The 576,716-nt window shown below is 41.9% G+C and overlaps 10 protein-coding genes across 15 annotated transcripts; 6 read left to right on the top strand and 4 right to left on the bottom strand.

The window, feature by feature from the left end:
* Positions 1 to 160,543: 160,543 nt before the first annotated feature.
* LOC306964161 (complement C1q tumor necrosis factor-related protein 3-like) lies at positions 160,544 to 305,882 on the top strand. 3 transcript variants are annotated; one of them, XM_079558086.1, is made up of 7 exons: positions 160,544 to 160,819; positions 300,570 to 300,699; positions 301,759 to 301,830; positions 302,992 to 303,063; positions 303,394 to 303,456; positions 305,081 to 305,209; positions 305,281 to 305,882. In XM_079558086.1, the coding sequence occupies exons 2-7, from the start codon at positions 300,585 to 300,587 to the stop codon at positions 305,559 to 305,561; spliced, it is 732 nt and encodes a 243-aa protein (XP_079414212.1). In that variant the 5' UTR covers positions 160,544 to 160,819; positions 300,570 to 300,584; the 3' UTR covers positions 305,562 to 305,882. The 3 variants fall into 3 exon arrangements, with proteins under 3 accessions (XP_079414212.1, XP_079414211.1, XP_079414213.1); XM_079558085.1 differs by lacking the exon at positions 160,544 to 160,819 and adding an exon at positions 300,088 to 300,213 and having other exon boundaries at positions 305,281 to 305,881; XM_079558087.1 differs by lacking the exons at positions 160,544 to 160,819; positions 301,759 to 301,830 and having other exon boundaries at positions 300,555 to 300,699.
* LOC306964308 (cerebellin-3-like) lies at positions 202,023 to 212,903 on the top strand (the record flags this gene model as incomplete). Its single annotated transcript, XM_079558299.1, has 5 exons — positions 202,023 to 202,200; positions 202,269 to 202,319; positions 207,117 to 207,200; positions 208,308 to 208,439; positions 212,620 to 212,903. 5 exons carry the CDS (start codon positions 202,023 to 202,025, stop codon positions 212,901 to 212,903), a joined length of 729 nt encoding a protein of 242 aa, XP_079414425.1.
* Positions 226,922 to 228,545, top strand: LOC306964307 (complement C1q tumor necrosis factor-related protein 3-like; the record flags this gene model as incomplete). The annotated part of the gene is made up of 5 exons (XM_079558298.1): positions 226,922 to 227,099; positions 227,211 to 227,282; positions 227,410 to 227,481; positions 228,022 to 228,153; positions 228,228 to 228,545. The coding sequence occupies 5 exons, from the start codon at positions 226,922 to 226,924 to the stop codon at positions 228,515 to 228,517; spliced, it is 744 nt and encodes a 247-aa protein (XP_079414424.1). The 3' UTR covers positions 228,518 to 228,545.
* Positions 293,518 to 295,994, top strand: LOC306964306 (complement C1q-like protein 2; the record flags this gene model as incomplete). The annotated part of the gene is made up of 4 exons (XM_079558297.1): positions 293,518 to 293,695; positions 293,766 to 293,840; positions 295,442 to 295,570; positions 295,642 to 295,994. 4 exons carry the CDS (start codon positions 293,518 to 293,520, stop codon positions 295,923 to 295,925), a joined length of 666 nt encoding a protein of 221 aa, XP_079414423.1. The 3' UTR covers positions 295,926 to 295,994.
* Positions 303,667 to 413,852, bottom strand: xkr7b (XK, Kell blood group complex subunit-related family, member 7b). Of its 2 annotated transcripts, XR_013792952.1 has the most exons (5): positions 413,179 to 413,852; positions 343,988 to 344,193; positions 343,000 to 343,219; positions 336,119 to 339,336; positions 303,667 to 303,679 (listed from the first exon to the last, which is right to left on the bottom strand). XR_013792952.1 is itself a non-coding variant. In XM_079558030.1 (4 exons), exons 1-4 carry the CDS (start codon positions 413,703 to 413,705, stop codon positions 338,541 to 338,543), a joined length of 1,749 nt encoding a protein of 582 aa, XP_079414156.1. In that variant the 5' UTR covers positions 413,706 to 413,852; the 3' UTR covers positions 335,951 to 338,540. The 2 variants fall into 2 exon arrangements, 1 of the variants encoding a protein (XP_079414156.1); XM_079558030.1 differs by lacking the exon at positions 303,667 to 303,679 and having other exon boundaries at positions 335,951 to 339,336.
* On the top strand, positions 308,587 to 311,533 carry LOC306964305 (uncharacterized protein; the record flags this gene model as incomplete). Its single annotated transcript, XM_079558296.1, has 5 exons — positions 308,587 to 308,808; positions 308,879 to 308,950; positions 309,579 to 309,650; positions 311,127 to 311,210; positions 311,388 to 311,533. The coding sequence occupies exons 1-5, from the start codon at positions 308,634 to 308,636 to the stop codon at positions 311,531 to 311,533; spliced, it is 549 nt and encodes a 182-aa protein (XP_079414422.1). The 5' UTR covers positions 308,587 to 308,633.
* On the bottom strand, positions 312,608 to 326,137 carry ccm2l (CCM2 like scaffold protein). Its single transcript, XM_079558127.1, has 12 exons — positions 326,023 to 326,137; positions 323,354 to 323,521; positions 321,566 to 321,649; positions 320,634 to 320,817; positions 319,770 to 320,058; positions 319,295 to 319,613; positions 318,651 to 318,780; positions 318,512 to 318,575; positions 318,101 to 318,254; positions 315,681 to 315,819; positions 313,804 to 313,951; positions 312,608 to 312,956 (listed from the first exon to the last, which is right to left on the bottom strand). Exons 1-12 carry the CDS (start codon positions 326,050 to 326,052, stop codon positions 312,824 to 312,826), a joined length of 1,842 nt encoding a protein of 613 aa, XP_079414253.1. The 5' UTR covers positions 326,053 to 326,137; the 3' UTR covers positions 312,608 to 312,823.
* A 49,255-nt stretch (positions 413,853 to 463,107) lies between the features above and the next one.
* Positions 463,108 to 466,024, bottom strand: sox18 (SRY-box transcription factor 18). Its single transcript, XM_079559137.1, has 2 exons — positions 465,561 to 466,024; positions 463,108 to 464,484 (listed from the first exon to the last, which is right to left on the bottom strand). Exons 1-2 carry the CDS (start codon positions 465,901 to 465,903, stop codon positions 463,349 to 463,351), a joined length of 1,479 nt encoding a protein of 492 aa, XP_079415263.1. The 5' UTR covers positions 465,904 to 466,024; the 3' UTR covers positions 463,108 to 463,348.
* A 51,133-nt stretch (positions 466,025 to 517,157) lies between these two features.
* On the top strand, positions 517,158 to 531,709 carry tcea2 (transcription elongation factor A (SII), 2). The gene is made up of 10 exons (XM_079558130.1): positions 517,158 to 517,409; positions 519,862 to 519,924; positions 522,692 to 522,797; positions 524,840 to 524,927; positions 524,997 to 525,130; positions 525,203 to 525,261; positions 526,367 to 526,519; positions 526,586 to 526,732; positions 528,992 to 529,063; positions 531,419 to 531,709. Exons 1-10 carry the CDS (start codon positions 517,341 to 517,343, stop codon positions 531,425 to 531,427), a joined length of 900 nt encoding a protein of 299 aa, XP_079414256.1. The 5' UTR covers positions 517,158 to 517,340; the 3' UTR covers positions 531,428 to 531,709.
* A 5,482-nt stretch (positions 531,710 to 537,191) lies between these two features.
* rgs19 (regulator of G protein signaling 19) lies at positions 537,192 to 576,404 on the bottom strand. Of its 3 annotated transcripts, XM_079558084.1 has the most exons (6): positions 576,322 to 576,404; positions 566,256 to 566,363; positions 549,992 to 550,164; positions 547,181 to 547,267; positions 545,544 to 545,778; positions 537,192 to 537,642 (listed from the first exon to the last, which is right to left on the bottom strand). In XM_079558084.1, the coding sequence occupies exons 2-6, from the start codon at positions 566,268 to 566,270 to the stop codon at positions 537,454 to 537,456; spliced, it is 699 nt and encodes a 232-aa protein (XP_079414210.1). In that variant the 5' UTR covers positions 566,271 to 566,363; positions 576,322 to 576,404; the 3' UTR covers positions 537,192 to 537,453. The 3 variants fall into 3 exon arrangements, with proteins under 3 accessions (XP_079414210.1, XP_079414208.1, XP_079414209.1); XM_079558082.1 differs by lacking the exon at positions 566,256 to 566,363 and having other exon boundaries at positions 576,322 to 576,398; XM_079558083.1 differs by lacking the exons at positions 566,256 to 566,363; positions 576,322 to 576,404 and adding an exon at positions 561,882 to 562,227.
* Between the last annotated feature and the right edge of the window lie 312 nt (positions 576,405 to 576,716).

Below are 576,716 nucleotides of genomic sequence, written 5' to 3'. Positions count from 1 at the left end.
ACTCTTAACATAATGGAAAGTACACAAACCAAAGAAAGCACTCCAAACATCCAACCTGCGATCAATGCAGCAGACCTTCACCACCAAAATTTGACAGAGATCACAGTTTACTGGTACATTTTTCTGTAAAAGCAAAATGAAATATCAGACCTGCTCATCAAACGACAAAAACAACTCAACTACCACACCTAAATGAGCTCAATTTGTCAACCAAGACCATAATTACAAAGCTGCCAAACAAACTGAAAGAACAGTTCAGATATGTTGCATGTGTCGTTCAAGAAGCACAGAATCGCAAGACAAATTTCACTGACATTATCATTTTTGTTGAGTGTCAGTTAAAAATCATCACTGATCCCTTATTTGGTGAACTTCAAACTCAAAGTGTCGACTAAGAAACTGTGAAACCAAAAAAACAAGACATGAACCAAACTAATATCAGATCTGTAAAAGTTAATAATCCCAACTCTACGTTTTTGTTCACAATCTGAATCTCATTATTTAAGTTGTTGTCCCAAGTTCACAACCCGGCAACATAATTTTGTTTAGGAAAAGAGACTTTGCTTTAAATGTTTTCAGTATGGACATTTTACTGTTTCAGTGGATAAATCTATCAAACAGTGATCTGTCTGAGCTCAATCCTGATGTCCATAGTACTTTCTCAACGCTGAATCACAGCAAGCCCAAACGGGGACCAGTGGAGTTGGTAAATTTTCAATCATTCCAGTTGATGTGAAATCAAACAAAGACAATAAAATTGTTCAAACATATGCATTTTCAATAACAGCAACATCAAGTTTCTGCACAGAATCACTTCTGCAAAACTCAACTTGAAAGGACAGAAAACAATTAGCAAACAATGTCACCTCAACAAACACAATCTACTTAACCTGACAATTGATCTTTCAGTTTCCAGTTGTGATGGTAATGACTTCTATTCCGGGGTGTCAAAAGACAATACCAGTGACAAAAGTGAGTTTGCTTAAGTCATGTGGATCTTCCAGAAATTGAGTCAAATGTTGAATTGCTAATCAGATTGAATGCTCCAAAGTTGCACTAGCCACAAAAACAGTAAAAATGATGGACCTTTTGCTGTTGACATAAACATGTAAACTTCACATGCACATCTGTGAATACACACACACTGTTGTTCTATGTCGAATTGTTGTCTTTATCATAGTTTCTTATCATACATGCCCGTATAGTTTTAAGTTTTTATAGTTCATGTGTATATGTTTTATGTTTCATGTTGCACGATCGACCGAAAATAATTCCTAATTGTGAACCTGCTCAGAACCATGACATTAAAAACGATTCTGTTTCTGATTCAAGCAAAAAGGATTATCAAAACTGGAAAGGAATGAGAAACTATGAAAATGAACACAGACAAACCAAATCATGTCACCCAACAGATAAAATCAGAGTCTCACACACTCAATCAAAAGTGTCCAAATAAATATCTTTGTGTTGTACAAGAGAAACAAAAGTGGCAAATAATGTATAGTGGAAAAACGACAATGCTATTAGCAAATTGAGTTGTTCATGGTATTCTAAAGGTTTTGAAAAACAAAGATGATAAAATAGCAAAGTATGAAAGTTAGTTTAGGGAAAATCTAAACTAAATGTCCTAAAGTTAAATATGGTTGCCGATGCACACAGTCTACTTAACCTGACAGATGATCTTTCAGTTTCCAGATGTAAAGACAGTGAGCGTGTTGTAAACTCAAAAGACAAAACAGTGTCCAAATCCAGTGTTAAACCTGGACCGAAACACATGTCAGCAGCAAGCTGAATAATCCAACGTACTGAGAACAAATCTTAACCATTTTCACCATAATTGCATAATGTTGCCTGAGGAAGAGTCCCAAAATAACTATATTGTAACTAGAGTAAATTCATGAGTCACAAATCAGAGGGAATATCTTATTATAAAAGATTATTCACACCAGTTTGTTTTTCATTTGATACAGCTAATAATATTCTATTACCTATTTCTTTTACATAAGATGAAAGTCACAATGATAACAGGCTGATTGTTCAAAAGGTTTTCTTTTAAAACTAAATAAAGTTATAATCATATAATCTCTTGTTTCTTTGTTGTGAGCAACACGGTAAAGGATTTGAGAAATTCTCTGTATTTTCTTCCTTAATTTCACGAATAATCACAAAGGTGCAACATTTTTCTTCACAATAATCGTAATTTAAAATTTTAGGATTGTGTAATGCATCGTTAAAAAATGATTCAAAATGGAAAGGTTGTGTTTCTACCATGGACCCCATTGATTGGCTCTTGTTTATTTTCCATAAGTTGGCAAACCTTCTTGGATTTATAAATGTGTTTGTCTTCAAGGGGGCGTCTGTGTCACTTAGACAGTATCATGAAAACAAAAAATTGGAACTTGAATATTTACAGTATAGCCCGGTTCATTACAGCACTATTTTAATCAAGCTGCACAACAGTCAGAATATTAAGTAATACTTACTAGTCACAAATATAAAGAAACCACTTTTCTGTGTTTTTTTTTATCATGTATCAGAAGATGATGTTTACTGTCCATTGGACATGTATTTGTTTATCCAACTCACAAAAAGCAGAAACTTCAACGTGATTGAGCATTTAGCTCAGATTACACTTTTATACACTTTTATACACTAGTACATGAGGTAAAGGCAAATCTTACATTAGAAAAAAGCTGTTCTTTTTAATATGCTTATATATATGTTGTGATTTATATTTTTGCTTAATTTAAAAGTTTTGGTTATATGTACACAGGATACCAATGTCATTATTTTTTGTTTCATTCCAAAGTAACAATAAAAACAGCTCCCCAAAGTCTGAATGAAAAAGAGCAGAAAACAAGAACATGAATCTGTTACTTTACAGTCCCTTTACATCTGTCTGTTATTTTGTTCACGTCAAACTTTCTAAATATTTGCAGTTTTACAGATGTCGTGTGCATTTTATGTACATGTTACACTTTTGAAAGATGGGCCAACTCCTTCTTGGTGCAACATATTTATTTCCGTTGGCACAAGCTGCAAAACATGTACAACATGAATTACTACGGAGCTTGCTGCCTCTGTTTCTCTCATATCACGTACTGGCAGGACTTCTTCTACAGCGCCAGCTACTGATACGAAACGCACCAAGCGCCCTCTGCTGGTGTACTCAAGTATTGCATGTTACATAAAATACAGTAAAACCTTACACATTGCAAAAAGCAAACAATTATAAACAGTATCTAAACTTAGTTAAATGAACTTAAAGAGTTTTTAATGGGGGGGCAACTATTTTACTCTAAAATAAAACACCTAGTGCCACACTCTCCCCCACAAAATTAAATGTCTCCTGACATTTCTGTTACTTAGTCTGTATCCTTAACACACTTGAACATCCCAGGGTCGCCAAAAGGTTTTACTCTCAATAACCTGAGTCTTTACCTTGCAACCGTTTTGTACCGAAGTCGGCTGACCTAAAGTGTTGTAACTCAGTACCATAGGTCGTTGTCTGTGTCGCTGAGGTCGCTGAGTCATAGTCTTAGTCTCACCTCCATCGACAGCTGAAGCGTCAGTGTTGGACTCACCACACGCTGGACTGTCTCTTCTTGAATCCAGAACATTTTCTTCAGTCTGTGGTGAAGTCCTCTTCGCTCTGTAGTGGCAAATCCTCTTCGCTTTGTAGTGGCATATCCTCTTCGCTCTGTAGTGGCACATCCTCTTCGCTCTGTAGTGGCATATCCTCTTCGCTCTGTAGTGGCATATCCTCTTCTGGTTGCACTGCATCCTGATGAGGGTGGAATGGCTCCGCCAATGCGTTGAGTGGAGTCTGCTGCCGCCTTCCTGGACCAGGCCGAAGGTACCACCGGTAGGTGCTGTCGTAGTCATCGTCGGATGTGTCACCGTTGTCTCGTGGTTGCTGCTGCTGTTGTCTGCGTTGAAGTCTGGACGTTCTCTTTGCTGCTGCTGGAGTAGTTGCCGGGGGCTTCTCGCAGGGCAGGAAATCGCACGGGAGCAGAAGATTTCTATGCACGACTTTGTCTCTTCCTTTTCCATTCTCGGGGGTTATCTGATACACTGGACTATCTTCAGCTTTTCTCTCTTTTACTTTGTAAACGTGTTCTTCCCAATAGGACTGGATCTTTACGGGACCACCCCTTTGAGTGAGATTCCGGAGGAGGACTCTATCGCCCGGCTGGAGGTCTCTGCCTTTAACTCTTTTGTCGTAGTGAGCTTTACCTCGAGCCGCTTCTTTATCAGCTGTTTTTCCTGCGATAGCGTAGGCCTCTTGCATTCTCTTTTTCCAACTGTTTACATAATCGTCGTAATCGACATGGGACTCTTCTTTCTTTATGTCGAACAACAGATCAATAGGCAAGCGGGGGGCACGACCAAAGACGAGGTAGTATGGAGCGTAGCCTGTTGCTTCACTTTTCGTGCAATTGTATGCATGAACAACTTTAGCTAATGACTCTTTCCAATCTTCTTTCTCTTCGTCTTCCAGGGTACGCAACATGGACAACAGGGTGCGATTGAATCTCTCGACCTGTCCGTTACCCTGTGGATGGTACGGTGTCGTGTGTGAGCCCTGGATGCCTGACAGTTCTTTGAGCCTTGCCATTAACTTGTTCTCAAATTCTTTACCCATGTCATGGTGTATTCTTGTTGGGAACCCGAACTTGAGTGCGAAGTCGTTGAACAGCTTGTCCGCAACTGTTTTGGCTGCTTTGTTCCTCGTAGCGTAGGCTTGAGCAAACCTTGTAAAGTGATCCATAACTACCAAAATGTACTCATAGCCGTTTTTGCACTTTTCCAAGTGAAGGAAGTCTATGGATACGAGTTGAAACGGGTACGTAGTATGGATCGTGGTCAGAGGTGCTCGAGTCTGCTTACTTGGCTTTTTCTTCTTCAAGCACTCACATTCTTCCGTCACAAAATGCTCCACTTCTTTACTCATTTGTGGCCAGTAGAACCTTTCTCTGATCAAGTCGAGCGTCCTTTCCACCCCTAAGTGGCCCATCTCCTGATGCAGCTCTTTGAAAACCAGGGGGCGATAAGCTTTAGGGATCAACAGCTGCTCTCGGTGCACAGTGCGGCGGCGCAGGACACCATCTGGATCGATGTGAAGCTTTAGCCATTGCTTGAGCAGTGCAGCGACGGCAGGAGGCTCGGACTTTACTTCGGCTCTACTCGGTCTTTTGTTCTGTGTCTTAAACCAGATAACTCTTGCCAGGATCTCGTCATCTTCTTGTGCTTCACGGATCTGGTCTGGAGTGAAAGGCTGGTTAGTGTCAGAGTCTTTGATCAGCTTTAGGGCACTGACCTGGATCACACCAACGCCTTTGCAAGGGTCATGTTGTTCGATTTTCACAGACTCCATAGATGCACTTATTGCTTCTTGAGTGACTTCGGCTGTGCAGATGTTCATGTAGTTTTCAATGTCCAATGGCATCCGCGACAGCCCATCAGCATCAGCGTTGGTCTTGCCTGGACGATAGCGAATGATGAAGTTGTAATCGGCCAATTCCGCGACCCATCTGTGACCTGTGGCATTGAGCTTTGCTGATGTGAGGACATACGTTAACGGGTTATTATCCGTGTACACGATGAACGATGAAGCATGGTACAGATAATCCCGGAAGCGTTCACAGATGGCCCACTTCATTGCCAGGAACTCAAGCTTGCCAGAGTGCAGGTGGTACTTCTTCTCTGCTGGACTTAGGGTGCGGGAGCCAAACGCTATCACTCTCATCTTTCCTTGCTGTCGCTGATACAACACCGCACCCAAGCCGACTTGTGAGGCATCACAGTGTAACACGAATGGTTGGGTGAAGTCAGCATACCCGAGGACAGGCGGCTCTGTGAGTGCATCAACGAGTTGGTTCAAGACTTCTTGGTGGGTACTGGTCCATTGTATGGGCGTGCGTGAAGGCATGTGGCCTTTGTTCTTCTTGACCCCCTTTTTGAACTTTTCTGCAGGAGCTGGAGTGGTTTTCTCAGGAGGTGGAGGGCTGAGCAGGTTGTACAGCGGGTGGGCCACACGAGAGAAGTTAGGTATGAAGGGCCTGTAATAAGAGAGAAAGCCAAGCATTTGACGTACCTCTCCGACAGTTGCAGGTGTCTTTTCTTTCAGGGCCCTCACTGGCGCCATCTCTGACGGGTCCATGGTATAGCCTTCTCCTGTCACCAGTTTTCCCAGAAACTTAAAGGAATAGGCCACCGTTTTTACATACTAAAATATGTTCTTACCTCACTTTAGTCGAGTTAATATATCCCCGTCTGGTCTTTGTCCGCGCGCTCTGTCACGCAAACGGAGCACATACGCAGCCTCTCCCAGTTGTCACATAGCTCCGAAAAAGCTCACGATAGAAGCTACCAAGCTCTTCCACGTGTTCCCTATTTAAATAAAGTTACGTGAAGTGTTTTCATGCGAAGTATATTTACACAGAAATGTAACATGTCGATTTTATAAGCAAATAAAAAGGGGGACTATATTGTGAGGCGTAATGATACGAGGAGTAAAACGTCTGCGCAGTAACTCCTAAAGGTTATTGACGGAAGTGAGCGGGGGAAGTCTTTAGGAGTTACTACGCGGACGCTTTGCTCCTCGTATCATTACGCCTCACAATATAGTCCCCCTTTTTATTTGCTTATAAAATCGACATGTTACATTTCTGTGTAAATATACTTCGCATGAAAACACTTCACGTAACTTTATTTAAATAGGGAACACGTGGAAGAGCTTGGTAGCTTCTATCGTGAGCTTTTTCGGAGCTATGTGACAACTGGGAGAGGCTGCGTATGTGCTCCGTTTGCGTGACAGAGCGCGCGGACAAAGACCAGACGGGGATATATTAACTCGACTAAAGTGAGGTAAGAACATATTTTAGTATGTAAAAACGGTGGCCTATTCCTTTAACACTACTCCTAAAAAGTTCACATTTCTTTGGTGTCAACTTCACACCGTGCTCTCTGTAGCGCTGGAGGACAAGACGGATGTGCTCAACGTGGTCTTCAAAGTTGCTGCTATGCACAAGGTTGTCGTCCAAGTATGGGAGGCAAATAGTGTCTCTGAGGCCAGCCAAACAATGCTCCATACTTCTCTGGAACTCTGCGGGTGCGGAGCTCAGGCCAAAAGGAATGCGCACCCATTCATATAGCCCCCAGGGTGTGATGAAGGCTGTTAGCGGGCGGCTGTCTTCATCAAGGAAACCCTGGTGGTACGCTTTTCCCTGATCCAAAACTGAAAACCAGGAGCTCCCACCTAGCGCATCCAACATGTCTTGAATTCTTGGTATTGGATGGCGGTCCGGAACTGACTTACGATTGAGCTCTCTGAAATCACAACAGAGACGGAGGCCCCCATCTTTCTTGCGCACACACACCACTGGCGACGAGTATGGGGACCGTGAGGGCGTGATCCAACCTTTGTTGAGCAGGTCTTGCAAGTATTCTTTGACTTCGTTGTGAAGGGGCTTCGGAACAGACATGTAGGTCTTTTGCACTGGACTGGTGTTATGCAGGGTTATGTGCATCTTGAGCGATGGTATACAGCCTACATCGTCATTGTCACCACTAAACCATTCACTTAGTCATCCCTCAGTCACCTTAAACATGGCACTTTTTAATGTCCGCTCTCTGCTGAACAAGACTTTTATTATGAATGACCTGATTTTAGATCATAAACTTGACTGTTTGTTTTTAACAGAAACATGGCTGGGTGCAGATGCTGCAGTTGTTCTCAAAGAGGTCTCACCACCTAATTTTAACTTCACTTATTCTACAAGGAGTGGCAAAAAGGGAGGCGGCACTGCTCTGGTAAATTCGATAACCCTTGCTGCCAAGCCGATTTTATTTGATGATTTTACCAGCTTTGAATACAGTGCCATTGTTTTTAGCAGCCCTGAAATTTTATGTGTCACAATCTACAGACCCCCAAAAAAGTGCTCACTTTTTATTCATGAGTTTTCAGAGTTTTTAACAATTTTACACAACTCCTATGAGCGAATAATTTTAGCCGGTGATTTTAATTTACATGTAGATAATATTTTAGACCCTCTTTCAAATGAATTTTTAAACATTCTTAATTACATGTCTTTTACTCAGCATGTCACACAGCCAACTCACGACAGAGGACACACCCTGGACCTGGTCATCACGTATGGCCTGTCCACTGGTGTGTCCTCTGTCGTCGACTTGGCTGTCTCTGACCACTACTGCGTGTTTTTTAAAATCACCGCTTTTATCCAGCGTGAGACCTCCTTGAGAACTGTAGGGAAGCGCCATCTAACCCCTGAAGTGGCTGCAACTTTTATCGATATTTTAGACAAACACCCCCCCTTGGTTTTACCTGCACCCTGTGATTTTATTGTTGATGATTTTAACAGTAAGCTTCAATCCACCCTTGACCTGGTCGCGCCTCTAAAACTGAAACAAATGCAAGTCAAACCCACGCCCCCATGGAAAAATGAGGACCTCAAAAAACAAAAAAGAAATTGCAGGGTACTAGAAAGAAAATGGAGGAAAAATAAAATTACAATCAATTACCAAATTTACACAGAGCAGTTGAAAACATACAATAAAACAGTTAGAAACTCAAGAAATTCATACTTCACCAAAATCATATCGGACAATAAAAAATAATACAAAGGTCCTTTTTTCAACCATTGACAACCTTCTTCACCATGATCCTAAAGCTTTCCGTGAAACTCCATCAGATTCCCTTTGCGAGGCATTTGCAGACCACTTCAGGGGGAAGATAGACACTATCAGATGTAATATTTTATCTACGCAAAGAAACACGGTTTTAAATACATCTGATTGTCTACTTGTTCCAGAGGAAACACTGGACAGTTTTGTCCTGGTTAATGCTGAGATGCTTGATAAAGTTTTCTCCTCAGTGAGGCCCACCACATGTCTTTTAGACCCGGCCCCAACGCCGTTTTTTAAAACATTTTATGGATCTTTTAGAGACGAGCTTTTAAACATGATGAATTGCTCTCTTCAGACGGGGGTCTTCCCTGCTGCCTTTAAAGGGGCGGTGGTGAGGCCCCTGTTGAAGAAGAGCAATTTGGATTTTAATGATTTTAACAATTTTAGACCGGTATCCAACTTACCATTTTTAAGCAAAATTTTAGAAAAACTTGTTTTTACCCAACTTAGTGATTTTATAAATGCACATAATGTCCTTGAGAAATTCCAGTCTGGCTTTAGGGTAAACCACAGCACCGAGACCGCCCTTTTAAAGATTTTAAACGATTTTAGATTAAATTATGATTCTAAAAAGTTGACAGTGTTGGTTCTTCTGGATCTTAGCGCTGCCTTTGATACAGTCGACCACACTATTCTTTTAACTCGTTTAAAACACATCGGCCTCTCTGGTGCTGCACACAAATGGTTTACTTCCTACCTCACAGACAGGACATTCATGGTAAGTGTGGATACCTTCTCCTCTAAGGTCCATAAAATCACATGTGGTGTGCCCCAGGGTTCGATTTTAGGCCCAGTGCTTTTTAATCTGTATATGCTCCCTCTTGGTGATGTCATCAGGAGACATGGAGTCAACTTTCACAGTTATGCTGATGATACACAGTTATACATCTCCATGTCTCCTGATGACACCAGGCCAATGGATGCACTTTTTAACTGCATTTTAGATATTAAATCCTGGATGGCAGAAAACTTTCTCCAGCTTAACCAGGACAAAACTGAAGTTTTAGTCATCGGTCCTGAGGCCCAGAGAGAGAGACTTTTACCCAAACTACAGTCACTGTCTTTTAATCCTTCCTCACAGGTGAAGAACCTGGGCGTGATCTTTGACTCTGAGCTGACTTTTATTCCACACATCAAAAATATCACAAAGATAGGTTTTTACCATCTAAAGAACATAGCCAGAGTCCGCCCCATTCTCTCTCGGGCCAACACGGAGACGCTAATGCATGCTTTTATCACCAGTCGTATCGACTACTGTAATGCCCTGCTTTCTGGTCTTCCCAAAAAGAGTATCTCAGGTTTACAACTCTTACAAAATTCAGCAGCTCGTGTCCTGACGAAGACCAGGAGGCGGGACCACATTACACCGGTTTTAGAATCGCTGCATTGGCTCCCCGTGTGTTTCAGGATCGATTTTAAAGTACTTTTAATGGTTTTTAAATGTCTTAATGGTCTTGGTCCTTCTTATCTTTCAGAACTGCTTTTACCTTATGAACCTTCACGGCCCCTTCGCTCCTCCGGCAGGGGTCTCCTAGTTACTCCTAAAGTGAACAGGAAAACTCACGATGAGGCGTCTTTCCAGTGTTACGGCCCTCGCCTCTGAAACGACCTGCCGGAGGAGCTCAGGGCCGTAGAGAACGTTCATGTTTTTAAGAGCAGGCTCAAGACCCACCTTTTTAGCTTAGCTTTTAACTGATATTTATTTTTGCTAGGCCTATTTATTATTATTTATCAGCACCTTATAATTAATTAAATTGACATTTAATAGTTATTAATATTTATTCTGTATTTATGTGTTTTACCTCTCGGTCTTATTTTTTTTATTATCCTATTATTCAATTTTACTTACGTACTTTTATTTATTTTAACAATTTTTATGCTCTTCCAGTTTCCTCTGGAGGAGCCCTCTGCCTCGGGAGCGGTGGTTGGCTGTGGCTGCTGGGGTGCTGTCTTGTGGGTGTCTGGATGGAGGTGTGGTGTTGTCCGGGCACCCTGTGTTGGTCCCTGTGGCTGCAGCCGAGGTGCCGCTCCCGATGCAGACGGCTCCTTGGATGGTGTTCCCTTACCTGGTTTATCTGCACCCAGCCTTATCTTAGCCTTATCTTAGCCTTTTGTCCATAATCTCCACTGTTTTACCTTGAGTGTGTATTGTGTGCTTGTGCAGTGTGTCTCTGGGGAGGTGGGTGGGGGGAGTGTGAATGCTACAATGTGTCTGTTTTTTCTGGAAGGAAGTGGGTGTGAGAGAATGTTTTTAAATCTGTAAAGCACTTTGTGTTACATGACATGTATGAAAAGCGCTATACAAATAAAATTGATTTGATTTGATTTGATTTGATTGTCAAATGCGAACGCCTCACATTCCTCCCTCAACATCCTCCTTGCTGCTGCTTGTTGACTCGGTGTTAAGTGTTGGAGGCTCACAGGTGGATCCCATGACTTTGGTCTCTGTGTGTGTCGATTCTCAGACTGCTCTGTGTGACTTGGCTTATTTGTCTTTACCTCTGTACTGCTCTTGGTTTCTTTTGTCACTTCGTTTACTTTTGTTTGAATGTCTGCTGAATAAACTGTCTTCACTGGTTCAAGATGCCCAATAACTTTACGACTCTGCAAGTAGATGGTGTGGTCTGTGGTGTTAGTCACTGGAATGGGCACGTAGGGTAATCTTCTGTCTGGGATGTTTACCAGTACCTCGTTGTAGACGATGCCCTCTGGTGGCGGGTCAGGTGTGTCAGGTGAGAACAGCATATCTTGGCCCCTGAAGTGTTGACTAGCATGTGCCCGCATGTAAACTACTGTGATTTGGTTAGCTGGCAATGTCACTGTTTTTACACCAGTACGCACCACACAAATCTCTGAATCTTCGTTATTCTTCTGTACTAGTTTGACGACATTGTGAGCAGTTTTGACAGTTATCTGAAAAGCTTTACTTACTTTGTGGGCAAGCTGCTTTCTCCCACCTTTAGTTTTGCCTTCATTGTTGTTTACAATGGCCTCAATCACATTGTAGCCGATGATGGGGTCACTGGCCACTGCGGGGTCACTGCAAACTAGTATTTATTTTATTTATTTATTTATTTATGGTTTATTTGGCACTTGCAACTCACTTTTGGACGAATCACTGTCGAGTCGGAAGCTGACTTCAATCCAGCCAGTGTAGGGAATGGGCGTGTCATTAGCGGCATAAACTGTGAGTGTCTCGTTTTCTAATAGTTCAGATATAGGCCGGACGACTGTGTGAGGAAGATGCTTCTGTTGCCAGTTGTCATTTACTATGCTCGACTGGGCCCCTGTGTCCCACAAGACTTTGACTGGATGATTGTCCATAAAACAGTTCACTATACATCTGTTTCCCACAAGGTTGATTAACTGTGACTTGCGTTGAGGGGGTAGATAATGAACTTCGCTGACACTGGCATTGGCTGTAGGTTGTGTGAGGGCTGGTCTTGAATATGGGAGCTCATCTTGGGACGCTTGGCTTTGGGCTACTGCTGGTCCCATCTCAGTAGTCCCTCCCCGTTTCCCGACTGTCTCTGAGCTCGGCATCCACGAGAGAAGTGTCCCTCGCACCCACATTTGAAGCAATGTGAACAGTTGTCTCCTTTCCCCTCTTCTCTGCACTTTTTACACCCCTTTTCTCTCTGCTTTGGTCCACTTGGACGGGGACTGGTCTCCATCATTGTCATAAACATCTGCTTCATTTCTTTACGCAACTCTTCAATGATTTGCTTTGTGTCAGTGCTTTCACTTTTAGTCTCTTTACCTTTCACTGCTCCCACGGCCACTGCGGTCTGGGATTCTCTGGGCTTTGCAGGGCTCTGGACAGGTGTGGGGTCTGCCTGGCATTCTGTTTGGAGCTCTTGCACCTTGGGAATCTTGGTTGCAGCGGACCTTTTACGTTTCTCAAGTCTTTCATTTTCCAGCTTTGACGCTTCAGTTACTCTTTCGATCAGTTCTTCGTCTGTTGTGCCCACATTACTGAGGAAGGGCATCAGCTGATACTTGACCGAATCACTGAGCAGCCCTGTTTCAATGGACCGTAGAAACTTGCGCTGGATGGTGCGTCGGCTGTACAGTTCATCAGTTTCTTCATTAGCTACTTTCCACAACAGTTTCTCTTTCAGTTCAATGGCACGGAAGACAAAGTTCACGGCAGTCTCTTTGGGCTCTTGGGAGACATTGAGGAGCTGGTGGTATAGCTCAGTGGGGCTGTCTACCTTGTAGTGTCCCTTTAATATGGTGAACAGCTTACTAAGGGTCAGTCCACGTTTGATTTCCAACATATCTCTCAGGGGCAGGCCTGGACTAATAGCCTTGATAACTGCTTCGACTATTTCTGTCTCTGAATGCCCTTTTTCTGTCCCCACCCCAATTTGACGCACAAGACTGAGGTAGGATAGCTTATCCCTCTGTCCGGGTTCACCTATCTGCCCACAGATCTTGAACTCCCTCCTCAAAGTTACCTCTTGCAGAGAATGTATTGGCTCTGGTCGGGCTCTGAGTGGAGAAGGTGTCGTCCTGGGTGGAGGGCCACTCTCAAACGGTTCCTCGGGTCCTTTCTTTGGAGATAGTCTCTTTAGGTATGTACTTAACTCTGTATAAAATTGCTCAACTCGTTCTATTTTTTCACTTTTCTCAATCTCATCAAACGCGCCCTCTGCCAACTTGATGAGCGCCCGTCTTGTCTTGCTGTGAGGCTCTCCGCTGTCTAGGCCAGAACATTTCAGTCGCCCGCAGACATCCACGAGAAGCTCTTTCTCCAGCTGCCACAAGGCTGCACTCAGTTCATCACGCAGTGGCTGTACTTCGTCCATTTTTGATTGAAGAATAAGGTTCGTCTCTTGGGAAGGAGGGTCGATGGTAGTGGTGTTGACTCACTGGCGCCCCCTCCTGGCTGGCTCGCCAAAATATGTTACACTTTTGAAAGATGGGCCAACTCCTTCTTGGTGCAACATATTTATTTCCGTTGGCACAAGCTGCAAAACATGTACAACATGAATTACTACGGAGCTTGCTGCCTCTGTTTCTCTCATATCACGTACTGGCAGGACTTCTTCTACAGCGCCAGCTACTGATACGAAACGCACCAAGCGCCCTCTGCTGGTGTACTCAAGTATTGCATGTTACATAAAATACAGTAAAACCTTACACATTGCAAAAAGCAAACAATTATAAACAGTATCTAAACTTAGTTAAATGAACTTAAAGAGTTTTTAATGGGGGGGCAACTATTTTACTCTAAAATAAAACACCTAGTGCCACATACAGTATATACAATATACAAATAAACATTTTTGTTCAAAGTAAATATCTCACATTATCTATGTTCAAGTCTAATTTACATCCTTCTTTAACATTGCAGCTTATGCATTCTTGAATGCCAGGAGAGTTCCTGACTCTTTTACTTCTTTCTGAAGTTCATACCATAAACTAATTCCTTTCACAGTTTGTTCCATTGTTTTGGAATTGATCCTGTGTGTGAACGTTTTGAAGACTATCTAGTCAAATAGTTTTTATTTTTTTTAAAGAAAAGGTTTAGTGTGCAATGTGCATAAAGGTCAATTATTTTATCTTTATAAACTTACTAACTAAATTACTTTTGAATCAAGTTATAGGATTAGTAAGACAACGTGAAACTATACATGTTTTACTAAGACAAACAATTTAATTGGTATTGTAAAATTTAGTTCTGTGGTAATAAAGAAGATTGATTTGCGAGAAATTGACTTTATGTAACAGAGTGATGGATTAGGCTATTTTTACAGTGTGTTATTTATACAAAATACTTTACTTATACTTGTTTATGCACATTACCTAGTTCTTTGATTGCATCGTTGTCTTATATGCACCTCACAGTGTAGGAGCAGCTAGCAAGAGAGTCTCTCCAATTTGAGATCAATTCAGTTTTATCTTATATGAAGTGGAAAGTCTCGCTCTTCATTTTGTTTTAGATTCATTTTGGTCCAATCACTTTATGGAACCGGATAGTGGAATGTAGGGAGACACAACAAACAAGTTGTCAGAGGTTGACTACTCATAATAATAAGTCAAGTTTCAAAGTAACAAACAGTGTTTGGTTTTGATTATTTGTAAATTGTTCTGGCAATTGAGAGATTTATGAGGAAAAACACATAACATTCTTTGTGAAGTGAATTTATATAGCTGGAAGTTAGCTCGGGATAACCGGTAGCTTCGGGATGTTTGGATCTATGATGGGCCCAGTGCACATTATTGTCTTTGCCCCATGTACTGTAAGTCATAAAAGTATTTGCTTGTGGCTCGTGCAAGGTAGTAAATCTCAACCGTTTTTTAGGTTAGACGTTTTGGTCTTTTATTTAACCTCCAGCTACTGCCTATCTTAAAGATACTGCTGATTATTTACAAAGCAATTTTTGTGGTTCTGTTGGAGGTCATGGTACTCAAATACATCTTAGTTGTATAGAAAATATAATGTCAACATCTTCCTTTAAAAAGACAAAAACAAAAATGTTTTAGTTTACCTCCCTGTACTGTCTGTTTTAAATACCAATTTTTAGCAATTAGCCTACTCATTGTACAATAGTTTGGAAAATCGGCATCCCAAACAACATATAACGATAGCAGAAAGCTAGTGATGGCCTGAACAAACAAAATAATATTTTTTAACGCCATAATACCGTGTCTGTACACAGTTTACCCTGATAATTCAGCAGAAATGTAAAACTTAAGGCAGTCGTTTACCACAGAACTAAATTTTACAATACCAATTAAATTGTTTGTCTTAGTAAAACATGTATAGTTTCACGTTGTCTTACTAATCCTATAACTTGATTCAAAAGTAATTTAGTTAGTAAGTTTATAAAGATAAAATAATTGACCTTTATGCACATTGCACACTAAACCTTTTCTTTAAAAAAAATAAAAACTATTTGACTAGATAGTCTTCAAAACGTTCACACACAGGATCAATTCCAAAACAATGGAACAAACTGTGAAAGGAATTAGTTTATGGTATGAACTTCAGAAAGAAGTAAAAGAGTCAGGAACTCTCCTGGCATTCAAGAATGCATAAGCTGCAATGTTAAAGAAGGATGTAAATTAGACTTAAACATAGATAATGTGAGATATTTACTTTGAACAAAAATGTTTATTTGTATATTGTATATACTGTACATAAAATGCACACGACATCTGTAAAACTGCAAATATTTAGAAAGTTTGACGTGAACAAAATAACAGACAGATGTAAAGGGACTGTAAAGTAACAGATTCATGTTCTTGTTTTCTGCTCTTTTTCATTCAGACTTTGGGGAGCTGTTTTTATTGTTACTTTGGAATGAAACAAAAAATAATGACATTGGTATCCTGTGTACATATAACCAAAACTTTTAAATTAAGCAAAAATATAAATCACAACATATATATAAGCATATTAAAAAGAACAGCTTTTTTCTAATGTAAGATTTGCCTTTACCTCATGTACTAGTGTATAAAAGTGTATAAAAGTGTAATCTGAGCTAAATGCTCAATCACGTTGAAGTTTCTGCTTTTTGTGAGTTGGATAAACAAATACATGTCCAATGGACAGTAAACATCATCTTCTGATACATGATATAAAAAAACACAGAAAAGTGGTTTCTTTATATTTGTGACTAGTAAGTATTACTTAATATTCTGACTGTTGTGCAGCTTGATTAAAATAGTGCTGTAATGAACCGGGCTATACTGTAAATATTCAAGTTCCAATTTTTTGTTTTCATGATACTGTCTAAGTGACACAGACGCCCCCTTGAAGACAAACACATTTATAAATCCAAGAAGGTTTGCCAATTTATGGAAAATAAACAAGAGCCAATCAATGGGGTCCAAGGTAGAAACACAACCTTTCCATTTTGAATCATTTTTTAACGATGCATTACACAATCCTAAAATTTTAAATTACGATTATTGTGAAGAAAAATGTTGCACCTTTGTGATTATTCGTGAAATTAAGGAAGAAAATACAGAGAATTTCTCAAATCCTTTCCCGTGTTGCTCACAACAAAGAAACAAGAGATTATATGATTATAACTTTATTTAGTTTTAAAAGAAAACCTTTTGAACAATCAGCCTGTTATCATTGTGACTTTCATCTTATGTAAAAGAAATAGGTAATAGAATATTATTAGCTGTATCAAATGAAAAACAAACTGGTGTGAATAATCTTTTATAATAAGATATTCCCTCTGATTTGTGACTCATGAATTTACTCTAGTTACAATATAGTTATTTTGGGACTCTTCCTCAGGCAACATTATGCAATTATGGTGAAAATGGTTAAGATTTGTTCTCAGTACGTTGGATTATTCAGCTTGCTGCTGACATGTGTTTCGGTCCAGGTTTAACACTGGATTTGGACACTGTTTTGTCTTTTGAGTTTACAACACGCTCACTGTCTTTACATCTGGAAACTGAAAGATCATCTGTCAGGTTAAGTAGACTGTGTGCATCGGCAACCATATTTAACTTTAGGACATTTAGTTTAGATTTTCCCTAAACTAACTTTCATACTTTGCTATTTTATCATCTTTGTTTTTCAAAACCTTTAGAATACCATGAACAACTCAATTTGCTAATAGCATTGTCGTTTTTCCACTATACATTATTTGCCACTTTTGTTTCTCTTGTACAACACAAAGATATTTATTTGGACACTTTTGATTGAGTGTGTGAGACTCTGATTTTATCTGTTGGGTGACGTGATTTGGTTTGTCTGTGTTCATTTTCATAGTTTCTCATTCCTTTCCAGTTTTGATCATCCTTTTTGCTTGAATCAGAAACAGAATCGTTTTTAATGTCATGGTTCTGAGCAGGTTCACAATTAGGAATTATTTTCGGTCGATCGTGCAACATGAAACATAAAACATATACACATGAACTATAAAAACTTAAAACTATACGGGCATGTATGATAAGAAACTATGATAAAGACAACAATTCGACATAGAACAACAGTGTGTGTGTATTCACAGATGTGCATGTGAAGTTTACATGTTTATGTCAACAGCAAAAGGTCCATCATTTTTACTGTTTTTGTGGCTAGTGCAACTTTGGAGCATTCAATCTGATTAGCAATTCAACATTTGACTCAATTTCTGGAAGATCCACATGACTTAAGCAAACTCACTTTTGTCACTGGTATTGTCTTTTGACACCCCGGAATAGAAGTCATTACCATCACAACTGGAAACTGAAAGATCAATTGTCAGGTTAAGTAGATTGTGTTTGTTGAGGTGACATTGTTTGCTAATTGTTTTCTGTCCTTTCAAGTTGAGTTTTGCAGAAGTGATTCTGTGCAGAAACTTGATGTTGCTGTTATTGAAAATGCATATGTTTGAACAATTTTATTGTCTTTGTTTGATTTCACATCAACTGGAATGATTGAAAATTTACCAACTCCACTGGTCCCCGTTTGGGCTTGCTGTGATTCAGCGTTGAGAAAGTACTATGGACATCAGGATTGAGCTCAGACAGATCACTGTTTGATAGATTTATCCACTGAAACAGTAAAATGTCCATACTGAAAACATTTAAAGCAAAGTCTCTTTTCCTAAACAAAATTATGTTGCCGGGTTGTGAACTTGGGACAACAACTTAAATAATGAGATTCAGATTGTGAACAAAAACGTAGAGTTGGGATTATTAACTTTTACAGATCTGATATTAGTTTGGTTCATGTCTTGTTTTTTTGGTTTCACAGTTTCTTAGTCGACACTTTGAGTTTGAAGTTCACCAAATAAGGGATCAGTGATGATTTTTAACTGACACTCAACAAAAATGATAATGTCAGTGAAATTTGTCTTGCGATTCTGTGCTTCTTGAACGACACATGCAACATATCTGAACTGTTCTTTCAGTTTGTTTGGCAGCTTTGTAATTATGGTCTTGGTTGACAAATTGAGCTCATTTAGGTGTGGTAGTTGAGTTGTTTTTGTCGTTTGATGAGCAGGTCTGATATTTCATTTTGCTTTTACAGAAAAATGTACCAGTAAACTGTGATCTCTGTCAAATTTTGGTGGTGAAGGTCTGCTGCATTGATCGCAGGTTGGATGTTTGGAGTGCTTTCTTTGGTTTGTGTACTTTCCATTATGTTAAGAGTGGTTGCAGTTTGCATGACTTTTGGTTTGGGTTGGAGTGGTCGTCTTTGTCAGTCTTTGACATGCAAAAGCTTTGCTTTGATCCATAGTTCATTCTTTTCTTTTTTTCAGAATCAGATAGAACCTTGAGCAAACTCCTTATCACCGGGCAGGTGGCGAGGGGGGTGAGGATCATGCGCATACTGTATGTTAATGTCAGGTGTCAGCCTTGTCTAGACACCTATGTGGTCAGGACTCTTCAGCTGGTTCAAACGGTAAACAAAACCGTTTTTATTTTTATGTTGTTTTTGTTTACAGAATCCCGTATTTACGCCCGCACACATTTCACTAAAATAAAAAAACAAAATGTTATAATTATTGTAAAAGCCATTATGTCCCCATTCTCACCACAAAAGGAACACAGTTTGAAGCAAAATACAATATAACTTATAAAAACAACCAAAGTGCAGCATACTTTGAAAAAAGTTCTTACATCAGCATGTTTGTGCGATTAAAGTTAGAAACAATAGCACCCTAACAGAAATAAAACGTTGGATATTAAGCATAGCTGTTTAATGTTACTTAAAAGTAAACTTTTAAAAACGGGTTTTTATTTACAGACAGATTAAAATCACTTCAGATCTATGTTGGGACATGATCCCTCTGAAGAGGCTTCAAACAACAGATTTCTTGACCCCTAGCTTTAGCAACGTGAGCCCACATGCATATTCATCAGCTAAGCGAGTTAAGTGGTCTGAGAAGACAGACACAGTGATAAAGGCATCACTACAGCCATGCCAAAACAATGCATGTATCTAGGAGTTACCATTGATGGTAAACTTGAATGGAAATCGCATATAAGTATATTAAAAACAAAATTAGAAAAAACATTGCTTGGCAAATTAATTGGCAAATTGAAAACTGTACTCGATAAAAAATCTCTTCTATTACTGTATAACTCCCTCATACTTCCTTACCTAAATTATGTCCTGGAAATATGGGGAAAAAATTATAAATCCAATACACATCCTATTTTCCTACTCAAAAAAAAAGACAATAAGAACTATCACTAAAGCAGATTTCTATGCACCAACGAAACCCTATCTTTGTAGAGCTAAGCCTACTGAAAATCCATGATCTTGTTGATCTAAATACATTAGTAATAGTGTACAAAGCATGTAATGATCTTCTCCCTCCCCCCATCCAGGAGCTTTTTGAACACAGGAGCAAAGTCAGTATAACCTCCGAGGAACTGCTATTTTCAAAAAAGCAAAAGCGAAAAAGAATGAAAAGAGTGGATGTATTTCTGTAAGAGGTGTTAATCTGTGGAACGACCTGGAAGATCAGTTTAAACTGTCCCAAACAAGCTTCTAAAATTCAAGAATATATAAGCTTAGGATGAATAAAGTAAGAAAAAATAAAAGAAAATAAATAAAAAATAATAATGATGACATGATTTAGTTTCAACTAGATTAACATAAAACAAATGTATGTACACATATTTGTTGGAATACAGAAATTTATGTTACTAACTCCAGATACATGCTCATTTCTCTTCTGTTTGACACTTGATATTGTTCATTATTAATGTTTGTGTTTTGTTTTTCTCTGGTGGAAGTCTGGGTAAACTGGGTTAGACGTAATAAGTTTTCACTTCAGCCTAAACCCTTTCGGTCGTGTTGTACACAAAGAATTGGAAATGTTTTTACATTTAAAGGAATGAACTACTGCTACTGCATTAGCTCAAAGACACCCAAGTCAGACACAAAAACACTGCTCTATCTGTAACGTTAATTCAGTGTTTGTTTTCCTATGGAAAACGGTAAACAAAACCGTTTTATTTTTATGTTGTTTTGTTTACAGAATCCCGTATTTACGCCCGCACACATTTCTCTAAAATAAAATAATGAAAACAACAAAATATATTATTATTATTATCACTATTATTAGTAATAGTAGTATTATTCCACTATAGAAACATTACAGAAGTAAAGCTTACAAACTAGCAATCAAAATGACTTTGGAATAGCCAAAATCAATAGTATAATTAAGTTAAGACTAATAAAAATAAAACATTGCAGCTTAGCTCTTAAAGCATAGCTGTTTAATGTTACTTTAAAAACTAAACATTTAAAAACAGTTTGTCACACACAACACCGTCAGCCAAATTGTCGTTACTTCCATTCTAAACCCTTTCGGTCATGTTGTACACAAAGAATTGGAAATGTTTGTACGTTTAAAGGAATGAACTACTACTGCTACTGCATTAGCTCAACGGCAACCAAGTCATTCACGAAAATACTGCTCTATCTGTAACTTTTAATTCAGTGTTTGTTTTCCGATGGAAAAACGGTAAACAAAAAACATTTTATTTTTATGCTGTTTTTGTTTACAGAATCCCGTATTTACGCCCACAGACATTTCACTAAAATAAAATAATGAAAACAACAAAATATATTATTATTATTATTATCACTATTATTATTCCACTATTGAAACATTACAGAAGTAAATGCTTACAAACTAGCAATCAAAATGACTTTGGAATAGTCAAAATCAATAGTATAATTAAGTTAAGACTAATAAAAATAAAACATTGCAGCTTAGCTCTTAAAGCATAGCTGTTTAATGTTACTTTAAAAACTAAACATTTAAAAACAGTTTGTCACACACAACACCGTCAGCCAAATTGTCGTTACTTCCATTCTAAACCCTTTCGGTCATGTTGTACACAAAGAATTGGAAATGTTTTTACGTTTAAAGGAATGAACTACTACTGCTACTGCATTAGCTCAACGGCAACCAAGTCATTCACGAAAATACTGCTCTATCTGTAACTTTTAATTCAGTGTTTGTTTTCCGATGGAAAAACGGTAAACAAAAAACATTTTATTTTTATGCTGTTTTTGTTTACAGAATCCCGTATTTACGCCCACACACATTTCACTAAAATAAAATAATGAAAACAACAAAATATATTATTATTATTATCACTATTATTATTCCACTATAGAAACATTACAGAAGTAAATGCTTACAAACTAGCAATCAAAATGACTTTGGAATAGTCAAAATCAATAGTATAATTAAGTTAAGACTAATAAAAATAAAACATTGCAGCTTAGCTCTTAAAGCATAGCTGTTTAATGTTACTTTAAAAACTAAACATTTAAAAACAGTTTGTCACACACAACACCGTCAGCCAAATTGTCGTTACTTCCATTCTAAACCCTTTCGGTCATGTCGTACACAAAGAATTGGAAATGTTTTTACGTTTAAAGCAATGAACTGACCGAATAAACTACTACTAATTTAGCTCAAAGACCCACAAGTCATACACAATATACTGCTGTATCTGTAACTTTAATTCAGTGTTTGTTTTCCAATGGAAAACGGTAAACAAAAACGTTTTATTTTTATGTTGTTTTGTTTACAGAATCCCGTATTTACGCCCGCACACATTTCTCTAAAATAAAATAATGAAAACAACAAAATATATTATTATCACTATTATTATTAGTATTGTATTATTCCACTATAGAAACATTACAGAAGTAAATACAAACTAACAATCCAAATGACTTGGGAATAGCCAAAACTAGATTAAGTTAAGTTAAGACTAATAAAAATAAAACATTGCAGCTTAGCTCTTAAAGCATAGCTGTTTAATGTTACTTAAAAAGTAAACTTTTAAAAACAGTTTGTCACACACAACACCGTCAACCAATTGTCGTTACATCCATTGGGACACATGCTTTTTGCAGCAGGGGAGGGGAGGTGAGAGGGGAGAGGGGTCTGCAGAGGTGTGAACCGGTTTGCCCATGCACCTGCAGTGGCGTCATCACGACACCACGTGGGTTGGGGAGGTGTGAAATAATTTAATTATGATAACCCTTGTTTACTCATAATTAGCATAACAAAGAAAAAAATAGCATAACAAAGAAAAGAGACCCATTATTACTACTTCCAGTGGACGTTTTGTTAAAGATTTTTGAAGAGAAACAATGAGTCAAGAGAGTGAGTTGTGCGGCATTGGCCCCAGGAAGTCACATTTAACTATCCAGATCAGTTTATCAGAACACAGACAGCGCTGGGACATATTTGTTTGACTTTGTAAACAAATTAATTCAACGAGCTTTACATGACAGGATTTGTGTTGAAGTACATCAGATCACACAACAGAGGGTAAATAAAATCAATGAAACATGAATGTTCATTAAATGTTTTAATAAGATAAAATAGTTTCAGTTGTCATGAGCTCAGCTAAATGGAACTTTTTTGAGACTTGGATCTGAACATCGTCAGAATTGAGGCCTGTCTCCCATTTTCATGAAGACTGTTTCAGATTTTAGCCGAATGAAACTGAACCCAGTCTTATGTTTAGTCCTTTATTCACAGTGTCCCAGGGTGACTTCATTTAAGTGGGTACTAGTACAATGGGGCTTTAGATGAAAAAAAAAAAAAAATCCAGTTGACCTTTTGATGTTGTTTAATCATTTGTGGATACAATTAGTTGCTAACAGTGGCAGGCCGTCTTAGTTTTACTTAGTTTGTCCATTTTTTTTTGCATACTGTACAGTTGAGCTGCTTATATTGGAGTGTAATTTCCTACTTGGAAAGTGCCTTCTTCAGTATCCCTCTGGAACTGCTACTCCTTCAGGGCCTGCTCTCCAGAATTATCAGTCAGTATGACAGAAACACTCACCGAATGAATTTGGAGCAAGAGCAGAAAGTTTACTAAAAAGCTTCAACCAATACAGGATAAATGATTCACTAAACTAAAGCTTGCAAAAAAGCAAAAATAAAAACTTTTTGAGTCTAAATCCTGGACTAAGTCCTATGGATACTACTTCAAAACTGTAAAACAATTCCCTCAAAAATCTGCAAGAAATTTCTCTCAATGTCCACAGTTTTAGAGCAACATTATTTTGTAATCTGTAAACCTGAAAAATGTAATGATATGTACGTTTTATAGTATGTGTCTGTCTTAGCTTTGCCAACCTTATTTAGTAAAAATGTCTGGGGTCTTAGAGGAGGCATGTTTTAAGTGGTCAAGTTAAAATATCTTGAGATCTAGTTCATAAGTGAGGGCAGAAAGGATAGAATATGAGTATAAGGAGTACTCTTCACATGAGACAAGTCGTCCAAAGGTATTCATTCAGTCCACACTTGGTGGTAAGATAATTAAACCCATGGTCAGATCATGGAGGCAGCAGCGAAGCAGAGATTTCCAGACATCCCTCCCCACTTCCTCCAGCTTTTGTGAAGCGATCCCGAAGCTTCCCAGGCCACATAGAGACAGTGTGTCCCCGAGCCACCTTAGATGGCTCCCCCCGATGGGAAGAAGCAGCGGCTCTATTCCGAGCTCCTCTTAGGTAACTGAGAAAACTCCTTTTGGCTGCCTGCATCTGCGATCTTGTCCTTTCGGTCTTTACCCAGATCTTATGACCATAGGTGGGCAGAACATAGATCAATCAGTAAATCAGCTCCCTCTTCACCACAACAGTGCGATACACCGATCACTGCCGATGTCGCACTGATCAGGGCAGCTGAAGGTCCTGATTTGATGAAGCCAGTAGAACAACACCTGAGATCCTGGGGTTCCCAAACCGGACACCCTCCGGTTCCTGGCTGTGTCTTTAAGTTCTGTCCATAAAACTAATAAGTAATAAGTAAACTTTTCTTTTGTCATTTATACAGCAAATTTCATGCGCACAGACTCAATATGCCTGGGAGGAAAATAAATAAATTACACACCATAAAATAAATAAATAAAGTCAAATACGTTAATACAGCACATACACACACAAAAAAACAATTCATGTACAAAGAACTTAAAATAACTTCAGAAAAGCTGGAGAAATTGTTTAATCAAATAAAAATATGGACGTTTTTTATTCTGTCCGCACGATGGTGTCACTACCAGGGCTAGACAGATAGCGAACAAAAAAGACTCCGGAGGCCATGTAGAGTTGCTGTGTCTTTACTGGCATCAGGCAGTAATATTTTTTGTAAAACTGTAAAACACATAAAATTGTGTATGAATAAATTGTACAGACAGTGTACCATTATAAAGAAAATAACGCACAAATAACACACAATATGAATTAATTATGTGGTAAAAATGTGGTATAGTTAGCATGAAGTAGCTTATTACACAGGAGCTAAACAGTAGCTAACAGAACACTTTTGCTAATCGACAACAATTTACACATTTTAGAAAGCAAAATATTGCAACATGCATATTTTGTGACTTACGGACTAAGACACTCCAAGGCTGAAAACTGCCGAAGAGACACTGACACCTGAACCGCACCGTAGACTGGCCATGCTGTTACTGACTGCACGTAGCAAAAAACAAAACCTAAATTAAATCCGTCCACTAGGGGGCAGCAAACAACTATATAATATTAAGGCATTTAGCATTGGGAGACATGTGATTAACAGTACAGTTTTGCTTAGTCGACTGCCTCTGTGATTTAGTTCTGGATGAGGCTAAGCTGTAGTTTTGTGTTGACTCTTCATGTCCTGGTTATAACACCTCACACCTCACCATCTTTATACTACTATATTTGATTTATTAGTAATGAAATAAAACAACTTTACTGAAATGACCTTACAAAATTATTTACTTAATTTGCTAATCAGTAAAAACGGGTGTTGTTCAAACGTGTGGTTTATGGCAAATTCAGCTTCAGAAAAACTTTCTACAGCAAATACATTAACAACTAAGTTTTTATCTAGTTTAAAATATGGTATTTTTGGCACAACCATGTGGTGTCTACAAAGACAAACTTTTGGAATTATCTTGGATTATTGAGACATTTTAGACAAATGTACAGGACTACGTATAGTAGTAAAAGAAACAGAATGGCATTGTGTGTATATAGCATATAATATGATAACTATCTATAATATATAAAATAGATAAACAACTTTTTGCTGAAAATACAGAACTGTTCTTCTCCACAAATGAAATTTCAAGTTGCATTGGCCTGTCCTGGACAGAATGTCTCAACCGGCTGTTCCAACCTTAGAATGGCAGATATAGGCTTATTTCAATGGGAGAGGCTCATGTGAGGTGGACATTCTTTTACTTCGTGGCTCAAAGTGAGGCCTTAAGCTGAGAAAGTACTGACATGTTATACATTTCCTGAATCCCCAGAGTCTAGAGAGTTACCCAGTATCAAACATTTGTCTCTGTGATGTTCCTTGAAGAAACAGCGTTAAACATAGTAAAACTGTTTTTATGAAAATGGTGAAAAAATGTCCTCAGGTTTGAGTTTGAGGAGCTATGGTTACCATGGTAATAGTCACAGTGTAGTACATTTGGGCTCAAATGAAACATGAAAATGTCTTCTTTACAATGATACCAAATACAATGGTGTAAATCAGTATCTAATGGGCTGGAAATGGCCTCAACCAAAATATGGACCAGTGTCAAAAGCGACTTTTTTGACATGGGGGTTGTTCACTTCAACAGCTGAAAACTATGATAAAGCTGTAACTCTGAAAAGGCTATCATACAAAAATATAAACCTCAGACATGGACCTACTTAAAAATCAACGATAGCCTTTGCCACCTTTTCGGTACCGATATTTGGTCTGGCCCATGGACTAATTAGTCCGGCGTCTCATTATTCCGAAAATGTATATGTAAAACTGATAATGTCCTTCCCAAAATTAGGTTCAGGCAAGAGTCCACTGACCTTAAGGTTAGGCCCAATGGTTGTATTTGGCTCTCTAATCCACAACACTACTGGGTTTAACATTTCGGGCTAATGGCACCTCTGCTCAAGGGTAATTTACAGATTAATGAGTCGTCGGATTAATGGGCTGTCGGACCAACGACATGGCACCGCAACAGCAGAGGACACCACTTGTCACTTGACGTCCAGCAACCAGCTACACCAAAGGCTTGCCAGAACTTGCAGCACCCGAAGACCAGCCTGACAGGGCGCATCACGGGCTCTGTGCCTTTATACAGCAGTACAAAGAAAGTTACATTAGCAGCCACTAATCGTAATATATGTTTAAAGGCAAAATTAAAACAATATATCGGTCCTCGTAGAAGACAACCTCGGGCAAAGCCCAGCCAAACGGAAGTGGAGTGTTGGAGAGAGCGCAAACAGGATGCACAGAATCTTACCCTGTATCGCTCAGACAGGGCATTTAAAACCGTGTCTACTCCATAGTGATAGGATTTACGGCTCTTTACTGCGAGCAGAGTTTTTGGGATCCGTTGATTCAAAAGACTGGCTCCTCTTGATATCCAATTGAGCAACATCAGCCAGATAACTCACAACATGTAAGACGCGATCGATAAAAGGCACACTTTTTAAATTTCAATTATAAAATCACAATGGGACTGATCGCAACAAAAAATGCGTTTGTGAATAAATCTTGAACCACTACTAATAAAGACTGTTTTTAGTTTCTGAAATTTTTAGTGCAAAAAGCTTTCACTTGTGTTGCCTGCTCTGTTGTTTGGCTGATCCTTATGTTCATTTCGGGGGAGTTCTTAAAATTAACTGAAAAAAAGATCCGGCTCTTTTCACAATGAGATCCTGTTCGAACCGTTCACCTTAAAAAGCCGTTCAAAAGAGCCGGTCGGACTCACTGATATTCCTATTTCACATTTTAAAAATAAAAATCTTATCTCTCAGGTCGAACTTAACGAAAAATATATCATTGATACTGATAGAAGGTTTGTTTTTCATTTATTTATTTGTTAATTTGGTCAGGATTGTGCATGTTAATGAACATACATGGGTCTCACACATGTAAATACGCCACGCCCGACTGTAGCCTTGGGCTTTGCATCCGTAACTCTACGTAATAGTTTTAATCCTCCAAATGCCAGCTTGTACAAAGCACTCTTAAGTGAATTCTTCCTCAGACAGGTGATTGATGAGCCCCAGAATGGATTCTGATAGGTAAAATATAGTGAGTTCATGATCACTCTCCTCAAACAGATCAATCTGGCTGGTGACAGGTTACTACCCCTTTGCCAGGAGCTCCTACAGGGTAAACATATTGTTTGTGTATGAAACGGTCACTTTGTAAGCAAGGGCTGTGGCTCTACAGGACACTGGAAAGAGTTTTCATACAGGCACCGTTTCGGCCTGAAGGGTGGTGCACTTGACCCCAGGTCCACACTTTTGGGCCTGAGGAGAAAAATGATCTGAGGCACTCTGACTTAGTTAAAAGTCCTTTATTGAATGGACATGCCGACGCGTTTCGACCTAGAGATGGTCTTCCTCAGGGCATATGTTTAAAAGAGGCACCAGGTGGCCTTAAGTACTGGTACACTTTTGGGCCTTTCTAAATTTTATATATTAATCTTTATTTATTAATATATTATATTATATTATGTTATATTATATATAGAACATGGCAGTGTCCTCTACATTTTCAAAATCCTTAACCTCTTAGACCCGCCGTAACCCAGCAAATTTTCTCCAGTTATTATCCAGGTGTCCAGGCATTGCCCAAATCTAAAACCTTTTTGAAAAAAGAGGCAAAATAGCAACAAAAAAGAGACGTAAATGAAGACAAAAACACCAAAAAAGATCAGTTTTGTAGGTTTTAGCTTTCAAATAAGGCTTTACTCTGGCCTATAGGCTGTAGGTTCCGGTCGAGAAGCTTTTAGATTTGAGTAAAGCAGAACTGCTAAGTTAGCCTCCATTCAGGCTGTGTTTTTGGAATGAAGGAGAAAGTCCAACCACTGACATTATCACAGCTTTACTCCCGTAACGTCTGAAGCATAAATTCATCTCCTCATCTCTTCGTCTCTTCTGTGGGTCATAAATCCATGTGTTTGTCATATTCATCACGGTGTGCTTATTTTCATTCCAGAAAGTTTACCACACATGTACAGAACATTGATTAACATTCTAGAAATAAAGTAAAATAAAGCCAACATTTGAATCTGAAGACAATTGTGTTACGTTTCTACATTCAGGTTCTCTTCAGCCCGGATCAAAAGAATTCCTTTGGGTACAATCTCGTCAAACTTGGAGCAATGCCGTGGCCTACTGCAGGACACATCATGTAGATCTGGCCGTCATTGAAGATGCGTCTGACCTCACCACAGTCTCGAACCTGATCGGCCACCACACGGTGTGGATCGGCCTGAGCAGAGAGCCCTTTAGATGGTCCGACAACCGCATCAGTCACTTCAGGAACTGGTTAGACGGGGAACCAGACAACAAGAACAATGGGGAGCACTGTGTTGCTGAAGAATCGACTCCAGAACATTACTGGCATGATGTAACATGTGGACATGTGGCTCGAGTGATCTGTCAACAAGGTAAAGTGTGACATCCATGGAAGCTGTTTGTGTTCTGCAACCGTGAGTGGGACTCCTGGTTCCTGAAGTGACTTTCCAATGGTTTCCCCAGTAACAAAAAATAAAATAAAAAGTTTAAATGTGAGTGACATAGGGCAATGCTGTAGAGGTCTTACAGGAATCTATTTGTGAGCAAAGATGCAAGAATAGTCCTTTTGAGGTTGGTGCGATTTCAATTAGGCTTAACTTTGGTTAATAATACTGCACAGGTTTTAGCACTTTTCTGGACACTGAAAGACGCTTTACATCATATTATTCATTCACTCCATACTCGTGGGGGTAAACTACTATTGTAGCCATAGCTGCCCTGGTGTAGACTGACAAAAGTGAGGCAACCGGTCTGTGCCATGGGCCCCTCCGACCAACGCCAACCACTCACTCACTCCTGGTGTTCCCAGATTGTCTCCCATCCCAGGCCCTTCCTGCTTAGCTTAGATCAGCAAAGGCGGTATCGATTACAGATGTAGTTAATACAAACTTGCTCTGTTGGATCGAAGGGGAGTGAGGGGAATCCAACAGCAGCCAACAGTGAGCATGTTGCATACACATAGAAAAATACTCCACACGTGGGCCTCAGGACTCTGCTCTACGTAGAGCAGGGCAAGAGTCTAAATGAAGTTCAGGAAGAACCAAAACATGCATGTCCCTGCAGGCCTCAGAGCAAAAAAAGGTTGACCAAAGAGACATGCTTCTACTGTCAGTGATGTGTTCCCATTACACATGGAAAAATGCCACACCATCAAAAAGGCAGACAAAGGCCGGAAAACAAAAAAGCAAAATGAGAAAAGGGTGAATATGTAGCTATATATTTTTTTGTTTTTGTCAAATTGTTAAAGTTGTTAAATGTATTTCACAGTTACATTTGTGGGAAGTCACAATTTTCATGATTATTCTTTACATTTGACACAGCATCTTGTCTTCCCCAGCTCTAAAACTGACTGTTATCCAGACAAAGATAAGACTCCAAACAACCGCTGACTTGTCTGACCCTGCTGTTAGAGACCAGTTCCTAAAAGTGGTAAGTTTCCCTTCAAGCACTTTGTGAGACGTGTCAAAGGCATGTGGTGAAAAATGTGTTGTTTCATTTGTAGCTGGAAAGTCGCCTTGGCGTTGGTTTCAGGACAAGTTGGATTGTCCCACCAGCAAAAGAAGAGAAGAAGAAGAAGCTAAACACTTTCTGCCCTAAAAATCCTTAGTCGCCGAAAGTGCTTCACACAAGGGAGGAGATTACACTGGGTTGTATATGAAAAAAAAAAGTTTAGTTCAGTTGATTAGTTCATAGATTATATCTTGCAGGAATAGGGCACCGCTTTTCCATAATGAGATATGTTCTTACCTGAGCTTAGACGAGTTGATGTGTACCTGTCTGGTCTTAATGCGTTTACTCAGTCATGCAAAAACAGCAAACATTGTTAGCATTTAGACTCTCCTCCTGGATCCAAATGGGGGTTAAGTTAGAAGCGACCAAGCTCTTCCACGTTTGGCCTATTTAAATACGGTTACGTGAGCATTTACACGATCCAAGTATAGTTACACAAAATTAAACATGTCGATTTTATAAGCAAATAGAAAGGGGTACTACATTGTAAGGCGTAATAATACTTTAGTAGCACTTCAACGTCCGCACAGTGAAGTCAAAGTGCTCCGAAAGTATTATTACACCTTACAATATAGTAAGTCAAAAAAATGTAGTTAAAGAAATCAAAATACCTCAACATTTTTTCTGGCCCAGTTCCCAGGAGGATATGGTCAAATATTATAAAGGTACTGAATCTCCCTAGTTTGACTTGCAGATTAATACAAATTCATCATAATCCAATGTTCCCACCTGCTCTCAAATTTAAAAACTGGGATGAAAAAGCCCTTATTTTGCTGGGTCAAGTGGTTGAGGGCGGAAGTCTGATTCCTTTCAGCAGCTCCAAGAAAAACATGATCTTCCAACACAAGATTTTTACAAATACCTACAATTGCGGGATTACCTGCAGAAAAATAACTGTTTGATCTCCTTACAGGTCCCATCCTCCAATATAGAACTTTTTATTTTATTTCAGTAAGTAAGAAAGTAAGTAAGTGCTTTCTTTGTCATCAACGCAAGGACCCGATTTTAGTTTGTCGTTTTTGGTGTGTGATATGTTCATAGTCAAATAGAAAACGGTTAATAAGAGTGATTCTCAGGAGAGGTTTTCTTCCCCCTCAGCTGTATGATGTCTGTATCTATTCACTATAATGGGATTTAGCTGAGTTTAACCTGCTGTAGAGCCGACTACAAGGCTCTTTCTGAACATCTGATTGCACAAATATTACATTTACTCCAGATTGCCTTTAGTCTTTTCTGACATTAATTATTTGTTTCCCCCCATACACAATGGAGGTTTATTTTGAATATAAAAATGTTATTTTTTTCTCGGAAAAGAGATACATTTTTCTACTTAGGTGTAAAACTGTTTTTTTGGCCTCTTATCTGTGTTTTTTAAGCAGGAGATTCAGATAGACACAAGTTTTATTGCTGTGTTTGGAGCTGTCAAACTTTTGGATCTGGATGTAGTTTATTATTGTGTGTGATGTGGCACTGAACAAACGTATACTCCCCATTTCTGATTGGACCAGAAAGCCACTCCAAGTTTGCAAAATTAGGAGAACCACTGGGTTTAGAAGTAAACTGAGACCTGAAGATACTGTATGCCTTTGGGGTTGCAACACTTGTGACACTGAATGAAACACATTGAGTGCCAAAAATGGAAAAACTTGTTTTTGCGGTTTTTAATTTGTATTTTAATACGAAACTAGACACTCTAATACACCTTATGTGTGATTTTGGTAGCTCTGTGATGAACAGAAGTGAATAGATGACGATCAAAAACTTGTGAAGAGTCACAATCTGGACATTATATTATGGATTCTTTTCTTTTTTTTTAGTCTGAGGGGTCGTGGTGTTGCGTAACGAACAGCTGTAAACTCGACACGAGCGCGTTTGACAAAGCAGAGCGGCTTCCAATGTACACATCGAAACAGTTGAGATTATAACGTTTCTCTGAGTTTTTAAATGGTCAAAATCGGTCCAAGGACGGCTGAGAAACATCCTGTTAAAGTTTTCAATCCGAGAACCAGGTTGTTTAAATGCACACGCAATAAAAAGCGATGGATAACACGCGGTGTTTCAAAACGTGTCAACAATGTTGTCGTTGAAAATTTGACTTGAAACGGAAATATTTAGGCATTTGCCTCTTCACATAACGTTAGTGTCAGTCCAGAGAGGAGGAGAGAGTTGGAGAGAGGAGTTAATCAGAAAGGAGAGTGTTGCATAAAACACTAATTATCTCAGAATCTAGAAGAAAAAAAAAACAGTGATTTGATCCAAACTAGCCTCTAGCTTTGGATTTCTCAGCAACCGAGGCACGTAGAATTAAATTGTAAATTAGCATGTGTCCATAGCTGTAACATAGGAAACGCTGTGGTGCTACAAATATCATGAAAAATGGTGTGGATTATTGGCACTCAACAGCTAAATCCCAAACAGCGCGGCACTCGATGTGTTAATGACCTGTGCCGTGGGGTTTCAATCAGGGCCTTTCGTAGCCGCCTCACTCAAAGGCATAAAAGTCATGTTGCGCTACAACTGTGGAGATTGAGAGAGATTTCTTGCAGATTTTTGAGGGAATTTGTTTTACAGTTTTGAAGTAGTATCCACGGGACTTAGTCCAGGATTTAGACTCAAAAGAGTTTTTATTTTTGCTTTTTTTGTGAGTTTTAGTTCTGAATTATTTTTCCTGTAATGATTGAAGCTTTTTAATAAACTTTCTGCTCTTGCTCCAAATTCAACACGTCTCTGTCTTCATTCGGTGAGTGTTTCGGTCATACTGACTGATTATTCTGGAGAGCAGGCCCTGAAGGAGTAGCAGTTCCAGAGGGATATTTATGGCACTTTTCAAGTAGGAAATTACAGTTACACTCCACAATACCAATATAAGCAGCTCAACTGTACAGCGGCACAGTAGTACAGCGGTTAGTGCTCGTGCTTCACAGCTAGAAGGTCCAGGTTCGATTCCCACCAGGGCCTTTCTGTGTGGAGTTTGCATGTTCTCCCTGTGTCTGCGTAGCTGTCTTCTGGGTACTCCGGTTTCCCTTACCACTAAAAACATGTACAATAGGCAAGGATGAATGAGAGTGTGTCCGGTGTGGCTTGTTCATTAACTTGCACTGTCCCTACCAAACAAACCAATAAAGTAAGCTATGTAAAGAAATGGACTAAGTAAACTAAGATGGCCCGCAACTGTTAATAACTATTGCATACACAAATGATGAGATAATATCAAATGGTCAACTGAATTTTATTTTCTTCATCTAAAGCCCCTATTGTACTAGTATCCTCTTGAATGAAGTCACCCTGGCACACCGTGAATGAAGGACTAAACAAAAGGCTGTGTTTCAGTTTCATTCGGCTAAAATCTTGAACAGTCTTCATGAAAACGGGAGACAGGCCTCAATTCTGACATTGTTCATATCCAGATCTCAAAAAAGTTCCATTGAGCTGAGCTCATGACAACTGAAACTATTTTATCTGCACTCTTCGCTTTTTATTAAAACATTTAATGAATGATCTGATGTACTTCAACACAAATCCTGTCATGTAAAGCTCAATGAATTAATTTGTTTACAAAGTTAAACAAATATGTCCCAGAACTCCCTGTGTTCTGATAAACTGATTTGGATAGTTAAATGTGACTTCCTGGGGCTAATGCTGCACAAGTTGCTCTCTTGACTCAATGTGTCTCTTCAAAAATCTTTAATAAAACGTCCACTGGACAAAAAGCCCTACATAGGGGAAGAGTTAAATATCCAAATCCAAACCAGATATGCAAGATGTATCTTCCTGTATCTGGATCACTTTTGCATCCGGGAATATCCCTGTAATATACGGAGAGTATCAGGAACCCTCAAAAGATTCATCTGGGAACTCCCTCGTTCTTCTTCTTTCCAGAAAATATGCGAAAGCCAAATTCCCGACAGATCCATTTCAGATCCTCTTGCATATTATCTGTGTCTTTTGGAAATCTCCAGATTCTTATCCCTGTAGCATTCTAAAACATCCTGAACCCAAATCCTTAAAAGATCCCATTTGTGATCTCTTTACATATTAACGTATCTTCTAAAGATCTCGTTTAATATACAGTGTATTTTGTAGAAATAACAGCCTCTAATACACTTTCTATTGCTTCCAATTAGAGTCTGGATACTGGTGGAAAGTGTTTTGGAACATTCTTCTTTATAAAACATCTCCAGTTCAGTCAGGTTTGATGGTTTCCAAGCATGGACAACACGCTTTATTCTCCACATCTTTGACAAATACGGAAAAATACAGTGTTAAATCTTCCCCTATTTAGGGTTTATTGTCCAGTGGACGTTTTGTTAAAGATTTTTGAAGAGAAACAATGTGAAACAAGAGTGAGTTGTGCGTCATTGGCCCCAGGAAGTCACATTTAACTATCCAAATCAGTTTATCAGAACACAGACAGCGCTGGGACATATTTGTTTGACTTTGTAAACAAATTAATTCAACGAGCTTTACATGACAGGATTTGTGTTGAAGTACATCAGATCACACAACAGAGGGTAAATAAAATCAATGAAACATGAATGTTCATTAAATGTTTTAATAAGATAAAATAGTTTCAGTTGTCATGAGCTCAGCTAAATGGAACTTTTTTGAGACTTGGATCTGAACATCGTCAGAATTGAGGCCTGTCTCCCATTTTCATGAAGACTGTTTCAGATTTTAGCCGAATGAAACTGAACCCAGTCTTATGTTTAGTCCTTTATTCACAGTGTCCCAGGGTGACTTCATTTAAGTGGGTACTAGTACAATGGGGCTTTAGATGAAAAAAAAAAAAAATCCAGTTGACCTTTTGATGTTGTTTAATCATTTGTGGATACAATTAGTTGTTAACAGTGGCAGGCCGTCTTAGTTTTACTTAGTTTGTCCATTTTTTTTTGCATACTGTACAGTTGAGCTGCTTATATTGGAGTGTAATTTCCTACTTGGAAAGTGCCTTCTTCAGTATCCCTCTGGAACTGCTACTCCTTCAGGGCCTGCTCTCCAGAATTATCAGTCAGTATGACAGAAACACTCACCGAATGAATTTGGAGCAAGAGCAGAAAGTTTATTAAAAAGCTTCAACCAATACAGGATAAATGATTCACTAAACTAAAGCTTGCAAAAAAGCAAAAGTAAACATTTTTTGAGTCTAAATCCTGGACTAAGTCCTATGGATACTACTTCAAAACTGTAAAACAATTCCCTCAAAAATCTGCAAGAAATTTCTCTCAATGTCCACAGTTTTAGAGCAACATTATTTTGTAATCTGGAAACCTGAAAAATGTAATGATATGTACGTTTTATAGTATGTGTCTGTCTTAGCTTTGCCAACCATATTTAGTAAAAATGCTCACAGAAGATGACATCACAATCTGGACACATGCAGGGACACGATTTAAGGGACTAGTTAGAAGTTGTCATTTTTATACTCACTACTGCCACCTCAGGCTTGACATGTAACTGCAGTTCTATATTATGCTCGTGCATCACGTTACACTTTGGCCCAAAGTAACACGTTTTTGTGTGGCAGTGCAGGATTTTAGCGGTGGTGAATAGGTCTGGGCTCATTCACCCAAGCTCCTGCTGCGGTCATACAGGGAACAGACCCCATACTCCTGGAGCACCCCCCACAGGGCACCACGAGGGACACGGTCGCACGCTTTCTCCAGATCCACAAAGCTCATGTGGACTGGTTGGGTGAACGCCCACAAACCCTCGAGCACCCGATGAAGGGTATAGAGCTGGTCCAGTGTGCCACCACCAGGACGAAAACCGCATTGTTCCTCTTGGATCCAAGGTTGGCCGGATCCTCCTTTATAGCACCCTGGAGTAGACCTTGCTGGGGAGGCTGAGGAGTGTGATCCCTTTATAATTGGAGCACACCCTCCGATCCTTCTTCTTAAAGAGAGGGACCACCTGCCAATCCAGGGGGACCGTCTCGGACCGCCACACGATGTTGGAGAGACGCATCAGCCAAGACAGTTCTACAACATCCATCCATATGACCAATTTAGGCAGAAATGTGAGAAATTCCAAACAGTGTACTCTCTTTTTCCACCCACTGTATTTCATTAACTGAGCTGTTATAAAGAGGGCAACTACTGTACATTGAGACGATTCAATATCGAACCAAACTAAGGTGGCATTATTCTTCAGCCATTGTAATTTTACACGCTAATGCACTGCTAATTGGTAATGTCAAAAATGAGGCATATAAAAACGAGTTTAGACATTTTCAATCAAGGTTTTCTTTTACTCCAGATAAAAGAACTCATCCATCCTTCAAGCAACGTAATGACCTTGCTTGTCAGTAAGAGCAGTATCATTGCATAGGGTAAAGTAATTTGGGTAAAATCCACATTTTAACAAGGGCTAGCCAAGACAAAGGCAAAGGAGCCCACCAATCAATATCTGCTTTTATGGCATCCAGGAGCGTTGGATAAATAGCTTTGTACAACAATTCAAATGAAGGTGTTATGGATATACCTTAGATAAACAAGTCCAGATGGAGACCAGCGAAATGGAAAAGGTACAGAAAGCTCCAAGACAGACACTGAGGACACAAGTGACATGGCCTCTGATTTAGTAGTTAATTCTATAACCAGAAAACTCACCAAACAAAGCAATTGTGTGGATCAGAGTTAAAATAGAGGACTGAGGATCAGACAGGAAAATCAGTACGTCATCTGCATAGAGTGAAATGTTATACTCTCTCTCATTCACAGAAATGCCAGATATCAGTTTAATTTGTCCAATTGCTTGAGCAAATGGCGAAGAGCAATGGACTTAAAGGATCGCCCTGTCTATTTCCTCAGAAAATAAAAAAAATTGTAATTTGTAGGAGAATCTGAATCCAGTGAAGAAAAGAGTCACCAAAGCCAAATCTGTGCAGAACATATGACTATGACTCTATGCGGTCTACGCTTCATCCGCGTCCAGAGAAACCACTAAAGCCGAGTCCGAGTCAAGGGCATAACCCCTTGAAATGCGGCATCTCGTCTGTGTGGGGGTCCAAAATAAAAATATCACAAAACATTGGAAAAAAAATCTAAAAATAATAATAACAAGGAGACAAACAACAGTGAAACAAACAGCATGCATGCCAGACAAGAAGCTCTCCACAATTATGTAACCATTGTACCAATCATGAAATCACGAAGAAAAATAAATTCCAAAATGTATTTCACATTTTCAAGGCGAGTGGCAATGCATGTTATGCGTGACAACTCCACCCAGACCAGCTGGTAAAATTTCTAAAACAGTCAGGTTAAACACATTTGAATTATAGCCCCATTTTGAGCTCTCTTTAAAACATTGCACAAGGAGGCAAGACAGCGGGAAAACTTGGCCAGTGCGGTAAAATCATGGCGCCTTAAAGTTAGAAATTGGACTTGGCTTACATAATTTTAACACTTATTGGTCTTGGATTATCAGTTTAACGTACCGCTTCACACACACGAGACCAGCCCACAGCAAACCAGTTTTTCCAGCATGACCAGCCTGTAGCTACAACAGGGTCCGTCCATTAGTCCAACAACCCATTGGTCCGACGTCTCATTATTCCGAAAATGTATATGTAAAACTGATAATGTCCTTCCCAAAATTAGGTTCAGGCAAGAGTCCACTGACCTTAAGGTTTAGGCCCAATGGTTGTATTTGGCTCTCTAATCCACAACACTACTGGGTTTAACATTTCAGGCTAATGGCACCTCTGCTCAAGGGTAATTTACAGAATAATGAGTCGTCGGATTAATGGGCTGTCGGACCAACGACATGGCACCGCAACAGCAGAGGACACCACTTGTCACTTGACGTCCAGCAACCAGCTACACCAAAGGCTTCTCAGAACTTGCAGCACCCGAAGACCAGCCTGACAGGGCGCATCACGGGCTCTGTGCCTTTATACAGCAGTACAAAGAAAGTTACATTAACAGCCACTAATCGTAATATATATTTAAAAGCTAAATGAAAGAAATATATCGGGCCACGTAGAAGACAACCTCGGGCAAAGCTCAGCCAAACAGGAAGTGGAGTGTGGGAGAGAGCGCAAACAGGATGCACAGAATCTTGAACCTGTATCGCTCAGACAGGGCATTTAAAACCGTGTCTACTCCATAGTGATGGGATTTACGGCTCTTTACTGCGAGCAGAGTTTTTGGGATCCATTGATTTCAAAGAGTCATTCAAAAGACTGGCTCTTCTTGGTATAAAATTGAGCAACATCAGCCAGATAACTCACAACATGGAAGACGCCATTGATAAAAGGCACACTTTTTAAATTTCAATTATCTAAAATCACAATGGGACTGATCGCAACAAAAAATGTGTGTAAATCTTGCACCACTAATAAAGACTGTTTGAAATTTTTAGTGCAAAAAGCTTTCACTTGTGTTGCCTGCTCTGTTGTTTGGCTGATCCTTATGTTCATTTCGGGGGAGTTCTTAAAATGAACTGAATAAAAGATCCGGCTCTTTTCACAATGAGATCCGGTTCGAACCGTTCACCTTAAAAAGCCGTTCAAAAGAGCCGGTCGGTCATGAACGTCACATCATTACTACTCCATCACAAGTGTCACTTGTCTCTGTGTGGGTCATTTGTGTATTAGATCAGGGACATAATGACATATCACTGTGAAGTATAGAGCTCATCTTTATGTGTCAGCACACACTGGACGCACTTCTCCAACCAGCAGTAGGAATTGTTTTATGGTATTTTTGTGGTTTAATGCTCATTTGATTATGTAAAATATCTTTCCATGATCCATTTTCTTTGCATTTGCATTTTGTTTTGAGTTGCTCATCAACAAAAAACAGGACACCCTCTTTGAACTGTCTCACTGAGAGCTGACATCCATTAAACACAGGCAGTTCCACAATGGAGACGAAGAAGCTTTGGGTTTTCCTCATCTTTGGTATGTAATCCTGTTTCTCAATGTTTTACATTTATTAGGATATTTTCACACCACTCTTGCTTGCCATTTCATGCCTTTGGGAAAAGTGTTGATAAAATTGTTGACTATTGACATATTCAAAGTTAACATGCTTTATTACATTTGGTTGGTTTGTTACATTTGTGTAATATGACTGAATTGCCATCATTTCTGGCTATAGAGATCTGCAAATGCATTCAACTTGAACACTTGGATTAGTGTCACATCAAACTTTCTCTAAGCTTGATTTCACCATGAAGGATATTCTATTTCACTTCCAGGAGGCACTGATATCGTCCCAAACTTCAACACTGATTTTTCTTTTTCCCCAGGTGTCAGGTCTGTCTTCTGCTTCCACACTGCCTTCTATGAGTACCACTTTATCAATACATCAATGACTTGGCCTGACGCGCAGCAGTACTGCAGACTACATTTCGATGACCTGGCTACGTTCACCAGTGTGGAGGACATACAGAGGGTGAAAAGACCAAGTGGATACTCGCACGCCTGGATCGGGCTGTTCGACGACCCTGCTTCATGGAACAGAGTGATAAGAAATGACCCGAACTCCTGGAGGTGGTCTGCCACTGGGACCAGCCTGGGAAGGTTCATGAACTGGTGGGCAAATGAGCCAAACTTCTTTTATGCAAACGAATCATGCGTGATTATGAAACATGGAAGGTGGAACGACGAGACCTGCATGAAGCTCTTTCATTTTCTTTGTTTCACAGGTAAGATTGCTCTGTTGATATAGTGATACTTTTCGTTTGCTGAGGACAGCATGCTGAAGGTCCACGAAAACTTTAGCTTGACTTGTAGAACTGTTTTGAGGGACTCACTGATATTCCTATTTCACCTTTTAAAAATAAAAATCTTATCTCTCAGGTCGAACTTAAAGAAAAATATATCATTGATACTGATAGAAGGTTTGTTTTTCATTTATTTATGTGTTAATTTGGTCAGGACTGTGCATGTTAATGAACATACATGGGTCTCATACATGTAAATACGCCACGCCCGACTGTAGCCTTGGGCTTTGCATCCGTAACTCTACGTAATAGTTTTAATCCTCCAAATGCCAGCTTGTACAAAGCACTCTTAAGTGAATTCTTCTTCAGACAGGTGATTGATGAGCCCCAGAATGGATTCTGATAGGTAAAATATAGTGAGTTCATAATCACTCTCCTCAAACAGATCAATCTGGCTGGTGACAGGTTACTACCCCTTTGCCAGGAGCTCCTACAGGGTAAACATATTGTTTGTGTATGAAACGGTCACTTAGTAAGCAAGGGCTGTGGCTCTACATGACACTGGAAAGAGTTTTCATACAGGCACCGTTTCGGCCTGAAGGGTGGTGCACTTGACCCCAGGTCCACACTTTTGGGTCTGAGGAGAAAAATGATCTGAGGCACTCTGACTTAGTTCAAAGTCCTTTATTGAATGGACATGCCGACGCGTTTCGACCTAGAGATGGTCTTCCTCAGGGCATATGTTTAAAAGAGGCACCAGGTGGCCTTAAGTACTGGTACACTTTTGGGCCTTTCTAAATTTTATATATTAATCTTTATTTATTAATATATTATATTATATTATGTTATATTATATATAGAACATGGCAGTGTCCTCTACATTTTCAAAATCCTTAACCTCTTAGACCCGCCGTAACCCAGCAAATATTCTCCAGTTATTATCCAGGTGTCCAGGCATTGCCCAAATCTAAAACCTTTTTGAAAAAAGCGGCAAAATAGAAACAAAAAAGAGGCGTAAATGAAGACAAAAACGCCAAAAAATATCAGTTTTGTAGGTTTTAGCTTTCAAATAAGGTTTTACTCTGGCCTATAGGCTGTAGGTTCCGGTCGAGAAGCTTTTAGATTTGAGTAAAGCAGAACTGCTAAGTTAGCCTCCATTCAGGCTGTGTTTTTGGAATGAAGGAGAAAGTCCAACCACTGACATTATCACAGCTTTACTCCCGTAACGTCTGAAGCATAAATTCATCTCCTCATCTCTTCGTCTCTTCTGTGGGTCATAAATCCATGTGTTTGTCATATTCATCACGGTGTGCTTATTTTCATTCCAGAAAGTTTACCACACATGTACAGAACATTGATTAACATTCTAGAAATAAAGTAAAATAAAGCCAACATTTGAATCTGAAGACAATTGTGTTACGTTTCTACATTCAGGTTCTCTTCAGCCCGGATCAAAAGAATTCCTTTGGGGACAATCTCGTCAAACTTGGAGCAATGCCGTGGCCTACTGCAGGACACATCATGTAGATCTGGCCGTCATTGAAGATGCGTCTGACCTCACCACAGTCTCGAACCTGATCGGCGGATACTCGGTGTGGATCGGCCTGAGCAGAGAGCCCTTTAGATGGTCCGACAACCGCATCAGTCACTTCAGGAACTGGTTAGACGGGGAACCAGACAACAAGAACAATGGGGAGCACTGTGTTGCTGAAGAATCGACTCCAGAACATTACTGGCATGATGTAACATGTGGACATGTGGCTCGAGTGATCTGTCAACAAGGTAAAGTGTGACATCCATGGAAGCTGTTTGTGTTCTGCAACCGTGAGTGGGACTCCTGGTTCCTGGTGACTTTCCAATGGTTTCCCCAGTAACAAAAAATAAAATAAAAAGTTTAAATGTGAGTGACATAGGGCAATGCCATAGAGGTCTTACAGGAATCTATTTGTGAGCAAAGATGCAAGAATAGTCCTTTTGAGGTTGGTGCGATTTCAATTAGGCTTAACTTTGGTTAATAATACTGCACAGGTTTTAGCACTTTTCTGGACACTGAAAGACGCTTTACATCGTATTATTCATTCACTCCATACTCGTGGGGGTAAACTACTATTGTAGCCATAGCTGCCCTGGTGTAGACTGACAAAAGAGAGGCAACCGGTCTGTGCCATGGGCCCCTCCGACCAACGCCAACCACTCACTCACTCCTGGTGTTCCCAGATTGTCTCCCATCCCAGGCCCTTCCTGCTTAGCTTAGATCAGCAAAGGCGGTATCGATTACAGATGTAGTTAATAAAAACTTGCTCTGTTGGATCGAAGGGGAGTGAGGGGAATCCAACAGCAGCCAACAGTGAGCATGTTGCATACACATAGAAAAATACTCCACACGTGGGCCTCAGGACTCTGCTCTACGTAGAGCAGGGCAAGAGTCTAAATGAAGTTCAGGAAGAACCAAAACATGCATGTCCCTGCAGGCCTCAGAGCAAAAAAAGGTTGACCAAAGAGACATGCTTCTACTGTCAGTGATGTGTTCCCATTACACATGGAAAAATGCCACACCATCAAAAAGGCAGACAAAGGCCGGAAAACAAAAAAGCAAAATGGGAAAAGGGTGAATATGTAGCTATATATTTTTTTGTTTTTGTCAAATTGTTAAAGTTGTTAAATGTATTTCACAGTTACATTTGTGGGAAGTCACAATTTTCATGATTATTCTTTACATTTGACACAGCATCTTGTCTTCCCCAGCTCTAAAACTGACTGTTATCCAGACAAAGATAAGACTCCAAACAACCGCTGACTTGTCTGACCCTGCTGTTAGAGACCAGTTCCTAAAAGTGGTAAGTTTCCCTTCAAGCACTTTGTGAGACGTGTCAAAGGCATGTGGTGAAAAATGTGTTGTTTCATTTGTAGCTGGAAAGTCGCCTTGGCGTTGGTTTCAGGACAAGTTGGATTGTCCCACCAGCAAAAGAAGAGAAGAAGAAGAAGCTAAACACTTTCTGCCCTAAAAATCCTTAGTCGCCGAAAGTGCTTCACACAAGGGAGGAGATTACACTGGGTTGTATATGAAAAAAAAAGTTTAGTTTAGTTGATTAGTTTATACATTATATCTTAAAGGAATAGGTCACCGTTTTTGCATAGTGAGATATGTTCTTACCTGAGCTTAGACGAGTTGATGTGTACCTGTCTGGTCTTAATGCGTTTACTCAGTCACGCAAAAACAGCAAACATTGTTAGCATTTAGACTCTCCTCCTGGATCCAAATGGGGGTTAAGTTAGAAGCGACCAAGCTCTTCCACGTTTGGCCTATTTAAATACGGTTACGTGAGCATTTACACGATCCAAGTATAGTTACACAAAATTAAACATGTCGATTTTATAAGCGGATAGAAAGGGTTACTACATTGTAAGGCGTAATAATACTTTAGTAGCACTTCAACGTCCGCACAGTGAAGTCAAAGTGCTCCGAAAGTATTATTACACCTTACAATATAGTAAGTCAAAAAAATTTAGTTAAAGAAATCAAAATACCTCAACATTTTTTCTGGCCCAGTTCCCAGGAGGATATGGTCAAATATTATAAAGGTACTGAATCTCCCTAGTTTGACTTGCAGATTAATACGAATTCATCATAATCCAATGTTCCCACCTGCTCTCAAATTTAAAAACTGGGATGAAAAAGCCCTTATTTTGCTGGGTCAAGTGGTTGAGGGCGGAAGTCTGATTCCTTTCAGCAGCTCCAAGAAAAACATGATCTTCCAACACAAGATTTTTACAAATACCTACAATTGCGGGATTACCTGCAGAAAAATAACTGTTTGATCTCATTACAGGTCCCATCCTCCAATATAGAACATTTTTTTATTTCAGTAAGTAAGAAAGTAAGTAAGTGCTTTCTTTGTCATCAACGCAAGGACCCGATTTTGGTGTGTGATATGTTCATAGTCCGCTAGAAAACGGTTAAAAATAGTGATTCTCAAGAGAGGTTTTCTTCCCCCTCAGCTGTGTGATGTCTGTATCTATTCACTATAATGGGATTTAGCTGAGTTTAACCTGCTGTAGAGCCGACTACAAGGCTCTTTCTGAACATCTGATTGCACAAATATTACATTTACTCCGGATTGTCTTTAGTCTTTTCTGACATTAATTATTTGTTTCCCCCCATACACAATGGAGGTTTATTTTGAATATAAAAATGCTTTTTTTTTTTCTCAGAAAAGAGATACATTTTTCTACTTAGGTGTAAAACTGTTTTTTTGGCCTCTTATCTGTGTTTTTTAAGCAGGAGATTCAGATAGACACACATTTTTTTGCTGTGTTTGGAGCTGTCAAACGTTTGGATCTGGATGTAGTTTATTATTGTGTGTGATGTGGCACTGAACAAACGTATACTCTCCATTTCTGATTGGACCAGAAAGCCACTCCAAGTTTGCAAAATTAGGAGAACCACTGGGTTTAGAAGTCCCAAACTGAGACCTGAAGATACTGTTTGCCTTTGGGGTTGCAACACTTGTGACACTGAATGAAACACATTGAGTGCCAAAAATGGAAAAACTTGTTTTTGCGGTTTTTAATTTGTATTTTAATACGAAACTAGACACTCTAATACACCTTATGTGTGATTTTGGTAGCTCAGTGATGAACAGAAGTGAATAGATGACGATCAAAAACTTGTGAAGAGTCACAATCTGGACATTATATTATGGATTCTTTTCTTTTTTTTTAGTCTGAGGGGTCGTGGTGTTGCGTAACGAACAGCTGTAAACTCGACACGAGCGCGTTTGACAAAGCAGAGCGGCTTCCAATGTACACATCGAAACAGTTGAGATTACAACGTTTCTCTGAGTTTTTAAATGGTCAAAATCGGTCCAAGGACGGCTGAGAAACATCCTGTTAGAGGTTGTTTAAATGCACACGCAATAAAAAGCGATCGATAACACGCGGTGTTTCAAAACATGTCAACAATGTTGTCGTTGAAAATTTGACTTGAAACGGAAATATTTAGGCATTTGCCTCTTCACATAACGTTAGTGTCAGAAGGAGAGAGTTGGAGAGAGGAGTTAATCAGAAAGGAGAGTGTTGCATAAAACACTAATTATCTCAGAATCTAGAAGAAAAAAAAAACAGTGATTTTGATCCAAACTAGCCTCTAGCTTTGGATTTCTCAGCAACCGAGGCACGTAGAATTAAATTGTAAATTAGCATGTGTCCATAGCTGTAACATAGGAAACGCTGTGGTGCTACAAATATCATGAAAAATGGTGTGGATTATTGGCACTCAACAGCTAAATCCCAAACAGCGCGGCACTCAATGTGTTAATGACCTGTGCCGTGGGGTTTCAATCAGGGCCTTTCGTAGCCGCCTCACTCAAAGGCATAAAAGTCATGTTGCGCTATAACTGTGGAGATTGAGAGAGATTTCTTGCAGATTTTTGAGGGAATTTGTTTTACAGTTTTGAAGTAGTATCCACGGGACTTAGTCCAGGATTTAGACTCAAAAGAGTTTTTATTTTTGCTTTTTTTGTGAGTTTTAGTTCTGAATTATTTTTCCTGTAATGACTGAAGCTTTTTAATAAACTTTCTGCTCTTGCTCCAAATTCGACACGTCTCTGTCTTCATTCGGTGAGTGTTTCTGTCATACTGACTGATTATTATCCTCGAACCGTTCACCTTAAAAAGCCGTTCAAAAGAGCCGGTCGGTCATTAACGTCACATCATTACTACTCCACCACAAGCGTCACTTGTCTCTGTGTGGGTCATTTGTGTATTAGATCAGGGGCATAATGACATATCACTGTGACTGTGAATCTCATCTTTATGTGTCAGCACACACTGGACGCACTTCTCCAACCAGCAGTAGGAATTGTTTTATGGGATTTTTGTAGTTTAATGCTCATTTGATTATGTAAAATATCTTTCCATGATCCATTTTCTTTGCATTTGCATTTTGTTTTGAGTTGCTCATCAACAAAAAACACGACACCCTCTTTGAACTGTCTCACTGAGAGCTGACATCCATTAAACACAGGCAGTTCCACAATGGAGACTAAGAAGCTTTGGGTTTTCCTCATGTTTGGTATGTAATCCTGTTTGTGTTACATGTATTTGGATATTTTCACACCACTCTTGACATTTCATGCCTTTGGGAAAAGTGTTGATAAAATTGTTGACTACTGACATATTCAAAGTTGACAAGCTTTATTCTTGCCTTGTGTTACATTTGGTTGCTTTAGAAGTGTAATATGACTGAATTACTATCATTTCTGGCTATAGAGATCTGAAAATGGATTCAACTTGAACACTTGGATTCGCACTGATATCGTCCCACACGTCACATGATCAAAAACTTCAACACTGATTTTTCATATTATTTTTCTTTTTTCCCAGGTGTCAGGTCTGTCTTCTGCTTCCACACTGCCTTCTATGAGTACCACTTTATCAATACATCAATGACTTGGCCTGACGCGCAGCAGTACTGCAGACTACATTTCGATGACCTGGCTACGTTCACCAGTGTGGAGGACATACAGAGGGTGAAAAGACCAAGTGGATACTCGTACGCCTGGATCGGGCTGTTCGACGACCCTGCTTCATGGAACAGAGTGATAAGAAATGACCCGAACTCCTGGAGGTGGTCTGCCACTGGGACCAGCCTGGGAAGGTTCATGAACTGGTGGGCAATTGAGCCAAACTTCTTTTATGCAAACGAATCATGCGTGGTTATGACATATGGAAAGTGGAACGACATGAACTGCATGAAGCTCTATCATTTTCTTTGCTTCACAGGTAAGATTGCTCTGTTGATATAGTGATACTTTTCGTTTGTTGAGGACAGCATGCTGAAGGTCCACGAAAACTTTAGCTTGACTTGTAGAACTGTTTTGAGGGACTCACTGATATTCCTATTTCACATTTTAAAAATAAAAATCTTATCTCTCAGGTCGAACTTAACGAAAAATATATCATTGATACTGATAGAAGGTTTGTTTTTCATTTATTTATTTGTTAATTTGGTCAGGACTGTGCATGTTAATGAACATACATGGGTCTCATACATGTAAATACGCCACGCCCGACTGTAGCCTTGGGCTTTGCATCCGTAACTCTACATAATAGTTTTAATCCTCCAAATGCCAGCTTGTACAAAGCACTCTTAAGTGAATTCTTCCTCAGACAGGTGATTGATGAGCCCCAGAATGGATTCTGATCGGTAAAATATAGTGAGTTCATAATCACTCTCATCAAACAGATCAATCTGGCTGGTGTCAGGTTACTACCCCTTTGCCAGGAGCTCCTACAGGGTAAACATATTGTTTGTGTATGAAATGGTCACTTAGTAAGCAAGGGCTGGAAAGAGTTTTCATACAGGCACCGTTTCGGCCTGAAGGGTGGTGCACTTGACCCCAGGTCCAACACACTTTTGGGCCTGAGGAGAAAGATGATCTGAGGCACTCTGACTTAGTTAAAAGTCCTTTATTGAATGGACATGCCGACGCGTTTCGATCTGGAGATGGTCTTCCTCAGGGCATATGTTTAAAAGAGGCACCAGGTGGCCTTAAGTACTGGTACACTTTTGGGCCTTTCTAAATTTTATATATTAATCTTTATTTATTAATATATTATATTATATTATGTTATATTATATATAGAACATGGCAGTGTTCCTCTACATTTTCAAAGTCCTTAACCTCTTAGACCCGCCGTAACCCAACAAATTTTCTCCAGTTATTATCCAGGTGTCCAGGCATTGCCCAAATCTAAAACCTTTTTGAAAAAAGCGGCAAAATAGCAACAAAAAAGAGACGTAAATGAAGACAAAAACGCCAAAAAAGATCAGTTTTGTAGGTTTTAGCTTTCAAATAAGGTTTTACTCTGGCCTATAGGCTGTAGGTTCCGGTCAAGAAGCTTTTAGATTTGAGTAAAGCAGAACTGCTAAGTTAGCCTCCATTCAGGCTGTGTTTTTGGAATGAAGGAGAAAGTCCAACCACTGACATTATCATGGCTTTACTCCCGTAACGTCTGAAGCATAAATTCATCTCCTCATCTCTTCGTCTCTTCTGTGGGTCATAAATCCATGTGTGTGTCATATTCACCACAGTGTGCTTATTTTCATTCCAGAAAGTTTACCACACATGTACAGAACATTGATTAACATTCTAGAAATAAAGTAAAATAAAGCCAACATTTGAATCTAAAGACAATTGTGTTACGTTCCTACATTCAGGTTCTCTTCAGCCCGGATCAAAATAATTCCTTTGGGTACAATCTCGTCAAACTTGGAGCGATGCCGTGGCCTACTGCAGGACACATCATGTAGATCTGGCCGTCATTGAAGATGCGTCTGACCTCACCACAGTCTCGAACCTGATCGGTATCCACACGGTGTGGATCGGCCTGAGCAGAGAGCCCTTTAGATGGTCCGACAACCGCATCAGTCACTTCAGGAACTGGTTAGACGGGGAACCAGACAACAAGAACAATGGGGAGCACTGTGTTGCTGAAGAATCGACTCCAGAACATTACTGGCACGATGTAACATGTGGACATGTGGCTCGAGTGATCTGTCAACAAGGTAAAGTGTGACATCCATGGAAGCTGTTTGTGTTCTGCAACCCTGAGTTGGACTCCTGGTTCCTGAAGTGACTTTCCAATGGTTTCGCCAGTAACAAAAAATAAAATAAAAAGTTTAAATGTGAGTGACGTAGGGCAAAGCCATAGAGGTCTTACAGGAATCTATTTGTGAGCAAAGATGCAAGAATAGTCCTTTTGAGGTTGGTGCGATTTCAATTAGGCTTAACTTTGGTTAATAATAGTGCACAGGTTTTAGCACTTTTCTGGACACTGAAAGACGCTTTACATCGTATTATTCATTCACTCCGTGGGGGTAAACTACTATTGTAGCCATAGCTGCCCTGGTGTAGACTGACAAAAGTGAGGCAACCGTTCTGTGCCATGGGCCCCTCCGACCACCACCAACCACTCACTCACTCCTGGTGTTCCCAGATTGTCTCCCATCCCAGGCCCTTCCTGCTTAGCTTAGATCAGCAAAGGCGGTATCGATTACAGATGTAGTTAATAAAAACTTGCTCTGTTGGATCGAAGGGGAGTGAGGGGAATCCAACAGCAGCCAACAGTGAGCATGTTGCATACACATAGAAAAATACTCCACACGTGGGCCTCAGGACTCTGCTCTACGTAGAGCAGGGCAAGAGTCTAAATGAAGTTCAGGAAGAACCAAAACATGCATGTCCCTGCAGGCCTCAGAGCAAAAACAGGTTGACCAAAGAGACATGCTTCTACTGTCAGTGATGTGTTCCCATTACACATGGAAAAATGCCACACCATCAAAAAGGCAGACAAAGGCCGGAAAACAAAAAAGCAAAATGAGAAAAGGGTGAAAATGTAGCTATATTTTTTTTTTTTTTTGTCAAATTGTTAAAGTTGTTAAATGTATTTCACAGTTACATTTGTGGAAAGTCACAATTTTCATGCTTATTCTTTACATTTGACACAGCATCTTGTCTTCCCCAGCTCTAAAACTGACTGTTATCCAGACAAAGATAAGACTCCAAACAACCGCTGACTTGTCTGACCCTGCTGTTAGAGACATGTTCCTAAAAGAGGTAAGTTTCCCTGCAAGTTTCCCTTTGTGAGACGTGTTGGTGAAAAAAGTATTGTTTTATTCGTAGCTGGAAAGTCGCCTTGGCGTTGGTTTCAGGACAAGTTGGATTGTCCCACCAGCAAAAGAAGAGAAGAAGAAGAAGCTAAACAATGTCTGCCCTTAAAACCCGTTGCGCTTCAAACAAGGGCGTTTAGCTTAGTTTAGTTGATTAGTTTAAAGATTTTGTCTTAACAACCTGAATTATACTTTTTCCGATACCTCTACTAAAATATTTGTCATCTAGAACCGATGAATTAGTGAATTATGGGAATTTCTGGTCATCGCAACGGCAACACTGTGAAATATGGCATGGATTGTCTTTTGTGATCGGAACGACCAAAATACATTTTCTGCCGGATCATTTTTAATTTAAAACAAAATGTTTCAATGTGACCTCAATCCTGTAGGGGGCGCTGTCATGCCCAATTTGGACTTGACCAAATCCCAGTGTTTGGCACGACTTCCTGTGACGTCATGACTGGAGAGACCGTTTGAATCCTTAGCTCCGGGGGAAAGACCCAAAAACGAGCTAAAAATAGATCATATTCGTTGTTAAAAATTGACGTGAAATACCACTACGACGACAAACTGAAAACAAAGCTAAAGGTGCTAAAAAAGGCAAACACAAACTTTCCGAGGAGGAGGCCTTGGACATGAGCGAGCCCGAAGAGAGTACAGAGCCCGTGCTGGAGGAGTTGAGAAACTTTAGAAAATAACATACAGATTCTTCTTAAGACACCAAAGCTGCTCTGACCAGGGTGGAGACAACTTTAAAAGATGTGATCGATCGTATGGATACACTTGAACAGCAAATGACTGATACGCAATAGAGATTAAGCGAGACGAAGGGCCAGCTACAGCTCCATGAGAGATCTGTTAAATGCGAGGATCTTGAATCGAGGGCAAGACGCAATAGTGTGTGCATATACGGGATAAAAGAATCTGTAGAAAAGAACAACATGATTGCCTTGATCATCGGAGTGATTCGCACTTCACTGAACCTGCCGGCAGACATGGAGATGGACCTCGAGAGGCTCTATTCTTGTTAGATTCTTGGATCACAGTGAAGGTAAAGGTTCTTCGAGCAGTGTGAAAAAAATCATGGAGTCATGCATCAGGGCCAGAGAATATACTTTGACCGAGACTACACCTCGGATGTGCAGAAGAAACGTAAGCTAGTGTGGGTTGTTGTCATGCCCCCCCCCGTCTCCATAGTAACTGTTCTTGTGCCTGAATCTCCCCAGTTTGTCTTTCAGATTAACACAAATTAATCACAATTCAGAGTTCCCTCCTGCTCTGGGACTTAAAAACTGGGCTGAAAAATGCCTTATTATGCTGGGTCAAATGGTTGAGAGCAGAAGTCTGATGGCCTTTCAGCAGCTCCAAGAGAAATATGATCTTCCAACCCAAGACTTTTATAAAAACCTACAATTGTGGGATTACTTGCAAAAATAAACTATTTGATCTCCTTACAGGTCCCATCCTCCAACATAGAACGATTTTTTCTCGCTGTATTGTGTATACAGCTGGTCCTCAAGTCTGAAAGGCTTTATTTGCCACCTTTTTTGTACATGCCGGTTCAATACCTCCGCCGCGCCTCCTCTGGCCTCTCATGGGTCAAGGGCCTGTAGCTGTGCTGGACTGCTGCTCCTGGCACAGACGGCTCCTCAAATGGGGTTTCCACACTTGTCCATTTGTACCCAACCTTATATACAGTGCCTCTCGAAAGTATTCATACACCTTGAACTTTTGCACGTCTTGTCATGTTTACAACCCTAAACATAAAGATTTTATTTAGATTTTTTTATTCAGCGTTCACACACAAGTAACAGACAACTGTGAAGTGAAAGCAAAATTATACATGATTCTGTTATTCTTCCAAAAATAGAAAAGCGAAAAGTGGGGCTCTTTGCGCCACTGGCACAGCCACAAGTATGTCTACCAGTGGCGTGCCGTCCATACAAGCAGAGCAAGCAGTGATCTTAAAAAAAAAAAAAAATTCAAGTCAAAACCGTAAAAATAGGCATTAACTTTACTATCAACTGGTCTCAAATGCCTCCTTGAGACACCAAGCCCTTTAGCACACTCTAGTGGCCATTTGTGGAACTGCCTGGTTGACTAAGCCCCGCACACATTCATGTTGTAGACCACGCGGCTTCCTTTTGTAATGTGTGAGTGGCTTAGGTAAACGGAGTCACCAGCCGCTTTCTTTGCGCGTGCGCTCTGAGGACTAATCTATGTTCAAGAGCAGCTTTTTTAAGGTAATGAGTAAGCGGAGCGTTGTCCCGATTATGGCCTCTCTGCGCATGCGTGAGTGAGTGAGTGGAGGCACCGGAGGATCCTGCGAAACTCGAGCAGAGAGAATAGTGTGGTGTTTCCTGAAGAAAATGTTTGAGTAATTTTTATAGGTTAGGACAGGTTTGTGAGGGTCCATGACGCAGTTGGAGCAGGGGCAGAAAACGGAAAGTACGGACTATTACACCGAGTGGACATTCAAAGTGCCAGCTTGTGGGTAAACGGCAAGCCCCGGGCTTCCAATATGGCCGCCTGTTGATTTCAATGGCCTGTGCTCATTGGCGCAACGAGCCAGAAAAAAATCTCACTTCCGCGTTAGTTCCGTGTCCATTGGGCATTAATTGTTATGGCCATATTAGTGGTCCTTTATTATTTCAAATAAAAAACACAAAGAAACCTGGATGTGTATTGCCCATGCCCATGATTCTCAGCGCGACGAGAGCGAGCCCCGCAGCTCGGCAGCAGAGCGCAGCTCCACCGTATGCTGAGCAGGTCACAATCGCTCAGCCTAGTTTTTGACCTAATATAATATCTGCTCTTCACTTTTGGAACTGTTTTCCAACGTTTAATTAAAGGTTAATTATACTTCTACAATTGACCACATGTCAAGTAAATTGTATATTCTCAGCACGACTAGAGCGAGCGGAGAATCAGCCTTGAGTTGAACAGCAGACCCAGATCGCCAAGTGGCCTACAGCCCAACGCGTATTTAAAGGAGCTATATCATGCTATTTTAGCCATTCCAAAGTTAAGTATAGGCATTTATATGATATATTGTACCTCTACCACTATGGAGCACTCATTTTTGTGATAAATATAAGTGTTTTCTGGAGGTATTTTTCAAACCCGGAAGACACAACGCTTCGATTCAGTTAACTCCGCCCCCTCTCTCCGCACATACAACTTTACCGTAATATAAATAAACAACAATAAGTGAAGTTACTTTACGATGCAGTTATACGGAGTTGACATCTGCAACACAGCTTCATAAATGGCTAACACACAAGCTAATATGCTAACACACAAGCTAACCCGCGTTTGGATTGACTCACCACTCTGGTCCATCGCTGTTTACATAGTGGGACTCGCGTTGGTTATAAAAGTTAATCCACTTTGGTTCTGGCGAAGGTTCCCCAAACATCCATCAGTGACAGTCACAGAAAAACAATATTTTGGCTGATAGTCGCTGAATCCCGGAGAAAAAAACAGCTAGACGAGTGGCCTCTTCCTGAAAAAGGTTGAATAAACTCCGTAGCCATACGCGCATCTTTTTCTCCATGACATGATCGTTAGTTGAGAATAAAGAACAGGTGTGTCCAGAGTAGGTAATGAGCTCCATCTTCACAGCTGCAGCGCAAATATGACGTCTGTTCAGACGCTAAAGGCGATGTGTTTGTTTTGGCCACAGCTGACCTGGAAGCACCTCGGGCACATCCTTTTTATTTTTTTCTCTTTGCATCTCTCTTACGACAGAAATAATGAAAACGCTGTTTTACAAATTAAAATCAGGCCATAAGCATAGAATTAAGACATTACATTACAGACATCGAGCACTTCCGTTCCGCTGTTACGACACAACTGAACACTCAGTCGTTCACTAGGTGAGGGAGGAGCAGCTGCTCAGAGAGCAGGATTCAGGAGGATTACTGAGAGCTGCGTGAATGAAGCCACAAACCACTCTGGGGGTGTTTTTGATAAGGAAATAGCATAACAACATGGCTAAAAGCTCCAAAAAGTTGATTTTGCATGATATAGGACCTTTAAAGATCTGCACCGTTTTCCCATGTTTAAAAGACACATTCAACTTTTATTATTCACCATTATGACAAAGTCAATGTCAGTTTATACCTTTGTAAGTTTTAAATAACCGCAATTTTGTACAACGCAGCATTTGATCCATTTAACTTGTGACATGAACATAAACATGAAATGAACGTATGCAAATGTTTAATATAATAGATCCATGGAAAATGTCCTGAAATCCTACAACACAATTACAGTTTTACCTTATTCTGTTATATTTTAATGTAATATTTACAGTACATTTGACCTTTTCTGTGTCTTGTTTGGCATATTGACTTTCCTTTTACACACCATCCCAAACTTAAAAAGTATTTGTTGCTATAATGCTTCCTTATAGGAGCTGAATTTGCATGGACACACTGAAATGTTATCTTGTATTTTATGTCATCTTAATCAAACAATGTGTATATGTAGAAATGTGCATTTTTATGGATGGAACATGAGAAGAATCTTTGCAATTCGTATATTCATAATTATCTACAATGGCAAAGTGATTAATACCATCTTCTAATTATTAGGCTGGCAAGATCTATTCTAATACATTACATTGTATTTCACAACATTTGCAGTTTAGCAATATATCACAAGTAAATCAGCAGTAGAAAAGAGTAGAAAATTGTAGTTGAGTAGTGTTATTTTAAATAATTTTACTGTAGCAGAATTGCAAAATTAGTTGAAAAAAACATTCTAGTAAAATAAATCATTTAACATTTATGTCAATTGTCTATGGCATTGTCATAGAAACTAATAGATGTAATTGAAATGCAATTAAGCTTTTTTATGTACAACATACAATAAATTAATGATATTGCAAAAAAGAAAACTGCCGCAATATATTTGCAGAGTTGGCCTAGAACACTATACACAAAAAAACAATCACTGGGTTTTGCCCAAATTGTACATTTTATTGATTTACACCCGATGGCAGCAGTTAAAAAAATAAACGGTAATCCTCTGCACTCTGAAGAACACGTGGTATTAGCTTCATTTCCAGAAGTGCCCGTAATATCTTTCATGACAAAGTGAAAAAGAATAATGCCCAAAGCTGTTATCTACTGAGCTAAAAACTCAGCCCAGACCACCTTAAGTTCTTTTCTCCGCTGTCAGAGCACAGAGTAGATTCAACGACAATCCCAGACTGGAACAGGTCTCCTTTTGGACAATACAAACATCTCAGGTATAACACATGAATTCTCACATAAAGCTTTAACGGTCTGAGCACGACTCTTCCAACAAGAAACCAAGGAGTAACTGCAGGTTGTAAAGAGGCAGAGAGTTTAAAAGCAAAATCTTTGAAGAACGCCGGGTGTCTCCAGCTACTGCAGTTCTTTCTGAGTGACAGCAACAATAAGACTTTGTTCCTAGGGCTGCATGTTGGTGAAAATGGCAACTTCAATACTGCACCATTAAGCTAAAAGAGAAACAGAAAAATGACCAGAGAATAGGTTAGACATGACACAGATAATCACAGTTGGTCCACTTTGATAACTGCGTATGTGCAGTTGAGCAGCCTCTACTGTCTGAAGCACGATACATCTTTATTTTGTTAACTTGAATACGTTCCCTTACATTTGGCAGACTGTAGTGATTTAAGAAGTTATAGCTAGCATGATGAAGCCCAATTAGTTTCAAGTTTCAAGTTTAATGGTTTTGTATAGCCCAATATCACAACAGAAGTCGCCTCAAAGGGCTGCAACAAACATCAAGGCAATAAAACACAGCAATAAATATGACAATTAAAAGTTCAGGTGAATCCAGTCAAATATAATGTCCAAAGGTAGCGACGAGCGGCGCGGGTGTCCCCCGTCCTTAGACTCTCCAGTACGGCAAGGAAAAACTCAAAAACCCGGCAGGAGAAAAGAGAAACCTTGGGGAGAACCACAGAAGGAGAGATCCACTCCCATGGACGGACAGGCTATAGAGACCCAGGGCCGAAGGATCCCTCAGCAGACGGGCCAAGATCACAGACCGTCCAGTCCTCAGATTCCAGAATGCCAGTTCCTCCGTTCACCCAGGTTCCTCCATTCGATCTAGACAGGCACTCCCGAGGGGGAGTGGGACAGGAGACACCATGTGAATAGTGATGAACAGACTACAGATAAATTAAGTATTGTATCATGATAAAACAAAGTCTGCAGTAAGAAGAAGAGGATAGCGCTCAGTGGACCGTACTTCCCACAGCAGTGTTTCTCCTGAGGCAGCTTTACTTCGGGCTGTGGGTTAGTGCTTTACCTAACTGACCTGATTGTAAGCTAATTCGAAGAGGTACGTTTTGAGCCTAGTCTTAAATATAGGGACTGTGTCTGCTTCTTTAACGTGGGCTGGGAGTTTATTCCACAAAACCGGAGCTTGGTAGCTAAAGGCTCTGCCTCCTACAGTAATTTTGGAGACTCGAGGAATTACTAGTTGCCCTGAGTTTTGAGAGCGGAGAGCTCTGGTTGGCTGATATGGAATGACAGCGTCTTGGAGATAAAGCGGAGCTAAACCCTTTATGGATTTAAATGTGAGGAGCAGGATTTTAAATTTTATTCTAAACTCAACAGGAAGCCAATGGAGAGACTTTAGCACAGGTGTAATGTGTTCTCTTCTCTTTGTCCGGGTTAACAATCTAGCAGCTGCGTTTTGAACTAATTGAAGACTTTTCAGGGAGCTTTTAGGGCACGCTGCCAGCAGGCTGTTGCAGTAATCCAGCCTTGAAGAGACAAATGCGTGAATAAGTTTTTCTGCATCGCTCTTAGTTAGGATATTTCGTATTTTAGTAATGTTGCGCAGGTGAAAGAACGCTATTTTACAAGCCTGGTTTATATGTGTTTTAAAAGAGAGGTCTTGGTCAAACAGAACTCCGAGGTTTTTTACTGTTGTGCTCGTTGATATGCTAATATTATCCAGGGAGATGATCTGTTGAGATAAAGACTCTCTCAGTTTTTGAGGGCCTAAGTGTTTCTAATTTATCTGTCTGACCTGGTTTTATTGATAAATACAGCTGTGTGTCGTCCGCATAACAGTGAAAATTTATATTGTGATTTCGGATTATGTTACCTAATGGAAGAATGTATAGTATAAATAGAATTGGCCCGAGCACTGAACCTTGTGGCACCCCATAGCACACTTTGGAACACGGTGAAGACTTTTGGTTTACATTAACGAATTGTTGCCTGTCAGATAAATAAGATTTAAACCAGGAGAGGGCTGTTCCCCTGATGCCTACGTCACATTCTAACCTCTGCAGGAGAATATTGTGATCGATTGTGTCAAAGGCTGCGCTAAGGTCTAACAAAACTAGGATTGAAGCTAGTCCGGCGTCAGCTGCTAATAACAGGTCATTGGTAACTTTGACTAAGGCGGTCTCTGTGCTATGATAACTTCTGTACCCTGACTGAAATTTTTCAAATAAGTTATTGTCCCGTAGGTGACTGCAAAGCTGCTTAGCCACTACTTTTTCAAGGACTTTTGAGATGAAAGGGAGATTAGATATGGGCCTATAGTTGGCTAAAATGTCAGGATCAAGACTAGGTTTTTTCAAAAGTGGTTTGATAACAGCGTATTTAAAGGACTTTGGCACATAACCGTTCTAAAGACGAGTTAATTATTTTCAGTTTGGTATCTGAGATTTCAGGAGTAATTTCTTTAAGGAGTTTAATTGGAATTGGATCTAGAAGACAAGTTGAAGGTTTTGAGGACATAATGATTGATGATACCTCAGCCTCATCTACAGTTATAAACCTGTCTAAGACTTCAGATGGAGTCAATGACTCAACTAGGTTTAGATCAGGATAAGATGAGGGAAGCTTATCGTTTATTTTATCTCTAATGGTTTTGATTTTATCATTAAAGAATTTAAGGAAGTCATCGCAGCTAAGGGTATTAGGGATTGAAGGTTCTACTGCGCTGTGACTGTTTGTTAGCCGGGCCACAGTACTGAAGAGAAACCTAGGGTTGTTTTTATTTGCTTCAATTAATGAAGAGTAGTAGTTTGTTTTTGCTTTCCTCATGGCTTGCTTATATGCGAGTAGGCATTTGTTCAAATATCTAAGAGATTGTTCAGTGCGCGAATTGCGCCATAACCGCTCTAATTTGCGAGTCTTCCGCTTAAGCGCTCGTGTTTCCGCGTTGCACCAGGGGGCGACACACCTTGGCCGAATTACTTTCTGTTTCAGTGGAGCCGCAACATCAAGGGCTGTTTTTAACGTGAGCATAACGCTGTCCACAAACTCATCACTATCATTTAAATCAGTAAGCGAGCTATTCTCTGTAATGTTAAAGACTGGTTGGATAATTTCTTTAAATTTTAAAACAGATTTTTCAGATAGTGTCCGTTTTAATTTAATTTAATCCTGTGGATTAGTGTAATCTTCAATTAAGAAATTGAATGTAATTAGGAAATGGTCAGAAAGCGCAGGGTTTTGAGGGAGAACGTTTAGGTTGCTAATTTCAATCCCATATGTTAAAACCAAATCAAGGGTGTGTTTATGACAGTGGGTAGGTTTATTCACATTTTGTGTGAAGCCAACCCCGTCCAGCAGGGCACTAAATGCCCTGCTCAGACTGTCACTCTTATTATCGACGTGGATGTTAAAATCACCCACTATTAGAATTAGAAATTAGAAAAGTCTACCTTGTGCTTTGCATCTTTCCTGTCGTCCCGTCACAGTTGGTTTGTCTTTGTCTGGTCTTGTGTTTCCAAGATGGGGCTTTAAACTGAGACAGGCCGTTTTCTGCTTAACATAAGCAGAATATGCTGTGGATGATATAATAGTTTATTTTGGTGAAGTTGGGTCAACAGTAGTAGATTTGAATGTGACCTAGATACAATGTCATTTTGATTTACTTTCTACCTAAATTATTTAATTATAAAGCACAACGACAAACACATTGGCTATCATAACATTGACAGACAATACTAGTACAGTTTCTTTGCTTTGTTGTGAACAGACCACTCGACACGCCTGTGTTGTATTTAGCCTCTGTTCTTTCCAACACTGCCATGTCCTGAGCTCCTCAGTGCAGCCAGCAGAACAGGAGACGGTATAAGAGTCTGGTCTGCCCCGTGAGGAGGAGATGGGTGACAGGACACAGCCATCAGCAGCATCTGGTCAATATAGGTAGAATTACTGAGCAGCAACTTTATTACAGTTTTATTTGTGGCTATAAAACACATAACAAACTAACTGAAGTAGTAATAGCTAATCACCAGTTAGTAAAGAAGTTCATACTAAGTCGCACCTTCCATATCCGTAGTGGACACAGATCCTACTGCAGACTCCTCTCTGCAGCAGAACAGCCTCAGTGAAGAAAGAAAAAACATATTGTCATCCTTATTATACTAGACTTCACATTTCTGGATCACAAGACCAGAATGAGAATTATACATATCTCTACTGTGCAATTATATGTCTGTTAACTTACATGTAATATAATCACCAGTCTTGTTACATTAGTGAACAAGTATGATAGCATGAATACGTTTGTTTTGTAATTCTAACATTACTGTTGTCTGTTTTCTGACCTTCATTTTTGTCTTGCTTTGCTAAAACAATGCGTAGAAAGACATGCAGTGACCAAGGGTTAACACCACTTTTTATTTTCGTCTTGAACAGCTCAACATGTTGCTTTTTGTTCATTTTAATGCACTTAGCATTGGTTTGAGAGACAAAGTCAATTATTAGTTATTAGAAAAACTTGATTAAAAATGTCACGTCATTATATATTGTTCAATAAACCAAAAACTAACCATTTTCCAACTCCTGGAACTAATCTTAGCCAGTCAGATATTGTTCAGATCGAAATGTGACGGCAAATAGCAGGGAAGTGTCCGACGTCATCGTAAACACTATGAAAACTTATTTTGCTCTCAAGAAGTTTGTCCAAATAACAAAGTTCTCACTAGGCCTTGTCACTATTGTAATTCGATGCACATACAGTATATTTTAATGAGCATATGGGATCGGGGTACTGTCATCTTTTAGAATAGCATTGTTCTGTTTGTTTAAAAATGGTAGTCGTAGTAGTTTCTGTTTTTCTATTTTCATAAAGCTACATTCTATAACTAACTGTGGTGTATGCTAACATTTACAATTACAGAATACATTCTGTGTGATACAAACTTACTTGCAAAGTGAGTTTGCGTCCTCTTTTCTCTCGGTTCCCCATGCTGGTCTTCATGCTACTGCTGCTGCTGTTGTTTTTCCTCCGAGCCCACATGTGCTCGGACACGGACATGGAGGGCGCGCTCTGCACGTGCCCGGCAGCCCCGGCTGCGCTGCCTGCACCACGTGCCTATTCTGACCAATCAACGTGGCGGAATGCTAGAGCGTGGCTAGAGCGGAGCCTGGCTAAGTCCTTACAAATGTATTTTTTAGACGATACGGACATTTTGAAGGGAAAAAAAGTACATGACGTTAATATAGATTATAATCGACACTAAATCTGACCTTTGTGAAAGTTGTAGGCGTCCTGTCAGCTGAATACGGACAGCTTTTTTTCGCACGGCCGCTCTATGGCAAAAATCCTTTCTGGGCCCAATGGGAATTTGCTGCTGCAGTACCATCGAGTGGCCGTCCACCGACCGGTGCGCGGGCAAGGAGGGAGTGTCTTATCCAGTTTAATTTAATAGATCCATGGTAAACGGGACCTTTTCTTCATACAAGACCAATGAGGCTTCGGGCTGGGAGTTGGCGAGGCTGTTGAGTGAGTGAATTTATGTACGTGAAGTGCCATGAAGCAGCATAGAGTCGAAATGTCCAGCCATAATATAAATCTTTATGGACTGGAGAAACATTGATGGGGTGTCTTAGTTTTTTGGAAAGTAAACAAACATAGGCCGACAGCAGTTCACGTCATTGTGTATGTTGCGTTATCGGTATGTGTCTGGGTGGTCGATGCAGTAGCACATACGCATCAGTGAGTATTTTAGTCATAGCGCTCATAACCCATAAATACAGTTATTCATTTATTTTGCATCACTTTACTAAAATATTAACTAATAACTAGTGTATTTTATACTGATTTTCGGGCATAATGATTGCATCATCTAAACAGCGTATTGTTTTTATTTTCCCGCGGGTGCACTTAAAATGCACCAGAATACAGTAAATCAAATATGATTTTCCATTTTTTCCTAGGGGGGGTCTCCCTCCTTAAGTCCCAGGCCACTGCTTGCCTAACTCGAAACGTCACCGCACGCCACTGGTATCTACATGTAGAAGCGGTTCTGACTGAGCTATCCATCAGAACCGTGTGTCTCCTCCATTAAAGGGATTATACAGAGTTTAAAAATGTTAAAACCAAGTATTTTCATCCCCCTACATGTTTCAGCAATGTCCTAATGTGTAGAATGAGCCCAGACCTATTCACCACAACTGTCACTGCAGTTACGTGTAAGACCTGAGGTGGCAGTAGTGAGCATAAAATCGCCAACTTGCATCTAGTCTCTTTAATGCCGTAATGTAAACACGAACCATGTGCTTTATTGTGAAATGCTCCGCACGCGTGGCTCCGTGTGACGTCCTCTCAGGCTGTTTAATTTCTTCGACTTTTGCGCTGCACGGTGTAGTGATGAATCGGTCCACATTACGCAGAGCTCCTCGACTTATTTGTCTCGGAAAAGGCCGGAATCAAGCAGAGAAAGACAGAGCGTGTCCATGAGCTGCTGACTCTGGGCCTGACGTTATAGGCTACTTTCGATTTAATTTCTCCCGTATTTTTAGAGGACAGGCGTCAGACTTGCATATTTCACTGTAGAACCAGGGTATTTGAGGTTTAAACGACTGTAGAAGTCTGGCCTATAGAAGGCAACATCTCACCAAGACACAGAGCTGCTGATCTCAGCAGCGTATGCGCACGCAGGAGCACTCTCCCGTCCTCATTACTCTCCTCAAAGTTTTTTTTTTTTTTTTTTAAAGTCTGTAAAACTTTGATACTGTCGGGCCAATTCCCAAAGAAGAGCTCACCCTTCCACCTGTCATTTCATCTTTACCTGGTGTAGATTAGATGCATTCCCTGACAAAAACACTAGATGGAGGCATAAACCTAAATCTTTCAGAACTGCTTTTGCTTTGTGAACCTTCACGGCCCCTTCGCTCCTCCGGCAGGGGTCTCCTAGTTATTCCTAAAGTCAACAAAAAGACTCATGAGGCGTCTTTCCAATATTACGGCCCTCGCCTCTGGAACGACCTGAGGAGGAGCTCAGGGCTGCAGAGAACATTCATGTTTTTAAGAGCAGGCTCAAGACCCACCTTTTTAGTTTAGCCTTTGCTGAAGCAGGTCATTTTGATTCACTCACCTGTAAAAAATAAAATTATAAAAAATCATTGCTGTTAATGTCCCTTATGGAATTTACATAATACTCTTGCATGTGAGTCTCTAGTTGTAGCCACAACATCAGTATGATTATCAGATCCACTATTGGCAAGTTATCAACTAAAGCACTGAATAAAAGAATAATTGTCTTTATTCTCGCCAACATTTTTTTGATGAAAATAAAGGTCCACAGTACAGCTCAAAGATACATTTAACCAGTGGTTAAAGTGGGATTTGGGAGGTGGGGGAACTCTAACCACAACAAGCAGTAGAATACACGCTACATTTTACATTTGTATCTACCTATTCTATTCTATTCTATTCTATTCTATTCTATTCTATTCTATTCTATTCTATTCTATTCTATTCTATATATTCAAACTGCACAATACAAGATATTTGATACTGTAATTATTTTATTTTCCACTACTTTTCAAGGCCTTGAAGTATTTTTATACATCCTTTAGCAGGTTTTAACAATCATAAATGATTGGGGGTCTGTGTGATTTACTAAATGAACAAATTCTGCTTTTGCCAGATCCACTCAGTTTATTTGTTTCTATAATATATTAAGCTCCTCTCTGGGCCTGTGGTCTGCAGTCCACTTATTCAAAGGAGGCACGACCAACGAAATGAACATGAGTGCTGAAACATTACTTATTAACCATTTAAGCTTGTTTTTATGTTGTTTATCTGAATCCTCTTTCACAGTCAGCATTGCTTACAGCAGGGCTCTTGATTTACTTTTTCACTAGGGGAGATTTGTGGTTTGTCATTGGCCACTGGGCCGGTCAGGGGTGAGCCTCCCTGACCGGCCATTCATTTATAAATGAATACAAATGTCATTATCATCACAGAATAGAATTGGGTCTAAACATAAAATCTATATAATATTCCAGCATTTTAAGGCTTTGTAGAAAAAAAAGAAGAAAAAACACAGCAATAGATTAATACAGAAGAATAAAGAGCCTAATAACAAACTAGGACTACTCAGAACTAAACCAGGATTAAGCCAGGGCAAAAACATGCAATATCAGGACTAAGGCAGGACTAATCACATCTAAACCAGGCCAAAGGCCTAATTCAGAATGAGAAAGTTACATGTGAGGATCAACTGAACCAAGACCACATCTCAAACAACATGACCGCTGTTCTGTTCAGACCTCGCGCTTCATGAAAAAAAAAAGCTCTTGGAGATGACGCGTGCACATTCATCTCCAGCCTCTCTCTTTTACCTGTTAACTTCACAAAGAGCATCCCTGCGCTTGTACATTTCCCACAAAGACCGAATGAAGTCAGAGCAAAAATGCACCTGTCATAGTCATGATTCAGATGTTATTTAGCTAAGTTCGAGCCCTGAGAGCAAGGTTTAGCGCGTTGACCGGCTAAACACAGGGCTGCCAACTTTTCACCAAACTCTGGAGTGAGACTTTGGTCGGTCCCGAGCTGGGTGGCCTTTTTCATGGCGATAGCGTCTCATTATTGTATTAAATTATAAGCCAAAAACAAGTATATGTGTTTATATGACTGAGCACATCAGGAGCTGCATAATGGATCAGAGGGGGTTTGGCACCACCCCACATGACCATCAGAACCTATTGAAAGTGTGGGAGGGCACTCTGAAGCGGGGGTTTGGGGGTCTGCACCCAAGACAGTTTTTAGAATTATATATGATATGATTTCCTGCAATCTGGTGCATTTTAGATCGTAAATAATAACTGTAGCTGGTCTATTAACTGGTGTTAAAGAATTATATTTCTGGGTTCCTTTCAAATTGGGGCCTCTCAGCAAATGCCCAATGTCTCTGTTTCTCTGCGTCAGTCATTCCAATTATTGCCAATAAGTAACACAAGCTTTAGAAAATATGAACATTTTATCCCTGTATTTTGCAGTATGTTAGAGCATGTTTGATGATTAAACTTTGAATATGATTATTCATTGTAATAATTACTTTTTCTCTGCCTATCTCTCCCTCGCACAAAAGGGGAAAAAATGAAGTAAAAGAGGTCGAGCTTCAACTCGATCTCCGCTGTAACCGTTGTTTATTATTTCATTAGGACTTTTATTTCTCAAACTCGTTTGCGTGCTCACTTTGAGCGCCTTGTGGGGCAGCAGCGGCGGAGGTGACCGGGGCGGAGGAGGAGGCAGAGGGCGCGGTGATGTCGCTTCGGAGGTGACCAAGAGTGGAGTGAGCTGAGTGAACAGGTGGACGATGTGAGTGTCGGGGCTCCTGTAGCCGCCTCGTCACATAGGGAACCCACGCGCCTTTTTGTCTCCCATGGCCCGGGAGAGCTGGCTCTAAACCCTTTCCCCGCAGGCCGCGCTCACGTCCCGCGGGTTGTTCCCTCCGCAGTCTGCACAGACGCCTCAGCTTAGTTACCGGTTTTGGAGCCGCTCTAGAGCGCGGCAGAGCTGGGTCCATATTCAGTCGATTTGCCCCTCTGTAATATTTCAGCAGTGACAGACTTAATCATTATTTTACACCTGATGTCACGTTAAAGCCCAACCCTCGCTGAGCAGCTGATGTGGTCAGACCTGGATAAGAAGGGTCATAGATATCGGCTACTTTCTGTCTGAGTTAAAGTGCAGATCTAAACGATCCACGCGCACTTTATATTTGAATTTCAGCTGCATTTTCTCACGTAATTTTTTCATTAGCAATAGCCGTCTTTTGGACCCACTAAAGCACTCATGTAGCGCTCTGCCTAAATGTAGATTGTTAATGGCCGGTAATTCCTGTGAATGGCCGACATTTTACGACCCAGCCGGCCAAAGTGGCCGGCAAAAACAAAGTCTAGCGGAACCTCTGGTCGGAACTAATGGGCTGTCGGACCAACAACATGGCAACTATTTTGAAAAAAAACAAAAAAAAATGACTTTCTTCTGTACAGGTGTGGTGTACGGGTGGGGGGTGGGGGGGTTGCGGGGGTCTTTTTGTCTGCCAGTTTCATCGTGTGCTCCAGCAACAGCATCATAAATGACTGTATAGTTTTGTGCACCGCCCCAACAATCTAACCAATGGCGCTCTGACATGCTATGAAAACGTCACTAAATATGATAAAATCAACCAATCAGAGACGCACTGTAATAATTCTCACCGCCCATTGGGGATTAACATGGACTTTGATGTGGCCAAGTGTCCGTGAGACTCGGCGGGCGGGGCCAGTCTTTCTTTACAAGTTGACAATGGCGGCGGCATACGAGACAGAGACCGTGCAATCTCTTCTTCAAAATCCATTTGCAAGGAGACCACTGGCTGAAAAACTGAAAATCAAAGAAATGGGACCGGACCAGCCACAAATTAACATCACTTCAGGTGAAGGACAAGGCAGCGTCTTATAATAGAGGCTTTTCGCGGAAATGGTACACTAGGAAGCCATGGCTAGCTGGCTGCGGAGTAGCTAACGCGCTGTTTTGCTTCCCTTGTTTACGTTTTAAAACTGCAGCGACCGATCGAGCCTGGTGTGAAAACGGTGTACAAGATATGAAACATTTTTCGGAAAAAATTAAAAAACACGAACACACAAAGATGCATATGGATAACTGCTTAAAATTGGCGTTGCTGGGGAAGGCTAACATTGCTACTCAACTGGATGATGGCCACCGACTTTGTATGAGAAAGCACAACGAGGAAGTCGACAAGAATCATTATATTCTTTCTAAACTGATTGTTGTGGCGTATGACTCCAAACGTATCCAAAACGCCACGGTAGGCTAAGGCAAGGGGGTTGGAACACTGATGACGCGCAGTCAGAACAATTGCACAGCTTACGAGGGTTTATTCGTGATCAAAGCAGTAAAACAGGCACTTACTTTGATGATGTTGAAACTGAAATGCCAAACCTCAATAAGACAGTGCAAATCTTTCTTTTGATGTGAAAATACTACAATACGATGCGAAGCGATGCGATGCGGTCAACAGAAAGTTTCTCCCCAAGCTCACCCCACCGCCATGATGCAGGCCCAGCACAAACACACAGCCCAGGTGAGCGCGCGCACTATATAAACCACTCCCACGGTGCCACCAATCACCGTGGTGCAGAAGCACGTGACACTGAGCGCGTGCACGTACTCACTCACGCGCCATTCATTCATAGAAGAAACCACCAAAACCTCTGTATGGCTCCTACATTCCGGCCCCTAATTATTGTATGGTAATAATTTCCCACCACCATTAACAGGAGTAGGAGACAGAACCATAACCAAGGGCAAAAAGTGAAACATAACTGAGTCCTTCAGAGTCTATGTGTAGAAGTCATAGTCATAGTCCATAGTTCAGCAATGTCCAAGTTCATTCATGTAATCCATATCGAAAAACTTCAGAGTTATAATCCACACGATCTTCACTGCTCATCCGCTTCCTGCAGAAGGCAGACTTTGGTTATCGGACGGTCCAAAGTGCTCGATTTCGTTTTAATCCTCACTGTACGCACTAGTCCATTTTTGTCCGAAACGGTATCCAAAACTCTTGCTGTAATCCATGAATTGCGCGGTGACATTTCATCCACGAGCATGACGACATCTCCAGGCACGAAGTTCCTTTGAGCACGATTCCATTTTTGGCGCTCTTGCAATCCTGGAAGATATTCCTTCAACCAACGCTTCCAAAACAGGTTGGACATGTACTGCACTTGCTTCCAGCGACGACGAGCATAAACAATCAGCCTTCTCGAATAATCCAGGTGGCTGTGACTGTTGCGATTTCATGTAGGTCCCCTGGTATGTGGTCCCACCATCAAAGACCACACGCAGTTTTTTTCTTTGTAGGGTGATACACACCGTGATGGGGTATATACCACACTCTTCCATCACATTGAGTCAACTGCTCAGGTGGAACTCCCTCTGCGTAGCCTTTCTCCAGCATCTCTGCCATGAACTTGACATAATCAGAGCGAAAGGTCGGATCTTTAGACAAGCGCCTTTTGAGACTGAACGCTCGTTGTACTGCAACTGTCTTATTGTTTGTCAATTTGAGGTATCTTTGTTTTACTGGCAATCCAATGCTATAGTGTCCATTGATCAGCTTTACTGAATGCGAGACTGACTCCATGAAGCGTTCATCTTCTTTTGATAATCCATGTTGTTCATCTTGTTGAGTTTCCGGGAAATCAACTTTCAGCTGCTTCTCCCACAGCTCATCCAATCTTGCTACTGAGATACGATTGACTGTGACGTCAGGCGGCTCATACTGCTTGTCCACTTGGTAATCACCTCTGAGCGGACCATTCACCGTCCAACCCAGGATGGTCTTGATGGCATAAGGTCCCCCGTCCACTGCACGTACCACCTCCCAGGGCTCCAGCGCCTGAGGTACGTTAGTGCCAATAAGGAGATCCACATCTGCTTCGACCTCGGGTATTTTTATGTGCCTCAGATGCGGCCAACGTTGGAGGTCCTTTGCTCGTGGAATATTTCCTCGGTGGACAGGCATGCTCCTTTGCGTGAAGATCTCCGGCAAGTCGCAAAAGTTGTTTGAGTCCAGACCAGCCACTTCCAAATCTGTCAACATGTAGCTGTCCACAACTTTTTCTTGCCCCATCGTTCTGAGGAGGATCCCGAGCTTCCTTCCTGTGAGGTTGAGTCGATTCATCAGACGTTCGGTGCAAAATGAGGCCGTGCTCCCTGGATCCAAGAACGCATAAGTGATCAGAGTCTCTTGTCCCCTTTTGGACTTCACCTTCACGGGCAGTATTGACAGCGTACAGTCTTGCTTGCCGGCCCCAGTTAATCCACTGGACTGAACAGACACCACAGCACCTTCTCTGGCACTTTCTGAACCACCATTAGCCTGTGTAGAACTTATTTGCCTTGTTTTGGAGTGGATATGCAACAACGTAGGATGCTTCAGGTTGCATACTCTGCACGTGAGACGCCCTTTGCAATCTCTGCTTCTGTGCCCAATGCACAAACAACCGAAACACATCATGTTTTCCTTGAAAAAAGACATTTTTTCATCTTGAGTCCTTTTATCCAACAGAAGGCAAACATCCAAAGAATGTCCAGCTCCACAGAACAGGCACGACCTTTCAGGTAAGTTCTTTTCTCTTTTGTTTACAGGCTCCATTTTCTTCTCAGCAGGTGCTACATTGGTTGCAAAACTACTGCCTCGAGGTTTTGTACTTGTCCGGAAAGATCCAGGTGTTGACTCTTTTCTTCCAGTTCCAGGTGAGTCTTGTATATCTCCAAAGATAGGGTCACTTGGAATCTTAACTTGCCTCTCGATAAACTCCACAATGTCGTAGAATGTTGCTCTGCGATTAAACCTTTCTTGCAGATCGCAGGCCACACATCTCCACCGATCACGCAGCTTGTAAGGAAGCTTTTTTACGATAGTTTGCATGTTGGTGGGCACGTTCAGGTCACCCACAGAGTCTCCCATACAGTTGCAGCACTCACGCAGCAATAGACTGTAGGCCTGCAAAGCCTTAAGGTCTTCTCCCTTTATCAAAGGCCACAACAGTACCTTGTCCATATAGGCGGAGGCTACTTTGAATGGATCTCCAAAATGCTCTTGTAGCAGAGCCTTCGCCTTGATGTACCCATGAGCAGGTGGCAGGTGTTGACAGCTTCGGACTAAATCCTGAGACTGGCCTCTAGTATACTGCTTGAGGTAGTACAAACAGTCTTTGTGGCTGTGAGTTCGGTCTTCAATGATGTGTTCAAAAGCTCTTATGAAGGCTCGATACCGAAGAGGATCACCGTCAAATACTTGCAGGTCTCGTTTGGGTAACAGGTAAAGCGACTGTTGTTCAACTAGTAGAGATGTAATGTCATTCTGCTTCTCCAGCACTGTAATCAAACGCTGATCGGAAGCGTGCTTGGTTGTAGGTGAGGTTTGGTCAAACTGGATAGGAGGAATGGATTGATGGAGTGCAACTGATGTTAATGCTGGCAGGCCGGCCCCAGTCAGAGTAGAACGAAACTCAGTTTGGTAACTTGCTTTGGGCTTCACTGACACATTGCCTGCAGGTATCATGTTCTTCGTGACCTCTGTTTGCGATGGCTGTGTGCTGAATGCAGGCACAAATGTAGGAGCATCCACGTTTAAGTGTGTATTTTTACTCTTGTGTAAATAAGAGTTCATCCCATCAGATTTAGCTGACACACGAGAACCTTCAGAAGCCTTTAGCACATTCACTTTAGCCAAAGAAGCCGCGAGTTCCATATCCAAGTCCATCGCCTCCATGTTTCTCCGTAGCTGTTCTTGCTGTTCCTCCATTTTCCTCCTTAATTGCTCCTGTTGCTCTTGCATAGCATGTTTTTCTTTCAACAGTTTTTGACGTGCCATAAGAGCAGCGGTTTCTGCTTCTGCTCTTATTCGGGCTGAAGAGGTACTTGAAACAGACTTGCTCACGACAGTACTGCGCTTGCTTGTTTTTCCATTAGATGCATTAGAAATACTGTCGATTGGTCCGATATCCACTGCAGTACTTTTCAGATCCATTACAGTTTTCAAAATGCTTGTTGTATTGTCATTGGAAACAGGATCTGCATGTGGGAGGCATTCTTGGTCGACAGCGCCCTCTGGTGGAATCTGTTGTGCATCAGTGACTGTAGGCAGTTCCAAGAGCCATTTATTTGCCTCTTCCACACAAGTAGATTTATGCTCTTCAACGTGGTCAAACCATGCGTTCTGTTTTTCTTGTTCATCAGACGGCACCATAGGAATGACCACATCATGCAGTTGACTTGCTTCATTAAACAGACTGGACATATTTTCAATACATGAGCGGACTTGTTCAGCATTCTCAGCACTTTTCATAAGCTCTGTTATTTCTTTCATTGCAATTTTTATCTGTTTTACTTTTGCTTTTCTTTCATTTTGAAGCTTTTCCAGTTTCTGTTCAAAAGCTTTAAACGTAAGCTTTCTTTGTCTCTTCTGAATGGTTTCATTTTCATTTGACTCGTCTTGATCTGACATATTTCTTTCACAAAAAATCCAGAAATCACAAAAATCTGCAGTACACACAGAACACAGCGCTTTATTTCCTTTTCCTTATTTTTCTTCTTATTTATTTTTGCTTTATCAAGGTACAATGAGTTATTCTTCACCCCAACCATTCACGAGGCCTAAGCTCCACCCTCGTTTACTTTGCGTAGCGGTGGATGCTAAAGTCCCAATAACAAACAGCACTTCACCTTTTGTAAAAGCACCGCAGCGTCCAAAGGGGGAATAGCACATTGACAAACAATCCAAAATGTTTACGAAAACATAGCGCGGCTTGTAGCCGAAGCGACTGTGGCAAACAGCGTGTGCAGCGTAGCAGCAGATTTGTGAATGAATGGGCACTGCATAAAATCCATGCGCGTTCACGTCTATCGTTCACAACTTTGATAGCGATCGTAAACATCCAGAGTTGTCCGACACTACGTTGATACTGCGCTTCAACAATTGAGATTTTCTGTTGACAAAATGTTGTGGCGTATGACTCCAAACGTATCCAAAACGCCACGGTAGGCTAAGGCAAGGGGGTTGGAACACTGATGACGCGCAGTCAGAACAATTGCACAGCTTACGAGGGTTTATTCGTGATCAAAGCAGTAAAACAGGCACTTACTTTGATGATGTTGAAACTGAAATGCCAAACCTCAATAAGACAGTGCAAATCTTTCTTTTGATGTGAAAATACTACAATACGATGCGAAGCGATGCGGTCAACAGAAAGTTTCTCCCCAAGCTCACCCCACCGCCATGATGCAGGCCCAGCACAAACACACAGCCCAGGTGAGCGCGCGCACTATATAAACCACTCCCACGGTGCCACCAATCACCGTGGTGCAGAAGCACGTGACACTGAGCGCGTGCACGTACTCACTCACGCGCCATTCATTCATAGAAGAAACCACCAAAACCTCTGTATGGCTCCTACACTGATTGACTGTGTCAAATTTTGCGGTGCTTTTGAATTGGCTTTGCGTGGCCACGACGAAACGGAAGCCTCTGAGAACCCAGGCATTTTCAGGGGGCTTGTTAACTTCGCCTCTTCGTTGGACGCTGCTCTGAAGGAGCATTTGGAGGGAGCTACTGTTTTTAGAGGTACGTCCAAAACGATTCAGAATGAGCTACTGGACTGTATGCTGGCTGTTGTTAAGGAGTATAGTCACGAGGAGGTGACTGCAGCTGATTATGTTGCCATTCAAGCCGATGAAACATCTGACGTGTCTGTCCAGTGCCAACTTGTACTTGTACTTCGCTACATCGACCGCTGCAACGGCATTCAAGAGTGCTTTTTCGAGTTTATACCAATGGAAAAGGCTAATGCTGAAAACATCGCCCAAGCACTTTTGGAAAAGATGAGTGCATTAATTCCACCCAATAACAAGACAAAATTAATAGCTCAAGCTTATGACGGAGCGAGCGTTATGCGTGGTGCCAATGGAGGAGTTCAGTGTAAAGTGATGGATGTTTATGAAAACGCACACTACGTACATTGTTACGCACATCAGCTCAATCTGGTAATGCAGCAAGCCACCTCAAAGATACCCAAGGTCTCCACATTTTTTTCGTACCTAGGTGGTTTTTGTGCATTTTTTTCAAGGTCCCCCAAGCGAACCAGCATGCTTGATGATGTGGTTGGCAGCAGACTTCCGAAAGCGTGTGCAACAAGGTGGAACTTTCACAGTCGCTCAGTGAACACTGTATATGAGCACAGAGATGACCTTCTAATGTGTTTTAAGACCATTCAGGACTCTGGGAACTTTGATGCCGTGACTGTGAGAGAAGCAGGAGGGTTTGTGAGGATGCTGGAGGATGATACATTTTGCTTTTTTCTCCAACTATTTCACAAAATCATGCCACACGTCGACATGCTCTTTCAGCAGCTTCAGAAACGAAACATTGACCCCATCTTCATCAAAGCTGCCATCTGTAATTTTGCCGACAGCATTACAAACATCAGGTAAATGTGAAAAATCATAGGAGTAACATGAATGCAGAATAATGTAGTACAGTATTAAGCAATTGTTTTATGTTTAAACAAGGTCTTCCATATTAACTGTGCAAGAGGAGATTCCCACTGCCAAGCGACAGAGGACACTGGGGCCCGCAGAACAACATCGAATTGCTATAGAGGTACAGCTTATTTCACTTTCACAGGCCTCTTGTGGTCTAGTCCAGTGGTTCCCAAAGTGCGGGTACCCCTCGGGATAGAGCGAGACCCTGGGTGGGGGTCTCCAGATGATTTTCTAATAAAAAGAAAAAATGCTACTGTTTTTAGCATATTTTTTTAGTGTGAAACAGAAAATCATTATCGAAATAAACAATACATATTAACTTGATTTTGAAACTTTTTTCTTCCCTAAAGGGGTCCCGAGTCTTTTACGTGTCAATTTTTGGGGTCCCTGCCAAAAAAGTTTGGGAACCACTGCTCTCGTCTACAGTAATGCTTCACAAACTGCTGCACAGTTACTGGTACTGCTCAAAGGCATTAAAACTGTTCTATAGCTTTAATTTTGTGTTTTGTTTGGAGCTGTTACAAATGTTTTGTTAAATACAGTGAGGGTGATATATTAAAATTAATGATCACATGGAGAGGGAAGTTTCACTCCAGCAGGAGGAAGGGAAAGATGGAAAAGAGAGGCGTACCTTGATTATTCAAAGTTGATCCATTTTGCCTCGTCAGAGCTGTAGGCTAGGCTAATCCAAACGCCCCCACGCGGTGCGTAGTCATTCTTTCCTCGTGCAAAAAAGACGCAGCAAAGTGAGAATAGTTCACCAGAGGTCGGTCACATTCACACCACACCAGCTCCGAAGCAGAGGGCGGCTCAGGCTGTTCCGAGACCACCTGTTTCAGCCGCAGTCGGACCGGAAGTGCTGCGCTCAGATTCACACTGACCCTAAAGTGCCACTGTCAGGACAAAAGTCTCTTAAAGTCGACCTAACTACAGCCTGTGTGAAAACACCCTGAATCGCATTTCACCAATGAGTTATTTCTATTGTAGATTCTGGATTAGTTTTGGTTTAGACAACAGTATTTCATACCTGATTTTTGCTTATCCACATTTACTACTATATTCAAATTATTGTGACACAATTTAATTAAGCTCTATGTAAAGCAATTAATATGTTTTTCATTTTCTATGTTTTACAGGTGTGTGATACCATCTGGGCTCAAACAAAGGAACGCTTTGCATTTACTGGGCACCTTGTGAGTTCAGCACTGCTGCATGGAGAGCTGTTCTCACAACATTCTACAACGTTTCCAAGTGCTGCATTGAATGCCACCGTGAAGGCCTATCCGATGCTGAACAAGGCTGGACTGAGGACAGAACTATCCTTGGTCTATGAAAACGTTTGCAAAGTGTAGTGGTGCAGTGCCTCTGTATCAGTTTTTTTTATGGAGAACAACCTTCAGTGCACATTTTCAGAAACAGTTAAACTACTGAAAATTCTTATCACTACTCCAATGACATCGGCAGAATCTGAAAGATGCTTCTCCACTCTAAAAAGGATCAAAACGTTTCTAAGGAACACAATCTCTCAAGAAAGATTGAATGTCCTTGCCATGCTTTCTGTGGAAAAAAAGATTGTAAAAGACATGCCCAACTTCAACAGCAAAGTTATTGCTAGGTTTGCAACCCAGAAAGAAAGGAGAGGAAAGTAAAGTGCATAATCATCTCAGCTGCTTCTCTCCATCAGGCACACAGCATGTCTACTCCTCTAAGCACACAGCATCTCTGCTCCTCCAAGCACACAGCATCTCTGCTCCTCCAAGCACATAGCATCTCTACTCCTCCAAGCACTCAGCATCTCCTCTGCTCCTCCAAGCACACAGCATCTCTGCTCCTCCAAGCACATAGCATCTCTACTCCTCCAAGCACTCAGCATCTCCTCTGCTCCTCCAAGCACTCAGCATCTCCTCTGCTCCTCCAAGCACACAGCATCTCTACTCCTCCAAGCACTCAGCATCTCCTCTGCTCCTCCAAGCACTCAGCATCTCCTCTGCTCCTCCAAGCACAGCAGCATCTCCTCTGCTCCTCCAGAGACACAGCAGCTCCTCTACTCTTCTTCATCCAGACACAGGGGAGCTGGGGTTATTTTTGTACATTTCAGGGCGGGATGAGGCATTATCAGTTTTCAATAGTTGATTTTGTATTATTAATTTGTCTGCTTTAAAGTTGGTTTGTTGCATTATAAGATTCATGTTTTACTAATGTGAACACTGGAGACAATATATAGCATTTTTATTGAGTTGCTCACCATTCCAATTAATGTACAGTCTTCTCCCTCTAGTGGTTACTCCATGCAATAACAGCACATATTTAATTCTTTGTTTATTAAATATTGACTCTTTGCACTCTTTGTGAGGACATTCTAAATTCATACTTTATTACTTTAGATGCTATTTGTTTTTGAGCCTTTACTTTGGTGTTAATGCAATAAATAAACAGCAATTGTTAAATTTTTAAAACTACATGGTACCTCAGCAGCCCCCCCTACTTTTTCCATCACCAGCCGCCAATGCCCCACTTGTCACTTGAAGTCCAGCAACCAGGTATACCAAAGGCTTCCCAGAACTTGCAGCACCCGAAGACCAGCCTGACAGGGCGCATCACGGGCTCTGTGCCTTTTTACAGCACTACAAGAAATTTACAATAGCAGCCACTAATCGTAATATATTTTGAAAAGCAAAATGAAAACAATATACTGGGCCTAGCGGAAGACAACCTCGGGCAAAGCCCAGGCAAACAGGAAGTAATGTGTCTACTCCATAGTGATGGGATTTACTGCTCTTTACTGGGAGCCGAGTCTTTGGGATCTGTTGATTTCAAAGAGTCGTTCAAAAGACTGGCTCTTCTTGATATCAAACTGAGCAACGTCAAATGATCTAAAATTACAATGGGACTGAATACAACACAATTTGTGTTTGTGAATAAAATCCTGCACCACTACTAATAAAGACTGTTTGAACATTATTAGTGCAAAAAGCATTCACTTGTCTTGCCTGCTCCATGACCGATGGAGCCGATGACCTGACTTAAACCAACCTCAGGAACGTGGACAGCAAACGCTGCCTTTTAACTGATAGGTCAACAGACCCATCTGTATAAAACTGCATAAAACCTCCCCAATTCTCATTAATGGTTTCATTGACACTACGTAAAATAAAGTTGTTTCTGAATTGGGTTAAATGTAATGTACATACCCTCAATGGGTCTTATATGGTCGTTTGTCTTATCCCTGAATTACGACCATATAAGACGTCTACTACAACAGCGCCCCCAAGCTCCAATTGAGGGTATGTACATTACATTTAACCCAATTCAGAAACAACTTTATTTTACGTAGTGTATCTGAACAACTTTGACAACGATTCCAAAAGTCAAACGCAAAGAAATTAATCACAAACTTGCAAAATTAGCCCCAATTGCAATATATGTGAGGGCAAATAGCAGCCCCAGGTCTTCAGCCCTGCCACACCTGTGGAAGAACTGAACGTCCAGCTGTGCCAAAGGCTCTCCAAGCGCGCTCTGCGCTATTACGCATCACACCTCCCCAACCGCAGCAGTGGCTACAATTTACCGCTCTCATGTTATATTATATTATATTATATTATATTATATTATATTATATTATATTATATGGGTAGGTTAAGTTATCGCCATTTTACTCACAACAACAGCGATACCAAAGCATTACTTACCATTGATGTCTTCGTGAGTCCTTCTTCTCCTCCATATGCGTCACTGCCGACTCCATAAGCTCTCCTGTCACTTCCATCTCTGTCTTCAAACGTCCTCGTGTTGTCAGACTCCGTGTCCTCTGTATGTCCGGTTGTCCGGTGACCACGGCGAGCCTCAGATCCGCACCGGGTTCCAGTGCATATGATTCGGGTAAACACCTCTCGTCACCCCGGCAAAGTCGGGCCTCGGCTCCGCTGCTGTTCTCCACAAAGTCCTGCGTCTCTTTCTGAGTTCCTCTGGAGAACGTGCTGCCAAATGTCCTGATGAAACTGATGTTTATTTCTCCGCAGTTTCGTCATTTAAGGATAAACATATAAAACATTACAGCTGTGTTTAGCTCGCGGGTTTTTGAACTAGATTTGATGAACACTCACTCCGTCTAATGAAAACACGTGAATCAGCTCGAGGGCGTTTGGGCAGGTGAGCCTGCGCTCTGATTGGCTGAAGGGTCAGCTACGTCATAATGTCATATCCAGTAGTGTGTGTTATCATCATTATATTATAATATTAGAGATAAAAAATGCTCTAATAAACACATTAGGAATGCATTTCAATCTCTTAACGCTACATAATGTGTACCCGACTAATCTGAGAGTCGCATAGTACTTGGATAAACCATCAGGTTGTACTTTCTGTGAGACAAGCGAAGAAAACCTCAAACATTTATTCTTCGATTGCAAGTACAGTCAGAAATTTTGAATCATACGTGCGATAGAAAACATCATTTAATATTAAATTGAATTACCAAAACATAATAACTTATTATAACCACCCCAATTGGCAAATAAAATTTATGGTGAACTTATTTATTGTTTTAGGTAAATTTCATATTCATAAAGTAAAAGTGAGTGAAAACTATAGTTATCCCCTCCTTAAAATATTCTTAAATGAAATTGAAATGTATATAAGATCTCTAAACAAAGGTTGGAATAAGAACTCAATCAAAATATTAAATATATATAACGAACTATTCACATAATCTTTGCAGCAGCTCTTTTGTCATATGGGTTGGAGTTCTGCCCTAGAAGCACTCAGTTTAGGCTCACCCCCTATATACTGTATGTGCTCAAGGTACACTAGCTCTATGTGACACATCCTTAGTTACTTATTGTTATCTATATACTTGTTGTCATTTTGTATTTATTTAATCTTTGTTTTGTTTTGATTGTCCTATATTATTGTCTTGTCTCCTTTTGTTGAATTTTTTACCGTGAGTTTGTCTGATTCTGTTTGTTACAGTAACGTGTTAGTCAATTTAAGTTGAAAGGCTTCGTGCCATGTATCATCTCTGTTGATAAAATAAAAATGTTTTAAAATAAAAATAATAAAATAAAAAACATAAAAAAGTTATCATCATTATATCAGAAATAAACTGAAATAAACTGCTGTAAAGCATTTCCTCTGATGCCTGTGATTTATATGGACAATATTACATGTTATTATTTTTCTATTCAAAATAAATGTCTTGGTCATAATAATCATTCTACCCATATGTGTTTCTATGCATGACATAATGGGCTAAACACATGAGCGCAGATTAAAGATAAAGGTTAAAATCATTTATGTGTCAATACAAAATCTGTCCTCTGCATTTGGCCCCTCCTTCGACTGAGGCGACCCGTCAGGAGCAGTGGGCAAGAGCGTATAGCATCTGGGGTCCATCTCCAGATGTGGAGCCAGGCTGATGGTCAAAATCACCTGCTGGACGATTCCCCTAATGCACACGTGCTCTGGGACATGTTTTATGTTTTAAACAAATGCAATAGAGACACTGCAGATGTGGCACTTTGTGTTCAGTGTGAATGTTTTGTTGTGTCTGATTGTATGAACTGTGTGTGTAGATGAGCGGCACTGTAGCACAAGACTAACCCCTCTGGGGCTAATGACGTTTATCGTATCTCTTGTTGGGGTGCAGGTGAACTCCACACTTAAAGGGAATTTAACCCAGGACCCTTTTGTTCTTAGGCCAGAGCACTAACTACTCAGCCACATGTGCCGCCCATCATGTAAATGTGGCAGTATAAATGATGCGTGGTTGCCTGCGGGGTATAAATAGGGCAGCATTCCCCATTTTGTTCGTCCCACCTGCCCTGTCCCCTCCGTGACGTCACCCGCCGACCAGGAGCTAGCATGGCTGTGAGAGCTTCGTAGTGTAACATGTATGAAGATTGTCGCTAAGAACGAGGAAAAGTCACTGTCTCAAGGCGTCAAGCCCAGTGTTCGGAGCATGCGGTGTAACATGTGCTCTCGGTGAGTGGCAATGAGATCATTATTGTTCGCAGTGGTGTAGTCTTCAATTTTCTAGTGGGTATACTGTATTTTTTAGCAGGCGTGGTGGATAGCCAATTATATGCGCTGAAAAAAATAGCCCGTCACATACTATTACTAATATTAAATGTATCAGAGAGTTAAATAGATTGTAAACCAAACTGTGAATATAAATGTTATTGAAATAACAAGCAATAGACCTATAGGAATGTTCTAGAAATTCAAAGGCTGTAGCTAGACTATAAGACTGTGGGACTTAAGCCAAAATGAAAACTTCAATGAATAAAGCCCAGTCTGCTTTCACCAACCCCTCCACCAGTTAACCACCGGGCTCTCGCGCTGTAGAGCGAGCACCTGCAAACTCCCCCCCACACAAAACCATGCGCGCTGCATCTGGAGAACGACTCTTTTAGGACATTTTTTTTATGAACAGGAGCGCGCGTGGCTCGGTCAGCGCTGTGGGCGGGGCACATCCACTTTTCAGTCTCTGTCAAGGGACAGCTTCAGTGTCTGAGAGTAAAACGCACACTTCGAACAGTCAACGCGGTCTCTCCCGGACTTGAGAGCTTTGTAATACAGATTGTTTCCCGCCTGCACATGTCACTGCCTTTGCCCAAAACCGCTCTCATGCGCTGCTGCAGGGGAGGGAGAGACATGAGACATTAGAGTGAACCTGGCCCCCCATCATACTCAAATTTAAATGAAAAATATGTCAATCGTTTGTGCTATGTTTGTGCTGTTTTGTGTTGTAAAAATCTTTGTTTGTGCTGTTACCGTTTTTGAGATATTGATGATTGTTTTTTGTATGCAGTGTGTGTTGCCGTGCGCCTCTGACACGTGCGCGCGCCTCAGAGGAGGACGAGGGTGAACGCCTCAAGGCTCTAAAGTTTGTAACAGTTTAAAAACCGAACCAGCAAAAACGGAAATCTTTACAGCACAAAACAGCACAGATGTAGAGGAAGCTGTGACACGATTTTTACCTGTTTTAGAACTTTATAACGAGCAGGGTGACCTCAGATCTGACCAATAAAACAATCATTAATATCTCAAAAGCGGTAACAGCACAAACAAAGATTTTTACAGCACAAAACAGCACAAACGTAAGACAAACGATTGACGTATTTTTCATTTAAATTTGAGTTTGATGGGGGGCCAGGTTCGGCATTGTGGACTCCCAGAGCGGGGTCGGCCCGATGTTCCCCGGGTCCGATGTTCCCCGGGTCCGATGTTCCCCCGTACCTCGGGGAACATCGGACCCTCCGGACGCCGGAGGGCCCGGTGTTCCCCGACCGATGCAAGCAGGGAACACGCCCCCCGCCTCTCTCTTCACCGCTTGGCACAGAGCGGCCCTGTACGCGCGGATAATGGAGCAACAAGCGGCTTGGTTTCGCTCATAACTAGCCTACTGATTAGGCTACTTTATAACATACTATAAGTCTTGTAGATCTCGCATTGTAATAGCCTACAACATTTTTGTACAACCTCAGAATAAGAACGTGTCGCAGTTTAGCAACACCAAACTCACCCACAGCCGCTTTTCTTTTTTGTAAACAGATCTCCCCCCGTTTTCCTCGCAACCTGCTTGATTGGTTCGTTGTTGTAGCTCGATCGTGCGTAAATCCATGTTTTTTTCTTGTGATTGTCCGTGAGCCCCAGCGTAGTCCATTACGCGGCGCGCGGAGAGCCAAGTGCAGCGGCTCGTGCCATAGCCGCTCCTAACTCTCAGCAAGTCTTTTCTGATGGCTGCACTCCAGCCTTATACACATTAAATTAGGGATCTTTTTACGAATGGGGCAACATGCATTGCGTCCTCACTCCTCTCCCAGTGCCGCCGCCTGTCATGCGCGCATTACGCACTGTGCTTTGGCCATCAGACGCTCTGAGAGGCACCACTGAGGCCACTGAGACTGAATGACGTTGAACTGTATTTGCGCCGCTGTTTTTTGACATAAAAACGATCCATAGCCTATATTAAATGAGAACGCTGAGGAAGCGCAGCAAAGGAAAAGTGCTCGGGGCTTATGGCACAATTACGCGGCACCGCGGGTGGACCTGTGAACACCCAATTTTGTCCAAGCCCACCCCACGGTCCTGATCATTCAGTGTTCACTGCCTCTCCCAGGACAGAAACATCTGCGCGGTCTGTACCTTTGTCTGCAGGACGCGCACATCTGGCTGTCTCTGTGCAGATGTTGCATCGTGTACCAGTTCCTTGTGCCTCGACATGTCATCCCTGCTTGCACCCTCCGCTGTGACCGGCTCCAGAGAACACTACAGGCTAACGCAGTGTTGGGGCATGAGTAGCCTACTTATATTTGCTGATGATTGTTTTACGTTTTGCCTGATGAATGAAGAGCGCTGCATTATGCCTGTGCGTAAGTCTACCCTGATCGCATGCAGCGTTGGCACTTGTATTGACGGGGGAACATCGGGACTTTTTAATATGCGAGGTACCGATGTTCCCCGGGTCCGATGTTCCCCCGTCAATACAAGTGCCAACGCTGCATGCGATCAGGGTAGACTGTGCGGAAGAAAAATAAACCCTTAAACAGCTGCGTGAAATAATGTCTATGAGCCCCTGTCAAATCTCTTCACTCCACTTTTCTTTGTATTTTACTACAGTTTAACAAAACGGGCTATGGTGAATATAATAGTTGATTTTAATAAAGCAGAGAAATAGAGAAGTGCGCGTCCCTCTGTCCCGCTCAGCTGAGGCGGGGGGTGGAGCAGCACCTGCTGCTCTGAGCCTTTCTTTGGAGTCATATACAGCCTTCAAAAACAGCTACGAGAACAGAAGATATGACGCTCAGTTTATGTCATTCATTGCTGCTTTGGCCACTGGTTAAACAGCTTTATGTTGGCGAACTCCTGGAAGTCTACGCTTTACGTTACAACAAAGCACTTGACACGAACTTAACACGAACGCGCACCAAAATCACAAGTGATCTAAAAGCACCCGCAGGTTTTATCTGTCCGACTAAAGCCTGCGGCCAAACCAGGTACAGCAGCAGAGAAGCTCGGACACAAGGCGGGAGAAGCGCAGCCGCTCCCGTAAAGTCAGCCCGAGACGTGCGTGAAGCGGCCAGGGCGTCGGGGTGAGCAGTCGGGGAGACGAGCGGTATGTGGCCGGGGGTCCGGGGAGCCGCCCGGGAGCGAGGCAGCCGCTGCTCTGTTTGATAAATACAGCCTTTTCTCACTGTTTAACGTGACAAATGCACCCGCCCATATAACAGCCGCTTGTATCTGTGCGTGTGCGCAAACACGAGCAACCGAGCCGCGCTCTGGCCCACCTCCTCCAAGCGGCCAAAGTCCAGAACCGAGTCCTACTCGGGCATGGTTGGATTGTACTCACACTACACAAACGAACCGTGCTGAAGGGGCTTCCAGCGCTTGGGCGCGGTTCGGATGGACAAGTGTGAGTGCGCCCTTAAAGTCCCGGGCCCTGTTCGATGACCTGCTGTCACGCATTGGGACACAGGCGCTCCTGGCTCATGTTGGCCCCTTCTTGAAAGAAGGAGGAGGTGTCCCTCAATCTCTTCCACTTATTTTTGCACACCTCCACTGAAAAAATCTATATATTTTTTTACAATGTGTTCACTAATATTACAGTTACTGTATGTTTCCAACATGCAATGCAAATGAAGTGGTAATTGATGGTTACACATGGTTACACAGGGCAGGTTCATTAAAATTGACACACAAAAAAATGCTTTGGTAGTACAAGCTATTACCTCACTCCAAGTCTATTCCTTTACCGCGATGATCAACTTGTCCTCCATGTTGCAGGTAACAGGTGACGCCTGAGCCCAGTCAGCATCCCTGATTGGTTAACAAGGCATAAATGAACGCACGTGCTCGCATTTGCTACGCTTAAAGGTCCTATATCATGCAAAATCGACTTTTTGGAGCTTTTAGCCATGTTGTTATGCTATTTCCTTATCAAACACACCCCCAGAGTGGTTTGTGGCTTCATTCACGGAGCTCTCAGTAATCCTCCTGAATCCTGCTCTCTGAGCAGCTGCTCCTCCCTCTCCTGGTGAACGACTGAGTGTTCAGTTGTGTCGTAACAGCGGAACGGAAGTGCTCGACGTCTGTAATGTAATGTCTTAATTCTATGCTTACGGCCTGATTTTAATTTGTAAAACAGCGTTTTCATTATTTCTGTCGTAAGAGAGAAACAAAGAGTAAAATATAAAAAAAAAAAGAAAAAAAAAAAAAGGATGTGCCCGAGGTGCTTCCAGGTCAGCTGAGGCCAAAACAAACACATCCCCTGAGCGTCTGAACAGATCAGTCATGTTTGCGCTGCAGCTGTGAAGATGGAGCTCGTTACCTACTCTGGACACCTGTTTTTTATTCTTAAATAAACGATAATGTCACGGACGGAGAAAAAGAAGCGCGTTTGGCTACGAGGACGAGGAGTTTATATTCAACCCTTTTCAGGAAGAGGCCACTGAGCTGTTTTTTTCGCCGGGATTCAGCGACTATCACCAAAATATTGTTTTTCTGTGACTGTCTCTGATGGATGTTTGGTGAACCTTCGCCAGAATCAAAGTGGATTAACTTTTATAACCAACGCGAGTCCCATAATGTAAACAGCGATGGAGCAGAGGGTGAGTCAATCCAAACGCGGGTTAGCATATTAGCATGTGTGTTAGCATATTAGCATGTGTGTTAGCCATTTATGAAGCTGTGTTGCAGATGTCAACTCCTTATAACTGCATCGTGAAGTGACTTCACTTATTGCTGTTTATTTATATTACGGTAAAGTTGTATGCGCGGAGAGAGGGGGCGGAGTTAACTGAATCGAAGCGTTGTGTCTTCCGGGTTTGAAAAATACCTCCAGAAAACACTTATATTTATCACAAAAATTAGTGCTCCATAATGGTAGAGGTACAATATATCATATAAATGCCTATACTTAACTTTGGAATGGCTAAAATAGCATGATATAGCCCCTTTAATACGCGCGGACAGCTTTGCTTGTGTCACGGGGCTTTGTGCCCCGAACCTTTAAAACAACTTGGTCCAAAGAGGAGTAGCTCTATTAAAACAACAATACACAACGCAGATAAAAGTTTATAAAGTTTATTTATTTCAATAATAAAAAGGTTTAAAAATGTAGTCCCAGGCCTAGGTTAAAATGGTCTAAGAAGCATAAAAAAAAAGGGGAATTTGTTGGTCGATAGGTGCGCCAGTCCATCCGGGGGGAAACGCTCTGCTGGCGTGGAGTGCGCCGTCCACGTCTGCGTGTAACGGGGGCTGGAAGTAGGACACAGGCCGTCAGGACAGTTGTTAAACTTTCACGAAAAAGTGTCAAACAGGACGTCTGCCACTTAACGCCCAAAACGCGCAAGAAGGCCACTTAGCTGAGAGGAGGTGGAACCCACAGCTCCTTCGTAGCTCCGAGAGGGAAGCCTAGAAGACAGGCCGTCACTACTACAGGCCAGTGACAGGTTAAGGCTCTAGTACAAGCTGTCCGCACAAGGGCTAGCTGCTACGCACAGCAAGGCACGCACACACACACTAAACAGCGCAGTAGCCCTGCGCGCACAGCTTTTTGGAATAGGCACTTAGCTGGGAGGAGGGGGGTTGCCGTACTCTCCCCCTCCACAGATCCCACGACGCGTCCTGTCACCGGCCGCTCTTGTTGTCCCGTTGTGCCGCCGGCGTGTGCACTGAGTCCCGGCTGGTCCCCTCGCCCTCGTCTGGCTGCTCCGCAAATCCACGTCAGAGTCCGGTGCCGTGCGCTCCCCGACTGCTCGCTGTTTGGCGTCTGAAAAACTGTCTTCCACCCAACACGTACACCTGTGCCCAATTATTTCTTGATGTTGTGGGCTGGGTCGCTGTTGTGCACGCACTCCCACGCGCTCTGGTCACGCCCAGCTCTCACACCCAGTCACCCGTGACACTTGCATTTCGGAGCGCATTGAAGCACCTCTACATAGTGTTAACATGGAAGTTGGAGGCGTGGACGCTTTTGGTGTGTACGCACCTTTAGACTAATTATGACTGTAACCTCCTAGGCTGCTGGTCGGCGGGAGAGCCTCCTTTTCTCTGTCTCACCACACGGCGTCTCGTGGTGGTCGAGACTCGTGTTGGACTGGTAACATGGACATTGTGCATTGGACAATTGACTGACAACTACACGAAATGATACCTGTTTATAAATCAATGAACTGTGAACCTGTCAATGTGGACCGTGAGACGAAACGTATACGATGTGTCTAAACCAAAAGACGAACTATATTTTAAAGTCAAAGAAACAAAAACTTGTTATAAACTAACCAAAACTGTATTACTGTCTCTGTCGATAGTTAATACGAACCTGTGGTGCCTTAAGCGTGGGGATACTTTTATTTGCCCAGTATAACGCTGGGCTGGCGTTGTTGACAACAATTTAATGATCATTTGAGTTCAGCCAAAGTGAGATTTGGGGCTTAAGTGGCAACATCTCGGTAAGATAATGCACCCCTGCGCCCCCGTATGGTCACATAAGTCATATACGCTGCTGTCAAGTGCCTTTTAATAAAATATAGAAATGTAAACATGACTTTATCAAATAGTAACATATGAGGGTGTTGCATTATGTCTGATCTGTTTTGTGCAGAGGAACATCATCATTGTTCCCTATGATGTAACAACTTAGGAAGAGCTGCAGGGACAGGTGTGCTTCATGGAGTTCTGGACAGTCCAATTGTGTCCAGTTCTTTGGGTTCCTCTGTGAGCCGGTCTACAACACTGAGATGGTCTATTTTAATGGTCAAATGTACTCACTCACTTTTATGTTACATTGACTGAGCTCCATTGACATCACATTTACATGATAAACCGACCCCCACACGTTTGTCCAAACCCTCACGGTCCAGATGAAACGTGAGGGTTCACATTTCATTATTGTTGTTTAATTATTGTTGAAAATACCACTTAGCCCCTGAGTAATTGTTAGTATGATTAAGGTTTAATGTTGATATAGCAGAGACAAAACATAAAACATTGGTGAAAATTCTGATATGTGTAAATAATACCCCAGAAAAAAAATCATAATTCTTATGATAAGACACAAGAAAATTAATACAGGTTTAGATTAATTGCACTTTGATTAATTTTTTTTATTCAGTTTAATGCTTGCAGATTTACTCAGTAAAAGAGAACTATACACTCAAGAGTACAGAATATAATATTATATATATACAAAATAATAAAATAAAATATAAAATAATAATAATAATAATAAAATATAAAATAATATCACTACTCATCTCGAGTAACATTAAAAATACAAATAAAAGGATCCCAGGAAGAATAGCTAATGCTGCGGTAAATACATAAATAAATAAATAAATACCGGGAACAGGTCTGACTTATTGCCGGCAATGCGAACCAAGCTCCTGCTCCTGTGTGTGTGAGTGTGAGGTAATGAAAAAATTCCCGGTGCGTGTTGGTCTCCGTCGGGGGTGTCCTTTGTCACCGGTTCTGTTCAATACCTTTATGGACAGAATTTCTAGGCGCAGCCAGGGGCCGGAGGGTGTTTGGTTTGGGAGCCTCAGGATCTCATCTCTGCTGTTTGCAGACGACGTTGTTCTGTTCAACAAATCAGGACCTTCAGCATGCTCTGGGGCGGTTTGAAGCCGAGTGTGTAGCACCAGCACCTCAGAACCTCCAAATCCGAGGCCATGGTTCTGCACCGGAAAAAGGTGGATTCCCCTCCACAGGTCGGCCTCAAGTGGAGGAGTTCAAGTATCTCGGGGTCTTGTTCACGAGTGAGGGACGGATGGAGCGTGAGATCGACAGACAGATCGGTCGAGTCATTGAATCGGTCGCTCCTTTCCCGTCGAGTCATTGAATCGGTCGCTCCTTTCCCTTCGAAAGGAGCCAGCTGAGGTGGCTAGGGCATCGGTTTCGGATGCCTCCTGGTCCCCTCCCGCGGGAGGTGTTCCAGGCATGTCCTAGTGGAACAAGGCCTCGTGCCTGATGTCGCCTCGGGGTCCCCCCAGAACAGCTGGAGGAGGTGTGGAGGATCGGGAAGTTTGGGCATCTCTGCTGAGACTGCTGCCCCCGCGACCCAGCCCTGGATAAAGCGGAAGAAAATGGATGGATGCATGGATTATTCCATAATTGAAAAGGAAACCTTTGCGCTAATTCTGGCTTTAACTCACTTCGATGTGTATTTGAGAGGTGGTGCTAGTGTTGTAGTATACACGGATCCCGCCCCGCTCACCTTCCTATCAACGTTAAAGTGTCCAAAACAGCGTTTGATCCGATGAGCATTGTTCCTCCAATCGTACAACTTAGAAATTTGGTACATTGAGCACACGAGTATGCACGTTAACTTGAGCACTGAGCAATGTAGTGCAGGTGGCCAGCACTTGTGTCTTTCTATGAGGTGAGCACTAGCAATGTCACAGGGTTCCGCCGGGAACCTGTTCTTTATGGGCGGGGTGTGATGGCCCCCCCTGCTGGGCCTGTAATACTAATGTTGTCTGTGTTATGAAGGTGGGCAGCAGGTGGCGACCGGGGTCCCCAGCCGGCCCGGTGGGACTTCCAGGTCACCCAAGTAAAAGGGCCGGGTTTTCTGCCGCTAGCTCTTTCTCCTGCGGCTCCGCGTGGAGGTCGACATCCCCTGGAGTGCTGTGGACCGCTCCTCCTCGCCATGCCATGTCGCCACAGTGCTCTCTTTTTCCTTTAAATAAATGCCTAATCAAAGGCTTAAAGACTCCATGGTGTCGTGTCTCCCCCATTCTTTGTTGCGGCTTCCGAGCCGGGTCGTAACAATGTGGTTATATTTAGTGGTTTCTAGTTTGTATTGTGCATATCAGGGATAATTTATTCTTATTTGCTTAGTATTATTATTATTATTATTATTATTATAATATTTTTTTTAATGGGTACAATGCACATGAAAACAAATGTAAATCCTGAATAATACGAAATTGCATTTTTCTTTAAAGAACAACTAACCGCCAAATCAACTTTTGAGGATTGATGAACTATATAAATGGGTGTTTAATAGTGCATATAAACGTGTTGCGCTTTCTTTTTTTTTCAGTGGCTTTCGCAGCTGGTCTTTTTGCATCTGGCGACAGATATATCAGACCATATAATGCTATGACTACACAGACACGTAATCCCCAACATTGGAAGCACCTACAACCCAAACACAGGTTATTGCATGAATAAATTATGTTGTCAGCAACTGATGGTTTGTCAATTAAATGTTAACTTCCTCCAACAGGATTTTTCATTGCACCTGTAAGCGGAGCGGACCAAGAACGGACAGCACGGACAGCTCTCTCTCTTGACGCAGAAAAAGCCTGGCCAGCCAAGACCAGCTTCTTTCCTATTTTATACAAAGTAGTTAGTCCACGTATGCGAGCTACACGCTGAAGCTCATTTGATTATGAAAAACATCTTTTCCGTGATCCATTTTCTTTGCATTTTCACTTTGGATTTTGCTTTGAGTTGCAAATCTGGAAGACACAACTCCCTCTCTGAACTATATCGCGGAGAGCTGACATCCATTGAACGCAGGCTGTTCCACAATGGAGACTAAGAAACTTTGGGTTTACTTGATCTTTGGTATGTATTCTGTTTCTACATATTTTAGTTTTACAACGCAGGGTGGGGGTGAGTGCATCAGTGGTTCCCGGTAAGGGGCTGGTCAGGTACTCTTCGCAGACAAAACCACCAGAACATGTAGAACGAAATAAAAACGTAATGTCCGAGGCACTCTGAAACAGTAAAAGTCCTTTATTGATCAACAGACCCCTTTAACACCACAGTTGCTTGCCGTTTCATGCTTTAAAAATCAACCATTGTAACAATTTAGGGCAAAAAAAAATACAAGACCTGTATCTACAGCACCTACAGTAACTTTACCTCATTTGTTAACTGAAAGAAAATGCCGCATTAGATTATTTTGAAAGTGTAAGTTCAGCATCAATTCTTTTATAAGTCCGTTTTTAATACTGATGTTTATGTTAACAACCTTTGCAATAAAAAAACTGAAAAACTGTGAAAGTTGATGCTACAACGCTCTGTAATTGATAAATACCAAGACACCACAACAGTGTTTCCTTAACTTTGTGAAAGGAGAGAAACAGCGCCCCCAATTTGACGCTGGTGGTCAAAAAGTGTACTGCATCCATATTTACCTTTAAGAATGAATGGAAGAGAGTTAGTATTAACCACACGCAGCGCAAAAGTAGGTCACTCTCTGGCGGGCCAACAGAATTGTTTCGGCGGGCCAAATTTGGCCCGCGGGCCCCACTTTGGGCACCCCTGTTCTATAGGCTTCAGTTTCACCACAAAAGGACATTCAATTCCTAGAGGCACTGATATCATCCCACGCATAACATGATCAAAAGCTTCAATGTTGATTTTTCATGTATTATTTTTTTCTTATTCCCAGGTCTCAGGTCTGTCTTCTGCTTCCACACTGTCTACTATGAATACCACTTTATCAACACGGCAATGACTTGGCCTGACGCACAGCAGCACTGCAGACTACACTACAGCGACCTGGCCACGTTCACCAGTGTGGAGGACATACAGAGGGTTAAAAGAGCAAGCTCTTACATAGATGCCTGGATCGGGCTGTTCGACGACCCTGCTTCGTGGAGAGGAGCGCTGGGTAATGACACAAACTCCTGGAGGTGGACTGCCACTGGAACCAGCCTTGGGGGGTTCCGGCCCTGGGAGGAGAATGAGCCTGACTTCCACAGTGCAGACAATACATGTGTGATGATGAGGCAAGGGCTGTGGTCTGACGTCATCTGTACATTCGCCACTTATTTTCTTTGTTTCACAGGTAAGACTATACATCTCTCTATATTTCTATATGTTGACATTTGACTCCTGAATTACACATCAACTTACTGATTCCATTGGTGTGTCTGACTGACTGGAGTTTTTGAAGTATTTTTGAAGTATTCTGTATGTAAAAGTTATCTGAATGACAGTAATGTATATTTTATTATTTTGTAGTTGTTTTGGTGACTTAAAGAGGGGGTATTATGCTTTTTTCAGCCACATAGCACCAGTCTATATCACACTACAATGATGACGAGACCGTCTGTTGGTCTGTAAATGCAGTGAATTAGAATAACTGCCTTGTATAAAATTGCTCTTTCAAAATGGTGGTAGCGAATGACTTGAAATAGGCCTCTGTCTCTTTAAGAACCTCTGACCCTTTCAGACACGCCCCCTCCACACGCTGTCTGTGGCATCACAACACTACGCTCGTTGTCTCAACTGTATTGAAACTACGATAGGTGCATTTTACTTTTTATTGTTGGAAAGGAGCTACTGTTTATCACTTTGTGAACAATGGCCACACAGGATATTATTTGGAGACGAACCTTCCACACCGGACGCTTGGAAGGGGCTCTTGCCTGAAAAATAACTGCTGTTTGGAGGCTCTCTCTTTGCATCTGCCATGCCCTGAGGATCTCTAATTATACCCCCATGGACGACACCAGGATCTGCAGGAGCCTATACGATTCAAAGACGGACATTATCTGTGCAGGTGGACAGTGTTTTTTCGAGGTTACCCGTTAGCTTGTTATAATCGACTACAGCTCATTGTTGATGAAAAGTCTGCAATAAACCACAAATGTGTAAAGCCAGGCTCATTGTGTGATTATCGTAAAGGCTGCTTCAAGTAGTTGCTGCTTTATTGACGTTATTTGTGCATAATATGCTGCCTGTTTTCAATGAATGTTGTGAAGGTGAAGGTTGTTAGCTTGTCGCGGCTAATAGTGCCTTAGCTCCGGGAGAAACCACTCGGCTACGACTCACTGTAGATGAAATGTGAGCAATAAACTACGAAATCAACAAGCCAGGCTCCGTGTGTGATCATCATAAAGGCTGCTTCAAGCAGTTGCCTGTTTTAGTGACGTTTTCAATGCATAATATGCTGCTTGTATTCAGTGAATTTTCCCGTTAGCTTGTCGCGGTTAGCTTGTTAGCTCCGGGAGAAAGCCACTCGGCTATGACCCATTGTAGATGAAATGTGAGCAATAAACTTCCAAATCAACAAGCCTGGCTCCGTGTGTGATCATTGTTAAACGGTTCTTTATGTGTGTGGTGGTTTTATTGACTTTATGTGTGCATATTTCTCGTTTTCACGTGATGACTCGAGGTTTAGCTTAGCATTAGCTTTCTCCGGAGGCTCTGTGCATCATCAAGGCCCAGCGCAGAACCAGACACTGAAATAAGTGTTCTTGTCACCGGTTTTAATCCTGGGTGTTTCGGTAACAGAAACACCGATGTGTGTCTTTGTAAAAGTCTGCTGTGGCTCCGGTTCACAACACATGAAGCTAATCCTCCATGATGACTCTGTTTACATCTTGGGGCAAGACACTGCGGGGAGGGGGTTCTGCTGAGGAGCAGTGGTTGGTTACTCGGCTGGTGACGAAAGGTCGGAGGCGTATCCTGGAGGTCGAGGGCGTTTCCTGAAGGAATCAGGCGTTTTATCCCTAAAATGGCTGCCATCGGAGTTTTTACAGATTACTCGAAAATACGTGAATGTGCTAAGGCAACACTTCAGGCATGTTTTTAATGAGGGAATGACTTAATAACATGATGTAAAGCTTGAAAAAGTCGATTTTGCATAATACCCCCCCTTTTAAGTGTAAGTCAACTGCATTATACTGTATGCTGACCCTTCACCACTTTTGCTGGTACAAAGATTGTGAAGTATATGTGTAAAGAAGGAGACAGTAACAGTTGACTTTGTGTAAATTGCAGAGCTCTACATGACCTTGATGCTATGTTTCTGCATACACATAGGTTCTCTTCAGCCCGGATCAAAAGAATTCATTTTGATCGAGGCTTTTCACACGTGGAACTATGCCCTGGCCTACTGCAGGACATATCATGTAGATCTGGCCGTCATTGAAGATGCATCTGATCTCACCACAGTCTCGAACCTGATCGGCATTCACTGGGTGTGGATCGGCCTGCGCAGGGAGCCCTTTAGGTGGTCTGACAACCGCATCAGCCACTTCAAGAACTGGTACCCCGGAGAACCGGACAACAAGTGGGTCAGTGAGCACTGTGTTATGGAATCATCTCAGGCGACGCATGGCTGGTTGGACGCACCATGCACACTCGAGCTTCCAGTCATCTGTCAACGAGGTACAATCATATACAGTATGTGTGGTGTTTACAGGGCAGTAGAGTGGTCAAGGACCTCTGGTTTCAAAAGTAAATTCCCCTATCAATTTCCCTATACTTTTTATAGATTTATATTATTCCAATGTGTTGGCCTGTTGTTGTCCTTGCCTGGTTTGTCTGTGATGTACTGCTGTGTATTTTGGCTTATGTGCTTTATATTTTGTATGTTCTTGTCTTGTTTTTTACCTCATGGGACTGTGGATGGAAATTAGCCTTGAGCGAAGTCCGGCATATTTACAGCACTAGTTGTCTGTTCATTAATATGCACCGTCCCATTCAAATAAATTAATAAACGAAAAAAATGAAATAATTCATTATCATAAACCATATTCTAGTTGTTGATATGCATAATTGTAGTTTGTAAACCTTCTTCAAGGCCCCCCCTTGTATGCTTAAAATATATGTATACATGTGTTTCCAATGATGTCATGCATAGTTAAAGTGATAGTCTGTGAGTTTGCAAATCCCTCCTCTCTTTAAACAGAAAGCTCTTCTTAGTTTGCAAAAAGAGGAGAGCAGGAACTGAATTTTCAAAAGCAAATGGAAGCTCCTCCCCCGCCCTTCTGATTGGACCTGACAGACTGGTTCACAGGAAAAGCTCGTCTCATTGGTCAACACGGGAGGACACTAGACTCTGAGTGCTGACATCTGGGTAGGAGGGACTTTACAAAAGTATCAGATTTGGGGGCCCTAAATCTTTCAAGTTTTCCAACTTGCTCTCGCCATTTTCCACCTGTCTTTATCAAGACGGAAAGACTAAGTTTCAGAATTTCTCTCCAAGTATTTCGTCTGCATGAGCTGCTATTTTTGAATGTAGTATCTTGACCTCAGTCAGTAGAGAAACATACTGTAGTTTCATGTAATATAAACCAGCCAGTTTCCAAAGTGGCCGCCTCACCAACAGAAGTCATGGATATTATGTATGTAAATGACACTTGATGAGTAAGAACTGCTCTTGCAAGGACTTTGCATCTTGCTCAGAGCATTCGCCATGGGTAAAAACAAAATACAAGCCATCATTTTTAACCACTGGCATGATAACAAATCTCTGACAGTGCAATAAAATAATAATATACATAATTTTATATATTATACTGCAAAATAGTGAGAATACAAACAGCTCTCGGCAGTGAAAGAAACAACAAAAGCCGGTGTCTTTTGATAAGGAAACAGTGATAATGAGTACATTTAGTGTCATATATCCTCTAATTAACAGTAATGAAAGAATTTTGAAATTGTTTCTGTATTTATCTTTATATAATAACGGTATGGCCAGTAGGTACCTCACAGCTGATCGCCCGCCATGAGAAGTCCCTGCCCACCTATTTTATGTCAATGTAATAATCAATTGTTTTATGCACATGCAGCTCTAAAGACCAGAACAACCTTGGTGAAGCTGGAACTCCTCACTGCTGCTGACCTGACCGACCCAGCTATTAATGCTCAAATCATGGACAAGGTACAGTTATTGACATTTTTATATCTCCAATACACAATGTTAAATTGATTGTTAAACTGTTAAACGGATAATCTGTAAGTCTAAAACTACAACATTAAAATTACAAATGTAATAGAATGTATAAAGTTGACCTTTTGGGCCTGCAATTTGATTTAAAGTAGGTCACGTCAGATTATTATAATTTTTAAGTCCTTTAATCAGTTTGTGTAACTTTATAAATGTCTCTCAACTTGACTGTTCACATACTGCTATTGCTGCAGCCTATGTGTTCAATAGTCCGGCTGTGAAACTGTTGATAATCAATATTTACTGTTGACTCACCAGGAAACATCCTGACTCTATTGATGCCCACTTGTCAAGTATATCTGCTAAACTAGCCCCAATGTCCCATTCATCATCATTGAGACACCGAATTTTTGTCAGGCTACTAAAATAGCACACTTCTATTCTTGTTAAAATTATTATAAAACTCTTTCTGTTTTAGGTCAGCGCAATATTCACAAACGTGGGACTTGTTGATATAAAAGTCAGTTGGAAAATGTCGCCTGTAAAGCAGGGAATGTCTTGCAGGACACCAGTTCATTGCTAGAGCAGTAACAAATCAGTCAAAGGCCTGAAGCTGCAGGAGACCCCAGAAGATAAGGGAAGCACAAGGGGAGAGTGTTTTTCTGCAATCTGCACAGAAGAACCGTGCTGTCCCTAACAAAATCATCTTCATGCATGACAACGAACCATGTCCTGCTGTAAAGAATACCTCTGCATCATTGGCTGCTATGGAGATAAAAGGAGAGAAACTCATGATTTGGACCCCACCCTACCCTGACCTCAACCCTATTGAGAACCTTTGGAGCCTCAAGCAAAACATCTATGAGGGTGGGAGGCAGCTCACATCCAAACAGCAGCTCTGAGAGGCTATTCTGACATCAGATCAGTGATGACTCAAAAAACTTACAAGTTTAATGGATGCATGAATTTTGAAGCTGCAATCAAATAAGGAGTCCTATGTTAAAATGTAATTTGACCTGTTTTTGATTGAAATATCTTTTGATCTCAGTAAATATGACCTCCTAATGCTACAAATCCAACAAATTACTATGTTCAGTTCTTTACAACTTACACAATGGATTGAAACTCTGGGCCCGATCTTGTGCATCAAAAGCTCTTTTTCTCTCGAGACGTGAACATCGTTTAGCTCACGATGGGGTAAATAAAGTTTTTAGTTTGACCTGTGAGAGCCTAAGGCTTAAGAAAGAACGCAAGACAGCGCAATGTAAACGAGGAAGTGAATGTCAGCCGTGTTTCCATCAGTGCAGTCACCTCCTCTTGTATGGCCGCCCCGTGCGCCGCCACAAGATCTGGCCCTCTGTTGTGCATCATAATTTGGAACAGTAACCTTTTAAATTGTAATCTTAACATTAAAGTGGTATTCGAAATTTGTTTTTGTAAAGTTAACTTTTGGCTTAATGCTACGTTGTATGTACGTTGTATTTTAATACCATAATTAATATCATATCTATACGTATATCCAGAAAAGTGCAGTTCTTGGAACACCAAAGATACTGCAGAACCCTCAAGCAGAGGACCAGAGCTTTTAGGAAAAAGAGACCCTATTTTATATAGATTTGATATAGATTTGATAATATATATATATATATATATATATATATATATATATAAAAAAAAAAACTCTTCCTCACCCTCCGCGGGCGGTCTCTTTTTCCTCCTGCTCGGGTCCTCTACCAGAGGCCTGGGAGCTTGAGGGTTCTGCGCAGTATCTTTGCTGTTCCTAGAACTGCACTTTTCTGGACCGAGATGTCTGATGTATTTCCTGGGATCTGCTGGAGCCACTCCTCCAGTTTGGGGGTCACTGCCCCGAGTGCCCCAACGACCACGGGCACCACTGATGCCTTCACCCTCCAGGTTTTCTCCAGCTCTTCTCTGAGCCCCTGGTATTTCTCTAGTTTCTCGTGTTCCTTTTTCCTGATGTTGAAGTCGCTTGGTATTGCTATGTCGATCACAACGGCTTTCCTCTGCTCTTTGTCCACCACCACAATGTCCGGTTGGTTCGCCATTACCATTTTGTCCGTCTGTATCTGGAAGTCCCACAGGATCTTGGCTCGGTCATTCTCGACCACCTTTGGAGGTGTTTCCCACTTTGACCTTGGGGTTTCCAGCCCATACTCTGCACAGATGTTCCTGTACACTATACCAGCCACTTGGTTATGGCGCTCCATGTAAGCTTTCCCTGCCAGCATCTTACACCCTGCAGTTATGTGCTGGATTGTCTCATTGGCCTCTTTGCACAGTCTACACCTGGGGTCTTGTCTGGTGTGATAGATCTGGGCCTCTATTGCTCTGGTGCTCAAGGCCTGCTCCTGTGCAGCCATGATGAGTGCCTCTGTGCTGTCCTTTAGTCCGGCTCTGTCTAGCCATTGGTAGGATTTCTGTATATCAGCCACTTCAGTTATGTTTCGGTGGTACATGCCGTGTAGGGGCTTGTCCTCCCATGACGGGACCTCCAGCACCTCATCTTCTGTTCCCCATTGTCTGAGACATTCACTGAGCACGTCATCTGTCGGAGCCTTGTCCTTGATGTACTTATGGATCTTGGATGTTTCATCCTGGATAGTGGCTCTCACACTCACTAGTCCTCGGCCTCCTTCCTTACGGCTAGCGTACAGTCTCAGGGTGCTGGATTTGGGGTGGAACCCTCCGTGCATGGTTAGGAGCTTTCGCGTCTTAACATCTGTGGTCTGTATCTCATTCTTTGGCCAGCTTGTTATTCCTGCAGGGTATCTGATTACTGGTAGGGCGTAGCTGTTTATTGCCCGGGACTTGTTCTTGCCATTGAGCTGGCTTCTTAGGACCTGCCTTACTCGTTGGAGGTATTTGGCCGTAGCCGCTTTCCTTGTCACCTCTTCGAGGTTGCCATTTGCTTGTGGGATTCCGAGGGACTTGTAACTGTCCTCAATGTCTGCTATTGTTCCTTCTGGGAGTGAGACCCCTTCTGTGTGGACTACCTTCCCTCTCTTAGTCACCATCCGACCACACTTCTCTAGTCCGAATGACATCCCAATGTCTGCACTGTATATCCGGGTGGTATGGATCAGTGAGTCGATGTCTCGCTCATTCTTAGCATACAGCTTGATGTCATCCATGTAGAGGAGGTGACTGATGGTGGCCCCGTTCCTGAGTCGGTATCCATAGCCAGTCTTGTTGATTATTTGGCTGAGGGGGTTCAGACCTATGCAGAACAGCAGTGGGGACAGGGCGTCTCCTTGGAATATGCCGCATTTGATGGAGACTTGTGCAAGTGGCTTGCCATTGGCTTCAAGGGTGGTTTTCCACAACCTCATCGAGTTTGTAATGAAGGCTCTTAGAGTCCTGTTGATGTTGTATAGCTCCAGGCATTCAATGATCCAAGTATGTGGCATTGAGTCGTAGGCTTTCTTGTAATCAATCCAGGCAGTGCTCAGGTTAGTGTGTCGGGTTCTGCAGTCTCAAGCGACTGTTCTGTCTACCAGGAGCTGGTGTTTGGCACCTCTGGTATCTTTACCGATTCCCTTCTGAGCTGTGCTCATGTATTGATCCATGTGCTTACTTATCTTAGCCGCTATGGTGCCGGACATGAGCTTCCACATTGTGGAGAGGCAGGTTATTGGCCGATAGTTGGATGGGACTGTACCCTTTGAGGGATCCTTCAGGATCAGGATTGTGCGCCCTTCGGTTAACCATTCAGGGTGATTCCCATCCCTCAGCAGCTGCTGCATTTGTGCTGCCAAGCGCTCATGGAGAGCCGTGAGTTTCTTAAGCCAGTAGGCGTGTATCATGTCAGGGCCTGGTGCTGTCCAATTTTTCATACCTGAGGCTCTTTCTTGGACGTCTGCCACTGTGATGGTAACTGGATTCTGTTCAGGGAGGTTGCTGTGGTCCTCTCTCAGAGCCACCAGCCACTGTGCATCACTGTTGTGTGCTGCCTCCTTCTCCCATATGCCTTTCCAGTACTGTTCAGTTTCCAGCCTTGGTGGGTCTGCTCTGTTATTGTTACCCTGCCACTGAGCGTACACTTTCGCAGGTTGAGTTGCGAACAGACGATTTACTCGTCTGGCTTCGTTGTCTCTCGTGTATCTCTTTAGGCGGCTGGCCAAGGCTTAGAGCCTTTGTTTGGCAGTTTCCAATGCTTCAGGTATGGGCATCTGGCTGTACCTTTTGGGTACTTGCTTTTTCATTGCACCTTTCAAGGCCTCTGTCAATTGACTCACTTCCCTCCGTGCTGCCTTGATGTTATCCTCCAGCCTTCTTTTCCATGGTGGGTATTTCATCTCATGGTTGCTCTTCCGATAGCCAAGCGTCTCTAGGATCACTGCTGCTGTGGAGTATATCAGCTCATTGGTTTCAGTGACGGTTGATGTAGGAATTGCTCTCAGAGCTGCATTCACATCTTCTAGGAGACTTTCTGACAGTACTTCTCTTAGCCTCTGTAATTGGCTTCGGGGTTGCCTGCTGGACATTTTTGCCATGATCTTATTTTTCAGGTCAGTCGCTGCCTCGTTCAGCGTGATTGCGCTTATTGGGGCTTCGTACCCAATCTCCATTGGGAGGGCTGGTGTTAACTCCCCTCTGACCTGGTGTGTATATATATATATATATATATATATATATATATATATATACATAGCTTCCTCACCCTCCGCGGGCGGTCTCTTTTTCCTCCTGCTCGGGTCTTCTACCAGAGGCCTGGGAGCTTGAGGGTTCTGCGCAGTATCTTTGCTGTTCCTAGAACTGCACTTTTCTGGACCGAGATGTCTGATGTATTTCCTGGGATCTGCTGGAGCCACTCCTCCAGTTTGGGGGTCACTATATATATATATATATATATATATATATATATATATATATATATATATATATATATATATATATATATATATATATATTTTTTTTTTTTTTTTTAATATTAGAGGTGGGCAGAGATTATTTTTTTTAATCTAGATTAATTCTGAAATTAATCTAAATTAATCTAGATTAAAATGTCTCGCTTGAATTCTGCCGAAGCCATTCAGAATATGTGTGCTACCCAAATAATGACTAAAAGTCTTTGAGAACGAGTTCCTCAGGTCAGGCGGTGCGTTAGACCAGGGGCTCATCTCCTGTTTCCAAAATGCATCACAACCTGCTTGAGAACATTCTACTATGATAATTGGTGATGAAAATAATTCATGTTCAAGAAGATGCACTTGTGTTTACTAACTGTTTATTCAATTTAACATTCATTTTGAACTGTAGGCCGACATTAGAGGTCCTGATGAACTGTGTACAGTCAGTAGCTTTGTGTCAATCAATTTTTTTAGTGGTGACAAACTAAATCTCCTCTTCTGCAACTATGACCTGCTACAGAAAAAAGATCCAGGACTTTAATGGTGCTCTTATCGGTACTTTAAAAGAAAAAAGAAAAACGTTAGTAGAGGCTACTGTATATAGGCACTGTAGCCTAGGCCAATATTTTTTATTAAACTTTTTTATTACACATTTACTCTGCATTTGGACCTAATGTATTCCCAATTTGTGCAAACACTTAATATATGGGAGGTAAAATACAAGTATATACCAAAATGTAAAGTTCAATATTTTTGAAAATAATCTAGTAAGTAAAGGATTAAGTGTCATAGTTTGTTAATCAGGCTGTTGGTTAGATTTGGCTGGAGCTATTGGGAAAATAATGACCTCGAGCCACTTTCAGCTTGTGTCCAGTGGGTCAACACCGGCTCGCACTGACACGTGTGCGCGTTCACGCCACTGTGTGCGGCGTTTGCGGAACAATTGGACTCAAATCGGGTATTTGTGACAGTGCGAGGCTCTGTTCAATATGAAGGCGTTACGTTTCGCTTTTAACAGCGGGTCAGCGGCAGCAGCTCGGGGGGTTTACGCAGCATGCCGTTCTCGTGCACACCTGTCTCACCGCGCGCACGGCTGCAGAGAGAAGCGCGGAGCGGGGCAGGTCCGACACCGCGCTCTCGTGCGGGGCTTTTAGTGCTTATTTTATTATTTTTAGTGCGGGTGATGCGACCCCGTTAGCCCGACTGTACTCACAGAAGAAGTAAATAAACTCACTGTGGATCAGACGTAGAACCTGCTGCTCTTCGACTCTTTAAAATATCACGGTGAAAGTCATCACAGCTTGCAGAGTATAGACCCAGCTCCCAACCCAGCTTTGAGAATAGATTAACGGCGATATTTTTTTTATTGCGCGATAAGAGTCTCGCGTTAACGCAGCACGTTAACGCCGATAACGGCCCACCACTAATATATATATATATATATATATATATATATATATATATAGAGAGAGAGAGAGAGAGAGAGAGAGAGAGAGAGAGAGAGAGAGAGCCTGTACATGCATGCTATGATATTCTCACATATATCATACTATACGCCGCCATGTTTATTTCCCAGAAATACGCGGCCGCCCCTCACGTGGCGTGACGGTCCCTCCGCTCGCGGGCATTGGCCACGGGTCCACATGGACCGCGGTTCTCCTGTCCGAAGACAACCCGGCGTCACAACAACGCGAGTGCACGAGATCTGACTGCCGTGCCTGTGTACGCGCATCAAAACATCACTCACCGCTAAACTGCAGCTGTAGACGCTCCGCACAGGTACAGTTACGTCCTTCAAAACACATGACATCTGCGTGTCTTTGTTTAAGTTTCTCCTGCAGTGACCGTGGCTGTGGTTCATTATAGATCCAGTGCTGCGTAATGTCAGAGGCGCAGACAAATGCGTAAGATCCAATCCTGGACATATTCCGTCTCCAAAGCTTTGTCTCCGAAAAAAAGTACACGCAAAAACTTGCCAAACAACTGGCCAAACACGAGCTTCAAATCAAACACGAGCTGCTCCGAGGGCTTCAGCCTCTGTGTGCGGAAAGCGAAAATGAAACTACGACTTAATGAGCGTATGGCCTGCACTGCGTTGCTTTTTTTGTTGTTGCTTTTTTTTTACTTTGCTGCTGTACCATTTGTTTTCTATTTTGCTTTCACGTATTGTGAGCCCAGAGGTAGCCTACATTTTATTATAAAGCAGCTTTGAAAGCATTGCCAATGTTATTTAAGGTTGTAAATACTGTCTAATAACGATCATTAGGTTATTTCAGTTCAAAATCTACTAATTATTTTTTAGATTGTACTTGCACCGTGAACCAAACCGTGAGAGCTGAACCCCTGATATTTATCAATAGACCTACATATTCCACTGTCTCTTGAATTCTATTTCCTGAATTTAGCGAACATTTGTCGTTGCAGTATATAAGAAAGGAGTACGGGTGCATCAAACACTCCAATTGCAGTTTGTTTGAAATTATTTTTTAGCATTCATTATTTTAAACATTCGTAGTGGCCATAGTTTTTGGAATGGGTTGGGAACCACTGGTCTACTTAGTGCGAGTCTACAGCTATACTGAGTGACGGGTTATAGGGACTATACTGGACATTTCTTTGTAATAACTCATAATCTCAGAGTATCAAATGTGGAGACTAGCGAGGCCCGGCCAAAGGCCGGGTCTCAGCTATTACTATAATATATTTATTTGTTGTTTAAAGGGACTATAGAGAGTTTTAAAATGTTAAAGTAATGTATTTTCCTCCCCCCTACATGTCCCAGCAATGTCCTAATGTGTAGATTGAGCTCAGACCTGTTCACCACAACTGCCTCTAAAATCCTGCACTGTCACCCCGGGATTCCACATCATCCGCCTGTGCGCTCAGCTCCACTCCGCTCCGCCCCGACTCCGAACGGCTGCGACATCAACGCCCACTGTCTCCACTTCAGTCCGCCCCGGTCCTCTCCGCCAGTGCTCCAGCTCCACGAGGAGCACGCGCACAAAGCAACGACTTTGAGAAATAAACCTCCCAATAAAATAATAAACAACTATTTATGAGCATACGAGCTATACCGCGTTTAAGCATGAAGCCTGTGTCCCCCTTATGCGCGAGGGAGAGAGAGGCAGGAGAAAAAGTTACGTGTACGAAAGCAACAGAAGCTTAATCGGGTCGTGTGATTGTTTTTGTGATAACAAACTCCCCAGAGGAAATTATCGAGGTTACTTTGTGTGAAATAGTGACATTTTCGTTAAAATAAAGTCCGCTCGGAGGGTATTTACTTTGAAAATACGGATATCGTTGTCGTTCTCTTTCCCGTTTGAACTGTGGAGCTTGATCCGGCCGGAGCTGACGGGGCGCAGACGGACCTGAAAATAGAGCTGATCCGTATTTTTATCGTGGCGAGGCGGAGTGACGGAGAGGCGACGTAGGCCCCTCGGAGCGGAGTGGACGATGTGGAATGTTTCTGAACGTTCAACATAGCAACGCATTTGCTGCGGAGGTCGGGGCGGAGTGGAACGGAGCGGAGCGGGGCGAGCACGGAGAATGTGGAATCTGGGGGTCATTCAAAAAGGTGTTAATTCGGGTACGAATTGCCGTCATGCACGAGCTTAATGTAGAAGCTGCAGTTACACATATGACCTGAAATGGCAGTAGTGAGTACAAAATGGCAAACTTACATCTAGCCCCTTTAAATATTAATCATATATCACATAATATTGAGTACAACAATGTGAATTGAAAAAGGGGTAGCCGTTGGCTCGTAGCATTATTCCTTATTTACTGTGTTTACAACGTAGTTCAATTGGGAAGAGGGGGTGTAGAATCAGAATAAGTTTGGGCCTGTCTGTCTTTGTCTTGTGTTGATTGTCACTATAAAATGTAATGTTGTATTATGTTGTTTCCTGTTAAGCGTTGCTTCTTCTATCCCCTTTTTAGACTGTGTGCATTGATTACATTACACTTTTTGCCTCCACGATCTGGCCCCGGAAGAAAGGCGGAAAAAAATGGATGGATGGATGCATTTTTTGTATTTAATTTTCTCTGTTACTAAGATATATCTTTGTATTACAATCTGTTATTTGCAAGTTTTAAATAAATAAACAAACAATAAAACCAAATATTTAAAACACATGTATTGTTTTGTTTTATTAATATACTGTATATTTTCTTTATATAAAGATTGTACTATTTGTGTATTGACATTATTCTTCCTGAGGTCCAATAGAATCAAATTAATTCAAATACAAATATTGTTTTTTTGGACATTGCAATTCAATATAGTACAAAACAAGCTTGTAGCTGATGCTATGCAAAAAGAGTTCATATCGAGTGCTAAATTTCAACTCCAGTCCCTGGTTGGGCCTTTCTATACTTCATTGAAATTTTCCATGTTATTCGAAAAACGTACCTAAATACACGCACCGTATAAATCATTTACACACAAACTCACTGCTATTTACAAATGGGAACATTCCTGTTTCGATTTCAGCCAAGACTTAACTCGAGAAGTGAACATTTTAAACTCAGTCATGGTTTTAACTTCAGTGGACAGTGAGTTCAACAACTTAGCCCAATTTATACTTCTGGAGAATATTGCAGTGATGGTAGTGGATTGGCTTCTTGTCCGTAATCTTTATAGTTTGATTGTATAATGATCCAATACGTTTAGTGGCTGAGGGGGTGGCCTGGGCCTATGCTGCAGTATGATATATGTGAGAATATCATAGCATGCATGTACAGGAGGGCAGCCTGATTTGGAATGTAATGTCTAATTAGTTTGAAACAATTTCGGTTGCTTTGTATAGTTTTTGAGATTTTCTTTAGATGTTCGCCAAATTTTGATTGGGGTTCGAGAACCAATTCAAGGTATTTAAAATCTGTTACCAATTTTAGTTTTGTCTTACAAATTAATTTGAAAATGTTGCTCTACATTTTGCCTTTTGATAGAAAAACACATTGATACAGTTAAATAAAGCACCAACTGATTTTGAACGAGCCATTGACTGACCTTAGCCATACAAGTGGAAAAAACAGCGTCGTCCGCATAAAATTGGCATTTTACATGGGGACAGATTGGTGGCAAATCATTTATAAAAAGACTTAACAGCAAAGGTCCCAGTATAGACCTTTGCATAGGCCCCATGCAAGTCACTTCATGTAAAGTAGGAGTTCCTCATTTACCACAAATCTTTAAGGAATAGGCCACCGTTTTTACACACTGAGATATGTTCTTACCTAACCGTAGCCGAGTTAATATATACCCGTCTGGTCTTTGTCCGTGCGCTCTGTCACGCAAACGGAGCACATACGCAGCCTCTCCCACATGTCATATAGCTCCAAAAAAGCTCACGATAGAAGCTACCAAGCTCTTCCACGTGTTCCCTATTTAAATAAAGTTATGTGATTTGTTTTCATGCGAAGTATATTTACACAGAAATGTAGCATGTCGATTTTATAAGCAGATAAAAGGGGGTACTATAAAAAGAGGCGTAATGATACGAGGAGCAAAACGTCCGCGCAGTAACTCCTAAAGACTTCCCCCGCTCACTTCCGTCAATAGAAGCTGCGTGACTTGTAGAGAGCCTTTTACAACAAGCAGAAAATATATTTTCGGAAAGTGCTCGCGCATTCCTACCTCATGGTCGAGGTCCAGAGTCCTGTGTCGTCGTCCGGGGTGAGTTGGAAATCCGTGAAACATTACTACACTATATACTTTCTGCTTGTTATCACAGCCCGGCACGATGCACGTAAAAGGCATTGTTCACAAGTTATCGTGCTAAAACTTGACGCTTCTTCAACTGTTCTCTGCTAGCTTTTTACAAGTCACGCAGCTTCTATTGACGGAAGAGTGGGGGAAGTCTTTAGGAGTTACTGCGCGGATGTTTTGCTCCTCGTATCATTACGCCTCACAATATAGTACCCCTTTTTATTTGCTTATAAAATCGACATGCTACATTTCTGTGTAAATATACTTCGCATGAAAACACTTCACGTAACTTTATTTAAATAGGGAACACGTGGAAGAGCTTGGTAGCTTCTATCGTGAGCTTTTTTGGAGCTATATGACATGTGGGAGATGCTGCGTATGTGCTCCGTTTGCGTGACAGAGCGCACGGACAAAGACCAGACGGGGATATATTAACTTGGCTAAGGTTAGGTAAGAACATATCTCAGTATGTAAAAACGGTGGCGTATTCCTTTAACGCCAAAGACAAAATATTTGATCGAACAGCTCATTCCCAGTTCACCCCAGTCCCCCCCTCACTCCCCCCTCTCCATCACACCGGACCAGGTGAAGAGAGAGTTAAGGCGACTGAAGCGGAGGAAAGCTACACCAGACGGCATCAGTCCCAGGCTGCTGAGGACCTGTACAGACTCCGCGGTCCTCAGCCACATCTACAACCTGAGCTTCAGCCTGAAGAAGGTCCCTGTCCTGTGGAAGACCTCCTGTCTGATCCCGGTTTCTAAAACAGCGCACGCCAGGGAACCGGCCCACTACAGACCAGTCGCCCTGACCTCCCACCTGATGAAGACCATGGAGCGGCTCATCCTCACCCACCTCCGCTCTAAGATGAGCCCCACCCTGGACCCGCTGAAGTTTGCCTACAGGCCTAACATCGGTGTAGAGGACACAGTCATCTACCTTCTGGAGCGGGCGCTCACCCACCGGGAACGCTGTGAGGGTCATGTCCCTTGACTTCTCCAGCGCTTTCAACACCATCAGACCGCCGATGCTGGAGGGGGAAGCTGGAGGACGCAGGAGTGGATGAACATCTCACTGCATGGACTATCGACTACCTCAATGACTGACCACAATATGTGCGGATGCGCAGCTGTGAGTCTGAGGTGGTCGTGAGGGCACAGTCCTCTCACTGTTTCTCTTCACCATCTACACATCGGACTTCACATACAACACGGACAGCTGTCATCAGCAGAAGTTCTCTGACGACTCTGCCATCATGGGCTCCATTTTTTTGTTATAGACTGTTTACTTAATTATTTACTGTTTAAAGTCCTTGGTAGTCATTGTACATTAGAAACCACTATTTTACTATTTAATCGTTCTTTGCTTATTTTCTCACATTTTCTACCTATTTGCATACCCTGAGTGTTTCTAAGAGCTGTATGTAACAATTAAATTTCTCCATTGTGAGATCCATAAAGGCTATCTTAACTTATCTTAAATGAAGGTAGGTAAACATATTTATGATTCGACTGACGTTTTATTCAAACTGTTTCTACTATTGTTTTCCATTGTTAAGCGTCTTTGAGTGTCCAAAAAAAGAGCTATACATTTATTTATTTATTATTATTATATTTCCTTGTCTACAGTATCCAAATGAGTCTGGTGTCTTGACTTATGCTTATTTGATTAAAAAAAGTAAACAAAAAGTTACATAATTCATCCATCCATTTTCTTCCGCTTTATCCGGGGCCGGGTCGCGGGGGCAGCAGTCTCAGCAGAGATGCCCAAACTTCCCGGTCCACACACACCTCCTCCAGCTGTTCTGGGGGGACCCCGAGGCGACACCAGGACAACTAGGAGACATAGTCCCACCAGCGTGTCCTGGGTCTTCCACGAGGCCTAGGACATGCCTGGAACACCTCCCGCGGGAGGCGACCAGGAGGCATCCGGAACAGATGCCCGAGCCACCTCAGCTGGCTCCTTTCGATGTGAAGGAGCAGCGACTCTACTCCGAGCTCCTCCCTGGTAACTGAGCTCCTCACCCGATCTGAGTTTCCTTCTCAGCCACCCTGAGAAGGAAACTCATTTCGGCCGCTTGTATTCGCAATCTTGTTCTTTCGGTCATGACCCAAATCTCATGACCATAGGTGAGAGTGGGAACATAGATCGATCGGTAAATCGAGAGCTTTGCCCTCCGACTCAGCTCCCTCTTCACCACGACAGACCGATACAGCGACCGCATCACTGCTGACGCCGCACCTATCTGTCTATCGATCTCACGCTCCATCCGTCCCTCACTCGTGAACAAGACCCCGAGATACTTGAACTCCTCCACTTGAGGCAAGGACTCTCAACCAACCTGAAGAGGGGAAGCCACTTTTTTTCCGGTGGAGAACCATGGCCTCGGATTTGGAGGTGCTGATCCTCATCCCGGCCGCTTCACACTCGGCTCCAAACAAGGTCCTGGCTTGTTGAAGCCAACAGAACAACATCGTCCGCAAACAGCAGAGATGAGATCCTGAGGCTCCCAAAGCGGACACCCTCCGGCCCCTGGCTGCGCCTAGAAATTCTGCCCATAAAGGTAATGAACAGAACCAGTGACAAAGGACAGCCCTGGCGGAGACCAACACGCACCGGGAACAGGTCTGACTTATTGCCGGCAATGCGAACCAAGCTCCTGCTGCGGTCATACAGGGACCTGACAGCCCTTAGCAGAGGTTATGAGTTATATAATAGATAATAGATTTGCATTTTCACTTTGGATATTGCTCATACATGTCACTCTGTCAGGGCTTGCAAATCTTTCAACTTCTCATGAATTGTCTCACAAAGGGTTGAAGGCAGACGGTTCCATGATGGAGAGCAAGGAGCTTTGGATTTTCCTCATCTGTGGTATGTGTCTGGAACTTGATCATTATACTATCATAATAATATTATGGTATTTCATGTATTCTACCTGAAAACAATTCATTCAGAACAGGAATTTAATATCTCCTGGCACAAACAGAAGTGAAGCTGTTTAGCAATTGACTTCCAATCTATGGCAAAAGACTGTCTGATACATCAACCGTTGATCGAAATACTTTACTTTGAATTTGCTCTAAAACATTTGACTGATAAAAATTTTAGCTCAGTATAATTCATATTTATTTTCTCTTGTGATGAATCTGCTTTGTTGATTGATCTTTTTTCGATTTATTGTGTCTTCAATTGTAGACTGTGTTTATCAGGTCTCTGAATCCATTTCCACTGATGATTCTCACAAATCTTTTTTGTAACAGGACATTTTGATTAGTGTAAGTTATGCAGGCACTTCCACAAACTTACAATATGCAAACCAACCGTAAAAAGAAATTAGCCTCAGTTTGGGAATCGAACAGCCACCTTATTAAAAGTGAGTAACTCAGCCGTCATGTCATTATATGTGACTTTAAGAAGGTCAAGACATTAGTCATAGAATGTCCATTTTGTCCTTTTTCTCCTCAATGTCTTTATTTTTATTAATATTATTATATATATTTTTTCATATTCCCCAGGTGTCAGGTCTGTCTTCTGCTTCCACACTGGCTCCTATGAGTACCACTTCATCAATACCCGAATGACTTGGGCTGAAGCGCAGCAGTACTGCAGACTACATTTCGATGACCTGGCAACGTTCACGAGCGTGGAGGACATACAGAGGGTGAAAAGAGCAAGTGGATACTTGTACGCCTGGATCGGGCTGTTCGACGACCCTGCTTCATGGAAGGGAGTGATGAGTAATGACCCGAACTCCTGGAGGTGGTCTGCAACTGGGACCGGCCTGGGAGGGTTCCAGGCCTGGAAGACAAGTGAGCCAAACTTCCTTAATGCAAACGAAGCATGCGTGATTATGCAGAATGGGAAGTGGAACGATGTCAGCTGCATGAACTCCTACTATTTTGTTTGTTTCACAGGTAAGATTGCTCTGTTGACATACAGCATGCTAAAGGTCCTTGATAATTTTTGCTTAAATTGCAGTCAGCTGCTTTAAGGGGCACACCGACGTTCTTATTTCACCTTTTAAAACTAAAAATCGTATCTCTCAGATCCTTCTTAAAAAAGAATATATAATTTACACTGAAAAGAATGTTTTTATCATTTTAATCTTCCAAATGCCAGCTTGTAAAAAGTGTTACTATAGGTAAAATGGAAGAAAGGTTGCTTTGAGTTGCCTTGTGTATGAAACACGCGGTATAAACAAACATGCCTTGCCTTAGTGAATTATGTTTGTGCAGGTAATACCTGCCTCAGACAGGTGATTGATGACCCCAGGGTCGACTTTGATAGTTGATTGTGATTCTTTTTTTGCGGTATTTGTGAGATCATAAACATTCTCCTGGAACAGATCAAGCAGGAGTGTATCTAGATTGATATTACTACGCTAATATATCAATCTGGCTCGTGCCAGGTTGCACCTTTGTCAGAAGTGTCAACAAATTTTGGGTGAAAATGGACAATCATACGCGAGGACTGTGTATTGATTTATTGAAAAAATAGAGGCCTGAGGTTCTGTGGGTTACAATAACCTATTTTCACTTATAATAGCAAATATGATGTGAGGGGCAGGGGTAATGTTATATTCGGGAGGCCCATTGCTCATTATATACGACATTATCTGGGAACCATAACTCAAGAAAGCTTGCCAACGGAGGGGTATAAACAGCGTCAGATACCTCGAGTGGACATATCAAGAAACTGGACCCATATAGTGAGGAGCATGTCAATAGAATATGCAAAATCTCTTGTGGGCCGGTATGGTGCAAAACAGGCCTGACCTCTCATTAGGTCTGACCGGCCAAAGTATGTCGGCCCACCGGGGTAACTCCCGGTACTCCCGATGGCCAGTCCAGATCAATAATCTACTAACCTTACAATGACTCTTACTGCACAATCCTCCACTCCGCGAGCAACAGGTGACAGGGAGAAAAAACAAAAGGGCCTATCTCTCTGAAGAGAACCGGTTTGTTTTCACCGAGACTACCTGAATGTCTTAATGGTCTTGGTCCTTCTCATCTTTCAGAACTGCTTTTACCTTATGAACCTTCACGGCCCTTTCGCTCCTCCGGCAGGGGTCTCCTTGTTATTCCTAAAGTCAAAAAAAAGACTCATGGCGAGGCGTCTTTCCAGTATTACGGCCCTCGCCTCTGGAACGACCTGAGGAGGAGCTCAGGGCTGCAGAGAACGTTCATGTTTTTAAGAGCAGCTCAAGACCCACCTTTTTAGTTTAGCCTTTAGCTGATTTCTATTTACTTATTTATTCAGTTATTATTATTTATGTTTATAATTATCTTATTATACTACTTTTTAGTTAGTTATATATATATGTTTTCATTATTCAAATGTTGTTATTTGCATGTTGCATTTTTGCATTTTTAGAATTTCCAGTGTTTCCTCTGAGGGAGCCCTCTGCCCCGGGAGCGGTGGTTGGCTGTGGCTGTGTGGGCACTGTCCTCTGGGTGCCCGGATGGAGGTGTGGTGCTTCTGCTGCACCTCCGCTGGGTGTCCGGTGGTGTTGTCTGTTTGGGAGAGTGGGTGGTTGGGTGGGCGGGAACTGCTTTTATTCTGTAAAGCACTTTGTGTTACAACCTTGTATGAAAAGCACTTTATAAATAAAGTTTTCATTGATTGATTGAAGACTTGCCTTATCCCCAGGAGACATCTCGGCGACATCTCCATGACAAGGAAGTCTCCAGTCTCCAGCTAGTCTCCAGTGAGATAGGCCCTTATGTTAGCCTCTGTTAAGTCTGTGTTTTTGGCCTGACAGTGAAAGTCCATTCACTGATCACATCACGGCTTTAGTCCAGTGGCGTCTGAAGCATAAATTCACCTCCTCGTCTCCTCTGTTGATCGCAATTCCATGAAGCAGTTTCATATTAACCAGGTTGTTGAATAAAGTAAAATAAAGCCAACATTTGAATCTAAAGACAATTGTATTACGTTTCTACATTCAGGTTCTCTTCAGCCCGGATCAAAAGAATTCCTTTTGGTACAATCTGGTCAAACTTGGAGCAATGCCGTGGCCTACTGCAGGACACATCATGTAGATCTGGCCGTCATTGAAGATGCGTCTGACCTCACCACAGTCTCCAACAAGATTGGTGCCTACACGGTGTGGATCGGCCTGAGCAGAGAGCCCTTTAGGTGGTGCGACAATCACATCAGCCACTTCAAGAACTGGGTCGGCGGGGAACCAGACAACAAGCCCTCCGGAGAGCACTGTGTTGTTGAAGATTCTTCTCCGGAACATCACTGGCTTGATGCAACATGTGAGGCCGCGCATCGAGTGATCTGTCAACAAGGTAAACGTGAAATATACGGAAGCTGTTTGTGTTACGCAACCGTGAGTGGCACTCCTGGTTCCTGAAGTTTCCCTTGTTTTCCCCGTTCATTAAAAATAAAATAAAAACTTTAAATGTCAGTGATGTAAGGCTAGGCCACAGGGCTTTAAAGACAAAGAGCAAAAGCGTAATCCTCAAAGAAACTGGAAGCCAGTGAAGGGAAAAAAAGGACTGGGGTGATTTGCTGACATCTTGAAGTGTTAGCTAAGGAATACAGGCTGCAGCATTTTGCACACATTTAAAGGGGGGGGGTGGGGTATTATACAAAATCGACTTTTTCAAGATTTACATCATGTTATTATGTCATTCCCTCATTAAAAACATGCCTGAAGTGTTGCCTTGGCACATTCACGTATTTTTGAGTCATCTGTAAAAACTCTGATGGCAGCCATTTTAGGGATAGGTTTGCCTGAGTCCTCCTAGGACCTCCTGGAGACGCCTCCGAGCTTTCATCACCAGCCGAGTAACCAACCACTGCTCCTCAGCAGAGCCCCCTCCCCACTGATGCCATGGACAGAGTGTGGAGGGGGCGTGTTGGAAAGGGTCAGAGGTTCTTAAAGAGACAGAGGCCTATTTCAAGACATTCACTACAGCCATTTTATACAAGGCAGTTATTTTAATTTACAGCATTTACAGACCAACAGAAGGTTTCATCATCATTGTAGTGTGCTATAGACTGGTCCTATGTGATTGAAAAGAGCATAATACCCCCTCTTTAAAGGGTTGAATCAGAAACACCAACATAAAGTGCATTTGTAGGCACAGATGCAAAAAGAATAGTCCTTTTGAGGTTGGTTTTCAAAAAAGCACAATCTTGGTTAAAATACGTAGTTACTAAAACCAGGAGAAGCCCGCTTCCCACGAGCATGTTGCACACGTGGAGAAAAATACTCCACACATGGGCCTCTGTACTCTGCTCTACATGGAGCAGGGAAAGAGCACGACTCCACCAAACGAAATCTAGAGAGAACCAAGACCTACACCCTACACCTCCCAGCAGGCCCCAGAAGTGAGCAAAGGATGGCTCAAGAGATATGCTACCACTGTCAGTGATAGGTGGGCTGGACCGTCTAAAAAACATCCAGCAGTAGTCGAGGCCATTAGCTATACAATAAGCCCTTGAACCAAACCGGCTCCAGGGAACACCCTGCAAACTTTGGCATCTGAACTTATATTTGCTGATGATTGTTCTACCTTTTTCCTGATGAATGAACAGAGACTTTGTGCACGATGCCTGTGTATGAAGTCTCCCCTGATCACTGGCCGCATTGGCACATGTTTCTTTTACTCCTCTTCACCCCCTTTCTCATTAAATACGGGCTGTATTTTTGTCAAGTGCATTATAGCCTAATACAGCAGCGATGTGTGTAATGAGCGTGAAGCAGGCGGCGGCATGAGGAGAGGAGTGAGGACGCAATTGGCAATTATGATGTGAGGGGCATGGGCAATGTTATATCCGAGAGGCCCATTGCTCATTTTAAGAGACTATTTGGGAACCATTATTCAAGAAAGCACCATCGGAGGGGATAAAATGCGACAGATAGATCTAGTGGATAAATTGTGTAATTGCATTTTGGATTTGGATTCTATTAATATAGATCGGTGCGTCAGAAAAAAAAAGGCAGTTTCTATTGTGGGTCGCTGTGGTGCAGTACAGGCCTGTTCACTTATTTGGTCTGAACGGCCCAAAAGTACATCGGCCCAACGGGAAAACTCCCGGTCCTCCAATGGCTAGTCCAGCCCTGATGATGTGTTGGGCCATCACACATGGGGACATCAAAATGTCAGCAAACTTAGGCAGAGAAATGCCTGAAAAGTTGGGAAGTTGGTTGAAACACAACAGTGACAGTAAGAGACAAAGAGAGAGAGAGTGAGAGAGCTATCTGCCGTTTGCTATATTGAGAAAAGTTGTTGTTTATGATTGTTAAATGTATTGCACAGTTAAATTTATAAAGTCGGAAGTCACAATTTGTTTTCGGAATGTTTTAAATATTTCAAAATGTCGCCGTAAAGAACTGTATAACAAGTGTGATTTTCTCTTTTTTTTTTTTTTTTTTTGCCTATAAAGGACTATTTTAGATTCATTTGCCAATTAAAAAAGTAACCAATAAAGCTATCATAAGATACTATATTTAAATGAAAGTAGAGACTTAGATTATTGTTTTGGTGATAGCATTTGGTTATCAGTGAAGTAAAACATTTTCCATGGGATGGGGAAGATTGTTGCAAATGAGCTGAAATCCTGGCAGGCTCAGGGTGGCTTCTGTGGAAAGGGGACGTGTTCTGACCCTACAGGACTTCAGACATGATTCATTCTGTTGGAACACTGTCCTCTTGTGGACAAATGTTATTATTGCAATTTGTCTTTAAAACGACTGAAACACTAACATGATCAAATTGATTGCAATAGAAGTTTCAAACAGGCGTGTGGCATTGTCTTGACAAATAAAATGATATTGATGTTTGAATGACCTGACCAATCACAGGACAATAAACAGGAGTATTTTATTGTGGTTCTGCGCTCTACGGAGCTCCAGTGGGCGGCTCAGTCACCTGCCGCTCTGAGGCAAGACATCATTTTTATTTCACGCTCAGGCGCCAGAAGTAAAGGTTTTGCCACCCCAGCTGCCACCCCATTGATGTCAGCCAAGCCAACTGAAAATAGCCCTGTTTGATTATTTAGTCCCAGATTAGACCTAATGGTGCACTCCATGTTTAGTCCTAGTTAGGAAAAGTCTTCCAGGTTTTGTCTTTGTCTGGAACTGTGTAAATTTGAGTGAAGTCATCAACCTTTTTAAATGCATTGTTTCAAGGACTTTTTGCAATCCAGATCTTCAAAGCCTGATTCATTTAATAGTTTTTTGGTCTGTAAACCGATGTGATGTCTAACATCTGCTCGAGAAGCTACTTGGGTGCTAACAGAGGCTCACTCTCAGTTAGTAGTTTTTTTGACAAAGAATTATAACAACTTTATAGCTTATAGCTTGGCTCCCAAGATGATGATATTTATATTTTTTTTTTATTTTTAGGCCCGAGCCGGACGCAGTCCTGGCAAGGGACTATTGTTTTTGGGTGGTTTCTTATTATTATTATTATTATTATTTTTTTTCTCCGGAAAGGATCGCGTTTTTGACCCGCTAAACGTGGGTGAAAGCTCCCCAAAATTGGCGGAGGCAATGGGGCAGCGAAAAAATTTATGATATTGGACGAATGGGACACGCCCACAACAAAATGGCTCCACAGCGCCCTCTGGAAGCGGACCCCAATTCAAAAAAATTGGGGCGTTTTTGGGCGTACGCCAGAATCACTCGCCACAGTGAGAGGGGACATCAGGACGACCCCAAAACTCACTTGGAGCGCCACGCCCACTCGCACAGGGAGGCGGCCATCTTGGCTTCAAACCCGGACATCGTCTAAACTCATTTTACGTTTTAACGAACTAGTCCCTGGTTTTTCATCGGATTTAGCTCACATTTGGCACAGCGCGTCTAGACATATTGAAATTCAATATTTGCCCAGCGTTTCTCAAAAAAGTTTCACCGTCTCTGCGTAACGCCGCGGCAAAAAACGCGTAGATTTCGCGTTGTTTCCAAGAAAGCTCACGCTCACAGGCATAAGCCCACAGAGCTCATATTCATGTCACTAATGCGCCACCTGAAACTGAACAGAATGAAGCCATTAATGTGTAGCCTGCTCCCAGGATAGCGCCCCCTAGCCATACCTTGAAAACTGCACTTTTGAATCTTTTTTATACAATGATGCCAGTATGTTCTAGACACTTTTGCAAAGCAAAAAATACATAATAGTCATGTCATATTTTCTAAGATGTGGGCGTGACTTTGACTTTTATGTGGGAGTCTATCTGGACCTGTCTTGTTTGTCAACAAACTAGTCCCTGGTTTGTCAGCAGAATAAGCCCATACCTGTTTAAACAGACTCTCCTGACACGGGGCTACAAAAAATACCTGACTTTTTTTTCACTCAGACCCCCCCGTTTCGAATGGCGCCCCCCCAAAAACACGTTTTGTCATGTAAATTTGACACCACCTCGCAGGCGCGCGCTCTATCCAGTCTGGATCATACTTGGCTGACAGAAGGCCACTTACGGTCTGATTCCATAGAGATCAATTACTTCACGGTGCACATCACTATAGCGCCCCCTGCCTATACCCTGAAAAATTTATTTTGTCCGATTTCCACCAAACTTTCCAGATGTCTTCTACTCATCATAACAAACAAAAAAATATATTACACCATGCCTCTATCTCGCTCCGTTCTCCTAATATTTAGGCCCGAGCCGGACGCAGTCCTGGCAAGGGACTATTGTTTTTGGGTGGTTTCTTATTATTATTATTATTATTATTTTTTTTCTCCGGAAAGGATCGCGTTTTTGACCCGCTAAACGTGGGTGAAAGCTCCCCAAAATTGGCGGAGGCAATGGGGCAGCGAAAAAATTTATGATATTGGACGAATGGGACACGCCCACAACAAAATGGCTCCACAGCGCCCTCTGGAAGCGGACCCCAATTCAAAAAAATTGGGGCGTTTTTGGGCGTACGCCAGAATCACTCGCCACAGTGAGAGGGGACATCAGGACGACCCCAAAACTCACTTGGAGCGCCACGCCCACTCGCACAGGGAGGCGGCCATCTTGGCTTCAATTGGCTTTCAAGTGGCTTGTAAGTGGCCCGCCCATCCTCCGTGAAAATCCCCAGAGGTCTTAGCCTGGCAACATACTGGCCTCTGTCAGAGGCCTCTGTGTCCTTAAATTCGCCAATTTTCCAAATTTCTCCCTTTCTTCACAAAAGCCACACTTTTGGACTCGTAGGTACTTATACTACCCCTCTGTCACAAACAGAAGCTTTAATTTGGACGTTTTGCCTCCAAATTCACGTTTTTTTCAACTGTACAATCACAGGAAGTTCAGCTTATCTGTTTCCTGTCCGTCTCTCTGTGTGTTCCTCGTACTATATGGGTCTCACAAAATTATTGCTTCAATATCAAGGGTGCTTTAGGGCTGGAGCACCCTCTCAACGATCCTTTGGGCAGCCAGGAATTTACCCCAATTACAATATGAGAGAATATATTATTTTCTAAACTGTTAATCCGTTTCCTGCAAATACACAAGTGCAGGGTCTCTCATGAGATTTATTTCACATCCGCTGCCTGTTTTCTCAGCCAAAGTAGCTCCATTGGTAGAGTGCTGGGTTAATGTGCAGGAGGTTGCTGGATCAAATCCCAACCAAGACTTTTTTTCACTTGTTTTTCTTTTGCACACATCACTTTCTGGGAAGAAAGTGCATCGTCGCCGACGGTTCCACACTCATTAAAAACAGGGAAATGACCCCTCCAGTGTGTTGCGAGTGCCATGAGTTCAGGACGTTTCCTAGAAGTTCTTGTGCCTCCGTGGCATCACAGCTTGAGCGTTAGATTCCCAAACATTAGGTTGCTGGATCAATATTGACTCTTTCTGACTTCAACTTTTTTTTTCTTTTAATTACCCGCGCTTATGGTCCCACCCTCATGAAAAACGCTTTCAAAATATTCGTCACTAAAGAGAAAGAAATGGGGGGATAGTGGAGAGACAGTTGAGGAATCACTGGGGGAAAATGTCGAAAACTATCAGGGAAATGTTCCGGGGGGGGGGACATGACCTGAAGAATTCTAAACTCTAAATCTGTTTCCTGCAAACACACAAGTGCGGGGTCCTGTCATGAAATTAATTTGACATCTGCTGTATAATTCACTTAGTTGAAGTAGCTCCATTGGTAGAGCGCTGAACTAGTGTACAGGAGGTTGCTGGATCAAATCCCAACATTGACTTTTATTTCCTTTTTCTTTTGAACTCAGCACCTTCCAGGAAGAACTCACTAAAAACAGGGAAATAACCTCTCCTCCAATGTGTTGCTGCGACCAAATTTCAGCCTGGGAATTTAAAGAAACCAAGCCATCATCAGGCCCATGTTTCAAGTGAAGGAGGTTGCGAGTCCAAACACAGCCTTGACACTTTTCTATTGCTTTCACCTTTTACATGGGCTGCTGCACACATTGTCACAGCCTAAAACACATGAGTCCAAGGCATTTCACCAGATTTGTTGTGCCTGTGTAGTGTCATAGCTTGAGTGTTGGGATTTTAACCATAAGAGTGCTGGTTCAATTCTGAACTTATTTCTTTTTCTTTCTTTATTCTTTTTCTTCACTGCGCCTTTAATCCCACCCTCATGAAAAACGCTTTCTAAATATAAGCCACGAAAGAGACAGAAATGGGGGGATAGGGAAACAATTGAGGCAACACTGCCCGATAATTTACAGCAAAGTAGCCCAAATCAGGCCTTAACAACCAAGGAGCTATTGCTCAGGGATAGTGTAATTGTCTTTGGTGTAGGAGGTTGCCAGTTCAAATATGGCTGTGACACTTGTCTAATACTTTCTCTTTTCTTGCCGGCATTTTAATAGGATTTCTGATACAGTGAAGTCTGTCAGTGATTTCAACAGTTTTTACAGTTTCTGCAACAAAATAGGGATTTTTGCAACTACAACACAATTATGCAACTACATAGAGATTTTCACAATAGCACTATAATGCAACTTAATAGGGACTTTCGCATAACATGTAACTTAATTCACCTTATTCCGGACGTTCGCGTGGGCGCCACCATGAATTGTGCCCGCCCCTTTTCTCCTATGTGTTAACATGGGGCTGGAGAAGTCCACATAAAATCAGTCTCTACACGAAAACAAAGCCGTTTTCAGGCCGCGCAGAGAAACGCTGCAGTGTTTATTTGTCGGTGCAAATGAACATCGGACATTTTACACAAATCAATCGACTAAACATCAGATTTGAGCGGAGAATATTTTCCCTCGTTCTCCGTTAAAATGAATGGGCAACAGTGGGTGGGGCAGAATAAGGTGAATAGGGACTTTCGCATAAAATGCACTGTAATGCGACTTAAAGGGACTTTCGCATAAAATGCACTGTAATGCGACTTAAAGGGACTTTCGCATAAAATGAACTGTAATGCAACTTCAAGGCACTTTCGCATATAATAAACTGTAATGCAACTTAAACGGACTTTCGCATATAATGCACTGTAATGCGACTTAAAGGGACTTTCGCATATAATGCACTGTAATGCAACTTCAAGGCACTTTCGCATATAATAAACTGTAATGCAACTTAAACGGACTTTCGCATAAAATGCACTGTAATGCAACTTAAAGGGACTTTCGCATATAATGCACTGTAATGCAACTTCAAGGCACTTTTGCATATAATAAACTGTAATGCAACTTAAAGGGACTTTCGCATAAAATGCACTGTAATGCAACTAAAATGACTTTCGCATATAATGCACTGTAATGCAACTAAAATGACTTTTGCATATAATGCACTGTAATGCAACTTAAAGGGACTTTCGCATCAAGATGAGCGAGTTCAATTGTGGGGCTCGCAAGGACCTAGTGTGATGAAGAGTGGTCGCAAGGCATGAGAGTGACCGGAGGTGGCCGCAAAGGACGAGAGCGAGCGGGGGCGGTTGCAAGGGACGAGTCCCCAAGAGCGAGGGCCTTCATCGCCGCTTGCGGCTTTAATTATGTTTTTTTCTTTTTTTTTTTACAAAACATACAATTTTTGTTTTAAAAAAACTACTTATATTATGGAATGCTACTATTTGTATATCATTTTGGGAGGCTCAGCCTGCATCTAAACAGAAAAATTGTTATGCAATCAAGCAAAACTTGTGTACCCCTGCAATAGACATTCAACATTGTAAAATGTGTTGCTACCCCAGAAATCATCCTTGACCCTGTTTGCAACCCCGTGATTTTACTTTCTGGATCCGCCCCTGCCAGGTGCAGAAAACGCAGTTAAACACAGTTAAATGGGAAAACGGGGGAAAAGCAGCACATTTATTTGTCACTATGGTTTACATCACCAAAGTAAGGACCAGGAAACATCCATGGTTTAGCGCCTCACGGCTCAAAGCTGTCAGGACATTTCGAGACAACTGACACTTTGGTCACATGGCCAGTTGTAGTAAAACTGGCTCCAGCTCAGTGCTTCGAAGCAGTCTGTTTCAGGAGAGCGATACAAGCTCCGGAGCGCTGGTATTTTGCCCATCACTAAAAAATGTTTCCTCCGAAACCAGAAGTCCCTGCTCTCTGTTTCACTTCACTATGCCAGTGTAATAATCCATTGTTTTATATCCAGCTCTAAAAACAAAGACATCCTTGGTGAAGATGGAACTTCAGACTGCTGCTGACCTGACCAACCCGGTCATTAATGTGCAAATCATGGACAAGGTACATTTTCAAAAAATGATCTATCCTTTATCGATAAATGGTGTTTTCAAAACGTAAAAGGAGAAGAACATCAGTGGCACAGTGGCAATGCAGGGGGTTTAAAGGCTGATGGATAAACAACATGGTCTTGGATTTCACCAACAAATTTCAATTCCATCTTCTCAAACATTTATTGCACTTCATTAAAATTATGCATTTTCCACCTCCACATGCTCCAGCAATGTCCTAATGCAGGTTTGTTGAGCTCATTTGGGTTGTGGGCTGAAATTCAGTACCCTCTCCAGGTTGCGGGCTGCATATTATGTAAACAGGAAAATACTATGGAGAAAATGTTTTTCCAATGAAATAATAATGAACTGTGATTTTAAAATAGTGCTGATTTGGTCAAAACCCGGCTTACACTTGTATTGCACTTTACAAGCCTGTGTCACAAGTTTGTGCTACACTGTAGTCATTATTCATTCACTCCATACTTGGCAGTGGTAAGCTACTATTGTGGCCACAGCCGCCCTTGGGCAGACTGATCATTTACCAAGAGGCTATAATGTTTATATCCATATCTCTTATCATGTCATTGCCCTCTGCTGGACATGTGTGGAATTCTTTCCTTTTTTTAAATTGCCCCCTTGTGGCTGGAATGAGCATTCTGGTTATGTCCTTAAAATTGTTTAACTCTGCACAGGAATGAGACAGAGACTTCCTTTTTTCCCCCAACATACTCGGGACTTTATGCTCTACATGTCAGGGGCCGGATTAAATCAGCCCCGGCCCGCGGACCGCCTGTCTGACACATGTGCAGAATGAGCCCAGATCTATTCACAACTGCCGCTAAAAGCATGCACTGTCATTCACAACTATCTCCTTCTTCATGCACGCGCTTAACATAGAGACTGCAGTTACGCATAAGACCTGAGGTGGCATTGGCGAGTAAAAACAAAAACTTCCATCCAGTCCCTTTAACCTAAGCATTTTTCTAGACCCTCAAAGTCACTCTTTAAAATGTCTCCAGTCCCTCCCCATACTCCCCCAACCACCTGGTAAAATGACATATAAAGTATTATACATGACATTTGTAATCTGGTATCATGTTCATGCAATTTATGCTTTCTTTCTGTTTAAGGTCAACACAATGTTCAAAAACCTGGGAGTTACTGACATAAAACTCCGTTGGAAATTTCACCAGTAAAACAAGTTATGAGAGACGGGGCGTCGCTGAATTGCTCGGAAATGGGAGCTCAACAGTCCGCTCGCTTCTGATTTCCAGATATAAAATAATGCAGAAAAAAGAAAGAAGAAAATGAAGAGGAGCAAAGAAAAAACAGGGTTTTAATGATAAGATTCATCTGAAGCGTCATAAATTTAAAAACTAAACAGGCATTTTGCCGTGTTTTCAAGCATTTGTTTTTCTTTCATTTGAAATGTGAAAGCAATGGTTAGCTCTTACCACATGCTCCTCTGCCGTGCCTTTTCCAAACGTATTCATTATAATCATATTTAATCAAGATACTTCATGGAGCTTCTCCCACGTGGGCAAAGCTCAGAGCTGCTCCTTTGACAGTGAATGTATATGATCTGAGGCTCTTTCAGACTCTCAGTGGAAGCTTGGATGATTTTAGTCTCTCCTTTTCATTTTTATTTTGTCTTATTTTAGTCGACGAAAATATCTGGACATTTTAGTCATAGTCTAAGTCACATGAAAATGTTTAATTTAGTTGTAGTCCAATTTTAGTCACTAAAATGAAGACAAAATATTTTAGTCGACGAAACTAACACTGCTTCAACACAACTTTCCTGTCGTGTAAAACTCATTGAATAAATTTGTTTACATATTAGTCAAACAAATCAGACCCATGTCAGCGCTCTCTGTGTGCTGATGAACTGACTTGGAAATGTGACTTCCTGGGGCTAATACCGCACAACTAGCTCTCCTGACTCACTGTGTCTCTTTGAATCTTTAATAAAACATCTAATTGAATATCAAGGATGGACGTTGGAGTACTGCTGGTCTGTCTGCTCTATAGTAAGAATTCATAACTTTATTTTTTGACTGCTCCGGTTTTGTACAATGAGGATGAACTGCATTTATCAGTTTTAGTATAATAGCTCTTTTACCCACTGTGAGCCTTTTTGTCAGCAAGTTTTAATTGAAAAGAAGTGTCATTCTGACGTAATAATCACGGAGAATGTCTGTGATGTGAATCCGTGCGAAACGCCATGTCAGTGATTTGCCAAGCAAAAATTCCCACGCGAATTACCTACTATATTTTGCTGAACTCCGAGGTCCTGTGATAAAACTAATCAGAATCAGAATAGTTTTTATTGCCATTGTTTGTAAACAGGTTCACACACTAGGATTTTTTCTTGGTGCGACGTGCAACATTAAACATAAAAAACATATAACACAGAGTTTAGGTAAAAATAAGTTATAAACTTTAGACTATAAGGCTTTAGGGGCATGTAGAACTGCACCAGCATCTTGGTAATCCGATGCTAATAGGCATGTCTGTGATATGGGCAGGATACGACACGTGATTAGGCTTTTTTTGTTTACTGTGCCCATTTTTATTTACTTTTGATGACGAATGGAGGCTGCATCTGCATTAGAGTGTTTAAACCAGTGGTTTCATTAGATAATACTAATACTAACACTAGCCAAGCTAGTGGCAGCGAAACATGCGGGAATTCAGCCGTGGAGAGGGAGGGGAGCAGCTTCACTCGCGCTAACTTCATCCATAACAAGTGCACGGGTAGTTTTCCAGTCCAGTCTACTTTAGTGCATAATGAATGACATTAGCAGAGCATTGAAGACGTGTAGGTCGGATAAATGACGATTTAAAAACATCACATCTCTGTCATTCAGACTGTCTTCAAAAGATCAGATACAGGTCGCCTAGGGGCAAAAAAATAAAATAATTGTGTAATTTCAACCTGCAGTCTGAACGTAGCCTGAATAACTCAGCCATCAGACTCATGAATACTTTTGGGGTCATGTGTGTGTGTGTGTGTGTGTGTGTGTGTGTTGCCTTGGGAGAATTGTAGTTTTATTTTGACCACAACATTGTCCTTTTTCTTACAAATACCATTTTTAAGAAATGGCTTTCTAAATAAACTGCAACACCGCTGAGGTGGGGGGTGCATGGACGACCATTGAAAGGCCCAAGGGGTGCACAAGACAATAAAGGTTGGGAAACCACTACTGTAAAGCACTGAAAAACGCTATATAAATCCAAGAGGTTATTATTATTATTTAAATCAGTATACATTTATGCAACTGATTGTTTCATATTATACAGGCTGCATTGAGAAGCTGATTCAACCCATTATTTTATCTCTGTCAACATTAAATTAATCACATACACAAAGTACAATATGATAAATTAAACAGAACATGAACTTGAGGCTCCTGCCACGTGATATGGATGGGTCAGTCCAATTCTGCTGTGAGAAACATGAGGTAAATTGTCCTTTGTAATCACTGCCGCGCCTTTTAATTCACACATGCAAAGTGGTGTCGATACACGTTTGCTGACATCTATACTTGTAGAAGCCATTTGGTATTCAAATGTTGCCTGGCCTGCTAGACACTCCTCCGTCACCTGTCACCACCACGCACTTCCAAAACACTAAAGATGGCGGCACGGCTTGTTACCGCGATGTATCGAGCGTTGGTCTAATTGGTCGATGCCGTCCGTCAGTCATGCCCACTGGGAAATCGTTGAGATCATGAATGCTCCCAGACATGTCTTTGAAATATCTATGAAAAAGCATGTAGTTTGGCAGGCCAGGCAAATTCAAATGAATGTTCCAAATAAAACCTAGTCTGATTCTAAAGGCAAGGCAAGGCAAGGCAAGGCAAGTTTATTTGTAGAGCACAATTCATACACAAGGCAATTCAAAGTGCTTCACAGTTGCATAAATATAAGAAAACAAATACAATCAATAAAACATCAACATAGAATTAATCAATTACAGTAAGAGGCAAGAGTGTAGATAAAATACTTTCAGTTATATGCATTTTTAAGTCTTGTTTTGATTCGCTCTGTCTTGAGCACTATTTTTAAGTCTTGTTTTGACTTGCTCTGTCTTGAGCACTATTTCGCTCTGTCTTGAGCACTATTTTTAAGTCTTGTTTTGACTCGCTCTGTCTTGAGCACTATTTCGCTCTGTCTTGAGCACTATTTTTAAGTCGTGTTTGGACTCGCTCTGTCTTGAGCACTATTTCGCTCTGTCTTGAGCTCTATTTTTAATTCTTGTTGTGACTCGCTCTGTCTTGAGCACCATTTTTAAGTCTTGTTTTGACTCGCTCTGTCTTGAGCACTATTTCGCTCTGTCTTGAGCACTATTTCGCTCTGTCTTGAGCACTATTTTTCTTGCTCGTTCAAAAGTAAGTTACCTAACCTCTGTTTTTGTCGCTCCTTCTCCTCTGGACATCAATATAAAATTAATCAATTACAGTAAAAGACGAGAGTGCAGATAAAATACATTCAGTCATATGCACGGGCAAACAGATGTCACTGTACCGTTGATGGGGAAGCACTATTACAAAAGATTGTGTTTTTAGTCAGTCTACTTTATGTTATATTGATTTTATATTTCTTGTTCCAAATGTCCAGGAATTGTCCTTGTGCACTGTGAAGTTGAGTACCACTACATCGAAAAGAAAAGGACTTGGGCAGATGCTCAGCAGTACTGCAGGGAGCACTACACTGACCTGGCCACATTAGAAAACGCAGAAGACCTGCACAGATTTAAAATACCTTTTGGTGCCTGGGCCTGGATTGGGCTGTTCGATGACCCCGCTTCATGGAAAGGGGTGATGACCTCTGACTCCAACTCCTGGAGGTGGTCGGCCACCGGGACCACCAGCCCTGGAGAGTTTCAGAACTGGGGCATCGGGAATCCCGACAATTTATATGGGAACGAACACTGCGGCATCATAAACTATGACCTGTGGGACGACTCCGATTGTTCCAGATTATTAAGTTTCTTTTGTTATACTGGTAAGTTTTTTTACTACATCTGCATTGATCCTGTTGCAACAGTTTTATTCAGAGTTAGTATCACCAAAACTAATCGCAGCAAATACACAAACCAACCTATCGTCTGGTAGCCTGCTGGGCCACAATCTGCAGCCTGTAACATCAGTCCTCGGGGCGGAAACGTCAGTACAGGTGCAGGTGGCGTGTCTCCGAGCTCTCTCTCAAGCCTTCACTGAAAGCTCCAGTTATAGATTACATTAGACATTCTTAAGATATGTCCAAGGCGCAACAATGACAGTTCCATAAATCGTGACATTTTGACAGAACAGGAGAGTCTCCAAAACAAGACACTTCCAAGCAACAGCGGAGAGGGAGAGCTGTCCAAAATGTTGTTTTAATCTCCGATGGGCGTTGAGATTATTGTGCGTCTCTGATTGGTTGAATTAATGACATACAGTGACGTTTTTATACCATATCAGAGCACCATTGGTTAGATCGCGTGGGCGCTGTTCCTCGCTGCCCCGAGCACAAAACTACACATTTATGATGCTGTTACAGCGGTTACAGCACATGATAAAGCTGGCAGACAAAATGACACGCTCCTTCACCTCCACTCCCCCTCACTCCAGTGTAAAAAACACCTGTACATAAGACAGTCATGATTTTGCTAAACTTAAAACTTTCTAATTTATTTATTTTTTATTTGCAAAATTGATAGGAGGGGCGGCGCCCTACCGCCCATAATGGACCAGCCGCCACTGGTGAACACGCGTGAACACGCAAAACAAAGGGAAAGGGGTAAGCAGAGGGCTAAGGGGGAGAATTGAGATTGGGTCTAAGACACACACCTGTCAGCTCTACGGGCTCACCTGCATACACTCAACTCACCGATGCCCGCACACTTCTCGCTACACCACTGGCTTTACGCTCCTTGCAGCTGCAGTGCGCCTATCGTAAAGTGCTCCTCGCAGCTAGGCCGGTTCCTGACTGGTGGGTGATGTCAGGGGTGACAGGTCAGAGAGGGCAAGGATGGGATAGCAGTTGCCTGGCTCTGCCATTCTCTTTCCTGTCCATTCCACGTGGGGAATTAGTAATTGGTCACGGACTAATTGGAGCAGTTTGAACGAGTGGGCCTAGCGCGCACAGATTGTCAATGAAATTAACCAATTAGCAATTAGCGGACGTGACCACAGCTGTAGTCCAATTCACAAAATATGAAGTGAATATAAACTCAAAAAATAGGACTGAAACTGTCAGTTGAAACTAGTGCTATTATGATTTTGGGTGACGGCTTATCACCACTGCTTTGCACGACAGACTTTTGTATTTTCAATCTTTGTTCATTCAGTTCAACCATCAGGCACTAAAGACTACATTCTGATCAACACTGCAATGACCTGGACCAGCTCCCAGGCCTATTGCAGACAGCACTATCACGACCTGGCCATGATCGAGACCTCTGCTGAAAACCAAGCTGTGACCGACCTCCTTCCAACCACAACCTCCTCTGCGTGGATCGGCCTGTACCGCACCCCGTGGAGGTGGTCGGATGGCAGCCCCAGCACCTACAGTAACTGGTCATCAGGGGAACCAAACAATTATGCACGGATGGAAAATTGTGCTAAGCAGGATGCAGACAACTCTTGGAATGATTTCCCCTGTTATTATTTGGGCCACTTCATCTGCTATAAAGGTAACCAAAGTAAATGTACAGATGTCTTTTTGGTGTTCGCTGAAAGGGCTTAAAGTTGTATTTTGTGCAATAGGCAACACAAACATTTTAAGCAATGAAAAGATGGAATGTTTTGCAAAAGTTATATTAATTTTATTTGGTGTCATTGCTTTTGTAGTCACAAAATCATTTGGCTGCCATAATGTTCTAAAAGGAGGAGATGGAAAAGCTGAGGTGGCTGATGACTGCTAGCCTGGGAACCAGACTCACCGCTGTACCAGCAAGTGAGTCTGGTCACCGCAGCGTCAATTCCATTTCCCACATACGCAGACAAACGGAGTAAACCGATCAGCAAAGGGCGGGCGTCTGCCGTTATTAGTGGTTCTACGTTAATATTCGTACAGGATTATGAATCACAAAACTCACCTACTGTTGATGTATTTATGGTAATTTACCACTATTATGTATACAAAATATAGAGGGGAGTCATTCTGGTCTCACCAGGCTAGATGACTGCTGCCAAAATATCCTGTAATGTCAATTTTATTTCGGGGTGATGTGAAGGAGGAGGTCTGCATCATGTCGTACAATAGGTTGAGGAGATGGAGAAGGAGCAACGACTAAACAGTTTTCCTTGAAGATATGCATTCATGAATATTCACTGAAACTGAACTAATCTGAAGCGTACTTTTGCCTTTTTCAGGATTATTCTTTACATTTGACACACCATCTTGTCTTTCCCAGCTCTAAAACGGAGTGTTGTCCAGACAAAGATAAGACTCCAAACAACCGCTGACTTGTCTGACCCTGCTGTTAGAGACCAGTTCCTAAAAGAAGTAAGTTTTCCTGCAAGCACTTTTGCAAGGCGTGGTATTGGCATGCAATAAAAAATGTATTGTTTATTTGTAGCTGGAAAGTCGCCTTGGTGTTGGTTTCAGGACAAGTTGGATTGTCCCACCAGCAAAAGAAGAGAAGAAGAAGATAAACACTGTCTGCCCTTCAAACCCTTAGTCTCCTCTTTTACGTATGTGGACAAACAGGCACCAGGACGGAAGACACTGTCGCTCAGAAGGTTTGCGCCCCCTTTGGGTGAAAACAGCAGCTCTATCTATTGAAATGAATGGGAACTTCAGTTTATTTGTTTTATTTATTCAACAAGTGTGAAAAGGAATGCAATGGAAGTGATCTGCTACTTCAGACAATTCATAGAAAAGATGTTTAAGGCTTTTAAACTGAGCAGCTGAACCCCACTGTAATATTACATCAGTAACATTCGCTTGTGTGACTTTTTTACTGGTTGCTTCATAATGTCATTACAGCTTAAACTTTTATTCTGTCCCCTATATATTGTAATTACATTAAAAAGATGCAGCCTAATGCTTATTTTAAGATTTTTTTTTGTTTGTTTTCAAAGCTTTGAATGGACTGGCCTCTCAGTACATCACAGACCTCATCCAGCAGCATGCACTTTGAGGTCCAAGGGCCAGCTCCAGCTTGTGGTAAAGTGAAATATGTATGGCCTTTATTTGTTATAATTTTGATTGTTATGGCTCAGATAGTTCAAACCCCAAATTGAAAGTCTCAGGAAATTAGAATTTATAGAAAACGTGAGCCATAATCATTAAACATTATAACAAGTACAGGCTTGGCATATGTCCCTTTGCATGTAATTTGTCTACATCATATATACGTTTGACATTTTAAGTTGAATTACAGAAATAAATGAACTTTTGCATGATATTCTATATTTCCAAGTTTTACCTGTATTTTCATGATATCTCTCTATAAGCCCCTCCAACTTGCTCCAGTCTACTGCACAGCTGCTTCAATGAAGGGAGAGAGGAAAAAAAACTGCAACAAGTGAAGATCTGAAGCCAAAAGATGCGCTAATGGAGCTCTGTTGTCGGGGGCCTAGGTGACGGGTCGACATCGGACTAATGGGGCCGACCCCACAACAACAAGGGTCACACACCGCCATTCGGTTCTTGTTGTTGTGGGGTCGGAATGACACCCCCAACCCCAACATTGAGGCTAATTGTCAGAGTTGGGGCCTTTCCCCTAACTCCTAACCTAACCTTACCTTAGCCCTAACCTTAAGAATAGTGGAGTTTACAAACTAACCCTAACCATACCGGGACAACTGCAGCCGCTCATACAACAGCTGCTTGTATCCGTGCATGTCCCATTAATGATAAACTTGCACCAAGCGCTTGCTCAAGTCAGTCTCCCTAATGACTTTGGCGCTGCAGTTGCAACGTCACCCCATCAACGCTCTCTAGTGCTATTTGCTTTTTTGTCTGCTTTGGTGAGTCATGGTTCCCTAATGTGAACTTGTAATGGGCAGTGGGCAGTCTTTTTTCTCACGGCTCCACCACATTATGGATGACGATATTTAACTTTTGCATTAAAAAGAGCCAGTCTTTTGAACGGCTCTCTGAAATGAACAGGTCCCAAAGACTCGGCTCCCAGAAAAGGGCCGTAAATCCCATCATTACACCGGTCTATTAGTCCCAAAATGAAACCAGAAGATACTGTATGCCACTTAACAGCAGATAATGTTTTATCTTAATCACCAGTGCTTTTCTTTCAAAGCTCATCATGAGTAAAAAGGCTCCAAATTTCCGTGATTAATCAATGTACTTAATTTTGCCTCATCCGGACTCAAATTACAGTGACACTCCAATAAGCAGCTCAACTGTACATCATGGAAAAAACAACCTAAATAAACTAAGACGGCCCACCACTGTTAATGACTAATTACCAAATAACATTAAAAAGTCAACTGGAATATATTTTTTGTCATCTAAAGCCCCTATTCCACAATCAATCAATCAATCAATCAAACTTTATTTATAAAACGCTTTTCATACCGAAAGGTATCACAAAGTGCTTTACAGATTACAACATTTAAAACAATGCGCCTGGGACAACCTCCCATATGTGTACATTTATATATTAGGATTAAATACATAGATTAGTCAGTTAAAAGCTAAGCTAAAAAGGTGGGTCTTGAGCCTGCTCTTAAAAACATGAGCGTTCTCTGCAGCCCTGAGCTCCTCCACAGGTCGTTCCAGAGGCGAGGGCCGTAATTGGAAAGACGCCTTGTCATGAGTCTTTTTGCTGACTTTAGGAATAACTAGGAGACCCCTGCCAGAGGAGCGAAGGGGCCGTGAAGGTTCGTAAGGTAAAAGCAGTTCTGAAAGATAAGAAGGACCAAGACCATTAAGACATTTAAAAACCATTAAAAGAACTTTAAAATCGATCCTGAAACACACAGGGAGCCAATGCAGCGATTCTAAAACCGGTGTAATGTGGTCCCGCCTCCTGGTCTTCGTCAGGACACGAGCTGCTGAATTTTGTAAAAGTTGTAAACCTGAGATACTCTTTTTGGGAAGACCAGAAAGCAGGGCATTACAGTAGTCGATACGACTGGTGATAAAAGCATGCATGAGCGTCTCCGTGTTGGCCCGAGAGAGAATGGGGCGGACTCTGGCTATGTTCTTTAGATGGTAAAAACCTATCTTTGTGATATTCTTAATGTGTGGAATAAAAGTCAGCTCAGAGTCAAAGATCACACCCAGGTTCTTCACCTGTGAGGAAGGATTAATAGACAGTGACTGTAGCTTGGGGTGTTAGGGGGTTAGTTCTAAGAGGTTGTCTATATGTGTAGGTTAAAATCACCGGTTAGAATTATCATATTAAAAGAGCTTTGTAAAATTGATAGAAACTCTGAGAATTCATAAATCGATAACGCCGACGCATGCGCAGTCTAGAACCCAATGAAGTCACCCTGGCACACCGTGAATAAAGGACTAAACGTGAGGCTGAGTCAGTTGCATTCGACTAAAATCTTGGAACAGTCTTCCTGAAGACGCGAGACAGGCCTCAATTCAATACAAATGACAACTGAAAGTATTTTATCTGCACTCTTTGCTTTAAAACTTTAAATGAACATTCATATTTCATTGATTTCATTTGCCCTCTGTAGTGTAATTTCAGTGTACTTAGTGTACTTCACCTTTCCTGTCATGTAAAGCTCGTTGAATGAATTTGTTTAACAATTATGCAGGCAGTCAAACAAATGTGTCCCATATCAGCGCTCTCTGTGTTCTGAGAAACTGATTTGGATAGTTAAATGTGACTTCCTTGGGGCCAATGCCGCAAAACAAACTCTCTTGAGTCATTGTGTCTCTTAGAAATCTTTAATGAAACATCTAACTGAACTCGTTATCAAGGATGGACGTTGGAGTACTGCCGTTCTATCTGCTTTATGGTAAGAATTCATAACTTTACTTTTGATTTCTCCTGTTTTGTACAATGAGGATGAAGTGCATTCATCAGTTTTAGTATATTCTCATTACACCCACTATGAGCCTTTTTGTCAGCAAGTCTTCACTCCATCGTTTTAACGGACAGGTCATAAAAAATCCTGTTTTCATCCGTCATTAATAAATCTCTCATTACATGCATTTTTAGACATGTATTCCCATTATTAATATTATGAAAAAAATCTGAGATTGCAGGATAAATGGAGCTAAAGCTGAACAGAATCATGGAAATGGAATTTTGAAAGAAAAATCTAAAACTCGTCCGTAAAAGTCTTAAAGGAGGACGACTTATTCAGAGCATCATCGGCACCTTGATATTTACACAAAGTGACTGTACTGTTTTCATGAATGTGCACTGTCCTTTCCAAATAAACACAAGTAAAGTATTAAGGCTTATAGCTTATTTTACTATTAGAAATAAAAATTGGAGCTTATTCTAGCGATCGCTGTTATTGTTTACTTCCGCAATTTTCGCCGGTTGTTTTGGTGAATGGTAGGCAACAGCTGATGCATACAGGCCTCTAACTCGGTTGTATAAAATTACAGATCTGTTACAGCGCAAGAGAAGCAATGCCCTGTTTATGGACATTGTTTTTGCTGATTATAGGATTTTAATAAAATGTTTATCAAATATAAAAATGTAAAATGCCTACCACGGCCAACGGATGTGACGACATTGCGATCGCTCGTATTGCATTTCCTCAGTTTTAACTTAATGTTTAAAGACAGCAGGCGAGCAGGGCAATATGCAGCAGTTCAATCGTGCATCTTTGATGTCTGCTCTAGAGGATGACACAGGAGTGATTTCTCATGACCGTCCCGTCCCACTCCCACAAAAAAATCTTGTCCCATCCCAATCCCAGTGTGATGTGTGACTGAAATAACCAGGGCTACATTAGTGTCTAACCACCAGCACTATTTAAATAAAGTCGTTCAGACAGTTTCAGTTTAATTTCAAAGTGGCAGTGAAACATGACACCTCCCCTTTAAGATGGCAGCGCTTTAACACCATATTCAGGAGATGTCTGGAAATTTCAACAAAATCTTTGGTTTATCCCGTGCGGATGCGCCACATAAAAAAAAATTACATAGGCTCCCTATAGCTCATGCAAATTAGAGTGCGGATCGGGCCGTTTTTTTCTGTCCGAGCCCGGCCCTCGTCCGACAGAGCAGTGATCAAATCCGAACCGAGACCGACAGGCATTAAGATATTTGTGTCCGAGTCCAACCGAGCCCGACACATTTAAAATCACAATATTTCCATAAGCCTAATGACACAGTAGGATATGATATTGTTTGTGTGGAAAAAGTCAGATTTTATCCATCAAAAGGCATTCGGAACGTCAACACAGATGAGCGGAGCACGCACGCACGCACGTACGCGGAGCAACAGTTTTACCTGTGCGGTCACTACACGTGTTTCGTTGTCACAGCAGTTCACAACTTCTTAAAAGCATTACTGCGTGCGCAGTGCATAAGCGTGTTTAAATGCCGCAACTTCTATTTATTTATTTATTTAGTTTTTTGACAAATGAACGCTTGCAATGCATGAAATGAAACAGACCCATTTTATTTTAATTTTTTATTATCATGCTGATGTGTCCGAGTCCGACCCGCGCCCGAAAATAAGTTATAAATATTTGTCCGAGTCCGACGGGTTGCAGCACTCTAATGCAAATGGGGCTTTACTTGTCATTTCCTTTTTGATGCAATTTTCCACCTGGAAGCCCATCTATCCTGCAGGGAAAAAAATGTATAAAGTCTTAAAAAGTTTTTTGTAATCTGAAATAAATAATTCAAACAGTTTTCAGTGTAATCTAAAAAATAGCTCTTCCCTCATGAACACTTAATATCTCTATCAGACTCATGAACACTAAATATCTCTATCAGACTCATGAACACTAAATATCTCTATCAGACTCATGGACACTAAATAACTCTATCAGACTCATGAACACTAAATATCTCTATCAGACTCATGGACACTAAATAACTCTATCAGACTCATGGACACTAAATATCTCTATTAGACTCATGGACACTAAATAACTCTATCAGACTCATGGACACTAAATATCTCTATCAGACTCATGAACACTAAATATCTCTATCAGACTCATGAACACTTAATATCTATCAGACTCATGAACACTAAATAACTCTATCAGACTCATGGACACTAAATAACTCTATCAGAATCATGAACACTAAATAACTCTATCAGACTCATGGACACTAAATAACTCTATCAGACTCATGGACACTAAATAACTCTATCAGACTCATGGACACTAAATACCACGGGTGTTTCTCAACCTCATGTACTTAACGCTTAAATTGAAGATTTCAAAGTGCGCTCCCATAAAGCGCAAAAACTAGCAAAGCAGGGAAGGGCATCACTGAGTATGGAGTGAATGAATAATGCACAAAATTGTAAAGCGACTTTGAGCGAAGAGCAGTTCAGAAGACCCCAATGCTCTTTGAGCGAAGAGCAGTTCAGAAGACCCCAATGGACGTACGACATTCAAGGACCGTGACGTCGCCCGGCATGGCGCAGCCGGGGCCCCACCCTGGAGCCAGACCTGGGGTTGGGGCCCGAACGCGAGCGTCTGGTGGCCGGGTCTCTGCCCACGGGGCCCGGCCGGGCCCAGCCCGAAGGGACGACGTGGGCCCGCTCTCCTGTGGACCCACCACCCGCAGAGGGATCCGTAGGGGTCGGGTGCGGAGAGGACTGGGTGGCAGTCAGAGGCAGGTGCCTCGACGACCTGGTCCGCATGCACAGCTTCTGGCATTCGGGACATGGAACGTCACCTCGCTGGGGGGGAAGGAGCCTGAGCTTGTGCGGGAGGTGGAGAGATACCGACTAGATATAGTCGGGCTCACCTCCACGCACAGCTTGGGTTCCGGATCCCAACTCCTGGAGAGAGGCTGGACTCTCCATTTTTCTGGAGTTGCCCGCGGGGAGAGGCGGCGGGCTGGGGTGGGTTTGCTCATATCCCCCCAGCTCAGCCGCCACGTGTTGGAGTTCACCCCGGTGGACGAGAGGGTCGCGTCCCTACGCCTTCGGGTCGGGGACAGGTCTCTCACCGTTGTTTCGGCCTACGGGCCCAACATCGGTGCAGAGTACCCGGCCTTCTTGGAGTCCCTGGGAGGGGTACTAGATAGTGCTCCGACTGGGGACTCCATTGTTCTGCTGGGGGACTTCAGCGCCCACGTGGGTAACGACAGTGAGACCTGGGAGGGAGTGATTGGGAAGAACGGCCTCCCCGATCTAAACCCGAGTGGTGTTCTGTTATTGGACTTCTGTGCTAGTCACAGTTTGTCCATAACGAACACCATGTTCGAGCACAAGGGTGTCCATAAGTGCACGTGGCACCAGGACACCCTAGGCAGGAGGTCGATGATCGACTTTGTAGTTGTGTCGTCTGACCTCCGGCCGCGTGTCTCGGACACTCGGGTGAAGAGAGGGGCTGAGCTGTCAACCGATCACCACCTGGTGGTGAGCTGGATCCGCTGGCAGGGGAGGAAGCCGGTCAGACCTGGCAGGCCCAAGCGTGTTGTGAGGGTCTGCTGGGAACGTCTGGTGGATCCCTCTGTCAGTGGGGTCTTCAACTCCCACCTCCGGAAGAGCTTCTCCCAGATTCCGGGGGAGGCGGGGGACATGGAGTCAGAGTGGACTCTGTTCTCCTCCTCCATTGTCGATGCGGCTGCTCGTAGTTGTGGCCGTAAGGTCTCTGGTGCCTGTCGCGGCGGCAATCCCCGAACCCGGTGGTGGCGCCCGGAAGTAAGGGATGCCGTCAAGCTGAAGAAGGAGTCCTACCTGGCCTTGTTGGCTTGTGGGACTCCTGAGGCAGCTGAGAGGTACCGGCAGGCCAAGCGTGCTGCGGCTCGTGCGGTCGCGGAGGCTAAAACTCGGGTCTGGGAGGAGTTCGGGGAGGCCATGGAGGAAGACTGTCGGTCGGCCTCGAAGAGATTCTGGCAAACCATCCGGCGCCTCAGGAAGGGGAAGCAGTGCTTCACCAACACTGTTTACAGTGCGGGTGGGGAGCTGCTGACCTCGACTGGGGATGTCGTCGGGCGGTGGAAGGAGTACTTCGAGGACCTCCTCAATCCCGTCGTCACGTCTTCCAATGAGGAAGCAGAGGCTGGGGACTCGGAGGTGGGCTCGCCCATCACCGGGGCTGAAGTCACCAAGGTGGTGAGAAAGCTCCTTGGTGGCAAGGCTCCGGGGGTGGATGAGATTCGCCCTGAGTACCTTAAGTCTCTGGATGTTGTAGGACTGTCTTGGCTGACACGTCTCTGCAACATCGCGTGGCGGTCGGGGACAGTGCCCCTGGATTGGCAGACCGGGGTGGTGGTCCCTCTCTTTAAAAAGGGGGATCGGAGGGTGTGTTCCAATTACAGAGGAATCACCCTCCTTAGCCTCCCCGGTAAGGTCTACTCCAGGGTGCTGGAGAGGAGGATCCGGCCGATAGTTGAACCTCGGATTCAGGAGGAACAATGCGGTTTTCGTCCTGGTCGTGGCACACTGGACCAACTCTATACCCTTCATCGGGTACTCGAGGGTTCGTGGGAGTTCGCCCAACCAGTCCACATGTGTTTTGTGGATCTGGAGAAAGCGTTCGACCGCGTCCCTCGTGGTGCCCTGTGGGGGGTGCTCCGGGAGTATGGGGTCCGGGGCCCTCTGCTAAGGGCTGTCCGTTCCCTGTATGACCGCAGCAGGAGCTTGGTTCGCATTGCCGGCAGTAAGTCAGACCTGTTCCCGGTGCGTGTTGGTCTCCGCCAGGGCTGCCCTTTGTCACCGGTTCTGTTCATTACAGAATTTCTAGGCGCAGCCAGGGGCCGGAGGGTGTCCGGTTTGGGAGCCTCAGAGTCTCATCTCTGCTGTTTGCGGACGATGTTGTTCTGATGGCTTCAACGAACCAGGACCTTCAGCACGCACTGGGGCGGTTTGCAGCCGAGTGTGTAGCGGCCGGGATGAGGATCAGCACCTCCAAATCCGAGGCCATGGTTCTCCACCGGAAAAAGGTGGTTTCCCCTCTTCAGGTCGGTGGGGAGTCCTTGCCTCAAGTGGAGGAGTTCAAGTATCTCGGGGTCTTGTACACGAGTGAGGGACGGATGGAGCGTGAGATCGATAGACGGATCGGTGCGGCGTCAGCAGTGATGCGGTCGCTGTATCGGTCTGTCGTGGTGAAGAGGGAGCTGAGTCGGAGGGCAAAGCTCTCGATTTACCGATCGATCTACATTCCCACCCTCACCTATGGTCATGAGATTTGGGTCATGACCGAAAGGACAAGATCGCGAATACAAGCGGCCGAAATGAGTTTCCTTCGCAGGGTGGCTGGGCGCACCCTCCGAGATCGGGTGAGGAGCTCAGTTACCCGGGAGGAGCTCGGAGTAGAGTCGCTGCTCCTTCACGTCGAAAGGAGCCAGCTGAGGTGGCTCGGGCATCTGTTTCGGATGCCTCCTGGTCGCCTCCCGCGGGAGGTGTTCCAGGCATGTCCTAGTGGGACAAGGCCTCGTGGAAGGCCCAGGACACGGTGGTGGGACTATGTCTCCGAGCTGGCCTGGTGTCGCCTCGGGGTCCCCCCAGAACAGCTGGAGGAGGTGTGTGTGGATCGGGAAGTTTGGGCATCTCTGCTGAGACTGCTGCCCCCGCGACCCGGCCCCGGATAAAGCGGAAGAAAATGGATGGATGGATGGACTTTGAGCGTCTAGAAAAGTGCTATAGAAGACTAATGCATTACTATTATCATAAAAAAGTTATGCTATAGCCTGCGTTTAGAAACACTAAATTGGGCCCTATGTTTTTACACCAAGTCATTCTAATTTGCACAATATTTTTTTTGTATTTCTTGTTCCAAACGTCCAGGAATCATCCTTGTGCGCTGTGAAGTTGAGTATCACTACATTGAAAAGAAAATGACTTGGGCAGATGCTCAGCAGTACTGCAGGGAGCACTACATTGACCTGGCCACATTAGAAAACGCAGAAGATCTGCACAGGGTTAAAATACCTTACGGTGCCTGGGCCTGGATCGGGCTGTTCGATGACCCCGCTTCATGGAAAGGGGTGATGACCTCTGACTCCAACTCCTGGAGGTGGTCGGCCACCGGGACCACCAGCCCTGGAGGGTTTCAGAACTGGGCCTCGGGTAACCCCGACAACTACGATGGGATTGAACGCTGCGTCATCACAAGTAATGGTCTGTGGGTGGACTACGCGTGTACCAGATCATTTCCTTTCTTTTGTTGTACTGGTAAGATTTTTTACTACATCTGCATTTATCAAAAAAATGTTTCATCTATAAAACTGGTAAAATATATAAAAGCAATTTTAACACTCAAAAATGGTCAAAACAACTGAACTTTACAAAAAAGAAAGCTGACAGAGCTGAGTTTCACTAAAGTGCAATGCATTCCAGTGGGTTACTAGCGGCTATATGGAGGTACTCCAGCAATAGTGTCGTCGTCACAAAGCAGAGCAGCCAGCTTGATTCTTTCACATTGATTTCACTGTTCAAAGATAAGTCACATGAACAAAAATTTAATAAGCCTGCTGTGCGATTTTTTTTTCTCCTTTTTTGTGGTACACCCAACACATAAAAATACAGTATCTAATATCAACACATTGTGTAAAATAAAGAAACATTAGTATTCTGATAAAAAGGTATTTACCAGGGGCGTGCAAGGACCTCATTTCGGACGGCCATGATTTAGACCGGCCGATGTATCTATGTTATAGCTGGCTTCATAAACTAAAGATTAGTTTAGTTTTAGTTCATTTGTTTATTTGAGCAGTTGAAGTTCTGCTCAAAAGGAGTGGGCCGAAGCAAAACGTTATATACGCCCAGCCATGAATCATTACAATCAATAAGAAATTATATCAGAATTATATCAAAGATTGAGAGTTCAAATACCACTCAAACAGTATGTGTAGCAATTTCTCTTTTCAGATGGGCCGCTGCACACAGTCTGAGCCTGATACAACTCCACAGTCAGCACCAAGTTATGCATATAAAAAAAACTGTTATGTAACTCATATGAATGAAAACACTCAGAAAACACTTTTTTAAATTTCACTCATGGTCAGTGATGTTTCAGGCCTATGATGAAAAGTGCACCATACCTAAAGTAAAAAAAATATGGAGGTGGTCCCGATAGTGACCTCAATATCATTGAGCCCAGGAATTACAGGAACTGAAGGTTTTTTGCCAAGACGAAAGGGCCGCTTTACCATTAGATTATAGACAGAACCTTCTCCACAACTACCACAAAAGACTCCAAACTGTCATTGATGCTAAAGGGGGCAATACACCGTACTAGGAACTGGGGTGTGTAAACTTTTCAACAGGGTCATTTTGGTATTTTATTTTGTCATGGTGATTTGAAAGTGAGTTCATGCATTTATTTTCCCACAATAAATCGCTTCATAACAACACTGACCATGAGTGATTTTTGTGTGTGCATGTGTTTTCATTCATATTCTTTGAGAAATGGCAAAAACTTATTGGCACAACTGTATGCAGTAAAGTATTTGTCCACATTATCTAGATTGGATAATGTCTTTCACCAACCCTTCCCTTCTTTACTCACCCTCTTAAACAAACCTCTGAGTTCATCGTGAAATCCTTGATAGATAAAGGTCAAATAAATAAAATAAAAATTGTATCTCCCTGCCATCATGAATGAAAAGTTTGTTGCAAAAGTTATTTTTGATTTTGATCAGTCATTATTAGATAGATGCTTGTGTTACTTCATCACCCAGCCTCCCGCTGCAGCCCAGTTAAACCCTTTAGTCCTGGAATACCAGAAATGTGAGTCTGTTATTATTTTTTTGTCTTATTCTGACTGCCCAAAAGCACTGTGGCCCACGGGGGAAACGTCACAAATCTCCCAATTACCCAACACCCCATAGGTGTTTACTTTGAAATTTGTTTGTTGTTGGTGACTGCCGGAGCAGGAAATATACAGTCAGGCACCTGTGTAGTGGTGGGCCAGCGGAGGAGCCCTTCGGAGTGGAGAGGGAGTATGTGGAACTGTTTTATCAACTATTTATTTATTTATTTATTTCTAGCTGAAAAAAATGTCAGATTGAAGAGTTTGACCATTCAACCTTTGTTCATTCAGTTCAACCATCAGGCACAAAAGACTACATTCTGATCAACACTGCAATGACCTGGACCAGCTCCCAGGCCTATTGCAGACAGCACTATCACGACCTGGCCACGATCGAGACCTCTGCTGAAAACCAAGCTGTGACCGACCTCCTTCCAACCACAACCTCCTCTGCGTGGATCGGCCTGTACCGCACCCCGTGGAGGTGGTCGGATGGCAGCCCCAGTACTTACAGTAACTGGTCATCAGGGGAACCAAACAATTGGGAGCCTGGCGAAAATTGTGCTAAGCAGGAAGCAGACAACTCTTGGAGGGATATCCCCTGTAATCTTAAGGGCCACTTCATCTGCTATAACGGTAACCAAAGTAAATGTACAGATGTCTTTTGGTGTTCGCTGAAAGGGCTTAAAGTTGGATTTTGTGCAATAGGCAACACAAACATTTAAGCAACGAAAAGATGGAATGTTCTGCAAAAATGATATTCATTGTATTTGGGGTCATTGCTTTTGGTGTCACAAAATTTGGCTGCCATAATGTTCTAAAACATTGGTGTTGGTGCTAAGGTCAAGGAAAATGTCTCACTCTGGGCATACAGTAGACATTGGTGAGGTTGAGGAGGAGATGGATAAGCTGGGGTGGCTGATGACTGTTGCTCAGAGTTGCCGAAATTTCCTGTCATGTCAATTTTATTTCGGGGTGATGTGAAGGAGGAGGTCTGCATCATGTACAATAGGTTGAGGAGATGGAGAAGGAGCAACGACTAAACAATTATTCTTGAATGAATATTAACTGAAACTTAAGTATACTTTTGCCATTTTCATGATTTTTCTTTATATTTGATACACCATCTTGTCTTTCCCAGCTCTAAAACCAAGTGTCCAGACAAAGATAAGACTCCAAACAACTGCTGACCTGTCTGACCCTGCTATTAGAGACCAGTTCCTAAAAGTGGTAAGTTTTCCTGCAAACACTTTTGCCAGGCGCGTTATAGGCATGCAAAGAAAAATGTATTGTTTATTTGTAGCTGGAAAGTCGCCTTGGTGTTGGCTTCAGGACAAGTTGGATTGTTCCACCAGCAAAAGAAGAGAAGAAGAAGCTTAACAATGTTTGCCCTTCAAACCCTTAGTCACCGAAAGCGCTTCACACAAGGGAGGGGATTACACTAGGTTATATAAAAAAAAAATCTTAAACATACTTATCTTAAACATTTTTGCAACAGAGAATCTGATAATGACATCCAGTATTCAGAATCAGGACAGGTTTTTGTGCTAAGTGGATAAAACAACAACAACAACATTCCACTAAATCAGAACAATTTTTTTTAATATTGGGGGTTGCTTTAGCTGTCCTTAAAAGTTTACATACTCTGGCAGAATGTATTTATTTTGACAATTTTTCTGAATGATAACACAAAAAATAATTGTTGTGTGTATAAAAGGTCAGTGAGTTTTTGGACTCCTAACAAGAACCTTGCATCTTTCATCAGGTGATGCACTGGCGTTTATGGTTTCTGGGTCATGGGGAAAGCAAAATAATTGTCAGAAGATCTGAAAGAAAAGGTAGCTGAACTGTATAATAAAGGGTTAGAATAAAGATGCCCTGTGAGTATCATTCAGCAGTGTTCAAACTCTAATTAAGAAGTGGAAAATTATGGATTCTGTTGAAACCAAACCATGGTCAGGTCGACAAATTTCAGCATCAACTGACAGGTAAAATTGACCGTGATGTAGACCAAGAAAGACCAAGAGATAGCTTCAGCTGAAATACAGTACTCTAAGAAAAAAGTTGTGAGGATGTTTCAAGATGCAGAACAAGGAGGATGAAAAACGGCCAAGTCGCCAGAAGAAAGCCATTAATTTGCAAAAGCCACAAAGTATCTGCCAAACAGCACAGAGACAAGCCTTAACATTTCTGAAACAATGTAATTTGGAATGATGGAACTGCAAATGGGACTTTTTGGCCACAACCATAAACGTCACATTTGGAGGAGTCAACACGGCCTGTGATGAACGGTACCCCATTCTTACAGTGAATCACTGATGTTTAGCGGATGTGTGAGCTACAAGGAGCTTGGTCAAAACTGATTTCAGGATGAATGCAGCATGTTTTTAGAGAATACTGGAGGAAAAGTGTCACTCATCAGCCTGGAAGCTGCACATGAGACACACTTGGACGTTCCAACATAACAACAATCCAAAGCACAAGGCTATGTTGACCTCTCATTGGCTACAGCAGAATAAAGTGAAGGTTCTGGAGTGGCCATCACAGTCTCCTGACCTCAATGTCATTGAACTACTGTGGGGAGATCTAGAACGTGCTGTTCATGCAAGACAGCCCAGGAATTTACAGGAACTGAAGGCTTTTAGCCAAAAAGTATGGACAGTTTTACCATCCGAGGAAATCAAGAGGCCCATTCGCAACTACCACAAAAGAATCAAAGCTCATTCATTTATGTCATTTATGTTAAAGGGGACAATGCACTGTATTAAGAACCGGGGCTGTAAACTTTTCATCAGGGTCATTTTGATATTTTCTTTTTAAATTATTATTTAAAAAGAGTAAACTTAAATGTTTGACCTCAAATGGCTACTATGAGTGAGCTTTTTTGTGTGTGTTATCCTTCAGATTGTCTAAAAATGCCCCCCCCCCCCCTCCCCCTCAAAAAAAAAAAAAATCTGTCAGGGCATGTAAACTGTATATGCACAGTGCACACTTATGTAATTATGTAGCAACCAACCCGTCTCCCCCTATACAAACAGACACTAGGACAGAAGACATTATCGCAGAGAAGGTTAGCGCCCCCTTTGTGTGAAAACAGCAGCTCTCGTCCATTGAAATGAATGGGCAGAGATCGTCTTTGAACCTTATTTTATTTATTTATTCAATGAATATTAAAAGGATGCCATGGAAGTGATCCGCTGCTTCAGATGATTCATAGAGAAGATGTTTTTTAAACTGAGCTGAACTCACTGTGATCATTACATTGGCAACATTTGCTTGTGTAGCTTTTTTTTGCTGGCTGCTTCATAATGTCATTACAGCTTCAACTTTTATCCTGTCGTTTATACTTCATTATTAAATTATTCAGGCATCACCCTGTCCAGAACTCAGCTGCGCAACTTTTAACTGGAGCCAACAAAAACGTGATCACATTTCTCCAATTCTTGCATCTTTGCTCTGGCTTCCAGTTAATTTTAGGATTGATTTTAGGATTTTATTGTTTAGGGGGCACTCTTCCACGTCTGAATGGCCCCCACTGCGCAGTGTTTTAAAGTGGACATGTCATGCATATGGAGCTTAAAAATAGGCTTAAAACATTATTTTAGTGGCTTCATGTTTGATATTTAATGTTTTATAATTTGAAAATATGTCTATGTGAGAGATTAAAAGCTATATGCAAATTGATATCTGATTTTTTTAATTTTTTGTCTGTGTTCAGGGTTCAGTACACGCTTCAATAAATTCAAGAAATGCATTTTTTAAAGAAAAATCATTATAATACAGCACATCAAAAAAATAAAAACACATCAAAAGTATTAAATGTGACCGATCCAACCCAGTCACACCCAAATGCGTACCTGTTCTGCTGCGTCCACACCAAACACGTTTTGGGCGTCAAAGATGCGACTAAAGCCCATAGTTGGAAGCTTGTTCTTACTGAAGTCAGACGCGCGTCACAAATGTCACCGAGCGTCAGACGCGCGTCAGCTCAGAGTGTGTTCGTAGCCATCTTGGAAGTAGCTGTTGCCTGAAAAATACCTGCTACAGTTCGTTGTTGATTAAAAATTTGCAATAAACCTACAAATGCTTGAAGGCCAGCTCATTGTATGATCGTCATAAAGCCTGCTCTATGTCGTTACAGATTCATTGACGTTATTAGTGCATAATGCTTGTTTTCATGGGAGAAAACGGGAGCTCAATGCGAGCTAACTGAGTGAACAAGCTATGGTTTTCTCTCGGAGCTAATTGTAGATGATGTGAGTAATAAGCTACAACATAAGCCAGCCCAGCTCAGTGTGTGATCATTGTTAAATTGTTCTTCATATAGATGGTGGTTTTATTGACTTTATTTGTGCATATTTCTCGTTTTCACGTGAGGACCGGAGGTTTAGCCTAGCATTAGCTTTCTCCGGTGGTAATGCTACAACAGGCATCCTCGAGGCCCAAACACATTCAGCGCAGATTCAGCCACTGAAATAAGCTTTCTCCTCGCCACTTTTAATCCTGGGTGTTTAGATAAATAAAGTTCAACATTTCCCAACTCTAGCGTGGGCCGTGCTGGACGCCCCGGAGGTGCGTCAAAAGCTTACCACGAGCGAAAAGCTTCAAAACGCGCCGCACAGGAGGCGTGTGACGCGCTGCGGGACCTCTTGACGCCCCCTCGAGGCGCGTCCTCCATGTATTTTAAATGTAAACCTGACGCTTTGGAGGCGCCGGCTGCGTTTGGTTTGGACGCAGCATGTCTCTTGTATGTTATATCTATGATTCGTAACTTGATTTCTACTTTGAAAACTCACATTGAAGTTTGAATGGGCGTAGCCAAGTAATTACCTACAACTACCCTCTACTACTTTTGTGGTGTTAGCTTTTGGTGGCATTAGAGAACAATTATTATCACTCAGTGCACATTATAGTAAACGCCTGGATCATTATTTTTCATGAAATGTAATGTGAAGGTCAGACAATGCCATTAAATTGTGAACTCAATCAGCACATTTTTGTTTTTGTTTTGTTTTGTTCTTAGTCTCTATTGATCTCACAATGGAAAAATTTACTTGTTACATTCAGCTCTCAGAAACACTTAGGGTGTGTAGGATAGACAGACTACACTGCATGTACTTGATCTTATCTCATGGAAAATTCAGGTGTAATAAAGTACTGTGCTAATGAATAACACAGAACGTGTATAGGCGTGACAATAGGCGTGACAATAGGTGACATCAATCAATCAATCAAATTTTATTTGTATAGCGCCCAACAACAACCAGAAGGACATATAAATGATCCAGTCTGTACGGAAACTCATTGCTGCCAGTGTGAGTGAAATTTTTTTGACTGCGCTTTCTCGTTTGAACGTAATGCCATCTCGTTCTAACGAGTTGCCAATGTCGTTTTAACAAGTTGCCAAAAGCCCAACGCACACCGGAGCACATCATCTGACGCGCGTCCATTTCGGCACAGGCGGCGCGTCAGGGCACTTCAGTTCAGAGGCTTTTCCTCAAACCATGTGGTGCTTTAAACGCGTAATTCATACATTTATCATTAATAAAATAAGACACGTATGTCCGTGTTGCGAGAGAGAGAGAGAAAATGTGGCTCTCTTTTGCAGGTTAATAGGGGGCTGGCGAGTTTAACCTGCTCCACCTGAGCCCTGATGATGGTTCTGTCTCCGCTGCTTCTATCATCCCCTTAAACAAAGTGTACGGCGGTCTGCCTGTTTGTTACATCAGAGACCCGTCTGTGCCTCTGCAGCAGGTCAAAAACGTAGGCCTATGTGTTTATCCCGCGGCACAGCGTCTGGATCACAGGAGGCGGCTCTTTTGCAGCACCGTCAAGCGTCTGCGTTGGGCTTAAAAAGTTGGCAACTCGTTAGAACGAGATGGTATTACGTTAGAACGACATTGGCAACTCGTTAGAACGAGTTGGCAACTCATTAAAACGACATTGGCAACTCGTTAGAACGAGATGGTATTACGTTCGAACGAGAAAGCGCAGTCAAAAATGTTTCACTCACACTGGCAGCAATGAGTTTCCGTAAGTCTGTATATAAGAGTGAGTCTGTATCTCTGGGGCTCATAGTCGTGGTCACAATTGGAGAGAGTGAGTGTGTTGTTGTTGCTGCTGCTCTGCTCTCTGTCGGGAGCTGAACTTCAGGACAAGGAGATCATTGAACAAAGAAAAGTCAGTCCTGAGAGTGTGAATGTGCCGGAGCCTCAGCCCTTTCCCTCAGACCTCCACGCTGTGCTCCGAGAGATGAGCGCCAAACTGGCTGTTCTGCAAACCAAGATGGAGCAGGTGCAGACGGAGAATCGAGGTGAGATGGGTCTTTCTTTCTTCGTGTCTTAATTGAAAAAAATGCCAGTGCCCTTGCTGTATTTAATGTGCTGTTTAATCGATTTCTGTCAGAACAAGCGGCTAAACTGAGAGAAGTGGACACAATGAATCAAAATCTACAAGGTGACGTATGATGATTTTGCTTTACCATCAACAATAAAAGCACCCCCCTGAAACGTCCCATGTACCATAGTTTGGGAACCTCTAAATTAGAATGGCAAATGTGTCCTGTTTCCACGAGTAATTACTATAATTATCATTTCACTTTGAGACAATATGCCATTTCCACCAATTATTACGCCATTACTACTGTATGCCGTGAAGTTAAGAGATATATATTAATTGTATTTAATGATTACGATTATGATTTGTTTGATTGCTGTTTTACTTTTTTTCTTAGTACAAACAACAGAACTGAATGTCTTAAAGTCACGGACCGATGTGACTGAAAACCATGTGGAGACTCTGATGAGAGACAGAGCAGGTGAGACAAACAGCATTTCTGCGTTGTATGAGCTACATTAGATACAACTGCAACTGATCTCACGATCGTTGCTGCTTTTTCTTTTCATCCTTCAAGATCAACATTCAGTTCAGAAATATTAACTATAAAAACATACCCAAAATGACACTGAATTGTTTAAACAAAGCCAGTCTTGTTCTATTTGCTTTAGTACAAAAATTATCTATCACCATTTATATACAGTAGTCTTACATTTAATATTTTCCGGGCTTCAAAAACATTTCCTTCCTCTTTCAGTTGGACAAGTTGCTCTCTCGGCCTCTTTGTCAGCAGCAGAGGTCACTCTTGGACCATTTAATAGTGACAATCTTCTGGTCTTCAAAAATATCATGTCAAACATTGGAAATGCCTACAACCCAAAGACAGGTAAAGGAACACACACGTCTTTCAGAATGGGGTTAGAAGCTAAGTCTTCCTCAGTTCACGATACCGACACCTATACTTAAACATTTGTCATCTAGAACCAGAGAACAGAACAATAATGTAGATTAATTCCTAGAAGTTTGTATCCTTTATTTAATCTAACAGGCATCAACACTGTTTTTTCGATACTTTTATTTTGTCAGTACCAGTAGTACCCCAACTTTCTTTTTCGATACTATGCTTGATACCAAGGTCGTCACTATTATATTACACATGTTGGGCTGAAGGATGTCACCACCCAATCTAGCATCTGATGGAAATGAACAGCTTTGACCCCTGAAGAAGAGAGTTGGATGACTCTTCGGGAAACTATGAAGTAAATGTCCCGTTGAAATGTTTTGAACTTTCAATCTTTCAATCTCTAGCAGCATAACTTAAATCATAACTACCTTTCAAAAACTTTCCTAAATGCTGTATGTGATTAGAGTCATTACAAATTGTAAGCGACAACAAGAGGGCTTGGAGGGTGCTTCTGCTTGGGTGTCACCTTCCCAAACATGGTAAGAGGCATATCCGGGATAAATCAGGATAAAGGATCCTCTACTGCAGTGGTTCTCTAACTGTGAGATATTATTTAGACTCTTTTAATACCCGGTTCACTCCTGACCTGATCAGGATCTGGACCTGATGGTTCTTAGAAGGTGAAAAATGTTATGAGGTTTCACTTGGTGTGAGTTTTAAAACAACTGCTCTTGTGTTTATCTGCAATCTGTGTATGCTATGTTCTTTCACAGGATTTTTCATTGCGCCCGTGAGAGGAGCCTACCACTTTGAATTGTACGTCGGCGCAAAAGGACAATCCCACAGTTTGGTGGTCGACTTGGAAAGAATGGAGATCACGTAGTTACTGCGTGGGAAGAGCAGACAAGTGGATTTGCCAAATCGGCCAACGGAGTCACTCTGCTCCTGGAGGCTGGAGATGTTGTGTTTGTGCGTCTGCGGGCCAACACTGTGATCTATAATAACCAGAGACACCACAGCACATTCAGCGGTCATCTCCTGTTCCCAATGTGAGACTGTGATGAACTTATTTACCCTAATCTACCCCCAAGTGTTTTTGTTGATGTGTTCACCTTTGTATTTCTTAAACTTATCTCTTTATTCTGAAAATCCTGGTTATCAAGAAATAAAGCAACTTATCTTGTATAACTGGTCAATTTAACAAAGTATTATATGGGTGTGACAATATACTGATCATGCAATATATGTCGTGATATTTTTTTGCGACGATGTAATACCCATACTTTTTATTCCGATATCAATACTTTTGATGACGACATGCACATAAATGACCAAAGTCATGCATATTAATGAGGTCGCAGTGCTCCACTACTTTCCGTCAATACAGGTTGATCAAGAATTCAGTCAGAACAGTAGAGGGCAGCACTACAATTTTAAGCACACAAATTTATGAGTTTTAATAATATTTTTTATAATTATGAATGAGATTAGTTAGTGGATTATTTATTCCCTTCTGGGCAAAAGGATTCATTGAATATAACAGACAGATCTATAGACCCATTATTTTGATCAATATATAAGTTACTGGAGTATCAGCGTATCGTGAGGTTATCGTTATCGTGAGCCATTTATCGTATCGAATCGTGAGGTACCCAGAGATTGTATAAAACACTTTCATAGCACATGATGGGTGTTTATGGGTTGTTGCAATTATGGGCCGCCAGAAGAGAAAAATAAATAATAAAAGGTATGTATTTTTTCCCCTGCATGGACAACAGGACTTCATTTCAAAGCCACCGTTTTTACTGTACATACTGAGATATGTTCTTATCTGAGCTTAGACGAGTTGATGTGTACTTGTCTGGTCATTGTACGTGCACTCAGTCACGCAAATAGACCAAAGACGTTAGCATTTAGCCTCTCCCAGCGTATTCCTATAGCCCAAACGGGGGTGAAGTTAGAAGCTACCAAGCTCTTCCACGTTTTCCCTATTTAAATACAGTTACAAGAAAAGTTACATGATCCAAGTATAGTTACACAAAAATAAACATGTCGATTTTTTAAGCGGATAAAAAGGGTAACTATATTGTAAGGCGTAATAATACCTTTGGAGCACTTCAACTTTATTGCGCGGACGTCGAAGTGCATGCACAAAGACCAGACAGTTACGCATCAACTCCACTAAGCTAAGGTAAGAACATATCTCAGTATGTAAAAAACGGTGGCCTGTTCCTTTAACGTTCATATTTTTTGTTCACCAGTGTGTCTAGTGTTTTTGGCTTTAGTTTAAAGAGGCATTATGCAACTTTCTAGGTGGAATAAAAAGTTGATATTTTTGCGTATTTGACCTTGCAGTGACCCAGCGGCTGTCTGAGTGGTTAGGCTGGTGCCTTTACTTTCCATCACAGTGGTTTCTAGGAATCTCCAGGATCCACTGTTCAGTAGGTTTTCACTGTTGACGGACCCTCTCACCAGAAAACGTACTATTGATTCTGAAGCAATAGCAACGGTAGAGAAAACTGTGATGAAAAATAAAGGTGCCATGCTAACCCCTCATACATCATTACAAGGTCAAATACGCACAAATATCAACTTCTTTTTTCCACATAAAAAGTTGCATAATGCCCCTTTAAATCTTACTTGACAAAAGTTTGTTGAGCTCTTTGGGTGAAGTTTGTAACTGGCATATCATCAAGCTGCTTGCAATAAATTATAAACACATTTGGCTCTCATACAAGTGTTTTCCAAAGACATTTCGCCTCTTATTTCAAACACTTCATCATCAGTTCCTTCAGTTTCTTCTGGTATGTCACTTTGGTCTTCATACCCTTTCAAGCAGAGAGATTTTAAGCGGACGTGGAGTCCCGTTTTTAACATTTAACAGTTGATTATCTTTTTTTGCTTTGTCACTTGTCCGTTTTATGCTGGTTTCTCTGATTTGTGTGGAGGGATGAGATGATTGTAGTGATGTGACGTTCATGACCGAGCGGCTCTTCTGAACGTCACATCACTACAATCAGCTCATGAAAATCAATTTATGAAAACTGTGATAGTCACCAGTTCACCAACTATCGACTAGGGATACCGATGCTGGTCATTTTATATGGGTGAATGTATTTCAGTCAGTATACATTTCTAAACATTTATACATTTATAGAATTCATAGGAAAATTTAAATTATTTTACTTTTACTGGTTAATTAAACAATGTCAATATGAAATTAAATACATAAACAAAGTTTAAAAGGAATACTTTAATGACGAACAGAATCTAAACCAGAATGATATGGCTGGCTTAGTTCAATACTGCTGCTGTGGACTGTTTTGGCTCAGAAGAACGATGTAGATCGTCCTTTTATGTTTCAAATGGCTGCCACGCCTGCTTTTTACATATGCAAATTAGTATCGATACTTTTTGCCCAATATCGATACTTAGTAGCCGTTTGGATACTGTGGGATCAATCCAACCAATCAATCAATCCAATCCAATCAATCAAACCATTTGCAAATGTTTCGATCCATTTAGAAAATGCCTTTTAATACTTGTACTAGCAAACATTCTCCTTTTCTAAAAATGAAAAGGCTTTAAGACTCTTTTGCATTCAAATAAATACTTTGAAAATAATTTAAACTTTACTTCTTTATGATGATCATAATTATTTTTTATTATACTATTATTAGGCCACAACGTAGTCTAGGTTTTATGTTAACAGAACCTATGCTGTCCTGCTTAATTCTTTGTTAGATGCATTGATTTCCCATGTCTTGATGTTTTTATCTATGTGCTTTTGCCTTAACTTAACCTGATTGTAAATTCGCATATCTTCTTTTGTAAGGCACATTGAGTTGCCTTGTTTACGAAATGCGAGGTATAAATAAAGTTGCCTTGCCTTGCCATGAAAAGACTGAGGAAACGTGTTTGCGCTTTCACTTCCATTTCTGTCGCTGAAGCAGAGGGGAGCGCGTTTTTCTTTGCATCCTGAGCCAGTCGAGGCTATTTCTGGACATTATTGGACAACCTTTGGGGTTGCTATTTGGAATTATGCAGTTCATTACCTTCACTTGGACATTTACAGTGAAGGATTATCTCCAACATGTTGTCTCTTGTTGGAGGACGTATCGGCACCTTCTACTACATTTTTTGGATGCCTAAAGAGGTCCCACACTGCTGACTTCAGTCGTTTTTTGGGTGGATGAAGCTCTGAGGAGAGCGTCCTTCCACTTCGTTCAACTATCGGTGAGTTTACGCGCTGTGTGTGGCGTGCAGTGGCCAGTACGTCAGTGTGAAAAAAGGAGGTGTCGCTTTGCGTTCTCGGACCATGTAAATGAGCGGTATACCCTACTCACAGCTACGCGTCTGAGTCAAACACATGTTCATTTTTAAAAACAATTTACCATGGATTTAAGACCAAATAGGCCACATTTTTTACCTTTTAAGGCCTTAAATTTGGATTGTTGAATTTTAGACTTTTTAAGACCCCGCAGAGTCGACTGTTGTGTCCGAATGTCCACCCTAGTCCCTAGACTATATAGTGCACTCATTCTGTTGGCGATTCGGACACGCTGCACAGCCCAGAGATCATGTGACTATCTATCGGTGACGTACCAGCGCACACAGATGGTATTGGTTTGTCTCGTAATGTTTTTTTTAAATAATGTACAATATTTTACATGAATGTAGCCACCTGAATGACTGATAATCTACATTGTTTTATCTTTAAAAAAAAAAAAAAAAAGTATTTGTCTTGTTTACTGGAGTGGCTTATATAATTTATACTGTACTCTTTATTACGTATTAATAATGAATTGATTTTTCTTAAATAAAATTAAAAAAATCAATTAACTACATATCTGCATAGATAATTCAGAACGTGCCTTGATTTTCGCGCCACAGAAGACCTGTAAAACTAGCTACTAACTGCGTAAAAATGACTTGTTTGGAATTGGGCATCTTTCTGCTGACTGTAATTCAAATTTTTATAATAAGAATTAAAAACCGGAGGCTTGTGAGGCGGAGAAGATGGCGGAGGGCATTGAGGAGGAGACGAATGAGGATAATGGCCTTTAATTTGGCAAGACGCTGGGTAAATGTAAGTGGACACTAATTACATCAATCAGAGCACGCGTAGGTCTTCCAGGTTGAATTTGCGCTTAAAGGAGCTAGATGCAAGTAGATTGTCAACTCCACGATATAAGGGCAGAGAATCAAAATTATGTTTTGATCAATCCATCGATGCAAAAAGACAATAGTTAATAAAACAATATCAAATAAAATACTAAATCGGGGCCCGCTCTTCAGTCCCTGAGGAGTGAAGAGGATGTGAGATGGGTATGGTGTCTCTCACTGATACAACCTTCTGCGCTGACTTAGCAGTGTCTCACATGGGGAACAGCAGGTGACCATTGAACGAGGTGAGGTGCCAGTCATTGTCGTAGATGTTACAGTTGGGATGCAACTGCAGGAAGACAACATCTCCAACCTCCAAGACCAGAGTAGCTCCATTGGCTGCATTCGAATGTCCATTTAGACTACGTGCTTGCCCATAAACAACGCGCTCTCCGTTCTTCACCAGCCCAACCATTGACTCATGAAAACCGTCTTTCCATGTACCAATGTAGAACTCAAAGTGGTATGCTCCTTTCACTGGAGCAATGAAAAATCCTGTCCAATCAACAATACATTGAACAATACATTAATAAAAGTTTGTACAGTTGCATATTATATATCCAGTCCATTTATTCACCTGTGTTAGGGCTGTAGGCATTTCCAAGATTGGAAATGACATGTCTGAAGACCAGTGGAGTGTCAGCGTTGAATGGTCCGATAAATACGTGGCCTGATGACAAAGAAGCTGAGAAAGCCACTTGTCCCACTGTGGAAACAGAAAAGGCCATTTACAGACTTAAAATTAGTCCAAAAATATGGAATGCAAACATGAAACAATAGAAACTTGGCAACAGTACAGTAATATTAGCGTGACCGAGCAGCTGTAAGGGTGGTTCACATAGCGCCTTTACTTTCCATCCCGTTGGCTTCTAGGACGCTCCTGTGTCAATTGTATTTTAGGTCTCTGTTAGGTTTTCACTACCGACTGAACTGTCATTTCGGTTTTGCATATTCCATCCAGGAAACCTACCAGAAACCCTAAAAAAACAAGTGACCCTGGAGCATCACAGAGGCCACAGGGATGGCAATCAAAGATGCCATGCCCTTAATTTGCATAAAAAGTTGCAAAAATGGTAGCAACTTTCTCAATTGAGCTCCGTTATCAGGTGCGAGGGGTGAACTGTTTTGAAACGATTGGATCTGATTTTCGCTTGCGTTTGGTCGCAACGTATGTAATGCCCCCGAGTGAGTGAAGCAGCTTCATAACTCTTGGGGGCATTCCTTGCACATTCCAAGGCTTAAATTTTAATTTCTGGATATTTGGGAGCCGAGCCAGGACGGATTGAAGAGCTTCCATTTCTTTCATATCCGCCGCCATTGCCCAACTACAACCAGCAAATGCGGCGCAAATGCTTGATGTCACCGACAACACCCGCCTCCCCCGCTCGCTGAATGGTAGGTAGAAAGTCAATCGGTGTATCACAGCCACTGAGATCAAGCCCAGACCTACATGTAGGGAAATGATAATTGACCGGAGTTTATGGATGGCTAAGGCCAGGCTACAAAAATGGTAAATGGACTCTACCTATAGCGCTTTTCTACCTTCATGGGCCCAAAGCACTTTACAGGAAGGAACCAGTCACCCATTCACACTCTCATTCATACACCAATGTACACAATTTCTTGCCCAAGGACACAACTAGGCCATTGGCTAGCTTTTCTATGGTGAAGTTTTGTTACAGGAAATCTAGAAATACAATTTTGTACAATTTTTGCCGCTTAAATGCTAACACCGGGCTGCATAGGAATGCGGAAGCGAAGGGGCGTGACGTAATACGGTGCCCCACAAGGCACAAACCCTACACCGGTTATATATATGTGGCAAGGCGAGGGTTAACTTCAAGTTTACTTTAGCTTTAAATGACACAGCACCACCCCTGGAGTTTCACCTGGAGATTTAACTTATGCTGACAAAGTACAAGGTAAACAGGTTCGTTATGATATATAGAATGGCAATGTTCATATTACCAAAAGTTTCTTTATTTTTCTATAAGTTAAGAATATTACTATTCATTTGTACTTGCTCCATAGCAACGAGTTAGGACAAGAAAGCAGCTGTCAGCGCTGATACGAAGGGCTGCACAAAAAGTTATATTTTAGACCCATTTAAATAAGGTAAATATCCATTTGGCTTCAATAAAAGTTACCTGCTAGTGGGACAAGGCAATCCCAGGCTGTCAGTGAACGATGGAGCTAAAGACGGACTCTACGCCGAGTTACCGCAGCTATGACAAGAATGCTGCGAGTTTATGTTTTGAAAGGTTGTGCTAAAGCTAACGGCTAACATTGGCCACTCTTACCTCCCACACGAGCATTGAGAGCTCGGACGATGTAACCAGCAGTTTCCAAGCTAAAAAAACGGCTTGGAAGCTGGTCCATTTTATAAAAGTTCAATGAAATCTCTATTTGTGCTCAGGTTAGATGTCCACCCGGTTACATGTGGTAACAAGGAATCTCGCACCAGTTTGGGAGAGAACCTTGAGATCCCTAGTATTTTGATACTGTATTCAGCATGTAAAGGGCTTATCTCACTGGAGCCTGCCAGTCACAGCAGTCTACACATCATCTCCACAACTCGGACTGACTGTCTCCATACAAAGTGCCCATCTCTCCGGCCTGGAGACTAGTTGGAGAAAAACTGGAGACTAAAGTCACCGCTAGTCACAGAGATTTCTCCGAGATGTCCTCTGGCAATAAGGCGAGTCTCCAGCTAGTCTCGATGAAAACAAACACGTTCGATTTCAGAAGAGTCTCTGCATGGTCTCTGAGCAATCTCCGAGAGGTCTATGTTGCAAACAGTATTTATCTTCCTCAACCTGTGAGACGTTTCTGTGATGTCCCTTCAATGTCTCAGAGACCTGCCGGATACCAAGGAGATCTCACACAGTCGTATGGAGTCTCTTTGAGTTTTTTCAAGAGTCCATGTGGTCTCCCCTGAAATTGAACTTGTTCGTTTTGACAAGACTACTTGGAGACTCGCCTCATCTCCATGATCGTAGGATAGGCTCTTAAGGCTGTACAAATGAATCCGGTTCAAAGCAGCATCAGTAAAAAGTCTCACCTGCTCTGTCTCTCGTCAGGGATGTCACATGGTTTTCTGTCACATTTGCCCATGTCTTTACGCTCATCAGTTCAGCGGCTTGTACTACAAGGACAGATACATTAAATACATTGTACGGTCTGTTTTTTTTTTTTTCATTCTTGAAAAAAAAACCTGATGCATTTACCTTGTAGTTGCCGCTTCATTGTGTCCACTTCTCTCAGTTTTGCTGTATGTGCTGAAACAGACGATAGACGAAATACTTTTTTTGTCTTTAATTTGAACAGTGATTTCCAAAGCACAGGGCATCACAAACCATGCCCAGAGCTCCCTAATATTAAAAATGATTTCCATCCAGATGTGCCAACTCATTTTGGATTAACTTGTAATATTCCCTGTTTAGAGTGAGTGATCACCTTGTTGTTGTAGGTTTAGCGTATCCACTTGACTGGTCTGCTTCTCGAGCTCCTTCAGTTTGGCTGTTTGTTCTGTAGCAGTCAGATACCGAGTCTGAATACTTTAATGTTTCAACACAAAAATGGTTACGAATAACCAACAATTGACCTTGTTGATGTGCTTCCACTTCTGTTTTGAGCTCCTTTAGTTTGGCTGCTTGTTCTGACAGAAAGAAGACCATGTGAGTCAGACATACTTTGCCTTTTCAGGGATTAGCACATTTAATCATCAAATACATTTACTTAAAGAATGACAAACCTCACCTTGGTTGAGCGTCTGTAGCTGTTCAATCCTAACTTCATTTTTCATCAGTTTTGCGTTTTGTTCTGACAGAGAGAGCAGTCCAGTTAGAGCAGAGGAGAGATGCAGCAAAAGATGAATTCTCACCTTGGTTGAGCGTCTGCAGCTGCTCCATCTTGACTTGAAGTTGGTTGAGCGTCTCCAGCTTGGTTTGGTGCACAGCCAGTTTGGCGGTCATGTCTCGGAGCACAGCGTGGAGGTCTGAGGGACAGGGCTGAGGCTCCGGCACATTCACACTCTCAGGACTGACTTTCCTTTGTTCAATGATCTCATTGTCCTGAAGTTCAGCTCCCGACTGAGAGCAGAGCAGCAGCAACAGACACAACACACTCACGCTCTCCATTGTGACCACGACTATGAGCCCCAGAGATACAGCCTCTCTTATATACAGACTGGATCAATACATCACTCATTATTTTTAAACATTGAAATGTATTGATTTGTTGTTTTGGCTGCGTTATCTCACGTCCACAAGACTTTAGATAAGATTAACTGTAAAAAATTCAATTGCTGTTCCTGCTTATCAAATCCTGAATAATACAACTCTAACCAACTCTATTGCTCACAACAGTAATATCTAGGATTATGAAAATCACCACAGCACATTCAGTGGTCACCTGCTGTTCCCCATGTGAGACACAATATAGGTTAATAACAATCAGTTCGAGTTCATGGATCAAATTTGTCAAAGTTGAGTAGAAGTAATGTATATATCACCCAGCATGCACTTGGTTTGCTGTTTTTGGCATCATCACCATTTCCAGGTTTACAAAAGCTAAGAATACACCAGCAACAATGGTAAAAGCCCCTTTACCCCCTTTCAGCAAAGGAGCAATTATAGTCAGGTTCACAGTACGATGTGATCTGTTGTTTTTTTATTGTGGAGATAAGAAACCAGGTCATGTTTTATTCCCGTACTGTAGTGATCAGATAACATTGACATCTGTTCTTGAGATCTGGCCTATCATAAGTCTTAAGTGCTTATTGTCAAACTACATGGAGGTTAATATTTGTTGTTAGAGAGCTATGTTAGGGGACCACCAGAAAAGTGTTTGTTGAATATTAGGCGAGATCATTTTACTGAAAGGCATGTTTCAATTGTTGTATGCCCTGCTAGAAAAAGCCTGGATTCAAACATTGTCGGTGTTAAGACCTCTGACAATGTGGGTTTGTACCATTATTTATTTTGGACACTTTGTTTCATTTGCAATATCCATCAGCCGACAACAACCAATTTGTGACATCATTTTGTAGATTGTGCATGTGATGTTTATCAGTAAGACATTCCTTTTGTTTGAAAAATACATTTTGCCTGGTAAGAGCTATACTTTTTATCAAGTCTGCCTGCCCATTTCGACCTCTCGTGGCCAGCTTCCCCACAAGGCCTGTCTCCCAGCTGCAGGTACACTATTCCAGACTCTATAGCCTTATACAAAACTGGAACACAGCCTTTTAGTGTTTAGGCTGCCTTCATGTGCTCTGGTAAAGATGATCCTTTCCAGTTGTGAAGTGGAAACTACAAGTGCATTGTGTTCAAGTGCTTTTGTGTTGTAGTCATAGACTGTAAAGTTGTACTAAAGTGAAACATCAATACACTATAAACAAATGAATTCACATGAGAAAGTCGTGAGAAGCCGCTGAACCACTTCATCTTTGTATCTGCTTTTTACATGACAATAAGTGGAAAAAGAGAGTATATTCAAATTGAGAAGCTAAAATGCATAATGTCGGCTTCAAAACAATCATGTAAAAGGCATAAAAACACATCGCTACTCTCTGTTGTGTTGAGAGGTCAAAGGTTATCTCATCTGGGGAACTCAGGCATCAAAATGATCTCCCAGTTCCCAGTGCTCCTTACGGGTTGCCCCAGTGGCATCAAAGGATGGGTTGAATGCAGAGGACAAATTTCCCTACGGGAACAATAAAGTACTCAAACAAACAAACAAAAACAGTTTCCCAGTGGAAAATGCGACATGAGGTGGCGTTCATGTGCAATTTTTTTACTCGGCAAGTGGTATTTTCTATAATTATGTGAGCCCATGAAGGCAGCGTTAGTCCTGACTAACAGAGACCACGCGAGATGCATACGGCTCTAACATGTCAGAGATGTACTTTTGTTGCTCGTAAAGAGAATTTTAGACAAGCAGTTTTAAAGTATATCCTCTGTGCAACAGGAAGCCAGTGCAGACACCTGAGCACTGGACTAATTTGGCCACAATATATGGGCCTTCTGAGCTTACATTTCTGGATTGGTAGGAGAATGCCATGCAAAAGAGCTAACTTCTCTCTCATCTCTCGACATGTTTTGATTGATGCCAACTTGATAATAGTCACTCCTAGAGAAAGCATGGCCCTGCAGCTCTACATTCCCATTTTTTAAGATTTTATTTTATTTTTTCATAAAACTGAGCATATATGTTTCGCGTCGTTTTGGAGCTTGGTCACTGGCATTCTGTTTTATGCTGGTTACTTTGATTTGTGTGGAGAGATGGGATGATTGATGATGAGAACAGTTCGAACCGGATCTCAATTGTGAAAAGAGTCGGGTCTTTTTTTCCAGTCAATTTTACCCAGAAGTCCCCATCAGTCCCATTGCCTTCAGTTGATCACATTCTGGAACCCAGAAACAAGCAAGTTATTCATTCACATTTATTCTTGCCAGGGTGTGAAATCCTGCAAAAATAATGATAATAAATATAATTTAAAAATAGTGAGATCGACAGACGAATCGGTGCGGTGTCAGCAGTGATGCGGTCGCTGTATCGGTCTGTCGTGGTGAAGAGGGAGCTGAGTCGGGGCAAAGCTCTCGATTTACCGATCGATCTACGTTCCCACTCTTACCTATGGTCATGAGATTTGGGTCATGACCGAAAGGACAAGATCGCGAATACAAGCGGCCGAAATGAGTTTCCTTCGCAGGGTGGCTGGGCGCACCCTCCGAGATCGGGTGAGGAGCTCAGTTACCCGGGAGGAGCTCGGAGTAGAGTCGCTGCTCCTTCACGTCGAAAGGAGCCAGCTGAGGTGGCTAGGGCATCTGTTCCGGATGCCTCCTGGTCGCCTGTTTTAGGCATGTCCTAGTGGGACAAGGCCTCGTGGAAGACCCAGGACACGGTGGTGGGACTATGTCTCCGAGCTGGCCTGGTGTCGCGTCGGGGTCCCCCCAGAACAGCTGGAGGAGGTGTGTGTGGACCAGGAAGTTTGGGCATAAAGCGGAAGAAAATGGATGGATGGATGGATTAAAAAATAATAAAAAATATATATATATGAATATACATATAAATATATATATATATATATATATAAATATACATATATATATATATATATATATATATATTTATATATATTTTTTTTATTATTTTTTAATCCATCCATCCATCCATTTTCTTCCGCTTTATGCTTATGTGTGTGTGTGTGTGTGTGTGTGTGTGTGTGTGTGTGTGTGTGTGTGTGTCAATAAACATAGATACATAAAATAAATAAGTGTATGTGGCTAATGCCCTTCAATGACCAGATCAAATGCGGAGTTGTTAATTTAGCCAAGTGTGTAACTTTCGGTCGCTTGCACAAATATAGTGAGAGAAAACAATATAGTATCTGAAAATCATCAACTTCAACATTTTTTACTTTTCCTTGTGAAAAAGGTTTGGATTCAGGAACACTGGCACCTGCCGCACTAGTGAGTGAAATCAAATTTAATTCCACAATGCAAAAATGAAGCTGACACAGTGCACATTCTTTGCAGAATAAACAGGCTCTTTGTTGTGAGCAATAGAGTTGGTTAGAGTCGTATAATTCAGGATTTGATAAGCAGGAACAGCAATGGAATTTTTTATTGCTCATCTTCTTGAAAGTCTTGTGGACGTGAGATAACGCAGCCAAAACAACAAATCAATAAATTTCAATGTTTAAAAATCATGAGTGATGTATTGATCCAGTCTGTATATAACATAGACTGTATATATAAATGGACGTCTTCTGCTCACTCCTCCCCGTTTACCATAATAGCCACGCTCGTGGGGGAATTCATGGCGGATTTACAGACTCCCCCTCTTCACTGTAGACTCGGCCCTTGTGTGACGTGTAGCTCGCGCAGCTCCAATGCTAACAGTCAGACCCTCATTAAGAAAACCAGCCTGGTCCCCTTAATTGTAGCTGACCCAGCGTTATCACAGGAGGAATATCTAGCTCTAGATAGTTAAAAAAAAAGACAATTAGTAGAGGCATTATGCTGCCTTCATGTGGTCTCTTAATCGCAACTTGCTTAGTATAAAATTGAACATGAACGCCGCCTCTCCTCGTATTTTCCACTGGGAAACTGGGAGATAATTTTGATGCCCAATTTCCTGAGATGAGATAACCTTTGACCTTTCAACCCAACAGAGAGCAGCTATAATATGTATTTCTTTTTATGTCTTTTAGCTGATTGTTGTGAACCCGACATTGTGCATTTAGCTATTTAGTTACTTTAATATTGTCTCGTTTTCCACTAATCGTCTTAATTTACCAAGCCGGTAACACTTTACATGACGACCCGGTAATTGCTAGTAATTGCAGTAGTAATTACTACTGTAATTACAGTAGTAATTACTAGCAATTACAGTAGTAATTACTACTGTAATTGCAGTAGTAATTACTAGCAATTACAGTAGTAATTACTACTGTAATTGCAGTAGTAATTACTAGCAATAACAGTAGTAATTACTAGCAATTACAGTAGTAATTACTACTGTAATTGCTAGTAATTACTACTGCAATTACAGTAGTAATTACTACTGTAATTGCTAGTAATTACTACTGTAATTACAGTAGTAATTACTACTGTAATTGCTAGTAATTACTACTGCAAATACAGTAGTAATTACTACTGTAATTGCTAGTAATTACTAGTATCTAATATCAATAAAAGTGGTATGGTAATTAAAAGAAGTAGTTAATAGTATCTCCCAATAAATGCTAGGTATTAGCTTTGTAATTACTAGTAATAAATATTAATAAAAGTGGTAGTTCTTCTGTAACTAAAGTAGTTAATAGTAGCTATGCAGAAAAACTAAAAAGTATTTGGCCAATAAATACTAGTAATAAACATAAACAAATGTGGTAGTTGTTGGGTAGTTAAATTAGTAGTAAATAGTAACTCTGCACAATAGCTGCTAGGTATCTGCCTTGTAAATAGTAGTAATAAATGTAAAAAGTGGTTGCTATTTATTTACAGTAGTTAATAGTAATTTAGTTATACTGGCACTTCATAGTGAATTGCATTGGTGCCCCCTTCGTAATTAAAGTAGTAAGGTTAAATTATGTTCCTATGATTAGTACATAGCTACAGTAGTAGCTATTGGGCAATTAATGTGGTAAATAATTGGTGTTACTAGCACTAATGTAACTTTTCTATCTGCATTAAGGTGCGGAAAGCACACTCGTCTTAACAATTAATAATGCGCTGGATTGTGTGAATGTGGGGGACAAATTAATTGACAGAAAACTATTTGATTTATTCATATTTTAATAATATTACAAAACAACACTGCAGCAATAACAATTTAGAAAGATATTACCATACATTTCAATGCAATTCTACAACAAGAAGACCTGTATGCCCAACTAATAAACACAACTAATGACAACAAACAACTACCAGTAACAACATGAGTACGTACCACATTACTATCTGGTAGTTACTACATTTCCCGGGTCTGCCGTAGGACATACCATTAACTACCAGTAACAACATGAGTAGGTACCAGAGAACTATCTGGTAGTTACTACATTTCCCGGGTCTTCATCTGACATAGGACATACCATTAACTACAAGTAACAACATGAGTAGGTACCAGAGAACTATCTGGTAATTACTACATTTCCCGGGTCTTCATCTGACATAGGACATAGTGGTAATAACCAGTAACAACATGAGTAGGTACCAAAGAACTATCTGGTAGTTACTACATTTCCCGGGTCTTCATCTGACATAGGACATACCATTAACTACCAGTAACAACATGAGTAGGTACCAGAGAACTATCTGGTAGTTACTACATTTCCCGGGTCTTCATCTGATATAGGACATACCATTAACTACCAGTAACAACATGAGTAGGTACCAGAGAACTATCTGGTAGTTACTACATTTCCCGGGTCATCATCTGACATAGGACATACCATTAACTACCAGTAACAACATGAGTAGGTACCTGAGAACTATCTGGTAGTTACTACATTTCCCGGGTCTTCATCTGACATAGGACATACCATTAACTACCAGTAACAACATGAGTAGGTACCTGAGAACTATCTGGTAGTTACTACATTTCCCGGGTCTTCATCTGACATAGGACATACCATTAACTACCAGTAACAACATGAGTAGGTACCAGAGAACTATCTGGTAGTTACTACATTTCCCGGGTCTTCATCTGACATAGGAGATAGTGGTAATAAACAGTAACAACATGAGTAGGTACCTGAGAACTATCTGGTAGTTGCTACATTTCTCGGGTCTTCATCTGACATAGGACATAGTGGTAATAACCAGTAACAACACAAGTAGGTACCAGAGAACTATCTGGTAGTTACTAATTGGTATACAAAAAAGTACTGTTATGGCACCGGTGCCGAAAAGCAGGCATCATTAAAGTAGTGTTTTTTGACCCAGCTTTGGGGATCCACTGTACAGCTGTGATCTTTTTTCTGGTTCTATTGCTTGTCAAAACGATGGGCAGCCAACGGAAAACAGTATATCCAGTCATCATGTCTTCCTTTCACCATCATGGCATTGCTGAGTAGGCACAAGTGAAGCTGTTCTCTGGAATACACATAATGTTTACAATGTAAAGTTCATGTTGAAACAACTATGTCTTTTGGAATACAGGTGTTTTACTTACTTTTGCTTCAGGGTTGTTGGTGTGCGTCTTTAATCAAGGATCCAGGATAAAATACAAAACCTAACAATTGAAAGCAGAACATAGGTAAGAAATTAAAAGTTTTTACTCAAATTGTCAAACATGTGTTGGATGAGCACATGTACACAAAGTGGGAAGTAATATCCCACTTTATTTACATGTATAGTCCTTTTATTTTTGGTTTACTGTGTATACTTTTTGTACACCGTTTGCCCCCTTGAAGTGTGTGATGTGAGTCACTGTATACAAGATGGCTCTATTTACTATATAATGGTTTGCACATTTCGTGTCTCTTCTGCACACCCTGAGTGTTTGAGAGCAGCATGTACCAGTGAATTTCCCCATTGTGACTAAAGGCTTATATAATCTTACAGAGGTTTGAGTAAGTCACCAAATGCAAGTCTCGAGTCAAGTCCAAGTCGTGAAGGTCCAAGTCTCAAGCAAGTCCAAGTCAATCGGTCATGGGGTCAAGTCAAGTTAAAGCTTTTGTCAAGTCAAGTCAAGTCTTGCTTTAGCCGGCAAGTCACCTCAAGTCACAAACGCCAGCGTGTCTACTTTTCATGTGTTTAATCTTGAAAATAATAAGTGCTTTCTCAAGATACTATAATTTAGGCTAAAATCAAACTTTTTAAAATCTCATGGATTTGGATTTAAAGTCTAATTAATATTTAAACGCCAAAACATTCCAAATATATGTATTATAAATAAACAGTCTATGTACAACATTGCTGGGACAGCATTTTAAGGAAGGGGGCCCGGGGGGGGCGACTTAAAAAAATATGAAATATAGTATTTTAAATATGAGCTGCTTTTCCCTGCAGTCTGAAATATAAATATAAAATAATATTTTTATTTTTCTTAGTTTCTGGCAGTTTTTCTGTCAGTGGTTCCCTGTAATGCCCCAGCCCCTGTATACTCGGATTCGCCCCTGCTCAAAGTAGATTCCGCGTAGCCTTCAGTCCCGCTGTCACTGGGCTCTGTGCGGATGCGTAAAATAGCCACTAAATGCTGTAAACTTTGTGTGAACGCCTTAAAACATCGAAAAGCCCCGAGATTTCTGTTGATTAATCAGCTCTTACGCATCGTCGTTCTGGAGGCTCCGTCTGCGCTGTCGGTACAGCCCATTGTTTCAAACGCTTTCCTGTCCGTAACCTCTTCACTCTGTTTAGAAAACTTTTAATGCACGTATTTCGACGTCGTATTTCCTCCTGCCTGTCTAGCGCTGTGTTGGGTAACCGAACACACATGTGGCTAATTACCATATGTAAACATAGATGCGCCGCTTTTACGCAATGAACCTTGATCTTTCGACAGTTTATCTTTAATGCTGGTGCACCAGCAATTACAGGTGGTGAAATGTTTTATCTGAACGTGTCTATTTCAATCTTGCCATCTTGTGCCCCCTGGCACAAGATGGGCATACCCCGTGCTATGTTACACCCCACTATGAATGTGCCAAACGAATCTTCTCAACTCGCACTGTGCCAGGAGCAGCACACAATGTATGGAGCGAAAACGCGCGCGACTGCCCTGCTTGATCCCATTTCATACACTCGTAACATCCACCAGCGCCTGTAAACACCCATGCAGCTGTCAAATAGCTTTGGCTAGGCTAACTTCAGCAATATATGACATGTACTCAAGCTTAAAATTATCCAACCGCTCGCGATTTTTTCCCCCTAGGATGAGAAAGGTCACATTTGAGACAACGCTAGTTTAAATTGATCCAAACTACCCGTTGACCTAAACCTAACTCTAACCTTAAAAACAGTAACATTAATGGAAAAAGCCCTGTCCCATCCTTGGAAGAAAACAATTTATGCAACCGCTCACCTGTCTACACTCCACCTAGGTTCCCTCCTTCAGGCGCCTGCAGCTGTAATTTACCATGTCCGCATTGCGTTCGTTAGGCTTTAGCTGCGCTAACACCGCGCCAGGACCTCACGACTCGTGTAAAATATACAACATGTGGCCAAACGCTGCCACGGAGCTAGTACTTCGCTGTGAGTAGTTAATCCAGCGTCGTAGCCCCAGTACACTGCAATACAGAGTAAGCCTGCCCGCTGTAGCGCGCATGCGCTTTATCCTCCCGCCGAAATTTTGAATTGTTTCAGGTTTTACGTCACAATAAAGTACATCCGCGGCAACAATACGCAACAACTGACCATATAGTTCTATGACCATCACGCACGCCTCTGAAGATTCATACTTTGTCTATGATATGGTGTTTTGGGCTCTATGCCGCTTTACTTCTTCCGACACTTCCGGGTTCATGCCATGAACATCTTCCACTGCTAACGCCCCCTACTGTGTCTGAGCGGAAAGACACCAACAAACTTTCTCTCTCCCCATTTCGAGAAAGCAGAGATACTTCAGCATCAGCGACATTTGATTAGATTTGTAATTTATGCACAGCCACAACAAAAACAGCAAACAATGTCTTTTCAAAAACGATTTTTATAAAAGTTAGAGGAAACACTGAACAAAATGAAATTTTCACAAATGAAAAACAATAAAATGTTATGTAGCTGAACTCTTTCAAATATATTACGTGACTTAAAGGAATAGGCCACCGTTTTTACATACTGAGATATGTTCTTACCTAACCTTAGCCGAGTTAATATATATCCGTCTGGTCTTTGTCCGTGTGCTCTGTCACGCAAACGAAGCACATACGCAGCCTCTCCCACATGTCATATAGCTCCAAAAAAGCTCACGATAGAAGCTACCAAGCTCTTACACGTGTTCCCTATTTAAATAAAGTTACGTGAAGTGTTTTCATGCGAAGTACATTTACACAGAAATGTAGCACGTCGATTTTATAAGCAGATAAAAAGGGGGACTGTATTGTGAGGCGTAATGATACGAGGAGCACAGTGTCCGTGCAGTAACTCCTAAAGACTTCCCCGCTCACTTCCGTCAATAGAAGCTGCGTGACTTGTACAGAGCTCGCAGAGAACAGTTGAAGAAGCGTCGTTAACTTGTGAACAATGCCTTTTACGTGCATCATGCCGGGCTGTGATAACAAGCAGAAAGTATATAGTGTTAACCTGGCTAACGCCAGGCTGCTGTGTGCGCTCGAATTATTTCGAACTGCACAACAGCCTGGGGACCATGGCCACATCTCCGGTGGATTTGGGAACCAATCACAGAGCGAGGAGGGACGGCAAGACGATGACGCACTATTCGATATATGGAAGCTTGTAGTTTATTTACGGATAATAATAAAAAAAAGTTTATTTACGGATCCAACGTGACAGCAGCAGACACGATGGTATTTTTTGATCAAGCTTTAGACCTTGTTCTAAATAGTTTATATTCAAAAGTTTACAGCGGGTACGTCATACGTCATCTCATACGATGATACGATTGGCTGTGGCTACGTGCAGACGCAAGAGACTTTTTTTTTTTTTTTTCGTATCGCCCAATAAACGAGTATGGACGATCGTAAACCACACCTCTCCTACGAGAAAATGAATTGGTGGTCCCCAGACTAAATATCACTTGTGATTTTAGTCTGGTGTTAGCCAGGCTAATATAGTGTAGTAATGTTTCACAGATTTCCAACTCACCCCGGACGACGACACAGGACTCAGGACCTCTACCATGAGGTAGGAATGCGCGAGCACTTTCCGAAAATATATTTTCTGCTTGTTGTAAAAGGCTCTGTACAAGTCACGCAGCTTCTATTGACGGAAGTGAGCGGGTGAAGTCTTTAGGAGTTACTGCGCGGACGCTGTGCTCCTCGTATCATTACGCCTCACAATATAGTGCCCCTTTTTATCTGCTTATAAAATCGACGTGCTACATTTCTGTGTAAATATACTTCGCATGAAAACACTTCACGTAACTTTATTTAAATAGGGAACACGTGGAAGAGCTTGGTAGCTTCTATCGTGAGCTTTTTTGGAGCTATATGACATGTGGGAGAGGCTGCGTATGTGCTCCGTTTGCGTGACAGAGCGCACGGACAAAGACCAGACGGATATATATTAACTCGTCTAAGGTTAGGTAAGAACATATCTCAGTATGTAAAAATGGTGGCCTATTCCTTTAAGTCACGTAATATATTTGAAAGAGTTCAGCTACATAACATTTTATTGTTTTTCATTTGTGAAAATTTCATTTTGTTCAGTGTTTCCTCTAACTTTTATAAAAATCGTTTTTGAAAAGACATTGTTTGCTGTTTTTGTTGTGGCTGTGCATAAATTACAAATCTAATCAAATGTCGCTGATGCTGAAGTATCTCTGCTTTCTCGAAATGGGGAGAGAGAAAGTTTGTTGGTGTCTTTCCGCTCAGACACAGTAGGGGGCGTTAGCAGTGGAAGATGTTCATGGCATGAACCCGGAAGTGTCGGAAGAAGTAAAGCGGCATAGAGCCCAAAACACCATATCATAGACAAAGTATGAATCTTCAGAGGCGTGCGTGATGGTCATAGAACTATATGGTCAGTTGTTGCGTATTGTTGCCGCGGATGTACTTTATTGTGACGTAAAACCTGAAACAATTCAAAATTTCGGCGGGAGGATAAAGCGCATGCGCGCTACAGCGGGCAGGCTTACTCTGTATTGCAGTGTACTGGGGCTACGACGCTGGATTAACTACTCACAGCGAAGTACTAGCTCTGTGGCAGCGTTTGGCCACATGTTGTATATTTTACACGAGTCGTGAGGTCCTGGCGCGGTGTTAGCGCAGCTAAAGCCTAACGAACGCAATGCGGACATGGTAAAATACAGCTGCAGGCGCCTGAAGGAGGGAACCTAGGTGGAGTGTAGACAGGTGAGCGGTTGCATAAATTGTTTTCTTCCAAGGATGGGACAGGGCTTTTTCCATTAATTTTACTGTTTTTAAGGTTAGAGTTAGGTTTAGGTCAACGGGTAGTTTGGATCAATTTAAACTAGCGTTGTCTCAAATGTGACCTTTCTCATCCTAGGGGGAAAAAATCGCGAGCGGTTGGATAATTTTAAGCTTGAGTACATGTCATATATTGCTGAAGTTAGCCTAGCCAAAGCTATTTGATAGCTGCATGGGTGTTTACAGGCGCTGGTGGATGTTACGAGTGTATGAAATGGGATCAAGCAGGGCAGTCGCGCGCGTTTTCGCTCCATACATTGTGTGCTGCTCCTGGCACAGTGCGAGTTGAGAAGATTCGTTTGGCACATTCATAGTGGGGTGTAACATAGCACGGGGTATGCCCATCTTGTGCCAGGGGGCACAAGATGGCAAGATTGAAATAGACACGTTCAGATAAAACATTTCACCACCTGTAATTGCTGGTGCACCAGCATTAAAGATAAACTGTCGAAAGATAAAGGTTCATTGCGTAAAAGCGGCGCATCTATGTTTACATATGGTAATTAGCCACATGTGTGTTCGGTTACCCAACACAGCGCTAGACAGGCAGGAGGAAATACGACGTCGAAATACGTGCATTAAAAGTTTTCTAAACAGAGTGAAGAGGTTACGGACAGGAAAGCGTTTGAAACAATGGGCTGTACCTACAGCGCAGACGGAGCCTCCAGAACGACGATGCGTAAGAGCTGATTAATCAACAGAAATCTCGGGGCTTTTCGATGTTTTAAGGCGTTCACACAAAGTTTACAGCATTTAGTGGCTATTTTACGCATCCGCACAGAGCCCAGTGACAGCGGGACTGAAGGCTACGCGGATCTACTTTGAGCAGGGGCGAATCCGAGTATACAGGGGCTGGGGCATTACAGGGAACCACTGACAGAAAAACTGCCAGAAACTAAGAAAAATAAAAATATTATTTTATATTTATATTTCAGACTGCAGGGAAAAGCAGCTCATATTTAAAATACTATATTTCATATTTTTTTAAGTCGCCCCCCCCGGGCCCCCTTCCTTAAAATGCTGTCCCAGCAATGTTGTACATAGACTGTTTATTTATAATACATATATTTGGAATGTTTTGGCGTTTAAATATTAATTAGACTTTAAATCCAAATCCATGAGATTTTAAAAAGTTTGATTTTAGCCTAAATTATAGTATCTTGAGAAAGCACTTATTATTTTCAAGATTAAACACATGAAAAGTAGACACGCTGGCGTTTGTGACTTGAGGTGACTTGCCGGCTAAAGCAAGACTTGACTTGACTTGACAAAAGCTTTAACTTGACTTGACCCCATGACCGATTGACTTGGACTTGCTTGAGACTTGGACCTTCACGACTTGGACTTGACTCGAGACTTGCATTTGGTGACTTACTCAAACCTCTGTAAGATTATATAAGCCTTTAGTCACAATGGGGAAATTCACTGGTACATGCTGCTCTCAAACACTCAGGGTGTGCAGAAGAGACACGAAATGTGCAAACCATTATATAGTAAATAGAGCCATCTTGTATACAGTGACTCACATCACACACTTCAAGGGGGCAAACGGTGTACAAAAAGTATACACAGTAAACCAAAAATAAAAGGACTATACATGTAAATAAAGTGGGATATTACTTCCCACTTTGTGTACATGTGCTCATCCAACACATGTTTGACAATTTGAGTAAAAACTTTTAATTTCTTACCTATGTTCTGCTTTCAATTGTTAGGTTTTGTATTTTATCCTGGATCCTTGATTAAAGACGCACACCAACAACCCTGAAGCAAAAGTAAGTAAAACACCTGTATTCCAAAAGACATAGTTGTTTCAACATGAACTTTACATTGTAAACATTATGTGTATTCCAGAGAACAGCTTCACTTGTGCCTACTCAGCAATGCCATGATGGTGAAAGGAAGACATGATGACTGGATATACTGTTTTCCGTTGGCTGCCCATCGTTTTGACAAGCAATAGAACCAGAAAAAAGATCACAGCTGTACAGTGGATCCCCAAAGCTGGGTCAAAAAACACTACTTTAATGATGCCTGCTTTTCGGCACCGGTGCCATAACAGTACTTTTTTGTATACCAATTAGTAACTACCAGATAGTTCTCTGGTACCTACTTGTGTTGTTACTGGTTATTACCACTATGTCCTATGTCAGATGAAGACCCGAGAAATGTAGCAACTACCAGATAGTTCTCAGGTACCTACTCATGTTGTTACTGTTTATTACCACTATCTCCTATGTCAGATGAAGACCCGGGAAATGTAGTAACTACCAGATAGTTCTCTGGTACCTACTCATGTTTTTACTGGTAGTTAATGGTATGTCCTATGTCAGATGAAGACCCGGGAAATGTAGTAACTACCAGATAGTTCTCAGGTACCTACTCATGTTGTTACTGGTAGTTAATGGTATGTCCTATGTCAGATGATGACCCGGGAAATGTAGTAACTACCAGATAGTTCTCTGGTACCTACTCATGTTGTTACTGGTAGTTAATGGTATGTCCTATGTCAGATGATGACCCGGGAAATGTAGTAACTACCAGATAGTTCTCTGGTACCTACTCATGTTGTTACTGGTAGTTAATGGTATGTCCTATGTCAGATGAAGACCCGGGAAATGTAGTAACTACCAGATAGTTCTCAGGTACCTACTCATGTTGTTACTGGTAGTTAATGGTATGTCCTATGTCAGATGAAGACCCGGGAAATGTAGTAACTACCAGATAGTTCTCAGGTACCTACTCATGTTGTTACTGGTAGTTAATGGTATGTCCTATGTCAGATGATGACCCGGGAAATGTAGTAACTACCAGATAGTTCTCTGGTACCTACTCATGTTGTTACTGGTAGTTAATGGTATGTCCTATGTCAGATGAAGACCCGTGAAATGTAGTAACTACCAGATAGTTCTCAGGTACCTACTCATGTTGTTACTGGTAGTTAATGGTATGTCCTACGTCAGATGAAGACCCGGGAAATGTAGCAACTACCAGATAGTTCTCAGGTACCTACTCATGTTGTTACTGTTTATTACCACTATCTCCTATGTCAGATGAAGACCCGGGAAATGTAGTATCTACCAGATAGTTCTCTGGTACCTACTCATGTTGTTACTGGTAGTTAATGGTATGTCCTATGTCAGATGATGACCCGGGAAATGTAGTAACTACCAGATAGTTCTCTGGTACCTACTCATGTTGTTACTGGTAGTTAATGGTATGTCCTATGTCAGATGAAGACCCGGGAAATGTAGTAACTACCAGATAGTTCTCTGGTACCTACTCATGTTGTTACTGGTAGTTAATGGTATGTCCTACGTCAGATGAAGACCCGGGAAATGTAGTAACTACCAGATAGTTCTTTGGTACCTACTCATGTTGTTACTGGTTATTACCACTATGTCCTATGTCAGATGAAGACCCGGGAAATGTAGTAACTACCAGATAGTTCTCTGGTACCTACTCATGTTGTTACTGGTAGTTAATGGTATGTCCTACGGCAGACCCGGGAAATGTAGTAACTACCAGATAGTAATGTGGTACGTACTCATGTTGTTACTGGTAGTTGTTTGTTGTCATTAGTTGTGTTTATTAGTTGGGCATACAGGTCTTCTTGTTGTAGAATTGCATTGAAATGTATGGTAATATCTTTCTAAATTGTTATTGCTGCAGTGTTGTTTTGTAATATTATTAAAATATGAATAAATCAAATAGTTTTCTGTCAATTAATTTGTCCCCCACATTCACACAATCCAGCACATTATTAATTGTTAAGACCAGTGTGCTTTCCGCACCTTAATGCAGATAGAAAAGTTACATTAGTGCTAGTAACACCAATTATTTACCACATTAATTGCCCAATAGCTACTACTGTAGCTATGTACTAATCATAGGAACATAATTTAACCTTACTACTTTAATTACGAAGGTGGCACCAATGCAATTCACTATGAAGTACCAGTATAACTGTAAATTACTATTACCTACTGTAAATAAATAGCAACCACTTTTTACATGTATTACTAGTATTTACTATGCAGACACCTAGCAGTTATTGTGCAGAGTTACTATTTACTACTACTTAAACTACCAAACAATTAACACTTTTGATATTTGTTACAACTTATTACTACTGTACTTATTGAGCAAATGCCTAGCAGTTATTGTGCGGAGTTACTATTTACTAATACTTTAACTACCCAACAACTACCACATTTATTTATGTTTATTACTAGTATTTATTGAGCAAATACTTTTTAGTTTTTGTGCATAGCTACTATTAACTACTTCTTTAGTTACCGAAGAACTACCACTTTTATTGATATTTATTACTAGTAATTACAAAGCTATTACCTAGCATTTATTGGGAAGAGATACTATTAACTACTTCTTTAATTACCAAAGAATACCACTTTTATTGATATTAGATACTAGTAATTACTACTGTAATTACAGTAGTAATTACTCCTGTAATTGCTAGTAATTACTACTGTAATTACAGTAGTAATTACTCCTGTAATTTCTAGTAATTACTACTGTAATTACAGTAGTAATTACTCCTGTAATTGCTAGTAATTACTACTGTAATTACAGTAGTAATTACTGCTGTAATTGCTAGTAATTACTACTGTAATTACAGTAGTAATTACTACTGTAATTACTAGCAATTACCGGGTCGTCATGTAAAGTGTTACCAAAAAGCCAATTTTATGTTGTTTTTTTTTTGATCAAAGCAGATACAAAGTAGAACTACAGGAGTTTGTAGACGTCTTTCTCATGAGAATTTATTTGTTTAGTGTGTGTTTGGTGTGTGTTTTTAATATGTCACTTTGCTACGACACAAAAGCAAATGAACACAATTGCGCTTGTAATTTCCAGTTCACATTTGGAAAGGATCATCCATCTTTGCCAGAGGACATGATGGCAGCGTAAAAGCTGACGGCTGTAGTCACTGGGAGTGACGTCATTTTGTAGATTGTGCATGTGACATTTATCAGTAAGAAGTTCCTTCATGATAAAATAAATCTAATATTGTCTGGTAAGAACTATATTTTTTGTCAAGTCTGCCTGCCCATTTCCACCTCTCGTGGCCAGTTTCCACCAAAAGGCCTGTCTCACAGCTTCAGGTGGAATATTCCAGACTCTCTAGCCGTACAAAACTGGAACACAGCCTTTTAGTGTTTCGTCCTGACTCTGGGACTAACAGAGACCACTCGAGATGGGAACATGGGAGATGGACTTTTGTTGCTCAACCATGAAGAGAAACACAATCAGAGCTGTTTTAAAATCTATTCTCTGTGCGACAGGAAGCCAGTGCAGACACCTGAGCACTGGACACAATATATGGGCCTTCTGAGCTTGTATGTTTAACTCCTGGTTCGGTGAGAGGGCCATGCAAAAGAGCTGACTTCTCTCTCATCTCTCTACATGCTTTGATTGATGTCAGCTTAACAATAGTCACTCCTAGAGAGAGAGTGGCCCTACAGCTCTACATTCCCAAAAATGTAACATTTTACTGACCCTGAACCAACATGTTTAGCATCACATTTACTAAAACCTTGTCTAGCACTTTTTTGTCCAAGTCGTTCAACAATTGCTTTTCCCTACATAACTTTTCTCTAAGTTACCCACATGTCCCACATTTCCTTACATTTGTGCAGTATGGTCTTGGTCTAAACAACTCCTCTGAAATAATTGCATTCAACAAAAAGAGAGGCACTTTGTTGTGGGCCAAAGAGACTTTGTTTTATGACTTGACTAGCGGGAACAAAAAACACATTTCTGATCTAGTTCATCTTATCTAAAGTCCTGTGCACGTGTGAGATAACACTAGCAAAATAACAAACCAATAAACATAAATGCGCAATGACAATAATAAGTAATGTATTGATCCATTCTATATATAAGCGTGAGTCTGTGTCTCTGGGGCTCATACTCAAGGTCACAATGGAGAGCGTGAGTGTGTTGTTGTTGCTGCTGCTCTGTTCTCTGTCGGGAGCTGAACTTCAGGACAATGAGATCATTGAACAAAGAAAAGTCAGTCCTGAGAGTGTGAATGTGCCGGAACAGCCTCATCCATGTCTATCTGACCTCCACGCTGTGCTCCGAGAGATGAGCGTTAAACTGGGGGTGCTGCAAACCGAGATGAAGCAGATGCAGACGCTCAACCAAGGTGAGAATTAACACTTTTATTCATATATGTATGTATGTATTTTTATTCAACAGGAAAACTGTGATTTAAAGATTAAGCAATTAATGCACAATAAACATACACAGTGCTCAAACAATACACAAAGCACCAATGTTTAATTATACTGACTGTTTTGATCGATCTTCTTCCTGGTACAAAAACAGCGTTAGTGCAGACAAGTGAGTTAAACATTGTCCGTGTCCCAAGAGAAAGAGAACATATCGATGGATCTGGTATTGAAGAGAGCAGCCCGGGTCAATCTCCATGTGATAGACCCCTCTACCACCCATCTTGATGATGGTCTGTAGGAGGAAAAAGCTTGGGGAGGGCCCACTATTGTATATAACATTGCCATTGCCCGTGGGTGTCTGTCCAGACCATGTACAGTCCCTGTTCAACCCACTTGCTGAGTTAAGTCTGGAGCTGATTTCTCAAATTGCCCCCATCAGTGTGAATATATATTCTAAAGCCTGTGTTTATAAACACAAGTTGGCCGAATTAATGTTTTAAAAGTGGTTATGTAATGTGCATCACATGGTCAGCACTACTGCACGAATGGCTCCCATTGAAACCAAGCGACCAGTCCCGCCCGCCGGAAGGCCGTCTTCCTGACGCAAGGCAAAAGCCTTCGAACCTCTGCGTTTCACTCCTGAATTCACAAAGTGAAGTATTTTCACTAGATTTTTTTAATAATGTCAAAAGTGAAAACACAAAAGTACTAAAGCATAGGAACAATGGAAAATAACTTGGCAGAGGCAGACTGAACCAAGTACAGTGTTTAAGTTTTAGGCTTATATAAACCCATGAATTCATAATTTCCATAAACGGAGCCTCGTAATCTCCTGGTTCTTGAAACACAAAGGTTCTTCAGACCATTTCTGAAAATCAAAAAGTAAATATTCTGTAGGTTTTGATAGCACTATTGTGCCAAACACTCCTCTCCTACATTTCTTTATTTTTTTCTTCTTCTTCTTCTTAGAACAAGCAGTCAAATTGAAAGAGCTTGAGAAGCAGAGCGGTGAAATGGACACAGTGAAGGAACAGCTCCAAGGTGATGTACATGTTTGCTATATTCTTCTTATTAACTTATTTTTCTATTTCATGCAGAATTACAGGTTTACATATGACATTATTATCATATTTTAGCTCATGGGAGTGAATGAATAATCAAGTACCTCCAAGATCAGAAATATCCTGCCTGGGTTGATTTAATTCCTTAATAAGGATGAGAGTGAGTTAAGAGACCCCTGTCTCAAAGGTCTGACGTAGACTATTGATAAAGCAAGCACCAATGTTCCTGGACTGTCTGAGGGAGTTTTCATGCGTGCACTGTTTGGTCCAGAGTGTTGAACTTTCACTTTGGTTTGTCCAAGGTTTGACTACTTCCGTGGACCGTGGTCTAAAGTCTAAAATTCTAAAAACTAATGTCTGGCTCCAGGTAGAATAAAATCGAAAGTTAAGACTTTTGAATCAAATCCAGGAAGTGACTTATTTTCGAACACACACAGACGAGCAAAACGTGAGGGGGAGCAAGGAGAGGCTCTCCATGTGATAAGTCATTTAAATCAGCCTATGGAATGTTAATGTTAATCTTGCTGTTGTGTAGTGTTGTTATATAATTTACTATTGCATTATATTACCTTCATTACTACTATACATTTTGCTTGCAGAAAGGAATATAATCTCTCTGAACAAATCTAAGGAGAACTTTGGGCCCCATTCACGACACCTTCTGACGCACCTTGTTCTTAACACCTTCTTAGGAATCTTTGTGGCATTCACAAAATGAGTTCTCAGCCGGAAACCTATGAAATAACAGATCCTAAGAACAGTCAGGAGGACTCTCAACACATTGAGTGCCAAAAACAGAAAAACGAAACTAGACACTCTAATACACCTTGTGTGTGATTTTGGTAGCTCTGTGATGAACAGACGTGAAATAAATCACAATCAACAACTTGTGAAAAGTCACGATGGAGACATACCATATCTGCGTTTTTTCCCCCTGTTTTTTTTAGTCCGTGGGGGCGTGGTGTTGCGTAGCGAACAGCTGTAAACCCGACACTTCTCTCTCGCTTTCTGGAGCACGGTTCGCAGAGTTTTTAAATGGTCAAAATCGGTCCAAGGATGAATGAGCTGTCTAAATGCACACGCGATAAAAAGAAATCGATAAAACGCGAGGTTTCAAAACGTGTCAAATAGTGATGGGCCAAGATACAAATCCCACGAGACGAGACACGGGATTGAGTCCACAAGAACGAGACGAGATTTTGACATAATTTGCAACTCGGAATGGGACGAGATCTCGCAAGAGATTTCTCGTCACAGTGTAAAGTGATCCCGTAATATTTTTTTTCTTCTTTTATTTTTTTTATAGTCCAAAATTTAGATAGACTTTCTTCCTGTAGACTACTTATAGGACTCAAGTGTATATTTAGGCAATAGCTATCTAATAATGTGTACTATATATTGATTGGCACTTGTATCTCAGCCCACACCACTATCAATGTTGTCTTTAAAAATTGACTTGAAACGGAAATATTTAGGCATTTGCTTACTTCCCATAATGTTAGTGTCAGTCCAGAGGAGAGAGGAGGAGAGAGTTGGAGAGAAGAGTTAATCAGAAAGGAGAGAATTGCATAAAACCCCCATTATCTATGAATCTAGAAAAAAAAAAAACAGTGATTTTGATCCAAGCTAGCCTCTGTTTAGCTTTGGATTTCACAGGAACCGAGACACATAGAATTAATCTGTTTCCACCTACGCTGAGCTTAAGAGTCTCGCCTTTCAAATGACCCATAGCCTATGTCCATAGCTATAACATAGAATTCGCTGGTGCTACAAATATCATGAAAAATGGTCTGGATTGTTGGCACTCAACAGCTAAATCCCCAAAACAGCACTTAGTGTGTTAAGAAACAAAAACAAAAATTCAGTTCCCTTCACTATCATGCTCCTGATGGAACCCTTATATTAAATAAACAAATCTGTCTCGATAAATTCCAGGAAACATGAACATTGAATGTTATTTGATAAAGACGAGCGTCAGCTTCGATCTCGCAAACTTGTGTTTACACGTCGGACACTTTCCTCAGTTAGACACACGGGCGTCACAGTTACTTATTGTAAAGGTTGACTCGCACTCGCATGAGAGAAGAGAAGGAACATGCTTTTGCGATTTACAGGTCTTATATCTATTGAATAATTTTGTATTGAGGGCAGAATCTGCCGCAGTTTCCTGACAGCACCTTCTTCAGTACGGATTTTAAGACGTTTTTTTAAGAAGGCCCGTTGAAGTGAGGGAATACAGTCATCATGTTATGTTTGTTAAATTTGTTCCTGTCATTCCTCAGCACAAGCAACTGACCTGAAAAGCATAAAGACACAGACGAATGTGACCACAAACCAAGTGGAGATTCTGAGGAGAGACAAAGAAGGTAAGTCTTTGGTGTAATTGTGATATCGTTACAGGTGCAATGGTGACAGTTCGGTCACAACTGCAGAATATGATACAAACAAAATGAAAATACACGTAAATATTCTTTATACATTCACATGTACAGTGGTGCAGGAGTGAGTCACCTTGCAGCAAAAAAGTTCCCGTTAACCTCGGCCTTAACCAAGTGCACTTTCTTATGTTCAGCTTAACCCAAATCCATAAGGTCACCGCCCTATGGTCAGTGTAACAAGCTTTCTTCCTCGCGTTGTTGCTGCTGTAGCAGATATACTAAAGACGTAATTTTTTTGGGGACTTTTTTTTTCCTATTGCTTTTTTGTTGGGATTTTGTCTCATTTTTGCCTAATTCATCACTTATACATCACTTTTTGTCACGTTTTATCGCTCTATTGCTACATTTCCATTCTCATTTTTGTATAATTCATTTTGCATGTGAACCTCTTGTCATTAAATGTTTTGTTTTACCGTTTTTCAGTGGGACAAGTGGCTTTCTCAGCCTCTTTGTTGACATCAGGCTCAGGACATACAGGTCCATACAACGCGTTCACTCCTTTGGTCTTCAGACACGTGATCTCAAACATTGGAAACGCCTACAGCCCAACCACAGGTGACTAAACTCAGCCATGTCACAGAAAAGTATATCATAGTCTGATGTCTGATATCCTACAGGGTTCTTCATCGCCCCAGTGAGAGGAGCTTATCACTTTGAGTTCTACATTGCTGCATTAGGAAGTACACATAACTCAGGGGCTGGATTGTTGAAGAATGGAGAGCATGTTGTTATTGCTTATGAAACTGAGGCAAAATCATGGGGCCAGTCGGCCAATGGAGCCACTCTGCTCCTGGACGCTAATGATATTGTGTCTCTGCGTCTGTGGGCCAACACAAGAATCTACGAAAATGTGAATCGTCACAACTCATTCAGCGGTCGCCTGCTGTTTACAATGTAAGAAATGTTAAGCTGTGTTTTGTAAATCACCACATTATGTAATAACAGTTAAAAATGTAATAAAGGTTTTACTTTATGGTGTAGCAAACCCACATTTTGTAATAATGTTTTGCATTTTGTGATAAACTCAACTCATTTTGTAATAAAATTGATCATTTCACACAACCCTGTACTAAATGTTCGTTCCTCCTTTATAAGATATTTACACAGTTTATAACCATTGTTAACATCAACAAGCATCTAAACAGATTGTACAGTGACAATGTGCACCATCGATGAGTCTGGTTAAGGTGAGGGACAGGTCAGGAATGATTACATTTAGGAAAACGGTTTGGGTGTGTTGTATAATTGACATGACAAAATAAGTGTTAACAAATGCTCTAATAGTGAGCAGTCACCATAAACATATTGGTTATTGCAATATGACAAAATTATTAGAAAATGCAGTTTTGTGTGAACATTTTAGTACATTTTGAACTGCTATTACATAATGCATTATTACGAAAATGTGACTCGACGGGGCAATCAGCTTATATGTGACAATAGCACCAAAAAAGGGGACATGACTAAAAGACAGTGGGGGTAAAGCCAAAGCTCATAAAAAATGGGAGGTCTTTCATATTTACTTAAAAGTTAACTTTTTATACACAAAAACAAAAGCAAAGAAACAACTTGATATTAGTTCATATTATTTTGTATATTTGTAAGTAAGTTCAATTCAATTCTACTACCTCTAAGACTACAGACATGCTAACAAAGTGTGGCAGTATGCCTGCAGGCGGCCACTGCCACTTGTAGTTTTGACGGTGATTGGCTGTGCCAGCCGGCCATCACCAGATAAATAGCACTTCCTGTTTATTATTTGTCCTCTGACTTCCTGTACGCCCAGTCTCCCGGTTGTGGTTGTTGCTCCTCGTCGCTCCATTTCAGGTAGTATCATATTGGTTGCGAAATTCAATAACTAAAGTTGGCAGTAACTATAGTCCCTTTGAATGTCTAGTATGACGCGGCGCGGCCCCAAGAATTAATTTCTATATCCAAGTGCAATGAGTTTGAGCGCCCGAATGATCCTGGGAGCTCTGTTGTTGGGGGCTTCGTGCCCCGAGTAGGGTCTCCCAGGGCAAACAGGTCCTGGGCGGTTCAGAAGCCCCTTATGAGAGACCAACAGGCCCGGTTTAATCGTGAGCTCTAAAACGATGACATCACAGCGCCAGCGTTGTGTCTGTTATGATAATCTACTGACCTTATAATGAGTTTTACTCTGCTCCTCTATGCTCCTTAGCAAGCCACAGGTGACAAGGAGTAAAACACGGCAGAGTTAGCCTCCATTCAGTCTGTGGTTTTTCAGTAAACTCACCTCTTCATCTCTTCTGGACAAAGTAAAACCATGAATCCGTTTCATTATCATGTGTTTCTGTTTACTGTCTAAAAGTTTACTGCACATACTGCACATGCGCTCTCTACATCTTGTTGTCTATTATCTGTGGAAGCATCACAGCACCACACACAGGCCTGGCAGATCAATTGCAGCTTTTTAGCACACATGACTGGCTTTATATGCACACACACATTTACTGACTGGCTCCATGTTTATAGACAATGTACTTGAAACTTTACCCGTTTTGTGTCTGTGTGGACAAAGCCTGAGAGGGCAGCGTCAGCTCCTTCTCTGGGGGCAGTGTTTTCAGTCCGACCAGGAACTCTTTGGGGATGTGGTTGATGTGCATTATTGCATTTGGGCAATTGCCTTCAAAGCAGTACTAAGTAACTTGTTTACCTTCATAAATCCTTTTCGTAGTCCATCTGAGGGTAATACAAGTGTTACTGGTGTCTCTGGCCAGAAAACCACCCTTGCAACTTCGCTGCCTATGGGTCGGAGGCGCAATACATACTAATGGAATCATGAAGAAGAAGCTAAACAGGCTAACGGGCAAAGCTAACTGCGGGCTAGCGCCACTTAAACAGTATTTACAGCCGTGTTTGAGTGAAAAAAAAAAGATCTCCATTGTGTAATTGGATGTACAATATCACTCTCTCCCTTTGTCTTTTCTGTCAGCGTAGTATTTACTCTCACGGACAATTAATGAGTAAAAACCCGCAACATGCTACGACACCTGCAGTGGCGCTTATGGCCTCTCGGGGCATGACTTACTTAGGACTGCTTTAAATATTTATATAAAATGCACAATTCCGACACTGATTGAAAGCCAGTTAGACTCCGCCTCTTTCATCTTCAAAGTGCAGAGCTCCTCTTTGTACAAAAACTGTGTGAATCCTCGTCTTTCTGTACAATCCCAGCACCTGCCAGCTGCAGTCTGTGTTTCTTACTTAATGTTATATGAAAAAGAGACAGTCTTTTGAACAGCTCTTTGAAACGAACAGACTCCAAAGAGACGTCCATCACTGGTTTTGAGCACACGTGGACTCCCTTGACTGGAACGAAGTGACAGAATTATTTGTTTGTTTAGGCGTGTAGTCACTCACGTTCTGTTTTATACCAGCTTCTTTGATTAGTGTGGAGAGTTGGGATGAGTTGGGGTTGGGTATTTCACTGGCTTTTGGTGCCAATTAATGGTGTGTCTTGGCACTGTGAACTCTTGTTTTATGATTGTTATTTGCTTGTCTCTGTACAGCACTTTGGTAAGCTTTGGCTGTTTTTAAATGTGCCTTATAAATAAAGGTTATTATTGTTATTATTATTATTATTTCTTTTCCTCGGTTTATTTACATGACAATGACATGATTCCATGCAAGGTGCTTAACAGAACAAGGATGTATTGAAATGTAGGCTAAGCTTGCAGGGGCACTTGTTTTATTGAGGAAGTTCAGACACACTATAAACAGCACCTTATCTCTTTCAAACTGGCAGTTCCAGTAAGTCACAATCCAAGGTTAAACCGGGAAACAAGCAAGTTATCCATTCACATTTGTTATTGACAGGGCGTGTAACCCTGCAAAATAATAATAATTTAAAAAACACATAGATGCATAGAATAAATAAGCGTATGTGGCAAATGCCCTTCAATGACCAGATCAAATGCGGAGTTGTTCATTTAGCCGAGTGTGTAACTTTCGGTCGCTTGAACAAACATTTCCGTTCAACATTTTTTACTTTTCCTTGTGAAAAATCCTTGGATTCAGGAACACTGGCACCTGCTGCACAAGTGAGTGAAATCAAATTTAATTCTACGATCTAAAAATGAAGCTTACACAGTGCACATTTCTTGCAGAATAAACAGGCTCTTTGTTGTGAGCAATAGAGTTGGTTAGAGTCGTATAATTCAGGATTTGATAAGCAGGAACAGCAGTGGAATTTTTTTAAGTAGTTCATCTTATCTCAAGTCTTGTGGACGTGAGATAATGCAGCCAAAACAACAAATCAATAAATGTCAATGTTTAAAAATAATGAGTGATGTATTGATCCAGTCTGTATATAAGAGTGAGGCTGTATCTCTGAGGCTCATAGTCGAGGTCACAATGGAGAGAGTGAGTGTGTTGTGTCTGTTGCTGATGCTCTGCTCTATGTCGGGAGCTGAACTTCAGGACAATGAGATCATTGAACAAAGAAAAGTCAGTCCTGAGAGTGTGAATGTGCCGGAGCCTCAGGCCTGTCCCCCAGATCTCTGCACTGTGCTCCGAGACATGAGCGTTAAACTGGCTGTGCTACAAACCAAGATGGAGACGCTGCAAACGCTCAACCAAGGTGAGAATTCATCTTTCATTGCATCATTACTCTGCTCTAACTGGACTGCTCTCTCTGTCAGAACAAAATGCAAAACTGGTGAAAAATGAAGTTAGGATTGAACAGCTGCAGACGCTCAACCAAGGTGAGACTTGTTGGTCTTTCCATCTATCTGCTGTTTTTCTCATTGTAATTTGACAACTGAAAGTCTTTGGTGTGACTGAAACACACTGTCTCTGTCAGATATTTATTTACAAAATATTTACAAAGTGCACATGATTTGTCAAAACACTTGGCCAAACAGTCCAACGCATAAAAGTTAATATTGCATGGATTAAACCATAAAAAAGGGGCAGAGTCCAGTATTGGGAACGACTGAGCGTGTGTGTGTGTGTGTGTGTGTGTGTGTGTGTGTGTGTGTGTGTGTGTGTGTGTGTGTGTGTGTGTGTGTGTACGTGTGTGTACGTGTGTGTACGTGTACGTGTACGTGTACGTGTACGTGTACGTGTACGTGTACGTGTACCCAATGCCAGTCAGGGAACCTCTGGCTCGCACATGGAGGGCTGTGCGCCCTCCAATGAAATGCCTATCCAGACCATCACTGACCCATCACCAAACCGGTCATGCTGGATGATGTTGCAGCAGCAGAACGTTCTCCAGGGCGTCTCCAGACTCTGTCACGTCTGTCACATGTGCTCAGGGTGAACCTGCTCTCATCCGTGAAGAGCACAGGGCACCATTGGCCAATCTGCCAATCGCTGTGTTCTCGGGCAAATGCCAATCGGGCTGCACGGTGTTGGGCAGTAAGCACCGGCCCAACTTGTGGACATCGGGCCCTCATACCACCCTCATGGAGTCGGTTTCTGACCGTTTGAGGACCAACATGCACATTTGTGGCCCTCTGGAGGTCATTTTGTAGGGCTCGGGCAGTGCTTCTCCTGTTTCTCCGTGCACAAATGAGCAGATAGCGGTCCTGCTGCTGGGTTGTTGACCTCGGTCGGCCCCCCCCAGGTCTCCTGGTGTACTGGCCTGTCTCCTGGTATCTCCTCCATGCTCTGGACACTGCGCTGGGAGACACAGCAAACCTTCTTGCCACAGCACGAATGGACGTGCCATTTTGGATGAGCATCACTCCCTGAGCAACTTCTGTGGGTTGTAGATGCTCCTCATGATACCTCTAGTGGTGAGAACACTGGACAAATGCAAAAGTGTTCCAAAAATACGGCACAAAGGATGAAGACAGGGAAATGGTCTGTGGTCACCACCTGCAAAACCATTCCTCTTTTGGAGTGATCTTGCTAATTGCCTAATTGGTTTAATTTCCACAACACCAAGTGAAATTGATTCACAATAAGCGTGGCTTCCTAACTGGACAGTCTGATATCCCAGAAATTTGACTGACTTGGAGTTACATTGTGTTTTTTGAGTGTGTCCTAAGTTTTTGTGAGCAGTGTATTTTTTGCCAACTATAATATATATAGCACTCTAAGACGATAAAACCTATATGAAAATACAAAATAAAACTTCAAAGGGGGACTAAAAGTTTTGAAATAAAAGTTTCAAAGTGCCTGATATTAAATTCAACGCCCATGAAACAAATTAAGTCCTTTGTTCCATGAAGCAGTGACATTAACTAAAAAAAGACAAAAACCTGAAATTCATTATGACCAAATGTTGACAAAAACTGTATTTTGTGATTGTGCCTGGGGCAAGGCAGTGAATGTCTCCGGACGACTTGAACCTTGGAACAGCACTTGGGCGGCGAGTGACGATGTAGATGCTTGACCACGCCCACTTTTGACCAAGGCAAGGTACCTCGGCTTTGGGAAACAGCCCAACTGTGCACACGAGGGAGCAGCCATCTTTATTAGACTGGTGAGCCAGCAAATGTCAACCCACAGGCGGGAAATCTTGCAAGAGTTTAGGCCTAGTGCTAAAAGGCAGAGACGGAGCAAGTGCGGAAAATTATCTGGGTTACAATGTACATCGTGCTACACTGCGCTCCTCCAGATTTGTGCTTATGGGATGTGTGAGGATCAGGTTCACCAAAACGCCCAAGTGAAAATGTCTGTCCCGTTACATTATAAAGGGGGCGGACTCTGGAGCCCTGACATTGCTTTGACTGCTCAGCAGAGACCGAAAAGCGCAGGATAAATATTAGCTACTCATTCAACATTACTTTCTTAGACTGTTGATTAACTGGGTTTTTTTTATTTGTTTCTCAGTGGGACAAGTGGCTTTCTCAGCCTCTTTGTTTGCATCAGGCTTTGGATATATTGGACCATTCAACACTCACACTCCTCTGGTCTTCAGACGTGTGATTTCTAACATCGGAAATGCCTACAGCCCAAACACAGGTGCATAAACTCACAGATCCCTAATATTTATCTGTATAAATGTATGTAATGTTCACTGTCTTTTTCCTTGGACAGGATTTTTCATCGCCCCAGTGAGAGGAGCGTACCACTTTGAACTCTATATCGGTAGTTATAGTAGCAATTACCACACCTCTGGAGTTCATCTGGTGAAGAATGGAGAAAATGTGGTTATTGCATTTGAGCGAGGTCCGAATGGACACTCAAGTGCAGCCAATGGAGCCACTCTGCTGCTGGAGCCTGGAGACGTTGTGTTCCCGCGTTTATACCACAACACTAATATCTTTGATAGTGAAAATCACCACAGCACATTCAGTGGTCACCTGCTGTTCCCCATGTGAGACACAATACTATAGGGTAATAATAATCAGTTTGAGTTTATAGATCAAATTTGTCAAAGTAGAACTAATGTATATGTCACCCAGCATGCAATTGGTTTGCTGTTTTTGGCAAGCTAAAAATACACCAGCAACAATGGTAAAAGCCCCTTTAACTTTACTTTCAGCAAAGGAGCAATTATAGTCAGGTTCACAGTACGATGTGATCTGTTGTTTTATTGTGGAGATAAGAAACCAGGTCACGTTTTATACCCGCACTGTAGAGATCAGATAACATTGACGTCTGTTCTTGAGATCTGGCCTATCATAAGTGCTTATTGTCAAACTATTCACCTTATTCCGGACGTTCGCGTGGGCGCCGCCATGAATTGTGCCCGCCCCTTTTCTCCTATGTGTTAACATGGGACTAGAGAAGTCCACATAAAATCAGTCACTACACAAAAACAAAGCCGTTTTCAGGCCACACAGAGAAACGGTGCAGTGTCGACATGTTGGTGCAAATGAACATTGGCCATTTTACACAAATCAATTGACTAAATATCAGATTTGAGCGGAGAATATTATCCCTCGTTCTCCGTTAAAATGAACGGGCTTCGCGCTCGACCGGAAGTGTCTGGAAAACGAGGTGCCGCAAAAAGTGGCAAAAGTGGGCGGGGCGGAATAAGGTAAATATGGAGGCTAATATTTGTTGTAGAGGCAATTTGAGAACTTGAATCATCCAAGCACGTTAGGGAACCACCAGAGAAGTGTTTGTTGAACATTAGGCAAGGTAATTGATTGACTGCGGAATCCTTCTGCAGTCAGAAATTGGTTTTCATGTTCACAGTTTCAGTTTATACAATGTAAAGAGTTTCTGCAATTTCAACAGTTTTTAAAGTTTCTGCAACAAAATAGGGACTTTTGCAATTACAACACAATTATGCAACTAATTAGAGATTTTCACAATAACAGCACTATAATGCAACTTAATAGGGATTTTTGCATATAAAGCAGTGGTAGCAGGGATTTTAATAAAATTTTCACAATGTTTTGCCATTTTTGTCACTTCTGCAGCAGTATTATTCTGCAGTCAATCTCATTGGCGCAGCCATTGCAAAAGTTTCTAGTTTTATTTTAAGCCGTGTTTCAATTGTTGTATGCCCTGCTAAAAAAAAAAGCCTGGATTCAAACAGTGTTGAGGCCTGTGACTGTTGCGGGTTTATAGATACCATGCTTTGTTTGTTTCATTTGCAATATCCATCAGCTACAATAAGCCATAAGATTCATTTATTTGTCTAGTTAACACTTCACAATGTTTGTTTAAAACTTTGCTTTTAAAATGTCTGTTTAAAAGTCTGTATACTGTAATGGTTGGAACAAAGGGAGGGCGTGGTCTTTGTCGGCCATTTTAAAATCTCAATACCATGGCAGGGGGGAACTGGTTTAAATGTTGCTTAGAATTTCCTTTGTATATGATTTTTGGTTTGTAATTTTTGGACTCAACACCTTATTTTATATAAATTGGTAAAACCTAGCAGCTAAACTTATGTTGAATTCACCCACCAAGCTAATGGTACTCACCTGTGGGAGGTTCTTTCCCATTAGTAGAGGTATTATGCTGCCTTCATGTGGTCTCGTATTTATGGTAATTACAACTTGCCTAGTATAAAATTGCACATGAACGCCGCCTCTCCTCGTATTTTCCATTGGGAAACTGGGAGATAATTTTGATGCCCAATTTCCCGAGATGAGATAACCTTTGACCTTTCAACACAACAGAGAGCAGCTATAATATGTTTTTATGTCTTTTAGCTGAATGTTGTGAAGCCGACACTGTGCATTTAGCTATTTAGCTACTCAATTTTAATATTGTCTCGTTTTTTGTTTTTTGTTTTTTCGATCAAAGCAGATACAAAGTAGAACAACAGGAATTTGTAGACATCTTTCTTATGAGCATTTATTTGTTTAGTGTGTGTTTGGTGTATGTTTTTAATATTTCACTTTGCTACGACACAAAAGCAAATGAACACAATTGCGCTTGTAATTTCCACTTTACATTTGGAAAGGATCATCCATCTTTGCTAGAGGACATGATGGCAGCGCAAAAGCTGACTGCTGTAGTCACTGGGAGTGACGCCATTTTGTAGGTTGTGCATGTGACGTTTTTTAATAAATTTTACCTGGTAAGAACTTTTTGTCAAGTCTGCCTGCCCATTTCCACCTCTCGTGGCCAGCTTCCACCAAAAGGCCTGTCTCACAGCTTCAGGTAGACTATTCCAGACTCTCTAACCGTACAAAACTGGAACACAGCCTTTTAGAGAATTTTAGACAAGTAGAGCTGTTTTAAAGTCTATTCTCTGTGCGACAGGAAGCCAGTGCAGACACCTGAGCACTGGACTAATTTGCCCACAATATATGGGCCCTCTGAGTTTATATTTTTAACACAGGAATTGGTAGGAGAGGGCCATGCAAAAGAGCTGACTTCTCTATCATCTCTCTATGTTTTGATTGATGTCAGCTTAACAATAGTCACTCCTAGAGAGAGAGTGGCCCTACAGCTCTACATTCCCTTTTTTTAAGATTTTATTTTTTCATAACACTGAAACCTATATGTTCAGCATCACATTTATTAAAACTTTTTTGTCCAAGTCGTTCAGCAATTGCTTTTCCCTACATAACTTTTCTCTAAGTTACCCACACGTTCCACATTTCCTTACATTTGTGCAGTATGGATAGGTGTCTTGGTCTAATAGACTCCTCTGAGATAATTGCATTCTACAAAAAGAGAGAGGCACTTTGCTGTGGGCCAAAGATCTAGTTCATCTTATCTAAAGTCCTGTGCACATGTGACATAACGCAAGCAAAATGACAAACCAATAAACATAAATGTGAAACAATAATAATAAGTAATGTATTGATCCATTCTGTATATAAGAGAGAGTCTGTGTCTCTGGGGCTCATGGTCACAATGGAGAGAGTGAGTGTGTTGTTGTTGCTGCTGCTCTGCTCTCTGTCGGGAGCTGAACTTCAGGACAGGGACATAACTGAACAAAGGAAAGTCACTCCTCAGTGTGTCAATGTGCCGGAGCCTCATCCTTGTCTATCAGACCTCCACGCTGTGCTCCGAGAGATGAGCGTTAAACTGGGTGCGCTGCAAACCGAGATGAAGCAGATGCAGACGCTCAACCAAGGTGAGGATTAACACTTTTATTCATATATGTTTTTATTCAACAGGAAAACTGTGATTTAAAGATTAAGCAATACAATGCACAATAAACATACACAGTGCTCAAACAATACACAAAGCACCAATGTTTAATTATACTGACTGTAATGATCGATCTTTTTCCTGGTACAAAAACAGCGTTAGTGCAGACAAGTGAGTTAAACAATCTCGGCTCAATCTTCATCACCCATGTTGTACAGAAAATGTTGGTCTGTAGGATGAAAAAGCTTGGGGAGGGACCACTATTGTATATAACATTGCCATTGGCCGTGGGTGTCTGTCCAGTCTGGAGCTGATTTCACAGATCGCCCCCAGCAGTGTGAATATTTATTCTAAAGCCTGAGGCCCAAGATTGGGCCCTTTATTGTTTTACAAGCGATTATGTAATGTGCATCACATGGTCAGCACTACTGCACGAACAGCTCCCATTGAAACCACTATGAAGTAGTCAAGCGACCAGTCCCAACCCTGTCGAATTTGAACCTCCGCGTTTCTCTCCTGCATTCACAAAGTGATGTATTTTCATTAGATTATTTTAATAACATCAAAAGTGAAAACACAAAAGTACTAAAGCATAGGAACAATGGAAAATAACTTGGCAGAGGCAGACTGAACAAAGTACAGTGTTTAAGTGTTAGGCTCATATAAACTTCATAATTTCCATAAACGGAGGCTCGTAATCTCCTGGTTCTTGAAACACAAAGGTTCTTCAGACCATTTCTGAAAATCAAAAAGTAAATAATCTGCAGGTTTTGATAGCACTATTGTGCCAAACACTCCTCTCCTACATTTCTTTATTTTTTTCTTCTTCTTCTTCTTAGAACAAGCAGTCAAATTGAAAGAGCTTGAGAAGCAGAGCGGTGAAATGGACACAGTGAAAGAACAGCTCCAAGGTGATGTACATGTTTGCTATATTCTTCTTATTAACTTATTTTTCTATTTCATGCAGAAATACAAGTTTACATATGACAATATTATCATATTTTAGCTCATGGGAGTGAATGAATAATCAAGTACCTCCTAGATCAGAAATATCCTGCCTGGGTTGATTTCATTCCTTAATAAGGTTGAGAGTGAGTGGGTCTAAGGAGTTGTTAAGAGACCCCTGTCTCAAAGGTCTGATGTAGGCTATAAATACATTTTTTACATACTTGATGGTTCATACCTGCTAGCACCAATGTTCCTGGACTGTCTGAGGGAGTTTTCACGCGTGCACTGTTTGGTCCAGAGTGTTGAACTTTCACTTTGGTTTGGTCTAAAGTCCGAGTTGTGACTGCTTCCATGGACCGTGGTTTGGACCAGAAGGAAATTAGACAAAACAGAGTCCGAGTCCAAAATATATGTCTGGCTCATAGGCGCATTAAGTTGCCTTGTGTATGAAATGCGCGGTATAAATAAAGGTGCCTTGCCTTGCCTCCAGGTAGAATTAAATTGAAAGATAAGACTTTTGAATCAAATCCAGGAAGTGACTTATATTCAACACTAATTTGTTCTTAACATGTTCTTAGGAATCTTTGTGGCATTCAGAAAAAGGGGTTCTCAGCTGGAAACGCCCCTATGAAAAAACAGATCCTAAGAACAGTCAGGAGGACTCTTACGAAACAAAAATCCAGCTCCGTTCACTATCATGCTCCTGATGGAACCGTTGTATGAAATAAACAAATTTGTCTTGATAAATTCCAGAAAACATGAACATTGAATGTTATTTGATAAAGACGAGCGTCGGCCTCGATCTCACAAACTTGTGTTTACACGTCGGACACTTTCCTCATTTAGCCGCACGGGCGTCACAGTTACTTATTGTAAGGGTTGACTCGCACTCGCATGAGAGAAGAGAAGGAACATGCTTTTGCGATTTACAGGTCTTATATCTATTCATCCATCCATCCATTTTCTTCCACTTTTCCGTCGCCAGATTGCAGGGGCAGCTGTTGGAGCTGCCCATATCACATAGCACCAGCCCCTGCAGGTGGTGGGTCCACAGAAGGACGGCCTCACAGTTCTAACCTGGCCTGTTGGTCTCTCATAAGGGGCTTCTATATCTATAGAATCATTTTGTATTGAGGGCAGAATCTGCCACAGTTTCCTGACAGCACCTTCTTAAGTACGGATTTTAAGACGTTTTTTTAAGAAGGCCCATTGTAAGTGAGGGAATACAGTCATCATGTTATGTTTTTTAAATTTGTCCCTGTCATTCCTCAGCACAAGCAACTGACCTGAAAAGCATAAAGACACAGACGGATGTGACCACAAACCAAGTGGAGATTCTGAGGAGAGACAAAGAAGGTAAGTCTTTGGCGTAATTGTGATATCGTCACAGGTCCAGTGGACGGTCACAACTCCAGAATATGATACAAACAAAGTGAAAATATACGTAAATATTCTTTATACATTCACATGTACAGTGGTGCAGGAGTGAGTCACCTTGCAGCAAAAAAGTTCCCGTTAACCCCGGCCTTAACCAAGTGCATTTTCTTATGTTCAGCTTAACCCAAATCCATAAGGTCACAGCCTATAGGTCAGTGTAGCACCTGATTTCAAAGCTGAGACCTATACAAAATGCCTCATGCCTCAATTTTCCTCATGTTGTTACTGCGTTGTCATTTTTTTTGTTCTATTGCTTTTTTGTCTCATTTTCATCACTTTTTGTCACGTTTTCTCGCTCTTTTGTTACATTTCCATCCTCAATCAACCTGTATTTGTATGTACATCGAAGTTCCACCTTGAAATTATAACTATGTTGCATGTGAACCTCTTGTAGTTAAATGTTTTGTTTTACCGTTTTTCAGTGGGACAAGTGGCTTTCTCAGCCTCTTTGTTGACATCAGGCTCAGGACATACAGGTCCATTCAACGCGTTCACTCCTCTGGTCTTCAGACACGTGATCTCAAACATTGGAAACACCTACAGCCCAACCACAGGTGACTAAACTCAGTCATGTCACAGACAAGTATATCATAGTCTGATGTCTGATATCCTACAGGGTTCTTCATCGCCCCAGTGAGAGGAGCTTATCACTTTGAGTTCTACATTGCTGCATTAGGAAGTACACATCCCTCAGGGGCTAGATTGTTGAAGAATGGAGAGCATGTTGTTATTGCTTATGAAACTGAATCTAGAGAATGGGGCCAGTCGGCCAATGGAGCCACTCTGGTGCTAGAGGCTAATGATGTCGTGTCTCTGCAACTGTGGGCCAACACAAGAATCTATGAAAATGAGAATCGTCACAACACGTTCAGCGGTCGCCTGCTGTTTACAATGTAAGGAATGTTACACCATATTTTGTAATATCACCGCATTGCATAATAACTGTTCAAAATGTATTACTCCTCACCAAGATTGACATAAATTGATATTAAATAAACTGACATTTTGTGCCGTTCTGTTCTGACTGGGACAGAATTAGATTTTTTTCTTTTTAATGCTGGAGTGTGTTTGTGTGGGGGGCCCTGCCCACTGTGCCCCTCCTCTGATTCGCCCCTGGCCTGTGCGCTCAGTGTCTGCAGCTCGGCCCTGACCGGATTGTGCGGAGAACGCACTCTAGGCTGCACTAAGTTCATAAACTTTAATCAGGAGCCTCTGGAGGACGTCTGCGATTCTGTTTTATGTTGCATTTGCTACAGTTACTGTCACATGTGAAAGAAAAGTCATGACTTTGCGTATTTCCGCGTTACGACGTCGCGCTTCATTAGAGCTCGCCTTTTTCTGTTTCCTAATTTTGATCTTTTTCTGTGAATATGAGGCCAACTTTCATCAAATAAAGAGTAGGCTGATCAGAAACCTGAAAAGCACAGAAGCTGATCCCAGTAGCACGATCTGCCTGACTGTTGTTTAAAGGGACTATAAGGAGTTTAAAAATGTTAAAATTAAGTATTTTCCTCCCCCTACATGTTCCAGCCATGTCCTAATGTGTAGAATGAGCTCAGACCTGTTCACCACAACTGTCTCTAAAATCCTGTACGGTCACTCAAAAAAGTGTCACTTCGGCCTGAATTGCCGTCATGCACGAGCTTAATATAGAAGGTGCAGTTACACATATGGCCTGAGGTGGCAGTAGTGAGTATAAAATGGCGAACTTGCTTCCAGCCCCTTTAACCTACATCCCGCTTTGATGCAGGCTGCACGGGCACATTTTACACACCGCCTCGAAAAGGAGAGAGATACGGACTCTCGTTTGCGTAGAGATGGGAAACATGGTCAGCAGGATTGAATTATTATGGGAAAGATGCACCAATTATTTTTGCAAAGAGCCGCATTGTATTAAACATATCCAATCATGCAAAGACTCTGATCGGCCAAGAGCTGCATGCTACTCAAGAGCCGCATGTTCGCCACCCCTGCACTAAACGTTTGTTCCTCCTTTCTAAGACATTTACACAGTTTATAACCATTGTTAACATCAACAAGCATCTAAACAGATTGTACTGTTTAGATTTGTGGCTTGGTTGATTTAGAAACCATATTCCCCTTTTTTAATTCTGTACTGTAGTCGCCTATGGTCAAGGAGAGTCGTCACTGCCGCCTGCCGTTTTGTTTTTGCCTTTTATCCACCTTCATTTCGCCCTTTTGTGTTATTCCCCTGACACTGGATGTGGAGCTCCGTGTGCGAGAGCAACATAAATACGTTTGGACTGTGGTAACTGTAGCGAAACATGGACTATGAAAACAAGTGACTAAAAGGACTGTGAAGTGAAATACGGTAGACAAATGATTTATCTAATGTGAAAATCAATGCAAACCTTTTCTATAACGTGCCTGGCCTCTGTGATTTATTTATTAAACAACAAACCTACATGCTTTTAAGTTCAGCTGGCCATCACCGGCTGCCGTTGATTGGCATACTTTTATTTTTAAACTAATAAGCTAACCGCTCGCAATGCCACAAAAGCAAGACAGCGCCTCTTCTTTAACGTATACTTCATTAACGTAACAGTGTTCTAACCAGTTGTATCACTTTGTGGTTTGGTAGTCTCACTCTGAAAGAGAAGAATGCTTTGAACAATGTTGTTTACTCAGCAGCAGCGCCATCGGCTGCACTCTGCCGCTCCTGGAGGCCATTGACTAAATCGGGCTTTACAAATTGGGCCGAGCTGCTGGAGCCATTTTTGAAACTCTTCCTTCAGGGTAAAGTCACCGCTCGATCAAATGTTCTACAGACCAACATTTTGATGTTTCCACAAGCTGTGAGCACTTCAAACAAGGCACTTTGAACTTTTTATTGTACAGTATTTTACTTTTTTTTTTTACATGGTGTTTGTTTTTGTCATGCAATGTCCTTTTATATATGTCAAACATAACAAACTGTGTTGTGTATTTCCTCCGTCTTTACCTTACATCTCAAGCTCTTCACATGAGCCTGGCTGTGCCAAACCTTGGGAATCATAAAACTCTTCACTTACACTTAATTTTAATGATTGAAAAAACAAAATACTGTTGCTGAAAGTGAATCAGTCCACAGATACACAGCACTGCTCTGCAACACTGGCAAACACTTTGACAGTGAGCTAGATTCTGACCTGGGCTTTAACCGCTGTGGCTGACTGACGGCTGCTGTGTTTGTTTCTCGTAACAGAGAACAAGGAAGAGTTGCACTGACTGTAAGTGCTTGGATTTTACAGTAAATGTTTCCTGCTTTGACAGATTAGCATCAAACCTTTAAAGCTGGTCCAGTGAGCTGAATTATTTTGGCAGCAAAATGGGTCAAGAAGTCACGTGGACTCTAGCCTGGCTAACCCCAGACTAAAATCACAAGTGATATTTATTTTTGCTGTGCAGTTTGAAATGATTCGAGCGCACACAGCAGTCAACAATCTTCATAAGAGCTCAGTATAGACTTCAGAAACAGAAATCACCTCACACGCCTGTCCAAGTTAAAAGCACTCCTTTTGAAATTGTGAGGAATTTTACATTTCTGGGCATTCATATTTGTCAAACTCTCTTCGGATCTCTTCACATTCGCTGTGCAATTAAAAAAGCTCAGCCGAGACTTTATTTTTTGAGACATCTCAAGAAAAACGGTTTGTCAAAAGAAACTCTCATTAATTTTTACAGATGAACGATTGAAAGTGTTTTAATGGTTTGGCAATGTTACATCACATGACCACACCCTTCTGAAAAGGACAGATAAAACTGCGTCTCGGATGAATGGAGCCCCTCTGCCTCAGGCACAGGCTTGTACGATAAGTGCTGTGAGAAAACGTTTGGCTAGTTGTGAACCTGGTCAGAACAATGGCAAAATAACCTATTCTGATTCTGAAAAAGTCTCACAGTATTATGGAGGACCCGAGTCATCTCGCACATTCCCTCTTCTCCTACCTACCTTCGGGGCGGCGTCTGCACAGTCTCAAAACTCAGAAATCTTGTTTCAGAGACAGCTTTTATCCTCAGGCGGTGAGGCTCATGAACATTAGCCTCAAGGAGAGCTGAGGATTTTACGATTCGCTTTGTTGTGTTGTATTGATGTTTTTATATTAGTTTCTTATTCAGTGGAGAAAGCGGGGTTGGCATGGCCGATATATTGACCGATATTTTTAAGTAATTTCACTTGATATTTTTTTTTATCTTTCAAACCTATTCCCCGCATGGGAAAGTGTATTTTGGATGCCTTCAGACACAAGCTAAATATGTACTTCTAATAGTAGTGTCAGGTTACTGCACACAAGCCTAGCGCTGATGTTATTAATCCTCTTTCCTTCCTTTTTTTAGAGCGAACATGAGCAGAAGCAACAAAGTGATTCCCGAGACGGGCCATATTTTGTTTGGTGCCTTTTGAAAGCAATACAGATTGTATCTGTGCTGCTGCCCTGCTTTACATGCAGCTTCAATGCATGCACATATTTAAGTTCAGTACAGTAAGTTCCCAGGGGAAGATTGTCAACAGGAGCCACTCAAGAAAGAGCTGGGACATCACAACCTTGGTGTTGAATTGGTATGTTCCAAGTGGTTGACCTACTTTTGGGTGTGGATGGGGCAACACACCGGTGTGCAATCTAAATTAATGGCTGCTGCACATTCATAAATGTGTTGTGTATTTCCTCCGTCTTTACCTGGCATCTCAAGCTCTTCACATGAGCCTGGCTGCGCCAAACCTCTTCACTTACACTTAATTTTAATGACTGAACAAACAAAATACTGTTGCTGAAAGTGAATCAGTCCACAGATGCACGGCACTGCTCTGCAACACTGGCAAACACTTTGACAGTGAGCTAGATTCTGACCTGGGCTTTAACCGCTGTGGTTGACTGACAGCTGCTGTGTTTGTTTCTCGTAACAGAGAACAAGGAAGAGTTGCACTGACTGTAAGTGCTTGGATTTTACAGTAAATGTTTCCTGCTTTGACAGATTAGCATCAAACCTTTAAAGCTGGTCCAGTGGGCGGAATTATTTTGGCAGCAAAATGGGTCAAGAAGTCACGTGGACTCTAGCCTGGCTAACCCCAGACTAAAATCACAAGTGATATTTATTTTTGCTGTGCAGTTTGAAATGATTCGAGCGCACACACGCCTGTCCAAGTTAATAGCACTCCTTTTGAAATTGTGAGGAATTTTACATTTCTGGGCATTCATATTTGTCAAACTCTCTCCGGATCTCTTCACATTCGCTGTGCAATTAAAAAAGCTCAGCAGAGACTTTATTTTTTAAGACATCTCAAGAAATACGGTTTGTCAAAAGAAACTCTCATTATTTTTTACAGATGAACGATTGAAAGTGTTTTAATGGTTTGGCAATGTTACATCACATGACCACACCCTTCTGAAAAGGACAGATAAAACTGCGTCTCGGATGAATGGAGCCCCTCTGCCTCAGGCACAGGACTTGTACGATAAGTGCTGTGAGGAAACGTTTGGCTAGTTGTGAACCTGGTCAGAACAATGGCAAAATAACCTATTCTGATTCTGAAAAAGTCTCACAGTATTATGGAGGACCCGAGTCATCTCGCACATTCCCTCTTCTCCTACCTACCTTACCTACGCCAGGGCATTTTTGTCCAATACCGATACCGATATGAAGGGGGTTGGCATGGCCGATAGCCGATATATTGACTGATATTTTTAGTAATTTCATTTGATATTTTATTTATCTTTCAAATAGCCTATAGTTAAACATTAAGTATTATATTAAAGGTTTAAATCATAGAAATATATCTAACAGAGATCAACTGATGAGGTCAATGCCAATTTTGGGGGATTTTGATTGGTCGATGCCGATTTGCACCACTGATATTTTTGGCTAATATTTTTAAAAATGTCTGGTCTATAATCCTCTGCATGAATCTTCTAAACGTGTCAGTGTTGAACTGTAAGCACAGGGGGGGCTGTATATTCATTTTTAGTAGGTACTTCAGAGGGGGCTCCTTTGAAAGACAAACATTAGTAGATTCCACAACAAAAAACCCTCTACCTTCTATAGTTCAGAAATTATACACAAAAGTCTAAAACATAAAATATGTAAAATAGGTGAACAAGTTGTTCAGTGAAGTGAAGTTGTGGGACTCAGAAATCGTGTTTCTGAGAAACAAAATACTATTGTTATTTGTTATCTTTCTACATGGCATTCATCATCAGAAAAACACAAGATTCCCATCAGCAGGGAGAAACCAGGAAACATTTCATGTGTAAATACAATACCACGTGGTGGAGTCATTTGTTGAATAAAGAAACTTAATATTGATCGGAAACCACGCATAACCTGTTGAAGATATCAATCTCATGGCTTGAGACTATTTAAAGAGCACAAGGACGACTCAGTTCAGTCCAAAGATGGAGAACATCATGATCGTTCTGCTGCTTCTCTGCGCTCTCTCCTCGGCTGAAAAGGCCCTCTCTCAAACCAATCCCCATCCCGATCCATTTGATCTTTATTCTGAACTCCGAGACATAAACATCAAACTGGCTGAGGACAGACTGTTGATCCAGCAGCTGCAGAAAGACAAACAAGGTAAGATTTAATGTTTTACAACTTGAGATTGAATTTGTCTTAACTGGACCTTTGTGACTCTTTTAGAACTGGAGGCCAAACTGAAGGAGCTGGAACCAATGAAGGACAAACTTGAAGGTGATGTGTGTTATGTAATAAGAAAAGATGGTGAGGGGTAGCAACGCTTAACAGTGTTTTCTTAGAATAGGGGCCATGGCCAAAAATGAATTGAGGTCCATTTTGAGGAGAAACTAGCAAGTAAAGGGTCATGTAGACAAAGTTTTTAACTGTGCCAGTACGCCTTTATTTAGGCCTGGAACCTTTAAGCAGTAGTAAGTAACTTGTTTACCTTCATAAATTCTTTCCGTAGTCCCTCTGGGGGTAATACAAGTGTTGATGGGATGATTGGAGGGTCTTTCATCTCCCCCGGTGTCTCTGGCCAGAAAACCACAATTGCAACTTCACTGCCACCGAGTAGGAGGCACCAATACACACTAATGGAATCACGAAGAAGAACAGGCTAACGGGCAAAACAGTACATCCAAGTTTGAGTGAAAAAAAATATTTCCATTGTGTAATTGGAGGTACAACATCCCTCTCTCCCTTTGTCTTTTCTGTCAGTGTAGTATTTACTCTCACAGACAATTATTGAGTAAAAAACCTAACATGCTACGACACCTGCAGTGGCGCTTATGGACTCGGGGCATGAGTTACTTATGTGCTTTAAAGCAGCTCTGCCTCAAATTATATGATTTGCTATTGAAGTTATAATTATATTTAATGAATAAACTTTGAGTAAAAAGTACCATCTCATGCAATGTTTGCCAATTCAGCAAGAAGCCTGCGGGCCAAAAAATAAAAGTTGATCTGTGGTGAGTGTAGCATGTGTAGCATGTGTTAGTAGGGGCAAGGAGTGCCCCTACTAACACTGGATTGCTTTTGTAAATAAAAAAAAAGTACATGAATAGAAAGTAATGCCAGCTTTAAAGGTGTGGGTGTTGCTGTAGTAAACAACGGCTCCAACCACCTCCCAAAATCAAATGAATAACGGCAAAATCAAATCAACGGCAACTTCAAATCAAGAACACCTGAAGACAACACAGACCTCTATTCACCTTATTCCGGAGACTCGCGTGGGCGCTGCCATGAATTGTGCCCGCCCCTTTTCTCCTATAAGTTAACATGGGCCTAGAGAGGTCCAGATAAAATCAGTTAATACTGATTAACTGATTTTAATCAGTATTAACTGCCGTTAAAGCCGTTTTCAGGCCACACAGAGAAACGGTGCAGTGTTGACTTGTTGGCGCAAATGAACATTGGACATTTTACACAAATCAATCTACTAAACATCTGATTTGAGCGGTGAACGTTTTCCCTCGTTCTCCGTGTAAATAAACGTGCTTCGCGCTCTACCGGAGGTGTCAATACAACGGAAGTGCCGAGACAAGACAAAAAGAGGCAAAAGTGGGCGGGGCGGAATAAGGTGAATATAGTTTGTTAAGTGGTGACGTCACAGCTCTACTTCCGGGTTCGCAGATGTGCAAGAAACTACGAAAAACTCTTTAATATAACAATCAATATTTCTGAAACTCGACAGAGAGTTACTGAACACACTTATTTATCAGGCCCATTAGCCAAAAATGCTGTACCTACTGCTATATAAGTAATATTTACCAAAATCTGTACTTCCGGTTTAGCAGAGATAAAGGCTAACGGCGCAGCAGCTACACTAACCCCGGAAGTAGTGACTTTAGTAAATATTACTTTTTTAGCAGTAGGTGCGGCATTTTTAGCTAATGACTCTGAGAAATAAGTAGGTTCAGTAACTCTGATGAGTTTCAGAAATATTGATTGTTGTTTTTAAGAGTCTTTTTATGTTTTTTCTCGCATATTTGCCGGTCTGCTAGTACCCTGAAGCGGAAGTCGTGACGTCACACTTAACAAACATAGACCCTTTCACTGCTGACGTCATCAGTGACATCAGCTGGAGGCAGGAAGTGATCAAGAGAAATAAGATTAAACTAAAACTAGTGATTATAAATGTAAAACTACAACTAAAGAATGTGGTCCTGATATGGCTTACGGTGCAAGAACAAGAGGAATGACATTTGAGAAAATAAAATAAGGTTTATCTGATATTTCCGACAGCAGTTAGACATTTCTTTATCGTTACTAAGACAACAGCTACAATGGAAAAAGAATGGACTGAAGCTTCCCGCCTCCAGCTGAGCCCGGAATGTTTACAAACAATTAAAGGGTCAATAAGCTTTTTTTTTCTTCATTTCCAAGCTTCATCATATAGCTGTTGCTAGAAACTGTCTGAAATTTAAATTGAGATATGAACAACAAGATGAAAAAAAGAGCCATTTTGGAGCCAAAAGAGCCGGCTCTTTTTGGTGAAAATACGATACAGCAGGGTCTGAGGCGACAGAGCTGTGTGGAGAGGAGGGTCGGAGCTCTGCAGCAGCATGCGAGACTCACAGGACCAAATCATTTAGTCAATTTCTGTTCTATTTCTAAAATTAAGCACATTTGTATTAATTCAAGCGAGAAAAAATACATAACCTCTTGTTATTGTCTTGGCATTTCAGAAAACTCCTTCAAAGGGCAGTATTTGTCCACACAGTGTTCATTGAAGCCCAAGTGCGTTTTTCCCGTTGGACCAGCCACACCTAAAGAGTAAAAATTGTTCTGATAGAAATAGCAGACATACTGAGTAGAGTTGATGTGAGTACTGCGCCCTGATCCATTATGGCTTTTCTTCCATTGCACCTCCTTTTATGGAACAAGTATTATTTTTGCCAGGCCATGTCACATTTTTTTTAATAGAAGATGAATGAAATTATGACGATTTAAAACCATGCAGTTTTGTAATTATTCCTGTAATATGGTCCTCATGTGTTTGTCCTTTTAGCACAAGATGCTGGACTGGGGAGAGACAGAGCAGGTCAGACTTTTACAGATGTATTTGTTCCGGATGAAATGTACGCCTTTACACATTCAAATAGCATAACCCTGTTGTGGCATTCCCATTGAACGTATACCACTCACAAACTGTTAATACTAAAGGACACGTATACACTGGAGCTTGTGCTCTCCGGCCGCAATGGTTTCAGTGACTGGCACCTAATAGACCTAACTGCTGCCATTTTCATAACTGACCTTAAGAATCCTAGTTTCAGTGAAGAATTATCCAGTGAATTATCATCGGCCCGATATACTGGCCGACTGATATATCGAGTATTTTATAATAACGGCCGATATCCTGCAAAAGGCCCATATTTCCGGAACCGTAAGTGTCAGAGACATTTTTTGCATTGGAAAGAGCTCAATCAGAGCTTTAAAGTGAACACAACTCCCTTGGCCTCAGAGGAGCTGAGAAATATTGTGGTGAAAAACGGTCAAATGTTTGTACACTTATCTTACATATTTTATGTTGCAGACTTTTGCTTATAATATCTGAAACAGAACAAATGGAGACTTACTCTTTTTTTGTTTTGGAATCTTCTGATTTTTGTCTTTTAAATGAACCTAATCTGAAGTATCTACTAAACATGAATGTCCTGAATAAATCTGCTTAAATACAGCGTTTTCCATACCACATCAGCATGTTCAAAGTGAGGATACTCTCCACACCGTCTTATACACTGTTTGTCTTTTCTCTCTGCTTATCAGTGGTGAAAGTGGCTTTCTCAGCCTCCTTTAGGGCATCAGGCCGTGGATTCACTGGACCATTCAAAACTCACACTCCTCTGGTCTTCAGACGTGTGATCTCCAACATTGGAAATGCCTACAACTCAAACACAGGTGCATAAGATCCCTGTATATGATATGTATCTGTATTACTGTACGTCATGTTCATTGTCTTTTTCCTTGGACAGGATTTTTCATCGCCCCAGTGAGAGGAGCGTACCACTTTGAACTCTATATCGGTAGTGCTAGTGGCAATTACCACATCTCTGGAGTTTATCTGGTGAAGAATGGAGAAAATGTGGTTCTTGCATATGAGCGAGGTCCGAATGGACACTCAAGTGCAGCCAATGGAGCCACTCTGCTGCTGGAGCCTAGAGACGTGGTGTTCCCGCGTCTATTCCCCAACAGTAATATCTTTGATAGTGAGGATCACCACAGCTCGTTCAGTGGTCACCTGCTCTTCCCCCTTGAGTAGAAACAGTTAGAGGCTCGTAGTAAAACTGTATTTCTTTATTTCCCAACGAGCTGCTGTGCACATGAGCAGCCTCAGTTCCTGTGAGTCTTTCTTTAACCAGTTTGTCATTTTATCTCTTGATTATAAATGAACATCATCAGTTTTTGTAGCAGTCCTGCTTTTGGGTTTATTTTCTTCATTAATGATAATGAATGACAACTGCTTGATGCTGATTGTATGATGGGATGTTTTACCATGAAATGTGATGGACTTTTCCCTTGTAGGTTCTTTGGGAAAAACAATTTGATTTATCTTATTATTTTGGCTGCCCTATCGTCTTTATAAAATGGGAAACATAAATCATACTATTCTGAAGTACTTGTTTTGTGTATCTCCTTATTTATCTTAATTAATCTTAACTCCTTTATCTGAGTCACCATTTACACCAACCTCCGTAGTCACTTTTTCGATCTTCTATTTTTTTTTTTCTTCACTGCTTAGCTCTCCAAACATTGGGTTGGGACACAAAAGACATCACGCTTCCAACATCTTGACACAATACTAAGGGTGCACACTCTCTATTAAAGGTAAATCTGACTGTTGGGGAGTAACCTTCTGTGGGCTAATCTGGGTGTTTTGTTTTGACCAGTTTTGCTGCTGCTGTCAATTTAGATCTCAATACTTTTTGATTGGGTTGCACTCAAATTAAGGCCAAGGATTAGGCTATTTGTCGCTCTTGTTCTCACGGTATCTGAGTTTGCAAACACACGATCTCGAACTGCTCCTGCCTTCACCTGCTGCAACACAAACACAATCAAAACTCAACGGGCGTCCTGCAAAACAATCAGCCCTTAAAGGGGGGGTATTATGCAAAATCGACTCTTTCAAGCTTTACATCATGTTATTATGTCATTCCCTCATTAAACACATGCCTGAAGTGTTGCCTTCACGTATTTTTGAGTAATCTGTAAAAACTCTGATGGCAGCCATTTTAGGGATAGGTTTGCCTGAGTCCTCCTAGGAACGCCTCCACCTCCCGGAGACGCCTCCGACCTTTCGTCACCAGCCAAGTGACCAACTACTGCTCCTCAGCAGAACACCCTCCCCGCAGTGTCTAGCCCTAAGATGTAAACAGTCAGAGTCATCATGGAGGATTAGCTTCATGTGTTGTGAACTGGAGCTACAGCAGCTCTGAGACTTTTACAAAGACACACATCAGTGTTTCTGTTACCTAAACACCCAGGATTAAAACCGGTGAAAAGAACACTTATTTGATGATGCACAGAGCCTCCGGAGAAAGCTAATGCTAAGCTAAACCTCGAGTCATCACGTGAAAACGATAAATATGCACAAATAAAGTCAATAAAACCACCACACACATAAAGAACCGTTTAACAATGATCACACATGGAGCCTGGCTTGTGGATGTGGAAGTTTATTGCTCACATTTCATCTACAATGGGTCATAGCCGAGTGGTTTTCTCCCGGAGCTAACAATACAAGCAGCATATAATGCACTAAAAACGTCACTAAAACAGGCAACTGCTTGAAGCAGCCTTTATGATGACCACACACGGAGCCTGGCTTGTTGATTTTGTAGTTTATTGCTCACATTTCATCTACAGTGAGTCGTAGCCGAGTGGTTTTCTCCCGGAGCTAAGGCACTATTAGCCGCGACAAGCTAACAACCTTCACCTTCACAACATTCATTGAAAGCAGGCAGCATATTATGCACAAATAACGTCAATAAAGCAGGCAACTACTCGAAGCAGCCTTTACGATGATCACACAATGAGCCTGGCTTTACACATTTGTGGTTTATTGCAGACTTTTCATCCACTATGAGCTGTATTCGATTATAACAAGCTAACGGGGTAACCTCTAAAAACCATTGTCCACCTGCACAGATAATGTCCGTCTTTTGAATCGTATGGGCTCCTGCAGATCCTGGTGTAGTCCATGGGGGTATAGTTAGAGATCCATAGGGCATGGCAGTTACAAAGAGCGACTAGAGCCTCTAAACAGCAGTTATTTTTCAGGCAAGAGCCCCTTCCAAGCGTCCAGTGTGGAAGGTTCGTTTCCAAATCATATCCTGTGTGGCCATTGTTCACAAAGTGATAAACAGTAGCTGAGCTAATGAGCGGAGTGTTGTGATGCCACAGACAGCGTGTGGAGGGGGCGTGTCGGAAAGGGTCAGGGAGCGTCTTAAAGAGACAGAGGCCTATTTCAAGACGTTCAGGGCAGCCATTTTAAAAGAGCAATTTTATACAAGGCAGTTATTTTAATTTACTGCATTTACAGACCAACAGAAGGTTTCGTCATCATTGTAGTGTGATATAGACTGGTGCTATGTGGCTGAAAAAAGCATAATACCCCCTCATTAAAGGAATAGGCCACTGTTTTTACATACTGAGATATGTTCTTACCTTTGCTTAGACAAGTTCATTTGTACCTGTCTGGTCTTCACGCATTCCCTCAGTCACATAAACACAGCACAGACGGCGTTAGCGTTTAGCCTCTCCTCCTCTCTATAGCTCCAAACGAGGTGAAGTTAGTAGCTACCAAGCTCTTCCACGTTTTCCCTATTTAAATATGGTTACGTGAAGTGTTACATTATAAAGTATAATTACACAAAATTGAACAATGTGGATTTTCTAAGCAGATAAAAAGGGGGAACTATATTGTAAGGTGTAATAATACCAGGAGTACTTCCACATCGGCACAGTAAAGTGAAGATATTACTGCGCGGCTTACTAGCTTCTATCTGCAAAACAACCTATTCTGATTCTGATTCTGAAAAAGTCTCACAGTATTATGGAGGACCCGAGTCATCTCCCACATTCCCTCTTCTCCTACCTACCTTCGGGGAGGCGTCTGCAGTCTCAAAACTCAGAAATCTTGTTTCAGAGACGCACCACTGATATTTTTGGCTAATATTTAAAAAAATGTCTGGTCTATGATCCTCTGCATGAATCTTCTAAACGTGTCAGTGTTGAACTGTGACAACAGAGGGGGCTGTATATTCATTTTTAGTAGGTACTTCAGAGGGGGCTCGTTTGAAAGACAAACATTAGTAAATTCCAAAAACAAAAACAAACGTAGGTCTCTATCTGGTATACTTCAGAAATTATACACAAAAGTCTAAAACATAAAATATGTAAAATAGGTGAACAAACTGGTGACTGGTGAAGTTGTGGGAGGGCGCATTTTGAAGCCCAAACTGAGCCCTTTCCATTGGGCTATCAGCCGATATCGAGAAGAACTTGAACTTGATTTGAGTGAAACAAAGTACTATTATTATTTTTTATCTTTCTACATGGCATTCAAGGCAAGGCAAGTTTGTAGAGCACAATTTATACACAAGGCAATTCAAAGTGCTTCACAGTTGCATAAATACAAGAAAGCAAATAGAATCAATAAAAACATCAACATAAAATTTATCAATTACAGTGAAAAGCAAGAGTGCAGATAAAATGCTTTCAGTCATATGCATGGGCAAAAAGAACTGTTTTCAGCCTGGATTTGAACATTGTCAGAGTTGAGGCCTGTCTCACACCCTCATGAAGACTGTTCCAGATTTTAGCTGCATGAAACTGAAACGCAGCCTCACCGTGTTTATTAGTGACTCTGGGAACCACCAGGAGGCCCCTCCTGAAGTTCTCAGGGCCCGAGATGGTTCATACGGCTGTAACATGTCAGAGATGTACTTCGGCACTAAACCATGAAAAGACTTGTACACAAGTAGAGCTGTTTTAAAGTCTATTCTCTGAGTGACAGGAAGCCAGTGCAGAGGCCAGAGCACTGGACTAATATGGTCGTATTTCCTGGTTCTTGTCAGGACTCGAGCAGCAGCGTTCTGGATGTACTGTAGTTGTCTGACAGCTGTTTTTCAGATGGTAAAAAGCTGCTGATGTTGTTGCTTTGATGTGGCTGTTCAAGTTCAGGTCTGAGTTCATGATTACTCCTAGATTTCTAACCTGATTTTTTGGTTTTAGAGAGAGACTCATTCATCATCAGAAAACGATTCCCGTCAGCAGGAAGAAACCAGGAAACACATCACGTGTAAACACAATACCACGTGGCTGTAAGACCACACAGAACTTGGCAAACTGTCAGATGTCAGAAAACCTGTTGAAGATTCCAGTGTCATGACTTGACACTGTTTAAAGAGCACAAGGACGACTCAGTTCAGTCGAAATATGGAGAACATCATGATCGTTCTGCTGCTTCTCTGCGCTCTCTCCTCGGCTGAAAAGGCCCTCTCTCAAACCAATCCCCATCCCGATCCATTTGATCTTTATTCTGAACTCCGAGACATAAACGTCAAACTGGCTGAGGACAGACTGTTGATCCAGCAGCTGCAGAAAGACAAACAAGGTAAGATTTAATGTTTTTACTACAACTTGAGATTCAATTTGTCTTACCTGGACCTCTGACTCTTTTAGAACTAGAGGCCAAACTGAAGGAGCTGGAACCAATGAAGGACAAACTTGAAGGTGACGAACATATTTTAAGAAAGATGTTGGCATTTCAAACCAACTCTATCTCTTCATTTCTATCTTTCAGACCAAGAGGCCAAACTGAAGGAGCTGGAGGATCAAAACAGTCAATTGGATTCAATGAAGAAAAAACTTGAAGGTGATGTGTGTAATGTAATAATAAAAGATGGTGAGGTGTTTTCTTAGAATAGGGGCCATGGCCACAAATGAATTGAGGTCCATTTTGAGGGGAAAGTAAAGGGTCATGTATACAAAGTTTTTAACTGTGCCAGTACGCCTTTATTTAGGCCTGGAGCCTTGAAGCAGTAGTAAGTAACTTGTTTACCTTCATGATTTCTTTCCGTAGTCCCTCTGGGGGTAATACAAGTGTTGATGGGATGATTGGGTGGTCTTTCATCTCCCCCGGTGTCTCTGGCCAGAAAACCACAATTGCAACTTTGCTGCCCACTACTGCCATATGCTTATGTGTAACTTCAGCTTCTATATTAAGGTCGTGCATGACGGCACTTTGGACCCAAAGTAACAACTTTTTGAGTGACAGTGCAGGATTTTAGAGGCAGTTGTGGTGAATAGGTCTGGGCTCATTATACATCTTAGGACATGCCAGAAACATGTAGGGGGAGGAAAATACTTAATTTTTACATTTTTAGACACTGTATAGTTTTAAAGAAAGAAAAAAAGTCAAACTAATGTCACAAAGTGCAGGTGATAGTTGAGTGGTTAAAGCTGCTGCACATATGTAGACTATTGCTCCATCCTCAGAGTTATGGGTTCGAGTATGAGATTGAAATATTTACATTTTATTTTATTATACAAACTTTACAGCGCTTCCCTTATTAAAAGTTAAAGCACAGGCTGTGCTATTTGTTGTGAACTTTGTTAACTTGAGATTACTACAATTACGAAGAAAAATAATGCGCAGTCGACTATAAAGGGCTGAACCCTGAACCTTTACGTGTCTAAACCTGTGCTGTCTCCACTGGGCTCATGCACAACAGGCGCAGTGCCACATGGAGTCCGGACTTTTGGATAATCCCATTTCTGAAGTGAATATAAACGCATCAGATCTGAATTGGGTGCTCTGATTATTCCAGTTGTCTGATTTTTCTGGCCACAGATTCTTTAAGTTTAGTCCTGACTCTGGGACCTACTGGAGACCGACTGAGGTGGTTCATATGGCTCTGAAGGTGCGTACAGACCAAACGCTTTTCGGACGTCAAAAACGTGCCTAAAGCCCTTAGTTAGTTTTTTTTATTGGCCGTCATAGAATCTGCCCCGGTGGCTCAGCTACAACTTAAGTCACTGTTGGAGAAAGCTCCTGATTGGTCGAGGCTCGCAAATTTCTCCAAAAAGTTCAACATTTCCCAACTCCAGCGTGGGCTGCGCTGGACGCCTTGGAGGCGCGTCAAAAGCTTACCACGTGTGGAAAGCTTCAAAACGTGCTGCACAGGAGGCGCGTGACTCGCTGCGGGATATTTTGACGCTCCTTGAGGCCTCCATGTATTTTCAATGTAAACCTGACGCCTGGCCGCGTTTGGTATGAACGCACCTTAACATGTCAGACGAGCAGAGTTTTTCAGAAAGCCAGTGCAGAGAACTGAGTACAGGACTAACATGGTCATTATATGGGCCTATAAGGCTAATATAGCTAACACCTGCATTGGTAGGAGGATGTAATATACTGTAAGAGAGCCAATGGCTATTATCCGGTGTAACAGGCCAGAGTATACCCCCCATCTGGACTACACCCGGGGTTAAAGGGGCCTAGGCCATTTCATACCCCGAGGTGTATTATGGCCTAGGCTATTTCCTACCTCCCCAGGCCAGATTATACCCCCAATTATAACAGTAGCTTAGGGTGATAGAGTGGGTTGTCCTTTAACAGGAGGTACAGACTGTTGTTGTGTCCTTGGGCAAGACACTTTGCCTACCTGTGCATGAATGAAGTATGAGTGAGTGAGTGAGTGAGTGAGTGAGTGAGCGAGTGGAATGAGTGAGTGAGTGAGTGAGTGAGTGAGTGAGTGAGTGAGTGAGTGAGCGAGCGAGCGAGTGGAGTGAGTGAGTGAGTGAGTGAGTGAGTGAGTGAGTGAGTGAGTGAGTGAGTGAGTGAGTGAGTGAGTGAGTGAGTGAGTGAGCGAGCGAGCGAGTGGTGAAGGTAGTAAGTAACTTTCCATGGCATAGAGTTATTATGGTAATTCAAGGCATACAAAGTTGACATGTGATGCAATATTAATAGCTATATGCCTTTATGTTATTACCAATAGCTACATGTTCACATTTCAAATGTCAAATCAATGTCCGTTTTTTTAATTATCACAATATCTCTGATTGATTGACAATGTCTCTTATTATTACTTTGATTTTTTGATTGATTTTAACCAACCAGAAATAACCAGTTTGAGCCCCAGGCTACAATCCGGTGTGGCTTGATCATTAACATAAACTGTCCCTACCAAACATACCACATCTGTTCAGATTGTGAAAAGCTAGAGGGGTAAATTCTGGCTCAGAGGGGTATAGTTTGGCCTAAGCTATTTTATACCCCCGGGTAGAGTTTGGCCTAGGCCAATCTATACCCGGGTTTAACATGGGCGGGGGGGAATTTGGCCTGTCACACCAGCACTGTGTGTTTACATGCATGTATCCATGTATGTTCATTAACATGCACTGTCACAACCAAAAACCCCCCAAAACAAAACACTTTTTTTTAACTTACTCCAGCAGAGACAAGCATGTCCCCACAACGAAATAAAAATGTTTTGTTTTTGTTTTTAATAAGACTGATCCTATCAATACATCATAACATCACATTTTTACAATATTTTTTCCTGTTTTACTTTTTGTCCAGGTCTTTCAACAATTGCCTTTCCCTACTAGGCTGGCTAACAGCAGACTGTACCATGTGGCAGATTTATTTGTTGCATCAAGAAGCTCAAGACTGATCGAAAACCACACAGAACTTGGCAAACTGTCAGATGTCAGAAAACCTGTTTAAAATACCAATCTCATGACTTGACAATATTTAAAGTATTTAAAGAGCACAAGGACGACTCAGTTCAGTCCAAAGATGGAGAACACCGTGATCGTTCTGCTGCTGCTCTGCGCTCTCTCCTCGGCTGAAAAGGCCCTCTCTCAAACCAACCCCCATCCCGAGCCATGCGACCTTTACTCTGAACTCCGAGACATAAACGTCAAACTGGCTGAGGACAGACTGTTGATCCAGCAGCTGCAGAAAGACAAACACGGTAAGATTTAATGTTTTTACTACAACTTGAGTTTTGTATTCGTCTTAACTGGAAGTCTGACTCTTTTAGAACTGGAGGCCAAACTGAAGGAGCTGGAGGACCAAAACAGTCAATTGGCACCAATGAAGGACAAACTTGAAGGTGACAAACATACTTTAAGAAAGGTGTCGGCGTTTCAAACCAACTGTATCTTGTGATTTCTATCTTTCAGAACAAGAGGCCAAACTGAAGGAGCTGGAGGATCAAAACAGTCAATTGGATCCAATGAAGAAAAAACTTGAAGGTGATGTCCGTCCATCCATCCAGCTCTGCCTCACGCTAAATTATTTGCTATTGACACATTTTTTCACAGAACATAAATTTAAATATGAAGATTTAACCTCTTATCCCCCGCCTCAACCGAGCGGATTTTCTTCAGCTTCTCCACTATAGGGCAACAGTGTGGTTATTTATTTTGAAAAGGTCTTTTGAAGAGTTTTTGTCATGTTTCGTTGTGTTATTGCTGCTTTTCTGTCACGTTTTTGTTGCTTTTTTGTTGCTTTTTTTTTAGTTTATTGTTTATTGAAACAGGGGCAATGTGCAAAACCGTTGGTCTTTACAATAGAAGAGATGATTTGTACTAGATTTAGCCAAGTAGCTATTTTCCATCTGCAGTCCCTGGACAGGTAAGTACACAAAACATTATAATCTATTAAACTAATGCACAATAAAATCACTATATAAAATACATAACATGCTTTTTTCTGAAACAATCCCTACAATTTTACAATACATTCATCAATGCTGACACGATTGATGATCTCTTGAATGTACTTTTCAACTATTAAAATCTACAGACAATTTCAGACTGTCTGTTTAATGGAGTGAAATGAGAAGGCACATTGCGCAAAGGCCGAGGATGTTTTTGGGATTACAAATTTTTTATTTGCAGTGGACCGAGTGGCTCTAGTATTTTGCTCAAAAAAAGGTCTGGAAAAGGTCTTCAGTGGTGGTGGAGCTTTATTATTAGTGTTTTGAATGTAGTTCTTAGATTATTGTATGGAATTTTATTGTCAAAACTGAGCAGTTTCTATTTACTCAGGATATTGCAATGATGATAACAAAGTGCTTTTTTTGTCAAGTGTCTTTAAAGCCTGATTATCTTAGTGGGTTGAGTGTGGTCTCCTCTGCCTGTGACCAGCTGGATAAACAGTAAAAGTAAAAAGTGAGGAATTATCATGGCGTTGAAATAAGTGAAAGCCGCCTGGACTGTCAGGCTGTTCCTCATATGTTTTAGAGTGGAAATCCTATATTTAATTGTGTTTGTTACCTTTTTGATACGTCACTTTTGTGTTGTGATTTTTTTGACACTTTTTCCGTGGCTTTTCTGTCGTGTTTTTGTCACATTTTGCTGCATTTTCATCCTTGTTTCTTTTTCAAGAAGCTCTTAGATTTGCGTAGTAGCCAAACTGGAGAAAATGTCCTTGGTTCAGGTGGGGGTTAAAAGGTTAAAACTATGTAGCTTTGTGATTATTCCTGTAATATGGTCCTCATGTCTGTGTCTTTTTAGCACAAGCTGCTGAACTGGCGAACATAAAAGCACGGACAAATGTGACTGAAAACCAAGTGGAGTCCCTGAGGAGAGACAGAGCAGGTCAGACTTTTACTGATGTATTTGTTCTGGATGAAATGTACGGCTTTACACATTCAAATAACAGGGATACCCTGTTGTGGCATTCACATTGAATGTATACCACTCAAAAGTGGCTAATACTAAGAGTGACATACACATTGGAGCTTGTGGCCCCCTTGGTTTCAGTGACTGAACCCTTAAAAATCCTAGTTTCAGTGAAGAATTATCCAGTGAATTATCATATTTCAATATTTTACAATATCAGCTTTTGGCCAATATCCTGCCGCTAAAAGGCCAATATTTCTAGAACCATAAGTGGCAGAGACATTCTGTTTTTTTGCGTTGGAAAGAGCTGAATCTGAGCTTTAGCCTGGCCTCAGAGGAGCTGAGAAAAGAGAGGCGCGTACCACTTTGAGGTTTATAGTGGTACTTATAGTGGAAATCAGTGGTGGAAAGAGTACAGAAAATGTGTACACAAGTAAAAGTACGATTACATGGCTAAAATTATACTCAATTATGAGTACAGGAACTCGTGTAAAAATGTACTCAAGTACAAGTACAAAATTACTTGAAAGAAATGTAGCTAAAAGCTGGTTACTTTTCAACACAATTTTAATCACATCAGTCTTTTACACACACGAAAGAATGACATTGCTTAAATCCACTTACAGTGGGAAGTTGGCAGGTTGAATAAAGTCCTTATAGCCAAACGCGCTACGCGTAGCAAACATGACATCTTTTCAGACGCTCAGTGGGTGCATATGTTTTTGTTTTCAGCGCAACCTGGAAGTGCCTCGGGCCGACAGAAATAGTGAAAAAGCTGTTTAACAAATTAAAAACAGGCCATAAGGCATTACATTACAGATGTCGGGTTCATCCTGCTCCTCCTGACACTATGATGTAAGGGATTCAGGAGGATTGCTGAGAACTGCGTGAATGAAGCCAAAAACCACTCTGGGGGTGTTTTTGATAAGGAAATAGCATTACAACATAGTTAAAAGCTCCAAAAAGTCAATTTTGCATGATATAGCTTCTTTAAGTCACAATTAATTCAGTGGTTGTAGGGCATCATTTAATGGAATTTTAAAGCTATGTGGATTAGTCTTTTTTGATCTTTCTTTTTCTCAGTGGGACAAGTGGCTTTCTCAGCCTCTTTGAAGACATCAGGTTCAGGATTTACAGGACCGTACAACGTGCACACTCCTGTGATCTTCAGACATGTGATCTCCAATGTCGGAAATGCCTACAGCCCCAAAACAGGTATATGAATTCACAGATACTTGCTATGTAATAGGGCTGGGCTCTATGGCAATAAAAATACAATTGTGTTCTGATCCATGGGACGATATTAGTCCATGGGCCAAACCCTAAAATCTGGCATGTCGGATTCTGTACCACACAAGGTGGCAAAGGCTATCAATGATTCTTTAGAAGGTCCATGTCCATGAGGTTTTATTTTGGTATGATAGTCTTTTTAGAGTTACAGTTTAGTCATAATTTTCAGCTCTTGCAGTGTACCATCCACATGTCGAAACAAGTCGCTTTCATATTTTGGTTTAGGCCATTTCCAGCCCATTAGATAACAGTTTTATTACATTTAACGCTGTTTCTTCCAGGAACATCACAGACACAAATGTTTGATTCTGGGTAACTCTCTAGACTCTGAGGTTTCAGGAAATGTATAACATGTCAGTACTTTCTCAGCTTAAAGCCTCACTGCAAGCCACGAAGTAAAAGAATGTCCACCTCATATGAGCCTCTCCCATAGAAATCAGCCTGTTATCTGACATCCAAGGTTGGAACAGCTGGAGAGACCTTCTGTCCAGGACAGGCCCAATGTTCAATCCTTTATTTTCACAAACAAGTTGTAGTTAATCTATTTTAGAGATATTTATCATACCGCCATACACACCCAATTCAACTTGAAATTATATTTATAAAAAATACATTTATTCTGTATCATATAAACTTTATCCTATATTGTAAAAAAAAAAGAAGAAGAAGAAAAACAGAAAACAAAATTCCTTTCTCCTGACAAAGATTATGTATCTCAGTGGGACTTTCCGGGTTAAATAAAAGGTCAAATAAATTATGTTTTGCATCTGAACAATGGTCTTGTTGGTCATTGTATAATGTACAACAAAGTTGCATTCAGATGTTGGGTTAATCCTGAGTCGCTGCGAGTGAGCGCGCCGCCATTGGGGCCAACCTGACCAGCATGTTTTCGGAGGTCGGGGAAACCGGAGTGCCCAGAGGAAACCTGGCTGCCTGCCTTTAGCCAGAAAAATCCAGACTCACCGCTGTACCAGCACGTAAGACTCCGCATCAACTCAATTTCTACAGCGTAACATACACAAGCAAACAGGAAACAGAGGAAACCAATTAGTGAAGGGCAGTCAGTGGCGTTATCAGCGGTTTTGCGTTAATTTTCAAACAGAATTATGAATCACAAAACTCATCTACTGCTGATGTGCTATTGGTCATTTACGGCTGATTAGAAAAAATAATCGCCCGTAGATTGTTATTGAGAGGACTTCTGCATCCCAAGCGTGACACTGCTCACGAACAATACGTGACCGCAAATAAACAATTCTTATTGCACTGATCCATTTGAGTTGGGCAGAGACAGCAACAGCCAGCTCCCTGCACAGACTGATATCCCCATGTATAAAATATACAGTGCTCTTCTGAGACGGTGCACCGCTCCCTGGGTTTATCACTGTTTCAGAGCATGGTGTCCTGCACTGGTCACCTCTTCCACCCCCTCCTTCCTCTACCTCCTGTATTAACATATTCAGGCCAGTGCTAACAAACTTGGTTGAAGGTCACATCTAGAGTGACCTTCCTGGGGTCATTGTGTGCTTTGTGTCATTCATTATCATACACTCACATCCAGACCACCCAGTCGGGGTGATCAAGTCCCGCCTTGTGTGGTTCACTTTATCCACTGTTATCCACAACCTTTGTGCAATGTTCTTGGTGGCATTTATCTTGAGTAAGTCCTTTACTGACAATATTTTCAGCGCTCTTTGGAGTCCAGTCTAGTATTTAATTGATTTGTAGACTTAATTGTCCCAATAAGGGAAATTTTACCCTCTGCATTTGACTCATCCTTCAAGCTTCAGAGAAACCTGTCAGGTGGAGGAGTGGGGTTGAATTACGGCTGAGTGAAGTTTACATGCTCTGTCTGTGTCTGGATAGACCTTCTGTTGGGTGCTTTGGTTTCCTCCATCAGCATGGCACTGCGGCTGTCCACTGCTTCTGACATGTTCTATGTGTTAAATTGTTAATTATTGTAAAGGGACAGTAACGTACGGCTTAGACCTGTGGCTCCAATTGAAATGCATCATCTGAATTACAGTCAAGTTCACACGCAGTTGTAATCCATAAATCTGCACTTCCGTGGTCTTCTTCTGGACCTCGATCAATGGGCGCTGGCTGCTCTGTTTTATGACCACGACCCTGGGGGCCGCCATTGCTCCGCCATTGCTGTAGTACCTCCATATCGCCACTAGGCCCCCATTGAAAAGCATTGGAGTTTATACACCTTAAAAACAACTTTAACGCCTGGTTTCAATTTTTTCAACACTAGACTAGGCTAGATATTCCTCCTGAGAAAACGCTGGGTTAATCACAATATATGAAACCAGGCTGGTTTTCGTAATATGAATTTTTGAAATCTCGTACTTAATGAGGGTCGGACTGTTAGCATTGGAGCAGCGTGAGCTACACGTCACGCGAGGGCCGAGTCTACGGTGAAAATCCCGCCCGTATGCCCTTTTTAGGAACATGCTTCGTCAGACCTGGAGAGGGGGAGTCTGTAAATCCGCCATGAATTCCCCCACGGCCGTGGTCATTGTGGTAAACAGGGAGGAGTGAGCATAAGACGTCCATTATTTTTACAGTCTATGACCTCGATGCCTCCTCGGTGCATGTCCACGCCAAGAATGAATCATCCTCAGACCCTTGATCTTTTGAATTGTCCTCACCACTTCCCTGTGCATACCTGCTATTTTTCATCTCCTCATACAACATTCATTTGCAACGTCTTGAGTCCAGTCAGAGCATGTGATGTGTCTTCAAGATTTCAACAAACTCCTTGTGCTGGATAAAGTATTCTCTTCATACAATTTGCCTGTTCTTTTTCACTCTACACTTTGAAATAAAAGACTTACCTTTAATAGGATGCCGTTGAAGAGCTTCACCCTAACCCTCAGTCGCGCAAAACGACGCAAGATGTTGCTAGCATTTGGCCTCTCCCAATGTATTCCAATAGCTCCAAACGGGGTGAAGTTGGAAGCTACCACGCTCTTCCACGGGCACAGACAAAGACCAGACAGGTACGTATCAACTCGTCTCACCTTAGGTAAGAACATATCTCGGTATGGAAGAACTGTGTGCCGTCAGTCATGCAAAAAGACCAAAGATGTTTTTAGCATCGGCCTCTCCCAGTATATTCCTATAGCTCCAAACGGGGTGAAGTTAGAGGCAACCACGCTCTTCCACGGGCATGCGCAAAGACCAGACAGGTACGTATCAACTCGTCTAAGCTCAGGTAAGAACATATCTCAGCATGGAGAAACGGTGAACTATTCCTTTAAATACAATGGCTTAAACCAAAATATGGACCAGTGTCAAAAGCGACTTTTTTGAAATAGGGTGGTGCACTTCAAGAGATGAAAACTGTGATAAAGCTGTAACTCTGAAAAGACTATCATACCAAAATAAAAACCTCAGACATGGACCAACTTAAGAAACATTGATAGCCTTTGCAACCTTGGGTGGTACCAATATCTAGTCTGGCTTATTGACTATATGGGACTCTATTTAATAAAAAACAATTAATTAATTAATGGGAATGTAAAGATGCTGCTGTATGATCCAGACCAGTGTTTCTAAACTGGTGGGTCAAGGGTTGATTGAAGGTCCTGACGTAACAGTTGAGAACCACTGAGCCAGGCTAACAAAATCATGCTGTGATTTGTTTTGGCACATTGCTCGCCCTGAGTACCACCAGGTGGAACTCGGAAAAATGTGAATATTGTTCAAACGTTAATTTACTTCTGTAATTCAACTTCAAATTTGAAACTATTACATATAGACTCGTTACATGCAAAGTAACATATGTCAAGCCTTTTGTTTGTTATAATTGTGATGATTATGGCTTACAGTACATTTTCAAAATATTCTTTAGAAATATATTTTTAATTTGGGATTGCTGAAGCTGAGCCATAATAATCATTATGACAACAAATAAAGGCCACACATTTCACTTTGCATGTAATGAGTCTATCATATACTAGTTTCACAGTTTAAGTTGAATAACATAAATGAATGCACTTTTAGCGATATTATAATTTTCCGATATAATTTTACCGGTACATTACTACTGTTAACTTAATTGTTATTTCATTTATTTACCTACATTTCTATTGGACAGGATTTTTCATCGCACCAGTGAAAGGAGCCTACCACTTTGAGTTGTATATTGGTAGTCATAGTAGTCATGACCATAGATCAGCGGCTGCTCTGGTGAAGAACGGAGAACATGTTGTTCTTGCACATGAACGAGGTCTAAATGGACACTCGAGTGCAGCCAATGGAGCCACTCTGCTGCTGGAGCCTGGAGACGTGGTCTTTGTGCGTCTGCGGCCAAACTATAATATCTTTGATGACAAATTTCACTACACCTCGTTCAGTGGTCATCTGCTCTTCCCCATGTGAGACACCGCTATATTAATGTTGAATCTGAAGTTTTAAAATTGAAAGTCCTTTTGTCTTCTGCATGATCTGCATGTCGGTGTAAAGCTTTGTCCATTTGATGCCAGGTGAAGGTATTGATTTTTCAAGCAGTGGTCGAAGTGGTGATTTTTAGCTAGTTTCCACCCTTAACATCTTAGTTTTTGTGTCAGAGAATATAAATTACAGAACTTACCCTGTACGATGCTTATTTTATGGTGTTTTGTCCATGAGCGAAGCAGAGATATCCCGGAAGTCTTTCCCACGGGTGTTCATTCATATATATTGATTTTACATCCACATTTCTCAAAATGAGGTTTTTGCTTCACTCATGCAATGACATAGACATGATAGTAGCTTTTCCAGTCTTGGGCTTAAGATTTTTTTAATATCTAATTCCCAGCCTGACAAAATGTCTTAAAGGAATAGGCCACCGTTTTTACATACTAAGATATGTTCTTACCTAACCTTAGCCGAGTTGATATATCCCCGTCTGGTCTTTGTCCGTGCGCTCTGTCACGCAAACGGAGCACATACGCAGCCTCTCCCACATGTCATATAGCTCCAAAAAAGCTCACGATAGAAGCTACCAAGCTCTTCCACGTGTTCCCTATTTAAATAAAGTTACGTGAAGTGTTTTCATGCGAAGTATATTTACACAGAAATGTAGCATGTCGATTTTATAAGCAGATAAAAAGGGGTACTATATTGTGAGGCGTAATGATACAGGAGCACAGCGTCCGCGCAGTAACTCCTAAAGACTTCCCCCGCTCACTTCCGTCAATAGAAGTTGCGTGACTTGTAGAGAGCTCGCAGAGAACAGTTGAAGAAGCGTTGATAACTTGTGAACAATGCCTTTTACGTGCATCGTGCCGGGCTGTGATAACAAGCAGAAAGTATATAGTGTAGTAATGTTTCACAGATTTCCAACTCACCCCGGACGACGACAAAGGACTCAGGATCTCCACCATGAGGTAGGAATGCGAGAGCACTTTCCCAAAATATATTTTCTGCTTGTTGTTAAAGGCTCTCTATAAGTCACGCAGCTTCTATTGAAGGAAGTGAGCGGGGGAAGTCTTTAGGAGTTACTGCGCGGACGTTTTGCTTCTGTATCATTACGCCTCACAATATACAGTAGTACCCCTTTTTATCTGCTTATAAAATCGACGTGCTACATTTCTGTGTAAATATACTTCGCATGAAAACACTTCACGTAACTTTATTTAAATAGGGAACACGTGGAAGAGCTTGGTAGCTTCTATCGTGAGCTTTTTTGGAGCTATATGACATGTGGGAGAGGCTGCGTATGTGCTCCGTTTGCCTGACAGAGCGCACGGACAAAGACCAGACGGGTATATATTAACTCGGCTAAGGTTAGGTAAGGACATACCTCAGTATGCAAAAACAGTGGCCTATTCCTTTAATTGTTTTTTTTTCATATGAAAACATAAAATGACAGAAAACTTGCAATGCATTTTTTCATCATATTTATATCAGTTATGTTGAGCAAAAGTTTCAAATTGATAGTCTAAAAAAATGTTTTCCCTATTCACCTGCATTGTCTCGCCTTAACTGCACCCAGGACCAGAGTGAGCAACAAAACTGTTGGACTGGTCTGGGTCTACAGCCTCACTTTTTAAAGGGAACTATTACAGAATACCATTGATCAAAGTACAGTGTGATCTGCTGTCTTTTACTGTGGTATTTAAAAACCTGGTTTGTTTGATTCCTGCAAGCTTATATTACCTCGCCTGTGAGAAACTGACTTCTGTGACTGTCACTTTGTTCTGTTCTATGTTTGTATTTCTCTTCTGTCAATTAATGTTTCTTTAACTGCCTTAGGACAATGGATGTAATTTAGCTATTATTATGCTAATCCTGGTACTATTTACATTGTGGCTTTCTGCTGACGTATTGATTAATATGCACTGTCCTAATTCAAATAAATAAATACATAAAATATGTGCAAGTGCTTTAAAGATACAGTAGGTACAGGGGTCCCTCAAATGTGATAGAATCTAGGGTTTGCATTGAATGGAGTGAAGCGTGAAGGAGATTGCATCCTCTGTGGAGTCTTGCTGATCTTTTTGTTCAACACGCTTCATAAATGTTACTCTCATTTGGGATAGGAGGCAACATTTCTTTATATTGATGCCATTAAAATAGAAGATGGGCTTATTTCCAAAAAATACTGTAAATGCACCCTTTCAGATTTGCTTGTGCTTCTTTAAACCACGTAATGCCGGATAATTGCTAGTTTTTATAAATGTCAAGCTGTCGTAAGTGACATCATTGAGAAGGGAAAAGTCAGTCGAGAGAGTGTGAACGTACCATAATCCACTTTCCACTCTTAATCCAAACATTTATATCATGGGAATTGACAGTTTAAAAAACTACAGACACCAGATTTTCCAGTTTTAGCCCAACTAATCTAGTTTTTAATCCCCCCCAAAACCTCAGCATATTTAATCATTCTCAAGGCTTTTATGTCAAAGTCTGTGTATATTTAATCAGTTTAAGTAGATCATTAAAACATTTACCCTATCCAATGCAAGGCTAAAGCATGGTGTGACAACATTTCTGAAAGTTATTTTGGCCTTTGCTCTGCTCAATGCAGGCGGAGTGGTTGATGTGAAAAGACAGGAGGTGCATCCTTTCTAAATAAACCAAAGCGTGGAGCTGTGTTAGTGAAGTGGAGCTCAGCAGAGCTCTGATAACGGGGATATCTTCAAAGTAGCCTGGCCAAAGCCATCCGTAAACTCTGGTCAATTATGATTTCCCTACATGTACGTCTGGGCTTGATCTCAGTGGCTGCGTTACATCGGTTGACTTTCTACCTACCATTCAGCGAGCGGGGGAGGCGGGCGTTGTAGGTGATGTCAAGCATTTGCGCCAATTTGCGGGTTGTAGTTTGGCAATGTCGGCAGATACGAAAGAAATGGCAGCTCTTCAATCCTTCCTGGCTCGGCTCCCAAATATCGAGAAATTAAAACTGAGGCCTCAGAATGTGCAAGGAATGCTCCCAAGAGTTACGATAGCTGCTTAACTCACACGGGCGCATTACATACGTCACGACCAAGCGCTAGTGAAAATCAGATCCAATCGTTTCAAAAGGAGTTCACCCCTCCCACCTGATAACGGAGCTCAATTGTCAAAGTCCAGACCCTTGTACGAAACGCAGTAAGTACGAGGGTATGGTAAAACCAGGCTATCTTCGAAGTGGTTCAACCAAATATTTTATACTCCCTACTGTTCAAACATCTGCCCCGCCTGTCCATTACGCCATCTCATATTTAAGAGTAAGCCTGTATCTCTAGGCCTCAGGTGTGGTCACAATGATGAGCGTGTGTGCTGAGCTCTGTGTCCGGAGCTAAACCTCAGGACAATGAGATCACTGAGAGTGTGAACGTGCCAGAGCGGCCTCAGCCCTGTCTCTCAGACCTCCACGCTGTGTTACGAGAGATGAGCACCAAAACTGGCCAGACATGAAGTTATGATCAACCAGATGCAGACTATCGGCCAAGGTGAGGTTTGTCTCTCTGTCTGCCTCACAGATAAACACAGACACTTGTCATAGAGGCAGTGGTAAAAGCTTTTCTGCCGAGCGGTAGCTGCAGATAGAGTAACAGCCTGAAGCCACCTGACTGAACAACTGAAAGCCACCACGCCCTACTCTTTCTCTGCGTGGTGTTGTCAGAAAAACAATATCAAAACTTATCAAAACACTGTTTAACCGTGACCAGACGCACTCATGGGTTTTGAAGGTTTTAGATAACAAACATGCTAATTATTCGACTCACAGAAAATGGACTAGACAATGGACAATTACTCCTAGAATAGTATTTATCAGCAGGAAACAGGTTGGTTTACTGTTAAGATACACTTTGAATATGAAATATGTTGCACTTTTCAAATGGCAGTTGTTTTTTTTAATATGTACATATTTAAGTAAGTGGGGTTACAGTTTTTTTTATTTTCACATAGTATACTATAATTGTGAACTCCTAGATGATTGAGAACCTACCGATCAAAGTGATAAACTACATTAACAATGCTTTTCGAATATCACATTTTACTGTCATATCACGCAGCCTGATCTATTTCTCTTCTAAGTTAATCAATGTGTGTCATCTGAGCTTCAATAAATAAAACTGGTGAACAAAGCATCAAAATGAGTTCATCAGTGAAAAGCAAACAAATGTATTCATTTATTTACTATTTATCAATATTTTTTAAAGCACATTGTGTTAACCAAGTGCATTTGCTCCAGTTCAGCTTTACCCAAAACCAAAATCTGACAGCCTATAGGCCAGTGTAACACCTCATTTGAAAGCTAAGACCTACAAAACTAATTTACACTGATCTTTTTCCTTGAGTTTTTGTCACTTTGTTGTCACTTTTCTGTCACATTCTTTGTGTGTGTTTCTATCCTCGTTTTCGTCACATTGTTGTCACAATTATGTCACTACCAGCCAAACTGGAGAAAATGTGCTCGGTTCAGGTGGGGGTGAAGAGGTTGAGAAACCAGTTCAGTTAGATTGCTATCTACTCGTGGTAACTAGATGACGTTGTCTTTTCTTGGGATCTGTCTTACATGTTTAAGTGCTCACCACAACAATGGATTAAGCGGTCACTCTGATTTGATGGGTTCCAATCCAGGGTCCCAGAGTCGTAATGTACCCTTTCCTCCTGCACAGTGCATGAGAGGAAGTGCCATCCTCCGTAGAGGTCAAAATGTGGGAGGGAGTCTTAGGGATGTAGTTGTTGAACACGATTAAAATGCACCACGGGATTATCGCCATCGACCTTTATTAAAATTGCAATTAGATTCAAATTCGATTAATTGCCCAGCCCTATAACGTATTTTACCTTGATCTGTGAACAGAAGCAAGACACTCAGGCTTGTCTCCTCCCTCCTCGGATCAGAATGATTGGAAAACTGGTGTCTCAAATCAGAGTCTCCAACCAGACTGATCCGCACTGACGACTCTCTTGTTTAGTCAGATAGACGTCACAACGTGATCGTGTTTGACTTCTGCAGCCCGGGGTCAAGTGCACACGTGTCCGCTGTCCAAGGAGCTTTTACGAGTGTCAGGTAACCGCACACAAGCCTGGCGCCATATTTTGTTTGGTGCCTTTTGAAAGAAATTCAGATGTATGTATGTGCTTTACATGCGGCTTCAATGCATGCACATATTGAGGTTCATTACAGTAAGTTCCCAGGGGAAGATTGTCAACAGGAGCCACTGAAGAAAGAGCTGGGACATTACATCCATGGCAATCATAAAACACTTCACTTAATTTCAATTATTGAAAAAACAAAATACTGTTGCTGAAAGTGAATCAGTCCACAGATGCACAGCACTGCTCTGCAACACTGGCAAACTATTGTGTTTGGCAGTGACCTAGATTCTGAACTGGGCTTTAACTGCTGTGGCTGACTGACAGCTGCTGTGTTTGTTTCTCATAACAGAGAACAAGGAAGAGTTGCTCTGACTGTAAGTGATATTTCACTGACTGTTTCCTGCTTTGACAGATTAGCATCAAACCTTTAAAGCTGGTCCAGTGAGCTGAATTAATTTGGCAATCAGAGCTCCATTCTCCATAAAAAGATTAACGAAAGGTGTATTGTGAAAATACAAAACAACTTATTTAGTTACACACACACAGACACAATGCAAAAAGCTGTGTTATTTCAGCTGGTGCAGAGGTCATGTGTATTCAGCTCGTCTGGGTCCTGGTTACAGGACTATGTTACAGTAGAGCGCACCTCAAGGATTATTTCTTCTTCTCCATCATAGCCTAGCGAATGTAGTGAGTGAGTGAGTGTTGGTGGTGGTCGGAGGGGCCCATGGCGCAGACTGGTTGCCTCGCTTCCGTCAGTCTACCCCAGGGCAGGTGTGGCTACAATAGTAGCTTACCACCACCGAGTATGGAGTGAATGAATAATGCAATGTAGAGCGTCTTTGAGTGTCCAGAAAAGCGCTATATAAAACCGATGCATTATTATTATTATTATTATTATTATTATTATTATTATTATTATTATTATTATTATTATTATTATTATTATTATTATTATTATTATTTTTACTTTTATTATTATCATCATTTTAATGATTGTAGTTCCAAACTACTCCAAACTACTCCAAACTACAAGTACTTACAGTCCTCTTCTTCTCTGTGATGGTCCACCATGACTCAGAGGAACTGGGACATATGACCCTGCACCAGCTTTTTCCCCCCCAATTTATCTTACTTCCTGCCTCATGAAATCACATTTGAATGACATTTTTTTTACTGGCCAGTGTCTGACTGACGTAGCTGTACCCATTTTCTTGCACATTGTATTTTGTTCAAGTTATTGGTGCTCGTGGTGTTGTTTTAGTTTTTGACTGAATTTGATGATCTGGCCTAAAGTTGCACTCTGAAAAGAGTAAACCCACAGGTACTCAGTTTTGAGTGGGGAGACATGTTATTGGAATAGTGTAAATCAATGGCCTGTCCGTCCATGGGAGTGGATCTCTCCTTCTGTGGTTCTTTTTTCTCCCTCTGGGTTTTTGAGATTTTCCTGGCCGTGTCGGAGAGTCTAAGGACGGGGGATACTTCATCTGCCTGTCAGGTAGCTCCTGTCATGATATTGGACTATACCAAAAAATGTTCTAATTAATATTGGCACTTGTCTGACTGCTACATAAAGAAGGCCCTGCAGGTGCTTGTTTGCTCTCCCACACATTGCAGTTTGCAGAACATTTAAGTGAAACAAATCTGTACTTTGTATCTTTCTACCTGGCCTTCATCATCAGAAAAACAAAAGATTCCCGTCAGCAGGGAGAAACCAGGAAACATTTCATGTGTAAATACAATACCACGTGACGGGAAGACCACACAGAACTTGGCAAACTTCTCAAATGTCAGAAATCCTGTTGAAGATATCAATCTCATGACTTGACACTCTTTAAACAGAAGAAGGACGACTCAGTTCAGTCCAAAGATGGAGAACACCGTGATCGTTCTGCTGCTGCTCTGCGCTCTCTCCTCGGCTGAAAAGGCCCTCTCTCAAACCAATCCATATCCCAATCCATTGTATCTTTACTCTGAACTCCGAGACATAAACAAACTATTGTGTTTGGCAGTGACCTAGATTCTGACTTGGGCTTTAACCGCTGTGGTTGACTGACAGCTGCTGTGTTTGTTTCTCGTAACAGAGAACAAGGAAGAGTTGCACTGACTGTAAGTCTTTGGAATTTTCACTGAATGTTTCCTGCTTTGACAGATTAGCATCAAACCTTTAAAGCTGGTCCAGTGAGCTGAATTATTTTGGCAGCAAAACGAGTGAAGAAGTAACGTGGACCTCAGGGATATGTTCAACATGTTTACCTCAGATCATCCTTTTTTTTGACGCGCACAAATGCAGTCAGACATAATGTTAAATCAGAGCTTCATCCTCAATATAAAAATGAATAAAAGGCAAAGTGCTGAAAATCAAGTATTATTGTGAAAGTACAAAACAACTTATTTAGTTACACACACACAAACAAAAACACAAAGCAAAAAGCTGTGTTGTTTTAGCCGGTGCAGATGTCGTGTGTTCAGCTCCTCTGCGTCCTCTCCTCGGTTGAAGAGGCCCTCTCTCAAAACTATTCATTTTATCTTTACTCTAAACTCCGAGACATAAACGTCTAACTGACTGAGGACAGACTGTTGATCCAGCAGCTGCAGAAAGACAAAGAAGTCTTAACTGGACCTCTGACTCTTTTAGAACTGGAGGCCAAACTGAAGGAGCTGGAACCAATGAAGGACAAACTTGAAGGCGATGTGTGTAATGTAAAAAGAAAAGATGGTGAGGGGCAGCAATGCTTTGAAGCACCTTTATCCTCTGCCTTTGAGGCTGCAGCTCACAGACGTGACTGGAGCAGGAACAGCAGAAGGGCAAGGAGTGCCCCTGCAATAAGACTGGATTGCTACTGTAAAACATTTTTAAAAGTACATGAATAGAAAGTAATGCCGGCTTTAAAAGTGTAGGTGTTGCTGTAATAAACAACGGCTCCAACCACCTCCCAAAATCAAATGAATAACGGCAAAATCAAATCAACGCCAACTTCAGATCAAAAAACGCCTGAAGACAACACAGACCTCTATAAGACCTCTATAGATGTTGCTATCAGTTGTCTAGAGATATGGTGTGCTCCAGCTCATTTAAACTAGCCAAAAATCCCATCACTACGATACAGCAGGGTCGGAGGCGACAGAGCTGTGTGGAGTGGAGGGGTCAGCAGCATGCGAGACTTACAGACTTACATTGAGCAAAATAGGTTATTTTTTAATGTTCTATTTCTGTAAATAAGCACATTTTATCCATACAGAGTTTAGCAATGTTCAAATTATGTATTTTCCTCCCCCTACATATTCCAACAATGTCCTAATGCATGGAGCCACTCTGCTGCTGGAGCCTGGAGACGTCTTCCCCCTGTGAGACACTGATAATTCAGGGTAATCATCAATTAATGTCAGGAACCAAATTTGCCAAACTTGAGTAGAAACAGTTAAAGATGCTCATTTAACATTCATTATTGTGTTGTTTTGTGTTTTCTTTTTTACAATGCCACAGTCCAACAGTGGGCACTGACATAATGAAAGATCCGGATATAGACAACACATTGTAGTTGTTGTAGTGTAGCATTTTTGCCAATTCCACTGAATGTGCAAAATGAAAATGAGCATGTGTCACTGCTTTTCACTCGTTCACCGGTTCAAGTACCGCCTTGAAATGTACTCAATGGAGCAGAACTTGCACTGTTTGGTTTTCTGTTTTTCAGTGGGACAAGTGGCTTTCGCAGCCTCTTTGTTTACTTCAGGCTCAGGACATACAGGTCCATACAACGCGTTCACTCCTCTGGTCTTCAGACACGTGATCTCAAACATTGCAAACGCCTACAGCCCAACCACCAAACACAGGTGATTAAACTCAGTCACACAGAAAAATGACAGAAAAGTATATCATAGTCTGATGTCTGATATCCTACAGGGTTTTTCATCGCCCCAGTGAGAGGAGCTTATCACTTTGAGTTCTACATTGCTGCATTAGGAAGTACACATCACTCAGGGGCTGGATTGTTGAAGAATGGAGAGCATGTTGTTGCTTTTGAACCTGAGTCTAGAGGATGGGGCCAGTCGGCCAATGGAGCCACTCTGCTCCTGGAGGCTGATGATGTCGTGTCTCTGCGTCTGTGGGTCCACACAAGAATCTATGAGAATGTGAATCGTCACAACACGTTCAGCGGTCGCCTGCTGTTTACAATGTGAGAAACTGTAATGTGAAGTATATGTGATAGAACAATAATAATAATGAAAAATGCACATAAATAAAAGGTGGTGGGTCAAAGTCTTTAAAATTCGTGTTTGGTTCGTTCTTTGGTTTGACATGTTATTCAAGGCTCAAATCACCGATCATGTAAGAAAAAAATAATAAAAGATCAACCTAACAAAACTACATTGTGAATAATTTTGTCAGTGACATGCTTTATGAGAATATATGAAAATAACTAACTTGGCATGTCTAGCGTTACTTTTTTTTGTGTTATTTTAAAATCTGGCTCATTTTTTTAGGTTTTGTCTAATCTACACACTAATGGTTCATACAATATGGAAGTGTGGTTATTTTCTGCTGCCTCAATTATATCCAATTATTATCACAGTGAAATGGGGTATTTCTCTGCCTTCCTGCATCTACATGTGCTTCTATATCTTGTCTATTTCTCCACAATAGCCATCAAAGAAAAGAGAGTATTTCAACGACATTTTGAACATAACATTTCCTATTAAATAAGGAATAATGCTCACTTTGTTAAAGGAACAGGCCACTGTTTTCCATACTGAGATATGTTCTTACCTGAGCTTAGACGAGTTGATGCATACCTGTCTGGTCTTTGTGCGTGCGCTCAGTCGCGCAAAATGACCAAAGATGTTGTTAGCATTTGGCCTCTCCCAACATATTCCTATAGTTCCAAACGGAGGGTGAAGTTGGAAGCTACCACACTCTTCCACGGGCACAAAGACCAGACAGGTGCGTACGTATCAACTCGTCTAAGCTCAGGCAAGAACATATTACAGTATGGGAAAACGGTGGCCTGTTCCTTTAAAGGATCCTCGACTTAGAGGGTACTTGGGACAGAAAAGTCTGGGAACTAAGGTTTCCAAAGTTCTCAGGCTGCGATCCCAAAAAAACACTCAACCAACAACTTGGTGTAATGGTCTCAGTTTGGATACTGTATTTTTTTTACATGTGGCTTAATTTCACTAAAATATACTGTTTTAAATCTAAAATAAATGATGATAAGAAATGTAAACCCCCACTTCAGTGTCCCGCAACACCCACTTTGGGAACCACTGGCCCAAGGACACAGGATCCCTCCCCCTGCTCTCCTGATTGGACCTGATAGGCTGGTTCACAGGATAGCTCATCTGAAATCAGCAAAGGGAGGTTTTTTTAGTATTACTTACGTTTCATACCTTTTTCTGGCCCAGGTGCGAATCTAATGTAAAACATTACGAGCCCAACAACAACAGCGTTGCTCAAGGCATAGTTGGAGTCTTACTGTATAGGGTGCGCAGTGCATTCACCAGTGGCCTGAGGGCGTCGTCAAGAGCTAAATGGGTGAGTGCTGAGGCGTGCAGCAGTACAAGCATCGCTGACTTCAAGAAGCGCTTGCTTCATCTTCGCTCTCTACTTCCTTACATTAACAAATCGCACACAGCCTTGTGCACCTTATTAAGCTGTCACAGGTCAAACTACTTCTCCCACTGTGAGTTACACGTTGTCCAGCTCCCAAATATATCAATGGTCAGAGGCTAGTGCTAGTATTAAAGAGAATGGGGTAAACTCCATGCCATAGAAATGTGATCAAAACCGCAACACATGTGCCCCACAATAGTGGAAAATATTTCAGCCAGGCACTGTCTGTAGAGGTAAAGCATGGGGAGGGACCAGTGCTGTGGCCACTTTCTGTGCCAGGTATGAAGCTGCAGATTGGACAGAGCCAAGTCTTGATTTACATACATATCATAATTTGACACTAAATTTAAATGGTTCAGCACATGTAGATCTCTGGTACTCATCACTATTTTGAACGACGACAGTTGTTCTGCGTTTTGGCACACCATGCCCTGAAGAAGGTCGAACACGACCGAAACGCGTCGGCATGTCCACTCAATAAAGGACTTTTAACCAGGTATCTGAGTGCCTCGGATTTATGTCTTCTTGCCTATACTCACGTTTTGATCCTGAGGAGCACCTGACCTCCTTACAGGAGCTGAAGTGATCACTTTGTTCCTCTCAAAACAATAACAACATAAACATTAAATACTCATGAGGTTAACAAATTATCATTATTTCTGTATATTGCACAGCAGATACAGAAGCAAATTATATTTTGACGTTTTACAAAGACTCAACAAATATTCACAAACATATAGTAAAACACTGAAAGCAAACTTCTGCAAGAAAGCAAACTCTGAAAGAAATCTTCTGCACAGCCATTGATCCATTAGCACGTCCTGATGTTGAGGTACAGGGTAAATGTTGAAGAGCTTAGGAGGAACATGACTCCAGGAAAACACAACATACAAAAACATGATTGAATTGTAAATTGTGAGATAACTTTACAGAATGTTAGAAGAGTTCGTACTCACCAAATATATCTTGAAGGGAATTGTTTTGTTTTATGATGTTATTATTGAATTTTGGACAGAGGGCTGGGAAAGATACAGAGAATATCCTTTAACTATGTTGTTAAACATGGTCTGAATTCTTGACTGTGTCATTAATGAATAACTCACTATCATCTTTGCTTCTGATGACAAATTCCCCCTCACATCACGCAGCGTCTCGTTCAGATATTGCGTTCATTTCAAGTTTTCAAGAGTGTGTTATTGTAAATATGCAACGTGATTGGATAATAATTTTAAAAATGAGAAGTGTCATTGTGCAATTTAATTTTTACACAGAAATTTCAATGTGTACATGTGTTAATATTGACTCATGCTGTGTTAAACTAGCATTAACACAGAAATTGTGTTAAACATTTAACACATCCTTTCTAAGAGTGTACATGAGGTTACATTCATTTGTGTTTTGTTTCCTTCAGTGTTTGGCACTTCAGCTTGTAGCCTTCTCAAACTTTACTTTCAGGCCAAGAAATGTTGTTTGCAGAGCATAAAACAATGTGATACTTGCATGTGGGCCAAGAGCCAGGGAATATCCGATCAGTACTAAATGGTTGCTTAACAACACATTAAAAATCATGCTGTATTTCAACAGCTTTTTACCCATCATGAATGACCAAAATCACAATATGTGGTTATGAAGTAACTGTTTCAATCTAGACAGTTGAGATGTCATTTTTCAGTTCAACTCAGACATGTCTAATATCACATACGGTAAACAGTTGCTTCATAGGGTGTAACAAAATAGTTTCAGCTGGAAACATACCAGACTTTGAAAAATAGGCTATTGATTGCTCTCTTACCAGAAGCCAAAGTTGGCCAACGCCTCACTGAACCAAAACAGGTTCGGAAAATAACTCGTACATCTAGCACAACTACTCAGTCACATGTACCTTGAGACGCTGCCTATTATTTTTAAAATGTTTGGCTTGTGAACCTTTTAGGACAGTACCTTGTCAGGAGAACGTTGTCAATGAGAGTCACTCAGAAAAGCAGTTTGGACATAAAATCATTGGGAATCATGCTGCTGCTGAAACTGAATCCAGTCCGTAGCACACTATTGTTCCTGTCACCTGCATTTGCAGTGGCCTAGATTCTGACCTGGGTTATAAAAGAGCTGCCTGTTTCTCAAATGAAAAGCACTTTGATTGACAGCTGCTGCGTTTGTTTCTCGTAACAGAGAACAAGGAAGGGTTGCATTTACTGAAAATATATCAATATATCTTAAATATCGATATATCGGCCAGCCCTGAGTTACAGAAGTTCAACGTTTAATTCAGGGATGAAGTCATCCATGAACTAACATGTAATCATGTTTGTTCTTGAAAAGTGATGATTTAGTAATGCATAAGTTCATGAAAATCATCCATGAACTCATGTACCATTATTATAAAATGTTACCAAACATTCGGTCAGAACAGACATTTATACGGGTAGTCTGCTGTTAAGTGATTTGTCTCAGGTGCAATTTATATTTACAAAAACAGCTAATTTATTGTAGCTAATGCAGAGGTCACATGTGTCCCAGCAGTTTCTCTGGCCGTACGCGGCGTTCACGATTTAGAATGTGATGATGTCATAATGTCACATGGAGGGCGGGGCCAATACAACTCTATGGGAGAAATGCAGTTTTTGGAAGAAATCTCCAAAACGAAAGTTGACGAATGATTTTCCTCATCTGTATTTCATCATGATTGGATTCACAAACCTGTGATATTATTTTTATATCTGAAAGTCGTTTCTATTGGACAACATCACGGTCATGTTGTCACCAAAATAATTGGACATTAGTTCATATGCCCTCTACCTCAATTTTAAACTATAGGCTCTTAAGAATGTTGTGATGTCAAGTGAACGCAACCTATTTGCTATTGACCTTATTGCGGAAGTTCCCGTGGGCATCGCCTTGTATTGTGCCCACCCCTTTACTCATATTAGTTTACATAAGACTGGAGAAGTCAAGAGGAAATCATTTGCTACACGGATACACAGCCGTGTTCAGGCCAGTGCGGTGTTGACTTGTTTTGAAAGTGAAAATGACTGATTAAAGTAAAAATATTTTTCAAATATTGTCCAATTTGTATTTATCAAGCTGTTATTGTTTTTGCAGTGCACACACCAGGAAATACTTTGAATGTCTAAAGACAATGTCACGTGACATTGAGGACTCATTAGAAACCACACAAAACTTGGCAAACTCCGATGTCAAAATGCCGATGTCATGACTTGACACTACTTAAACAGTCCCCAACACAAGGAACACTCAGTTCAATCCAAAGATGGAGAACACCGTGGGTCTTCTGCTGCTGCTCTGCGCTCTCTCCTCGGCTGAAGAGGCCCAATCTCAAACCAATCCTCATCCTGATCTATTAGACGTTTACACACAGCTCGGAGACGTGAGGGTCCAACTAGCTGAGGACAGACTGATGATCAAGCAGCTGCAAACAGACAAAGAAGGTAAGATTTAATATTTTTTTTCCTACAACTCTGCTTTGTATTTGTACTTTTGTACTTTTGTACTTTTGTACTTTTGTACTTTTGTACTTTTTGTATCTCTGACTCTTTAAGAACTGGAGGCCAAACTGAAGGAACTGGAAGAACGAGAGAGTCAATTGGAACCAATAAAGGAAAAACTTGAAGGTAATGCACGTTTTGTAAAAATGTAAAATCCAACACAAGACCGAAGAAACACATTTTCATAGTTTGAGCATCTGAGTACTTTAAACGTCCCACTAGAGTTCCAATCTGCTACCTGTCTCTTTTACAGAACAAGCGGCCAAAGTGGAAGAGCTTGAGAAGCAAAGCGATAAAGTCGCCACAATAATAGACGAGCCCGAAGGTAATGCACTGTTAATCATGCACACGCCAATATGTGTCCCTCATTGAAAAACATTTTGACACCCCTGTACTAGGCTATCCGGGCACATATACTGTTTATCTAACAGATCATTATTTTACTGTCTTTGGTTAAAGACAGGTAACCTCGTACAAACAGATACATGGACTGTTTTTAATTGATACAGAGGCCAAATTCTTCTTCTTCTTCTTCTTCTTCTTCTTAGTAGTAGTTGTACTAATTGTAGTTGTAGTTACAGGTAGTGATAGTTGTTGTGTAAGTAGTTGTTCAAAATGAGGAAACAAATCTTATATTGTTTTTTTAATTCCTATTTTGATAGAGACATACAGTAAGGGGTTTGATTGTACCAAGCTAGCTCTTCAACAAATCTCGCTAGAACAATAATTGAACTAGAACTATAATTGTGGTGTGAAGTACACATTGACAGATGTGACCAAAATCTTGGTCTGCCTCCTGAAGTTGATACAAACAGTGCCAGTGGGGAATGACCTAAATTAATTGTTTCATTTGTCTATTTTTCAGTGAGACAAGTGGCTTTCTTTGCAACCTTCCTGGAATCAGGGAGTGTACATTTTGGAAAATACACCGCTCAGAAACTAATAATCTTCAAACATGTGGTCTTAAACATTGGAGGTGCCTACAGCCCATCCACAGGTGAATGAACTCACTGGTGAAACTGTAGATTTGATTATACATCCATAATAATGTAACGTCCATATGTCCCACAGGGTTTTTCACTGCCCCGGTGAAAGGAGTCTACCACTTTGACTTCTACGTATATGGGCGCATGGATAGTTCACATCCCATAGGGGCTGTGTTAGTGAAGGATGGAGAGAATATTGCTATAACTTATGAATATCAGACAAGTGGTACTGGAGGGGGCAGCGCTTCCAATGGAGCCACTCTGCTCCTGGAGGCTGGCAATGTTGTGACTGTGCATCTGTGGCCCCACACAAGAATCTATGACAATCACGATCACCACTGCACATTCACTGGTTACCTGCTCTTCACCATGTGAGAAACAATGAGTCTCATGTGCCCTGAAGAATGCACACTACAAAACTATGCAGAATTTGGATTTTTATGAAAACTATGGAAAATTTAAACAACCAATACAAAGGTTTATTTGGGCGTATCTGCAGTCTATGGGGTTCCAAGAACTACTGCTTGTATTTCACTAAATGTTTCTTATCTTAAACGAATCGAAGATAAATGGGGCATTGATCAGGTTTTTTGTTGTTGTGTTTGTTTTTAACATCTTTTACATATCTACGTTTACCCTTTAAGTTGTGAAAAGTCGATGCCATAAAATCACTGATGTCTGAGGTAAATAAATTTCTGTACACACACAGCTGCACATGAACTGGTCCGTCCTCTCTGTCATCTCCCTTCTTGATTTATCTATGATTTGACGCCAACATACTTTCTTGAGCCAGTGTGAGTGAGTTGTCAGTCAGCTAAAGTGACTCATAGGGACTGGGTGTGTCGATGTTGGAGAACGCCCTGACTTGTGTTCACTCCAGTCAGATGCAGACGATGCAGAAATCCAGCAACATGATGATTCCGCTCTCAAACGTGCAGAGACATTGGACGTCCAAAACACCAGAGTCCAGTTTAACAGCCAGCTTCAGGTTTTTCTGAAGTTTCGGTCTTTGACTCTTAGAAAACTCCTGATAAATATTTTCACGTCTCAGCCAGAAATCAGGAAGCATTTATGTAATTTTGAAGGTAAAATAATAGGGCAATGACAACAAGTGACAATGCATCGCACAAAAGTGACAAGGAAACTATTTTAGTATTGCAGTCACACTCAAAAGGCATGGAAAGACATCTCAAAGTTCGTAATCAATTAAATATACAGTTCAATCTATGTTTTCGACACAGCATTTTTGATCTTGTTTTGATCCAACAAAATTTAGCCAGGGGGAAAGAAAAAAAACATTCTGAGTTTTTAAAAAAGATCTCAATTTGTATCTTCATTCAATCGTCCCATCAGATAAGTGATAAAAACTGAAAACATTTGCTCTAAATTTAATGTATTAAGGATTTTGAAAAAAAAAAAATAAAGAAAAAATTGTTTCACTCCATATATTTTCTGCACTTTATAATAGTGCACACTAGTTGGTAATTTGCACTTTGTATTTGTATATTCCACTTTATTTGTACAGTACCTTTTTATATTGTATTAACTGTCTTTTGTTACGTGAATTGCCTTTTGTTATGTACTTTTCACTTAGCATAGTTCTAAGTCTGGTGCACCCATCTTTTTAATGTAACTGCACATTGTCCTGATTAAATCAACTAAACTAATGTTTTTTTTATTTTTTTTATATACGTTTGGCTGTGTGGTTTGTTTTTCTATATTATTAATACGTTTTAATACCTTGTTTGTTTGTTTTTACTGTTGTTCAGTTGGTGTTGTGGGGAGGGGGGACTTTTTCTTTTTTTTTCTAATTGATTGCGAATCTCATTGTATGGCCCCTGGCAGCAATTAGCATTTTTTTTGGTAGGTATGTGCTGCCACTGGGTACATTTCTCATCCAATCAGAGGTATTAAGATTATGCACCAGCCCATTATCCTTAAGGTTAGTGACTAGGGCAGGGTCAGGGTAAAGCTGGTTGGTTGGTAAATTTATGACGTTTCACATTCATGACTTGTGATTGGTTGATGGCAGAACATACCTACGAAAAACATATTTGCCCCCTGGCACAATCAATTTAATATATAAATTTCCGCATGGGTGTGATTGTGCCCACTAGGACTGTACGCTGCTTTCCTAACAACAAGCCCTGGATTACGAGCGACATAAAAGAACTGCTGAACAAGACGAAGAGAGTTTTCAGTGGCCGTAGCCAGGAGCAGGAGCTTAAGCAGGTACAGCAGGAGCTTAAACTCAGACTGGGAGAGGCCAGGGACTCCTACAAGCAGAAGGTGGAGCAGAAGTTGCAGCAGGGCAATATGAGAGCTGTGTGGGATGGCATGAAAACCATCACAAGCTGCATCTTAAAGAGGGGGAGTGCTGTGGATGGGGGTGTTGAGTATACTAACCAGTTGAATCAGTTTTTTAGCCGGCATGACTGTTCTGCCCCGCCCTCCACTGCTGTAGCTGTTGCCTCTGCACTTGCACCGTCCAGCATCTCCACATCCCTCCAGAACAACATCCGGGAGGCTACTAGTCCACCCCACTTACCCTGAGGATCCCATCACCCCCACTGACCCTGCTCTACCCCAGGTGACCATCACAGCAGCTTAGGCTGCGGCGGATCCATGCCAGTAAAGCGACAGGACCAGCTGAGCTTGGACAGCCACTGCAGTACATGTTCAATCTGAGTCTGCGTTTGGGGAAGGTGCCCCATGCAATGGAAAACCTCCTGCATTTTCCCTATTCCAAGAAGACCATGGAACGACTGCTGCCACAACATCTTAGACCTTAGGTCAGTCACACTCTCGATCCTCTGCAGTTTGCGTACCACGAGAAGGTGGGAGTTGATGACTCCATCCTCTACCTCCTCCACAGGTCCCTCTCTCACTTGCACACAGTCACGATTGCCTTCTTTGACTTCTCTAGTGCATTTAACACCATCCTGCCCCTTCTGCTGAGAGACAAACTGACGGGGATGGGAGTGGATTTACAGCTAGTGACCTGGATTACTGACTGGCTGCGCATACTGAGGGGAGACCCCTGCGCGGCAGAGGGACTACACCTCTGACACAGTAGTCTGTAGCACCGGAGCTCTGAGCTGTGTCACCTACAGAAATATTCTGATGACACAGCTATTGTCGGGTGTATCAGGAGCGGGGAGGAGGAGTACAGGTGCCTCATACAGGACTTTGTGGTGTGGTGCAGGGCTAACCACCTCCAGTTGAATACAACAAAAACAAAAGAAATAGTGGTGGATTTTACGAGGAGTCAGCCACAGTTGCAACTTGTCTCCATCGACCGGTCTGCCAATACAGATATGCACTTTTGTAGGGTGCAGAGCAGGCTCTACTTCCTCCGGAGACTGCAGTCCTTTAACATCTGTCAGAAGCTGCTGCAGATGTTTTACCAGACTGTCATCTCCAGTGTCCTCTTCTGTGCTGTGGTCTGCTGGGGAGGCAGCATCAAGAAGAAGGACACCTCGCGGCTCGAGGCCGGTGAGGAAGGCGGGTTCTGTAGTTGTCACAGAACTAGACTCACTCACTGATGTGGCAGAAAGAAGAGTCCTGGGAAAACTCTTGTCCATCATGGATAATCCACACCACCACATTGTTTTAGAAAGTAGAACGTCTTGGCTTTAACGCATAATTGCAGCTATTTTGTTGCTTTTTAAAATGATAAGCAGACTGATCAATCGCTAGAAGCAGTGCTTTGTGCGCACATAAACAAACATTAACAACCAACGAGGCTCAATGGAGCTTGGAACAAAAGCAATAGCAAGGTTATAATCAAGCGACAAGAACTGCAAAATGCAACTTAAATTCACTCACTATAAACATAAATAATAACCTGGCTTGGTGTCGGAAACGCACCATTGAAGACGATTGCGCTACACTATGTTTAGAATTATTATGCAAAGTGTATTGCAGTGCCATAAAGGTAAAAAAGATTGTCTGAGATTGATGTCAGTGATTCAAAGAGCCCTGAGACACAATACCATCCATAAGTTTCATCGATTTTTTCACCTTTAAGGCACTGAAATACAATTTGCATAATAATTCTTAACATAGTGTATCTCAGGCAGAAGTGAGTCCAGCCCCAGTAGTTTGGAGGTTCGGCCTCAGATAGCATGAGCGCTATGCCGTTAAAAAAAATGTAATAAGACGGCGGTAAATTAATCTGAGGACTCACCCTTGATCGAAGTTTCAAAGTGTAGAGATCAAAGTGAAATCAGTGCTAGATGCCGAGAACGCACATCACCAGCCACAGTCACAGGGAGTCGTGGAGAAGGGGATGGAGGAAGTGACCTGAGAGTAAACCCGTAGGTAAAGGAAAACGGGGCTGCGGCCGCTAGCAACCTCACATTATAACATTTCCCAATTAAAAATAATATTCTACATGGCAAAGAAAATGATTACGGTCTCTTAGCTCAAACCTCAGCCCCCATCAACATCAAATGGAAAAATAAACTGAAAGAAGTGAATCATTATGGAGCAAATAACATTAAGATTGCAAATGAAAACTGATCAGTTTAGACAACTGGTCTTCATTTGTAAATTATATTTAAGTTGATCTTTGTTATATATTATTGTTTTGTTGAAATAAAAAAAAAGAAAGAGAAAAGAATTAAGCAGGCTAATATCCACGTTTCCGACGGTTTGATCCAACAGGGGAGATAAATCTGATAAGTCACAAACCCCCATCGTTAATGGAGGTCGCGGCTCCAAAAGGTTGACCACCACTGCAATTTAATGTCTATCCAATCGTGTACTTGGAATACATAAGGAAATATACTTAAATATAACTTAAGGCGTATTAATAACATCAATGTCCATGCCTACTTTTTTTTTTTTTTAATTGTGCTTAAAACACATTTTGCACGTTAAATAGACAAATCAGTTGTCTTCCTATCTTATAATTATTATAGTGTTGCTTTAGAATGAACCACGAGAAGTTGTTTTGAGTTCAATACTACTCTAGGCGCTTCGCCCCCGCTCCGTGGCGGTATGAATACATGCCGCTTGCTGCGAGGTAGTTCGGCCGCAAAGGGCGCTCGGCTCTGAGCTCAGCGTGCGGTGTGAAAGAGGCCTAAGTCCATCAACAGATCTGCACAGCCCGGAAATCTGTCCCGCGACCTCACGAAACATTTCTCCAGACCGGGTCAAGCTGTAATCCATCTTCCTTATACCTTCCTCATACCAAGCAGAAAGGACTTTAAAGAGTTCTTCGCTTTTTTCTACATTCCGTTGTAATTCCATCAAGTGCTCACGACTTTTCCAAAATATGGTGTTGCTGCTGTCATGTTGGATCTGTAAATAAAGTTTTTTTTTAAAGTTTTTTCCGAAAACAAACTACAAGCTTCCGTATGTGGAATAGTGCATTATCGTTTTGCTGTCCCTCCTCGTTCTGTGATTGGTCCCCAGATGGATGCGAAAATTTCGGCCCCAGGCTGTTGTGCAGTTCGAAATGATTCGCACACAGCAGCATGGGTATTCCCAGGCTAGATTAGAGTATCAAAGTATCTTTGAATTATGTTTGTCTATGGATCTCTTTCTGCACCAACCTATTTTCAAAATATATCCATCCATCCATCCATTTTCTTCCGCTTTATCCGGGGCCGGGTCGCGGGGGCAGCAGTCTCAGCAGAGATGCCCAAACTTCCCGGTCCACACACACCTCCTCCAGCTGTTCTGGGGGGACCCCGAGGCGACACCAGGCCAGCTCGGAGACATAGTCCCACCACCGTGTCCTGGGCCTTCCACGAGGCCTTGTCCCACTAGGACATGCCTGGAACACCTCCCGCGGGAGGCGACCAGGAGGCATCCGGAACAGATGCCCGAGCCACCTCAGCTGGCTCCTTTCGACGTGAAGGAGCAGCGACTCTACTCCGAGCTCCTCCCGGGTAACTGAGCTCCTCACCCGATCTCGGAGGGTGCGCCCAGCCACCCTGCGAAGGAAACTCATTTCGGCCGCTTGTATTCGCGATCTTGTCCTTTCGGTCATGACCCAAATCTCATGACCATAGGTGAGGGTGGGAACGTAGATCGATCGGTAAATCGAGAGCTTTGCCCTCCGACTCAGCTCCCTCTTCACCACGACAGACCGATACAGCGACCGCATCACTGCTGACGCCGCACCGATCCGTCTATCGATCTCACGCTCCATCCGTCCCTCACTCGTGAACAAGACCCCGAGATACTTGAACTCCTCCACTTGAGGCAAGTTCAAAGTTCAAAATATATAAATACATATAATATATATTATGTATCTATCCACAAAGACATTCATATACACATGCCCTTTGTGCTCTGGTCAAATGACTGCAGCAGTTTGCCAATGGGGTCACAGCTTTATTCCTGTTGTGTGATGGCAGAGGGCCTGATTTTGACATAACAGACTTGCGTTCCGACTTATTCCCAAACTACAGGTACTGTTGGTGGTTATCAGGTGCTAAGTTCCTGAACATCAGGTGGAACCAGTTATTAGCTATTTAATAGAGCACAAAGGATAGTTGTACACTTGCAGGAAGTGGTTTGATTTTTCAGTGTTCCCGACAAACACAAGTGTAAAAAAAACAGCAACCTCACACCAAGGTCATGACTAAAGACTATTTAAACAGTCTCCAACTGAAGGACGACACAGTTCAGTCCAAAGATGGAGAACACTCTGGTCGTTGTGCTGCTGCTCTGCGCCTCAGCCGTCTCAGCTCGCAATGATGAGGGGTCTCAGCCCGATCCATCAGGCCTCCACTCTCAGCTCATTGACCTGAGCACCAAAGTGGCCGTAAGTCAGGGTGGAGCAGCTTCAGACGCTCAACCAAGGTGAGAGTCAATAATCCACACAACTCTGTATTTGACTCATGCATCTTTCTTCTCTCTCTTAGAACAAGCAGCCAAAGTGAAAGAGCTGGAAAAGCAGACCAGTGAAGTGGAACCAATAAAGGACAGTCTTCAAGGTGATTCTTTGTCTGTCGTAATGGTGCAGGGGTGCGTGGGAGATGTGTGTGGGACATGCTTCTGAACTAACTACATACATGCTGTGCAATTTTTACCATTCAGAACAAGCAGCCAAACTGAAGGAGATGGACACACTGACCAGTCAAGTGGCTTCATTGACAAAACAACAAAAAGGTTCATGCTCTGTATATCTATTTCTATTTTCCCCACTGATTGTACCGGGACCTGGGCACTTGGATGATTTTGAAGCACAACATGAAAAAGAGGTGGCAATAATAGCCTATACTTATCTTGCACTTTACACACATTTAAACTGAACTTTCAATGAACAATTTAACTACTTTGTTTCCACATGTCTTCCTCTGAACAATTATAATGTCAGGAGAATCAGGAGAATGAAAGAAAAGAATGAAAGAACTTGTTTATTCCAGATTCTAATGCTTCATTATTATGGCTCAGTGCGTCAAAACCCCAAATGAAAAATCTCAGAAAATTAGAATATTTTGAAAATGAACTGAGAGCCATAATCATCTACATTACCGGAGCGGCTCAGTCTGGGCTTCAAAGCCCTTCCACAGCTTTCTAGGGCCCACGCAAGTTTTTTATAAGCGTTTGCGTATCATTTCGGAACCATACGAGATAGAGACTTACAGTTTTTTGTTTTGGAATCGACTGATTGTTGTGTTTCAAACGAGCTCCCTCTGAAGAACCGACTAAACATGAACATTCAGCGCCCCCTGCTGTCACAGTTCAACACTGACACGTCTAAAAGCTTCATGCACAGGATTATAGACCAGACATTTCTAAAAAAAAATTGGTGTGTGGCATCAGTGGTGTGTAACATTTTCTATGGGCTAAAGAATATCAGCGCAGGTTACGCATTGATTAAGTTCGTCTTGAAATCTGAGGTGAATAACCACAATACAAAAAATAAATCTTCAGATCTGTAGTATTGTATTGAAGGCCTTTAGATTTTTTCAGTAGTATAAACATTGGTTGACCAATATTTCTAGATATTTCTATGATTAAAACCTTTCCTATAATAATAAATCTTTAACTTTAGGCTATTTGACAGGTTTTAAAAAACGACGTCATCAAAATAAATTGCTTAAAAAATCAGCCTGTATATGGGCTATCGGCCATGCCAACCCCCTTCATATCAGTATCGGACCCCAAAAATCCATTTCAGTCGGGCCCTAATTACGAGCACCTGTATTTGCTGTGTTGTTCTCCTAATTTGCTGCTTCTGCATTGCTGGAACGCTTAAGGAGTCGTGGTCGTGTGCATGCTGAACCAAGCACACCACACTCTCCGACAACCCCTTTATGTCGACGTTAACAGTGCCAATGTGGAAACCATCAAGTTAACTGTGTGTGTTCTCATTTTTCAGTGGAACACGTGGCTTTCTCCGCCTCTTATGTGATAACAGGCGTAACAACCATTGGACCAGCAAACATTAAAACTCCTCTCGTCTTTAAACATGTGGTCTCAAACATTGGGAATGCCTACAGCTCGATCACAGGTGAATTGACTCACAGTTGTTACTTTGGATTGTTTATGATACATTAATGCAATGTTCAATATCCTCCTACAGGATTTTTCACTGCCCCGGTGAAAGGAGCCTATCACTTTGATTTGCACATCTATGGAACCATGGACAGCCACCATCCTTCAGGGGCAGTATTGATGAAGAATAAGGAACATATTTTTATTGCTTATGAACATCAGATGAGTGGAGGAGGCAGCTCTTCCAATGGCGCCACTCTGATCCTGGAGGCTGGAGATGTTGTGTCTGTGAATCAGTGGGTTAATTCAAGAATCCAAGATAGTTACAATCACCACACCACGTTCAGTGGTCGGCTGCTGTTTACCATGTGAGAAACAATTAGGCAAAGGGCCTTTGGTGTAACATAACAAATATGTGAGAAATGCAATAAACAATATATCACTATGATGGACTTGCCGATGGACAGCGAGTGGTGGTGTATGGGATCAGTTTAGTTATTTGTGAAAGGTTGAAAGGTCACAGTTTATTTTACACTACCTTGATACGATGTACCTTAATACATTTAGTACAATGTAACCAGTGTTGGGGGTAATGTATTACAAAAGTAACGAGTTATAAAAATACAAAGGAATATAATATATTACTGAGACAAAACACGGGAATATATTAGTCAATACAATTCAAGTAACTTAAATTACAACTGCATTTAAATGTACAAATAAAAAAATACCAAACTCCCCTCAAATAACATGGAACATGCCAAATCAAGTTGGACACTGGTGTATTAGATCTGCATTTACAAAACGATAGAGAATGGGGGAAAGTGAAGGGAAAAGAAATCTCCTACTGCACTTTTGCTATTACTATTACTATTACTATTTTCAATTTATGTTTGGCCAAAAGTAATTAAAAAGTAACTCAAAGTAGTGTAACTCAGATACATTTTTGAAAGAGTAATATGTAATGCAAACTTACAACATTTTTAAAGCTGTAAACACTAATATAAAATATATTACAATTTTAAAGTAACTTGGCCAACACTGAATGTAACTCATCGGCCGTAACTGCTCAGTGGCCACTGTATAAACCAGCTGTCACTTTGCCTCTGCCCAGGGACAACGGATGCAAATGAGCTTGTAGCTATCTCTGGTCTGTTGTGCAATGTCTCTGTTAAATAACTAAAGAATGTGACAAAAAGTGACAATGATAAAAAAAAACACGAAATTTTCATTATGCCTGTACTATGCAAGCTTTTATTTTTTTTCTGTACTATAATTACTTTACTCTTTACTGAATGTTTGACAACAATACACATATTTTACTCACAATCCTGCAAATACAGTACATTCATTTAGTAGTATTTCGGTTTGAGATGTTGCTCCAAATTCAGATAATGAAAACATTATTCCTGAACGTGTGACTCCTCCTGCCTCCTCCCGCCCTCTGAACACCTGAAGAGCTGGCGTGCGTTGCTGCTAATTCCCACAGCTCTAACACACACTCATCACCCGCACATGTGCACACATTTAGAGCCCTGCAGGACGCCAGCTCTCTGTGCACAGACCACCGAACGCCACCCTGCTGACCACACCCCCAAGATGACTGTGTAAACTGCCAACCTGCCTACCTGTGCATACAAAAGTGCTTCTCTGACAGTGACAAAAACGTGCAACAAAACGACCGGCTCAGTGAGGTGACAGGGACGCAAGAAATAGGGGGATTCAACACTGTTTACTTACAATTATTTACAGAGTTTAGAACTAAACGTGCTGGGGTGGTGCAGCAAAGTCTGGGCTGGGCCAGGCAGGCAGCCCACACAGGTGCCTCCACTCCGCGGGACCCATCAGCACCTGGACAAAAGCACAGGCATAGAGTCAGGGCCGTCACATGAGAAACTATTCAATTCTTTAGCAAGAAAGGTGCAAACAACATGGTAATACATACTTAACTTGATTAACTACATCTAATCTCTCGCTGTTAACTATCACAAATGGTTGGCTCATCTGCTCCATCATCCTCACTGATTGTGCTTGTATTGCCACAGGCATGACACAAATTAGTCATGTCATCTGTAAAATAAATAAATATGAACGTTCGCCGTTTCTACATTGCACTTGTGTTATAGAGCATTTGGAGTCCAATCAATCAATCAATCAATCAATCAATCAATCAATCAATCAATCAATCAATCAATCAATCAATCAATCAATCAATCAATCAATCAATCAATCAATCAACTTGTATTTGTATAGCGCTTTAGACCTGCAGAACCAAAGTGCTTTCCGTAAGTGCAATGTCATGAAAAAAAACTATTTCAACACAATATAGAGAAGAAAAAACAGGTGAGTTTTCAACCTAGCTTTAACCAGTGTCAGGGCAGTGATTGCTCATAACTCAACAGGCAGAGAGTTCCAGAGCCTTGGACCTGCCACTGCTTACTTTTGGTCCTGGGGACCTCCAGCAGGTGTTGTTCTGCAGACTACTGGGCTGATGTGCAACAAGCAGTTCACACAAATAGGAAGGTGCAAGTCCATGAATAGTTTAAACACAAGCATTAAAAGTTTAAAATTAAACCTTGCACATACTGGGAACCAGTGTGGGGAGCGCAGCACTGGCGTGATGTGACTGCGCTGGCGAGTGTTAGTGAGCAGCTGAGCTGCAGCGTTTTGCACTAATTGTAGCCAGTTTAAAGTGCACTGGTTCATGCACTTTGCACTATAACACTCATAATAATAATAATAAAAGCGTGCATAGCCTTCTCTAGGTCATTCTGGCCAAGGAAAGGTTTTACTTTGGCCAGAAGACAGAGCTGTTTGTCAAATTTCAGCTGAGTGGGCGCTACCCGTGGCATGGAAGAGAGACACCAATATTTCCATCCTGGGACAGAGGTTGGAGCTAGAACTGGGACAGTGGTTAGTCTGGACCTGGGACAGAGGTTAGAGCTGGACCTGGGGGAAAGGTTGGATCTGGGACAAAGTTTGAAGTTGGAGCTGGACCTGGGACAGTTATTCGAGCCAGACTTGGACAGAGGTTGGAGCTGGTTGGACAAAGGAGTTGAGGTTGTGGCAGAGGTTGTTGTTGAAGCTAGGGCCATTTTTTTGCCAAATTAGAAGGAATCTGTTTGGAGGGAACAATGAAGGGGTTGAGGTGATCCATGCTGATTATTATTTATTGCTTTAGTCTCACTCAGCCAAAGTGGATGCACATCGGTAGCAGTCGTAAGTACCTTGGGGAGAAAAGAGGCATCAGGCCAGAGTGTCACACCAGAGCCGTCAGCATTCCATCAGCAGCATGTATCATAAATTGACAGGGCCTGCAGCTCCCCAAGACACTTATCTGAGGTCATAGCCAATAGAAATGCCGTCATTAATGACAGCCGCTTCAAATCACTCTGGTCCAAGGGCCCCCTCCAAGGTCTCGAATGGAGGGGTCCGCAGGCAACATACACCTTAAGATAGACGACGAGCGACCCTTGTTGAAGAGTTCCTAGAAAAATTCCAATATAGACTGCAGCATGCATTTTACAGCGGCAAGACCCCTGCCCCACAAAACCTTAAGCTGCTGGCATACAGCAGACGTGTGGATGGTGCCCAGGCACAAGCGATAGTATGGCCAATATCCCCATTGTATTCAGAGAAGACCCCAGGCCCTGCAGCAGCAACACCCATACGTAACTGGAGACAATCATGATCAAGGCGCAGGATTCTTCCCCCAAACTGGGACTGAAGTTCCCTCCTCGACGGCCGGTTCCCTGGGCAAGCTGCAGCAGAGCCTGTGCAGAAGTTGAAACCAGGTCATGGCTGGCCAAAATCAGGATCAACCAATGCCCTTCCTGAGAGACCCTGAGCAGTGTAGGAAAGATCAGGAGAAACAGTGGAAAAGCATGCTGTAGTGGACCAGTAATGCGCCAGTGCATCCAGGCCCAGGGGAGATGTGTGGACTCTTTGCACGCATACAGGTCCACTTTGCCCTGCCGAAGATCTGCCAAACCTGGTCCACAAACTCTGGGTGAAGCCTCTAGTCTCCAGCAGCGTCAATCTCACAGCCATCATTTCCAGAGTGTTGATGTGTTGCCTTTGTTGCCACAGTGACCATGTCCCCTGTACCATCTTGTAAATCAATGTGAAGGAACCACCAACGTTGACGTGTTTAGACCTCCAAGGTCTAGAACTGGGTGCTAGTCGCCCGTTTTCTTCGGAAAGAGGTAATATCTAATAAATATCTCTATGTTTTGCACTTTTCCACTTGTGACCCAGCTGTCGATCAGGTGTGGCATTATAAAAGAAATGTTACCAACATACAGGAAATAAACACATCTCTGCAATGTTCTCCGCTGTGTGGCTTTGTGGAAAGTGTTGTACTCCCAGCAAAGTGGTGCAGAATTTATTTTTGCGTCACAGCCAGGTAAGCCTCCCTGTTTATGGATGTCCACATATCAGTTTGAGGTTCATTGCAGTGGTGGACTTCAATTTTCCTTTCACATTATGTGTTTCCTCTTCATATTTTTGACCCGTCCTTTCCGGGGCCTTTCTGTGTGGAATTTGCATGTTCTCCCCGTGTCTGTGTAGGTTTCCTCCATGTACTCCGATGTACAGCGCTTCTGTCAGTCTCCTCCAGGAGAAACTGACGCTACAAACTAGCTTACCACCACTGAGTATGGAGTGAATGTAAATTGTCTCATACGTATAAAGCTCTTTGTGACTATGTCTGTGAAAGGTGCTATATAAAAAAAGATCTACTTCCTCTTCTTCTTCTTGTTACATATAGTTGGTATAGTGTATGAGGGCCCTAAAACAATGTAGTTTATCAGTCATCCAGGTAGTTAATTAAACTCAAACACTCTCTTTTAAAAAAGAGCTGACAGTTTTGCTGTCCATCCAGACAGCTTCCTCACAGCTGTTGTCCTTGGTGACCACACCCACCAGATATAGATGGGGTGGGCATGGATGGTGACTGTCCAGGCTGTGTCTGGGACATCCTCCGGATGGCTCTGTCCAGGGGTGTAACAGCTGGAACCGAAGTCCCCCTCGTCTGTTGATGGCCGGGCGCATGGCTCTCTCATATTTTGCTTCCTTGACCCCTCTCTCAAACCACTGCTGCTCTTGTCCAACAGACGTGTGTCTTTGTCCTCAAAGGAGTGGCCCGTCTCCTCCATGTGTAGGAACACAGCATAAATTGGGCCAGATGATGTTGACTTTCTGACCGAACAAGGACAGCACTGACCAGAGCTGTTACCAAGAAGCCTATGATGACCCTGGATGAACTGCAGAGAGTTTTGAGTGTTACTAAGGAATCTGGAAACATCCTTTCTGGCCTGACAACTCCCCCTGTTGGACCCTCGGCACCCCTAGTGCTGTATCCAGAGGTGTAAATGTCTTCATGGTGTTTTAATCACCACTTCACTCTCTGATAGGGTGAGCCTGTTGCTGATAATTATGTTTGCCCTCGTTATTGCACCACTCTGACTCGCCTCTCCTGTTGTGTTTCTGAATATTTATTTTCCTAGGTTCTCCAGTCCTTGTCGTTCCTCTGCTTTCCATGCATTTTTTTGCACCTCCATATATTTTCTTCTGTTAGTTTTACAATGTGATGTAGGCCTTCTCTACGCTCCTCCCCGTCTTTAAACACCTTTCCTTTCCATTCTTTCTCTTCTTCCCGCATTCATGCTCTTTTTTCGAGTTTTTGTCTGGAGTACTCTCTTTGTACTTTCAACAGTCGTAACAATGTAGTATTCCTTCTTTGATCGAAATCATAGGGGCCTGTAACAGTGGGAGTCTGGTCCGCAACTAACTGTGTTTTCCAAAATGAGTGCTTTAATCACATCAGCATATTGTGAGTTGTGCACTGTTTTTATCTGGTCAGAGTGCTGAGGAGCCTGACTGTACTGTGCTGTCTTTATCACGTCACAGGACATTATCTTTTCTACTGTAGTGTCATTCTTTTGCTCTCTCTGGGCAATATTAGACCATGCCTTCATGAACCACATGTTCAACACTGCCATAGCTGTTAATCATTTTTGCTTTGTCTCATACTCGTTTCTCTTTAAAAAGGTTAAACTTACCCAGGAACGAGTAAGTAATTGGTGACACAAATCCCAGTCCACCCACAGACAGGACCTTGGCTGAAATGCGGGAGAAGAGTCAAATGCCACACTTGCTGACAAATTGTTGATGTATCAGGGTGTGGCAAGGCGAGGGTTGACTTCGATTTTACTTTAGCTCTAAAATGCCACAACGCCACCCCAGGAGTTGCACCTGGAGATTTTACTAAATACAGACAGACAAAGCACAAGGCCAAAGGTTCGTTCTGATATAAAATGACAGACAGGCAATGTTCATATTACAAAAGATTGCTTTATTTTTCTATAAGTTAAAACATCTATTTGTGTTTGTTGAGTTCCATTTCGAAGCGCACAATTTGTTACCCTTAATGCAAGTTCTGTACCACTTGTCCATAATTTCAGTCCTTTATCCAGTACCAGGTTTTTGTTACTTCAATACAACATTTCGTAGTCATTCGGTTGCACTTGTTCCAGAGCAAAGAGAGGACCAGACAAGACAGCAGTTTCCATGCCTGAAGCTGCACAAATAAGGGTGCATCTTAGGCACTATTCAAATAAAGTTACACATCAGTCTTGGATAAAAGTTACCTGCTAACAAAACGAGGGAAACCTAAGCGGTCAACAGCTTTTTAGCCGGACGCCACGCCAAGCTACCACAGCTGTGACAAGAATACGGCGTGAGAGTGTTTTGAAAGATTTTGCTAAGCTAAAAGGCTAGCTGCCACTCTTACCTCCCACACAAGCTTCGCAAGATTGGACGATGTAACCAGCGCACCAGATACCAGCAGCACCGACATGCTAAAGTAGCGGAGAAGGTCTGCATTAGGACCAATTTAGCACTAAAACGCATTAACTAGCGGGTTGACGTTACCTGCGCAGACATGAAGGAGCGCTCGAACCGGGTGGCCCGGAAACCAGTAACCTAAACCACGCACTATTTATAGGGCGACGCAATGCATGAAGCCAATAGTAAAAACAAAACATTTACGTGGCATAGCCTGCCTGCAGACGATACTGCCACAAGGGCAAATGCAACATTAAAGGTCCTATATCATGCAAAATCGACTTTTTGGAGCTTTTAGCCATGTTGTTATGCTATTTCCTTATCAAAAACACCCCCAGAGTGATTTGTGGCTTCATTCACGCAGCTCTCAGTAATCCTCCTGAATCCTGCTCTCTGAGCAGCTGCTCCTCCCTCTCCTGGTGAACGACTGAGTGTTCAGTTGTGTCGTAACAACGGAACGGAAGTGCTCGACGTCTGTAATGTAATGTCTTAATTCTATACTTACGGCCTGATTTTAATTTGTAAAACAGCGTTTTCATTATTTCTGTCGTAAGAGAGAAACAAAGAGTAAAAAAAGAAAAAAAAAAAAAAAAAGAAAAAAGGATGTGCCCGAAGTGCTTCCAGGTCAGCTGTGGCCAAAACAAACACATCGCGTCTGAACAGATCAGTCATGTTTGCGCTGCAGCTGTGAAGATGGAGCTCGTTACCTACTCTGGACACACCTGTTTTTATTCTTAACTAACGATAATGTCACGGACGGAGAAAAAGAAGCGCGTTTGGCTACGAGGACGAGGAGTTTATATTCAACCCTTTTCAGGAAGAGGCCACTCAGCTGTTTTTTTCTCCGGGATTCAGCGACTATCACCAAAATATTGTTTTTCTGTGACTGTCTCTGATGGATGTTTGGTGAACCTTCGCCAGAATCAAAGTGGATTAACTTTTATAACCAACGCGAGTCCCATAATGTAAACAGCGATGGACCAGAGCGGTGAGTCAATCCAAACGCGGGTTAGCTTGTGTGTTAGCATATTAGCATGTGTGTTAGCCATTTATGAAGCTGTGTTGTAGATGTCAACTCCGTATAACTGCATCGTGAAGTAACTTCACTTATTGCTGTTTATTTATATTACGGTAAAGTTGTATGTGCGGAGAGAGGGGGCGGAGTTAACTGAATCGAAGCGTTGTGTCTTCCGGGTTTGAAAAATACCTCCAGAAAACACTTATATTTATCACAAAAATGAGTGCTCCATAATGGTAGAGGTACAATATATCATCTAAATGTCTATACTTAACTTTGGAATGGCTAAAATAGCATGATATAGCTCCTTTAACAGTGGCCAGGGCCGATGTATGGTGGTATTGTTGGGAAGCCACATGAGACCCATGTGTGTTCATTTACTGTCCCAACCAACTAAACCAATAAATAAATTGGGGTGCTGCTTTTAATACATTTGTCCGTACTGAGTTTTTGTGGGTGTTGCTGTATACCATTGAGAAGGGAATTGACCATAGGGACCATAGACGTGGCCGTAAATAAAAGTATAGAAGACAAACCCCCACCTTACCAGCTGAGCCAATTAGAGAAAAACAAGTTGGACATGGGGGTGAGGGAGAGTAGGGTAACTTCTCTGGTTGTTCTGTTACAGGTGTTGGTGAGATGTCATGACCCTCAACACATTGGAGGATTTGGATGGGGAGATGGACGACGTGATAGACAATGTTGCTAAAACTACACTCACACATGTTAATGCTCTGCTTTGCGAGAAATAGTTGTAAGTTTGCTTAGTTGGATTATTGATAGGTACACAATGTTTTGTAATAAAAATAATACACTATGTGCTGGTGGCAGAGCTGGGTTAGGGGTGGTCAGCATCATGCTCAAGCCTATAGCTATGGAAGTGACGGTGGAGTGTGGTCATTTGAACTAAATCTGGACAAGCTTCTAACTCATGCTTTGCTTACACGTTACAGAACACGAAGACCATGTCAGTGAGATTAGCTGATAAACAATAGTCACCACAACAGTCATTATGCTCATTGATAAGCAATCACCCTCTCTGCACAGACCAAGGATAAAAACTAGGATAAAAAGGAACTGTCAAAGGGAGTCTGGACTTCTCTTCTTCTCTCTCTCAGAAGTCACCAGCTGGTTATACTTCTTTGTAACTAGGAGCAACGGCAATAAATGTCTTATCTTTGAGACGACTTCGATCTCAGTGTATGCTTTGGCCAAATCCAAATATCTGTCCTCGCTTGATACAGAAGTGCCGGGTCTTAACAGAGCATTCAGTTCGAACAAAGATGGAGAACACTCTGGTCATTCTGCTGCTGCTCTGCGGTTTCTCCTCAACTGAAGGATTCAAATGTGACAAGCCCTGTCAATTAAACATCCATCGCGCTCTCCGAGAACACAGCGCCAAACTAGATCAGCTACAGACACTCAACCAAGGTGAGATTTACTATTTCACAACAATTCTACTCTTTATCTGACTTAGCTGCACTTATGTCTCTTTTAGAACAAGCGGTCCAGCTGAAGACACTGTTGTCAAAGCTGGAACAACCACAAGGTGACACAACACCAAATTCTAACCATGTCCTTAGTTTATCAATTGTGGTTCTGGATTCTATAGCATCCCCCTATGAGGCTCCTGTAGTCAACTATTCTTTCTCTGTTTTGCAGCTGGACGAGTGGCTTTTTCAGCTTCATTGAGATCGAGTCACATAACTCTCGGACCATACAGGACTTTCACTACTCTGGTCTACAAATATGTGATCACAAACATTGGAAATGCCTACAGCCCCATAACAGGTGAATGAACGTTTTGAAAGTTGAAGCAAATTCCTTTTGATGTCAGAACTAAAATAACAATTGTATCTACAGGGGTTTTCACTGCGCCAGTGAAAGGAGCCTACCACTTTGAGTTCTACTTTGGTGCACAAGGAGGTTCACATAACACAGCTGTGGTGTTGTTGAAGAATAAAGAGCAAATTGTGGCTGCTCTTGAACGTCAGTCAAATGGATTTGGCACCGCAGCAAACGGAGCCACTCTGCTCCTGGAGGCGGGAGACGTTGTGTTTATGCGTCTGTGGAAGCAGGACATCATCTTTGATAATGAGAATCGCCACAGCACATTCAGTGGTCGCCTGCTGTTTACAATGTGAGGAAGAATTCAAGATTATGCCCCACCAAAAATAATTAAAACAATTAGCGTGCACACAACGCAAGTGTTAATAATGGAATTAGTCGGATGGGGGCAAAAACTAGACGTTTGTAATAAAGGTGATCTCAGCTAGATCCATCTCATGTTTTATTTTCAGAGTATGAACTGTGGAAGCAAAAAAGATCCAGCAAATGCAATAGCAACCACTTTAAACTTTCTTTCATTCCCACCTCCATTTCGCTCGTAAACAAACAGAAAGGCACAGCTGTATAGGAACCCTATGCAGCATGTCACAAATGCTTTATGGACATTTGACCATTACATACAGTGACCATTACCTCGTGTGTTCCTTCTAGATAACTTCATTTGTTCTTTGGATAACCAGTCATCTAATCTATAGAGATGCCCTTGTCCATGGTGCCGTATGTATCTGCTGTATCTGTGCATTTCATCTTTGCATCTCAACAATGTAAGACTACTTTGACCAACACATCATTGGTTACACCATTGGTCTACTCTGATCGTATGATCTTATACAGTCTGTTTGTATAAATACCATGTCCTGGCTCTGGACTGGCAGAGCATCTTTGTTCAACCTGTGCAGAATGTCTCTCCATATGCCATATGTTAAATAAACCTGCACGCTTGATTCATGACAACTTCTCTCCGGTTTTCATTCAATATAGTCTCAATATTTACCATTTGTTGTCGGTTGTCTTATTCTAGTTGTGTCTTTCTCTATAGGGACAAAACATGTATAAAAAGGTTATACAAATGTTTGGCTACATCATAAGGTTGACTAATTATTTCCTGTTATGCAGCTGCTTAGGGCCCCGAGGCCACCAGGGGCCCCCCAAGAGCGCCCATGTTTTTGTATTATTTAGAAAATACGCTTTAAGAGAAGGATGAAGAGAAGTCAGATTTTTCATGTTGTTTGGAGCTCAGTGCCTCATGAAGACTGCAGGCCTGGTGAGTCAGTGAAGCTGATAATGTCTCTGTTGACTTATTTTGTTTCTACCTTGAAAAAAGCTTGAAATAGGTCATTGAGTGTCTCACCTCTTTTGGCGAATTGAATGACCTGTTCACGACCCGGCTCATTAATGTACTCATTTTCGCATACACATACATATACATATACACATACACATACACATACACATACATATACATATACATATACACATACACATACATATACATATACACATACACTTACACATACAGTACATATACATATACATATACATATACACATACACATACATACACACTTCACTGAATAGTTATACTATTAGCCAACCACCCAATGTTTTTTTCCTTACTTAGGCCAAGTTGATCTTGAAGTCTGAGCCAATTATCAACAATGTGCTGCATTTTGGTTTGCACGTCTGTCACATGCCCCTGATACAGCCAGAACCTAATCATAACAGCTTATACAAATCCTAAACATGTGCATGATGCACAAATATATGTTTTTACAATCACTTGTCTCGTTCTTTAGGTTGAAAGATTCTTTAGGCAGTGGACCTTGTGTTTAGAGCTCATTAAGACAAAGGCTGCCAATAATTTCATAAGATCACAAATATGAATTTGATCACTAAGTTTATAGCTGTTTAGTGTTTAGTGTTTAGTGTGCTGTTTAGCTGTATAGTGTTGGAGTTCACCCCGGTGGACGAGAGGGTCGCGTCCCTACGCCTTCGGGTCGGGGACAGGTCTCTCACCGTTGTTTCGGCCTACGGGCCCAACATCGGTGCAGAGTACCCGGCCTTCTTGGAGTCCCTGGGAGGGGCACTAGATAGTGCTCCGACTGGGGACTCCATTGTTCTGCTGGGGGACTTCAACGCCCACGTGGGTAACGACAGTGAGACCTGGGAGGGGGTGATTGGGAAGAACGGCCTCCCCGATCTGAACCCGAGTGGTGTTCTGTTATTGGACTTCTGTGCTAGTCAGAGTTTGTTCATAACGAACACCATGTTCGAGCACAAGGGTGTCCATAAGTGCACGTGGCACCAGGACACCCTAGGCAGGAGGTCGATGATCGACTTTGTAGTTGTGTCGTCTGACCTCCGGCCGCGTGTCTCGGACACTCGGGTGAAGAGAGGGGCTGAGCTGTCAACTGATCACCACCTGGTGGTGAGCTGGATCCGCTGGCAGGGGAGGAAGCCGGTCAGACCTGGCAGGCCCAAGCGTGTTGTGAGGGTCTGCTGGGAACGTCTGGTGGATCCCTCTGTCAGTGGGGTCTTCAACTCCCACCTCCGGAAGAGCTTCACCCAGATTCCGGGGGAGGCGGGGGACATGGAGTCAGAGTGGACTCTGTTCTCCTCCTCCATTGTCGATGCGGCTGCTCGTAGTTGTGGCCGTAAGGTCTCTGGTGCCTGTCGCGGCGGCAATCCCCGAACCCGTTGGTGGCGCCCGGAAGTAAGGGATGCCGTCAAGCTGAAGAAGGAGTCCTACCTGGCCTTGTTGGCTTGTGGGACTCCTGAGGCAGCTGAGAGGTACCGGCAGGCCAAGCGTGCTGCGGCTCGTGCGGTCGCGGAGGCTAAAACTCGGGTCTGGGAGGAGTTCGGGGAGGCCATGGAGGAAGACTATCGGTCGGCCTCGAAGAGATTCTGGCAAACCATCCGGCGCCTCAGGAGGGGGAAGCAGTGCTTCACCAACACTGTTTACAGTGCGGGTGGGGAGCTGCTGACCTCGACTGGGGATGTCGTCGGGCGGTGGAAGGAGTACTTCGAGGACCTCCTCAATCCCGTCGTCACGTCTTCCAATGAGGAAGCAGAGGCTGGGGACTCGGAGGTGGGCTCGCCCATCACCGGGGCTGAAGTCACCAAGGTGGTGAGAAAGCTCCTTGGTGGCAAGGCTCCGGGGGTGGATGAGATTCGCCCTGAGTACCTTAAGTCTCTGGATGTTGTAGGACTGTCTTGGCTGACACGTCTCTGCAACATCGCGTGGCGGTCGGGGACAGTGCCCCTGGATTGGCAGACCGGGGTGGTGGTCCCTCTCTTTAAAAAGGGGGATCGGAGGGTGTGTTCCAATTACAGAGGAATCACCCTCCTTAATCCTCCCCGGTAAGGTCTATTCCGGGGTGCTGGAGAGGAGGATCCGGCCGATGGTTGAACCTCGGATCCAGGAGGAACAATGCGGTTTTCGTCCTGGTCGTGGCACACTGGACCAACTCTATACCCTTCATCGGGTACTCGAGGGTTCGTGGGAGTTCGCCCAACCAGTCCACATGTGTTTTGTGGATCTGGAGAAAGCGTTCGACCGCGTCCCTCGTGGTGCCCTGTGGGGGGTGCTCCGGGAGTATGGGGTCCGGGGCCCTGTGCTAAGGGCTGTCCGTTCCCTGTTTGACCGCAGCAGGAGCTTGGTTCGCATTGCCGGCAGTAAGTCAGACCTGTTCCCGGTGCGTGTTGGTCTCCGCCAGGGCTGCCCTTTGTCACCGGTTCTGTTCATTACTTTTATGGACAGAATTTCTAGGCGCAGCCAGGGGCCGGAGGGTGTCCGGTTTGGGAGCCTCAGAGTCTCATCTCTGCTGTTTGCGGACGATGTTGTTCTGATGGCTTCAACGAACCAGGACCTTCAGCACGCACTGGGGCGGTTTGCAGCCGAGTGTGTAGCGGCCGGGATGAGGATCAGCACCTCCAAATCCGAGGCCATGGTTCTCCACCGGAAAAAGGTGGTTTCCCCTCTTCAGGTCGGTGGGGAGTCCTTACCTCAAGTGGAGGAGTTCAAGGATCTCGGGGTCTTGTTCACGAGTGGGGGACGGATGGAGCGTGAGATCGATAGACGGATCGGTGCGGCGTCAGCAGTGATGCGGTCGCTGTATCGGTCTGTCGTGGTGAAGAGGGAGCTGAGTCGGAGGGCAAAGCTCTCGATTTACCGATCGATCTACGTTCCCACCCTCACCTATGGTCATGAGATTTGGGTCATGACCGAAAGGACAAGATCGCGAATACAAGCGGCCGAAATGAGTTTCCTTCGCAGGGTGGCTGGGCGCACCCTCCGAGATCGGGTGAGGAGCTCAGTTACCCGGGAGGAGCTCGGAGTAGAGCCGCTGCTCCTTCACGTCGAAAGGAGCCAGCTGAGGTGGCTCGGGCATCTGTTTCGGATGCCTCCTGGTCGCCTCCCGCGGGAGGTGTTCCAGGCATGTCCTAGTGGGACAAGGCCTCGTGGAAGGCCCAGGACACGGTGGTGGGACTATGTCTCCGAGCTGGCCTGGTGTCGCCTCGGGGTCCCCCCAGAACAGCTGGAGGAGGTGTGTGTGGATCGGGAAGTTTGGGCATCTCTGCTGAGACTGCTGCCCCCGCGACCCGGCCCCGGATAAAGCGGAAGAAAATGGATGGATGGATGGATGGAGTTTATAGCTGACTGTTCCACTACCTCTAAAACTGTTGTTGTGCCTTATTGTTGGCATTTCAAACATATTGGGCCAGATCTTGTGCTGGTGCATGGAGGCGCGCAGGCTCTTGGCCAATCATTTTCTGAGTGCCGGAGCTATGTGCCTTATGCCTTCGCCACTTGTGAGAGGGCGTCACAAGAGGAGGTGACTGCTCTGATGGAGCACCACTGACATTCATTTCCTCCTCGACAAGGGCCGAGTCTACAGTAAAAATCCCGCCCGTATGTCCTTTTTAGGAACATGCTTCGTCAGAGCTGGGGAGGGGGGGTCTGTAAATCCGCCATGAATTCCCCCACGACCGTGGTCATTATGGTAAACGGGGAGGAGTGAGCAGAAGACGTCCATTATTTTTTACAGTCTATGATCGGCCCGCGCTTGGCACGGACGCGAAACAAAACAAAGGCACGTGTTCACTCCCCACTCTCCCGACCTCGGAGTCGATCTGGTTGGAGGATAAAGTGTGTCTCCACCCCATTACTTTTCTCTTAAATGCTGTAAGTCTGAGTGGCAAGACCACAAAGTGTGCTCCTCCTTAGTGCAAAATGTTACGCTATAGTCTGCGTTTTGAGAAACAAGATGGGGCCTGTAAGTGGAGGAGATGACAGGTGTTGTGTGGTGTGTGCAAGGTGAATCATCAATTGTTGGATCTTTGCGATACTGACGTTATGAGGGCCCCCAAGTCAAATTCTGCCTAGGGCCCCCTGAAGACCTGGGCCGGCCCTACCTGTTGTTTCCAAGTCCATTTAAGAACATTTGGGCCTTTTGCACATTATTTCATTCATAACTTCCCACAATTGCTTGCTGTCATTTTGGGAGCTGCAATTTTTTTGGGCTAAAATATATTTATTTTTTTCGTTTATTTAATTGTGTCACCTTATTTCTCAACCTGCAGTCGATCAGTATCACTTTTATTTGAAAGCCACAGCTTTGGCATCATCTCTTTGCCTCATTAGAGGTATTAGCTCTGCGTCTGACCAAGGAGCATTATTGCTTTTTATCAACCTTTTTCAAATAGAAGTTTATCAAAGTGCTTAACCTCTTCACCGCCACCTTAACCATGTGCACTTTCTCCAGTTCAGAGAAAGTTTCTCCAGGCACATTTTTTGTTTGTCACATTTTTTTTTTTTTTTATTCCTTTTCTGACACATTTTTGTTACTTTCTTGTTCATCACTTTTTTATTGTGTTTTTATTTTGTTGCTTTATTTTTAAGTTTTTTTCTTGTATTTTCATCCTCGTTTTTGCTGCTGATTTGACCCTTTGTTCAAGAAGCTTTTAATAATAATAATAATAATAATAATAATGATAATATTATTATTATTATTATTATTATTATTATTAATATTAATAATAATGATAATAATACATTGGTTTCATGATGTTCCCACACGGTCTCCCATCCAAGTACCGACCAGGCCCTTCCTGCTTAGCTTCCAAGGTCTAACGGGATCAGGCATAGAAAAGGTGTTGCGGCCGATACAGTTGAGTTGGGAAACTAGAGATAATGTGCTCGGTTCAGGTGGAGGTTAAGACGTTAATGAAGAATTTACATTTACTTTGTTGTCTTGTAAGCTAAAGAAAATTAGGCCATTCGACATGAACTGATACTGCTGATACTGGGATACATAGATGTATAACGTTTTGTACCTTTCTTATATGATTAGATATGAGCAAGGATAGACTATGGCATTGGTCGCAGCCTGATGGCTGTAGAATGTTACATAGGCCTTGTTTTGGCCAAGGGTCACGATGCATTTGTGCTCTCAGAATGCCTGTGTACTGTAGGCTATTGTCTCAACAAATATGGTCTTTTTGCCAAGATCTGGTTCAAGAGAGTGGCTCATGATGGCATGTCTAGAAGAGGCAAAAGAAAACAGTACAGTAGAAGAGATAATGCCCTGTGACCAGATATAGACAGCTCCGTACAGTCAGGCTCCTCAGCACTCTGACCACATAAAACCAGTGGACGTCTCACCCTATGCTGTTGTGATTAAAGCACTCAAAGATTTGGGAAAAACACAGTTAGATGCGGACAAGACACCTACTGTACAGGCCCCTATGATTTCGATCAAAGAAGGAATACTAAATTGTGATGACTTTGCCTTAAACACAACCAGTTTTTTTTTGGCGCTAGAAACCAAAATGTATTTGTTGCAGCAGCGTTGTACCAAAACGGTGCCATTGGAAGGAAAATACTCTGTTATCACAGCTCAGAACTTCCTACTAATGAACAGGGACTATCGTCATGCATCAGAGCATGGCCTTGGAAGGGGTAGCACGCATTACATGTGGAAGAGAGATAGTGGCCCACACTCTGCACTGTGACAGCATTTCTATGAAGCAATACATTTACTGGCCCACAGAAAACTAGCTCCAACTGCTAAAAATTGACATTTTGAGGCTAGGGAGACAAATGCAGCCAGTTTATTCAGTGACGGAGAACCCCTCAATTGTGAGAATCAAACAGAGGAAGAAGCGCGAGAAATCAGAACCGATCAGTAACGCTCAGATTTGCAGATGGTTACAGCCAATACGTGCCAGGGATCAAGCCAACTGCCTATGCCATGTCAGAATTCATGACACTCGATTATCCCAGAACTCGCGGCAGGACAGACAGCAGAAATCACGGTGGTCATAAAAGCATGTGAAATTGGAAAAGGAAAAAATATGAACATCTACACTCATTCAGCTTATGCAGTTAGAGCAGTCCTTATTGATTTAACATTTTGGGTGAGAACAGGTTTCAAATCAACCACAGGAAAAACAATACAACATGAACCTAATACTGCCCATAAGATAACAATGATAAAGGTCACATGGCACAGCAAGGAAGAAACACTCACAGCCAGAGCAAACAACTATGCTGACCAAGAGGCTAAAAGAGTAGCAAGATATACCCCAAACATCAAGCAAAGTGTACAAATAGCAGTAGGAGAACAAAAAGATGAAAATATGACGGAACAGAAAGGAATATTATTCTTTTTTCTCTCCTGTTCATCACTCGTACTCGAGAATTGATTATTTTCTTTTGGATAATACTTTTATCCCAAATGTCACTAAATGTAAATATCATCCAATTCTGATCTCCACCTGGGCAGGTTGATACCTTTTTTCCAAATGCTGGTGCCACACAGCGTTCCTGGAGATTCCATTCAACATTGCTGTCAGATGAGGACTTTTGCAAATTCGTTACATTTCACATTGAGTTTTTTTTGGAGGTGAACACCACACCAGACGTTTCTAAATCCATTTGGGAATCACTTAAGGCATATCTCCATGGCCAATAATTTCTAATTCTACCCCCATAAAAATAGAGACGAGAGACTGAGGGAACTTACAGAGCTCATAGCTAATCTTGACACACAATATGCTAACAACCCGACTACAGATTTGTATAAACAGATTTTGCTCCAGTCTGAATTTCTTCATCAAGGAAACAGAGAAGCTTCTACTTAGAACAAGTCATCATGTATATGAACATGGTGAAAAGGCAGGGAGACTTCTATCCCATCAGCTTCGTCAGTCTATGTCACAACACGCGATATCAGAAATAAAACTAGATTCAGGCCAGGTGGTCTCAGACCCTCAAGAGATTAACCTGGCTTTCAAGAAGTTCTATCAGGATCGTTATACTTCCCAAACTAATTATTCACAGACTGACTTAGATTCTTTTTTGGAAGGTGTAGATGTCCTAACTATTAATCCTGTCCAGCACGACTCTCTTGAGGGACCAATTACAAATATTACAAGCAATCAATTCTTTAAAAAATGGTAAAGCACCTGGCCCGGATGGTTGCTCATGTCATTTTTACAAGGCATTTGCTGGAAAATTAGTCTCTCTACTTGGTGATGTTTTTTCAGAAATTCATACAACTACTAAACTACCTCAAACCTTATCCCAAGCCACAATTTATGTTATATTAAAAAAGGTCAAGGATCCTCAAAAATGCGGGTCCTATCGTCCGATTAGCCTATTAAATATGGATTACAAGATTTTTGCTAAAGTGCTTGCTCTTCGCCTGGAAAAGGTAGCACCTACCATTATTCATGAAGACCAGACGGGCTTTATAGTCAACCGTCAATCATACTTTAATACCCAACGCCTGTTTAATATTTTATATTCTGACCATTCGACCGATCACGCTGAAGTTATCGTTTCACTCGATGCCGAGAAGGCATTCTTGGGTTTGGTTCCAATTTTTTTGTCATGGATGAAAGGTTTGTACTAATCACACAACATCTGTTTATTTCTCTTTATATGAAGTTGGAGCTGGACCTGGGACAGTGATTCGAGCTAGACTTGGACAGAGGTTGGAGCTGGGGATGGGACAAAGGTTGAGGCTGGGGCAGAGGTTGGAGCTGGAGCTGAGGCAGAGGTTGGACAAGGGGGTTGAGGTTGTGGCAGAGGTTGTTGTTGAAGCTGGGGCCAAATTTTTGCCAAATTAGAAGGAATCTTTTTGGAGGGAACCATGAAGGGGTTGAGGTGATCCATGCTGATTATTATTTATTGCTTTAGTCTCACTCAGCCAAAGTGGATGTGCATCGGTAGCAGTCGTAAGTACCTTGGGGAGAAAAGAGGCATCAGGCCAGAGTGTCACACCAGAGCCGTCAGCATTCCATCAGCAGCATGTATCATAAATTGACAGGGCCTGCAGCTCCCCAAGACACTTATCTGAGGTCATAGCCAATAGAAATGCCGTCATTAATGACAGCCACTTCAAATCACCCTGGTCCAAGGGCCCCCTCCAAGGTCTCGAATGGAGGGGTCCGCAGGCAACATACACCTTAAGATATAGACGACGAGCGACCCTTGTTGAAGAGTTCCTAGAAAAATTCCAATATGGACTGCAGCGTGCATTTTACAGCGGCAAGACCCCTGCCCCAACACCACCTGTCACAAAACCTTAATCTGCTGGCATACAGCAGACGTGTGGATGGTGCCCAGGCACAGGCGATAGTATGGCCAATATCCCCATTGTATTCAGAGAAGACCCCAGGCCCTGCAGCAGCCACACCCATACATAGCTGGAGACAATCGGGATCAAGGCGCAGGATTCTTCCCCCAAACTGGGACAGAAGTTCCCTCCTGGGCGGCAGATGCCTCGGCAAGCTGCAGCAGAGCCTGTGCAGAAGTTGAAACCAGGTCATGGCTGGCTAAAATCAGGATCAACCAATGCCCTTCCTGAGAGACCCTGAGCAGTGTAGGAAAGATCAGGAGAAACAGTGGAAAAGCATGCAGTAGTGGACCAGTAATGCGCCAGTGCATCCAGGCCCAGGGGAGATGTGTGGACTCTTTGCACGCATACAGGTCCACTTTGCCCTGCCGAAGATCTGCCAAACCTGGTCCACAAACTCTGGGTGAAGCCTCTAGTCTCCAGCAGCGTCAATCTCACAGCCATCATTTTACAGAGTGTTGATGTGTTGCCTTTGTTGCCACAGCGACCATGTCCCCTGTACCATCTTGTAAATCAATGTGAAGCAACCACCAATGTTGACGTGTTTAGACCTCCAAGGTCTAGAACTGGGTGCAAGTCGCCCGTTTTCTTTGGAACGAGGAAATATCTCATAAATATCTCTATGTTTTGCACTTTTCCACTTGTGACCCAGCTGTCGATCAGGTGTGGCATTATAAAAGAAATGTTACCAACATACAGGAAATAAACACATCTCTGCAATGTTCTCCGCTGTGTGGCTTTGTGGAAAGTGTTGTACTCCCAGCAAAGTGGTGCAGATTGTTTTTTGCGTCACAGCCAGGTAAGCCTCCCTGTTTATGGATGTCCACATATCAGTTTGAGGTTCATTGCAGTGGTGGACTTCAATTGTCTTTTCACATTATGTGTTTCCTCTTCATATTTTTGACCCGTCCTTTGTGGGGCCTTTCTGTGTGGAATTTGCATGTTCTCCCCGTGTCTGTGTAGGTTTCCTCCATGTACTCCGATGTACAGCGCTTCTGTCAGTCTCCTCCAGGAGAAACTGACGCTACAAACTAGCTTACCACCACTGAGTATGGAGTGAATGTAAATTGTCTCATACGTATAAAGCTCTTTGTGACTATGTCTGTGAAAGGTGCTATATAAAAAAAGGATCTACTTCCTCTTCTTCTTCTAGTTGGTATAGTGTATGAGGGCTTCATCTGTCATCCAGGTAGTTAATTAAACTCAAACACTCACACCCACCAGATATAGATGGTGACCACACCCACCAGATATAGATGGGGTGGGCATGGATGGTGACTGTCCAGGCCGTGTCTGGGACATCCTCCGGATGGCTCTGTCCCAGGTGTTGAACAGCTGGAACCGAAGTCCCCCTCGTCTGTTGATGGCCGGGCGCATGGCTCTCTCATATTTTGCTTCCTTGACCCTTCTCTCAAACCACTGCTGCTCTTGTCCAACAGACGTGTGTCTTTGTCCTCAAAGGAGTGGCCCGTCTCCTCCATGTGTAGGAACACAGCATAAGTTGGGCCAGATGATGTTGACTTTCTGACCGAACAAGGACAGCACTGACCAGAGCTGTTACCAAGAAGCCTATGACGACCCTGGATGAACTGCAGAGAGTTTTGAGTGTTACTAAGGAATCTGGAAACATCCTTTCTGGCCTGACAACTCCCCCTGTTGGACCCTCGGCACCCCTAATGCTGTATCCAGAGGTGTAAATGTCTTCATGGTGTTTTAATCACCACTTCACTCTCTGATAGGGTGAGCCTGTTACTGATAATTATGTTTGCCCTTGTTATTGCACCACTCTGACTCGCCTCTCCTATTGTGTTTCTGAATATTTATTTTCCTAGGTTCTCCAGTCCTTGTCGTTCCTCTGCTTTCCATGCATTTTTTTTGCACCTCCATATATTTTCTTCTGTTAGTTTTACAATGTCATGTAGGCCTACTCTACGCTCCTCCCCGTCTTTAAAAACCTTTCCTTTCCATTCTTTCTCTTCTTCTTCTCTCTTTGTACTTTCAACAGTCGTAACAATGTAGTATTCCTTCTTTGATCGAAATCATAGGGGCCTGTAACAGTGGGAGTCTGGTCCGCAACTAACTGTGTTTTCCAAAATTAGTGCTTTAATCACATCAGCATATTGTGAGTTGTGCACTGTTTTTATCTGGTCAGAGTGCTGAGGAGCCTGACTGTACTGTGCTGTCTTTATCACGTCACAGGACATTATCTTTTCTACTGTAGTGTCATTCTTTTGCTCTCTCTGGGCAATATTAGACCATGCCTTCATGAACCACATGTTCAACACTGCCATAGCTGTTAATCATTTTTGCTTTGTCTCATACTCGTTTCTCTTTAAAAAGGCTAAACTTACCCAAGAACGAGTAAGTAATTGGTGACACAAATCCCAGTCCACCCACAGAGAGGACCTTGGCTGAAATGCGGGAGAAGAGTCAAATGCCACACTTGCTGACAAATTGTTGATGTATCAGGGCAAATGCAACATTAACAGTGGCCAGGGCCGATGTATGGTGGTATTGTTGGGAAGCCACATGAGACCCATGTATGTTCATTAACATTTACTGTCCCAACCAAATAAACCAATAAATAAATTGGGGTGCTGCTTTTAATATATGTGTCCGTACTGAGTTTTTGTGGGTGTTGCTGTATACCATCAAGAAGGGGATTGACCATAGGGACCATAGACGTGGCCGTAAATAAAAGTATAGAAGACAAACCCCCACCTTACCAGCTGAGCCAATTAGAGAAAAAAAAGTTGGACATGGGGGTGAGGGAGAGTAGGGTAACTTCTCCGGTTGTTCTGTTACAGGTGTTGGTGAGATGTCATGACCCTCAACACATTGGAGGATTTGGATGGGGAGATGGACGACGTGATAGACAATGTTGCTAAAACTACACTCATATGTTAATGCTGTGCTTTGCTAGAGTAGTAATAGTAATAGTTGTAGGTTTGCTTAATTGGATTATTGATAGGTACACAATGTTTTGTAATAAAAATAATACACTATGTGCTGGTGGCAGAGCTGGTTTAGGGGTGGTCAGCATCATGTTCAAGCCTATAGCTAAGGAAGTGACGGTGGAATGTGGTCATTTGAACTAAATCGGGACAAGCTTCTAACTCATGCTTTGCTTACACGTTACAGAACACGAAGACCATGTCAGTGAGATTAGCTGATAAACAATAGTCATCACAACAGTCATTATGCACAAAACGTGAAGTACAGATAAAGTACAAACACATAGCCACAAACAGCTGACTCATTGATAAGCAATCACCCTCTCTGCACAGACCAAGGATAAAAACTAGGATAAAAAGGAACTGTCAAAGGGAGTCTGGACTTCTCTTCTTCTCTCTCTCAGAAGTCACCAGCTGGTTATACTTCTTTGTAACTAGGAGCAACGGCAATAAATGTCTTATCTTTGAGACGACTTCTATCTCAGTGTATGCTTTGGCCGAATCCAAATATCTGTCCTCGCTTGATACAGAAGTGCCGGGTCTTAACAGAGCATTCAGTTCGAACAAAGATGGAGAACACTCTGGTCATTCTGCTGCTGCTCTGCGGTTTCTCCTCAACTGAAATATTCAAATGTGACGGGCCCTGTCTATCGGACATCCATCGCGTTCTCCAAGAACTCAGCGCCAAACTAGATGAGCTACAGACACTCAAACAAGGTGAGATTTACTATTTCACAACAATTCTACTCTTTATCTGACTTAACTGCACTTCTGGCGGTCCAGCTGAAGACACTGTTGTCAGAGTTGAAACAACTACAAGGTGACGCAACACCAAATTTTAACCATGTCCTTAGTTTATGAATTGTCGTTCTGGATTCTATAGCATCCCCCTATGAGGCTCCTGTAGTCAACTATTCTTTCTCTGTTTTTCAGCTGGACGAGTGGCTTTTTCAGCTTCATTGAGATCAAGGCCCACAACTCTCGGACCATACAGCTCTGACACTATTCTGGTCTACAAAGATGTGTTCACAAACATTGGAGGTGCCTACAACCCAAACAATGGTGAAAGAACATCTTGACACTTGAAACAAATTATTTTTGATGTCAGAATTATAAAACAATTGTATCCTACAGGATTTTTCACTGCGCCGGTTTATGGGGTCTACCACTTTGAGTTCTATGTTGCTGCCACAGCAAAAACAGGACTTGGATCATCTGCTGTGTTGGAGAAGAATGGGTTGAACATTGTTACTGCTTACGAACATCAGTCAGATGGATTTAGCACCGCGGCCAACGGAGCCAGTCTGCTCCTGGAGGCTGGAGACGTCGTGTTTGTGCGTCTGTGGGTGAACCATGTCATCTTTGATGATGGGGATGACCACAGTACATTCAGCGGTCACCTGCTGTTTACAATGTGAGGAAGAATTCCAGATGTTGTGATAAATATGGAATTGCTCGGATGGGGGCAAAAACTAGAATGACCAGAATAGCAATGCTGTAAAATGATAACCTTGGAAGTCCTGACATTTGTGATAAAGACTGTTCCAATGATCCTGTGGAAATAAAAGCATTTTTGTTACATCCCGGTTGCTTCTCATTGTAATTGTCAGAAAGGTGGCGACAAGTGTAAACACAGTGGTTTCAAACGTTGGACCGTTTTAAAGGTGCATAATGCAATGCCTCTAATGCCTCTCACCAGAAAACCTTCAGAAACAATTGATCCTGAAGTGCTACAGAGGCCCCCGTGATGGAAAGTAAAGGCGCCATGCTGACCACTCAAACAGCCGCTGAGTCACTACAAGGTCAAATATGCAAAAACATCAACTTTTTATTCCACATTAAAAGTTGCATAATGCACCTTTAAACCTTGAACACAAGCAGCTGAACTGAAGAGAATAAAAGACAAGAGAGTTGTACAAAACTACTACAAGTGACAGAATGAAAACCAGGTTGAGACACTGCTGAGAAACAAGGCAGATGTGACGATAACTGCATTAATTGTATTTTTTATGCTTTTATTTTGCTGATGATTGCCAGCACCTCCAATCATAGTTCTTGCTGATGATCCACATAGCATTTTATGTTGAATTGCAATGTCCCTGTCAACTAAACTAAACAGAGAGCTGGACAGTTGAAAAAAAAGTGTCGCCCAACACCCTCCACTGGATCTAAGACTGAGTTTTGCGTTTAAAGATACAGTTCTATTACTATTGAACACAAATCTGCAATATCATCAAAAAATGATATAGCAGACATTTAACCTGATCAGCGTGTAGTCTCAGGTAGCACAATCGATCCATCTCATGTTTTATTTTCAGAGTATGAACTGTGGAAGCAATAAAGAGCTAGCAAATGTTATAGCAAAAGCTTGGTTCTTACCCCCTCCCCTCCTAGGGTAGTGAGGAGGCACTCAGCTGTGGATCCACTACCCTAGACCCTCCGCCTAACCCCCCCCTCACTGGGCAGGGTGGAGGCCTACAGCTGTAGATCTCCTGTCCTGTCCTTCCCTCCCCTCCTACCATATATAATAGACACAATCAGCTATTCTCTAAATGTTATTCATCTGCTGCTCTGGAATCCCAACATCTGACTAACAACTGTCTGAGTTTTGTGTGTCGTTTGACTGGAGTATTTATGCTGATGATATTCGGCAACTGTAATTCTAATGCCCAGGAAGCAACTCAGATAGAGGGTGTTGTTATAGAGCGGGTACATGAAATCAAATTCCTTGGAGTTATTATAGATGACAGTGTTCTGTTGAACCGCGTGTTACCTCCACCTCTTAACCCCCGCGGAGGAGGGTACAAACATGTCCGTGGGCTCGCGCAACGGAAGTAGTTAATACCGTGCAGCTGACAGCACGGAGAAGCCGGGTGGGACAAGGAAAGTCGGGCGCAAGCTGCGCGAGTAAAAGACCGGACCAAACCCGAGCCCAAAAGCTGAGCAGGCGCTCTCTAAACAACGGAAGAAAGCCGGTAAGCGACTCACTACACTGCTCTCAGACCCGTATTGTGGCTGTGTGTGCGTGGCTGTGTGTGCCTGCACTCTGTTGGGCGGAGCTCCGGACAGCAGTACTATCCACACGCGGCGTATGCCATGCCCACGCTATGAATAGGCATGAGGAACGGGAAATGAGATGGATGTATGGACAATGAAATGAGGTCTTTGACTATTGCCTATTGTTATTTTACATCCAGCCAGTAAAATAACTAAACAATTGTATTATATTTGTTGACAAGAGCTAAATCAAATTATAATGATTAGAAAGTAGAATAAGAAATCGAAATAAGTTTAACCACAGATGTGCGAATTATGTTGACAAATACTGGTGGATTTACGTTGTATTTCTGTTCTTTTATTTTGAGGTTTTTCACCTGCCGCTGCTGTTGCTGAAGAGAAATAAAAAGCAACAGAGAAAGGAAAGAGTGAAGTCCTGTCCTTCTTCTTTAGAGACGCACCCTTTCGAGTGGGGAATCTGCACAGCCACATACATGCACTTGACAGACAGTATTACTTCCCACATTAAATATATTTCTACTAAAATATCAAGAAGCATTTCAGTAATGGCAAAAGTAAAGCACATTTTAAACATCAAAGATCAACCTTATACTGCTCTCTAATTTCGCCCTATTTATATTATTGCACTGTAGTTTGGGTTGGTACTTACATAAACACAGTAAAACCAATACTGATGCTGCAAAAAAGAGCTAAATTTGGGTTTTTGGACCACACAAAACAAATAAAAGATCATGAAGTTTTGTGACATTGTTTAGTTCCAAACTGTACAGATGTTATACCAAGCAAGATACAAACTGTTACCAAACCAAATACAAAGAAGTTTCCAAGAACGTACTGGTCGTTATGAATTACGTGATGAATTAAACTCTAGGACTCAGAATCATAGCTCAACTTTGAAAAGTTTCAGCCTGACAAACAACAAGGTCCAAACATCAACTGTTCAAATATAAATACAAACAAAAGAAGAAGAAATGCGTGCCATGCCACTAGGGGGAGCAGTAGGATCAATTTGCTTTCTAAAAATAAAGAAGAGTGTTGTTGCTCTGAACAGTTGTCATTCTATGGCTCAAAATTGCAAATAGAGAATCAGGGTGTAGGCGAGCTACAGACGCCCCTCCCAACGGGCTCATAAACCTCGTCTGTTAATGCACCTCACAATATAGGAACATCATCTAAAAAAAAGAGATGTTAGGGCAGCTGATGGGGAGCTAATGTCCTCTTCAACTAACCCGCTCTACCCCCTGGCTTTTTAACGCACTACACTATGCAGGGCATAATTACTTATTACATATTATGTAATCCATGGTAATTTGAAAAAAACAAACAAAAAAAAAACAAACAAAAAATAATAGGAAGCTAGAAAGTTGTTAACAAATTAATACTATATCGAGGATGGAAATGACAACTGGGAAGTAGCAAGATCAAGGATAATATGACACAACACTAGTGACTTTTGGGAATGTTTACTTTGTTTGACATTGATCGATGACCATCTGTAAGTCAGTAATGATTGCCGTTTGTCACTTGCTTTGTACCAGATATAGTACATGTAACAAGACTGTTGTTGTAGTTGTGCTTCGCTTTTGTTTCTGTGCATTTCTGTTAATTATATGAACATTTCATACAGTGCTTTGTAAGCGTGGTCCGTGTTAAAACAGCCGTTTAGGTTCTCTTTTGCTATCCCAATCTGATGTTGCTAGATGTATCATTGATAATGTGTAAAGTTAAATCGCAAACGGGTACATTGTGTATACGTGTGCATGTGTGACCAAGTGGGGAATGGAAAGAACATTTAGGTCAGTTGCCACAACGCCACTCAACTTCAACTGTTGGGAATAGATCATTTAACTGACCATATAAGGCTGACACAGGTTTGTCTTCCACACAGTGGACAATTAATACATGATTTAGTTGATAATTTCAAAATCGTAATAAATAAAGTTCCAGTCCGCACATGTACCAGCAGCAGCAAGCATCCATAAGCCTCTAGACTCAGGTTCCCAAAGTTTGTGTCTCGACATAAGCCTTGATGTGAGCGCCCCACAAGCTACTTGAGACCGACCGCCTCCGATGAATGTGTCCAGATTGTCCTGGTGTAGAGACGTAAACAGAACCGGAAAAGAAAAGGAGCCATGGAGGAGTGGGCCTCGACTGACAGGGGTGCCACCAAATGCACTAAACACATGGAGCATCGCTATAAATACAGTTTTTTATTTACAAGTGATCTGGCCTGCGCTGATGCGATGATTGTGCTGATATAGGTCCGTGTGTGGTGGTTTCCTGTGTATTTTGATGTGTATGCTGCCATCCTCTTGGTGATGAATTTTTAGGTCCTGAAAAGCTATGGAGTTGTCTGATTCCTCTTCGTGAGTGAATTTTATGTTTCCGGTGTGGTCCAAAGCGTTGAGGTGGTCCGTGATGTGTTGTGTGTGTCCGGTTTTGACTTTTTCCAGTATGTCATCAACGTACCGTTCCCAGAGTGTGATCCTGCTGTTGGCTGGGGCAGTTATAATGGCTCGTTGTTCCAAGAAGAAGCCGCTCATGATGGCAGACATGGGGCCCCCCATTGCAAATCCTTCTTTCTGCTTGTAGATTATTTCTTGATATTGAAAATAAGTCAATGTGGCCACAAAATGCAACAGCTGCATGATGTCTTCTATTGTAAGTTGAGTCATTTTTCTTAATGTTTTGTCCTGTTTGAGTCTATTTTCTACAATGTTGAGTGTGACTTTGACCGTTGTTTTTTGTGAACAGAGATACTACGTCACGTGATATAAACATTTCGTCCGTCATATGTGGCAGTTCTTGTGCCAGTTGTTTGGAGTTTTTGCAATGTAGTTTTGTGAGTCCGAGTAATGGTTTTATTGTTTCAACAAGTGGCTTGGAGAGGTTGTATGTGACTGATCCAATGCTGTCTACAATGGGGCGGAGCGATGTGTCGGTCTTGTGTATCTTGGGTGTGCCATAAATCCTGGGGGTGATGGTGGCTGTAGGTACTACATAATCGCAGGGGGGTCGAACCGTCATTCCGACACCCCGCCATTCTGACAGCCCGCCAATCCGACACTTCCAACAATCCAATCGTTTTCAGTGTATCTGTTTGCCTCCGGCTTTTGTCCCATATTTCGTGAGAATAGCTGATAATGAGAGAGGCTTATTAACGATCCTCATGGCGCTGGAGGAGTCAGATCAGCGCCTTCTTCGCTGTTCATGCCAGCTCTGAGAGTCCCCGCTGTCGGCCCATCTATGCACATTTCTCCGTCCCTCTGCAGCAGCTTTGGGCAAAGGCAGTGACAGGTGTGGGCTAGTCTATATTTAACAACAAAACGCTGAAGTCCGCGTAGACTGTTCTACGCGTGCGTTTTACACTCAGACACGGGCTGTCGCTCAAGGCTTGACAGAGACTGTAAAGTGGATGCACCGCTCACAGCTCTGACCGAGCCACGCGCTCCACTTTGTTCAAAACATTGTCCAAAAACAAGTCCTTCTCCATGAAGCAGCGCGCATGGGGGTGTGTATGTGGGTTTACTGTGCTTTTACCCATGATGGACGCGCACATGACGTGCCCCATGGACAGCGCTCCAGATAACCTGGAGCCCATCATTATACTCACATTTACTCCCACCTCCTGAAAGTGCACACTGTCATTGTGTCCTTGGGCAAGACAATTCACCCACATTGCCCCCAGTGTCTGTGCACATTGGTGGATGAATGAGAGTATGAATGGGTGAGTGGATCCTTGCTGTAAAGCGCTTTGAGTGCGTAATGTAGGTGGAAATGCGCGATATAAGTTGAGACCATTTACCATTTACAAAAACATAAGTCAGTTGTTTTTTGTTGTAAAACATTTTTATTGTGCTCTTATAGTTTTAGAGATTTTAATGAATATTATTCCCTCAGGGCGCGTGAGTAATTGTGTATTGTTGTCCCACTTTATGTGTCACTCACAATGAAACTGTCCCTCTCAAACTCAACTAAAGATGGAGAACACTCTGGTCATTCTGCTGCTGCTCTGCGGTTTCTCCTCAACTGAAAGATTAAAATGTGACGGGCCCTGTCTATCAAACATCCATCGCATTCTCCAAGAACACAGCGCCAAACTAGATGAGCTACAGACACTCAAGCAAGGTGAGATGTACTATTTCACAACAATTCTACTCTTTATCTGACTTAACTGCACTTATGTCTCTTTTAGAACAAGCGGCCCAGCTGAAGACACTGTTGTCAAAGCTGGAACAACCACAAGGTGACACAACACCAAATTCTAACCATGTCCTTAGTTTATGAATTGTGGTTCTGGATTCTATAGCATCCCCCTATGAGGCTCCTGTAGTCAACTATTCTTTCTCTGTTTTTCAGTTGGACAAGTGGCTTTTTCAGCTTCATTGAGATCAAGTCACATAACTCTCGGACCATACAGCTCTCACACTACTCTGGTCTACAAATATGTGATCACAAACATTGGAAATGCCTACAGCCCCATAACAGGTGAATGAACGTTTTGAAAGTTGAAGCAAATTCCTTTTCATGTCAGAACAAAAATAACAATTGTATCTGCAGGACTTTTCACTGCGCCAGTGAGAGGAGCCTACCACTTTGAGTTCTACGTTGGTGCCCATGGAGGTTCACATAGCACAGCTGTTGTGTTGGTGAAGAATAAAGAGCATATTTTGGCTGCTCATGAACGTCAGTCAAATGGATTTAGCACCGCAGCAAACGGAGCCACTCTGCTCCTGGAGGCTGGAGACGTCATGTTTATGCATCTGTGGAAGCAGGACATCATCTTTGATAATGAGAATCGCCACAGCACATTCAGTGGTCACCTGCTGTTTACAATGTGAGGAAGAATTCAAGATTATGCCACTGTGGCAGTATCGCCTGCAGGCAGGCTCTGCCACGTAAATGTTTTGTTTTTATAATTGGCTTCATGCATTGCGTCGCCCTATAAATAGTGCGTGGTTTAGGTTACGTGCCCTCTGACCTCTCACTTCCGCCCCTGGTCTCCGGGCCACCCGGTTCGAGCGCTCCTTCATGTCTGCAGGTAACGTCAACACACTAGTTAATGCGTTTTAGTGCTAAATTGGTCCTAATGCAGAGCTTCTCCGCTACTTTAGCATGTCGGTGCCGCTGGTATCTGGTGCGCTGGTTACATCGTCCAACCTTGCGAAGCTCGTGTGGGAGGTAAGAGTGGCAGCTAGCCTTTTAGCTTAGCAAAATCTTTCAAAACACTCTCACGCCGTATTCTTGTCACAGCTGTGGTAGCTTGGCGTGGCGTCCGGCTAAAAAGCTGTTGACCGCTTAGGTTTCCCTCGTTTTGTTAGCAGGTAACTTTTATCCAAGACTGATATGTAACTTTGTTTGAATAGTGCCTAAGATGCACCCTTATTTGTGCAGCTTCAGGCACGGAAACTGCTGTCTTGTCTGGTCCTCTCTTCGCTCTGGACAAGTGCAACCGAATGACTACAAAATTGTGTATTGAAGTAACGAAAACCTGGTACTGTGGTACAGAACTTGCACTAAGGGAACAAATTGTGCGCTTCGAAATGGAACTCAACAAACACAAATAGATGTTTTAACGTATAGAAAAATAAAGCAATCTTTTGTAATATGAACATTGCCTGTCTGTCATTTTACATCAGAACGAACCTGTGGCCTTGTGCTTTGTCTGTCTGTATTTAGTAAAAATCTCCAGGTGAAACTCCTGGGGTGGCGTTGTGGCATTTTAGAGCTAAAGTAAAATCGAAGTCAACCCTCGCCTTGCCACACCACACCAAAAATAATTAAAACAATTAGCGTGCACACAACGCAAGTGTTAAATATGGAATTAGTCGGATGGGGGCAAAAACTAGACATTTGTAACAAAGGTGATCTCAAGTATATCCATCTCATGTTTTATTTTCAGAGTATGAACTGTGGAAGCAAAAAAGATCCAGCAAATGCAATAGCAACCACTTTAAACTTTCTTTCATTCCCACCTCCATTTTGCTCGTAAACAAACAGAAAGGCACAGCTGTATAGGAACCCTATACAGCATGACTCAGTTTTGTTTTGGTTGTTTCGAAACACAAGGTTTATCGGTTGTTATTAGAGTGTTCAGTTTAGGCCCTGTTTTATTCTACAGTTATTTTGGCACAACTCTCATCCTCCTCCAATGTTGGCCCAAATCAAATACTAGTCATGTCTCCTGACTCTTTGTCTCATTATGGTTTGTTATAGAAATGTGAACCATTAGCATCATGTCACAAATGCTTTATGGACATTTGACCATTACATACAGTGACCTATATTCAGTGAGCATTACCTCATTTGTTCCTTCTAGATAACTTCATATGTTCTTTGGAATCTATATCTAATCTATAGAGATGCCCTTGTCCATGGTGCCTTATGTATCTGCTGTATCTGTGTTATGTGATGTTATACTGCATTAATCTCTGTAGAGAAATCGCTGTAGAGAAATTAGTTCTCTGCATTTGACCCATCCTCAGTGTCGCATGGCGACCTAGGAGCAGTGAGCTGCCAGCATGGGCCGGTGCTCAGGGACCCATCTCCATGATGTGGGGCCAGGCTGGTGGTCAGAAACACCTGGCTGGAGGATTAACCTATTGCACATGTTGTTGTTTTTTATAACCTATCACTAACCTATGCAGACACGGGGAGAACATGCAAACTCCACACAGAAAGGTCCCGTCCAGGTGGGAATCGAACCCGGGACCTTCGACCTGTGAGGCACAAGCACAAACCGCTGCGCCACCGTGCATTTCATCTTTACATCATTGGTTACACCATTGGTCTACTCTGATCGTATGATCTTATACAGACTGTTTGTATAAATACCATGTCCTGGCTCTGGACTGGCAGAGCATCTTTGTACAACCTGTGCAGAATGTCTCTCCATATGCATATGTTAAATAAACCTGCACGCTTGATTCATGACAACTTCTCTCCGGTTTTCATTTAATATCTCAATGTTTACCATAACAATTGGCGTTGTCGGCAGGATTTTTGAGCGATCCTTTTTCCTCACGTAGTGAGCAGTGTTGGCCACATGGAAGCTTAATCTTCCTTTCAGCCTCAAGCCTCGCAATTTGGAGAAGGGGGACTGCGTCACTCCGTGGGGGAAAACGTCGCCACTAAGTTAAAGAATCTGTGAAATATAAATGGTGAGTTGTTGTCTGATTCAACTGTGTTTAAAAAAGGTTCTGATTTTAGTAGAGTTTATATTTTGGCTGATGCCTGGTGCTCGAGGTAACCCACGGCCCTTGTATTGAGTAGTGTTTAGTCTGTCTTGTTTCCTTGCCATTTCCCCCTAGGGTGACGTTTATCGTGTTTTTTGGACCCTGCTGTTTGGGCCTAAATCCAAGCTCACCAAGAAGGTAATCAAGACGGGTGGTTAGAGTCCCCCGTGTAGGGATATTCATCCAATAATTTAAGTGTTTAGAGTCCACTTTCATTGTCCCTTACTGAGGTTAGAGTCCTCAAAGAAAAGTGTGAGTGATTACCAGGTGTAGCAAGTGCTGGGAGCACTGGCAACAGTCCGGATCATAACATACTTCTCATTATCGGATCAAAATAACAAAGACAATTCATAGTTCAGGAACAGATGATTAATTACAGGAGTTTTGCATACTTTTCCAGTATTTGCTTTCTGTACGTTATTTTAAATTGTACTACAGTTGAATGCATTTTTAAATCCTCTTTTAATGAGTTCCAGAGGTCGACTCCACTTCGTGTAACAGACATACTTTTTTGAGTTGTGCGAGAATGTTTTTTCTTAAGATTAATTTTCCTTCTGCTGCAGACACCAGCTTGTTCAATAGTACATGCTCTGCTTAATAAGTACCCCAATTTGTCTAGAACAGAGGTCTGCAACATGTGGGGTCACGAAACACAACAGGGCTGTATTTGGATTATCTGGGTTTGCTTAGATGACACGGCATTATTATTGCTCCAAAACCTAAATTAAGATTTCAGAATCAACCACAGCAAAACAATGAAACACACTTTCCGGTGGATGTAGTGAGGTGTGGGGGTCCACAAACCATAAGTTTGGGGGCCGTGACCGAAACAATGTTGCAGACCATTGCTATAGCTTAATTGCTCTTACAAAATGTTTTAATAAATAATGTCATGAACAAGTACAAGAATGGTCTCCTGATGCAAAAACATAAGTTAAAGACACTGTTACACATGTTAAAGGTTGTAAGCTTTAGTCTTGAGTCTCATTTTAGAGAATTACATTTGCTCTTTATTCTAATTTACGGGTTAAAGTGGTGTATGGGAACTCTAGGGTACAGGGTAATTTTGTTTGAATTAGTGACTGGCCGAGATCTCAAGCAATACATTATATAGTTTGACCTCAACACCTGTTGGATTGTAGGTCATTTCCATTTCAATTAAGGGGTATAGGCACTGGCATGTTTTTATTATTTTATTTATTTTTTAAGTCAGGATAATTGCCAGATTTAATTATGCAATTCTATAATTTTGCCTCGAGTAATTTTTTGATGTTTTTTTAGACGTTTTTTTATTTTACTGTGAGCTCACTCATAAAAAAAATGTTTTTTGTCTGGAAATAGTAGTGACAAATGAGTTGAAATTAATTTTGTCCTTTCTACTGAGTTTATCATTCACCTTTTTGGCCAATTCTATGTCTGCAGACAACAAACATTTTCTTTCCCTATTTTCTCTCAGGCTCTGTCCTTGTCTATCTCGCCTGCTACTAGGGCAGCCTCAACAGTAAAAGCGGCAAACAGGGTGACAAAATCTCTGTTGGATATGCTCTATATTAAAAAGAATAACATAATCAAAACAGGAAATAAACAAACATTATCTAATTTAAAATGATAGATTACAGAAGGGAACATAATGTATGCAAATAAGGTTAAATAGTTTGAATTGCACAAAAGAGTCTGAAAGATCAAAGTAAAAACATATATTTTGAGGAAATATCTGAAAGACAACTTAAAAATAATAATAAGAATGATGCATGTTTCATAAACATAATACAAACACCATGGTAAAGATCTATGTGGGTATTTGATTTTGAATTTCCAGGTTTTTTAACAGGTGCCGGGAAGCAGCAATGACTACAGAGAAATCTGAGAAAAGAATGATGTTTTGTCTATGTTTTCTTTGTTTGGGTTTTTTCTCTCTCTCTGTCCCTATTCTCAGACCGTAGAGGCATCACTACAATTCAAGACTCACAGAAACAATTTGCAGAATAAGCACCCTATATGAAACCATGGTTTGTGTGCAAGAAAATAATGATGGATCACAATAATTGTGCTGTTTGGTAAGATACTTGTTTCTTTATTTCTTTGTATCAAGGACACAACATACTGAAAACATTGTTTATCAACACAGCCTATGGGAAAACAACTGAGGCCTCTTAACAAAATACCGGGGTTTAAACAGGCAAACATTTTTTAATGCCGAGTACTATATTTTAATTTATAGTATTTTTAATTTATAGAAGTTTACCAATTTCTTCAATTGGTAAAGTGATGGCCAAGATGTTTTGTCACAGCAAATTCATTGAATTTAGTCCTGATACTTGAGAATATTACCCACTTGTTTTCAGATTGTGTTCAGCATGTTCAGAACAAATACAAAATGCATCTGAAATTTGAGTCCTCAAGTGTATGTGGATGTATAAAATCATTGGCAATCTACTGGTAAGAGATCAATGATGTAGAGTAATCTTGTAGTGTAGTAAATAAAACTTAATATTTCATCATATGAAAGTTATAAACTATAGTATAAAAATAACAAAATGACAATGATAATGATAACCCAATAAATGGCGAATTGGCACAGTTTGACATTTACTTGTGTAAATTATAGAATGAAATAATAATTAAAGTGGTACAGTAATAGTAAAAAACAGAAATATGTATTGTACAGACTTGTAGGAAGTATGACAAATTATGAATATGGCAAATATGACAATGTAAAGAATATTAATCACTGTATTGCAGACACCCACGGCAGAACAGCATGTCGTATTCAGATCGGCCTCAGATGGCCTCTTGGTCATTCCCCCAGGGTGGGGGAGGTAATGTTTTTTTGTTTTTCTGCTTTCTGATTAGCAGGTCATCTGAAATAATGCTATGTCATAAATCTGTACTCAAAATGTGAAACCAGTTCTGAACTGGAACTGGGCCGAGGTCTGCAGAGACCGCCCTCGATGATACGGTGGAAGACCTGGACATCATCGAGGAGCATGACTGCATGCTCTCCTGATCACGGACTCAACCAGCCTGGCTCGTCTGGACTAAGGGACCATTCCAACGCCTCTGGACGGTCTCCCTGGCCCTTGTGGAAGCGGTGGGGACTGCCCTGTGCCCTGACTTTCCTGGGATGGGGAACGAGGAAGATGAGGTTGGCACGACTGCGACCTCCTGCGTTGAAACACTAAGGCGTGGGTGCTAGGTGCTACGTGGGACCTGGTCTAGGCTTCGCGCTGGGCCAATGCCGGATGAGAGTTAGGCCCTCGGGTAACTCCAACGATCACAAATACTCCGAACTGTATTCAGATCTCTCAGTGTCACAAGATTCACTGAAACCACGTCTGCACTGACTGGTAACACACACCTGACCATGATGACTCCGGACACTAGCGACGACGACACTCCCTTTTCAGGGGAGCACGTTGAGTCTTCAGCCTTCTGAAGAGTGGCATAGTCCACTTTGTCTTCAGTTTGCTGAAGAATAGCAGTTTGTAACTAAAACATAAAAGCCAAGTGTTTGAAAAAAATAGATCTTAATGTTGGGTACTTAAATAAATTACAATTCAGTTAAATGGTTTAACATATCACCCTATGTCCATAAACGTAGCGTCATGAATTATTTTGGTCCTGTCCATATTACATCAGTCTCTAAAGTTGTTAGTTACACACAAACTCTTGCTAAAACACCAGTCATTGAAGTTATTGTAAACTCTGCCCCAGGAATCTAGCCCCTTTATCTTATGCATCTCAGCCGCTGAGATCTGACATCTGTATTTCTAATTTTGTTTAGGTTGGTGATTTTCTCACAAGAAAGTGTGCATTATTTACTGGCGTGTAACAGTCTACAGTACTGATAGAGTACTTTTGGTGGTGGGTCTTTAAGTTTCGACTATTTCTGTTGTTGTTTTTCTGTTGTTGTTGTTGTTTTGTTGTTGTTCAGATCGTATGATCTTATACAGACTGTTTGTATAAATACCATGTCCTGGGTGTGGACTGGCAGAGCATCTTTGTACAACCTGTGCTGAATGTCTCTCCATATGCATATGTTAAATAAACCTGCACGCTTGATTCATGACAACTTCTCTCCGGTTTTCATTCAATATAGTCTCAATATTTACCATAACAGGTTGTCTTATTCTAGTTGTGTCTTTCTCTAATTAGGGACAAAACATGTATAAAAAGGTTATACAAATGTTTGGCTACATCATAAGGTTTACTGATTATTTCCTGTTGTCTATGCAGCTGCTTAGGGCCCCGAGGCCACCAGAGGGCCCCCAAGAGCGCCTACGTTTTTGTATTATTTAGAAAATACGCTTTAAGAGAAGGATGAAGAGAAGTCAAACTTTTCATGTTGTTTGGAGCTCAGTGCCTCATGAAGACTGCAGGCCTGGTGAGTCAGTGAAGCTGATAATGTTTCTGTTGTTGACTTATTTTGTTTCTACCTTGAAAAAAGCTTGAAATAGGTCATAAATTGACTGTCTCACCTCTTTTGGCGAATTGAAATACCTGTTCACGACCCGGCTCATTAATGTGCTCATTTTCGCATACACATACACATACACACACACTTTACTCAATAGTTATACTATTAGCCAACCACCCAATGTTTTTTTCCTTACTGTACATTAGGCCAAGTTGATCTTGAAGACTGAGCCAATTATCAACAATGTGCTGCATTTTAGTTTGCACGTCTGTCACATGCCCCTGATACAGCCAGATCCTAATCATAACAGCTTATACAAATCCTAAACATGTGCATGATGCACAAATATATGGTTTTACAATCATTTGTCTCAAGCTTTAGGTTGAAAGATTCTTTAGGCAGTGGACCTTGTGTTTAAAGCTCATTAAGACAAAGGCTGCCAATAATTTCATAAGACCACAAATATGAATTTGATCACTAAGTCTATAGCTGACTGTTCCACTACCTCTAAAACTGTTGTTGTGCCTTATTGTTAGCATTTCAAACATATTGGGCCAGATCTTGTGCTGGTGCATGGAGGTGCGCATGGCTCTCGGCAAATAATTTTCTGAGTGGCGGTATGTGCCTTATGCCTTCGCCACTTGTGAGAGGGCGTCACAAGAGGAGGTGACTGCTCTGATGGAGCCCCACTGACATTCATTTCCTCCTTTACATTGTGCTGCCTTGTGTTCTTCCTTAAGCATTAGGCTCTCACGGGTCAAACTAAAAACTTTATTTACCCCATCGTGAGCTAAACAATGTTCATGTCTCGAAAGAGAAAGAGCTACAGCGTCTGCTGTGGTGCGGATCGGCCTGCGCTTGGCATGGACGCGAAACAAAACAAATGCACGTGTTCACTCCCCACTCTCCCGACCACGGAGTCGATCTGGTTGGAGGATAAAGTGTGTCTCCACCCCATTACTTTTCTCTTAAATGCTCTAAGTCTGAGTGGCAAGACCACAAAGTGTGCTCCTCCTTAGTGCAAAATGTTACGCTATAGTCTGCGTTTTGACACTCAAGATGGGGCCTGTAAGTGGAGGTGATGACAGGTGTTGTGTGGTGGTTTCATGATGTTCCCAAACGGTCTCCCATCCAAGTACCGACCAGGCCCTTCCTGCTTAGCTTCCAAGGTCTGACGGGATCAGGCAGAGAAAAGGCATTACGGCCGATACAGTTGAGTTGGGAAACTAGAAAAAATGTGCTCGGTTCAGGTGGGGGTTAAGACGTTAATGAAGAATTTACATTTATTTTGTTGTCTTGTAAGCTAAAGAAAATTAGGCCATTCGACATGAACTGATGCTGCTGATACTGGGATACATAGATGTATAACGTTTTGTACCTTTCTTATATGATTAGATATGAGCAAGGATAGACTATGGCATTGGTCGCAGCCTGATGGCTGTAGAATGTTACATAGTCCTTGTTTTGGCCAAGGGTCGTGAAAGATATTCAAGAATTACGATGCATTTGTGCTCTCAGAATGCCTTTGTACTGTAGGCTATTGTCTCAACAAATCTGGTCTTTTTGACAAGATCTGGTTCAAGAGAGTGGCTCATGATGGCATGTCCAGAAGAGGCAAAAGAAAAACAGTACAGTAGAAGAGATAATGCCCTGTGACCAGATATAGACAGCTCCGTACAGTCAGGCTCCTCAGCACTCTGACCACATAAAACCAGTGCACGTCTCACCCTATGCTGTTGTGATTAAAGCACTCAAAGATTTGGGAAAAACACAGTTAAATGCGGACAAGACACCTACTGTACAGGCCCCTATGACTTCGATCAAAGAAGGAATACTAAATTGTGATGACTTTGCCTTAAAGGAATAGGCCACCGTTTTTACATACTGAGATATGTTCTTACCTAACCTTAGACGAGTTAATCTATCCCCGTCTGTTCTTTGTCCGTGCGCTCTGTCACGCACACAGAGCACATACGCAGCCTCTCCCACATGTCAAATAGCTCCAAAAAAACTCACGATAGAAGCTACCAAGCTCTTCCACGTGTTCCCTATTTAAAAAAAGTTACGTGAAGTGTTTTCAAGCAAAGTATATTTACATATTCTTCATATTACAGTTTTCAGTGTGGTTATCTATAAAATAGTCCGGATATGAGTTAACTGTACAATTGTCTCTTAACAATTTATTCAGTAAACTCCAGATTCGTTTAATATTACTTTTATTTTCATTTAACTTAACTTAACTCCATCCATCCATCCATTTTCTTCCGCTTTATCAGGGGCCGGGTCGCGGGGGCAGCAGTCTCAGCAGAGATGCCCAAACTTCCCGATCCACACACACCTCCTCCAGCTGTTCTGGGGGGACCCCGAGGCGACACCAGGCCAGCTCGGAGACATAGTCCCACCACCGTGTCCTGGGTCTTCCACGAGGCCTTGTCCCACTAGGACATGCCTGGAACACCTCCCGCGGGAGGCGACCAGGAGGCATCCGGAACAGATGCCCGAGCCACCTCAGCTGGCTCCTTTCGACGTGAAGGAGCAGCGACTCTACTCCGAGCTCCTCCCGGGTAGCTGAGCTCCTCACCCGATCTCGGAGGGTGCGCCCAGCCACCCTGCGAAGGAAACTCATTTTGGCCGCTTGTATTCGCGATCTTGTCCTTTCGGTCATTACCCAAATCTCATGACCATAGGTGAGGGTGGGAACGTAGATCGATCGGTAAATCGAGAGCTTTGCCCTCCGACTCAACTCCCTCTTCACCACGACAGACCGATACAGCGACCGCATCACTGCTGACGCCGCACCGATCCGTCTGTCGATCTCACGCTCCATCCGTCCCTCACTCGTGAACAAGATCCCGAGATACTTGAACTCCTCCACTTGAGGCAAGGACTCCCCACCGACCTGAAGAGGGGAAGCCACCTTTTTCCGGTGGAGAACCATGGCCTCGGATTTGGAGGTGCTGATTCTCATCCCGGCCGCTACACACTCGGCTGCAAACCGCCCCAGAGCGTGCTGGAGGTCCTGGTTCGTTGAAGCCATCAGAACAACATCATCCGCAAACAGCAGAGATGAGACTCTGAGGCTCCCAAACCGGACACCCTCCGGCCCCTGGCTGCGCCTAGAAATTCTGTCCATAAAAGTAATGAACAGAACCGGTGACAAAGGGCAGCCCTGGCGGAGACCAACACGCACCGGGAACAGGTCTGACTTACTGCCGGCAATGCGAACCAAGCTCCTGCTGCGGTCATACAGGGAACGGACAGCCCTTAGCAGAGGGCCCCGGACCCCATACTCCCGGAGCACCCCCCACAGGGCACCACGAGGGACACGGTCGAACGCCTTCTCCAGGTCCACAAAACACATGTGGACTGGTTGGGCCAGTGTGCCACGACCAGGACGAAAACCGCATTGTTCCTCCTGGATCCGAGGTTCAACCATCCTCCTCTCCAGCACCCTGGAGTAGACCTTACCGGGGAGGCTAAGGAGGGTGATTCCTCTGTAATTGGAACACACCCTCCGATCCCCTTTCTTAAAGAGAGGGACCACCACCCCGGTCTGCCAATCCAGAGGCACTGTCCCCGACCGCCACGCGATGTTGCAGAGACGTGTCAGCCAAGACAGTCCTACAACATCCAGAGACTTAAGGTACTCAGGGCGAATCTCATCCACCCCCGGAGCCTTGCCACCGAGGAGCTTTCTCACCACCTCGGTGACTTCAGCCCCGGTGATGGGCGAGCCCACCTCCGAGTCCCCAGCCTCTGCTTCCTCATTGGAAGACGTGACGACGGGATTGAGGAGGTCCTCGAAGTACTCCTTCCACCGCCCGACGACATCCCCAGTCGAGGTCAGCAGCCCCCCACCCGCACTGTAAACAGTGTTGGTGAAGCACTGCTTCCCCCTCCTGAGGCGCCGGATGGTTTGCCAGAATCTCTTCGAGGCCGACCGATAGTCTTCCTCCATGGCCTCCTCGAACTCCTCCCAGACACGAGTTTTTGCCTCTGCGACCGCCCGAGCCGCAGCACGCTTGGCCTGCCGGTACCTCTCAGCTGCCTCAGGAGTCCCACAAGCCAACAAGGCCAGGTAGGACTCCTTCTTCAGCTTGACGGCATCCCTTACTTCCGGGCGCCACCACCGGGTTCGGGGATTGCCGCCGCGACAGGCACCAGAGACCTTACGGCCACAACTACGAGCAGCCGCATCGACAATGGAGGAGGAGAACATGGTCCACTCGGACTCCATGTCCCCCGCCTCTCCCGGAATCTGGGTGAAGCTCTTCCGGAGGTGGGAGTTGAAGACCCCACTGACAGAGGGATCCGCCAGACGTTCCCTGCAGACCCTCACAACACGCTTGGGCCTGCCAGGTCTGACCGGCTTCCTCCCCTGCCAGCGGATCCAGCTCACCACCAGGTGGTGATCAGTTGACAGCTCAGCCCCTCTCTTCACCCGAGTGTCCGAGACACGCGGCCGGAGATCAGATGACACAACTACAAAGTCGATCATCGACCTCCTGCCTAGGGTGTCCTGGTGCCACGTGCACTTATGGACACCCTTGTGCTCGAACATGGTGTTCGTTATGGACAAACCGTGACTAGCACAGAAGTCCAATAACAGAACACCACTCGGGTTCAGATCGGGGAGGCCGTTCCTCCCAATCACTCCCTCCCAGGTCTCACTGTCGTTGCCCACGTGGGCGTTGAAGTCCCCCAGCAGAACAGTGGAGTCCCCAGTCGGAGCACCATCTAGTACCCCTCCCAGGGACTCCAAGAAGGCCGGGTACTCTGCACCGATGTTGGGCCCGTAGGCCGAGACAACGGTGAGAGACCTGTCCCCGACCCGAAGGCGTAGGGACGCGACCCTCTCGTCCACCGGGGTGAACTCCAACACGTGACGGCTGAGCTGGGGGGATATGAGCAAACCCACCCCAGCCCGCCGCCTCTCCCCGCGGGCAACTCCAGAAAAATGGAGAGTCCAGCCTCTCTCCAGGAGTTGGGATCCGGAACCCAAGCTGTGCGTGGAGGTGAGCCCGACTATATCTAGCCGGTATCTCTCAACCTCCCGCACAAGCTCAGGCTCCTTCCCCCCCAGCGAGGTGACGTTCCATGTCCCGAACGCCAGAAGCTGCGCATGTGGACCAGGTCGTCGAGGCACCCGGCCTCGACTGCCACCCAGTCCTCTCTGCACCCGACCCCTACGGATCCCTCTGCGGGTGGTGAGTCCACAGGAGGGCGGGCCCACGCCGTCTCTTCGGGCTGTACCCGGCCGGGCCCCGTGGGCAAAGGCCCGGCCACCAGGCGCTCGAGTTCGAGCCCCAACCCCAGGCCTGGCTCCAGGGTGGGGCCCCGGCTGCGCCATGCCGGGCGACGTCACGGTCCTTGTTCTTTCATTGTCCATAGGAGTCTTGTGAGCTGCTCTTCGTCTGACCCGTCACCTCGGACCTGTTTGCCATGGGAGACCCTACCAGGGGCATAAAGCCCCAGACAACATAGCTCCTCGGGTCATTCGGGTACTCAAACAACCCCACCACGTTAAGGTGGCAGCTCATGGGGGTATATTTTACACCGTTCTTCAGATTCTTTTGTTCTTTGCCTCATAAATTTTCTATATCAATTATTTTTCTTTTTACATGCATTAAGTATTCCTTGTGTGTCCTATGTATTTTTTGGAGATTCATTGTCTTTTTCATAATTGTCGTTGAGCAATGCAAATATAGGAAGATGATCAGTTATGTCAGATATCATGAGACCACTAACATTGGTTTGTTCTATAGCATTTGTAAAGATATTGTCCATGAGTGTTGCATTATGCAAGGTAATCCTACTAGGTCTGGAGATAGATGGGAAGACATACTATACATAAGGTTCACATATTCATCAGTAGCACGATGGTTGTTTGGATTCATCAGATCAATATTGTAATCACCGCAAATAAATAATGTTTTATTGACAGTAGAGAATGTTCTCTCCATCCATTCGGTAAATAATTCAATGCTTGACCCAGGTGATTGATAAATACTTATTATACACTTATTATATTATAACTTATTATACTATTTTTTTTTCTTTTCACAGTTTATTTCAATTGTTACACATTCAAGTAAGTTATCAACTGATAGTGACATTTTGTCAATCATTTTAAACTTTATTTTACTGCTTACATATATAGCTACCCCACCACCTGCTTTGTTTTTCCTGTTCACATAATTTAAGTCGTATCCTTCCAATTCAAAATTGTCAACGCCTTTTCTTTCGTTAAACCATGTTTCTGAAATTGCTACTAGATTAAAAGGAGAAGTGAATTGTTGCAAACACTCTTTAATACTACTGAAATTAGTGTACATACTTCTGCTATTAAAATGAATAATCAATAGTTTTCCTTTGGTGTTAACAGCATTGAAATCACTATCACAATAATAGCAGCGGTCAATGTTAGTATCTGACAGAAACATAGTATCAGGATCTAGGTTATTCTCTGGGTCATAATCACTGTGTTCATTGTCCTCTTGAGGATTGTTGTGATTGGATGTGATTGTATACATATAAAATGATTTATTGTTACCTCTGAGATGTCACTCCTGTTTCAGTCATATCAGTCATATTTGGCTAGCTCCTCCATGCTTCTGACGACCAACACCTTTGCGCCCTCCGGTGGTGCGTTTAGCTTGATGAAGATTTTGCAGTTTCTCACCCAAGTGCTCTGGATTTTGTCTTGCTTTATCAGGAACCTAGCTTTGCGTGCTATTTCCCCGTTCTTCCGTGTGAAGTGGTCATTCATGTAGACGTTAGTCCCCTTTAGTTTCCGTCCTTGTTTCAGTATTTCGATCTTTTTCTTCCTGTTCGCGAACCGCATTATCACCGCTGGCGGATCGCTGTCTCTCCTCCGCGGGAGCGGGTGGCAGGCCTCGATGTCTTCCACATCCAGCGTTATTCCTTTGGACCGTAGGAAGGTCGCCACCTGATGTTCCGCGGAGGACGTGTCCTGCTCGTCTGGCTCTGCACCAGTGCCGGCCACCGCTTTGGCATAGGTCCGGGGTTTCACTTTCAGCCCAGTCACGATCACATCATTGACTCTGGAATATTTCTCCATTTCGTCCACCCGCCTATCCAGGTCAGAGATTCTTTCATCCTTTTCGGCATTTTGCCTTCGCAGCTCTTTGACTTCCTCCAGAAGTTGTTTTTGCTGGGCTTTAATAGCGCTTGTTTCACCTGTTAGGAAGTCGAGTGACTTCAAGATTTCTCCGACCTCTTCCGTCATCGATGTCTCTCTTGGATGTTTATGCAGCTCTTTCAATGCGTTTAGTTCCTCTGTTAAGGAATCCAGCGACTTTTTTTTATGTCATCCATCTCTTTGATGATCCCACTGCTCCTTCCTAAATCATTCTTTAAGCAAGTGGATGAAGTTGTGTCTTCATTTATTTGGGAAAGGAAAGGGCCAAGAATTTGTAAATCTTTGTTACAATGTTCTAAACAGGAAGGTGGCTGGGCTTTAACTTTATGTATTATTACTGGTCTGCTAATATTGTGAAAATATCCATTTGGATGCAGACATATAAAGAAGGCACTGGACCACTCTGGTCTACTATAGAACTGGACTCCCATTCGCCTACTTCTCCTGTTGCGATGACGTGTTCTTCATTACCAGCTAGTCACACTTGCCCCGTCCCCTCACTAAACCCCCTGGATCTTGCCACTCCAACGTGGAAGTTGTGGGGTCGTATGAACTTTTACACCTGTGTTGCACTAATACCATCGTTGGGAGAAAGGGAGGACTCGGACATTGTAAATATTGTGTTGAACGTTCTATGCACTATGATCAGTGAAATGTGTGAATGGCCATTCGAATATCTTTGTTAAATGTTTGTTTACTTCACTATTATCACAATATACCTTGGTACCACTTAAACTTAAACTCTGTGTTCAGTCTCCATTACTCTCCATTCCTAGAGCCGGATTTAGTGCTTCTGATCTAGCCCAGTCTTATATTATTTAGTACTCATACAGTCACTAGAATAACTTATCGGTTACACAAACATATAACAAATCATGTCAACTACATTTTTCAGCACGCTCTCATCTTCTATGCTGTCAAAACACACTTCCGGGTAAGATTTGATCCCGATTGACCTCTGAGTGATCCCACAAGTTATTGAAATTACGATTTTGCTTCTTCTGTTACAGGTGTTGGTGAGATGGAGATGGAGGCCATGAGGCCCCAAACCTTGGAGGAGTCGGATGAGGAGATGGACGACATGACAGTTTAGGGTCTACATTACTGATACACAATGTTGTTAAAGTTAATCACACATGGTAACGTTGTGCTTTGCTAGATATAGTTGTAGGTTTGCTTAATTCAATTATTGATGAGGTAAATAATGTTTAGTGACAAAAATAAAACACTGTGTGCTTTTGCCAACAAAAAAAGCCTCTAGCTATGGAGGTGACGGTGGAATGTCACTACACACATAGGCTCACACACCACACAAGCTGGGTTATTTTAGATGTTTTAGCTTTAGAATCTCTTTTTATAGGGGGATTGTCCGGATTGAACTAAATCTGGACAAGCTTCTGACTCATGCTTTGCACACACTCTGCAGAACACGATGTGTTAGTGAGATTAGCTGATAAATGATGGCCATCACCATAGTCACTATGCACATAACGTGAAGTACAGATAAAGTACAAACACATATCCACAAACAGCTGACTCATTGATAGGCAGTCACCCTCTCTGCACAGACTAAGGATAAAAACTAGGATAAAAAGGAACTGTCAAAGGGAGTCTGGACTTCACTTCTTCTCTTTCTCAGAGGTCACCAGCTGGTTATACTTCTTTGTAACAGCAATATCTTTGAGACGACTTCTGTCTCAGTGTATGCTTTGGCTATTTCCAGATATCTGTCCTCACCTGAAACAAAAGAGCCGGGTCTTAACAGAGCATTCAGTTCGACTAAAGATGGAGAACACTCTGGTCATTCTGCTGCTGCTCTGCGGTTTCTCCTCAACTGAAGGATTCAAATGTGACGTGCCCTGTCTATCGGACATCCATCGCGTTCTCCGAGAACACAGCGCCAAACTAGATGAGCTACAGACACTCAACCAAGGTGAGATTTACTATTTCACAACAATTCTACTCTGTATCTGACTTAACTGCACTTCTGGCGGTCCAGCTGAAGACACTGTTGTCAAAGTTGAAACAACCACAAGGTGACACAACACCAAATTCTAACCATGTCCTTAGTTTATGAATTGTGGTTCTGGATTCTATAGCATCCCCCTATGAGGCTCCTGTAGTCAACTATTCTTTCTCTGTTTTTCAGCTGGACGAGTGGCTTTTTCAGCTTCATTGAGATCAAGTCGCATAACTCTCGGACCATACAAGACTCACACTACTCTGGTCTACAAGCATATGTTCATAAACATTGGAGGTGCCTACAGCCCCATAACAGGTGAATGAACATCTTGACACTTGAAACAAATTATATTTGATGTCAGAACTAAAAAACAATTGTATCCTACAGGAGTTTTCACTGCGCCGGGGAAAGGAGTCTACCACTTTGAGTTCTACGTTAGTGCATATGGGCAATCTTCACATGGCACAGCTGCTTTTTTGGTGAAGAATACCGATCACATTGTTACTGCTTATGAACATCAGTCAGATGGATTTAGCACCGCGGCCAACGCAGCCACTCTGCTCCTGGAGGCTGGAGACGTCGTGTTTGTGCGTCTGTGGGAGAACTATGTCATCTTTGATAATGTGGTTCACCACAGCACATTCAGCGGTCACCTGCTGTTTAGAAGGTGAGGAAGAATTCCAGATTTTGTGTAAAATATGGAATTGCTCGGATGGGGGCAAAAACTAGAATGACCAGAATAGCAATGCTGTAAAATGATAACCTTGGAAGTCCTGACATTTGTGATAAAGACTGTTCCAATGATCCTGTGGAAATAAAAGCATTTTTGTTACATCCCGGTTGCTTCACATTGTCATTGTCAGAAAGATGGCGACAAGTGTAATAACAGAGTTGTTTCAAACGTTGGACCGTTTTAAAGGTGCATAATGCAACTTTTTATGTGAAAAAAAATGTGTGTGTATTTGACCTTGTTGTGACCTAACTGCTGTTTGAGTGGTCAGCGTGGCGCCTTTACTTTCCGTCACAGTGGTCTCTAGGACAATCTGGGATCAATTGTTTGGAAGGTTTTCACTCCCTTTCACCAGAAAACCTTCAAAAACAATTGATCCTGAAGTGCTACAGAGGCCCCCGTGATGGAAAGTAAAGGCGCCATGCTGACCACTCAAACAGCCACTGAGTCACTGCAAGGTCAAATATGCAAAAACATCAACTTTTTATTCCACATTAAAAGTTGCATAATGCACCTTTAAACCTTGAACACAAGCAGCTGAACTGAAGAGAATAAAAGACAAGAGAGTTGTACAAAACTACTACAAGTGACAGAATGAAAACCAGGTTGAGACACTGCTGAGAAACAAGGCAGATGTGACGATAACTGCATTAATTGTATTTTTTATGCTTTTATTTTGCTGATGATTGCCAGCACCTCCAATCATAGTTCTTGCTGATGATCCACATAGCATTTTATGTTGAATTGCAATGTCCCTGTCAACTAAACTAAACAGAGAGCTGGACAGTTAAAAAAAAGTGTCGCCCAACACCCTCCACTGGATCTAAGACTGAGTTTTGCGTTTAAAGATACAGTTCTATTACTATTGAACACAAATCTGCTATATCATCAAAAAATGATATAGCAGACATTTAACCTGATCAGCGTGTAGTCTCAGGTAGCACAATCGATCCATCTCATGTTTTATTTTCAGAGTATGAACTGTGGAAGCAATAAAGAGCTAGCAAGTGCTATAGCACAAGCTCGGTCCTTACCCCCTCCCCTCCTAGGGTAGTGAGGAGGCACTCAGCTGTGGATCCACTACCCTAGACCCTCCGCCTAACCCCCCCTCACTGGGCAGGGTGGAGGCCTACAGCTGTAGATCTCCTGTCCTGTCCTGTCCTTTCCCCCTCCCATAGACACAATCTGCTATTCTCTAAATGTTATTCATCTGCTGCTCTGGAATCCAAACATCTGACGAACAACTGTCTGAGTTTTGTGTGTCGTTTGACTGGAGTATTTATGCTGATGATATTCGGCAAGGAAGCTAGCAAATTGTTAACAAATTAATGCTATGTCGAGGATGGAAATGACAACTGGGAAGTAGCAAGATCAAGGATAATATGTATATTAATGTGCCTTTTAACACAACACTAGTGACTTTTGGGAATGTTTACTTTGTTTGACATTGATTGATGACCATCTGTAAGTCAGTAATGATTGCCGTTTGTCACTACGTTTATTTATTTTCCAGAGCGACTAATGTGTGATTTTTATTTTTATTTTTTTTTTATTAGTGGTGGGCATGGATTCATTTCTAATTAATTTATCTAGATTAATTAATTTCTTTAATCTAGATTAATCTTGGAATTAATTTAGATTAATCTAGATTAAAATGGCTCAGAATATGTGTGCTACCCAAATAATGACTAAAAGTAAAACGAGTTTCTCAAGTCAGGCGGTGCATTAGACCAGGGGCTCATCTCCTGTTTCCAAAATGCATCACAAACTGCTTGAGAACATTCTACTATGATAATTGGTGATGAAAGTAATTCATGTTCATCTTATTGATGAACATGCACTTGTGTTTACTGTTTATTCAGTTAAACATGAATTTTGCTTACTTCCACTGGTCACTCACATTTTCTGGTGACAAACTAGATCTCCTCTTCTGCACAATATTGCCTAAAGAAATAAGTCTCTCGCATGGGACAATTGTGGCAGAAGACCCCAAGAATTTACGGGCAATGTGGGCCATTTTACCAGATAAGAATATATAGGCCTCTGACAAGGGAGGTGTTTTTCTGTCTTTTTTTCCCTCTGACATTGGCCGCTGCTTTCAGTGTGTTCGCTTTGGAGACGCTATATTCACTCACGTTTCTTCTGTGCGTCCAAAATTGGGCATAAAAGTCGTGTAGTGTGTGCAGACCTTAAAGGGGCTATATCATGCTATTTTAGCCATTCCAAAGTTAAGTATAGGCATTTATATGATATATTGTACCTCTACCACTATGGAGCACTCATTTTTGTGATAAATATAAGTGTTTTCTGGAGGTATTTTTCAAACCCGGAAGACACAACGCTTCGATTCAGTTAACTCCGCCCCCTCTCTCCGCGCATACAACTTTACCGTAATATAAATAAACAACAATAAGTGAAGTTACTTCACGATGCAGTTATACGGAGTCGACATCTGCAACACAGCTTCATAAATGGCTAACACACATGCTAATATGCTAACACACATGCTAACCCGCGTTTGGACTGACTCACCGCTCTGGTCCATCGCTGTTTACATTATGGGACTCGCGTTGGTTATAAACGTTAATCCACTTTGATTCTGGCGAAGGTTCACCAAACATCCATCAGTGACAGTCACAGAAAAACAATATTTTGGCTGATAGTCGCTGAATCCCGGAGAAAAAAACAGCTGAGTGGCCTCTTCCTGAAAAGGGTGAAATATAAACTCCTCGTCCTCGTAGCCAAACGCGCTTCTTTTTCTCCGTCCGTGACATTATCGTTAGTTAAGAATAAGAACAGGTGTGTCCAGAGTAGGTAACGAGCTCCATCTTCACAGCTGCAGCGCAAACATGACTGATCTGTTCAGACGCTCAGGGGTGTTTGTTTTGGCCTCAGCTGACCTGGAAGCACTTCGGGCACATCCTTTTTTTTTTTTTTTTCATTTTTTTTTTTTTTTTTTTTTTACTCTTTGTTTCTCTCTTACGACAGAAATAATGAAAAAGCTGTTTTACAAATTAAAATCAGGCCGTAAGCATAGAATTAAGACATTACATTACAGACGTCGAGCACTTCCGTTCCGTTGTTACGACACAACTGAACACTCAGCCGTTCACCAGGAGAGGGAGGAGCAGCTGCTCAGAGAGCAGGATTCAGGAGGATTACTGAGAGCTGCGTGAATGAAGCCGCAAACCACTCTGGGGGTGTTTTTGATAAGGAAATAGCATAACAACATGGCTAAAAGCTCCAAAAAGTCGATTTTGCATGATATAGGACCTTTACAATATCAAGGTGAAAGTCAATATTTTTTTTATCGCCCGATAAGTCTCACGTTAACGCTGATAACCACCTACCACAAATTTTTATTCAAATATATAATTTCACATGCCGATAGAGGGCACTGCAGTCTAATCGAGCAGCAGAAAGGAAGTTTGGAGTGAGCGAGAAACTTGCGAAGGACTGGCGAAAAAAGGAGTTTACTCTTACCGCAATGAACAAAACAAAAAAAGCTAATCACGGGCTAAAAGCTACATGGCTACAGCTAGAGGAATGGGTTCACAAAAATGAGAGCTTGAAAAGCTGTGCCATGCCATTATTCCAACAACCCATTAGTCCAACGTCTCATTATTCCGAAAATTTACCATTGAGGAGAGGTGCCATTATTCCGACATCTCTAACCCAGTTGTGTTGTGGATTAGAGAACCATCCATTGGCCCTAACCTTAAGGTCAGTGGACTCTTGTGAACCTAGTTTTATTTTTCAACCCCTATCTAACGGGATGGGTTTGTCTGCCCTGCAAACCCACCTATAAAAGGGCGCTACTACCTACGTTCGTCCCCTCACCTGACCTCCGATGTCACGTGCCGTGGTAGCCGCACCGTCATGGCCGCAACACTGGAGACCGAGCTAAGAGGACGATTAGGCGCACAAGGGTCATTGTGTAAAGCCGTCAAGGCCAGTGACTGGGCAGTGCTGTGGGGAATCGTCGGTGAGTACGGCACGTCTTGAGAAATGTGTTTAATCAACATGCGCGAGGTTAATGGGTCATTGTTTTCTTTAGCATGGTGGTGGCCCTGGACTCCGGCTACGTGTGTTGGGTTGGCCACATTTTGGTGGCGCAGATACTGACACCAACTATCGGTGTGTGACGGCAGTTAATGCATTGTTGCTTAGACTCGGAAATAACCTAGTATATATAGATCAACAACTATGTACTGTGTAAATTACCTTAGGCTCTTGCGGGCGGTGAGCCTTTCCTTTTTGCAGATGTTCGGTCCTGTCTACCCCTACATGTACATCTTCCACGTCGTCTGCTACTACAGAGCGCTCATGTTTGCTTCAGGTGCATGGTCCAGCTAACTCCACGGAGTCATGTGGAGGTGGATAAATAAGCTTTCGTTTGTGGCCTACTGACTGGAGATAAAAGCGTTTGGGAAACGGGAATGAGAACATTTAACATAATGGACATTCAACGTGTTTATTTTTGGTTTAGTGGATGGAAAATGTGAAACTTGAACTGCAATGATGAATTCATGGGGCTACCTGCTATCATCTATGTTTTAAAGTGACATCTGTAAATTATAAGTACTCCTAAAAATAAATGTCTCAATCAGTTAAACAAACCTGTGGTCCTTCTATCTGTAACTAAACTAAGCTAAAACATCCACTCTGTCACACCTACTCAATGGGACATTTTTGGAATAATGAGACATCAGACAAATGAGTTGTCGGACTAATGGGCCGACGCCTGAAAAACGCACTGCCGGGAGAGGCTTGTCAACAGTGCAGTTACGCCTACACAGGTAGTTGCCAAGGCGACTGTTCAGAAGTGACACAGAGGATGAAGATTTCAATGGATTTAGTGATTTGTAGTGAGATCAAGAGTTTGGTATGTTCTTCATGCTATAGTTATCTGAACTGTTTCTGTGACGTTAACATACCAAGCGTTTTTTTTTTTCTTCATTAGGCAATTATTGGCTATTGCTTCTTATACTCTGGAGCGACTTATAGTCCGGAAAATACGGTAATTAAAAACTAAAAATAGCAACAAGATTTAGCTTGAGCCGCGCAAACAATAATCGGCCTGTCTTTAGCATCGATCCTTTTTACTGTGGTGTTGTTTTTAGATACTAGCCATTAGCTCGTAGATAAAAAAGTCCTACCTACCAAAAAACACAGATGTTTCCTGCAATCAAGAATTTAAAGCCAATGTAATGTTTTGAACATGTTGTTTGTTTTCTTGGATTATCTTGGACATCGCTAATCCTTCATGGGAAAACAACGAGAAAAGTCACGTGTCATTTGCGAGCATAGAGCCTATTTACAAAGTGAAGAAACATCACAGTGTCACATCAAGGCGAGTCTCCGTGCTAAAGGGGTACAACTCACTGTGAAGCTGCAGCACACATGTATATTTAACATTCACAATGCCTTTCATCTTTAAAAAATCTATGCTAAGGACGACTGCACACCCGGGAGGCGACAGGTGCGCAGACAGCAGAGAGAAATTCACATTATCTTAAAAAAAAAAAAAAAAAAAAAATATTTAAACAAGCAGCAGAAGGTTGTATCCTGCTATATTGAAAAGTGAAGCAATGCAAAGTCGTTTCTGAGTCAATGACTTTGTACATCGCACAGCTCAGCTATTTTGTTTTTCCTGCTTTTCTTCATAACATTGCTTCACAGTTGTGTGTCTGGTCAGCAGCATAAAAAAGGAACTACACACTGTTAATGTCACTCAATTCTTGAGAAACTTAAGACTGCTGTCGGGAACAACACCAAACTTGCAAGATCAGATGCAACTGACACTTAAAGGAAACTAAACAACAAATCAGCTTTTTTTTAGCCCATGAACTGCATAAATAGGTGCCTTAATAGTACTCTCTACATGTCCTAGTCGATTATTTTTTTTGCCATTGTAATGGAAATGGTGTTTTGGGGATAACTAGTCCCTCTTTCCTACTGCCATGTCCTATGGATCCATAGTCTACTCCCAGTATTTAAGCCTATATCCAGATCATACGCTTGAATAGAGGGCAGTTATATGTGCCGGTGGAAAATGGTTAATCTAGGTGAGCATGTTACGGGTGCGTAACTATGTTTCCCCACTTCTATTGACAAGGGAACTTCAGACCCGACAAAATTCTGTTAATTTAGAGAAAAATTCCAACTAGCCTATTTTCTTTTCTCTTTCTCTCCCTCTCTTTTGTCTTTAAAGAGTAACTAAACACCAAATCCACTTTTTTTTGCTGATAAACGGTCTAAATGGTTGTTGAATAGAGTTAGCTACATGTCCCAGTCAATATGTTGACATTTGGGGCAAACTTGTTCAAAATCTCACTTTAGTGTCTAAAACCGCATGGTTCGCGCCCCCTACTGGTTTCACGCAGCAACTACATTTGATATTTTGCGGTTGGAGGAGAGTGTGTCCACGGCGTCCACAAAACGTCATCAGTTCTGCCCGTGGTTCTGCCTCTGTGCCTCTGTGGCCCCGCCCACACATGCCTCCGCCTCCGTCACGCAGCAACCAGGACACGCGTTGCGCAGTCAAACCAGTAGATGGCGCCCCTGCGATGCTCACACTTCGGCTGAGGTGGTGTAGAGGAATAAATCCCTTAGAAAAGCTACTGTGCGATGCTCTCTCTGTTCGCAGTCACTGACAGGGAGCGAGTCGTCTACCGGCAGCGATCTTTTTTTTTTTTTCGCAGGATAGTTGCTACTATTGATGCGCGGGTTGCGGGTTCCACCGTCGTCTTTACAGCAGGTTTTTGGCGTAAATATACGTCGGATTTTCATAAAACAAGCAGCGTTTTGCAGCTTGTGATCCAGAGAACGCTTTTGTGGAGCTCATGTCTCCTGTTTTCCACCGTATGTGCGACTGTGTGTGACCGCGTTAGGCCGACCTCTGCTCTCTTCCTCTCTCCCTCTTGCCCAGCGCTCTTCGGAGGGAGAGAGAAAGCGAGAGCGCGCGCGATGACACGCCGGTACTGTTCATACGGATCATATTTGTAACGAGTAATATTTAATGGTTGCGGTTGTGGGGTGGGTTGTAAAAATAGAACAACGTTGTGGGGCGGGCTGGGGCGGGTTAGAACCTGCTCCAAATGCGGGACCCGCGGGTTGAAAAAAACCCTGACCCGCATCACTAGTTGCTACATCAAGCAATCACAAGTCATGAGAGTGCACCAACTCTCCTACGAAAAAATAAACCTTGCGCACAGTCGTGACAGCGGTAACAGCAGTCTGTCAGTCCTGTCAGATCGAGGGGCTTGGTCTGAGACTGTCAACAGAGCAGACCCCGCCTACACACTCACCCCCCTCGTCTCCCCCAAAGCCTCCGAGACCACCCCTTTCTCAGCACTTTTTGACTTTAGTTTGTGGGTGGGGAAAGGCTCTGCCACGCCCGTTTAGTTGCACTTTAATTAAACACATGTGTAACAGGCACTTAAGCTAGAATAGTTCTTACTGTTGGGCTTATCAGAAGTCTAGAGTACGGCTCTCGGAGAGATAGGACAGAGACTGATATTTGCTTATAAATGTTGTTATGTTAATATTTACAGTGAACATAAAACAAATAGACACTTGGACAAAAAACATGGACAGGAATGGTCATTCAAATGGACATAAACAAAACATAAACATAAACAACAAATGCGATGCGAGTTCATGTGTAACAGTTCATATGCACAGTTCATACGGCCACGGGTTGGGGATTGGAGTATGACATTTCGTTGAGAGAGTTTATGATAGTGTGTATGGGGTAATGCAAGGGCCGCAGAGTAGTGAGGTGCGAGGCAAGGGGTTGTGGCTATAAGCCGCCTACCGGCCCGACCAGAGCAGGTGGAGATCAGACATTGAGAGGTGGAGATCGTTGGGCTCAGGCTCGAGACCTATCTACAGCTCGCCATCCAAGACTTAGGGACCTGGCCAACTCCGCACTAACATCGACACACTCTCTCGTCACGAATCAGCCCTGATGGTCGGCACCGCCTTCAAACTTCCCCGAGGCTTAGCCACCGCACGTCTCAGCCATATTGGAACGCTGGATAATATAGAACGCGATACGCTACAACGCTATGCTCGCGAGACTAAACGTGGGGACAGCGCAGGTAATGTAAGGGAATGGCATTAAAGGTCCTATATCATGCAAAATCAACTTTTTGGAGCTTTTAGCCATGTTGTTATGCTATTTCCTTATCAAAAACACCCCCAGAGTGGTTTGTGGCTTCATTCACGCAGCTCTCAGTAATCCTCCTGAATCCTGCTCTCTGAGCAGCTGCTCCTCCCTCTCCTGGTGAACGACTGAGTGTTCAGTTGTGTCGTCACAGCGGAACGGAAGTGCTCGACGTCTGTAATGTAATGTCTTAATTCTATGCTTACAGCCTGATTTTAATTTGTAAACCACCCTTTTCATTATTTCTGTTGTAAGAAATAAATAAATAAAGGAAAAAAAAAAAAAAAGGATGTGCCGGAGGTGCTTCCAGGTCAGCTGTGGCCAAAACAAACACATCCCCTGAGTGTCTGAACGGACGTCATGTTTGCGCTGCAGCTGTGAAGATGGAGCTCGTTGTTACCTACTCTGGACACACCTGTTCTTTATCCTACCTAACGATAATGTCACGAGAAAAAGAAGCGCGTTTGGCTACGTGGACAGGAGTATATACAGTCTATGATTCAACCTTCCTAAAGAAGAGGCCACTCCCGTCAGAAGTTGTTTTTTTTCCTCCGGGATTCAGCAACTATCACCAAAATAGTGTTTTTCTGTGACTGTCACTGATGGATGTTTGGTGAACCTTCACCAGAATCAAAGTGGATTAACTTTTATAACCAACGCGAGTCCCATAATGTAAACAGCAATGGACCAGAGTGGTGAGTCAATCCAAACGTGTATTAGCATGTGTGTTAGCCATTTATGAAGCTGTGTTGCAGATTTCAACTCCTTATAACTGCATTGTGAAGTATCTTCACATATTGCTGTTTATTTATATTACGGAGTTAACTGAATCGAAGCGTTGTGTCTTCCGGGTTTGAAAAATACCTTCTATTTATCACAAAAATGAGTGCTCAATAGCGGTAGAGGTACAATATATCAAATAAATGCCTATACTTAACTTTGGAATGGCTAAAATAGCATGATACAGATCCTTTAAAGGAAATATAACATGTTGCCCACCCGTGTTACACATGCTTGTCATTTAGTGTAATATTTTAGCACTACAACTAGGCTATAATTTCCAATAGGTTGTGCGAATAGAAGCAATTCCACATACCATAGGTTAAAACCCTATAAACACTGGCAAACATTTAGCCCAACTGTGTTTTGGAAAATAGAAATCTATGTATTCATGCTACAGTCTACTTTAAGAAAGAAAGAAAAAAAACACATTTGTAACTGTGCGTAATGTGCCTCGTAGAGCCTACCTTTTGCAAAGAAACGAGCAATTTAGCCTGTCGTTTGTAACCAACTCTCTGGTCTCTAAACAGTCTCGCATATGTTCTCGGCTGTGGTCTGTGTCATGTCTGATATGTTTATCAATCACTGTGACGAGACACCAGACCTGGGGAACATAGGTACCGGGAACATAGGATTGACCTCGCGTGTTACAATCGCCTACAGCTCATCGTTGATGAAAAGTGAGAAATAAACCACAAATGTGTCAGGCCCAGCTCATAGTGCTTGTTTTCACAATGATGCGAGCTAGTGCTGGTATGCTACTCCTGACTCTAACATGTATCGGCTACAGCCAATTGTAGATGAAACGTGATCAATAAACTAAACCTTGTCCACCTCCACCTCTGGTGATGAAGGTGATGAGAAATGCTCCACTTCACAAGAGCGCTTGAAGTCACTGTCAATCTCCATATTTACTATTAGCCAGCTGTCATGGTGCTAATGCCGATGTCAGCAACAGCCCAGACCACGCCCAACTCTAAGCCCCCCTGCTCGTCCCATGATCCACTGAACAACGGCGCTTTTAGATACAAATTTCAAAATGTTCTTGTGGGCGGAGTAAGGCTGGGCACTGGTGTTTAGTTGATATTTAAACAGTCCTCAGTGTAAGGAGGTTTTAGACTTGTCTAAAGATGGAGAACACTGGGGTCATTCTGCTGCTGCTCTGCGCTCTCTCCTCGGCTGAAGAAGTCCAATGTGAAGTGCAGCCTCAGCCCTGTCTATCAGACATCCACAGCGTGCTCCGAGAACACAGCGTTAAACTGGCTGAGGACAGACTGCTGATCGAGCAGCTACAGACACTCAACCAAGGTGAGATTGACTATTTCACAACAATTCTACTCTTTATCTGACTTAACTGCACTTCTGTCTCCTTTACAAGCGGCCCAGCTGAAGACACTACTGGAAGAGTTGGAGAAGCGAACCAGTCAAGTGGGCAAAGTGGCAGAGCAACAAGGTGACACACTACACTCCATTCACTCACACTCTTAAGCTGCGTCCAGACTTGACACAGAGGGTCTCGTACGGCGGCTGTATACAGTGGGTGAACGCGGCATTAGCAACAGGAGGAAGGGTGCGATCCTCTCATTCGGGACACAGAAGATCATCTGTCTGAATTTGGAGCAACACGACCTAACCTCTGCGGCTATACTGCACAGTGGCATGCAGGTTGTCACACTACATCATAAGATCACCAATCACCAGTTACTCTTATTCCCTTATCGTACCATCTTTGAAATATTGGATTTTTTAATCCAGGGGAAAAATCAGGATTGTCCATTACAGGTGACAAAAAAATACAGACTAGTATTATGGAAACCACGCAGTTTTTTGCACTTATTACAGCAATAATAAGTGGAAGCCTAAACCTATGATTGATAGGATATGGAGGCTCACAGCCAGTCCGCCCGTTCTGCAAGGGCGGGGCTTCCCACCTATTTGCCCATTTAAGGAACAGGCTTTGTAGGAGGAGCAGCCAATGATAATTTCACAGGCCACGTCGTATCATTACTCTATTATCTCTTGTATATACAGTGGTGAGAGAAAGTACACCATGTGGAATTTCTCACATTTCCGCCTAAATTGGTCACTAAAGGTAGTCTGATCTTCATCAAAATCCTAAGAATGAATAAACAGTGTCTGCTTTAACTAATACCACCCAAACATTTACATGTTAATAATTCTTATTGGCCATAACATGTAAACATTCACAGGAGAGTGTGGAATAAGTGAGTACACCCCCTGAATCTCACTGAACTGCAGCAGTTTTGCAAAGAGCACTCCTCTTTGGTCCATGATTCATCCTGATCGTTGTGAGCGTCTAATCTGCAACTACAGAAAAGCAGTTATTGCTGCAAAAGAAGGGTCAATCAGCTATTTCATACAGGGGATCACTTACTTATTCCATGCATGTTGTGAATGTCTCAGGTTTTTCTTTAAAATATTGTGATAAACTTGTGAATGAAATTTTCCATTGATGATAGCACGGTGTCCAGGCCCTGAGGCAACAAAACAGCCCCTCACCATGATTCTCCTGCACCATACTTCACAGTGAGGATAAGGTTTTGTTGTTTTTCTCGCCACTGCATCGATGGACCCACTGACTGCGGGGTCTCCTGCTGTCTGTTTCTGCTGTGGGTGCTGTGAGGCTGCAGCCACAGCGGCAGAAACAGCAACACGTGGACTGGGGAAAGGAGAATGTGAGCGCGGGATGAAGCTGAGATCTATGCAAATATGTAGGACTTAGACCAGATATGGGCAAACTTTTTGATGCCGGGGCCACATTGGGTTTTTGAACTTGCCAAGAAGGCCAGGGCTAGAATCTGGGTTGTTTCAAACAAGTACAATTCTCAGAACAGTGATTGCATAAACACACAAGGATAGAAACATTCTGCTTTTAGTAATCTAGGAAGGCTTCTGTGAAACATAAGCATACGGTCGAGTCAGTTGGAAACCTTATCCAGCACAAATGTTGGGACACTGTGACATGTTGAGGGCAAAAACAAAATTGCATGTAAATGTAGTAAGCCTTTGCTGTTTGGTTTCTCTGTTTTTCAGCTGGACAGGTGGCTTTTTCAGCATCACTCAGATCAAGTGAGGTAACCCTCGGACCATTCCGTGCTCACACTCCTCTGGTCTACAGCGCTGTGGTCTCGAACATTGGAAATGCCTACAACCCAGACACAGGTGAATAAACTGATGGAAGTGTCTGCAAATTGCTTTTGATTTCAGTACTGAAATAACAATTGTATCTACAGGAGTTTTCACTGCCCCGGTGAGAGGAGCCTACCACTTTGAGTTCTACTTTGGTGCACATGGGAAATCTTCACATGGCACAGCTGTTGTGTTGGTGAAGAACACAGAGCATATTGTGGCTTCCCTTGAACATCAGACGGGTGGATTTGGCACCGCGGCCAACGGAGCCACTTTGCTCCTGGAGGCTGGAGACATCGTGTTTATGCGTCTATGGGAGAACAACATCATCTATGATAATGGTAATCACCACACCACATTCAGCGGTCACCTGCTGTTTACAATGTGAGGAAGAAAATTGCAGTAAAGTTATAACCTTGGAATTCTCTCCTGCCTGACATCTGTAATAAAGATTCTTCCAATGATCCTATGGATATAAAGGCTTTTTATTTACTTCCTTGTTGCTGCTAGAGCTTTAAAATGAGAAACATCACGGTGTACAATCGATCACAAGTCTGTTACAGTTCAACGCTGACACCTTTAGAAGCATCATGCACAGGATTTTAGACAGGAGGGGGGGGGCATGTGACCTCGGGGAATTATCTTGTGGGATGGCAGGATTTTACCAGGACAAAAGGCAAAGAAATATTGTAGCTCAGTTTTGCAGGTCTTACTTTTTAGATTTGGCTAAAATCAAACTGATGAAAATTAACTTGTTTTAAAAAGGTTAAAGGAATAGGCCACTGTTCTCAAAAACTGATATATGTTCTTGCCTTAGCTTAGATGAGGTGATAAGTTTAACTGTCTGGTATTTGTGCGTGCGCTCAGTCACGCAAATGTTGTTGGCATTTAGCCTCTCCCAGCAAATGCATCGCTCCAACCTTTGGTGAAGTTAGAAGCTGCTCTTCCACGTTTTCTCTATTTAAACACGGTTACATGATTAGTTATACGATCCAAGTCTAGTTAATCAAAATTCAACGTCGGCCATATTACTGTGCGGATTTCGACCTACTCCTGGTATTATTATGCCTTACAATATAGTTCCCCCTTTTTATCCGCTTAGAAAATCCACATTGTTTAATTCATTTTGTGTAATAATACTTTTGTAGTGTAACACTTCACGTAACCATATTTAAATAGGGAAAGCGTGGAAGAGCTTGGTAGCTTCTATCTTCATCTTGTTTGGAGCTATAGAGGAGAGGAGGAGAGGCTAAATGCTAGCGCCGTCTGTGCTGTGTTTACGTGACAGAAGGCACGTGTGAAAACCAGACAGGTACAAATGAACTCGTCTAAGATAAGGTAAGAACATATCTCAGCATGTTAAAACAGCGGCCTGTTCCTTTAAACTTTAAACGAATAGAGTAGGAGAGGCTATATGCTAGCACCGTCTGTGACCACGCGTGAAGACCAGACAGCAGCGGTGGCGCCAGACATTTGTCCCAGGGGGTGCCTAGGTCTTTCTTGGGGGTGCTCACAAAAAAATTACATCTTTGGTGCGATTAGTCAACATAACACACATAATAAACACGCATGCACCCACTAATGGTAAATGGTCTCAACTTATATAGCGCAAATGCGTAATTTTCTGTTCACAACTGCGTCCGAGTGAACGGAACACAAGTCTTTGGGCGGCAAAGGCATGGTGAGCGGCAAAAGTGCTGTGTGGAGCTTGAGGACGCTCTGGTCAGGTCATTTCAGATCATATTTTTGCAGTTTTATTTATTTATTTATTTTATCCTACTTTGAATATCCAGTGTATGTTGAAAACGAAATGTCCCCGACCCCATTTTCACATTTCTAATGTATCTATTAATATGTTTCTTGCCAATTCCAAACGAAGAATGGACTTCAGTAATCTGCAGATTTGACATTAAAATCACAACTATTAATTCAAGTAAATCAGAAAAAATCTGTCCCTCAGTTTTGTGTCGCTGGTGTTATCAGCGGTTACACGTTGCCATTCCGACACCCCCACCGCCTTTTTCTCAGTGCTGACGTGCAACATGAAACATAAAGCACACAATCTAGATAAAAATAAGCTATAACTTTAAAGGAACTATACAGAGTTTAAAAATGTTAAAATTAAGTATTTTCCTCCCCCTACATGTTCCAGCCATGTCCTAATGTGTAGAATGAGCCCAGACCTGTTCACCACAACTGCCTCTAAAATCCTGCACTGTGACTCAAAAAGTGACAGTGAGGTGGCAGTAGTGAGTATAAAATGGCTAACTTGCATCTCGGCCCTTTAAACTATAAGGGTTTTGAGGTAGGTAGAAAGTCCTACCTAAGAAAACACGTGTTTCCTGCAGTTGAGAATTTACATCCAATGTAATGTTTTGAACATGTTGTTTGTTTTCTTGGACTATCTCGGACATCGCTAATCCTTAATGGGAAAACAAGAAAAGTCACGTGTCATTTGCGAGCACAGAGCCTATTTACAAAGTGAAGAAACATCACAGTGTCACATCAAGGCGAGTCTCAGTGCTAAAGGGGTACAACTCACTGTGAAGCTGCAGCACACACACATATATATATATATATATATTTAACATTCACAATGCCTTTCATCTTAAAATAATCTTTGCTTAGGACGACTGCACACCCGGGAGGCGACAGGTGCGTGCGTAGGAGGCAGAGGGAAATTAACATCATCTTTAAAAATCTTTTAATTATTTAAAAATTATTTAAACAAGCAGCGGAAGGTTGTATCATACCATTTTTTAAAAGTGAAGCAATGCAATGTTGTTTCTGAGTCAATGACTTTCTACATCACACAGCTCAGCTATTTTGCTTTTCTTCATAACATTTCTTCACGCTTGTGTGTCCGGTCAGCAATATAAAAAAGAAACCATTAAAATGTCCCATTGACCCACTGAGTAGGGATTGAAAAATAAAATAAGGTTTTGGCAAGAGTCCACTGACCTTAAAATTAGGGCTAGTAGTTGTATACAGTATGGCTCTGTAATCCACAACACAACTGGCATAGAGATGTCTAATGACACCTTTGCTCAGTCAGACCTGTTCCCGGTGCGTGTTGGTCTCCACCAGGGCTGCCCAATATCACCAGTTCTGTTCATTACCTTTATGGACAGAATTTCTAGGCGCAGCCAGGGGCCGGAGGGTGTCCGGTTTGGGAGCCTCAGGATCCCATCTCTGCTGTTTGCAGACGATGTTGTTCTGTTGGCTTCAACAACAAAAAAATGGTCAAATTAACACCAACGTGGAGAGATGGCTCCACGACCAAACATTAGCTGCTGGCATTAACCAGCAACACAAAATAATCCCCCCGCAGTAAGGCAGCACAGGTTCGTGGACTGAAGAGCACAAGAGACAGTATATTGTGAAAATATAGTTCTTTATTTTAACAATTTGTTTAAAAATAGTATTTTGTTAAATTGATTTTAAAAACACTAGTATCACCATTACCCTGGCCTGTGCTGTGCTTGTTCGAAGGCTAGGCTAGTTTTTGACCACCTAAAGCCGTGAGTGTCTGATTCAGTCAATGTAATGTTGAACAGGCTATCTGAATGTCCATCTAACTTCACCACATAGGCACACACCCGACATGATGACCCTTCCTCACTCATGTCACCTCCTGGGTTTAGTCATTTTGGTCATAAAAAACAGAAACTTTTCTCGTAAAAACAGGATTTATTTTTCTCATTGAAACAGAACTTTCAGCAGCTGCCTCCCCCCCGGGTCGTGGAAACCACATTGCACCTGCCCCTTATGGCTCCTCCTGCAGGTGGTGGGTCCACAGGAGGACGGGCTCACAGCTCCAACCGGGCCTGTTAATCTCTCATAAAGGGCTTCTGAACCGCTTTTTGTCTGACCCGTCACCTAGGACCTGTTTGCCATGGGAGACCCTACCAGGGGCACGAAGCCCCCGACAACAGAGCCCCCAGGATCATTCAGGTGTTCAAACCCCTCCACCACATTAAGGTGGCGGTTCCAGGAGGGGCCTCATGAAAACAGAAACTTTTTTTTTCTTCTTCAAATGAATGCAATACGTTGCCATATCTTGCAGTGTTCTTTTTCAGTGGGACAAGTGGCATTCTCAGCCTCTCATATCATTTGACATGTTATAGGCCTGTTTTAGTTCTAGTTCAGACAATGGTTTAGTCTGATTTCATCTGGTCTTGGTTTTGACTCACTGGTTTTGTCCTTATATTCATCACATGTGGTGTGGCCTTGTGTGAATCGTGGATCATGGAAAAAATAATAACAAAACTATAGGTCATGTTGTGGTGCATTATCAGGCATAGATTCTGCTTCTTGGGAGTATGGAGCTCTAACTCCGTACGTTTGTGTTTATTTCATTTTGCCATTGCTAGCACAGGAGCTTAGAGCGTTATTTTTTTTGGTCTCTTTTTCCCCCTCCTTTTGTATCGTTCTCCGAAATTATTTGCCCACTTACGATAGTTCTGGTTTGGGGATCTGGCAACCCTGATGCGCTGTGTTTGCGGAAGTACACACGGACTGAAACAGAGGCGCGGCGCGGAGCCAAAATAATTACCTCGTACTTCGAAGAAGAAAGACAGACCGTTTTTGGGGGGGTTATGGCTTTTTGTGAAGCAGTGGCAGCGACATCTGTACAGAGACACGTGTGGCTGTGAAGTCCAGCGGTGGATAGTCAGGTGAGGATTAGATTCATTCATAATGATTTGTTCCATATTTTATGCTAAATCGATGCTAATTCCGAAATCGATTATCAGATGTGTTTCGGTTTGGGGATTATCCATTGCCTGGGTCTGCGCCGCGGAGTTAAGATTGCCATAAACAGATCAGACGTCGGATTGTGCGTCACGTCGCTTTGGCTTGCTGTCTCTCAACGTAGCCTGTATCGTCCGCTGCGTGTTAATTTGAGCTATAATATGAAATCATTCTTCAGCTCACAGACACTTCATGTCAGAAGGTGGTGCTTCTCTGTGCTTTGACATGTTTTTATGTTCCTGCCTGGCCTGAGTATCAGGTTTTGCTTCACTCTCCTCAGTGTCAAGAGGAGAAGATGGAGAACCCTCAGCAGACTCAACCTTCAGACCTCTACTCTGTGATCCGAGATATGAGCGCCCAACTGGCTGTGGACCGGGTGATGATCCAGCAGCTACAGAAAGCCAACCAAGGTGAGGCATAACAGCTCACTAACTTTGTTTGAGTCAGACACTCTGATTGGAATAGGCCACCGTTTTTACATACTAAGCCTTACGAAGCCTTTGGGCGAAACGTTCTAGACTCCAACCACTGAGTACAGAAGACGACTCCTTCATTGAACTCCTGTACGACTGAGAGCTTACACAGACATACTAAGAGATGTTCTTGCGCGGGAGGCTCGCCGCAGCTCCGCCCTCTTTACACGATATCGACAATTGATAAAACATTTGGGCATTTGTTACGAGATTGATTAAAATCATAGGGAATCCCTATCATCTTAAGAGAAGTGACTTGTTTTTATAAAGTTTATTGTATTTTTTAATTTGAGTTTTTTCCCATGATGAAGAGGCCAGGCCTGGCCTCCCCTGACCTCCCCTGACCGCACCTCACTGGATTTGGGTAATGCCTGGATAATAACTGGAGTAAATGTGCTCAGCTCGGGTGAGGGTTAAGAGATTAACTGCCAAACTTATTGGGTTCATAGGGCAGAACATTTTTGACATTTCACTCTTTAGAAGAAAATCTTCGCACATCAATTACCAGAGGCAGGTGTGTAGGAGATGAGGGAAATCCCAACGTACACGAGTAAAAATAATAATAGTTCCCGCACACTGCCAACCTTGCAGAAATAGTTTATTAATATTTGGTCAACGTTTCAGTCCTGAGACTGTCATCAGCAATTTGCCTGGATGGTCAGATGGATGGAGTAGTCCATCCATCTGACGGTCCTGAGACCTTCAACGAATTGTTGACCAAATCCTGATAAGCTATTTTTGCAAGGCTGGCAGTGTGCGGGAACTATTATTATTTTTACTCGTGACAATTGACTCTTAAACAAAATTTCGTCATATCATGATTTAAACTTTATTGTGACAGTTTACTCACTCTCACAATCTAAATCATGACTTAAGTGTTTTAAAAGACTTAAATGCTCTAACTCATTGCACATCCACTGCAGTAATGAACGTTGCACTAATTTTGGCACACCGAACTAAGCCCGCTGCATTTTCCTTACTTTTTGTCTCTTTCAGAGCAAGTCGACAAATTGAAAGAGCTTGAAAAGCGAACAGATGAAGTGAACACACTGAAAAAACAGCTACAAGGTAGTTCATTTTAACAGCACTGCATTAGGCCGCAGCTTTCAACAAATCTTAGCAGCACACGACTGAGGCTTGTTTTAAAAGTTGGCTCATTTATTTTCTGCACAAGAGTAGAGTGAGTAGTCCGCGATGCCAACCACTGCTGTGTGTGTCCAGACAGATTACCTTCTAGCTGTGAAGCACAAGCGCTAGCCACTGCGCTACCATGTCGCCTAAAAAAGCGGACGGAGGGCAGAGTATTACTGACAATATGAATATAAATCTAATTTCTGTGGTATCATGATTCAACAAGAAAACTTTAACTATTAGACTAAATAAGTGAGTGCTTTATTTGTCATTGTACATATTTATACTAAGAAATTGTGTTCAGATGTTGGGTTTGTCCTGAGTCAATCTGACCAGCATGTTTTTGGAGGTAGGGGAAACCGTAGCACTGCCTTCTGTGCTCCTCTGACCTTCTCAAACGGGTCACTCCTTCTGGGTTTGTCCCTTTTTCAGAGTGTGGTGTCCTGCACGGGTCAGCTCCATGACCTCTGCCTTCCTCTTCCTCCTGTGCAGCTCCCTCCGCTCCACAACAGTCCTTCACAATCTTTCGGGAAGATCATTATTATTCTCCAGTGAACAAACATTAGTCTGAGCACCATTACGGATAGAAGGCTTGTGTGGCTTAGTGGTGAGTCATGCCCGGATACCTCCTCATTTGTCCCTTTATTGTTTCCCGTAGCTCCTCTTGTGACGCCTCCACTGTGCTGCAGGTGTGGGAGGCTCTTGGTGCCTCTTCAGTGTCTCAGAAGAAGAAATGTGTAGGTCTCAAATGAGTTTAGCTCATAAGCTAGCTATTTGTTTACTTTTTTTTTAAACTGGGTCCTTCATGCCTAGTTACGGACTCTGAATCCACTGACCCTCACAAAAGATGTACAAAAGCATCCAGTAAAACAATGTGGAACACAGAAACTTCAAATATAGTCCGCAGAAAAAGGCAAGCAACGCTGCTGTACCAAGGGAAGTTGCTGCTTGTTTCAATCGAAATCATGATTATTTTGTCAACAAAATAAGACTTAAGCACTAAATCACCGCACATCCACTCCAGCACAGAGCACATTTGGCACACAGAGGTAAGCTTAGACATACTGCTGCAATATTTCCACTTTCTGTCTGTTTTAGAGCAAGCCGACAAAGTGAAAGAGCTTGAAAAGCGGACCTGTAAAGTGGACACATTGAAGAAACAGCTACAAGGTGACTTATTTTTGCATCTGTTCTATAACTGCAGTCAGGCATCCCATTTCTTTGTTGTACAATTGATGTGTATTATAGATGTGAATTATTGTGTATATTTGTATATCTGTTCACTCGTGTTTCAGTTTACAAATAGACCTCTGTGTGTAGCAGCTTTAACCACTAGGGTAGAGATTCTGCTGCATGTGGCCCCACCCTAATCGGAACGCACACAAAAAATTGTCTACCTCATTCTGACATGTTTAGTGATGTTTATTAAGTGTTTTTCTTCATGCGATGCACAGTGCTGTGCGTCCATATTTAAATATTGCATATTTTATTTTTATTCAGCACAAGAATCTGAACTACAGAGCATAAAGAAACAGACTGATGAGCTGAAGAGAAACAAAGAAGGTAAGACATATAGGTGATTCCCACATAACCCGGAGTGCACCCCATTCAACCGGATTTACTCCACTCTGCACTTCTGTTATTTCCATTACAAAGACTTAGGGCCCGATCTTGTGCATCAAAACGGAGACGATAGCGTGACATTTTGCGCTCAGTCGGAGCGCACTTTGTGATCTTGCCACTCCAGACTTAGCGCATTTAAGTGGGTGGAGACACACACATTTTCCTCCAACCAGATCGACTCCGCGTCCAGGAGAGTGGTTGTGTGGGAGTGGGGGGTGAACATGTGCTTTTGTTTTGCTTCGCGTTCACGCAGAGCGCGGGCCGATCTGCGCCACAGCGGACGCTGTAGCTCTTTTTCTCTCGAGACGTGAACATGGTTTAGCTCACGATGGGGTAAATAAAGTTTTTAGTTTGACCTGTGAGAGCCTAAGGCTTAAGAAAGAACGCAAGACAGCGCAATGTAAACGAGGAAGTGAATGTGTTTCCATCAGTGCAGTCACCTCCTCTTGTGACGCCCCCTCACAGGTGGCGGAGGCGAATGGCACATATAGCGCCGCCACTCGGAAAATAATTCGCCAAGAGCCTGCGCCGCCCCGTGCGCCGCCACAAGATCTGGCCCTTTGTGTGACCAGATGGGGATTGGGGCTGCCCCCTTTTGGTCGCCATCATGGTTGACCAAGATTTTCATTGGTCGACTAAATGCACGCACTTTCGCAACAATTACAATGCTCTTTAGTTACATAACACCAGAGGCCTGTGGCAGGTCTATCTTTTACCTTGGGCTAATATTTCATTATAAAAACTGATCAAAGTTTTACAGACAGAGTGGCGTTTGAATTGTTTGTGTGATTTGCTCTTGCAAAAAAAAAAAACACTTCGGGGAGAGAAATGAGGACGGGCCTCTCCTGTGTTCGCATAAGCTGCTGAGATCTGCGAGATATTGCCTTCTATAGGCCAGACTTCTACACTTGTTAAAACCTCAAATAACCTGGTTCTACAGTGAAATAGCTGATATGTGAGTCTGTCACCTGAGAAAACAAAAGCGAAAGCAGAACGTCAAGCGCAGCAGCTCATGTCTTTCTCCGCTTCATTCTTGCCTTTTCCGAAATAAATAAGAAGAGGAGCACATGGCTCGTGTTAACATTACAGCGAAAAAGAGAGAGGGAAACGTCTGACCTGGAGGACATTTGACAACAGGGATGATGATGGATTATATAGATGTATGGACAGCACATGTACAGCAGCAGATGCAGGAAAGATGCAGGGAGCTGGAGTCTGAAATGAAAGGTGAGATTAATGGGACTTTTTACACTTTCACGTTGACTTTGCTTCTATGTATAAATTGTAGCTGTAGCACGAGCTCCCAAAGTGTTATGTCTTATGAGTGCAGTTTGCATCAGAACAATGATTGTTTTGTCAGCGTCATGCCACATCTTTCTTTCTGTTTAAAAAAAGGGGGGGAGCATACAGTAAGAAGCATGAAGCAGGGCCTTGTGTCCTTTTGTCCTAAAACAAAAACTCACAAACAAAAAATATTAACAATAACACACTTGTCATCAGTTGAATAGAATCTCAAAAAAATAACACAACAAAAAAAAAACGTCTTGGTTTCTCTGTTTTTCAGTTGGACAAGTGGCTTTTTCTGCGTCGTTGAGATCAAGTGATACATACATTGGACCATTCAACACTCACACTCCTTTGGTCTACAGCTACGTGATATCAAACATCGGAAATGCCTACAACCCAAACACAGGTGAATGAATGAACTGATGGAAGTTGACGAAGTTTTGATATCAGTTCTAAAACAACAATTGTATCCTACAGGGTTTTTCACTGCACCGGTGAGAGGAGCCTACCACTTTGAGTTCTACATTACACATGGGGAGTCAAGCACTGGTACATCCGTTGTGTTGGTGAAGAATAAAGATCCTATTGTTAATGCTCATGAACATCAGAAAGAGGGATTTGGCACCGCGGCAAATGGAGCCACTCTGCTCCTGGAGGCTGGAGACGTCGTGTTTCTGCGTCTGTGGGAACAAAATGTAATCTATGATAATGAGAATCGCCACAGCACATTCAGTGGTCACCTCCTGTTTACAATGTGAGAAAGAATCGATTGATATTAAATGCCACGATATATTAATATGAACAGTTACAACACCCATCACTAATAGTGTTGAATAGTGGAACTGGTCGAATAGCAGCAAAAACTACACACAACATTTAAACACACTTATTTTGCTTTAATTTTTCATGGGCTGAACTGAAAGACATACAACTATTTCCATAAACACAATAGACCCATTTTGTTCCAAATATTGTTCCCAAATCTGTCTATATCTGTATTGGTGAGCATATCAAGTTGCTGATTTGACCGCATGGAATATTGCACAGATGTGCCTTAGGCTGTCTACAATAAAAGGACACTCTGAAATGATCAGTTATTGCTTTATTGGGGGGCGGAGGAGTGTCAGAAAATCAGTGGTGATGTCACCACCATTTGCAGGTGAATCTTTCAGTTTGGTAAGTAAGTTCAGGTGAAACTTGGAAAGTTTTTATATTGTTAAAAAGTGCACTCACTTCTGTTATTCAACCTAAACTGTGACACTAATATATGATGGACTCATTACTTCAAAGTGAGATATGTAGCCTTTATTTGTTATAATTGTGATTATTATGGCTCAGCTTGTAAAAACCCAAAATTAAAAAACTCAGAAAATTAGAATATTTGGAATGATATTCAGATTTTCCCAGTTTCACCTCTAAGTGCTTTATTTGTCATTGGACAGTTGTACAACAAAATTGCATCCAGGTGTTGGATTTGTCACCATTGTGGGCCAACCTGACTAGCATGTTTTTGGAGGTGGGCAGTGCTTAATTTGTAAATGTGTAGTTTCAGGAGCACTGGGTTGATGTGATGGATTTGGGGAACAGGCCAAAACAGTTACTGGAACACTCTCATTAAACGCCATTATATCATCTCAAATCTTTGCCGGGTCCTCCACAATAGTTCAAGGCTCCTTTACTCTGAAAAACTGGAGCAGGAGCACTTTGGGAAATCTGGCTGGCTGCCTCCAGTGCTTCTCTGAAACGGTGAACCTCCTCTTGAGTTTGCCCCTGTTTACCTCATCCTTCCTCTTCCTCCTGCACAGCCCTTGCCTCCACAACAGTCTTTCACCGTCATCTGGGAAGAACCTGGTGGATTATATTCTCGTGAACAAACCATTTGTCCGAACAATGTTAGGGATAGAAGATTTGTGTGGCTTAGCCCGGATACCTCCTTGTTTGTCCCTTTTTTGTTTCCTATAGCACCTCTTGTGACGCCTTCACTGTGCTTCAGGTGTGTGGGTGCCCCCTCAGTGTGTCAGAAGCTTCTCTTTTTTTTTTCTATTTTCATCTAAATGATCATTCTTTTGGGCGTGATTAAAATGTGAGTCTTGATGTTTAAACAAACTGAAGTGGCAAAGTGGCAGTGCAGAGAGGCCCACGGGCGGTAATTAGCTGCTCATGACGAACGTACAACTGAAAATCTGGGGCATTACAATATTGCTGGCAGCGCTACTTTATATCTTCCTCAGAAGACGAACCAGGAATTACACTGCGTTCCAAATTATTATGCAACTTGTATTTTTGTGTCAAAAGGGTAAAAACTTTTTTTTTTTTTAATAAACCCATGGATGGTGTTGTGTTTCAGGGCTCTTTGAATCACTGACATTAATCTCAGAGACCTGGGATGATTAGTTGTCAGCCCAGTTAAGGGAAAAACTATTGAAAAAGGATGTTCCACTTTATAAAGCAGATCATCATCAAGCAACATGGTAAAGAAAAAGGATCTCTCTGCTGATGAAAAGCGTTAAATAGTTGAATGCCTTGGTCTAGGTATGTGCAGATAAATGCACAATGTGGACGTTTTTTGCCAGACAAACACATCAGATTAAGAGAACAGATGCTACAAAGCAGCATACAGGTATTTGAAGCTGCTGGTGTCTCTGGAGTTTTCCGAACATCAAGGTGTAGGACCCTCCAGAGGCTACAGTTGTGCATAAACCTTCTATCCGGGCCTCCCCTAAACTGTTAATTGAATGCTGATGAACAGAAACAGCTGCAGTGTCTCAAAAATACCTGAGGACTCATTTTCAAACAGTCTTGTTCACTGATGAGGCCGTGTAACACTGGATGGTCAGATGGATGGAGCAGTGGATGGTTGGTGAATGGCCACCATGTCCCAACAAGGCTGTGATGTCAGTGAGGAGGTGGCAGAGTCATGTTTTGGGCCAGTTTCATGGGGAGAGAGCTGGTCGGCCCTTTTAGGCTCCCTGAAGGTGTGAAAATGACCTTTGAAGATCATCCTCATGCATGACAACGCACCATGTCCTGCTGTAAAGAATACCTCTGCATCACTGGCTGCTATGGGCATAAAAGGAGAGAAACTCATGATGTGGACCCCCTCCTCCCCTGACCTCAACCCTATTGAGAACCTGTGGAGCCTCAACAAAAAAAAAACATCTATGAGGGTGGGAGGCAGTTTTCATACAAACAGCAGCTGTGGGAGGCTATTCTGACATCCTGCAAAGAAATCCAAGCAGAAAATCTCCAAAAACTCACAAGTTTAATGGATTTAAGAATTTTGAAGCTGCTATCACAGAAGGGCTCCTATGGTAAAATATAACTTGACCTTTTTTTGATTTTTTTGATTGAAATAGCTTTTGATTTTTAAGTAAATATGACCTCCTACTGCTACAAATTCAACAAATGATATTTTTTAGTTATTTACAAGCTTTAAAATGTATTGAAACGATGAGTTGCAAAATAATTTGGAACAGTAGATTTAGAGGTTTTTACTATATTTATTTTTGAAAAAAATACTGTTATCACTGGGAGATTTTTTCAACCACATTTAAATGATCCTCTACCAGTTAAAGACTTGAAACATATGCTGACTCTCATTTGAGTTGACAATTTAGAAAATCTTGGAAAAATGTCATTTGCATAATAACTTGGAACGCAGTTTATTAATGACAAAAAAAGTATGTGGCAATACATTGAGCAACATCTGATATTGAGAAACAGGTCTATTCAGAATAAGACACGGAACTTGAGGATACCAATACTGTGACTCATACTTGGGACAATTTAAAACTGTCCCGAACAGGAGGACGACTCATTTCAGTCCAAAGATGGAGAACACTCTGGTCGTTCTGCTGCTGCTCTGCGCTTTCTCATGGGCTGAAGAAGCCACCCATGAACAGCAGCCTCAGCCCAGTCTATCGGACATCCAAGCTGTGCTCCGAGACCTAAGCGGCAAACTGGCCGTACTCCAGTTCAGGATGGAGCAGCATGAGACTCACCAAGGTGAGACTTATATAAATGAGTTTCTCTGCCGCTCTGGTTTTGACTCATAGCTCACTTTCGTCCCTTTTAGAACAAGCAGACAGACTGAAGGACTTTGTGGGGGAGTCCAGTCAAGTGGACCCGATAAAGGGACAACTTCACGGTAATTCAGTCGATGTTCAGCATTTTCTTCAAACTATAGTGCCGTCATAGAAACTGCACAGGTTAACATTAAACCAGCCTCAACCTGTTACTAATCCTTGTGTTTGAATTTTGGTTTTGTTTCCAAATCAGTGGAAGAGTATGTCTTGAAACAGGTTTTTACATTTTCTGTAACAGCAAACCCCTAGACCAGGGGTCCCAAACTTTTTGTCTCCGAGGGCCAAAATGAAAAAGTGCCTGTGGGTCATGGGCCAAACACGGCAATGTCAAGCGTGAAACACATATAACTGCAAATAATAGTCTAAAAATTACTTTATTTTATTAGTTAGTATTAACCATAAGCGACACAAAAGTAGGTCACTCTCTGGTGGGCCGACGTAATTTTTCATACGGGCCAAATTGGCACGGGACTAGAATTCTAGTTCCAGAAGATTAGTTAAAACTCAAGGGAATTTTTACCTTAGAAGCTAGGTCAATATTTTTTGCTTTTACTTGAGGTCTTTAGGTAGTTCCCGTGGGAATAGAGTTTAAGACTAACCATAACCAGTTTAGCAGTTAAGCTCATATTCATCATGATAAAAATCAGCACAAATGCGAGTCGTGTATCATCTGTGATTTGTGTCTTTCAGAACAAGAAGCCATACTGAATAAGCTCGAGACGCTGACCGGTCAATTGGATGAGGTGAAGGAACTACAAGAAGGTGACCCACGCACCCCTCCTATCCTATACATTCTTAGAATAAGCCTGTGAAAAGCTTTTCTTATGAGATAACATTTTAAATATTCAGCTGGAGTCCAAACTCATTCCTAACTTTCCAACATCACAATTCTTCCCAGGGCTGAGTTCATAAACACGTTTCACAGATTTCATTTAGCATTACTCTCACTGTAATGCTAACAACAACTCACCCACTAGTTTACAGTCAGATATGAAGACTTTAGAATTAGATGCACAGCAATTGACTGTTTTACTTAAGGGCAAAACAGACTTTGTTTTGACCATGTACTGAACAATCCTGTTTGTTTAGAGGCAGTGATCCATGATTTTTGTAAGGCGACCGCTTTTTTAAAACTGTTTTGGCAGTTGTCACTCTATGTCGTGGATGGATGTTTCGGCCAACTTGGCTTAAATTTAAACTTAGCTAGCATAACCACAGTAGCAACAAGTCTTTCACATCTTGGAAAACTGTTTCTGGAAAAGACAGCCTGAGACTGACTGACTGATGACTTCTTTAGGTCATCATCTGACAACACCGGTAAAAAGGTTGTCTCCGCCCACAGTCACGTTTTTTTAATGTATTTTTATTTTTTATTAATATGCTGTGTGAATCTTTATGCAATAATAGCAATTCTCTCCTCCAAAATAAGCAGTAATGCTTATCGGGTAACTTCAACTAACATTACATCCTGGTTATATTTGAACTCCTGAACAACACGATACTGGTGACACTGTGTCAATCACCAGTCACTGTGCGACTAGTGGTGTCACTAGTCGTCAATACGGCATCTTATTCACCTTATTCCGGACGTTCGCGTGGGCGCCGCCATGAATTGTGCCCGCCCCTTTTCTCCTATCTGTTAACATGGAGCTGGAGAAGTCCACATAAAATCAGTCACTGCACGAAAACAAAGCCGTCTTTCGGCTGCGCGGAGAAACGGTGCAGTGTTGACATGTTGGTGCAAATGAACATTGGCCATTTTACACAAATCAATCGACTAAACATCAGATTTGAGCGGAGAATATTTTCCCTCGTTCTCCGTTTAAATTAACGGGCTTCGCGCTCGACCGGAAGTGTCTGTACAACGGACGTTCCGAGAAGCAAAAAGTGGCAAAAGTGGGCCGGACGGAATAAGGTGAATGGCAGCAGCCGCTAATCGTATGGCTGCAAAAGACAATATTGAAATCTAAAGGAATATAATCTTTTAAAGCCAATTACAAATTGTGATAGATAATGAGTGATAGAAAATGTGTTTTTTGTGTGTGTCACTCGTTACTCATTCAAATCAAGTGATGGAAACGCAGGTGGTTCCAGGCTAGAAAGAAGAAACATCCATTTTAACAGCCCTATCAGACATTATTGTTTATTTGTGGATGTAGTGAAGATTTCTTCATGTATTTCTCTTATTTTATAATTATTTTTTAATTATCATTATATTATATTTATGTTGTTTTTCAGCACAAGCAGCTGAACTAAAGCGCATAAATACATCGACAGCTGTGACCCAAGACCAAGTGGACACTTTGTGTAGAAAGAACAACGGTAAATTGGAATAAAACACTTTTTGAAACATTAGAAAAAGGTACCTTTGTAAGTTTGCAGTCAAAAAAGCATCCAAGCCACTTTGTGTACAAAAAATAAAAGTCCTTTATTTACATGGACACGTAGACCCTCACTTAAACTTCTTTTCAACGTCAACTGCTTGCATTTCTTTGTCAGTGGAAGTAGCGGCTTTTTCAGCCTCTTTGATGGCACCGGGTCAAGGCAAAGTTTTTGTTGGACCATTCAACTCTCCCCAGGATCTGGTCTTTGAAGATGTGATTACCAACATCGGAAACGCCTACAACTCGAGCACAGGCGAGTGAACTTGCAAACGATACAGTGATGTAAAGAGTGCATTGTCTTATCAAAGTTTAACCATGTGTCCTGCAGGGTGTTTCACTGCCCCGGTGAGAGGAGTCTACCACTTTGAGTTGCACATCCTCGGACCCTCTTCAAACCCCTCTGGGGCTGTGTTAGTGAAGAATGAAGCACATGTTGTTATTGCTTTTGAACAAGGAAATGGATGGGGCAAGGGTTCCAATGGAGTCATTCTGCTCCTGGAGGCTGGAGATGTATTGTTTGTGCGTCAGTGGACCGGCACACAAATCTTTGATAATGGGAATCGACACACCACGTTTAGTGGGCACCTGCTGTTTACAGTGTGAGAAACTGAAACTGTTTGGCAAAGGGGCGTGCATTGTAAAATGAGGATTATGTGAAGTATGTTCCACAAAAGGAAATGAATAAAATAACATCTTATACAGTGTTCTACAAAATAAATAATAAAGAAATAAATGAAAACAAAAAAATATATACTTTCTTTCCTGTGTCAACCTGTTTAGAGAGGCGGGGATTTGGGGAAGGGCTGCAAGAAGGTCCTGGGTTCAATACACAGGCCTGACGGGGACTTTCTGTGTGGAGTTTGCATGTTCCAAGATTGAAGTTTTGAGGCTGCTGGTCCAGGGACTGCATTTAAGGAAGTGACTTGGTTGTTTCAGCTTAATGATTTTTTTTCCCCATTTCCCCTTCCCCATTGCCCATTTCTTTTTGTTGTTTTTTTTACCCCTATTTAAAAATAAATTAAAAATGGCCCAATGTTTGCCCCATTTTTCCAAGATTTTTTCGCACTTTACACATTTTTTCTCGTCATTTTTGCTCATATGTTATTACTAATAATTTCCCTATTCCCCTCCCATTTTTATTTGCCATTTTTTACCCAATTAATTCACCTTTCCCCCCCAAAATTATTCCCCCTATTTCCCACATTTCTGAGATGAACCATATATTGTGAATCTGCATATATCTTCAACACATTATTGTTCTGTTTTCTGGTTCGATGACAAATATTTTACTGTCAGTATTGGAAAAAAGTATTGTTAAAGTACTGGTATCTAAAATGAGCCCTCTCTACAACTTCCTAGACTTTAGGGGAGCTGAGCTGGTCACAAGTTTGTGCACCTCTGAGCCTTCATCATTCACAGGATTATAGACAACACATTTGAAAACATCAACACACTGTACACTCCATTCTTTACAAAAACACAGCTTTTAATACGTGAATCAATTCAAAGTGGGACAGTATTCAACATGGAGAATAATATCTCCGTATGTGGTCACAAATAGTAGTCCTCCTCCTCGATGTCTCCGTGCGTGTCCTGGAAGCCCAGCGTCTGGATGTCGTGGGTGATGTCACTCATGCGCTGGTTAAACTCCTGAGAGCCTGAGGCAAAAGTGCAGTGGTCGTACCTGTAGGAGAGGAAAATGACTTCAACTACAGTGTCGGGATTGGTAAAGCGGTAACGGGCCTCATGCACAAATACATCTTTGGCACAGATTTGTCCTTTAGGTCTTCGTACTAATATTTATGCTGCATACATGGTTAAAATACGGCAGAGATCTCTTACAGCTCAAAGAGGTGTGTGGCATCACTGCCCTCTAGTGGTTAAACCTCTTTACTAACACTGGTATATGTACTACCTCACAATTTCATTCATATCCTGTACTTGAAAATACATCTGAAATCCTTCTATGCAGGAGCAGTGATGTGTTGGTTGAATTATTGTCACTTTATCTCTATCACTGTTTCAAAGCATCAAAATAGCAATGAAAACGAGTCAAAAAACGTGCCGTAAAAAGCAACAATGACACAGTAAAAAATATAACAAAAACACAACTGAAGAGCGATGAAAAAGCAACAAAAAAACCTGACAAAAATGCAGACATAAAATCAAAATGCAATATTGATTTTTGGCCAAATCTGTCCATCCAAAACAAAACCCAAGCCAGGATATTTTATTGATATTCTATCAATTACCAAAGTAAGTACAAAAATATACATACAGTATATACAATAAAACATTCTGTAGTATATGATGTACATAAGGGAAGGGAATATAAAAGACAGCTCAAACATAGATACAAATCCACATGTACATCAAGGAGGTTAATATAGTCGGAGAATGCTAATTTTGCTGTTAAAGAAGTGCATCATTTAGTCTTCCCAATTGGCAACTATGATTTCCGAGTGAGGATCAATCCTTCAGACCTGTATATATAAAGGTGTGGCATTGAGCGTGCGTGCGTTGGCGCCTACCCTCTCATGGCCGAGGCGGACGTGTTGCTCATGCTGCGTTTGATGCGCCCAAAGCTGTCGGTCAGAATCCCGCCCTCTCTGATGCCGATGCTCTCCAGGAAGCTTTCAAATACCCCGACGTCTTTGTCAGGGATAAACGGACGCATTCCTTTGAAGGGGGGGAAAAACAAAGACACAGTATAAGATTATTCAGTTTTATGAAGTAAAGTAAAGTATTTAACAATGCACGGCAAACTGTTTACAAGATACGCTGGGAGAGTTTTAACCAAAATGTGGTTTTATTATACAATGAAGTAACTGTGAAACATTTTTGTTTTTATACAATGCTGGTTTGAAGGATTTTTTTTTTTGTGTCAAATATGAAGTAAAAGAAAAATGAATCCATATGCCAGATCTTATGAATAACAACTATAATATTGATTCATTCACAATTACAAAAATATTTACCATGTAAAAGATCGATCTTTACATTTTTTGTTTTATTTCTTAAAGCAGTACTAAGGAACGTGTTTACCTTAATAAATCCTTTCCGTAGTCCCTGTGGGGGTAATACAAGTGTTTATGGGATGATTGGAGGGTCTTTCATCTCCCCCGGTGTCTCTGGCCAGAAAACCATGTTTGCAACTTGACTGCCACCGGTCCGGAGAAAGCAATACACACTAATGTAATCACGAAGAAGAAGCTAACATGCTAACGGGCAAAGCTAACTGTGGGCTAGCGTCACTTTAAACAGTATATACAGCCAAGTTTGTATGAAAAAAAATATTTCCATTGTATAATTGGATGCACAGTAACACTCTCTCCCTTCGCCGTTCCTGTCAGTGTAGTATTTACTCTCCAAGACATTTAATAAGTTAAAAAATCGTAACTTGCTACTACACCTGCAGTTGCGCTTATGGCCTCTAGAGGGAAGAGTTACTTAGTACTGCTTTAAGGCTTAGATTGATATTTCCGTGCAAATTCTAATAGTATAGTAATATCAACCGTGAAGAGTTTTGGGAGGGTTTGCTGGGTAATAATCTGGGCCTGTCACCTGACACATCTCCACTGTTCAGCTTTGAGTTATGCAAATGTAAAATGTATTATTTATGCACCTTTTATACATTGGTCACTACTGCGTTTCACTATTTCTTTTTTGCCTCACCTGCCTTTTTTCTTTCACTTATTGACTCACACAGACTATAACTCCGCTGGACTGCATACATTTAAAATAACTCTCGGGGTTGTTCAACTTAACACTGCCCTGAGTCAGTTCAGCGCCCAATGGCATCTCCTGCTTCAGCACTGAATGCCAAGTTCAAGTCATTATCTGATCGATTTACATGACATAAACGTTTGTGTAACTTCATTTATGTCTAAAACAGCAGGCCGAGGCTCCAGCTGTGTTTTCAAGTAATCTTGGAATCCTCTCCATCTCTAATCAACAAAGTGTAAGATGTTGATAAAGATGTCTTTGACATTATTATCAAATACCTGCAAAAAGCATAAAACCCCCTCTTTAATTAGGATCGATAAAAGTGCTTGTTGTTGCTGTCATGGGATTGATCTAAAACAGGAGCCGAACGTCGGAGATTGGACTCTTTCAAGATGCACTTTTGTGAGTTTGTGAAATTATAATTCTTGCGGGATTTTATCTAACAGTGCAGCATTTCTTAAGCCGACCCACTCACCCGACTCACAAACACGAAACCTTTAAACCAGCTTACATTTATCTTGTTGTACCATTTTACCACAGTAAGTCTAAATGCTACATTCCCCATCTTTGTGTTTAGTTTGCCAAGTGTCATTATTATACTATATTATATTATAGTTTGACCACTATAGGGCACTGTTCTGATTGTGTCTTTGAGCATGCAGGTGTTGGGAGGGTGTGTTACCGAGCAGGAGGAACTTTCGGCTGTCTCCGTACAGCTGCAGGAGCTGGGAGCAGAAGTGTTGGATGTTGGAGGCCAGTCTGTACTCTCTGAGCAGCACCGCAAACTGCTGCAACTCACTCGCGCTCAGCTTGCTACGCAGCTACACACACAAACGCACAAGGAGAGTGGTTAGAGAGATATTGCAAAGTTAGTACAGCCAGGTTTCTGATTGAATTTGTTAAATCGCCAACAGAATACAATATTTTATGGGGAGCTAGTGTCTACTAGTGTCTGTCATGATATTCACTAGTGTCTGTCATGATGTCCACTAGTGTCTGTCATGATTCTCACTAGTGTCTGTCATGATATTCACTAGTGTCTGTCATGATATTCACTAGTGTCTGTCATGATACTCACTAGTGTCTGTCATGATATTCACTAGTGTCTGTCATGATTCTCACTAGTGTCTGTCATGATATTCACTAGTGTCTGTCATGATATTCACTGGTATCTGTCCTGACACTCCCTAGTATCTGTCCTGATACTCACTAGTGTCTGTCATGATATTCACTAGTGTCTGTCATGATACTCACTAGTGTCTGTCATGATATTCACTAGTGTCTGTCATGATACTCACTAGTGTCTGTCATGATATTCACTAGTGTCTGTCATGATACTCACTAGTGTCTGTCATGATATTCACTAGTGTCTGTCATGATTCTCACTAGTGTCTGTCACGATACTCACTAGTGTCTGTCGTGACACTCCCTAGTATCTGTCCTGATACTCACTAGTGTCTGTCATGATATTCACTAGTGTCTGTCATGATACTCACTAGTGTCTGTCATGATATTCACTAGTGTCTGTCCTGATACTCACTAGTATCTGTCATGATATTCACTAGTGTCTGTCATGATACTCACTAGTGTCTGTCATGATATTCACTAGTATCTGTCCTGATACTCACTAGTGTCTGTCATGATATCCACTAGTGTCTGTCATGATACTCACTAGTGTCTGTCATGATATTCACTAGTGTCTGTCATGATACTCACTAGTGTCTGTCATGATATTCACTAGTGTCTGTCATGATACTCACTAGTGTCTGTCATGATATTCACTCGTATCTGTCCTGATACTCACTAGTGTCTGTCATGATATTCACTCGTATCTGTCCTGATACTCACTAGTGTCTGTCATGATATTCACTAGTGTCTGTCCTGACACTCCCTAGTATCTGTCCTGATACTCACTAGTGTCTGTCATGATATTCACTAGTGTCTGTCATGATACTCACTAGTGTCTGTCATGATATTCACTAGTGTCTGTCATGATACTCACTAGTGTCTGTCATGATATTCACTAGTGTCTGTCATGATACTCACTAGTGTCTGTCATGATATTCACTAGTGTCTGTCATGATACTCACTAGTGTCTGTCCTGACACTCCCTAGTATCTGTCCTGATACTCACTAGTGTCTGTCATGATATTCACTAGTGTCTGTCATGATACTCACTAGTGTCTGTCATGATATTCACTAGTGTCTGTCATGATACTCACTAGTGTCTGTCCTGACACTCCCTAGTATCTGTCCTGATACTCACTAGTGTCTGTCATGATATTCACTAGTGTCTGTCATGATACTCACTAGTGTCTGTCATGATATTCACTAGTGTCTGTCATGATACTCACTAGTGTCTGTCATGATATTCACTAGTGTCTGTCATGATACTCACTAGTGTCTGTCATGATATTCACTCGTATCTGTCCTGATACTCACTAGTGTCTGTCATGATATTCACTAGTATCTGTCCTGATACTCACTAGTGTCTGTCATGATATTCACTAGTGTCTGTCCTGACACTCCCTAGTATCTGTCCTGATACTCACTAGTGTCTGTCATGATATTCACTAGTGTCTGTCATGATACTCACTAGTGTCTGTCATGATATTCACTAGTATCTGTCCTGATACTCACTAGTGTCTGTCATGATATTCACTAGTGTCTGTCATGATACTCACTAGTGTCTGTCATGATATTCACTAGTATCTGTCCTGATACTCACTAGTGTCTGTCATGATATTCACTAGTGTCTGTCCTGACACTCCCTAGTATCTGTCATGATACTCACTAGTGTCTGTCATGATATTCACTAGTGTCTGTCATGATACTCACTAGTGTCTGTCATGATATTCACTAGTATCTGTCCTGATACTCACTAGTGTCTGTCATGATATTCACTAGTGTCTGTCCTGACACTCCCTAGTATCTGTCCTGATACTCACTAGTGTCTGTCATGATATTCACTAGTGTCTGTCATGATACTCACTAGTGTATGTCATGATATTCACTAGTATCTGTCCTGATACTCACTAGTGTCTTCCCTGATGCTTACTAGTGTCTGTCCTGATACTCACTAGTGTCTGTCCTGATACTCACAGTGGTCATGTATTCGTGCATGAGCTGCAGGGCAGGGCTGCTGTCCGCCTCACCCGCCGAGGCCGCGCTGCGCTGGGACTCCTGCAGAGACAGGGACGAGCTCTCGCTGTACGTCTCACTGTAGTACAGCTCAAAGGCATCCTGGGAGCCATCACTGAAAGGATACATGCAGATTATCGCTTTTATAATGTTTTTTTTTTTTTCCCTTATAGACTCAAACAATTGCCTCAGATTTTAGCAGCCTACTACATATGTATAATAAAGGCTCATGAAAATAAAGAGTAGGTCTCGGAGCATTGCTATCTTGTTTTTCCCCCTTTTTGATATATTTAACCTTGCACAGTTTTCATAAAATACATTTTACCACCAGCATGTGCGATTGTAGAAGCACAAGGGCATGGGGACACTCACTATGAGCTGCAGCAGCTGAACTCGGGGTCATAACTGTACGACATGTCCGTCAGGCAGCTGTCACCTGCAACAGTAGCACATCCGAGGAAAGATATTGACACTTGCACACAGCCGTACAGTTAAGGTACATTAGACTGACTTCTTTGGAGCCAGTAGCGGTCCGGCATGGTGTGGTGGAAGCCCGCTCGGTCCACACACTCGATGGTCCGATGGCCATATATGATTTGGAACATTTGGCAGATGAGAGAGCAGTATTCCTCTGCCGCGTCCTAGGTCAAAGCAATACGTCATTAGTACATTTTTCCATATATGTCATAAATTGTCTATTCAATTTTGTTCTGTTTGGTATAAGTAGCAGCACTCCTGATGATTTCTCGCGGCACTCTGGTTGAGAAACACCACTCTAAGCTACTCCCAATCCCCTCTTCTTGCTCCCCATTGCTGCGCTGCTGTTAAAATTAACAAACAAAAAAGACCGTGTGGCTGTGGTGAAGCTATGGCAAGTGCTTTTACTGCAAAAGGATTATGCTTTGTAAAAGAGGTCGGTTGAGAGGTTTGGAAAGCATTTGCTGGATACGTAGGACCTCGAGAGGAGCGTTTCGGGAACCAGAGGAATACTCTGTACTCTCTGATTTTTTTGATGAGCAAACAGCATTGTAACATAGTAAACATAGTAAAAAGAGCTAAAAAAAAAAGGAAACTTTGCATTGTAACCTGGCAACAGTACCAGCAGAAGTATCCCAAGTACCGCAGATTGAGAACCATGGCTGTCATCATACCCACCCTGTTCTCCACAGCCAATATGACCAGGTTGCAGTAAGCGTCGGGGCAGGGCGTGGGCTCCAGGGGGTTGTGGTTGCGCCGCTCCCAGCTGCCGTAGCTCTTGCCCCGCTCCCAGCTCCCCGTGCAGGCCTGCCGTCTCTCCCAGCTGCCCCCCGCCGATCCTCCGGCCCCGCCCTGAGCTCCGCCCCCTCTCCGTTCCCAACTGCCCGCACCCAGGCGCCTCTCCCAGCTTCCCCCTCCCAGCCGCCTCTCCCAGCTGCCGCTCATGGGACGGGCCCTGCGGTTCTCCCAGCTGCCTCCAGGTTTCCGGCTGGGTTGCCTGAGGGAAACATCATGAGAATCTCAAGATTTTTGTCTAATTTTTCTTTGCTAAAAATGTAACAAATTAATGTTGCTGATGTCGGCGCTGTAAAACAATGCTTCACAGACATTTAAAATCCCAAATCCAATAACAATAAATAATCCCGGTAGTTGCCTTCTCTCCCAGCTGCCCCCGACTCTCTTCCTCTCTAGGCTGCCTCCTGAGCCCCGCTCTCCTCCTCCTCCGCCCCGCTCCACATTCTGGTTCTGGTTCTTGTCGTGGTTGCCTCGGGACCGCGATGGTCTCCAGTCCACTCCGCAGATGGTGTGGCGCCGCTCCATGGTGCCACCTGCAGGACGGGGGTCATTGTTGCCGCTGGCGCTCTGGTGTCGTCCGTCTGCTCCGCTCGACTTTTTGCGGTCCAGGCTGTCGTCCCCGGCAACCACAGTGTCCACGTTTAAACCTGGGGAAAGGACCGTCATTGTACAGGATCTGTTCTCACACAGAGATGCATGTCCATGACATGACATTGCCAGCAGCTAGAAACCAACTGACCTTAGACTATAACAAATGAAAGAGGCAACACAAGAAGAGCAACAGCTATTTATAATGGAGTGCTATTTTGTTTCATTCTCGGATGTCTCACTATTAGACAGGTTAACTCTCCCTGAATTTTAAAGTCTAGACTCCTCCATCAAAATTGCTGTGATCCTGTCAATGCTCAAATTCTCTTCCTGCTGGTAACATATATCTTTTGCTTTGTTTTTGCGCCACTGCCCTTGTCACTGGGGCACACAAGAGGAAGTAGTGTGCCCTCTGCTGGCATGTTTTACAACTGTATTTTCTAAGAATCATAATGAAAGTAATATTTTTGAGACATGTATTATTTTCAAATTACAGCAAAAATACCAAGTTATAAAATGTCCTTAAGGCATAAGATACAAACACAACAATCTGCTTCTCTAGTAAATGATGTAGTCTTAGTGTTGCCTCCTAGTGGAGAATATGAGACAAGGAAATTGGACTGATTCATCTCACCTGTCTTGAGGATCAGCAGGTGCAGGGCGTCGTCCCGCAGATAGGAGGCAGCCGCGATCTCGTGAGTGGGGATGCGCATGAGCAGCTTCTCGTTGTCCCTCCACGTGAGCAGCAAGCACCGGGCCGACAGGCTCAAGATGCAGTCTTGGTCTACGCTGGTCTTCAGAGGGAGCACTCTCAACTGCTGCTGACCATGAGTGGACCCAAGATACAGAAATAGGATCAAAGTAAGTGCTTCTTCGAATCAAAGATGTGTGCTATACATTGGGATTAAAAATACTGCATGTAACCAATATTTAAACTTTAGCTGAAACAACTGCTGTCAATTAGTTTTGAGAGAGCACCTTTATCAAGCTATCGGCATTAGCTTGCAATCATTGTCCAAAGCCAACTCAAATTGTAAGTTGCAAAGCAGAGTTTGTTCCTCAAGATGTTAAAGTATCTCGAAGTCTTGTTTACAAATGAGGGACGGATGGAGCGTGAGATCGACAGTGGTTGAAAGGCAAAGACTTGATTTACCAGTCAACATTACCTCACTAATGGGCATGAAATCCCATCTTCCGCCTGGCGCAACAACGTTTCTCATGATAGAAAAGAAAAGCCCTATATAAATCCAAGACATTGTTATTTTCATTATTAGTCTCTAAGCTGGTCAAGGAACACCTTAGGATCCCCCCAGAAGAGCTGGAGGAAGCGTGTGTGAATATGGAAGTCTGGATATTTCTGCTCAGACTGCTGCCTCAGCGACCCGGCCTTGGATAAAGCAGAAGAAAATGAATGGATGGATGGATTGATTGATGGATGGATGGATGGATGGATGGATGGATGGATGGATGGATGGATGGAAAGGAGAATTCACATGAAGGTAATTGTTAATAGTTACTGTTGTTTATTCAGACCCCTTTTGGATGGCATAAAGATGCTTGACTTACCCTGGCTGCGTCCAAAAGTTGCAGCAGCTCATCTCGACTTGATGGGTTCAGAGACACGGACACCCAGGTCAGGTGACCGAGAAACTAAAGCAAAAACAAAATGATGTGAAATATAGTGTCACAAAGTGCCATTTTTGCAGAGCCGTGGGAAGATATTTTAGTTAGGGGGTGCTGAGGGACAAAATGTACCCCAAAAACACTTTTTCTGCGCATATTTCCTATTTCTTAATATTGCCTGCAGTTCCCAAACTATCCACCAGGGGGTGCTGCAGCACCCTGGGTTCCCACGGCCTTGCATTTTTGTTATGTGAAAGTAGATCATGGGGTTTACTTTCCCCATGATCTATCAGCTTTCTATTAAGTTTTTGTTGTTGTTGGTAAGACTGAACAATGATGATTGATAGGTCAAAGCTGTGTGAGGCATTTATGGAACTAATATGCTATACACTGCTAGCTTGATTTTGAACAACTGTGTTTTCCAATTATGTAGTGTTGCAACTTTCTAGCATTTAGAGAAAGCATTAAGGTGTTTACAGGATTCAGAAATCAGATGTTTCAGGTTTTTCATATTTAAGGACATGGTTCAGGAGCAGGACAATGCCTTAACCAATAACGCCTAGTATACCAATCACACTTGCATTCACCTAACCTCGCCTCTGATTACCCATGAGCCATATACTGTATACCAAGCCAAGCCTCGTCCACTCACACTGCGCTCACACCAACAGCGGCGGAAGTGAATGGAGTGGCAAGTTTACGCTCATTCCTTATGCAGCCGGAAAGAAGCCAGCGGAAATACACAGGAGAGCGGCAAGATACGGGCAGCCAGAGCGGCGACGGCATTTGCATAGAGTTGATATCAATCCAACTCTATGCAAATGCAGAGCCATTTCCGGCGGCGACCACCAACCACAGAACAACCATTTACCACGTGGCTATTGTACTGTTAATCACATAATGTATCCCTATGCCAAATGTCTTGATATTAGATGGTCGGATATTAGATGTATTACTTTAAAAAAATGTAAATTGTTGGAATATTTGTTGTTGATTAGCACAAGTGGTTTAGCTCCTTCGTAATACTCCATGCTAGAAGCTAGGCTACATTTTTCCGTGTTTTAAAACTACATTTATTTTGGTCATAAGCACATTAGGTGTGCTAAAAAGGTAAAAAAAAACAAAAAAAAACATAATTAATTCATATTGTATGCAATTAGTGCATTACTGTAGTACTTTCATTCGTTTTGTTGTGGGTACAGTCTACACAATGTATTAATACACAGTTGTGTGTGCTCTGTTACAGTTTTACAAATATCACACAAGTACTGCCTGATGCCAGTAAAGACACAGCAAACTCCACATGGCGTCCGGAGTCTTTTATTTGTTCGCTATCTGTCTAGCCCTGGTAGTGACAGAATAGCTACAATGGATCTCTTTTTATGTCAGTACCCTCTGCTGGACACATTTGTAATTCTTTCCTTTTTTTAAAAAATTTAAGCTGCCCCCATAGTGGCTGGAGGGAGCATTCTGGTTATTTCTTAAAAAATTAATAACTGCACACGAAAAGGCTAGACAGATATTTCCTTTTTTTTTTTGACATACTCAGGAATTTGTGCTCTACAAGTTGTGGGCCTGATTGAATCTTTTTCCACACACGTCGGACAAGGAAGCAACATACTGTTCACTGTTCTACGGGTATAAAAGACAAAGACGATTTACAGTAAGTGCTCGTCCGTATTCACATGCACGTAAGCGCTCTCTCTGAAGTCTGAATTCGAGCAGACCTACCTTGACCTCCTTCTCCACGTAGTCAAAAATGAGCCTCTCGGGGTGGATGAGGTAATCGGGGGCATACAGAGGGACGGTGTGTAAGGGCCGTCTGTAAACACTGCCTCGATCTACAGCTCGGCGGCCGGCTTTGGACCAAACCAGACGCTTGATGGGAGACACAAAACCCTAAAGGAGCAGAAGTGATAAAAAAGGGTGGCCCTGGGTTATGCAATATTTTGTACAATCATTTTTGTACAGCTCGACTGAACGGCTCGTTGAATTAAACAAAACCCAGAGATACGACTCCCATTTTTAAAGCCATGAACTCCATCATTCGTAAACGCCATCACACTTAGTGGAGGATTGTACTCTAAGGCTGTGCAACTGTGGGAGCGGCTGTTTCAAATTTTCTGCCGCCAATGGGAAATGGCGGCCTCTGGTGGACGACCTGTGCAATGAAGCCCTCCCTTAATTCACAAACTCCATCCTGTGCTGTAAAGAGCCGGGTCCAAACGGTTTGAACTGGTCTGCAAGTTGTCAGCGCCTCACTTTTGAGATATTTCTGGTTCCACAATTTCTGGTTTACTATTGGCTAACCTCTTACCACCCACCTTAACTGACGGGATTTTCTCCAGCTTGGCTTTACCCAAATCTAGAAGCTTCTGGACTGGAGCTGACAGCCTACAGGCCAGTGTAATGCCTCATTTGAAAGCAAAGACCTACAAAACTGATCTAAACTGATTTTTCCTTTCATTATCGCCTTGTAATCGCCACATGGTCGTCACTTTTTTTTTTACCTTCTTTTTCATTGCATTTTTGTGGCTTCTTCTGCTTCTTTAGGATCCATGTATTGCGAAGAGGTGATTAAACATTGAAAATCAAATCTCTGTTGACTGCATCTCTTTGCCCAGAGGAGCTATAGTATAGTGGTCATCTTCTATCATGCCTGGGCTATAATAAAATACTGTAATAGTGATGGTCCATTGCACAAAGGACAGCACACCTTTCTTTGTGCGGTTTGCATGTCCTCCCCATGTGTTTTCATAGGTTTCCGCTGGGTGGTCCTACCACTAAAAACGTGTACAAAAGACCAGGATGAATGATTTGTGTGCGTGAATGAACGGTGGTCGGAAGGTCCGTTGTTGCTTATGTGTGCAGTGCTTTGGGTGACTAATATCATGTCCAAAAAAACGAGGCTGAAGACATAAAGATTACATTCCAAAACCAACTAAATACAAAGAATGAATGAAAGAAAGCAATGTAAGTGTATGGAATGTTTAGTACCCCCTATTGTGGATTTCTATGGTATCTTTCAATGTATTACGTTTGATCCTAAGGTCTACAGTCCCGATCAAAAGTTAAAGACCAGTTGAAAAATGGCATTAATTCACATTTTGCATGGTTGGATCTAACACGGGTCCAATTAGAACTTCAATTGTCAACAAAAAGAAATGGGAGTGAAACAAAAACAAAAATGAGCAAAGCTTTTATTGAAAACAACAAATCTATCCATCCATTTTCTTCTTGCTTTATCCGGGGCCGGGTCGCAGGGGCAGCAGTCTCAGCAGAGATGCCCAGACTTCCCGATCCACTCACACCCCCTCCAGCAGTTCTGGGGGGACCCCGAGGCGACACCAGGCCAGCTCGGAGACATAGTCCCTCCAGCGTGCCCTGGGCCTTCCTCCCAATAGCACATGCCTGGAACACCTCCCGCAGGAGGCAACCAGGAGGCATCCGAAACAGATGCCACCTCAGTTGGCTCCTTTTGACGTGAAGGAGCAGCAACTCTACTCTGAGCTCCTCCCGGGAAAACAACAAATAAACTGAAATCAAAGGTTTAGGACTACACGCCTTTAAAAGACAAAATCTTTGCAAAAGTTGTAGATTCAGTGTCATTTTGAATGTCTTCAACGATCCTGAGGGTTATGGAACAAAAAAGTCAAGTGGAAGAGCCAATGTAATGTGAGCTGGAGGATCTGATTGGCTGTCCGTCAAGACACTGGAGCATCCCAAATGAAACCGATTACTGGAGCCGACTTCTTCACTTTTGAATAACTGTTTTTCAGCAGCGATGGTTTTCTGCAGCTTAACAACCAAATCACGATCAGAATGAGATTTTTTTTTACAAAAAATGACACAGATTCCACATTTTTGCACAGATTTGGTCTTTTAAAGGCAAAAGGCCAACGATGGCACAGATCATAGAGGGGGTCGTCTCATGATCGGAAGGTCGGGGGTTCGAATCATAGCTGCCGCAGGTGCACACTGTCGTTGTGTCCTTTGGCAAGATACTTCACCCACCTTGCCTCCAGTGTCTGCATACACTGGTGCATGAATGAAAGAGTGAATGGGTGACTGGTTCCTTTCCTGTAAAGCGCTTTGGGCCTAATGAAGGTAAAATAGTGCTATATAAGTTGAGTCCATTTACCATGTGGTCCTAAACTTTTGATCAGCTGCAAAAACAGACTTTTCCGTTGCATTGAAGTTCTACATAGAACCTTGTTCAGATCCAACCATACAAAATGTGAAATGTTGCCATTTTTCAATCACTCTTAAATTTTTTATCTGGACTGTATAAAAAAAATGCTCTTTTTTTGTCTTTACACTGTAGGACTATTCTACTTCTCATGCCACATCTATCACCAACAACAGCACTACTGCAGTAATCCCCTACTTTAACAACGTACCTTTTTGGATTTCTTTGGCTCATAATCCATCGCTGGCCGTCCTCTGCGTCTTTATGATCATGTCTCCAATTTCTCAGCACTGCTTTCCATGGACGTCGTCTTATTTTAGCTCCATGTCTGCACTGCTTCGTCCCTGCCTAACTCGCGTTACACTGATTGTTCTTTGTGGAAGCCGCTTGGGGCCAAACATTGCTGAACAGGAAGTAGAGGAAGCCCATTTCCTGTCCGAGAGGAAACCCCACCACGACTGATAACGCTCACTGTGTGTCTGATAAACCGCACTGTCGCAGCAAATAGACCTTATCTTTGGTCGACATTTGCCTATTTTGTCGTGTTTGTTTTAGCTGTTAGTTCAACATTGTGCTCGGATTTGTGATGTAACGGTCTCAAAATCTGCGGGATTGGCTTTTTGAGGGTCTACAATTGTGTTGCCTTGTAAAATAAAGTACCAGGAGTAATGTTTTTTTCAGTGGTTTTCAAAATGAACTGAAATTGGGAGTGCTGGGCCACAGCACCTGGTGGCCCCAAAAAATTAAAGTAGTGCTTTGTTTTTGAAGCTAGATAATTGCAACCCACTGTATGTAGTATTTCCAGCAAGAAACCAGGCATCTAACTCCTCCTCCTCCATTGTTGTTTACGTTTGTGCCGTGAGCAGTGACTTGTCGTATGTTACATCTCTCCCCAAAAACGCAATTTTTCTTTATACGAAGGACAATGACAAAATAGTATGGCGCAGTGACTTGTATAAGTAACTTTAAAGTGATAGTCTGGATGTCTTTAAAGGGACTATACGGAGTTTAAAAATGTTAAAACTAAGCATTTTCCTCCCCCTACATCGGGGGTGTCGAAGCCGCTTGGGTCGAGGGCCGATATTCAGCCCCCACTGCGGGTTGTGAGCCGCATGCATTGTTAAGGACTGTGGCCTAATAGATAACAACAGTTTACACTTATTGTGCTTCATCAGCCTGTGTCACATGTTTCTCAAAGTGCTACATTAAGTCATTATTCATTCACTCCACATTCAATGCCAGTGAGTTGTAGCCACAGCCGCCCCGGGGCAGACGTGGGTATAATATGCTGTTTATGTCCTGATATCTTATTATGTCAGTGCCCTCTTCTGGACATGTGTGGAATTCTTTCTTTTTTTAATTTAGTCCGGAAATTACGGTAAAATAATACATCTTGCCATTTCTACCGGCAAAATGAAGGGTTTTTTTACATTGAAAATAAGCCTTCATTGGAAGTAGAGCGATGACATCGTCACTTAACAAACGTATCAGGAGGAGAGGGGGAGGGACATGAACGTTCTTTTCCTGCTCTCCTCAATCCTCCACCTGCAGGAGGAGCCATAGGGCGCTGGTGCAATGTGTGAGAAGCTCATGGTTGACCCCATGACCCGGACACTTTGCAAGCATACAGACTATCACTTTTATCTGGTTACTGGTTTGGAAATAGTAACGCATTAGACTACTTGTTACTGAAAAAAACAGTACCGCATTACTGGAATCAGAGACTATACAAATACGCTAAACCTCTGACTGATATTTGGTCCCAGCATAGTACTACTGCATGGGGACACCTTACCAAACAGAAATGAGTCCCAAAGACCCCAAACGTCAACTATAGCAAACAAAATGACCACTAAATGTACACACAAATCCAAGTGCTACCTGTAAGTGAGTTCTAAATCAGAACCAAATGCAACCAAGCTTTGAAGGTAGATAGAAGACGATATCCAGGTGAGCTTTCCGACTGCCTGACTTCAAAGTTTTCGTGCGAGTCTCAATTGAAATCAAAATCAAAATTGCACATTGTAAACCCAGCTTCAGGGACTCTATGTTTCCAATCCTTGTACTAATGTTAGCTCAAAAGTTTTAGGGTATAGGTGGGAATGCGAAAGTCAGAGTTCACTCTACTTTAATGTCCCTTTCTCATATTCTCTTCCTTTTGCACTGGTTGCCGATGTTTCGTTGGTCCTAATATATTCTCTACTAGTTAAAGCAGTGGTTCTCAGCCTGGGGGTCGGGACCCCAAGGGGGTCGCGAGACAAATTTGGGGGCTCGCCAGATCACTTAGATAAAATATACATATTTTCATTAACATATAATCTGATGTTTTATTGTAGCATGTGTTTGCTATTTTATCAGAGTGCCATTATTTTATTTCAGCCATTTGTTTTTTTTGTTTTTTTTTAAAAAGAATTATGTAGGCTAAAGTTCCTATTTCCCACAGTGTGACCCGGGCGGAGGGTCATAAACCTCTTTACCTGTTATAATGGGGGTCGTGGCTCCAAAAGGGGAGAACGACTGAGTTAAAGGAACAGGCCACTGTTTTTCCATACTGAGATATGTTCTTACCTGAGCTTAGACAAGTTTATGCGTTCCTGTCTGGTCTTTGTGCGTGCCCGAGCTTGGTCGCTTCTAACTTCACAACGTTTGGAGCTATAGGAAAACATTGGAAGAGGCCAAATGCCAACAACATCTTTGGTCGTTTTACGTGACACACACAAAGCCCAGACAGGTACTATCAACTCGTCTAAGCTCAGATATGACATGGCTCAGTATGGAAAAATGGTGGCCTGTTCCTTTAAGGGATTGCTTGCTAAAAATGAACGTGTTAAAAGAATATGCGGTACAAAAAGAAGGAAGTAGAAATTGGCAAAGCTAACCTTGTAATGAGTATCTTCATCCACAAGGAGGCAACGGCATCTCACGCGCAGACAGCAGAGTAAGGTGAGGTATACTGGCGAGAGAGGGGCGACGGAGAACCCATTCGTCTTATTCAGCACTAGCCTGGTTTCTATGGCGACGGAGGCGAAGACGAGGCGTGAATCTTTTGGGTTTTACCTTTTTTTTTATCTTGATGTCATTGCAGTTTGCACCTATCCGAATGCAAAACACCGTTCAGACATTTTGCAGGTGTAATATCTAGTTAAAGGTCCCACATAGGCTTTATATGATCTTAGACATGTTACAATCAGGTACGGTATGAGTTTTCACAATATGGATCGCCTTGACCAAAAATGACGGTTATCAATTGAGATATATTTTTTATTTTACCTATCCCGAGTGCATTTATCTGCATAGAATAAAATAGGTGTTTTTGTTGCTTTTTTGGTGAAAAAACTCTCAGCAGTCTCGCCTCTCTCGATATGACTCGTAAGCGGGATAGCCGATATTGCCGCTTTGCTTCAAAAGTTTGGAACCACTTTTTACGCATCGGGTTGTTGTGTGATTCTCAAAGAAGGCTTTAAACTATGAACACTCAGGTGGTTCACACAACTAACTTTGCCAGATCTCTTTCTATTGTTATTCTCAGCATCTGGCACACTTTTTTCACAATTTTGACATTGTTAATAGCCTGTCGTGAGAATTACTATATGAACTTATTGCTCCGTAAGTAAAATGAAGGACGATAACATTTAGACTGGATAAATGCATGACATGCTGCATGTGCTTAAATACAGAAGAACCAACAATATCACTGAGCTGAGCCCCATCTGCCCGTCTGTGGAGTCTCCCTGTGCATAAAATCAGACCCCATAGAAAGAAGCTCAAAACACTTGATGCAAGGTCTTTCTTCCACAAGAGCAGCACAACTACCGTCTCTGACAGAGAGAGGCATTGCCCTTGTTAAACGCTCTCAACAATCTGAACGAAAGACCAAAAGCAACTTTTGCTGCGTATCGTGCAAGTAGCCTAGGCAGAGATAAAGTATCAAAGAGAACAAAGCCATCATACATTGATGACAGTGTTGTAACTGTTCTAAAATTGTGCCACCCTTTACTGGAGTCTCACATTTAGAGGCTCAATTTTTGGTACAGACTTTCAAAATGTCAGTAGACCAACCGCGATCTGGCAAAATCTGAAAAACGTTTACTTACACCATTATACCCTAATGAACACATGGGATTATCTAGGACAGTGGTTCTCAACTGCTGTGGCTTCAGGACCCTCCATCTGTCTTGGCCAACAAGCCGTGGCCCAATTAAGAATGTTATTTGTAATATATAATTCAAAGTGGCATTATATTGGAAGAAAGAAAATGACATCAAAACAACTCAATACAAGTAATTTAGACTTAGGACTCACACATGCATAAATGAATGTCTTCAGAGAGAATCTACAATGTAAATGGAATGTAAAAAGAAAAACAATACATTATATAAGAGAAAACTTTTTTTCAAAACTTTTGACCGGTAGTGTACATTAGTTCCTCTTCCAAATGCCTTATTATTATTATTATTATTATTATTATTATTATTATTATTATTATTATTATTATTATTATTATTATTATTATTATTATTATTATAGTACATTGCAAAAATAGCAGAATTGGTGTTTCATAGGAGCACGTTTGGTATCGTTGGCATTATGGTTTTTGTATATCAGCATTTTACAATAGTTGTGTTTCCATCAATAAAAATGTGCATCTATCTAAAACTCCCATAATAAATGTGCGAACAAAGGTGAATTTAAATGTGTTTCCATCAAAGAGCTTTTGCTAATGATTGGCAGTTACCTGGTTACAGCAGTCGGCTGAATACCGCAATTGCAGCATTTACCCAGCAGGGGGCATACTGTGCGTTTTTTACTTCACTTGAGGTGCAAGATATTTATATTCTTGTTTTGTTCTCCGCCAAATTAATATACCTTGCCGGAATTAGGTGCTTGCTTTTGCTTTTAATGCCATGGATAAATGCCATGCGACATACATGCCAATGCTAAGCAAAAGTATTACTAGTAGTACTATATTTCATTTTGTGGAATTAAAGCGGAAAAATCACACTTAATTAAAGCTTCAGAACAATATTTTGCAGAATTTACATTTTATGTTCAACACTTTGAAATAATGAAAAAAAAGAGCTGAGACTGAAACTAATACATGGACCAGCCTACGCGTTTCGACACAGGTCTTCGTCAGGGCATGTCAAATTTTGAAATAATGTTTATGTATGGATCAAATAGATCAGGGGTTTGCCTAGAGCTCCCTCCGCAGGTAGAAGTGGGCATGACTTCCAGTTTCACCAAACAGCATGGTTTGCAACTTCACGGCACCGCGGTGGGCACAGAACTGGCCCATTATCTATCTATCAATGTTGGATTATGAGCTTTAAAAATGTGGAGGACAGTTTTGTGTTTTTTCTTTTGCCGCAATATAAACCTGTAAGAAGAACCAAGGTGAACTGGATTACTCAAAACTGTGAAATACAACTCAGAGTATGCTTTTGAACAACATCATAACAGGGTAAAACTAACGATAACACATGTCCTTGCTGTAGTCATCTCCCTGTTTCAAACATTTCAAACAAAGCTCAGACTGTCTCTCTTTTAATGGACTGTCTTGAATAGAAGTTTGAGAAAGACAGAGAGAGAGAAACCCAGACTGGTATTTCAAATGTCGTTGCTATGTGGCTAATTTTGGAGCTTTGTAGAAGTGACAAGATGTATTTCACCATGGCAACAGTAACGGGAGTCTGTGGTATCTTAATTGAGTTCAGGGAGTGCAGATGTGGGCTCGGGCACTTTTGTTCGGCCACACGGTGTTGCAGCAGTTAAAATACATGCGTCACACGAACGGGGCGCTGGGTTCGATTCCCGGTTCAGACTTTCAGACTGTCATGTCGTCGACTGCTGCCAAAAAATGTGCAGCCCAAACAGTGACAGTGACACTTTAAAAGAATAACGTGAAATTTGAGAATGCAAAGATATAAGGTTTTCCGAGGACCCATTGTCAGAATTTCTAGCTAAGACCAGGATTACCTACTGAGACTATCCTACTGAGCAGGGATTTAGCGGTATTGGGGAAACTGGAATATGTAGAGGAATCCAACACAGGGACATCATACAAGCTCCATACATAAAAACCCCATCTGATCTGGAACTCGGACGTGGGGCCTTGTTGCTCTACATTTTACTGTACAGTAAACCCCTAACATAGAAACAGTCTGTTGAAAAACATACTTATCAGGGCTTAAAGCAGGGGTGTCCAAACTTTTTTCATGGGGGGCTACATATTGGAGCGTACACGGGGTAAAGGGCCATGGGTCGGTGGTTAGTTCCACGAAACCTTCGAGTAGCAGAGGTTTAAATTGTGCCTCATGCCTTTATTTATGCTTAAAACCTTAATGCCAGCTCTGTCTCACAATAAAATGCTAGTTGTTAGGTTAGAATTGTGTAGAATTATTACATATTAAATAAAAAGGACCATCTCTGATGATGTGAACCGATTCAGCAAGCAGCCCGAGGGCCACCAAAAATTGGTCTGAGGGCCACATTTGGCCCGCGGGCCGCACTTTGGACACCCCTGGCTTAAAGGGAATATGACACATTAGACACAATTGTTGCTAAATTTTGCTAAAGATTGTAACTCAGCTTTCTTTAGTTTGAACATTTTTTGTGACATTTGTAGTTCCACTTCCTTGGATACTGACAGGAAGTGACAAAGATAGAGGCAAGCATTTTTTAACTGTTGCCGCTCTCAAAGACTCTTCCGCACATCACAATTGTTCACCTTATTTATCAGCAGCTCGTCTCAACTGGAGTTTATAGCAAAACTGAGTTGTGATGTGAACAAATGCTAATGCTCACACTGTGCTAACTCCCCTCACTAAAGGAACAACTATGGACAAAAATAATTTTTCTGTGAGCTCACCAGGGCCCGGAACAGGATCCCCCTCACCATAAGAACCATACAGTCATCGTTGTGACCACCAGCGACGAACACCAGTCTGTTCCGACTTTTGTGTGTGACAGTATGTTTTTGTATGTGTGTGTGTGTGTCTGTGTGTGTGTTCTGCTGAAAATCAGTTACTGAGCCAGGCCTGATTTTGCTTTTTAATCTTTCCTGCCTAATAAATAAAATGAAATGAACTTCCTGGTTTGTGTTGGTAGAAAATGTGCCCTGTTTATACAAACAACAGCGCACATGGTCTGCTTTTCTGTTGCAATTGTGAGTGTTCTTCATAATTGAGCATTGTGAAAAACAAAAGTCTTCAAAAACTTCAAAAACTTGAAAATTGCAACTGAAATCAACACAACGGGGAAAAAACGTCTTCTTTGTCAGCCAGTGGCATTGACGGCACATATGTACACCGCCACCTACAGGTCTGGAGTGTACATCATCAGTTATTAGGACAAACTATTCTGCCAGTTGCATGCTGTTGTAGCCTACATTCTACTTTGGAAACTTTACAGAAATGTAGTGGAGTAGAAACGATATCTTTCAAACACAGTCGAGTAAAAGCTGTCAACAAAAATAACAAAAAACTCCTACTTGAGTAAATTTACTTCATTACTTCGGACACAATAAAGAGACACACTTTGTTTTTGGTGGCACAGGAGCCATGTTTACTACGTTTGTTCCCATCTACAGTACAGCTTGTTGAGATCTTTTTTTTTTTTTTCATTATTTTCTTTAATTTTCAACATTTGAATATTTTCACCACTGGTTTATTTTTCTGTCTGTTTCACTCAGACGATTTTAAGCAGCATTATCAAAAAGACTTACATACTGCACTTACAAGAACATACATACAAACCAAGGCACACATACTCATACATACACTTTCTATATAGCGCCACTCTGGTATATACACGTCTATATATTTATATAGAATGAGTAAAAAAAATCTATTTGTCATTTTTACATCTTAATATAAGAGTCATACCAAAGACATGGCCACCGAGTGTGTAAACAATATCAGAAAGAGATATAAAACAAATACAAAAATAAATTAACAGAAATACTTGCATCAATTAATGAAAGATGAGTTGAGTTCGGGAACTCACTAACATGTTTTTTTATTCAAGTCGATATATAATCAGCGCACCACTATTTTTACCTCTACAACAAAAGACGGCTTAAAGGGACAGTTTGGTGTCTATCAGAGTGTGGCCTCTGTGACATTTTTGGATATTAGACTGAGAAAAGATAATTGTTTTTGTGTTTTGACCCATCCTTCAGTGTCGCTGAAGTAGTCGTGCAGCACCAGAGAATCTTCTCTCGACCAGGAGTTCCCAAACCTTTCAGGCCGTGACCCCTAAAATCACCTGACCAACAACTTGGGACCCCCCACTGTAAAACTGTGTAATCACTATTTATAAATGTTTAAACATTTAAAATCTGCTTTCAAGTTTTGAATACTGTATTTGATATTTGACTTCATTTCACTAAAACCTGCAGTTTTTCATTAATACATCAAATTCAGTGTCAGAAATTCAACTATCAGCAGATTTTCATGCATTGTCGGCTTGACTGGGTTGATATAGTTGAAGACCTTTTGCTTCTATCTTCAGAAGCTTCTTCTTGCTCTTGTCAGAATAAGACTAGTGAAGACACAGAGTTCTGTTTCGGACTACATTAACATCGGATCACAATAGTACCTTTTTTTCAGTTCAGAAGACATTTTTCCAGGTAGATTCACGGCCATAGGTTCCCTGGTCTCCCAAATAACAATATGACCAATTATTAGGACATGGAGAAAGTGGAAAAGTTTGGCCTCTTCTACAGGCACAAATATGGGGATGACACAACAGAGTGCGACATAGGCTCAGATGGTAGAGCGGGTTGCCCTATAACGGCTACTGCAAGTGCAGGCCACTGTTGTCCTTGGACCTTGCTTGTTTGAATGTAGTGTGTGGTTGGTGGTGGTTGGAGGAGCCGGTGGCTCAGATTAGCAGCCTCGCTTCTGTCAGTCTACCCGAGGGCAGCTATGGCTGCAGTTGTGGCCACACCAGTAGCTTACCTCTACAAAGTATCGAGTGAATGAACAATACAGAGTTTAGCGCTTTGTGAAACTTGACTGTCTTGTAACGACCAAAGTTAAACCAACGTCTAGCTCAGTGCCCCAACTTTTCAGGCCGTGACCCCCACAATATCAATGCAAGCAACTGGGGAACCCTCTAGTAAAATATAAGTTGTGTTTGTACTTATTTCAAAAGTTTTTATTGGTATTGGATGTAATTTACTCTTATAATACTGTTTTCAATTAATATACATTAATACTGCACACCACTCTACACTGCCCACCTTTGGTGCTGCTACACAAAAGCTAAATTCCATTAGCTACAAGTAGCATACAACGATGCTCTCAGGACTCCATTGAAAGTCCCTCACTGGGCAAGTGCCAGTCTGCTGTTTGTGCAGAATAATGTGACCACATAAAATGCTGTAATAAGAAATGTTGTTTATACATTTATGATAAGGCTCATGAACTCACATAATGAAATTATAATTGTTCTTATACGGACTGACCAGAGCAGTATCTGGTACAACTCAGTGCTATGGAGGTACTGGAGAAAATGCTTATATAGACTATAAGAGTGATATTCTCCGTACGTTTGTCTGTCGTATTTTACATGTTTTTATGGGCCCTTGTGAGTCTGAAATAAAGATTGACTGATTGATAACAATTTCATTATTTTTAATTTTTTTCTTGGAAACCATCCTGTGAACTCTAGCTCAGTGCCTCGCGATCCCCTTGGAGGTCCCGAATCCCCACTTTGGGAACCACTTCTCTAGCTAGTGTCTTTACTAGTCTTACACCGACTGCAAGTGAAAAGAAATAAACGGCACAAAGTTAGCGGTTAGCATGTAGCATAAACCTAGCGTATTATGGTTAGCACTCTCTCTTACATGTTCAAATTTGGGATGTTGAACCACTTTGTCCTTCTCCTTGTCTCTGTCTCTTTATTTAGTAGACAATACATCCATAATTCATCATTTGTAAAAGTACTGTAGGGTAAATAGGTGAAAGAGTAGCTATTTTTCCTCTTTGTTTTCCATCTCGAACGTAAGCATTTAGCCTATAGCCATTCCCAAAGTTTCTGTCTGTAGCTATACAATATGCAATTTTGATGTTATATGTTATTTACATGTGGTAGAATAGACAAAAGCAAACTGGACTGAACTAGATAACTGCAGGTTTTTTGGTATTGTTGCTTTTTTTTTTTTACTTCTTTCACTACAGCTGTAAGTACTGAACTCATATTGCAACAAGTGATTAACGGCCCGACCTGATATTATTGGTAACAAACAAAGAGGGAGTGCGCACATTTTTGAATTGTTACTTACACACACATTTCTAACACACTAAAATGCCACACGGACACCCAGTCTGAAAACCAAACTGCCCCTTTAACTGCCCGATCAGAGAGAGAGCGACTGTGCTCTGCGATCGGGCATTTTGACAAATGCATTTTCTGTACATTAACCTGTAATCAACCAGACATAATTGTGATTGATATATTCATATTTTCAGCACCACTTCCATGCCATACAGCTGTCCCAACTTCTGCACGTCCACTGTCGAGACAATGTCCTTTTACAGTAGGGACAAGAATCCAGCTCTGACAGCTTTTTCAGGCCAGAAGTTCGATTGGAGCTTTTCATTTGTCCCAATTTAGTACGAGTGGAACACACTTAAGTGCTTTAAGTTTCTTGATTTTCTTCAGTTGGGTTTTTTTTGTCGTTTTTTGTTGTTGTTTTTGCTTGGCACTACTCGATGCTACTCAAAACATCTGGGATTTCTTTGGAGCATGTGTTGTGCTCATTCGTAATGCTGTACAAGAACTTAAGTCGTTGCCAAATTTACATAGAGGCATTTGGCATCTTCACAATAATACTTTTTCTGCCGTTAACCAGCAACACTGTCTTATGCAAAATAAAACAAAACAAAAAGTCCAGTAGAGGGAGCCAGTCACGGCCAGCATTTGGAGTTTTTTTTTTTTCTTCTTATTTTTTACATCCCACGGCTTGTGTTGAAGATTTCTTCAGGTTCACGAAAATAATTGTGAACTGAACGGAAACGGGAATCACAATGTTCAGTAGTGCAGTCCACAACAGTATAGTTTGCCATTGACTTATTTATATGTTGATACAAGACTTATTCATCTGTAATTGTCATGTCAGAAATGAACCTGAGGTCGAGGCGTTTCCAGCTTCATGACGGTGTTGTGACAAGTGGATTTCGGTTTGTCAACAGGCGGCTCGTGGCCCCTATAAGCGTGTCGCCGGGAGGTTGAACTTGGAATTGTGTTCACTTCATTCAAAATCAAAGGCGTTCTTATCTTCTCTTTGAATGCATTCCCGCTATACTGCAACATTGGCATCCTATGATTTGTATGTAAACAGAAGGACTTTTTTCTTTTAAACAAAAAGGCTAATCTTCATCATCAATTCATAACTGTTTATGGCACATGCACGCTTCAGGATCTTGGCAAGAAAGGGCTGATAGCCGAATGTATTTTGTTTTGTTTACCAATACATAGGCCTTCCTTTTGTGCATCATTATAGCAGCATTTCAAATAACCATATCCACAAGGAATAGTAACACAAAAGTAGCTTATGATTATTTGTGTACGTGCATGTACACCATTGTACCTCATGTTTTTTGTCACTAACCTTGTGTGCAAATTCCTCTACTAACATGCCAGTAGACACACATAGGAATTATGATGTACTATAATCCACAAAAATCTATATCCATATGCCACATATTATATCAACTACATCTTCACATTTCTCTGTCCTGGCACTTAACGTCCTCACTGGCGTGTTGGTAAAAGGCGATCATGTTTATTCGATAGCAACCAGGTTTGTCTGTCTTTGTCGTCAGCTCTGTGACTAATAATGGCCTCCTCCCGTAAGGCCTTGTGCCTAATCCCCAAACAGATTATCTTCGAGAGGAAACGCTCGAATGCACTATACAATGGATACTTTCCAACCAAATAAACCTATTTTCAAGGTAGACCGTTTTTCCAAGGAATGCCAACACGTTATAATGAATTTGAAATGCATTCATTGCATTCTCTATTTGTTGGGATCCGTGGCTGGAATTCATTCACTGGGCTGTAAATCTTCTTCAAACCAGGTGTTGTTCTTCATTTACATTTCTTACTACAACATCTTAGACTCTCTACAGGTCAGCTGACCAGCTCCTGGTATCTGTCTCTAAAGCCAGGTATAAACCAGAGATGATCGAGCCCTCTTTGTGGTAGCACCCAGAGTGTGGAACAGCCTCCCTTTCTCTGTCGGGTCCTCTCGGTCTCTACGATGGTTTACGACGAGTTTAAGTGTAGACTGGAAACACACCTCTTCTCCCTGGCTTTCAGTGCTTGCTAAAGGAGTATATCTTGGTTTGTTACCTTTATCCATAATTATTTGTATCAGAGATTGCACAGACATGTTGTTGATTTGAAGCACTTTGGTCAACTGAAGTTGCTTTTAAATGTGCTATAGAAATAAACTTGAATTGAATCCAATGACACAGGCTTCTTCCAGTTAACTTTGCTTCCCAGGACGGGTCCATTCTGCAAACTCCTCAAGACAGGAGGACCTCAAGAGCCCCGGTCTACGATTGCACTTCACATTTTACAATCAAACAACCTCATTCTTGTAAGAAAAACATCCCTCCCAAATATCCCTTTTCTCCTCTTCTTGTGGAGCGGAGTCCCTGGATAACACTGCAGGGTTATAGATCTCTGGATTTTCACTTTGCAAACCACTTTTTGGCCTTAAACAGTGGTTTCGTATTCTAAAACCTCTTTGCTGCCCATCAGGCTACTCCTGTACTGTATCCGCGGGCTGACTGCTGACGTCGTCTCCAGGAGCAGGATGGTTTTCCGCAGGCGCCTGTCGATGAAGTGCGCGTCCCAGGCCGGGTATCTCTTCCTGGGCAGGTCAATTCGGATGACGGGGCCCTCCTGTCGCGATGACGAGGATGTCCTGTGCAGCAATGCTGGGGAGGAGGCGGGAGAGGGGCGCACCTGGAACACGGGCAAGCAACTGTCCCGCTCCCTATCGCCCGGCGTGGGGTCCCCGCTGTCCCCCTTAGTCCTGGGTAGAGTCCTCGGTGGACTCGTGATGACCATGTCCGTTTGGGAGCCTTGCGAAGGCGTCAGGCAAGCGTCGATGACCCCCGCCACCCCTCCGGCGCCCACCACGCCCTCGTCCACGCAGCCGCCCCACTGCGAGCCAATCACAGGGCCGTCCGGGTGGAGCCAGCAGTAGTACAGCAGCATGAAGAAGGTGCCCAGGGCGAAACTGCAGGCCACAAGGCAGACCACCACCAAGGCGGATGAGTCGGAGGTGTGCGGCCCGCGGTAGGTGTACCAGGCGGCGGTGAGAGCCACATTTTCGGCCAGCGTGACAGAGTAGTAGACGGTCATGCGGAATCGGCTGGGGCCCTCCTTGACGTTGAACCAGCAGAAAATATAGATGATGCCCACCACCATGTTGTAGATGATCTCCTCCCATTTGGACATGCAGAAGTCGGTCTCGCCTTGGATGATCCAGAAAGTCATGACACACCTGCAAGACAAATGAGGTAGATGTTATTGTCCTCTGCGTTTGACCCATTCTAAATCTTGAGCAAGGTGTTCAAGGTACGGGGGTACGTAGGTGGAAGATTAGCTGACTGTGCCTGTTTTTAGGCTGATAGTGGTAAGTGAGTAAGTAAGAGAGTGCTCAGTGGAAACCCACCAAGACACAGGAAATTTCGAGTCTTGTCTGACTAGGCCCCTCCTGGAACTGCCACCTTAACATGGTGGAGGGGTTTGAGCACCCGAATGATCCTGGAGCTGGGCTGGTGCAATGTGATTTGGGCAGCTCCAACGGCTGCCCCCACGACCTGGCAATGGACAAGTGGAAGAAAATGGATGGATGGATGGATGGATGGATGTCTGACTAGGAGTTACCTTATTCGGGTGATGCCAACCCCATTATGATTTTATCTCAAACAGGGTATTTTATTCTTTTATCCTTTCCTTTAATTATACAACTTCTTAATGAAATACCTACTATTTACCTACAAAGACATTTGAAAAATAATTCTGCACAACCTAAAGTTTTTACAACCAGCCTTGGTAATTTTGCACTATAACTTTGAATATTTTGTGTCTGAAACATGTCTCGAGGTATACAAAATATTAATGTAGTTATGCCATTCCTTCTCCCTGGTATTCTTGTAGCCAGTACAGCAGTGCAGAAAAACACAAATTAGACTTCGAAAACGTTAGCTTCTGTCAAACATACAAATCTGCACAAATAAGAAAGTTTGACCATGGACAGGAATACAACAAGTTTGGTGAAAGTGTTTAGACAAAGAGGAGCTTTATGGATCTCTCTGTACGATGTGTTCTTGATTGTGGGCAGTCATTTTGAGAGAAGAAGAGGCCGACAAAACAAAGTATGCGGGACGACTGAAACGTTCGTATTTGGAACTGAGTCCACGCCCATTTCCGCCAGCTCTTCTGGGGGGGATCCCAAAGCGGCACCAGGCCAGCTCAGAGACAATGACTACTGTATGTTTACATGCAGTCAATAACCCTTTCATAGCTGGAACATTAGCAATACGGCCATGTAAATATAGGCAAAAAATCCGGATATGCTCATATTCCAGTTGTTAAAACCCTAAACATGATTCCTTTTCTAAGTCTTGGTATTTTGAGTACAGGAAGTACTTGTATGCACTGTCTGGTGCGCAGCCCACCCGGAAATACACAAGAAGCAGAGCTAAACGTGGCGAAACCCAGACGCAGCACAGCACCACTCTTTTGGAGCGAGGAGGAAACCGACTACTTTATTAGCGTGGTGAAAGACATGAGTGAAGTATTTTTTTGTTGTTGGAACATTATCACATTATTTGCATATTCTCCGTGCCCGTGCGTCGCAGTTTGGATATCCCAATTGATTACAATGACCATGTATACAGGAGTAACTCTGTCTGCTCAGGCATGTAAACAGGTTATTCCAAATGTTTCAGAAACCAGAATATTGACCTTAACCTGAATATTCATGGCATGTAAACTCAGTCTTCCTCAGGTCCAAGGAAATGATAGTAACACAATTTAAATTACTTATGAAATGTTCTTATGTCTCATGTATGCTTTTTTATGCATTTGACAGCTATCTCAAAGACCAACTTACATTTTGTTGTTGTCCGATTACGGTAAATTGATGCAAAACAACTTATTAAAATGTTTGCTTGGCTTCAGGTCCGACATGAGCTGTAAATCAACTCCTTCCCTTTAAAGCCCCTGAGCGCGAACTGGGCGGGTGGATTTTTATTTTAGCTTGGGCAAAAATCTCAAACGTTGAAATCATATAATTTAGGCCCTTTAAAGAAATTGTACACCTTTGACTCCTGTTATCCTTCAGCAACATTTTCACAGTTACTCCCTTGATTCGTGAGGTTCGGAGCAGGTTTTAGTTTGAGGCACCACAGCGCCGCGTCACAGCTCCTCGCTCTCACAGCTCCTCACTCTCACAGCTCCTCTCTGCTGAGACGCGGCTAAAAATAGCAGACCATTGGAATATTACCAGTGTTTGCAAACATTATTATTCTGCGGGCGGTAATAAACGACTGCTTTACACGGTGGATTTGTTTATTTCATTTGCAAAGGTTAAATAAACTTGTGCTTACACGACTATTAAATTGTCAGAAGAAAGGATACTGCCTAGTGGACTAGAAAATAGTCTTTAAACAATGAACAGATGCTCGCTAATACTAATGAGTAATACGTTCACTGCATGACAAAAATAATGAGATGCTTATCTAAGTAGAACTGTTGGCTGTGTATGTCTTACATTCCCTATATCTTTTGCTCTATTCTAAATAGAGATTGGAGATTGGAAGTAATGAAGGCCTAAGACTTCCACTTTTGTAAAATCATAACACTTTGACAACTTGCATATTCTGATATTCTTTAACACCGTTCATAATGCAATATGTCCATTATGCTGTTACAATTCACAATTGTCCTATATTTCTTTATCTTTTGAGTATGGCATCCAGGTTACAATTCTATATGTTATGCTAAGTAAAAGCAACATATAATACTGAAGGACTTTTCATTAACTAGATAAAATAGTATTACTTTTACATGTACTTCCGTATCTATGATTAAGTCTTTGGGATATTTTTTGTAACAAGTTTCCCTCAATCAATGTAATGCTCTTCAAGTAGCCCTAGGCTTGGAAAAGGTTGGTGACTCCTGCTATAGGCTTGTGAAATATCCCTGCAGAATGAAGGAGAAAAGTAATAATAATTTGTTATATTTTATAGAATTGAAGTTATTCAAAGTTACAGATTTTAACAAATCATATGAAGATATGGCAGGTTTTATACTGGATGCCATTTCTGTTGCATTCTGTTATGAATTTGGTGATTTGTGTGCCTGTGTTTATATTATGTAAAACAACTTTATTTGACAAAAATACCAGCAATACCAAATTATACTCTTTGCGGGGAGACACTACAGGCAAAACTAATTTTTTTTTCAGGTTTTGGGCCAAATTGGTCTCTGAACATACAAACTTTCACCTGGAAACAAAAAATATACCTAATCTTCACAATAAATTGTTTAAATATTGCACTGATTCAACGTTTCCCAATAGATTTCTCAAAATGCATTTTCCTCTCATTGTGGCGACAGTATCCCGACGTCAGCAGCACCAAAAGACTTAAAATGTTCCAGCATTGGACTGAAAAATATTTTGAAGAGTTCTTCAGAGGGATTTTTTAATATCTAATTCTTAGCCTGATGAATTGATGTCAAACAAGATATCCAAAATCCCCTCTGAGAAAGTCTTGGTAACTTATTTATCAATGAAATAAAACCATAAATTTGAATGTAGCTTAATCTGTTATTCAGATTTCGTTGCCGAAAAGATGGGACATTTTGGGCATTTTTAGGCATAAAACACATTGTTTTTACATGAAAACATAACATGACAGAACATTTGCAATATGTTTTTTTCTCACGTTTATGCCAGTAATATACAGCAAAAGTTTCAAACTGATATCTGTAAATGAAAAAAAAAAAAAATTCCCTTTCACCTGCAGTGTCTCACCTCAAAGGGACACAGGGCAAGGCTGTCCTATCTCACCTCTTCTATTTACAAACATATTTAAACAATTCCCTCTCCTTTAATCCACACCAACTAATGTTTTTGCATATATGTATTTCTTACCAGTGGCTAACGATGAAAATGCCAAAGTAGAGCTGGAAGACGGAGGCGAAGAGCGCAAAGGCAACAGTCCGGGCGCCAATTGTGAAGAAGTGCCACAGCATCTGAGCGATCACCGCTTTGTACGACATGGGCAGCTTATCATCCCGCGAATCCCTGAGCACCTTCTGATAAGACGCAATCATCCAGGCCAGAGAAACCAGGGAGGCCGAGGCCGACAGACCTGCAATGGGACAATGTGAGACAATGGTTAGAAATAGGATTTTAAAGTTTTTAGGAGTCTTTTTGTCAATGAATGGAAACATGCTTTTGTGTTCAGAACAGTGAGTTAGCGCTCTTTAATAAAAGTTGAATTAATAAACGTTAAAGAAAGTTATCTATGTCCCCTTTGTAAATTAAAGGACTATTATGATAAAGCGAAAGGGCCATGGATTACTTCCTTTCTTTTTGTTATTGTTGTAATAAAACCTTGCTGAAAGTTGTAATTTGTTCATATAGAAGTTCCTGCCAGTGAAGAATTGTGATGTTTGGAGCTACAGTAGAATCGAGTTTGTCCATTCTTCCTTTCTCTTCCCAGTTGCTGTTTTGAAAACAGGATAAATCTGGAAGCCATGCTGCATAACATTTCAGCCAACGGAATAAATACAAGCTTTTTTTCCTTGTAGATCGTTTTTACTGGTGAAAAATACGTTTTACTTTTACGCTTTACTTTTACGTTTTACGCTTTACTTTGGCTACAGGTTGTTAAAAATGAGCTTTTAATATGCGCAACTATTTCCAAATGTTTAATTTAATAACTCCTCTTGGCGTTATAGGTGTCTAGCTGATCATTGGTAGTTTGTTTGGTGTTGGTCAATTTACAACAAGTTTGTTTCTGTAACATATAACCTGGAATGTTCCACAGTGTTGCTTTAAGTGGCTTTATGTCGATTTTCCTTTCCATTGAATCCATTTCCACAAGTTTAAAGTCTGATTGTTAGTTCTGTTGTACCTTGCAGTGGCAGGACGCCGTTGCCGTGGATCATGATGCTGAGCTGCAGGACCAGTTGGGGGGCTGACTTGAGGAAGGCCTCCAGGAGGCGGAGCATGGTGATGTCGGCGCTCTCGAACATCAACCTCCAGTGGAGGTGCCGCCGCGGCCTGCTGCTGTTACTGTGCCATCGGCTCTGTGCGCCCAGGTACAGCGTGTGGATGTATCTGAAACAGGGAAAGAGAAGGATGGTCACTACATACGCATATGATTTTGTATTGTGTATTTTTAAGGTGTTGTTTGTAGGACGTGCTCTTAATGGATTATATGAGGACGAAAGCACAAGTTTGACTATATCTCAACATTCCATTCATCATTTGAAAGCCAAGAGTCAGTCCCTCAGTAACTGAGCTTAAACTATACAGGAGGCTACACAAGCACTGAATGGGACTTGGCCTGCGGATTGTGCTGGGACTTGTGCTGCGAGAGTGCTTTCTGATTGGATAATTGTTTAAAAAAACAAAAAACACACTCAACCTTTAAGTTTTGTTGTCATATTTATGGACCTAATGGAATTCCAGCCTAATACTCTAATCAAGCCTTTCCCAAAGTCTGGAAACTGACTCCCTTATTGATTTGCAAAAGCCCACGGGGGCCCCCAATGATAATCACTTTGCTCTATTCAAAAGCTTAATATCATATATAAAATAACAAATAACTATGACTTGAGACATAGATACTGATGTAAAACCATTCATATACTTTTTTCAATGATATTGTTTTGTAGAGAAGTTTATGGGGCTTGCTAAAAGTGCCTATATATACACTTTCATTTTGAAGAATAATGAAGAAATGTGATTTGGTTTTGTTCGTCCCATGTAATGTAGTGTGCATTTATAAAGCCTTAAGTGAAAACGTGAAACAGTAGAACCGCATACAACAGTTTGTGAAACATTGGCCTCTTTTAGGTTCTCTCTTCTAAATGAAAGGATGACTTTTGAACGCTGTCCAAGACATGTATACTGTATAGAGTTCATGGTAGAAATAGTGCAGTGGGACAGAGAGCTTGCAGAAAGACGGGATGCACGTTTCCAGCACTTCTGCATCCCCAAGCACATTTTAAACCCGGGCGTAAAAATAACTGGCAGCGCAGCACATACGTCAGCATATATATGACGACTATCTCCGCCAACATGTGGACGTGCACAGAAATAGTCTCACCTTCAACACATACACACGATTTTCACCGATCAAAAGCACATATGCCTTTTAAAGCTTGTTCTGTAACCTAAGGAAAAATGTAAGATTGCTATTTTTCCTAGTAAATTTATCAATGTATAGACACTGACAGCAAACCAGATCAGTTCAGTTTCATTTTCGCTTTTTATGAGGAAACAGTTGGCGCAAAAAAACATGTAAATCAAAGCAACAATAACACAATATAAAAGCGAGAAAAAACAACAAAAAAACGTCAACTGGGGTTCTATAGATAGATAGTAAGGCCCAGCCCCCCTTTTTCTTTTGGCAGAGAAATGGCGTGGAAGAGCGATGGCCGTCGAAGCAGGGAGGAGCAGTGACAAAGGACCAGGCTGGAGAAGGGGACCGGTATGGATTTGATAGATCGGAGGCTGCAGGGGCGAGGCGAAAACAGAACAAGGAGGGGGAAGCTTGAAATTGGGTGTAGTGAGGAAAAAAAACATACAACAACTGGAAATGATGGCACATGTGGCACATCTTATATGAATAAATACCGGAAGTTTTGGTGCATGTGAACATTTGTGTTTCACACAACAGTATCGACGTGGAAACAAACTTCAAGAGGGAAGACTGTTTCCAAGCACTTTGTTAAGGATGTTTGTGCTGGCAACCATAGAAATGATCTGCTTTTTTTTAATGGCCGTACAAGTCATCACGCAAATATTACTCGTTAATGGACATTTTTAACTTCTTTGGACACCTCAGCCTTAGGGTTTCTTGTTGTATAAGTTTTGAAATCTGATGAATTTTGACTGGTGCTTGGCGATTGGAGATACTGTAGTAGTGTTTGTGTAAACATGGTTAGAACAAGTTTGATGAAGGTGTCTGGAATCCCCCCAGGCGAGACGCTTTAACCACTTAGCCCTCACCTGGACCGAGCACATTTTCTCTAGACGAAAAAACCCCCAAATGTACTAAGAAATGGAAAAAGTGGCAAAAACGGACAAAAGAGCAACAAAAAAATGATTCAAAAAAGCTATGGAAGAAAGGGGCAAAAATTGACAAAAAAGCCACAACAGAGAAACAAAGAAGTTACAAAAATGTGGCACAAATACAGCAAGAAAAAACAGGGGAGGAAATGAAAAAAAAAAGGAGAGTGTTACGGCCCCAGGCCTCCAGGCTCCCTCCTTTTTGTATATTTTTGTTTGTGTGGCCTAAACCTGTCCTTTCCCTCCATGAAAACCTGGCTGTGAGAGCTCTGGCCTGCGATTTGAGGGCTTGTTTCAGGCTTGGTTCTGGTTGGCTGCTCGTTCTTGGTCCTGATTGGTGCGGTATCGGAACACCTGGTCCCCAATCAACCACCTGCTGCAGCCACGCCTATAAAAGGCCACACCCAAGAACATTGAGGGCTGCTGGTCTTTGTGGCCAGTATGCCATTTTGTGTCTGTGTACCTTTTGTTCTTTAAACTTGTGTGTGTCCAGGGACACTCGTGTTATGTTGTGTCACTTTTTGGAACGTTCACTTAACTTTTTTTTGTTACTTCCTTTTAACTAGCTGAGCCGGGTCGTAACAGGGAGGATATGAGGAAGAAGATCAGTTTTGTTGGTCTTAGCTTTCAATTGTGGCGATACACTGGCCTGCAGCTCTCTAGTCAACAAACTTCAGACTAGATATGAGTTGGGATATTACTTTGTGATACAATCAAAAGCATAAAATCACTCATCCACTGTGCCGTATATAGTATTGGACCTTTAAAGTCCTTATGCATGCATAATTGTTACTTATAAACATTATTGTGGATACCTCAGCTTTGATATTTTATGATTTATAACTTGAGATAATGTCTAAATGGAAAAAAATAGAACACTTTAGGATTAAGAACTGTGTTAGTCTCATAGACTGTAAATTAAGAATGGACTAATTATAGTCTTCTTCTTCCTGAAGCCGAAGGGAAATGAGACCGAAAGTTCCTTGCTGTAATGACCTTTCCATTGAAACTTTTTTCCCCTCTTTAAGTCATTATTGAACACTGGCTTGTCTTTCTTACTTCCACATGTTTGTCTAAACACTGACATCATCCTATATTTTCCCTATTCTGGCTGCAAAAAACCAGCTAATAGCTAGCATGAACAGGCTTCAGTTAGCCTGCTCTGAACGTCCATCACAATTCAGTCTATGGCTGGTCTTTATCTCGAATTAGCCTGGAGAGCCACCTGCAGGCAGCAATGGGAATGACATGAAACAAAACAGTGTACGCTACAAGCTTTCATTTTAGGCCAATGGTGTGGCAATGAATCAATGCCGACCCAGATAAACACAGAGTACAGTACGCGATTAAGGGCTTTAAAATTACACAGGGAAGTCTTATTCAGTCGTAATCAGCGTACGTTCTGCAGCGGAAATACACACAGTAAACAAAGCAAAAATACTACTCCAGGTTTGTTTTTTGCCAAGGGGACAATGGTTAAAAGCTCCATGAAAACACAAACAAAAAACGTACATTTTCCGAGTTGCGTCCCCTTTAACATTTGCTTATTTAGTTACACACCATTCCCCACTCTATATGCTGCAGGTCTAGCCTGGGCAGGAGGGTTAGGCGTTAAACTGTTGAGTTGTTCCGTCTAAACAGCGCAGGAGATGTCTGAGTGATGGTTGTAGGGGAGCACATGAATGAGGTCTTCTTTCGGAGCGGGGAGCTGAGCCATCAACAGCGACCTACTTTCTGCTGCTCTCACAAACTCCGAGTGAGAGGCAGATTAAGAGAGAGTGACGGAGGAGGAGAGGGAGAATGGAGAAGATTAGAATGGGGGAAAAAAACAAATGGAGGGAAAGGATTCAACCCAGATTCACCAACAACAGTGTGACTCAGGGCTGTCGTGACCTGCAGTGTTTAAATTGATTATATTCTATAAGGCTCTTTTTATTTTCTCCCATTTAGGTGACTGGTTCTGAGATATTTATCACTTGATCACTGCTAACCTCGCGGCAAGAGTAACTAATGCAGTGCCAAAGGTTGTTCTTTATGAGCTTAAAATGTATTCGTTCCAAAGGGCTGGACGCAATAACTTTTTGTAATGTTTTGTATTACCAATCTTGGCAACTAATCAGAATTCCCGGTGCCATGACTCTGACCGATGAGACAAGCTTTCCTGCGAACCCGGCTTGTCGGGTCGTCCAAGACGTCCAAGAGTTTCTACTCGTGGCAGAGTGTTCGCCCACAAATCAGATGGATGGTGGTTTGAGTCCAACTTTGACAGAAACATAGTGCTGTCTTTGGCAACCCTCTCAGTATTTAGTCTTTTGGATGAAAAAGCTTTTAGTTTTAGTCACATTTTAGCAGTGATGGGCAAAAAACCTAGCGCTCCGGAAATTGCTTCGTAGCACTGCGCCGGAGCCTGTTCCGGTAACAGCTGGTTACAGCGCTTTTCCACCTTCATCAGCGCAAAGCGCTTTACAGCAAGGAACCACAAGCCCATTCACTCTCCAATGTGAGCAGACACTGGAGGCAAGGTGGGCGAAGTGTCTTGCAAAAGGACACAACGCCAGCGGGCACCTTCAGGAGCTGGGATATGAACCCCCGACCTTCCGCTCTACCAACTGCCCCACTGTCGGCTGAGTCGGCCCCGCCCACTGGAGCTTGTGAACCACAGACCCACGTTCCCAAGAACCTCTGATTTATCGGCCTATGATTGATCTGATCATTCAGACATCCATATCAGGCTGCAAATAATAAAATCGCCACATGCCTGTTGATACTTCTCTTGCAAAAGATTGTGTTGGCCAATGGCCGCTGGCTGCCCTGTTTTTTGACCACGAACGTGGGGGCCGCCATTGCTCCGCCATTGCTGTAGTGCCTCCATATCGCCACTAGGCCCCCATTGGAAAGCATTGGAGTTTAGACACCTTAAAAACAACTTTAATGCCTGGTTTCAATTTTTTCAACACTAGACTAGGCTAGATATTCCTCCTGAGATAACACTGGGTTAATCGCAATATATGAAACCAGGCTGGTTTTCGTAATATGAATTTTTGAAATCTTGTACTTAATGAGGGTCGGACTGTTAGCATTGGAGCAGCGCGAGCTACACGTCACGCAAGGGCCGAGTCTAAGGTGAAAATCCCACCCGTATGTCCTTTTTAGGAACATGCTTCGTCAGAGCTGGGGAGGGGGAGTCTGTAAATCCGCCATGACTTCCCCCACGGCCGTGGTCATTACGGTAAACGGGGAGGAGTGAGCAGAAGACGTCCATTTTTTTTACAGTCTATGGTGTTGGCGCTTCAGTCTTGTTTATGAGAAGTCGCAATAAAAGGTTTGTCCACAAGAGGTCAGTGTTCAAACGGAATGAAACAGCACAGAGACTTCGAATCTTCCGGGACTTTTTTTGCCAGGAAAGTGTTACAAGGCATTTCCAAAAGCTCAAGTTTACGTCTGATTTTAGTCTATTTCTTGCAAAAAAGAAGGAATTAATTAGCTTTTTTCAACAAATGAATATAGGTGGATAAGTAGTGAGAAGAAGTATTGGAAATGTAGATGAAGGTTGACCGGTTGTACTCAGCTTTTGACAGACAGACAGACCGCACAATAGGTAAAAGAACATTTTCGTCTTGTCAACGTAAACTCATTAACGTCCCGTCATGTTTAAGTCGCCAAAGAGATTCATAGCTCGTCATCGTTACGTTATCGTAATGATATCGCTATAGCCTTCGATGACGGAAACAGCACTCCAAATTACCTGCCATTATATCAGCAACCGAATCGGAAACATTTCAAATTATCTGTCTTCATCTAAAGAGGAAAGATTATGGCTTTGGCACTTTTCTACATGGAATTTGGTCGGAACCACCAAATCCAAATTCCTCAAAGCCGCATATCTCTCTTTCTCTCTCGCTCCCTGTGCGTTCGGCGTGCGAGCAGATAGGAAGATCAGATAGAAGCCTGCGGAGCGCCCAGTGTTAATTGGGAACGTGACGCGGCCGATGTTATCTCCAGCGAACGGCTGTGGGCTGATCCTGGATCTGCCGTGTCCTCGTTCTCACAAGTACACATTGTGTCTGTCAATCACGGGGGAGGAGACACCAAGGGGAAAACCAGGAAAGAGGGACTAGAGGACAGAATTTGCCCGCGATAGGATGAAACCAGGTTCTTCATGTGAACTTTGCAATAAGAAATCAAACACCAAGCACGAGGAAAGTCAAGTCTAATGAAGGCCTATAGCGAAGGTCAAACACAAGACTTAACCAGATGGTGCTAAAATAGGGCTATATGAAGATGCTTTACTCATTTTGAAAGCCCATAAACCACTACCGCACCTGCGCTGAGCTGTTCTGCATTCAAACTCTCTTTATCATGGTATCATTGATTTGTTGACATGCGGTTGGGTAAAAACGGTGGCTTGCACTTTTTATATCTTTTATCACAGGGAATTGTCGACGCTGCTTGTGGTCTTTACTCATCGAGTCCATTTTCCATGCAAACGTCGATGCAAAAATTGAAAAGATAAATGATGAAATATCAATGGTTACAGTGCAGCCTCCGAAAGAAATCAAAACGCATTCAAATCAATCAGTGCTGATGGCTCACATTAGCCCTGCGCAGTGCAGATTCGGGACGCTAGGGAAAGAATCCGCAAAAAGTCTATTATTGCCAGACGCCGCAGCACTCTGATCAAGCCCAGGGAATGTACAGGGAGTCAGACAAAGGAGAGAATCCGCTGAATTTCCCAATATAATCGGCTGCAAATTTGCGTTTAATGTAGATAAGTATGTTATCTTAAGTTCGAGAGCAGGACCACACATTATGTTTGATATTTATATAGAACTGAATGATTTGAAGTGTTTGACAGAGGATAATCCGAGCCTGGGAATATCCACGCTGCTGTGTGCGCTCAAATCATTTCGAACTGCACAACTGCCTGGGGACCATGGCCGAAATTTTTGCATGGATCTGGGAACCAATTACAGAACAAGGAAGAACGGCAAGACAGTGACGCGCTATTCGATATACGGAAGCTTGTTGTTTGTCTACGGATTAAAAAAAAGAAAAGTTTTGTTTATTTACGGATCCAACATGACAGCAACAACTCCATATTTTGATCAAGCTTTAGACCATGTTCAAAATAGTTCCGCTTGAAAGTTTAGAGCGGGTATGTCACACGTCATCTGATACGATGATGTGATTGGCTATGGCTACGTGCAGACGCATGATAGACATTCGTAGCGCCCAATAAACGCCCAATTTTGTCTGCCGATCCATGAACAAAAGCTTAACACTGTATAAATCCTATACAACTGAAATAAAATGTGAAAAACATTGTTTTCTTGCCAGATGTGACATGAGGTCAGTCACAATGATCAAAGAGTCATGAAAAAACTTGAGATAGATCCAAACAGTATGAAGGAAATAATGTTTCCCATTGGATTACACTGCGTTCCAAATAATTGTGCAAATTGTATTTCTGTGTCATAAAGGTAAAAAAATGTTTTTCAATGAAACTCATGGACTGTGTTGTGTCTCAGGGCTCTTTGAATCACTGACATCATCTCAGACATGATTATTTGTCAGTTAAGCCCCGTTAAGGGAAAAACTACTGAAAAGGACATTCCACATTATTAAGCAAACCATCATTTTCAAACAATATGGGAAAGAAAAGGATCTCTTCGCTGATGAAAAGTGTGAAATAGTTGAATGCCTTGGACTATGAAAACCTTTGATTTTTAAAGAAAGATTAAGCGTAATCATCGTACTGATAAGAGATTTGTGGTTGATTCAGAGCACACATGGGTTTGTGCAAATAAAGGCACAATATGGACGGTTTCTGCCAGACAAATACATCAGATTAAGAGAACAGATGCTCCAAACCAGCATACAGGTATTTGAAGCTGCTCGTGCCTCTGGAGTCCCCGAAACATCAAGGTGTAGGACGCTCCAGAGGCTGCAGTTGTGCATAAACCTTTTATCCGGCCTCCCCTAAACTGTTACTTGAATGCTCATGAACAAAAACGGCTGGCTCAGGTGGCTCAGAAATACATGAAGACTCATTTTCAAACAGTCAGGTTCACTGATTAGTGCCGTGTTACCCTGGATGGTCAGATGGATGGAGTAGTGGATGGTCGGTCAATGGCCACAAAGTCCCAACAAGGCTGGCCCCGCCCCTTTAGCCTCCCTGAAAGTGAAAAAAATGATCTGACTTTCTTCTAAGATACAAAAAGAGAAGCCACGCTTTCAACACACCATGTCATGCTGTAAAGAATACCTCTGCATTATTGGCTGCTATTGGCATAAAAGGAGAGAAACTCATGATGTGGACCCCCTCCTCCCCTGACTTCAACCCTATTGAGAATCTTTGGAGCCGCAAGCAAAACATCTATGAGGGTGGGAGGCAGTTTTTTATCCAAACAGCAGCTCTCGGAGGCTATTCTGACATCCTGCAAAGAAATCCAAGCAGAAACTCTCCAAAAACTAACAATTTTAATGGATTTAAGAATTTTGAAACTGCTATCAAAAAGTAACTTGACCTGTCAAAGATGTTTTTGATTGAAATTGCTTTTGATTTCAGTAAATATGACCTCCTAATGCTGCAAAAACAACAAATGACAATTTTCAGTTAATTACAACTTTTGAAATGTATTGAATAATGCATAATAATTTGGAACAGTAGATTTTTGCTGTATCCGAATGTGCACACTATTCCCTATATAGTGCACTATATAGTGCTCACGCCATTTTGTAGGGGTGTCCGAATGTTCAGAGAGAAAAAAGTAGTGCACTCGAAATTTCCCACAATGCATCTCGAAAAGTAGTGAGCATCAATGGTCACTTAACGGGTCAATATAGACCACAATGCATTGCGAGAGTCGGAGAAGAGCCTGACAGCGACAGGTCTTTGAACTAAACAACACGACTGAAGTAAATCAGCTGTTTCAGTCGTGTGTTGCGTATTTGTCAAGAATAAATGACCTAGATATAAACGGTTACGGTGAAAAGATGCTAACCTTTAGCTTGCGCTGATAAATGACCAACATTGTCCTCTCAAATAATCCAAGCCATTCAGGTAAATCCATGTGAAGTAAAAGCGTATCTAACTCGTATTAATCCATAAATATTCCACTGTCTCATGAGTCTGGTTGGTCTTTATCGCAGAAATACATTATTCCCGGAGTTTCGCAAACTTTTAGCAGATGTAGTCACTCAATCTGCTGGCGCTTCGGACACCTGCCTGTGACCTACTTTTGGCACGTCTCTGAGCTAACGTTGGGGTGATTATTTTTTTTTCCTTTTTTTGTGATGATAGTAACGCCTGTAAAAGTGCCAAAAGAGTCGTTCTGTTTCATAAAATAAACGTTGTAACAATAAATAAATTCAGATAAAAAAAATCTGCAGCCGCAAGGCGCATGACGTCACGCAGCGCAGAGAAAGTCGTGGACTTGTGTCCGAATCGCAAACAGAATCAGTGACTATATAGTCGACTATATAGTGCGGGCCTATGTAGTGAATGTGGGGTTAGGGAATAGTGTGGACATTCGGATACAGCCTTTGAGTTATTTATTATATTTATTTTTGCATAAAATACTGTTATCACTGGGAGAGGTGTACATTGCACTGGGTTAGAAGGGCCAGTCACAAGATGGCCGCCAAAATTGTCATTTGTTCCAACGTATTACTATGGCAACAATTGTATCTTTGATTGAGATGCTGGGTTTATAGTGTTTTGCTGTTCAGCGTGTGTTATCCGCTCCGTGTGTGCAGTTCTGGACGGTAAAGGTCATATCTTCAGTGCAATTTTGACCAAAGAATGGAGTGTTTTCTGAATTTGGAAAGAAAATCACGTGCTGCGTTCATGAAAATGTGAGCTATATGTGTTATCATCAATCGAGAAAGACCATACAAAGTACTTCCATAATTTCAAACTATAAAATGAATCTGACTTGGATGATCATTTTATCGCTAATTTTGCTACACACGTGTTAAAGTGAATGGGCTTGTAATAAAAGGGCAGACAAAGGTTGGGCGGGGCGCGAGGAGGGAGTGCGATCCGTAGCTGAGTGATAAAGGTGCTGGGATTTATGGTTAGGAGACGAGGTAATGAAGGGAGAAAGGAGAGGTAATGGACGGAGGTGTGCACAGAGGAGCGGGGATCAATCACTGTTTATGGGGCCGGCGGATTCAGGAAGGGGGAGAGAGAGGAGAGGGGGGAGGGAAGGAGAGGCAGAGGAGAAAGAGTGAGAGAGAGGAGATACAGGGATGAGTGATTGAGGAGCGGGAAAGTTAGAGAGGAGACGAAGGAAGGAGATGTTTGCAACGCAAGTGACCACTGCATTTGGAAATGATCTTTAAGTGAGACGATGCAGGTGAATGAGGAAAAAAAATAACATTTAGAGATATCAATTTGAAACTTTGCTGTAGATTACTGACACATTTGAGAAAATCATGTATTGCATGTTTTCTGTCATTTTATGTTTTCGTATAAAACAAGATATTTAGTAACAGTTCACAATTACTACACCGTATTCAGCCTTAATAGATAATGAATTAACACTTAGTTAATAATGAACACTTCATTAGTTAAAGGAGACTTTTTTCCTTCAATTCTTTTTCACCCCATAAAAGCATGTTGTAAAAGGAGTCATTTGTGAACTCATCAGTCTGATGCATAAAGTTTGCACCATATTAGGATTTGTTGATATGGTGTATGGTGACAGTACAAAGTATGGAGTGTGTAAAAACTAAAAAAGTGGAGATATTGTTGCAAGAGTGCCAAGAACTTTTTATGTGATTTTAATTTAATTCAACCGGTTTATTTGGTTGGGACAGTGCTTGTTTATGATGATAAATGGGTCTCATGCATGTAAACAAGCCACACTGGATTGTAGCCTTGGGCTAATTTGCTTCCGTCGTCCCCCACTTGCACTCTCAAACACACTCTCATGCATCCTGACCTATTGGACATGTTTTTAGTGGTAGGGGAAACTGGAGTACCCGGAGGAAACAGACACGGGGAGAACATGCAAACTCCACAAAAAAGGCCCCGTGCAGGTGGGAATCAAACCTGGCACCTTCTAGCTACATCCATCCATTCTCTTCCGCTTTATCCGGGGCTGGGTCACGGGGGCAGCAGTCTGAGCTGAGATGCCCAGACTTCCCGATCCACACACACCTCCTCCAGCTGTTCTGGGGGGACACAGAGGCGACACCAGGCCAGCTCGGAAACATAGTCCCACCAGCGTGTCCTGGGTCTTCCACGAGGCCTTGTCCCAATAGGACATGCCTGGAACACCTCCCAAGGTAGCCGGCCAGGAGGCATCCGGAATACATGCCACTGGCCTTACATCCTTTCCACGTGAAGGAGTAGCGACTCTACTCTGAATTTCGGCCGCTTGTATCCGCGATCTTGTCCTTTCGGTCATTACCCAAATCTCATGACCATAGGTGAGGGTAGGAACGTAGATCGATCGGTAAATCGAGAGCTTTGCCCCTCGACTCAGCTCCCTCTTCACCACGACAGACCGATACAGCGACCGCATCACTGCTGACGCCGCACCGATCCGTCTGTCGATCTCACGCTCCATCCGCCCCTCACTCGTGAACAAGACCCCGAGATACTTGAACTCCTCCACTTGAGGTAAGGACTCCCCACCGACCTGCAGAGGGGAAACCACCTTTTTCCGATGGAGAACCATGGCCTCGGATATGGAGGTGCTGATCCTCATCCCGGCCGCTTCACACTCTGCTGCAAACCGCCCCAGAGCGTGCTGAAGGTCCTGATTTGTTGAAGCCATCAGAACAACATCATCCGCAAACAGCAGAGATGAGATTCTGTGGTTCCCAAACCAAACACCCTCCTGCCCCTGGCTGCGCCTAGAAATTCTGTCCATTAAGGTAATGAACAGAACCGGTGACAAAGCTCCTGCGGCGGTCATACAGGGAATGGACAACCCTTAGCAGAGGGCCCCGGACCCCATACTCCCGGAGCACCCCCCCTCACAGGGCACCACGAGGGACACGGACGAACGCTTTCTCCAGATCCACAAACAATACAATACATTAAAACAACACACAATAATCTTCATTCAAAAAACATTTGGTTTTATGTGGACGGCGCCCTCTTCTGTAAGAGTTCTTTCAACTTCAGAGTACCTCTGGGGGACAGCCACATGACTAAAAGAAGTCTGGGATGGAATCACAAAGCGCCACTTTGGAACACTTTAGAATCTGCTGTAGGGAATCTCAGACAAACCTTTCTCTGTTGCAGCTGAACCTGAGATCGCAAGGCTCGATGATTCTTATGAACATCTACCACTCAAATACAGAGACAGAAGAAAAGCTCAGCTTCTTGAGGTTTGGTTATTGTACCCTGCAGCCCTCCCCAGCTTTATCAAAGGAAGAATAAAACCTGAATTCTGGAATAAACAAACTTTTTTCCTGGTCCTCCCCCTCTCTCCTCCATCTCCGTATCTCTTTCTCCCCTCTAGTTGTCTCCGTGCTTCTCTCTCTGTGCTGTCGTGTCTCTCTCTGCCTCCCTTGTTCCTCTCCCTCTCTCACCTTCTCTAACGCTCCTTTCCCTTCCTCTCTATCAGACTTTAATTAACGCCGCTCTTCCTCCCCGTGCCCGTCTCGCTCTCCGGGTCCCGTTTGGCGGGGGCCGTTTGAAGGTCATTACTTTCAGAACATTTCATCACAGCGGGAGGGACGTGTTTCGGAGCGGACCGCCCGCCGCTCGGGGTCGACCCGCTAAATGTCTGCGGTCCCGCTCCCCCGTATCCCCGCAAATCGGTTAAACCAACGCCTGCTTCCCAAACGGGCCAGTGATTCCGGGGGTTTATCTTTTCATAGTCCTCGTGTATTATTCATTGTTCAATCAATATGTATGGAGTTTAAACGCGCCGAGGAGCACTTTATCACTGCGTGCGGAAAAACGACGTAAGCCCGTTTGCAAATGGTTGGTTTAAACTCTAATGGCTTTGGCTATATGCACGCAAAGACAAAACGCTTATGATTTCACACTGTGATACATGTGCCAGGCCTGTGTGCGGCGCTGTGACGCTACCACAGACAGCAGTACATGTGCTGTTCAGGAAAGGTTCAGGTTACTCAACTCCCTCTTGCTGTAAACGCCGACTATGTGGATGACATGCAAGTTTGATGAGAAATTTTTGTTGGGATTGTCTTAGGGTGGCTATAGAGACCTCCTTCGGATAACCCAGCATTGACATCGTATTCCATTCTAAAATTAGGGTGACCAGACGTCCCAGCACACCCAGGACAGTGCCAGTTTGGAGTCCTTTGTCCCGCACGTCCCAATAGATTTCTCCAAAACCATTTATTTGTCCCAGTTTGAATCTGTCTCTGTCCCAGTTGCCAGTTTATTTGGCCGGTACAGTCCCCAAAAAAACAAACTTCACTCGGAAATGAATATTTTTTGCCCATGTGAATATCAATCAAAGTCAATGACCAAGTGTAAACCAATTCAAAATCTAAATTCTAGCATCTCCTCGATTGGTGCATGTCCTGACTCTTGAGACGTTAATAGTTTCATCACTCAGTGTGGGGAAAGATGGTCAACATTTGGAACCCCCGAAAACGCAGCAAAAGCATAAAAAGAGCGACAAAAAGGTGATAAAAAAATCAACAAAACGGTTGCGAAAATATCAACAAACACTCAAGCAATACAGGCGACAAAAGAGTGATGAAAAAGCAACAAAAGCGACAACACAAGCTAAAACCTTAAATCAGTTTTGTAGGCCTTAGCTTTCAAATGAGGTGTTGCACTGGCCTGTAAGCTGTAAGCTCCAGTCAAGAATCTTTTAAGACTGAGGCGGGGGGTTGGAAGATCTGGTCACCCTGTTTATGTCGACAGTATGATTTCAAATTGGCCCTGAGCTGCAGGCAGCAAGCAAACAGGTGGTGCCTTGATGAACGCACTATGACCCTGATTTACCTGGTGTCTGCGCACGTGCAAAAAGTTGTGCAAGGAGCAGGTGCTTTTGTCGCTAATGAACGCTAAAAGGCCACAGCACAAACTCATTTATGTACCAGATATGCACCACTAATAATATAAGCATTTTTTAAATGATGAATCAGGTGGAAGATGCGACAAAATGGCATTATGCTAATTCTAAGTAGTACTTGCAATTTAAAACCAGTGATGTTCAATGCAATAATCTAGGCCATTAGCAACTTGAACTTAAACAGTATAAGCTACAAAACCAAGGACAATAGCTGCACACCTCATAGCACTCACGGCTTTAATCTTGTTGTTTACAACTTGCTGCAACATTTGTAAAATTACTAAAGAATCTCAAAATGCGCGATCCGTTTACGAGGTTCCTCTCACGACTGCGACACAAATAATATTCACAAAAACCACCAAATGATGGCACTGTAGATTTAAGTAATGAAATGGTGAAACTCACTGCTGAGTTAGGGAGGCGTGGAGTGAAAACAGAAGTCCCAAAAAGGCAAAAAGATTTGAAAGGTCCTATATCATCCAAGATCAACTTTGGAGCTTTTAACCATGTTGTTATACTATTTCCTTATCAAAAACACCCCCAGAGTGTTTTTTTGCTTCATTCACGCAGTTCTCAGCAATCCTCCTGAATCCTGCTCTCTGAGCAGCTGCTCCGCCCTCATCTGGTGAACGACTGAGTTGTGTCAAACAGCAAGAACCCGACATCTGTAATGTAATGCCTTGCTGCCTGATTTTTTGTTTTATTATTTCATTACGGAAATAAAGAAAGAGAAAAAAGGAAGTGCCCGAGCGTCCGCGCTGCCCCTGTGGAGAAAACAAACACAGCGTCTGAACAGATGTCATGTTTGTACTGAAAGTTGTGAAGATGGAGCTCTTTCTAACCTACTCTGGACACGCCTGTTCTTTTTTCTTACCTAACGATAATGTCATGGAGAAAAGCACGTTTGGCTACGAGAGGACAGAAGAAATAAGAGGACACTCGCCAGAAGTTGGAATTTCTTTGTGGGATTCAGCGACTATCAGCCAAAATAGTGTTTTTCTGTGACTGAATCAAAGTTTTATAACCAACGCGATGCAGCGACCAGGACAGAGCAGTGAGTCAATCAAAACGCGTGTTAGCTTGTGTGTTAGCCATTTATGAACTTGTGCTGCAGATATCAACTCCTTATAACTGCATTGTGAAGTAACTTCACTTATTGCTGTCATATTTATATTTCTAATACTGCAAATTTTTAAATGGGTGGATTAGCTCAGAGAGAGGGGCGGAGTTAACTGAATCGAAACGTCGTGTCTTCCTGGTTTGCAAAACACCCCCAGAAAATACTTATATTTCTCACAAAAAATAGTACTCCATAGTGGTAGAGGTACAATATATCATATAAATACCTATACTTTGGGATGGCTAAAATAGCATACAGATCCTATGGAAACCAGAAGCTATTTCCAAACTGCGCGCACTGAGACGAGGGGCAGGAGGGGAGTCACCTGACAACTCCCAACATGCACTTCTTTACATAACTTTGCCTAAAAATGTATAAAAATAGAGGCATTTGGTTCTGTGGATCCTGGATAGTGTCACAATAAAGTCCTTTCACTTATAATGGCAAATATGAATAACGTCAGGAGTAATGTTATATCTGAGAGGCCCGTTGCCCATTATATACGAGTTTACCTGGAATTTGCAGTTTCTATTGTGGGCCAGTGTGGCGCTCATGTGGCCTGACCGGCCCAAAAGTACATCAGCCCTCGGGGAAAACGCCTGTTACTCCCGATGGTCCGTTCAGCCCTGCTGCCATGTCTTTGTGTTACAAATTGTGAGAAAGTTAGTCGTTACTCAGGTGTTCGAGTGTGGTCTTCCCTGTGCTCTCCCTGTCCCTCAGACCTCACGAGGGCTCCTCTTCTTAAGAGTCGAGAGGGCTAACCACTCTGCCGCTGTGAGTCACACCAAAACATCTGCTATTACGGCATCTTTTCAAACACAGCGCACAGCTTTTTTTCTTTTTTTTCTTTTTTATTTATAACCTCACTCCGGGGGAACACTCTTCTAGTAGCCGAAAATATCCCCAGCCATGGTCGTCCAAATCAACCCCCCCTCCTCACCTCATTCCCCTCCTCTTTCCTGATCTCAGTTGAGTGGTTATGTGGGACAGCAGCTCGGGGATAGACAACTGATTCTCTTTGAGTGGCAGCGCGTATTTATAGCTACAGCTTGTGCATGTTTGTTTCCTTGCTTTGACAGCAGGTGATGTGTGCCGACTTATTAGCGGGTGTAGGTTTTCGGATGCGTCCTGTCCATCATCTTGTCTGGAGGCTTTGGCGGGGGTCCTCTTTTTTTAAACATAGTGCTAACTGCGCAAAAAGATGAGAGGGGAATCTGGTGAAAGTGCAAAGATGAATAGAGAGAGGGAAGACGCAAGTTGAAGGCTTTTCTCATTAACTGTTTAGTTGAAGTTTGATTCTATACCTGTGTAGCCTTCAGGCCAGTGTAACGCCTCATTTGAAAGCGAAGACCGACAAAACTGATCTAAGATTTTTCCTCGTTGTGTTTCCATGCGTTGTCGTCGCTTTTTTCAATATGCCGAAGTTCTCACTTTTGAAGGTGAGAACTTCCCGTTTTTTGCATTGGAAAGCTCAGCGAGAGCTTTAAAATAAGCCTCCTCCTGTAACCTCCTAGGCCTCAGGGGAACGGAGAAACATTGCGGTGAAAATTGGTCACAAGTTTGTGCACGCAAGACTTGAGCATTGAGTTTCGAAACCATGAGAGACAGAGACTCACCCTTTTTTGTTTTGGAATCTACTAGGGATGCACCGATACCACTTTTTCTAAAACCGATGCCAGATTTAAGTGCTTGATACGGGTACAAGACATTTTCTTTAACATACTTTTTGACTTTTTCACAGCAAATTGGTTTGAAATTAGTTAATTTACTCATTTAGATTTCCTTGAGTAGAAAAGTAAGATCAGAATTGAACAGATGCCATTTAATTCGTATTAATTTTTCATTCAATATTGTTGTTTTATTTTGCTTGCACTGAACAGCCCATGTCCAAAACCTCCTCAATGCCTGTGCTTTATTCATCTATGTGTTTTTGTTTAACAATAGCATTGAGATGGTTGCTTATTACTGCAGCTAAATGGTCTCTTTTCGCCTTTCTTAAAGCTCCGTTATATTTTTTATCAAAGCCATTTATAGCTACTTAGCCAGTAGCTACAGCATTTTGATTGTTTTGCTGAATATGGACATGCCACAACAGTACCTTTTAGTCGCTGGGTTAGTTTTTCAGATGAATAAGCCTCTGTGCGAATCGCCAGAACTGTTAGCTGCGAGTTAGCGGCTAGTTTAGCAACTTTAGCCTGCACCGGTATCATGTAAACACTGCAGACTCCACGCTGCAGCACTAACAACATTTAGCACTGGTTAAATCCAGCACAGACTCTGATGTAGGGACTGTAGTCTGTAATAAAGTCAGCTCTATGTGGAATATTGTATTTCAACTAAAGAATTCTCCAGTTTGTTGCTATTTCCTCTCCTCAGCTGAGAGGTGCGCCCTGACATCAAATTAAATTACTCAAAGGTGCATTTTTAGTACCTTATAGTGATCCAGCAGCTGTATGAGCATGGCGCCTTTACTTTCCATCACAGTGGTCTCTATAGAGCTCAATTGTTTTGTAGGTTTCCTGGTGAGAGGCTCCGTCAGCAGTGAAAACCTTCCAAACAATTGATCCTGGAGCGTCTTGGAGACCACCACTGTGATGGAAAGTAAAGGTGCCATGCTGACCACTCACAACAAGGTCAAATACACATAAATATCAACTTTGTTACCACATAAAAAGTTACATTATGCACCTTTAAAACATTGGCTTATATATCATATACAGTATATCCTGCCAACCACCTTCATATCGGACCCCAAAAATCTATATCGGTCGGGCCCTAGTGACTAGTTCATTGAAATCAGAGAGAACTTTCACAGCACAAATCTCTTTCATTAGTCTGCAATAGGTAGATACCAGCAGATGTTCAACACCCCTCCGGATTAGTTCAAGCTGGCAGACCCCAATATAGCGGCTTCACAAAACAGTGGAGTGTCTGCGTAAAAAGCGGACAGAAAAGGTCCACCTGGGGCCGTAAAAAGTAGCTCCCCCATGTACCTGTTTTGTTTCATGTGTCCCCTGAGCCGTTTGCAATTACTGTATCTTGTTGATATTCCAGGGCTTGGTTGAAGTTTATTCTGGCTCAAACTGTGCCCCAGTTTCCCACATCAATCCAAAACACGCAGAGTAAGCTCATTTGCGGCTTCCACGAAAATGGGTCAAATGCAGAGGAAAAAAAATTCTCTATAGGGACGGTAAGACTATGTTAATATACTATGCCATACAAACTCACCATCACATGTCAGACGCCAGGCCATGAATCATCGACTCAGACAATTCCTCAAGTTCAGAATCGATTTGCTCGTACTGGTCAATTTGGAGATTCTTTGGCAAAGTTTTGGCAAGATTTTGGATTTTAACATGAAATTGCTCAAAGTTTGCAGCGTTCCACCGACTCCATTCACAACAACTTGGCTTGCTCTGTATCGTAACGATCTCGACAGTGCATTCATGACGACATATAATCAAATATGGTCGTTGTCTTTGTGGAGGATACCAACCACAAAAGTCTGTAGGGGAATCCTCAGCATTAACTTACAAAGCTTTAACCTTTTACCCCCCACTTTAACCGAGCACATTTTCTCCAGGTTTGCTTTACCCAAATCTAAAGACACTCGACTGGAGAGCTTGTCTAGAGTAACGCCTCATTTGAAAGCTAAGATCTGCAAAATGGATCGTAACTTTTAAGTTGCATTGTCACCGTGTTTTGATAACATTTTTGATTTATTTTTTTTCATCGCTTTGTTTCGTTGCTTTTTTGTCCTGTTTTCATCTGTTTTTCATCACATTTTTCTGTGTTTTTGTCAGATTTTTTTCTGTCACTCTTTGGTGGCTTTTATGTGCTTTTTTTTTTATCACTCTTTAGTCGTGTTGTCTTTCATCTCCCCCTGGTGTCTCTGGCCAGAAAACCACAATTGCAACTTGACTGCCACCGGGTAGGAGTCACCAATACACACTAATGGAATCACGAAGAAGAAGCTAACACGCTAACGGGCAAAGCTAACTGCGGGCTAGCGCCACTTAAACAGTATTTACAGCCAAGTTTGAGTGAAAAAAAGATCTCCATTGTGCAATTGGATGAACAATATCCCTCTCTCCCTTTGTCTTTTCTGTCAGCGTAGCATTTACTCTCACGGACAATTAAAGAGTAAAAATAACGCAACATGCTACGACACCTGCAGTTGCGCTTATGGCCTCTAGGGGCAAGAGTTACTTAGTACTGCTTTAAGTCTGTAATCTATACAGACTAATCAGATAAGACCCAAACATGATGATTAACCTCTTAACCCCCACCTAAACCGAGCACATTTTCTCCAGTTTGGCTTTACCCAAATCTAAAAGCTTCATGAACAAATTAATCATCAAAATAGCGACGAAAACGAGATGATAATGCAATGAAAAAACATGATTTTAAAGTGATGAAAAACCAAATAAAAGAGCCACAAAAACGTAACAAAAAAGAGCAACAAAAACATGCCATTACACAATAAAAAGCGACAAAACACGACTAAAAATTGACAAAAACGTGGCGAATAAAGCGCCAACAAGCAAGAATAAAAGAGACAACACAACAACAAAAACAATATGAAAACAAAACAAACATCATGACCAAAACGTGACAAAAATGCAGTGACAACGCAACAAAAAAGTTCAAATGAGCTTTGTAGGTCTAAGCTTTCAAATGAGGCTATAGGCTGTAAGCTCCAGTCGAGACGCTGTTAGATCCGGGTAAAACTGGACAGGAGAAATTGGACAGTTTAGGCGGGGGGCAAGAGGTTAAAAAAGTAAAAATAACTACTTTCTTTCAGTTTTAGTAAATCTTACGTCTTAGAACTATCTATCAGATATCAAGATGTTCTTCATTTTCATTCTTCCCCCCACCTCAATCTGTTTAAAAATGTATAAACTCCCTCAGAGACGCAATAATAAAACTAAATTTTAATCGACCAAATAATACAAAAACAAAATCGCTGTCTATTTGATAACAAGAGTAGAGATGATGTGGGTTCCCGACCAAACCAAGTGTCGAAACCGTCCCTCTTGTTTTCTGCCCTGGGGCCGGTCGCTAATGAGTAAACAAGCACAGCGCCCCCTCAGGCCAATCACAAGCGCTTCAGGACCGCCAACAGGGAATCACGCGTGTGAGAAATGCACTTTGTTTGTGCTAATGTAAAATAATATATATATTTAAATAAAACGTGTAATGTCCCTGGCTGCGACAGTGGTGTGGCCCCGGGACAGGCACGGCAATGTTTGATATGTTTGAAATGCAAATAAAATGGAGCGCATTGACAGTAGCAAGCAAATATGTGCTCTAAGTCCGACTTTCTTCTGGTCTTCATGTAATGCAAAAGGTCCTCTTTACTAGGTTTGTTTTTTGTACCGTTAAATGTTAGTCATTTCTTTACATTAATGATTTGAGAGGACCTACAGGTTAATGTTTTTACATGCCTTGATAATACTGTAGTTTTGTTTCCAGAAACTACCCCTAGTTATATGAACATACAATAGTTATATGGAGTTATGCAAAACGCCAACAGAGGGCGCTGCTTGTTGTCCATAAATATCTAAAATGCATTTCCTGGATTTTGTTGCGTCATAGCGTGCAACACATGCAGGTCCTCTGCATTACCCATTCTCAGCAGCTCTGTTTTCAAAGTGCGTTCATCGCAGTGCCATTGATTTGCGTGCATGAAATCCAAATAGCATGAAAGTGAAAGCTTGAATTCTTTGTCATTCCCACTGCTGCCTGCAGAGGGTTTCCCAGGCCAATTGTAAAGCTATAACAAAACTGTAAATAGGCAAATGTTCGATTAGCCAAGTTCAAATTGAAAAACGTGCAGAAAATTCCATTCACAAAAGTAAAAAAAAATCTGTTACTGTGATAATTTTGGAATGCTAATATTGCAGGGAAGTCCCTCTGGCTTTATGACATATTTTACCTGGAATGTACACATGAATATTAACCAAAACGTGTGTAAATGCACTACAAAAACAAAAAATCAAGTATGGGTTTAATTCACTTGAATTGAGAATATTAATCTTGTTTCGAGTGGTTTTGACTATTGTAGACTTTTATCGGATCTGACCAAAATTGCTTTGCTAGTTTGATGACATTTCAGATTTTCTCTAAAGTAATCTCGCCTGAAATTAGAAAGTATAACTGCTAACTGCTTAATCTGAAATTGAAAACTGGTCAAAACGAATTAAATTCAAATTATTTTGCTTACTTTGAGACATTTAAACTAATCTAGACATATTTTTTGATTGTACACTGTACGGATATGGCCATCATTAATTCCTCATTTCCGAAATACGTACAAACGAGAGAGAAAGACAGATAGCTGGGACATAAACAAACATTTTAAACACCACAGCAGCAGCAGCAGATGCAGTATTATCTAGTACAGTCAAACATGGATGTTAGATAGGGGTTCCATATCTAAAGTCAAATAATAAAATTCAATAAAAAAAAATCATAAAAATAGGTACTGTTTCCTATTAGTTCACATACATTTCTGAGTAGAGTTGTGGACAATCTCAATATGGCCACCGGACTTTAGAAAAAAACCTTTTTGATCCCAAAGGGCAAGTCATTTGTAGTAAACCCATAGACCATAAAAAATAACAGACAACTGCTCCTCACTTCTCCCCGTCATAATAACCATAGCTACGTTCGAGGGGGAAATCATGGCGGATTTACAGACTCCTCCTACCCTGCTGTGACGGAGCATGTTCCTAAAAAGGGCATAAAGGCGGGATCTTCACTTTAGACTCAGCCCTCGTGGGGCGTGTAGTTGAGTCGTAGCCACGCCCGCGCTATTAGCTCTAGTGCTAACGGCCTGTCAATCAATGTCCGGCCCGGCCCTCATTTGTATACAAGATTTCTAAATTTCTCTAAAATGTTCTCACAAAAAACAGCCTGGTTTCTTCAATGGTCTAACCCAGAGTTATTGTGAGAAGAATATCTAGCTGTAGAAAGTTTAGGAAAATTAGAAACCAGGCTTTAAAGTTGTTTTTAATGTGTCTAAAGTGCAATGCTTTCCAATAGGGAACTAGCGGCTATACGGAGGTACGGCAGCAATGGCGGAGCAATGTGTGTCGGAGCCCCCAGTGTGCGCAGCCAGCAGCCATTGAGTAAACCTCAGAACATTTCGCAAACATGTCACTCCCAACAATTCAGACAAGAGTCGTGGCTCAAGATAAACAATAGTCCATGACAATACAAATAGAGCACATTTCAAAAGATCTGTTAATGAATAAACACAATCCCTTCAGAATTCGACAGTTCAGTGACGGAGGGGACGAAAGAGTTGGAGAAACGATTAGTTTTCCGAGAAGGTACATAAAAACAACGTCCAGAAGGCATGAGCGAAAACTCTGAGGACAGAGCAAGGAGAGGCTGACCCAAGATACATTTAGCCGTCTTTAGTGCCTGCTCCTCCCATCGAGACTGTAGGTCTCTTTGTTTAACTCTGCAGTTTGGTTTTATCGTTCACAGACAAACCCTTGTACCAGCAAACAAATGAAAATGTTAAGAGCCTCTCTATGAAGCAGCAGTAAAAGTTGCAGAGCCTCCTTTTACTCTGGCAATGTCCTATCTAGAGTTGTATTATTAGATCTCCGCATGCTGTAATGAAACAAAGCACCACTCCTGACATTAAACACGGTTAAAACCCATTAAAAAAGAAGTCAGTTTGCCTCAGTATAATCCCTTTCAAACTTCCAAAAGTCTACTTAGCCTAATGTGGGACTTTGAAAATCTATTTGCAGAGTTGCGCCTGAAGTGGCTCTGTGCAGCTCTTCAGTGGAGTTAGTCAGGAGATATGAATGTTCTCTGAGTGAGTTCAGCCCCAGCCCTTGGGCACACTCTCTCCTCACGCTCTGACATTTTCCAGAAGCAGAGGTGCCGCGCTGTTCATTCGTTACACTCCGGTTTTAAGCTTCACCCCGGCGCACTTTCCCCCGTCCAGCCGTCTCCATGGATACTGACCCGGAATGGTGGATCCGACATTATGCATCCAGCTGAAATCACAAGCCAGTATACCCCCGTGTGAACCTGTACGGCATGGAGAAGAGCGTAAAGAATTGAATTTTGAATGTTTGAAGCTTTAAATATCCTCAACTGGACGGAGTTCATTGAGTAAAGGACGTTTCGATTCTATCTATACTTGACTTATGAAAGGCCTAAACGTGGCCTATGTATCTCCAGATATAAGGCCCGTGTTCAAATAAAATAGTTTCACTGATAGAAATTGTGATGTTAAAGGAATAGTTCACCGTTTTTCCATACTGAGATATATTCTATGGATTAATTAATCTTGTTTCAATTTATAAAACCTTTGCAGAGGTCATAACTTGGACTGACATGTGTTTTCTGTCTTGTCCTCCTTAGGTAAAATGTTTTCGTAAATGTTCTTGTATTTTGGTTCAAATGATTATCTAACCTATAGGGTTAACGATTAATGGCTAAGGAAACATGTTTTGCCCAGTTCTCTACACTTCTCTGAGTTTAAAGTCTAAGAGTTACGTATTATCTGTGTTCAGGGGTCGAGAACTGTGTGTCATTTTGGGACACGACAGCCAAGCCTATATAAACATGGATGAGCAACTGGTCTTTAGACTTCCGTGTTGCGTCCGTAGAAGCATGTTGAGCTTTAACATGTATTCTGTGACATCTGATTGAATAAATGACCTCAAGAAGGAAACCATTCTCCTGAGAGTGATTTCGATGTGGACCGGAGCAGATGGCGAACTTAGTTACGCACCTTTTTAATCTTAACAATTCCTACCTGAGCTTAGACGAGTTGATGCGTACCTGTCTGGTCTTTGTGTGTGCCCTCAGTCACACAAGAAGACCAAAGATGTTGTTAGCATTTGGCCTCTTCCAATGTATTCCTATAGCTCCAAACAGGGGTGAAGTTGGAAGCGACCACGCTCTTCCACGGGCCCGCACAAAGACCAGACAGGTACGTATCAACTCGTCTAAGCTCAGTTAGGAACACATCTCAGTATGGAAGAACTGTGTGCCCTCAGTCACGCAAAAAGACCAAAGATGTTGTTAGCATTTGGCCTCTCCCAATGTATTCCTATAGCTCCAAACGTGGTTAAGTTAGAAGCGACCAAGCTCTTCCACGGGCCCGCACACATATCAGACAGGTACGTATCAACTCGTCTAAGCTCAGTTAGGAACACATCTCAGTATAGAAAAACTCGTGAGCTTTAAAGAAGTACTAAGTAACTTGTTTACATTAATAAATCCTTTCCGTAGTCCCTCTGGGGGTAATACAAGTGTTCATGGGATGATTGGGGGGTCTTTCATCTCCCCCGGTGTCTCTGGCCAGAAAACCACAATTGCAACTTCGCTGCCACCAGGTAGGAGTCACCAATACACACTAATGGAATCACTAAGAAAAAGCTAACAGGCTAGCGGGCCTGGAACAACCCTCTTCAACAAAATCTTGCCAAAAAAAAAAAATGCATTCAAAAACCTACCACTTTGTATTCTCCGTCCCTCTATTAGCTACATCTTACCTTCCAGCCTTAGCATCACACTGTCAACACCAGGTACCTGCGGCTCCTACTTATAGCCTGTATTTCATCACCTTCACGGCACGGCGTTGGTGTTCACACGGGTTGCGCTTCTCCTTCACACTTGTGCAATAAAAAAGAAAGCACGTCTTTTGTACAGCCCATTTGCCTTCCGCACATTAATGCGAGTGAGTAGATGAATCTGGGAGCTGTTATCAGTGCACCAGCTGCTGGCTCATTCACAGCAATGCAGTCGCGCTGAATGACGCTAACGAGCAGTGCGCCGCTTACAGGCAGTTTGTTATGTGTGGAGAAGAAGCAAGGCCTAATGAAGGGATGAATGCTTTAAATTAGCCTTTTCCTGGCGATTAGAGATAACGCCGGATAAAACAGCGAGCGCTTGACATTGCAGAGGAGCGCTTTCTGCTCAGACTGGTGCAAAAATGTTGTCACAAAAATCGCATGAAATAGGCTGAGGCGACGCGACGACACTATACTGTGTGCAGGCTTAATTGGGAACAACATTGAGTAATCCTGTTTCTGGGTGTTGATTCAGTCTGATATATTGGCTGTTATGTAACAAATTTCATGCCAGAAGTGTGGAAAGTCCATGAGCTTTCACCGGACTCATTTGCGTTCACTTCGACAACATTGCTCACCGTGACAACATCGATCCAATGGCGTAATCCTGGTGGGCCGAGGCACTTTTGGAAAAAAATTGCATTAATAACGGACTCTCACGTTCTTACTCGACCATGGGAGCCACTGCCATCCCATTGTCAATGTTGATCTCTCTAATAAGACCCATTACACCCGGACGTTGCCCATTTACTTCATCGCCCAAAGTGCCCAATATTGGAGTATGAAAATACATAACTTTGCCATGGCACTGTAACAACCCTACTTTTTATACCCATTACACAATACCTCAAACTACTTGGGTCCAAGTGCCAAAGTTTGACAGCCAACTTTAACAACTGCGTGGGTCGAAGCCTCTTGCCGTTCCCAGCTCTCTGGATTCTTGGAACTGCCAGATTTATTTTACAATTATGAAGTTTGATCAATCGAGAAAGCTGGACCTGCCTGACGCAAAGAAGCTAGAACGTTTTGCGGGCGTTTCGACAGCTGAATGTGAACCAAAGGGGGGTCCAAACCATTCTAAACTCAGACCCCTTCAGCATGGTTACACAAGCAGTCCATCCAGGATATACCAGAAACCCTAACCCTGGAGTGTCATAGAGGCCACCATGATGAAGAGTAAAGGCGTCATACCAAACAACCATACAGCTGATGGGTCACGAAAAGGTCAAATACGCACTAATCCATAATGTACCTTTAACGTTGAGCTATGATTAGCAAAACGAAGCAAGCTAAGCAACAACTATTTCCCATTTTGGCACTCCCTTTGAGAAAAGCAATGCCTCTCTTGGTTGGAAACATTTAGAAAACATCTGAAAATCTATTAAATCCACTGCATTGCATTGTGAGTTGAAATGCAGGAAGTTCTTCAACGCCTCCTGACGGCCAATCCACAGCAGTCTGGGGCAGTTTCTCCTCAAGACACTCGAATTGCAAACCCCAAATGAACTGGTCTCAAGTGACCAACACCCCTCACTCCTGTCAAAATCCGGCTAAACAGAGCCCTGAGGGAGTGACTTGGTTAGTCATGAAATGTCACTCAGGAAGGTCCAGATGTCTCGATTGATTGATTGGACTTTATCATTGGTGCTGGTAAAATCTGCCTCTTTCTGGCTCTTTGGAATTTGCCAAATCTAAAAGCTTCTTGAAAAAAGTGTCAAAACAGCAACACAAATGAGATGAAAGCGAGGATGAAAATGCAACAAAAGAGCGATGAAAAATGTGACAAAAAAAGTGACAGAAAATTGTGACAAAAACTTAGCAAAAAAGGCAATAAAGAGCAACAGAAAAGTGACATGAAAGTGGTGAAAATGTGGCAAAAATGTGGCTGAAACCCACAAAAAAGTGATGGGGGAAAAAAATGTCAAAAAAGTGACGACAGTGTGAGAATAAAATTCTGTTTAGATGAGTTTTGGAGGTCTTAGGTTTCAAATGAGGCCTATAGGCTGTGACTTCATGGATCTGGGTAAAGCTGAGCTTGAAAAAAATGCGCTCTGTTAAGGTAGGGGTTCAGAGGTTAAAATGGCAAATGAATGAAGGTCAGTTAAATGAACCAAGACACAGTAATGCACAAAGGCGCGCGGAATGACAGTCCTTAGATGATCCATCAGCTTGCCAGTCTTTTAAATTTAGAACCAAGACATCAGCAAAGCGACTACGCTTTTACTTTCAGAGTTAGGTTTGAGTGCAGTCCTAGTGAACATGGGGCCATTCTCCTCAATTACTTCTCAAAGAAGACACATCAAGCAAAATCGTCTCTTTTTTGTTGAGCCTTCAACCGCGTTTCCCGCTAAAATCATATCTAGAGAAGAATTTCACCTTTGTATATTCCATACCTTATTCACACAGGTTTGAGTGATCCGGTTTACTTTTGTAGTTTCTTCTTCTACTGAGAGAGACACTCTATTGTCTTTCCTACTTCATCACTGAACTCGTTTTCAATACACAGACAGTTTTAAAGTCATGGACGTGACACACAACCTTAGATGCCCAAAAACATTTTCATCAGCTAAAATGGTGCACAGATCTTTAAAGCTGGACACATCCTGCTCCTTTGTAACACACATTCTCCTTTTCCAAATCGTTTAGCATCTGAAAAGAATCAGCAGTGTATCATCCGCGCACACATTGATTGTCAATGCGTGGTGTGGTGTTGGCTGCGCGCCCGGGAAAAGCCAGCTCCGGTCAAACAAAGGTAATTAAAAAAAAGAGCAGCGGCCAAACTACGAGTCCCGCCCACCTCGTTTTCCACGGCGCGTTCGATTGTACACGAGCGAATATGCACTCGGCAGTGTCTCGCGGCAGCCGATGCAGCTCATTGATTTGCATTGTGCTGTCCATCCATCTTTCTGACAGCCCCTCGTGCTCCCACCCCCATCCCCCCACCTCCCTGCGCCGCATGCTCGCGTGTACGTTTGCACAGCGCCGCCGTCGTGTTTGTTCACAGCTGTCTCAACAACGTCAAGTTTGAGCCGCTTTGTGACAGTTGACAGGTTGATAAGACAGGCGACCATTTTGGGGGGGAACAAAAAACAACACACATCTGGGAGTGGAATTGGTTTAGGAAATTACGATGAAGGAAAAAAAAAAGGAAAATCACCTATTTGGAACTATCAGCCGGTCACATCCTGCTACCTTTGCCCCGTTTAGTAATTCTCTGCTCTTCAGCGTTTCAATTTCCACCAGTTTTGGCTGCATCCTCATGACAATTGGTAGTTTGATGGACAAGTTGCCATTTTGAAGAAAAAAAAAATACATTTAGAAACTCTCCAGACAATGCAAGCTGTAGTACTCTAGGAAAGTCCCATTAAGAGTACATTTTTTGCAATTCACTACCAGTACTATACCAGTGTTTGTCAGTAACAGTAGATTTCCTTAAGTACGGTACTTGAGCACAGTTTTTGAGGATCTCTTTTTTGGGGCCCTAAAATTGCGTTAAGAAATGTCAAATGGTAAATTTGGTGCAACATTCCCAAAAAATAAAAAATAAAAAAATGGCCACATTTATCCAGCTTGCACTTGTACTTAAATAATGAAAATACTGTAATCACCACTACCCTCATTGACTATTACTACTACTACTGCTATTACTACTACTACTACTACTACTACTACTACTACTACTGTATGATGATTGTATAGTACTACTTCAGCGGCTAGTGATTGAGTTATGGCTTCTATTATTACTACGCTCTGCACATTTGAATGGAACTGGTGTTTGTTCTCTGCTCACAACACAAAATGTGAGCGGCTAGTTGACAGCTTGACAGACAGGCAGCCATTCTGGGAAAAAAAAGAAAAAATCTCTACGTTAAATTCAGATCACAAATGAAGCTGAAGCCTCAATCAATCAGGAAGACCTTGTTTCTTTCTCATGTCTCCTGTCAGTCACCTTCAGCTAGAGCTTAGCATGATCACATTGTCTTTCCTGGCAACGTTATTTTTTTTCTATTAGTCACATTTTTCATGCATTTCATTCATGAAGTCCCTCATGGTTGATGCTGATGTTGTTACTGATGCTTCCACTACTAATACTATACTAGATTCCTGTAATGGTGAAGTACTGGTGCTCTTCTTGTGTCCCCATATTGTAGGGTTTGAGCTGCTTTGTGACAGTTGATAGGTTGACAGATAGGCAGCCATTTTGAACACCCACTCTACAGTTAAGTCAAAATGCACCAAATAAGTATTCAGGAACGTAGACTCTTCCAACTGCACAGTGAATCAAAGATATGATTTGATTTTTTTTTTTTCACTTCGTTCTTTGCATTTGACCCGGCCCTCTGTGTGGTTGGAACAATCAATCAGCGCCAACCGTCATCCGTCATCATCAACCAGGCGCGACCACAGCGAGACCTTTTATCAGATCGAAGATTTGAATATGTTATCAACCATTGACAAAAAAATACTGAACCAATAGCTACACTTTTTTGTTTTTGTTTCACTTGGCTCCGCAGTCAGCACATTGCAGTAATGCTGGTGAACATGATACAATGTTGTTCTCTCATCCAAAACAAACCTGGAGCTGTGTCTCGGCCCACTCACGCATCTTTGATAAATCTTTAAAGCTTTTAAGCTCCACGTGTTCCCAAACAGCTCCTCGTGCGTAGTGATGGGTTTAATAAATTGATTAACTGATTTGAATCCACTTTTCTTTGAAAAGCCCTATATGGATTCAAAAAACCCTTAAGGGATGTTTCAGGATTTTTGACATAGGGCCTCATTTCCTAGTTATCCAGAGTGTTGTTGATTTGTGAAGATATATATGAAGATATATATATTTTAATTCATGCAGTCCTTATATTTGAAGAGTTTTGTGATGCTAAGTTAGTGCTAAGCTTGCGCATGTCTATGGTAACTAGTATATATATATTGGTAGAAATCCTACCACTGGCTAGACAGAGCCGGACTAAAGGACAGCACAGAGGCTCATCATCATGGCTGCACAGGAGCAGGCCTTGAGCACCAGAGCAATAGAGGCCCAGATCTACCACACCAGAAAATACCCTAGGTGCAGACTGCAAAGAGGCCAATGAGACAATCCAGCACATAACTGCAGGGTGTAAGATGCTGGCAGGGAAAGCTTACATGGAGCGCCATAACCAAGTGGCTGGTATAGTGTACAGGAACATCTGTGCAGAATATGGGCTGGAAACCCCAAGGTCAAAGTGGGAAACACCTCCAAAGGTGGTCGAGAATGACCGAGCCAAGATCCTGTGGGACTTCCAGATACAGACGGACAAAATGGTAATGGCGAACCAACCGGACATTGTGGTGGTGGACAAAGAGCAGAGGAGCCGCTGTGGTGGACATAGCAATACCAAGCGACTTCAACATCAGGAAAAAGGAACATAAGAAACTAGAGAAATACCAGGGGCTCAGAGAAGAGCTGGAGAAAACCTGGAGGGTGAAGGCATCAGTGGTGCCCGTGGTCGTTGGGGCACTCGGGGCAGTGACCCCCAAACTGGAGGAGTGGCTCCAGCAGATCCCAGGAAATACATCAGACATCTCGGTCCAGAAAAGTGCAGTTCTAAGAACAGCAAAGATACTGCGCAGAACCCTCAAGCTCCCAGGCCTCTGGTACAGGACCCGAGCAGGAGGAGATATATATATATATATATATACATATATATATGTATATTTTTATAGTATTTGGTCAGTTTCCCATAGACTTTCTATTGGATTTTAAAATACTTTTTTCCCCACTGTATATATATATGCAACTAGGAAATGAGGCCCTATGTCAAAAATCCTGAAATATCCCTTTAAATCGATCCTTTTAATAGTCTTTTTCCAATAATAATGCAATGTGCATTTTTGTTTTGATCAGGTCCTGTTCAGTTAAAAGTACATGTTTAATGTAACTGCATTGGATTCTATTCTTAAAGTAAATATTCAGATTATTACAAATGCACCAAGTTAGAGTTAGTTTGTACTATTTGCAGAATTAGTTCTTCTGAGAATGTTTTCCATATCCAAGTAAAAGTAGTACCGCGTAATATCCTTAACAGGATCGAATATCAATCAAGTCAAACTGAATTCGGCCCTTTTGAATCGAATCAAATCATTTGGGAAATCCAAATTAATACCCAGCCCTACTCCTCAGGTCCTATAGTATGTATTCAGGAAGTACTTTTCACCTCTCTCTGGACAAGCTCTTTTCATGGCAGAGTAAAAAACACTTGCCATACCTTCATTACAGCCATATATGGACCCAGCTAAAAAAAAAAGTTTTTTATTGAAACAGCTGCACAGCGAAGGGGATCATGAGGATGGGCTTATGGGGAGATTGCATGAAAATCAGGACGTGAGACGACGTTTCAGATCAATTTTGCATTTTCTTGCCAACAAAGTTAAGCCAGTGATGAAGATTGGTGTCAGATTATTACTGTAATACCTGCAAAAAGCATAATGCCCCTCGTCAAAAGTTCTTTATCATCAACACTTTCTGCATAAACTTTTCTTGTACATCTACAGAGGTTTGGTGCCAAAGTTGATTCATCTTGGAAATCATTGCCTGACTAAAATCAAGCTAATTTGTATCTTTGGGGAGGCTTTTTTGCAACAAAGCATCCATCATCGAGTGTGTTTACCACTGCGTGGGTCTATACATGGATTACAGCAAAACAATGGAAGTGAATAGAATAGAAGTGAATGCACAGGCAGACTGAGATAAATCACCATAAAGTTTCTTGGACTGTTGACAAAGATGTTCCTTAGCAATTCTTTTTGTTTGTATCTTATTTTTGTGCATGTTTTGCAATGTAAATTTGGGAGACTCTGTAACACTGTGGTTGTCTGTTGGTGGGTCCCTACCTGCATGTGTTTTTTGTGGGACAATTTGTATTTGTGTTATGAGCCTTTCCCAAAAATGACAAAAATGTGGATTATTAGGGATCAATGCTTGAAACAACCTACTGAGGAAATAGTTTGTTTTGAGGATGCATACTAAGGCGTCAAAGTGCAAAATGTTTGCTGATTTACTGTTTGGGTCATGCTAGTATTTATCGATGAAAGGGATCCTGATAACATATAGTCAGTCTAAAAGTTTTGCAAATGGCTATAAAATCGCATGGCATTAGAGAATATTAGCAAATGTACAAATGCCATCCATCCATCGGTCCATTTTCTTTCGCTTTATCGGGGGCCAGGTCGCGGAGGCAGCAGTCTGAGCAGAGAGCAGTGGGAAGTGGGAAGTCTGGGCATCAGACATCAGACAGTCCATGCTCAAATGGTCCTTGAATAATGAATACACTTTAAACACTTTGATTGAAGAGGAAGAAATGCATTTATTTTTAATGTACCTTATCTAATGTTTGTTTGTTTATGTATTTTGTCAATGTGGCGAAATTGGCTCCGTTGTTAGAGCATTCATGGTAAATGGCCTTCATTTATATTTTGCATCAACGAACCACTCACCCATTCACATTTTTATTCACACACCAATGTGCGCGGACACTGGTGGCAAGGTGGGTGATATGTCATGTCCCAGGACACAACAACAGCGCGGTTACAAGACGACCAGCACTACCACCTCAGCCACTGTCGCCCCATCCATGGATCTAACCTGTTGTGGATCGAATCTCACCTCAACCGGTGCGCACTGCTGTGTCCTTCACTCACCTAGCCCATGCATGACTGGTGGTAACTGGGACGTTCCAATCCAGTTTTATTCATGATACACTTTAAAAGCAACATGGTTGACAAAAGTGCAGTACACACAACATAAAAACGGCACAACTAAGGGATACAAAAAGATTGCTGAATAAAATCGGTACATTAAAATCGGTGAGATGTGCTCATGTTTTTTGGTGCCAGTTAAAAGCTGAGCGGCCTCATTTTGAACTAGCTGTAGCAGAGTTTACCATTTTTGTCTGATCCCAAAATAGAGCGCGCTGCAATAATCGATCCAATTTGTGTTAAAAGCATGAATTCTAATCTCAAAATCATGTTGGGAGAGGGCGGATTTAACTTTCAGAAGTTGGCGAACTGAACTGATTTGTGTGTCCAACCTCACACCCAAGTTAAGGCTCATTCATACTTCACAAGACGCAAGAACTTCTTGTTCCTGCACCCTGAGCTGCAGAACAAAATAAAGTCACTTTTGCCTTGTCGCCACGGAACTGTTGGACTACCTGGTATACGCTGTCGTAAACTCTGAGATGGTACAAATGCTACAAACAAATTGCCTGCTAGCTTTAATCATAAGTTACACACTGTAACTGTAAAGCTCTGCATCCCGAATGATGTGAAACATGCTTATGAAAAAAAATCTTAGAAAAAGAAAAACACAATTGGATGCTTTGAATACGTTTGGAAAGTAACAAAGCTAGCTCGCTTTTTGTTTAGTTTTCGTCCACAAAAATACCCTTTCAAGTGGTATCAACTCATCCACTTAATTTAACGTTCTTGAAAGCATCTTACTTCTCGTCGTGGCTTTGAGGACAGCAACCTTTACCCTTGACTTCCTGGGTTGTTGTCGCCCTGGGTTTGGCCTGCAGGCTCTCGCTCTCTCTCTTTCCATTTTCCTTAACTTCTCCCTCTCTCTCTCCAGCAGCCTTATCTCCACTGTTGGCCCATGGCAGCGGAAATGGGAACATGGCAAAAGCCCGAAGCTCGAATCACTCTGTGGACACTTACCGACAACTGCAAGGGATTATGGGAAATTGGGCCATTTTATTGTTTCTGCTTCAATTGTCCCTTTATCTGCACGGTTCGTCCTCCCGGGCCTTTAAACCTCTCACCTCCAGCTTAACTTTCTTTTTTTTTTTTTTTCCCTGATCTTTTTCAATGTACCATGCAATTGTCTACTTTTTCAGGATGTTATCGTAGGGCTTAACCTTGACTCTGGGTCTTTTCATTGTGAGCACCTTTAGCTGGAGGATGCCGTTTGAAAGTTTACTTTGTGTCGGATCATTTCTCAGTCTGGGGACAAAATATTCCAGGCCGGTGATCAGAACCACAGGGAAAATGGCCACTCTTGCTCACGAAGACATCAGTTCACTATCAGAAGGCGATCGGGACCTATTTTATTTTGTACGGAAAACGAATGAACCATGTATATTGTTCTCACGATCTAGAAAACTACATTGCCCATTCATTTCAACCGACGAGAGCTTCTGCTTCAGTGACTGCAGCCAATCACGAATGAATCGTGCCCGTCCAATCGCTTGTATTAGTTTACATAGGACTGGAGACGTCAAGAGAGAATCAGTTGCACGGACACAAAGCCGTTTTCAAGCCGCCACTTCGTGAAGGGACATCGCTCTCTATCGGATGTGTCAAGACAAGTGATCCATGGCAAGTGAATATTAGCAGTAACCCGAACATTTGTACATGTAAACGGGTATTGGAATATCCCCATCGAAGGGAACATTAATTTGTGATCTGCGCATGTTCTATCCTCAAGGAGTATTGGGGCCAGATCTTGTGACTGGCGCAGTCCGTGCGCAACTCTAAACACAACGTGGTACATGCGCGATCTTGCATGTGGCGCAGGTTTTGCGCTAAAGGCTGCGCTGCTAGGGAGAGAGCGTTATTTAAGAAAAAGAGGCCGACTGAGGCGTGGTTCATTACAAGCAGCACTCGCGCTACTCTTCTATGGCAACCTTCACATTATGTTCCTCTTTACATCCCACTGCCTTGTCTTCTTCCTTAGAATCGACGTCAAATTGAAAACAAAAGCGAAATTGCCTTGAAAAGTCTGTTTGAGCGTAGGATACACACGGCTTACTTTCTACAGTAGATCAACACCACAACACAACACCAAAACAACAGTTTTCCATAAATAAACCACACATGCCTTCAAGTGCCACAACACCACGTCTGATCTGAGTTTTAAGGAGACATTTCCATCGTGTGACAATCTTTACCTCCTGATGATGCTCCTTGTGTAGCCACAGCTCAGGGCGCATAGCAACTTTTTTTTTCTTTTCCAATTCAGCCACTCCAAGAATCCTGCAACTGTAGCGCAAATGTTCCAATATGCTACCGTTTTCTTGCAACTGCTGCATAACTCTGCAACTCCTCCGCAGCCAAGTTTCTGATCAATTAAATCCTGTACATTTCGTAACTTTGCGCATTCGAACGGTGTCCAACGCGAGGCTGCTGCCTCTCTTTCCCGCCCGCTCATCTTGGATCTGCAGCGAGTGGCTGCAGCAGCGGAGGGACAGTTTTATTTCTTTAATCTTTACTAAACATTGCGCTTGTTATGCGTGTACAACAGAACCTCCCCCGCTACCCACCGCCTTCCGCAGGTCTGGGGAAAGCATGGGGAGGGGGCGGCACCACAACATCGCAATGCAATTCTGTCCACCCCTCCTGTCCTGCCCACTTTTTGCGCCAGGTATGAGACTGAAGATTGCAAGGAGCGCCACCCGTCTGCGTACTCGTCTTCTCTACAGCCTGCGCTATGAACCACAAGATCTGGCCCTTGGTCTTTTGAGTACAGGAAGTACTTGCATGCGTCTTCATGTTCTCTCCTTCTATGAATGAAGCCCATGAGCCACAATAGTGTCAAGTTCCGCTATCAAGGTTAGTGATGTAACGTTCATGACTGACTGGCTTTTTTGAGTGGCTTTTTAACCTGATAACCCCTGCTTTAACCAAACACATTTTCTCCAGTACAGCTTCACCCCAATCTAAAAGCTTCTGACTGGAGCTTACATCTGCCAGTGTAGCGCCTCATTTGAAAAGACCTAAGACCTACAAAACTGATCGAAGCTTTTCCCTCACGCTGTGCTCGGTTAAGGCGGGAGTTAAGAGGTTAAGTGAACGGTCCGAACCGGATCTCAATTGCAAAACGGGTCATTCTAAATGTTTCAGAAACTGCAACATTGATCGTCACGCGAATATTGACTGCATGTGCACAGTGACGTCACTCCTATTCTCGTTTTCAGGTAGGCCCTGATGGCTGAGTGGGAATTACTTTGAAAGTCCTATTCAATTTCTGGACAGTGCTTTCCCACGTTTACCCTGTGACTGGTTTCCACCCTAAACCCAATGCAGTCACCGCAGCATTGAAGGATGGGTCATACGTACGCGGCGGACGATTTTCCCTTTGGAGACTTGTCTTTTCTCCACTCGCTTGTTTTCAGAAGCATACATAATCTTATTCCTGCCATGTGAATGCGGCAGCGGTTGATTGGGTACCTGCTCGTGTAGTTGTAATTGGATTGGGGTGGGGAGGGGTGGGGATTATGGGATTGCGTTTAAAGACCCTCTCCGTGATTCGGGCCATCGCCTCCACATTAACCCCATCTGAACCCCCGGACGGACTCCACGGATCAGCGGAGAAATGGCACTCACCCTGCTATTAGCATAATTAGCTTCTTTTCCAGCTCGATACAAACACAAACAGTATCAGCAGGGGCGAGGGCTGATGGTGATGAAAAATAATCTGGGTTTGAGTGTGGCATGGACGCACATCTTACATATAGGCAAAAGGGGTATGAACCTATTGCCCTAAGGTTTGTACAATGTTTTAAAGTTGTTTTTTCTGAGGGGTGTCCATTGGTACAGTACGGTTGCGACAGTTGGCTCTGGTTATGTCACATATATTCGCAAAACAATGTAAAAATGGGGAAAACAAGTGAAATTTAAGATGAGACGCTGCAGGTGAATGGGGGGAAAAAAATAATTTTGACATTTTTGCTGTAGGTTACTTATATACAGACGGCATCTCTTGAATCGCCCATATATAGTCATGTTTGAAAACAGTTAAGGGGGAAAACAATTTGGAGAAAAATCTAAACTTTCTCTAATCATTCAAAAACTGCTTTAACAAATGCTGAATCATAAATATAGTTTTCTACTAAATAAAGATACAAAGACAGCAAAGTGGTTCAGCAGCCCATAAACACATACATCACGGAGAATGCTAACATGATGCTTCATGTTAGCATCGTGCTAATGCAAATTGCTAGCTAGCATAGATCCAGACGGCATCTCGTCATAGAACGGGGCGTGGCCTCGCCTAGGGGGAAAATAGAATCTTCAGAGAAACACAATTTTTCACTCTTTTTAGCCATTTTCTGGTGGAATATGAACTTATTTATCACATAAAAAAGTCAAGTGTAAATTGGGTCCATATGGATAGTTTCTCACAGCAGATTGTTCAGTAGAAGTGAAAAAACGGCAGTTGTAGCTCGCGCTAGCTAACCGTTATCATTAGCCCGATGCTAACATGATGCTAACATGTAGCATCATATTATTCTCCGTTATTTATGTATTTATGGGCTGTTGAACCACTTTGGTCCTCTCCATGTCTTTGTATCATTAGTTAGTAGAAACTATATTCATAATTCAGCATTTGTTAAAGTAGTTTTTGAATAATTAAAGAAAGTTTACATTTTTTCAAAATTGTTTTCCCCCTTAACTGTTTTCAAACATGACCATATACAGTATGGGCGATTCCAGAGATGCCGTCTGTATCTATAACTTGGAGGAAAGAATGCATAGGTTGCGTTCACGTGATTTCACAACATTCTTTAGAGCCCATAGCTTAAAATTGACTCTGCGCATAACTTCAAATCATAACTCCGCCCAAGAAGTGACCTCCTGTTTTGACCCAGCTCGTCTCATTGAGCAGCGGAAAATTCCATGACGACCAACTGTCAAAATGCAGATTTCTACTCTCAGTTTGTTGCTAATTTCAATGTAATTCCTGGGCCAATTCACATGAAACAAAAACTGTCACAAAGTACAAAGCCAACTCTTCCAGCTCATATGATTTCCTCTAAAAGGCGTCCAAAAGTGGTGACAATATTCAAAAACACGAGCGAGAGGTTGGTCAGTAGAATAAGAATAATGTGACTGGTGGTTTGTGAATCCAGTCACTGTGAAATAATGATCAGGGAAAACATTTGGACAGTTTCTCTCCCAAAGAGTTTGCTCCGACTGAAGTAGAATTCTAAAACATGAACTATTGCAAGTTTTCTGTCTTTGTTCTGATTTCTAACGAAAGCTAAATAATGAATCAAGCCAGGTTTAAATGTCTGGTTTTATTTGTTGATATTTTAGTTACAAAGATCATTTCAGATTTTGGATCTAGAAGTGGATCTAATACTTGGATTATTGCCTAAAAAATGCTGGAATTTAGACAATTTATGCTGATTTTGAGTAGGTTTGGACTGTCTTGAATTAAGATTGCCAATGGAACACGCATTCATTTGCTTAAAAGAAAAGAAATTAAACCTGTGCTTAAATAAAGACAAAACAATTCAAAGGTAAGAAAAAACATGCTTGTTCCCTTGGCTATAAAACAGTCCAAATCTGCTCCAAATCAGGCTTTTTTTTAATCTGAGACAAGATGGCATTTAGTCCAGTATAGTGGAAAAATCTGTAAAAATTCAAACTGTTGCACTATTGTAGTTATTCCCGGGATATGGCGAACAAAACGCCTTATTTCATGCATAAAATAAGCATCGGAAAGGGTGAGTTTGGTCTCTCTTTACTCACTTTACCCCTGCCTTAATCGAGCACATTTTCTCGAGTTCAGCTTTACCCAAATCTAAAACCTTCTCAAAAGGCCTCATTTGAAAGCCAAGACCTACAATACTGATCTAAGATTTCACTTTGTCGTATTTTTGCTGCTTTTCTTATTGTGGTTTTGTTACTTTTTCATCAAATTGTGTCGTCTGTTTTGTTGCATTTTTGTTGTGATTTTTGTCTGTTTTTCGTGGCGTTTTTGTCGCCAGTTTTGTTGCTTTATCTGTAACCGTTTTGCTGCTTTTTCATCCCTTTTTTGCTTTTTTGTCGCTGTTTTTTTTTTTGCTCCATTTTCATCCTCATTTATGTCTCGTTTCTGTTGCTTTTTTGACACTTTTTTCAAGAAACTTTTGAGATTTGAGTCAAACTGGAGAAAATGTGCTCGGTTCAGGCGGGGGGGGGGGGGGGTTAAGAGGTTAAAACTGAGATGTTAAGCGAGAAAATAGCATTAAAAGTCAACAGTGACCCCTGCGACAAAAATGTACGCAAAGTCTTGAAAACAAATGGCATGGGCGAACCCGTCACGTGCTGTATTTGTGTTACAATTCAACACTTTTCGACACGACACATTGATTAAACATTTTCTGCATTCAACTGTCTCCTGCCAATTGGGCTCTCCGCTGACACATCCCCGAGCTTGAATAGACGCGCTCGAGTCTTTTGTATTCCGCGTTGTTTTCCGAGCTGGAATCACTGCTGTTCCTCCCGTCAGTCAGAGCCCATTGAAAAACCTGACAGGGACCCAGGCTTGAAATCTGACATTCTGTTGTCTTTTTGTCAGCCCGGTGTCCATCTCTCTCTCTCTCTGTCTCTCTTCCCCCCCCCCGCTCCTCTCTGTTCCCCCGTGTGCCGAGGGGTCTCCGGGTGAAGGCGAGATGTGTGAAGCTTGATTTTTTTTTCAAAGTATGTACTGATAAAAGTGAAGGAAATGTAGGAGCAATGTTGAAATACTCAGGATATATGGCAGTGATGATGGAACTAAGATGCCCCTTTTAGCCTCCAACCCCTCCACCTTAACTGAGCTCATTTTGGTTTTACCCAAATCTAAACACTAAACACTCCCATTATATCAGATCAAATATTTGCCGGATCCTGCAAATAGTTCCTGGATCCTTTACCCTGAAAAACTGAAAGGTGTATGCGGGTGAATGCGTTCACCCAAACAGGGGATCAAATTAAAGGGGCTAGATGCAAGTTAGCCATTTTATACTCACTACTGCCACTTCAGGTCATATGTGTAACTGCACCTTCTATATTAAGCTTGTGCATGACGGCACTTTAGACCCGAATTAACACCTTTTTGAGGACAGTGCAGGAATTTAGAGGCTGTTGTGGTGAATTCTACACATTAGGACATTGTCGAAACATGTAGGGGGAGGAAAAAACTTAATTTTAACATCTTTGTATAGTCCCTGCTCATATTTCACATGATAGTAACTTTTTTGTCGCTTTTTCACAGCGTCTTTTTGTTGCTATAACATCACTCTTTTTTTTTTTTCGTCACCTTTTTGTTACGTTTTCGTCACTTTTTGGTAGTGGTTTTGTCACGTTTTCGTCGCTCTTTTCTGGCATTTTTGTTGCCTATACTTCACGCTTTAGTTGTGTTTTTTGTTGCTTTTCTTTTATGTTGCAGTTGCTTTTCTGGCCCGTTTTTGTCGCTCTTTTGCCACTTTTTGGTTGCATTCTCATCCTCGTTTTTGTCACTATTTTGACACTTTATTCAAGAAGCTTTTAGACTTGGGCAGGGGTCTCCAAGCTTTTTCACCCTGTGAGCTACTTTTACATAAAACCATCAGAAAGCTATACTTTTGATTCATAGACAGTTGTTACTATGCGACTTAGGAGGAGTTCTTCCCGGGAGAGTTTGTAGCCTAAGTATTTCTTTAACAAAATTAAAGACAATTACTTGGATTTTGTCCATGTACTTCACTTTATACCTAAATGTTTGCAGATTCTGTTCAATTCTTCAGAATAAAAAGAAAATTCCTCTAAAATGTGACTTGACAAGCGCATGAAGAAATGTAGAAAGCTTTTAGCGAGCTACCAAGAAAGGGATGGAGAGCTACTGGTAGCTCCCAAGCTACTGGCTGGAGATCCTTGGATTTGGGTAAAGCCAAACTGGAGAAAATGCACTCAGTTAAGGCGGGGCTAAGGAGGTTCATGCCAGCTCTGTCTCACAGTCAAATGTTAGGTTTTGAAGTTTTAAAGGAACAGGCCACTGTTTTTACATACTTAGATATGGTCTCACCTGAGCTTAGACGAGTTGATGCGTACCTGTCCACACTTAACGCGTGCGCTCAGTCACGCAAAACGACTAAAGATGTTGTTAGCATTTAGCCTCTCCTCCTCCTCTGCTTTATGGTTCCAAACGGGGGTGAAGTGAGAAGCGACCAAGCTCTTCCACATTTCCCTTTTTTAAACACACAAGTCACACAAAATTAAATAGGCCTATATATACAGTAAAGTGACGATATAACTGCGCGGACGTCAAAGTGCTCCTAAGGTGTTATTGCGCCTTACAATATAGGACCCCTTTTTATCCGCTTAGAAAATCGTTTAATTTTGTGTAACTATGCTTGGATTGTGTAACTACTCAAGTAACTGTAATTAAATAGGGAAAACATAGAAAATCTTGGTCGCTTCTAACTTCAACCCCGTTTGGTACCATAGGAATATGCTGGGACAGGCTAATGCTAACAACAACTTTGGTCTTTTTGTTTGACAGAGCGGACGCACAAAGACCAGACAGGTACGCATCAACTCGTCTTAGCTCGCGTAAGAACATATCTCACTATGGAGAAACGGCGGCCTGTTCCTTTAATCTGAGGGCTGCGTTTGGCCCCCTGACCTCACTTTGGGCATCCATGTTTTACACTGATGGATAACAACAGAGATCATCCAAGAACTCTCGACCACTTTCTTGCTAGTCATTGCATTCTTTCTCCTCATATTTCACCCTGAATTATCATTGTGGGAGTTGTGTGAGCTTTGTATCATTGCAGTCTCGAAGTTGTAAGTAACCGCCTTGAGTGGTTTAACAGCCCAGTTGCCCTCAGAGCTGCGCTAAAGTGGAATGAGAATGAGGGAAATTAGGCAGAAAATGCGGTGATTGGTTCAAGCTGAGATCAGTGGACTGGTGCGGGGCTACAACTGTCTCACAAGTCTTGAGTTATAACGGCAAACAGAAGGCAGGATTCTTTTGTGCGGTGAGTTAGTTTGTGTGTTCTTGTTCCTGGACCACTTTTTTACAGAACATTGTTTTTTTATGCATTTTGTTGGAGTTTTATGAGCAGAAACACATTGCCTGTTTCCATTTTGTGGTGCGAGCGAGCAAGACTTTACCCTCTTAACCCCCACCTGAACCAAGCACATTTTCTTGGCTCAGGTGCTTTTTGAACAAGCTCCAAACACGTCAAATATCACTGCTGAGGTGCCCAAAAGCCACTTCGAATGACGTGTCCACTTGAAATTCGCTGTCGAAAGCAGGGGCGGACTGGCCATATGTCCATTCCGGAAGAGCACAGAAGGGCCACCGGCTCTAGGGCCACCGGTCTGGCCCCTCACTTTACCTTACCCTTACCCCCGGGCGAAACCGAGCTTTACCCAAATCTAAAAGCTTAACCTCTTAGCTCCCGCCTGAACCGAGAGGATCTTTTTCCTCACGTCATCAGATTTTTCATCATTTTTTTTGTTAGATATTCAACTAATTTTTGTAACTTTTTTGTTATTTTTTGGTCCATTTTTTGTATTTTTTTCGTCAAATTTTCATCAGTTTCTTGTGACATTTTTGCCACTTTTTCATCCACGTTTTCTCTCTTTTTTTGTCACATTTCCATCATTGTTTTCGTCTCAGTTTTGTTGCTATTTTCACAGCTTTTTTCCAGAAGCTTTTGGATTGGGGTAAAGCCAAACTGGAGAAAATGTGCTCGGTTCAGGTGGGAGTTAAGGGGTTAAAAGAAAAGCATCCAAAAACAAAAATGTGCTGGATAAGCAACAAAAAAGTGACAAAAACACGACAAAATGTGACGAAAACGTGACGACAAAGCAATGAAAAAAGCGATGAAAAAAACAACAATAACATGAAAAAACCCCCCGAAAAACAAGAGACGAAAACACGCCAAAAAAGTAATGAAAAAGCAACAAAAACATGACAAAAATGCAGTGACAACGTGACAAAAAGCTACCGTTACTTTTCTAGATTTTAGCTTTCAAATGAGACGTTACAGTGTTGCTCTCCAGTCAAGAAGCTTTTAGATTTGGGCAAAGCCGAACTGGAGAAAATGCTCTCGGTTAAGGCGGGGGGTAAGAGGTTAACATATGTATTTGTGGAAGTGTCACATTTACGCTAATTTGGGCCTGGCTGACCAGAGTCCAGGGCTGTTTTTTTCAGGCCCCTGGTCGATAGGATCTGAGGCCAAACGGCTACTTTGCAGTCAGACTCCCTGATACAAATTAAATATGTTTACTGCATATTCGTATAATGTTTGGTACTCGTTCAAACGTGACCATGGAAGCATATATTATCTCCCTCTTTATCCCTGAATCCATACGCCGTGTCCTTGATTGCCTTCATATGCCGGCCTGTCCCTGCAGCGTCGGGCTCCTCCGCCTGCACTGTCTCTTTAAGAATTAAAAATCCCCGGCCTGTAAATGCACACAGGTTTATGTAAAATTCAATAGCGGTATTGATTCTGAATAAAAAGAGAGCCTGGAGGGACGTTTTGATGATGTGGGCTTGTATCCACTGCTGCCCGGTCGGATCGGTCGGAGGGAAGACGGGGTGAAGAGGAGGAGGGCGGTGGTCATTGGTGCGTGGGTGAATAATTCAGTCCAATCCTTCAGGGAGCTGTCAGTCACTAGTATTTCCTACTCCTGCCCTGTCATCCGAAACATGGGAACTGTTTTGTTACCTTGTGGTACTTTTGGCGGGTTTCTGCCTTCTGCTGCGGGATGACATATGCTTACATCCGTACTGTACTGTGTTGCTACTACTACTACTAGCAACTAATGGTCTTTGAACAGCTCATTGGTAGCAGCCATCTTTCTTCTAAAGAGCTACTCTCAACTCATACAATAGTGGCTGGCCTGTATTGTAAAGTGGTCCCAGCGTTATGGTCATGATGATGATCAACTTCCTTACTGTATTTATAATATTGATATTTGCCTCGACCAGGCTGGAAAGGGGATGGACGATGCTAAGATTGTTCTACTTTACAAAGTATATTTAAGCATCTGGAACAACCTAAATCTCATGCTAGAGTTTTATTTTCTGACTTTTCCTCAGCTTTAAACAAGATACAGCCACACATTTTAATTGAACGTCTTGCTTTGTATTTAATCTCACTAATCAGATTTTGTTGTGGCTTTTACACTTTTTTAAAGGGTGCAAAGAGTAGGAGGTCTACCTTTCATTCCGACACCCCTCCATTGCGACGTCCCACAAATCCGACACTTTTTGATACCCCCATTCCGAGCGTAGCCTGTTCAGTTTGTAATCTCCACTATTGTTAAGGCTAAGGTAAGGTTAGGGTTAGTTTGTAAACTCCACTATCCTTAAGGTTAAAGGAACAGGCCACTGTTTTTCCATACTGAGATATGTTCTTACCTGAGCTTAAACACGTTGATGCATACCTGTCTGACAAAGACCAGACAGGTGCGTATCAACTCATCTCAGCTCAGGTAAGAACATATCTCAGTATAGAAAAACCTGTTCCTTCAAGGCTAAGGCAAGGTTACGGTTAGTTTGTAAACTCCACTATCCTTTAGGTTAGGGCTAAGGTAAGGTTAATTCTAGTAAGGGAAATGCCCCCACTCCGACAATTAGACCTCAATGTTGGAATGGGGGGATGTCGGAATGGTGGTGTGTAACCCAAAGAGTAAAGGGTGCAAAGAGTTTTCTGTAAATAGACAGCTGTCAGACGCTGTGATCTCCAGCACAGGCTTGCCACAGGGCTATGTATTATGGTCACCGTTATTCATTATGTATACTGATGCCTGCAGGTCCAATCAGGAGGACAGATATCTTTGATATTACTGTGAAGAAATTACTGTGAAGGGGATTCATCTTTTAAAGAAACTGAACTCTTTTAGTGTGTCTCATTCTCTGTAACTTTTATCGTTCCTTCATTGAGAGCCTTCTCACGTTTTCTTTTATTTGTTGGTTAGAGAATTTGTCGGTCAAAGATAAAACAGCCCGAACAACATAGTGACGATCAGCTCAAAAATAATTGGTGTTCAGGTGTCAAGCTGAGATTCCATGTGTAGAAGGCAGGTGGTCCACAAAGCTAGGAGCATTTTAGGCTCCTCTGATCACATTCTACATCACATTCACCTTATTACAGAGGCTGTGTCCCTTGGAGGTGTTGCTGTTGCTTACTATGAGCACTGACAGATAACTATGTTCTTGTTTGGTTGTTGATTGACATGTTATGGATTTGCATGTTTTTCTATATGTTTTTGATTTTAAAAAGTGGCGGCTGCTGCAAACTTAATTGCCCTCCTGGGATGAATAAAGTTTTCTGAATCTGAATCTATTATTTACACCAAGCCATAGTTTTACTCATCAAACAAGAACTCATGATTTAGCAGTGGTTCTCAACCTATGTTGGTCTTGCGGACCCCTTGAACCCTTAAAGGGCACATTAGACTCAATCTTTGCTAAAAATAGTTAACACTATTATTTTTAAAGATTTTGCTAAAGATATTACTCAGCTTTCTTTAGTTTGGCCATTTTTGTGATGTTTATAGTTTCACTTCCTCATTGGACACCGACAGGAAGTGACATAGAAGATGGTAAACAATTTTGAACTCTGCCAACCATGTTAAGTCAATGGGAAATGAGTCAAACTGCTCTGAAACTTTGCCTTTATCTATGTCACTTGCTGTCAGCAGTTTAAAATAACTTTTCTGCCCAACATTTCTTCATTAAAATTGCTGCTTCACTGAAATAAAATGATAATTATGCAACTGATGTTATCCTTCTAAATAAGTCATATTTTCAAAAGCATTAAAACCTGCCATATGTACTTTAAAGGAACAAGTTGGTATTTTTTATACTCACTACTGCCACCTCAGGTCTTACGCGTAACTGCAGCTTCTATTTTAAGCTCATGCATGACAGCACTTCGGACCCGAATTATCAGCTTTTTGAGTGACAGTGCAGGGGGAGGAAAATACTTGATTTTAACATTTTTAAACTCTGTATAGTCCCTTTAAGCGGCACTCGGTGTGTCCCCTACCTCAAGGGTGCAGCAGAATATTCAGAAAGAATCAATTAAAACTCCTTATCAGTAAAAAGACAATGCTGAGTGTTCAAAAATGTCCTTTCAAAATTATCAGATTTAGTTTCCAGACATCTTCACCAAACTTCTGTTCTATCCGTGTTCAAACTCATGTTTGCCGGTAGCTGTCATTGTTCCTCTCTGTTTTGCTCTCTATTTTACCCACAGCAAGGCACAGATGTTTACCCTCTGCTGGCGTTTTGCATAGGAATATTTGTGGTATGGTTATTATTTAGACAGGGACAGTGCACAATTTAACATTGACCAAAAGGAAAGATGCATTGTACCAGGTTATAGCAAAAATGCTCATTTCCACCTGTAGTCCCTGGGCAGTCTTATGGTGCGTTCCAGGCAACTGGTAACTGGTATCTTTCCCACTTGAAAATTACAACTTTCGACCTCAGAGTGTTCCAGGTGATTAAACTCGTATGTAAACATGGCTAATGCTACAACAGTTAGCTCATCCGATGCTAACGTTATATGAAAGTTTCTCCAAACCAGATATAATTAAAAACCTGCCACGTAATGTAATGTTGAAACTATGACCAAAAGTGACGTTCACTTCACTGATGCAGTGGTTTTGTTACAGTTGTAACATTAGCTGTGTTCCTCCACTGCCATTACTGTCTTCATCTCGTATACGAACTCGTAGTAGTCATCAGGTTACCGAGTTTACAAGTTGTAATTACAAGTTCGAGCAACTTTCCAAGGCACTTTTCCAAGTGGGAGGTGGGAAATTTACCAGTTGCCTGGAACGCATCATTAAATCTGAGAGGCATGGTAGGCCATTCATTATTTTAAAAGAAGTTTAAAACTGATCAAACTAATATTTATCTGTAAATGTGAAACTGTCTCTTCACTTTGGCCTATTGTCCTGAATAATGTTTTAAGCCCCAATATGCTCTGTGCACGGAATGCTAACTTCCTGTCAGCCAGTGTAGGGTTTAGGTTACTTTCTGTCATTTATCATAAATCAAAAGTAAAATCAATGTTAGCCTTTAGTTGCATGGCTAAAACGCTTACAGTTAAAAACACAGACAAGTCTCCTCTGGAAGTATTAAAGTTTTCAATATGTAGTGATTATCCAACAGCTGCTTTTTTTCAGCCATGTATTGTCTAAATATATATTTCTTTAAGCGAAACATGGCTAACTCTCAGTAGGAATTCAACACAGACAGGAACCAGGCGCTATCCTCGGAAGTTAGCATGATTTTTCGACGCAACACTCCATGTACATAGTCTATTACGCAGGATATGTTCCACTTAGAGTCATACTGAAAATCTACTAAGGCTATGGTGTCCAAAAGTAGTTTAAATGCCTGAATTAAACATTATATAGGACCTTTGAGCTAACAATGAGAAAAGCTTGCATTCAGCAGACAGGCTGTCAGAGCATTAGACTGTTAGTAATGCATCACTGGTTTAACTCCCTTTTTAAAAGTCTGGTCCACAGTTAATTTGAATAGATGGACTTCGGTAGGACTCATTACTGCTGTTCAGACTGTAGAGCCAGAGGTGGAACTCGCGGTACATTAGTCTAACACTTGTACTGCAGAGTTAGAAGAGTTAGAACTTACTCAGAGGCCCAAATCACATCTACAAACCGCAATGAGGAGTGTGTGCTTATTGGGACTCTGAGACCGAAGCAGACGCAAGAGTAAGGAGTAATGACAATATAAATGGAAAGATAAACTTTGGGACTGAGGAGGAAGGAAAGAAGGAAGGCTGGATGGTAAGTAGGTTGGTTGGTAGGTAGGTTGGTTGGTTGGTAGGTTGGTTGGTTGGTTGGTTGGTTGGTAGGTCGGTTGGTTGGTAGGTCGGTTGGTTGGTAGGTAGGTACGTTGGTTGGTTGGTTGGTAGGTTGGTTGGTTGGTAGGTCGGTCGGTTGGTTGGTTGGTTGGTAGGTAGGTAGGTAGGTAGGTATGTGTAGCAGTTCTTGTGTTCAATTCTTGGAACTAGGGAACCTTTGTGTCCTGTGTAGAGTAGGCATGTACTCCCTATGTCTAGGGGGTCTGAATGTCCCAGTTTCCTCCATCATCATCATAATTTTTTATTTCGATGGAACAAGCCTTCTCTTTTTTGATTTTGTATGCATCAATCAACATCTAAACTGGTCGAGACAAAACTGATCCAGCCCCGAGTCATACAAATCTGATATAGAGAGTTCGGGTCAGTCACCAAACACAATATGTTGGCCTATTGTGACATAATGATACCATTTTGTATTGTGATTAGTGTAATATTACATGTGATTCGAGGCATTGGAATGATTCGATACAATACATCAAAACCGAATCACAATAAATCACGAAACAACATATTTTGTCCCGACTCAAGTAGATTGCCTAAAACAGAATAATCCCTGGAATTTGCAATTTGCTATATTTGTCGAATACATGGGAAATTTACATTTTACATTTACTTTAATATTTTTGAGGGGCAGCAAACTATGAATATTGTATTTTGAGGCTTTAGTGTCAACTAGAAAAATGGTTCACTGCATTTGAGCCATTTCTAGTGACAATCTTAAGGCTCTCAAACATGATAAACAAACGTTTTAAAAGTAGTTTAGATGACCCTTTTAAAACCTTCTGACGCTTATCATGGAGATGGGTCCCTGAGCATCGGCCCATGCTGGCAGCTCACTGCTCATACAAGGCAAGGCAAGTTTATTTGTAGAGCACAATTCATACACAAGGCAATTCAAAGTGCTTCACAGTTGCATACATACAAGAAAGCAAATAGAATACAGGTCGCCCTAGCCGAATTGAGGATGGGTCAAATGCAGAGAATGAATTTCCCTACAGGGATTAATAAAGTATGCCTTAACCTTAACCTTAACCATAACAAGCAACTCTCTTTCCCATCTCATGCCCACATTCACCTGTTTCGTACAAACAGCAAATAGTTCCGGCTCTGGATTTTCTGACAGTCTCTTGCTCCGCTCTTACTTTTGCTTGCCGCATGTTTGGATCTGCGCAGGTCTAATTTGGCCGCAGACATCTGAGCTTTAGCTTCAGAAGCTTACCGCCTTGCCATAAATTTCAATAATCACTCATCGTCCTCTCACCCTTTTTACTCTGTGGGCTGAGGTTTTCACTTTTTATGGACAATACATCTTCGTAACGCTGCAAACGTCCAATCATGAGTCAGCAATCAACTTAAAAGCTAGTCTTGAAATATGTATTTACTCAAGGTCTTATCATTTCAGCTGATGAAATGTTTGGCCCCCGGTGGAAAGATATTCTGAGGATAAAGCAGAAAGGATGGATGCACAGGAGTGAGTTTGTGAATGAATGATAGGTGACAAGAGGAAGACCAAAGAAGAGATTTCAAGAGGATTTGAAGTTGGTGAGAGACCCGACAAAGAGTTTATCAGGGGGTGATCCTGTCTTGCTTGCTTGGCGATTGCTTGTAAATACTGCCCTGTCTTTTTTTTTTTTCAAACATTTGTATGATTTTAGAAGAGAAACTCGCCTAACAGAAAGCAGGTAAAGTCCTACGCAGAGTAGCTGGGTGCACCAAAAGAAAAAGGGTCAGTCACCCTTTCCATCAAGTATTGAGGGGCCCGCTAAGATGGCTCGGGCATCTGTTTCGGATGCCTCCCTCTTCTTCGCTGAAAGAAATGAGAAAAGTCTGGGCATCTCCGGAACCCGGCCTCGGGAAAAGGGGAAGATGGATTCATGGATGGCTCGACCAGGAAAGGAGTCCAAATAGACTAAGAACACTTACTCAAGATCTGGAGATTGGCCCCTAAGTTCTGCTTGTGACCGATCGCGCCAATGGCATTAAGGATGACACTGCTTTACCAAAAAGAAAAGTCACCACAAAAACCCAAAGGAACTCATGTGCAATAACTTCCATGCAAAACAAAGTGGAAGTAACCTGTATAAGTGTCACTGTATCAACCACCCGCACTATGACTGTAAATGTTGCACTGCCAATGCTGATCTTTTTGATATTTCTATATTTTTGTTTCTGTTTGAATTTTTCTTTTAGTAAAATTACAGTAGTTTTTCCCTTTTTAGCTTTCTATTCATTGTATATAAGATACCTCTATTATTACTTGATTGCACATAACAGTTTGTGAAATCCAAGTGGACCTCAACCCTATTGAGAACCTTTGGAGCATCAACAAGCAAAACATCTATGAGGGTGAGAGGCAGTTTTCATCCAAACAACAGCTCTGGGAGGCTTATCTGACATCCTGCAAAGGAATCCAAGCAGAAACTCTCCAAAAACTCACAAGTTGAATGGATTTAACTATAACTTGACCTGTTAAGATGTTTTTGATTGATATAGCTTTTGATTTCAGTAAATATGACCTCCTACTGCTACAAATTCAACAAATGACCATTTTCAGTCAATTACAAGCTTTAAAAAGGATTGATACAATGAGTTGCATAATAATTTGGAACAGTAGAATTTGAGTTTTTTTACTATATTTATTTTTGAAAAAAGAAAAAAAAAATGTTTTCACTGGGAGATTTTTTTTTCCAATCACATTCAAATGATCAGTTGATGAACAGTTAAAGACTTGAAAATTATACTGACTCTCATTTTCAGTTTAGAAAAATGTCATTTGCATAATAATTTGGAATGCGGTGTATTTCGATTCATTGTGAAATGAATTGACAAATAAAATCTTTTAATCTTTTTCTCCCTACTTAAGACCACAAACTTTAAAATTTTATCAACTTTTTTTGGGCATACAACTTCCAAGCATTGTAAAAAGCTCCAGTCCATTTACCTAAATGGACACTATGACAAAAGCTGGAGATAAATGACTCGTCTTTCATTGTATTTTTCTTTGGATACTTGCTCTCTCACAGTGTTGACATCGACCGGAGTCTGATTCAGGTTAATAAAAACGTCTGTTCATGTGTTTGTTTGTGATATTAAAGCCGTCTGCCTGAGCCTCCATCTTTCTCGCACTCTTTCCCATACTCCAAATCTCTCTATTTCTCTGTCTCTCAGTGTGGGTCCCGCACTGGAGGTCTTAGTTTTTTCAGATGCCGCAGGATCATGGCTTCAGGGCAAAATATCACACGCCCGAACTGCAAAAGCCTCTGATATCTCACGACCCCAGAAAAATAAACACCAACTCAAGTGTAAATGTATGCACAAGTAAACAGACTGAGGAATATTTGGAGACATGACATGCACATTTCAGGATGTGTTAATATTAAATGACTACAATTAAAGTTGTAAAAGTAAGCGAGCAAATTATGCACAAATCAAATGATTTATCACATTTATTTACAAAATCTTGAAGAAAATGTACATGGGGCAGAATAAGGTGAATATTTGTATATAGAATTTGTTTACAGCATTTTGGGCGACTGTGTTGTTATGCTTAATAAATAAAGAAGGGATTGAATCGGCATTGCTTCAAAAAGCCTCTGCAATGTCAAATGTGTTTATTTTTCATCAAGATCTTGTATTGGCGATGGGAGAGAGTGACCACTGTGCCAAGCCTTCTCCAGCGCATCCCAAAGATTGTCAGTGGGGTTAAGATCTGCACTCTGTGGACTCAATGCTCCCTGAACCACTTTGGCAATGTGAGCCCGATGATGGTCGGCTAATCTTATCACTTGGGCACATAGTGTGGCTGAACCTAGACCCGACCAACTGCATTAGATTTTTTTAAATTAAGCACTAATATGCTAAATTCCAAAAATTGACTACAATGACTGCGAATCAATAAATTGGAAAGGTAACACACATTCACAACGGTGAAGATAGTACGATTCCTCACAATTTGAAAAGACCAAAATGATATTTTGCCTTTTGGAATTAGCAACTGATATTATCCAACAGGCCGTACTGTCTTCAAGTGAATGAAAAATAGCGGATAGTTGCCGCAAACCTTCGGTCTGTTTGGTTCCAAATGGCGCTGACTTCTCTGTCTTTAGCCTGTGGAATTTTGCCTCTGCATTGAACCCAGAACCCCACAAGCCCATATTTCTTGTGTGGATTTAATTTGCGAATGAGCCTGAACATGACCCCATGTCAGAACTGCCGGCCTAAGCGTATATATCGGATGGTTCGCTCTGCAATGCCAGTGAGCCACTCCGCTGATTATTAGCACCAGCGTCTAGCTGGACGTCCCGAGTCAAAACGGCTGAGTGACTGTCTGGACCCCGTCCAAAGACTGTCAGGGATCCGTGATTCATCAGCACCGGCCATATGGGTGGGGTGAGCGCGTGCTGTCCTCAAAATGGGCACAAGTTACTCATGAACTAATACAAAGAGAATGAGGAATCAATTATGAATAAACACTTGTAATGATATAGTAAATGCTTTAAGTTATAGGATCCTTTTAGTTCATCTGTTTCCTGCCATCTCAGGGTTAGTGTTTGCGATTATGCATATCCTAATCTCCAAGCGTATTGACTGGAAAGTTTCCAGCCTATATGCCAATGTGATACCTCATTTGAAAGCCAAGACCTTCTAGTTTCTAAACTTATGTAAGATCTGTGTGAGTGACACACAATTTAAGTCACATTTGCTGTTCCTAACCCAAATCATAACCCTAATCCCTGACCCGAAACCAAAACCAAGCCCACTCATCGGGGGGGGGCAGCAAGTAAGGTTAGCACGGAAGAGGAATATTTGTAAAGAATTATTATGTCTACCCAAACTCAAAACTATTTGCGAAGCATTTACTACAACTACTGATAAAACATTACCAAAAAAAGCCTGTTCATAAAGATTTATACAACTCTAAACTGGGTTAAGACCTGGACTCTGTGGCGGCCGATCCATGTGTGAAAATGATGCCTCATGCTTGAACCTCTCTTACACATCGTTAGCCAGATTCATCCTGGCATTGTCATCTTGGAATATGCCCGTGCCATCAGGGAAGAAGAAATCCACGGTGCGATGGTTTATGGGATGGCACATACCTCCTAATCGCCGGTGAGGAGATTTTAAAATGTGAAAGAAAGACCGTGATAGAGCTATACAAATGAATTCCATTTCAATGCCACAATTATTGCGAGAATAACATGGGGTAAGTGACAATGAGGAATGACTAATTGTCCCATCGGTTGGAGGGTCACCAGTTCAAGAATATGCGCCGACTCATTCCATTGTCCATTCCAGTTGCGCTGTGCCTGGTTGTGACAAATCTCCATGCTGGTGATTCACTGTGGCAATGTGTAGACTCAATCCAGAGGAGAAGAAGAATAGAGAATTCCAGTTTTTTTGGTTGGTTTTTGGATTGACTCATAAATTCCAGATATTGAGGCACTAATTGTGAAGCAGCCAAAGTCGGGTTAATGCTGAGAAACAGGAGGTCTCCATCAGGCTAAGTGTAGTCCATTGACTTAATATAAAATCAATAGGGGCTTAAGCCTAAGGTACTCCTGCAGCACTACATAATAGCTCCAGTAAAACCGCAGCTTTGATGAAGAAGATGGTGAAATATCCACTTTAATGCAGTTACAGTGCATTAAAGTGGCATCGCCGCAGCCTCCTCCACGACTCAGTTCCTTGTTAATAACAAAGGAACTGAAATTGCTGTTTGAATGGCCAAAATATTCCGTCTCCATGTGGTATTACTATGGATGAAACAAGATTATTCAAAAAGTAAAGGCACATTTGTGTATGTTACCTTAAAGGCGAGGCACTGCAGGTGAATGTGGATATTTTTATTTATTTAGAGACATCGATTTGAAACCTTTGCTGTGGATTACTGACATATGAAAAAAAAAATGCATTGCAAGTTTTTGGTCATGTTATATTTTCATGTGAAAATGTCTTAAAGTGCCCAGAATTCCACATATTCTCTGTGACTGAAGATACATAATGGATGGAGCCAGATTTAATGTTTTTATGTTTTTTTGTTGTTGATATAGTTGGAAATAGTGTTTTTCTGTGACTGTCTCTTGATGGATGTTTGGTGAACCTTCACCAGAACCAAAGTGGATTAACTTTTATAACCAACGTGAGTCTCATAATGTAAACACCCGATGGAGCGACAAGGACAGAGCAGTGAGTCAATCAAAACGTGCAGATGTCAACCCCTTTTAACTGCATTGTGAAGTAACTTCACTTATTGCTGTGATATTTATTTTTCTTTTACGGCTAATTTTGGATGAGCGGATTAGCTCGGCGAGAGGGGGCGGAGTTAACTGAATTGAAGCGTTTTGTCTTCCGGGTTTGCAAAATACCCCCAGAAAATAGTACTCCATAGTGGTAGAGGTACAATATATCATATTGAAGGTAAACAAACTGCTAGCTTATCAGCTAAACCCATTTGAGATCTACAAACATCCTCTTCTGAGACACTGAACAATGAAGAGGCACCAAGAGCCCCCACACCTGCAGCACGGAGGAGACGTTGTTAGAGGATAACATTAAATCGCTATTTATCATACTGGGTCAGGCTGTACAGTCGTACTATCTCTGTCATAGCCTTGACTGTGGTGCTCAGGCGCCCACTCTCTGCCACTGAATGCTTGCGTATCAGTATGACGTTCTGAGAGGGTATTTATCCCTCTTCTGTGGAAGCATAGACAGACTTGAATGGTAGGACTAGCGCAATGTCTCGAGTTCATGTCTCCGGGTCCCGCACCGATGGTAAATAAACTTCTCCTGCATAAGACATCCAGACTGCTGCCTGTCATTCATCTATCCTCTCGAACACCATTGTTATTTCTCTAACAACGTCACAAGAGGAGCTACAGGAAACAACAAAAGGGACCAACGAGGAGATGGTGATAGACTGTGGAGGGAGCTGTGCAGGAGGAAGAGGAAGGACGAGGTGGAGCTGACCAGTGCAGGACACCACGCTCTGAGATGGGGACAAGCCCAGGAGGCGGTGCACCGTTTCAGATGATCAGAGGAGACAGAGGGCAGCTACAGTTTCTCCATCCTCCAAGGTCATGCGGGTGGAGTGGCTGAAGGACAACGAGATCATCGACCCGGCCGAGGTCAGGAACTTCTACATCACCGTGGACCACAACCTGATCATCAAGCAGGCGCGTCTGTCCCACACGGCCAACTACACCTGTGTGGCCAAGAACATCGTGGCCAAGTGCAAGAGCTCCACCGCCGTGGTCATCGTCTACGGATTTCCCATCAACCAGTGCGCTTCCTGTGACCAAAACAGTGAAGATGGCAAACGCGACACAACGATCTTTCACCAAAGACAAGAGTGGTGCGCACTGCTGCTGCCGGATGCTCTCTCATCAAATGCAATTTCTCCATCTGTGAGATCAATAAAGTATCATCTTATCATCTTATCTTAATGCCTATAGTTTACTTTGGGATGGTTCCAAAAGATGATACAGAACCTTTAAAAATCCCTCTGGAAAAGCCTTCAAAATATTGTCAAGTCCAAGACTGTACAGTTTGAAGTCTGTAGGTGTTACTGATGTGGAGTGGCCCTCATTTATCAAACTTGCGTACAGTGAAATCAGAGCGTATGTGGGGTGTACGAAAAATTACGCCTGTTTTGGCATTTATCAATCTGAGCGCACCGTACACTCGGCGTACGGTGCGCTCAGATCCTACACCAAGTCAGGAGGCGGTGTACATGATACACCAATTTTAACTAAACACTAAACAGCGCTGGGAAACAGTTTTTAGCAGCATGAATTGCATTGCCACACCGCATATCATCCACATTGATGATTTAAACATGAAACAAGGCTACAGCGTTAATGTTTATGGGCAGACTTGATTCAATGTTGCGCTGCATCGACATGCTCCTCCACGCCACGGGACGAGCTCAGAGGCTCAGCCCGGACCAGAGACACTAGAACAGGACTGCGGGGATATTTTCTTTTTTAACAAAAAAGACCGCTGCTGCTGCGCAAACTTTGTGTGGATGGCTGCCCCGCCTCACATGCGGCTGCTGTCGGGACACCGGGACTCACCTGGGTCTTCGCGAGGCCCTGCTCCTGTTCTGGCTGGTTTGAGCGTCAAGTCTGTGGACCGTGTTCCGTGGCGCGAGCAACCCAGGTGTCAAATAAATCCTTCGACAGCACCACAGCTTTCTTCAGTCCGGACGGGTTCGTAAGGTCCGGGAGTGGCGCGCGCAGGGTCTACTGACCGCTTTCTTCGGTCCGGACGGGTTCGTAAGGTCCAGGAGCGGCGCGCGCAGGGTCTGCTGACCGCGCGCTCTCCTCTCCTCAGGGGGAAGCTCGTCCCGTCGTCGGGCTGTCTTCGGTCCGGACGGGTTCGTTAGGTTCCGGTTGGCTGTCAGCTCCGCGCACCTGTTCCCTCCCGGAGGAAAGCTCTGCTCGGCAAAAAGACGCGTAGTTTGCCCCAGCCCCAGCGCTGAGTCCGCGGACCTGACAGCTGCTTTTCGCTGGTTCAGATCATGGTCCAGAGTTTGCTCGGACTGCAGCGTAACATCCACGCTTTCTTCTTTTACTACACATTATATTTTTATGTGGTTTAATTTTATACCCTTTTTTATATAGGCTATTTAGGCCTACAGCGTATTTAACAAACGTTTTTTATTATTAACCTATTTATTTTCAGTAAATGTGATCTAGGATTGGCTATAAGGTTATTGTGGGTTTCTAGTAGATTCTTTAATTTTTCTCATGCGCAAAACATCATATTTGTTGTGTTAAAAACAATTCTTAATCATTTCCTGGTTGGAGAAATGTTCCTTTTTTGCCGTGTTTCGTGCGTGCGTGCCGCAAAACCCGTGGGTGAGGCCTCCTGATTATGAATATTTTTGGGCGTTTCCTTCAAATGACGCTGGGATTTCTCCGTGACATTTACCATCAGATCCTTCTGCGTACGGAGAGATCTGAGCGTAAAGCACAGGTTCATAAATGCCACGCGCACTCTGGCGCATATCGCAAATACACCTACACATACACCGTTTTTGTACGCAATGTTGATAAATGAGGGCCACTGTGAGAAAAATGCCTTTCGAGAAAATGGCTTTTGAAATGACAATTTCCCATATAAACCTATGGAGAAACATTGAGTCAGTGCAATAATTCAACATGTTATTGTGAAGATTAGGTATTTTGTTTATTTCCAAGTGAAAGTTTATACACTGCGTTCCAAATTATTATGCAAATGACATTTTTCTAAGATTTTCTAAATTGTCAACTCAAATGAGAGTCAGCATAATTTTCAAGTCTTTAGTTGGTAGAGGATCATTTAAATGTGGTGGGAAAAAATTCCTAGTGATAACAGTATTTTTTTCAAAAATAAAAACCTCAAAATCCACTGTTCCAAGTTATTATGCAACTCATCGTTTCAATACATTTTAAAGCTTGTAATTAACTGAAAATGGTCATTTGTTGTATGTGTAGCATTAGGAGGTCTTATTTACTGAAACCAAAAGCTATTTCAATGAAAAAAATAGTAACAGGTCAAGTTATATTTTAACATAGGAGCCCTTGTGTGATAGCAGCTTCAAAATTCTTAAATCCCTTAAAATTGTAAGTTTTTGGACAGTTTCTGCTTGGATTTCTTTGCAGGATGTTAGAATAACCTCCCAGAGCTGCCGTTTGGATGAAAACTGCCTCCCACCCTCATAGAAGTTTTTTTTGTTGAGGCTCCAAAGGTTCTCAATAGGGTTGAGGTCAGGGGAGGAGGGGGTCCACATCATGAGTTTCTCTCCTTTTGTGCCCATAGCAGCCAGTGATGCAGAGGGATTCTTTACAGCGGGACATGGTGCGTTGTCAAGCATGAAGAGGATTTTGTTCGGGAAAGCACGGCTCTTCTTTTTGTAGCATAGAAGACAGTTGTCAGTCAGAAACTCCACATATTTTTCAAAGGTCATTTTCACACCTTCAGGGAGCCTAATGGGGCCGACCAGCTCTCTCACCATGATTCTGGCCCAAAACATGACTCCGCCCCCTCCTTACTGACGTCACAGCCTTGTTGGGACATTGTGGTCATTCACCAACCATTCACTACTCCATTGAGTTGACCATCCAGGGCTACACGGCGCTCATCAGTGAACAAGACTGTTTGAAAATGAGTCCTCATGTATTACTGAGCCACTGCAGCCGTTTCTGTTCATCAGCTTCAATTAACAGTTTAGGGGAGGCCCGGATAGAAGGTTTATGCACAACTGCAGCCTCTGGAGGGTCCTACACCTTGATGTTCGGGGGACTCCAGAGGCACCAGCAGCTTCAAATACCTGTATGCTGCTTTGTAGCATCTGTTCTCTTAATCTGATGTGTTTGTCTGGCAGAAACCGTCCATATTGTGCCATTATCTGCACAAAATGGAGTGTGCTCTGAATCATCCACAAATCTCTTATCAGTATGATGATTACACTTAATCTTTCATGAAATATCAAAGGTTTTCATACCTAGACCAAGGCATTCAACTATTTCACGCTTTTCATCAGCAGAAAGTCACTTTTTCTTTCCCATATTGCTTGAAAATGATGATCTGCATAATAAAGTGGAACACCATTTTTCAGTAGTTTTTCCCTTAACCCGACAACTAATAATCCCAGGTCTCTGAGATTAATGTCAGTGATTCATAGAGCCCCAAGACACGATACCATCCATGAGTTTCATTATTATTGTTTTTTAATACAATTTGCATAATAATTTGGAACGCAGTGTATGTTCAGAGAAAAAACGGACCCAAAACCTGGAAATGGAAAAAAAATGTTTTGCCTTGTTGAAATGTGTATTAAAGCAGTACTAAGTAACGCGTTTACCTTAATAAATCCTTTCCGTAATCCCTGTGGGGGTAATACAAGTGTTTATGGGATGATTGGAGGGTCTTTCATCTCCCCCTGGTGTCTCTGGCCAGAAAACCATGTTTGCAACTTGACTGCCACCGGTCCGGAGAAAGCAATACACACTAATGGAATCACGAAGAAGAAGCTAACATGCTAACGGGCAAAGCTAACTGCGGGCTAACGTCATTTTAAACAGTATTTACAGCCAAGTTTGAGTGAAAAAAAAATATTTCCATTGTATAATTGGATGCACAGTATCCCTCTCTCCCTTCGCCTTTCCTGTCAGCGTAGTATTTACTCTCCAAGACAATAAGTAAAAAAATCGTAACTTGCTACTTCAGTTGCGCTTATGGCCTCTAGGGGGAAGAGTTACTTAGTACTGCTTTAAAGGAAAAGACAGATTGCCCTTGGTTCCATTCCCGGGCCGTGTAAACCCGTTAACATTTACAAAAATGTTCTGAAAATGTACAATACTCACAGCTCATGATTATTTAATCACTGTGAACAACGTAAAACGTAATTTCCTAACCTAAAATACAATGGCTATACACAATTTGAAATGTTGCCAAAATTACTTGGCCGTAATTTTGACGCGACCGCAAAACCCTTTAAGACTCCCAATTTCTTCCGCCTTTTCAACTTAACAACTTCTCCCTCCGAAAGCCTTTCAGCTGTTCACATAAAGGGTGCCGACCTTGCTGCCGCTCGCCGCTGGAGTTTGCCTGGAGATTGTGGATGCGATATAAACGCCGCAGAGAAAGAGTGCAGGAGAAACCATCAGCTCGCCGTCATTTCTAAACCGCAATGCATTCTGGTCAACGCATACTGACCTGCTGACTTCACACCGCCTTGAAGGAGTCTGATCCTGCCATTCCCTTAAAGAGAAGCACGACCTTACGACTACTACTATTAGTACTATTTCTACTGTACTGCACAACACAGTGAAAAGTGTGTACTTATATAGGTTGTTGATTTGTGTTAGAAATGTAGTCTGTGATCATGCTACCTAGTTAGCAAGCCAGCTACTTTTCAGAGTCAGTTAGCCTGTTCAATGTGTTTTTCCTATAGCCGTTAGCCTTTAGACATGCATCAAACATAGCAAATCCTGAATGATCCAGATGTTTCCAGCTGTTGTCAACCCATCAAGCACATTTAGGTGAGGTCCAAGCATAGTGAGAAATGGTTTACGAATGTACTTTTTGTGTTCTCTGAGCTAAATGCTCAATTTTATTCCACTTTTGTGGGGTTGGATACATATCAAATGGCCACTAATCCTCGCTTTGAAACGAAACCTGACTTTGCCGTACTTTAATATAGAGCCTGGCTTCTCCTTTAATTTCTATGGGGACAGAATACAGAAAACAAACAGATCCGGGAAGCTGCTGGCCAAAAGATGTACGCATTTTCATAGAAATACAAAGGATAAGCGGTGTTCGATTCTAACGTGTTCAATGTTTTCTTTCCTGTTAGCTGTTAGCATTAGCCACTAGACATCTCAGATTATGAACCATACAGACGTTTCCAGCTGTTGTCAACCCATCGCCCATATTTAGGCAAGGTCAAAGCTAGTTACAAAATTAATAACGAAGGTACAGACCTTTTGAGATTTTACTTGAGACACAAATTAGGGTATAAAAGTGCCCTCTGGGCTAAATGCTAACTCAAACTCAGTTAAGTTTCTGCTTTTTGTGGGGTCAGATCAGTGGACACTAAACATCATCCTGTAATGCATTGCTGATAAAGCACATAAATTCATTCATATAGTTTATATGAATGCTGTGGAAAGGACAAATACCTTTCCATACATTAGCATTGCGCCTGTCTTCCCTATTCACTTGCATGGGTGATGGAATGTTCAACTTAAATTGGGTCCAGGATTCAATGGCTAACAAACTATGCACATTGTAGAACAGGCTCAGATAGTTAAAGGCATTTCTAGAAATAAAATAAACAATCTAAATTAATATTACAGTTTTTACTGTTGGGGTCCCAAGTTGTTCACTTGGGTATGTTTAGGTGTTGTAGCCACAATAGTTTGGAAACCCGAGCCCTTGGGAACTTACAGTAGTCAAAACTGTTTGAATAAGGCATAAACCAAGTGGTAGCCATGCCATGCCAACAATCTACGGCAATATCATCACTTGATGCTGTAGATAATACTTTACCTTTACCTGTTTCATAATGCCAAACGTGAAAGCCTTTTGAAATCGCTCAAAGGCCCAATCTACATCAAGGCTGAGTGCATTGTTGTATCAGTGACAACAGATTATACAACTCCTGTATCCTGTGAATGCCTCGTTTTTTGGTGTTTTTTTTGTTCAATAGAGAAGGCTGTTTCTCTTCAAGTTATGCAATTAATGAAGTTGCCAACCTTGGCTGTTATGTCACGCGAAGTTTCAAAGTATTTGGTTACGTTCGTCAGCTGAGGCCTCTTAACCAATCGCCTGTCGAGGTCTTCATATAAACGTCGTACTTTCCTTATCCCTCTTAAAGGAACAGGCCACCGTTTTTTCCATACTGATATATGTTCTTACCTGAACTTAGACAAGTTGATGCATACCTGTCTGGTCATTGTAGGTGCGCTCAGTCACGCACAATGACCAAAGATGTTGTTAGCATTTGGCTAGTCCCTGTATATTCCTATGGCTCCAAACGGGGTGAAGTTGGAAGCTACTAAGCTCTTCTACGGGCACGCACAAAGACCAGACAGTTACGCTTTAACTTGTCTAAGCTCAGGTAAGAACATATCTCAGTATGGAAGAACCGTGTGCCCTCAATCACGCAAAATAACCAAAGATGTTGTTAGCATTTGGCTAGTCCCTGTATATTCCTATGGCTCCAAACGGGGTGAAGTTGGAAGCTACCAAGCTCTTCCACGGGCACGCACAAAGACCAGACGGGTATGTATCAACTCGTCTAAGCTCAGGTAAGAACATATCACAGTATGGAAAATCGGTGGCCTGTTCCTTTAAGAATCCATGGCAGCGGAACATTCCATCATTGTTTGGATGCGATGGGGGATGTTTGGTGATCACATCATTGCAGTCTGTGTGTTTGGTCCTCCATGTCTTATTGTCGGTTACTAAATGTGATGTTGGTCGAGAGCTGCTAAAATGAAACGAAAAAAAAAAAAAAAAGTCTGTGGGATTTGTCTGGCTATAGTGAACTGTGGTGAATGATACAGTATGTGCAACGTTTACTGTGAACTGACTCTGTGCATAACTTTAAATCAAAACAACGCTGCCCAAGAAGTGACTTCCTGTTTCGATCCAGCACACCAAAATAAAAGCACCATCTCATTCATTAGTTCAGCAGTTCATTGGTTCAACTTTCTTTCTGCCGAACTATTAAGAGACAAAACACTTAAAATGTGTGTATTTAGTTATAATCCAGTACCTGCTGAGCTAATCAATGACGAGAGCTGAGTGCTTTTGTTTTGTCGTGCCGGATCGAAACAGGAAGTCACTTCTTGGGTGGCGTTGTTGTGATTTGAAGTTATGCACAGAGTCAACTGAAGACTGGGGAAAACCTATAGGGTGTGGCCAATCCACCCGCAAGATCCGCCTATAGATACAGACGGCATCTCGTCATAGAAGGGGGCGTGGCTTCGCCGGGGGGGGGGAAATAGAATCTTTTGGGAAACACACTTTTCCACTCTTTTTAGCCTTTTTTATGGTGGAATATGAACTTATTTATCGCATACAAATAAAGTCAAGTGTAAATTTGGTCCATATGGATATTTTCTCACAGCAGATTGTTCAGTAGAAGTGAAAAAACGCCAGTTGTAGCTAGCGCTAGCTAACGGTTAGCATTAGCCCGATGCTAACATGAAGCATTCTGTTAGCATTCTCCGTTATTTATGTATTCATGGGCTGTCGAACCACTTTGCTCCTCTCCATGTCTTTGTATCTTTATTTAGTAGAGAACTATATTCATAATTCAGCGTTTGTTAAAGAAGTTTTTGAATAATTAGAGAAAGTTTACATTTTTTCAAAATTGTTTTCCCCCTTAACTGTTTTCAAATATGACCATATATGGGCGATTCCAGAGATGCCGTCTGTATCTATGCTTCCTGGTTTCGAAGGGGTCGGGGGCGGAGCCATCGATCGACGAACATTCCAATGAGGCAGGAAGTTCAAATGGTTGCGGCGAGAGTGGAAACGGAATTGCTCAAAAGCCTAGGCTTGTTTTATTAACATAATAAACGAGGGAGAAAGCTCTGAAAGATATATTTTTCATAATACACACACAACCCCCTTTAAAGGAAGAAAAGGGGGGGATGTTTGATTAGATCTATGTTTAAAGAGAGAGCCTTTTAAAGACAGTAACAGCATGAATTTTACTTCAAGTGGCATATACTGTATATTGGAAAAGTGCTTTAATTCTCTAATTCCCAGACCACGTTAAGTCTTCTGCACATCCTCCCTGCGTATGCGTGGGTTTGCTCTATCCTTTGTGCTCCCCTTAAGCCTTCTAAAGTGCTTGAATTAAGATCATTTATGCTGATTATCAGTTCAACGCACTTCCCGTGAGTTTAACCACTCTGCCAACATGGGCCCACATTTAAACGTGCTCTGTACATCAGCACTAGTCCTTGGCGCTGTAAACAAACTAATAAACAATGAGATTAAGCAACTTTCTAAACCAACTCTCGTCTCTGTAGCTTTTTGCAATGGACCTGGAGAATGCAGCAATGCAGCGGACAGCGCCAAACTCGATGAAGCATTTTTAATATTACTGCTCTTTGGGAGCGTTACTCGATAAGCTCAGGGCTAGAAAATATATTTAACTTTGTGGAAAATGCGGTTTCGAAGGTTTCTCTTGCCATTTTTGTATCTCACAGGTGCCTACTCGTCCAAACATTACAACGGTTTGACTGGTGGAGTGAATAATCTTTAATTTTCACGTCTGTTATTACAGGGGTGATGTTGGGAAGTGAATTTACAGTATATGTTGTCTTCAAGTTGCTTTCTCCTGTATTCCGGTGCATTTGAGCCGTCCCTGAAGTCATCAACCTCCTTCAGGGATAGATTATTTTTCAAAGGTTTACTGTTTGACTGGCTATATTTCTCTGTAGTGTCACTTAGCTCTAAAAGCTCTCTGTCTGCTTGTCCTCTGACTCGACTCTAAACGCTATTTATGATATTTGTTCATAATGTTTACGATGAGAGGCTACTTGGGAGAGTGAGTTCATATGTTTCTTGGCCTGACCAAGATAAAAGCGTCCACCTGGATTTCTTTAAATGTTAACTGACCTGGTGGCTGCAGCTGGTCAGGTCTAGATTCAGCAACACTATGTGCCCAAAGAATGAGACACCTGAACACCCTGAACGACCAGGTTATTCCATCAATAGCATGGACTTCTTCCCTCATGGCACGGGCATGAGGGTGGTCACACTCTCACATCATCAATACAAGTTCTTAGTGAAAAATTAACACAACACTGGATTTTTGTGACATTGCAGAAGCTCATTCAAACAATGCCACAGCGAGTGCTCCCTGTAATCAAAGTGAAAGGCCCACAGCATGGCCCTCAGACCAATTTTTGGTGCCCCTCAAGCTTCTTGCTGAATTTTCCATATCACCAGATATCTTTCTACACAAATATAGCTTAAAAAACATATTTTTCTCTGAGACACTGAAGCTTCCAAGTATACATAAAGGTGTGAGACACAGCAAAAATCTCTCTCAAAGCCGTACGAGTTTCAAAATGCGGCCCTGGGTGAAAAAAGTTCCCCTGCTATAGGTGGTCCAACCAAGTAATAGAGTGTGTGAGCTTTTGCCTTTTTTTCTAAATCCATTTTTTGTTTTGGTCAAGCAGTGCAGGATTTCTGAGCATGTCTCCAGTAATATGAGTTTGGTCCAATTAAAAACAGGCCAAGTGTTTATTAAGAAATTACTAAGTACTAAGTAATTGTTTACCTTAATAAACCCTTTTCGTGGGATGATTGGGGGGTCTTTCATCTCCCCCTGGTGTCTCTGGCCAGAAAACCACAATTGCAACTTTCCCTGCTCTGACCAGGAGGCCCAATACACACTAATAGAGTCACGAAGAAGAAGCTAACAGGCTAACGGGCAAAGCTAACTGCAGGCTGGCGCCACTTTAAACAGTATTTACAGCCAAGTTTGAGTGAAAATAATTATTTCCATTGTGTAATTTGATGTACAATATCCCTCTCTCCCTTTGTCTTTTCTGTCAGCGTAGCATTTACTCTCACGGACAATTATTAAGTTAAAAAATCGCATCTTGCTATGACACCTGCAATTGCGCTTATGGCCTCTAGGGACAAGAGTTACTTACTAAAAATGTTGTTTAATTTTAGTCAAGATTTAGTCAAAGAATTCTCTTCAGTTTTAGTCTACTAAGATTGCATGTAAATTGAGTCCTCGACACTTAAGAATAATTAAGTCAAGTTTGCATTTATAATGTGTTTTATAATCCTCTTCAATCATGGGCTTCTGCTTCATGGAGCTTCTCTAACGTGAACAAAGCTCAGACCTGTTCCTTGGCTGTGAATCGAAATGATTTGAGATTCTTTCTGTCATTGGAAGTTTGGATGATTTCAGTCTCAAAAATATCTGCACATTACGGTCATAGTTTTAGTCTCATTAACAACTTTTAATTTAGTTTTATTCTAGGGAAGGGAGCCTTATTTGTATAGGGCTTTTCACATGACACAAGTCACCCAAAACGCTTCACTAATTTCATTATTACAGCACAGTCAAATAAAAGTGAATCTAATCTAATTTTAACACTGATGTCAACTTATGACAAGAACAATCATATATTACAAAACTTTAGCAAGTGTTTACATCACTCTTGGTTGTAGTTAGTTTTCTCGAAATCACTATGGGTGCCGGAGGATATATTCTCAAGGGCTGGATTTGGCTCTGGGGCCTGACATTGCCTGGAAGGAACAGGGGTGTAAGACGCCATTACTAAATGTACAGGAATAAGACAGCCAAGAAGACACTGTTACTGTTTGTCAATCACTAACAGTAACACACTAACAGACTAAACAATGCCTTTCATCCAATCACTCTTTCTTTCCCCTCCTTCTCCCTGTTGTTTCCATGACAACGTTTCGCAGCAGCGAAACCCTCAGCCTCCTCGCCCTCTCATTATCCCCCCTTTTTTCCCTGAATCACTTTAGGTTGATCCACTCTCTCGCTCTTGTTACAGAATAGCTTTGTTGAAGACAGCGTTTATGTCTATTGCTTATTGAATAAAAAGCGTGGGATTTTTTGGCTGCCAGTGCGGCCCCCCCGCCGACAACCAAATGTGAGATTTTGGTTATTTAAAGGGGCGGCCATGTTGGCTCCGACTAAAAACACGCAAGGCCTCACAATGGGCCGTCCTTATGTGAACTTCTTCAGCTTTCTTCCATCGGAGTGAAGGGATTTGTCGTCCAAACTGCTTAACCTCTTAACCCCCGCCTGAACCAAGCACACTTTTTCTAAGAGCGATAAAAACGTGACGAAAATGTGACAACAAAAGCAGTGAAAAAAATGTCCAAAAAGTGACGACAATGCGAGGAAAAACATCAGTTTAGATGAGTTTTGTAGGTCTTAGCTTTCAAATGAAGCGTTACACTGGCCAATACACTGATTCAAATATGGCGTCTCAAATCACAACAAGTAGGACGAGCTTTCCCGATCTTTACTTTCCGTTACAGCGGCTGACGAGTAAACAGAGCGCGGTGAGGCTGTAAAGATTTAGCCGCGTCACATTTCATCCACTTAGCGCTGTCTGAATCTGCTGAGGGAGGCCCCAGAGCCACAGCGCAGGGGCCCGGTGGGTAAAGCAGCCAGGTCACCAACTGCTTCTCCCCCCACAGACTTAGGAGGCCCTCATTTAACGCAGTCTTCTCTTGTAGCAGGGAAAATGTTCATATATAGGCACTGGAAGTCCATTTTTGAATCAACTGATGTTGTCTACTATATGCAGATGGAAATTAGCATGTTAGCTATAATCTGTCATATTTACATTACAGATGTTCAATAATATGCACTGTCCCTACCAAATAAATAAATAAATAAAATTACCTCATGTAATTTTCATGCGTCGCACCGCAGGACATTCTGACTGGGAAACTGTAAAACAAGCTCGTAAAAAAAAAGATATCTTGAAATGATCTTGCCGCATCTTTCCCCTAAACGCTGCACACTGTCCTCACAAAGCAATGCACACTTGGGGCACAAGTGCACATTGTTTTCAAAATATGACCCTTGCTGAAAGAGAATAGAAGTAACAAACACTAGACAACTCAGATTTCATATATTTCATCAATCACTTTCTTCAGGATTAAACATCTTATTCTACAGTGCAGTGTAGTAGAATACACTGCACCACTCTAACAGTGCCTTTGAAGTGCACATGAAACATTAGACACATTTTTTGCAAAAACAATTAGGCTATATTTGTGATGTTGCTAAATAAATTACCCAGCTTTTTTTTTAGCCTTTTTTTTTTTTTTTTTTTTTACAATTTTGTAATTTTTGTTCCACTTCAGGAAGTAACATAGAGACAAACAATTTTGAAACTGTTACCGTGCCGACCATATTATGATAATGAGGACTGTGTGAGTAAAACTGCAATAGAGACAGCATTGCGTCATAGAAGGGGGCGTGGCTTCGCCGAGGGGCTAATAGTATCTTTTGGGGAATACAATTTTCCACTCTTTTTATCCATTTTCTGGTGTAATATGAACTTTTTTATCACACATAAAAAAGTGAAGTGTAGCTCGGGTCCATATGGATATTTTCACACAGCAGAATATTCAGTAGAAGTGAAAAAACAGCAGTCGTAGCTAGAGCTAGCTAGCCGTTAGCACGATGCTAACATGAAGCATTGTGTTAGCATTCTCCCTTAATTATGGGCTGTTGAACCACTTTGCTCCTCTCCATGTCTTTGTATCTTTATTTAGTAGAAAACTATATCCATATTTCATTATTATTTTTTGAATCATTAGAGAAAGTTTAGATTTTTCTCTAAATTGTTAACGGTTGTCAAACATGATCATATGTGGGCGATTCCAGAGATGCCGTCTGTATCTATACAGGCGGAATGTTTGGAATTGCCCATATATGGTCACGTTTGAAGCAGCCAGAGGGAAACCAAAGAAGAGAAAAAAAATGTACTTGCTCCCATTTCTCCACCATTATTTTAACAAATGCTAAATTATGAATATTTTTTTGCACTATCACACACCAAAGAGCCATAGACGTGGCGTGGAGCGAAAGTGTTCAAGCTTCAACAACACATAAATACTTTAAAAACGGACAACGCTAACCAGGAAACTAGTGAACCTAACATTAGCTTCATGCTACGTTAGCTAACAGGTACCGTTTTTCGCTTCTACTGAAAAATTTGCTGTGAAAAAAAAAATTCATATTGACCTGACTTTGGCTTCACTTTACTGGTGTGTGATAAATATGTTTATAGTCCGCCAGAAAACAGCAAAATATTGTGAACAATTTTGACTCTCATGAGAGGTTTTCTACCCCATCGGCTAGGCCACGCCCCCTTGTATGTATCCATGGAGCTTTACCTCTATCTATGTCACTTCCTTTCTCTAGCTTAAAAATTCAAAGAAAAATAACTTTTCTTCATTAAATTTACTGCTTCACTGAAATAAAATGATAATAATTATATAAAACAGATTTCATGCATCAAAATAAGCCATGTTTTCAAAAGCACTAAAGCCTGTCATATGCACTTTAACTTGATACCAGCACGCAATCTGTGGCATTGTTTCAATAAGCTTCTGCAATGTCAAAAGATCCGGCGTTGTGTTCATTTTCACCAAGATCTTGTATTGATGCTGGGAGAGTGTGACCACTGTGTGAAGCCTTATCCAGCACATTCCAAAGATTCTGGACTCTTAGGAGGCCAATCCATGTGTGAAAAGGATGTCTCATATTGGGATTGTGCAGATTTGTGTTCTCGCCATCAAGAACAGATCTGTTTGCTTTTCAAAACAGCCAATTTAAGATTGCCATTGTAAGGTAGCCTAACATTTTTCATAATACCACTTGTAAATAAAACAAATCGACGGTTAGAAAGCTGTGGCTGCCTGGTGCTGAAAATATGCAAGCTTTGTTCCAAATCGAGGGAAGAACGAGTGGAAAGCCTGTGGTGACTCCCATTGAAAAGGGATGTTTAGTTATGGCTAACATTTTTTGCTGTGGGAGTTAAAATGAGTTAAGATGCCATCGGTTTGTTAGCACCAAAGTATTGTAAGAAATGGAAGACCGGCATCCAGGCACAAGATTCTGAGGCCATATTGTGAGCGGAGGTTGTAGTATAGGGTTATAGATCAGTTTGAGGGATGACAGGGGAAAGCAGCGGTTATTGCAGGTAACAGGACGGTTCTGCAACACTAGTGTGTAATATAGTAAGTTAGACACTCACATGGGCTGGGGAATAAGATAATGTACATAAGGGGACGTGCTCTACCCTCAGTCTGTGGATCCTGTCACTGCAGACACAGGACAGTCCACAGGAACATACAATAGTCACTGTACCACACAGTGCACACGCCACGCCACATTCATCAAAAGATGTGCACGTCACACATGAAGGCGTGCACGCGCAGAAACAATGACCTCACCGCCACGTGCGCACATCTGTCACTCACTGCCGCGTGCACACACCTCCAGTCATTAACGCCACCCGCACAGGTGCGCTGCCCACGTTAATTTACAGCACACGCACGCGCGGCCACACGCGCACAGGAGCGGCACACACCCCCTCGGTACCCGGTCCTACCTCCAGACCTGGCCCAGCTGCAGGACGTGCAGCGCGCTCTGAAAGATCCACATGCACACGGTGCAGCAGCGCCGCGGAGCAGGCGGAGCGGAGCCCGGCTGGACCGCTGCCGCCTGTTCGCTGTCCTTGGTGCTGAGCGCGTTCTCTCCTGTCGCCTCTGTCGCCACCGCGCTGCTGCCGCTCGCCCCATCCCCGCAGCTCAGCTCCGAGTAGTCGTACACAAACCAGCGGAAACTCAGCACCTGCACCACCGCAGACGGAACCACCACGAACACCAGCGTCAAGCCGAACCACCAGTAGTCTCCGCGCACGTAGTAGTCCGCGGCCAGCCACAGGTCTGTGGCGCCGTCGGAGAAGAAGACGAGCAGCGCGCACAGCACCCAGCAGCAGTCCAGCGCCGTGTACGGCGTGGAGCCCGGCGTGGCCGTGCAGCGGGCTCGGGCTGCGGGGATCCCCGCTTCAGACGTGCTCCTGGGCGTGTTGTCATCCTCCACAGACACCGCTGCTCCGTCCGACTTAGCGGCCATGTTGGTTAGGATAGAGACGATGAGAGGAGGGGAGGAGAGAGAGGAGAGAGAGCGGGGTGCGCACGAGAGAGATTACATCATAACTAGCCTCATCATCAGCCAATTAACGGGGAGACATCAGCACGAGCCGTTAACACCGGGACAGGCCGGCCCGTTATCACCATCTGCGTCCTGTCAGTGCGAGGAGCTGCATCCCTTTAGAGGCTGTGTCCTATTGTTCTGCCATTGTCCCCGGGAACAGGAGGGACACGGAGGAGCGTTTACAGGAGATTTACTGCAGGGGCCTCATTAAAGGGCCCTTCAGAGGAAATGTGGGACATACTAAACATAACCTAGGGTCAGAGGGCAGAAGAGTCACAGAGTCACCTCAGACAATAGGCTTATACACAGATAATACAGTGACACACAACAAAGGGGCGCTTCATTCCTAATCAAATATGAATGCTTTAGGTAGACACACACAAGACTGCGGACAATGACCAAGTCAGGAATAACATTAACTCGCTTTGGGAAAAAAGGTCTTCTTGCATTTGACACACTGGGGCAGTCAGGAGCAGTGGGCAACAGCAGCGCCGCAAACAGGGATTCATTTTTACATCTTCAGCTTTGGTCCAGAGACGGCAGCCGTGGGATTTTGCAATGTGCGTGTTGTAGGTTGGCAATCAAGGGACCGCAGACAAAAAAAATGTAATGATAATTGAATTTGTTTAGCCTAATATCACCAAATATAATCAGAATAATCATATAATCATAAAACATCTGAGTGCATGATGTGCATTGTGCGAATAGAACCTACACAAGTCTCCATAAGAATCAGACTATGGTTTTATTGCCATTGTTAGTGAACAGATTTTCTTTGGTACGCACCAAGGCGACCGTTACCGGCGGCCATTGTTGCAGAAATTAGAAATTACAATAAAGCAAAGCACATACACACACATGTTATACACAGTGTTGAAAGTAGGAGGTCCTTCACAAATACCTTGATGAAGTCAGTGTTTTGCAAAATATGAGCCAGAGAACTCAGTCCTGATCTGGTTTAGCTCCGTGGCTTGGCCTTGAAGGGAAAGTGTTGACGGTGTTGGAGAAATAAGCAGTGCAGCTGCTTCAAAACCTCTTCTCTCAGGAGGAAGAGATTTATTCTGGTAATAGTTCAGAAATGTATAATGAATTATCTTTTACTTGGTCTCACTAGTTCACTAGTTTAGATTTCACATGAGGCCGATGCTTTAGATTTGATGTAATTGTAATTGTAATGTCCCCTTCATTGCATATTTGTAATATATTCCTCCACTGAACCCATTTTGCCTCGATTTGGAGGATATCGGGGCAGGTACTGCACCAAAGAGAATCACTAACACACACTTCTCCCCCATTTGGACATGTGTTAAACTCCATCACTAGCAACTGTACTCAAATATGTACGAGTGAAAGGAGAAAGAAAAGGGGACGCTAGAAGACAATCAAAGATAGTGTATCAGATTTTTAAAGAATGAGACAACAACAACAAAAAACAACAGCTTGTGCGTCTTCGGTAAAACTGCTCTTGTTGCGAAGCGTCTGGCGGAATGTTTTCCTCGGCTCCGTAAAAGCAAATTTCCCACTGAACCGTCAAACACGATAAAGTTTGCACACCCACTCACTTAAAACATTTAACCGCTCCGAACAAGAGGAGACCGCTTGAAAAATCAAATTAGAGGCGCTAATTCTCTCCCCGATGGATTTTTTCTTTTTTTTTTTTTTTGCGTCTGGAAGCTGAGAGCCCATTTTGTCTGTGGCCCATCCCCGAGATCTGCAAAAGATTTATGTGGAGTTTTTTGTGATAAATGTTCCGCATTAGCTTTAAACACCCACAGGAGTTAATTAGAGATCCAGCATGGTAATGGATCGCACCGGAACACAGTCAGGATATGCGCGAGGGTGAGCTTTGGTGTTGTTAGAGAAAGTACATAGTTGCTGTCTGCTGAACTGAAAACGTGGTAGCTTTATGATAAGGCACACTTCAGCTTTACAGTCTATCTATGCCTTATTATTGTGTGTGTTACCGGGATGATACAAGAGTGGAAGGCATTGATTCGCAACCGTAGCCCTTTTCTCTAGTTCAGCTTTACCCGTATCTTAAAGATTCTTGAGATTTTCCAGCCTACAGGCCAGGGTAACCTTCATTTGAAAACGAAGGACTTCAAAACTCATCTAAAGTGACAAAAACGTAACAAGTCCGCAAGAAAAATGTGACAAAAATGTGACAAAAACGTGACAAAAAACGAGAAAAAACTCAGCTTTCAAATATAGGCTGTAAGGTTGGGTAAAAATGAACTGGAGAAAATATCGTTTTGCAATTTAGTATAACCTATCAGAAACCAAGTATCGCAATAGATACCGATGGCATCTCTGGAATCGCCCATATATGGTCATGTTTGAAAACAGTTAAGGGGGAATTTTTATTTTTTTTAAATCTAAACTTTCTCTAATTTTTCAAAAACTACTTTAACAAATGCTGAATTATGAATATAGTTTTCTACTAAATAAAGATACGAAGACATGGAGTGGCGCAAAGTGGTTCAACAGCCCATGAATACATTAAAAAAAACTGAGAAAGTCAACATGATGCTACATGTTAGCATCGGGCTAATGCTAGCGGTTAGCTAGTGCTAGCTACAACTGCCGTTTTATCTGCTGTGAGAAAATATCCATATGGGCCAGATTTACACTTGACTGTCTTTGTATGTGATAAATAAGTTCATATTCCACCAGAAAATGGCTAAAAAGAGTGGAAAATTGTGTTTCCCAAAAGATTCTATTTTCCGCCTTGGCGAGGCCACGCCCCCTTCTATGACGAGATGTCGTCTGTATCTATACTTTGATGCTCAACACAGTTATAGAAAAAAATAATGCACATTTTTGTCACTTAAAGGGACTATACAGAGTTTAAAAATGTTAAAATTATGTATTTTCCTCCCCCTACATGTTCCAGTCATGTCCTAATGTGTAGAATGAGCCCAGACCTGTTCACCACAACTGCTTCTGAAATCCTGCACTGTCACTCAAAAAGTTGTTGCTTCGAGTCCGAAGTGCCGTCATGCACAAGCTTAATATAGAAGTTGCAGTTACGAGTAAGACCTGAGGTGGCAGGAGTGAGTATAAAATGACCAACTTGTATCTAGTCCCTTTAACTCTTTGCCTGCCAACCCTTTCCTCAGAAGCCAGTCTGGGTTTATGCTCATTTTCAACAATCTTTGCCGTCCCACAGAAAATGCCACATGCTCTGTACCAACACAGATATTTAAACAGTTCATAAGGTTTGAAGTATCTGACACATCCCCAAAACGAATTGTAGCTTTCACTTCGTATACATTTAAAGGAACAGGCCACCGTTTTTCCATACTGAGATATGTTCTTACCTGAGCTTAGACGAGTTGATACGTACCTGTCTAGCTTCCAACTTCACCCCTGTTTTGGAGCTATAGGAATATCCTGGGAGAGTCCAAATGATAACAACATCTTTGGTCGTTTTGCGTGACTGAGGGCACGCACAAAGACCAGACAGGTACGCATCAGTTCGTCTAAGCTCAGGTAAGAACATATTTCAGTATGGAAAAACGTTGGCCTGCTCCTTTAACAACTGTAAAACATCTGAAAGTTTATTTGTTTTGTAAAAAATGTTCTTGTGCGTTTTACTTCTGTTATCAGGCAAATTTCTCTGCCCAAATTTGAATACTTTTTTCTGGTGTGTTATTTTTCTGACCAAAACACCTATGAAGCTTTTGAGACTCGATGCGAAACGTCCTCAACTTTACCAAAATACAGTTCAGTCAATGATTTCGCTTCTCTACGAAAGGTTTTTTGCTGGTGTGATGCATTTTGTTCCTTTTTCCCCAAGTGTAATGGGACACACATCGCTGACAGTCGGAGCGTGTCTGTTTAGGCAGCCCCTTACAGAAACATACCGGTGTTTCATTATCGTCTGGGACACACATCTCGTCGTGGTCAATCTGATCTGACACCGATTCTGTCTCATCGTGTTTTCGTTTGGGGTCTACTCTGGTCACAGGTCTTGCGAAGTGCTGTTAGGGTAAATAAAAAAGTGCAGAAGAAAAGATCAGTGCCAAACTAAAGTTCAGTGTCTGAGGATTAGAAAAATGTAAAACAAGATTTTGTTTTGATGAGGGATTCATAAGATATTGCATTTTGAAAATTCTGGTTATTTTTCACCCAAATAATGCGATTTTGAGGTCTTCGCAAAAGTACAGTAATGCAAATTCTGGAATCAAAGGCCACCTTTGCCGTGTCCGAAAAGGAAAGAATCTTTAAGAGCAGCTATGTTTTGCCATTTCTCAGTTTCATGCGGCTAAACTCTGGACCAGTCTTCATGAGGATGTGAGACAGGCATGTTCAATCCGGGCTGAAAACAGGGTATCACTTTATTTTACAGTACTTTGATACATTGCACCTAACTAAATTTAGTAGAATGTAATATGCTCTGTAACAATCTGTAATAACTTGTACCTATGGGTTACAAACACACTGGAATAACTTGTATTAGCACTTTGTAAGTACATAAAGTAAGAGGACACAAGACCCTTAAGGTTAGAGTTATGTCTTAAAGGGGGGGTATTATGCAAAATCAACTTTTTCAAGCTTTACATCATGTTATTATGTCATTCCCTCATTAAAAACATGCCTGAAGTGTTGCCTTGGCACATTCACGTATTTTTGAGTAATCTGTAAAAACTCTGATGGCGGCCATTTTAGGGATAGGTTTGCCTGAGTCCTCCTAGGAACGCCTCCACCTCCTGGAGACGCCTCCGAGCTTTCGTCACCAGCCGTTTAACCAACCACTGCTCCTCAGCAGAGCCCCCTCCCCACTGATGCCACAGACAGCGTGTGGGAAAGAGTCAGAGGTTCTTAAAGAGACAGGGGCCTATTTCAAGACATTCTCTACAGCCATTTTGAGAGAGCAATTTTATACAAGGCAGTTATTCTAATTTACTGCATTTACAGACCGACAGACGCTTTTGTCATCATTGTAGTGTGCTATAGACTGGTGCTATGTGGTTGAAAAAAGCATAATACCCCCTCTTTAATACAGAATGTACCTACAAACTACTAATACATATTATTCCATTGTGTATCTAACCCATAGATACAAGGTATTACATATTGTTACAAAGCACATTACAATGTACACAATATAGTTAGGTACAAGGTGCTGTAAAATAAAGTGTTTCCTGATAAATTTGTATTTATGTTTCACTAATTTTATTTGTTTTCTTGTAATTTAATGCAACTGTGAAGCACTTTGAATTGCCTTGTGCATGAATTGTGCTCTACAAATGAACTTGCCTTGCCTTGAATGAGAGAGTGAATGGGTGAGTGGTTCTTTACTGTAAAGCGCTTTTGGCCTAATTAAGGTAGAAAAGCACTTTATAAGTTGAAACCATTTAGCATCTTAACTGCCCCTGCTTATTTTATGGCTATTTAATGACATCACGTCTTCGCTTCACTTATCCATTCACAAATATTGATATGTTTGGGATACACGTGTAGCATGAAAGGTGACCGAGATCCAAATATGGTCATTTCCTTTCTGGGAGACTGCAGCAGCAACAAATGCAACAGTATACACGCGCATGTGAAAACGTTACAAAGTGTTTGATCTCGTTTTCTCAAAATGAGGTTTTCCTTAGACTCCAGCCGCAACATCTCCACTTTAGTAGCTCCTACAGACTCCAAACTTTCCAGCCTTGTACTCTATTTCAAAGGTTTTGTAAATATCAAATTCCTCGATCGATATATTGAGCTTTAGACTTCCTTGCTGAAAATATTAGCAATTTTTGTGGCTAAAGTGCCTTATTTTCGTATGAAAGCTTAACATGACTGAACCTTTTGCATTACTTTCTCATATTTATATCATTAATCTACAGCTTAAATTGATATCTCTCCTTTTTTCTTCCCTATTCACCTGCAGTGAACATCATTATTAATGCCAGCCGTGGATTTTTAAAATACCTCTGCCATTTACTCAATGTCAGACTGATATAGATTTAATTTATACTTTTTGAAAACTGAATTTAAGCTCTCTTTTTCAATCCATTCCAGACACTATATAGATGAAAACCAGCTACATCTCTATGAGCTTAAAGGTACAGGCCACCGTTTTTACATACTGGAGAAATGTTCTCACCTGAGCTTAGACGAGTTGATGCGTACCTGTCTGGTCTTTGTGCGAAAGACCAAAGACGTTGTTAGTTCCACGTTTTCTCTATTTAAGGCGAGACACTGCAGGTGAATAGGGAAAAAAAAAAAAAGTACAGATATCAATTTGAAACTTTGGCTGAACATTACAGATATAAATATGAGAAAAAAATGTATTGCGCTTTTTCTGTCATTTTAATAAGACATTTTGAGCATTAAAATGGCCAAAATTGCCTATATTTTGGGCAACGAAATCAAAATAATGAATTGAGCCAGTTTAATATTGATGGTTTTATTTTATTGACACATTAGTAACTAAGATTTTTTCAGAGGGGATTTGGGATATTTTGTTTAGTTTTTCAATAAACTAATCATCACTGTTTTTTTGGTTTCAAAGTTGAATAAATCAGGCTAAGAATTAGATATTAAAAAATCCCTCTGAAAAAACTTTCAAAATATTGTTAGGTCTCAGACTGGAAAGTTTGGAGTCTGTGGGAGCTTCTATAAGTGCTCACTCACTGCCCAAGTGGGGCCTTCTCTCATTCAGAGAAAACCAGCCCTGAAGTTTTGTAGCGACTTTTCCGCACCAGCGTCTCGTAGGAGGAAAAATACCATATTTGGGAGACAGCGTCATCACGGGGGCCCTTAGCAGGACACGTGTATGTAAAATCTGTCAATATTTATGAATGAATACCCTCTTGAAAAACGGACTTTCTACGCGGCGCAGCAGCTACTTCCGGGTTGCCCCCACCTCGCAGGCGGACAAAACAGCATAAAATAAACATCATGCGGGATGAGTTTTGTCATTTTTATACTCTGACATGAAAACTAAGATGTAAAGGGAGGAAAATAGATAAAAATCTCCACTTCGACCACTACGTGAAAAAATCAATACTTTCACCTGCCGTGTCTCGCCTTCAATACAGTTATGTGAAAAGTTACACGATCCAAGCACAGATACACAAAATTAAACATGTCGATTTTCTAAGTGGATAAAAATCAATCAATCAATCAAAACTTTTTTTATAAAGCGTTTTTCATACAAGTGCTTTACAGATTAAAAGCAGTTCCCGCCCACCCAACCACCCACTCTTCCAAATAGACAATACAGACAATAACAATGTTCACCCCACTCCCCTCCCCATAGCCAAGCCCACACACACAGACGTAGTGCTGAGTCTGGGTACAGATGAACCAGGTAAGGAAAAACCATCTGTGAAAATGATATCTTTCTGGCCCACTCTTTCACAACGGGAGCCCAGTAAGTCCTGGTGTCGTCATCTTGGAATATGCCCGTGCCATCGGGAAGAAGAAGTCCATTGGTGGAATAACCTGATCATTCAGTATATTCAGGTTGTCAGCTGATCTCATTCTTTGGCGGCAGAAGAGTTGCTGAACCTTGACTTGGCCAACAGGAGCGACCCAGGTCAAAACAGTCAAATCCAGGAGCATTTAGATTGTTCAGTGAGGAAAACTACATTGCAACACGGCTAAAAGCTAAAGGGAAAGTCGATTCCGAAGTCTGTCTCCTTGAGTTATGGAAATGACGAGCGGCGTGCGCAGTAGTTATCGACCAATCAGAGGCCCGCCGCTGTCACGCTTTTCGTTGCGCTCGATGTGGCGGAAACATCTGAAGTAATGAAGATCTTCAGAGCGCAAAGCCTGTGAGGGCAGGTGTGGAGGAACCTGTCCAATACGCTTTAGAGAGGACGCGGTACAACAGGCTGGAAGCACCGCTACAGCAGGAATCCAATCCACTCGACTGAACCATCTGCTCTGTTTGTGAGTATTTCTGAAGACAAAAAAGTCAAACCTCTGCTGCTATATTTGTCTTTCTTCAGGTATGTAAGAGTAATTGACATTATTTCCATCATAGAAATAGCGAGGGAAATAACAAGCTATGAGCGTCCTCTGTTTTGTGACACTCACACGATAAACACACTCATGGATAAATGGAATACATTTACAGCCCTGATCAAGAGTTTAAGACCAGCTGAAAAATGGCAAAAATGTACATTTTGCATGGTTGGATCTTAACATGGTTCAAAGCAGAACTTCAATATGCAACGAGAAGAAATGGGAGTGAGGCAAATGTTTTAACTCAAGCTTTTGTTGAAAACAACAAAAAAACTGAAATAGGCTGTCTTTGCAGCTGTGAAAAACTCCAAAGTTTCAGGACCATGTGGCTTTTAAAGACCAAATCTGTGCAAACATGTGGATTCAGTGTCATTTTCTGTCAGGTATTCACACGTCATTACGTTCTGATGGAAAAGGCACTGAGGTACTGAGCCAGAGGATCTGATTGGCTGTCCATCAAGACACTGGACTATCCCCGACACAAATGAAACTGTTACTGGAGCCGACTGCAGCTCAATAACCATAAGAGGCATCTACAACTGAAGAGCCTTGAAAACAAAAAGTTCTTCTTTCCTTGAATGCCACATAAAAGTGTGTCTGGACTTGGAAAGAGAGACCAAATGAGGAAGAAATTCTTATTCTCTGATGAGAAAAAAACGTGACCTTGATGGTCCTGATGGTTTCCAACGGTTCTGGCATCACAAGCAGATCCACCTGAGATGTTTCCTACGCCCCAGACAGGGGGCGCCCTGATGACCTTCAGTGGAACAATGGAGCCTCGGGTGATGCAGGGCAAAGGTGAAATGGCCGCTGGTTTTGTGCAGATGTTTCAGAGAGCATCCCTCAGACTGAGGCCAGTCTTAAACTTTTGATCAAAACTGTATATAATTGGTGAACTTCCAGTGACATCAGATGACATGCCATGAGGAAGCCCTTTGGAAAGAGAGTGAAATGTTGGCTTCAGTCCAAAAAGTCCATTTACAACAGAATTAACCACTTGTTCTATTCTCACAATTCACGTCACTTTCTTCTACTTACTCTCGTTATTTAAAAAAAAAATCCCAAAATATATTATATTGTTGTTATTTCTAGGATTAAAAAGGCCAAGATCCACCATCTGCTGGCAAAGATAAGTGCACATAAACTATATATTCTATTAGCCAGACAGAACAAATGCTTTTCCTATTCTTTGCAAAAACATTTAGTCTAACGGTGTCCTTGACAAAGAAAAAAGGTGACGTTAAAGCGACACTGTGTAAACACAGAATAACATTAAAGACTGTAGCGCGTCGACGTCCGCGCAGTAAAGTTGGTGTTATCAGGGTATCCGCAGGGTCTTAAAAAGTCTAAAATTCAAGAATCCAAATTTAAGGTCTTAAAAAGTCTAAAATTCGGCCTATTCGGTCTTAAATCCATGGTAAACTGGTCTTAAAAATTAACGTTCAACGACCCAATTATTTGCGCACAATTTAGTTTAAAATGTAGACAAATAAATGCACAGAAGCACTGATGAGTAGCCGCACGGTGCCGCTCTTACATGGTCCGAGAGGGCGAAGCGACGCTGACGCACTGGCCGCTGCCACAAACAACGCGTAAACTCACCGATAGTTGAGCGAGGCAGAAGGACTCTCCTTCGAAGCTTTATCCGCCCAAAAAAACGATTGAAGTCAGCAGTGTTTAGGAATCCAAAACATGACCGGTGTTGTTGTCGCTGATGGACGTCCATAATGCTACTGTCGGTGGAAAGATGCGTCCAATATGAAACAACGTGGAGATAATCCTTCGCTGTAAATATTCAACTCAAGGTAATGAACTGCATAATTCCCAATAAAGTGTGTCCAAAAGTTCGGAAACACAAAGCTAACGCTCCTCTGCTCAGTGACAGACGGAAAGTGAAAGTCCTGTTACTTTAGAAACTCAGTTTGTTCATCAAAACATCTGACAAACAAGTTTAGAAAACATAAAACCTAGACTAGACTCTGGCCTAATAATAATGTAATTAAAATAATAATGATAATTAATTATAAAGTTGTAAAGTTGACAGTGTGAAACGAGTGGAAAAGCTGCCTTTATTTTTTAGAAACAGTGAATGTTTACCAGCTCAAGTATTACAAAGCATTTTAAATACAAAAACTAAATATCTGTTGTTTCTTTCATTCAGTCGATAATTGTGAGTAATTATTCAATCTCAATATTCTTATTATGGGATGTGGTTGTTAAAACTTGAATGGTTGTTAAAATGCCTAATGTGAAAAATTAAGTTCCTACATTTGTACATCCCGCTGTGATATCAAAAACAACACTTGACACTTGGATTTTTGTGACAGTGATTTTCTTTACAGTCCATTTATATATTGCGTGTTCAAAAACAGGTCTTATTTTTGAGATTTTGTGGTCTCAAAAAGGTCTTAAAAAGTCTTAAATTTGACTTGTCCAACTCTGCAGATACCCTGTGTTATTACACCTTGCAATTGCTGGGTTGCAGGTGACATCATAATGTTCTAAAGGCCTTTAATATTATATATCAAATTATTTTGTTTTTGGTCTTGTATAGAGAGATCATGGACCCAGTGACTATACCAGTGATATACCAATGATTTTGTAATTCATACATTTTCTTTATAGATACGACGTCTGAAAACGTAATGCAGTTAATAGGAAAAACTTGGTCCTGCCCCCCACTATATAGTTTCCCTTTTTATTTGCTTAGAATGATTTTGTGTAACTATACTTTGGATTGTGTAACCTTTCACGTAACTGTGTTTAAATAGTGGAAACGTGGAACATCTTGGTAGCTTCTAACTTCGCCTCAGTTTTGGAGCTATAGGAATATGCTGAGAGAGGTAAAATCCTAACAACATCTTTAGTCTAAATGCATGACCGAGCGCACGCACAAAGACCAGACAGCTACGCATCAACTCGTCTAAGCTCAGGCAAGAACATATCTCAGTATGGAAAAACGGTGGCCTGTTCCTTTAACTTTGAGACGATCTGACCCCAAGTCCAACATCCAAACCCAGGAGCATCTTGGCCGGATGATGTGAGTGAATGATGTTATACGCTTCAACATCAGTGACAATCCAAAAAGAAATAGCCGCTGAGTTCTGGCAAAGTTCTGGAGATGGTTCCCCACTGGTCACTGCCCCGCGGTCGCCCTGAGGCACAAGGCTGAAGGATGGGTCCACTTTCCTACACAACCCAATCTACAAAAATCCACGCTCCAAAATAAGCAAAGTCAAGCAGCCTCAAAAGCTTCCCTGTGCTTGTTTTTTTTTCTTCTTCTTTTTTTCGAGCGCGGGAAGGGTAAGTGTTTTGTCAGTGTTATAAATACACAAATATGGATCTCTCAGCAGAGGGACGTAGGTGGATCAAAGAACACAAGGCACAACACAGAGCGTGAGAAGAACCAGGACAACAACACGTCAGGTGTGAATGCAGGCTTTCAGATGCAGGGCTTTGGATTGAATGTTACGTAGGATTTAGGATTACAAGGATTTTTATTTGCTTGCCATGTATGTAAAGAGTGATCAACTCTATGAAAGTCCTTCTACGCCACTAATCTGATTCTCGAACATCAACTTTGCCTTCAGCTTTTCTTCATAAAACGTCCCCTTCTTGACGTCAAACTACAAATGACACCAAATGAACGATCCGATCAAACTATGCTCCCCCTCAGCCATCCCACGCCTGCACTCCTAATCTACTCGCATGAAGAGAACGAAAAATAGCTGCTAGTAATAAGCAAAAGATGGCGCCTTTCCCCCAATCTGTGCCTTTGGATTTGTTCAGTGGTAAAAATTTCCATCTTTAATGTCTATCTGATCAAGCGTTTTCTTGGAGCCACATCGGGGCATGCAGAGTGTGTGCAGCCGGGAAGACGACAGAAACCCGGGGACCAAAGCAGAAGACCGGCACATTAGGCACATGACCCCGTATACGCAGTCGGAAAGATCTGGGTCATGCCAACACGCGTTTTCACAAGCTCCATGTTTGGGGATTGTTAGATGTGGTTGGATCTGGGGTATTATTTTTGGCCATCACGTGACTCCAGACTTTTACTTTTCTGTCACCTTGGCTTTGGTGTTGCATGTAGATTCGATAAGACTCAAAGGAAGCCTACGGATAATTCATCAGATCTCTGGCAAATAAATTGACATCTTAAAGGAAAAGGCCACCGTTTTTCAATACTGAGATATGTTCTTACCTGAGCTTAGACAAGTGGATGCGTAACTGTCTGGCCTTTGTGTGTGCCGTCACGCAAAAAGACCAAAGATGTTGTTGGAGCATTTGGCCTCTCCCAGCATATTATTATGGCTCCAAATGAGATGAAGTTAGAGGCGACCACGCTTTTCCATGGGCACGTACAAAGACCAGACAGGTGCGTATCAACTTGTCTGAGATCAGGTAACAACATATCTCAGTATGGAGAAAACGGTGGCCTGTTCCTTTAAAATCTTGAAAGTTTCATTGGGATAACCACTTGACTCGAATGACATGCCTGTGTTTAAAAGAGTAGGTTGTTCCCCGGCTTTGCACTTGCTCCTTTTATCCTTATTCTCTTAAACAGAGAATAGTGTGGCTGGCCAGGCTACATGTTTCTAGCACTGCTCTGTGGGAAGTGACAGACCTGTCAAAGGCGCCTGATCAAATTTTGTTGCCCATAAATATTGGCAATTTTGACCATTTGTACACTTACATGTGCATTATGTAACTTTTTATGCAGAAAAATCAGTGTGTGTTTTCCCTTGCATTGACCCAGCAGCTGTTTGGGTGGCTAGCTTAAATAGATATGGACTAATATGTTTTTATTGTTTTGTTTTGTTTTTTTACGGGAGGAAAAATGCACCTTTAAAGGACCTTGTTTTTGTATTATAACATGAAATGAAAGAAAACTCATAATACATTTTCAAGTTTCAAGTTTAATGGTTTTGTATAGCCCAATATCACAACAGAAGTCGCCTCACAGGGCTGCACCAAACATCAAGGCAATAAAACAGAGCAATAAATCTGACAATTAAACGTTCAGGTAAATATAATGGCAAATATAATGTCCAATAGGAGGTAGCGACGAGCGGCGTGGGCGTCCCCCGTCCTTAGACTCTCCAGCACGGCAAGGAAAAACTCAAAAACCCGGCAGGAGAAAAGAGAAACCTTGGGGAGAACCACAGGAGGAGAGATCCACTCCCATGGACGGACAGGCTATAGAGACCCATGGCCGAAGGATCCCTCAGCAGACGGGCCAAGATCACAGACTGTCCAGTCCTCAGATTCCAGAATGCAGAGTTCCTCCGTTCACCCAGGTTCGTCCGTTCGATCTAGACAGGCACTCCCGAGGGGGAGTGGGACAGGAGACACCATGTGAATAGTGATGAACAGACTACAGATAAATTAAGTATTGTATCATGATAAAACAAAGTCTGCAGTCAGAAGAAAAGGATAGCACTCAGTGGACCATACTTCCCACAGCAGTGTTTCTCCTAAGGCAGCTTTACTTCAGGCTGTTTTCTCGTCGTATTTATGTCAGTTATTTGCTGGAGAAGGTTTCAAATTGATATTTCAAAATTTATCTTTCTACCTATTCACATGCAGCGGCTCACCAGCCTGGCCACTGACTAGTCTCTTCTTTTTATCCTGAACGGGAGAGAGGTCTGAACCAATGGTCGCTGGCTGCTCTGCTTTATGCCCACGACACTGGAGGCCGCCATTGCTGTAGTACCTCTATATCGCCTCTAGTGCAGCATTGAAAAGTATTGGAGTGTAGACACCTTAAAAACAACTTTAACTCCTGGTTTCAATTTTTTCAACACTAGACCAGACTAGATTTTCCTCCTGAGAAAACGCTGGGTTAGTCACAATTTAAGAAACCAGGCTGGTTTTAGAAATTTCGTACTTAATGAGGGTCAGACTGTTAGCATTAAAGCAGCGCGAGCTACACGTCACGAAAGGGCCGAGTCTACAGTGAAGATCCCGCCCTTATGCCCTTTTTAGGAACATGCTTCGTCAGAGCTGGGGAGGCGGAGTCTGTAAATCCGCCATTAATTCCCCCACGACCGTGAGGAGTGAGCAGAAGCTGTCCATTTATATATACAGTCTATGGTCTGGACACGAAGCTGGTTGAAGCTGGTTGAAGCAGCTTCAAGCAGAGGCGGGACTTATGACTTGGAGCCAATCAGAGGGCGTGTTGAAGGCCGAGGCGGCGCACAAGTGGCTTTGGAGAAGAGTTTGGAGCGATTTTCCCTCAACACAAAAGGAAAAAAAAAACACAGTCCCATCTGTGTGTTCTTTTGTTTCTCTGAACACGGAAAATCAGACCAAGTCCAATTCCAAAAGACTCATCTGCAATGGATATAAATGGTTTGTTTAATCGCTGGCCAGGACTTCAGAGCGATTAGCTTGCGCTACAAGAGCTAGCGGTAACATGTCACTAGCATGGACCATTTTTGGACAAAGTTACTACAACTTATTTGTTAATGTCAAAGCAAACATCTTTAGAGTCGTCAGTTGTTGCTATTTCCGTGTAATTTTTCATGTCACATGAACACAATCTCCACAGCTAAGTTAGCCCTGAGCTAGACCCACATTAGCAGTCTGTGCAGAGCGTGTACTTGGTTGGCTGTCTACAGATAAGTAAGTAAGTGCTTTATTTGTCACTGTACAATGGAATTATGATCAGGTGTTGGGTTTGTCCTGAGCCGCTGCGACTGAGCGCACCGCCATTGTGGGCCAACCTGACCAGCATGTTTTTGGAAGTAGGAGAAACCAGAGGAAACCTGGCTGGCTGCCCTCAGTCCTCCTGTGATCCTCTGAATGGTGCACCGCCTCCCGGGTTTGTCCCTGTTTCAGAGCGTGGTGTCCTGCATTGGTCAGCTCAACCTTGCGCTTGTGCAGCTCCCTCCGCTCCCTCCGCTCCACAACACTCTTTTTTCATCTTCTGGGAAGAGCTTAGCAGATGAATATAATCAGTCCACTGAACGAACATTAGTCAGAATAGTAGTTGGGATACCGGATTTGTGTGGCTTAGCTGCGAGTCTTGCCCGGATGCCTCCTCTTGTGACACCTCCACTGTGCTGCAGGTGTGGGGGGGCTCGTGGTGCCTCTTCAGTGGTTCAGAAGAAGAATTTGTAGGTCTCAAATGTCTTTAGCTCGTAAGCTAGCTGTTTGTTTACTTTACAGAAAGATGTCACTTCCGGTGGTGGGACCAGCCCCACTGTATTTTCGATCAGAAAGAAGTCTGGCTGGTCACCTTAACTCGCAGTGTTCCCAACAACAAAAGCGTAATACATTTTGAGAACGGCTGAGATAGACGGACAAAGCATGCAAGATTATGAATCAATAAGCAACTCCAAATATGAGGAAAAACATGCTTAAAAGTTTTTTTTGTGTGTGTGCTGAATTTGGTCCTGTAAAACTTAGCAACAACATAACAAAAATGTTTTTCACACGTTGTTTTTACTCTAACCTGCACAACCCATCTTACTTAGCTTAAAGAGCCTTTCTCGCTGTTCTCCCAGCGAGCCGAAAATGATATTCATCACGGCTGAGAAAAGCGCCCTCGTTTGAGAAAGAGCAGGCTGCTCGTACAGTGTGTCTATGCTAATGGAGCTATAGGACGGCGCGACAAAGACGGAGCGTGAGAGGGGTCCACTGGGGACAGAGGGAGGATCATTCTAATCCCATTGTAACGTTTATATTAAGAGGAGTAATTACCCGGACCGCCATTAGAACTGCGCTCTCTCTCACTATCTGCACACACTGTAAAAGCTTGACACAACAGCTGACTCGGCACAACACGTGTTTGTGGACAGAAACGTTGTAAAAAACAATTCAAATATGAAAAATAAACAAGGATACCTAGGGGATTCAGATGGCTTAACGGTGTATCAAAAATGTACCAAAAGGTATATTGAATGACAGATTTTTATCTCGATCTTGGCACAAAGTGAGACATCTTTCATGTTGCTGGAGCGACAGTGTCAGAAGCACTGGTACTGCTGCCATCCACCTGTGAAAAGAAAAACAATGGCATTATTCTGAACTAAAAAAGGATTGCACACTATGGAAAGAGCATCAACGTTTGGGGACAGTGAGGGGAGGAAATTGGACTGAAGAGAGTAAGACGGATGCATTCTTTTTTAATTGCAGGACTGAAGGGAATCAGGTAGAAGACTGTATGTGCTTATGCCCTTCAACCGGGGTGTAGACCTTTCAATTGTTAAAGCCAATACACACTGGGCGTGACGGGACACAGCAACTGGCACTACCTCTGCCAGTCACAGACCAGAGAACTGCCTGTAGTCAGAAAAAACATGATATTCTATTCAAATTCAGCAGATTTGAATCATGGCCCAGATTCTCTCGCACAGTCAGTATGTGCCCTCCCATTGAAAATGATGGCAGCACGTCAAAGCGTCTCGGAGTGTGCTAGCCTTGACTATACATATGCTGTCATTATCTACATGAGAGTTCCCCCCACTATTTTGTACAGAGAATTCATTACCCGTATGCACTCCGCCGTGGCAGGGCAGAGTGGTCCATACCATTTAGCAACATGCACTGATTCTGGCTTAATGAAATGAGTTACATCAAAGAGTCATTTAATCCTGTAGGCTATTTATTCCGGCGGGATAAGACTGTATGGATCAGATAATGTGCACTGTATTACTATCAGTCTTGGGAGTAAGGCGTTTACAGTTTCAGTTTCCTCCATTAACAGCGTTCCTGTTACAGTCGAGCTGCCTTGTGTTGGTGGAGTTTATAGACCGTCATGTTGGTGAATGCAGTAATTGCAGTGATACTTTGTGGATCATCTGTTGTAGTTTACAAGTTCTGACATTAGCTTATGTTCTGACACCACTTTGTTTTCGGTAAATGCGTTGTTTGGCCATTGTCTGCTGCTTTACAGTTTGGTCAGTTGTACTGCAGTGCATTGTAATTTGCGTTGGATATCATGGGTGCATTTGGTGATTGTTGCAGGCTAACATGTCTCATTTTGCGGGCCATCAAAATGACACTTTCCTTTGTATTTTACAGATGCTTTAACCAGACAGGATCTGCGGAATAAGAAAAGAACTATAATAGACATTGTTTTTAAAGCTGCCTTAAGTGATGTCTTTTTAATTTTTTTCCTCTGTAGGTGGAGTAGTGAACTCTGCTCTGCTCCACCCTCCTCTCACCTGGCTTTCCCCTGTCACCCACGCCCCTCACTCTCCTCCACACTTTACAAGCTGCTCTGATTGCATTCAATGAGATAGGGAAATCTCATTAATCTTGTGTGAAACACACATTCATCCGCATAAATAAGATACAGTATGTACAGTTTTGCTAGACTGCAGCGTTCTTGAAAGTCTCTTTTTTTGGCATTTAGAACATAATAATTACATTTAGAACTAAGTTTACAGTGCAGAACTTTTTTTTCTTGCAATCCTTGAATGCCTCAGCCTCTCCTCGGGAGCTGTCTTGCCTTGTGAGGAAAAAAAGGAGGAAAAAGACCTGACAGCTCCTGTAGATATTGGATTAATAAACAAACAGACATTTCACGAGGATTTCAGCTGCATCAGAGCAGGCCGGTCAGATGTTTGTCAGTTTACGATCTTTATGTAAGCTTCTGTCATAATGCTTAACTGTTAGCCGCTAACTGTTGCTGCGTCTTCTGCTTCAAACATTTGCAATCTCTTGTTCACGTGTTTGTGTTTACATGGTGAGTCCACACCACTTGAATAAAACACAGCCCTGAACGAGGCTCTGAGGAACAGATGATGATCGGTTTATTGCACTCATTGAGCTTCGGCTCGCGTTCAACAGCAAGTTTGCGCAGCCAAGAAATAACTTAACTTAAATGCAACAGATAAAAGCATGTTGCCAAAGAGGGATCCAGTTAATAAAGAAACAACACTCGGACAGAGGGTGGATCTAACACAGAGCGGTGGTCGCTGTAAAGTCAGACTAAGATGAGTTACAGCGGCAGCAGGCCTCATTGAGCCCCACTTCAGTCTGAATCACTTAACCCCACGCCCAAATATAAGTCATAATATGGATTTAGCTGATCAGAAATCCGTACTCTGGTTGCAGGGAAGTTGCGGGATTGAGGAAAATACCGCACTGATTCGCAAAATCCTGGAGGGACTGGAAGTACATTTGGACCAGGATCTGGGTGAACTTGGGCTTAGGTAAGAATTAGTGGTGGGCCGTTATCTGCATTACGTGCTGCGTTAATGCAAGACTAAAAAAAAAATCGCCGTTAATCGATTCTCAAAGCTGGGTTGGGAGCTGGGTCTATACTCAGCAAGCTATGATGACTTTCACCGTGATATTTTATGGTCAGCACACATTACACTTACTGAGTTTGGAGACGAACTTTACAGCTACTTTTCTCCGAGTCCGTCAGCTTCTCTTTCTCCGCTCTCCGCTGTCTCCTCCGCCTCGCGGCTGAGGTCCGTTTCCATTCCTTATGAAATCCAAAGAAATACGTCCCGCTTATTTGTGTTGTCGACGTTTATCTCCATTTTGACAGAACTATTGCCAAGTTGAAGCTCGTAGTAGCAGTAGCTGCAGCAGCATGAACTGCGTTGTTGTGACAGTGATCACGTGACACTGTTGACCAATCAGGAGACGCGCACATGTTTCCCACATTCACAAACAGAGGCCTACATATTTTCTGATCTGGTAAAATGGCCCACATTACCCATAAATAAATACTTGGGGACTCCTGTCCCATGCAAGAGACTTTTTTCTTTAGCAGGTCATAGTTTGCAGAAGAGGAGATTTAGTTTGTCACCAGAAAATTGATGATGATGATTGACACAAAGCTACTGACTGTAAACCGTTCATCAGGACCTCTAATGTCGGCCTACAGTTCAAAATTAATGTTTAACTGAATAAACAGTTAGTAAACACAAGTTCATCTTCTTGAACATGAATTATTTTCATCACCAATTATCATAGTAGAATGTTCTCAAGCAGTTTGAGATGCATTTTGGAAACAGGAGATGAGCCCCTGGACTAATGCACCACCTGACTTGAGAAACTCCTTCTCAAAGACTTACTTTTAGTCATTATTTGGGTAGCACACATCTTCTGAATGGCTTCGGCAGAATTCAAACAAGCCATTTTAATCTAGATTCATTTCAAAATTAATTTAGATTCATCTAGATTAAGAAAAAATAGTCTATGCCCACCTCTAGTAAGAATACATATCTAATGTCTACATAGAAATGCTCCAAACATTACGGGGGATGTGACCCCGTGACTTTCTTGTAATGAGGTGATTACTAACAAATACTAAATCAACAGTCTGCTTGAATCTGTATTGTACAATAACGGTTATTGTATTAAGATCAAACTAACAGTGTTCTAAGGTTAGCTTTAAAAAGAGGTTTTATTTTTAATTAAAGATAAAAAAGTTAGGGGGAATCATATTTCTGGTTAGAGCATTTGGTTCTGACTTGATTATGCTTAACGAATGCACAAAATGATTCCAAACATTTGTTAATTTTCTCCCAGTAATTACCATTGTGCTATTTTTTTTAAAGCTGTTTATCTACACTCTTCATCACAGCACGAATCTCACTTCATTCTCCCAAACCCCTCCGCCTCATTATTAATTCTTTATCATCGATCATGGAGAGAAATGACTCTTTTCTCTTCCAGACGACACTCCAAAAATGGCAACAGTCTCATTATGGTTTTAATGGTCCTCCAACAGAACAGGACAAATGAGGGAAGAAAGACAGAGGAGTGCGAGGGAGAAGACTATTTTTACTGACACATTCATTAGAGTATTTCGGGAGCTGACTTTTGCACCAGTGCTAAGTCTAAAATATGGAGATAAAGGGAGTCAGAGAGGATCGCACCTAAGACACCATTCAAATTCTTTAAAGGTACTGTAGTGGGTGCGTTACATTTTTGTTTCATCATTTGGAAATACTTGAGATCAAGCCTAGTTGGGGTCTTCCATTGGCTCTTTGGCTACGCTAGTTCCTCTAATCTGAAGTTGTGAGCGCCAGTACTATTAAGATCATCTTAGATGGGTCCAAATAAGTATTTTTGAGCATGTTTTTTTTTTAAAGATTCTGTGGTGAACAGATTCTGATAAAATAGTTCCTGGTAAAATATTACCTTTACCTTTACCGACGAGAAAGTCTGCAGGATTACTGTATGCCTAGCCTGGTCGAACTTACTGCGTTTTGTACAAGTTCTGGACCTTCACAATTGAGCTCCATTATCAGGTGGGAGGGGTGAACTCCTTTGAAACGATTGGATCTGATTTTCGCTAGCGTTTGGTCCTGAGGTATGTCATGTGCCTGAGTGAGTGAAGCAGCCATCATCACGCTTGGGAGCATTCCTTGCACATTCCAAGACTTCAATTTTAATGTTTGGATATTTGAGCCAGGACGGATTGAAGAGCTTCCTTTACTTTTGTATTCGCCGCCATTGCAAAACTACAACCAGCAAATGCGGCGCAAATGCAGCGCAAATGCTTGGCGTCACCCGCCTCCCCCGCTCTCTGAATGGTAGGTTGAAATTCAACCGATGTAACGCAGCCACTGAGATCAAGCCCAGACGTACATGTAGGGAAATGATAATTGACCGGAGTTTACGGATGGCTAAGGCAAGGCTACCGTATGCCCACTACAAATTGAGCAAAGATACATATCAATCATTAATTTACGCAGTGTTATTTGCGTTTTGTGTTTAGAGACCAGCACAAACTTCACAACACTCATTTCCTCCTGAACACGAATGAAGGCACCAACATCTCTCTATCTCTCCCGTCTTTCTCTGTCTTTCACCCAACACCAACACGCCACACATCGGCAGCAGAGGCGCAGGTTTAACAGGACAGATCAGGAGCAAAGATCATACATACCAGTGCACTATTATTCCTGTACGTGGCATATCGGCCCCCCACTTATAAACCAAACTTAAAGCAGTACTAAGTAACTCATGCCCCTAGAGGCCATCAGCGCCACTGCATGTGTTGTAGCATGTTGCATTTTTTTACTCATTAATTGTCCGTGAGAATAAATACTACTCTGACAGAAAAGACAAAGGGAGAGAGGGATATTGTACATCCAATTACAGAATGGAGATCATTTTTTTCACACAAACTTTGCTGTAAATACTATTTAAGTGGCGCTAGCCCGCAGTTAGCTTTGCCCGTTAGCCTGTTAGCTTCTTCTTCGTGATTCCATTAGTGTGTATTGGTGACACCGACCCGGTGGCAGTCAATTTGCAATTGTGGTTTTCTGGCCAAAGACACCAGGGGGGGATGAAAGACCCCCCAATCATCCCATAAACACTTGTATTACCCCCAGAGGGACTACGAAAATGATTTATTAAGGTAAACAAGTTACTTTGTACAGTTTTAAGTCCTTACTGTGTCGTTAATGCAGCTGTTGCTAATGAACAAAGTTTTAGTTCTCTCTCCTCCCTCCCTCTCTTGCCCTACACAAGGTGCAGAGCTGATGCTAGCTATGTTTGCAAGTGTTTTCTCTTTGCACAGCGCAGAAAGGCTGAGGCTCAGAGACTGAATCTGACAGTTTCAGGGGCGGAGGAATCAATGGACTGCGCTTCCTGAAAGAAAACTGGTGCATTACATTAACAGAATATATAGCTACGGGTGAAGAATAAAATGTTACTCCAATGCAGGTAAAGGTTGACACAGTGAGCGCAGCATCCTATTCTGTGTACCGGGCTGTGAATGTGTGCCACTGTTCCACTCACTCCTCTGACATGAACCATGCGTTTGTGTTGCTATCGTTTGCACTCGTTTTGAACCGCGGTTGAACTGGTGTGACAGGCTCGGCGCTGCTAACCCTCATGCGCACTGGTTTGGCAAACCTGGAGTGGAGGTTGTTGACAGCAGAGGTTGGCACAGGTGCAATTTGCTGCTGTAGCTAGAATATGCTCAAAACTGAATGAGAAGTAGAGACATTATTTATTATTTCATACAATTTCAGCAATACAAAACAGGATTATATAAAATTGTTTAGAGCTCAATAGACATTATGTGCTTCTGATATTGGCAATGTGTGTTTAGAAGGGTTGTTAGAGTGCACAGTGATATGAATTATATGGAGCCACCTGATAATAACTGGAGCCTTTAAAGAAACGTAGAGAAGAAAGTAGAGTAGAAATCATATTTATCGTTCTAAAGTAAACGTTCTCAACAAAAATACCACTCATGCAATGTACATCCTCTAAAACTCTTAAAGGAACAGGCCACCGTTTTTACATACGGAGATATGTTCTTACCTGAGCTTAGACGAGTTGATGCATACCTGTCTGGTCTTTGTGTGTGCCCTCAGTCACTCAAAACAACCAATGATGTTGTTGGCCACTCCCAATGTATTCCCATAGCTCCAAACGGAGTGAAGTTAGAAGCGATCAAGCTCTTCCACGGGCCCACAGACCAGACAGGTATGTATCAACTTGTCTAAGCTCAGGTAAGAACATATCACAGTATGGAAGAGCTGTGGCCTGTTCCTTTAAGTAATATGTTATATTCCTTAGTAACTGAAAAAAGTAACTCTTTACTTTTGTAATACATCACACCAACGCGGGTTATTGAACTGACTAAATCCCTCATGCTAAATTTGCTGTACATGCTGCTGCACTGTTTCATTAACTAGCAGGAATAATATGCAAACGTCTTTGTGACATCAACAGAAACAAAAAAGGCGACGTGACTCTCTGAGAAAACAACAGCATAGTCTACCACCACACAGCGTTTGAACAGGGACCGAGGCATTCTGTTTCAATTTACTACTACTACCTGCAACCTCAAACAATTACACTGCGTCGGGTTGGTGTGAATCCAGCTTTACTTAAGTACATTAACTGCCTTATTCATTACCTCTGGAATCCTCCCAGGACAAGAGAAAGTGTTGTACCCCTACTCTTATCATGAATAATCTCAGGTTTAGCATTTGCTTTTTCTGGCTTCTTCTACAATTAATGCAGGGTGACATATAATTCATAATCGGCCCTTATGCCCATAATATGACACGCATTGTATGGTTGATAACGCTCATCAACTCAGCCCAATACATCCTATCAAAACGCCATAGAACAAATGATTTCTTAATGTGTTGAGTGCATTCATTCAGAGTTATGGTTCATCTGAATTAGCTATTTTACTAATGTCCATTTAAAAAGTCCTGACACAGTGTTTCTGTTGCTGCCAACGCATTCCGTAACTCTCAACAATCACTTACTTTATTTACGACTGCTTCCTCTGAGCTCTCTGCTTGATTACTTCTGCTCTGGGCCAGAAAGGAGTATATGGAAGGCATACACATTTTTTAACTACGCGCATTCGGTAGAACTTGGACAGTGGGAACGCAGCAGCAAGCGCTCTGAGAAATTACCAATGTGACATTTTTACCTGCAGCAGCTCAAACCTGTTAAATCGCATATGGTCACCCGTTTTACGCTAAACCAATGTGACGTGTTTACCTGCAGCAGCTCAAACCTGTTAAATCGCATATGGTCACCCGTTTTACGCTAAACCAATGTGACGTGTTTACCTGCAGCAGCTCAAACCTGTTAAATCGCATATGGTCACCCGTTTTACGCTAAGAACGTCAAGTTGTATTCATTCGCCGGTTTCTTGAATAGCAAATTTGAATGGCAGAACAGGTCCCAGCTGATGGATCCGACGAAGAGCAGTTCAGAAGTCCTTGCATGGTGAGAGACCACTGGCAGGATATGGGCCATGAGGGGCTGGTGCATGGTGATCCCCCGCGGTCCGGATATGCAGAAGAAGATGGATGGATGATTTCATTTATGACAGAATATCGAGTAGCTTTGCCATTGTATGCAGTGTATATATCGCATCGGCAGCTTCCTAGCAACGTACACCCCTACAACACCAACGTTCCTCATGCATTAGTCATTCATTGAACTTCTTCAACCAGTCTTGCCGTTGATCGTGACAAGAAACTGAATCGAAATTCCGTTATTTCCGCAAACTGGACTGACATGAGATTTGGACTTTCAATCTCATGAGCATCCATCTCAAAATGCCGATTTGTTTTACTTGAATCCATTGGTTCTGAGTTGCGCACGATTGCGAGTGGAGCTCGACATGACGAAGAAAAAACGCAAAAGATGTGCTTCGACATACTTCCGAACCAAAAACAAAAATCATTACATGAAGATAAAATTGTGCCCTGATGAAATATGTGTTGAAGATAGGCAAAAGAGTCCAAGGCACACTGACTGAATTAAAGTCCTTTATTCTTTAATGGAACTTTCCTCACGTGAGTCAGGAAAGTCATTAAAAAATACTCTCGTCTGGTCTTCGCAATTGAGCTCAGTTTTCAGATGGGAGGGGTGAGCTCCTTTTAAAGTTTGAAATGATTCGATCTAAGTTTACCCAATCGCTACAGTTTGACCGCGACGTATGTGATGTGCCCAAGTGAGTGAAGCAAGCTATAATAACTCTTGGGGACAGCAGGCTTCAATTTTAATTTCTGGATATTTGGGAACTGAGCCAGGACGGACTGAAGAGCTTCCTTTACTTTCGTATCCGCCGCCATGACCAAACTACAACCAGCAAATCCAGCGCAAATGCTTGACGTCACCTACAACACCCGCCTACCGCACTCACTGAATGGTAGGTTGAAATTCAACCGATGTAACGCGGCCACTGAGATCAGACCCAGACGTTACATGTAGGGAAATGATAATTGACCAGCGATTACGGATGGCTAAGGCCAGGCTAAGTACATACACTACTGTTCAAAAGTTTGGGGTCACTTAAAATGTCCTTAATTTTGCCTTAATTTTAAAAGAAAAGCACTGTTTCTTTTTTTATTTTATTTTTTCTTCCAATGATGATAACATTAAATTAACCATTAATACAGTCTAGACCAGGGGTGTCAAACTCATTTTGGGTCGCGGGCCGAAATTAAGCTCCCACGGCAGGTCGCGGGCCGCATATAAAAGAGAAAAGTTTCCCAATAAATGAATAATAATAAGCTGTGATTTGGTCAAAGCCCCAACTTCTGGAACTCTTCTTGACTCCGCGTCGTGCATTATAACCGTCTAATGCACGGCTCCTCGTTGTTTAATCCTTACTTAATTACAACTTAAAGCGCCAAGCATACAGCAATTTTACAGTCTGAAAATGTTTTTAAAAAATAAACTACACTCGTCACAAATACATTTCATCAAGAGATTTGGCTCTAATGAACCAACTAATTGCTGAGTTCCAACAGTACATTGTGTTAGGTAACAATGTTAAAGGGTAATTGATTAGAAAACCTGCGTGCAATTATGCAAGCACTGCTGAAAACTGTTGGGATGATGTGAGAAGCTATAGACCCCAAACGTAGGGCACATCTGAAGCTCATTTAAGCACATTCATCTGAAGCAAGATATAAGAATGTGATAATGTTTAATACTGACCAGATAACAGAAAGACCTGCAAGAACTATGTTGTGAACAGTAGATACACCCATGACAACCATAGAGATCCCAAACATTACATAAGAAGAAGCTCCAACAACATTGTCCCGGGACAACAATTGTGCATACCGGTATGAAATACAGTTATATAACACTAATAGCACACAGACCTGCACGTTTTGTCATACAATCTCATCTTCATAAAAACACAGAGAAGTCCAAGTCCTCATTGACACCAGGTCTGTGAGAGTCTCTATCCAATATGCCTCTCTTTGTGAGAGCAATCGGAGTCTGTCACCTCCTCTAATATTGGGAGGAATCACCTCAATTACCATGACTTTCACTTGATTGATGTCAGTATGACTCGGTAACTTGAAGTGTTGAGCCATATAGTTATGATTGTGTTTGTATTGCGTACTTGTGTTCTAAGAATCTGTCTTTCAGGCATTCTTTATACTTTACATTGTGAAAGAAGGTGAAAGAGGAGAAGATACACGAGACTGGAACAATGCCAGGCCTTATCCACTCAGCTATAGCATTTGGCCGTGTCCGGGGGGGTCACCGCAACCGCTTTACGCCATCATCTTGCATTGTTACTTCCTCGACCAAAGCTAGGCTCCTCTCCTCTTCCCTCCTCAGACCAATAAACAGCAGCAGAAGGCCTAATGAAATGGGCGATCCACACACAGCACCAGCCCCACTCCACAATCAATATCCTCAATATCCTCCACAGCCTTCTCCAGCTTCGAAGCGCAGACTTGTAACTGTACGGGAGACCAGCTGGGAGCGGCACTTAGCGCGATCTATAAGACGAGACATTTCATATACTGCGTGATGGTGCCGAGCGTTTCACTTCTGCAGGACATCGTGTTTGATAATTGTTTAGGGAATGAAATTGGTGATGTTCAAAGGCAAATGAAAGCAAAACACGGCAGGTGAAAACATTGATTTCTTCAAGCTGTGTGATCGATTTTGAACATTTTCTTCAGTGTTCTCTGCCTTAACATTTTTGTTTTAGTGTCAAAGGAAAGAAGTAGACCAAGCTCACCCTTTCTGATGTTTACTTCAAGGCATTTTTTTCAACTTGTGCATTCGGATTTCATCACGAAATCATCAAAGGTTCGCTGAATTCTGGCAACTTTCGTAACATGTCTCTTCACAAAATCATGGCAATCTTGCTGGTCCAATAACAAGCTAATCCAAACATGATGATCTCCTTTGTGGAAGATAGGAACTGTAAAAGTCTACAGGGGGAACTATGCTCAAAAAGTTGGAGCCTGTTTTAAAGGAGCAGGCCACCGTTTTTACATACTGAGATATGTTCTTACCTGAGCTTAGACAAGTTTACCTGTCTGCCCTTTACGCGTGCCCGTGGAAGAGCTTGATCGCTTGTAACTTCACCCCGTTTGGAGCTATAGGAGTACATTGGGAGAGGCCAAATGCCAACAACATCTTTGGTCTTTTTGCGTGACTAAGGGCACACAGTTCTTCCACACTGTGAAATGTTCTTACCTGAGCTTAGACAAGTTGATACGTATCCTGTCTGGTCTTTGTGCGTACCCGTGGACGAGGTTGGCAGCTTCCAACTTCATCCCCGTTTGGAGGAATACATTGGGAGAGGCCATATGCCAACAACATCTTTGGTCATTTTGCGTGACTGAGGGCACGCACAAAGACCAGACAGGTACGCATCAACTCGTCTAAGCTCAGGTAAGAGCATATCACAGTATGGAGAAACGGCGGCCTGCTCCTTTAAGTTGCTCATACACACCATATTTTTCTGTCTTGCTCTCAGAGGGACTTTTGAATCTCTAGTTCCTAGCCTGAGAAGTTCTATTTTGGACTGTATGAGTCTCAACATTTTCACAAACAAAACATGAATAAAAATACTTGAAAATGTCCAGTCTGTAGGAGTTACTGAAGAGGAGCGTAACGAAAAAGTCATTGGAACTGGCCCTGGTGGAATTCAAACTCTTGTGGTAGTATGAGGACAGATCCAAAGCTGCCAGTGTCGAAAACATCTTAAAATAACATTGTGAAGGGTGAGTTTGGTCCAGTGTTTTTACGTCAACGAAGACAATATCATTTCGTTGACGCACCTTTTTTAATGACGATAACGCAACGATGACGAACTAAAAAAAATGTTGCTCTTTTGTGACCTAAACATGATGATATGAGTTTATATAAATGAGACAAGACGAAAATGGGAGAAAGTGGTTGGTCAGACCGTTCGCAAACAGAGCATGAGAACAACACGCTAGCCGAAATGTATCATCGATGTTTCCGCCTGCCATGTCTCGCCTTAGTAAAATTGTATTACATTGTTACTCTCACATTGTTATTCATGAGACTATTTGAGAACCTCTCCTCGTGCCTTGCCATCTTTTTTTTTTTTTGTTCTCTCTTTATCAAAATACATGATGGGAGAGCACTGTTGTTGTTGTTGTACTGGACTGCAGAGTAAGCAGACATGACATTGAGGTGAAGACAGGAGGAATCCATGCGGAGATGCACCTGAAAACAGAGGAGGGGAGGGTGACATGACATCACAATGGCCCAGCATCCACTGGAGGGTGGGGCGGGGGTTGGGGGGGGGGGGATTTGGGGGCGAGAGAGAAAGGTGACGTCACAGGAGCACAAGAGAAAGTGAGGGGGGACAGAAGACGGTGCCATGGCACTGGTGCAGCAAGACTATCAGTAACAACTTTACCATCACGGAAATATGCATTTTCATATGATAACTTACCACTTTTATAACGTGTTTGTGTGATGACTGACACAATTGTTAAAAACAGATGGGAGAGACAGAAATGGTCAGGGGGTGTAGAGGGGATTGATGGAGAAAGGTATGGCACCCGAATATCAGGCGAGAGGGAGAGAGAGAGGGAAGGAGGAGAGTGTGAGAGAAGGGAGGAAGAAAGTGGTGACACAATGGTACAGTGACCAAAGCATAAGGGGGGAGGGAGGGAGGGATGGAGAAGTGAGAAGGAAGAGAGAGAGAGAGAGAGAGAGAGAGAGAGAGAGAGAGAGAGAGAGAGAGAAAGGAGAGAGAGGGGAAAGAGGAGTGAAAGAGAGAGAAAGGGGAGAGAGACAAAGGGGAGAGAGAGAGAGAAGGGAGAGAGAGAGAGTGTGGGAGACAAAGGGGAGATAGAGAGAGAGGGGAAAGAGGAGTGAAAGAGAGAGAAAAGGGAGAGAGACAAAGGGGACCGAGAGAAAGGAAGGGAAGAGAGAAAGGGGAGAGAGAGAGAAGGGTGAGAGAAAGGCGACAGGGAGAGATAAGGGAGAGAGAGAGAGAGTGAGGGAGACAAAGGGGAGATAGAGAGAAAGGGGATAGAGAGAAAGGGGACAGAGAGAAAGGAGAGAGAGGGGAAAGAGGAGTGGAAGAGAGAGAAAAGGGAGAGAGACAAAGGGGACATAGAGAAAGGAAGGGAAGAGAGAAAGGGGAGAGAGAGAGGAAGAGTCAGGAAGGGGACGCAGAGAGAAAAAGGACAAGGAGCGAGAGGAAGGAGTGACAACGCATAGGGTGGGTGAGAATGAGACAAGGGAGAGGGAGAAAGGGAGAGAAAAAACGGGAGAGAGAGTGACAAAGCAAGGAGCGAGAGAGCCAGGAGAGAGCGAGAAAGAGAAAGAAAACGGGAGGGAGAGAGGAGAGGAAGGAATGAGAGAGCAAGGAGCGAGGGAGGAAGGAGAGAGAGAGTGAAGGTAAAGGGGGATTGGTGACATCACAACGGTACGGCACTGAAGCAGAGGCGAGAGAGAATGACAGAGAGAGGACAGGGTGATGGTGCAGCACCCGAACCAGAAGGGAGAGAGAGAGAGAGAAGGGTGACATCAGTGTGTGTGTGTGGTGGGGGGGGGGAGTGGGGGGAGTGAGGTAATGTCTGTCATAGATCTAGTGGGCAACACAGAGCGGAGTCACTGCTGCTGAGACGGCGAGAGCAGGAGGACAAACCTACTCTGTGCATCATGTTCTCAGAAAGAACTGAAGCGTGTGGGATTTCACAAAGCTTAAATGTAAAAATGTAGGATGACTTATTTCTATTGTTAAAATATTCTCTCGGTAAAACGCTGCTGGATTATATGCTTTCTGCCCATAAAGGTCATTTAGAGCAGCGTAGCTTTGATGTGTTCGTGTTGCAGCTCTGATAGACAGGCTGTCGCAGTGGCGCCATCTGCTGGGCGTAACACCTAGTTACACTTCAGCCATGCGCACATTAGTCGCATCAAAAGAGCTTGTAATGTCTTGCAGCTGAAAACGGCAAGTACAATAACAAATAACAAAGGCAGCATAGGATCAATATTATTCTTTTGTTTGAGTAAAATGTTACGCAGTGTGGCTTTAATATAATAAGATAAAATTGCGGGGAAAGGAAAACAACCAACGACAGATGGAGGGAATAAAATCTTTTTGCTTTGATATCTGTTGTTTACATCGCCGTGAGAGCATCGCCGCGTGAAAGTTGCAAAACGTGCTCATGAATTAATCGCTTTGAAGGACTGGGAAGTGAGGAGTGAGCTTGGACCACAGATCTATCATTGCTTCATTGTTTATTTAGAAATGTCTTTTTTTTTTTTTTTAAACAGTACTTTAATTTAACAGTTACATTAATTCTTACAACATAAAGCCCAGAGTTAGTACAGAAAGAAAGTCGGTCTGTTGCGGTTTAAAAAATGCATATATTCTGCATGTTCAAAAAGTGAGTTTTCTTTAAATACTAGACGTATATTTTTACAAATGGCTCAAATTGCCTGTACAAAATTGGATTCATGGAGCAGGTTTAAATGTTTGCATTTATTGACACAGCACCAGCATATGGTCTTACAATAGGTCTGAGGATCTCATCCCGGTCCCCAATGCCAGTCAGGGAACCTCTGGCTCGCACATGGAGGGCTGTGCGGCCCTCCAATGAAATGCCTCCCCAGACCATCACTGACCCACCACCAAACCGGTCATGCTGGATGATGTTGCAGCAGCAGAACGTTCTCCAGGGCGTCTCCAGACTCTGTCACGTCTGTCACATGTGCTCAGGGTGAACCTGCTCATCCGTGAAGAGCACAGGGCACCCTGCTTAGCTTCCGAGGTCTGACGGGATTGGGCAGAGCAAAGGCGGTATGGCCACAGTAGCTAATCAAAGATTGGATTTGGATGAGGAGGACATAAGATTTAAAGAGACTAGATGCGAGTTGGTCATTTTATACTCACTACTGCCACCTCAGGTCTTACGCGTAGCTGCACCTTCTAAGCTCATGCATGACGGCACTTTAGACCCGAAGTAACACCTTTTTAAGTGACAGTGCAGGATTTTAGAGGCAGTTGTGGTGAACATGTCTGGGCTCATTCTTCACTAGGACATGGTTGGAACATGTAAGGGGAGGAAAATACTTATTTAAAAAAAAAAAATTAAACTCCGTATTGTCACTTTAAATCTCATATTTGCCTACATTTAGTCAACATCTCTATGGAGACGAACTGGAGACATCCCGCTCCGGATTAAGTTACAGTCAGGTCTTCACCTCTTAACCCCCGCCTTAACAAAGCACATTTTCTCCAGTTCGGCATTACCCAAATCTAAAAAAATAAATAAAAATGAGACAAAGAATGAAAACACAACCAAAAAGTTACAAAAACGTGATGAAAAAGTGACGACAACGGGGAAACAACGCAAGGAAAAGTCTTAGCTTTCATATGAGGCGTTACACTGGCCTATAGGACGTAAGCTCCAGTCTAGAAGCTTTTTGATTTGGCTTTTTATGTGTAGATGTTGTACCAAGACGGTGAGGATGTTGTTGTTGTTTTTTTGAGTTAACGGCCTTCAAAGTTAAAATCTCCCTAATAAATCTACTGAGGAATATTCAGACAGATTTGTGGATTCCTCACATCGTGCCCCTCTCTCCACACACTAAACCTGCACCTGCTTCTATAGCTGTGGGATTTCCCTATCATTTCCTGTTTCTCTGATAGAAACAGGAAACTCACTGTCCTCCCTGTGTTTACGGCTGTTTACCGCCGCTGCACTTCCTCGCCGTGGCTTTATTGTGATCGTCCCCTACGTCTTCCTAATGTCCCCCAGTTGTCCCGGTGAGACGGTTTTGGGACAGCGCTCCCAGAGTCTATCCCAGCATTGTTACCGGACTAACTGCACTTGAGAGAGCGGCGAGAGTATTATTTTTGAAGACGGGACGTTTCACTTCTTGGGCGTGAACCCGAGCAGCTGTGAAAGTGACAAAACGTTGTAAATTCGAAGCAGGTTTGGAGGAAGAAGTGGTGTCTATAGCTGCGAGGTTCAGTGTCACAAAGTTCATTTTTTTGTGTGGCCAGATGTTCACTGATTTTCCCCTTTCATTTAAAAAAAAACAAAGTGCACTCACGATATAACAACAATTGTGGGGGTTTCCATCTAGTCGCAACCATGCCATTAGAACAACTAAGAAGACAGTAGTGCTGAATGAGGCAGAAGGCTTTGGGTTTAGACGATGAGTTAGTACACTATAGATTAAGAAAACAAATGAGTTAAAGCAGTACTACGTAACTTAAGCTTTATATATCAATATATACAATACAAGCGTTAATAGGATGACTGGGGCGTCTTTCATCTCCCCCTGGTGTCTCTGGTCAGAAAGCCACAATTGCAACTTTGCCTGCACCGTGTCGGAGTCACCAATACACACTAATGGAATAACGAAGAAGAAGCTAACAGGCTAACCGCCAATGCTAACTGTGGGCTAGCGCCAGTTAAACAGTATTTATAGCCAAGTTTGAGTGACAAAAACTATATCCATTGTGTAATTGGATGTACAATATCCCTCTCTCCTTCTGTCTTTTCTGTCAGCGTAGTATTTACTCTCACAGAGAATTAATGAGTTAAAAAAAAGGAACATGCTACGACACCTGCAATGACGCTTATGGCCTCTAGAGGCACGAGTTACTTAGTACTGCTTTAATTGAATTAAGTTTATTAAAAACACGGTAAAGGGTAGGGGCACCAGTGCAACCAAGGAAAAATATTCTACCCATGAAAAATGTTATTGAATTATGACGAGATTGTGAACACTTTGGAGCTTTCGTGTGTTGATATCAATGCACATTGTTAATGTGATCTGTAAGTTTCAATGGTCTGAAATCTGACGTAATGTAAGTCGTAGGTTGTGTACACGTGACATCCCAACATTCTGAAGAGCCTATAGTTTAACTAGTGTCAGCATCACGTCATACAGGCAACTGTGGGAGAAACACAATTTTTCCGTTTTCTAGCGGAATATAAACTTATTCATCAGATACAAATAAAGTCAAATCTAAATCAGGTCCATATGGATGTTTTTTCACAGCAGATTGTTCAGTTTAAGCAAATAAATGGCAGTCGTAGCTAGCGTTAGCATGTAGCATGATGTTAGCATTCTCTGTTATTTATGTGTTTATGGGCTGTTAAACTACTTTGCTCCTCCCCTTGTCTTTGTATCTTTATTGGGTAGAAAACTATATTCAGAATTCAGAATTTATTTAAGTAGTTTTGGAGCAATTATGTAAAGTTTATTGAGGACAGGAAAATGTTAGTAGCTGTAACGCAACAAACGTGCGTAGGTGACGAGAATGTGCGATGTGTAAATCTCTTTTCTCTCTAAGTTGAGCACAAACACATGTGCAGGCGCTCACACAAGTATGTACCACATTTAGTGGCTGTTTTATGCATCCACACAGAGCCCTGTTACAGCAGGACTGAAGACTGTGCAGAATGTACTTTGAGCAGGGACGAATCCGAGCATACAGGGGCTGGGGCATTATAGGGGAACCCCTGACTCAGAAACAGTCAGAATAAGCAAAAATATTAATATTATTTTATCATTTATTATTTTAGATGTATATTCAGGACTGCATGGAAAAGCAGCTCATGTGTAAAAGACACTTGTTATTATTTTTTTTCTAAAGTAGCCCCCCTTAAAAATACTGTCCTTGTATATTTAACAACTTTGGTACACAGACATTTTCTTTTATTTGTGATTATTCAATACTGGCTAAACTTCAAATTCAAATCCACTAAATACGACTTATTTTAAAAACAAGCTGGAAAGTTTGGTGCATGTGTGACTTGCCGACTATAGTGTTACTTGACTTGACCCCATGACCAACTGACTTGGACTTACTTGGGGCTTGGTAATTCACGACCTGGACTTGACGGACGACTTGCATTTAGTGACTTACTCCCACCTCTGGCCTCTATGTCAATGTCGACTGCATTACACCTAATATAATCCTATTGCATTGTGAGCAGTAGACGTACAGTTCACTAAATCAATGCAAAATATCCACACACAAAAAAAAAGAGCACAGTCTGTTTAAATATATCTTAGCGAAGCCTGGATGTTTTCCCTCCTGCACGTGGCTTACACACCGCTCGGTTTTGGACAAAGGCTTGTTAGAAGTAAATTACGAGCTAAACGTCAGGACGGATGGCGATTTCACCAGGTCGGACGCCCAGACAGCGAAGCCTCAAGAGCGTTACTGAGAAGATCCAGGGTTTTGAGTGTTAGTTTGTGTCGGCCAGGAGCTCCACAGAACCACAGGGAGGGAGCCGCAGAGTCAGCAGAGGTGTCGCCTGGGCCTTACAGTAGAACCAGCTACGCCCATAATCACTGGATATAGATTAGCTTGTCTTCTATACCGACAGGCTGCATAAATCTGAAGAGCAGTGAAAACTTTTAAGGAGCTTGTCAGGAAAATGGTTGTCTAACATCTGTTTTCCTGTTGTGTTTGTTCATCATCTTCGATCTTTGACAATATTTTAACTTTATGCCACACTTTGGACCAAAATGTGAAAGATATCCAAATAAACCCATACATTTACACTTACATTTACATTCCTCTCACCTGCTGCTGTGGTGTTCCTCGCCATCATCAGCCTCAGCACAAGCTTAGGCTCAAACTGACTATACTGTCGATATTTAGCAGTTTCAGACACATGTTTATTTACTGAGATAATGGGGCTGCTGAGGTAAAAACAAAAGTAAAAGCAAAGGTAAAAGTGCTTTATTTGTCATTATACATCAACTGTACAACAATATGTGTCCTCTGTATTTGACCAATCCCTCGACGGCACTGGACGCCCCGTATGGGTGCAGTGGGCAGCCACAGTGCTGTTAAGCCAGACTGGTGGTCAGAAACACCTGGCTGGAGGATTCACCTATTGCACATGTTTTAAGTGGTAGGGGAAACTGGAGTATACCCGTAGAAAACCTATACGCAGACATGGGGAGAACATGCAAACTCCACACAGAATGTAATATGTGGAGATGCATTCATAGTAACGGTCCCGTGTTTTTACGACAATAAGATGGTGCCTGTTGCAAAAAGGCAGGCGGTGCTCCAGAGCCTGTCACACAAAGCACTAAGCTAAAAAAAACAGCATGGATAAAAAATATTATAACCTCCCCAGGGTTGTCATGAGTCGCAGTGATCTTTAGAAAAAAGAAAACTCTTTTTAACAGTTTTTGGGAGGTGTAAGATCTCCATTGGGTTTTGTTTGAGAGAGTTCTTTTTGGAATCGCCCCTGGCCACTAGGGGGTGGTACTGCAGCAACATCAGCTCCCCGCCATAAGGACCAAAAAGAAACGCTCCCATTGGTGCCATCACAACACTGTCAAAGATCCTCAATTGTATCGTCTGAATCCAGAGGGCAACCAACCTCAAAGCACAGATACCTCACTAAAGACTTCACTTTAAATTGCAATCCAAGGTTTTAAAATCAAAATCACACCCCTGCCATTCTTTTCATCAATTGTTTTAGGCTTTTTGGACACTGTAAGAGCCAAAACCCGTATCACACCAAAATATGTAATCTTCACATTTGTTAAATCCTTGAGAGCAAACCAGTATGAACACACTGTCCAAAGCATAAGCCTGGATCTGATGCACTATATTGTAATTGCAGTGCATTTCAGAGTTCTCCTTTATATAAAGCGTGGGAGTGTGGTGCCCCTCTGTCCCGGGACAGTGGGTTAACCACAGACCCACACAGGCTCCGGACTCTCCCAGACCAATGACAGGTCTGACAGAAACCTGAGATTTAGACCAGGACTACTGTAACTGTACACAAACAATAACAAGGGTCACCAGGGAGAGCTACTTTCTCTCTCTCTGCTCACTGCAGGGTTTCTACTCAACATTCATTGTCTTGTTTTTTTTTTGTTTTTTTCCGGGAACATCGCACGATAGTGTATAAGATAAATGACCTTTAAATACATCTAAAAAAATCAAACTCAAAAATATTTATCAGAAAAGCTTTGTTGCCAACATCAATCAACAACATTCACAAATTCATAACGTCTTTGGGCGGCGTGCTGCCAATACAGTTTACTAGGGTTTATGTTAACATCAACCAGTCAGTAACATTGACTGATGCACTGATGCAGTGGTTTAGTGCTATTGCTGTCTTCATCTGTGTTTGAACTCGGATCAAAGTGATAATCTCCGAATGAAATCAACGTTCCAAGGCATTTTACCCAGTCATAGATCAGAAACCTACCAGTGGAACGCAGCTTAGCTTGAATCCTTACTTTACTTTACTTTACTTTACTTTACTTTACTTTACTTTACTTTACTTTACTTTACTTTACTTTACTTTACTTTACTTTACTTTACTTTATCTGTACTTCGGCATCTGCATAGTCAAGTGAAGATATTAATGCGCAGATGTCGAAGTACTCCTGGTATTATTATGCCTTACAATATAGTTCCCCCTTTTTATCCGTTGAGAAAATCCACATTGTTTAATTTTGTGTCGCTTCTATCTTCATCGTCGTTTGGAGCTATAGAGGAGAGGGGGAGAGGCTAAATACTAGTGTGCTGTGTTTGCGTGACTGAGGGCACGTGTGAAGACCAGACAGGTACAAATGAACTCGTCTAAGCTAAGGTAAGAACATTTACACTATGTAAAAACGGTGGCCTATTCCTTTAACACATTACCTGTAAACATATGACAAAATAATGTTGTGCGAGCCGTGGTGTCTGCCGTTTCACAGCACAGCTTAGGTTTACTCTAAGGTTTACTCTACGCAGAGGTTTTTGGATGCTGTGGCACAAGGCAGAAAGATCGAAACAGTTGAGATTTTAACATTTCTTTGAGTTTTTTTTGGCTATAATCGACCCAAGGATGGCTAAGAAACATCCTGTTAAAGTCATCAGTCTGAAAACCAGGCTGTTTACATGGGCAGAATGAATGAATAGTAATAATATTGTCCATTCCCTGATTATCCCACAGTGACCTAAACAAATGGTGAAAAGCCCAAGTTTCAGCTCCCTCGTTTGTTGATACCTTTCATTTTTCTGTGTTTCTTTCTCCTTGTAACACAGTTTTCCCACACTGCTCTGTCTGCTGCACGGCGTCATGCAAGGTCACCACACGCATTACCCGGCGTCAGCGCTCCCACTTAGTGACAACGCAAACAGAGAAACGACTAAACTCCTGAAATATAGGCTGAATTTTCAGCTTTCCACATCAGCGGCGCTCTGCTGAAACCCCGTGTTTAGACATGCTGTAGGTTAAGGAAAACCAGAAAAGCCCCGAAAGATAAATAATCTGAATCTGAGCAGGAGCGCTGGAGCCGTGGGTCTCTAAATAGCCTGGGTACTTTTGTCACAGGGTTAAAAATAGGTCTGGGAGCACCACAAAGAGACGCAGATGACTAAAACTGTCTAACTGCCGTCTCTCATTGAGCGCTGTTGTCTCATGAGAAATACACTTTTCCCATGTTTTTTTGTGAGAGCGCTGAAGAAACAATAGACCAATTACTTGTTTTGTCACCATCGGGACATTTTGAGTTGGTAAGTCAAATTATGAGAAGTACACAAATTAAGGCGAATAATTTTTTATTTTTTTGTAGATAGATTTTTTATTTTTTTTATAGATAGATTTTTTTCAGAAGAGATTGTGTTTTTAAAAAAGATAGGTTAAAAGTGAAAAAAATGTTTTTAGGGGAAGCTCAATAAAATCAGGCTAGAGATGTTAAAAAAATCCCTCAGAAAAAAAGCAAACTTAACGTAAACAAAATATTGCTGAGTACAAGACTGGGAAGTTTGGAGGTTGTAGGAGCAGATTAAGTAAAGAAAATCTCAAACCTCGGTTCGCTAGTGGAAAAAATGTCATAACTTAAGCACCATAAAGGTTTGGTGTTTGTCTAAATTTTGTAGAAGACGCTAAATTTCATTTTGATGTAAAGTAAGTAATAATATATAGAAACATGTTTTCTTGTAAAGTCCCCCTTTCCGGATCTCAGCAGCTAATCAGAGTCTAGTATCCCACGTTGACCAATGAGACAAGCTTTTCCTGTGAACCAGCCTGCCAGGGCAATCAGGAGGAGGGGGAGGAGCTTGATCGTTAACTTTTGAAAATTCTGTGCTTGCTCGCCTCATTTTGCAAACTAAAATGGGCTTTCTGGTTGATTGTGAGTTAGAGCCGGCTTTATGGTTCCGAGCCTAACTAAAGGTGTGGGGGTTGAACCTCTTAAATGTATCCGGGTGAATGTTTCACTGCACTGACGCCGATATTTGACCTTCCACACTGCATACACTTTGATATGTGGCCCTTGAAAAAAAAAAAAAAAAAAAAAGTTTGGACACCTCAGCTTTAAGGGGAAAAAAATAGCTAAAAATCTCAACATTGACCACTGCAAGAATAATCGGTGTTGTTCCTGCTGTATCTCACCTTAAGATCACATGTTCTTAAATCGAGTCATTTTAACTAATTAAAATGTATTTTTTCTGCCGTGCTCTTTCTTTTGATCTCCACAAATTGTGCCATCACTGGGTTTATGAGTCATTCATTTGTTAGCATGCCATTTGCCAACAAATGGTGGCCTATATTTATTTTTACTGTTGTTCTCCCTCTGCTGCCAGCGGAGGGCACTGCAAGCATGACATAAGATGCTGACAGTAAAAAGTGCAGTCCTTGCTTATAAAGTGTCTTTTTTCATATTATTTGTGGTTATAAAACATCAATGCTAAGTCCAAAAAACTGCAAATGAATGATTGACACGGCCGAGGCTTTAAATGGATCGCATGATGTCATCAGGGGGTTTCTCTCTTTCTCCGCGCCACTTAAAAACTATCGCCCGAGTCACCGCTGCTTCCTGTTTCCTGTCTTGGCAGGAAGTAGATCAGAGCTCACTTCCTTTGTGAGGACTCGCAGGGTCAACGGAGAGAAGGGCTGCTATTGGAATATTTTCACTAAAAAAACATGCTGAAGAAATTTATGTCTGTAAATACCACTTTCGGATTGTTTTGCTTTCACCGCAGTTAATACATCAACTCTTAATACATAAACAAAAACACTCAATAAATTCGAGCCTTAAGTTTTTATTGGCGGAAAATCTGTTAAAAAATATGCTTCTTTACAGACCTTACCTCGACCTCATAGATTTGCTTCTCTGACAGATAACAATGGATTTCACTGGTGTAAGATGGTTTGTAATTGCTTTCAGTACAATAAATACAGTATCTTTCCACGCAAACCAAGTGCCCAGCCAGAAACAGCTGTTGCTAGCTTTGTTTTGCTAATCATGGTAGCATCACAGAAATATAAAGGAGAAGCAGCGTTCGATCCTAATGTATGTGGACATTTAGCAAAGTAGGCTAGTCCGGGACACTCTTTAGAGTCCGTTAGCCTGATCAATGGATTTTTCCTATAACTGTTAGCATTAGCCACCAAACATCGTAAAATATAATTTGTTGTCAACCCATCGACCACATTTAGGTAAAACCTAGTTAGAAATCATTAATGAATGTACAGACCTTTTGGGATTGTACTTTAGACACAAATTAGCATCTAGAAGTGTCTTGTGAGCTAAATGCTAACTCAGTCAAGTTTCTGCTTTTTGCGCAATTGGATACACATCCAATGGTCACTAGACATCACATTATACTACGTTAATGATAAAGTAACCATATTCATACTTATGGGGATGGAACATTCAATTTAAATCGGGTCCGGAAGCCGTTGGCTAGCAAATGTGCGCATTTGTAGGAACAGGCTCAGATAGCTAAAAGCATTTCTGTGATATCTATGGGTAGCATAATCAGAAGGGTAGTTTTAGTTGTTTATTGTTGTTTATTGTTGTTTGTCTGGACAGCGCATGATAATGAACACATACTTGCAAACACCACACTGGATTGTGGACACGAGCTAATTTCACTCTACCTGGCCTAATGTACATGTTTTTAGTGATAGGGAAAACCGGAGCACCCAGAGGAAACCTACAGGCGGGTAGCAGAGAGATTTTTATTTCAGTATTTCTCTACAAAAGTACAAAAACACCACCTCAGCCTGTTAAAATGATTGGTGCTTAAATCAAGTCTGTGGGAACATACAGTATTTTACTTTTTCAGGTTGCGGCTTGTCCGACTGTAAAGGTGGGTTTAAAGTAGCCTATGCAGTGGACGTTTCACCTTTCACCTCAAAAGCTTTGTCAACAACCAGTACAGACACCGACATAAACCTCCCTTCTCCACGACTGAGAGCCCACACAAACATATTAGCTCAACATTAACTTGAGCACTCACAGAATATGTCTGCCAATACCCCTATACTGACCCGGGACACACGACTGCTCCTTCCAGGCCCCGGTATCCGCGACATTTCCCACATTTTCCTCCATCTAAACATCTCGATCCGCCGTCTGATCAAAAATTCTCATCAAACTTTGGCCTATTAGAGCGAGCCTGTGTGTGATTTAGACTGCGGCTTTTTTCCTGCCTTTGCCTTTGAGCGTCGATACCACTTCTGGGCAAACAAAGCAGATGCCGAAACGAGATCAAACTACTGGAACATCCACAGAGGGACACAAATCACTCCCCCGAAAACTTCCCCGAACATGTGGTGAGAGGCGTTTTATTAGACCACCAAATGCACAGAGGTGGAATGAGAAAAACATGGCCGATCGCTGACATTCAGGCAAGTATCGGGGGCAGTGAAATCGGCTGAAGTGAGTCGGGCCTGTTGTTAATGATAGATGATAAAATGCACTGAAGCATATGGCGAGACTTGGTGTTCGCTGGAGGAAATGTAGGAGCACATGGGGATGCAGAGTTGAGTGATAAAGCAGCCCCGGCCAATATTTGAGTCCATTTTAAATCACTTCGTCTGAGTTTTAGGAAACAGGTCGGGACTTTAATGGGAACTGCAAACATGTGTTATGCTAAGCCAGCTTTGTGAGTATGTGTATGCTAACCCTCCAGCTAGGTCCTCCCTGATCACGGATGGCATTTATAAAGAGCTTTGTGCAGATAAATCCACAAAGTACTTTACAGAAAGCAAGTGCAATGGAACACAGCCGTAGTTCAGGTTTTCCAGCTATTGTGGACTGGATTTGGTTCGCTTCTTGAGTTGAGGAAACTAGACTATTCAAAGACTCTTCTGATGAATGAAACAATAAACATATGCCGTACACGTGGGGTTATGACAGTCCTGATCTGACTGTGAAAAACATCGCTATTAGCTGTGGGACGCTTAGTAGGAAATGGAGGGAGGCTCTGGAAGGTTATTTTTCTAATAGACTTTCCATTGAAACTTTTTGTCTCTCTTTAAGTCATTATTGAGTAGGTTGGGGCTGAGTATGAAAGTGTGAAAATGTTCTTGTTTATGTGGGAGGGGGTGGGTGTGAGGGGCCGTTTATAAATCTGTAAAGCAGTGTTACATTAAAGGTGCAATATGTAATGTTTTGACATTGTAGCAGTGTTAGTTTCGTCGATTTAGTCAAAGTGATATTTTTTCATGACTAAAATTGGACTAAAACTATATAGAACATTTTTCATTAGACTAAAATTATGACTAAAATATCTAAGACTAGATAAAATGAAAAGGAGAGACTAAAATCATCCAAACTTCTATTGAGAGTCTGAAAGAGTCTCATGTCATGCAAATTCTCTGCCTAAGGAACAGCTCTGAGTTTGTTCATGTGGGAGCAGCTCCATGAAGCAGAGGAACTTGATTAATTAAGACTATAATAAATATTATAAAGGCAAAGTTGACTACTTTTACTTGCAATTTTAGTTGATTAAAGCTAGACTAAAATTGAAGATTTGTTTTGGACTAAATCTCAACTAAAATTGAATTTTAAGACTAAAACTAAATTAAAATATGTTGTCAAAATGAACACTGCCTTGTAGTGACCCAGCAGCTGTATGAGTGGTCAGCACGGTGCCTTTACTTTCCAACATAGTGGTCTCAGGACGCTCCAGGATCAATTGTTTTGAGAGAACCTACAAAACAATTGGTCCTGGAGCTTTGTTGAGGCCGTCGTGATCAAAATTCCAATAAAAAGTAGCATTTTGTTGTACTGTTGTTGGCTAGTGACCTATAAAGCACCTTACCCTTAAAGCCACACCACGTAGAATTTTACCCAATAAATTAAATTGAAATGCAAGCATTTATTTGATTTTTCTATTTTTTTAAATATTTTTTTTACATTTATTTTTTTTATTTTACAGATTTTTTCATCATTGAAAACAACCTCATAAATGTACAAACAAACATGAGCCTTTGCTGTGAGCGGCTCACCTTTCATAAGTTGTGACTGTAGCTTTACCGGGAGTGGGTACGTCTCCAGCTCGTCTCCATGGAGATGTTGAATAAAGGCAGGAAAATGTGAGATTCAAACAGGTTAGGTCCTCATCCAAACACATTTTTTGATTACCCAGTGCAGTAATAGTAATAGCATTTTCTGTGTTGAGCTGGTCATTAGGAGCATGTTTTCTTTGTACTGATGGCAGCAATATAGTCCAAAATGTTACACAGTGTGCCTTTAAATTAACTTTGTTTGATTGACAGACATGTCTTGTTTGTCTTAACATGTGCTACAACATCCTTACTGTCACTATTAACATTTTTGCCCTATTTTAAACATGGAAGCTGATTCCAAAGACCTATAGTGCTGAACGCTGGGGGAAAAGGCAAACAATGACTTGTAGAATGCAGTGTTTGCTGCTCTTACATTCTACAAGAGCGAGAAGATTCTGAGGACAGAAGTGGAACGTCCTCAAGACAATCAACCAAATTCAGTAGACAATGTTTTTTAAAGCTTTACTATGATGAATAATTTCCAATGGCTGTGAGCCTTCACAAATTAAAATGAGTATATTCAACTGAAATATATTTAAATACATAAACCCATAAGTTTAAAGAAATAGCTGTTTCTTGAGCATTCCAAAGTCTTGATACATCGAACAAAAATGAAGGAAATTAAAACAATAGCCTTTGGGACTATACGCAGGGACAGGCCAGAGGACTGGAGAGAAGAGTATGAGTTGAGGATGTCTGGGATTTACCATAGTGACTACCCATTTAAAGGTGTATTATGGAACTTTTAGGCGAAAATAAAACAACGTATTTGAGTTGTGACCCAATGGCTGTTTGGCATCTTCACTGTCCAGCACGGCGGCCTCGAGAAAAGCTCCAGGATCGATTGTTTTCTAGGTCTTATGGTGAGAGGGTCCACCATCAGCGAAAACCCACCAGAAACCCATTGATTTACATTTAAACCTTTGTGCCGATTAGAAAAACAAAACAAAGAAAGTGCTGACACAAAGCACACACTCTTGCTGAAGGATAGAAATTACCGTCTGTAGCAGGGACGTCCTAACCACATGTGGCCAAAAAAACGGCGCAGCACTGGGGCTGGAGACGCAGGAAAATCCCTCTGTTTTCTCCCTAAAACACATGGACAGACTACTACAGCCACTCTGTCTCTGTTTATGTTCACTGGCCTTGAATATTACTGTCCCTTTGAGTTTAGCACAACATGTTCAGCCTCTTTAAGTACTTTTTTCTGTACGCTAGAGCTGGAATCCAACCTCCGATCTCCAGTTTGTGTTCTATTCAGTTCCCCATACGAACTGCACTGTATGTACTGTACGTCTCCTTGTCCTGATCTGCTCTCTTTGCGGTTGATTAGGCCTTCGCCGCCAGTCTCAGGTCATCGCTCTTCGGTAAATATGTGCGGATGAAAAATTGATGGAAGGAATTTCAAACCGCTGTTGTTATACATGATCCAGATTCGTACGCTCTCTCTCTCTCTCTCTCCTGGATGTGAAGGGGAATCCGAGCTCGTGTTATCTTTTCCACTCAGGGCTAAACGCAGCGCTGCGAGGTGTTCCCAACAAAATATACAATACTTCCGCTCCCGCTCCACGGACACACACCCTTTCCCCTCCCCAGCATCCCACGCTTCCACACCGTTTCCTCGCATTCCAGCCGGCTACAAAGCTGCAAGCAGACACACAAAAAGAAAAGACTCTGCTGCGTCTCGAGAACATGAGGTGTTATGGGAAAAACGGTTATTGCAATGTGGTTGTTGGAGCATAAGTTACAACTCGAGATAGATCAATCAAAGTGAGGTGGTGGAAATCCAAGGCCTGGGTTGAGCTAACGTTGGAGCTTTGACCCAGGAAGGTAGAAAAGGCCAAAGGCTGGTGCCATAGAAAAGAGCGCAGGGAGGCAGGTGAAGAAGAAGAAGAAGAAGAAGAAGAAGAAGAAGAAGAAGAAGAAGAAGAAGAAGAAGAAGAAGAAGAAGAAGAAGAAGATCTTTATTTATATAGCGCCTTTCACAGACATATAGTCACAAAGCGCTTTACATGAGACAATTGTACATTCACTCCATACTTGGTGGTGGAAAGCTACGTTTGTAGCTTCAGTTTCCCCTGGGGGAGACTGTCAGAGGCGCTTTCGCGACTACACACGTCTGCGCCAACGGACCCTCTGACCACCACCATACATTCACTCACACATCATTCATCCTGGCCTATTGTGCAAGAAGAAGAAGAAGATTGGTTCGATCTGAAGGACATCTTATGTTATGACAAGAAGGTCGTGGGTTGGATTCACAAGCTCGTGGTATACTCCTCCCAAGATTACCATAGGTCATGAGAGGTGGGACAAGAAAATTGTTCAAATGTAGGGTATATTTGTGTTTTATTTGGTTTTCTCAAAGCTGTGAAAGAGAAAAAAAAAAACATAAAAAAACATAATAAATCAGGGGGGGTAAAAGTGCACAACATAGTTAACCCATCCACCAGCCCCATAAATAAATTGTAATAATATATAACAAATTGAAATGTCTGTGTAGGCTCTCAGTCGCACAGGAGTTGTCGATCTTTAATGAAGGTTCTTGAGTCACCTTCTCTGCTCTGTAGTTGAAGTGTCGAGCGCTTCGTCGCTCATCCACAAAGCTTTGTCAGTGAACTAAGGTTCAGCTCAGCTCGCAGTCCAGATATAGACCACAAGGAGGAGTTCAGCTAGGCTCAGTCCCTCCCCTCTATTAACAGCTACTGTCACCGGTAAATATCTTAGAAGTCTAAGTGGTGTCGACCTGAGTTTCAGTCTTAACGGCCCTACTCTCAGCTGATCACTGCTAGTTACCTGCCTATTGATCTGTCCTGGGCTGAGTTTCAGCCTCATTAGTATTAGCATAACAGAGCTCTCCAGGCCAAGCGTGCAGGAGGCAGCTGTACAGCATAGACAGGGGAAATCTAAGTCCACCATTCCTGTTCATGAAGGGATTATGTTTCTTCACAAAAATTGCTTCTTTGATTCTTCTTTCAAACCAAGGTTTTTCTCTCTGGATTTGAAGTGGAGGTGGACAGCAGACTGAGGGCCGTTTGTGCTTTCCCCGCGGCGTTGATAAAGCCTCTTCTGTAGATGTTGTTTGGTTACTTCAATGCCATGCATTCCTCTTCTTTACCACAAATTTAAACCGGACTCAATCCATTTTCAGATTTCGTCAGTGCAAATATAAGAAATGATGGGTATGAAAATAAAATGACAAAAAAACTAGAGCAGTGCTTAAACTACAGCAGTGCAGTTATTCTCATATGTATGTGCCTTTTTGCTCTTTTTGGGAATAGCCTCAATGAAGGACACTTAACATATTTAACCCAAAGAACAAGACTCTTGAGAAGCACCCCTTTCTCCTATTGAGCACCTGTTGTATTTTTAGATGTTTTTCCCCCCAGATCAACGGTGCGCTCCTTCGTTCTCTTCCTTTATCTTACAAAACGATGTGGAAAACAGAAACAGCAAATGCTTGTTTGCCAGCCGTCATGGAGACCAAAGTGATCGTTATTTCGCGATACTTTCCCTCACTCCGTGCCTTCTTCCCCCCCCCCACATTTTCTTCCCTGAATTAATCACAGCACAAACACGACTAATTTCGCGTTCAGCCCCCCATCTTTTATCCATCATACATACAGTAACTCTGATCTCTGCCGGACTGCTTTCCAAAATATCTCTCCGTGACACTTCTGGGAAAACCCTGCTTGTTATTTGTCCTCATGTGACTGTTCGAAAAAATACCCTTTGTTACCATCCCAAAAGTCAGCGCTCTTATTTCTCTCTGTCCCGATAATTATTACCAAAAGTTGAAAGTCGTTGCACCGCTCCAAAAAACAAAACAAAAAAAAGTCTCGTCTCTTTCTGATGTTCTTGGTGTGTCACAGCAGATTAAAACGGAAAAGGTCCAGAAAAATGTCAAACGCAGATGTCAAAGCATCTTTCAGAGGCTGCCATTTTGCGCCACCCCCCCCCCCCGTCTTCGATAAGCTGACTTTCTTGAGAAAAAGAAAATCGTCACGTTGCTCTGTTTTTTGACCAACCGCGGCCACAGGGATCAGTGCGGTGAGTACAACTGGTTTCACTGTACGCCGTGCTCGGTTCAGATCTACTGTTTCATGCTCCAGAAAGTCTCCTCTGTCAGGCTAATGTGGAGCAGATGCAGCGAAAAAAAAAAAATGCATCAAAAAGACATTGGCTTAAAGTTCTGTTTTCAAAAATGAGGAAAACAGAGAGAGAGAGAGAGAGAGCGAGAGAGAGAGAGAAAGGGCCTTCACAAACAAGCTCGGGACAACAACCTTGGACTTGCATGCTGGAAAAAATGTGTTTTCGGGTTCTCTTACAAATGAAATGTTTACTGGTAAGGCATACTAAATCTAGCTTTAACCTCTTAACCCCATTGCTCTAACCAAGTGCATTTTGTCCAGTTCAGCTTTACCCAAATCTAAAAACTTCTCGACTGGAGTCCTACAGCCTGCAGGCCAGGGTAACGCCCCTACGGAACTGATCTTTTTCCTTGCGTTGTTGCCGTGTTGTTGTCACTTTAGACGTTCTTTTTCCCCATCGCACTTTTTTTTCACGCTTTTCATCCTTGTTTTTGTCTCTCTTTTTTTCACTTCTTTGTCTCATTTTTGTCGCTATTTTGACGCTTTTGTTTGAGAAACTTTTAGATTTGGGTAAAGCCAAACTGGAGAAAATGTGCTCGGTTCAGGTGGGGGTTAAGAGGCTAATTGTGAAAGTAGAAAATGCATTTGAACTCCTGAATTAAGTAATAAATATATGCACAGAATGTGAATATATGACCATTGAGGCAGGCAAGTCTTCCCTTAGGAGAGCCAATCATCCAGACAACTTTTCACTTTTATTATATTCCCCAAGGAGTCTAGGTGTCTTCCAATGGAATCTTAAAGGACTTGACAACATGTCAGTGTTTTGGACCACTTTAATAACTGAGATAGATATTACATCACATTATATTTCTCTAAAATCATCTTTGGAGGTCATAAGATATAAATGCTTGAGGGACGGTTTCACGAGCCTGACATTGAATTCTCCAAACATCTGTCTGAACTAAATTTCAGGTCTTGTGTACTTTAAGGATAAGGTGCTTTATTTTGTCATTATACAACACTGTACAATGAAATATGTCCTCTGCATTTAACCCATCCATCCAGTACAACATACTTAACCTCTTAACCCCCGCCTTAACCAAGCACATTTTCTCCAGTTTGGCTTTACCCAAATCTAAAGCTTCTTGAAAAAAAGCGTCAAAATTGCAACAAGAAATGAGACGACAACGAGGATTCAAATGCAACAAAAGAGCGACAAAAACATGACAGAAAAACAAAGAAAAAGAGTCAAATAAAGTGACAAAAAAGCCACAAAAGAGTAAGAGAAACGTGTAAAAAAAAAAAAAGAAAAAAAAAGTGACGTCAACGTGGCAGCAACGCAAGGATAAAGATCTGTTTTAGAAAAGTTTTGTTGGGCCTTAACTTTCAAATGAGGTGTGGCACTGTCCCCTTTTAGATTTGGGTAAAGCTGGACTGCACTCGGTTAAGGTGGGGGTTAAGAGGTTAAAGTGCATATGACACATTGGCTTCACCTTTTGCTAAAACATAGTTGGCAAAATTATACTTAAGATTTTGTTAAAATGGTTTCCCACAGTTCTACTTACTTTACTTCATATCAAAGTATGGCGAGGTGTGACATGCTCGTTTTATGGCATTTCTATCATTTCAGTGGCTTCTAAATGTGGTCAATGGATTGATAACAGCTGAAAACATATGGATCAGCTTGCTAACTGTTCGCAACAAGCGCGGATCGAATGCCACTTCTCCATTTCATTTCTATGGTGACATACGTCTATGTAAACAATTGTATCTACTGCCGTGCCAACCATGTGACACCAATGAGAAATGATAGAGCTAGAATTCTATGGAACTATCCCTCTGTCATTCACATGAACATACAAAAACAACATTTCTCCCAACTGTTCTTCATTAAATTGCTGCTTCACGAAGTAAACCTGTGAGCCATCGAACTAAGTCATAATTACAAAAGGATTCAAACCTGTCATGTACACTTTAAGCCAGTTTTAAGACATAGTTCCCCAAAAAATTGCTGTGAAGGTAAAGGTTTTAAACTTTAATGTCTTTATTCCAGCACAAACAGAAAACAGTTCTTTTCAAAATGTAAAACAGAAAAATGCTTTTAGACAAATACACCATTATTTACATCTTTTAAACAATACTTCCTTTGGGTATTTTGTTCTATTCTATACACATTTAACCAGTGCAAAAAGAATATTCATAGTCTCAGACAGTATATTTCTTCTTCCAAAACCATAACATCTCCATATATACAATAAATCACTATCAAGACAATAAACACGAACGACGCTACAACATTGAGACATTATCACTGATTTGTGGTGTTTTTCCTTTGGCCAAACCAGTCTTTAAACCGTCAGATTTGACATTTTGTTTAAACAAACGCTATGTTTACGGGCTTCAAAACGTCAAAGTTCCTTGCATGTATGTTGGCCAAAAAGAACAGTAACTTTATCCTTGTGTGGAAAGAGGGGGGGGGGTTGAAAAAACGCCATCTATCACAGTCAAATCCAACCAGATCCAACTTGTAAAGCATCCCCCAATCATTTGTGGGGCAAGCCAGTGGTCAGCTGTAGGGTTCAGAGCCAAGCGATTCCAGTAATAACTCTCCAACAAAAAAGTTGGACGATCTTCGCAACTCCTCGGACGCTTCGCTCACTGTCCGTTTCTGAAATCAGTCCAACATTTCGAGTTCTTGTGAGTTAATTCTTGGAAAATGTTTCACGAAGATGATGTACATAGTTGTAAAAACCTGAGATGCCTTGATCAAAAACGTACTACACTGTCACAATTTCATCCAGCATTTCTAAAGCCGTGCTAATATTCACTCTATCACAATTTTCCAAAATGGTAATGACTTCCAGTTTCTTGGCGTTAGCCATAATGCTAAAATAGTTCAAATTCCCAAGCATGTTTGGAAACCACAAGGCCTTGCTACACTAATAAAACTAAATTAGGCAGTTTGCTGATCTTGACAAGGCAGAAATCCATGGGGGTTCAACCACATCGGCAAAAAGAGCCAAAGTATCCAGTTATTAGGATCAAATAATACTCACTCTAATGTCGAAAAGTCAAGTAAAATCAAATGGTTGAGATGAAGAAGTCTTTGTTTTTCGCATTGTAGTTGGAGTTGAAATAACAGAGGTTTAAGCAACGTTACAATTTTTATCAACTGAAGGTCAAGATTTTTGCAATTCAAATGTTTTATAAATAGATGACCACCAGTGACATAGCGCTTGGAAATAATTAAAAATACAATCTAGATATTAATACACAGGAAACCAGTTTGCTAGGCCCAATAAACTCTCGAAACTTTGACAAGAGCAGTTGCAGACGGCTGGAAATGTCGAGCAACTTTGAGCAGGTGGGAGTGGACTCTCACCGCTGAGTGCAAATTCTACTAAACAATTCCTCAAACATTTTTGTAGTAGCCCATACAGTGCTACAATGACCAACAGTGTAGCAGCTGCCTTCGGATGATTTATCCGCTAATACATGCGCTATAATAGACCGCACTTGTTGCATCTGACAAGGCCGAAATGAGCGGGCTGCTAGCATCCTCGCAACCGCTAGCCATAATGCTACCGATGTCCCTACTGATCGCCCCTCCGTTCATGCTACCCCCAGCGCTACCTCGGCCAAGTTTGGATCCGTAAAGATCTTCTCTGTTCCTCCGCATGTATTGGTCGAACTCGTGTCTATCAACTTCTGACCAAAAATCGGAAGAAGCCAAGTTCGCTAGGTTAGCGGATGCATCGGATTGGTCTGCGTGTTGCGTTGGGTGGAGAAATGTTGAATGAGGAAGGCTAGAATTTGCGCAAGAAGAAGACGTTTCGGGTGGCGGCGATAATTGGCCAAGATTTGTTGACCCAAAATGGTTAGCATTTGATGGGATGCTAGCGGGGTACATTTGGCTGTAGTAGCTAATTGTTTGGTTAGCTTTGGTTGGGTCGTGAGTGGGTGAATAGGATGAAGATTCAATTAGACATTTGACGGGATTTCTTAAAGCGATGTGATGGATTTGGCTCAGTCTGGAGTTTACATCGCTTTCAGCTCTTGGACTTCTTAGCGGGCTCAAACTGCTAATGCTACTATTTAAGCTAATCATTTGTGACTGCTCATTTTGGCTGTAATGGTGATTGTAGTGCTGAATTTGCTGGTGGTAGCCGTTCCAACCTCCCCCCATTGCGCTCTCGTCCTGGACATGTTGCGGAAAAAACACAGACTCGCCATTTCCAGAATCATCCAGGACATCTAGGGGTGACATCTCCGGAGTGGGCAAGCCGTAAGTCTCCATATCCAAGTGAGCAGAAGAGGGAACGTCCCGGAAGTGGCCCATCAGGTGATGGGGGTGATGATGGTGAGGGTGGGCGCCCAGATGTCCGTAAGATTGGGCTCCAGAGATGTTCTCAGCCATGCCCAGGCCAGAAGCTCCTCCCTGGGTTAAGCTGTGGATCAGGATCCCCGGCTCGACCCTCTTGAGCTTTTTGGTGGTCTTTTTGCGACGCGGGCGGTATTTGTAGTTGGGGTGGTCCTGGAGGTGTTGGACCCTCAAGCGCTCGGCTTCCTCCACGAACGGACGCTTGTCAGGGGCACTGAGGGCTTTCCATGACTGACCTAAGCAAAGCAGAACAGAAAACACAGGGCTTTATTACGCTAAATAATAGGTTGCGTTTACATTCATGATATGCAAAGGGAATGGCAGTTGTTGAAGTAGGGCGGTCAAAGTTCTACTGGATCAAACCACACGAAGCAATTCAATCACACAGGCTGCATCACAGTAGAACATTGCCTAGATAATTCTGTAAGGGCTTTGGACCTATGTTTGAACAATCAGTGATCCATCATTTGTTGTTTGTATCATTTCCAGTTTGTAGTGCCTCGCCCACTATATTGTTGCATTAGTATAATATTCTCGAAGCTATAGACTATGGAAATATTCTTTGATCATTTTGATTATATAAAATTATAATGATTAGAGTATTGTCTGAAAACAAGTACGAAAGACCAGTTGATCAAACCATAAAACGGATGATCTTATAATACGGTAACTGCAAAGACTTTATTAGTATTATCATTACATTTTAAATATCTTTTAATCATATATAGTCTTTTGTTTTTTTATTATTTATGGCATATATTTTATTTATTGGGCTACTTTTTCCAGTATGTTTTTTTCAAGCTTTAAAGTAAAGGATAAGGATAACAGTCAGTGAAGCTGTCCTGAAAGCAACATAATATTTATGATGAAATTTGTTAACACTGCACCCGCTCTAAAATCAATATATGGTTGATTCTTCTTTGTTTGTTTGTCTGTCTTCTCAAAATCTTTCAAAAACATGTTGAGTGATTGATTGATTACATTTACACTTTTACAATTATTAATTAATTTCATTATATGAGTTCTAAATAAATTACAAAATCCAGTTAACGATAAACAAAGAAGTACACAAAAGTACAAATGGTGTAAGTCCTCCTCACATTTAAATACTGGCGGTAGTGATATTAGTGCATATTATATTAGTACATATCATTACTTTCATTTGACTAAGGTGCAGTGATCTCATTCCTTCTTTCAGCTTTATGCTTTTTCAATGTTTAGAAATAGAGTTATTGTGAAAATGACAAAATTAAAGTGTAGAATATACATAATTTCTCTAAACCCCAGTCATACATCTGTGCAGATGTCTTACCGAGCATCTTACTGAGCACCGCGTTGTGGAGGTCAGGATTCTGCAGAGCCAGTCTCTTCCTCTCGTCTTTGGCCCACACCATGAAAGCGTTCATGGGCCTGCGGATCCTCTGCTCGCCCCCCGCGGTCTTCCCGTCCTCGGGCACACCTCCCCTGGACTGCTCCCCCGATGCCGGCCCTCTTCCGGTTCTCATGGTCCCGCTGTCCGGAGAGCTGCAGTCCCCAGACAGGCTGTGCTCGAACCCCATCTCGGGGTCCGATACCGGGCTTGGCGTCCCTGACGTCCAGGGTCCATCCAGAGGTACTCTTTTTGGATGTAGGAAACTGGACTCGGCTAAATTCATAATGGAAGTTTTGGGAGATTGATGTGAATTCTGACCAGCCAAGTTTCAAGTCGCTGAAATGTGCTTCCTCAGATGAAGAGGACCACAAAAAGAGGACTGTTTGCACTATTTTTGGCAGAACAAATTTTCAAAGGAAAGCTTATCAAAATGCAACTCAATCAAGTTAAAAATCAACCTGGAGTTGTCCTTGATGTTCTACAAAATTTACACATGCACATACAATTCATCTTTGACATTTAGAATTTCTGTAAGGAAAATCCTTCTAGTCCAAGTGATAAATGGTAAGTGATAAATTTCCAAAACATTAAAATGGGAGTGCAAAACATCAAGACGAAACTGAAAGCTTTGGCTTACAAAATGATTAGTTTCTTGGCAAATCCCCAAACAAAATTTCAAAAGAATTCAAAAACAAGGTCAACATCTTAAAGTGCTTCCTCCCAAAACGACTAAAATGAAAATATAAATGTCCAGTAAAGGATTCCAAAAATCGTAGCAGTTGAAGCTACTTGATCCCAAGTCCCTCTGCCTTTCTCCGGGACACTTTTCCTCCTCTATCCCGTTGTTTTAGATTGTGCGGCGCAGCGGTTTTCTCTCCCCCCTGTCCCGCCTGTGTCTGTCCCGTTTGAAAGTTTTGAAACTTGTGGCCAGTTCTAACCAACGAAAAGTCTTTTTATACCCCGCCCAGACCGATGGCACAAATATATAACCGTAAAGCTTAACCAATGAGACGCCAGCGGGATACTACAAGGCTGTGAGAGAGTGTGGGGAGTTTTTTTGGAGGATTCATTAGGAGGGGGGTGCCTTCCTCCGATGTGGGAGCGGGCCGCCACCCTTTTCCTATGCCCCCCTCTTCGCAAACTGCTGTCCCGGGCCGAGATGTAATCAGAGCGAGTCCATTGTTTCGGGACAAGTCTCGCACACACCACTGCACACATTGAAGACGTGCAGAGGAGCGGACAAGGCATACTGTACTATGGAGGGAAAGAGGGGCACATTACGTCATTGTTTTTGGTTGTTTCGTGAGTAAATAGTTTACAATTTGTATGAAGCTGAAGAGCATGAATTCTAACAAGCTTTTTCATGCAATTTGCAGATTTTCATGCTGAATGGGTTTCCCTTTGAGACTAGCCACATTACTATGACGAGAGCAGGTAATGGTGACGTCTTTAGCCACAACAGATAGTCTGTGTTTGCTGATGCATGTTCACAGTATTATTGGATCTCAAACCCTCATGGTGAGTCTCTGAGGCAGCTAATGGGCTTTTCTGAAAGGCTAAAGGTCCATGGAGACGTTTATGTTATGACGCCTTGGCGTAAAATCAACCTGGTAGACTCATAACAGCGTCACCTGCCTTCTTCCAATCATCGCCTAATAAGCAGCCAATCAGGATCGCAGTCACACCGCCACCAATCATTGCCCAGGATTCCACATTATACAGTGCCAAGAAAAAGTAAGTACAACGTCTGGAGTTTCTCACATTTCTGCCTTAATTGGTCACTAAATGTGGTCTGTGGTTGTGAGCATCTTATCTGCAATTACAGAAAAGCAGTTATTGCTGCAAAAGCAGGGTCAGCCAGATATTAAATAGTGGGGTTTACAAAACTGCTGCAGTTCAGTGAGATTCAGGCGGTGTACTTGCTTATCCCTCCCTGTCCTGTGAATGTTTATAAGTTGTGTTCAATAAAAGTATGATTAAATTTAAATGTTTGGATGGAATTAGTTCAGGCAGACACTGTTTGATCATTCCTGTGATTTTGGAGATCAGACCACATTTAGTGGCCAATTTCGGCAGAAATGTGAGAAATTTCTTACTTCTTCTCAGCACTATAACCCTTTTTCTCCAAGGCCACGTCCCTTTGCCGGTTGTGCTGTAACCCACCTCCGCCGCGTCACCGCCTCTGCCCCTCATGGATCCACCCCTCCAGCCTCCCATTACACCACCAGTGACGTTCATCTAACCTGCTCATATTACCATCAATCTATACAACACCTATGTATGTCTTTCTGTTGGGGTTTGAACGCCAAAACATATATTCATGCAAGTCAGTAATGCTCTCTGATTGCTGCTTTTGTTGCTGTCTCTCCAGATTGTGGTTTATTTATGTCGTGCTTGCGTCACAAAGTGAACAATTTGGTCAAAAATAAATGAGTTCCATTTGTTCCACTAACAGTTATGTTCAAAACACCATCTTTAGGATTTAGTTTAGTTCATGTGATGGCTGCATATCCCCATTTACAAGCGAATTAAATCAAATCTTGTTGTTTCCATGACTTTTACATTGAATTGAAGACATTCCGCCTCTTATTCACAAGGTTCAGTCGGTTGAACTCCTCATTTCTTGTTGCTGCCTGGACTTTTCTTATGATGATCAAACGTATTACACAGACAATGTCGTTGACAGATTACACATAGTTTCACTTGTCAGATCTGGTCTCACTGGGGCTCAAACCTTGAAACCGAAGCATTTGAAGAAGTTCTGACAGCAACAACACTTTAGCAAGGGTCACCGTTGGGTTAATGTCAGGAGGAAGAGTGCAATAACTTGCGGAGGACATGCAGATCCCACACACATGAGCAGTTTCCTTTTGACTTGACCGGGTTAAACTCTTGACCTTAAGCCACCGTCAGCTTGTGAGGTACTGCGTCGTCAAGAACAATGTATAAATGTCTTCATGTCCTGGTGTATATGCCCGTGTGCAAGTGGAGTTAACAATATCAGCAGAACTTCGAACTGCGTGACTTTGATAGAGAGGAATGTAGGAAAGGCCAAGCTTACAAGTTGCATGATTTTATTGCTGTGTAAAAAAAATGTCCACAAACTAAACATATTTTTAGCACAACATACAGTCAGAAGCAGAATTACGATAGAGGTGGCTTGCTTGGATAAACAAAGTCAAATGTTGGAGTAGAATGATGAATGGTTTGGTGAGTGTAAAGACACTAGTTGATACTTCTTCCAACTCAGCTCAACTTGGCTCGGATCCTCAGTGTGCATCTACCTGGTTTTCAACCCCCTCGAACCCGATATTATTTTAGTACAGTCGGCCTCTGCTGCCAAAACGAACTGAGCAAGTATCGCCAGAAGCCAGCCCTCGGAAACATGCTTAACATGTGTGGGCCTTTGGCACAGTTGGCAGGATGTCCCGTCCACCTCATAGATTGTATATTTATAGACTGCCATTGCTCACTCCTCCCAATTTACATGAATTACTCCATTCGAGAGAGAATCTGCCATGGCCCTCCTGTGACAGGGCTTTGTGTTTCCACTCCCCTCTCCCTATGTGAGTACGTGTGGGTAGAGATTACCTGGGATGAGCTGCTGCAGATGGAGCGCACCAGGCTTCACTTACCTTACAAGCCCAGTGCTCCAGCCAGATTGTCGGTTTACCAGACGGTGAATTTTGGTGAATTTCAGCTCTTTCCGCACCTGTTTGAACCCTGCCTGCTCCGCTCCACTGCTCCACTCCTGGATTCTGAAAAGAGGCTCTGTTTTTGGACAATGGATGAACACTTACCTTGGCTACTGTCTTGCGTCACTTTTTGGGTCAGCACCTGTGAGTTGTGACAAGAATCCATGATGGAAGCTCAATCTCCTTCTACAGAACATGTTCCAAAAAAGGTCAAAAAGGTGGGAAACTCCCCGCCCATCATTGGTAATGATAATAATGGCTTATGTATTGGTCCACCCCCACACTGAGATTCTCCAAACAGACCTTTACGCACTACGGTCAAAAACTTCTGCGATGGCATGCAAACGTTTAGGCTAAACAAACAAGACTCATGCACTATAGAGACAGAGCTTAGAATATAACTGAGCAAAGGTCTGTTTGGAGAAGAAAGGGAACAGAATTTCATGAAAGGGCTTCTGGTGGATCGATCATCCTTTTGCGGATCTTTTGCAGCCAGTGATGCAGGGTGGAACGGAGACTCAATTAATTCCCAACAAATTCTTAAAGATCATCTAGTTTTCATCTTGCGCCTATCGTCCAACATGGAAAGAAAAATTTAAATTTGGATCCAGGGTGCCATAATTTGGAAACCACGTATAACTAATTTGCCGCTAAAATCATAGATCATGACTGAACGTGTTTGATTTACAGCACGATAGCTCGCGCACAGACCGTTTTCATCCGCGTAAACCTTCCATTTGAGCGTCTTGTCAGAATCCTAGTTCGTGATTGTTTACGGATTTCTGACGACAGGGTGAAAGGGCCATATCACCCCCCCCCCTCCCTGATCCGAGTCTGCGTCTCCGCTGGGATGTCGAGGCATGCCCGGGCTGGAAGGGAGAGCGGGATCCGTGGGCCGGGCCGCGGTGAGGGCTGGAGACCGCAGTCCCAACCAGGGTCATTAGTGGTCCAGCTTAACAACAACTTACAGAGGGAGAGAGAGAGAGAGAGAGAGGAGGGGGAAAAATTGAGAGGCAAAGGAGGGGGAGGGAGAGACAGAGGAGTGCGAAATAAGAGAGAAAGTCAGGGGTATCAAGCCAAGGAGGACGGGACTGAGAAGGAGTTGGGGGGGGGGAGGCGCTGTGGAGATGTCTGATGTGCTGAGAGAAACACGGAAAGGAATATCCATACCGCAAGTCTGTGAAACCAGCAGCAAGAAACTTCTCAAAACCTTTTTTTTTTTATTGACCTAAATTGCACGTTTGTTAAGCTTTCAGTCATTCAGGTGTCTTCATAAGTTAGCTCCTTCGGTTAAATTGCACGGAGTTGGATGTTTAGTAGTGATGCCACGTCCAGTCGGGTCTCATGTTTGAAAAGGGACAGACTTTGTTCAGTCTGTTTTCATGGAATTTTGCAATAAGAATAACTTGCCAGTGCTGGTGTTTTGATCACGTTTCTCTCTATTAGGATTTCCCCAGATGCCCTGGAGATGAAAACAATCACGATATTGAATAGCAATCATGACACACGTTAGCTAAATCTAAAGCTAAATCTAAAGCCGAATAAACTGGAAAGATTGTCGCCTAAGAGCTTCTGAAACATTTTCTAGTCAGCATTACATTGAACTTAGATCCTGATTTTCCGAAATGCGAATATAAATGTGTGAAATTCAGCAAAAATTTTGATGGATTAGTGAAGTGTTTCTTTTGCAAACGACTTTATCGAAACATGCTAAAAGGTGCTCTTGTCCAACATAGGACTCATTGGCATTTAAAAATTAAAACAGATCTTAAACTTCAAAACTGATGAAAAAATGACCTGGTGTGTCAATGAACTGTAGGTGTACAGGTCCTCGTACTCCAAATCTGGCCATTTAGTTTAGGGTCGTTATTCCAAGTAAAAAAAAGTGAGTACATTTAGATAGAAAAAAGTGAAAGACAAGGTAAAAGTAAGAGAAAATTGTTTCTGTCTGTCCTTCTATAGTCACTTCACAGTTTAAATGATACAAATGTAGAAGAAATTCAATGGAAGGAAAAGGATTAATTCACATTCTTAATCTGTTGCATGGTTTTATTATATGAAAAATATCGGGAAAAAATAACACGGTATGCAGCCCTCCTTAAAACATACAGTACATTCCAAAGCAAAAGGTGTCGCTGTGCAGATGTATTCTCAAGGCCATTGACTCAAATCAAGGAAGTAGGTTTGTCCCCATTGTGTTGCCATACGGGGAGTGAATTCGGGCAAAGGTTTTGTGTCTTTGAAGCCAGCTATTTTTCATGCTAAAGATACAAAAAGATTTGTACTTTCTAGGTTTAAATACTGAAGTATTCTCTACAGCAGGTCGGCTCTACCCAAATCTAAAACAACAACAGTGTAACGCCTTAATTTATATAAACGGGATTTTATTTATCATCAATACTGACTCACCAGGATTTGCAACCTCGAGATAAACTTTTGGGATGGGAAAAAAAAGAAGATTTAGAAACTACTTTGCCTTTGTCAACAGCATTCAACCCATGTCAGCGTTTTTCGCCTTGTTCTCATGGACTTTAATCTACCTGGGTTACATGTCCTGGAGGAAGCCGTCCCATGATGCATCTGAGCTGTATCTCCTGACCTCCTGACCCTGCATCCTGCGCTTCTTTGGTCGCGCTCATTTCTCAGTAAAAGCATCAGAGCTTCCTGCACTCCTCTCACTTCGACACAAGCTACCGACAAAAACACCTCAGGAAAGATATTAGTCAGAAAACATGTTCAACAAAAAAACACAAATGACTTTGTACTTTTGTGTACTTTTGTGTTTGTATATATTTATATTTAAGTAATTTGCGGTAACACAGGGAACACATGTTGTACAAGTAATTACAGATTAAAGTGCTAGATTGAATAAAGGTGTCCAAAGTTTATACAATATGTAATAAAGGTGTAACAAGGGTGTGTGTGTAGTTGCAGGGGTTTTGGTCGTCATATAGTTTCATAAATTGGGGGAAATAACTGGAAAATACGCAGTACCTAATGCAGGGTGTATACAGGCTGAAGCAAGTCAAATTTAGTAATTTTTAATGCCCAGATAAAACATTTTAACGCCACCAACACAGAAAAAAGGCACATATTGTATTAAGGTTTGCAAAACATTTCATCAAACAACGAAAAGAGAATTGGACAAAAACTTTTGAGCCAAATAAAATGTCAACAAGAAAGCCACAAGAGTGACAGAAGAGTGACAAAAAAGTGATGAAAACAGGACGAAAATGTAACAAAAGTGACAAAAAAGTGATGACAAGTTGACGAAAAAGAGACAAAAGAGTGATGGAAGAGTGACAAAAAAGTGATGAAAACGTGACAAAGGAGTGATAAAAGAGCAATGAAAATGTGACAAAAGAGTGAGAGAAGAGTGATGTAAGAGTAAAAAAACGTGACAAATGAGTGACAAAAGAGGGACAAAAACGTGTCAGAAGAGTGACAAAAATGTGACAAGAGTGATAAAAGAGTGACAAGTGTGATAAAAACGTGACAAAAGACTGATAAAACGTGACAAAAGAGTGAAAAGTGACAAAAAACTGATGACACGGCGACGAAAAAGAGACAAAAGAGTGACAGAAGACTGCCAAAAATGTGACAGAGGAGTGACAAAAACGTGCCAAGATTGATGAAAACGTGACAAAAGAGTGATATAAGAGTGATGAAAACGTGACAAAAGAGTGATGAAAACGTGACAAAAGAGTGATATAAGAGTGATGAAAACGTGACAAAAGAGTGATGAAAACGTGACAAAAGAGTGATATAAGAGTGATGAAAACGTGACAAAAGAGTGATGAAAACGTGACAAAAGAGTGATGAGAACATGGCAAAGGAGTGACAAAAAGGTGACAAGCTTGATATAAGTGACAAAAGAGTGATGAAAACGTGACAAAAGAGTGATATAAGAGTGATGAAAACGTGACAAAAGAGTGATGAAAACGTGACAAAAGAGTGATATAAGAGTGATGAAAACGTGACAAAAGAGTGATGAAAACGTGACAAAAGAGTGATGAGAACATGGCAAAAGAGTGACAAAAAGGTGACAAGCTTGATATAAGTGATAAAAGAGTGATGAAAGGTGACAAAGTGACGAAAATGTGACAACATAGTAATAAAAGAGTGACAAAGTGAAAAAAGTGACAGATATGTGACAAAAGAATAATATAAAAGAGTGACAAAAAAGTGATGAAAACGTGACATCAGAAAAACGACAATAATAAAAAAGTGACAAAAATACAAAAGTTCAATCTTCCTTAGGGCGCCAAATTGGCTAGATAATTTCATTGCAAAGTGGATGGTCAAAAAAGCTGATCGCCTCATGGCCATGGTCTCATTGCATAAAGTCTAAAAAAGTCAAAAAATCTTTACAGCAGGTTTTCAATATCTGTCAGAAAAATCGCAATTAGGTTTTTTTTAATCAAAATGGTGCAACCCTAGTGCGCTGTCCCTGAAAGTCGCGGAGGTTGTTGTGTCATGAAATTCGGAGCCTGAGAACTTAATGGCGAGGCAAAGAATAGAAAGTGAAATGACAGAGGGCAGAGAGAAGACAACAGAGAGGGCATAAACACGGGCGAGGCGCGGAGTTTTGGTGCCGCGGCCGTATATATTGTCTCGCGGTGAGGCAGCACATTAATTTAACAGCACAAATGATATGCTCCACGCTGCGTCTATGAATATAAGACAAGAGCTGACCAAGCAAGCCGGAAGTCCAAGATAGATTTACCAAGCCCGAACGCATCAGCACTTTTGTTATCGCTATATGACATCGACATAAAGTCGATCCTGCTGCTATAGGTGATCATGACCAGGATTATTTCATTGTTTCTAAAGTTTAACATCCCAGTTCTTCACAGGGATGAGTTCATAAGCGCGTTTCAAAACTTTCAGGGTCACTTTTAAAACCTCTTTTTCTCCAGTTCGACTTTTCCCAAATCCAAAAGCTTCTTGAAAAAACAATAGTCAAAAGCAGACGTAAATGAGGATGAAAGCGGAAAAAAAAAACATCCAAAGAGCCAAAAAACAGGTAACAAAAAGCGATGAAAAAGCAACAAAACAGGCAACGAAGAAGCGATGAAAAAGCAACAAAACAGACAACAAAAAAAGTGATGAAAAAGCAACAAAACAGGTGACAAAAAAAGTGACGAAAAAGCAACGAAAAAGCAACAAAAAAGCATAAAAATGCGAAAACAACGCGACAAAACAGGCAACCAAAAGGAAATGAAAAAGCAACAAAACGATTACACAAAAATTGACATCACAAGAAAAAAACGTCGCAAAAAAACACAAAAAATATGATGGAAAAAGTGACGACAGACAACGCAAGGAAAAATCTTAGATCGGTTTTGCAGGTCTTAGCTTTCAAATGAGGCGTTACTCCAGTTGAGAAGCTTTTAGATTTGGGTGAAGCTGAACTTGAGAAAATGTGCTCAGTTAAAGTGGGGCTTAAAGGAATAGGCCACCGTTTTTACATACTGAGATATGTTCTTACCTTAGCTTTGACGAGTTCTTTAGGCCCTGTCTGATCTTCACCCGTGTCTTCAATCACGTAAACACAGCGCAGACGGCGTTAGCATTTAGCCTCTCCCTCTCTCCACTATAGCTCCAAAACAGGTCAAGATAGAAGCTACCAAGCTCTTCCACGTTTTCCCTATTTAAATATGGTTACGTGAAGTGTTCCACTACAAAGTATAATTACATAAAATTAAACAATGTGGATTTTCTAAGCGGATAAAAGGGGGGACTATATTGTAAGGCGTAATAATACCAGGAGTAATTTGGCATCCACACAGTAAAGTGAAGATTACTGCACAGTAAAGTGAAGATTACTGTGCGGATTTCGAACTACTCCTGGTATTATTACGCCTTACAATATAGTTCCCCCTTTTATCCACTTAGAAAATCCACATTGTTTAATTTTGTGTAATTATACTTTGTAGTGGAACACTTCACAATAGGGAAAACGTGGAAGAGCTTGGTAGCTTCTATCTTGACCTGTTTTGGAGCTATAGTGGAGAGAGGGAGAGGCTAAATGCTAACGCCGTCTGCGCTGTGTTTACGTGACTGAAGGCACGGGGGAAGACCAGACAGGTCCTAAAGAACTCGTCAAAGCTAAGGTAAGAACATATCTCAGTATGTAAAAACGGTGGCCTATTCCTTTAAGAGGTTTCTAAGGTTCACTGTCACAATAATGCTAACTACTTTACTCTTTACACAAATGTCTCCTTTGAAAATTTGCTAAAGGAGGACCAAGCCGATGTCATTCCACGATCAGAAGTATATCAGTTATGGCGGCTTTAATCAAAAAAGAAGAAGAAAGCATTATTCCAACAGTGTCACTCCAGTTGATAGTGTGCCGGCAAAATTAAGTCTGAATTACTACCACTTTTCCAGCCGCACACATCATTTTTGGCCATGACAGCCTCACCGTGTTTAGTCCTGACTCTGGGAACCAGAAGGAGACCATTCCCTGAGGTTCATAAGGCCCTGGAGAATCACTCGAAGTTATTAAACCAATTCCAAACGCCAACGCCATAGCTGGTGAGGCTTGCTCAAAATAGGATTCATTTAGTCTCTGGAAACATTGTGGCATGACGGCTATTTGCAAAATCTTCCAAAAATAAGCCGGCTGTAAAACCTAATAATAACCAATTGGATCCACTTTGGCATATTTATTAAACGAGGTTGGCCTGGCTTCACATGAGAAGCGTCTTCAGTTCAAGTAAAAACCCGAGTTCAAGGGGAATTAAGAGGGGGGGGAAGACTGCTCATTTTCTCTATCACACCCATGCGTTTGACATCATAAAACATCGCACATAAAAAACGGGCGAAATTCACAAACAGCATTATTTTCCCATTGCGCCGTACAGTGGGGGTTTCCAGTGACTTTGAAGGCGATTGGGGATAAAAGCCTGGAACTCGGAACCCAATGCCAAAAAAGGGCCATCAGATGTTTTATGTACGCAGCATCAGCATTCAGCAGGAAAAAAAGAAAGAAAGTAGAAGAAAGCACCAGAAATTGCCATATAAAAGTGGCATGTTGGCTAAACAGTCGCCGCACGCTAGCTTTCTCCTGGAGCTATCAACCACAATTAGCACCCACTCGAGGGACTTCAGCTGCCTTTCATGTGGATATTTAACACTGCTTTCACTTTTTAGAGCCGCAATCAAACTTTTTAAAACGCCGTTTGAGGTGGATCACAAGAAAAATGCTGTTTGACAAGGCAATCAGCCGCCCCGAAGGCATGCGAATGTTGTATTTGTTCAGCAGCCTACGTGAGAATGCCCGAGAATCGAACCTAGGACCTCCTTCTTCTGCAACAAAAAAGGTAACACTTTATTTTACACTACCCTTGATACATTGTACCTAACGAAATGTAATACAATGTAATGTGCTCTGTAACAATGTGTAATAGCTTGTGGGTTAGATACACAATGGATAATGTAAAGGAACAGGCCACCATTTTTCCATGCTGAGATATGTTCTTACCTGAGCTTAGACGAGTTGATACGTACCTGTCTGGTCTTTGTGTGTGCCCTCAGTCACGCAAAATGACCAAAGATGTTGCTAGCATTTGGCCTCTCCCAGCATTTTCCTATAGCTCCAGACGGGGGTGAAGCAGGAAGCAACCACGCTCTTCCACGGGCACGCACAAAGACCAGACAGGTACGTATCAACTCGTCTAAATTCGGGTAAGAACATATCTCAGTATGGAAAAACGTTGGCCTGTTCCTTTAAGCCCTAACACTAAGGGTTTGCAATAAACTAATTTGTGATCAAATATTGTCGCCAGTTTACCTTGTCTGGTAGTTTCCCTGTCAGGTTGAAGTTTGGCGCAAGTATTTTTCAACAACAAAAATATCTGTAATCAAATAGATGATTGTAGTTTATTCTGTTTATTAGGCGAAATGTTATGTGTCTTTAAATGTGAAAATGAAATGATCTTTAGTTGAAATAAATGAGGGTTAAACACATCTTCATCCCTATCTTACACTTTGTTGGTTAGAAAATGCAATATTGATCAAACACAACTGAACAACCAACAGAACAACAAAACAATAGCAAAATATTCAGTAGTTTCATCAGTAGATTCACCTGATTGTCAAGTGATCTCTCCATTAGCCCCAACTGCCCACCTCTCTGCATTCTTGCTCCCCTTTGCTGCGCAGCTGTTTCAATAAAGAGAGATAAAAAAGAAAAGAGGATTAATACACCAAACGACCCATGTGGCTATAGTGGCACAGCGGTTTGCGAATTGACATAGATGAAGGTTAAGCTCCAGAACAGTCTGACTCGTTCATTTCCCATTGACATAACATGGTCACGGCAATAGTTTAAAATTGTTTGCCTTCATCTACGTCACTTCCTGTCAGTGTCCAATAAGGAAGTGAAACTATAAACATCACAAAATTGGCCAATTTAAAGAAAGCTGGGTACAATTCTTCGCAAAATATAATTGTGCTAACTATGTATACAAAAACTGAGTCTAATGTATCATATGCACTTTAAATACATTTGACCCTTTTCTGCTGTTATCTGTTGTGTGTGCTCCTGAAGAGCATGGGAGGGGGATTCCTGCAGTTCAGAGTGTCCGGCAGAGCGTCCGATCCATCATCAAACACACTTCCTTTATTCGGACGCTCCAAAATAAGACTGTGTGAGAACATGACCTCTCACCACTCATTACGTTCTACTCGGCACAACCTGGGGGTCACTGCAAAAACTCTTGTCATCGATGTGTGCGGGGAGCTACTCAAAGTTAGGTCAAGACACGCATTAAGACTCTGAAAACCTTGGTGCTCCAGTAGGTCACTATTATTCATTCAAGCAGCTACTTTGATTGTCATTATATGGGCTGATATTAGAATCTGTGTTGACACAAGCCTTGCAACAATCAACTTGGAAGCAAAAGGAAAGTGTCAAGTCAAAAAATAGCATCACACATAACTTCTCTCTCTCTCTCTCTTGCGCTCTCTATATTTTTCCCTTCACTCGCCACAGAGTCTGGAGCGAGCGCCAGATTTCTTCCTCCCCGGTGAAGGTGTGGTGTGAGCCGTGACACGAGAGGGGCAGGACAATGCAGTCTGCACACACGCAGGCTGCAGAGAGGGAGATAAGAACATGAGAGAGAGGAAAAAAAAAGGGGAAGCGAGGCCAGGCGTTTGTTTGTTTACGAACACAAACGCCTCATCAAATCTGGACAAGGCCGAAAGCACTTTGTCCGAACGAGTGATTGCTTTGCAGAAATACAGGGGAAAGTCATGCGCATTCAAGACACTTTCACACTTGTGACCAGGGCCCCTGTGAAAAAATCCAGAAAGCTTTGATGGGCGTCACTGTGTGGCCCAGGGGTTGCCAGGTCCCAGGGCGACATAGCCACCCAAAAAAAACCCGCGGGCATACAGGAATTCACCACAACTGCCTCTAAAATCCTGCACTGTCACTCAAAAAGGTGTTACTTCGGGTCCAAAGTGCTTAATATAGAAGCTGCAGTTACACGTAAGACCTGAGGTGGCAGTAGTGAGTATAGAAATGACAACTTGCATCTAGTCTCTTTAAGGATGGGAAGACCGATACCAAACAGCTACTCTTAAAACTCTTAACCCCCACCTGAACCGGGCACATTATCCCCAGCTTGACATTACGCAAATCTAAAAGCTTCTTGAAAAAAACAAAAGCGCCAAACTAGTGACAAAAACGATGAAAGCACGATCAAAACATTTTTAAAAGCGATAAATAAAGGTCAAAAAAGCAATAGAAAAAGTGCCAAAAATGTGACACCAAGAGAGCAACAAAAAAGTAATTAAAAAAAAGCGATAAATAAAAAAAAGTTGCAAAAGTTTCCCAAAAATAAAAAAAAGCTACGAAAAAGTGAAGTTATCGTGACAAAAACGCAAAAAAAGTGACGGAAAAGTGCTAAAAAAGGCCACAAAAAAGTGACTAAAGGGCAACAAAACAGCAGCCATAAAAGAGCAACAAAAAACTGATGTAATAAAGTGATATAAATGTGACAAAAATGCAACAAAACAGCCATAAAAGAGCATCAAAACAAGTAATAGAAAAAAAACTGCAAAAATTCAGCAAAAGAGCGATGGGAAAAGTGGCAAAAATGCGATGAAAACAAAAGTCATAACAGTGACGACGACCTGGCAACAACGCAAGGAAAAATATCCATTTAGATCGGCTTTGTTGGTTTTAAACTTTCAAATAAGACACTCGAGAAAATATACTCGGTTAAGGTTGGGGTTAAGAGGTACAACAGAGGTCAGTCACTAAATGCAAGTCTCAAGTCAAGTCCAAGTTGCGAAGCTCCAATCCTATAGTCCAAGTGAAGTGGTCATGGGGTCAAGTCAAGCCGTAGCTTTTAAGTCAAGTCACCCCATCTCTTTGATGTTAGCTTAACTTTTGTGTTCAGAGACACTTGTTTTCAGTTATTTAAGTTGTGTCTCCTGTTTTTGTGTCACTCGTTTTCTTTAGGCCAATGTGACACTTATTATTTTTTAGACACTTTTAGACACTTAGTTCCTTAGTTCCTACACCTTTTGGTTTCTTTGGGTTAGGTTAACTTGTAAATTTGTATAAATATTTCCTTTTTGAATAGTTTTGTCACCCTTTGTTAAGTTTACCTTTTTACATTCCTTTTTAATAAATTACAGCTTTATCAATTTTCCTCCTGGTTTTTTTTTACGTCCCCAAAGCCAAGCCTACCCGGGACGTCTGAGTTAGGCCTAACTTTCACTGTGAGGCTGTTATGTTTAATCTACTTGTAAATATGGCAATGTTCTTCAAAATTTAGCACTTTTGTACACCAAAAATGTAGGCTAATATCAAACTTTCACAGAAGCTAATCGATTTGAGTTTTAAGCCTAATCAGTAGTGGTCACCCCAAAAAAATTCTGACCCAGTCTATAGTAAAAAAAATACTAGGACAGTATTTTAAGGCACAGGCCAGGGGGACCTACGTCAGAGTCTTTTTAACATGAGCTGCTTTTCCATGCACGCTGAAAGAAAACTATAAAATTATATTATAATTGTTGCTTAGTCTAACAGTTTCTTTGTCAGGGGTTCCCCTAGAATGCCCTAGCCCCTGTATGCTCAGATTCGCCCCTGCTCAAACTAGATTGACCACAGCCTTCAGTCCTGCTGTCACTGGCTCTGGCTGCGTAAAATAGCCACTAAATATGGTACAAGCTTTTGTGTGATGCCTGCACGTGTGTTTGTGCACATTCTCATTGTCTCTTGCAGGTTTAGTTCAAAAACACGGCCAATGTATAACACTTTTACACAGCAAACTACAGTTTACTTTCAATATATTTCAAGTTGAAATACCAAAGTAGTCAATGAATTTGTCTCTTATCGTGTTAATGTTGTACTTTTGTTGTTGTACTTCCTGCGACTAAAGGCAAGGCAACTTTATACCACGCATTTCCTACACATGGCAACTCAATGCGACGCAGCTACAGTGCATTGTTTCCTGTCCTCAGTAAAGTTCAATGAAGTCTATAAATCACTCAACAGTGAGTGAAGAGGTGAAGGTCAACAGTATCGGTTTTTGACATAGTCAAAAATGACCCCAAAAGTATCGGTATCGTGTTTTATGTACACGAGTTACCGCATAGCTGATTAGCCTATGGTTATTTAGAATGGTATTTTTACACCCGGCATCAGGGGCGGGTTGAATTCTATTACAGCCCGAGGGGAAAAAAAAAAGTAGGCGAAGTAAAAATGCCAGGAATCTATGCATTTCTGCCTAAACATAAAGAATTCACCCAATTACAGGCAAACCAGGCAGCAACACTTAAGATGAAGCTGATAAATCAAGTCATCCAGTTAAAACTTCAGTGAAATTTGATAATGAGAGGAAAGTATACTGCGCAGCATCAACTCATATCCCCAACGCTGTCAACAAAATAACTTCTATCTAAACCATTAGTACATGTTAGTGATCTGAAGATAGATGGAAGGAGACGCGGACTTGACAAACAGTCTGTCATGCTGTTAAATTATTAATTAAATGGATTTTTCTGAAGAACATGTGTCAACATTATTGCAGCTTGAATGCCAAAAAGACACTAAAACCATATGTGGAAGGTTTGGTGTACCAAGTGTGGGAAGGACTCAGCATGAGAAACCCTGTACCCACACACCAGGCTGGGGTTGAACGGTTGAACACTAAGAAGCTTCCCCCGTCTGTGGTCGTGGTCCTGGCAGCACATGTATAAAGGCAGCCATGTTGGTTTTTAAAGTGGTTCAGCTAATTGGTTCAGACAGCTATAGCATTACAAACAATGTTATGTTTAGCGAGTCATAAATCAGTCATTCTTGGGTCCACAGGGACTTGGGTCCGTCCAGATCAGAATCAGTTTTACTTCTTGTGGCACGAGATATAGGTCTGGATGGACCGTAGCCTCCTGCCTGAGGGGAGAAGGATGAATAGTCCGTGTCCAGGGTGAGAAGGGTCAATACTGTGATCCGACCCACACGCCTTCGGGTCCTGGAGGTGAACAGGCCCTTGATAGGTGGGAGCTTATAGTCAGTTTTTAGTTTAGTTTAGTTTAGTTTATTTGAGCAGCAGATGCATACAGGTATAGTATACATATAACATACAGAATTTTTCACAACATAAGAGGTATTAGTGCTGCTCAAAGGGAGTAGGAAGAAGTTAGTTATAACTTATAAGGCCCTACCCCTCCTTTCAGACTTACACAACTTAAACTACTGCTCACGGCGCAATCATTTTTAATGTATATTTAAGCTTTAACCATGAGATCTATGCAGGAATTCCAGACTGAGGAATTGCCTTAGTAGCAAATTAAATCAACAAACGGCTCCTCTTAGCAAATCCCAACAGTAAAGTAATTAGTTCATGCCATTCTTGTGTGTGCACTTGCATAAGGTTGAAGGTGCACATTCTGGACATCACATAATAAATCCGGATTCATAACATACTTCTCATTATTGGATCAAAATAACAAAGACAATTCATAGTTCAGGAACAGATGATTAATTACAGGAGTTTTGCATACTTTTCCAGTATTTGCTTTCTGTGCATTATTTTAAATTGTACTACAGTTGAATGCATTTTTAAATCCTCTTCTAAGGTGTTCCAGAGGTCGACTCCACTTCGTGTAACAGACATACTTTTTTGAGTTGTGCGGGAATATTTTTTCTTAAGATTCATTTTCCTTCTTTGGTTATAACCCCCATCACGGTCTGAAAACATTATTTGAATGTTAAACTGTTTTTGGCTATGAAGACAACTAGGGCAGTTTTTAATTGCACCAATTCTGTAAATTTGAGAATCTGCGATTGTACAAATAGTGGGTTGGTGTGCTCCCTATATCCGACTTTGTGGATAATTCGTAAGGCCTTCTTTTGTAATTTATATAGAACATCTGTATCGCTTTTATACGCGTTCCCCCCAGATTTCCACACAGTCACCTTCTCTGCAATGTGCTGCAGTGAATGCTTGGCCGTGTAGAACTTCACCAGCATCTTTCACAAGCATCTTGGTCGACAGCTTAAGTTACTTCAGCTGCCGCAGGAAGAACATCCTCTGCTGGGCCTTCTTGATGAGGGGGTTGATGGTTGGCTCCCATTTGAGGTCCTGGGTGATGGTGGGGCCCAGGAAACGGAAGGAGTCCACGATGGAGATGGGAGCTAGTCTGTTCTTTTCCGCTCCTGTTCAAATAGGGCTTTTGGCAAAGATTTGGGCTGGGTAAGGTCTAGGTTAATCTATTTTTGTAAACACATTTTAGTTTTGGCGAGTGAAATCATTCTGTGGCTAGGGACTTTGGCCGGTGACCAAAAAAAAAGATAATGTTAGCCCCTTCTTATAAGCCTAACTGTTGTCAAGTCTAGCCATGGTGGAGAATGTTTATCTCAAAGTTTCATGCAGTCTAATCTCATTCGTCATTTTGATCAAAGCAAGTTCGCACTTCTCGGGTTGTTTAGGAATGTTAACCAACAACATAATTATAAAATGTCCACTGTAGACGAGCGATGTGATTAAATGATGTACTTCCTGTCGCCTTTCATTATATGAATTATCTATGCGGCCAGGGCTACATGAACCCATCAACACCTTTTCTATATCAGTACATGAGAATTAAAGGGTTTCTTCTGCAAACCAGCAGACTGTGTGCCTTCACAGTGGAATGCAGTGGAATGTTTGGGGATTTCTATACTTTGGCTGCAATATACTATGAGTTCTGAACAACTTTTCTGAAACATCTAAATAGAGTTCATCTGATGAGCATAGTTTGACATTTGCTGATGAGAAGTAAGACTAAAGTTAGGTGCTGCTTCAACTCTATATTATTTCACAATCTCAGCAATGTGTTCAAGTTTGTTGTAAGCCTTTGTAGTGACTGGATCAAATACTATCCTTTTCAGAAATGACACTTTTGTTTTTGCTTCCAATTTTTCATCCGCTGAACTCAAAGGCATGCAACTCTATGCAAAGGGGATGTGTTGCTCTGCACGAGGCAAATGGTGGGCACACCCAGACCCCTGTCAATAGTGAACTTTTGTTGTAGACAGCCTAAGGCACACCTGTCTAATCAGCATCTTGATATACCACAGCTTTGAAGGGACTATCTCTGCAAAGGAGGAGTGCTCACACTGATGGATGTGACTGTAAGCGGGGATTAAAGCTGGGGGAAGTTTAGAGTAGTGATTTTTGTACTGTGTTCACAGCTATTATGCAACTGATGTTTCAGTGTCAAAAAAAGTGAAAGATATTAAGTTTTTCTATGAAACTTGTGGATGGTATTGTGTCTCAGGGCTCTTTGAATCACTGATATCAACACACTATACCATGCTGTAAAGAATACCTCTGCATCACTGGCTGCTATGGGCGTGAAAGGAGAGAAACTCATGATGTGGACCCCATCCTCCCCTGACCTCAACCCTATTGAGAAGCTTTGGAGCCTCAAGCAAAACATCTATGAGGGCAGGAGGCAGTTCACATCCAAACAGCAGCTCTGGGAGGCTATTCTGACATCCGGCAAAGAAATCCAAGCAGAAACTCTCCAAAAACTCACAAGTTTAATGGATTCAAGAATTTTGAAGCTACTATCAAAGAAGGGCTTCTATGTTAAAATATAACTTGACCTGTTAAGATGTTTTTTTGTATGGAAATATCTTTTGATTTCAGTAAATATGCTGCAAATTCAATAAATGGCATTTTCGGATTCTTTACAACCTTTAAATGTATTGAAACGCAATTGTGCATAATAATTCTTAACATTTTTGAGTTGTTCATTATGTTCACTTTGGAAAAAAATTATGTTATCACTGGGTGGCTTTTTCAATCACATTCAAATGATCCTCTAACAGTTAAAGGCTTGACTGTCATTTGATTTGACCATTTAGAAAATCTGAGAAAAATTACATTTTATAATAACTGAACGCAGAGTATTTTTAATTTATTGTGCATCCAGGGAATATGAATGAAAACTGGCTTTTACTAAAAAGCTGAAAACTTTTCACCTATAATATGGTGCAGTACATCTCTCATGTCATCTCATGTCTCTATGAGCTTCATGTCTCTGTATAAAAAAAGATTAAACTAAACATGTTCGTGAGCAGTATCTGAGAGAAATGGGTCTATTGTGTTTATGAAAAAACGTTTCATGTCTTTGAGTTGCTGGAAAATGGGAGCAAAAACAAAAGTGTTGCGTTCATGTTTTCTTTCAGTGTACACGAAACACCGTCCCAACATCTGCCTTGTGGGTTCGACTTGGCTCCGAATGTCTCCCCCCAACACGCTTTACCCCCCTTCACAATGAGCTCGGCATAATGCTAATTTGCGGGACTTTAAATTACTCCAATTGTAAATATTTATTGTTTTTTTGGGTTGGTTTCACTCATTTTCACTGAAAGAAAAATGTACATGAATAAGATTACTTTGCTTGTTTGGTGACATTTCAAACTGGTGCTGAGGTAAGTTCGCTTGAAATAAGAAAGTAAAACTGCTAATGAAACCGCAAAGGAATTAATCTGAAATATAGACCAAACTGTATTGAAACCAGAGATGAGTAGAGTAGCCAAAATATTTACTCAAGTAAGAGTAACTTTACTTTGAAATTATTTTACTCAAGTACAAGTAAAAAGTAGTGACCAAAATAATTACTTAAGGGGAAAAAGTACTTAGAGAAAATGTTGCTTGAGTAACTGTTTGAGTGTAAAAGTCTCATTTATGTTTCAGTAGTGACAAAAATTCTGAGAAACAAAACTTGTAATAATGTAAAAATCCAAATACTTGCAAAGAAAATACCATAACAATGTATTAAAAACATGTTTCTAACAAAAAAAGAGGCACACAACTCAAACTAGTTATAGTAGGTCGACTTGGAAGTTTTTGTATCTTTAAAAGTTACTCACAAGTAACGTTACTTAACTTACTCTAGTAAGAGTAAAGATACTTCAGTACAATACTACTCAAGTAGAAGTAAAAAGTACTCAATGATTAACTGGTAAAAGCATCTAAAATGTTAACTATTATGATAAAATTGAGACATTAAAACTAATCTAGTTATTTATTTTGCAGTGTAGGTGCTGATGTGTCTTGCCCAAAGACACTGATCGGCACCTGAACCAAACTGCCAAGCCTTAAGTTCTATGACATCAACCCTTTCTACAACCCAGACCTTTATATTTTCACCACATTCATGTATGTAATGTATGTAATGTATGTTTTGTATATATTGTATGTATTGTATGTAATGTATGTAATGTATGTATGTATTGTATGTAATGTATGTATTGTATGTAATGTATGTAATGTATGTATTTTATGTATTTTATGTATTTTATGTATTTTATGTATTGTATGTAATGCATGTAATGTATGTATTGTATGTATTGTATGTAATGTATGTATTGTATGTATTGTTTGTAATGTATGTGATGTATGTAATGTATGTAATGTATGTATTGTATGTAATGTATGTATTGTATGTAATGTATGTAATGTATGTAATGTATGTGATGTATGTATTGTATGTATTGTTTGTAATGTATGTATTGTATGTAATGCATGTAATATATGTGATGATGTCATTGATCTGAAGTGACCCCCACTCACAGAAACGTGCCGTTTTCCACGTCCCCCCTTTTGTTCCTCTGCCTCTGTTTAGTCTGTGTTTTTACACTTATCTGCATCTGAACGTTTTCATCATTTTGCATAGAAACGTTCACATAAACTTGCGTTTTTCCGCGCCGCGTTTATTTCCGTCCGAAAGCGAATATCTCCAGCCAATCAGGCGCGAGAATCTCAAGTAACAAAAACGTCCAGCTGCAGGCGGGGAGGGACTCGGAGCCAGATTGTTTCGCTCTGGATGGAAGATAAGTGTTTTTTTTTTTATATTCTTGTGGTTTTTCGAGTCTATTTTTTTCTTGTGTGGTTGGAGTAGCTTTTTTTTTTTTCTTTTTGTGGCCGGCCTGTGGGAACTTTGCTGAGTGAGATGCAGTGATTCCTGGAGTCAATGCTATCAGAGGGAGCCACACGAAAAACACGGGGCTGGGTTGGGAGAGGGGCAACAATAAGAAGCAAGAGAGACGTAATCTACCAATCGGCTCCATGAGATATGAGCTAAACAAATGGGCAAACAAATGTGAGGTTTTTGGGGGAATGCCTGACCTCGGTTGCTACAGTCGCCATCAAAAGTCTAAGACCAGTTGAGGAATGGTAAAAATTCACGTTTTGCATGGTTGGATCTTAACAAGTCGAACTTCAATATGCAACAGGAAGGAAAAAAAATGGAGCACATGCCTTTAAAAGACCAAATCTTACTGCATCTCACCTCAGCAACGATGGCAACTCATCAACTGCAAAAAGAATTCAGTTTCATTGTTTTAAATAAAAGATTTACTCTATACCTTTTGTCTCACTCTCATTGCTTTTAGTTGCACGAGTCCTACATGGAACCTTGCAAAGGTCAAATCCAACCATGCAACGGTCTTAAACTTTTGATCGGGACTGTGTGTATGTGCCTGCGTACTGAGTAGTTGATTTCAACTCCAAAGAAAACTAAATACTTTGGTGACTAGTAGAGTTGCAACACTTTTTGCTTCAGCACCTGTAACTAACAGAATTTTTGAGCTAGAGTTTTCATGCAAAGTACCCACATGTGTTTACTACAGATGGCACCAATTCAAACCTCTGCAAGAATATCACAGACCTAAGTGAGTTGATGTCAAATACATGGTGTTCCTTTGTTACAACCTACCCCACTAACGGGGTAGGTTGTAACACATGTTGGGGTAAGTTGTAACAGGAAAACATCCATCCATCCATCCATCCATCCATCCATCCATCCATCTATCCATCCATCCATCCATTCATCCATCCATCCATCTTCTTCCACTTTTCCATTTCCGGGTCATGGGGGCAGCTGTTGGAGCTTCCCAAATCACATTGCACCAGCCCCTTATGGCTCCTCCTGCAGGTGGTGGGTCCACACAAGGACGGCCTCATGGTTCTGACCGAGCCTGTTGGTCTCTCAAAAGGGGCTTCTGAACCGCTCTTTGTCTGACCCAGGGAACGAAGTCCCCGACAACAGAGCCCCCAGGATCATTCGGGCACTCAAACCCCTCCACCACGTTAAGGTGGCGGTTCCAGGAGGGGTAACAGGAAAACAAAAGAAGCAAAAACAGAGGCCACGTCATGTTATAAGCTTTAAAAAGAGGTTTATTTAAATATAAAAAACAATTCAGAACAATGTCTCTCTCTCTAGCCTTACCTCACGTGCAGTCAGTCCATAATACAGGTCTGCTGTCTGCACCTCAGAGAAAACTTGATGATTTGTTGATGCTCCACTAACCTACACTGGGAAGATCACTGGAACCTGGTCTTTCAGCTTCTGCTGTGTTTTGCAGTATCTGCTCAGTGTTATATGGCATATCCCATGTGCCTTTGCAACTGATCTGACTGACTTGCCCTTCTTTGTGACCTCATCAGATAAGATAAGATAAGATAAGATAAGATAAGATAATCCTTTATTGATCTCACAAAGGAGACATTCACTTGTTACAGTCGGCATTCAAGAAGATCACTCAGAGTTAATAAAGTGCAGCTGATACAGAGATTATTGCACATGCTTTTTTTAAAACATTTGAAGGCACCTCGGCCAGTCTTTCTTTTTGCACTGCCTATGCATTTTGTAAAAGTATAAAATCAACAAAGTGTCATTAGTTGTATGTAAGGGGATGGTTCAGCCATTGTATAGCTAGCTGCATCAGCATAATGGTTTGAGATTAGCAGGGGAAATGCACATCACATTTTGCCTGAGAAACTACAACTTAATCTAATTTAAGTCATATCGTTTTATGTGCAATAGTATAAGTACAAAACAAAATAAAGTCTTGGTCAAAAATGTATTTTCTTACCTTAAAATCCATTTTTTTTCTCGATAGAATCTGCATGAACCTGTTTACAACCTTGACAACCACCATGTGGGATCAAGGAGGAAGTGGGTAAACACTGAAATGTCCATTTGACTCCTGTCTTATCCCTTTGAGGTGGAATTGGTGGTGTTTCAACCATACCCGGTCTCCCCAACATTTGCCATAAAATCAGCCAATAGGAGGCAGTGTTAATGCAGGGTAACATCTTAGCTTTGTCTGCTAATCAAGTGCTATATAAGGCTTGTAAATCATTAACCCCAATCAGAAGGCTGGAGGCGATTTTTTGGCAGGTAAAAAAAAAAGCAGGAAAGAGAAAGGTCACTCACAGTGTAACTCATGGTTCCTTATCAATCTGTTAAAGAGAATGTGAGGAACAGGGAGAGAGATATTCAGCAAATTGTCATCGGAGGCAGGAATCAAACGTGCAGCTGATTTAGACATTTACTTCAACGTCAGCGAGCGATAAAGGTTTTCTCACAGTCAGATGCAGATGTGATGAGAAGTGAAGAAACCAGATGTGTTGCGATGAGGCTTTAATGCCTTTCCCACACCGATAAACACACCAAGCGACATGTGTTCCACTGTGTTTTACGGTTCTCGCTAATTTACACCAGTCACATTTCTCTCCAGCGATAAAATAAAATAAAAAAAAGCCACGACTGGTTTTGGCAGCAGGAGAAAGGACCGTCAAATTCATCACCGGCTTCAAAACACTTGACAAATCAGTCGCAGGCCCGAATTTCGGATCACAGCGTTGAGTTCGGTGATCGACAAAAAAACAAATATACAGAGGACAATAAACGTAGGTGCACCGGGACATCAGAGTCTGATTTAGGCACACCACTTCAGAAATGCCCCCAAAAGCATCTCGAAAACAATACATTCCTCATCTATACAGTTCATTCATCTTCGCAATCATTTATTTTCCTTTGATGACGAACTTCATAGAAAAAAATACCATATGTACACAAAAAACTGTTTTGAAAAATTACACAAAATTACACTTAGCTGACTGGGAAGGGAAGTATTTAGTCGTACCCATTACATTTTTGGATGCACAAGCATTGGTTAGAATTTGATTTCGAACTGATCACGCTCGTTCTTCCGAGTAGACCGTAAAAGCGTAGGTTACTTTCATAACCATGGTTCTCTGAGTAGCATGAGCGAGATGGCTCTCTATGGGATACGCCCCCTTGCTTATTCCATAGTGAGACATCAAAACGAATGCTATGATAGAGAACCATACATTTATACAGGCTCTATTCATTTTTTAGATCACAGAAAATATCAGCAACATGTTCATCCTTTAAGTGCCTTATTTTTCTTAATGTAAAATGACATAAAACCATTACTCTAATTATTCCTACAGTTATAAGAATATCTACACTGGAGGCCGGCTGATATGAACGTGATAGTGACTTCCCGTTTGTTGTATTGGAAAGACCTATTCTTTTAGTTATAAGAATAATTACAAAGGCTTTCACTTGTAAAGAGCTTGTGGAAAATTCACTGTTACCATGGAGATCTGCCATGTTTGTGGGTGCTAGCAAACCCTTTCCATACACTAGCATTAGCTAAAAACAGTATAAAAAATGGAGGGAAAAGGCATGGAATGCATGGTTAAGTCACTACTGGTAAAAAACTACACTGGAGTGTACAAGTATTTTGATGTGAACAATATGTTTACCTTTTAAACTATCCATTAGTTTATTATTGCCGAAAATCCCATGATGCTTAGCGATATGACATCACGATCCTGAACTCTATTGGGTTTTTCCGAGCCTGTGTTGACGAGTTTCCCAAAGTGCTGCACTGTAAGTCATTATTCATTCACACCATACTCTGCGGAAGCGAGGCGGCCAATCTGCGCCATCAAGCCCTCCCACCACCACCAACTATGCAGTCACACACTAGATTCACATGATGGGTGAAGGGGCTTGCACGGCCGATATATTGATATTTTACAATATCGGCCGATCAAAGGCCGATACCTCCGGAAATGAACGTGATAGTCTTCCCGTTTTTTGTATTGGAACGACCTCAGTCACAGCCGCCCCACAACGTCCTGGTTGATCCCTTCTGTCTCCCGAGCCATTTTCAGAATGAAGCCATTGTCAATACAGTTTGATTCGACTGATTTATTGATTTATTGTTGCCCCACTGCCTATTGTATATACAGTACATTTGAAATATATTTGTTCTTTCTCAGCCATCAAGTAACCGGCTTATTTAAAATGTCCCTCCAATGTGAGCCTTGTAAAGGGGGTTCTGTCTTATTTCCATCTCCATATTCCTGACAACAGTAATGCCCAGCAGATGGATGACAAACATCGCTGCTGTGCTGGGGGTAGTTTACTCAAAATCCAGTAAACTGCACATAGTTTCTGTTTCTTATAAGGACCCAGGGGGTTGCAAAGTTCATATTTGTCAATATAGAGCAGGGGGCCAAATGCAGCGCCCAGACCGTTTTTTTTTGTTTGTTTTCCCTCAGGCTCCTTGCTGAGTTGGCACACATTGCTGTAGGTGGTACTTTTTGCTGAAACTCAATAATTCTCCGCAATTATAACCTAAATAACAAACAGACCTGGCATAAGGTTCCAGAGCTAAACATAAGTGTGGCTGCACAACCTCTGCCAAATGCTGCCAGAGTTGAATGCTGGGATGGGATTTTCTGCTCTTTACTGGGAGCTCTAAAATGACAATGGGACTGATATTTACGCTTTGAAACCTTGCTCCACTGTTGGGCTGATTCTTAAGTTTGTTCGGGGAGTTCTGGGTAAAATTGACAGAAATATATATCCATTTCACAATTAAGATCCGGTTTGAACCGTAAAAAAAAGAAGAAAAATGCAGTCAGATTGCAAACATGTTTTCCTGCACACATTTGGTTTGTCTCATGGTTAAAATATTCTTTCTCTCTTTTCTTTTGACATTTTACACCTAGTAAAGCATCGGCAGCGGCACTCAAGCCTAATGCCACTAATCTGAACTAGAGTACCATTTAGCCTGTACCAGCCTCTGCGCCGGCTCAGCTTGTTTGCTAAGATAGCTTCCATTTAGCCGCTAAGTGTCATAATAACATAATGATAGTGTTTCTGTAATATGTGGTTCGCCCCTAGACATCTAACAGCAGTGTTTAGCATCAGTAATAGATCACATCGGTGGCTGAAAGTCAATGGGATGTTCTTTGTTTGTCTAGTGCTGGCCTCGCTCCACCTCTGTCCCATCCAGACGATAATTTAGATTCCACAAAACGATGTGTAATTATTCGCTTGGTAAAGGCGATCTCTGCCCAGCAGACGCTCGGGCTCGTCAAGTGAGCTGTTATCTGAAATGCAAGTGTGATACGACGGCTGGAAATTATTGTTTGTCCGTGGATTTGATGTCTAGAAATGACTGTTTGTCTAGGATTCGGTGCCTATAGTGAAGGTTACAAGTCTTGAAATGAAGGATAACAAAAGCGTAAACAAAAGCAGCACACAATGGGGCATTTAAAGTCTCATCCAAAATCACATACAATAATTTCTCTATTGTGTATAATTTCTGCAGTTAGTTTGGTGTTTTCGAGAAAATGCATAAATTAGGTATGGCTTCTTCGACTAACCTTTTAACCTAAGAATGTGCAAGTGCAAGGCTGCACCTCTGGTGTCTCCTGGGACATGTCCAGGAGAGGTCCAGTGTAACGCTGGGAGATTTACATTTTGGACTGGCCCGGTTTAGCTTACCTGAGTTATCGCTCGACTTGGGAGCAGATGATCCATGATCACACCTCCGCAACATTTCAGTTTACATAAGGTAGCCACACAAAATCAGAAGCTGATAAATCTGCTGTCATATACAGTTTTTACACACAGGTCACCTTTCTCTTTCTTAACTTTTTCAGTCCCACCTGGCCTTTTTCTATGCACATTATTCACTCATGTGAGTGAGGACAAATGACACGTATTTATTTTATTACATACAGTGGGGCAAAAAAGTATTTAGTCAGCCACCAATTGTGCATATTCTCCCACTTAAAATAATGACAGAGGTCTGTAATTTTCATCATAGGTACACTTCAACTGTGAGAGACAGAATGTGAAAAAAATAATAATCCAGGAATTCACATTGTAGGATTTTTAAAGAATGTATGTGTAAATTATGGTGGAAAATAAGTATTTGGTCACTTCAAACAAGGAAGATCTCTGGCTCTCACAGACCTGTAACTTCTTCTTTCAGAAGCTCTTCTGTCCTCCACTCGTGACCTGTATTAATGGCTCCTGTTTGAACTGGTTATCTGTATAAAAGACACCTGTCCACAGCCTCAAACAGTCAGACTCCAAACTCCACTATGGCCAAGACCAAAGAGCTGTCGAAGGACACCAGGAAAAGAATTGTAGACCTGCACCAGACTGGTAAGAGTGAATCTACAATAGGCAAGCAGCTTGATGTGAATAATCAACTGTGGGAGCAATTATCAGAAAATGGAAGACATACAAGACCACTGATAATCTCCTTCGATCTGGGGCTCCACGCAAGATCTCATCCCGTGGGGTCAAAATGATCATGAGAACGGTGAGCAAAAATCCCAGAACCACACGGGGGGACCTACAATGTGAATTCCTGGATTTTTTTTTTCACATTCTGTCTCTCACAGTTGAAGTGTACCTATGATGAAAATTACAGACCTCTGTCATTATTTTAAGTGGGAGAACTTGCACAATTGGTGGCTGACTAAATACTTTTTTTGCCCCACTGTATTGCTCTAAAAACTGCCCAAACAAACCTGTCCTCAAACCTGACTTTTGCTTTATGGAAGCAGGACGTCTCCAGCTGGTCTCCATGGAGATGTTGACTAATGGCAAATATGAGATTTAAATAGATTTGGTCCTCATCCAAATCGATTTGATTACGACCCACTGCAAAAATAGCATTTTCTGTCTAGCTGCCAATTAGAAGTGTGTTTAATATAGCTCGCAACAGAGAAATTCAAAATATGACACAGTGTGCCTTTCATGTTTGAACTATTAAAGATAATAGCCCAGGCTATAGCTGCTGCCCAAATACATCCTTATAGGCCTAAGAGCATGCCACCACAGCTAGATCCTGATCAAGTGGAGGAGTAGTCTGAGCTCTTCCCCACAAAAGTAAGAAACACAAGATTGATTTTCTTTCCATGTCTGTTTAAACAAAAAGCCATCAAAGCTCTCGTAGGGAGTGTTTTACAGCTATGCACAATTAACAATCAACAACACACACCGACTTGTAACTTGCCGACACCATAATGTGAAATACTACAGATGCAAGGCATCTTCCCATAGTTTGTATTTCTGGGAGTTGTTTTAGTTTATTGGAAACAGAGGAGGACAAACTGCGGTTCTGGTTGTCACCCAAATATGATGATGCGCTTTACAAACTCTGCAACAAATGACTTATGTGTGAACACAGACCAAGTCGAAAGTCTGACAGTTTTCATCCAGAGCTGTCGTTTTGAAAGAGAAAGTGATTTAGATGCATTGGGATAACGGCATGTTCGCTCAGCCCTTAATCCTGACTTTGTGTAAGAAGTATCCAAGTTGTGTGTTAGGTTTTTTAAACGCGCAGCCATATTAAATACAGTTTTATGTAGTTTGACTTGTTAATGGATGTTTACCCACAATACAAGCTGGGAGAGATTTGGCTAAATTGTTGACAGACCTGAGGCAAATTCACGTATTATATAAAACGTCAAAATTCTTCAACTCTTTCTGCGCAGAATATCATAAATATTCACAGGAACTTAGAAAAAGACAGATAGTTAAAGCAGTACTAAGAAACTCTTGCCCCTAGAGGCCATAAGCGCCACTGCAGGTGTCGTAGCATGTCACAGTTTTTTACTACACTGACAGAAAAAGACAAAGGAGAGAGGGATATTGTACGTCCACTTACACAGTGGATTTTTTTTTTTTTCACTCAAATTTGGCCGTAAAAACTGCTAAAGTGGCGCTAGCCCGCAGTTAGCTTTCTCCGTTAGCCTGTTAGCTTCTTCTTTGTGATTCCATTAGTATATATTGGGGCCTGCATGTCACATAAGAGAACAGTAAACGGAACTAAATAGTAAACTTGCAGTACATTGTTTATTTTTTGTTATATTTATGTCAGTAAATTGCAGATTACAAGGGAAAGTTTCATATTAACACAAAAAAGACGTGTGTTGAGGAATGACTGCTCTCTGACACAGTTCTTCTTCTGAAACACTGAAGAGGCACCAAGAGTCCCCCACACCTGCAGCACAGTGGAGGCATCACAAGAGGCGCTACAGGAAACCCAAAAAAAAAGGGCAAACTAGGAGGTATCCGGGCAAGACTCGCAGCTAATCCGCACAAGCCTTCTATCCCAACTATTGTCCCGGCTAATGTTCGTTCACTGGAGAATAAGATTATTTTTTGTCTGCTACACTCTTCCCAGAAGACAGTGAGTCAATGCTCAACTGTACAGCGGAGTTCCACAGCTGACCCTCAGGTGAAGAATGGCGTCAGAGGCAGAGGAGGAGGACAAAGATGAAGAGGAGAAAGAGCTAGAAGAGGCAGCAGGAGTGGAGGGAGCTTCAGAAGAAGAACTCCCTGGTGATGGTGTATGTCAGCTCACACATTGGCCGCCACACAGTCCAGATTTGAACCCCATTGAGAATATTCGGGATGTGCTGCAGTGGTCACTCTCTACTCTCTAACACAAGATCTTGCGGGAAAATGAAACTCGACATCTTTTTGACATGGCAAGATCAGGAAGCCTCACACAAGAAGATGCTACAAAAACTCCCAAATCTTTTCCAAACCCACTTGCTCTAAGGCCAAAGTAGCGTTTTCGTTGTGTTTTTTTCCCCGTTTTTTTTTTTCCCGGCGCGTCTGTTTGGAGTGTGCGGCTAGCCGGAGCGAGAGTGATTTAGAGGTGCAACAGGATAATGATGATGTTGGTCACAGCGAGAGAAAACATGCTAATTTAAATGGAGTGCGACGACCGAGGGGGGTGGGGTGGGGGAGGGCGGTGTAATTACGGGTGCCGGAGCTGCCAAGGCGGACACCGTTTTAGAAGGATCAGCGGGCACATTACGGGCAAAGTGTATACACAGTCGAAGATGCGGATGTTCATCGAAATTGATTTAGCTTCTTGAGGCGTGTGTTAAAATGCTGTTCCCTAAAGTCATGTTTTTGTCCTTTTGGTTAAAATCTCACTTTGAACCACATACTTTAGTCATCAGTGCTATTCTTGCAATAATTGAATCCATCTTGATTACTATAGTAGTTAAGTAGTAATTAAGTACGAGCCACACTTAGTTAATGAAAGGTTCATGATTGTTCGTTCATAGTTTTCTTATTGAAGTCTACTTGTACTTTATATTATTTGTATTTTTGTTTTGTGCCATATATAAAAAACTGCTAAGCTGAGGACACGCTATGCATTTTTTTTTTTTTCTGTGTCAAGAGGTTTTGTGGGGGGGTCCACAATATGTGATAATAGAAAGACTGGGGGTTTCACACATACAAAATTAACTAGCAACTAAATAGCACCAAAAAGCAACCAGAGAATAACAGTAAAGTGACAAAAATCTGAGGAAAATCTGAGGAAAATGTGATGAAAAAGTGACAAAAACGGAACAAAAGAGCAACAGAAAAGTGACAGAAAAGTAATGAAAATGAGATGAAACAGTGACAAAAACTGAACTAAGGAGCTACAGAAAAATGACAAATGTGATGAAAAAAAAGTGACGATGAAGTGACAAAAATGTGATGAAAAAGTGAAGAAAATGTGACGAAAACGTAACAAAAATGTGAAGAAAAAGTTATGAAAAAGTGACAAAAACGGAACATGAGAGCAACAGAAAAGTGACAAAAATGTGAAGAAAAAGTAGTGAAAAACAATGCCAAAAAAAGTGACGACGACGCAGGAAAATGAACCTTTTAAATGAGTTTTGTAGGTCTTAGCTTTCGTTACACTGGCCTACACTGCCGTAGCCTTTTAGATTTGGGTAAGGCTGAACTGGAGGAAAACACACTTGGCTAAGTCGGGGGTTAAGAGGTTAAAGGAGAGGAAGAAGCGGGACGTGTTTCAGGTGGATTCAGTGAGAAGGAAAGGACACCAGCCCCGTGACAGCGGAGAGGAGAGTCGTGAGCCCCTGTACAGTTTGTTTGTAGATGAGATCTGGCTTCTTGAATATATAATTGTGTGCTGTTTGGCCTGGTCTGAGTGAGGCTGGGGCTGGTGTTGTTTGTAAGGGAAATGGAAGATGGAAGCTGTGGCTATTTCTGTGTTTATTCTGCTCTATTACTGGCCGCTGGACTCTTCACATTTGATTCGGTAAAATCCCTTCGCGTCCAAAACTGTTTGATTTACTGCCACTGGGGTCTAGTCGCCTGAGGACGTTTCATCTTTTACCCCAAGAGGCTTCATCGGCAAATAGCAGTCTTTACCTCGCAGGCTGGATGTATTGCATAACAGTCGAGTGGGGACGGGTTTACTTTGTTTGGTTCTTTGGGCGAAGTGTGAAAGAGGTCATTTTTGTGAAGAAATAAAACCCTTTTACTGAATTTGTGGGGGGCCAGTCTAGTTAAATTAGACATCTTCCTTTTTTCCAAAATGCATTTGACCTCCCGGATTACAGCGGTGGTTTTACAGGTTTTAGATCATTGAAAACAAATTGACCTCGAACCTGGATTGCTGCCTCGCGCGTTCCAAAGCACACAGCGGCTTGTTCTTATATTTCCACTTTTCCGAGCCCTTCCGTGGTTTTCGGGATCTGTAAAAATCAATTTGTCAAAGCCATGAATAGCAAATCCATCAGTGTTAGCAGTAGTTGCCCGGAAACTGTAGAAACTGATGACTCTCCAACTGCTTGTAACAGTGATTGCCTGTATGTCTACTGAACGCATGTTTCAAAACTTTCAATAACATTTCATCTCATGGACATCACCTAAATTACGAACATTGTAGGACCATTATAGATTAACCACAGTCACAGTTCATCTTACAGCTCCACTCAAATAAAATGTTTATCTTATGACATATGTGTTACACAAAAGGCATCGCTGTAATCCAAATATGGTCATATCCTTTTTAAAGTTGGGAGCAATATAAATGCGCTATTTTCTCAAAAGGAGGCTTTCCGTCCGTTCTTGGAATAACTTCTCACTTAAATGAAGGTTCTTGAGTCATCTTCTGTACTCTGTAGTGGAAGTGTAGTATGTTTCGACTCTCATCCAAAGGGCCTTGTCAACAACATTAAAGGAACAGGCCACCGTTTTTCCATACGGAGATATGTTCTTACCAGAGCTTAAACGAGTTGATGTGTACCTGTCTTATCTTTGTGCGTGCTCATGGAAGAGCTTGGTCACTTCCCACACCCCCATTTGGAGCTATAGGAATACATTGGGAGAGGCCAAATGCCAACAACATCATTAGTTGTTTTGCGTGACTGAGGGCACGAACAAAGACCAGACAGGTATGCATCAACTTGTCTAAGCTCAGGTAAGAACTCTATTAAAGGCTACTCTCAATCTATGAATAAACATATTCTTCCGCCTGACGCAAGGACCGCGCTGGTCGAGGCGAGGCTGCTGTCCTGTGCACACACACCGATGCACCAGCGCCTCCGCCGGTGGCCTGAGGGCGTTGCTTCTGTGCTACAAGCAGTGCTGGATTCAACGAACGCTTGATACATTCACTTCACTCGATCTTCTCTTACAGTTACATTGCGCGCACATTGCGCATGGTATTAAAAGAACAGACCACCGTTTTTACATGCTGAGATATGTTCTTATCTCAGCTAAGACGAGTTCATTTGTACCTGTCTGGTCTTCACGCGTGCCTTCTATCATGTAAACACAGCACAGACGGCGCTAGAATTTTTGCCTGGCTCTGCCATGCTCTTCCGTGTCCATTCCACGCAATATAGTTCCCCCTTTTTATCCGCTTAGAAAATCCACATTGTTTAATTTTGTGTAATTATACTTTGTAGTGTAACATTTCACGTTACCATATTTTAAAAGGGAAAACGTGGAAGAGCTATAGAGGAGAGGCTAAATGCTAACGCCGTTTGTGCTGTGTTTACGTGACCAGACAGGTGCAAATGAACTTGTATAAGCTAAACTCAGCATGTAAAAACGGTGGCCTATTCCTTTAAGTTTTTGCAGGACAAACTACAAACCAATTCTCCCACTGTGAGGTAAACACTGTCTATGTCTCTTTCTCTCTCTCTGTATCGATGGGTCCTGCTCTAGCGCTAGTTCAGAGCGCGGCGCAGACTCCAAGCCGCAGATATGTGATCAAAACATCAGCACGTTTCTATGTTTGAGAACAACTATACAGTTATGGAAGCTCAAAAGTACACTGCGTTCCAAATTATTATGCAAATTCTATTTTTGTGTCAAAAAGGTGAAAAAAAATAAATAAATAATGAAACTCATGGATGGTATCGTGTCTCTGGGCTCTATGAATCACTGCCATTAATCTCAGAGACCTGGGATGATGAGTTTTCAGGTTAAGCCCAGTTAAGGGAAAAACTACTGAAAAAGGGTGTTCCACTTTATTAAGCAGATCATCATTTTCAAGCAATATGGTAAAGAAAAAGGATCTCTCTGCTGATGAAAAGCGTGAAATAGTTGAATGCCTTGGTCTAGGTATGAAAACCTTCGATATTTCATGAAAGATTAAGTGTAATCATCATACTGATAAGAGATTTGTGGATGATTCAGAGCACACTCCGGTTTGTGCCGATAAAGGCACAATATGGATGTAACCCTGGATGGTCAGATCAATGGAGTAGTGGATAGTTGGTGAATGGCCACAATGTTCCAACAAGGCTGTGACGTCAGCAAGGAAGGGGCGGAGTCATGTTTTGACCTGGAATCATGGGGAGAGAGCTGGTCGGCCCCTTTAGGGCCTTTTAGGCGCCCTGAAGGTGTGAAAATTACCTTTGAAAAATATGTGGAGTTTCTGACTGACAACTGTCTTCTATGCTACAAAAAGAGGAGCCGTGCTTTCCCTAACAAGATCCTCTTCATGCATGACAACACACCATGTCATGCTGTAAAGAATACCTCTGCATCACTGGCTGATATGGGCATAAAAGGAGAGAAACTCATGATGTGGACCTCATCCTCCCCTGACTTCAACCCTGTTGAGAACCTTTGGAGCCTCAGCAAAAAAAACTTCTATCAGGGTGGGAGGCAGTTTTCATCCAAACGGCAGCTCTGGGAGGCTATTCTGACATCCTGCAAACAAATCCAAGCAGAAACTGTCAAAAACTCACAAGCTTAATGGATTTAAGAATTTTGAAGCTGCTATCACACAAGGGCTCCTATGGTAAAATATAACTTGACCTGTTAATATTTTTTTGGATTGAAATAGCTTTTGATTTCAGTAAATATTACCTCCTTATGCTACACATTCAACAAATAACCATTTTCAGTCAATTACAAGCTTTAAAATGTCCTGAAACGATGAGTTGCATAATTATTTGGAACAGTGGATTGTGAGGTTTTTACTATATTTATTTTTGGGAAAAAAACTGTTTTCACTGGGAGATTTTTTCAACCAAGACAAGCTTATGTGCCTACCCCATATGTAATATACTTTTACATAACAGAATCATCTGGACTTACCGGGCATTCTTCGAGTTGTACATGAATATGAACATGAACAGAAAAGAAAAACTCATTCATCATCATTTAAAAAAAAAAGTTATAATAAGAGAGTAGCAAGTTTATCTGATTCCTGCCTGATTTATTGAGTTCCGAACCACAAAAAAACACCAAAAAAACACGAGGAATCCACACAATGCATGGCTGTTCGTAACTGTAATAGAATCATCAGACGATCGGCACTGAAGAATCTACAAGACACCGACCAAACTCCATGTCGCGGTTTTTGGCGCGGACATAAAGACACATCAGTTCCAATTATGCGCCGAATATAGCGCGTAGACGTCGAGGAGCAGTGACAGCGGGAATGAGGCTGGTGTCGCGCGGGGACATCCTGCGCGGGGAATGAGGGGATGACATGCAGCGCAGAGTTCAGTCCGCCGCAGAAGTTGGGAAAGAATTTGGTGGTTTTTGGAAGTATGCGGAAAATGCGAAGAAGCGCGGGGAAAGGGGGAGGAGGGGGGGGGAGCCGGAGCGCGTTTGGGTTTAAATGCTCCCATGCCGTGGCGTGAATACAAATCAATCCGGTTGTGTACATTCTGCGGTTGTATTAGCGGCGATGTGATGGTCTGTGTCCAACTGACAGGCCACGGGGCGGAGTGCTTTTCAATATTCAACACATCCTTGCGCCGCAGGAAGACAAACCAATGGGGAAACGGCCCCGTGTTATGATAAATTCGCTTTTTGAACTTACAGGTCCTATAGAATGCTGGATAACTGCACACTCGCCTTTGTATTCAGTATAATTCAGAATACTGTAAGTGTCTTGGAAATACCTACATCTACAATAATAAATGAGTAGATTTAACCATTAGGAACAAGCTAAAAACAGGCTGCCATGTCGGGTGAAGCTTCACAGATACCAACACGTTAACATTTGCCACTGAGGGACATGTTTCTAGAGTGCGTAAAGGCCCATTCATGATATATGGATAGATATATTAATAGAGCTTTGCTTATCCAGAGTCATAGCAACAGTACATGAGATTTGGTTTTATTTTATTGCTTTATTTGGTCGGGACAGTGAATGTTAATGAACATCCATGGGTCTCATGCACAAGCCACACCGGATTGTAGCACACTCTCATTCATCCTGGCCTATTGTACATGTTTTTAGTGGTAGGGGAAACCGAAGCACCCGGAGGAAACCTACGCAGACACGGGGAGAACATTCAAACTCCACACAGAAAGGCCCCGTCCAGGTGGGAATCGAACCCGGGACTTTCTAGCTGTGAGGCACAAGCGCTAACTGCTGCGCTACTGGGACACTCCTGCACACAGCTAAACAGGTGAAGCAGAAAGACCGGCTAAACTTCTCAAAAGTGATTTGAACCATTTGCGTGTTTCCTCATTTTCTTGACTATACTTCAAGTGTAAAAATAATCATTGCGGCTGATGGGTGGCGTCATATTGTTTTGGTGCCAGCTCTTCATCTCCCGTTTGGGTACGTTTTCCAGCGCCCTCTGGCGGTAACTTCAGATAATGTAATAATACACATATATGTATATTAATGTACCCTTATGTCATAAAACAAGTGATTATGGGTGATATTTGGCATTGGTAACCATCTGAAAGAAATATATTAATGGTCGCCTTTTACTTACTTACTTACTCTTTCTTGCTTTTTAAAGGATCTTACATGAAACATGACCGTTCTTGTAATAGTGTTTCGTTCTGTTAATTATGTGAACAGCTCAAACAGTGGTTGTGAGTTTGGTCTGTGTTAATAAGCTGTTCTGAAAGGAAACAAGTTCTTCTTTTCAGTCAATGAGACTAATCACAAAATGATGCGGCTAAATTAATGACCGACCATGTAAACTTCTTTTCTATTATTGCTGTGGAAACTGAAGCTTCAGGGGTCGAGAGTGATCATTATTTCATTACATAGAATTATCATTGTCCATCCATCCATCTTCTTCCACTTGTCCGTTGCCGGGTCGTGGGGGCAGCTTCCCAAATCACATTGCGCCAGCCCCCTTATGGCTCCTGCTGCAGGTGGTGGGTCCACTGGAGGACAGCCTCACGATTCTAACCGGTCCTGTTGGTCTCTCATAAGAGGTTTCTGAACTGCTCTTTGTCTGACCCGTCACCTCGGACCTATTTGCCATGGGAGACCCTACCAGGGGCACCAAGCCCCCAACAACAGAGCTCCTAGGATCATGCAGGTGCACAAACCTCTCCACCACGTTAAGGTGGCGGTTCCAGGAGGGAAAATTATCATTGTTATTGTTGTAATTAGTATTACTTGTTTGGGGAAGGTGCATAGTACATGACAGACATGTAATCTTCCTTAACGTAAATGCCAATGTGCAAACCATGACCAGACTGTGCACTTCAACCTTTTTTGCTATTGTTCCTTGTTGTTTTTGTTCCGTTTTACATTGATTGCACTGTTGTGAAATGAACATGTTCCAACAATGTCCTGAGCTGTAGAATGAGCCCAGACATATTACCACAACTGCCTCTAAAATCCTGCACTGTCACTCAAAAAGGTGTTGATTCGGGTCCGAAGTGCCGTCATGCACAAGCTTAATATAGAAGCTACAGTTACACATATGACCTGAAGTGGCAGTAGTGAGTATAAAATGGCTAACTTGCATCTAGCCCCTTTAAGAGGGATGATGCAATATTACACAGAGATGCACACATAGAGATAATGTCCTCCTGCAGCATGGCACCTTTGCTTTCCCTCACAGTGGCCTTTATGATGCTCCAGGATCAGTTGTTTTTATGGGTTCGTACCAAAAACTGTCCAGAAACCAAGTCCATGCTGCACCCATAAAGCTCACCACAAGGTCAAATATACACAAGATTAAGATTTTTTTTTCACTTAAAAAGTAAAAGTCTTTTTGTCTCACTCCTCACTCCCATTTCTTCTTGTGTCATATTGAAGTTCATGTAACCAACCATGTAAAATGTGATTTTTTTCTTTTGATCTTGACTGTAATTTGATCTGTAGTATCTGTACTGCAGCTGCACAAATGACACTTGTGCCTGCGCGATTGGCAGTTCCAACTTCACAACTGTTGAACTTCTTTCAGTTGTGGTAAGTAGGCTCTAACCGTAGTTTGCTTATATCAAGATTAACTCAATGTGCTTTACATGTTGTTTCACCAGCATTGTAACCACATTTGTTGTGTCAAACTCTGACGCTGTCTCTGCAGAGGTAAACTATCTGCTGTTTTATTTCTCTTTTAAAGGAACAAGCCACCGTTTTTCCACACTTAGATATGTTCTTACCTGAGCTTAGACGAGTTGATACGTACCTGTCTGGTCTGTGTGCGCGCCCGCGGATGAGCGTGGTCGCTTCTAACTTCAACCCATTTGGAGCTGTAGGAACATACTGGGAGAGGCCAAGTGCTAACAACATATTTGGTCTTTTTGCGTGACTGAGGGCACACAGTTCTTCGATACTGTGATAATGTTCATACCTGAGCTTAGACGAGTTGATGTGTGTCTGGTCTTTGTGCGTGCCCGTGGAAGAGCGTGGTAGCTTCCAACTTCACCCCCGTTTGGAGCTATACCAGGGATCACCAACCTTATTTCAGCTGAGGGCTACTTTAAGAGCATTAAGTTGTTCGAGGGCTACCAGTTAAAAACAAATCCTAAAGACTTAAACGTACACTGTTCACTTATAGGATATCGACCCCATATTATATTAAAATAGCTTTATTTTAAACTCATACTGAGTCACAAGAACCGAAATAACTGTAATTTTAAGAATTATATTCAAGAAAATTAAGTGTTTTACACTGAAGAAAAAGTCCCGAGGGCTACTGGACATGCCCCAAAGGGCCCCTGGGTGCCCGCAGGCACCACGTTGGTGACCCCTGAGCTATAGGAATACATTGGGAGAGGCCAAATGCTAACAACATCTTTGGCCGTTTTGCATGACTGAGGGCACCCACAAAGACAAGACAGGTACGTATCAACTCATCTAAGGTCAAGTACAGAGTACAAGAACATATGTCAGTATGGAAAAACGGTGGCCTGTTCCTTTAAGGATGCCATCAACAATGTCATGAGCATATGTCAGAATACATAATGAAGCGTGTCATCCTTCTTCCTTTGTTGAAACATTAATGACCTAAGGAAGAGGCGAAATGTCTTTATCCTCTAATAAAATGTAAGGCTGTTTGCTTGTCTTTACGACCTTTGTTTGTTGGCAAGGAACATCCCCTGGACGAATCGGCTCATTCATGCTGGAGAAACAGGTTTATTTAAGTCCTTACACCTTCGTCAAACGGTTCTCTCCAGTCCTGCAACTTCTCCCAAAACAATTCTGCCGAGCTCCAAAGCCGTTTGTTTATTTCTGTCTTTGTGACCGACCTGCCAACGCATTAGGTCAAAGGTCGTCAAACAGCTGAGCGAGCGTTCTGACACAGTAACAACAACAAAAACAATAGCGGACACAGGGAGGACATTACCGCACGCCCCGCACCGCATTCGGGACGTCCCAGCATTGTCCCGTGTCCCCCCCCCCCTTCACAAAGAAACCCCCACCCCCCACCACCACCGCCACCACAACGTAAACACCACCGCGGTCGCACGTGTGAAACCTGGCCCTGCTGCCGGGCGATAGGGATCTCGCCCCACCCCTCTGAATGAGTGCGAGAGAGGGCAGCGTTTCTGGGAATTGTGCGGGACTAGGGTGCCCATGCGTGCGTATTGTTTTCACTTGTTGTAAATGACGGAGATTACAGGCCCGGCTTTCAGCACTTCAGACGTGCCACAGACGTGAGGCTCGCTGACCTTATTGTGCGGATATTGAAAGGGATCAAATAGGTTCAAAGAAAATATAAATTCGGACTTGGTTGCGGTGCTAATATTCACTTTATTCTTCTGTTTATACGTATAGTGGTCAATTTTGATTAAAAAATAAAATAATTTTGCCACTTTTGTTTTGTAATGATTTCTTCTTTGATGACCAGCCATAGGTGGATCTGAAAGCTGCGGAAAAAGTAGTTCAGAAACATCATGCCTGGTTAAATAGATACACAATTCTTAAAGCAATACTAAGTAACTCTTGCCCCTAGAGGCCATAAGCGCCACTGCAGGTGTCGTAGCATGTTGTGTTTTTTTTACTCCTTAATTGTCCGTGAGAGTAAATACTACACTGACAGAAAAGACAAAGGGAGAGAGTGATATTGTACATCCAGTTATGGAGATCATTTTTTTCAAACTTAGCTATAAATACTGTTTAAGTGGCGCTAGCCCGCAGTTAGCTTTGCCCGCTAGCCTGCTAGCTTATTCTTCGTGAGTCCATTAGTGTGTATTGGTGACTCCGGTCCGGTGGCAGCAAAGTTGCAATGGTGATTTTCTGGCCAGAGACACCAGGGGGAGATGAACAACCCAGAGGGACTACGAAAAGGATTTTGAGTTTCCTTGCGTATCTGAGTGGGTATTTATCCCTTTTCTGTGGAAGCATAGACAGACTTAAATAGTAGTACTAGCGCAATGTCTCAAGTTCATGTCTCCGGGTCTTGTACCGATGGTAAATAAACATCTAATGTATAAGACATCCAGTCTGCTGCCTATTCTTCATCTATCCTCTTGAACACCATTGTTAATTCTCTAACACCTAATACTGTGTATTGCCCCCTTCAACATCAATGACAGCTTGGAGTCTTTTGTGGTCGTTGTGGAGAAGGTTCTGTATATAATCTAATTGTAAAGCGGCCCCTTCTTATTGGCATAATGCCTCCGGTTCCTGGGCTGTCTTGCATGAACAGCACGTCTGGGCTGTCCCCACAGTGTTTCAATGATATTGAGGTCGGGAGACTGAGATGGCCACTCCAGAACCTTCCTTGTGCTTTGGATCATTGTCATATTGGAACGTCCAAGTGCGTCCCATGTGCAGCTTCCAGGCTGATGAGTGACACTTTTCCTCCAGTATTCTTTAATAACATGCTGCGTTCATCCTGAAATCAGTTTTGACCAAGTTTCCAGTGCCTTGGTTACTCACACATCCCCAAAACATCAGCAAACCACCTCCATATTTCATGAGGAATGGTGCACTTTTCATCACAAGCCTTGTTGACTCCAGCCCAAAATGTAACGTTTATAGTTGTGGCCAAAAAAGTAAAATTTTGGTCTCATCACTCCACCTGACTTTGCTCAACATTTCTTCGTTTGGTTCTTTTCTGCTTTATTGTCACATTTTTGTTCCTTGTTTTGGGGTTAAGAGGTTAATGCCTACGGGAGAAGACGACAGGAAAGACCAAGGAAACTCTCGACTCTTGGGAACACCAGGGCAGCTGAAGGAAGTCTTCTGCTGTGCGTGTGGTCATTTGAGTACAATCTTCTCCTGAGTGTCTCGCAGGGGGCTGACCCACATGCACCCTTTAGTGACTGGTAATGAGTGCAGGCATGCTTGAAGGCAGGACAAAGGCGATCAGAGCGGACCGGGCTGATCGGAGGAGACGCTTCACCTTATAGAACCTTCTGCCGCACACTGTAAACCTCCATACAGCCAAGAAACAAGACATCACTTCAATAGCCCCCCAGTGTTGACGCGGGTTTAACTGCTGTGGGACATAGGGGCAAGTGGTGTCACGCAAAGTGCTTCTGACAGAGCGCACATGTGTGGCTGGGTTAAAATGTTTAAGGCGGTTTCATAATAAAAGCACGCAATGTCCGACAAAGTGCAGCGGCAAACATCCTGAAAATAAAAGGTTTCAACATTAAACACACATACACACCGCTCAAACTTGCTGTTACTGGCGCTGTGTTTGGCCCCGCCTCCTGTGTTCCTTCTTGCCCCTAGTCTAGAGCAAAGCGGACGTAACACTTGCTAAAAGGACGGAAAAAAACCTGTTCAATTAAAAAATCATCATTTTTTCCCCAGTTACCCAAATCTAAAAGCTTCTTGACTGGAGAGCTTCCTGCCTATAGGCCAGTGTAACACCTCATTTGAAAGCTAAGGCCTACAAAACTGATGTAAGAGTTTTCCTCACATTGTCGTCACTCTTTGGCGCCGCTTTGTAGCAAAAAAAATATGCGTTTTTTTTGGTAACTTTTTATGTTACATATTCATCCTCATTTACATCTTGTTTTTGTTGCTTTTTTCAAGAACCTTTTAGAAGTGGGTAATGTCGAACTGGAGAAAATGTGGTCATTTAAAGGAACAGTCCACCTTTTTTACATATGTCCTTGCCTGAGCTTAGACGAGTTGATACGTACCTGTCTGGTCTTTGTGCCCCCAGTCACGCAAAATGACCAAAGATGTTGCTAGCATTTGGCCTCTCCCAATGTATTCCTATAGCTCCAAATGGGGGACAAGTTAGAAGGGACCACGCTCTTCCATGGGCACGCATAAAGACCAGACAGGTACGTATCAACTCGTCTAAGCTCAGGTAAGAACATATGTCAATATGTAAAAACGGTGGCCTGTTCCTTTAAGGCGGGGGTTAAGGGGTTTTGATATTCTTCTACCTTGATAAAACAATAATATAGGTTATACATAAAAAATATATACTGTGTAATAAATTATATATATGTACAAATGTTATCAGGTAAGTTTTGTTTAGTTTTGTGAATATTTAAATGTTACTACTATCGATATTTCTTTCCATATTGTCCCTCCAAACTGGCAAATTCCGCGGGCAGGTGCTCCCATAGAGTGTGCAGGCAAGCACTGGCATCAAACATATTAAAAACAAAAGTATAACACACTGTTCAAACCTGTATCTTACCGACAACGCCAACATTGTCGTCATTTAGGGTTAAAGAGGTCAAAAGCTGGAGAGGCTTTTGCTTGTGACACTTGCTTGACCAACTTCGACTGCACTACGGTTTTAACCACGGCCCCCCAAACTCCTCACTAGCTGCGGAGACACAGATGCTCCTGTCCTCGAGCGCCGATGTCCCATGGGGAAGGGGGGGTTCCGTCTCTGACAGGAAGTGGGACGCGCGGAGACAGGAAGCAAGATGCAGGGATCCAGCGCGGAGCCAGTTTCACACCAGAGCGATTCTGCTGAAGAGGCCCTCGGGGGAAACCCAGCTAAAACAATACATGACAAATGAAGACACTAACTACAGCGGTGACAACACAACAATAAACAAGTGAGGGGATGGGAGAGAAGGCAGCAGTTCACGAATTATCAGTGACACCACTCCTGCAACTTATTTATCTGTCTCTGCCCGTCTTATTTTTTTACTTAAAGTAGGTAAGTTATCTAACCAGTCAAGCTCATAGTTCGATATCGATACAGACGGAAGTATCTTTTGGGAAATACAATTTTTTTTCACTCTTTTTTTCTGGTGGAATATAAACTTGTTTATCACACACAAGTATGTTATGTATTTATGGGCTGTTGAACCACTTTGCTCCTCTCCATGTCTTATTGGGTAGAAAACAATATTCATAATTCAGCATTTATTAAAGTAGTTTTGGAGTTACTATAGAAAGTTTACATTTTTCTCCTCTTATTCTAGTTGATAATCTGTGCTATGTATTGTAAATTCGCCGGCTCAAGAGAGACTGACCTAGAAAGAGTCTGTGCCGAAGGTCATCAGCAGGACATGATACCTTTTGACCGCTGCTGTTAAACCTGTCTCCACATGTGTCCGTATTGTCACGTCATCATCTGTTACTAAATATGGTTGACAAAGCTAAGACAGTCCAACTGCAGCCAACCTGGACCAATGAATAAACATTATCGTAATCTGTCAACAGGGATACTGTAATGATATGTGCTTGGAATAGTGTAACGTCACATCATGCTAAAACAAGTTTTTTGGAGGACATTGATGATCTGGCACCTGACTTGTAGAGCACAAATTCCTGAGCATGTCAAAAAAAAAAAAAAAAAAAAGTCTCTAGCCCATTCTTGTTCGGTGTTATGGATGTTTAAGGAAATAATCAGTGTGCTCATTCCAGCTACAAGGGGGCAACTTACCACCACCGAGTGCTGAGTGAATGAATAATGACTACAGTGTTGCAGGCTTGTTAAGTGCAATACAAGTGTAAGCCGAGGGTAGTCGTGTTAGGCTCATTATTATTCGTTTATTGAAACAAGTTTCCGCAATGGTGTTTTCCCAATTAAAACATATTTTACTAGAGTTTCTATTTTTGCTTTTTGCTGGATTTAGTTCTTTAGCTTTTTTCCCGGTAATGATTTTATAAGCTTTTTAATAAACGCCACCTTGTGCTTTTGCTCCAAATCCGATATGTCTCTCGGTGAGTGTTTCTGTCATACTGATTGTGATGTTTATTGTAAACTTTTAGCGTGTCCTCGGTACTCCCTGGGAGACGCTCGAATGCCCGGTTAACGTGTTGACATTCCATTGCAAGCAACTATTGTGACTGCGCTGACTGACTTTTTTCAAAAACCCAGTGTCCCCCAGTAAGCCTCGACCCTGCACGGTCAGGTCTTGCACGTTCTCTTCTCCGGGCTGGAGCTCGTGTGGCTTTGGCCGAGGTGTCCCAGCTCCTCAGCACGTCTGGACCTGGCACGGTCAGGACCTGAGCCAGGCTAGGTGTGACGCTCGGTACAGCCTTAGCTGAGGGTCTCAACATTTTTTATATAAAAAAATAAATAAATAAATGTTGTTCCACATAAAAAATTCCATAATGCACCTTTAAGGTAATTGTGGCAACACTGGTCCTTACCTGTTTTGATTAGCAAAACAAAGCTAGCTTAGCAACAACTGTTTCTTGTTTCGGCACAGGCTTTGAGAAACAAAAACCAAAGCAGCTCTGTTTTTAGAAAGATTTCGAAAGCATCTAACCCATTGCACTGCATGAATAGTTTCTCAAATGTACAACAGAGGGACAGAAAGGTGAAATTAATGTACAAATGTTGGCAAAAAGCAGGAAGTAGTTCTTTCTCTCCATTAATCTGCATAAACGAGCCTCCCACAGCACCTCCTGTCTGTTAATTCCAGAGCCAACTAGAGCTGTTCATCCTAAAAGCACTTGAAACGCAAACCCATTTATCCAGAAGCAGAAGCAGAAGCAGTAGGCCAACAACACAGGCCTAGTTGTATTTGATGATCAAGTTTGGCTAAGAATGTGGGCCTAATGTTACTGAAGACCTTGTGCCGGACAGAGGGGATATAAGTTCATTGTGAGAGAGGGGCGGTGCAGGTCTTCCCACACACTCACCGGGACATGGACCATAAAAGCAACCATAAAACTCCCCCCACCTCAGGCAGCGGTCAGAGGAGCAAAGTCCGGACACAAGCTCCTACAGGAAGAAACATTACATCACATCAATATTAACAGAGACATTACAGTTTTTCTGGATTGACAAGGCACTAGGCTGTCTGTGACTGCATCGAGCAGCTATCGGATTGAACAGCCAACTTATGTCGTCAAAACTTTATAGATTTCATTTTTCAAAAACAAGTCTGCCCAGATCAAGCAGGTTCAGATTGCACCGTACAGGAAAGAGAAAACAACAAACGGTGTTTCAAAGTAAATATCCACTGCACCCACTGCAACTTTTTTCTCACAAAAAAGTTGTTATTTTACACAATATAATCACAACAATCACACAACCCGACTGTGGTGATCAGCATCATTTCATTGTGGAGTAAAATTACGCTTAAACGCGACTAGTTGTTCCTTTTTTTCCCTTCTCCTCAACATTGAAACTGTTGCTCAAAGTAGAGCAAGAGGAGGGGAAGGTGGGTGAGAGTTCGGTGAAAACCAGGAAGTGACTCGACGTTGTGTTGCAGCCGTTTTAGATCCATCTTGAATTTTCCAACCAAGGGTGAGATCATGCTTAAGATGTGCTTGAGATTATTACCAAACACCTACAAAAAGTATAAAACGGCCTCTTTAGCTTTTCTCTTTTCTTTGATGTCATGACGAGTGTAAAAAACTTTTGGTATAGCTACAGCTGTGTAAATCTTTTTGTGAGGTTCAGTGGATTTTTTTTTACTGCAGACAATCCATACTAGCCATGAAGACCAAACCTTTTCTTTTTCTTTCTTCACATTTGAGACCTTCAAATTTCTTCTTCTGGAACACTAAAGAGGCACCAAGAGCCCCCCACACCTGCAGCACAGTGGAGGCGTCACAAGAGGAGCTACAGGAAAACAAAAAAGGAACAAACAAGGACAAGATGATGAAAGACTGTTGTGGAGGGAGCTGCGCAGGAGGAAGAGGAAGGAGCTGACCAGTGCAGGACACCACGCTCTGCAACAGGGACAAACCCAGGAGGCGGTGCACCGTTTCAGAGGAGCACTGAAAGCAGCACTACGGTTTCCCCTACCCAAAATGCCCACAATGGCGGTGCGGCTCAGTAAAGCACTTATTTGCTTACTTTTGCACTAATTCGGAGTCGATCTGAGCTGAGCGAACACGTGGATGTTGTGGAGCCACTTCTGCTTCTTCTTCTTCTTCTACTGGAGAACTCACGATATATTTCCACACCAACCATATGAAAATCAAGCTATAGACTTCTGCACTTCTTCCATGTTGCTGCAGAATCGTTGTACATATTTGCTTTGGCTATATTTTTATATGCTTCCAAAGATAAAATTGCGTGGGACTTTCACAATCTTTTCTTGATCTTGGGAAAAGTCTTTAGACAACTGAGAAGTGTCCGGATTCGGCCTCGTCGTGTTCTCGTTTTGGATCTTGTGCAGGCCGTGTTCCACTTCCCCATAACTGATGAACCCCGGAAGGCCCTAACCTGTTCAGATCTCGACAGTTCCTTTGAAGCTTTCTAGATCAAGGAACCAGGAAGTGCTCTATAGCGCTGATCCATGGCCTCATTCAGTCTCACCTCTGACGCCAGGAAGACCCTCTCCATCCACTTCTATGGACCACCTTCTCAGACAGGACATTGGCAGTTAGCGCGGCGGACCTCGGTCTCCAGGAAGTCTCTCTCCGCTCCTCTAGTCGCGCTCGATCGATGCGGGGCTGGGCATGACCCGACCGGATGAAGCCTCTCCATTGGATAGATGGAGCTATTCAGGCTTCCTTCAGAAAGCAGGCCAAGCATTGTCACGGTCACGCCTCCGACTTCCTCCTCTGTGATGGTAAATTGGTCATAAAGTGTTCAGAATCCACATGAGGAAAAGGTCAATTCGGAATTGGGTCTGGTAAAGTCAGTAATGTTGGTGACTGTGTGTTTTTTTTTAGACTATCTGGCGCCAAGGCCCAACTATCTCAGCAGTAGTGACTCATGGGGATTATTCGGAAGGAGATAAGGATATACATTCTTTTCCATGCTGATTCAGAACTCATCCACTTTTTGGAAATTGTGCTTTTACTGGATAAGTCAAACACGCAAAAATGATGATCCCCACATTCAGCCCGAGTTTAGGCTTAAAGGTTTCTTGCTCAAACGTTTCCTGTTTTCTCCTCACTTTTGAATACCATTTTTCCAGACTGAGATATGTTCTTGCCTGTGTTTAGACGGGTTGATGCGTACCTGTCTGGTCTTTGTGCGTGCCCTCAGTCACGCAACACAACCAAAGATGTTGTTAGCATTTGGCCTCTCCCAATGTATTCCTATAGCTCCAAACGGGGGTGAAGTTCGAAGCTACCAAGCTCTTCCACGGGCACGCACACAGACCAGACAGGTACGCATCAACTCATCTAAGCTCAGGTAAGAACATATCTCAGTATGGAGAAATGGTGGCCTATTCGTTTAAAAAGAAAAGTTGCTAAACTTTTTGTGATATTATGAATTAAGAATATGGACCTTAATATTGCATTAAATTTGGCCTCTACCTGTTATATACCTATCATAATTTTGCAAAAAGTAAAAGTGCTATGCTAACCACTCAAGCATCCGCTGTGTCACTTAAAGATCAAACACATATAATATCAACTTTTTTTTTTACATGAAAAAGTTGTATAGTGCACCAAGATTTGTAGCTAGTATTTGTCCCACATAAGAAGTTACATTATGCACCTTTAACATCTTAGCTTAAAAGTCAGTGTAAAAAAAAAAAGACCAAACTAACTGTCGTCCGGTGTCCCGGGCTTATTGACTCACAAATATTGACCTGTTTGGTATCCATGTGTAGCACGAAAGGCGACCGAGATAAGGCTATATTTGAAATAAGGTCATTTTCTTTCTTAATGTTACCAAAACCAACCTCAATTGTTTTTTTTTTATATTCTCCTCTGAATAAATCTCTCACCGTTTGCCCTACTTCCCTTTGCGTGTATCCCCTCCCTCCCTCCCTCTATGCTGGGCCTTTATGGACCTGATGGGACTTGCATTCATCTTCATTGTGGATGTGCTGTGAGTTTATGAGGCTTGTTTGTTTGCTCGGTGGCGGCGCTCCAACAGACTGCTCCAGGAGACAGGAAGGCAGCGCTGAGGTGCGGCTGATGTCACAATTCTAGGTAAAAAAAAAAAAATGATAAAAAAGACTTTGGGATGAAGCCAAAAAGCTCTGATGGTGGCTCCTGACTTCCTCACACATTACACTGGGGATTCCCAACTGATGGCATAAGAATTCAAAAGTATACAGGGCCTTTCATGCTCAAACATATCTAAAAAAAAAAAAAAAAAAGAGATGAGATGCTGGACTTGTACGAGAGGGGGATCAATGTGGGCCTGCAGCGTATCATTTTAAAGCTTCGATTCTCGTCTCTTTGTATATACCATTCTGAGACGCAACCACATCAAAATGCAGCAGTAGATCACTGGCTCCGGTCCTGTCCAGGCTTCCCACAGGCTCTTTATATAAGCTTGATGAATGACAGCATACATGCACTTATAGATGCACCGAACGATTGATTTTACGAAGACATCTGCAAGTATTTAGGTAGTGAAGTATTGTTAGACGTTAAAGTAAATGAATCTTCTTTGTGTTGAAATATCATACTGACTAGCTGTCCAGAATGTACTCCTCATAAAGTGTCTTCTAAGTACTATAATTAGCATGACTGATTGGATATACTGTCTTTTGCAAACGGTTCAAAAACGGCTTTAACCTCTTACCTTCCGCCTGAACCAAGGGCGTTTTCCCCAGTTCAGCTTTTCCCAAATCAAAAAGCTTAAATACGTCATTTGACAGCTAATGTCGACAAAAGTGCTCGGACCTTTTTTGTCACCTCGCCCCCGAGTCTTTATCCCATTTTTGTCATTTTTCTGTTGTATTTTTGTCTCGTTTTTGTGGCTTTTTAAAAACTATTTGTCACAATTTACCTAAAATGAAGCCTAGGCGTTAATTCAACCTGGTAGACTTATTTAAGCATCACCTACCTCCAGCCAATGATCACTTCAGAGAGAGCCACACCTCCACCTCCACCTCCACCATCAGCGTAAGAGCTGCACCTCCGTAATAGCCAATCATCACCCTCGGTCCCACTTTTAAGCCCCAGCAATCATGGTTTGTTCGCTTCCCAGCTGTGCTGCAGCCCACCTCCGCCCCGTCTACACCTCTTCTGCCCACGGCTACTCCCTGCTGCATCCGTCAGGGGTCTCCTATACCACCACCATGTGTCCAGGCTCCAGGGAAGACATCCCCAACTCCAAGCTGTTCATCCATGCCGACTTTCATACATCGATACCGCCGGGATCTGATCACCAAAACTAATATACACGTCATTAAATCCTATCGCTGCTTTTGTCTGTTTGAGTCTATCCAGGTTGAAATATGCTGTTTTCAATCAACAATACATTAAATATGTATAATATTGTCTGGAAATCAATTTGCCTTAGCTTATTGTGACCCTCAGGAGGTCATGACCTCCACTCAGGGAACCCCTGGGTTATATATAAAAATATTCACAACAGGCTCATTTGCTCAGCTGGGAGAAGTTTCCCTCACAGTCAAAGTTTGGAGGATTATTGTTGTGTTCTCTCAGTCACCTCATTGGAATCAGCATAGTATGTGTTGTTTTATAGTTGGGATGCATAAAAACACATGAAACTTCAGTATTGACCTCTGCCCTCCAGCTGAGTTTATCTCAGGCCTAATAAGTGAACTAATTGAACCCAGTACATTGCAAAGCTGAAATGATGACGTTTACAAGACTGCACTGCACTCTTGTGGACCTTCAGTAGAAATGCATCTGGAGGAGCGGCGCTCGCCAACCTTTATAGGCAAGATCATGGGCCTTTCCGAAACCATTCCCTCCTCCCTTCCCCTACACCCTTCCACTCAGGCCTCAGTGAGGGCACCTCCAGAGGTTCACTCAACAGAGAAAATCGAGCTGTGACTTTCAGACGCACTCTCCCTCTCCCTCACAAACTGCACAGCCCACAATGTGGCAAAAATCACAAATTTGATCATACTTTTAAATAAATAAAAGGTTCTCTTATGAGTTAACAAAGCAATTCAGATTCAAATTTGTCATATTTACATTATATAATTTAGCTTCTTCAAACTCCCAATAAAATCATATTAAGTCTCACTGTCGCTTTCTTTTTCATTAATGAATGTCTATATGACTTAGGTGCTCCTAAATAAACACAGAACTGAAGTTGTTTGGTGTGTTGCTTGTGGGACTGCTCTCAGTGTAACACACATCTGTTAAGTGTGGGCTGCGTCTGAAACCATCAAATTGTAGCCTCTAAGCACTAACACTAGCAACTAACTCCTTAACCTTTCATGGGGTCGACTGTTCGATCTCTATGCAGTTAGTGAACTAGAGCTTCAGCAGCATTTGAACAATCCGTCCATCCTTAAACAGGGAAAGGGAAGTGACATCACCAACAGCTGTTTTTCTGAAAACAAAAGCATTTAATCCGTTTACTGAGTTTACTCTTTAACACTGACATGTGACTGAGCTGTGGGGACGACAACATGGATTTTGTCACTTTTATAAAGTTTGGCTTGTGCAGAATCTTATTTTTTTTATTACTTTTATTTTTATTATTAAATGTGCACCTGTCAATCAACAGTGGTTGCGCATGAGTCACTCGAGGGTGGGACCGAGGGGGGTGGGGGGATTGTCCCAGTGCCTTATGGGATGGCACATAGCTCCTAATCACCGGTTAGTTAGCACCAGAGGTCCCTATGCTAAAGTGACTATGATAGTTAGCATCGAGGCTCCTTTTCCTAACTCCTTCCTAACTGACAGTTAGACCAATTCGGAAGCATCTTGCCATGGCGGATGCTGACGCACATCCGGTTTGGCGTAAGTGCTCTTACCAATCTGCTCGTTTCGGACGCAAACATAACAAAACACTTTTTACATGCATAAACTAAGATTTGTGAAATACTGAAATATCTGTAAATGATCTTTATTGCAATATTAGATGACACAATGTCTACAATGTCCATATCGTGAGATGCTACACTATAAAACCACTGAGGCCTTCAATCTGACTAAGGTTTACATATTTGTTTCTGTAACAAGCTAAATTTTTGTGTTTTATTCATTTGCTTTCTGAATCCTACACTTAAATGAGCTAGATGCAAGTTTGCCATTTTATGGTCACTACTGTCACCTCAGTTCATACGTCAAACTGCACTTTCTATATTAAGCTCGTGCATGATGGCACTTCGGACCGAAGTAACAACTTTCATCATCATCATCATTTCTTTCAGTGCAGTACTCAAGTCAAATTTCCCCAAATACTTTTTTACACTTACTTGAGTTAATTATTTGGGCCACTTGGCTACTTTTTACTTCTGCTACTAGAGTAAATTTATTCTTAAAGTAACGCTACTCTTACTTCGTAAAATTAAAGTTCTTGCTTTTTAAAAGCATTTCCCCCCCCTTTTTCCCACGCGTGCATCATCAACAAAAATAACGAGTACAGAAAGTAGAACGTAGTAGCCGCCGACAGAAAATGACAATTGGGAGCGTCACATGACCTCCACTGAGTCAGAACCACAACTCCCATGAGGCCACAGCGCGCACCACAACAAACACGAGTGACTTTGAGAGGGGAGAAAGCTCCATCATTCATCAGAACCGAGGAAGGCACGCTGCTGTTAAAAAGAGTTTGACACGACAGGGCGCGCTTTTAGTTCACTTTCCCCTCATCCATGGAGCGAGCGCCCACGACACACGACTGCTACTACAACAACCATGGCTGAGAACCGAGAGGTGGAGCGCATCGCCAAAACGCTGGACAAAATGGTCCACAAGAAGAGCACGGTGAGTGTGAATGAGAGCGCATCCCACCGGGAAAGAGTGCACAAAGGGCGGTCAGGTGGTGGTGGTGGCTGAATGAGAATGAAGCTTCTGGAAAATGCCTGCACGAGTGGAGAAGCGTGAGGGTTGTTAAACGAGGGATTTTTTTAAATTTATTTTTTAAAGAAAAGCAAACTGCGTGTTAAGTTGGCGCCAATTACACGCCCACACCTTGAGGTAATTAAAGTATCGCTGTGTGGCTCGCGCGCGCTAATTAAATTTAGCGACGTAGTTAAAAAAAGATATAGGCCTACGTCTTTTTATTGTTCACAGCAAAATGTGTGAACAATCGCAATATTCGGCGTAATGTGCATTTAGTGCGTATTTCTCCGGTCTTTAAAATGGCCCAGTGTTTTGCCATGTGTGTTGTTGCGTTTCTTCAATAACCTCTTAACCCCCGCCTTAACCGAGTGTATTTTCTCCAGTTCGCAACTTTTTTGTTACTTTGTCGCCTCATTTATGTCACATTTTTGATGCGTTTTTGTTATGTTTTCATCTCTTTTATGTGTCTCCTTTTTGTCTCTTTTGTTGTGTTTTCATAGTTTTTTTTTTTTTGTCATGTTCTTGTATTTTCATTGCTTTTCTTGTCGTTCGTTTTCGTAGCTATTTTTACGCAAATTTCCCACGGTGCGTTTACTTGTTTATTTTAATATGGGTTTAGGAAGCGTCATAGAGAATACTGTCCTTGAATGCATCTTTCCTAACAGTCTCACACTCCTCTGTGTAGCTTTTAGCACTTGTCCGATAAAATTCTTGCCTCATTTCTAGTGGTGCACTTCTCAATGGTACTGTACCCGCTTCTCGGGTTAGGTTTTGCTATGTTTTGTTTGCTTTTTTTTTCACATACAGATTGTCCGGTTCTCTATTCGCCAATATTTCGATGAAAATAAATTTCCTAATGGGTGTTTTATTATTTGAGATGCGTAAGCTTGCCTAGATATCCTTGTCCTTGGCCAACAGAATGAGTGTCCTTATTCATTTCCGCTTCAAGCTGTTTTCATAATTCAGTCGAAAGATGTCTGATCAACTCCTGAAATACACATTTTTTCCCTAAGCTTCATGGGACAGTATCAAGGCCGTGGGAACCCAGGGTGCTGAGGGGGCTGCAGCACCCCCTGGTGGATAGTTTGGGAACTGCAGGCAATATCAATAAATAGGAAATATGCGCGGAAAAAGCGTTTTTGGGGTAAATTTGGTCCCTCAGCACCCCCTAAGTGAAATATCTTCCCACGGCTCTGGACAGTATTGGGGAAACTAATGAGCAAGTTACAGCCACTTCACTTTAATTGTCAAAATGTCTGATTATAATCAGTGCAAATGTCCTCAAATCACATGCAAACCGAGACTAAACAAACCGTTACCAAACCAAACTGATTGAATTCAGCAACAAACATGCCCATATTCGAGTCTTTTGTAATCTTTTCTCTTCGAAATCAATTCATTTTCTTTTCTAAAGTGTTACATAGTTTGTCACACGCTGTCTTTAAAGTGAGAGTCTGGAAGTCTAAATGTTATACAAATTTTATAAAATGTGCAAAATCGACCACCTGGTTCAGCATTTTGATGTTAAGCAAGTAGCAATATATTAATAATTTCTTGTAATGTCCCTCCTTCCCGGATCGCAGCAAATGATCCGAGTCTAGTATCCTCCTGCGTTGACCAATGAGACGAGCTTTTCCTGTGAACCAGCCTGTCCGGTCCAATCAGGAGGGAGGGGGAGGAGCTTGTTCACTTGCTTTTGAAAAAATCCTGTTCCTGGAGGGCTTTCTGTTTAAAGAGGGAAGGAATTTTATTGTTTACTTTCAGATTTCACCCCATCTCTTCTCACTTTGCAAACTTACAGACTATCACTTTAAAGGAATAGGCCACTGTTTTTACATACTGAGCTATGTTCTTACCTTAGCTAAGACCAGTTTATTTGTATCCGTCTGGTCTTCACACGTGGATTTTCTAAGTGGATAAAAAGGGGAACTATATTGTAAGGCGTAATAATACCAGGAGTAGATCGGCATCCATACTGTAAAGTGAAGATATTACTGTGCGGATTACACTTTATACACTTAATATACACGTAACCATATAGGGAAAATGTGAAGGAGCTTGGTCGCTTCTATCTTCACCTCGTTTGGAGCTATAGAGGAGAGGAGGAGAGGCTAAATGCTAACGCCAGAAAAGGCTTTCCTCACTTCTCCATCTCTTATAAAGCTTAGTCCTTTCATTGAGGAGTAAAAACACTAACCATAGCTTCACTTCAGCCACATGGGCCACCCGGTGCTTCAATAATCCGAAAGTGACTACTGGATAATTTGCTTACCTGTCTTCGATCAATATTGCATTTTCTAATCCACGAAGTCTAAGATATTGATGAAGATGTGCTTGGCATTATAACCACATATCTTTATATTTTTCTTAACAGGACGGAGCTCTGGAATTGCTGCAAGAACTGAAAAACACTAAGATGTCTTTGGAGACACTTCAGGTAAAGAATGTCATAAAAACATTGACAATAATAATCTTTACACTCCAATGCCTGCACAGTGTTGCTATGACGTAGGGGGCGACAGTGGCGCAGCTGGTAGAGCGGGTCGTCTCATGATCGGGGGTTCAAATCCCGCCTCTTGCCCTGGGCAAGACACTTCACCCACCTTGCCTCCAGTGTCTGCGTACGTTGGTGTATGAATGAGAGTGTGAATGGGTGAGTGGATCCTTGCTGTAAAGCGCTTCGAGTGCCTAATGTAGATGGAATAAGTTGAGCCCATTTACCATTTCAAGTAGTAATGCGGTTTCTTTTGCAAGTGCAAATTTACATGTCTGCTTTCTAAAGATCTCCTGCCTACGTAAGATGACACTTTTGGATAGTGTTGAGAAAAAGCTCTGTCAAAATGGAACAACAGTTAGATCTAGTGTTGAAAAATATCAATTTGGCGATATATCGCGATATTACGTCTTGCAATTCTCATATTGACAAAAAGCGTCTATCGATATTTAAGCATCTATTGTTGTGGGGGGAAATATTCATTGTAGCATCTCTCTTTGGTCCTGCACTTTTACTCCGGCCCGCTAGATGGCAGCGCACGCCACAGCCCGGTTGAGTAACAATAGAATAACATGAGAGTTAGAGAAACACAGGAAAAGTTTGACTCTGGAGGAGAAGGAGTTATGAGATGCTCTGGGGGACTTTTAAAACTCTAAATTTGACCTCAACGATAGTCACCAGCTTTTTGCATTATGTTGCTTTCACTCTGTACCGCTGTTGCTACAGCAGCTGTGGTGGCGGCAGACAGCAATAACATAAAGCAGCGCGATGTCGCGAAACCACAAGACGGAGTTTCTTTGCGAAAAGGTTCTTTTTTTATTGCTTATTATTTCTTCTAGGGTTGTGCCGATGGACGATATCATCGTCCATCGGCGATGGATGAGCAACATCACGATGTAGAGCCACCATCGTGATGCCACGCCCCCTCCTGTCAAAAACACGCACTGGTCTTCTGTGGGCTTTGTAAACCTACAAACTTTGCAGGGATTGCACTGTAAATTAAATCACTGATGTAACTAATATGCGCGCTAGCGTCAGTAGCCTGCCAGAAGCCACGCTGCGTTGGCCGTAATTATTAACGTAAAGACGCTGCGCTGCTCTATTTCTGACGCGCGGGGCTCTCTCTCTCTCTCTCTCTCTGCAGCTCAGAGTTTAACAGCGCGTGGTTTTGCTTAACTTTGCTGCGTATAGAAACTTAAACCGTTTTACAATGAGATGGCTCTCACATCGGAGCTAGATGAGCGCGCGGATTATTCTCACGAAGAACCGAGAGAGGAAAGAGAGAGGAGAGAGAAAGGCTTGGTGCAGGAGGTACGAAGTTACAGCACACGGACCGGGCGGCGCGTGGAGCGGCTTCAAAAACGTAAGCTACGACGCAAATTTCTAAATATTGTCCCGTTCACCCACTGTTTCTTAAACATTACGTTAAAATTGAGCAAATGCAAATAATAAGCTCCGATTTACATTTGTATTAGTGTGATAAGAGCCTTGGAGTTGACGCGCTGAATGAGTCGTTCTCCTCTCAGACTTTACGCACAAGTTTTAACACATTTCTTTTGCAAAAGTCATGTTCCGTGACTCTGTTCAAATCATGTTTAGTTTAGATCCATTTATCCTGCAATCTCACATTTTCCTAACATACATAGTAATATGCAGCTTCTCTATAGGCTATGTAAATGTCTTTAAAAATGCTTATAATGAGAAATGGACGATATCATCGTCCATCACGATGGTTCACAGTAAACATCGTCAACGGCCAATTAAGGGGACATCGCCCAACCCTAATTTCTTCAATAAACAAATTCCTATTTAATGAAATATTTGCTTTAATAATTGATTAAATTAGGTTCGAAACAATATAAACGATAGAAGACAAATGGCACAATAGACACTTTTCTACCGATGTGTATCGTCATATCGCCCAGCACTACCACACTCCATCAAATGAATTTGACGAGAACAACGGATATGTGTTAAGCCGGGCTACTGTGGGTCATGTGTTTCTTTCCAACTGTCTCTCCTTTAAATCAAATTTCTCCCCGAGGAGACAAACCATGAATGAATCCTGACTCCTGATAGAACTTTCATCCAGTGTTTGTTTTGGCAACATATTTTAATTTAGTTTTAGTCTTAGTCTTTTGACGAAAATGTAATTCAATTTTAGTCGAGATTTAGTCAAAAATATGTCTTCAATTTTAGTCTAGTTTTAGTCGACTAAAATTGCAAGTAAACTTAGCTGACTAAATTTAAGACAAATTTAGTCGACTTTGCATTTATAATATTCATTATAATCATATTTAGTCAAGGTCCTGCTTCATGGAGCTGCTCCCACATGAACAAAGCTCAGAGCTGTTCCTTTGACAGAGAATTTACATGATCTGAGGCTCTTTCAAACTGTCAATAGAAGTTTGGAAGATTTTAGTCTCTCTTTCATTTTTATTTAGTCTTATTTTAGTCGACTAAAATATCTGGACATTTTAGTCTCATGAAAAACTTTTAATTTAATTTTAGTCGTCAAAAATATCACTTTGACTAAAATTAAGACTATATATTTTAGTCGACAAAATTAACACTGCTTTCATCAATAAGTGATAAAAAAAATAGATACCGTTAAAAAAAATGGAAATATGATGAAAAATTAATCTGGTGTTCCACAAGGTTCAATATTTGCTCCCATATGTTTCTAAACCGTTTCTTTCTCCTGATGCAGTCTACCAGAGTGGGAATGTCCGTGAACGCTGTGAGGAAGCTGAGCTCAGATGAAGAGGTCCAGACTTTGGCCAAAGTCCTCATAAAGTCCTGGAAGAAACTGATTGGTAAGCGGCCTTTACAGTATTATTTTATTTTGGACCGGTAGTGATGGATACTGTTAAACGGTACCTAGTTGGTACCGACCAAAAGGCTCTCGTAGGGGCAGGTATGGAAAAACTAATTCTTTCGGTGCCAAGTTTCGGTACTTTTCTCTCCAGAGGACCCGCAGGGGGTCTAAAAAAAGTTATATAAACTAAACTCCAGCTGCACCGGAGAGGAAAATCATAGATTGTTTGTGGAAAAGCGAGCACTCACTCTGTATTAGACATTTTAGTTTTGGCAAATTATTAATCACAGAGTGCGAAGTTGGTTTCATTTTGACATCAAGAGGCATCAAGAGCAGCTGCTTAAACCACACTGCGTAACATTTTAGCCAATAAACAAAATTGAAACACAAGCATTGAACGACACTTTTTTAAATAGGTTATGTAAGTAAGGATTAAACATTGAGGAGCCGTGCATTAGACGGTTATAATGCACGACGCGGAGTCAAGAACACCACCATCTAATGCACGGCTCCTCATTGTTTAATCCGCTTATACCAGGGTCCCACAAACGTATCATTTATAATAAATGTTTTTTTCATTTACTTAACTCACTACATATGCCAGACCACCGGGACTATTTTATGTGGGTTATTAGCCGGTCACTGAAGGCTCGTCTCAGAGCGAGTCATTCTCCGCAGCTACGAGGATCTCAGTCAGGCTCAACGAAACAACATAAGCACAGAATCACAACACAACAGGACTAACCCGGCACTTTTCCGTGGAAGTAAACGCCGATATGCGGCACTCGTGGGCAGGAGTTATTTCACTTTCACGCTGTTTAACCTGAAGCTAGCTAGCTAGCTCAACGAGCTCAACTGTTTATGGAAACAGCTGCGGTGGAGTCGCTTACACCTGAGCCCCACGAACTGAAACTTTTATGTTTAACTTTACTAATCCAGCCAAATATGTTTAAATGCAGGATCATTTTATGTACGCCTGAAAATGATGAATAGTGCCTTAACCGTTTTCAATAGAAATGGAAAGCTCGTATTTTATTAACAGTTGGCTAACCTAGCTGTGTACTCTCCTCTACTTCACATTTATCATTATTGTTTTGGCCTAAAACGTTGAAATTAACCACAAAATCCATCTCATACGTTCCTGTCAGTCACTAATTACGCGTTTATCTGATTCAGCTGTGTCATGCGTTGCTATGGCGATGCCCACAGCGGAGTGATATCCCAGTGATTTAACTACCGGACTACGTGTGCGGTTATACCAAAATAATGGACGCTTGTTAGCACCCACCAGCCAATCAGAATCCAGTATTCACCCAGACCATGGTATAAATTGAATTAAAATAAAATGGGTATCGAAAAAAAACACCGTTAAGGCACTGGTATCAAAAATCAGGTATCATTAAAGGTATCGAGGCCAGTTTAGTTTGGGATAGGCATAAGCTCTGCCCTGATGTCCATCTGAACATCTCAATTAGGAAATGGTCCTGCACTATATAGCGGAGTATTTCGTTTCTACTTGGCAGTAAAATAAGTGAAGACCGAGTATCGTCAGATAAATAGTCAGATATATTAATCATGCATGTTTTACTTAAAGGATGGGGACCCAACCTTTTTAAATCTCATATTTGGCTGCTTTTAGCCGACACCTCCATGGAGACGAGCTGGAGACGTCAGGTCTAAAAAAAAAGCACTTTTTAAAAAAAACAGGATCATGATGATTGTTATTATCTATTTTGTTTTTAATCTGAACATGTCATTTTTTTCATTTTTTTTTAATGTACATTTACAAATATGCTCTCCATAGGCGAAGGGGGACAAGGGAGGAGTCGTTTTACAGCTTCAAATCTCTAGCTTCCGACAGACAAAACCACAAGTCAGTCACTTTCTGCTCCAAAATTATGTCTGAACATCGGTGAAGTTGTTGGTGGCAGGGCCTCGACCTCGAAAATTAAAGCAACCCTCCAGATGATCATGGCACCCTAGGTGGTCGCAAGTTTATGTGGGTTATGACAAAATGCATTTCCATTTTGTCCTCCTCAGATGGTACAGAGAAAAAGACTGAGGAGGTAAAGGCAGAGCCTCTGGTGAGATCTTCCTCCACCTCTAAAGATGCAGACCAAGAAAAGAGGTTTGAACTGATCAAAGGTTATTTAATTTGACTTCTATGGAAATCTCAATAGTTTCCCTGTATTTGCAGCAGTGATAGTAAACCGGAGGAGAATGCAGCCTCTCTCTCTGCACGGATGACCTCTTTCCCTCCAGCTCCAGTCACAGCTGACGGCGTCCGAAACAAGTGTCGAGAAATGCTGGTCGCCGCGCTGCAGACTGACGGTGAGACTGAAAGACGTCACTAGGAGTCATTCAGATGGCCTCTCAAGCTTTTTGTGTCCGTTTGTCTTGCAGGAGACTACAAATCCTATGAAGTTGATTGTGGTCACCTTGCAGCACAAATCGAAGATCATATCCTTTCACTGTTTTGAATTTGTTGAATATGTTTGAGATATACTTTATTGTTCAGGGAAGTGGTTCTCTCAAACCACTTCCCTGAAGGGGAAGTGACAAAATATATTTGTCCCTCCAGGTACCAGCAGGAATCAAGATCAGTCTGATCTGAATGATGTTTTTCATGCTGTTATGCAAGGCAGTGCAATAAAGACCTATCCTATCCTATCTAGAACTCAAGTAGGCATAAAAAGGGTATTAAATAGAGACAGTCTGGAACATGATAGAGAACTGGATGTAAACCATGTACAAGCTCACTTAAGCATAATTGAAATGATCTCCATTTAGATTAATAAAGTGTAAAATAGCAGATTACCAGTACTTTCAGCATATGACTAACAAACCCCCAGATTCCACATTCTCCAGGCTCGTCCCATTCCACTCCGCCCCGACCTCCGCAGCAAATATGTTTCTGTTTTAATTGTTAGACATTCCACATCGTCCTCTCCGTTCCAAGGGGCCTCCGTGGCCGGTTCAGTTCAGTTCCTACCAGACGGGGGAAGAGAATGGCAACAAATTTTGAATTTTCAAAGTAAATACCCTCCGCACTGACTTCATTTTGACGACACAAACTGATAAAGCTTCTATTGCTCTCATTCACTAAACAATTTTTCCGCTCCCCTCTCCCTCGCGCAGGAGGGAGAAAAAAAACTTGTGATGGTGAAAGAGAAATGGTCTAGCTTCAAAGTGATCTCCTCTACATCTCGCCTGGCCCTACGTAGTTGTTAGGAGTTTTATTTCACAAAGTTGTTGTCTGGAGCGGAGTGGAGCTGAGCGAACAGGTGGAAGATGTGGAATCTGGGCATAACCGATCCCTATGAGCCCGGTTTGTACGTTTTTAGATGAAAAAATATGCTCAATATTATTATCTTGATGGAAAAATGAGCTAGAGTCTAGATTGAACTGTAGCTACTTGGTCATGACGATGCTAGTAAATGTACAAATTAGACAATATTATTAAGTTTATCCACACTCGTTACCTAAAAAGTACTCGAATTTGAAAGCATTTTGGTGGCACATTGTGAAATAAAACCCAGAGGTTAGTCCTTAGCGCTGCTCTCACAGATCTTCCAGGAATTTAAGTCCACAGACATAAAGTACAAGACCCGCCTCCGCAGCCGCATCTCTAACCTCAAGGACCAGAAGAACCCCGAGCTGCGCAGGAACGTCCTGAGCGGAAGCATCGGGCCCGAGCGCATCGCCAGCATGACGGCCGAGGTCTGAGCGACCCAGTCTCTCGCAATATACACTCTACTTGTTTTTCGAGTTTTTCTTTGTGTGTAGGATATGGCCAGTGCGGAGCTGAAGCGGATCCGGGAGACGCTGACCAAAGAGTCCATCCGGGAGCACCAGCTGTCCAGAGTGGGAGGGACCGAGACGGACATGTTTGTGTGCAGCAAATGTAAGAGCAAGAACTGCACCTACAACCAGGTAAGCAGCATTGTAACTCCATGACCTGTATTGAACACGAAGGGCTCCTCCTAAAAAATGTTTACAAAAGTTATTTTAACTCTCATTTTAAGTCTCGCGTGCTGGCTTCATTCAATAAAACACGTTTTGCCCAGTACCACTGTGAAGCTCTCATAGAAGTCCATAGACGTCTGTGGGGAAAATCATGATCGAATGGTGTATTACATTACAAAAGGTTGAAGCCCGTTGAAGCCCGTACCTATGGACACAAAGTATTCCAGTCTTGTATTTTTATGGATTTTCAAGGTTTTTAATCATAGGGGATTTTCCAAGATCTTATCATTTGCCGGTTTTATTGGGCTTTCAACTCAAATCTGGCTCTATACATTATTGAGATTATGTCTGAAAATATGGCAAAGGTTTGGCCGAAGTGAATACGTTAAGAGTGAGACCGTGTGCGGGAGCTTTGGTCTTTCATTTTTTACATTGCTGAAAATGTAGGATTTCTTGCAATTTTTTTCCACATAAAATATCTTTGATGTGAAAACATTCAATGAAAGAAAAGACACAATACATTTTTTCCTCATAATTATTATTATTATACTTATAATTATACGTAATTATATTATATGGATCTAGCTTTGCAACAGTAACATTGATATTACAGTGCAGATTTAAATTAAGCGTCATGTTAGCCAATCACAGCAAAGTCCCAAACCGCAGCTATCTTTTATCATTTATCTTAACTAGACTTGATGACCACTTGATTTGTGGTCATCCTCAAGTTAACCTCGAGTTAACCTCTTAACCCCCACATTAGCCAAGCACATTTTCTCCAGTTCGGCTTTACCCAAATCTAAAATCTTCTCGACTAGAGAGTTTACAGCCTAGTTGCCAGTGTTATGCCTCATTTGAAAGCTTCATCTTTTTATTGCTTTTTTTGGTCACATTTTTATTGTCTTTTTTTTTGTTTTTTTTTGCTGCATTTTCATTCTCATTTTCGTCTCGTATTTGTCACTATTTCGTCACTTTTTTTTCAAGAAGCTTTTTGATTTGTGTAGAAAAGATAAATGTGACTTGTGTTTGTAAGTCTGTAGCAGCACCTCACTGGTCGTTAACTGTGATGTTAGTTAGTTTCAGTAAGAGTACCTGTATAATAGGGATGCCACGATAAAATTTGTTTTGAGAACAATATATTGCCTCAGAAAATATCACGATAAACGATAATATTGAGTATAATGCAAATACTGTAGGCAATATAAAGAAAACTGCAAGCAACTATTTTAATTGAAATGTATTGAACTTTTGGTACTCAATATAACCTTACACCAAACAAAGTGCAAACTAGACGGGTCAAATATTCTAGGACATTTTATCTGTCTGTGCTTCTCAACCTTTTTACAGAACTTATCACTCATCACTCTCACCAGGTTCTGTGTTTGAACTAGGCCTGTCACGATTTTATTTAAATAGTCAATAACACTAATATTGCTATTTCATCTAAATTATTCTATTTAAATATTTCCTTACAACTCACTTCTGAGTTAGATTAAACCTGGTTAGAATAAAATGTACATTAAATGTATGGATTCAGATTTATTACTACAGTAGCCATAGAGGGAAGCAGCTTGTTGACTCTTTGTCAAACCGCTGCAGCATTTCTCTGGCTTTTGAACAGTGCGGAACAGTAACATGTCGACCTGAGTACAGAGTAAACTATCGCGCTTGTATTTGGATAGAGGCTAAACAGTAGCTCTGATTAGCTCTGATGCACTGACTGGGCGGTGGTTTCGCTTCGTTCTCACGTTGGACAAACCTGCAGTTGCATTCATGTTGTTCTCTCCGTGATGACTTCTTTTGGCTGGAATTCCAAGTGTTTTCACACGAGCCCCTCTTGCTCCGCGATACAGCTCACAGAAAGTGTCGGTATCAGCGACGCTCCGTAGTAGCACGGCACTTTGTTGACACCCCGCCCCTCTCCAAAGCAGCGCAGATCTATAAGTGATTGGATACATGCAGGGAAACGGCTGATGTGCTCAATGCTGTCTTTACGCACAGGGAGAAGAGTTGGATGGATACTCCACTCACTCAGCGCTGTGATAGCGTTCATTCTTCTGTATTTATTTTAAGCACACGCAGCAAGTCAATATCGCTCAATAAGCGATTGAGCAATTGAGCTCAATGTTGCCAATAATCTACAGCAAAAACACTGCGAGCACCGTTCATGTGGTGAAATGAAAATGACAACTTGCTTTTACAGTACTTGTGTCTGTTTGACAGGTGCAAACGCGCAGCGCCGATGAACCCATGACCACATTCGTCGTGTGCAACAACTGTGGCTACAGATGGAAGGTACGACACACAGCATTGTGCACAGGTCGAGAGGGTGGAATGAAAATATCTATTGAATTTAAACCTGTTACACACCGAAAATCAAACAGGTGGGTAACACCAAAGTGACAAAATTCAGCAATACGTTTATGAGTGTGCAACATGTGTTGTACTGTTAACACATTAATATAGTGTGTTGTGTAACAGCATTTTTATGAATGAATCCTTTGCAGAAAATGTAGTAGTAACCATCATGAGCCACAAGAGGGCGGCAGGAGACTGGGCTTTACACCCAAGCATTGCCTTCAGTTCTTACATACATTTACCATTCACCCCAGGTTTATGTAATTTAATAGCTGATTTAGACCACTTTTTATGGATTTTATTTTATGCTTCTTTTATTCTGAACTTTTAGCCCATCCCCCACTGACACGTGATTCGCTGTCCTTTTCACCTCTCGAGCTCAGACCCGCCCCGTCCATACGCTGTTACTTCCTGCTGACTCTGGGTCAAGGTGAAGGGACTAATTTGAGTGTTTGTGTTAGCAGCAACAAGTCGACCACTGTACTCACTTGGCTTTCGAGTTTGGGAGTGAAAAGAGTTTAAAATATGGCCTGGATTTAAACTTCATTTTGCTCTTTTTTTTTTTTGATTTTAACAACGTTACCAGCCAGCATTGTCCTTAAGAAAAGTCAATAATAATAATAAAATAATAAATAGCAAAAAAATAATAAAACAGTTTTTTACTTATTGTTGTAAATTCCTGGCTCTATTGGACATGGGCACAGGATGTGACACATGCGAGGTGAGTGTGCCATAAATGTCACAGTGACTATTGAGCACTTGGAATTCTCTTGTGCATTAATTGAGCAAAACTAAAAGCAAAGGCTTTTAGTTTAGTTTTAGGGGAAAAAATCTGATGTCTGTTTTCACCGCTAATTGCACACTCCCTCAAAATTTGCGGCATCCAAGGCATTGTGTTAAAGTGAACATTTCAGACAGCCTAACCCACAAGTGTGCAATATTCATGCATCTAATCAACATGTTGATATGCCACACCTGTGAGGTGAGCTGGATTATCCTGCAAAAAGGGAAGTGCTCACAAACATATTTTTAGACAGATTTGACAGATTTTCAGACATTATTTTAGAGACATGGGTCTTTTGTAGTGATGCAGCGATTCACTTTAGTCACGTTTCGATACATATTTCAATATGAGGGTCACCATTTAGATTCAGTTCAGTACATTTAAAGTGCTGAACAAGCAATACAAATATGTTTGTAAATGGGGCGGCACGGTAGTACAGTGGTTAGCGCTCATGCTTCACAGCTAGAAGGTCCGTGTTAGATTCCCACCTGGACGGGGCCTTTCTGTGGAGTTTGCATGTTCTCCCCGTGTCTGCGTGGGTTTCCTCCAGGTACTCCAGTTTCCCTTACCACTAAAAATATGTACAGTAGGTTCCCCTCTGGGGACAGGACTCCCTGAAAAAGAGCTTCTTAATCTCACTGGGACTATCCTGGTGAAATAAAGCTCAAATACAATACAATAAAATGAAAAATGTTGTTTCCAACTTTTAGATTTGTATTGCTGACAAGCAAAGATAATGGAATTACACAATCTGCTGAACTGTGTCGAAATACATTCTAGAGCTAAATAGTGCTTAGCCCTTTACAGATGTGTAATTGTAAACATCTGAAAATATCATTAGCAGCACATATATCTACTTTCATAGGTTCATATTGAACACATTTGTGTATTGAATTGAAGAGGGCCTATGGAACGATTGAATATGATATAAAGAATTGTCTTTTGTTTGTATAGAAAATGTTTTTATGTTCATGAAAGGACAAAAACAAAAATGTTTATATTTTCGTACAGTGTATGATAAATACTTAGGTGATGAACCTGATACCATAGGCTCAGGTTTGTATAGTTACTAATTGTTACTTTGCTTAATAAGCTGTCATATGCACTTTCAAGTAGAACTGTGCCCCGAGGCCGCTGTGACTGCACAACGTAGTGACTGAGTGATACAAGAATGTACCTAACTGTAAAGCAACTTCGGAAGTTTCCAGGAAAGTGCTACATCAGAGACATGGACTGTGGTCAAAAGCATAAGAGCGATGTACTGTGGTCAAAAGCAGGATTCTGAGAACAGACTGCCTCAAAGAGTCTTAACCCTGACAGAGTGTCATTAAAGATGCTATGTATTTAGTGGCCACGGCCTAAGGGTTTGGGCTACTGCACACATGCCAGACACTGCAACGTCATGAGATCCACGCCTGTCCGCCACAGTAAGCGGAGTGTCTCTGCCAGCTCTTCACGAAGAAGTCATTTTTAAAAAGTCATGACATTTATCTTTGTGTGTTTTGCAGTTCTGTTGAAGATGCCCTACTGTTCCCAAACGTAATCTGGAAAGAAAGGAACAATCTTGATGAATTTATTTTCCCAATTTTTGTATAATTTCATATTGAATAACTTTATACATAAATTAATATATGTAATATATGAAGACATACTGTAATATGCCAGTTCTAATCTGTTTAATTTTGTAAGAAGCACTTGGTTTATTTTGGATGTAGCTGAAGCGTGAAGCCACATTAAAACTGTATTGAGGCCTTGTGAAAACTGTGCCTTTCTTTGACAGATTTTGACGACTAACATTGTGCCCTTACTTTTCTATTAAATTTGCTCTTGGATTAATCAGCCTGTGTTATTTATATGATTTATATGATTATTGATAATTGAGTGATGCCGTTACAATTCCCCCATGTCACGACCATCCCAAGTGTCTCCCATCCAAATGAACACGGAAATCAACTCGCGCACGGCCCCTCAAACAAAAGTGTTTAAACCATTCCCTTATAATGAATGCACTGGTGCAGAGATAATATTGGCTTGGTTAGAGCCAGAGGTTCGGACAGAGCTGTAAAGAGGAGGTGTGGAAGGCCTCGTGTTTGTTGTGGAAACGGAGCTGAACTGTTCAGTCTAACAGGACTGAGGACAAGAGGATCGTAGTTAATAGAATGTGAAGGGTCTGTGCGATGGGCGTGTAAGAAATTATCCCCAAACTCTTGAACAACCTGGCTCCTGTTATTTTGGCCAGTTGGATTCGCGTTACTGCAGATAGTCGACCAAATTTCTTATAGTATGTTCTCCATAATTTAAAGTTAAACTGGAAAACAAGGGGCCAAGATGAAGTATAGGACCTCATCATGATAAAAGACTACAGCTGCTGAAAAAGGTCACAATATGTTTTTGGATAGCTTTGATCACGGCACGTATTCGCTGTGGCATTGTTTCAATAAGCTTCTGTAATCTGCAGATCCAGTGTTGCATTCGATTTATACAAAGATCTTGGATTGGTGATGGCCACTGTACGTCCCAAAGATTCTCAAGGGGGTTACGACCTGGACTGTAGCGGATAATCCATTTCCGAAAATGTCTCATGAACCCTGAACCACACTTTACAATATAATCTCTTCTTGGGATATGCCCGTGCCATCAGTGAAAAAGAAATCCATAGATGGAATAACCTGGTCATTCAGTATGAACAGCCAATCCTATTCTTTGGGCACATAGTGTTGCTTAATTTAGATCTGACCAACTACAGTGACCACAGATCAGAACAGTCACTTAAATGTGACTTTGTTTTATTGGGTCAGGCAGTGTACTTAATAGAACCTAAATGTGAGAACAAGTGAACTGCAGCCAACTTCCTGAGTGTAAACAAGAATATAGGACGGTTCACACAACTTCAGGCTACTCCTTGACCAATAAGGACAACACCTTTACCTTTTGGCGAACATGTGAGAGCCTCCTGTTGGATAATTAGTGTATGTTCACAAAGAAAGATCAGCTGACTCCCTGAATACAGTCAATAACCAGGTTATTCCATCAATGAGTTTTATTTACACAATTGGAGGATGCATATTCCAAGATGGCTGTCACATCAGGCGCAAATTGTGACTACAGCGGAGTCTCCTCTGGTGCATCAGATTTTCAAAGGAAAGAAGGTCTGAACGTGTGAAAATGTCTCTCTCAACCACTCTTTAATAATCTGAACCCTGGCATCACCATCTTGGAATAACCTTGTGTCATTAGAATTATGGAATAACATTGTCATTACATTTGGCTGGTGAGCTTATCTCCTTTGGTGTTGACACACCTGTATACACTCCGACCATATCAAATAAACAGTCACTGCACTCTTGCATGTTCAAAGTCTCTGTTTATATATGTACAATTCAAATCACAGTTTTAACAAAATATAAAATAAATAACATTAACAATACTAAGATAAATGCATTCGGAGTCTTCAGTCTGGTTAAGACCTAGACACCGCTTCCATATTTATATTTTTAAACATCTTCTGTATACTTTAGTTCTGTTGTATGCCTCTGCAGGAAACTGCTAACATAGGTAACTACATTTTCCATCATTCCCACGAAGCACTGGTCCTTCCATTCACATGGATATATAACATTAAAGCAGACAGGAGAGGAATACAAGCTCGACAAGATCAGGGATCTATAAGGCTTCAGTGCGCCAGTACATTCAAACCGCTGGTGTGTCAACTGAAGTATTCTGCAAATGTAGTTTGTGTAAGCTCTTGGTTGTGTACAAGTTTTCCATTGTTTTCTGTTGTTGATCTGTAACTATAGCAAACGTGGCTTTCTAGATCAAGTGTGGAAACAGCATTTGCCGTACTGTTTCACTGAGAATATGGTGTCTGACATCTTGAATTGTTCTGAAGAGGCAAAATAGTGGCATAGCTAATAATGAGCAACATATCGCTGAAGGTGTAGGCCGTGCAGTCCAATAACCATGGGGTTTGTTAACAATGCTTCTAGTTCAATCAAGATTTACTATTACAAATGTTATTACGTATTACAATATGTAAAAGGGAATTCTGGCTCATGATTTGAAGTGCTAGATTACCAAACTGTACTTTGTAGTACACACGTTAGCTAATAGGTTCTGTGAGCTAGCTTATTTACTTGACATGAGGGCAGGTATTTGGATAAATAATCCAAATACCATGCCTGCCACAAAACAAATGATCATTTTATGTGGTTAAAAAAAATAAAATGCTGTAGACCTATACCGTTTGGATCTGTGCATTTTACAAACCAAAAACAATCCATTTGTGTATTTGCAGAAAATTTCACTCACTAGTCATCAAGTTCACCTCCTGTCTGCTCATTTTAAAATATAAATTTCTATATGTACTATATATATATATATATATATATATATATATCACTTTATATATTTTTTGCACCTGGGATTTCCTCCCACTCCCCTTGCTGAATTGACCAACCACATTCCAGCCCGGTGGACGCCGCAGCCAACTGAAAGCCGGCGTCCGCGTGGGAGGGCGGTGGCGAACCAGTGGTGAGGTCAGTGGTGAGAGGTCACAGAGGCAGAGGTCAGCAGCAGCAGTGCCTGTGAGTGGACGTGTGCGTGTACTACATTTGTGTTGCTGTACTCAACTAGGCAACTTTACTAAACTAATACTGTTACTAGATATGTTTGTGTAAGTCCTTAGTCGCGCCGCATGGGGGTTTCCCATTGTAGACATACGTTCTTAAGCTAGTATCTGTACTGGGTTTGTAATATTTGCCTCTGGTCTCAAAAGGCTACGTAAGCACTAATTGTATTTCAGCAGTATGCCAAATATATAGCATGGCAGCCCGGATTATGACAATAGACTGCAGGATTGCCTGGTATCACTGGCCAAACTGAACCAGAAGTACCTGAAAACTCGCCCAAAACACCCATATCTGTGAAAGATAATAGCTCCACCTGCTCCATGGTCCCCACACAAACTTACCCCCTTGCCTGAAAAACAAAGATGCAAGTAGTATACGCTTCTGACCAGTACTACTACTTTTATTGCTGCGATCTGATGGTCAGCTTCACAATAACATTTATTTCAGTAGATTATAGTACAAGACCTGCTCTTGACTCCATCTATTGACACAATGTGAAATTACACATGGGATTGTCACTTTCACAACAGCATGAACCCAGCCACTGTATTTATTATTTATGCTATATTTTACTCTTTTAAAATGAGGCAGTAAGAAGGATTTCATGCGACCGGACTTTCTTGATATGAATTTTGACATTAACACTGAGAACTACTCGCTTGAGGCATGGCGAATCAAATCTGAAATTGGCAGCTTTTTAAATTGATAATAAAGTTGCTTAAGAGTACTGCAACACAAACTTTAAGTCTTTAAGCTCCAGTGTTTGTTGCAATGTGTTTGGTGCGTTCAATGGAAATCAGTACAATTTCTCACAAGAGTCCTTTTTGATTCTGGCAAAAAAAAAAAAGAAAAACAGGAAATTGAGAGAGTTGGATAAACAAACAAACAAGATTATTGTCTCATATAATATTTTTCTGTTAAAAAATAGACGTCCTTTTTGTAAATCAGTAGTCGGAAGGAAATCGCATCCATCCAATAGTCTGTGTGGTTCTTTTGGGGGGGGGACAAAGGAAAAATAAACCGACATCTTGTACGTTTCGCTTTTTTGGGGAGTAAAGGGAAATGGATGAGCACCCTTTGTATTTTCCAGTCACGGAAACAAGAAAGAAAAAGAAGCACGAAACGGTATGACACAGTGTCCATAGATATTATGTCCCACAAATGAGCATTCATAAGATAAGGCGAGAAAGTGGGCGGAGCCTGTCCACCACTGACCGACTCTTTTAAAGGTGATTGGAGGTTGGGATTTCACGTAGAATCCATGGCACAGATGTGTTTTCTCCCATTGAAATGTGAGGACTCCCAAAAAAATATAAGTTAGAAGGAACTACAAGTAGCTTCCTTTTGAGGCAGTGAGAGTATACTGTGATCGGTATTTAGGTAAAGGAAGTGACAAAAGAAGAACGTTCAGGAACAAGTATTACAGGCATTAGAACATACAAATATTTGTAAATCTACCATTGCGTTAATACCGCAAAACCACAATATGGTCTATCTGGAGGCTGAACTGCAATAAAGCTCAACGGTCCCACCCGCTTCCGGTCACGTGCCTGAGTATGGACGTAAAATATCCCATTTATAGCCTATTAATATCGACTTTTTTGAAAAATTCAAATATCAACAGTTGAAAACCAGAAATTGATTTTTTGGACAAATCAAGGCTAAAAACAAATGGGATAAGCCTATTTTTTATCCGGACCCCGACATTATGTGACCGGAAGTTGGTGGGACTGTTACGCTCTATTAGCATTGTCGCGCAATCACGCTATGCTAATTCCAGCACTCTTAACTTCTGCTCTATCCCTTTGTATTCTTATGGGGGATTAGCAGAGTCTTGATCAAAGATATAAATATTTAAAGACTACGCTATTTATTGATAATTGATTGTATGCTAAGAAATGTATGTAAGATGAAAATACTTCAACACTAACATTACATGAAGCTAACATTAGCTTTATGTTACAATTGCGAGAATTTGCCATATTTATAGGTTTCTCCTTTTTTATTTCTCTTTATCTTATATTTAAATTCATATTAGTCTTTACTAATATGATGTCCCTACCCTTAATCACAGGGAAGTATCCTCCAGTGAAGTTTTTACATCCTACATAAAGTTCCTAACATGTAGTCTGTGATTATCCATCAGTAATTAGTTGTCCACTGTGTAATCTTTAATTTATTAAAAAATATGTGTTAGTTTCCCATCGGAATACAATGAAACGGGGAAACTGACGCTAACAAGTTAAGGATACCAGAACATGCCCAGAGTTTTTAAGGCAACAAGCCAAGTCTCTACTTTGCAATTGATACTATTTGTAGTATATTTAGGCATATCGTGTATGACAAGTTTGGTCATTATTGAGCACTGCAATAATTTCTCTCTCTTTAAACCAAGAAAAAGTCAGTTTGATCATTGTAATGATCAAGGACTAAGGCTATTTTGAATTATTTATTTTTTTATTGAAACTCCAATGATTTTAGTCTACTTTTGGCCTACAACTGATCATGAAAACAGTGCAATGTAATATCAATAATATTCGCTAGTGGCTGTATAACATATTCATTTCTATCTCCATATTTTAGAACATTTTCCGATAACTTTTGAGATGTTTTTGTCGGATTCTGCATTAAAATGTTTAGATTTTTTTTTTTTAATTTGCGTCCATATAATGTCAATGGGGCTCCATTTGATAACAGAATAAGAAAACTAAACAGAATAGGCAAATAATGAGAATGGAGTCTATTTGGTGCCAGTGTATAATTCAAATGTGGCACTTTAAAAAGGAGAAGGTTCGATGAATCTAGTTGGGAGTGACTGAGGGCAAATGAGGACCTTTAGCGAAACACGGGGGGGGGGGGGGGGGGGGGGAGTTTAAATCCCTCCAGGACTTGAAGTCGGGGCCTTTTCGTTAGGACTAGGACTCGGAGGAGGTCCGTGATCCACCGTGGAGCAGGGACTTGTAGATGCTGGAGGAGAGGAAGCGTGGGTAGGAGTCCCTGTGCATCAGGGTGTAGATCTGCAGCTGCGCGTCTTCGAAGGTGTGTGGCGTCGGCTCCTGGATCTTCTTGTTGATCACCTCGCGGACTCGGGCATCCAGACTCACCTGAGGGGCAGAAGAGGTTTCATCTTGCTCAGAAACATCCTTTCACTTAACCCTTTTAACTGGGTTTTAGTTTTATATATACTTTTTGTGACATCTAAATAGCCAGTCCTGAGCATTACTTTGACCCTTATCAGTGATGTGTGTCTTTGTAAAAGTCCCAGAGCTGCAGTTGCTCCGGTTCATGACACAATCAAAGCTAATCCTCCATGACTGTTTACATCTGCGGCTGCTCCGCTCCTACGTCTCGGTTGGGGAAAGCTCCTGATTGGTCGACGCTCGTGAATTTCACCCAAAGGTTCCACAATCCCAACTCTAGCGTTGCAGGTGCTGGACGCGCGTCAAAAGCTTCAAATCTCAAAACATGCAGTGTCTAGCACGTGTAAAGCTTCTAAACGCAACGCACAGCAGGTGTGGGACACGCTGCAGGATCTCTTGACACTTCTAGAAGCGCATTCACCGTACATTGTATATCCCTGTGGCCTCTAAGGTGCTCCAGGGCCGATTTTATTTGAGGTTTCTATCGTTTCTGGGAGGTTCACACATACACTGTAAATCCCAACCACCCATCTTTTCAAACCTAATAAGCTATCTTTCAAGCTCAATTGTGTTGACGAAATTATTTGAGCTACCATTGACTAAAGGATTTGAGCTACCATTGACTAAATAATTTGAGCTACCATTTACTAAATAATTTGAGCTACCATTGACTAAATAATTTGAGCTACCATTTACTAAATAATTTGAGCTACCATTGACTAAATAATTTGAGCTTCCATTGACTAAAGGATTTGAGCTACCATTGACTAAATAATTTGAGCTTCCATTGACTAAATAATTTGAGCTTCCATTGACTAAATGATTTGAGCTTCCATTGACTAAAGGATTTGAGCTACCATTGACTAAATTATTTGAGCTACCATTGAGCTACCATTGACTAAATAATTTGAGCTTCCATTGACTAAAGGATTTGAGCTACCATTGACTAAAGGATTTGAGCTACCATTGAGCTACCATTGACTAAATAATTTGAGCTTCCATTGACTAAATCATTTGAGCTACCGTTGACTAAAGGATTTGAGCTACCATTGACTAAATGATTTGAGCTACCATTGAGCTACCATTGACTAAATAATTTGAGCTTCCATTGACTAAATAATTTGAGCTACCATTGACTAAATGATTTGAGCTACCATTGACTAAAGGATTTGAGCTACCATTGACTAAATAATTTGAGCTTCCATTGACTAAATAATTTGAGCTTCCATTGACTAAATAATTTGAGCTACCATTGACTAAATCATTTGAGCTACCGTTGACTAAAGGATTTGAGCTACCATTGACTAAATGATTTGAGCTACCATTGAGCTACCATTGACTAAATAATTTGAGCTTCCATTGACTAAATTATTTGAGCTACCATTGACTAAATGATTTGAGCTACCATTGACTAAAGGATTTGAGCTACCATTGACTAAATAATTTGAGCTTCCATTGACTAAATAATTTGAGCTTCCATTGACTAAATAATTTGAGCTACCATTGACTAAATTATTTGAGCTTCCATTGACTAAAGGATTTGAGCTACCGTTGACTAAATAATTTGAGCTACCATTGACTAAATAATTTGAGCTTCCATTGACTAAAGGATTTGAGCTACCATTGACTAAATAATTTGAGCTACCATTGACTAAATAATTTGAGCTACCATTGACTAAATTATTTGAGCTTCCATTGACTAAATGATTTGAGCTTCCATTGACTAAATGATTTGAGCTTCCATTGACTAAATAATTTGAGCTTCCATTGACTAAATGATTTGAGCTACCATTGACTAAATGATTTGAGCTACCATTGACTGAAGGATTTGAGCTACCATTGACTAAATTATTTGAGCTACCGTTGAGCTACCGTTGACTAAATGATTTGAGCTACCATTGAGCTACCATTGACTAAATAATTTGAGCTACCATTGACTAAATGATTTGAGCTACCATTGACTAAATGATTTGAGCTACCGTTGAGCTACCATTGACTAAATGATTTGAGCTACCATTGAGCTACCATTGACTAAATGATTTGAGCTACCATTGACTAAATGATTTGAGCTACCATTGAGCTACCATTGACTAAATGATTTGAGCTACCATTGACTAAATGATTTGAGCTACCGTTGAGCTACCATTGACTAAATGATTTGAGCTACCATTGAGCTACCATTGACTAAATGATTTGAGCTACCATTGACTAAATGATTTGAGCTACCGTTGAGCTACCATTGACTAAATGATTTGAGCTACCATTGAGCTACCATTGACTAAATAATTTGAGCTACCATTGAGCTACTGTTGACTAAATGATTTGAGTCCAAGTGAACTCAATGGGTAAACAGTTTAGAGCTGGGCGATTTTTTTCTCCCAAAAAACTCTTTCTTGGATTTTTGGATATACAGTAGGTCCTATACCTATCTGCGACCGACTTTTGTTTTGCGAGAGCCACTGCTATGGATATTTTATTCATTAATGAGAGCCTATGTTCATCAGTTATTTCTTTTCTACTAATCCCGTTCTAGTTCATCTGTTTAAAACCATGACTTATAGAACATATCTCTATATGTGCTTGACTTGTCCAGTCCTACAGGTATCTAATGACCTCAATGAAGCATATGGAAACGTAAAAGCAACACCTGTTTAACAGCTGCACAGATCATTTACTAAGAGCTTTTCACCACTTCACTAAAACATTTAACAAAGCATCCACCGGCAGCATGAGGCGGGTTTGTAAACTCAACAGAGGAGGACATTGTTGATCCCATGACCTTTTCGCCGAGAGGAAGAAGGGCCACTTATTTCAATGCCTCTCATTGTGTCATTTTGCAACAGGGAAGCTGTGAAAGTGGCTTCAGGGGATATGTATTCTTTGTGAATGAACGGGCAAAGTGCAACGGGGGCTCTCTAATATCCGTACGTTTATGGTTAAAAATATAACAATAGAGAAGTTGTCAACATACAGGGAGTAAGTCAATACAGTATAACTATATGGGCTGTGCACACACAAACAGCACGTGTCTTTCCTGGCAACATTAACAGCATCACGTTGGAGGCGAATGCTTCACAGGAGAAAACTTTCTGCGTTCATAATAATAGGCGAACGGATAACACGAAACAAAAAATTAAATAGAGTCAAGATGTTTTTTTCAATGTAACCAGCAGGTTAATACAAGCATCACTTTACATTTGGGGTAGAGAGACAGAGATGGATCAAAAGGAGGGGGTGAAAAAGTGAGGAGGAAGAAAAGCAAAAAAACAAAAACAAATGGAGAAGGACTGCAAGAAGAAGAAGAAGAAGAAGAAGAAGAAGAAGAAGAAGAAGAAGAAGAAGAAGAAGAAGAAGAAGAAGAAGAAGAAGAAGAAGAAGAAGAAGAAGAAGAAGAAGAAGAAGAAGAAGAAGAAGAAGAAGAAGAAGAAAGAGGTATAGACAGACAGGGTTTCCACAGGGCATTAAAAGTCATTAAATTACTTACTTAAATCAAGCATAATGTCATTGAAAAGCATTAAATTGGATTAAAAATGGCAATAAATCAAAACTTTGCAGAAAATTATGACATTGCTCCGCAATACTTTACTGCGTAAGTTCATCAGGTTATGGTCTAAAACAGGGGTGCCCAAAATGGGGTCCGCGGGTCGAACAATTCCGTTGGCCCACCAGAGGGTGACCTACTTTTGTGGGGACATATGGTTAATACTAACGCTCTTAGCTTTTCCCATTCATTCTCAATGGTAAGCCCTTACAGTATGGATGCAGTACACTTTTTGGCCACCAGGGTCTCCAGAGCTCCTCCCGCAAAGTTAAGGGAACACTGCTGTTGCTCGGTGTTTATCTCTCACAGAACGTCGTAGCACAAAGAGCTTCGCAGGTTTCCAACTTTTTTTGCAAAGGTTGTTGACACCAACAAAGGTACGTGTTAATATGTACTCATACTAAAAGAATTTATGCTGGACATTTTCAAAATTATCTAATATCGCATTTTACTCGAGTAAACAAATGAATTCGGTAAAGTCACTGTAGGTGCTGTAAATACAGGTATCGCCAGGACACTGATAAGCACTCTTTTTGCCATAGTGGAAAGTAATGAAGTAAAACAAACAGTCTAAGTAAAACTCCAAAGTTTGGTAGCACTTACATCTGTGAGCAGACTTTTAGTGTCATGACTCTCAACAAGTCCAGACATAGAGGTACACTGACTGACTCACACCTTGATGACATACTCACCTTGTCAGTGAGCCAGCTGCAACCTAACAGTAAAGGTGCCTACACCTAATGTCGCTTCTATTTGGTCGCTTGAAATGCTTGCAATCAGTCGCTCGCATATGTTCACCTCAGGCAGAGCCATTGCCAGTGCGATTCTGTAAAAAAAAAAAAAACTCTGTGCTGTTGCTGCTAAGCACAAAGATGTGAATGGAAATTGTTTCCTGATTCTTTGCTTGTATTTAGGTGACAGTGGAATAGTTCTATATCTTTTCTCGGACACTTGGCAAACCATGCCTTTTTCCTCCCTTCTGCATCTCACAGATATTTAAATATGTGTGGGTTTGGAGTGTGCAGTACCTGTCTGTCCAGTGATCAAGTCATAATAAAATCCCGTTTGTAATGCAGTGTGTTCTTCATTGCGTCCGTGTCCGTGTTTTCATACGTTTATTGCTATATAATCGCACCCAAAGCACCTAGTTAGACGCTTGTCCTTATGAAAGACAGCTTATCACCTGGCATCAAGACACGCTGGACGCTTCAGCTCAAAACTGTGTTCTGAAGCGTAGCCGCATCTTGGAAAGAGTTCTTGCCTGAGAAATAACTCCTTTTTTGGGGCTAACTAGTTGCTCTTTGCTACTGCCATGTCCTATGGATCTTAAATATACCCCCATGGTCTACGTCAGGATCTTCCCAATATTTAAGCCTATATCCAGTCCACTTGAATAGAGGGACATTATATGTGCCGGTGGACAATTGTTATTTCCGGTGATCCCCGTTAGCTTGTTACAATCGCTTACAGCTCATTGTTGATAAAGTGTGCAATAAACCACATATGCGTTAAGCAGCTTGCTAGCTCCGGGAGAAAAACGTTCGGCTACGGTCAATTGTTGATGAAATGTGAGCAATAAACTACAAAATCAACACGCCTGGCTCAGTGTGTGATCATCTTAAAGGCTGCTTTATGTAGTTGCCTGTGTTCTGGTTCTTACCGTGATCATATTAATAGAATAATAATTCAAAGATTGTCAATTGGCTGCTTATGTCGATTTTCACGTGATCGATCGGACCTTTAGCTTGTAGCACTAGCTTCCGCCGAGGGGAATGCTACAGGCATCATCAAGGCCCAAACACATTCCGAGTCAAAAGCTTCCCACGCGTGGAACTCAAAACGCGCTGCACAGGAGGCAAGGGACGTGCTTCGGGATCTCTCGACGCTCTCCGAGGCGCGCCCCCCATTTATTTTGAATGTAAACCTGATGCGTGCCATGATTCCTCTGAATCCGAAGGCTCGGGAGAGCTCTGGCCTTTTTGCGTCTGTGGCAGTAGAATGTAGTATTTGTGCATTAGTCTTCTACCTGTATTAACCTAGGACAGAAAGACAGCGAGAGAGCGGTTAAGGTGGACTATATGGAGGAGAAGGAAAAGAGAAAGTGTGAGAGAAACATGAGAAAGGGGAGACGGACAACTAGAAATGTGAAGGAAAAGCAGAAAGGGAGGGAGAAAAAGAAATAGAATTTGGTATGGGGTAGAAAGGGATGACGAGAGAGGGAAGAATGGGGGACCGATGAGAAAAGAGAGGGGGGAAAGGGAGCAAAGAAGGATGAAATGGAGAATTACAAAAGGGGTTGAGCGGGAAGAAAGAAAAACTAGTTTGCGGAGAGGAAAAAGAGAGAGAAAGAGAGGTAGAAGATGAGAATGAAGAGGAGGCAGGAAAAGGCAATTTTTTTTAAAGTGGGGAAACAAAAGGGGGAACGTAAAGATTGAGGGAGCAAGAGGGAAGGAACAGGGAAAGACAATTCAGAGGAACATGAGAACTAGAAGATCAAGAGATAAGGAGAGACTTTTTTTCTCCCCCGCCCAAGGTCAGCTCTGCAGACAGACGCCGAGGCACGCTGCCAAAACCACAGGTCTCATATCAGTGGATCCTCAGCCTATAAAAAGCCCATCGAGGACAGCAAGGCACACACACCACACGCAGATAACTGGACGTGAAAATACTCCCACTAATGTTATGGCATCTGACTGCGCCGGATAAAGACGGCACTGTTCAGAGGAGGTAAAAATAACGGCAGCAGACGCAGGCATTTCGACATAAACCGGTCAGCGGGGTCAGGAGGGGCGCGGGTCAAAGTGATTCCAGCTATTCTTAGATGGGTTCTGTGCGTGGACATGGGACTGGCCACGTTGTGAATGAAAAGTTAGTTTAATTACTTTGGATTGGATTTGTTGAGGTTGTTGGGATTTGACAATGTTTTTTTTTTTTTTTGTTGACTCTCATTCCCATTCGCCCACTGCTGTCCTGTGAAAGCCTTCAGGCCAAATATAGACTTTCAAGTGGACATTTTTTCAGTATTTTCTCGATACAATTGCATCATTGTTAAAACCCCAAAACTGTCTACATTATTAACGCCCCGGTCCAATATTACATTGGTTCTGAGTCATTCTCCGCAAGCCGTGCTGAAGCTGTAAACCAAGCCGTAAATCAAAACTTTTTGTCTATTTTTAAGCCCCATATGCATGATATGTCCACTTTGTTATTATTTACAGTGCCAGTCGTCTGTTCATACATTTACATTGTCCTGTTCAAATACATTGATTCACACACCTTTGAGCAATCTTTGAATCTTCTCCAATGGCATCACAGTGACGGCTCTCAAAAAGCTCCTCCTGAGGTCCTATGTATCCAGGATCCCCACTTTCCAACATAAAAAGGGCATGAACTTACACCAACTGGGGACAATGAAGTCACATCTCGGGAAAACAAGCTCCCCGGCCCACATGAACGCAGCATTAATCCTCTCATCGTGAAGTTAAAACACTCTCCTTGGCTTGAAACAGCTGCATGATGAAGAGGAGCAAGGGGAGGGTGGTGGGCGGGTCTTACGCTGAAGTCACTTAAAGGGGGGGTATTATGCAAAATCGACTTTTTCAAGCTTTACATCATGTTATTTTGTCATTCCCTCATTAAAAACATGCCTGAAGTGTTGCCTTGGCACATTCACATATTTTTGAGTACTCTGTAAAAACTCTGATGGCGGCCATTTTAGGGATAGGTTTGCCTGAGTCCTCCTAGGAACGCCCCCACCTCCTGGAGACGCCTCCGAGCTTTCGTCACCAGCCGAGTAACCAACCACTGCTCCTCAGCAGAACCCCCTCCCCACTGATGCCACAGACAGAGTGTGGAGGGGGCGTGTCGGAAAGGGTCAGGGGTTCTTAAAGAGACAGAGGCCTATTTCAAGACATTCACTACAGCCATTTTATACAAGGCAGTTATTTTAATTTACTGCATTTACAGACCAACAGAAGGTTTCGTCATCATTGTAGTGTGCTATAGACTGGTCTTATGTGATTGAAAAAAGCATAATACCCCCTCTTTAAACAATCAGGAAGTCAAATGAGCAGATATTTTGTTTCTGTTGTTTTAGATCAATGTTGTATTTTCTAACCAACATAGTGTTAGATCGTGATTAAGATGTGTTTAACATTATAACCAAATACCTATATACCCTCTCTTAAACAAAAGGTCATGGTTTAGTCCTGGTTCGGCCATGACATAGAATCTCCCTTATTCTTAATTTTATGGGGATGGAAAGTCTGTAGCCATTTGAAAGGCCAATCAGAAGTAGCATGTTGCTTGTGAACATTAGCCGTACCTCTTTGGGCGACAGTATGGAGATGTAGTCCTCGTAGATAGAGCGGGCCTTCACCTCTACAGCGCCCTTGTTGATCTCCTGTTTGAGGTCTTCACAGGCCAACCAAAACAGCATGTTCTCCTCACTGTACTCCGTCCGTAGGAACTCCCGGAACACGTTGCGACCGGCCGGGTTCCGCATTAGTTTGTCAAAGGACTGGGACCACAGGCGCATCTCTTCCGCCGACGGTTTGGTGCTGGCAACACAGGTTTGGAGGAGAGGCGTTAAAGCAAAAAAATGCAGTCGTTATTGGGTTTCAGGAAACATTGCCTGATCATCTGTTGAAATGAGATGGAGAGGAAAATTGGAAAGTGTTGACAAATTGTGGATTTGGATGTGTTAAAGGGACTAGATAGGGGTTGGTCATTTTTATACTCACTACTGCCACCTCAGGTCTTACACGTAACTGCAGCTCCTATATTAACCTTGTGCATGACGGCACTTCGGACCCGAATTAACAACTTTTTGAGTGACAGGATTTTAGAGGCAGTTGTGGTTTAATAGGTCTGGGCTCATTCTACACATTAGGACATGGCTGGAAGATGTAGGGGGAGGAAAATACATAATATTCAAATGTTTAAACTCTGTATAGTCCCTTTAAATCACATTGATGTACAGCAGTTTTGCAACCCAGTGAACTCCTGTCTGTTTGTCATCTGTAGGAACCAATATCGTAGTAACTCTGTTGAGCCAATAATGTAATAGAAGAAGAAGAAGAAGAAGAAGAAGAAGAAGAAGAATTTATATTGTACCTTTCACAGATAAAATCACAGTGCTTCACCAGACACAAAACATGGGTCTTGTGAAGCAAGACATATGTCAATAATAATAATGTAAAAAATTGTAATAAATAATAAAAATGCAATAAATTCAGTAATTCAGCCAATATTTCCTAGCTAATTTGTAACAATTCCTAGTTTGTGAACCTTGTTTGTTACATTATTGGCAGAACAGAGCTATTACATAATCGGCCGTTGTTTCGTTATCGGCCCTTTACCCAAACCGGAATTGACTGTGTGGGTTGTGGAGCTACCGTTAGCTTGATGCTATTGTTATGAGTCAATTGTAGCCAAAGTAGAATCCAAAGCTTGTCTTCTAAACAAGTACACTAAAAAAGATTAAAATTGAAAGGGAATTTAAATCTAAGCTTACCGCCATTGCAGTTTGTTATTTCATATGCAATTTGAAGTGTAAAACAATTCATATTCTTTTGACTAGAATAAATTTGTATTATCATTATTATTGGGGTGCCCACATGGGATGTTCACATTGATTCTGGGGCTATGAAGCTCTGGACTTTGGGAATGCCAGGTGTAGATATTGCATTTTTAGAAAAAATGTAGTTTCTTATTTTGCCATTAAATAGAAAAGAGAGCAAAGTGTTATACCTTGAGGAAAATGATGAGGGACTAGGTTGGATTCTGTATCTGAGTGTTGATTCTTTTGACAGTCTTTCTGCATTCTCACTCGTAACTTTCTAAATAAAATTAGTTTAAACCCCTTTCACCACTTTCAGGGGCCAGAGTCATTGTATTACTCTCAACAACTAGAAACAGTGCAACATGAGGACAATGCGGTCCTGAAGTTTGTGGACTCACCAAGCTTCACAGTTTGGTACGGTCTCCATCTTGGTGTCCTGGGATATCCTCTTCCTCCTCCGCCTCTTCCTGCGCTCCTCTTCGTTCCTGAAAGTGACACTGACATGATAAAAGGGCTTTCAGACAGGAAACACTCGCACACACCTACAGTTAGGTCCTCGAGCGTTTGAACCATGACCAAAATGTTGTTCTTTAGCTTGTTTGTCAAACGTTATTCGAGCTACAGTTATCGACCTTGAAAAGACAACTGGACTTTTTCTTTGCTGGATGCCAATGCTTTGATCTCCATCCAGAGAGGCTCATGGCAGTTTTTGGTGAACATCACGCCAACCAGATGGTGATATTTCAGTGGTGTCTCATGACAAAGGTGTGCCAGGGGTCCTCTATGTCTATTGATGGTACACCAAACTCTCAATACACTGTATGTATATGCCTCTGTCGACACCAGGCCAAAATATGTTTTACGGCGGACCGGTGCGCCTGGAGGACACAGGTTACAGTTGTTCCACACCTCGGATAGAAGATAAATGGAAGCAACATCTGGGAACTTTTCCTGAGCCACGCCCCTTTGGGGAAGTCAAGAGTGAAAAATTGCATTGGTGTGAATGTGGGAACAGGGATCATTTCTCGTGAGCCAGAACCACAGATGCTCGTCATATAATTAGAATATCAAAGTGCATTTATTTCTGTAATTCAACTTGAACTGTAAAACTAATATATGATATAGACTCATTACATGTAAAGTGAGGTATGTCAAGCCCTTGTTTGTTATAGTTTTGATTATAGATTAGATTAGAGCCGTAGACGTGACACCTATTGTTATAGCAGACGCACGTAAAACGGGCCGTGGACGCAAGATACGTGAGGCGTTGCAGTCCATTTTTAAAATATTCTAATTCTATGAGATTTTTCATTTGGGTTTTTTACAAGCTGAGCCCTAATAATCAAAATGACAACAAATCATTATCTTTGATTACATTACATGTAAAGTGATATGTCACTTTACATGTAATGAGTCTATCATATATTAGTTTCATAGTTTAAGTTGAATAACAGAAGTAAATGCATTTTACATGATATTCTAATTATATGACGAGCACCTGTACCAGAAAATGGCTGTTCTTGATTACGGACACATCAACTCGCTGTCAGAGGACATGGGAAGATTTTTTATGTTTTGAGGAAAATTATATGAGTGAGTTTATCGATAACTACCATCTCATTATTGAGTAAACAGCCGTGTTGTATTTGTGTTTTTCACAAAACGATCTTTCCTCATTCATTTCAGTGGATCTATTGTGCAGCCGTTCGGACATGCTTTGTCATCAGACATCATTGAGATTTCACCATCCACCGCCTCGTCTTCTGTATATCTGGTGGCTGTGGCAGTCACCAAAAACAGCCATGAGGAGGTTCTCAAAACATAGGCATTTCTCAAAAAGTCATGTCTTGTTTCAGCTGATTTTCACATAGAAAATGTGGGAGATAAATCGCCAACTTGTCAAAATCATGATCATTTCATGTCGCAAAACAATGTGATCAGCATGTTGTATAAAGCAAAAGAAAAGAAATGTTTTGCCTGCATCTTGAAAAAAAACATGATAAGGATCTTGATTGGTTGCTCTTTATGCAGGGATTTTCCAAACATTTTAGGCCGCAGCAAAACAGCTTGGGAAATTAAATCATATTAATTTAAATCTGAATTTAATCTGAATTTAAATCCCCTGAAAAAGAGATTCTTAATCTCAGTGGGACTATCCTGGTTAAATAAAGGTCAATAAAAATAAAATAATTTCGGTATTTTGCCTCAAATCACAAATATATGCTGTTTTGCTGCCCTCTTTCTGTATTATAACCAACACATATTTCCTGGTAACTTGCAGTCTTTATTCCGAGTTAGGGTAGCAATATGATCAATAATATTACCATTAAATATATTTGTCATCATATTACTACCATATTTTATTTAATTGTTTATTTGGTCGGGGCAGTGCATGCTAATGAACATACACGCCGGATAGTAGCCTTAGATTAGCTTCCATCCACATTCGCACTCTCAAACACACTCTAATTCAACATGGCCTATTGTACATGTTTTTAGAAGCAAGGGGAACCTATGCAGACACGGGGACAATATGCAATCTCCACACACGACTCACGGACAATGAGTAAAAAACTAACTCAGAACTGCTTTAAATGTGTTACAAGAAATAAATTTTTTCTTTCTTTTAATGTTTTCATATTTTTTAAGCATAAATATTAGATAAGGTGGAAACCTTACATATCGTCTGCAAGTCCAAGACTGGTAAGCCTCATTTTGTGAAAACAGGTCCTAAAGTTTCATAATGTCTGCAAAAAAAAGCATCAAAATAGCGACGAAATCGAGGATGACGATGCTACAAAAATGCGACGAAACAGTGACAAAAAAGTGGGGAAAACAACGACCAAAAAGCAACGAAAAAGCAACAAAATGAGACAAAAACGCGGCAACAAAGTTATGATCACTTGTGTAGGTCTTAGCTTTCAAATGAGGCATTACACTTTTGCTCTCCAGTTGTGAAGCTTTTTAGATTTGGGGAAAGCCACATTGGAGAAAATGCGTTCAGTTTAAGCGAGGGTTAAGAGGTTAAAACTAAGATGGGAGAAAACTAGCTACAAATCACAACACTGTATTAAAATGTTTTCAACCTGCCGTGTCTCTCCTTAAATAAATGACTGTGCCGTAAAGAAAGACATCTACCAAAGCACAGACAATTACAAATGCTGCCTGCCAGTTTGTACTAGAGCCACCGCCGTCTCGAGGTGTCGTACCATGAGCAGCTACAGCAGCAGCACCAGCAGAAGCAGCAGGCGTTGGGCCGCTGTGAATTGTGGGTGGTGGTGGTGATGGCCCGGCCCCCTCCCGTCCCGCTCAGAGCTGAGGTCTCAGTGTGGCCACCCCCCATGCCCTCGCCGCCTCGCTCGCCCGCCACCGGACCTGTGTACTGGAGAGAGGAAACGACAGAAGTCAGAAATATGCACTTTTTAACACCATGGGTAAGAAAATGAGCTTCAACAGAAACGAGCACGTGGTCAGATAAGGGAAGCTTTGCCCCCACAATGAGCCAGACCGACCATGCTTCGGGTATTCTCTGGATTTTTGAAACGGGAGTATTCCGAATGCGGGGATGTGCCCGGAGCATGTCAACATGACAAAGGTGTGTACGTCTGCAAGAAATACGAGCTCCCAAACACAAAGGCTAAAAATGGCAAATCACATGACCACTCTGTTGACAGTAATCACACGGAGGAAGCGCAAAAAGTATGATGGCTCTGAGTTCAATCCGACATGCAACAAAACAAAAATGAACAGCGTGCTTTTATAGCTTTATCCGGGCTTCAACACAAACCATCTCGGGTGTTTTTGTTGTATAATAATGTAGGAGACCGGGGCTATTTGTCACATGGGGTAAATAGTGTTGTGGATTTTCTTGCTTAATAAAGCTTAGGAGATGTTCGTCTAGTCAAGATGTGAAGTTTATTACACAATGCATTGAGGAGAGGGTGACACATGACGCGAGTTCATGGTAAGCTCTGCCCGAGTTAGCTTTGGCATCACCTTTTATAGGTGAGCACACCAAAGACACCAAAGGCACACAACAAGGGAAGCACAGAAACACATAGAAATGGTAATACAGTTGGAGATGTCAATGCAGGCCACCAAAAGGCGCTTTGCAATGGTAATGCATCATGGTGGCGTTTGGAGACAGGAGATCTTTGTCATGTTGAGGAGACGGGCCATTTGGGCCCTATTGTCTAGAGGTGTGAGGGTCTCGTCTGGAGAACAGGAAGAAGCCGGTCTTTCTACCTGGTTTAGTCAGAGTTTACCAGTTTACCAGCTTAACTGGCTAAACTTATCACAACACTAGTCACATTGCTTTTTATAGACACACTAGAGGGCGCTGCATTATGGTACTGATATATATTCTCATATGTGTATTGGTATTCTTCTTCTCTTACAATTATCATTTTCTCATTTGGACCGAAAAATGCCTGGTTTATTTTTGTAGTGAGAGCTTTTCTTTTGTAAGTGCCATAAGCAAAAGACACTGGGCCTCATTCGTGGACATCTTCTTCAAATCACCAGATTCACGACACGTTCTTAACATCTGACTCAAACTGGCATTGTAGACAGAACCCACAACAATGACATTGCTCAAGTATTATAACTGCATATGTCTGTCAAAAATACAAAATACTAGGATGTAAAAACATTCAGCTGCAGCCCTGATTCCATACTTTCATTTTCTCAAAAATTGCCTGTTGTGTCCAATTTAGTTTTTGAATGAATCAAAATTTCCACTCCACAAATATAGCGTTTTCACATTAAAAAGCATTCAATATGACTCTCTGCGCTCTGTAGAAACCCTGGTATTTGCTGTAAAAAAAATATATATACTGGTAGAAAGAACATAAAAAAACACAAAAATCCACACTCTGTCCAGAAACACAATGAGGAGAAACCTTCTACCTTGTCCAGAGACAGTGACATTTGACAGCGCCGCCTACTGTTCTGGAGAGTGCATTTTCAGGCTTTTAGAAATGAACAAAAAATATGGACAAAATGACTCTTTACTTCGGAGTAGAAAGTATTCATCTTTCAAATGTAGTGGAGTAAAAGTTCTCAACATAGACACTACTCAGATGAAGTACAGATCCTCAAAAAGTCTACTGAAGTACATTGCTTATACATAAAATACTTTATTACTGACCACCTCTGCTTACAGGAGAACGTAAACACCTAAGGCTGCAATAAAATAAAATAAACAACTTGCATAACAAACAAAATAGAAGTAAATTTACTACCACAGGTATGATCGTGACTGAGTGCAAACAATAGTCACAATCAACGCCTTTGGGGCAAAATCTCCCCTGAATCAGCGACTGTCACATAGAATGGATAACGGATTGTTTGGAAGCCAAACTTCATGTCTACCTGGAATGATTGTGCCCAGGAAAGATGAAGTATGGATTTAGACATTGGCCTCAGGAGAGCGGGCGATGAGGAAGCAGACGGTGTAAAAAAAGAGGAAGTGAGAGCAGGGACGGGGCAGTAATGTGAGGGTCATGTGATTGAGTTGTGATCGCACACAGCAGACAAACATGAACGCACAGACACTGAGTCAGACCGGCAGCCCCGCTCACAGCTGACAGAAGGACAGCGTCGACTTGTAAGAGTTCTACACTTGGTTTAGTCAAAAGGGCTCTGCGCCAAACGACTTATAAACCTTTCTGGTCGCCTTTGATGCTTTGTTGTACCATATAATAACTTCTCTGCATGGAGAGGACTCTTTATGTCTTCTTTTTAGGGGCCTATCTCAACGGCCTGGAGACTAGTTGGAGTTGCTGCTGGTCACGGTCATGTCTCTGAAACATCCACTGGAGTAAAGGCGAGTCTCCAGGTAGTTTCGGTGAAAGCAAACAGGTTTGATTTCAACTGAGACTGCATGGAGACTTGATATAGCCTCCATTTGGTCTCTGCATGGTCTCGAATGTTATTTGTTGTCCTCAAGCTGTGAGACGTTTCTGTGACGTACCTGCTAAACCAGATAAGGCCTGAGCTCCTTGGCTCATGTTTTGTATAACACTGACTTCCAGGATTGTAAACAACTGCACACACATACCCCCCTCCCTAACCACGCCCCCATCATCCTGCGTCTCTCTCAATGCGTTTCCTCAGCCCCACTGGCCGGTCGTCCTTCCTGTCCCCAAGAAAAAATCCAACACCTGACCTGGTGTATTGTGTACTTCCGATGTCTTGATGTTTTTATGCATGTACTTTGCCTTAACTTTAACCTGGTCGTAATTTTGCACATCTTCTTTTGTAAGGCACATTGAGTTGCCATATGTACGAAATGCTATTTCCTTGCATTTCCTTGCCTGAAATGTCCCCGAGACCTGCCGGATCTCAAGGAGATCTCAGAGAGACTCCATGCGACACTTCGGGGTCTCCTTGTTATCCGACAGGTCTCGGAGACATTGTGGGGACATCATAGAAACGTCTCACAGTTTGAGGACAACAAATAGTGTTCGCAACATTGCCACAGCAGCTTGAGACCTCTCGTAGACCATGCAGAGACTCAACTGAAATCTACATTTTTACCGAGACTACCTGGCAACTCGCCTTATTGTACAGGGACGTATCATAGACATCTCTATGACTAGCAGCGACTCTAGTCTCCAACTAGTCTCCAGGTTGGTGAGATAGGCCCCTTAGAGTTGCCTTGCTTCAGTGGAAATGATCTCTCAAATTGAAAATGCAAGCTTTTATTTTCACCTAACTGTGCACTGACAACTCAATAGTGGCGGAATAGTCAAAGTTTGAGCGCATTACTGCTTAGAAAGTTCTGCGCTCAAAGCTGTATGAACAATGCTAAAAAGCGTCATCAGGTCCATTATTGATGAGGAAATAACATTATGACATGGTTAAAAACTCAGAAAGCAGTCGTATTGTAAATGTCCACTCGTCGTAGATCAGAATAAGTAGCAGATGGCCATGACGGGGCAGGGGTGCACTTTGCATCATGTTCTTAAACACGTAACAAAAGACTGCAAACACATGAAGGATGAAGCTAGGTTTGATAAAGTGCGTGTACAAAAGTATCATACCTTAAACTCAGAACTTGTAGCAGTTCAGTCGGGGTGGCGTTTTTGTCTTGTGACTCACAAATAAACATTATTCTCTACACTTCAACATTGTACACATTTGAGGTATGGTTAGCAAAACGGATGACACAACACAAATATTTGCCTGCTAACTAGCAAGTGTGCGCTAAACTAGCTAACAACATTTAGCGTCTTTCCTTGAAGTGCACAAACCAAACAGACTAGCTTCAGTGGGAGATTTTGAGGTCATGTGTTACAGAGCTGTTCAACATCAAATTAGGTAACTCCAACGCAAGAGCACAACTTACTTTTTATTATAATTATATATGTTTTAAAGGTTTTTACAGGATAGTATTCTTAATTCAGTCAGAATCACGTCTGCGTCTAGAAAATAAGTAGGAGTAAAACTTTGGAACAAATTGGACAACGCAAGCAATGTCAAACTATTCATGAATTCAAACTTTTATATAGACACACAGTCTGGTCAAAATATATAGAGGAGGGTCTTTCATTTGAATTTACTGTTGTTGGTTCAAATGGACGTCAACAATCGCAACCCGGCAAACATGCTGGGAAATAGTTTAATCAGAATCAGAACAAGTTTGGCAAAGGCCTTACATAGCTGTCAAGTCTCCCATTTTGTCCGGAAAGATACTGTATGTTACCCCTCTTTCCCAGCATCGTCCCGTAAAAGTATAACCTGTTATCTGCCCAATTATAACAGTTCTATAACAATTTTCTCAGATGTTTACTCGTCTTGGAGCTTGGTTGGGATGGTGGGACGGCTCCTTCCTTACTTCTAAATCCACTTTGCAGCTGATGTAATCAATTTATTTCATAGCAGTAGTAAATGTATTTCATTACCACAGATTTACATAATACACACACGAGCCACATGTGCTAGCCCATTTTTACCAATCGCTAACGTGGAAGTAGAAGTCTAAAAAGACTGATTTGTATTTTAAAGTAAACATTTAGGCTAGTTCCTGTCCATTAGCATTAACATTATGGCGTTGGCATAAAAAAAATAGCATAGCCTTTTGAACTTCCATTTTCACATAATGCTCATAAAGTTCACTGGAGCTCTGTTTGCACACTACAGTAAATACTCTCAAGTTACAAGCCGCGACTACCCCGGGGCAAAACAAGGGTGCGGGCATGGCTTCCACTGTGCGGTGGTGGAAATTAACAAGGACGTAATGGAAGCACAAATTTCAAATACTTCAATACTTCATACTTACCATACATTCTTCACCAGACTAATAAAGCGAGCGAAAACGTATTTATATCCCAGTTAGAAATAGCCAGGCTGCCTCACACACTCACAGCTGTGGTGCCAGCAGGGTTTAAGTCATTAGCAGCTCATTTATGAATTAACGGGAGAGATTATGGTGCTAAAATCTCACCACCAGGCAGCACTGGAGGTCAGAGCCAGAGTGATGGATTAGGAGGCAGAAACATAGGGGGATTAGACATGGAATACACCGCACCACAGTTTGGGAAGCATTGGAGATCGACCAATCCAGATATTTGAGTGATAATGATATGTTTATAGTTTACATATTTTTTACAGGTATTTCGTTGTAATCTCAAACACATCTTGATCTTTATTTTACATTTTATACATGTTATAATGATCTCAAACGGCTTACACAAATTCTTCCAGGTCTTCCTAATTCAACAAGTCTACTGTCCCTAAGCCCCGCCCTTTGATGTCTAATAGTGAATCTCCTGTGGGTGTTTTTGCCAATTGGTGCTCTGTGATAGAGGGATAAACTTTGCAAGAGATTGCAAGGTGAGGACAGCATTTCATGGCGATATAGGATCATGGGTGGAGCTTGGGGTAAAAAGGGTTCAAAGCTGCTGCTGCTGCACCGAGATTGGTCACCGGCGATGAAAACATATGTGAATGGCTCGTAACATAACTCCTGGTATGTTTTGATGAGGGAACAACAGTCTCGCTATAAAGCCTCGCTTCCGTCAGTTTCTTTCCTTTGCTCTCTTTGCAGCTCTTTGGTTGGATTCTAAAGCTGTGCCATCCTCTTGTGATCTAATCTCGCAATCAAAACAAATTTCAAGCACAAGCGCAAACGCAACAACTTATATAAAAGTTCACACACTCCTCTGTCATCCCTTGTCGAGTTTGTCCTCCAAGTCTCTCATCCACTGCTCAGGGCAAAGAAAGGCTGTCTTATGCCAGAACAAAAGAAGGGGATCTTTCCTCAGCTCTTGTCTGGACTTGTTCAACACTGCTGTATCTCAGTGAAGAGACATTTCACTTTCACAACTGGGCGGGTAGATAGAAGAGACAGAAGAGGGCATGTTACTGATGTGAAGGACCACATATCTATCTCTCTCTGTTTTACATGAACAATTGTGCAGAAAAAGAGATTCATTGTTTTTATCTTTCTAATGCCTGGTAATACCTGAACTTGTAAACGTTCACCAGTTTATAGAAATAAAATAGTTACTTTTTTATTCTATATACTGTATTATTATTAGGCTAGAATCCAGTCCAGGTTAGGCTTATGTTATCAAAACTTATGCTGTCCTGCTTAGTTATCTGACAGATATTTTGATGAACAGACTGAGGAAAGGTCTCGTTTTAAGTGAACTAACGGGACACGCTTGAACAGCCGGCAGCCTCGTGTGTGTGCACTGTTTTTGTTTCATTTCCTCTCCAGCAGAGGGGGGGCGCATTTGCTTTTTGTGTGCGTCCTCAACTAGTTGCGGTGGCTACTTCTGAACATTTGGACAACTTTGCAAACAACCTGTAGGAGCACTCGCCGGATCCAATAGAAGCGTAAGCGGTTTGGTGCTCTACAAGACAACTTTGGACAACTTTATTGGGAATTATGTAGTTTGTTTCCTTGACTTGGACAAATACAGTGAAGGATTATCTTGAAGATGCTTTGTATTTGACGTGTCGGTGCCTTTCCAATGACGTGTGGGATGCCCATCAGCGACAACAACATCTGGTCATCTTTTTGATACCCAACGTGGTCCCACACTGACTTTAATTGTTTCTTTGGGTGAATGTAACCATGGGGAAGCCCGTCCTTCCGTGCTCAACTTGGCCTCTTCTAAACTTCTAACGGTTAACACACCATGGCCTTTTATAATCGTGATTATCGAAAAAGCGTCTAATCTCGACATCCCTAGTCTGGAGTGAAATTGTCCTTTTGTAACAAACCATGTCTGTGAAAAACGATGTAGAAATAAAGTCCCTCCTTCCTTCATCATCTAAGGATACTTTGGGACAAATGTTATAACCTTGTCTTTCAGATGAAGCCGATCCAAAAGCGTAGGCCTTTGGAAGCTGGAACCTCACGAGGGCAGCTGTGAGAAATCCTGATCAGGGGTCTGACATTTGGCCCGTTGACCATTTATGAATCATTGTAAACCCTCTTGGAACATGGCATTTAATGGACACATCCTTAGCATTGCTTTGGAAGATCCTAAACTTGGATAATGTGCCTGTCAGTGACTAGCTCTCAGGAAAAAAAGAAAGAAATCCTTTCGCTCTTTGAAAAGAACAGATCTCAACGCTTCGGCTCCCATTAACGAGCCATAAATCCCATCACTGGAGCATGTTGAAAATGTCCGTAAATCCTGAGCACAGAGAAGTGACACAGCCAAGGACTCTGACCAGAGCGACAGCCTGGATCATCTCTTAATTCCATCCCCTCTCCTCTCCTTTTAAGGACACACATACCAAAACACGCAAACAGCAAAAAAGGCACAGTAACAAAACCTAGACCTTATCTGCCCGAAATTAATCAAAGCCGGGCTAACAAGGGCTGAAACGACATCCACATGCAAAGCTTCAAAACGACACAGATTTACCTCTAGCAATGTGACGAGAGGACCCATATCGACAGTAAAACACGCTCAAAGCTGATGTAAAAGTATTACTAAACCGTGGTAAGAGCTTTAAATAGCCCCACGAGTCTTCACCCAATTTAGCCCAAAACCTTTCAGACCAATTGAGCTAACTCAATGAAGCTAACGACCAGAACTAATGACTCGATGCCCTTTGCACAAAAAATGTGAGCTTCTGATGTCTGGATTTTGTTTTGTATCAATGAAGTAAAGAGTAAAAAAAAGGTTGCGGGTTGATTGATGATATTCCAAGTAGGGCAGCCTGATTTGAATAAAACAAAAACGATACTTGATGACAATATTATTGCAACATTTTACCAAACACAGTATGATCGATTAAATAGGGGGACAAATAGAGGAAAAACAAATCCTATTTTTATTCAAATTTAATAAAAAAAACTTTAAAAAATGACAAAATTAGGACCAAAACCAGGATAAAGTGAAAGTAAATTAGAAACGTCATGACAGCCACCTTCTGTTTCTGGAATGAGCCAAAAAGAAGTGTAAATCTCAGTCAGATTTTATGATTTTGTAATACATCATGACTTCTTATGATATGGATATTGCTTCATCAGATATTGCAATGACAATCATTTGGCGATATGTTGTGCAGCTCCTTGATGGTTTCAAATTCCGTACACCTGCTCTGGATCCACGCCAACATCCACCGGGCTTAAGAATCAAACATGTTTGATTTCCCGCGACTGGAGTCTCAATTAGTCGTGTCTTTCTCCCGCCCACATTACACGTTTCGTGAGTCTAGCCCATATCATCGTCCATCGTGAAGGATGACGGACATCACCATGGAGCGCCACCATCATGATGCCACGCCCATCCCCCTCCAGCTCAGGAAGACCTGGGGCAACTGAGAATTGTATCAAAATCGGGCATAAAAATCGTGTTGCGTGTCGGACCTTTAGCATCGCAAAGCAAACAGTCCATTTTATAACCGCAGAGGCTCAACTATTGCGCAGGAACACAAGAAACGTAAAACTATTGTAGCTAAAACAGAGCGTCGCCATGTGGTTTTCCCTTACTCGGGGCTTGTGAGGATCGTCTGCCTTTCCCAGTACAGCAGGAAACCCAAAACCTCCCACACAATACCAACCTCCGAGTACAAATGGACCGTATCAATAGATGTTCCCCCTTCTCTGTGATTCCAAGGCTCTTACCTAGAATCGTTAGCTTCTGTTGGGCCATGTTGAGTATTCACTATAAATTTACAGTTGTGCCTACCCTCTTTATTCTCTATACCTGGTACTCCTCAGCATCCAATTGAGCACATGACGTTTTGCATGATCTAATCAGCTGTTAAAAGGATAGCAGTATCATCTCGGTCAGTTTTTTAAGAACGACATTTTCCATATATGACTACTGTCCACACTAGATGAGCTATCATGCCCTAAGCTTGAAAGAAAACCTCCTGTGCTTTGGCCTTGAAACACAGAGTCCACCACAAACAGGAACAACCTCATCCCAACAAGAGCGAGGAGAGAAAAGGGTTTTCCTGATACTGAAAGGTTACTGGTTCAATTCCAAGTCCATATCAGTAACCGACCACAGGAAAAAGGCAAAGAATCCATATGGTAACCATCCAATGATTGTAGATACAATATTTAAAACAAACAAACAAACAACCAACAGAAACAGACAAATAGGGAATGAGCGGAAAAAAATCACCATAAAAGAAATTTGCTTCACTCTGCCGTTTTAAAGCACTTTGGGGCGTCTTTGTATTTCCAGTGGTTTAATTACAGATAATCTAAAATCTAGGAATGTGTCGTTTTGAATTGTAGTTGTAAAAAACACCTGCAGAGGGAGCTCGTCTGTGTCTGGAAAGACTGTGAAACAAAACCATTCACAACACACTGAAAACTAAGTCTTCACTATTGTGTGCGCTATTCACTCATTCCATCTGTGTTATGCTACAGTTGAAGGCAATCAGCCTCTCTCGCTCTCACAGAGAACACCTGGGATTCACTCACACTCCCCTGTCTCGGTACTAACCAGGCACAACCCTTTGCTTCCGAAATGTGAGGAGATCGGGCATTCACAAGGTGGTGGAACTAGCAAATCATCTTGTCCAAGTGGTCTGTGTTTCCATCCATCCATCCATCCATCCATCCATCTATCTATCTATCTCTCCATGGAAACGCAGGACAGTCGACATCATACTGGAGCAAAAGAGACAGCTTTCCATGGACTTAACGGAGGCAAAAACTGATCAATATCTATCTTTAAAAGTTTGGACTTCCTTAAAAGGAGCTATGCCTGATTGTACAAAGAAACAGGTTCACTCAAATTTCAAATTGCTATGTTCAGGTCCAAACTCATCTCAAACTTTCCTAATGCATTTACAACATCAAAATTCGTCACAGGGACTGAGTTAAAACCAGGTTTCACAACTCTCAGGGAGGAAAACTGTCACTTCACTGTAAAAAATGCCCACTAGCCTGACATTTTATGACTGTTTAAAAGGCTTTAAAAACAGTGTTTTTTGGATAAATGTCTGCTTTTACCATATCCTAAAGGACAAAACCAATTGTATTCCAATACAGAAAATCCTTTAAACTAAATTGCTTTTTTGTCCAGCAGCACTTTCATACACACAGAAAGTTGAAAACCCTTACACGGGGCATCTTTCAGTCACCAAAAGACTTTTATATCAATCGATCAATATCAATCAACCTAATCACAGTTGCTAATCCTTTGCTAGCAATTTAGGCAATATACATAGAAATATAGCTATTTTTATGGTTTAAGATGCTGCTACATTTTGTGCATTTTTTGCAGTAATTCCTGTTGCCTCCCTACAAAAGTGAGAAAGGCAGGATAGACGATTGTAGTTATAGCTTTGTAATTTCAATTCAGGTTCAGTTTGACAGTTTTGAAACGCTATCCAACATTTTGTCACATGACTCACTTGACAAAAAACGCTTCCATACAAACAAGCATCTTTATACACACCAAAAAAAACTGCTGTGAGTGAGTATGCTCTGGATGGAGAGTGAAGTATCGGGTGTGTCCAAAAGTGCAAGTCCAGTTGTCTTGTGTTAAATCTATAAGGTTGAATCAACGCCCCAGATGGATGAGAATCGACATCATTAGAGATGCACCGGCACCAGTATTGGGTATCGGCTTGATACCACATGCTTGTACTCATACTCATACTCATTAATGTGGTCCTGATACCACAAACCGATTTACTTTAAGGAAATGTAAATGAGTTAAGTAACTAAAAAACAGTCTATGAACAGTCTTTATTAGGGCTGGGACAAAATATCGGATCACAATACTTTGTGCTGCTTATGTTTAGAGGCATTTTTATCATCACTCCTTTGTTTTCCCGTAACAGTTACACGGCACTTTGTTACATTTTGTTTTAATGCACTTGTCAATCTTAACACTTCAATATGTCAAATGTCAAATAGCATTTGGTTTATAAACTTTGGACACATAACTTTTTACACATTTTAAGGTTAACATATTTATAATTACTTACTGTATCGCAATACGTATCGGATCAGCCACTGAGTGTCGTGATATGTATCAGATCGTGACAAATGTAGATCTGCCCAGCCCTAGCCTATATACTACTTCGAAAAGTATGTGTGAAGAAAATACCTTGTATTCAAGTGTCACAAGTGCTTAAGTTAAAGTACTGGTATCGGTTTTAGAAAAAGTGGTATCGGTGCATCCCTCGACACCATTTTATGACCAAAGCAGAAATGGACTAACATCTTGTTTTTTTTTCCAATCTGATCACGCCCTGTTTCTTAATCCTTTTACAACACGGCATCATCAAGCACACCCACATGGAGGTCTAAACACTGTTTCACAAAAAAAGATTAAACACAGATAATGCAACACGCTCAAGGCATTTTAGACACAAAGGCTGCAATTCTTTAGGCAATAAAATGTCTCGTCTCGCCTGCTGCAGTAGATTACACTTCTCCAAACATGTCCTGAAACGCATGTGATTCTTGTATCAGTTTTAGCGGCTCCTATTTCAGCCTTCTCTCGTATGTTAATGCTCTCGGACATGTTACAACAACGCAAAATTTATTCAGATTTTTGTAATGACGAAATGGAAATCTAATTGCAATCACAGTGCTTCCAAATCCGATGTGTCATCCAAAGGCTCTTAAACCCCAATTCGGAAATCAACACTCACCTCAACTTTTCCTCGATTTCTTCCCCGAAATCGGACAATAATCATATGAAATTGCCTTTACCGGGTATTCAAAGCTAAATGTCAAACGCCGTTTTCTTTTTTTTTCTTTTTTTTTTTTTAGGAACTGAGAGAGCCAGCCCACTGTGAAGGCTGATGACGAGGCAGCTTTCAAATGCAGTGTTGAAACTGTTTCAACACAGCGAGCCGAATTTCCTCCCCAATGCAATCAGGCATTTCAAGCAACGTGACCAAATATTAAACAGACAAAAGCTGAGACAGAGATATGCTACGCTGTATATACACCACTGTTGACTTTGGGTGAAGTAGAGAAGGAGCAGAGAGAGCGCTAAAAATACTCTACCCTCAATTTTTCAAGAGCTTTCGGACACCTTAGCACTGATATTTTCAAGGGCTTATATCACTGGGCCAAAGGTTGTTTTTTTATGCTTCATTTTTAATTTGCATTCTGGTTAGCTGTTTATCGCAACTTCCTAATTCAGAACGTACATAAACTTGCTGATTTTTCTTGAAAATGAATTACTACTGAATAACAAAAAACATTTCTGAACAGTGACCATTCACACACAAACATGAGGGAAAGTAAAACACACCGGAAGAGGATTTCACCCACAATAAATATGCACAAAAACAAAATGCAAAACCATCACAATATATATACGGCACTCAGAACGAAAATGAATTAATATATTATATGAATAGTATATGACTATTTCACACACCCAAAAAATACACACAAATGCACGACTACAACAAGAATGAAGTAGGTAAACAAAATAAGTATGTAATGATAAGTATAATGCTGTCGGGATACGCACAAACATGTCTTGATTAGAACGTAATTAATCTCTTAACCCCCACCTGAACCGAGACATTTTCTCCAGTCTGGCTTTACCCAAATCTAAAGGCTTATTGGAAAAAAGTGTCAATATTACAGCGAATGCCGAAAAGCAACAATAATATAACAAAAAAAGGGACCAAAGAGCGTCAAAAAGGTGACAAACACGTGACGAAAACTCAACAAGAAACAATGAATGAACTGGGGAAAATGTGCTGGGTTAAGGCGGGGGTTAAAGGAACAGGCCACCATTTTTCCATACTGAGATATGTTCTTACCTGAGCTTAGATGAGTTGATGCGTACCTGGTCTTTGTGCGTGTCCTCAGTCACGCACAACGACCAAAGATGTTGTTAGCATTTGGCCTCTCCCAGCACAGCGTTATTACTCCTATAGCTCCAAACGGGGGTTAGGTTGGAAGCTACCACGCTTTTCCACGGGTATGTATCAACTCGTCTAAGCTCAGGTAAGAACATTTCTCAGTATGGAAGAACTGTGGGCCCTCAGTCACGCAAAAAGACCAAAGATGTTGTTAGCAATTGGCCTCTCCCGGCATATTCCTATAGCTCCAAACGGGGGTAAAGTTAGAAGTGACCAAGCTCTTCCACGGACACGCACAAAGACCAGACAGGTACGGATCAACTCGTCTAAGCTCAGGTAAGAACACATCTCAGCATGGAAAATCAGTGGCCTGTTCCTTTAAGAGGTTAAACAGTTTCTCGACAGACATTAGGGAGACCGGCACGTCTCGTAAAGCTATTTACAAATACATTTTCTATTTGCATTCCATTTTAATATATGTAGCCATTTACGAACAATTGTGGGCATACTTAATTTAATAAGTGTAATAATTTATGACCAAAGGTGGAGAACCGCGGCAGCATGGCCAAACGGAAGCTCTGCTGGGCCTGATTTGGCCCGCCGGCCGCTTGTTTGTGTTTGCTGGTCATCCATTGTACAGAGGAGACAAATCGTGTCTGAGGCTGTGTCTCCTCTGTACAATGGACTTCTCGGATTAAGAGAGCAGCAGTGCGTTGTTATTGCAAATGAGACCTACAACTCTGAGCTTCACCAATGAACAAAGACCATTTTAATTAGTGAAACTGTAAACAAGAAGTGCAATAATTGGATTTATGGCCGTTCTGATCGCGTCTCATAGCAGTGACATAAAAGTATAGATACTGCAACATTTTGAGGCTCAACTAAACTTTGAAGAACCAAGCTCATGCAAAAACGGCAAACCCACAACATCTTGCACCAATAATCCCACAACAAAAACACTATAACTCTACTATTACTACGTAACCAAGCATTGCCAACCTTATCAAATTTAGACTAGAGTCTCCTGCCAGAATCCAGCTCACCGCTCCTCCGTATCCATCAACCACTGTCCTCCTCCAACAGGTTCAACGCCAATACGTACAACAAAATATCCCAAATGATGATGCGTGAAGCACAAGACAGCCGCGGCAGCAGGCAGGAAACGGTTGTGACACTCATAGCTTCCCAATTCAAGTGCCGAAACTTGATGAATCAGTTCTGGTGTCTCCGTGGAAAAAAAAAAAAAAAAGAAAAAAGGGGAGAAAAAATAACTAGTGCATTCTCTGGACAGCTCTGGACATGTCGTTGCCTCCCAAAAGCTTGACAAAAAAGAAAGCAAAGTTGACTAAATTCACAGCTCTAGCCCCCAGGCAACAGGAAACCACAGTGCTCATAATAGAGCGGCACTCCTCGACAAGTTGTAAAGCCGTAATTACGAGTAAATGAAGTCATTCAGCAAGAAGGAGTGGGAAGAACTGATTATGTTTTAAATTGGGTATGAAAATGTGATTATTTTGCCATGGTAGTAATAACATATTGGGGCTATTGTTGGCCCATCATACAAGCAATAAAAAGATATACTGTATAATGTAACTTCTGTGGCTTGTACAAAAAAAAAAAATAATAATATGGAAAAGGGGAAGTTATATTGGAATATTGATGATCAGGGAGTAAATTATAATAGCAGTAGTAGTATAGTATTAAAACAACTAATCCAAGGATAGCTGATAGTGCAGTCCGTGTAGTAGTAGACGATTACTAGTAGTAGACTAAGTAGACTATTGTTTAAGTAGGGACAATGGGGTATTCCTTTTTTCAAGAACAACTGCCCATATGTACAGTATATGGTTGATCCGTTACAGTTTTGAAATGCGTTCTTCCTATGTCACATCCTGTACCCATTTCTAACAAGGAAGTGAAATCAACAACACAGAGAATGTCAAACCGAGGAAAAGTAGATAGAAATCTTCAGCAAAATCCTAAATATACAACTACTAGGTTATTGGTTAAATGGGAAGCCTAAAAAGGACTAAAATGTATTGATTCTAGGAAACAGCAATAATAATGATAGATTGGATAATAATAGAGAGAGATATTTGGGGATTTTACAATATCGGCTATCGGCCAATCTGGCGCAGAAAAAAGCCGATATCTCCGGGAAAGTGATAGAGACTTCCCGTAACTCCCTAGGCCTCAGGGGAACAGAGAAACATCGCAATGAAAATTGGTGAGCTACAAGTTTGTTAAATATAATTTTCTCTAAACCTCAGTCAATATAGACATGCTGCATGTCGTTTTGAAGCTCAGAACGTGGAGTAAATTGCTTGTTTTAACCTCTGCAATTAAATTTTTGATCGGCGCCCAAAATGCCCCGGCTAGCAACAGAATGCTAATGCCTGGCAGCATAGATACAGACGGCATCTCTGTAATCGCTGGTCATGTTTAAAAACAGTTAAGGGGGAAAACAATTTGGAGAAAAATTTTTACTTTCTCGAATTCTTCAAAAAATACTCTAACCAACCATGAATTATGAATATAGTTTTTCTACTAAATAAAGATACAAAGACATGGAGAGGAGCAAAGTGGTTCAACAGCCCATATATACATAAATAACGGAGAATGCTAACACAATGCTTCATGTTAGCATCGTGCTAGTGCCAACGGTTAGCTAGCGCTAGCTACGACTGCCGTTTTTTTTACGTCTACTGACAATCTGCTGTGAAAATATCCATATGGGCCCGATTTACACTTTACTTTTTTATGTGTAAAAAATAAGAATCCCAAAAGACTCTTTTTTTCCCCCCTTCTATGACATGATGCCGTCTGTATCTATGCTAATGCTAACGGCAGCATGCTAATGCTAACAGCAACTAATCAAACCTGGGACAGAATGACTGAATCACCTAGAGTAATAAAGTAAAATCGGCCACTGCTGGAGTTGCGAAGTGTTCATGATTTACAGGATTATCGACCAGACATTTGGAAATATCGGCAGTATATCGGCATCGGCCAATAAAAATCCCCAAAAATCGGCACGGGCCTTAGTAAAATCTATATCGGTCGACCTCTATGTAATACAGTACTGTAAGCTTTGGCTGCATACCAACTTTGGAACTTGTAGCTGTAAAAACAAAGAATTGAAATCCAAAAGGGGAAAGTTCTGTACAAAATAAATGGTAAAATTGCATGTGTTTTTACCAGCACGTCGGTCATGTCGCGAGCGCTTGCAGAGGGTTAGTGGGCTAGTCCTCGGCGGTGTTAGCAGCACGGGCGCATGCATGTCATCCCCCTGTGAGTCTCGAACCTCTGCAGTGACCATTCACATCATCCACACACAGAAAACACGGGAAAACACAAAATTTACGGTACACGTGAAGAAAACAGACAAATATACCGGAAATATATGACATTATATCACACACACGCAAAAATACACACACGGTTAAGGGCAGACAAACAAATCAAAATGCACGACCACAACAAAATGTACGGTACACCAAACAGATAAGTAAAAAAAAAAATTGTCACAACACAGTCGAACCAAAATGGCAAATGTCCCACCATTAAACATGCAAAATGATAATGCATGACCACAACAGCATTTACGGTACAACATCAAATTACATTGGGGCAGGCAATAGTCCCATGTATTAGATGGGGATGCAACAAAAGCAAATTCAGTACCATGAAAAAAGTAAAGATGGGTTACAGGCAACAGTAAAAGAAACAAAACATGGGGCCAGGCAGCGCACGCAGTCACACGCAGAGAAAGAAAGAGAGGGAGAGAGAAACAGATATAATGTGAATATTTAGATCCAGCTGTCAAAATTACAGTAACATATTGTCAACATTAGCGGGACATTGTCTAAGAATTAGACACATCCATTAGAAGTATGTTTGAAATAGGTTTAAACATGCACCAGTTTAACATCACAGTGCGTTGTAATATTGCTGCCTATGAATTCAATGTCCGCCTATCCAACAAAAGATTAGTGCATGTGAAGAAATACCATTGGGTGAAATGTAATATTTATAATATTTCCAGCACACAGAAATCCCATATTGCCACTTCGAAAATACACTGCTTGACCAACCCAAAAACACAAAGTTGCCACAATTCTGCAATGTCAAAAGATCCCGTGTTGCAATCACTTTACACCAAGATGTTGTATTGTATTGCTGATGGGTAGGGCTGGGTACCGTTAAACAATACCAGTCTGGTGTCAGACAAAAAGGTTTAGGTACTACTGGTATTGAAAAAATGAAAGCATCGAAAACAGGAACCGAAAAAAAAATCTTCTATCTTTAGATCCAAGTTTTGATGCTGTTGGTCCAGGGACAGGATTAAAGGATATGACCTATTTGTTTCAACTCAAATAAATAACGGCTTCCCCAATTTCCTCCCCATATTTTTGCTACAAAAAAAATTGCTGTTCCACAGAGTTTTCCTCTGTTTTCTCACTCTCGGAAGAAGGTATCGAAAAATGCAACGGTACCCAGCCCTGATGATGGGAGAGCGTGACCAATGTGTGAAGCCTTCTCCAGCACATCCCATAGATTCTCAATTGGGTTAAGATGCCTGTGCCATCAGGGCAGAAGAAATAGATTGCTGGAAAAACCTGGTCATTCATTATGTTCAGGAAGTCAGCTGATCTCATTCTTTTGGCACATACTGTTGCTGAACCTAAACTGAACCCGACCATAGACATATTATCACTGGGTGATGGTATTGCAGCAATGTAGCCTGCCTGACTGATATGAAACATGGACTATCCTCACCCATTGGACCTGACCAACTGCAGCAACCTCGGATCATATCAGGTACTTTTTTCTTGGTCATGGTCAGAGAGGTTATAGAAGTTCTAAAGTTTGCATAGAATGATTGCTGTAAATTGGTCTTCCGCATTTGAGAGACCTACTGTGGATAAATGGCTGTGACTGTGAGAAAACGTTTGCTCTTTAGAGGGCCAGATGCCCCCACTATGTAAAAGAAGCTTTAAATCAGCCACATGTCCAAACGCAAGCTCTAACATTCTGGTCCATAGCTCGATCACTCCACATAGGAGATTATTGGCTCGGTGTGAAAAGACTTTGAAACAAAGTGGAGTGGCAACCTCACCAAGCTTCTAGGCGTAATCATCATTAAGATCATGCTAATACTTTCTGCAACAGTATCTAATATTAGTGATTCTGTTTAGTATAGACATGGACACGACGTCACTATGGGTTCAGTCATCTTTCATTTTGAGGCTTTTTGACCAATTAAAGAATAGTTTGAAATTGCTAATAGCCATGTCAGGTTTCCTCACATCAGACCCATAGATTGGTCAGATCACCTCAATCCTTTATCTGAACTCAACATTCCAGTACAACTTATTACACATTCTTAAAACAAAACCACAGTAAAATGAACTTGGATGTGTTCATACACTGCTGTGACAGAATGCAATTGAGGAATTCCTCCTTGGACAGAAGTGCCCAGTCGGAGACAGCATGAGACTGTGATTATGTGCACGGTGGTCGCTCATCATATCAATTACAGCCAATAAGGAAACATGAGGGTAGCGCACAGTCAGTACGAGAAATGGACTGTCCCGACTTTCTTTTCAGAGAACTGGAGTGAAACCGCTCAGAGAAAAACACACGTAACATAAACACGAAGCGACCCTCGCTGTTGGCTGTGGTCAGTTTGTAATCTGCAAACAATCATGGCATGCTGTCGAGTAAACGTTCTGGTGAACGATTACTGCTGCTTTTGTCCAAAAATCTGAGAGCACAAGGTGTACTCACTAATTCTGTGCTTTTGAAACTTTTGAAAGAAATTTTTGAAAGAGAAAGCAACCAAAAACACATTTTAAAAGGCTTGCGGAGTTAGGCCTGGCTTGAGTTGCAGCATTTGTGCAAAGTTCCAGTCATTGGGTTAATCATATGGCTGTCGAGGATCGCCTTCCAAATAAAGGAACAGGCCACCGTTTTTCCATACTGAGATATGTTCTTACCTGAGCTTAGACGAGTTGATATGTACCTGTCTGGTCTTTGTGCGTGCCCTCAGTCACGCAAAACGACCAAAGATGTTGTTAGCATTTGGCCTCTCTCAATGTATTCCTATAGCTCCAGACGTTGGAAGCTACCATGCTCTTCCTACGTATCAACTCGTCTAAGCTCGGGTAAGAACATATCTCAGTATGGAAAGACAGTGGCCTGTTCCTTTAACGATCTCAGAAATGAAAGGTCAGTGTTGGATAAGACGAACTATGTCAGTCGCTCTCTCCCGAGACAGGAAACTCTACAAGTGAGTTTGGGATGCTGATTTCCAAATCAAAGTCTTGGCAAAAAAAAAACAGCGCAGGGCTCCTCTGATTTAAAGGAATAGGCCACTGTTTTTACATACTGAGATATGCGATAAGACGAGTTGATGGTTAACTGTCTCGTCTTCGTGCGTAAGCTCAGTCACGCAAAGGAAGCTGTTAGCATAAGCCTCTTCCAGCATACTACAGCTCCAAACTGGGGAGAAGTTAGAAGCTACAACGCTCTTCCACGTTTTCCATATTTTAAATACAGTTGTGAAAAGGTGAAAAGTTACACGATCCAAGCATAGTTGCACAAAATAAAACATGTCGATTTTCTAAGTGGATAAGTAAGGCACAATAACACCTTAGAAGTCCATGGTATTATTGCGCCTTACAATATAGTACCCCTTTTTATCCGCTTAGAAAATCGACATGTTTAATTTTGTGGTCCATAAGTTCCAGATATCCATGATTTGTCCACTTTTGCCTGATCAAAAACTATTTTAGTTTGTCTGCGACTTTTCAAAACAGACCGCCATTCTAAATTGGAAACCTAGTTGCCTCACACTGAATGTAATCATTTCGATATCCCGCATGAGAAATAGTCTCAAGCATACAGCTAAAAATACAACGGTTCTTTTTTGGCCTTGTCCAAATATTTGTTGTCCTTACTTCATATTTTGGTTTTCGAATAGCACCGTGGGAATTCTGACTTATTGCCATTCTCGAATCCAGTCACATAAAGCAACTGCAAATACAGGCATTGGTTACGGGCTGGAATCAAGCGCAATCAAATAAGGCGCAAAAGGGGAAGTGAGCCTCAGACACCAGTGAAGAAAGATGGCAGGAAGAGAAAGCATGTGCCAAGGAAACGGAACGGAAAAACACAGTTAGCATGAGCGTATTAGCAACCCAAGGATCCCCAAAGCCTAGACATTGCAGGTGAATAGGATAAAAAATTTTATTTCAAGCTGTAGATTGCAGCATAATGGCCAAAACTGCCTATTTTCAGCGATTTAATCTTAAATGATGAGAAGAGCCAGATTCAACTGTATGTTATTTGTGAACAAGCTTCATTATTATATCGTTTTGTTTAAAAAATGTTATCCCCACTATCTAATCATTCTACCTACCGGCTTGCTTGACCTGGACTTTTGCATCGAGAGCTTCTCTTGTAACTTGAGATCGCTACAGGAAATGAGCAGAAATATAAGGATATGGTGTATGAGATTATATCTAACTTCAACACGCAATAAACCCAATCTACAAGACGGGAAACAAAATAGTACTTGTTTCCCTGCGCGATGAGCAAGTGCTAAATTAATGTGGATTTCTGAGTCCCTGGGTGCTAACTTTGTTTTTCAGACACTTTTCAGACTGGCCCTAAAAAGCAAAAAAATAGATTCAGCAACACATCACACTTTTCTAATACAGCGCTGCTTTATTCGTTTCTGCTTTTTGCAACCTTTTCCTCGAAGCGCACCTTTATTTGATCACCAAAATAGACACAACATGGTTCAATACCCGAGCAAGTGTGGCCTTTATCTGCGGAGCTCGCGTGTTTTTTGCGACGTAGGTTTCCCGAATGTTGGTTCCTTACAGGCTGCAGCAAAATAATCTGATTTGAGAGTCATCTAGAGAAAAATCGATCACAGCAGAGATGAAAAGTCTCAAAGAAATCATCATGAAGGTTTGAAAAGACCATTAACCTCTTAACCCCCATCTTAACTGAGTGCGTTTTCTCCAGTTCAGCTTTACCCAAATCTAAAAGTTTCTTGACGGGGAAGCTATAGGTCAGTGTAACGTCTCATTTGAAAGATGATCTAAACGGATCTTTTTCCTTGCTTGACCAGGACTTGGCTTTTGTGGGGGTTTTTGTTGCAAGGACCAATATGGATTTTTGGGATCCAACACCGATATGAAGGGGGTTGGTACAGCTGGTACGATAAAAATGTGTGGTCTATAATCCCGTGTATGATGCTTCTAAACGTGTTGATCTGTGACAGCAGGGGGCGCTGTACATTAATGTTCAGTAGGTTCCTCAGAGGGAGCTTGTTTGAAAGACAAAAGCAGTAGATTCAAAAACAAAAAAAGTGTGAGTCTATATCTCATATGGTTCTGAAATTATACACAAAAGTCTACAACATAAAATAATAAAACAGGTGACAAACATATGGCCGATTTTCACTGCGATGTTTCTCCGCTCCCCTGAGGCCTGGGTTGTGGGAGGAGGCTCGTTTCAAAGCTCTGACTCGGCTCTTTCCAGTGCAAACAACTGGAAGACTCTGATGAAAAAGGCTGACATCGATATTGAACATACCCTGATATCGGCTCGATATATCAACCAGCCGATATATTGGTCGGGCCCTATTATCCAATAAACCTTTTTGACCTGCTGGGTGCTTTTAAATGCAAATTGATCTGAATTTTTGTTTTAAAACCAAAAAAATAGATCGGTTGCAATCTACGTCAGATAAATTGTTTAATAATAAATGTTTCCCAAAATGGAAGTGATTTGAGATAGCGTGCACTACAGCATTACTACTACATTGTTCTGTTGCAGCTATAGATACAGTCGGCATCGCGTCATACAAGGGGGCGTGGCCTCGTCGAGGGGGAAAGACGTATGTTTTGGTAAACACTCTTTTTAGCCATTTTCTGGCAGCGTATAAACTTATTTATCACCCGCAAATAAAGTCAAGTCTAAAGTGGGTCCATATGGATGTTTTTTTGCGCAGATTGTTCAGTAGAAGCAAAAAAAAAAACGACGATTGCAGCTAGCGTTAGCATGTAGCATGATGCAGCAAACATGAAGCATCACGTGAGCATTCTCGGTTATTTATGGGCTGTTGAAATACTCCTCTCCAATTCTCTGTGTCTTTATTGGGTAGAAACCTATATTCATAATTCAGCATTTGTAGTTTTGGAGTAATTGCAGAAAGTTAAGATTTGTATCCTCTTTGTTTTCCCCCTCAACTGCTTCAAACCATATATGGGCGTTTCCAGAGATGCGTCTGTATCTATAGGCTATATGAATTACACGTTATAATCATCTACAAATATTACAGTTGCAGCAGAAATAATCTCTGGCAAATAAAGCCTGGAATGGACAGAATAGACTGAAAAATGTCAATACTGTGACCACTAAACAATATTTCTGGCCTGTGTGTTTCCCAAGAATAGCATTTTGTGTTTTGAAATGACTTTGTTGCCCAACGGAAAGTGACAGAGTAAATGTCACTGAATGCTTGAGGCTGATAAACTTCACGTGTCACCACTCTTTCCAATGCAAAACAGCCTCATGACGTCCCTGCTGAAGCTCCGTCTCCAAAACATTTGTAAATGAATTTCAAAGTGGGGGAGTTACGCTTTTTATGGGAGGTTTAAACACATCTTGATCACTGCCTTACATGCTGGTTACAAAATGCTGTAGCGTGTTGTTAGTGGTAGAGGTGCACCGATCAGGATTTTTTTGGACCGAAAACCGATCCCTAAAAGTTTTATCGATCATCACCGATACCGATCACAAGGTTTTAAAGGAATAGGCCACCGTTTTTACATACAGAGATATGTTCTTACCTCACTTTAGTTGAGTTAATATATCCCCGTCTGGTCTTTGTCCGTGCGCTCTGTCGACTTCCCCCCGCTCACTTCCGTCAATAGCCTTTAGGAGTTACTGCGCGGACATTTTGCTCCTCGTATCATTACGCCTCACAATATAGTTCCCCTTTTTATCTGCTTATAAAATCGACATGTTACATTTCTGTGTAAATATACTTCGCATGAAAACACTTCACGTAACTTTATTTAAATAGGGAACACGTGGAAGAGCTTGGTAGCTTCTATCGTGAGCATTTTTGGAGCTATATGACATGTGGGAGAGGCTGCGTATGTGCTCCGTTTGCGTGACAGAGCGCACGGACAAAGACCAGACGGGGATATATTAACTCGACTAAGGTTAGGTAAGAACATATCTCAGTATGTAAAAACGGTGGCCTATTCCTTTAATTGACTATTATAAGGGCAGTGCATCCAGAGCTGTTGTGTAGCCGCAAAATATATTTAAAAGTCGGTTTAGAGTGGCACTATATATTTCGGAATTTTCACTGGAATATCTATTGAAAGAAATGATGTGAAATCCAAGTTGATCGCTCCATCTGATCGGCACATTTTACCGGCGATCGGTGACCTTATCGGAAGGCTAAGTTGAAGGATGGTTAAGGTATACTTTATTGTCCCCATAGGGAGATTCATCCTCTGCATTTGACCCATCCTTTGATGACTGGTAAGGCGCAGTGGGCGAGCCATCTCCAGATGAGGAGCCAGGCTGATGGTCAGAATCACTTGCCTGGAGAATTCACCTATTGTACATGTTTTTAATGGTAGGGGAAACCACAGCACCCGGAGGAAACCTACACGGGGAGAAACTCCACTCAGAAAGGCCCCGTCCAGGTGGGAAGAAGTAATCAATAACTTCTTCCCCCTTACTTAAAGCAGTACTAAGTAACTCTTCCCCCTAGAGGCCATAAGCGCAACTGCAGGTGTAGTAGCAAGTTACGATTTTTTAATTTATTAATTGTCTTGGAGAGTAAATACGACGCTGACAGGAAAGGCGAAGGGAGAGAGGGTTACTGTGCATCCAATTATACAATGGAAAGATTTTTTTTCACTCAAACTTGGCTGTAAATACTGTTTAAAGTGACGTTAGCCCGCAGTTAGCTTTGCCCGTTAGCATGTTAGCTTCTTCTTCGTGATTACATTAGTGTGTATTGCTTTCTCCCCACCGGGGGCAGTCAAGTTGCAAACATGGTTTTCTGGCCAGAGACACCAGGGGGAGATGAAAGACCCTCCAATCATCCCTTAAACACTTGTATTACCCCCACAGGGACTACAAAAAGGATTTATTAAGGTAAACACGTTACTTAGTACTGCTTTAAACAGCTTCACTAGTCAAGGTTTGTGTGAATGGGTCATATAGGACATAGTGTAGGACAACTTGATGATGATATAATGTAGACCAGGCCTTCTCAAACATGTGGACCACAAGGTTGGTATTGTTCTGGACCCTGGTGGCGCCTCTGTTCTGTGGATTTTATTGCCAGAGCAGAGCTGGTTGCGTTCCCATAAGTGCAATTACGGCTTTGGCCTGTAGGGGCAGCATTTTTTCCCGCATCACCTGTCCTCTCACCTCTCCGTCACACCTGCTTGGCTAGCAGTTAGTCTGAAGTTGTCTGCTTGTTTGTCGTGTTGAGAGCGTCAAGCCGGCGACATAGGCTTTAAGGAACAGGCCTTGTGCGCGCGCTCAGTCACACAGAACGACCACAGATGTTGTTAGCATCTGGCCTCTCCCAACATATTCCTATGGCTCCAAACGGGGGTGAAGACGGAAGCTACCATGCTCTTCCACGGGCACGCACAAAGACCAGACAGGTACATATCAGCTGGTCTAAGTTCAGATAAGAACATATCACAGTATGGAAAAACTGTGTGCCCTCTGTCTCGCAAAACGACCAAAGATGTTGTTAGCATTTGGCCTCTCCCAGTATATTCCTTTAGCTCTAAACGTGGGTGAAGTTGGAAGCGACCAAGCTCTTTCACGGGCACGCAAAGACCAGACAGGTATGTATCAACTTGTCCAAGCTCTGATAAGAACATATCTCCCGGATTGGAAAACGGTGGCCTGTTCCTTTAACCTCTTAACCCCCGCCTTAACCGAGCACTTTTTCTCCAGTTTGGCTTTACCCAAATCTAAAAGCTTCTCGACTGGAGAGCTTACAGCCTATAGGCCAGTGAAACGCCTCATTTGAAAGTTAAGACCCACAAAACTGATCTACGGTTTTTCATCACTTTTATTGTGTAATATTTGTGTAGTGTTTTTGCTTATCACTTTTTTCCATGTTTTATTGGTGTATTTGTGTCCCTGTTTTGTCGTGTTTTCTTCAGCTTTTTCATAGCATTTTGTCACTTGTTTGCCCCTTTTGTGTTGTCGTCGACTCTTCGCCGCTCTTTGTTGTGTTTTCACTGCTTTCTCATTGCTATTTTGCCGCTTTTTTTAAATTTTTTATCATGTATTCGTCGCGTTTTTGTTCACAGCCAGCGCAAGGCCTCGACTGAAAGCTAAGACCTTGTAGTTTCTGCAAACATGAGTAAGATCTGGTGCGAGTAAAACACAGCTCTCAAGCGGTGGGCGGATGGCAGGTAAACCGCGGCAAATGCTTCATTTTGATCGATAAAACAGATGTAGATCGTCGCACGCACCTTGTTCTTTAGAAATATTCAGTTGGGGTTTTTTCGCGCCATTTTCTCTGAACTTCTTTGCGATTTTCACGCTTTCCACACGATTTCGCGTTTTGTTTGTCACAATCGATGAGAACGAATCAGACTTTTATTTCTGCCCAAACAGTTACGGCTTACTCACAGAACTGACGTCACATACTTTTTTTTTTATTTTTTTTTTTTACTTTTACTTGAGTAATAGTTTTGGGTCATTACTTTTGTACTTGTACTTGAGTGAGATTATTTCGAAGCGACTTTACTCTTACTCGGGTCAATATTTTTGGCCACTCAACCAACTCTGCCCAAACCGGGTTCTTGCATTTACGCAGTTACGTTACACCGCTATTGAGGAGGAGTGAAGGTACTATATAGGAGGTAAGGAAACGAGGAACGAAGGAGGGGGGGAGTGGGGAGGGGAGGGAGGGAGAGAGATTCACGGAGAGAAAGCGAGAGAGAGAGAGAGAGAGAGACCGACCTTTCCCTTAACACGGGAGCGAAGGGGAAAAGCCCTACCGCTTGCCCGAAGAAGCCCCAACAGGCGGCCGCGGCCAAACACGCACCACCCACGGGACTTCTCCACAAGCGTGTCCCCGTCACCCCCCCCTTCCGCGCTCCGCAAACAAACACCCACCCCCCTCCCTCCCTCCCTCCCTCTCCAAACCCACCCTCCTCCTCCCCTCAAAAATTGTTTCACTCACAATTTCGGCATGAAGAAGGTCCGGAGGGCGGTATCCGTTGCGCTTTCGGAGGCACATCCGTGTAGCCGCTCGTGTGTCGCTTTTCGCTTCCTCGACCGCTTTCGCGCCGCGCAAGAAGAAGAAGAAGAAGAAGAGGAAAAAAGAAGAGAGAGAGAGAGAAAAAAATCGGGCCGGTTCTGTGCTGTTTTATCCACCACCTCCCGTCGCCGGTGCCGTTGGGGTTCGGGGAGAGAGAGAGAGAGAGACGCACACACACGGGGAGAGCGAGTCCGTGAGAGCCCGTGAAGCTGCCTCCTCCCCCTCCGTCGCTGCAGCTCGGGTTTTCCCCCCCACACACACACACGTACACACACGCACACACACACCAGACTGTGCCGAGAGACGCGCACTTGGAG

Source organism: Gobius niger, assembly GCF_951799975.1.
Source record: "Gobius niger genome assembly, chromosome: 6".
Taxonomy (NCBI): Eukaryota; Metazoa; Chordata; class Actinopteri; order Gobiiformes; family Gobiidae; genus Gobius; species Gobius niger.
The sequence above is the reverse complement of the archived record's forward strand: the minus strand, read 5'-3'. Positions and strand labels throughout refer to the sequence as shown.

Bases quoted from the DNA above. Each gene is read 5' to 3' on its own strand.
- LOC306964161 (XM_079558086.1), top strand. From the start codon at position 300,585: ATGGAGAACCCTCAGCAGACTCAACCTTCAGACCTCTACTCTGTGATC. The intron at 303,064-303,393 runs GTGACTTATTTT...ATTTTTATTCAG, and splicing joins ATTGAAGAAACAGCTACAAG to CACAAGAATCTGAACTACAG. The intron at 303,457-305,080 runs GTAAGACATATA...TCTGTTTTTCAG, and splicing joins GCTGAAGAGAAACAAAGAAG to TTGGACAAGTGGCTTTTTCT.
- ccm2l (XM_079558127.1), bottom strand. From the start codon at position 326,052: ATGGATTATGAGCCAAAGAAATCCAAAAAG. The intron at 318,781-319,294 runs GTGGGTATGATG...GCTTTGACCTAG, and splicing joins TATTGGCTGTGGAGAACAGG to GACGCGGCAGAGGAATACTG. The intron at 318,255-318,511 runs GTGAGTGTCCCC...GTATCCTTTCAG, and splicing joins TTCAGCTGCTGCAGCTCATA to TGATGGCTCCCAGGATGCCT.
- xkr7b (XM_079558030.1), bottom strand. From the start codon at position 413,705: ATGGCCGCTAAGTCGGACGGAGCAGCGGTGTCTGTGGAGGATGACAAC. The intron at 344,194-413,178 runs GTAGGACCGGGT...TCCCTGTTTCAG, and splicing joins CAGCTGGGCCAGGTCTGGAG to ATACATCCACACGCTGTACC. The intron at 339,337-342,999 runs GTAAGAAATACA...TTTGTCTTGCAG, and splicing joins ATTTTCATCGTTAGCCACTG to GTGTGTCATGACTTTCTGGA.
- sox18 (XM_079559137.1), bottom strand. From the start codon at position 465,903: ATGAATTTAGCCGAGTCCAGTTTCCTACATCCAAAAAGAGTACCTCTG. The intron at 464,485-465,560 runs GTAAGACATCTG...TGCTTTGCTTAG, and splicing joins GGTGCTCAGTAAGATGCTCG to GTCAGTCATGGAAAGCCCTC.
- tcea2 (XM_079558130.1), top strand. From the start codon at position 517,341: ATGGCTGAGAACCGAGAGGTGGAGCGCATCGCCAAAACGCTGGACAAA. The intron at 517,410-519,861 runs GTGAGTGTGAAT...TTTTCTTAACAG, and splicing joins TGGTCCACAAGAAGAGCACG to GACGGAGCTCTGGAATTGCT. The intron at 524,928-524,996 runs GTTTGAACTGAT...CTGTATTTGCAG, and splicing joins GATGCAGACCAAGAAAAGAG to CAGTGATAGTAAACCGGAGG.
- rgs19 (XM_079558082.1), bottom strand. From the start codon at position 576,378: ATGTGCCTCCGAAAGCGCAACGGATACCGCCCTCCGGACCTTCTTCAT. The intron at 550,165-576,321 runs GTGAGTGAAACA...TCCTCTCTCCAG, and splicing joins ACCTTCTTCATGCCGAAATT to TACACAGGTCCGGTGGCGGG. The intron at 537,643-545,543 runs GTACGGCTAATG...TCTGCCCCTCAG, and splicing joins CCATACTGTCGCCCAAAGAG to GTGAGTCTGGATGCCCGAGT.